General features: G+C 43.0%; 5 protein-coding genes and 3 pseudogenes across 6 annotated transcripts; 5 read left to right on the forward strand and 3 right to left on the reverse strand.

Moving 5' to 3' along the window:
- Positions 1 to 53885: 53885 nt before the first annotated feature.
- LOC147888807 (beta-hexosaminidase 1-like) lies at positions 53886 to 285211 on the reverse strand. 2 transcript variants are annotated; one of them, XM_087392236.1, is made up of 16 exons: positions 284623 to 285211; positions 278051 to 278125; positions 270383 to 270418; positions 265269 to 265380; positions 264816 to 264886; positions 264579 to 264709; positions 207741 to 207757; positions 196551 to 196599; positions 156870 to 156970; positions 132586 to 132645; positions 132314 to 132347; positions 74740 to 74838; positions 74551 to 74610; positions 54652 to 54902; positions 54352 to 54560; positions 53886 to 54164 (listed from the first exon to the last, which is right to left on the reverse strand). In XM_087392236.1, the coding sequence occupies exons 1-15, from the start codon at positions 285070 to 285072 to the stop codon at positions 54391 to 54393; spliced, it is 1716 nt and encodes a 571-aa protein (XP_087248362.1). In that variant the 5' UTR covers positions 285073 to 285211; the 3' UTR covers positions 53886 to 54164; positions 54352 to 54390. The 2 variants fall into 2 exon arrangements, with proteins under 2 accessions (XP_087248362.1, XP_087248361.1); XM_087392235.1 differs by having other exon boundaries at positions 53886 to 54560.
- Positions 220188 to 222183, forward strand: LOC147888808 (uncharacterized). Its single transcript, XM_087392125.1, has 4 exons — positions 220188 to 221133; positions 221295 to 221392; positions 221804 to 222054; positions 222168 to 222183. The coding sequence occupies exons 1-4, from the start codon at positions 220203 to 220205 to the stop codon at positions 222181 to 222183; spliced, it is 1296 nt and encodes a 431-aa protein (XP_087248251.1). The 5' UTR covers positions 220188 to 220202.
- LOC147888809 (uncharacterized) lies at positions 222764 to 223768 on the forward strand (annotated as a pseudogene).
- On the reverse strand, positions 237137 to 242521 carry LOC147888810 (uncharacterized; annotated as a pseudogene).
- LOC147888811 (actin-depolymerizing factor-like) lies at positions 246928 to 369434 on the forward strand. The gene is made up of 4 exons (XM_087392237.1): positions 246928 to 246935; positions 368344 to 368423; positions 368692 to 368957; positions 369058 to 369434. The coding sequence occupies exons 2-4, from the start codon at positions 368421 to 368423 to the stop codon at positions 369206 to 369208; spliced, it is 420 nt and encodes a 139-aa protein (XP_087248363.1). The 5' UTR covers positions 246928 to 246935; positions 368344 to 368420; the 3' UTR covers positions 369209 to 369434.
- LOC147888812 (uncharacterized) lies at positions 325066 to 326674 on the forward strand (annotated as a pseudogene).
- A 62655-nt stretch (positions 369435 to 432089) lies between the features above and the next one.
- On the forward strand, positions 432090 to 434719 carry LOC147888813 (mannan endo-1,4-beta-mannosidase 8-like). The gene is made up of 5 exons (XM_087392554.1): positions 432090 to 432661; positions 432771 to 432965; positions 433145 to 433267; positions 433356 to 433567; positions 433668 to 434719. Exons 1-5 carry the CDS (start codon positions 432386 to 432388, stop codon positions 434047 to 434049), a joined length of 1188 nt encoding a protein of 395 aa, XP_087248680.1. The 5' UTR covers positions 432090 to 432385; the 3' UTR covers positions 434050 to 434719.
- Positions 434720 to 441396: 6677 nt separating this feature from the next.
- On the reverse strand, positions 441397 to 441879 carry LOC147888814 (uncharacterized). Its single transcript, XM_087392370.1, has one exon. The coding sequence runs from the start codon at positions 441877 to 441879 to the stop codon at positions 441397 to 441399; it is 483 nt and encodes a 160-aa protein (XP_087248496.1).
- Between the last annotated feature and the right edge of the window lie 134837 nt (positions 441880 to 576716).

A 576716-nucleotide genomic window follows, 5' to 3' on the forward strand; every position in this document is an offset into this window, starting at 1 on the left:
TGAATGAATTCAATATTATTTTCAGCCAGCTTCAGGCTCAGAAAATGAATTTTGATGCGGAGACTAAGGCAATATTTCTCTTATGTTCATTGCCATCCTCATGGGATACCTTCCGTACAGTTGTCAGTAACTCTGCACCTGGTGGAGTACTGAAATTTAATGATGTTGTGGGTAGCTTGTTGGCCGAGGAGATTAGACGGAAGTCTATGGATTGCAACAAGCAGAATGCAGCCTTAAATGTGCAAAGGGGCAGATCACAGTTCAGGGGGAAGTCCCAAGAAAGAGGGAAGTCTCGTAGCAAATCCAGGGCACGGAACATTGAGTGTTACCATTGTGGCAAGAAGGGCCATATGAAAAAGGATTGCTACAAGCTGAAAAGAGAGCAAAAGTATAAGAAAAAGAATGCAAATTGGGGTGCAAATCAAAAGGAAGAGAGTCCAAGGGAGGACAAAGGAAAAGTGAAGATCGAGGAGATCAATGCAGTCACACATGATAGTGACAATGACGTTCTCTTCATGCCTAGTTTATCTGCAGAGTTGCTTACCACTTCAGATGATGCATATTCCCAGGATTGGATTTTGGATTCTGGTGCTTCATTCCATGTTACTCCCCATAGGGAATGGTTCTCCACTTATGACAGTGGAAAGATAGATTGTGTGCATCTTGGAAATCACTATGCATGTGACATAGTGGGAGCAGGTGACATAAAGTTTTCTTTTGCAAATGGGTTTGCATTTGTTTTAAAACATGTGAGACATGTGCCTAAACTAACCAAGAGTCTTATTTCAGTGGGTCAGCTAGATGATGCTACTTTTCACACCACTTTTGGCTTTCAGAGTTGGAAAATTTAGAAGGGCTCTATGCTTTTGGCCAAGGGTGCCAAGTGTGGGACTTTGTATCCCTTACATGTATCAGGGGTATTTGATCATGTTGTTGCAATAACCGAGTAGCCAAGCACTTCTTTGTGGCATTGCAGGTTGGGGCACATGAGCCAGAATGGAATGAAACTCTTATGCCATTTGGGTTATGTACCGCATTTGAGTTTCTCTGATTTTGAATTTTGTGGGCACTGTCTCTATGGAAAGCAGACTAAATCAGCCCATAAAAGAAGGGGAAAGAAAGAGTTTGAAAAGCTTGATTTGGTGCATTCAGACGTATGTGGTCCCATGCCTACACGGTCATTAGGCGGGGCTAAATACTATGTGACATTCATTGATGATGCAACTAGGAAAGTGTGGGCTTATGCTATAGCTCGAAAGAGTGATGTGTTCTAGGTATTTTAGAAATGGCTGGCCTTGGTTGAGAATCAGTCAGGTAGAATGCTTAAATGCCTACGGACTGACAATAGTGGAGAGTATCTCTCTCATGACTCTCAGCATTTCTGTGATACATGTGGGATTAAGAGGGAGCTCACATCCCCTCGTACTCTAGAGCAAAATCTAGTTGCAAAAAAGATGAACCTTACCATTCAAGAAAGGTTGCAATGCATGCTTTCCAATGCAAGTCTTTCTGGTGGTTTTTGGGCTGAGGCAATGAAGACTGCAGTGCATGTGATCAATAGATCACCTAGTAAGTGTTTGGATGGTGGTATTCCTGAAGAGGCATGGAGTGGCAAGAAGCCCTCTTACTCTCATTTGTGTATATTTTGTGTGAGGCATATGCACATGTGCCAAAAGAGCTTCGAAAGAAGCTAGATCCTAAGTCTAGGAAATGCATCTTTCTGGGTTATGGTGAAAGTGGAGAGATGGGCTATCGTCTCTAGGATCCAGAAGCAAACAAGATCATACGCAGCCATGATGTGGTCTTCAATGAGAAGAAGATGCATAAGGCACCCATGAGGGATGTGGAAATCAGGAGAATCACTTTCCAAGATGTGAATCCACCTGCATATGTTGATAGACAGCAAGCTGTCCATGCACCAAATGTGCAAGAAATGGTACCACCAAGTACTCCCACAGGTATACAATCAAGGGTAGATGATGAATCATCTATTGGTGGAAATAATGAGCCAAATGTGGCTGATATGCAAATGGGATAGCAAGCTGAAATGCCTTTGAGAAGATCATCTAGAGTGTCTAGACCACCTGATAGGTTTGTTCCAGGGGTAGACTATGTGATGCTTACTGATTGCGGGGAGCCTTCTTGCTACAGAGAGGCTATGATGCGTGAGGATCAACGCAAGTGGGAGTATGCTATGCAATCAGAGATGAATTCACTTATGAAGAATAAGACTTGGGACTTGGTTTCTTTGCCACATGGAAAGAAAGCATTGCCATGTAAATGGGTCTACAAAATGAAGGTCACAGGTGATGATGTGCCTAGGTACAAGGCCCGTTTGGTTGCTAAATGGTTCAAGCAAGAGAAGAGTGTGGACTTTGATGAGATATTCTCTCCCGTTGTGAAGATGACCACATTTAGATGCATGCTTGGACTAGTGGCAGTAGAGGATATGGAGCTTATGCAGATGGATGTCAAGACAACTTTCTTGCATGGGGATTTGCATGAGGAAATTTACATGGTGCAGCCGGAAGGCTTTGAAGAAAAGGGCAAAGAGCATTTAGTTTGCAAGCTGAAGAAGAGTCTCTATGGTCTTAAGCAAGCGCCTAGAGAATGGTATCAGAAGTTTGATGCTTTCATTCGGTCCCAGGGTTTTAGAAGGAGTGAAATTGATCACTGCCTCTACACTAAAAGGGCTAAGGATAATAACCTGATAATCTTGGCACTATATGTGGATGATATGCTATTGGCTAGCAAGAATACTTATGAGCTAGATGCATTAAAGGCCAAGTTGCATGAGGCCTTTGATATGAAGGATTTGGGACCTGCAGGTCATATTCTTGGTATGCGCATCACGCGTGATCGGAGTAGGAAACTCCTTTGGCTTTCACAAAAAGAGAATGTTACAAAAGTATTGCAGCGTTTCAATATGGAGGGGGGGAAGGCAGTGAGTACTCCATTGCCTCCATATGTGAAACTGAGTCATACAAATAGTCCCAAATCAGATGAGGAGAGGGCCATGATGGCAAGGTTCCTTATGCATCAGCAGTTGGGAGTCTTATGTATGCTATGATAGCTACTAGACCAGACATTGCATTTGCAGTGGGAGTTGTTAGCCGGTATATGGCTAATCTAGGAAAGAGGCATTGGGAGGCAGTTAAGTGCATCATGAGGTACATGAAGGGTACCAAGGAGATGTGCATCCGCTTTGGTAAAGGAGACATGCATGTACTTGGGTACACAGATTCAGACTATGTAGGGCATGTGGATAGTAGGAGATCTACTTCTGGTTATGTGTTCACCTTTGCAGGTGGTGCAGTGTCGTGGATGTCTCGCGCACAGAAGTGCATTGCTTTGTCTACCACAGAGGCTGAGTATGTTGAAGCCACAGAGGGTTGCAAGGAGGCTATATGGCTTGATCGGCTAGTGGGAGATTAGGGGATTCATACAGGTGTACCGACATTGCATAGTGATTCCATGAGTGCTATTCAGCTAGCACGGAATCCGGTCTTTCATGCAAAGACCAAACACATTGAGGTCACGTACCATTTCATCAGGGAGATACTTGAGAACAAGCGCATAGAGCTTGTCAAGGTTCATACAGATGATAACCCTACAGATATGCTGACAAAGAGTCTACCTAGTCAGCGGTTTGAGTATTGTCATGTATTGATGGGCATTGGATAGTATGCTCACTAGCTGTTCTCCCTTAAAGGCACATTGTCCTTTAAGTGGGAGGTTGTGGGGGTTAAAGGTCACTGTGCCTCTACCTCGGTGATGTACAATACTCAAACACATATATAAATGAATGAAAAAGAAGATTAGGGTGGTTCTGCACCCACCAAAACTTGTGTGACTCTCTGTCTCTCTCTCTCTCCTTCTTCCGTTCTTGCTTCCATTGAGAGCACTCTCAGCATCGACACTAGTGTTTGAGGGGTGCACATTCTCTACTCTACGTGCCTCCCTTTAGTTACTAAACTTACAGACCATCTATGGATGGAGCAATGTAAGTTTGAATGCATTACTCAAGTAAGCTTTAAAGTCTATTTTGCAAACATGGTGAATTATGCTAGTGGATCAATTATGCTAGTCTATTTTGGATCAATTACAGGGAGGATGCATGAAACTTGGCCACGAGAGAGGCCAAATGAGCGATTCTTTTTACCCTATGCACCATGGAAGTTATCAAAGCTAGAGATGGTGGTGGTGAAGCGAGCTATCACTACAATTTGTACTCCCAGTGGATGCATGAGGTGTTTGAAGGGGGCCTTCACAAAGAGCAAGAAAAGAGATGTAGAGCAATTATAATTCTTTGCCTCTTCACACTCACATACTTTCTTTTTGTAAATAGTGTCTTGCGTTTTCCAATTGTAAAACCATCAAACCTCAAATCCATTTCCCTTGAATCTTCATCTCTATAATCAAATGTTGTGTGAGCTTGAGAATTATTTGATGCCTTATAATATCTTAGAAATGGCAATCAAGTAGACATGCTCATTGATGTCAATTTGTTGCCAATGCCTCTTGAATTTTGTGGTTGAACTCTTTCTCCTTCGTAACTCAAGATTCTCCCATCTATATTCTCTGGCATGCTAGCAACAATATTACGAACATGACAAGTCTCAGATTCTCTGCCCCCTTTGTCCTGCATTCGAGTAGTAACATCATGATCATTGTCACTAATATCATCGATTCCTGTTATTGCATCACTTATCCCATCGATCTTTGCGTGTATTTTTCTTTGTGGTCCCATCTTATTATTATCAACACAAGACAAGTCTTCTATATCAGTAAGCATGTTTGAGTCACTTGCAACACAAGACAAGTCTTCTATACCAGTGAGCCTATTCAAGTCACTTGTTGCAACATGAGACAAGTCTTCTATACCAATGAGCCTGTTCGAGTCACATGTAACACAGGACAAGTCTTCTATACCAGTGAGCCTATTCGAGTAACTTGCAACACAAGACAAGTCTTCTATACCAGTGAGTATATTTGAGTCACTTGCAACACAAGAAACCTTTTTTGCATCAACATCTATTACTATGATGTCCTCAATATCTGTGAGCATGCCACTATGATACTCTTGATCACTACTATAGCTTCTTATCAATTTGGGTCCCATTTGTGTTATAGTCCCTTTCTTCTAATAATATTATGTTGTGTCTTCTATGACATTGAAGGAAACTTTCTTGGGCAAACTTGATTTTAAGAAAGCTAACCCCCATTTACAAGTACTATGAACTTGTAGATGAGACATAGTATTATGGATGTCTAGATGTGAAGTACTATCCATTGCATTTTGAATGACACCTGCACTAGTCAACTTAATTATCTCCACTATACAGAGAAAACTTTGAGCATAGCCCTTAAAGTTACCAATTGCTAAAACTTCTCCGGAGCAAGATAACATCTCTACTTTTTCTCCCTCGAAATAAGTTTTCTTGATATCTTGAAAGTATGCCTTTGAAATAATTTCGTGTTGGTCCAAGAGCATTCTATGTGCTTGCATACCAAATATGTCACATTATAAGATATCTCCCAATGTTTCAAAGTCTTCATGTGGATATTTTAAATGTACTTCAGGATTTACAATGTTGGTGATTATCACTACATATCTTCTCTCACCATCACATTGGAAATGACACACATTCATAGGATCAAGACTATGAATTTATCCAAAAGCCACCACTTCATTCTTCTTATATAACACCACATCCATACCCTCTGTTAGGATGAATACATGTTTTATGTACAAAATAGATTAGCAACTCAAAAAAAGACACAATAAATAATCATTGAGCTTATTATTATTTAATAACTTTTATATCAAAACTAGCAGAGAAGGCATTAAACCTAAACCCTACATCCTAAACTTTAAACAATTAACACCAAAACATCTTAACCACCGTAAATCCTAAACTTTAAACATTTAATCCCTAAACCCTAAACCCTAAATCCTAAACTCCTAAACACTAAATCCTAAACCCTAAACCCTAAATCCTAAACTCTAAATCCTAAACCTTAAATCCTAAATTCTAAATCCTTAACCCTAAACCCTAAACCCTAAACCCTAACCTTAAAATACAACCAAAATTTAATGAATTTTTTTAATTTGTGCAACAGGTTGGATATACCCCCCAACCTATTGCACAAGTCAATAATTTTCTTGATTTGTGCAACAGGTTAGATATCTCCCAATTTCTTGACTTGTGGAACAGGTTGGATATACCCCCCAACCTGTTGCTCAACCCCTCAACCTGTTGCTCAAGCAATAGGTTGGGGGTGCATATCCAACCTGTTGCACAAATCAAGCAATAGATTGAGGGGTATATCCAACCTGTTGCATCCCCAACCTATTGCTTGAGCAACAGGTTGGGGGATATATCCAACCTATTCCACAAGTCAAGAAATTTCTTGATTTATGCAACAGGTTAGATATATCCCCCCAACCTGAGGTTGAGGGTAGGTTGGATATATCCCCCCTGTTGCTCAAGCAACAGGTTGGGGTGAGCTCTAAAAGAAATGGTCATAAAGGTGTGTACACACCACTTATACATAAAGGTGTTTATTTACACCACCTTTCTAAGAGAATTGGTCATTTATTGATGTTCTTAGGTGATAGTAGCTCAATTCATAAGAAGTTATAAAGATGTTTATGTAAACCACCTTTGTAAGAGATTTGATTATGCATTGATGTTCTTAATACTTAATCACCAAATCTTTGTTTTGAGTTGTCAAATCTAGTTCAAAAAACAACATTACTAGTATATTCAAAAATTTTGGACTATTTTTTAGTCCATTTCTCAAATTGGACTTTACACAAGTCCAAAAATTTTGAATAGTGTGTTCAAGGTAGTTTTGCTAGCAAAACCCCTTTGAAGTAGCTCTTCCAAGCTAGTTTCGCTAGCAAAACTATCTTGGATAATACTTTTAAAAGTGACATAACTTACACATCCAATGTCCAAGTATAGTCATTCAACCACTCAAATTGATAGGAAAACCCAATTTGAGCACGTGTATGAGGTTATATTTTGGAAAAACTTGCATATATAGTATTAAATATTACATGTATTTAATGAGAGTGATATATAAGCCCAAGTTAATACTTATTTAAATAGTAATTTAAACTTCTTTGAAAACATATCCATAAATATCTTGTTATTTATGCTATAAAAACACTAGAAAGCTCTTGTCATATTGATATAGATGTGTTTAATAAGTAGTTATATATGTATAATATTATTACATTGAGAATGATTATGAGGGAGGTTTATTAAAGGAATTATTTTTCAACACTTTTTTAGGTAATAACACGGTCACAAAGGGATGTCTATGAATAAGAAAAATTATGTTATGTAAAAATGAATGAGTGACTAGTCTGTATATTTTTATAATAAAGGGATCTAGCCCTAGTGAAAATATGTAAAAACTATGTTTCCTAAAGAAATACAATTTTTTAAATCTCATTGATGCATCCCATGCTAGTTACTTTGGGTAGTTCTACTGTAACAGGTAAAGACAAGCTTAAGGAGACATGTGATAGTAAGGGCTCCCTAAACAACACCTAATTAACAAAGCCTAGATCTATACTTTTCCATGCCTAGCAAGACATGTAGCATCTAAACAACATATTAAAATCTTTTATTTTAGAGGGGTAAACTGGCTATGGTACCAAGCTTATTGAATCTCATATTTAAGCCTTTTTCTTAAACTACAAATGCCTAACCCATCAAGAATACTTCCTTAGTATTTGTAAGTAGTCTAGGAAGAGTGAAGAGGTGCATCACTTGTAGCATATTGCTATTGCTCTTCCTCCAAACTTTAATAGGTTTGTAGCAATGAGGGGCAGTGCCAAGCGCTGTCCTATCAAGCCTCAAAAGGTATTTGTGATCTCATTCTTGGACTACTCATGTACTCATGGAAGTAGGCTACAAGAGCTAGTGATACTCTACAAAATGGAATAGATATAGGAAGAGTGACCTCTACTATGGACTTGGATTCACATGTCTATAGCAATAAACCAATTGCAGTTGAGTAGCCCTGTGGCAAGGGATTCAAGGAGATCTATGGGGTAGCCAATAATCTAGAAGTTTCATTCCTGAATTTTGGGAGGGCTCACATTGCTCACCAATATGAAAATCGTACTAAAGGCAGCACCTTCTAAGAGCAACTATTACCATCCATTTATCTAATAAGAGGGCAATATTGCAAACCCCCTCTTTGTAGTTTCTATCCAAACAAAAAACACCCCTCTCTATAACCCCTTACTCCTTGTTTCATCGCATATAGCTATAAGTGTCTCTACACTCTTTTTCTTTTTAATGTCACCACTAAAGTCCAGTCCCACCATGTCACCACTAAAGTCCAACCCCACCATGGGTGTATCGATAGTTTTTTTGGTTACACCCCTTGTGTATGTGGCAATTACAATTTGTAGGTACACCCCTTCATCTTCATCACAACATACTTTGTATCCTTTAACCATAATTGTGCTCAAAGCTTATGTGTGTGTTGCAAGACTTAATTTTGACAAACCTATACATCTTTTGAACAAGACTTTCATACGACGGGGCCATGCAATGATGGAACAAATCATGGCCAGAGAATACATTAATTAGTAACTTTTACCCTACATAAAAAATACCAGAGAAGATTGTATTTCACAATGTTGTTCAAGGAGTTCCACTCACCTACATCCTTCCACAAAAGGGAATTCTAATAACAAAAAGCCTTAAATGTGAGACTACAGGCTTCATTGTTGTACTCCACTTTTTATCCATGTCACAACAACAACAACAACAACAAAATTTACGATTATCTCATATAGCACCTTAGCTGGGGGTGCTTCGTGAGGGAATTTAGTACTAGATTCATATGCTCCATGTCTCGTATTAAATTTTTGTAATCACTCCTCTGGTAACCACAGTACTAGAGATCTCTGAATGAGTAATCGATATTTACATGATGGACATATGTTGTTAAGCCATTTAGTATCCCACACATTTATGCCTACCATTCCATGTACCACTCCCATTTGAGGGACTACTCTAACGTCCAATGAGCAAAGTAGAGAACTTGGCAAATCACAACATGCATTTGGAACCGAGGGAATGAAAGTTTTCCATGTATGTGTGTTTATATGGGCTCTTCCTTCTGACATTTAAAATGTAGTCTTATTTTTACTCAAAGCCATGTATACAATGGATCCCAAATAGCTCGTATTGGCCGTTTTTAGAAGCATCTTTGTAGCATCATTATATATCCATGGCTTTACTAAGTAGAAAGAAGGTAGAGCATTGATGCTATATCATTATATATCCATAGCTTTACTAAGTAGAGAGAAGGTATAGCATTGATGCTTACGTCAATAGCCGATATTGATTCAATTTTTGCCTTTTTCCTCCTCTTTGCTCTCTCTTCTTAAAGCTAGCTCTTTTGTATTCAACCTTGCATATCTTTAACCTACCAACAAAGCAAGGACACATGGCAACTTGGAGGAGAAGAGCCTGCCACATGTCACAATGAAGAGGCTCTTGAATGGAGGCTTGGAGAGGGGAGGAGGAGATGGAAGTTCTGAGAACCATGGGTTAAGACAACCAAAATTTCAAAAGCTAATCTTATGTGGAAATCGACAAAAGTTGAGCCTAGAGGTAAACGGAAGGATAAAATGTCGATGAGCAAGAGAGAGCTTGCTGGAGGGGAGGAGCGGGAATAAGATAGAAGGCGACAGAGTGCAGATGTGTGTTTTGGGGGGGGGGAGCGGTTGTGATTGGCGAGTAGAGCACGGGCAGAGAGATGCATCGGCCAGGCGAAGCGTAGAGAGGCAGAGGTCAGCAAGGTGGAGGGGAGGGAAGGATTAGGGAGGGGGTATTATTAAATTTAATAAATTAGGTTAGGAGGTTAATTAATTAAGTTAGGCTAATGAACTATCACCAATTAATTTTTCCTAGTGAATCTTGTAAATTCATGGAGTTTTGCATATCAAATGCAAATTTTGAATGCAACAGCAATTGAAACACAAAATTACAAACCTAATGGAACAACTCCCATGGAAATCCAATGCTAGAATTTATAGATAATGATTTTTTGAATTTAGTAGACCCATTAGGCACACCATATCCCAAAAAACACCACTATATGTGTGTGTGTATGTGTGTGTGTGTGTGTGTGTGTGCGCACACATACACACACACATGCCGGTCATCCTCCTACACATTCACAAGTCCCACACTATACAAGGGTCACCATAGGGAGGGGTTCATGGTTCCCACAACAAAAAATATCATGGGATAGGTACATAAATAATTTGTATTAAAAGATCAATCTCAAACTTGATCTCGATTAGGGAAACTACCCTTCATTTGTTTAGGATGTACCACACCACAAGGTCAAACCACATGACCTTGTTTGGGCATTGGAGATATGGTCTCGTATAATTCTAGATATTCACAACCAGTTTTGGTGGTAGTAAGGTCTTATGGCTACAGAATATCCCAAATTTTGAATTCTAGAAAGAGTCGTCGAGTTCCCCCAAAGCCAAAAGATTAGGGAGAACAATGTTATCAACATGTGACGATTTTCCTTCTAAAGCCAATATGTTGTATTCAAAGTAGTCACATCATCATTTATACCTCCAAGGACTTCAACATTTCAAAGGTAAAGGGTGCAATAATGCAAAGGTCATTCAACTGCCACAATTTATGGTTGACTGGATAGGAGAGTGTCCCCTTAAGGATTCTTTGAGGAATAAGTAGATTAGAACTTATATCTTTGCTTTCCATGAATGGATTTCCAAGAATGGGAAATTCTTGAGTAAGAACCTCTTCATCCTCTTATGACAACGAGTCAAAAGGCATAAGAGAATGTGCCTTTGTACTGAAAGGGATAACATTCATGTTACATTTTTTGTTATTACTATTCTCAAAAGCATGTTCGGCATTATGAGACCAACAAAATGCTTTAAGAATCCCATCTTTTTTTTTTTGGTAATCCTCGTATTGCGCTCCATCATTACTAATTATATAACATTGAATAGTCTTTGCAATGTAGCAAGAGCTTTGCCTAGATCATGAACAAGTAGTTCCCACACTCTACACCAATCGAATATAATCAGCTGTATTAATAATAAATCTTGACATTCTCAATTAGCTAAGTCCAAGCTTCCATCATAGTGCTGGATGAATCTATGAAACTCTCGAGCGTTGATGAGAATAATAGCATTGGAACAATATGAAAACTTGAAGTAAACTTGCAGCTCACCTTACCTCAGGCATTTTGAGATGTTTCGCTACTCGTGCATTTTTTTTGTGACCTGAGCCACTCGCATCCACTGTCACGGCTTGCAAACTGGTTGGCATACTCCATTGCCTTGCAATTCGTAAGGCAAACACTTGCCTTATATATATATTTTTGGCCACATGGCCGACTATGGTCGGCCTTTTATAAATCAATCAGCTTTGTATATCTTTTAAACCTGACTATGGTCGGCGGTCCGCCCTGGCCCATTTAACTCGTCATAGTCCCATTTTTTGCCTTCTCTTTGCACTATGCCCTTTTTTTCAAAAAAACTTTTCTTTTATAGGTGCCTTACACATGGCCATAACGTTTGGCCTTTTAATGCATTTTTTCCTTCTTTTAAATCACACCATAATGCATGCTTCCACCATATCCCCAAAAACACCACCCTATGTGTGTGTGTGTGTGTGTGCCCTCTAGCTTTCTCATTTAGGTTTTCTTGCCCTACCTCAAGCTACCTCTAGGGTTTTCATGCCTTTCGTGTGCCTTCCTCTTCCCGTTTCCATTCAATACGATCTCTATACAACCTTTTCTAGCTCCCGTACACCCGTTCAGTGTCCACACACGTTCTGTCAAACATGTTTTCGTACATCCTGGTATAGGTGGTGAGTAGGGTTTCCATACGATTGTATAGGTGGCTGTCTTTGTACAAGCTATCATTTTTCGTACAGGCCGTTGTTTACATACAGGCTCTCCATATAGTTTTTTCACAGGCGTGGATCGTACATTTCCGTATAGGCTGTTGTTTTCCATACAGGCCATTGTTTACGTATAGGCTCTCCATGAAATTTTTTTGTAGGCTCTCCATATAGTTTTTGTATAGGGTGATCATACAATTTCCTTACATGCTCTCCATTTTCGTACAGTTTGTTATCAGGTGATTTCATACAATTTGCAAGGTTCTCGTACAGTTCGTTGCTAGAATTTTCTATACAACTTGTTGTTAGGTTTCTACACAAGCTCATGGCTAATATGAAGATCTATTCACATAAAAAGCAAAAGTAGGATTTGGGTCAGGAAGACCTTGTGCATGCCTCTCTTGAGTCCCAATTGGTATATGATGTGATGCATGAAGGATTTGAAGATACTCGTATAATGGTGGAGGTTGATGATATTGTGGATCCGAGGCGGGAATATGGGAATATGCCAAGCACACAGTGATTATTTTCTTTCCAGGCTATCTGCCAATTGCAACTGATGTTTGGTAATTGGTTGACATGCACTTTAGGTGGTTGTTTTGTATGCAAAGTGCATTATGCAGCAAGGGGCTCTTTGAAAATTCTAAGGTGGATGAACTACATCAGATTATCTTGGAACATTCTCCTCTTTTTTATGGACAGCGAAAGGTTCATGTTCTCCCACGGTCGCCTACCAAGGATTATCAAGCTTTGACCAGACATCGTTGTTTGTTGTGGATGGAAGTAGTGGACTTCCCTCAATGCTTGGCTTCTCTCTTACCAAAAATTATAGCTTCTTTGGGCAAGGCCATGTGTCCACCATGGCCAAATATGGTAACTCTAATAGATTATGTATTTTGTGGGATACGGATAATCCCACTCGACAATCTTATGATGTTACTGTCAACAATGCTACCATGGGAAGTGCTTTCTATAAGATTATTTGCAAGAACTTGCTATGAATGTAAGAAGTTTGGGCACATGGCTTTGCAATGCCCTTTGGTTTTACACAAAATGCCTCTAGATGCTATGCCTACTCAAATGTTAACTAAGGATTCTCCTGCCTCTTCTCTGGTTAAAAATAAGCCAAACAAACTTGCTACTACGGCCCAGGTCAAGGGAAAAGCTCCGGTTGTGTCGAATAGAAATGCCTCTTCTTTGATGCCTTCTATTTCTCAATTGAAAGTAAAGGAAATGAGAGTGCTCTCAATGGAAGCAAGAACGGAAGAAGGAGAGAGAGAGACAGAGAGCCACACAACTTTGGTGGGTGCAGAACCAAACCCTAATCTTCTTTTTCATTCATTTATATATGTGTTTGAGTATTGTACATAACCAGGGTTAAGGCACAGTGACCTTTAACCCCCACAACCTCCCACTTAAAGGACAATGTGCCTTTAAGAGAGAACAACTAGTGAGCATACTATCCAATGCCCATCAATACAAGACAATACTCAAATTACTGGCTAGGTAGACTCTTCGTCAACATATCTGCAGGGTTATCATCTGTATGAACCTTGACAAGCTCTATGCGCTTGTCCTCAAGTACCTCCCTGATGAAATGGTACCTGACCTCAATGTGTTTGGTCTTTGCATGAAAGACCAGATTCCGTGCTAGCTGAATAGCACTCATGGAATCACTATGCAATGTCGGTACACCTGTATGAATCCCGAAATCTCCCACTAGTCGATCAAGCCATATAGCCTCCTTGCAACCCTCTGTGGTTGCAACATACTCAACCTCTGTAGTAGACAAAGCAACGCACTTCTGTGCGCGAGACATCCACGACACTGCACCACCTGCAAAGGTAAACACATAACCAGAAGTGGATCTCCTACTATCCACATGCCCTGCATAGTCTGAATCTGTGTACCCAAGCACACGCATGTCTCCTTTACCAAAGTAGATGCACATCTCCTTGGTACCCTTCATGTACCTCATGATGCACTTAACTGCCTCCCAATGCCTCTTTCCTGGATTAGCCATATACCGGCTAACAACTCCCACTACAAATGCAATGTCTAGTCTAGTAGCTATCATAGCATACATAAGACTCCCAACTGCTGATGCATAAGGAACCTTGGCCATCATGGCCCTTTCCTCATCTGATTTGGGACTATCTGTATGACTCAGTTTCACATATGGAGGCAATGGAGTACTCACTGCCTTCCCCCCTCCATATTGAAACGCTGCAATACTTTTGTAACATACTCTTTTTGTGAAAGCCAAAGGAGTTTCCTACTCCGATCACGCGTGATGCGCATACCAAGAATATGACCTGCAAGTCCCAAATCCTTCATATCAAAGGCCTCATGCAACTTGGCCTTTAATGCATTTAGCTCATAAGTATTCTTGCTAGCCAATAGCATATCATCCACATATAGTGCCAGGATTATCAGGCTATTATCCTTAGCCCTTTTAGTGTAGAGGCAATGATCAATTTCACTCCTTCTAAAACCCTGGGACCGAATGAAAGCATCAAAATTCTGATACCATTCTCTAGGTGCTTGCTTAAGACCATAGAGACTCTTCTTCAGCTTGCAAACTAAATGCTCTTTGCCCTTTTCTTCAAAGCCTTCCGGCTGCACCATGTAAATTTCCTCATGCAAATCCCCATGCAAGAAAGCTGTCTTGACATCCATCTGCAGAAGCTCCAAATCCTCTGATGCCACTAGTCCAAGCATGCATCTAAGTGTGGTCATCTTCACAACCGGAGAGAATATCTCATCAAAGTCGACACCCTTCTCTTGCTTGAACCCTTTAGCAACCAATCGGGCCTTGTACCTAGGCATATCATCACCTGTGACCTTCATTTTGTAGACCCATTTACATGGCAATGCTTTCTTTCCATGTGGCAAAGAAACCAAGTCCCAAGTCTTATTCCTCATCTCTGATTGCATAGCATACTCCCACTTGCGTTGATCCTCACGCATCATAGCCTCTTTGTAGCAAGAAGGCTCCCCGCAATCAGTAAGCATCACATAGTCTACCCCTGGAACAAACCTATCAGGCAGTCTAGACACTCTAGATGATCTTCTCAATGGCATTTCAGCTTCCTGTCCCACCTGCATATCAGCCACATTTGGCTCATCAATTCCACCAATAGATGATCCATCATCTACCCTTGATTGTATATTTGTGGGAGTACTTGGTGGTACCATTTCTTGCACATTTGGTGCATGGACAGCTTGCTGTCTATCAACATATGCAGGTGGATTCACATCCTGGAAAGTGATTCTCCTCATTTCCACATCCCTCATGGGTGCCTTATGCATCTTCTTCTCATTGAAGACCACATCATGGCTGCGTATGATCTTCTTTGCTTCTGGATCCCAGAGATGATAGCCCATCTCTCCACTTTCACCATAACCTAGAAAGATGCATTTCCTAGACTTAGGATATAGCTTCTTTCGAAGCTCTTTTGGCACATATGCATATGCCTCACACCCAAATATACGCAAATGAGAGTAAGAGGGCTTCTTTCCACTCCATGCCTCTTCAGGAATACCACCATCCAAACTCTTGCTAGGTGATCTATTGATCACATGCACTACAGTCTTCATTGCCTCAGCCCAAAAACCACCAGAAAGACTTGCATTGGAAAGCATGCATTGCAACCTTTCTTGAATGGTACAGTTCATCTTTTCTACAACTGGATTTTGCTTTGGAGTACGAGGGGATGTGAGCTCCCTCTTAATCCCACGTGTATCACAGAAATGCTGAAAGTCATGAGAGAGATACTCTCCACCATTGTCAGTCCGTAGGCATATAAGCGTTCTACCTGACTGATTCTCAACCAAGGCCAACCATTTTTGAAATACCTGGAATACATCACTCTTCCGAGCTATAGCATAAGCCCACACTTTCCTAGTTGCATCATCAATGAATGTCACATAGTATTTAGCCCCGCCTAATGACCGTGTAGGCATGGGACCACATACGTCTGAATGCACCAAATCAAGCATTTCAAACTCTTTCTTTCCCCTTCTTTTATGGGCTGATTTAGTCTGCTTCCCATAGAGACAATGCTCACAAAATTCAAAATCAGAGAAACTCAAATGCGGTACATAACCCAAACGGCATAAGAGTTTCATTCCATTCTGGCTCATGTGCCCCAACCTGCAATGCCACAAAGAAGTGCTTGGCTGCTCGGTTATTGCAACAACATGATCAAATACCCCTGATACATGTAAGGGATACAAAGTCCCACACTTGGCACCTCTAGCCAAAGGCATAGAGCCCTTTTGAATTTTCCAACTTTGAAAGCCAAAAGTGGTGTGAAAACCAGCATCATCTAGCTGACCCACTGAAATAAGACTCTTGGTCAGCTTAGGCACATGTCTCACATGTTTCAAAACAAATGCAGACCCATTTGCAAAAGAAAACTTTATGTCACCTGCTCCCACTATGTCACATGCATAGTCATTTCCAAGATGCACACAACCTGTCTTTCCACTGTCATAAGTGGAGAACCATTCCCTATGGGGAGTAACATGGAATGAAGCACCAGAATCCAAAATCCAATCCTGGGAATATGCATCATCTGAAGTGGTAAGCAACTCTGTAGATAAGCTAGACATGAAGAGAACGTCATTGTCACTATCATGTGTGACTGCATTGATCTCCTCGATCTTCACTTTTCCTTTGTCCTCCCTTGGACTCTCTTCCTTTTGATTTGCACCCCAATATGCATTCTTTTTCTTATCCTTTTGCTCTCTTTTTAGCTTGTAGCAATCCCTTTTATATGGCCCTTCTTGCCACAGTGGTAACACTCAATGTTTCGTGCCCTAGATTTGCTACGAGACTTCCCTCTTTCTTGGGACTTCCCCCTGAACTGTGATCTGCCCCTTTGCACATTTAAGGCTGCATCCTGCTTGTTGCCATCCATAGACTTCCGTCTAATCTCCTCGGCCAACAAGCTACCTACAACATCATCAAATTTCAGTACTCCACCAGGTGCAGAGTTACTGACAGCTGTACGGAAGGTATCCCATGAGGATGGCAATGAACATAAGAGAAATATTGCCTTATACTCTGCATCAAAATTCATTTTCTGAGCCTGAAGTTGGCTGAAAATAATATTGAATTCATTCAAGTGAGAAGCAATGGAGACCCCTTCCTTCATCTGCAGCTCAAACAACCTCTTCATGAGGTAAACTTTATTAGAGGCAGTTTCCTTCTCATAAGTGGCACACAGTTTCTTCCAAAAATCTTCCGTAGTCTGCTCATTTACTACTGTGAAATAAACTGACTCTGCAAGATGAAGTCTAATAGTAGACTTTGCTAATGCATCCAACTCATTCCAATCATCCTCAGACATATTTGCAGGCTTAGCTTCAATCCCTGCCAAGGGTTTAATCTGCTTCTTTTGAATAAGCACATCCCTTATCTGTTCTTTCCACAAAGAAAAGTTTGTCCCATCAAATTTTTTAATGCTAAAAAACTCCTTTTCAGACATGGAAGAGGATGCCATGATGCAAATGAAACAAAATCCCAAATGCTAGTGCCTGCAAGAGAGAATCACACCAAATACCAAGTGCACCCAAATGTGTATGCCACAATAAAGTGAAATATCACCAAAATTCAAAGCTCAAAGCATCAAAAGATGCATCTGACTCATGTGCATATACTATGCATCCATATGAGCAAATCTGGCCCAAAAGAAAATGCCAATAAGTGCCAAATGACTCAAGCATAAACACCATCCACTGGCATATGCATCAATAATATCTCATCCAAGAGAGCATAGCACTATCAGTGCATCACCTGCAATGTGTCAAAGCTGTCCCTCAGCTTAAAATAGCATCCATGTGCAAAGCATCCATAAAAATAGCATCCCACAAGGCAATTTGGGCCTATCAGCGCATCCAATAAGGACCGCAATGCATCCAAATGGCCTATAAATCATCCACTGCAACCTAATGCACACCACGAATGAGCGCACACTGCTCAAACTGCAACCAGAGTGATCTGCATAAGGTATGCTCAAGAAATCATAGTCCCATGGTAATGATCGCTACTGAAAATAGAACCTGAGATGCCTCAAAACATGGGCGCCATTGCATAATCGGAATCAGCAAAAAAATCTGCAAATATCTCTCTTCTGCCAGAACTCCAAAATCCCAATCGATGAGTGAGAAATGGGAGTCAACACTTATCCACTGCCATGTGGCATAAATCTAAGGTTTCAAAACCTTACGTGATGACCTCAAAGGCAGCATCTAGTTGTAATGGGGATGACCCAAACTGAATGATCTTGTGAAGAATGGAGGGCTTACCACAAATCATCTGTGATAGCATGAGACCTATTTCATTAATTTTGGACTGGTGCACTATCCAAATTCATTTTGTGAGATAATTTTGGATAAAGCATTTAAAAAAAAGAGGCTCTTATAAAACAAAACTTTGAGTCAAAAAGTAAGATTTTAAAAAATCAAATTAGAAAAAATGATGTGACGTGTTATTAAAACTAGAGTACATTAAAAAAAGAGGACACCACATTGTTAAAAGAGACAAAAAGTAAGATTTTAAAAAATCAAATTAGAAAAAATGGCGTGACATGTTATTAAAACTAGAGTACATTAAAAAAAAAGCATGACACATTTGTACAAGAAGTAGATCATATAACTCAAAGCCATATGGTGTTGAAAAACACCTTCCATTAGCTCAGCCTAGAAGATCTCATCTTTGTCTCTCTTGTCTATTACAACTTTACATTAGAGAACTAAAAAGTCTTTGTGGAACTGTAGTTTCATTTCTTGTCTATTACAGTTACTTTAGAAAACACATAAGTCTCTATGGAATTAAATTTCCATCACTTGACTATTAAGTCATTAGAGAGAGCATATGTCCTTGAAAGTGCCTACTATGGCATTGGCTTCATTAAAACAAGCAGACTTTAAACTTGCAGGCCATGCGTAACCAGGGCTGGCATCGTAAATCTTCTCACAAACTCTCCTCACAACTTGTTTCGAATCTTCCGCCGACTTGTAAGCATTCAACAACTCTTCTTTTCTCTCTTGGCTTTCCTCATCTTCACCATTTTTTTCAATACAGCTTCTAGCCACCGCCATATCTTGTACGAAAATTTAACTCATTAGCATAAGAAGTACGTGATTGAAAGAAGCGAAAAAGAAAGCTAGGGATATTCACCTCTTCTGCTGAGTTCAAATCAAGCAGCCATGTGCGTAACATATCCTCCTCGAATGATTTTCCCTTCATTGGTCCATACAAAAAAGAGATCTAAGACAGAATTTGAGTTCAGTAAATGAAGTCGGATAGTAACTAGTCATTGTCTTAGAGGGAAAGTGGGAGAAGGAGAGTGAGGGAGCAATAGTGAGGGATGCACAGTGAGCTGCCCCTCCTTCAAAAGTGATAGAAAGTGAGGGAAGACGTAAAGTGAAAGACGAATACAAGTTAATCAGAAGGACTAGGATGTAAGAAATAAGGGAGTGTTTGTGGAAGGACTACGATGGAAGAATACAAGTGCACTAAGGCACGATGTGTTCACTATGATAAGGATAAGGGTTGGAATAAAGTGAGAGAAGCATTGGAAATGCTCTACTTTAAGTGAGTGGAGACTGTCCAACTGAATAAAATTTTGCAGAGCATTGGGAATGATGTGCTTTAAGTGAGAGGAGCATTGGGAATTGATACTTTGGAGTGAAATATATTACAAATATTACATCATCACATATTCATATCAAAATTCTCATCACACAAGGTTATATTTCCAAATAATCACATCATCACACATCCATATCATAAAATTGTGTGCATGAAATAAATATATAAATATCATGACTAAATGCCACTTAAGTAATAAGTCACAAATTGGTGTATAATCAACAAAAACTACATCATGATTCATACATTGCAACAAATAAATGTCAACCATAATATTCATGGAATAATACAAACACAACATCATACATGCATCATAACTCTTGCACTTCCGAAATAAGAGGATCGAGCATATATGAAACGCTTTGTATATTTTGAGGAAAATTTGCTATAACATTACTATATTTAAAAAAAAAGTATTAGCTTCTTGGGTTTAATCAAAATAAGCAAAGTATAAAGCCAAGGAAAAGGCTGCATCAAACCTGAGGATGGTTGTAATGACTTTGACATTAACCTCTTTCTTAGGATTCAAGAGGATTAAAATCTCTTCTTCACCAAATTCAAAAAAATGAGGTTGTTGTCAAATTAACAACATAGCGGTGAATGAACTTCCAATCTACTGCAATAGAGTCATATTTTCATGACTCATCTTATTGAGAGAGTAGTCTACATCGTATTCTTCTTCACTGCTATGTCTTCTACATCCTCCTTTTGCTATAAAAATATAAAAAAGTTATGAGATGTACACATCCCAAATAAAGGCTTAAACAAGCATAGAAATATAAAGATAAGATTTCATACATGCTGCAATGTAGTCATATTTTTAGGTTGTTCCCCAACATTAATAATGGTTTTTTCATTAAACTGCATAGAAGTATATAGATAAGGTTTCATACATGCTTTCATTAGAGTGAGTCTCTCCTCCTCTTGGACCAAAAATTTAGAAAGTAAGGTTTCATACATGCTTTCATTGGAGTGAGTCTCTCCTCCTCTTGGAGGAAAAATTTAAAAAGTTATGAGATTTACACATCCCAAATAAAAATAAAGGTTTAAATAATCATAGAAGTATAAAGATAGCATGCTTTCATTAGACCCAGTCTCTTCTCCTCTTGGAGGAAAATATAAAAAAGTTATGAGATTTACACATCCCAATTAACGGCTTGAACAAGCATACAAGTATAAAGATAAGGTTTTATACATGCTACAATGTAGTCACATTTTCAGGTTGTTTCCCAATGGTAGCAATTAGACACTGAATACTCTCAGCCCGAAACGCTAGTAGATCGGCTTCTGTATATGATTTTATTTTAACTAGTAACTCCAAATCAAAAATCTCTCTAAGAAACAACATGCAGTTGTAGACAACTCTCCACCCACAGCTGTGCCCATCTTTTTGCTCCACTGGTAGATGCTGTTTGAATTTTACTTGGTCTTGTTGCTCCGTGGTTGTTCTGACAGCAAATACTAGCCGATATGCAACACTGTCCATCATGACATATTAAATATATTAATATGTCATTATCATAAGATACAAAATAAGAAAGTAACAAAAATATTAAGAGAATAATTACCTTGGGGAGTTGGCATGATAGCCTTCCATTGAATTCACAAATCACAAACGGTTGATTTCAAGGTCCCAAGTGATCAGACTCCAATGTCAGCTACATGACCAGAATAAAAATGATTATTGTTTTACACAAACTTGCCAAAGAAATAGTAAAAATAAGGTTGGAGTTGATACTTACTCCTCATGATAAGGCATAAAAATGACTCGCACCCCATCTTCTATAGTCTTTTAAGGAGAGCTAAGAATAGAAGAAAGGAGAGCATCAAGCATGTAGACACGATTCTGCACTGCACTAGGAAGCTGAGAAATAACTACACTGCACCAAGAAATAAACAAACATTAGCTCATAGAATTGATTTGCATTCTGCACTAGGAAACTGAGATACACATTGTAAACAAATAAACAAATGTTAGCTCATTGAAGTAGCAACAAATAAACAAATGTTACCTGAGAATGGCCAAGATAACATTGTCATTAACCTCTTTTAAAGGATTGGAGAGGATTGAAACCTCCTCTTTACCAAAGCTCAAATACTGAGGTTCTCGTTTCAAAACGATCCTAACTTCAAATGAGCTTTCCATTTTATCCAATGTAGCTAAATTTGCAGAATGGGTCTCTATCATAGCTTGTATTCTATGTTTGCGGTCATTTTGCTTTTCCATGGTGTCTTTAAAGCTCTTGTGCTCATGGGATTCTTCAATCAAATTTAGAGGTGGTTGCATTGCTGAAGTAGAAGGAAGTGCCTCCATATTGACTTCATCCATTTCTTCTCCCTCTATTGCCTGTAAACAAATATGAGAGATTAGATTCATTATCTTTAAATTTAAATCTTATTTAAAAAATTGTATTTAGTTGAGAAATAGAGAGTTCATACTGCTAAGTATTGTCATAGTGGCCTTTTTACATAACCCTGCGAGCCATAATTATCAAAGAAGGCATCATCATCTTTCTCTTCATCCACCAACCTCTCTCTAAACGGGTCATGTAAGTCCATCTTTTCATCATCATCAACTGGGACATTGTGATCTTCAAGGTCATCATCCATGTCATTAGTCTCCTTGTGCTCTATCTCTTTTTCATAGCCTGTGGTTAGATCTGCTTAAAGCTGAAAATAAGCCATGAAATGCTTGTTTTTAATAATATTTGTGGAGTTGCCTTTTCTGAGGAGATCCTCAAATAAATATCCCATCCTGCACAAGGTGACCTCCCAACCTGCCGGTAGCAAATTCTCCATCATGGTAAGTAAGAGACTCCCACTTTTTGCAAGACTTCCATAGTTGTTTTTTTGATAATGTATGGACCTAGGAATAACTTGCTCTTCTAGCATCAATCTCAAATTATTTGAATTCCCTCTTATGTTCTTTTGTAAGGAGTGATCAGGGTTGGTACTCTGCATACACAAGAAGAATGATTCAAGAGATTGAATCGCTATGCCACATTCTCTCTTGCCTCTCTTTGCTGCATAAACACCACTATAGATCTTCAAATCTGATGAATATGCTCACTCTAGAGTAACCTGCATGGCTTCTTTGTCTTTTTTATCAACAAAAATGACAATGTTGCAAATTGCCACTTTGCTAATGGTGGTATATACTATTCTATCAATGAAGTTATGGATATCATCGCTAGAAACTTCATTGATAAAGAATAGTTGTGGCTTGTCCCATGCTGACTCATTCTTGATGAAGTCATCTTTTGAAATTCCCCTGAAGTTCACAAGCTTTCCAGACTCTGCCGTAACCTCTACATTGAATTGAAAGCTTTGGTGCATATCTGTCGGCATCTTTATCTCGCTGATTAATCTTTCCACATATGCAACCACCTGTTGTGGGATTTCTTTTCTCATGTAAGATGTTACTATTTCTAACCCATCTTCATCCTTTCTGTTTGCCCATAGCTTTACCCTGGGTGTTGACAAAGAAGCTATACGCTTGACCACATTATAGTCAATGTTATAATGACTAAGTGGAATTTGTTTCTTTGACAGCAAATACGTAATGGCACTATGCACTGCATCACGCCTCACCTGTACATTGATGCATTCTTCCATGCAGTGGTCTTTGTCTTTCTTTCCAAAAAACCATTCTTTCTTTAAAAGTTTTTGTGTTGCCATGGATGCATACTTGTCAGGTAAGTACTTTATAGGCCTCCACATCCTTGCCATCAACTCCTTCTTATCCATTACCTTTGACTTTCTGAAGATAAACAAAGGAGCTTCATAGGTCAACTGTCCACGCTCACAAGCAATGCATGTTTCAAGCATCTCATTGAACAATTCAACAGGACGAAATATGATAGAAGTGTAGTTGGCATATCTGTCCCTTACCACTTGAGGCTTGTTATATTTTCTTCTCGCTCTTGAGTTCCCCTAGGCACAACTGCACTCAAAGAAGTATAGAAGTTTGTGAGTGTGTTGGCATCTGCTTTTGTGACCTTTTGCTTCAAATCTAGATTTGGAGAACCAAATGTTGTCCATATAACCCTTGCCTTCTGTAAGACCTCTGATGTTGAGGATATCTTACGCTTTCCATGGACATAATGATTAAGTCTTTCGAACTCAATCAAATACTTGATCTCATGCTTGAATATACAGATTGTTGCAGAATAATAATGGAATGAACTTATCTTTGCAAATTGTTTTGAAGTGAGTCTTTTGACCTTCTTTGCTTCTTTTGCGATCTGATTACAAGCATAAGCTCAATGTTGACCATCAATGGGCTGGAATCTGCAATGAAGGAGGAATTCCTTCTTTGCTTCCTTTAGCATATTCTCACCTTGTGCCTCTTCGCCTTGTTCATGTGGAATATTCGACTGAAGGTTTCCTCAAAATGTGTAGGCCCTGTAAATGTTATTTGATCCACAAAGCTATTTTTGATTAGACAAAACATTATTGGGTGCAGAGCCACGTTGCTTGCCACAGGTTTCTTTCCATCTCTCAAAGCCTCGTATATTTGCAGTGCATAGGCTATATCAAGGCTTCAGCTATTAGTAAAGACAGCTGTAGCTTCCACATCTTTGGCATTCACAAACCATGTCCTTTGACCCCAGATATATCCCACATCATCATCTGTTACTGCTTTATTAAGATGCAGATTAAGATTTTTGATTGATGTGAGTTCATCCTGATCATCTTCAGCCTCGAGTTCTAAGTCTTCTTCATCTTTCTCTTCTTTTAACCGTTTTTCATCCACATGATCTTTCTCTATAGTGGGACGATGCCTTTTTTTACTACTTGGAACCGTGGCTCTTACAGTACTAGCCTTTTGCATTTCACGTCGTGGTTTGCTAGCAAGAGCTTCTAGCATAGCTGTAGTGGATCGACCTTGATCTTCTTCAATTTCTTTTAATTCCCGTGCACTCAAGGCTTGTGTTTCATCATCCTTAGTTACATCCACTATTTCTTGCTCTAGAAGTTTGCGCTCATGTTCTACACGTTTGTGACAATGTGCATGTTCTTCTTGTCCCTACATTGAAGTCTGAGCTTGATCTCCTTCATGTGAATATCCTTGAATATGAGGAGCATATTGTGCATCCTGAAAGTACTCAAACATTATCTTTGCATGCATCCTTTTTGCTACCACACTAGGAAATTGCTCCCAAGTATATGCAAGAGCCTCCAATGCACTTTGCAGCTCTAGAAACTTTGATGGTTGAGGAGAAGGCATCACAAAGGTCTTTGAGTCTCTCCTTGACACAACAAAATGAAGACCGCCAACTTCAGGATCTGAACTCTTTGTGAAAATATCCATAAAAGTCTCTCTTGGCTCTATCATTATACCTACTACAAGGCTTGAAGTCATATCTTTTTTGAAGAAAGTAGCATCCCATGGATCTTCAACATCATTGAACTCCCTTTTTGACATAAGTAGAAAGAGTCTCTTTTCCTTTTGATGAAGGAACCAAGCTCTTCTGCCCATGTGATATCGAGTCCACCTACCAAAGCCATTGGGGCTATATTCCTTTCCTTTCAAAATCAAAGTGACATCAGAGACCCATTGTCTAATCTCAGAGTCATTTAGGATAGCCCCCACATTAGTTGATTGCTCCATAATCCTACAAGAAAAGATAATGAAGAATTTAGATACATACAAGTACAATATACAACGCTTGATACAATAAATGTGGGAAATAGCCCAAAAGGCTTTACAAGGCTTCATATGGCAATAAATGTGACCAATAGTGGAGAGGGCTTTACAAAGTATTTTATAGCAATAAATGTGGGAAATAGCCTAGAAGGCTTTAGAAGGCTTAAATATTTATACAAATGTAAAAAAATTAGCCAATAAAGCTTTATAATAAAATAAAATGTCCTCTAGTGATAAAGCTTCAATCTTCATGAAGACATGTAATCTATCCATCCATTGATTTGCCTCTAGTGATAAAGCTTCAATCTTTGTGATGACATATAATCTGTCCATCCATTGATATCTGTGCACTGATACCCAACTGATGCAATCTACCCACTAAAAACTGTTCCACTGATATCCACTTATGCAGCCCACTGATACTCGTTAAATAGTGAATGGTTGGGATGGTGGGGTTTATTACAAGGCGCTTCATATGGCAATAAATGTAAAAAACAGCCTAGAAAGCTTTACAAGGTTTTTTATGACACTAAATGAGCTTAAATATTTATACAAATGTAATAAAAATAACCAATAATCATCAAGCTCCAATATGTCCCATGACATGTAATCTGTCCATTGATATATGTAATCTATCCATTGATATCTGCTATCTACTCATGCAATTTGCCCACTGATAAACTTCTTGGTAAATGGTAAAAGGTCTTATTTAATAGCATGTTATGAGTGTTAAACCGCATGTGAGCGAAGGGACTGACAACGATTAGGAACTAGTTAGAAAAATTTGAGCATGGCTTCGATTGGCAACTTGGAGAATTGTCTCTCCTCTAAGGCAATCTAATCTATGCTAAACTATGCTAAACCAACTGGCGAAACGAAGAAAAGCAATAAATAATTTCTTTTTTTGTGTTCATTTTAATGTGCCGAGGTTTAAGAGGCTTAAATATGCAAAAGAAGGGGTTTTGATTAGAGGCTAAACTTGCATGTGAGAGAAATGAAGAACAAGTATCTAAAGAAAAGTTAACATTTTTCAATTTAAAAGATGAATATATATAAAAATATTATCTCATCTTCAAAACAAACCATAAATTCACTCTTTTATAATTTTTTAAAAGTATAATATAAAACATGTAAATATATAAAACTCTCTCTTTCCTCTGAACTTTCTCTCTCTCTCTCTCTCTCTCTCTCTCTCTCTCTCTCCTCCTAATTCTCTCTGTAGCCATAGTTAAGACACCTCATTCTCTCTCTTAATCTCTCTCTCTCTCTCTGACAACTCTTATGTGTTTCCCTCTCTGTCCTCATCCCACTCATTCTCTCTCTTAGTTTATCTCAAGTCTCTCTTTCTCTCCCTCCCATGGCGGCTAGGATTTATCATTCTCTCTCTTCATCTTTCTCTCTCTCCCTAGGACTTGTAATTATTTCTCTCTCTCTCTCCACCTCTCTCCTCTCTCTCTAGAGATTTATTATTCTCTCTCTCTCTCTCTCCTCTTCTCTCTCTCTCTCTCTCTCTCTCTCTCTCTCTCTCTCTCTCTCTCTCTCTCTCTCTCTCTCAGCCTCTCTACCTCCCTACCTCTATCCTCTTGGCCGCTAGGATTTGTCATTCTTTCCCTCTCTATGTCTCTCTCTCTCTCTCTCTTTGAATTCTCTCTCTTAATCTCTCCCAGCGTTCCTCCCTCCCTCCCTTTCTCTCTCTCCTCTGTCCCTCTTCTCACTCTTAATCTCTCTTTCTCTCCCTCCCCTCTTCTCTCTCATTTCTCATTCTCTCTCTCTCTCTCTCTCTCTCTCCCTCCCTTGGCGGCCACAGCCACGAGAAGTCTCTCTCTCTCTCTCTCTCTCTCTCTCTCTCTACCTCCCTCTCTTGGCGGCCACGGCTGCTAGAAGTTTCATTCTCTCTCCCTCTCTCTTTATCTCTCTCTCCCTCTCTCTCTCCCTCAGTCTCCCTCTCTCTCTCTCTCTCTCTCTCTCTCTCTCTCTCTCTCTCTCTCTCCCCCTCCCTCCCTCCCTACTCTCTTTCTCCCTCCCTACTCTCTCCCTCCTCTGGCGGCCACAACTGCCAGAAGTTTCATTCCCTCTCTCTCCCTCTCTCTCTTTCTCTCTCTCTCCCTCTTTCTCCCTCTCTCTCTTTCTCTCTCCCTAAGTCTCCCTCCTCTCTTCTCTCTCTCTCTCTCCCTCTCCCTCCCTAGTCTCTCCCTCCCTCTAGCAGCCACGGCTGCTAGGAGACTCTCTTCTCTCTCTTAATCTCTCTCTCCCTCTCTCAGCTCTCTCTTTCTTTCCCTCCCTACTCTTCTCTCTCATTTAAGGAGCCCCTGTTCTCTCTCTGAATCTCTTGGCTCTCTCCCTCTCTCTCTTTCTCTCCCTCCCTACTCTTCTCTCTCATTTCTCATTCTCTCTCTCCCTTTAGCGGCCACGGCCACGAAGAGCCCCTCTTCTCTCTCTTAATTTCTCTCTTTCCCTCTCTCCTCTCTGCCACGTTTCATTCTCTTAAACTTCTCTCTCTCCCTCTCTCTCCCTCTCTCTCTTTCTCTCTCTCTCCCTCTCTCTCCGTCCTCTCTCCCTCCCTCTAGCAGCCACGGCCGCTAGGAGACCCTCTTTTCTCTCTTAATCTCTCTCTCCCTCTCTCCTCTCTCTCTTTCTTTCCCTCCCTACTCTTCTCTCTCATTTAAGGAGCCCCTCTTCTCTCTCTGAATCTCTCTCTCTCTCTCCCTCTCTCCTCTCTCTCTTTCTCTCCCTCCCTACTCCTCTCTCATTTCTCATTCTCTCTCTTATTTTTGATTCTCTCTCTCCCTTTGGCAGCCACAGCCGCCAAGAGCCCCTCTTCTCTCTCTTAATTTCTCTCTTTCCCTCTCTCCTCTCTCTTTCTCCCCCTCCCTATTCTCTCTCATTTCTCAAATTTACAAACTCAAATTTAAATAAGAAACTAATTAAAATAGAACTTAAAAACTCAAATAAGAAACTAATTTAAAAAGAATTGTAATGCCTTCTAAAAAACCCCCTCCTTTAGCTACCACGGCCGCCAAGAGTTTTCTCTCTCTCCCTCCGCCCCTCTTCTCTCTCTTAATCTCTCTCTCTCTTTCTCTCTTTCTCTCTCTCTCTCTCTCACACACACACACTTTCTCTCTCTCTCTCTCTCTCTCTCTCTCTCTCTCTCTCTCTCTCTCTCTTTCTCTCACTCTCTCTCTCTCTCTCTCTCTCTCTCTCTCTCTCTCTCTCTCTCTCTTTCTCTCACTCTCTCTCTCTCTCTCTCTCTCTCTCTCTCTCTCTTTCTCTCTCTCTCTCCTACTTTCTCTCCCTCCTTTCTTTTCTCTCTTAATCTCCTACTATCTCTCTCACACTCTCTCTCTCTCCTCTCTCTCTAGCTCTCTCTTTCTCTCTATCTCTCTTTTCAAATTTAGAACACAAATTTCAATAAGAAATTAATTGAAATAGAACTCAAAAACTTTAACAAGAAACTAATTGAAAAAGAATTGTAAGTAAAGAATAAGAATTACAAGACGAATTTTAAGAAATGGAACTCAAAAACTTTAACAAGAAACTAATTGAAAAATAATTCTAAGTAAAGAAAAAGAATTACAAGACGAATTTTAGAATTATGAGTAAAGAAAAAGAATCGCAAGTACCTGGAAAAAGTGAAAAAAGTAAGGCTCTGCTTATCCTTTCTCTTCCGCTCTTGGTTGCTTCAATGAAATGAGGAGAGAATGCAAATGAATGAATGGAAAGAAGAGTATATAAAAGAAAAACTAGCCCACTCACGCATAAATTTAAATTTTTAAAAAAGAGAGGGAAATTTGAATTCATTCCTCTAAATAAATTTGAATTCAAATTTGTGTTCAACATTCTTCTTGATACTTTCTTCTCATACATTCCTTTTGAATTCAAATTTGTGTTCAACATTTTTCTTGATACTTTCTTCTCGTAAGTCCCTTTCATTCTTCTCGTAAGTCAAATCTTATTCTCATCTTATTTGTCGCTCTTGCTCGTGATAGTTCTACTCTTCGTTGTAAGAATTCAAATTTGTGTTCAACATTCTTCTTGATACTTTCTTCTCGTAAGTCCCTTTCATTCTTCTTGTAAGTCAAATCTTATTTGTCGCTCTTGCTCGTGATAGTTCTACTCTTAGTTGTAAGAATTCGACCTCTCTCCCTCTACTCCTCTCCTCTTCTCTATGTAATGGGCTCTCTCTCTCTCTAATGGAGTTCCCTCTCTACGCGATGGAGCTCCCTCTCTAGTCACATATCTCTCTCTCTCTCTAGTCCCATACCTTCCCAACCTTCCTCTAGTCGCGTACCATCCTCTCTCCCTCAAGTCTTCTCATCTCTCCTCTCTCTCTAGTCACTTACCTTCCCCTCTCCCTAAAGTCTTCTCATCTCTCTTCTCTCTCTACGAGTGTTTCCCTCTCCATCATGTCTTCTCACCCCTCTCCCTCCATTACTCCTCTAACTCTCCTCTCATCCCTGGGGGCTGCGGCCCCCAAGAGTCCTCTCTCTCTCTTCCTTCTCTCTCTCTCCTCTCCTCCCCTCTCTCTCTCTCTCTCTCTCTCTCTCTCTCTCTCTCCCTCCCCTCCCTCCCCTCACTTCTCTCTCTCTCTCCCCTCCCTTTTCCTCACTCCTCTCACCGTGGGGCCGTGGCCGCCAGGATCCCCCCTCTCTCTCTCTCTCTCCCTCCCCTCCCTCTCCTCGCTCCTCTCACCCCCTCTCTCTCTCTCTCTCTTCCTCCCTCCCTCTCACCCTAGTGGCCGTGGCTGCCAGGACCCCCCCCCCTCTCTCTCTCTCCCTCCCCTCCCTCTCACCTCCCCTCCCTCTCACCCGGGGGCTGTGGACCCCCCCTCTCTCTCTTTCCCTCCCCTCCCTCTCACCTCCCCTCCCTCTCACCCGACGGCCACGGCCGCCAGGAACCCCCCCTCTCTCTCTCTCTCCCTCCCCTCCCTCCTCTCCCCTCTCTCTCCCTCCCCTCCCTCCTCTCCCCTCCATCTCACCTTGGCGGTCGCGGCTGCAGGACCCCCCCTCTCACTCTCTCTCTCTCGCTTTCTCTCTCCCTTTCCTCCCTCCTCTCTCTCTCCCTCCTCTCTCTCTCACCGTGTCGGCCGTGGCTGCCAAGACCCCCCCTCTCCCTCCCTCCCCTCCCTCCTCTCTCTCTCACCCTGGCAGTCATGGTCGCCAGGACCCCCCCTCTCTCTCTCTCTCGCTCTCTCTCTCTCCCTCCCCTCCCTCCTCTCTCTCTCTCTCCTCTCTCTCTCCCTCCTCTCTCTCTCACCCTAGTGGTTGAGGCTCTGGTTCATCTCGTGGTGTGTGTGTTCGATCCCTACGGATCGCTTCGGATAAGCCTGTTAAGGCTTCTTGGCATTGTTTCTACGAAGTAAAAAACCTCTCTCTCTCTCTCTCTCTCTCTCTCTCTCTCTCTCTCTCTCTCTCTCTCTCTCTCACCCTGTGGCCGCCAGGAACCCCCCTCTCCCTCCCTCCCGTCCCTCCCCTCCCTTCTCTCTCTCTCACCCTGGCGGCCTTGGCCGCTAGGAACCCCCTCTCGCCTCACCCTGGCGGCCGCGGCCACCAGGATGCCCCCCCTCCCGCCTCTCGCCTCTGCCTCCCTCTGCTGCTCGCCTCCCCCTGGTGGCCGTGGCCGCTAGGATGCCCCCCCCTCCCGTCCCCCCTCTCTCGCTCCCCTCCCCTTGGCGACCACAACTGCCAGGATGCCCCCCCTCGCCTCCCCCCCTCCCGCCTCTCGCCTCCCCCCTCTCCTGCTGGCCTCCCCCTGGCGGTCGTGGCCGCCAAGATGCCCCCCCTCCCGCTCGTCCCCCCCCTCCCGCTCATCCCCCCTCTCTCGCTCCCCTCCCCCTGGTGGCTGCGGCTGCCAGGATGCCCCACCTCGCCTCCCCCCTCTCGCCTCTCGCCTCCCCCCCTCTCCTACTCACCTCCCTTGGTGGCCGCGGCCGCCAGGATGCCTCCCCCCTCCCACCGCTCACCTCCCCCCCCTCACGCTCGCTTCCCCCTAGCACCCTCTCACCTCTCCCCCCCTCCGGCCTCTCGCCCGCCTCTCGCCTCCCCCTCCCCTCCCGCCTCTCGCCTCCCCCTCCCTCCCGCTCGCCTCCCCCTAGTGGCCGCGGCCGCCGGGACCACCCCCCCTCCTGCCTCTCGCCTCCCCCCCCCCTCCCGCCTCTCGCCTCCCCCTACCCGGCCACCCCCGCTCCCCCCTACCCCGCTGCCCCCCGCTCCCTCCCCTCCCTCCTCTCTCTCTCATGTATAAGCCATCCTTCCCCACCAAGTTTTGTAAAATCTACGTGGGTCTTGGTGGTTGAGGCTCTGGTTCATGTCGTGGTGTGTGTGTGTTCGATCCCTGCGGATCGCTTCGGATAAGCCTATTAAGGCTTCTTGGCATTGTTGCTATGAAGTAAAAAACTCCTCTCTCCCCCCTCTCTCTCTCTCTCTCTCTCTCCCTCCCCTCCCTCCCCTCCCTTTCGCCTCCCCCTGTTGGCCGCCGCGGCCACCAGGATGCCCCCCCTCCCGCCTCTCACCTCCCCTACACCCCCGCTCCTCCCTCCCTCTTCCTCCCTCCTCCTACCTCCCTCCCTCTCTCCCCCTACCTCCGCTCCTCCCTCCCTCTCTCCCTCCCTCCCTCCCCTCTTCCGTCGCTCCTCCCTCCCTCCTTTCCTCCCTCTCATCCCCCTCCACTTCCCTCTTCCTCCTGGAGGCCGTAGCCTCCAAGGCTTCTCTCCTTCTCTCTAAACTTTCTCTCCCTCTAGTTCCTCTCTCTCTTTCTTTCTTTCTCTCTCTTCAAATTAAAAAAAATAATCTAGATAAAGAATTAATCAAAAAAATTTACAATACCTGGAAAAATTTTGTAAGTTTGCTCTTTCTTGCTTTCTTGCTCTTCCTTCCTTGCTTTCTTGCTCGTCCTTGCTTTCTTGCTTTCTTGCTTCAATGAATGAAATGAGGGGAGAATGAGTGAAGAAAGAAGACTATATATAAGAAAAATTAGGTTTTCCTCCTCCTCTCCTATTGTCTTTCCATTCCTCCCCTCTCTCCCATTGGCTTTTCATTTCTCCCCTCTCCCATTGGTTCCCATTACTCCCCCTCTCCCATTGGACCCCCATCCCTCATCCCAATCTTCCATTGGCCCTCCCCCCATCCATTTCTTCTTCCTCCCCCATTGCCACCACTCCCATCCCACATTTCCACCACGTCCCATACTCCTCCCATTTCCCAAAATCCCATATTTCCCCATCTCACCCACCTCTTTTTCATCCCCTATTAACTCCCCTCACTCATTTCACTCCCTTATTATCCTACTCCCCTATTACCTCCCCCTCTCCCATTCCATTCTTCCCTCCCCACTCTCACTTCCACTTCCCATTACTCACTTGCCATTTGAAAACTATTAATATATTATTATACTATTTTTTATACTTATTATCATACACCCCTATTACTTCCCCTCTCCCATTCCACTCCTCCCTCCTCACTCCCACTTCCACTTCCCATTACTCACTTGCTATACACATTTGCAAACTATTAATATATTATTATATGATTTTTTATACTATTTGCAAACTTACATGTGGGCAAAATCATAGGTGTCAAAGCGATCCTATTGTGGTCATACAACAACTGTGCTTTTATTCAAGGGTGTATTTACAAGGGCGTATTTATCCTCATCAACAAGCTTATTTTAGCTTTTATTTTGACACAATACTCAAGGTATGAAGTGCATAATTTGTGCACTAGGTGTTTACTTTGTTATATCAAAATTGTTTGACACATACACACACATATACACATACCGAGAATTTTCTAATATTATCGCATCTACATTCCTCTGATGGGCACAAAACTTTGTACATGCCTCAACCTAGGTCGTATTGACTTGCATACAAAGTGGTGCACCCATCCCATAAGTACTTGTTCGGATAACACACCTGCAAACGTATTTTATGACGATTGTGCATAATACTAGGAACAAAATGGTGTATAATGTGCGATCGACTATGCAAAGCATATCCAATGGACACAAGACTTTGCACGTTCCTGAACCTAGGCAGTATTGACTTGTGTGCAAATTGGCATCCCCATCCGATAAGTACTTGTTTGAAAAATACACCTAGGATCGTGTTTTTTGACGGTTCTACATGACACCAAGGCAAAAACGGTATTTAATACTCAATCTACCATGTAAAGCATATCCGATGGGCACAATACTTTGCACGTGCCTCAAACCCAGTGGTATGGTGTTCCATGCAAAGTGGAACACCCATTCAATAAGTACTTGGTATGATAATACACCTAAGAGCGTGTTCTTTGACGAATGTGCATAACACTAGGGGGAAAACGGTTGTATAATGTGTGATCCCCCATGCAAAGCATAACCGATAGACACAATACTTTGCATGCACATCAATCTAGTTGAAATTAACTTTCTTGCAAAGTGGCTCCCCCATCTGACAAGTACTTTTTAGAATATCACACCTAGGACCATGTTTTTTATTGGTTGTTGTCCATGACACTAAGGCAAAAACACTGTTTTATGCTTAATCGACAATACAACGCATATCCGATCGTCACAATACTTTGCACACATCTCAACCTAGGTATTATTGACTTACATGCAAAGTGGCATACCCATCCCATAAGTACTTAGTCGAATAACACATCTAGGACTGTGTTTTTTGACGGTTGTGCATGACACTAAGGCCAAAACAGTGTTTAATGCTTGTTCGACAATGCAAAGCATATACGATGGGCACAATAATTTGCATGAGTCTCAAAAATTATGGTATTGGATTGCATGCAAATTGATACACCCATCTGATATGCAGTTGGTCGGATAACACACCTAAAGGCGTGTTTTTTTATGGTTGTGCATGACATTGAGGCACAAATGGAGTTTAAGACGTGATATACCATGCAAAGTACATCCGATGGGCACAATACTTTATACCCACCTCAAACGAGGTGTTATTGAGTTGCATGAAAAGTGGCGTGTCGGTTAGATAAGTACTTGATCCGATAACACACCTAGGACCGTGTTTTTTTACAAATGTGCTTGACACTAAGGCAAAAATGGTGTTTTATGCTTGATCGACAATGCAAAGCATATCCGATGGGTACAATACTTTTCACATACCTTTAATTAGGTGGAATTGACTTACATGCAAAGTGGCATACCCATCCCATAAGTGCTTGATCAGATAACATACCTAGCAGCATGTTTTTTTACGGATGTGCATGACACTAGAGCAAAAATAGTATTTAATGCTCGATCGACCATGCAAAGAATATCCGATGGGCACAACACTTTTCCTATGCCTCAACCTAGGTGGTATTGAAATGTTCTCAAAGAGGCACACCCATCCGATAAGTACTTGGTCAGGTAACACACCTAAGGGTGTGTTTTTTTACGAATGTGCATATCACTAGGGGAAAAACGGTGTATAATGCGTGATCGGCCATGCAAAGCATATCCAATGGTGAAAATACTTTAAACGCACCTCAACCTAGTTGAAACGGACTTGCGTGCAAACTAGAGCCCCCATCCGATAAGTACTTGTTTGAATAACATACCTAGGACCGTGTTTTTTTATGGTTGTGCATGACACTAAGGCAAAAACGGTGTTTTATGCTTGATCCACAATGCAAAGCATATCTGATGGGCAAAATAATTTGCACAAACCTTCAACTAGATGGAATTGAATGACATGCAAAGTGGCATTCCCATCGCATAAGTAATTGATCGGATAACACAACTAGCAGTGTGTTTTTTTACGGATGTGCATGACACTAAGGCAAAAATGGTATTTAATGCTCGATCGACCATTGAAAGCATATCCGATGGGCATAATACTTTTCCTACACCTTAGCCTAGGTGGTATTAAAATGTTCTCAAAGAGGCACACCCATCCGATAAGTACTTGGTCAGATAACATACCTAAGGGCGTGTTTTTTTGTGGATGTGCATATCACTACGGGAAAAACGTTGTATAATGTGTAATCGACCATGCAGAACATATCCAATGGTGACAATACTTTGCACGCATCTCAAACTAGTTGAAAAGGACTTGCGTGCAAACTGGAGCCCCCATCCGATAAGTACTTGTTTGATTGACACACCTAGGACCGTGTTTTTTTATGGTTGTGCATGACACTAAGGCAAAAACAGCGTTTTATGCTTGATCGACAATGCAAAGCATATTTGATGGGCACAATACTTTGCACACACCTTCAACTAGGTGGAATTGACTTACATGCAAAGTGGCACACCCATACCATAAGTGCTTGATCGGATAACATACCTAGCAGTGTGTTTTTTTACGGATGTGCATGACACTAAGGCAAAAATGGTATTTAATGCTCGATCGACCATGCAAAGGATATCCGATGGGCACAACACTTTTCCTATGCCTCAACCTAGGTGGTATTGAAATGTTCTCAAAGAGGCACACCCATCTGATAAGTACTTGGTCAAATAACACACCTAAGGGCATGTTTTTTTGCAGATGTGCATATCACTAGGGGAAAAACGGTGTATAATGCGTGATCGGCCATGCAAAGCATATCAGATGGTCACAATACTTTTCACGCACCTCAACCTAGTTGAAAGATACTTGCATACAAAGTGGAGCCCCCATCTGATAAGTATTTGTTTGAATAACACACCTAGGACCGTGTTTTTTTATGGTTGTGCATTACACTAAGGCAAAAACGGTGTTTTATGCTTGATCCACAATGCAAAGCATATCCGATGGGCAAAATACTTTGCACAAACCTTAAACTAGGTGGAATTGAATTACATGCAAAGTGGCATTCCCATCGCATAAGTACTTGATCGGATAACACACCTAGCAGTGTGTTTTTTTACGGATGTGCATGACACCAAGGCAAAAATGGTATTTAATGCTCGATCAACCATTGAAAGCATATCCGATGGGCACAATACTTTTCCTATGCCTTAACCTAGGTGGTATTGAAATTTTCTCAAAGAGGCACACCCATCCAATAAGTACTTGGTCAGATAACATACCTAAGGGCATGTTTTTTTGCGGATGTGCATATCACTATGGGAAAAACGTTGTATAATGCGTGATCGACCATGCAGAGCATATCCGATGGTGACAATACTTTTCATGCATCTCAACCTAGTTGAAAGGGACTTGCGTGTAAATTGGAGCCCCCGTCCGATAAGTACTTGTTTGAATAACATACCTAGCACCGTGTTTTTTTTTTGTTGTGCATGACACTAAGGCAAAAACGGTGTTTTATGCTTGATGGACAATGCAAAGCATATCCAATGGGCACAATACTTTGCACACACCTTCAACTAGGTGGAATTGACTTACATGCGAAGTGGAACGCCCATCCCATAAGTGCTTGATCAAATAACATACCTAGCAGCGTGTTTTTTTACGGATGTGCATGACACTAGAGCAAAAAAAGTATTTAATGCTCGATCGACCATGCAAAGGATATCCGATGGGCACAAAACTTTTCCTATGCCTCAAACTAGGTGGTATTGAAATGTTCTCAAAGAGGCACACCCATCCGATAAGTACTTGGTCAGATAACACACCTAAGGGCGTGTTTTTTTGCAGATGTGCATATTACTAGGGGAAAAACGGTGTATAATGCGTGATCGGCCATGCAAAGCATATCTGATGGTGGCAATACTTTGCACCCACCTCAACCTAGTTGAAAGATACTTGCGTGCAAAGTGGAGCCCCCATCTGATAAGTACTTGTTTGAATAACACACCTAGGACCATGTTTTTTTATGGTTGTGCATTACACTAAGGCAGAAACGGTGTTTAATGCTTGATCGACAATGCAAAGCATATCCGATGGGTACAATACTTTGCACACACCTTCAACTAGGTGGAATTGACTGACATGCAAAGTGGCATTCCCATCGCATAAGTACTTGATCGGATAACACACCTAACAGTGTGTTTTTTTACAGATGTGCATGACACTAGAGCAAAAAAAGTATTTAATGCTCGATCGACCATGCAAAGGATATCCGATGGGAACAAAACTTTTCCTACACCTCAACCTAGGTGGTATTGAAATGTTCTCAAAGAGGCACACCCATCCGATAAGTACTTGGTCAGATAACACACCTAAGGGTGTGTTTTTTTGCAGATGTGCATATCACTAGGGGAAAAACGGTGTATAATGCATGATCAGCCATGAAAAGCATATCTGATGGTGACAATACTTTGCACACACCTCAACCTAGTTGAAACAGGCTTGCGTGCAAAGTGGAGCCCCCATCCGATAAGTACTTGTTTGAATAACACACCTAGGACCATGTTTTTTTATGGTTGTGCATGACACTAAGGCAAAAACGGTGTTTTATGCTTGATCCACAATGCAAAGTATATCCGATGGGCACAATACTTTGCACACACCTTCAACTAGGAGGATTTAAATTACATGCAAGGTGGCATTCCCATCGCATAAGTACTTGATTGGATAACACACCTAGCAGCGTGTTTTTTTACGGATGTGCATGACACTAAGGAAAAAATGGTATTTAATGCTCGATCGACCATGCAAAGCATATCCGATGGGAACAATACTTTTCCTATGCCTTAACCTAGGTGGTATTGAAATGTTCTAAAAGGGGCACACCTATCCGATAAGTACTTGGTCAGATAACATACTAAGGGCGTGTTTTTTTCGGATGTGCATATCACTATCAGAAAAACGTTGTATAATGCGTAATCGACCATGCAAAGCATATTTGATGGTGACAATACTTTGCACGCATCTCAACCTAGTTGAAACAGACTTGCGTACAAAGTGGAGCGCCCATCCGATAAGTACTTGTTTGATTAACACACCTAGGACCGTGTTTTTTTATGGTTGTGCATGATACTAAGGCAAAAACGGTGTTTTATGCTTGATCGACAATGCAAAGCATATCCGATGGGCACAATACTTTGCACACACCTCCAACTAGGTGGAATTGACCTACATGCAAAGTGGCATTCCCATCGCTTAAGTACTTGATCGGATAACACACGTAGCAGTGTGTTTTTTTATAGATGTGCATGACACTAAGGCAAAAATGGTATTTAATGCTCGATCGACCATGCAAAGCATATCCGATGGGCATAATACTTTTCCTACACCTTAACCTAGGTGGTATTGAAATGTTATCAAAGAGGCACACCCATCCGATAAGTACTTAGTCAGATAATATACCTAAGGGGGTGTTTTTTTGCGGATGTGCATATCACTACGGGAAAAACATTGTATAATGTGTGATCGACCATGCAAAGCATATGAAATGGTGACAATACTTTGCATGCACCTCAACCTAGTTGAAACCGACTTGCGTGCAAAGTGGAGCCCCCATCCGATAAGTACTTGTTTGAATAACACACCTAGGACCGTGTTTTTTTATGGTTATGCATGACACTAAGGCAAAAACTGTGTTTTATCCTTGATCGACAATGCAAAGCATATCCAATGGGCACAATACTTTGCACACACCTTCAACTAGGTGGAATTGACTTACATGCAAATTGAAATGCCCATCCCATAAGTGCTTGATCAGATAACATACCTAGCAACGTGTTTTTTTACAGATGTGCATGACACTCGAGCAAAAATAGTATTTAATGCTCGATCGACCATGAAAAGGATATCCGATGGGCATAACACTTTTCCTATGCCTCAACCTAGGTGGTATTGAAATGTTCTCAAAGAGTCACACCCATCCAATAAGTACTTGGTCAGATAACACACCTAAGGGCGTGTTTTTTTGCGGATGTGCATATCACTAGGGGAAAAACGGTGTATAATGCGTGATCGGCCATGCAAAGCATATCTAATGGTCAGAATACTTTGCACGTACCTCAACCTAGTTGAAAGATAATTGCATGCAAAGTGGAACCCCCATCTGATAAGTACTTGTTTGAAGAACACGCCTAGGACCGTGTTTTTTTATGGTTGTGCATTACACTAAGGCAAAAACGATGTTTTATGCTTGATCCACAATGCAAAGAATATCGGATGGGCACAATACTTTGTACACCCCTTCAACTAGGTGGAATTGAATTACATTGAAAGTGGCATTCCCATCGCATAAGTACTTGTTGGGTTAACACACCTAGCAGTGTGTTTTTTTACGGATGTGCATGACACAAGGCAAAAATGGTATTTAATGCTCGATCGACCATGCAAAGCATATCCGATGGGCACAATACTTTTCCTACGCCTTAACCTAGGGTGTACTAAAATGTTCCCAAAGAGGCACACCCATCCGATAAGTACTTGGTCAGATAACATACCTAAAGGCGTGTTTTTTTGCAGATGTGCATATCACTACTGAAAAAACGTTGTATAATGCGTGATCGACCATGCAAAGCATATCCGATGGTGACAATACTTTGAAGCACCTCAACCTAGTTGAAACAAACTTGCGTGCAAAGTGGAGCCCCCATCCGATAAGTACTTGTTTGAATAACACACCTAGGACCGTGTTCTTTTATGGTTGTGCATGACACTAAGGCAAAAACAGTGTTTTATGCTTGATCGACAATGCAAAGCATATCCGATGGGAACAATACTTTGCACACACGTTCAACTAGGTGGAATGGACTTACATGCAAAGTGGCATTCCCATCGCATAAGTACTTGATCGGATAACACACCTAGCAGCGTGTTTTTTCCCGGATGTGCATGACACTAAGGCAAAAATGGTATTTAATGCTCGATCGACCATGCAAAGCATATCCGATGGGCACGATACTTTTCCTACACCTTAACCTAGGTGGTACTGAAATGTTTTCAAAGAGGCACACCCATCCGATAAGTACTTGGTCAGATAACATACCTAAGGGCGTGTTTTTTTGCGGATGTGCATATCACTAGGGGAAAAACGTTGTATAATGCGTAATCGACCATGCAGAGCATATCTGATGGTGACAATACTTTGCACGCATCTCAAACTAGTCAAAACAGACTTGCGTGCAAAGTGGAGCCCCAACCCGATAAGTACTTGTTTGATTAACACACCTAGGACCGTGTTTTTTTATGGTTGTGCATGACACTAAGGCAAAAACGGCGTTTTATGCTTGATCGATAATATAAAGCATATCTGATGGGCACAATACTTCGCACACACCTTCAACTAGGTGGAATTAACTTACATGCAAAGTGGCATTTCCATTACATAAGTACTTGATTGGATAACACACCTAGCAGTGTGTTTTTTTATGGATGTGCATGACACTAAGGCAAAAATGGTATTTAATGCTCGATCGACCATGCAAAGCATATCCGATGGGCACAATACTTTTCCTACGCCTTAACCTAGGTGGTATTGAAATGTTCTCAAAGAGGCACACCCATCCGATAAGTACTTGGTCAGATAACATACCTAAGGGCGTGTTTTTTTACGGATGTGCATATCACTACAGGAAAAACGGTGTACAATGCGTGATCGGCCATGCAAAGCATATCCAATGGTTACAATACTTTGCACGCACTGCAACCTAGTTGAAAGATACTTGTGTGCAAAGTGGAGCCCCCATCCAATAAGTACTTGTTTGAATAACACACCTAGGATCGTGTTTTTTTATGATTGTGCATTACACTAGAGGAAAAATGGTGTTTTATGCTTCATCGACAATGCAAAGCATATCCGATGGGAATAATACTTTGCACACACCTTAAACAAGGTGGAATTGACTTACATGAAAAGTGGCATGCCCATCCCATAAGTACTTAATGGGAGAACATACCTAGTAGTGTGTTTTTTTACGGATGTGCATGACACCAAGGCAAAAATGGTATTTAATGTTCGGTCAACCATGCAAAGCATATCCGATGGGCACAATACTTTTCCTACGCCTCAACCTAGGTGGCATTGACATGTTTTCAAATAGGCACACCCATCTGATAAGTACTTGGTCAGATAACACACCTAAGGGCATGTTTTTTTGCGGATGTGCATATCACTAGGGAAAAAACGGTGTATAATGCATGATCGACCATGCAAAGCATATCCGATAGTCACAATACTTTGAACGAACCTCAACCTAGTTGAAACCAACTTGCATGCAAAGTGGAGCCCCCATCTGAGAAGTACTTATTTGAATAACACACCTAGGACATGTTTTTTTATGGTTGTGCATGACACTAAAGCAAAAACGGTGTTTTATGCTTGATCGATAATGCAAAGCATATCCGATGGGCACAATACTTTGCACAAACCTTCAACTAGGTGGAATTGACTTACATGCAAAGTGGTGCGCCCATCCCATAAGTACTTGATTGGATAACATACCTAGCATCGTGTTTTTTTATGGATGTGCATGACACTAGAGCAAAAATAGTATTTAATGGTCGATCGACCATGCAAAGGATAACTTGGCATGTCCATCTGATGAGTACTTGATCGGATAACTTCTCCCACGAATAAATTAAGTACTAATTAAAAATTATAATAAATGAGTAGATTATTGAAAAGAGACTAATCTTTATGTAATTGTTGCTACTGCAGCTTGCTTGCAAAGGACTCTCACAAAGGAGATGGCTATAGATTTTGTTCCAAGGATGGATGTGAATTTATGTAGTAAAAGAGAAGTAGTTGCATTTGCTACAATCCATGATAGTGATCCCAATTCAGTTTGCCACTTTCAAAGACTTGGCGAAGATAAGGTGGCAGTTACTGTATCAATGATTCTTAGCGCACATGTTGAGCTAAAGTATAAATGTGGAGATATGGAAACACTTGGAGATGTTATGCCCTACAATACATCCAACAAATCATTTATAGCATGGGACAAAGATGAGACTTATGCAACAGACATTATCAAGAATACAAAGTGCACCACCTTGGATTTTACTATAGGGGACATTTTACAAATGAGATCATTTGCAAATAAGACTATAGCAGAAGGTGAAGTATTGGGATTTGAACAAGTGGAGCAATGGTCATTTGCACAGATGAGGATTCTAAAAGTCACTGATAATGGTATGGTTGATAACATAACATCCTTATGTGATCCCTATTGTGAGGTAGGCAAGAATATGAGATGGAGCATGCAATTTTTAAACATGAGAAAGAGGCATGTGGTTTTTAATGATAAAGACAAGGTATACTACAATATCAAAGGACCTAAAAAGCGTGCCCATGTGCTAGGCTCTATCACTTTAAATGTGAATGATTTCAATGTACTCAATTATAGAAGTGACATCTTATCTGGAGTGGATGAGTTCATTGGTTCTGAGAAACAAAATGATTTTAGAAGCGAAGCCTTATCTGGGGTGGATGAATTCTTGCACAGTGAGAAGGGCAAAGGTTTCAATAGCGATGCCTTGTCAAGTGTGGATGAGTTCATGCATATTAACAAACCTAGTGTCAATCAAGCTTGTGGATTTGTGAAAGCCATGCAAGATGTCCCAATGAGCGATGTTCTCTCAGGAGTGGAAGAGTTTCAAGGTTCTCAATACTCTCGTAGAATATTGAATTCATTGAATGGTCCTAAGAGTATGTTAAAAACGAGGATGAGATCAATAGAGGATTATTCAATATTTAACTTTGATTGTGATATGGCCAAGGATGCAATGACCAATCATGGATGCTTGGTTACAAACAAATGTGAGGAGAAGAAGTGCATAAATACAGATAACAACGTGCATGAGAAATGAAAACGGTCATACATATGCATGAAGAGAAAGCAAATCCAAGCAGATCCATAAAAGCAAGCAAAGAGGAAGAGAGTAATGAAGGAGGAGAACATGTTAAATGCATTGGGATATCTATGTTGCAAGCGAAGATGTATGCACTTCATTGATCTTGCAGACATCAGGGAATGTAGAGGACACGTGTGGCAAAGAAGAGGAAGCGAAAGAAATGAATACCTTCTCACAAGTCTCTCTTGCTTTCTTCAGAATCGCAATAAAAGGCTAAGTTCAAGACAAAAGGTAAAACCTCTCGTAAATGGAAAAAAGATTTGCAATAAGGCATTTTGCAATATTACTGGATTATCCCATGGTACATATTGGGATTTCGTCACCAAGGCAAAGGGCGGCAACAAATTTAGCATTCACGGTAATAGAGGAAGGTCCAAATCAAGAATCTCAACTGTCAAGGCAGCAGCAATTTTGCAAGACTTCATACATGAAAATGCTTTACCTCAACCCCATATATCTACCAAACTCCCTAACGGTGATGCGATGACTGAAATGCACCTTCCAATGGGCTTGACAAAGCTCGAAGTATTTGACTCTATTACAGAAAAGCAAAGGCAAAGAGGGGATGCTGTAGCTTCTTCTCATACTTTGTATACTCTTTGGAAGAAGAACTTTAGATATGTTAAAATCCCAAGGAGGCAAAAAATGTCAAAGTGCAATGTCTGTGATGATTTAAAGCGAGCGGTTGAGAGTGCAACATGTCCAAATCAAAGGGAATTATACAAAAAAAACCGAAAATCTCATCGTGACCTTATTCGACATTCCAGACAAAAATATGCATTTTGGAAGGAGCAAGCTATTTCGCATCCCGATGACTTCATGTGCCTTATTGTAGATGGCATGGATCAGAATACAACAACATTGCCTCGTTTTGTTGCCACTCCACCTAAATTACAAGGAAAGCACAATCTAAAGACACATTTATGTGGAGTGTTAGTGCATGGAATTAAGTTCTTTGCAGATATATGGATTGATTCCTTGCATCTACATGATAGCAATCAAGTTGTAGCATCTATTATGAAGGCAATTCGCAATGTACATGCAGAAAAAGGTCGCCTACCACCGACTTTGAGAATACAAGCTGATAATTGCTGGCGAGAAAATAAGAATGTACTCATGTTTGCATTCTGCTCCATGCTAGTTGCTCATTGAATCTTTAATGAGGTCGAATGTGGATTTTTGTATGTTGAGCATACACATGAGAATATCGATCAGGTTTTTAGCACAGTCTCAAGGGAGCTTAAATGCAAGGATGTGGAGACAATAGATGACTTGGTAAGAAGATGTAGCAGGCAAGTTGGTGGTCATAAGGAAAGTACAATTTGTGAGAGGCTCGAAAGAATGTATGATTGGAAGAGCTTCATTCTACCTTTCATACAAACGGGTGGTGATGCATTGATAGGTCATACCAATCCACACTACTTTCATTTTTTTTAAAAAGATAAAAAACCCGTAATGCAATGGCAACAGTATTCTCATGATACAAAATGGGAACCTGAAGAACCTTACAGTCTCTTAACTTCAATTCCCAACAAGGAAAGGTATCCAACATGGGCTCCTATACAAGAATTCAATCAGAGGCCTAACTGTGAAATAGAAGGATTAAAAGCATTTATTACATACAAAGAGAAAATGCTCCGGAGATATTCTGAGAACACACTACCACTGTAATTAATAAGTCACGAAATTTAATAAAGGACCTTGAGAGAATGCAAGGCTCAAAGGATGTCAAGGAAGAATGCAATATGTTTTGGCCAAATGTTCATAACGATTTGCGCCCAGCTCTAGTCTTTGAAAATGAATTTGTATCATTACTCCCACGTCCATATTGTGGACTGAAGAAGAGAGAGTTTATGCCATAAGTAGATATAGAGGTCGATTGTTTTGTTGTGGTTCGGCCCAGATGATGAATATGAGAATGTGAAGTTTTGGGTTGCAAAAGTAGTTGATGTGCAAAGAGATGACCAAGGGAGAGCTACAACATTTATAGCGGTATGGTATGAGCCAAAGGGCAGGAAGGAGAATATGGATAACAACACATTGTATACTAATTGTATAATGAAGGAGTGGGTCCCAAATGATGAAGCGGTCTCTCAAGTTTCGACGGAGACAATCATAGTGTCTTGGCATTCAAGGGCAAAGAAATCAAAGAAGTGCATGGGATATGAGGTAGAAGGAAAAATAAAAATACCATAGCAAAGTATTTTGCATATACACGAATTTTTAAGGATGCTCGCCATGGAGGAAGTAGAAGGAGACAACGCAAATGAAGAATGTCCATGATTAAAGCTTTGTATTGAAGTCCATTGAAGGATTTTATTTGGGTACTAGGCAAGAAGCCAATTCAAGACAATTATAATCAGAGTCATCACCTCCTATGTCAAATGAGAGTCAAAATATGAACTGGATGTCACCCAAGGGTCAAGATACAAAACTTGGGTCTTATGGCATCATATCTTTTTTCTATTTATTAAAAGTTTTAAAAATTTTGTGCATATTGCGAGTGACAATGTTATTTTCATGAAATATTTAAGTCTCCTTTCATGGATTTATAAATTTATCACGTCAAGGAAAAATATTAAAAATAATTAAATTAACAAATAACTTAGGTATAGCTAGAATTTCTAATATAGGATTATTTCAAATTCTTGCATGTTGGTGCAAAAGTATAGATTGAAAAAACAATATTTTTATGTGAATATGATAGTGCCATAAAGTGAACTTTTGATTTGGGAAGAATATTTTCAGAAAGCAAAATTTTGATTTGGGAAGGATATTTTCACAAAGTAAACTTTTCATTTGGGAAGAATTTTTGGGCTTCATCCAAAAACAACAGAAAAAGTCCAAAACTAATGAAATAGGTGTTAATCGATATGTACATGATGGACATATGTTGTTAAGCCATTTAGTATCCCACACATTTATGCCTACCATTCCATGTACCACTCCCATTTGAGGGACTACTCTAACGTCCAATGAGCAAAGTAGAGAACTTGGCAAATCAGAACATGCATTTGGAACCGAGGGAATGAAAGTTTTCCATGTATGTGTGTTTATATGGGCCCTTCCTTATGACATTTAAAATGTAGTCTTATTTTTACTCAAAGCCATGTATACGATGGATCCCAAATAGCTCGTATTGGCCGTTTTTAAAAGCATCTTTGTAGCATCATTATATATCCATGGCTTTACTAAGTAGAAAGAAGGTAGAGCATTGATGCTATATCATTATATATCCATAGCTTTACTAAGTAGAGAGAAGGTATAGCATTGATGCTTACGTCAATAGCCGAGCTATGCCGTAGTATACAAGCCACCAACCAACCCGTTCCTTTATATTGCTATTTGATCGGCCAAGAGGTGATTCATATCTTCATAATGCGTGGCCGGATGGCCCATTGAAAGCATTGGGCTATGCCCTTATACCATTTTCGTACCTCTGCCAGCCGAGCACTCTACAACGATCACGCTACACAGCTACACCGAAACAATGATCGCATAACTTGCAACTGGCCTTACCTCAGGTGTCTCGACATCAGGGATTGTTCCACTGCTCGTGTATATTTTCATTGCGACCTCTTGAATTCTTTGTAGAGCCATTAGCATCCACCGTCGCAGCTTGCAAACTAGTTCGCTTTCAATTCGTAAGGCAATACTTGCCTTATATATATATATATATATAGCCATGTGACCGACTATGGTAGGCCCTTTATAAATCAATCATTTAGGTTTTCTTGCCCTACCTAGAGCTACCTCTAGGGTTTTCATGCCTTTCGTGTCCCTTCCTCTTCCCGTTTCCATTCAATATGATCTCTGTACAACCTTTTCTGGCTCCCATACACACGTTCAGTGTCCACACACGTTCTGTCAAACATGTTTTCGTACGTCCCGGTACAAGTGGTGAGTAGGGTTTCCATACGATTGTATAAATGGCTGTCTTTGTATAGGCTGTCGTTTTTCGTACAGGCTGTTGTTTACATAGAGGCTCTCCATACAGTTTTTGCACAGGCGGATCGTACATTTCCGTATAGGCTGTTGTTTTCCGTATAGGTCATTGTTTACGTATAGGCTCTCCATGAAATTTTTTTTGTAGGCTCTCCATATATTTTTGTACAGGGTGATCATACAATTTCCTTACATGCTCTCCATTTTCGTACAGTTTGTTATCAGGTGATTTCATACAATTTGCAAGGTTCCCGTCGTACAGTTCATTGCCAGAATTTTCTATACAACTTGTTGTTAGGTTTCTACACAAGCTCATGGCTAATATGAAGATCTATTCACATAAAAAGCAAAAGTAGGATTTGGGTCAGGAAGACCTTGTGCATACCTCTCTTGAGTCCCAATTGGTATATGATGTGATGCATGAAGGATTTGAAGATACTCGTATGATGGTGGAGGTTGATGATATTGTGGATCCGAGGTGGGAATATGGGAATATGGCAAGCACGCAGTGATTATTTTCTTTCCAGGCTGTCTCGCAATTGTAGCTGATGTTTGGTAATTGGTTGACACGCACTTTAGGTGGTTGTTTTGTATGCAAAGTGCATTATGTAGCAAGGGGCTTATTTGAAAATTCTAAGGTGGATGAACCACATCAGATTATCTTGGAACATTCTCCTCTTTTTTATGGACAGCGAATGGTTCATGTTCTCCCATGGTCGCCTACCAAGGATTATCAAGCTTTGACCAAACATCGTTGTTTGTTGTGGATGGAAGTAGTGGACTTCCCTCAATGCCTGGCTTCTCTCTTACCAAAAATTATAGCTTCTTTGGGCAAGGTCGTGTGTCCACCATGGCCAAATGGTAACTCTAATAGATTATGTATTTTGTGGGATACGGATAATCCCACTCGACAATCTTATGATGTTATTGTCAACAATGCTACCATGGGAAGTGCTTTCTATAAGATTATTTGCAAGAGCTTGCTATGAATGTAAGAAGTTTGGGCACATGGCTTTGCAATGCCCTTTGGTTTTACACAAAATGCCTCTAGATGCTATGCCTGCTCAAATGTTAACTAAGGATTCTCCTGCCTCAAAGACTTGATACTTTTGGTTTTCAGCTGTACATAATCTGTAAATATATATTCATATATAAAATGTTTGACTCTCAATGTACAGGGGTTATGTGATCCCAGGAAATGGAAACTTGTCTAAGGCTATCTCAATCAATTATAGCCTAGCATAGTGGCATTACAAGAGCAAAACCAGCATACGTATGATGGTCATTATGGGCATTTTGTTGGGTATGACATATTTTATGACGGTAAGCATTCTTTTTCAGATATTGTTTTTCTAGTAAAACATGAGTTTCAGCCAGTTGTTGCCCTCAATGATAGCCAAGGCAGCTGGCTGATCATACAATGTCTCATTCAGGGAGAAAATCTTTAATTTGACTCGGTTTATGCACCTCAATCTTCTTGTAGTAGAGGTTTAACACTTCGATGTTTAGTTCACCAAGGCTGTCCTCTTAGTGTTATTCTATATGCTATATCCACACATCCTATGCTTTAATATATTGATCATTTGGTGGCAGCTAACATGTTACATGGCTTGCATATGCCTGGAAGTCCCCCTTTAGTTGCTCATCAAGTCTATGCAGTTGATTCCTTTTTTGTGCCACATAATACTGAAAGGGACCTTTCTTCGCTTATGCAGGCACTCTCACTGTATGCCCTAGCTGCTAGCCTTCATGTCAATTTTCAGAAATCTCGCTTTTTGCCTTTGCATTCTAAAGATTGGCATAGTCTAGTGTGGCTGGGGGAAATTGTCCCGCCCAATCAGCTAGTACGTCATCTTGGTTATCCTTTGGGTTGGTCAATTACTCATCCTCAACAGATTGATTGGGTTCTTGTCAAATTAAGGAAAAAGTTGGAATATTGGAAGTTAGTGACTTGGCCTTTGCATCTCTGGCTCAAAATTGTTCAATCTGTCATTCAATTTTATATGCCATTAATCTTTTTTACCAAAGGAGATCTTACGTCCTTTATGTCCACCATCATGGAAATTTTTTGGCACTCAAAGCATGGCAAGAAAAGCTTGTGCTTGCTTCCAGTACCCGCGATTATGTTTGCCAAAGTGCATGAGGGGTTCAATATTCTCAACATCCATGTGCACATTCTAGCCAATAAGGGAAAAATGATGCTATAGTTTCTACATGGAGAGCACCCTTGGGCTGTTAGATGCGCTACTTGCTTCTTCAACTTACTACTCCTGCTTTTGGCTATTGGCAACCCACTCAATGGGATTCTCTATTGGGCAGTATCGAAGCCAAGGTCAAAGGTTGCCCTATTGTTACTCAACTGTTTTTGGATTGAAAACATATTCTCTCGCATCTGGATTGGCATGGCCGGTATTCCTTGCAGGGTAACTCTTTGAGAGCTGAGAGCATCCACTCGTCCAAGGATTTTTCTTAGCCATTGGCTTTACACCATTGGCTTTACAGGAGCCCAGATGCTCGTAATTTTTTAATTCAAAAGGAATCTCCTCTGTGGCAGATGTCATTCATGATGATGTCACTCTTTTATCCTTCCCTTTGGCTACTTGAAAATATAATTTAGGAATGCACTATCGTCCTATATGGTAGGTCATTACTCACATTCTTCAGCCATTTCAGCCACTACCGCCTTTAGAATTTAAAGACAAGCTTCAGGATTGTACTCTTCTTCTAGTACACTCGTCCTTTCGTCCTTTAAAGTTGTCTCAAATAACAGTCTCATCTTTATAGGAACTTTTGTTGTCTCCACCCTAGGCATCAAACAGGGCTAATCAGATTTGGTTTTCGCATTGTCCATTCAAATGGTGGATACAAAGATTGAAACAAATTTGGCACTCTAGGGTCCCTCTACGACAACAGATCTTTCTATGGCATGTTCTGTTGGGGTTTATTTCGTCTGGACAGTTTTTATCATGCAGATGTATTGCTCCATCTATTTGTCCTAGGTATTTAAGTCCGAGGGAATCTGTATCTCATATTTTTTGGCACTGTCCCGAGACCTCGAGCTTCTTGGGCATCCTTCGGCAAACATTTCCTCTAGCTTCGTTTGGCAAGCCTTCTTGGCTCTTTGGGATCTATCCTTGATGGCCACATTTTGAGTTGTTCTTTACCTGGTTTCGCTACTATTGGGCACTTTGGACTCTCTGGAAAGATAGAAAACACAAAGTCTTTGGTGATCTAGTTTTTCCTACTTTCGCTTTCTTCTGTCATTCCTTGCAACAATCGCTCTTCGATTGTCTGCAAACTCACTGCATAGATCATGATGTATATTTGTCCGACACAGAGATTTTCTCCTGATGTAATCTTTCAACTTACTAGTTTTTTGGGATAGCTATCTTGTAATATAAAGCATTCAAAGCTTTCACTATAATAAAAAAAGTGTGTGTGTGTGTGTGTGAGAGAGAGAGAGAGAGAGAGAGAGAGAGAGAGAGATTTCACTTCTTAACAAAACTAACATGAAAAGAATCATCCTTTATTTTCATTTCTTTATTAGTGAACTCACAAAACTAACTGAGGTGTAGAAAGAGAGAGAGAGAGAGAGAGAGAGAGAGAGAGAGAGAGAGAGAGAGAGAGAGAGAGAAAGAGGGGGGAGGGCAAAGTCTCAAATGGACCTATAGTAAATTACGAGGCCTTTTTTTAAAAATAAAGCATGTACCTTGCTTGCAATGGAGTCATGGAGAGAAAGAAAGAAAGAAAGAAAGTTTATTAAAGTCTTCGGAAGACCGATGGGTCTATGAGACTGGAAAACCTGGTACAAACAAGTTGTGGGGGTGGATCTACTAAATAAGCATCCACACCAATGTAAAATGCAGAGTGCAAAAATGCAAAATGGTAGTACTAAGTACAACATGGTCATGCCAGTGGTTGACTATAACTCAACACCATCATCATCATCATCATCATCATCAACATCAGCATCATCATCGCCATCAGGACATCAGGGTGGATGAGGCAATGGAGGCATGAAATCGGCGATAGAGTGTTGTCCGCTACTCACGTGTGCGGCTCAGTGACGTCTCCTAGTCATAACTCTACGTCTAACAAGAGCCACAGTAACCCCTGTCGGTCGGGCTCCAACTCTGAACAAAGAGGGGATGTCTCCAACTGCAATCTATGCGTCAACAACCCTGTGTCTGAGCTGTCAGGTCACTGGCTGTCTCAGTGGCTTGGATTGCGATCATGTCGAAGCCTCGTCTCATGAGTGTCCATGCGATCTGGCAGGAAGAACTCTGTGATAGAGCTCTAAGAAGGATCTGCTAAGGAAGAAGTCTTCTCTTGTCTTCGTGATCAAAGTATCCTCTTGCTGTGCCTGACTACCTCATGGATGAAGCCCGCCAAACATCTTTGGTCTCGGTAGGAGAGAAACCGGGACAAAACCCCAAAACTATCTCTGAAAGAGGCAATAGAAACGCCCTCAAATCTCATAGTAAATAGGGCACCTAAAGATGAAGTGCTCCTTTATCTCAACCTCCTACATGTCACATAATGTGCATATGCGCCTCTCCTTGGATATGCCCTCTGCTCTGCCGCTCTCAATACGAAGTCTATGTGAAGAGACCCGAAACTACCTAATAGAGATCCTTAATGAGTGGGGTAGGTGGATCTGCGTATATCCTGGTAGGTCGATGAAACCCTCCTCTATGATCGTAAGCAATGATCTCTGTAGAAGCTGAGCTTCACTGGGAGCTCGCTCAATCTCAACCAAGTCCGAAATGTGTGTAACTTCAAGAGATCCTCACAGATTACCTAGTTGACCTCGTGTGACAGGAGGGGAGAAAACAGAGCATCCATATTGTACTGGAAGGGGGGGAGTCTATCCATGTGGAGCCCTAGTCGCTCAAACCATCTCTTAATGCATGCATACCAACATCTCTAGTTCCCCTGCTGCTGAAGGTGCCATAGAGGAGGACAAAGCTAGCCAAGGTAGTCTGTTGTGCCCAGAAGTGCAATCCCTGTACTCCCTGACTCATTGCAGATATGTGATGACCTCAAAGGCAGCATCTAGTTGTAATGGGGATAACCCAAACTCAGCTTGAATGATCTTGTGAAGGACGGAGGGCTTACCACAAATCATCTGCGATAGCATGAGACCCTGTAGTCGCTCCACACAGGCCCACTTTGCATCCGACAAGTTTGGCCCCCAACAAGGGCTCCCATACATCCCCGCTGGCCGGACCAAGGAGTCAAAAAGCGACCACTTGGTCTGTGGATCCTGAAAGTGCAAGCGGAAGCGAGGGGGGAAAGAGAGAGAGAAAGAGAGGGGGGGGGACGCTTCCCTCTCACTAAAGCAAAAAGGACCACGTATGATGAACATGCAACCTACAAATTAGGACATTGCTATTGGCCCACCTCAAATGAATATACTCGTCTTTTTATTAGGCACTTTCTTGAGTCCGAATCTCCCTAGTATGACGCCAAAACCTATAATAAGCATTGTAGGGCTCAAATAGTTATAAATGAGGTTGGACGTCTAAATCCCATAGGTAGAGCTATATTAAGCTCCTCACAAGTCCTCCATATGGTATTTAATTACCTATGCAAGTTTTTGTGGCCAATCACTCTAGATCCTTGAGTATGGCAACGATGTAAGTAGTAAAAGTGATATATGTCCCTCCCCTCTTGCACCACTCCATCATCTCATCAAACTACTAGTGTCCTCACTCTCTCTCTTCCCCCCCTATACATAGCTTCAATAGAAAGCCATTTGATATTGTCAAATTTTGTACTAATGATTTCTGCTTGTATGGAAACTTGGACATCCTTCAAATATTGAATGGTGGTGCTTCCAAGTTTTGGCGTTATCTAGACATATAGGACTATCTTACGCTTATAAAAACCCTACATATGTTATTCCAAGCAAGTTTTTGGTGATTGATTGCTTCTGGACTCAACCAGAAAGCAACAATGTTAATATCCAAAGTGAATTCATCCCTATTCTGCTACCACATCCATGCATCATCCCATTAAACTACTTGTGTCTTCTCCCTTCATCCACTTCCCACTAGTCTATAGCTCTAAGCGATGCTAATTGATATTGATGTTTTTGGTAATTTGCAACACTGATCAAGTACTCAATGGCGAGACTTGCTAAGGGATGTTAGTTGCTCCTAGAACTTGCAAAGATACTAACGTTGAACATCATCTAAGATGTTATTTGTACCTAGGAACATGCTTGCTTACATTAGAGTACTACCACTAGATCTTCAAAACACGCACATAGCTTCTTAGTCAACATGGAAATTGTAATGTTATTTGCAACACTAGCCATATTCTCAAATACATCCCAAGTAGGTTCTCAAATGTCAGTTGTAAGATTGCACCTATCTTCGATCTCTAGATTGCATTTTTTGAGGCATTTGTACTCACTCATATCTAAATCTAATGTTATAAATCTATTCCTTTTGTCCATTTATGGCTGTGGGGTTGTGCGCCTGCTAATCATGCTTTTTTTAATGTTGTGGTGTTGAGTGGCCTTGTGATGTGGTGTCTTCATGACATAAATGCATGTGGATGTATAGAGTAACTTCATTCTCAATTCTTTACATATGGAAAGAGACCTCTCGTTTGTCCTTGATGACACAAACCTTTGAATAATCCGTCATCTCTGGCCATATAAATCTCTTTGTTTGAACTTCAAGCTTCACTCAACCCTCCCCTTGAAGAGAAATTTTCTCCGATGTCCTTGATGACACAGACCTTTGAATAATCAGTCATCTTTGGTCATACAAGTTTCTATGTATGAACTTCAAAATTCCTTCTACACTCCCTTGACATGATGCTAAGCTGCAATTCCTTTAAGGACGACCAAATTTTCATTCTGTTTCACTATTAATTATAACATTGTTAAGATCATAAACAAAGACAACTCCTATGTTGAAGCGCAGCATACTTTTTATAAATTGCAATGCACGAAAATTCTATCAGAATGCTATCAGAGCTGCTTTTTAATTAATCTTACCCCCTTTGCCGATTGATATGAATCATGAAACTAGAGCAGCTTGTAGTTCAAAATATTTCCACAAAACCATCGTGTAGTAGGAGGGTATCATAGAGGCGGGTGGCATAGACGGGAGCTGTATCCCAATGTTAGCTGGACTACTGATTTGAAAGCTGGTGAAAAGAAGAGACTTAAGAGAAATACAATTATCAACTACAAGTTATGTTTACACAGCAATAGAGTGTTACACCCTCAACCATGGCTATTTGTTTGCTGCCGTGCAATATTACCTGTCATGTGAATTGATGCTAGCAATTATGGCCATTTCATCATCTTTATGTACATAAGAAATCCATGCCATAAGAAACGCTATATTCCCAAAAAATACCAATCAGATCTACCCTGGCAATTGATTTCAAAGTTTCATTGTGTTTCCAAGATAGGATTACAGACCTTCCAGTTCTGCCCATAACTTACCCTTTCTAGAGCACGGCCCCTGACAACAGTTGTTCATAATCACTGCCAATAACAGGAACCAGGGCCTGAGGGTGCCTCCCTCGCAAGCTGATTGGTCACCGGAGCTGCTGCTATATTTCGTTGATTCAGCAAACATCTGAAAGATTCGAGTCTCACTCCTGCTTCATCAAGGCTATTTGCAGTATATGCTACAGGGCTCCACAACCGCTCTGCATCCAATATCATAACCACTTAAGTCCACTACAGATTGGCATTTCATAAAATACTGAGAAAGGCTTGAGGGTCAGCAAATTGAGACACCTGCAGCAGCTGCAGCACGAGGCCATATTGTCTGGAGTAAATCAGATGCATCCACTGTTTCGCCCCACATACAGACTTCACCACCTATTACAAGGTCTTGTTCTGAAGAATTTGTAATTCCAAGCAATGGTTCATTCATGTAGACACTTTCCCATAGGACGTTCAGGTGATCCAAGTACCAGACATCCTGGTTACTTACAATGCACTTGAACCCCTTTGCAACGATCTTAGGTGCCACTCCTGACCCCAACCTATGAGACACCAAAGAAGACAGTTTATTGTCAAAATAGGACACATGAATGTAGATGCTTAAGAGGATTATACGTTTAGGGTAGACTTTCTATTGCTAGAAGAGTTAAGAAAACATATCGAAGATCCATTTTCCCTGCTTTGTTTCTTGCAATGGTTATTTTGTGGTGAACTAATGCAACTGGGGCCCAGTACGGTGGAGTCGACAAATTTCCCCCAAGAGATAGGTAAGATCCTTTGAGTCCACTGGCAAGATAGGTGATGAGATTATGCATGATCTTCTGCATTACAGGCCCACAGTTGATTTCTCTTATGACTTACACTGTATTCATACTCCGATTCTAAAGCAGATCTCATGACTTCGTTATACTCTTCATACTCACTACTTCCGCTGTACTCTGCATATCAGATTCTTAAGCAGATCTCTCTTGCTTCACTTCTCCACAGGATTCCAGACAGGAAATTATACCTGGCATCACACAGTACAGGATTGGGAGTGCCTGTAGTGGTCAGGTCATTGGCAGCAGCAACAGATCCCAAATTACTAAGAAAAGAATGATATGCTAAGAGCCTTCTCTTATATTTTGTCCTGGTACTGCTGCAAGCCAATGTGAAGCCTGCATCTAAAAAGGTTCTATTAGAATTGAGTCCCTGCACCTGAGGAGATCTTATTTCCACGTGAAGTCGTTATCGGTCGTCATTCCTGCCTTCTGAATTTCTGCAAGCTCTCTTGACGCTGCTTCAACTGGGTGGCAATATTCTTCGATAATAGAATTGGAGGCTTCTCTATATGAATCGGCTCCTGATTTTCTTCATGCTGAATCAGTTTTTTGGATTGACGACTTCTGAAAATATGATTCCACTATGCTGATCTAAAAAAGAACTTCTGTAAAAATTTCTCATCTTATGCTGGCTACAACGAGACCATACAGAACGGACGATTCTGTCACTAATAGTTTACCTCTCAAACTCAGTGAGATACTTGAGCCAGTGTGCAGATTTGTTTCCTATCGGTGATGCCATCAGAAGTCTGTGTGCATACAGACTAAAGTGGCTGCTTTCTTACAGCTCAGTAGACTGCAAAAGCATTTAAGAACAATTACTTGGTGGTTTCCTCTACTTCCAACAAGCATTTTCTCTGTGTAAGTCTCAATTTGAAGCTGTTCCTGCACTATTACACTGTTATAGTTGTCAAAACAGTCTCTTTGGAGATTCTTCATATTTTTTGGTGAGCATCGTCAGAATCTTGATGACAAAGAAAGGTTGGATATGCTGATCTGAGTTTCAGATATGAACCTAAACATGGTTGTGAGTTTTTGAGGTACTGATCAGAGTGAGAAAACTAACGTTTTGATCTGTGTAGAAAAACTGACTATGGTCGAGCACGCCATCAAGCTGTTGAGGTGTGAAACCGAAGCCTCGTAATCCTTGAGTTTTAAAGGACAACTCCTCTCCCTTGTGAATGCAAACCTTAGTGAAAGATGACACATTTTCTAGCACTTTTTTAGACAAGAGTGAAATTTTTTATGGTTCCAAGTATCACACATGGTGTACCAAGATGCAATATGGATCGATTGGAAGAGATCTTCGGAGTAGAGTCAGTGAGACTGATACAAAGCCTGCATCTAATCGAGATCTAACCAACCAATGGGTATGCCAACATACTAAAGCATTGTCTTTCATCATTTGTGGACTTGCTGACAATCAAAGACATCAAACCATCTTTGCCAAAAGTTCTAATGAAGCATGGAATAGGCTGAAATCAATTTTTGGTCAACCTAATGCTGTTGCAATATTATTCTTAAGGAAGAAACTATATCTGATGGAAAAGTAGTGTGGCAACTCATGTTAATGACATCCATTGACTTATTGATCAACTCAATGGTGTTGGAGTCACTATCAATGAAGAAGAAGCTGTGTTTGTTTTACTTACAAGTATGCCTTCATCCTATGAGGCATGTGTATCTAGCAAATCAAGCCAATCTCACACTTGCATCTGTTGCATCATCTCCATTCTAGACAAGACAATATTGGAGGTGAACAAGACTACAATGTCTACACCAGTCTCTATATTACTAATTTTTAAAGTTCAAAGCTCACACTCTAATTTAAATTATCTCTAGTCTTATGTAACAATAGCTAGAAACAACTTATAGACTAGAGTACTCCAAAATCAGTGGGCATTATAGGCATTGTATGAAGGCATTTTGTGTTTTTTTAGCTTAGTTTACATAGTTTCAGTATACTATATGTATGCAGGGCTTAAAATTTGCATTTATTAAGACCCAAATATACAAACTCAATTTTTGAAACACCCCCTATTTTTTTGAAACGTTTTAAAACGTTTTGAATCGTTTCACATTTCTAAGTATTGAAACGTCTCTTTGAACTATGGTCCGAGTGAAGAAAAAAAGCTTCCAACTATGTTAAAATATGGAAAAAATAGATCGGAACAAAACATAGTTTCACTTTGAAATATGCAAAGTATTATAGCAATGCCTATTTTATACACAAATCTTTACATGAATCTTTGGGAATGGTGAGTAACATAATGGGATGGCTTTTGAAGAAACCCACATATAGAGTAGACTTCTCTATGAAAATTCCCTTATGATCCTTCTTACAACTTTTACTTAATAGGGGATGACATTGAAAACCCTCTCTCAACCTAGCCTCACATAAGGGTTTACCTAAAGAAACCTCATTGAAGTAAGCCATCAAGGTAGTTTTGCCAACGAAACCCCTTTGAAGTAGGTATTCCATACCATGGACAACACTTTTAAAAGTGGCATAACTTTCACATCCGATGTCCAAATATAGTCATTCAGCCACTCAAATTGATCGAAAAACCCCATTTGAGCACATTTATGAGGTTATATTTTGGAAAATCTTTCATATATAGTATGAAATATTACATGTATTTTATGAGAGTGATATATAAGCCCAAGTTAATAATTATTTATAGTAATTTAGACTTCTTTAAAAACATATCCATAAATATCTTGTTATTTATGCTATTAAAATACTAGAAAGATCTTGTCATATTGATAAAAATGTGTTTAATAAGTAATTATATATGTATAATATTATTATATTGAGAGTGATTATAAGGGATGTTTCTTAAAGGAATTATTTTTCAACACTTTTTTTAGGTAATAATAGGGGTACAAAGGATGTCTATGAAGAAAAAAATTTATGTTATGTAAAATTGAATGAGTAACAATTATGTATATTTTTATGATAAAGCGATCTAGTTCTAGTGAAAATAAAAGTGTAAAAACCATGTTTCCTAAAAGTTATAATTTGTTAAATCTCTTGAAAAACACGCTTGGATAAACCTATTCATAGGTGACGCATCCGGTAGGTGGTTTTCTACAAGAACCTCCTATTGATCGAGGGAAGGATGTGGCTCCTGGCTCTTGTAGGTAGGGATCTTATAGACTGAGATACCATGTTTGGTTCAGAGGAATGGTAGGTGGTTTTCTACAAGAACCTCCTATTAATCGAGGAAAGGATATGGCTCCTGGCTCTTGCAGGTAGGGATCTTATAGACTGAGATACCGTGTTTGGTTCAGAGGAACTCTTTGTCACCTCTAGCCGATGTTGGAGAGGCAGAGCTTATGCCCATCACCTTTGTTGATGCTATTCTTCTAGTTCATACCGATAGCGTGTCCTCCTCCACAAGTGTGGGGATTCTTTTCCCTATGGACTTTCCTCCCCTCCACTACTCTAGGAGATCTCCTTCAAAGGAGCGAGGTGTTTCTGTCACCAGGTAAGGTAAGGTTTTCTAGTCTACTTCATCAAGTTCATAAGGATTGTAACTCGAATATTCAAGGCCATGGTGGTGTTCCATACCACAACCGAGGGTAGCTGATTCATAATTAGCTTCATCTAGGTGTCAGTGGGAGTATTCTTGACATTCTGTTTTCGGAAACACAAGCTGGATCGTAAAGAGTATGCAAAGATAGGCAAACTGCTTTCCGGTCATTTCAGTTTCAGATTCGTATCTCCCCCTTGCGGTTGGATATGGCATCATCACACTCTCTACAACACAATGGACTCTTACTCCTTATTGGTGGATACAAGGTTGGTCTTCTCAAAACCTATATATCCCCAACAATAGAGGAAAACGTGTCCTTTTATGGAAGAAACTTTTTTCTTGGGCCCCATTGCAAATTCATGGATTATTCGACGTGACTTCAACATGGTGGAGTTGCCTTCAGACAAAAAAGAGGGGAAGGGAAGGCGGCATTCACTCTCTTGAGAGAGCATCTTGGGATGCTTTTCTTTACAACAGGTAGCCTAGGGGGAATTTTGGTTTTCTTGAGCCCTCGTTGAGCCACGTGTATAATTTTAGGTCATTGATTTGGAATTATCTTTTTTACATGACCAGCCTGAAGGCAAAAGCCATGCGTGATGATCCTTATGGTGTAAAAGCATATAGAAAGGTAATTAAAGCTAAAAGGACCAAAGCTACTTGAATTAGCTTTCTGCTATCAAGGTCTTCCACGTTCTGCAAATTACACAACAAGCGCTTTGTTATGCATTGATGCAAGCTCTTGACTGCTGCATGACCATTTATCAAGGCAAAAAAGCTAAGCAAGGAGGACTCTTTGCTGAGTATTCCAAGGAGACGCGAGTGTTGCTACAGAGAATGCTAGCATGCTTATCTCAAAACTTACAATTTCGGCCATCGTCTTTGGTAGTACGATGGAGATCACGCAATTTGGAGGAATAAGTAGCCAAAGTTTCCTTGATGCCTTCGAATTGAGGCACCTTAAAAGAGACAAAAACGCATTAATGCTCGAGCTTATTAGACTTGGTAATGGCTACACTAGATGAGACGAAATCAACGGGGCAATGTCTCCAAGCTACTCGAGCATCGGTAACAACAGACGGAGTAGCTATTGAATTGTTCCCTCGACAGAAGGGACGCTAAACTACTCCTAATGCTCTTTCCTGACACTTCCAGAGTCTCAGTTTTGCCACCATGACGATCATAACTTTTTCAAATACAGTCGAGTTCTATAGTTGGCCTTCTTGACAACATAAACACTATTAGGGAATCACAACGCAGCTAGAAAGCTGTTCACTTCAAATTACTTGTATAAGTTTCATGATTGTGTGACGGCGGAATTCAAAGATTGGAAAAGATGGGATGCTTAAAATTTGACTGGAGACATGTCTATAGATTGGAATAGCAATGAAGAGGAAAACCAAGAACCCAACTTCAGGGGAGGTCTGAAAGTGGAATGTGAAGATGGATCAAGGATGATAAAGCAGAAGAAAGGCATGAAGAGGAAAATAAGAACCCAAATTCAAAGGAGGTGTGAAACTGGGATGTGAAGATGGATCAAACTACCACAATGCTACTTTGAAGTTCAACATCACGTTCCATCGGATCAAAGTAGTAGTGTTTGTCTTAACAATTTTCCAATATTTATCATCTTCTTCAGTATCCGTATAGAAGAGATTTATAAAAAATGTTAAATCCACGGCAAAGACATGCGCACAGAGAAAAAACTCCGCTAGTAGTAATAATAAACTCACCTGGAATGGTAGGATAATGATTGCAACTGAAAATCATTGTTCAAGGATAGGCCTCATTGCAAAGTAGAGGGGATAGATTAAAGAAGCAATGCAGACACCCACGCCCCTTATTACATTCTTCGACTGCTAGCTGAATTGTCATCAGTCGAATTGCCAATCTCAACCTTCCAAAGGAGCATGCAAGCTGAACCTGCCTTGATTGCCCGTAATGAAAGATCAACAAGCATCCATAATCCAACAGCACCTTCAATTGAGTACGAGACTATCGATGACGGCGCTGTGATAGAAAATTATGTGTAAGGAATCGAATAGAAGGCAACTGTTCTTGTTAGAATGGGAGGCAGGAGAGAGAAAGAAAGAAATTTTATTAGAGTCTTCGGAACACCGATGGTCTATGAGACTAAAGAAAACCTGATACAAATCCCAGTAAGGGTGGAGCTACTAAAACGAGCATCATCACCCGTGCTGAATCGTAAGTCTGATCATACATAATCAAATACATCTAGGTATGACAGTGAAAAGAAAAACGACTGGAGCGGAACGTAATCCTCCGTATATCCTATCGATGTGAAACCCTAGTCTCACAAACCATCTGTGAGTCCATGCATACCAACATCGCTCGTATCCCTCTGCTGCCAACCTCATGGAGGAATCGAGAGCTAACCATGGCAACCTCTGTCTCCCTGATGTGCAGTCCCCATATGATCTAACCCGGTGTAGATATGTGATGGTCTAAAAGGTTGCATCTAGCTGTGAGTGGAGAAGCACCAAACTCGGCCTGAATGATGTGATGTGGTACAGATGGTTTCCTTCGGATCTTCCGTGAGAGCATGAGGATCTGCAAGCGCTCCACCCATGTCCACTCTATCTCTGACATGTCAGGTCCCCAACAAGGGCTGCCATACACGAGCATGGATTGAAATATAAGGATTTCCACGAACCCAATGCTAGGTTAGTGAAGGGTGAGCAAATCGTAGACATGGAGATGCTTGTGAAAGACACGAAAAGGTAACACTACCAAACGTCCTATCGGATGCAGCGATTAGGAAGCTTTTGAGGTGTGTATACAGTATCAGCAGTTTTGGTTGGTGACGCACATGCATTAGCTCAATAGGTAGCTTTTGCCGTTGTGCAAAAGCAGACACGACACTATCCCAAGTTGTAAGGTGGGTAGCTTTGTTCTTCCTGAATAGCCTCTCAATGAACACCAATGAAACACTACATTTGGCCTTTACAACTCCTACAATAGTCCATGGCCCTTCGGCGTCTAGAACAGTGTGAAATTTGACCAATGGCAGATTCCTAACCATAAGTGTTCCAAGCGAGACCGTTGACTTTATCGTAGTTTGACTACAATTATGATTATTGACATTCAGGTAATATGACAATATCTTATCCGTTCGCGAGACTTATTCTTGGCGCTAATATTTGCGATGCTCTCAATCTCAATGCCCAGAGAAGAGCCCGTCCCCTCGGATTATAACTCTTTGGAAAAGACAGCATGCCGCCTCTCTGTCTACACTATGTGTGCTTATAATAATTATATTATATATTATCACATAAATATTTTCAATTGCTCGTTCATTCAAAATTCTTTGTGTTCAATCTGAATTCTTACAACATTCTTCTCTTTTAATGCATGTTCTTGATGCGAAGGAGCAAAGAAATCCAAGCTGGATACAACATCGAAGGATTATGATATCTTTATGCATATGGTTGTAGTCCATGTAACAATATTGTATAGACTGCAACGAGGATCAATTATGAGCCCTTGTGAGCATCACCTTATCATGTATTTGTTGGGCTTTACCTTCCAAAATGTGGACATCACTAAGTTAGTAATAAATCACCACCCCTAATATTTGCAGGAAGGATCGAGTCCTAACCGACCCTATGTTGTGTCTTATATCCATATTTTTACTCATTTCCTTTTTTTCCTTTAAAATTTGATAAAATGCTAGAATTCAAGTTCAATTTTGGGTTAGTAGTTACGTGTTCAATGACAAAAAGCCTGCCTGTTGCAACTCTAGTTTTCAATTTAGCAGCAAAGATTCTTGGATAAATGATGCTTTCCATACTCTGTCTCCCTTACTCCTATTTTCGTGGTCGAAGAGGAGACGTCATATGCCCATCCATGCGTGGATTAATAGATTTTATATCGATGATTAGGAAGTGGATAGAGGTGGCTCTGCTTGCCTTTCACCAGGGATTTTCATCTTGGATCGTTTTCTAGTGGTTTTGATGACTTTTTAGCCTCGCTATTAAGATTTTAAATGCTTCATATGCAAAGAAGGGCCTTACAAAGGCAATGTTGCAAATTTGGTTCTCTCATTTGTAGGGCAGAGTGCCTTCTCCTTCACTTGTGGTAGAAACCCTCTTTGGTATTAGTGATTTTTATTACTCTATTGCTCGTTACCAGGAGACATAAGAAATTTAGATGGTAGGTTGGCCTCCGCAACAGTAGTTAACACATCTACAAAGGGAAGAGAACAACCAACCTGCAAATGCTTGGATTCAGAAGCGCCTTGCTGCAGGCAAGGGCTCATATGCAAGTTCTTTTAGATCAGAGAGCAGAGTATGCCTTTCATGCACAAGAGTCATTTTGAATTCAAATGGGAGAAAGAGTCAGTAAACACATATTCTCTATATTTAGCCGGAGACATGGTAGAGAAAGTGTTTTTTAGCTTATTGACTCTGATAGGGTTTTACTGTCACATCTGGAAGTCATCTTATGTATTAGCCCGAGACATGGTAGAGAAAGTGTTTCTTAGCTTATTGACTCTAATAGGGTTTTACGATCATATCTTATGTATTACTTCTGATTTTTATACCTGCCTCCTTTCTACAGATCCTAACACGCATGCTAGAGATAATCAGACATGAGAGTCTTACTTGATGCACCTTTTACCGATCTAGAATTCAGAACTACGCTTTTTGCCCTTCACAAGGGCAAGTGTCTCGGCTTAGATGGTGGGTTTGCACCCTCCTTCATTTCTTTTTGGGACAAGATTGGGAAACATGTTACCTCAGCCCAGTAGGGCATTTTGGGACTCTAGTGCTATGGTTGATTTACTTACAAAGGGTCTCATTAATCTTATCCCGAGCGGAGGTGCAAGTATTCGGTTACCAATGGAGGCCAATCACTCTTTTGGGTACTTTCTATGAGATCTTAGCAAAACTTATAGTTTGCAATTGCAACCTTTTCTTGTAGATCTTATGCATGAAACGTAAATGGGCTTTTTGCATGGCCAAAGCAATTTTATAATATTTCTCCCTTTTGGGATGCCTTGGAATGGACGTCGCAGCCAGACACATTCAACTGTTGCTGTGAAAGCTGCCCTGTACTCAGCTTCACATGATGAGGTAGCCACTGTAGATTGTTTCTTGCTCAGCTAGGAAATGCAAGCTTTACCCAAAAAGAAACAATTGCCACTAGTGGACTGCCTAATGTCATAATCACCAGCCCAATCTGAATCACTGTAAGCATGCATCTGCAAGTCACCCCCCCTGGGAAATTGCCTTGTATCTGTCAATGGAGCCATCTGGCTTCCGTTTCACCTTGAAAACCCATCGTGTACCAATGGCATGTTTACCTGGTGGCAAGTCTACGACATCCCAAGTCTGATTTTTCTTAATGGACTGCAACTCATCGTGCATGATGCACATTGTCCTTTGCTTCTTCGAATGTTGCAGGCTCCTCATCATCGAGAAGAGTACCTCCATATGCTGATTCCACTGAATTAGCACCTTCCATGTGCCTTACTACACTGCGAGTCCTGCCAGGTAATGGAGCATCAATCTTACTCTCCCTGAGAGTCTGTAACAGCTAGTTTGGGACTGTTTTTGCTGCATATATGTCTGCAATTTCTTGCTGAACTATCTGTTCCACTGCCTGTGGAGGTGGCAAGACATCCTGTGGCTGAACTGGAGCATGGGGAAGTGGCTGTAAATTCTGATTTGCATCAGAAATATCAGCAGGGGAACCCAAGGCAATGGGTAGCAACCCCTCAAAAACATCCTCTGAAGAAGAAGGCATATGAAATTCAGCCTGAGTGTGAGCTGAATTTTCTGCAAATATCACATCTCTACTGACAATGATCTTGCGTGTAGCAAGATCAGAAATATCAGCAGGGGAACCCAAGGCAATGGGTAGCAACCCCTCAAAAACATCCTCTGAAGAAGAAGGCATATGAAATTCAGCCTGAGTGTGAGCTGAATTTTCTGCAAATATCACATCTCTACTGACAATGATCTTGCGTGTAGCAAGATTGTAGAGACAGTACCCCTTGCTTTCTGCACTCTACCCAATAAATATGCACTTAATTGCCTTATCTGACAACTTATGCCGAAATTCAACTGGCACATGAGCATATGCAAGGCATCCAAAGACACGGAAATGATCCATTGAAGGCTTTCTCCCATTCCAGACTTCATAGGGAGTTTTTGTTTTCAAAGCCTTAGTGGGAGCCTGATTTAAGATATAGTTGGCACACATTAGACCTTCAAGCCAGAATTTGTGAGGCATGTGTTTGCTTTTCAGCATACATCTGTCCATCTCCATAAGAGTTCTATTTTTCCTCTCAGCTTTGCCATTTTGCTGAGGGGTCAGCCTCACTGTGAGCTGATGCACAATACCCTTGCCTTTCAAAAAAGCATCAAAATTTGCAGACAAGTATTCCCCACCTCTATCTGTGTGCAATGTCTGTATCTTGAGTCCAGTTTCATTTTCAACCATGGCTGAAAAGTGTTTAAACACCATGAACACTTCTGATTTGCGCTTCAGCCCAAAGATCCAAGTAAAATTGGAGTAATCATCAATAAAAGTAACAAAGTAGAGATGATTACCCAATGATGGAGTCCTCATGGGACCACAGACATCACTGTGTATAAGCTGTAATTTCCGGACAGCTTTAACTGAACCATCCTTTTTGAAGGGGAATCTGTGCATCTTGCCTAAAATGCACCCTTCACAGGTATGTGGAGGAGGTATTTCAAGAGGTGGCAATGCATCAACCATAGAGTGCTTTTGAAGTGTCATCAAGCTGTTGTAATGCATGTGGCCATATCTGGCATGCCATAACTCTGCATTCTGCATGGCAGCAGTAGGAGTAGAAACTGCAAGAGCATGGGCTGCTCTTTTCTCAAAAAGATCAAGTTGAAAAAGCCCACGCAGCAGAGTACCAAATAATCTCAAGACATAATCATTTTCTCTGTCCCGGACAGCACATTTGTCATCCTCAAAGATGACCTGAAATCCAGCCCTGTTAAGAGTGGACACTGAAAGGAGATTCTTGGTGATACCAGGCACATATAAGACATCTGAAAGTCTGAAAACCAAGCTATCAATGGCGGTAAGCTCAACTTCTCCTGTACCACGTACTAAATATGACGAGTTGTAGGCACAAGTGACTTTCTTACCAACAGGAGGTGGATGCAAGGAAGTAAAAGAGACACTTCCTAGAAGTGACATGTTTGGAGGCACCACTGTCAAAATACCAAGTATTCAGTGTTTCATGGACACTGAAACCTAATGCATCCGTGGAAGGATCATAACGGCAAGTCAAAAAGGCATATGTATCATCATTACAAGTGGCTGTACTATCCCGAGCATTTGGAGCAGCCAGCCTAGAATCAGAAATGCAAGATAAAAAGGCATAATCTTGTCCAACAAAGTTGGCTGCAGCATCCCCACTGTCAGCAGATGCATGAGGAGCTGAATCTGAAACAGCCATACCGGAGCTGTTTTTCTTCTCTTTTGCAAGCCTTTTCCTGCATTCTGCAATGTGATGACCTGGCTTTTTGCAATAATGACAAAAATCCTTCTTCTTGGGCTTACTTGCATCATTTTTAGCCTTTTGTGAAGGCTGTCCTGACCCACTGGAAGGCTGATTTACTGATGTCTTTGCTTGTCCCTTTGTTTTTGACTTGAACTTTGAGAGCATAGCTTGTTCACCTGCACGTGAAGCCAAGTTTTTCCTGGTCTGCTCTTCCTGAAGCAGAAGTCCTATCAACTCATGAAAAGTGAGAGGATTTGTACCCCCCTCAATGATAAGTTCAGCGAGGTATGAAAGCTGAGATAAGACTCAGGAAGAGAATTCAGAGTGGTGGTAATCATCTCTGAATCAGGAATAATCTCATCAATGTTCAATAATTGCTCTCTGAGATCCTGTAGCTTTGTGAGGTGGTTTGACATGGAGTCACCCTCTTCCATATGTGTATTACTTAACTCTCTTTTCAAGAAAGATACCCTTGCATCATTCCGGGCTGCATACATACTTTCTAAGATATCCCACGCTGCCTTCGAGGTCTTACACGACCGGATATGCAGAATGATAAATCTTTTCACTGAAAGAGAGATGCATGACAAAGCTAAGGCATCCCGTGAATCCCATCTCTTCTGCTCTCGAGTAGTGGCTATAGTTGCACCAACTTGTCTTGTAGCTGCACCCTATGCACGACCTCTTCCACCTCCTTGCTGGGGAGGGGTATTAGGTGCTATACCTGCTGGTCGGATCTCACCCCCATTCACATAATCCCATAAATTGCGAGAAATCAAAATATTGCGTACCATAAAACTCAAGAGGGAGTAGTTGGTACCATCCAACTTGTCTTCCTGATAAAGACCACCGAACTGAAAATCATTCTGATTTTGTTGGGCCATATCTGAGAATGAGATTTTAGCAGATACAAAACTGAATTCCCTTACTGGGAATGAAATGCACAACTCCAAAAAAACACAGCCAAGCACTGGCTATAAATGCAACTCAGATTTCTGCACTTGCACTATGAGAAATCTGTCCAAGCATCAAAAACTCTCCAGAATCTGCCAAAAGTGCTACAAAACACTTCAAGAAGAAAGGCAGTATGAATTGAAATCTCCAAAATTGCTCTCCCGACACAAAAGCCCCAAAATAGGCCTGAAATTGCAACCAGAAAGGGGCAAATTGATCAAAAGCCCCAAATGTTGCAAGAATTGCGCTCTGTTTGCAAAAGCCCCAAATTTCACTGCGAAATTGCAGTGTCATCACAAAATCCCCAAATTTCTGCAAGAAATTGTACTGCAAAACTGAAAGCCCCAAATTTCGAGCTTGAAATTGCAACCAGAAAGGGGCACAAGCACAGAAAGCCCCAAATTTTGCAATTTCAGCAGAAAGCCCCAAATTTTTGGGCTAAACCTATGAATCTGCCTGCAATGTCTGCTTCACAAGCAACTACGAACCCGAAAATACCCAAATGACTGCAAAAGACTGCAAATGTCTGCACAAATACCACCAAATGTTGCAGAAGAACTGCAAGAATGCCTACCAAGGATCACTGGTAGATAAAGGAAACCCTGTACGGATCTGCAGGTACAGATGTGCAGGTACGATTTTTGCAACTGGACTGTACGGTCGTGGACTGTACAGTCGTACGAAAACACACGTGCGGTACGGACGAGCAGATCTGCAGTATGGACGTACGGATCTGCGAAACAGTACAGCGAAGTACAAGCATACGGCGACAAGCTGTACGGTAGTACGGAAGGCAACGCTACACGTGCAGTACGGCGGTGATGATCTGTACGATGATAAATGGCGAATGGCAGGGCGTCGCATGTACAGTACGGACGAGATTACAGGTACGACAGGTACGGAAGCAACATGTACGGTACACACAGGTACGACAGGTACGCGCATGTGCGTTTCAAGACTGTACGGAATCAGTCCGTACAGATTGTACGGACGACGAACGATTGGAGCAGGAAGCTGTGGGGCTGGTGATGGAGGCGAATGTGCAGCAGGAGCTGAAGGGAGCAGGGAGCACGGAGCTCTTGAACCCGCTCTAATACCAAATGTAAGATTTGGGGAGAGAGAGAGAGCAAGAGAGTGAACTGAGAGCTGAAAGCTTGAGAGCTTAGTTGCAATGGAAGAGTGTGAGAGTACAACTGAATGAGTGAAAGATAAGGTTTTGTCCTAGTGACAAAACCTTAGTAGTCACTAACCATAGTTAGTGGACTAACTGCAGTTAGGGGGAAAAACCTCTTAGAGAGGGAAAAGTGCCCCTAACTAGCTTATTAAATTACATTGGTCACTGCTGAATTATATCTATAATTCTAACAGGTGAACCTTAAGATCCCTTTCTCCCCTCTTATGGTTTTCATCCTAAAAGCTTGGAGCAGCTTCAGGATTAATCTTTGGAGAATCCTTCCCTCTTCTTTGGAAGAGATTGATAGGCAGCCTATCACAGCATACTTGATGATCATGGCAAACCTCTTGGTACTTTCAGTTACATCCGAGAGGGCCCGCTTTCTCTGTAGATTCTTGTAAGGACTTCAAAAACCTTCTAGATCATCATAAGGACTGCCATGTGGACAGCATGGAGAGGAAAGTATCTGGCAAAGAAAGCATTTCCGGATGGGCAGATCTGAGGCAGAGGCTGACTACGGAAGGAGAGTGCAGGATTGCACGGGGTTTCCAGCAAGCAAGACATTAGCCACGGTACGGAACAGTACGTGTAAGAAATCCTAGATTTACTATATTTAGAAAATATGCTAAGGAACAAAAAAGAGATTGAAAGCAGAGAACAAGGAATATTTGTATTGCTTGAATGTCTGTAGTGTGTTATCCATACAATTGGGCCTCTCTTATATAGAGACTGAAAAGTCACACATGAAAAGGTGTGTACTCCAAAGTGTATGTGCATGAAGGGGTGTGTACCCCTTGTGAAGGGTGTGACCCTTGATGAGAGGGTACATTACAATGGTAGTGTCGATGTGTCTCTTGTTGTGAAGGGTTGTGCCTCATAGGAGGTGTCCCGTTAAAAGGACATACCCTTCAATAAGTGTCCATTCATCAAACCATCCATAAGTCTAAGGTATAGAGAAAGAAATACGTCACAGATAGTGATATCCCGTCCCACTCAAAATAAGACCCTGGAGGAGATAATAGAAACTATCATTGTAAATTCTGAAAATATTGATGTAATATGTCAGGGTGCTACTGTAAGTCTTCATCAGATTGCCAAGTAGCATCAGAGTCATCCAAATCTTGCCAAAGAACAAGGAATTCCATAATGAGTCGATGTCAAGTCTCTCGCTGTCGATGGTCCAGAATACGCTTAAGAATAAGGAGAACATAATCATCTTCGATTTTTGGGACATAGTCACCTGTAGGAGGAACTGCCTCATCACCTAGAATATATGTCCTTAACCAAGAAATATGAAATGTCGGATGGATTTTACTTCATGATGATGGTAATTCCAATTTGTAACTTAAGGTGAATGTTTCTTGATGATCCGGAAAGGTCCATAGTACCTCGGTTGCAACTTAGAAAACATAGACTTGACCGTCTTGTAGCCTTGTGGGGCTACAATAACAGCACCATGTCACCAGTTTCAAATTCAAGGTGACGTCTACGTTTGTTGGTGGACCATTGATATTGCACTTGCGCTTTTCGCATATGATCCCTGACTTGGAGTGGATCCCTAACTTGGAGTGGAATATCGTGCATTTCTTGAACCAGAATGGAGTCATGCTCATGGCACTATGAAAAGAGTTATTTCTAAGAAAACTTGAGGAGTGGCAGATGCTCTTCCCAATCTGCTAAGCGTGACTGAATATAGTGTCAGAGCATTTATTCTAGAACTTGGTTGACTCATTTGGCCATCTAATTCTGGATGGTATGCTGAATTTAACAGTAGAGTTGTACCCAAGGATTCGAAAAGCGAAATCCAAAAGTGACTAGTAAACTTAAGAACTCCTTCGGAGACGATGTTCTTAGGCAACCCATGGTGGTAAAAGATAAGAACTCCTTCGGAGACGAAAATGGAAGCAAGAAGGAGAAAAACGAGATGCTGTAATAGATTGCTACAAAAGCTGAGAGTGGAGGCACATACCAAGGAATAAGTGGCACCTATGGATAGCCCATAGAATGGCCTACAAACCCCCCTCCATGGTATGGGCTGAAGTATCCTGGACATGGCTCAGGATACCTATATATCTAATGTCATGGTTGCACATGTTCATTACGTAGGGATATAGCAACCTATGACTGTACAGAGTACAACATATCAAGTAGATGTAGGAAGACAAGGAGCCCGTTTGCTCCAACTGTCGAAGTTTTGAGCGTGCTCGGAAGTCCGTAGATATGAACTACTTACGGAGCACGTGTTCAAAACGTTCCCAAGTTAGCACACTTTTTCCGTCCTTTAAGCATCGTTGCCACCAAAGAAAAGCTGTATCTTTGAGGACGAAGGCTGCCAAGGCAATCTTCTTGCCTTCAGTGAGGTCAACAGTGTCAAAATACATGCGCATTTTAGCGAGCCACTGGTCAACTATTCAGCTATTCCGCTAACCAGTCTAGGCTTCCGGTAGTTTTATGTCAAGTCTTTTAGTTTTGGAAGCTTGAAGTAAGCGGTAGAGGGCACAAAGTTCAACGTTTTACCTCTGGTGGAATCAGGTCCATATAGTCGTCGGGTGGCATCTTCTCATCCTCTGTGTGTTGTACTGCGAGAATTATGGAGTTGCTGGACTTTCTGGACCAGATTGGAAATGATGTCCTGAAGTTGAGAAATCTGGAGTTGAAGTAATGCTTCACCATGTATATTCGCTTCAGGAGTCTTTTTCGGATTCTCCGGCGAGGTTGGACGCGAGTGGTTCAACATGTCTGAGGTCCCTGTGAGAAGAGCATGAGATTGTGCTCTAGTTTGTACCATTTCTGGAGGAAGATCCGGGCTGCTCCTAAGATAGCTTATGCTGAATGGGGCAGGCGAGGCAAGATGGAGCCACCCGTGGAAATCTCGTAGAGGAATTCCTGAAGGAGGTAACACCAGTCATGCCAAAGTAGGGGTTACCGCTCTTGAGAGGATAGGAGTTGGTCACGGATCCAGAAAAGGGTAAGGAGCTGTTGTCAGAAGAGGAGGATATCTAGGAGAAGTAGTGCCTTCAGAATGTAAATACTATCTTGGGGAAGGTGAAACCTGCTCAGGAGGATATCTGGGAGCTAAAGGAGGTGGAGAATACCCTGCAGATGTTGAAGCTGCGGGGTAAAAGTCTCTCCAAAGATGGACAACGAGCTCGTAGGGAAAATCGGGTTCTAGGTATCTATGTGTCTCATGAAACACAACCTGGATTGTGCTAAGGAAGTAGTGAAGTTGAGGTGTCTCACGCAAAATATAGAGGATGTGATCCAACTTGGTGGAAGGACATGTGACACAAAAGACCCACGATGCAAAGGCTCCAAAGTGGGCTGGTTGTGAAATCTAAACACGATATTGGGTGATGGGTGATGCCCGAGGTAACCTTAAAGGGATATCGGGAGCATTACCAGGGGTTTCCATTTCTAAATGAGGAGATGTTCATTTGCTGTAATTTTGTGAGAGTAAAGACAGCAAATATGTGTTGAGAGAACATTCTCAAAGAAGAAAGGAAAGAAGCCACCTCGCACCAAAGATTGACTATCATACTGGTGCTGAAAATCGTGTACCAGCAGTAGGCTTCGGGATGGAAAGGGTAGGAGGTCCTAATGTCGAGGTGTTGAAGACAAATTGCAGGCTCACAATTTCAAAATCAAGGTTAGCCGTAGCAGGAGTCAGACAGCCACCTTCAGCAGCGTTTTGGCATGAACTCAGCGTTCAATCAGGGCGAAAATTCAGCAGATGGTAAGGTTGAATTTGAGGGCAGCAAAGGCTGCTGATCAGGGCCAGGAAAGCCTGGTTGGAAACGCTGATGGAAGGTAGAATATGCATGGAAAGAAAGGGGAACTGGCGTGGCGAATTGCCATACGGATTGCATCAGGAAGAAATCACGGTTCTTTTCGGCTGCCTAGGTTGGGTGGTTGCCAAAAATTAAAGGCTGGGTTACTTGAACCCAAAGGTACAATAGGGCTGGCCTTGGGTAAAGGGGCTGGTTGTCCCTTTTTGACCCCCCTAGCTGCCCTTTTTATAACGTGGTGCTTGGTGCCAAGGGGTATAACCTTTATAAAGGGGTATGACCCTTGGAATAGGTCTGCCTTTTCATGAAGGGGTAAGTCTTGTTTTAAAAGAGGGGTGTCCCCTCATGAAAGGTGTCTTTTCCCGGAACAGATGTGCCCCCTGGGTGAGAAGTCAAAGGTAGGGTTTGGCCATCCTAGTCTTGTTTTTCGAGAAAGCTTATGACAAGGTAGAATGGGATTTCTTAGAGGATATCTTGCTGCGTTTTGATTTTTCAAATGCTTGGATCAAAAGGGTTTCCTCCTTGTATAGATCAGCCCATAGCCGGGTGCTTATCAATAGGGTTAGAGGCAAGAAGTTTCAGATTTCTAGAGTAGTCCGCCAAGGGTGCCTTCTTGCCCCTTTATTACACTTATTCATGGTTAAGGCATGAGCACCTTTTTGAGATCTCAGGCAAATATTAATGGGTAGAGGTTTCCCCTCTTGGATCAAAAGGGGTGTCTCCGTCAGGTATTTGGGCTGTCAGGTTAGTGTGGGCATCCCTCCCTCGCATAGTTCGCTCATGTGTTAGAAAACTTCAAAAGGAAACTCCTCTTGTGGAGTTCAGCTAGACTTGACCTTGCTTCTTGTGGAGTTCAGCTAGACTTGACCATGCTTTTAGTGGGTAGTTATCAACCACATACTGCTGGCCACAACATGGTTTGTTCTTGTTGGCGCCACTCTAGGGACTGATCACTCAGCTCAAAGGACCGATCCAGATATGGGGGGGTCTTGATCATTCAGCACATGCCAAATCTAGGTGGCTTTGGAGACTTTGATTCTAACAATGCAAGAAGTGGCCTTAATATCATCGATCCAAATCTGCAATGTGGGGCTTTGCTTGGCAAGTTTGTGGTCAACGGACTTATGCCAGGACGGCAGCCTTGGAATATTTCTTTATTCGATACATAGGGTCATGTTCCCCCTCCTCAGGTTGTGATTGGATGGATAGCTCTAGGTGGGATCTTTATGTCAGCACACCTCGAGACATAGGGTCATGTTCCCCCTCCTCATGCGGTGATTGGATGCAGAGCACTAGGTGGATCTTTATGTCTGCACACCTCGAGATGCCTTCTTCTCCCCTATCCTAAAGCTTGGGACAGTGTTAGGATTCTCACACGATCTCCCCGTCCTCACAAGAGGAGATTAATAGGCATGGGATGACTTCATTCTTGGTGAGCCTCTTGATGCTTGTGGTTACATGCATTGGTCCAAATGGGAGAGAGTCCATGCTTCCTCTACGGGTTCTTGGAAGATTTTCAACACCTTTTAGATGAATGTAAAACTCAAATGGTTAGGAATCGGAAGGAGAATTGAGCAAATGCTGCAGCCTTACCCTAGAAATGGGTCTGTACAGATGGATGAGAGACCTCATGATCACATTAGAAGGAGGATGGCTTTTTCAAGGGCACATGTCCCTCTACTTGCCAGCATTGTCTCTGGTGAGGAGTCCATTGTGGGACTTTTGAGTAGATTGCTCCCTCCCCTTTCTTCATCACCTGGGACTCCGTGGTTTGGCTCTCTCATCTAGGCCTCGGATGTTTTATGAGATGCATAGCTCCTCTTGGACTTTTGCAGTACGACATCATTTGGTCGAGCCATGCTCTCTGGATGTTGTTCCGCCCTCTCCCTACAGACTTGCACATGCCTCAGTGGAGACTTCTTGGAAGATCATAGCGAGAGCCTGGCATATATGGAGATCCACATGCACAGAGGAACTTAATAGCTCCCAAGTCCACAAATCTCACACCTTGGCCCATACTTGACAGACATTGTACGCACTTTGATGGTCATTTGGTTGAATATGCATGGGTCTTCTAGGGCTGCATCTGGGAGAGGACTATCTTCCTCAAAGAGTGGAGAGGCTGTCCCTTCTTTTCGTAGTTCACTACAGTCTAAGATGGCACTTTCAGCCTCAGCCTAGATCTTTACCAGGCTTTTTTTATGAGTAGGGCTGGACCCTCTCCACGTTTTTTTCATGCTATTCATGATATACTCTTGCCCTGAGCACTTTTTTCATGAAAAAGATTTTTCATGAAAAAGAAAAAGAAAATGGCATGTGATCCGGGCTGCAACAATCAAATCTGTTTTCTCTAAAATATTTGTTGCAATACTGAATCAGACAGCATATATAATGTACATTTCTGGCATACCAATTATGAACAATAGTTGTGGGATCCAGCTTATCAGCAAAGGAATTGAACGTTTCCTCCCTGTCGAAATCCAACACAAAGCTCAATATTCAAAGAGTAGAATGATTTTGTCAGCACAGAACTTGGAGAAATCATTTTGCGTGCAAGTTGGTAACAGTCATTAAAACCAGCCACAAGGTGCAACCGTACCAGTTGACAGGCTCCCAACCATGGGATATAGCTAGCTTTTGGGCACGTAAAACAAAGTACATATAGGCATCACTCGTTGTCATGCCATTATCATCCATCCTGGCAAGACACAATAGTAAAAATCAGAGTCACATTTGCGAATCGCATCCTTGGAAAACAATGTCAAGGCCAGGCTCCTTCAACGAAATTTTAAGTTCCTGTACCTAGTCACTATGCAAGGAATTCATGTAAAAAAGCACCTTCAGTATCTCCAACTCTCATGTGAAAGATGGGAGGTATTTTACACACTACTCTAGTTAACTTCAATATCTCCCAAATTCAAGCAGGACGGTACATGGCCAGTTGCAGCGATGAAAGTTTATTGACAAAATTTACTTTTACGTTAGTATACGATCAAAACAAGATCAATGTCAAGCATATGACATGCAAAGCTAAAGATAGAGTGGCATATAAATTTTGTTACCCTTGTATCTTCTGAACTACCTTCTTTTGATACCTGCAGAGATTTTGTCACCTTTGTATCTTCTGGACTACCCCTTTTTGTGTGTATGTGTGGGGGTTGAGATAAACTTTTTACAGAATGTAAAAGGTTATAAGATGTGATATGTAAATGGTATACCTCAATATAAATAGTGTGCAGTAGATGCAGATACCATGATCTAAAGGCCATCAATTCAACACTCTTGAGCCACATGATTTGGTAAAATTGCATTGCTAGGGATCCATCCATATTGATATATGCCCCACAATCAGCCTTGCCTAGCTAGTACATGGTCAAGAAAGTGGAATCTAGCAAAAGTAAAACATCAAGCCATTCTGGTTTAAAAACCTTTTGGTGAAGCACGATGAAGACAGATTGAGAAGGAACCTCATTGCAATAGATCTTTATAGAAGAAACGTTCTGTCTCATAGTGGTGGAGGGCCAATCAGTGATAGCTTATAAAAGACCACAACATTGAAAGCATAGACTAGATCGCATAGGCTACCAAGATATGACAACCATAGACTGGATGGTGTGAGCTACGAAAATACAATGAGGCCTCCATTTTAGAGGGGTAAAACTTAGTGGTAGGACCAAAAAAATTACAACCCCATTATCATACTTCGATCCAAAACACGTCGCTTACAGTTAGGAGCATTGAGGCATTAAAGGCATTTGAGGATGCGTCTTACCTAACCATACCTTCTGTCTTCTTATCATTTGCTATAAACACATTTTTATTTTTGAGATTTCCAGTTCCCAGCAAGGGTGAGAGAAGGAAGAGAGGGTCAGAAGTTGTATTCCATTATCCACATAAACGCGTGTTTTAGATGTAGCATCCCCAAGCATGTCCTCGACACTATTAGCAAGGTCTTCATCATCAAAATGTCCACTTCAAGAAACGAGCAGTATCTTGTTGCTCATACTCTTCCCATGCACTCGCTTCATGCTCGTTTAATTTAAACTCTTGACCAAAGCTTTTGCAAGAAGTCTCCAGCTTAATTGAACTTCCAAGGGAAGTGCATCATACCACGTTTGTGTTTTTTTGTCAAATCCTTGACCCTAAAACATCCCCTTGTAGTAATCACCATGAATATGCTGTTTCTTCTATTCCCTTTTCACACAATGAATAAAAACCCCTATGTTCTGATAACCATCACCATAGAAATACCTTTTTCACTGTACCCAACAGAACATGCTTCTCCCACGAAATCCCTATGTGGGAAGTACAACATTTTCCCACCTGTAACTGTATGCCTCTTAAGCTGTCATCTTATGCATCACCATGCTATGGCATAAGAGCTAACATGGCCATTGCCTATCTCACATCCCCTTTGCTCTCATCTACCCACCAAGTATATTCACACTATGATTTTCTCTCAAACGCAAGCCAGCCTTAGTTCACCATCCGTAACTTCTCAAAAACAAAGTCAACAAGCCTCAAGATCTCTGTAAACTGTCAGATACAACAATTTTGTATTGGTCTACTGACCATGCAATTCCCATTTCACATCAAATGCATCCCTGTGACAACACTCCAGTGCACAGTACACCACTTAGGGCACTGGTCTGCGGCAAAACGCCCTTCTAAATCACTTGTCGAACCTGCTCAGGAGCATACCACATGCAGTGAAACAGTCAATTTTGCAATGCTTTTCACACTGCGTACTAGATAGCATCTTCTTCCAGAAGTGCTCCCATCAGTGCATATGAATAAGCATAAAAGTACACTGAAATTTCTGACAATGCCCTTGAAAGCTACTTCAAAAATACATTTAAAAACATCCCAAGAAAAAGAGATCTTCTGCAATTCCTTGTCATTTTATCCAAACTGCAAGTCGTATGTATTGTATTCTCCCATCAAGCAGCTACCAAAAAAAATCAAATTTCAATGAATCTCCCATCCAAAAGCTTATAGGGGATATTTCATCATATCTCCCAGGATTCTCGTGCGTGCACACCAACTTCTACCCCAGAACTATTTCTCACTACAAACCACCCCCATGAGAAACTCCCTCACGAATTCCACACACCTTAGGGCAAAGTCATGCATGGCCCAAAATTCACAAATCTAGCAAATCACTTCATGAAAATGTGAGAACTGCTTGCTTTGACACAGGGACGTATTGCCCCTCCTCAAGAGGAAGGGCTCTCTCTTTGAGAACCAGTTTCTCTATGCCATAAATGCTTGTGCAGACAATAGGATGTCCCTATAGGCTTCAGAGCTCCTTTAATCAAATAAATTATCTGCAACACCATTAACAGAGCAAATCGGAGAAATCTGTTGCCTGCGACCCAAGGTGAAGCAAACATTTTGTTTTTTTTCAAAAAGATCACTTCCTTAAGCATGATTGAAAACCGCAAGAGCAAGCTCTAATGCGGGAGTACAACATGCCATGCATGAGAAGAAAATAAACAACTCAAAAAGGGCTAACAAAAATCGAAGGTGGAGGCTGAAAATGCCACCTTAACCCTAAAGAAGACTCAGAGAAGAAGGGAGATCCTCTCCAAGATAGCCCTCATGGCAGTAGCTGCTCTGGAGGATCCCTGCATGCTCGACCATATGGCCATCAGAGTATGTATAGTATCAGTTCATATACTGGCCATAGACTGGAAGGGATGAACCTGTGAACCCTCAATCGCCTCCGTACAGCTGGCCCTCCATATATGCCATGCTATAATGCTAGCCAGAATTTCCCATGATGTGTCTACCGAGGCATGAACAGCTCTGAAAGGAGTGAAAGGAACATCCTGAAGGGAACAAGAGTCCACAAAGTGTCGTCGTATAATGAAGGCTGAATCTGAGTTATGTCCCTCGAAAAACACCTGAGGGCCAGTGAGAGATAACCATGCCACTAATCCCCAGGTCATGAAGAAGGGTGCTCTATGAAAATTACAAGGAATCCTAGCAACACCCTTCCAAATTTTCCTCGCCTATCTGCACTCCCAAAGGCAATGCTGAACTGACTCAACTACTGTGTGGCATCGAGGACAAGTTTGGTCAGCCCGCAAACCTGGATCTCCACAGGTTCACTACAATCCCTCCATGAATAGAAAGCCAAAAGAAAAGTGTGATCTTTCTATTCCTAAGAGATTTCCAGAGCCTCCTCCAAAAGTTCCTATGCATCTCTATAGGAATCCGAAAAGAATTCCAATGTGGAGCTCTGGAAGGCCGCCAACCTCTACTCTTGAGCTGAAGTCTCCTGGCATTTTTAACTGTGTAACGAAAGAAGGGAATGCTCTTCTCTCGGTGCCCTTCATCAATCAATTCCCATTCCCCAGGGCCTCACTGCAAGAACCTAATGGAGCGAACTTTTTTTTTTTCAAGAAAATTACTTCATTAAGTATAATTGGAAACCGCAAGAGCAAGCTCAAATGCAGGAATACATCATGCTATGCATGAGGAAAAAGAAAACAGCTCAAAAAGAGCTAACAAAAATCCAAGGCTGAAGGAGACTCAGAGAAGAAAGGAGATCCTCTCTAACTCTCCTGGCAGTGGCTGCGCTGGAGGATCCCTGCATGCTCGCCCAGATGGCCATCAGAGTGTGTACTGTGTCAGTCCAAATACTGGCCACAGTCTGAGAGGGGTGAACGTGGTTACCCTCCATCGCCTCTGTACATCTGGCTCTCCAAATATGCCAAGCTGCAATGCTAGCCAGAATCTCCCATGGTGTGTCTACTGAGGCATGAGCATCTCTGAAAGGAGTAAAGGGAACATCCTGGAGGGAACAAGACTCCATTAAGTGTTGCCGTAAATGAAAGCTGGATCTAGATCATATCCCTTGAAGAACACTTGGGGGCCAGTAAGAGAGAACCATGCTACTGAACCCCATGTCATATAGAAAGGTGCTGTATGAAAGATGCTGAAAATCCTAGCAACACCTTTCCATATCGTCCTCACCTGTTTGCACTCCCAAAGGCAATGTTGTACTGACTCAACTGCTATGTGAGCATGGGCTTCAAAATGGCATCCTGGCCAGGGGCTCGTGCAAAATGTGGACCGTGGTGTTTGGCGTCAGTGACAAGCATGACTTCTTTTTTGGATCAAATCTCGATACAGCCCTTCTCTAATGCTTTAAATGAGACTTCGTATCTAAAATGCAGGAACGATCTCACTGGAAAGTCATTAAGAACTCTATCAAGGAACCGGCGCTTGTTTGACATAGGCGGATGGTTGAAGGAGACTTTCCAACAGTTTTCACCCGTTTTTGTGCAAAGGTCATATGCAAGGATATGAAGTTTTGGTTAAATGAAGCAGACTAAGAGCACGATCATGCATGGCCCTGCTTCGCTGAATTGCTTTTGCTTATCACGTTCACACGAAAAGTTCCCCTCTCATGGCTGCTATTCTGAATGCTTGGGGCAGCTTCAAAAACACTATTCGCAGAGTTCCACCCACCTCTTGTGAGGAAATTCACAGGCAGCCAGTCATGTGGAATGACCCGATTTTGGATGACCATTGGAGGCCACTTGAAGTGTCACACTATATGCAGTGGTCTAGATGGGAGAGGAGACCTGCTTCCACAGTAGGCGCCTTGCAGGTCTTCAGGAGACTTCCAAAGGATCAGAGACTCTTAGTAGTTGGCGACCTCAGAGGGAGTGCAATCAGGATATAGCAGATAGAGGCAGCCATTCCGGTAGAGTTGATAGACACAGATGACTTGCCAATCACGGAGTCCACTTGGTGGGGAGCGTTCTCAAGGATAGGCATTCCCTTACAGGTTATTGCCCTGCAGGATGCACTTGCCCTTGTCTTTGATGTTCAGCCAGGAGGAAGGCTTACCGGATCTTTTGATGATATTCTTTTGGAGGTTGCCTTTCAGCCTGATAGAATTGCAGGTTTCATGGAGTGGGGCACGGACTCACTGTGGTATCTTGACCCTGACCTTCTTCTCCTTGCACTTGGGTCTTGGAGACTCTGGTTATACGGTGGCTCCCCTATTAGGTTCTTGGAGTGGGACCCAAGGGAGTGGGAATGGATTGATGAGGGGCACCGAGAGAAGAGCATCCCCGTCTTTCGTTATACAGTCATAAATGCCTCGAGATTTCAGCTCAACATTAGAGGTTGGAGGCCCTCCAAAGTCCCTCATTGGGATAGTTTTCAGAGATCTACAGTTGCATGGAAAAACTTTTGGCATAGGCTCTGAAAATCCCTCAAGAATAGAAAGATCACTAGGCGCTTCAATCCGTAGATCTTCATCTCCACCATCCAAAATGCACCTCATCCTAGCTCTCCAAACAGCACCTCAATCTTGGCCATTGATCTTCGATCTAGATTAAGGGTACACATGAAAAGGCGCCTTTTCTCTCTTAATGAGGCCTCCACAAAGTCAAACCTTGCCCTCCCCTTGTCAGATCTTGCCACTTAGAGCCTACCAAAGCCATCCTAGGCCTTTGATCCATCCACCACCCATCTCCATCCAAAGGCCAAGCTTGATCAATTTCAAACCATGTCAGTTGAGTAAATGCTAAGGGGCCCTTAGCCCATGGGTTACCATAGCCGTTCACTTGTAATTAACTTAATCCATTTCTTAATCAATTCCTTATGAGGCTCTTTTGAGACCCCAATTCTCCCCTAATGGCAATTCCTCCATGAATAGAAAGCCAATGGCCCGGATTGAAGCGCCATTTGCTCTCACCTCCTTCCTTGGATCTAACCTGGATCTATGAACTAGATTGAAGCACCTTTTGCACTCATCTCCTAGATCCACACCTTGATCTATGGCCCAGATTGGAGCACATTTTACTCTCATCTCCTCCCTTGAATCCACCCCTTGATCCATGGACCAGATTGAAGCACACTTTCCCCTCATCCCCCCCCTTGGATCTACCCATTGATCGAATGGCTGGGAGTGCTCTACCATAAATTTGAATGTAACCCTTGGATTGGAGATCAGGTCAATGTCTAGGAGTGAGGACCATAGGTCCAAACCATGGGTGAGAGGTCTCCCCAACCATAAATGCTCAAAATGTCCTTTTATACAACACAACATACCAATGTCCCACACAAAGAAGAACTCTCATTGGTGCACCTCAAATCCCTCTCTAATCCCTTGAAATTAGGAAACACTAATTGGAGGTCCTTTTAAGACCCCATTTCTCCCCTAATGAGTGACCCTGTGGAGATCCAGGTTCGAGGCTGATCCAACTTGTCCTCGTTGCATTTTCGTAAGTTGACCTCATAATTCTCCAAATGAATATTGATATTCAGATGGATGAGCGAATCCTTCTTAGGTGTCATGACTTATAAGATACCTGAACCCACTAACCAGCAAGCTCAGAATTCAACTCATCTTGTTCCACCACCACAAGTAGTACAATTCCATATTTGAAGTCATATTCATCTTTGGCAATTCGAGCCTAATTGTGGATCTGATCACCCGCATAAAGTCTGGCATAAAATTCTCTACCTGTGCCTCTCCTTCTCAATTTATAACTCTGCCCTGCATCTGCCCCTACCTTCAACTCTGTTTGCAAAAGTGCCTTCACCCATATCAGCCTTTTTCTTCCAACATTTTGAAACACAATGGCCTAGCTTCCCACGATAAAAGCATGCTCAATTTCTTTGTTCACCTTCATCCTTCTTTTGGAATGGCATGTGCTTTTTTTCGCTGCATATGCCTCGTACTTAGTGCCCCTTTCCATTTCTAACCAACTAGGTCTTCCAAACGAGAGGAGTTTTTCCCATACAATAAGGTCGTTCTAAGGGTATGGTTCACCCCATTAAGAGGTATTTGTATCAACTTCAATTCTTCAATCTTGGCATCGAATTGTGTAATTCATTCCAAATCTCCTCCTTCCCAAAAAAAAATTTTCCAAAAAAGAGACTTCTATTAAGTAAGAAAGAAACTCACTAGAGCAAGGTCTGAGCAGAAATACAACATCATGAAATCATGAGGATAAATAAAACCCCCTCAAAGTGAGGTGGAAAACAACCAAGGCTGAGGCTGAAAGTGCCACCTCAACCCTGTAGGAGTCTCAGAGAAGAAAGGAGAATCCTTTCATTCCCTGAAAAAAGAAGCCCTCCTAGCTGAGGCTGCACGGGAGTCTCCCTGTATACTCATCCATACGGCCATCAAAGTATGTACGGTGTCTGTCCAGATTGTCTGTCCAGATACTAGCCAAAGTATGCGAGGGATGAACCTAAGTACCCTCCATAGCCTCTGTGCATCTGGCTCTCCAGATATGCCAGGATGCTATGCTCGCTCAGATCTCCCAAGAAGTATCCACAGAGGCATGTCCATCTGTAAAAGGAAGGTGTGGTACCACATCCACCAACGAACAGGATTCAATCTGATGACGTCGAACCAAAATCGCCCGAGTGGAGTCAAGTCTCTCATAGAATACCTGAAGCCCTGTAAGAGAAAGCCAAGCCACAGAGCCCCATGTCGTAAAGAATGGGGAGTGGGCAAAGTGACTGAAAATCCTGGCTACCCCCATCCAAATCATCCTCACCTGTCTGCAATCCCACAAACAATGCTAAATAGTCTCCGAAGCAGAGAGGCAACGAGGGCAAGTAGGGTTGGCTCCGAACCTGGATCTCCAAAGGTTCACTGCAATCCCACCATGGATAGAAAGCCAAAAGACGAGAGTGATCTTTCTATTTATGTGGAATTTCCAGAGTCTCCTCTAGAAGCACCTCTGCAAATCTGCACTGATATCAAATGTCTCCCAATGAGGAACTCTGGAAGGTCTCCAACCTCTACTACTGAGCTGAAATCTCCTGGCATTACTGACCGTGTAACAAAAGAAGGGGATGCTCTTCTCTTGATGCCCTGCGTCAATCCACTCCCACTCTCTAGGGTCCCACTGCAAATACCTAATGGGAACTCCCCCGTAGAGCCAAAGCCTCCAAGACCCGGTGGAGAGTAGCCGGGGGTTTGGGTTGAGGAACCACTCTGAATCTGATCCCTGCACCAAAAGACCTACAACCCTGATAGGCTGAAAAGCAGACTCAAGCAAGATGTCCTCTGTGGATCTGAGCAATCTGCCACCATCCTGCACAGTAAAAGCTAAAGCATCCTCATGTGCATCTTGAAAGGCCAAAACCTGAAGCGAGACACTACCTCTCGTAAAGGTACCTGCCCAAGTGGAGCAAGTGAGTGGCATATCATCTAAGTCTACCCACTCCTCTGGAAGGGCTGCCTCAATCTGCAAGATCCTCCCTGCACTCCCTCTGAGATGTCCTGTCAACCGAGACTTGGATCCTCTGGAAGCCTGCGGAAGGCTTTCCAAGACCCCAAGGATGATGCAAGTCTCCTCTCCCACCTGGACCACTGCATGTAGAGTGAGGCACCAAGTGGTCTGCCATGATCATCTAAAATATTGTCATTCCACATGATGGGTTGCTGTCTGAGGGGGGGGGGGGGTTTCTTAACACTTCCGGAAGTATTACCGGAGGCCTAGGGCCACTGGTGCGAGAAGCGAGTAAGACGTGCCATAAGTGTCACTGTTGGTACGTAGGTGAGTGCTTGTCGATGGTGTCAACTATGTGCAAGCGGTAGATGGTGTCAACTATGTGCAAGCGGTACAAGTGCTGAAGTGATGTGAGCAAGAAGAAGACCAAAGCGGAACAACATCATGAAAGCCATCCCTCGACATGAACAGCAAGGAACTTCAACCACATGACACAAGTGCAAGCGGTAGATGGTGTCAACTATGTGCAAGCGGTACAAGTACTGAAGTGATGTGAGCAAGAAGAAGACCAAAGCGGAACAACATCATGAAAGCCATCCCTCGACATGAACAGCAAGGAACTTCAACCACATGACACAGATCCGTTGTACCAAGTGAAGGGAGAGGAGGGGAGGAGAACACAACGAAAAGAGATTTTAGAGTAGTGAGCAGAGATGGGAAGTAGCATAACTCATTAGAGAGCAAGATGACTGATACACTCCCCGAAGATACACACGAGGCGAGCTCTTGACTCTAGCCTCTCACTCCTTCACTCCCGCCTCTTGTCCTTGCCAGAATGTCCCTCCCCTTTCCCCTTTCCCCCTCTTCACCTTCTCCTCCTCTGCTCCACCCCCCGCTACCAATCTCCACACCTTCTTCCTATTGGTTGCCTTCTTGCACCCTTAGCCATCCTTAGCCATTCCACCGTTTGTGGGCCGCTCTGTCCTTGATGGCTTCCGCAACACTCCAGCCTGTCCTGGGTCAGTGAATCCCGTGCTCCATGTGTTCTCCTGCGCTCCTGACACTAGTTGGTTGAGAGGGTTGGTGCACCACCTATGCCTCTTAACTGATGGAATGCTTTCCATGTGCACCAACAGGTGTATCCCGCGTACCATTGCGCCAATACTTCCCTATGATTGACTTTGACCATGGTGAGTCGAGGTTGAGGTTTGGCACTCTTCAGTCATGTATTGCTTCCGTCATGTCCATGTCAAGTCCATGTCATGTCCAAGTCATGTCCATGTCAAGTCCAAGATGTGAACACATGTGAACACGCTGCGACTAGGTATGACCAAGGTCTAACAACTTGGCATGTTGCTGAGGTGACCATGACGTGACCCAAGTGTGACTCTTGGTGGGTCGCCATAAACTTTGAGTACAACAGATCCCCCGCCACTATCATTCACCGTCCTGGTGAATGACCTAGGATCTTGTGAGAGAAAGTTAAGTGTAAATTACAAATAAGAAAGTGACCTTGGGGTTGACATCCCAAAACTGAAAAGAAAGGGCTCATGGCCTTACAACTGTAAAACTGAAAAAAAGAAACTGGCTCATGGCCATACAACTGTAAAACTGAAAAAAAGAAATTGGCTCATGGCCATACAACTCCAAACTCCTTATTTACATGAGAATCCAAATGTACAGAGTTCGCAAAAAGATATGCCGAACTAAAAGATCCAGGAGCTACTGCTTGCTGGATGAAAGTCAGGGAGGGGGAGGGGGTGGGTGTGGTGGGTGTGCTGAGGTTCCGGGGCTGGTCCTTGCCTCTTCCTCGACTGTGTCCATGAGGTTGCGGATGTCCTCATATTTGGATTTATACCTGTGGTAGCCAGACCTGTAATGTTCACATCGAGATTTGAGAGCAGCATTTTCATCTTGCAGCCCATGGAAGTTGTCCTGCAACTTGGAATGTGAAACTTGGAGATGGTCTTTTGCCTCGCGAATCTGCTTCATTTGACTCCGCACCACGTCCACCTGTTGATCCACAGTATGCTTATCGGCAGCCAGTGAGGTGTATCTGTCCTGTAGGGCGGCAAGCTCCCGCTGAATTTGAGCCTGTTGGGCTGAATGGTGGTCCTCCAAAACTTTCTTGGTGGCTGTCCACTCTGCCTCCTTTGCTACAAGACTTTGCTGAAACTCGTCGTGCTGAGTTTTCCACCCAGCTTCCCTTGCCTGTAGAATTGCTCCCCACTCCGTTTTTTTCATTTGCAATGTTGTATCCCATTCTTTATGCATGCTGGCTACCTGCTTCTCATGTTCCAAGCGGAGGTGTTGCTTCTGTGACAGAAGCTTGCAAACCTGACCCGTAGTATTAAAGAGGGAGGCACCCATCTGAATGAAGCTGTCATCTATAATGCGTTGAGCCATATGAAGGGACCTTTTAACCCATGCATACCTGTCCCGATAGGTCATTCGGTCAGCCATGTCAATAAGTTCGCCATATTCCTCGAAGGCCGCTTTCATCCCCTCTTGCTCTAGGTCCTCGAGAGCTGCCACTGGAGCCAGTGTGTCGATGTCTAGGTAACAGCTTGGAGCTTGGGATACCTTCTTGTTGGAAGCGATTGTCTCTTGCAAGGGAAGTGTGAAAATTTGGTCCAAGTCCTCCTCCATGCAAACAGGAGACCGCTTCCGCTTTAATGCATACAGCAGCCGTTTGTGTTCCTGGCTCTGTTCCTCTATCTGGGCCTCATGGGTGAATAGATCTCCCGAGGAGGTTGCGAAGTAGGTATCCAACATATCATTTTGAGGAAGTGGAGGACAATCCGCTGGAAAAGGTATCTTACCCCCAGCAAAAATAACCTCGTCAGGTTGAGTTTCTAGTAAGTCCTGTCCAGCAGCCTCCATACTTGGTTCAGGGGTCAGTCGTCGAGACACCCGGGGTGGGGTCTTCGCATCACCAGTGGCTCCCAAAGTAAGATTCAAGTTCAATAACCTGTGTCGTTCTGATGCCTCTCCATCAAGAGATTCCAGGGCAGAGGTGCCTGCTGCCGTAACGGTGCCTGCTGCCGTACCTTCTGTCGAGGGATCCCCCTGAGTTGGGGGCTTAATGTGCATATCTTTGCACCCTACTGACCCTGATGAGATGATCGGAGGGGAAATGGTCATGACTGCGGGTGAGGTAAGTGGTAATGTCCTGCCATGGTGGGTGAGACCTGAGGAGGGCAGGGGAGTGACCGGAAGAACATCATCAGGGAAATCACAATCTGCCTCGAAGGGGATGGATGGAGAGGCGACTCCTGCATGAGCAACTGATGGCAAAGCTCCAGAGGCTGGCCCAAGAGGGAATGGCTCAGAAACCTGTGCTACAGATGTGGGTGGAGCAAGAGTGGGAATGGAGACTGGAGATGCAGATGTGGAGGGAGCAAGAGTGGGAATGGGGACTGGAGATGCAGATGTGGGGGGAGCAAGAGTGGGAACGGGGACTGGAGAGGAAGAGAGGACAGAGACTGGTGCAGCAGAGGCCGAGGATGCTGGGGCCGCACGAAGGGCCAGTGGAGATGATCTCAAGTGGGGGATCATAGGAGCGGAGGGTGGGCGGTGAGGAGAGGATGAAGTATGTGAAGGTGGAGGAAAAAGTGCAGGCGTTGCAGCCCGCCACTGGTGCAAGAGGTAGGTGAGGTGAGGTCCACAAGTACATGTGTGTGTGCTTCGGCGTGTGCGATTTCGAACAGTGGCCCGGAATGTTGAATAAAAGAGGGATGCAAAATCATACTGAGTGATGGTGAATAGAGCATTAAGAGCAGGACGGATACCTTTCGTGATGTAGTAATGCCCGGGTGCTGAATAGAAGCGAGTGAAGAAGTAGCGTGTGATCACTGCTTCTCTGCTTCCACCTTCCAAAACCTTTTTGCAATCATATCCCCTCCTGTTGGGTTTGCACTGTGAAAGGAATGACAGGAGATGTGGTGAATCGTCGGAAGGAGGTTGAATAGGGAGAGCAGGGAGCCCCATGTACTGTGAGACCAAATTGGGTGTGAGAAGCTGCCTGGAGCCCATGAACTCAAAAGTGTCTGTGACATAGTCGTAAGATCTGATGAATCCTGTACACAGTTCCACATCCACCGGAGGGAAGATGACCTTGTCGAACTCAGTTAGACTGAGGGTCTGGATCTCGGAAGATGACAATACGGAGGATAGTTTGAGGTTCGGATCCAGAAGAGGTTTAAACATAACCCGAACGTGGGAGAGGGAAGGGGTGGTTACCGAAGGGCTCTGTATCTCCGTTGGCCCACCCGACCCTTCTGAATGTGGTCTCCGTGCAGAGGGGGTGTAATTTGAGCCCCCATGGTCAGAAGAGGAGGCACTGGAGCTCTGGGAGTGGAAAAGAACCCCCCGCTGCTGTCTTGATTGCGGTGGCTCACCATCCGAGATGATAGTGATCTCCGGACCAAGATGGGAATGTATCGCTGATGAAGTCGGTCCTGCTAATGAAGTCGGCCCTACCGATGAAGTTGACCTTGCTGATGGAAGTGGCTCTGCTGATGAAGTCGGCCTAGCTGATGTAGTCAGCCCTGCTGAGGCTGTAGGCAGGGGTGAGGTCATGTGCACTGCAGAGGCTGCCTGAGACGTCATGGCGGTATAGAAAGGAATGAAGAGCTTATCTCTGAGCAACCTTGGCTTATACTTAGACTTCTTCTCGAGCATGAAGAAGAACAAGAGGTAAAGTGTAAGCTAATGACGAAGCAGGAAAGGAAGCTGATGACGAAGCAGGAAGGTGAGTGATGACAAGGCAAGAAAGGAAGCAGGAAGGGAAGGGGAGCTGGTGACGAGGTAGGGGAGCTGCTGTCGAGGGCTTGAAGCAGGAAGGGAAGGGGAGCTGGTGACGAGGTAGGGGGGCTATTGTCAAGGCGTTGGCAAGCCCGCTGAGATAGAACGAGAGAGTGGGGTAGGTGGTGACAAGAGGGGGAGCTGATGGTGATGAGAAGGGAAGCTGATGGAGAAGCACGAAAGCTAGAAAGGAAGTAGGAAAGGAAGGGGCGTGAATGACGAGGCAAGAAGGAAGCTGGCCAGATGATAATCGAGAAGGGGAGTCGATGAGGAGGTCTAGAGAGGAAGCTTGTGAGGTGCTAGTGAGGAGGGGAGCTGGCCAGGTGATAACGGGAAGGGGAGTTGATAACGAGGTCCAGAGAGGAAGCTGGCGAGGTGCTAGTGAGAAGGGGAGCTGGCCAGGTGATAACAAGAAGGGGGAAGGAGAATTGCGATGAAGGTAGGGCTGCAGAGAAGGCATTGGAGGGAAGGCTGCAGGGTTTTGCAAGATGGCGATGGAGGGAGAGCTGTAAGGTGGCGATGGAGGGAGAGTTGTAGGGTGGCGATGGAGGGAGAGCCGTAGGGTGGCGATGGAGGGAGAGCCTGCAGGAGAAGGAGGGATGCAGGAGAAGGTGTTGGAGGGGAGGCTGCAGGCTGCAGCAGGAGGGTTGCGATGATAGTCTGCAGGAAATATGCGAGGGAGGGAGAAGGAGGGAGGCTGCAGGAGACTGCAGGAAATATGCGATGGAGGGAGAAGGAGGGAGGCTGCAGGAGACTGCAGGAAATATGCGATGGAGGGAGAAGGAGGGAGGCTGCAGGAGACTGCGATGGAGGGAGAAGGAGGGAGGCTGCAGGAGAAGGAGGGAGGCGGCAGGAGAAGGAGGGAGGGGAGGCTGTTGCGATGACAGTCTACAGGAGATATGCGATGGAGGGAGAAGGAGGGAGGCTGCAGGAGAAAGCAGGAAATATGCGATGGAGGGAGAAGGAGGGAGGCTGCAGGAGACTGCGCTGGAGGGAGAAGGAGGGAGGCTGCAGGAGAAGGAGGGAGGCGGCAGGAGAAGGAGGGAGGGGAGGCTGTTGCGATGACAGTCTACAGGAGATATGCGATGGAGGGAGAAGGAGGGAGGCTGCAGGAGAAAGCGTTGGAGGGAGGCTGCAGGAGAAGGAGGAGGCTGCAGCAGGAGGGACGATGCTGTAGGAGATATGCGATGGAGGGGGAAGGAGGGAGGCTGCAGGAGACTGCGCTGGAGGGAGAAGGAGGGAGGCTGCAGGAGAAGGAGGGAGGCGGCAGGAGAAGGAGGGAGGGGAGGCTGTTGCGATGACAGTCTACAGGAGATATGCGATGGAGGGAGAAGGAGGGAGGCTGCAGGAGAAAGCGTTGGAGGGAGGCTGCAGGAGAAGGAGGAGGCTGCAGCAGGAGGGACGATGCTGTAGGAGATATGCGATGGAGGGGGAAGGAGGGAGGCTGCAGGAGAAGCGTTGGAGGGAGGCTGCAGGAGAAGGAGGAGGCTGCAGCAGGAGGGACGATGCTGTAGGAGATATGCGATGGAGGGGGAAGGAGGGAGGCTGCAGGAGAAGCGTTGGAGGGAGGCTGCAGGAGAAGGAGGAGGCTGCAGCAGGAGGGACGATGCTGTAGAAGATATGCGATGGAGGGGGAAGGAGGGAGGCTGCAGGAGAAGCGTTGGAGGGAGGCTGCAGGAGAAGGAGGAGGCTGCAGCAGGAGGGACGATGCTGTAGAAGATATGCGATGGAGGGGGAAGGAGGGAGGCTGCAGGAGAAGCGTTGGAGGGAGGCTGCAGGAGAAGGAGGAGGCTGCAGCAGAGGGTCGATGCTGTAGGAGATATGCGATGGAGGGGGAAGGAGGGAGGCTGCAGGAGAAGCGTTGGAGGGAGAAGGAGGGAGGCTGCAGGAGAAGGAGGGAGGCGGCAGGAGAAGGAGGGAGGGGAGGCTGCGTATGATTTCGTAGGCTGCAGGAGGAGGGAGGGGAGGCTGCGTATGATTTCGTTGTCTGGAGGGGGGGGGAAACAGCTATAAATATATAACGAAGAGATCCAACTTTAGAAAAGTAAGCCAAAATTAGCATGAGTGGGCTGCAAGATGCGGTGGAGGAGGTGGATGAGCTGATCCCAAGGATCCACGCTGAGTTTAGCCAAATGCTAAATATAGCAGTGGTTGGAATTAGGAGAGTTTAGCCAGATGCTAAATATAGCACTGGTTGGAATTGGGAGAGCTTAGCCAGATGCTAAATATAGCACTGGTTGGAATTGGGAGAGCTTAGCCAGATGCTAAATATAGCACTGGTTGGAATTGGAAGATAAAGGACAGACGCTGAATTTGGTGGCTAAATATAGCCTTGGCGGGAGGGGGTAGGTGAGAGAAAAAGCGGTGTGGGCAAGAGGAAATATTTGAATGAACACGGTGGGAAAATTGGAGTTTGAATTTTACTCTCTCTCTTGTATAGGATATTGGATCAGGGTGTTATAGAGGTGAATGAGGCTGAATGAGGCTGAAGGAGGGATGAACCAAGGGTGAACCAAGGATGAACAAGGGGTGACCTAGGAGTGAACATGGGTGACAGAGAGGTGAACAGGGGTGACCTAGGAGTGAACATGGGTGACAGAGAGGTGAACATGGGAATTGACATAGGAGTGAACAGGGGTAACCTGGAGGTGAACAGGGGTGACCTAGGAGTGAACATGGGTGACAAAAAGGTGAACATGGGGAGTTGACATAGGAGTGAACAGGGGTGACCTGGGAGTGAACATGGGTGACAGAGAGGTGAACATGGGGAATTGACATAGGAGTGAACATGGGTGACAGAGAGGTGAACATGGGGAGTTGACATAGGAGTGAACAGGGGTGACCTAGAGGTGAACAGGGGTGACCTAGGAGTGAACATGGGTGACAGAGAGGTGAACATGGGGAGTTGACATAGGAGTGAACAGGGGTGACCTAGAGGTGAACAGGGGTGACCTAGGAGTGAACATGGGTGACCTAGGAGTGAACATGGGTGACAGAGAGGTGAACATGGGGAATTGACATAGGAGTGAACACGGGTGACCTAGAGGTGAACAGGGGTGACCTAGGAGTGAACATGGGTGACAGAGAGGTGAACATGGGGAGTTGACATAGGAGTGAACAGGGGTGACCTAGGAGTGAACATGGGTGACAAAAAGGTGAACATGGGGAATTGACATAGGAGTGAACAGGGGTGACCTGGAGGTGAACAGGGGTGACCTAAGAGTGAACATGGGTGACAGAGAGGTGAACATGGGGAGTTGACATAGGAGTGAACAGGGGTGACCTAGAGGTGAACAGGGGTGACCTAGGAGTGAACATGGGTGACCTAGGAGTGAACATGGGTGACAGAGAGGTGAACATGTGGAATTGACATAGGAGTGAGCAGGGGTGACCTGGAGGTGAACAGGGGTGACCTAGGAGTGAACATGGGTGACAGAGAGGTGAACATGGGGTGACCTAGGAGTGAACATGGGTGACAGAGAGGTGAACATGGGGAGTTGACATAGGAGTGAACAGGGGTGACCTAGAGGTGAACAGGGGTGACCTAGGAGTGAACATGGGTGACAGAGAGGTGAACATGGGGAGTTGACATAGGAGTGAACAGGGGTGACCTGGAGGTGAACAGGGGTGACCTAGGAGTGAACATGGGTGACAGAGAGGTGAACATGGGGAGTTGACATAGGAGTGAACAGGGGTGACCTAGAGGTGAACAGGGGTGACCTAGAGGTGAACAGGGGTGACCTGGAGGTGAACAGGGGTGACAGAGAGGTGAACATGGGGTGACCTGGAGGTGAACAGGGGTGACAGAGAGGTGAACATGGGGAGTTGACATAGGAGTGAGCAGGGGTGACCTAGAGGTGAACAGGGGTGACCTAGAGGTGAACAGGGGTGACCTGGAGGTGAACAGGGGTGACCTAGGAGTGAACATGGGTGACAGAGAGGTGAACATGGGGAGTTGACATAGGAGTGAACAGGGGTGACCTAGAGGTGAACAGGGGTGACCTAGGAGTGAACATGGGTGACCTAGGAGTGAACATGGGTGACAGAGAGGTGAACATGGGGAATTGACATAGGAGTGAACAGGGGTGGCCTGGAGGTGAACAGGGGTGACCTAGGAGTGAACATGGGTGACAGAGAGGTGAACATGGGGAGTTGACATAGGAGTGAACAGGGGTGACCTAGAGGTGAACAGGGGTGACCTAGGAGTGAACATGGGTGACAGAGAGGTGAACATGGGGAGTTGACATAGGAGTGAACAGGGGTGACCTAGAGGTGAACAGGGGTGACCTAGGAGTGAACATGGGTGACCTAGGAGTGAACATGGGTGACAGAGAGGTGAACATGGGGAATTGACATAGGAGTGAACAGGGGTGACCTGGAGGTGAACAGGGGTGACCTAGGAGTGAACATGGGTGACAGAGAGGTGAACATGGGGAGTTGACATAGGAGTGAACAGGGGTGAATAAATAGAAATTCAACTAATAGGAATGGAAATCCTTATCCAAAGAGAGAGTCAATGTGGATGATACTTCTTTACCCGTGAGCCATTTACAGGTGCTGGTAACTTCTTGCCCTCCAAGGTGGCCAAATAAACCCCTCCACTGGGAATAATCCTTGTGATAAAGAAGGGCCCTGTCCAACCACTGACAAATTTGGGTTTATGTTTCAGGAACTTACTGGAATATAACAAGACTAAGCTGCCAACTTGGAATTCCCTCTTCCTGAGATTTCTGTCATGCCATGCCTTCTGCCTTCTTTGCCAGACTTCCTGAGCCAGGATCACTTCACGACGATGTTCATCCAAGGCTTCAAGATCCCATAATCTCTCAAGTGTGCATGCCTCCAAGTCATCATCCATCGCCATGACCCTAGTGGTCTTCATGTGGAACTCATAGGGCATAACCGCCTCCAAGCCGTAAACTAGCTGGAAGGGTGAATATCCAGTGCTAGCCTTGTATGCGGTTCTGTAAGCAAAAAGAGCAGCTGGTAGTAGAATATCCCAATCTGCCAAGGAATGAAGGCATAACCGAGCCACAATATGAGACATGGTCCGATTGGAGCTCTCGGCCAAACCATTGGCTCGAGGGTAGTATGAACTAGAGGTCTTGTGAACAATTTGCAGTTGGGTGATGAGGTCAGCGATGACATCATTGAGAAAGTGGGTACCTCTGTCACTCATCAATTCCACAGGACATCCAAACCTAGAAATGATTTGATCATACAAGAATGAGGCCACAACTTGAGCAGTGCAGGTCTTCGCGGCCTTAGCCTCCACCCATTTAGTGCCATAATCAGTAGCAATCAGAGCATACTTGTTCCCTCTTCGAGTTGCAGGAGAGATGGGTCCAACAAAATCCAATCCCCATCTATAGAAGGGGGGTACAGGGCTGGATGGCTGAAGGGGAAGGTACTCCCGTCGGGTAGGCTTCGGCCCCCCTCTTTGACATGAGTCACAGCGGCGCACATAAGCATAGCAGTCTTGGAATAGCTTTGGCCACCACAACCCAGAGCGCATTATCTTTCTAGCAGTGGCCTCTGGTGCCATATGACCTCCCCCCATTCCTGAGTGAGCCTCCTGAAGGATGTCTTGTGTTTCATGAGGGAGCACACACCTCCTCAATATGTGGTCCTTCCCCAACTTGTACAGCTGACCTGCGATCAGTTTGAAAGAAGCAGCCTGAAGAATCTGCCTCCGCTTTTGTGCTGGAGTTAACCCTTTGGAGAACTCCCCTGTAGACAACAATTGTACAATGTTTGCATACCATGGGGGAAAGCTATCCACAGCAAACAGGCAGTCATCTTTTGGTACTGTGGCATCGACACGGAAGAGGCCCGCATCTGGAAGGTCATCATCAACTCCTATGGCTGCTTCACCTGAAGAGATCCTTGACAAGTGGTCTGCTGGTTGATGTAATCGGCCTGCTCTCACTAGGATGTCAAAGTCAAACTCTTGAAATAGAAGAATCCACCTACTCACTCTCCCCCCAAGCGTTGGTTTGTTCAGTAAGTACTTGAGAGCTTGATGATCAGTAATGATGATAAACTTACTGCCCAAGAGATAGTGCCGATACTTTGTCATGGCATAGACCATGCCCAAGCCTTCGCGTTCAGTGGTGCTATAGTTTCTTTCTGCTCCATTGAGTTGTCTGCTTGCAAAGTACACAGGCAGGTCGAGTTTGTGCTCTTCATCTGGTTGGGCCAATATCGCCCCAATGGCCAGCCCACTTGCATCTACATGCACATGAAAAATGATATCCCATTGAGGTTGCCGCAAGATGGGTGCCTTTACTAGACGATCCTTGAGGTTGTCAAACGCCAGTTGTTGAGGTGCCGACCAGTTGAAGGACTGCTCCTGCCGAAGGAGTTCCGTCAACGCCACCGCTATGTCGGCATAGGACCTGATGAATCTTCTATAATAACCCACATGTCCCAAAAAAGACTTGACTTCTCTGGGTGTGCGAGGAATAGGCAAGGTCAATATCACTTCCACCTTTGCTGGGTCCGTGGTCATTCACTTAGCTGAGACGATGTGGCCAAGGAGGACCCCTCGCAAGGCGAGGAAGAAGCATTTGTCCGGATTCAAGCACATCCTAGCTTCTCTGCACTTATCAACTTACCTCAACTTACTCATATGATCAGTCTGAATAGCAGGTTCGAGGTGAGAAGCATTCTTACCATTGAACACAGAGAAGTCATCCAAGAATACCTCAAGGAACTTTCCGATGTTCTCTTGGAAGAGTTTGGTGACAAGACGTTGAAACGTGGCCGGTGCATTGCATAGACCAAAAGGCATCATCCGGTAAGCATAAGTTCCCCATTGGGTGACGAAGGTAGTCTTTAACTGATCTTGCTCTCGCACCCGAACCTGGTTATACCCACTGTATCCATCCATGAAGGAGTAGAGAGCATGACCAGCTACGGTTTCAAGCACCCTGTCAGTGAAGGGGAGAGGAAACCTATCCCGACGTGTGGCGGTATTCAAACTCCTATAGTCGACACAAACTCGCAGTTTTCCAGTCTCTCTTTTGGGTACCACTACGATGCCACTAAGCCATTCGGAGTAGTCAACAGGGTAGATCAACCCTGCTTGCTCCATCTTTTGAATATCAGCATGGACAGCCTTGCCATAGTTAGGATTCATGCGATATGGTCCCCTGATCACCGGCTCTGCTTCCGGATATAGATCGATGCGATGTTCCATGAACTCAGTGGGTACTCCCTTTAAATCCTTATATGACCAGGCAAAGACATCAACATACTCTTGAAAAAAATCAGACAATGCAGCAAGGAGATAGTCATGTTCCCAGACCCAACTGGCTACCTTAAGATGTCGCGGTTGGTCTTCTGTCCCTATGTTCAGATACCTCCAATCCCTGGCATGGTCAACCTGAGGTATGCTTCCTGATGCGGAGTTGTTCGGTTCTTCTACTCCCACTGCTGGGTGCGCAGGAGAATCATCTAGAGAAAAATTCCCCACTACTTCTTCCATCCAAGAGCTCGGATAGGACGGTTGGGTGTGTTCTGGAAATGGTTGAAATGTAGAGGCAACAGTTGGGCCCATTCTCTTCTTTCATTTTTGTGCTTGCTTGAGCATTCCTCTATATGGTAGTCCAACCACCTCGTATGTAGTGTCATGAACCTCCTGTGTCGTTGGGGAGTCAGCTTCTGACATATATAAGTCGAGTAGAACAAGGTCCGCGACATCTTCTTCTCCCTGTATGCTGTGGGCTTGCCTTGAAGGTCTGAAGTTCCAGACTCCAGTGTGAATGTGGACGGCTCCTTCAAATTGTCCGGCCTCTTGACCCCTCCTAGGTTGGTCAGATTGCATAATGGATTCAATAACCCTTCCAAGAGTCATTTCCGGTACCTCCTGCCTTTGAGTGACATCAGTAAGTAGGTGATCATCCTCTTCTTCTGCAGATCCATGAGTGTATTCGCCAATACCATCATTGTGCTCAGCCAGCCTATGATCTATGTGGTCATCGTCTTCTTCCATAGATTCATAAGTGTTCTCTTCAGGTCCATCGTTATGCTCTGCTCGCTCATCATCTTCTTGCATAGGATCCTCTTCCTCCTCTGTTGTGACCCCATGGTCATTTTCTTGGTGTGACGCATCCATGTCGTGTGCATCCATTGCTTCCATTGCTGCTTCATGGTCTTGTCTTTGAGTCACCCTGGTGGCCTCCTTACCACTTGGTCTGGTACTTGCGGACATCATTCGCTGATACATGTGGGGATTATTAAGAAGGCCAAAAGGCATCCGTTCATACATGAGATCAGCCAAACCAGGTGGGGAAGAGGCTTCCTGGCTCACCTCTTGCTCATTCCGTGAAGTACCAAAATGGGCTTCAGGATCCTCTTCTGGACACAACTCCACCATGTTGATGGCTAAGGATCCCAGGGCCCCCATCCAATCCAAGATGACAGCTTCTTCCTCATCTGGTCTAGCATGTTCCAACAAGTACGTCAAGCTCTCACCAACATCTCGTGCCGCTGTTACATCGGTTTCACCTTGGGAGGGTGAGTCCTCCACATAGGCCAACTCTTCTTCCTGTAGGGGCCAATCCCCAAGTGCCCATCGCTCCTCTTCCACCCCTTCTTCTTCTTCAAAATCCTCTTCCCCAAGTTCCACAGGTCGGTGGCGGGCCCTTCCACTAACCATGTCTATTTCTAAGGATGTGGATCCCAAAGGTAGTCGAACTTCATCACTTGACCAATCTTGAATAGCCTTTGCTGAGCGTAACCATGGTCTACTAAGAAGTAGAGGATAAGTCTGCTCACCCTCTGTCATATTAAGTACAACAAAATTGGACAGGAATGTAACTCCCCCAATCTTCATGTGAACACCTTTTACAGCCCCCATAGGCTGCACCTTGCGTTGATCCGCCATGCGTACTTGGAAATGTACGTCAGTTGTCAATTTCAAACCCAGTTGTTGAAGAGTACCTCTCGGCATGATGTTTACTGCTGCCCCACCATCCAAGAAAACATCTTTCAGCTCCACCCCATTGATCTCCACTGCGAGCTTGGGACTTTGTTCACATGTGAGGGCAGCATAGGCTGAGCAATTGTCTAGTGTTACTCCATCTTGAACTGTTACTGTCTCTGGTGTGGGTCCGCCCTGAACAGATCCCCTTTGGCGCCCTCCTGGCATGCGATTCACAAATGCAATAGTCTGATGCTTGATATGTGGAGACAATTGACAGAGTTGTCGTAAGGTGATGTTGGGCCTAAAATCCATCAAGTCATCCATCAAAGAATAGGGCTGGACAGTAGCAGCAATCTTTTGTGCCTTCATCCGCCGAGCTTCTGGCCGAGGGTCGAAGCTTACGCGAGGGAGAGGAGGTGCCTCTGGATTCTCAGTCAATATTTCCTGTGGTGACTCTCCCATCACCCATTTCCCCTTTTCTTTGGCACTACTAGGCTTCACCCCTTTTTCCTTCTCTTGCTTCATTGTGCTTCCTGAGTGGAAGGTGGATGGGCCTGCCTGCGACTCTTCACGTTTTTGCCCTGAAGTTGTCACTTCTGTTGCAAACCTCACTATTTTGGACTTGCGGGAAGGAAACTGAGGTGTGACTCCTTCATCTTCAGTACTAGATTGAAGATCTTTGGTGACACTCCTGATCACCTCCTGATACCTTGAAGGCATAGATTGCTCACTTGGAGCTGAGGTAGTTTTAGAGCTATTGATAGGACTTGATGGCTGTGGGGCCCCTCGGGTCCTTTCTAATCCAATTACAGGAGAGGACAAGGGCGATGTAGTCTTGTGCCCACTGTCCACCTTGGAGGAAGGAGGTGGGGATGCTCTTCTAGTGACTGAGCTAGTGTTAGTTGGTGATGAGGCCTCCGATATTGATGTTGAATCATCCTTACTACTGTCACCCTTCATTTGTGACCTAGTCACAGCTCCCAACACTGCACCAATCAAATGGGGTTTGTCACCCTCCCCCGCCACTACTACATCAACCATGTTGACTTGCGATGTTAATTCCCTTCTGCCATTGGGACAATCTCTGGTGTAGTGGTCATTTGTGTTGCACTGTGTACAAGAGGGTCCCCCAAATGGTTGTGTACAATCATCTTGGTAGTGGTCATACTCGCCACATCTATAGCACATGATGGGCCTGCAAAAGTTGGTACCTCTGCCTCCACGTCCACCTCGGAACCCACCCCGTCGACCGCGAACATAAGGGGGTCCATATCCACCCCCTGACATAGGTGGTTGATACTGTGCATAGTAGGGCGGAGGGTAGAAGTATGGAGCCCCAAATTCACTAGGAGTAGGAGCTTGGAGCAAAGGAGGATTAGGAGGATTAGGAAGTAGTGGAGGTGGAATGATAGGGTGGGTGGGTGGTTCAGGTGCCTTCACAGGGGCTGAAGCTAGGGGTACTGGCCCTGAAGTGGTCGGTGCAGCTTTGTTGATTGTAGCCACCAGTGGCTCCCCAATTGGATACTCCGGCAGAAGCTTCCTCAACCCCTTAAGATACCTGCACTCGGAGGCATCATGTCCGTGAATTTCACAAAATGTGCAAAAGGAGGTTGGGGTGGGTACCTTACGCTTCGATGGACATTCCCAGTAGCCATGGCCAGAACCCTTGCAGTCCGTGCACCAGAGACCACTTCTTATCTGAGCTTCAAAGGGTGACGGTCCATCCACTTTTGTTCTGTCTTTCAGACCTTCTTTGATTTCTTCTAATTCCTTCTTGAGTTGCTGCCATGCCTGTGAGCCCTCTTCTCTCGGAAGTTGGGCGGTCTGAGTGGGTGTTGAGGCGAAACTTACCGTTCCATCTTCACCGCTTCCCTCAGAAATTCTTGTAGTGAGGCATGCTCAGGAAGTTTGTCAACCAGCCTTATAGCAATAGTGGAGGGTAAAGCCTTCAAAAACCACCCCTTCATGACGGCGTCATTGGGTGGCACCGACATCTTTGCCGCCAAGACCCTCATCCTTGTGTACATCTCAGAGATGCTCTCTCCAGGCTTCATGGTGTCAGTGGATAACTCTTGGACAATCATGTGTTCGAATTTTTCCAACTTGAAAGTGCGTAAGAATTCCTCCCTTAGGTCTGTCCACGTCTGGAAGTGGTCCGGAGGAAATTGACTGTACCATACATCCGCAGCATCCTCCAATGACGAGGGAAAGATGTGAAGGAACGCATGCTCATTCTCCACACCTTTAGCTCTACATGCTGTGAGGAACTTCCTCACATGAGCTTCCGCATCTTCATGGAGGTGGCCTTTGAACTTTTGAGTCTTCACGTGGACCTTGTTGAGTAGCTCGAGAAGTCTCGCTCTGTCTGGAGGACTGAGAACGGCCGTCCCCACCCGAGAGGTTGGAGAGGGGGCCATCCCCACCCGAGAGGTTGGAGAGGATGCAAGAGTTGGAGGGAGTCCCGATGGGGCTGTAATGAGTGTTGGTGCTCCCGAGGAGGAGACCACCCCGACAACCCCTCCTGTGGAGGACCACAATGGAGAAGTCACTACTGATGTAGTCATAGAGGAAGTGTACCCAGACGGTAGGGCGTAAGTGGGGGGTCTCGGTGTTGCAGAGGGAAAGGGTGAGAACATGGAAGATGTGGGGGTGAAAGAGGATGGGAGAGCATTTGGGAAAGAGAGGGACGGAGTTGAAGTCATGGATGAGTAAGCAGAAGGGAAGGAAGAAGGTGATGGAAAAGGCAACACCGGTGTGGATGGAAAGGGAGATGAAACCATCATGGCAGGTAAAGGCATGGCCGGAGCAAAAGTACCCCCCAATGGAATAGATATAGAAGAGGGATTAGCTAGGAGCCCAGAGCTATGCGTAACAGATGAGGTAGCAGCTTGTCCACAAGAGGTTGAGGTGGGAGCAGATGGCGTCACCACTCCGGTAGAAGAGGTGGTTGATGAAGACATCGTTGCAGGAGGAGGAGAGGGGCTGCCTTGACCTTGATGAGTCCCTGAGGAGTCCTCGTCCTTAGTACCCTCTTCTTTCACCTGTTCTCCGCTTTGCACTTCTTCTCCGGAGTCCGGATCTGACCACCAGGGTTCTTGTTGGTCCAAGTCAATGAGAGTGTCGATGAAGTTACTTGCTCTGGCTACTGCTACTGCTCCAATGGGCTCACTTTGTGCTCGAGTTGAGGACTTCGCAAACTTTCGTCGCACGTAATGCTTCTTGTACCTAGTTTGGTCTGCTGGAAGTCTTTTCTACACTCTCCTCAAGTACCTCCTAGTTCTCTCACTAGCTCCTTCAAATGTTTCAGAACTACTCGGCATAAGACCTCTCTCTAGGACCCTGGATCACCACTTCACTCGTGCTACTCAACACCAGCAGTGTCCCACCGTGATCGCCATAAACTGTCTGAGGGGGGGGGGGGGTTTCTTAACACTTCCGGAAGTATTACCGGAGGCCTAGGGCCACTGGAGCGAGAAGCGAGTAAGACGTGCCATAAGTGTCACTGTTGGTACGTAGGTGAGTGCTTGTCGATGGTGTCAACTATGTGCAAGCGGTAGATGGTGTCAACTATGTGCAAGCGGTACAAGTGCTGAAGTGATGTGAGCAAGAAGAAGACCAAAGCGGAACAACATCATGAAAGCCATCCCTCGACATGAACAACAAGGAACTTCAACCACATGACACAAGTGCAAGCGGTAGATGGTGTCAACTATGTGCAAGCGGTACAAGTGCTGAAGTGATGTGAGCAAGAAGAAGACCAAAGCGGAACAACATCATGAAAGCCATCCCTCGACATGAACAGCAAGGAACTTCAACCACATGACACAGATCCGTTGTACCAAGTGAAGGGAGAGGAGGGGAGGAGAACACAACGAAAAGAGATTTTAGAGTAGCGAGCAGAGATGGGAAGTAGCATAACTCATTAGAGAGCAAGATGACTGATACACTCCCCGAAGATACCTTCACTCCCGCCTCTTGTCCTTGCCAGAATGTCCCTCCCCTTTCCCCTTTCCCCCTCTTCACCTTCTCCTCCTCTGCTCCACCCCCCGCTACCAATCTCCACACCTTCTTCCTATTGGTTGCCTTCTTGCACCCTTAGCCATCCTTAGCCATTCCACCGTTTGTGGGCCGCTCTGTCCTTGATGGCTTCCACAACACTCTAGCCTGTCCTGGGTCAGTGAATCCCGTGCTCCATGTGTTCTACTGCGCTCCTGACACTAGTTGGTTGAGAGGGTTGGTGCACCACCTATGCCTCTTAACTGATGGACTGCTTCCCATGTGCACCAACAGGTGTATCCCGCGTACCATTGCGCCAATACTTCCCTATGATTGACTTTGACCATGGTGAGTCGAGGTTGAGGTTTGGCACTCTTCAGTCATGTATTGCTTCCGTCATGTCCATGTCAAGTCCATGTCATGTCCAAGTCATGTCCATGTCAAGTCCAAGATGTGAACACATGTGAACACGCTGCGACTAGGTATGACCAAGGTCTAACAACTTGGCATGTTGCTGAGGTGACCATAACGTGACCCAAGTGTGACTCTTGGTGGGTCGCCATAAACTTTGAGTACAACAGTTGCCTATCAATCTCTTCACCAGAGGAAGGAGGAATCCTTCGAAGAGTGCTGCTGAAGCTGGCCCATGCTTTCAGAATGGCAACCATGAGAGGGGACGAAGGTGATCTGAGGTGTGCTGTGGTGAAGATCCACCTAATACTGCTCATCCAATCTCCTCCTGAAGAAGGTGTGCACCTCTATATGTTGCTAATAAGAAAGGCCTTCCACGGTTCCTGCCCTGGCATAAGTCCTCGCACCACCATCTTGCACAGTAAAGCTCTACACTGTAAATCTGGATCAATAATATTGAGACCCCCTTCCTATGTAGGAAGGATGAGGGTCTCCCAAGCCACCCTGGCTAAGATATCTGCTATGCCATCAAGCCCACTCCAAAGAAAATTTCTGATAGGTCTCCTGAGCTGAGTGATGCAGTCCCTAGAATAGCACCAGCAAGAACAAACAAACCAGACCGCGGCCAAGAGGACCTGGTTGACCACCACAACTCTAGAGGCAAGATCCAGCTTGGCTGAGCTCCAAAAAAGGAGCTTCCTCTTTATGCTCTCCAACACGAGAGCAAACTTTTGTGTGGAGGAAATATCCAAGCCGACCTGGCAGCCCAAATACCTGACAGGCACACCCCTCTGAACCCAAGTGAATCCTATGTCAAGCCCCCAAACTGGAGTGTCCTCATCACTGATCCAAAAGCCATTGGATTTATGCCAATTTATCTGCGCCCCCGCCGCCAAGCAAAATAAATCCGATGCTGTAATGAAAGAAGTGAGCGTCTGTGGAGTGGCATCCAAGTAAACTGTTGTGTCATCTGCCAACTCACTGTCAAGTAACTCCTCTTCCCTTCTAATGGGAAGTCTCAGCCCAAAGATGTCAGCTTGAGATCTAACGTAGATACTCATAGCTTCGACCACGAACAGCGGCCGAGCAGAAAACCTCCAGGGCCATCCGCACCCTCTCTAGCATCCTCTCATCGTCCTGGACATAAAGGGCTGTATCATCTGCGTACTCTGAGTCCAGAAGCTCCGTGTCCTCCCGGAGTGGAAGGCGAACACCCCTGAGCCCTGTGGACCTCGCCCGAAGGTAGTAAGTCATGGCCTCGGCGAAGAAGAGAAACAGATAAGGAGCCAGGGGGCAGCCCTGACGTACTGATCTCTCCAAGCTGAAACGCTCACCCATCCTGCCTCCAATGATGACTCTGCTAGACGCTGTCCTGTACAAAGCTGAGATACCCTGAATCCAGCCTGCCGGGAAACCTAGTCGCTCCAGAGTCCCCTCCAAAAAGGACCAATCCACGCGATCGTAGGCCTTCTCGAAGTCGAGAAGTAAAATGGCAAGGTGTGAACCGCTGTACTGAGCCCACTCCGCCGCCTCTGAAAAGGTGAAGACATTATCCAGGATACTGCGATCCTGGACAAAGCCTGTCTGAGTGTCATGGACGAGGTCTGGGAGTAGAGGTCGAACTCTGGCACTGATCATCTTGGCGAGGATTTTGTAGGCAGTGGTAAGGAGAGTGATCGGACGCCACTGGCGGATCTCCTGTCTATCTCCTCCCTTCGGGATGAGGCAAATCAGTCCCGAGGAAAGGCTCTCTGGCATCTGACCGCTGCTGAAAATCCCCTGCAGAGCTGCAAGGAGGGGCTGATGGATCTGGTCCCAGAAGGAGGTGAAGAAAGCTCGGGATAGCCCATCCTCACCTGGGCATTTCTGCCCATCAATAGCCATCAAGGCCTCCAACATCTCGTCCGCGGTGAACGGCGCCAACAACGTCGCCTGCATGCTGGGCTGGACCAGGGATGGAATGTGCCTCCACACCTCCTCACGGTCACGACTAGCACGAGGGGCAAGTGGCTCCTGTTGGAAGAGGGTCCTGTAGAAGTCAGTGGCCAACCCCAGGACCTCCCCCGGGTCCGTAACAATGTGACCATCCGCTGTCCTGAGACTCCGTAGCTGATCACCTGCAGCTCTCTGGCCGTGTGTCCTGAAGAACTCCCTGCACATCCGGTCACCCTTCCGGGCCCAGAAGGAGAGAGAGGCGTGAAAGGAGAACTCGGAGCGACGCTGGAGGGTCTCCTCCAAGAGGGCTCTGGCTCGAAGGGCCTGGATCCGAAGCTCCTCCGAGCCCGGGGAAGACTGCTGAAGTCGCTGAATGGAGGCGAGGTCCCTCCGAAGAGCTCTCTCTCTGCCCCACCAATCCTGTCGAACCTGTAGGGCTGCGAGCTGGCAGATCTGGCTGGACTCCTGCAGAGCCTGCGCGACCGAGTCTACCAGATCCATGCCCTCCCCCCAGTCTCTGTCCCAAAGACTGCAAATGCTGCTACGGACGTCCGCCCTCGAGAAGATGGAATCGGGAATCCTGCATGATCGGGGGGGGAGAGTCTGGACTGCCGAATCTAATGAGAGGAGCACAGGCGCATGGTCGGATAGTGTCGTCCCTGGAACAATGCCCGCCTGGCCACCTCTGCTGATGGCCCAATCGCTGACATAAAACCTATCAAGCCGCTCCAGGAGTCTGCCTCCTTCCCTGCGGAAGCCCCAAGAGAAGTCCAGGCTCCCGTGCCAACGCCGGAAGGACGGGTCTCTCCAACTGTCCCTCCCTCCTGTCGCGAAGATGAAAGAGTCCCAAGCTGACTGCTCTGCCTGAGCCATACCTGTGAACTCCGGATCTCTACCCTGCTGGTCCTCCAAGGTCTCCAGGTTGTTGAAGTCTCCTCCAACAATCCAAGAATCCATGTCTGGAAGAATCCCTGTAAGTGTCCTCCAGAAGGTGGCTCTGCATCTGAGGTCTGTGGGAGCATAAATGTTGAGGATTCCTATCTTGGATCCCTCCAAATTCAGGCCTACCCAAAGGGCTCGGCCTGGGATCAACGTGCCGTGACCGAAAACTGACTGAGCTAACTGCTCGCACACGGAGGTACAGACCCCCCCGCTCCTCCCCTGTGCGCCGATCGAAGGCTCCCAATAAGTGTAGGAGCGTCCAGGGAGAACCTTCCCGCAGCTACGGGCATGAGCCGCAGAAAGCTTGTGCTCCTGGAGCAGCAGTACATCCAATCGACCAATCACTGCAGGCTGAAGTTCCTGACGCAAAATGAGCTTCCTGGGACCACGGGTACTCGAAGAGTGAAACCCGTTCACATTCCAGGATACGAGGTGTAGGCTCATGGAGAGGGATGGGGGGCTGCGAACAGCTGTCTGCTCGCAGAAGAAGTCGAAGAAGAATCAGACAGATCGGAGTGGAGGCGCTGCCGCTTGTGAGAAGGTTTGGAGGGGGAGACGGGGTCGTCCTGCCCGTTCTTCAACACCTTCAGCAAAGGCGAGAGGCCTCTAGTGCCATGAACAAATGCTTTCTCGAGCCAGCTCGAGATCTCTGAAGCAGTCATCCCGTAGAAGGTTCGGAGTTTCTGTTGGGACCAAGCTCTGACATCCTGGGGAAGAGGCCATGCCAGGGGGGGTCTGAGGATCACGATCAATCGGAAACGTTTGGCAGCGCAACGCCACCGCAAGCGCACATCGCCCTCGGACCACTGAGTCTCGAGGAGCTGCCCACCGGACGGGCCTATCCAGGAGCAAATCTGGGCGTGTGTCTGCTCTCTGAGAGCCTCCCACACCGAGTCGTCTGTCCAGGTCTCGGTGCCATCGCTGAGGAACGTGAAGGCGAAGCTAGGGCCATCCCTGGGAGCCAAGGCACCAATCCTCCCATCCGCCCCTTTGCGGAGCATGAAGATACTAATGTCGAGACAAGCCGGGAAGGTCCCAAGGTCGGCCACATCCAGGTAGTCCCAAGGGCCAGATCTGTAAAAGTCTCGAGGGAGCTCTCTCTCCTGGAGCTGAGACCCAGCTGAGTCTGCCACTGAGGGGCTAGCGGGAAGGGAAACCTGCTCCACTGGTGGTACAGACACCGGGTGTCCTGCAAGCGGGGGAGGAGGGGGAGGAGGCTGCGGGATAGGCGACTCGGGCTCCACGGAGGCGACTGGCGGAGAAGGTGGAGGAGGTGGAGCGGAGGCTGCACTCGGCTGGGAAGGCGACGGTGCAGCTAACTCTGTAGGAGGGGCGAGGGGAGCAGGGGGGGGAGGGGGATGGGGATGCATCTGGAACTGGGGCTGAGAGGGAGGGGGAGGGGGAGGGGACTGAGGAAAAGGAGGCGGGGGCTGAAACTGCGGGGCGGGCGAAGGGGGGGGAAACTGGGGAAACCGGGGAGAAGGCGGGGGGGTGGGAGAGAGGAGGATCTGAGGCTGTGGAGGGTGGGCTGCCGTCGAAGAAGAGGCTCTCCCAGGTCCCTGGGGCATCTGCCTGTCAGGCCTGTGGAGTGCTGCTGCAGGAATGGTGACCTCTGCCTCCTTGCCTTTATCCGAAATCTTCTTATTCTTTCCTCTTTTCCTTCGAACCTCGGTCCAACCGCCCACTACCTCTGGCCCAGGCTCCGACTGCCTCGGCTCCTCCTGACGTGGCTGTCCGGGGGGGGGAGGTGGGGGCGGAGGGGGCGGGGGCGGGGAGGGTCGAGACGAGCTGGCAAAGCGTGGACAAGTAGCCGCCAAGTGCCCAAAGCCATGGCACCGCAGGCACTGACCTGGCTGTCCGGTGACTATCATGCTCTGGGTGATACTGCCGGCACCTGTAACGATCTCGATCACTGCAGGGAGAGTCGCAGGATCCGCCACAGCCACACGGACTCGGGGAGCTCCTGCCGTGGTCACCGCGTCGGCAAAGGTGTCGTGCATAACCCAGCCAAAATGGGAGCCCAAGTCCCTGACAATCGGCCGCAGCTCAGTAGCAAGCCCTGGAAAAACGAGTGTCACTGGGTGGCGAGGTATACGGAACCGAGTGTCGAAATCCGCTGCGCTGAAACCACGGTACCACGGGACTATCATGATGATCTTCCCATCCACCGATGTGGGGGAACCGGCAATCAGATTGCTCGCAGCTTTCTCACTGGAGAGTTTGAGCCAGAAGATGCCCCTTCCCATAAGGGCCACCTCCTCGATATGGCCATCCTCTAGCAAGAGAGTGGACTGGAGCCAGTCCCTGATGGTAGACCTGGAGGGGGAGTGTCCAATGACTCTACCGTAAACAGAGGTACGAGCAAAGTCACTGGCTACCTCCTGAACACGAGATGATTGTTGCTCTGTCAGGATAACGCGGTAGGCATCTGGAGAGGGAGGGTCCGACTGGGCCTCCGGATCCGGGCTGGGGGCCGCCATACCGCCAAGACTAACTGCAAGCTTCCGATGAAGAAAAACAGGCTGCCACCCAAGAAGAGATGAAGCGGCGGTGGAGCCTGGGGGTGAGGCGGCGAGGCGGGATGGAGCGGAGGGGGCGGCTGGAGCGGCGGCGAGGCGAGGATGGAGCGGAGGCGGGCGAGGCGAGGCGGGATGGAGCGGAGGCGGGCGAGGCGAGGCGAGGCGAGGCGGGATGGAGCGGAGGGGGCGAGGCGAGGCGAGGCGGGATGGAGCGGAGGCGGGCGAGGATGGAGCGGAGGCGGGCGAGGCGAGGCGGGATGGAGCGGAGGCGGGCGAGGCGAGGCGAGGCGGGTTGGAGCGGAGGCGGGCGAGGCGAGGCGGGATGGAGCGGAGGGGGGGGCTGGAGCGGCGGCGAGGGGGGGGGGTTGGAGCGGGGGCGAGGGGCGGGTTGGAGCGAGGGGGCGGGATGGAGCGGAGGTAAGGGGCGGGGATGGAGCGAGGGGGCGGGATGGAGCGAGGGGCGGCTGGAGCGAGGGGCGGAGGTGAGGCGAGGGGCGGAGGTGAGGCGAGGGGCGGGATGGAGCGAGGGGCGGAGGTGAGGCGAGGGGTAGCGGGGTGCCGGCGGGGGGGGAGGAGAGGGGACGGGGGTCGAGGGCGGACGGGAGGGGTGGAGGTGGACGCGGCGAGGGGGGGGGGGGGAGCGAAGGGGAGGTAGGGGCTAACGGTGAGGGGGGGAGGGGAAGCTCGCAGGAGCTCCTCAACTTACTCATATGATCAGTCTGAATAGCAGGTTCGAGGTGAGAAGCATTCTTACCATTGAACACAGAGAAGTCATCCAAGAATACCTCAAGGAACTTTCCGATGTTCTCTTGGAAGAGTTTGGTGACAAGACGTTGAAACGTGGCCGGTGCATTGCATAGACCAAAAGGCATCATCCGGTAAGCATAAGTTCCCCATTGGGTGACGAAGGTAGTCTTTAACTGATCTTGCTCTCGCACCCGAACCTGGTTATACCCACTGTATCCATCCATGAAGGAGTAGAGAGCATGACCAGCTACGGTTTCAAGCACCCTGTCAGTGAAGGGGAGAGGAAACCTATCCCGACGTGTGGCGGTATTCAAACTCCTATAGTCGACACAAACTCGCAGTTTTCCAGTCTCTCTTTTGGGTACCACTACGATGCCACTAAGCCATTCGGAGTAGTCAACAGGGTAGATCAACCCTGCTTGCTCCATCTTTTGAATATCAGCATGGACAGCCTTGCCATAGTTAGGATTCATGCGATATGGTCCCCTGATCACCGGCTCTGCTTCCGGATATAGATCGATGCGATGTTCCATGAACTCAGTGGGTACTCCCTTTAAATCCTTATATGACCAGGCAAAGACATCAACATACTCTTGAAAAAAATCAGACAATGCAGCAAGGAGATAGTCATGTTCCCAGACCCAACTGGCTACCTTAAGATGTCGCGGTTGGTCTTCTGTCCCTATGTTCAGATACCTCCAATCCCTGGCATGGTCAACCTGAGGTATGCTTCCTGATGCGGAGTTGTTCGGTTCTTCTACTCCCACTGCTGGGTGCGCAGGAGAATCATCTAGAGAAAAATTCCCCACTACTTCTTCCATCCAAGAGCTCGGATAGGACGGTTGGGTGTGTTCTGGAAATGGTTGAAATGTAGAGGCAACAGTTGGGCCCATTCTCTTCTTTCATTTTTGTGCTTGCTTGAGCATTCCTCTATATGGTAGTCCAACCACCTCGTATGTAGTGTCATGAACCTCCTGTGTCGTTGGGGAGTCAGCTTCTGACATATATAAGTCGAGTAGAACAAGGTCCGCGACATCTTCTTCTCCCTGTATGCTGTGGGCTTGCCTTGAAGGTCTGAAGTTCCAGACTCCAGTGTGAATGTGGACGGCTCCTTCAAATTGTCCGGCCTCTTGACCCCTCCTAGGTTGGTCAGATTGCATAATGGATTCAATAACCCTTCCAAGAGTCATTTCCGGTACCTCCTGCCTTTGAGTGACATCAGTAAGTAGGTGATCATCCTCTTCTTCTGCAGATCCATGAGTGTATTCGCCAATACCATCATTGTGCTCAGCCAGCCTATGATCTATGTGGTCATCGTCTTCTTCCATAGATTCATAAGTGTTCTCTTCAGGTCCATCGTTATGCTCCGCTCGCTCATCATCTTCTTGCATAGGATCCTCTTCCTCCTCTGTTGTGACCCCATGGTCATTTTCTTGGTGTGACGCATCCATGTCGTGTGCATCCATTGCTTCCATTGCTGCTTCATGGTCTTGTCTTTGAGTCACCCTGGTGGCCTCCTTACCACTTGGTCTGGTACTTGCGGACATCATTCGCTGATACATGTGGGGATTATTAAGAAGGCCAAAAGGCATCCGTTCATACATGAGATCAGCCAAACCAGGTGGGGAAGAGGCTTCCTGGCTCACCTCTTGCTCATTCCGTGAAGTACCAAAATGGGCTTCAGGATCCTCTTCTGGACACAACTCCACCATGTTGATGGCTAAGGATCCCAGGGCCCCCATCCAATCCAAGATGACAGCTTCTTCCTCATCTGGTCTAGCATGTTCCAACAAGTACGTCAAGCTCTCACCAACATCTCGTGCCGCTGTTACATCGGTTTCACCTTGGGAGGGTGAGTCCTCCACATAGGCCAACTCTTCTTCCTGTAGGGGCCAATCCCCAAGTGCCCATCGCTCCTCTTCCACCCCTTCTTCTTCTTCAAAATCCTCTTCCCCAAGTTCCACAGGTCGGTGGCGGGCCCTTCCACTAACCATGTCTATTTCTAATGATGTGGATCCCAAAGGTAGTCGAACTTCATCACTTGACCAATCTTGAATAGCCTTTGCTGAGCGTAACCATGGTCTACTAAGAAGTAGAGGATAAGTCTGCTCACCCTCTGTCATATTAAGTACAACAAAATTGGACAGGAATGTAACTCCCCCAATCTTCATGTGAACACCTTTTACAGCCCCCATAGGCTGCACCTTGCGTTGATCCGCCATGCGTACTTGGAAATGTACGTCAGTTGTCAATTTCAAACCCAGTTGTTGAAGAGTACCTCTCGGCATGATGTTTACTGCTGCCCCACCATCCAAGAAAACATCTTTCAGCTCCACCCCATTGATCTCCACTGCGAGCTTGGGACTTTGTTCACATGTGAGGGCAGCATAGGCTGAGCAATTGTCTAGTGTTACTCCATCTTGAACTGTTACTGTCTCTGGTGTGGGTCCGCCCTGAACAGATCCCCTTTGGCGCCCTCCTGGCATGCGATTCACAAATGCAATAGTCTGATGCTTGATATGTGGAGACAATTGACAGAGTTGTCGTAAGGTGATGTTGGGCCTAAAATCCATCAAGTCATCCATCAAATAATAGGGCTGGACAGTAGCAGCAATCTTTTGTGCCTTCATCCGCCGAGCTTCTGGCCGAGGGTCGAAGCTTACGCGAGGGAGAGGAGGTGCCTCTGGATTCTCAGTCAATATTTCCTGTGGTGACTCTCCCATCACCCATTTCCCCTTTTCTTTGGCACTACTAGGCTTCACCCCTTTTTCCTTCTCTTGCTTCATTGTGCTTCCTGAGTGGAAGGTGGATGGGCCTGCCTGCGACTCTTCACGTTTTTGCCCTGAAGTTGTCACTTCTGTTGCAAACCTCACTATTTTGGACTTGCGGGAAGGAAACTGAGGTGTGACTCCTTCATCTTCAGTACTAGATTGAAGATCTTTGGTGACACTCCTGATCACCTCCTGATACCTTGAAGGCATAGATTGCTCACTTGGAGCTGAGGTAGTTTTAGAGCTATTGATAGGACTTGATGGCTGTGGGGCCCCTCGGGTCCTTTCTAATCCAATTACAGGAGAGGACAAGGGCGATGTAGTCTTGTGCCCACTGTCCACCTTGGAGGAAGGAGGTGGGGATGCTCTTCTAGTGACTGAGCTAGTGTTAGTTGGTGATGAGGCCTCCGATATTGATGTTGAATCATCCTTACTACTGTCACCCTTCATTTGTGACCTAGTCACAGCTCCCAACACTGCACCAATCAAATGGGGTTTGTCACCCTCCCCCGCCACTACTACATCAACCATGTTGACTTGCGATGTTAATTCCCTTCTGCCATTGGGACAATCTCTGGTGTAGTGGTCATTTGTGTTGCACTGTGTACAAGAGGGTCCCCCAAATGGTTGTGTACAATCATCTTGGTAGTGGTCATACTCGCCACATCTATAGCACATGATGGGCCTGCAAAAGTTGGTACCTCTGCCTCCACGTCCACCTCGGAACCCACCCCGTCGACCGCGAACATAAGGGGGTCCATATCCACCCCCTGACATAGGTGGTTGATACTGTGCATAGTAGGGCGGAGGGTAGAAGTATGGAGCCCCAAATTCACTAGGAGTAGGAGCTTGGAGCAAAGGAGGATTAGGAGGATTAGGAAGTAGTGGAGGTGGAATGATAGGGTGGGTGGGTGGTTCAGGTGCCTTCACAGGGGCTGAAGCTAGGGGTACTGGCCCTGAAGTGGTCGGTGCAGCTTTGTTGATTGTAGCCACCAGTGGCTCCCCAATTGGATACTCCGGCAGAAGCTTCCTCAACCCCTTAAGATACCTGCACTCGGAGGCATCATGTCCGTGAATTTCACAAAATGTGCAAAAGGAGGTTGGGGTGGGTACCTTACGCTTCGATGGACATTCCCAGTAGCCATGGCCAGAACCCTTGCAGTCCGTGCACCAGAGACCACTTCTTATCTGAGCTTCAAAGGGTGACGGTCCATCCACTTTTGTTCTGTCTTTCAGACCTTCTTTGATTTCTTCTAATTCCTTCTTGAGTTGCTGCCATGCCTGTGAGCCCTCTTCTCTCGGAAGTTGGGCGGTCTGAGTGGGTGTTGAGGCGAAACTTACCGTTCCATCTTCACCGCTTCCCTCAGAAATTCTTGTAGTGAGGCATGCTCAGGAAGTTTGTCAACCAGCCTTATAGCAATAGTGGAGGGTAAAGCCTTCAAAAACCACCCCTTCATGACGGCGTCATTGGGTGGCACCGACATCTTTGCCGCCAAGACCCTCATCCTTGTGTACATCTCAGAGATGCTCTCTCCAGGCTTCATGGTGTCAGTGGATAACTCTTGGACAATCATGTGTTCGAATTTTTCCAACTTGAAAGTGCGTAAGAATTCCTCCCTTAGGTCTGTCCACGTCTGGAAGTGGTCCGGAGGAAATTGACTGTACCATACATCCGCAGCATCCTCCAATGACGAGGGAAAGATGTGAAGGAACGCATGCTCATTCTCCACACCTTTAGCTCTACATGCTGTGAGGAACTTCCTCACATGAGCTTCCGCATCTTCATGGAGGTGGCCTTTGAACTTTTGAGTCTTCACGTGGACCTTGTTGAGTAGCTCGAGAAGTCTCGCTCTGTCTGGAGGACTGAGAACGGCCGTCCCCACCCGAGAGGTTGGAGAGGGGGCCATCCCCACCCGAGAGGTTGGAGAGGATGCAAGAGTTGGAGGGAGTCCCGATGGGGCTGTAATGAGTGTTGGTGCTCCCGAGGAGGAGACCACCCCGACAACCCCTCCTGTGGAGGACCACAATGGAGAAGTCACTACTGATGTAGTCATAGAGGAAGTGTACCCAGACGGTAGGGCGTAAGTGGGGGGTCTCGGTGTTGCAGAGGGAAAGGGTGAGAACATGGAAGATGTGGGGGTGAAAGAGGATGGGAGAGCATTTGGGAAAGAGAGGGACGGAGTTGAAGTCATGGATGAGTAAGCAGAAGGGAAGGAAGAAGGTGATGGAAAAGGCAACACCGGTGTGGATGGAAAGGGAGATGAAACCATCATGGCAGGTAAAGGCATGGCCGGAGCAAAAGTACCCCCCAATGGAATAGATATAGAAGAGGGATTAGCTAGGAGCCCAGAGCTATGCGTAACAGATGAGGTAGCAGCTTGTCCACAAGAGGTTGAGGTGGGAGCAGATGGCGTCACCACTCCGGTAGAAGAGGTGGTTGATGAAGACATCGTTGCAGGAGGAGGAGAGGGGCTGCCTTGACCTTGATGAGTCCCTGAGGAGTCCTCGTCCTTAGTACCCTCTTCTTTCACCTGTTCTCCGCTTTGCACTTCTTCTTCTCCGGAGTCCGGATCTGACCACCAGGGTTCTTGTTGGTCCAAGTCAATGAGAGTGTCGATGAAGTTACTTGCTCTGGCTACTGCTACTGCTCCAATGGGCTCACTTTGTGCTCGAGTTGAGGACTTCGCAAACTTTCGTCGCACGTAATGCTTCTTGTACCTAGTTTGGTCTGCTGGAAGTCTTTTCTCCACTCTCCTCAAGTACCTCCTAGTTCTCTCACTAGCTCCTTCAAATGTTTCAGAACTACTCGGCATAAGACCTCTCTCTAGGACCCTGGATCACCACTTCACTCGTGCTACTCAACACCAGCAGTGTCCCACCGTGATCGCCATAAACTGTCTGAGGGGGGGGGGGGGGTTTCTTAACACTTCCGGAAGTATTACCGGAGGCCTAGGGCCACTGGAGCGAGAAGCGAGTAAGACGTGCCATAAGTGTCACTGTTGGTACGTAGGTGAGTGCTTGTCGATGGTGTCAACTATGTGCAAGCGGTAGATGGTGTCAACTATGTGCAAGCGGTACAAGTGCTGAAGTGATGTGAGCAAGAAGAAGACCAAAGCGGAACAACATCATGAAAGCCATCCCTCGACATGAACAACAAGGAACTTCAACCACATGACACAAGTGCAAGCGGTAGATGGTGTCAACTATGTGCAAGCGGTACAAGTGCTGAAGTGATGTGAGCAAGAAGAAGACCAAAGCGGAACAACATCATGAAAGCCATCCCTCGACATGAACAGCAAGGAACTTCAACCACATGACACAGATCCGTTGTACCAAGTGAAGGGAGAGGAGGGGAGGAGAACACAACGAAAAGAGATTTTAGAGTAGCGAGCAGAGATGGGAAGTAGCATAACTCATTAGAGAGCAAGATGACTGATACACTCCCCGAAGATACCTTCACTCCCGCCTCTTGTCCTTGCCAGAATGTCCCTCCCCTTTCCCCTTTCCCCCTCTTCACCTTCTCCTCCTCTGCTCCACCCCCCGCTACCAATCTCCACACCTTCTTCCTATTGGTTGCCTTCTTGCACCCTTAGCCATCCTTAGCCATTCCACCGTTTGTGGGCCGCTCTGTCCTTGATGGCTTCCACAACACTCTAGCCTGTCCTGGGTCAGTGAATCCCGTGCTCCATGTGTTCTACTGCGCTCCTGACACTAGTTGGTTGAGAGGGTTGGTGCACCACCTATGCCTCTTAACTGATGGACTGCTTCCCATGTGCACCAACAGGTGTATCCCGCGTACCATTGCGCCAATACTTCCCTATGATTGACTTTGACCATGGTGAGTCGAGGTTGAGGTTTGGCACTCTTCAGTCATGTATTGCTTCCGTCATGTCCATGTCAAGTCCATGTCATGTCCAAGTCATGTCCATGTCAAGTCCAAGATGTGAACACATGTGAACACGCTGCGACTAGGTATGACCAAGGTCTAACAACTTGGCATGTTGCTGAGGTGACCATAACGTGACCCAAGTGTGACTCTTGGTGGGTCGCCATAAACTTTGAGTACAACAGTTGCCTATCAATCTCTTCACCAGAGGAAGGAGGAATCCTTCGAAGAGTGCTGCTGAAGCTGGCCCATGCTTTCAGAATGGCAACCATGAGAGGGGACGAAGGTGATCTGAGGTGTGCTGTGGTGAAGATCCACCTAATACTGCTCATCCAATCTCCTCCTGAAGAAGGTGTGCACCTCTATATGTTGCTAATAAGAAAGGCCTTCCACGGTTCCTGCCCTGGCATAAGTCCTCGCACCACCATCTTGCACAGTAAAGCTCTACACTGTAAATCTGGATCAATAATATTGAGACCCCCTTCCTATGTAGGAAGGATGAGGGTCTCCCAAGCCACCCTGGCTAAGATATCTGCTATGCCATCAAGCCCACTCCAAAGAAAATTTCTGATAGGTCTCCTGAGCTGAGTGATGCAGTCCCTAGAATAGCACCAGCAAGAACAAACAAACCAGACCGCGGCCAAGAGGACCTGGTTGACCACCACAACTCTAGAGGCAAGATCCAGCTTGGCTGAGCTCCAAAAAAGGAGCTTCCTCTTTATGCTCTCCAACACGAGAGCAAACTTTTGTGTGGAGGAAATATCCAAGCCGACCTGGCAGCCCAAATACCTGACAGGCACACCCCTCTGAACCCAAGTGAATCCTATGTCAAGCCCCCAAACTGGAGTGTCCTCATCACTGATCCAAAAGCCATTGGATTTATGCCAATTTATCTGCGCCCCCGCCGCCAAGCAAAATAAATCCGATGCTGTAATGAAAGAAGTGAGCGTCTGTGGAGTGGCATCCAAGTAAACTGTTGTGTCATCTGCCAACTCACTGTCAAGTAACTCCTCTTCCCTTCTAATGGGAAGTCTCAGCCCAAAGATGTCAGCTTGAGATCTAACGTAGATACTCATAGCTTCGACCACGAACAAAAAAAGAAAAGGAGCAAGGGGGCATCCCTGATCGATTGATCTGAAAATCTGAAATCTCTCACCCCTTATCCCACCAATAAGTACCTGGCTGTGGGCTAATCTGTACAAGGAGGAAACACCTCTGATCCAAGCATTAGTAAAGCCAAAACGTAGAAGGGTCCCCTCCAAAAAACCCCAATCTACTCTGTCATAAGCTTTCTCAAAATTCAAAAGTAGAATGGCTAGATTCTGGCCGCTCTGCATGGCCCACTCTGAGGCTTCCCAGAAAGAGAAAATGTTATAAAAAATGCTTCTGCCATGCACAAATCCCGTCTGAGTGTCATGGATAAGATCTGGGAGAAGGGGCTGCAATCGGAGGCTGATTGCCTTGGCCATAATTTTGTAACAGGTCCCTAGAAGTGTGATAGGCCTCCACTAGGACACTAGATTTCTGCAACCTCCTTTCGGGATAAGGTGGATGAGACCTTCTGTAAGCGACCCAGGCATCTCACCAGAGTCCCAAATACCCTGCAGGGCTGAAGTAATGTAGTCTCCAATCATATCCCAGAATGCAATGAAAAAAGAGGGGGTAAGGCCATCCAAACCTGGGCACTTGCCCTTGTGAAGGGCTGAAAGTGCACTCCGTGTTGGTGAAAGGTGCATCAAGCAAAACATACATATCCGGTTTCACCAACAAAGGGATGCTCTGCCAAATAACCTATCTAGCATGCTCTCTATCCCGTGTCTCAGGACCAGCAATAAGAAGGGCGTCATAAAAATCTGAAGCTATGCGCAAGACATCATCAGGATCTGTCTGTAAAACCCCAAGCGAGTCAATAAGTTGGGATACACTCTCTCTACTATGTCTAGGGCCAAGAGTAGAGAAAAAGTGTTTATTGACTCTACCACCCATCTGAATCCAGAAGGACTCCCGTGCATGAAAGGCATACTCTGCTCTCTAATCAAGTAATACCTGCTGATGAGCCCTTGCTGCAGCAAGGCGCTCCTGAATCCAAGCATCTGAAGGCCATTTCTACTCTTCCCTCTCCAAAGCTGCCAACTGCTGGCGAACACCAATCTCATGTCTAAGAATATCTCGTCTCCTGGTACGAGCAACTGAGAGGTAGAAGTCGCTAATACCAGAAAGGGCAGCAGCTACCTGTGATGGCAATGGTTGCCCACCCTGGACATGAGAAACCCATATCTGCAAGGCTGCCTCTGTAAGGTCCTTCTCTGTGTACAAGGCATCTGAAATCCTGATGCTGGCAGATCAGCCTCTCAAGTGAGGCTCTGAGATAGCCAGCACAACAAGAAAGTGGTCTGAAGTGGAAATCCCAGCAGCAATGCATACCAATCCACCTCTCCTCTATCAAGTGCCCAATCATCTACATAGAATCTGTCAATACGTGCATGAATAGGCATCTGCTGCCTCCGATTCGACCAAGAGAACAGGAGGGATTGTGGCTGAATAAGAAAGGCATCATCCAACCAAGTATCTCTGCCACAATAGTGAAAAAGGAAGGCATCCCAAGCTGCTCTCTCCAAAGAGTGAAGTCCTCCTTCTCTACCCTCTTTTTTGTATGACGGTAACTCAACCATGTTAAAGTCACCTCCAATCACCCATGAATCCGCAATGGGGGCCCAGGAGAGCAAATCCTTCCACATAAAGACACGTTTCCCTCTAATGTTGGAGGCATACAGGTTAAGGAAACCAACCTTACACCTTCCAATCAAGAGAATAATCCACTGAGATCTAGAGGGAATAATGACTCCGTGTCCAACAACCAAGGGGAGAACGGACTGCGAAACTGAAATAGAAGTGCTCCCCCTGGTGCCCAAGGCAGGCGACCAAAAAGTATGACCAGAAAGTAGTTTGCCAGACTTAGAGCAATCATTGGCATCCAACTTGTGTTCCTCAATAAAAAGGATATCAATAGTACCTCCAGTGACACCTGGATGAAGCTGACTCCGGATCAACTGCCTATGACGACGGTGTGGAACTCTGCCTAGGCCCTGTATGTCCCAGCTGACTATCCTCATCGACAGGAGGATGCTGGATGGAAAGGCTTACCCGACCTAGTAGAGGAGACCCTTCAACAATTCTCCCTTCAATTCTCCCTGCCTGAGCAATATAGATTGTTCTCCAAAACAAGAATACCAGGTGTATTGACCTTCCATGCTGCGTCATGAGAGTCAATCTCCTCTCTCTGTGCAATTATATTACAACTGCAGTGCTTGTATTGTCAAGGCTTGTGGACTTGCCGATAGTAGATTGCCTAATACAACTACTAAGCATATTCTTTGTGACAAAAATATGATCAAACTAGTTGTACTTCCTAAAGTTGGTTACTCCTAAAAAGCTTTACATTGCCATGTCTAGGAGAACCTAAGAATTTACAATTCTAGATCCCAATTTTGTAACAAAGACACGAAATTTTTGAAGGTCTTTCCATGGGAACATAAATTTGTATAGGAGTTGGCTTTTACTTAACCAACAAGAAGAAATCTCTATGGAAACTCAAACTCAATCAGCAACAAGAGAGGAAGAAACAGCTATTTCTAGAACAAACCATGGAAAAGAAACTGCACAAGATGAAATATGATCTTAGCAGAGGGAAAATCATCTACAAAAGCAGACATGAAGCACAATTCCACAAGATAGAGACTGAATGAGGGTATAATTCAAGAACAGGAGTAAGTTTGGTAATGTGGGAAAAGAACAAAAGCGCTAGAAAATCGGCATCTAATGCTCTATTTGCCCTAAAAGCTGGATCCTTCCGATTTTGGCACCTTGCGAGTCATGTTTTAGGGGAATAGCTCCTAGAATCTACAGATAGACCCAGCATTTAAAAAACCAATTTCCATGATCCCAAACTTGGTGCAGCTTCTCAAATCGTTTGTGTCTTCCCCAAATGAAATATTGTCCTGCATATGCTGCCCAGTAATTTCCCCTAGCTTGCACTATCACCTACAAGCTTCAAGCCCTCAATGATTATATTCAAGACAAATTTCCTAGAATTGTCAACATTCTAGTGCTCTATATGTACGATTACAAACATCCTAAAGATTCTTTTCATAGTTGTACAACTAGAAGCATGTACATCTGCCATTGCAATCACCCACACAATACATGCCAAATTTGCAATCATGATTTTTACAATTCCTTGCAATTGCAATTGAAGGAAGCACCGCCCCACAAATCCAAATAGGTTGAATCTGTAAGATGTGCACTCAAAAATACACATGCTGCTACATGTTGAAGCTTAAAGTTCCCAAACAGGGACTTACAAACTTTAGTGCACTGGATCAAATCCATGATCTCCCCACAGGAAGTTTGTTACTTTTTCAAAGTGATGCTTACGTACAGATATATATATGTATATAAACCCATAGTTGTTAGATAACCAAAATTGTTATCCAAATGAAAATTTTGAAATCAAGAAGCACTAACTTGAATACGGTCCTTCAAGCTGCCTTCAACATCTTAGCTAAGCTAAGATGTTGTCTCTACCACTCTCCTTTAGCCTCTGCTACTCTTAGCTCTGCTTCTACCACAGAACACTTGGGTTCATCTCGGTGAGCTACTAAGGTGAGGCCATCATTTCCTAATTCAGATGCCATCAACATCCTCTTGGAGAGCCATGATGTAACAAAGACATGGTTCAAACAAAACAATGGCAAGATTTAATTCTTCTCAAAGCATATGTTTACTATTGCATATGCTTACTATTGTATTGAAGTACTTGGGGTGGTGGAAGGCATGCACATAGACAATGTGGCCTAATACTTATGAGGTTCAGATTGATTTTGTAAGGCTTTGGTTATCCCAAACTCAAGGTAAAGAGACTCTAGAGAGGAAATCTATGGGACCCCTCACGTGATTTGGCACAGCTGATAGTTCTTCTCCTAGCATAGCAAGTCATTGCAAGATGCTGGGCACTCGTCATGCAACATAAACAAGCAACACCTCGAGATTGTAGTAGAAGGCCTACTAAAAAAGGGACAGCACCAAAGAATGTTGCTATAACTGGAGCAAAGACCTTAGATTCCTCTCTACACACAACCATGTCATGCAGCATAATCATCTTGATTAAGTGCAGTGGTGGGAACATTTGCACAACAGCGTTGAACAAGTGTCGAGACCTATGACTGAGGCAGCCACAGGCTTGACCTTTTTGTTGTAACAATATGCAGTTCTTACACTCCTTGGTAGGAATTTAGATCATTAAGCATCATCAACAAATACAAAAATCCAAAGAAAAATAGAACAAGAAAACAATAGAACCCCGCAAATCGGACAGAGAAGACTCATATGTAGACCTCATGCAGATTTGCACTCAAGAGGGCAGGTGGAAAGATTGGAAGACATTCAGAGACTCACATTTACTTAACTCTGATTTATCAAAGGTAGATTGGGCTCAGGTAGAGAGGCTCCAAGTTCTCTTGCTGTCACGAATGATCCGTAGCAGCAATCCCTCTGTCCCACATCAGATTGTCCTGGCTGAGTTTGGTGCATCTCCACTATAGCTTGATGCAGCATTTCAGGTCATCCCTTTACCGAGTGAATGAGTATGGCTATAATACCTCAAGGCGGCATTTTCCTCCATGACGTTAGCAGCTGAGAAAGAAAGAAAGAATGTAATTTTATTAGAGTCTTTGGAAGACCGATGGGTCTATGAGACTGAAAGAAAACCTGATACAAATACCAGTAAGGGTGGAGCTACTAAAACGAGCATCATCACCCGTGCTGAATCCTAAGTCTGATCATACACAATCAATTACATCTGGGTATGACAGTGAAAAGAAAAAACACTGGAGCGGAACGTAATCCTCCGTATGTCATGTCGCCCTAGCTGGTGCATAGCCGATGATGGGGCGCTGGCGTCCGTCAAGCGGTCCCGTGCGTCTCGGTCTCCTGGAGGAGGCTTGACGCAAGACCAGATGTCTCGTGTGGCGTTTTATGGTCGTCGGGTCAGGGTCGATTTCTAAGGTCATTGGTTTGGTTCAGTGGGGTCATCCTTTAAAAATTGACCCCTTTTTAAGGTCATTGGTTTGGTTCAGTGGGGTCATCCTTTAAAAATTGACCCCTTAGAGACATTACAAACTAGGGTCATTGGTTCCAAGCATTAGGGACATGGTTTGCCAACTGACCCGCCTAGGGGCATTTAATTCCCACGCCTCATTTGCCATGTGTCTGTGTGTGGAGCTTGTGTGGCCCCTCTGCTTGCCTTGTGGCACCTGGGTGTCACCTCTGGAAGCCCCTGGAGCCCTTCCTTTCCCTTCCTTGCTGTTTTAAGTCTTCATCCCTACCGGAAGTCCCTCATTCTGAAGATGGCAGATTTTTGCAGCTTCTCCCTTGCTGGCTGAAGTGGATTTTGGAGCTTTCTTTGCAACAGTTCTCCTCCCCTCCTCCATTCTGGGTCATTTCTGAAGGTTTTCTTGACTTTCTTCACGAAAAAGTCCTCCTTTCATGTTTCTCAAGCCATATTCTTGGACGCCTCACTTCTAGCTCAGTGGGCTGGAATCTTCATTCTGGTGGATGCAATCATGGCGGATCTGTTTCAGCTTGCTGGACCCTCTCTTTCTTCATCTTTTCTGGTGCTGGAAGTCAGTTGTAGGCAGCTCCCTCCTACCAGAATCTCTTGTTTGCTGCTCAACCAACTTCTGGGGCTGCTTCGGGCTGAAACAGGCTCTTTGTGTTTGCTGGATTATTATCTTCTCCTTCTACTCTATGCTACTGTCATTCTTGCTAAGATTCTGCAAGGTTGGATGCCTTGCCATTGGCCCAAAAGAGGATTGGGGCACTGGTTGTGATACTCTCTTCCTAGGGGTGCAGTGGCAAGCCTTGGGCTCAGTAATGGCTTTGATCTATGTGAATGCATTGCTTGGCATGCTGTCTGGTTGTTGTAATTGTGTTATGCATGGCTATTGAAGGGCACCAAGAGAATAGCACTAGGAGTTGATCACGGACACAGCCACGGGTTGGCATTGTACTGGGTTGCACCTGCGGGTGAGCTCTTGAAAGGAGTCCCTTTGTATTTGAGCTAACCAGTAATTAAATAAATACCGCAAGTGGCGCCAAGTGTTGGGGCCAACAGGTGTCACATTGGTCAAGTTGGCTATATTTCAGATTTGTGATATAATAGCGTCAGTTACACTGCCCTTTGTCAGTCAAAGGCCGGTTACACAGAGTTCGGCATGACACCGCTCAAGGTTGATGCCATCCTCAGAAATACCGCAAGGGGTGCCAAGTGTTGGGGCCAATAGGTGTCACTGTGTATGCTTGCTGAGTAGGGGCATTCTAGCCTCCCTTGTTTCTGTGATTCAAGATGCTATGGTATGGAATTGTATACTTTCAGTATTGAATTTGGTAATGGCAATGGCAATGGAATATGATGGCTGTATTTTGATATTGGGAGAAAGTAAATTAAGATCTACTGCCCTTTGACAATCAAAGGACGGTTGCAGTGGTTCTGTTGCCGGGACGCTCATCAAATCATCCAGAGGAATCCCTAGGCAGCTTGGGCAGAGAAAGTATTTGCTGATTTTTCTTGGGACAGCCATACACTGCCTTTCATATGGAGCATATAAGACAAGGTTATGATGTAGAGTCTGAGTCTGAGTCTGAGCAGCAGTCAAGGGGAGCACACCCTGGAACAAGAGTGCAAGATGCAGCCCATGAAGGGCAGCATACTCAGGCTGATGCATTGGGGCAGCACGCTCCTCACGGAAGCCAAGTACTACCACTTTTGGGGCAGCCAGCTCCACAGGTACACAACCTTGCTAGTACAGTTGCAGTGGGTGCAGACCCAAGCGTACAGCCAGATGCCATGGCTGTGATGCAAACTCAAATGGCTTCTGTGTTACAAGTTTTAACTCAGCTCACTCAAAGCTTGCGCATAACCCAGCTCTATTGCCGAGGGCAGTGGGACAGCCCATACAAGATCCACAAATGCATGGGACAGCCACAGACACCTGTGGTACAGCCACTTGCAGTGCCACAGAGGCAAGGAACAAATGGGAATGAGCATGGCAGAAATGCTCAAAATATGCAACAAGGGCAACAAGCCCAACCACAGCATGTGGTTCAGCCATCCCACTTGGGTGGAGGATCTATATTCCAGGCCATGACCACACAGCCAGCCCCAAATCCTATGTATGCTAATGTGGGGATACAGCCTGGAATGCAAGGAGGCAGCCCCATGGTGTCTCACAATCAAGCAGTACCTGTGCCAGCAATCTTGCTATGGGGAGTGTTATACAAGCTCCAGAAGGACCCCAAGGATAGCAGCCTCCTTATTTGCAGGCCCCTGGTTATGATCATTTGGAACCCAGGCTTAAGATGAAGGATTACAAAGAGGGAAGGGCAGCAGTGAAATTTGAGACCTTCAATGGACATGCAGATAGGATGAAGGCTCTCACCTTTTTGCAGCAGTTTGACTTGGCATATGCTGGAGGCTATTTCACAGAGTCCTCAAAAATCAGAAAGGCAGCCACATTCCTCAAAGGTAATGCCATGCAATGGTGGTCTAACCTTCTTCTTCAGAGGCAGACACCTACTAAATGGGTTGACTTCAAGCAGGTATTCTCAGCCACATGGCTTACCACTACATTTGAAGTGGATGTCATGACCCAGTGGCATAATTTGAATGCCAGGAAATGTAAGAACTTGGAAGACTGCAATAAGAAGTTTTGGGATGCACTTCTGCATGTTAGCTCCTACAGGACAGTCTCCTTTTCAGAGCAGGCAGAGAAGTATTGTTGTGGACTTCCTAAAGAGTTGAGGGACTATTGCACAAAGACACACATTTCCAGCATGTCACAGTTGATAGAGAATGCAAACACAATTTACTCACTCGTGCAGGGCAGAGTCTCGGGCTTTAAAATAGGAGTACAAGAAACCACGGCAGGCTGGAAAAGTACCTTTTAAATCAAAGTTTGTGGCAGGCCAGAGAAGAAAACAGCAGCCCTCTTCCCTCACCACTGAAGAGAGAAGTAAATTTTTTGTTGAAAGAAAGTGTTTCATATGCAAAGAGAGTGGTCACAGGGCAGTAGACTGTCCCCAGAAGAAGAGAAAAGAAGCTGCAGCACCACGGGTTGAACCTAATCAGGACAGAAGAGAGGACCCTAGGGGCAAGAGACCCAAGCCAAGCGCTGGCCACATCCCTGATATCATTGGGGGTGACCATGATGAGAAGAAGACAGAGATGTGCAGAGCATGGGGCAAGATACGGGATCAGCATTGCTTGTACTTCTTTGACTCATGAGCCAAAGCAAATTTCAGAACTACTGAACTTGCAGCTCAGTTGGGTCTTCAAACCAGAGATTGGCCATCTTTGTGAGGCCAATATGGCTAATCCGGAGCTCAATACCCCTGTCACCCCTATCATAGGGAAGCTGCGGATTCACATTCAGGGCTATGTGGATTATGAGGATTTGTGATGCCTTTACTTGAGTGTGATGTTTTGATGGGGATGCCTTGGATGTATCATGTTCATGCTATCATTGATACGCATGATAAGAAGCTTACTTTGACTTATAGGGGTAAAACCAAACTTCGAAGTCATAAAATTTAAAAATGAAAGGGGAATCAGTCCCACTTGTATACGCTTCGGCGATTTTCTCCATAATGAAAAAGCATCTTTCAACGTACTTGATATTTGTAAAAGAAAAGGAACCAGTAGAGGATGAATCTAATCTCTCCAAGCTGGAAAAACAGCACACTGAGTTTTTATTTCAGTTTCAAGATTGCTTCTCAGGTGATCTTCCAAAGGAGTTACCTCCTAAAAGGCCAGAATATCATACCATTGACATTATTCCTGGTAGCTCTCCACCGAATCGAGCACCATACACAGTTAGTGCGGCACAACAGGAGGAAATCATGAGCCAGGTGAATGCACTGCTATAGAAGGGGCTGATTCAGCCAAGTTCTTCTCCATATTGTTCTCCCGTCCTACCGGTGCAGAAGAAGGATGGATCTTGCAGAATGTGTATTGACTACAGGGCTCTGAATAAGATCACTATCAAGAATCGATTCCCCATCCCATGCATTGATGATATTTTGGATCGATTGGAGGGATCAGCCATCTTCAGTCGCATCGACTTGAAGAGTGGTTACCATCACATATGTATCAAGCCCGAAGATGTACACAAGACTACTTTCAGGACTACTTTTGGGCTTTATGAGTTTCTCGTCATGCCATTTGGTCTGACTAATGTTCCTGCTACCTTCAACCGCATAATGGACGGGATTTTCAAAGAGCACAGAAAGTTTGTGGGTACATTCTTTGATGATATTATTGTGCACTCGAAGAATGAAGAGGAGTATAAGCAGCATCTAGCAGTTGTATTTGTAGAGCTTAGGAGACACAAGCTGCTGGTCAACACTAAAAAGAGTGAGTTGTTCATGCCAGAGATCCATTTCCTGGGACACATCATCTCAAAGGTGTAGGAATATAAAAGAAAGAGCTAGAAACTAGAAAACTAGAAGTAAAATAAGAACAAGATTGAAAGACAAAGAAGTACCTTGAGATGAGTGTAGACAAGATACAAGCTTGATAGATTGCAATGAGGTGACCCATGAATATATGGGCCAAAGTACAAGACATAGAGCAAGAGTGCTTATGGGATAATTGTAGAGGTGCCACATGGCACACACTCAAGACACAAAGACTAAACTGAGACTAGACAAATGTAGACTAGGGAAATAGTACACCTAGTGTGCCTTATCTCCAACACCCTCCTTAAGTGGACACTAGGAGGAAGACAGAAAGACAAGACTAGAAGACAGACATAAAGACCGATAGACTGAGAGACAAGACAGAAGACATGACAGACAAAGATCCTGAGACACCCCTCCTCAAGTGATATCCTCATATGGGTCCACAAGGGTAGGGACAAGATGGATCTAAAACAAAATACAGTCAGATTGATAGACAAATAGACAGACAGACAAGACTAGAAAGACAGAAGACTGACTGTAGTCAAACAGATGGACCTTGGAGACATTCCCTCCTCAGGTCCAAAAGTAGAATGAGTAAGACACTAGAACCCCTTGACCTACATCATCGGTGGTCAAAGTGGTAGACAAGAAATATGAAGTAATCAGAAAGCCCACTTCTCATCATATGAGGAAGGAACAGCAAGATCTGTTGATGGAGATGTTGCAGCAACATGGGCTGAGGTAGATGCAGGGGCTGATGTAGAGGGTTTGGAGTAGCAGTCCTTCTCCCGGTGATTATCACGGCCATAAATGGTGCATGGATGAGCCTTGAAACATTCCTTCTCCATATGATTAGTTTTGCCACAATGGGTGCAAGGCTTTCTTACCTTAGAACTTCCTTTCTTTGCTAAAAATGCAGTGTCAGTTACCTTTCGTTGTTGAGTTCTTTCTTCTTCTTGGAGAGCATTGATGATACCTTCAAGAGAAGGATTATTGTGATACATGAAGGTAGTGACAAGAGTAGCATAGGTGTCAGGTAAGCTTTTGAGAAGCACAGCAATAGCAATATCTTTGGAGATGGGGGACTTCACTGATGCAAGCTGAACCATAAGACTGCAAAGATAATTGACATGAGAGGCTATAGTAGCTCCCTCCTGCATATGTAGATCAAAGAATGAGATCATAAGTGCAATCTTAGAGTTTTTAGATCGGGGTCCAAAAAGGGTATCCAAAGTGATCCATGCTTGAGAAGCAGACTGTATGTCAGAGATGTGATGAATGTAATCATCTCCAAGACCGAGCAATATGATAGCATAGGCTTTGTCGTTCTTGGCAGTGGGAACATAAGTGACAACTTGCTCAATGTCGGAATCTTCGGGAGCAGCATGGTGAACAACGTCCCAAAGACCTTCTTTCATAAGATGGCACTTGATTTTGATTTGCCAAGTATGAAAGTTGGACCCATTGAATTTGTCGATAGACATGAGAGAATGAGTAGAAGAGGCCATGTGGGAAGGTCTTGCCTCTTGCTAAGATGCAAGGGCAATGTCTATTCCCTTACAAGATTGCAGAAATGAATGAAAGAAGAGATCCAAGAAGCCGGCTCTCTCACCACTTGTCAAGGCCATAGCATATGACAGCCCATCGAAGCATGAGGAACCAGCAGTTTGCGGATATGAGGATAACAAAAAGACTGCTCAGCAAACTGAAAGAGACAATGCACAGTACCTTGTAGACTCTTCAAGAGGAAGTGAGAGCAGAACTGAATGCAGCAAATAGCTCGTTAACAGGAGGAAAGTCGATCTGCAGCTGCCTCTAGATGATGCGCAATAAATCTCAGGCAGAGGCAGAGGCGCAGAAAGGGGCGCGGTCCAGGAGGTGCAGGCAGCGCGAGCTCCAAAGCAATGCCGTAGGGAAGACGTGGGCAGCTCTTCAGCATGAACAGGGGCTGGAGAGGTGCGGCCTGTTGAAAGAGGTGAGCGCAGCAATGGCGGGCAGAACTGAGCAAGAACAGCAGCGGCTGGCAGAAATGGCGCGCAGATCTAGCAGAGAGATGGTGGGGCAGAAAGAGGCGGCCTGATGTGGTGGCGCAGAGAATGGCAGGGCAGACAGGAGCAGCCCGTTTCGGAGATGATGGCGACCAGCTGAGTGGGGCAGAAATCTGAGAAGAGGCGGCTCCTTCAGCTCACGAGATCGGGGTAGAAGCAGAGGATAGCTGGGAGAGGTGCGGCTATGGCTACAGCAGACTGAGGGGAGAGAAGAGGGATCTACATGGCTCTGATACCATGTAGGAATATAAAAGAAAGAGCTAGAAACTAGAAAACTAGAAGTAAAATAAGAACAAGATTGAAAGACAAAGAAGTACCTTGAGATGAGTGTAGACAAGACACAAGCTTGATAGATTGCAATGATGTGACCCATGAATATATGGGCCAAAGTACAAGACATAGAGCAAGAGTGCTTATGGGATAATTGTAGAGGTGCCACATGGCACACACTCAAGACACAAAGACTAAACTAAGACTAGACAAATGTAGACTAGGGAAATAGTACACCTAGTGTGCCTTATCTCCAACAAAAGGATAGAGTAAGAATGGACCCTTCCAAGATAGAGGCAATCAAGAATTGGCCTCCATTGAAGAACCTACATGAAGTCGTAGCTTTCTTGGCTTGTGTTCATATTACAGGCGGTTCATACGCCATTTTGCTAAGATAGCTTCACCTTTACATGCTTTACAAAAGAAGGCGGTACTTTTCCATTGGGGGAAGAAAGAAATTGCAACATTCAATGAACTGAAGGAGTCTGATCCTGTTATCATTTTGCCAGACTTGCGAAAGCCTTTTGTTCTTCAATGTGATGAAAGCGGCAACAGTGTTGGTGGAGTTCTTATGCAGGAAGGCAGAGTGGTTGCATATGAGAGCACGTTGCTCCGAGATGCTGAATACAACATGAATGTGTATGAGCAAGAATTGGTAGCTGTAGTACATGCTCTTAGTGTGTAGAAGCACTATTTACTAGGTGCTGATTTTTATGTGCAAACTGATCACCAATCGCTGCGGTACTTTCTCACTCACAGAAAGTTGTCAGAGAAGCACATGAGATGGGCAAACTTCCTTTCCATTTTTCATTCAGATTGTTCATGTGGCTGGAAAGAAGAATGTAGTGGCTGATGCACTTTCCAGAAGGCCACGTACGGAAGCTATGTCCAAGAAACCATAGCTATCTGTAGTTACTATTGCTTATCACAGTGAGCTAGATGCCATGAAGAAGCAATATGCTACATATGATGCTTTTGCACGTATTTATGATCAGCTTATGCAGGGCAATCAGCATGATCATTATACTCTCAAGGAGGGATTCATGATGATGCATGGTAAGCTATGTGTGACGCAACCATTGAGGCATAAGGTGACCACTGAAAGTCATACCCCACCGTATGCAGGACATAGGGGTATTGAGGCTACAACCAAAGCAATGGAGCACTATTTCTATTGGCCTTCTCTATGGAAGGATGTTGAGGCTTATGTCAAGACATGTATCATTTGTCTGAAGGTGAAGTATTTCAGGCAGAAGCAGCCCGGTTTACTTCAACCTTTACCCATACCAGATAGACCATGGCAGAGCATCGCTATGGATTTTGTTTTTGATCTCCCTCGTACACCTACTGGTCATGATGGCATATGGACTATAATTTGCAGATTTAGCAAACAGGCTCACTTCATTCCATTGAGAAAGAAGATTACAGCTGAGCAGATGGCAAAAGAATTCTTGAAGTTTATTTTCAAGTACCATGGGATGCCTAAGTCTATCGTGAGCGATAGAGATTCATGAATGCCCAATATGTTTTGGAGAGCCTTAACATGGGTACCTCACTGCTGTTTTCATCTTCATATCATCGACAGACTGATGGCCAGTCAGAAGAGGCAAATTCTACGGCGTTAGATTTGCTGCGTCATTATGTGTCTGAGCACAAAACAAAATGGGAGCAGTATTTGCCCCCACTGATTGAGTATGCATACAACAACACAGTGCAGTCTTCCACTGGTAAGACACCGTTTGAAATAGTGGAAGGTGGGAAAAAGGTTCCTCCTATTTTGCATACAAAAGAGAAGATATTTGTGGCTAATCAGTATGTGAAAGACTTGCGGACAGCGTATGAAAAGGTTAAGTATGCCCTTCAATGCAGCCAGGACAAGCAGAAAAGAGCCACAGATAAGCATCATAGGAACCTGGTCTTCAAGAAAGATGACTGGGTATTACTGCCTTTTCTTAAGGCATGTCTCAAGAGCAGGAGAGGGAAGGTAAAGTTGTACACCAAGCTGAATATGAGGTACTACGGGACCTTTCAAGTTCTTGAGAAGATCTCTGAGGTAGCTTACAGGCTGAAGTTACCTAAGAAGTGGACCATCCTCAATGCTTTCCATGTTAGCATGTTGAAGCCTTTTCATTGAGAAGTGCCACAGGATATGCCAATTGAAGAGGAACTTGAAGTTGATAAGCAAGATGAAGTCTTGATCCCTGAGCAGATTGTGGCACATTAGGATCGGAAGATCAATGGTAGAGTTTCCAGACGCTATCAAGTGAAGTGCAAGAATTATCCTGCAAACGATGTGATCTGATTAGAGGAGAAGGAATTGGCAAATTCACCATAGGTTTTGTAGCTCTACCTTGAGGCATTTGGTCTCGAGCCTACTGCAGTAGTGGCTCATCCCGGTTCAGCAGAGCACAGGTCTAGGAGCATTACCGGATGCTCAAGGAGGGGTAGCACCTCTGCTCCCACAGTGCAAATAGGCTCACAAGATATCTAGAGGTCGCTTGGTGACACTGCGGTTCCACCCGAGGCACTAATGCTGACAATGTTTCTGCCATGAGACTTCTATGATGAGTGGTCATGACACTCCAAACAGTTGATACACTACCATATGGATGGATCTGCAGTCACTACCGTATGTACATTGTATATTGTACTTCATGTGATGTTGTATTATGGATTATGGGCTGTTTGTGCCTATTGTGATACCCTTCTATATTTCCTGTAATTTTGGTAAAGCAAACATGAGAGTGTGTTGTTTCAAGGGGGGGGTATGTCACGAGGACGTGATGGCGACGTGATTAAACTAACCCCCCTTGGATTTTGGCCTAGGGGTGCCGGGCTAGGGGCATTAATTAATGTCCGAAGGGTACCTATGATTAAATGTGCACAAGTGGTGCTATTCCTAGTGCTATTAGCTTGGTTCCATTCACTACGGTCATGTTTTAAAAAGTGAACCCCTAGAGGTTCCATTCACTAGGGTCATGTTTTAAAAAGTGACCCCCATAGCCATTAAATTCCCACGTCCACTTTGCCATGTGTTGTGTGTGTGTGCGCGCTTGGGCTGTATGCCTGACTTGTGGCGCTTGTGTGTCTCATCTGGAAGCACCTGAAAAGTCATGGAACTCTATCCTACCCTACCCTGTTGTTCTAGTTCTTCATCCCTACCAGAGAGTCTTTTTGAGAGGGCCTGCGGATTTGTGGAGCTCTCCCCTTGCTGGCTGAAGGCGTTTTTGCTGAGTTCTCCACGACAGATCTTCTCCTGCTAGTGTTTCTTGTTGCTGGCATGCTCCCTGGGCCTGGGCGGCTCCATTTTGGGCCTTTTTTATGCTTTTCTCGACATTCTTCGTGACAACTTGCTTCGTTTTCACTATTCGAGGCCATAATCCAGGTCGCCTATCTCCTGACTCCTGTTTGGTGCTCTGCACACTGAAATTGGAGATTGCTATTGGCTGAAATCCTCAGTTTGGTGGGCGACTTCATGGCTGGTTGGTTGCTGATTGCTGGTCGACTCTTCTTGTGATGCTGGAAGGCAGTCAGGGACGGCCTCCTCTTGCCAGAACTTGTTAACTGCTGTTCGACCATCTTCTAGGGCTGTTTCGAGCTGGAAATAGGCTCCATTTGCTGGCCGTACTCTTATCTTCTTCTCCTGGTGTGTGCATCTACTGTTTTGGGCTGAGCTTTGGAAGGTTGGTTGCCCCGTCATTAGCCCGGGAGAGGATTGGGACACTGGTTGTGTTACTCTCTTCCTGGGGGAACAGTGGCAAGCCTTGGACTCAGTGATGGCCTTGATTTGTGAGGATACATTGCTTGGTATGATGTTGGATCATTACATTTGTGATATGCTTTGCTACTGAAGGGAACCAAGTGGATAGCACTGGGTATCCGTCACTTGCACAGCCACTAGTTGACATTGTAATGGGTTGCACCTGCAGGTGAGTTTAGGAAGGGAGTCCCTTGTAATTGAACTAACCATTAAATAAAGAAATACCGCAAGGCGCGCCAAGTATGCTTGCTGAGTAGGGCATTCTAGCCTCCCTTGTTTCTGTGATTCAGGATGCTATGGTATGGAATTGTATACTTTCAGTATTGAATTTGGCAATGGCAATGGAATATGATGGCTGTATTTTGATGTTGTGAGAAAGTAAAGTAAGATCTATTGCCCTTTGACAGTCAAAGGCCGGTTACATCCCCAAGGGCTGCAAACAGAATAGACAAGTCCCCCTTTGGTTTAATACCAAATACGCCTTGTAATCGTTCAAGAAAGCATTCATGCAGCTCCTTTGCTGCACATACACTCACGCTTCCATTTGTTCACTCTGATTTGTGAAGCATGCTATTTGCACAATAAAATAAATACGCATAGCAGGAGCTATTCCCCACTAGAGAGCCAATCCAACAACAATTTGTGTAATGTGTACAATCTTTGGATTTTCTGCAAGAATTAATTTCAGAAAGATTCTTTAATATTAGATTTCTGTAACATTATCCCTAGTAGCAGATGACTCTTGATCTATTCGAGTCTCAGTATTCGGTTTGAGAACATTATTAATCCTATACAAGAAGCCGTTACTGCTATTTATCCATTATTCTCCATAAAAAAGATGACTAAGGCTGTTGCATCAAATACACAAACTATAAATGTAATTTTAGTGGGACACGTGCCTTATGCTGTTGGTTCAGGTCGTAATGCACCTTTAAAAGAACTAAATAGATAGACTAATACAATGTGATGAGTGTACCAGTGCTCAGATTGTGTAGGATGATGTAATCATTGTGAGATAGATAAGCTTTGTATGATCCTTTCTAGGATCCAATTTGAGTACCTTGGCACCTGAAAAGTGTGTCAGTGTTTTGCCATTTGGACATCGTGATGCTGCAAGGTCAGTTACACGTGTAGGAAAAAACTTAAATCTCATGTGCCTAAGAGTCTACTAGCTTGCTAAACCTAAGTGTATGGATCTGTATAACAGTTACTGTGGTATCCTACCTCCATCTTCCTAGAAGAAGCCATTGATCTTCATATCTAGTTGCCTGTGTTGTAACCTTGTCCCTATATAGGCCCACCTCATGGAGAGAGAGAGAGAGAGAGGGGCCCAGGAAGGAAGGGGGGGGGCCGCTGCAAGCAGTATGCAAACCATCACTTACGATCTGTTAAGTGCATCATAAGAGTTCTTAGAAAGCGTACCATTGCTTAATGTGAGCAGTATTATTCCAGCAATCTGTATTGAGCCAAAGTCTATTCGTCAAGCCACCATTTTGAAACTATCCCAAAAAAACTTCTATATAATATGGAAAAGGATTGCACACGTATCTATATACAACACATATGCAGCAAATGTTGCATGCTAAGATTTCAAGAAGGCACTTCATTTCCAAGTAAAAGAGAAATGGTTCAAAGCATAGATTGACCTCCTCTCTCACATATTGGAGTCTGGAAAAAGCTGACAAAACACTTACCAGTATCAACTTCATCTCCACCAAGATGAAAGAACCCAAAAGGAAATACCTTCTTCAGATCTAGACAACAATACACTTTTCACTCTCTCTCTGTCTCTGTCTCTCTCTCTCTCTCTCTCTCTCTCTCTCTCTCTCTCTCTCTCGAAAATGGGCTGTTTATAGAGACGGAAAAGCACTTATCAAGACCTTAAATCCAAACTCAAACACTCTCAGTCTCAAACTAATGTAATGCAGGCTGATTATCTTTTGAAGTAGACCATAGTTAACCTATAATAACTCTGTGAGTGGTATACACTCTCTCAAGTGACTCTCATTCCATAACTGATGTTTGGTGTTTATCCTTTTGGTGTGTATTTTGTCCCATAGGCCCATGAGGCCTCCAGAGGACGTTAATATATCTTTCTTTTCTCTCTCTCTCTCTCTCTCTCTCTCTCTCTCTCTCTCTCTCTCTCTCTCTGTGCTCCAGCTCCACACCTGGCGGACATGGTTTCTTCACTCCGAGCTTCCTGTGGCCGCTTTCTTACATGAGATGACTCGCCACCGAGATACCTCTCTCCGAGCACGACGACACGAGCAGCACACACAGCGTGAGGACACCCAGCGGCCTATCACTGACTTCTTTCAGTCACAGGATACCTCTTCTCAGTCTAGCCGACGACGCGGACGTGAGCGAGAGCCAGAGCCACGACAGCTGCGTCAGCAGACAAACTCACACATCCAGGTCCATGACATCTCGTCTCTGCTCTCTGCCCGCCCCACCGGGGTTACCGTTGCCCTCATCCACAGGGCCACCCGCCGCCCCCGACGATCGAGCTCGACTAGGCCGCGTGACGTCAAAGGCCAATCATCTATCGCAGGGTTTTTTCCGACCTCCCATTTGACGGCCCCTCTATGATTGGTCTCTGACGATCACCACCTGCACTATCTCCCCCCTCTGCCCCATTTTTGGTGCCCCCCCCTTCTTCTTTGTATCATCTGGAGGTAGACACATATTTTTTGTATCAGGACTAGACACACAGTCCTTCATAACCTCTTTTTTGTAGAAACGATTGGTTGGCCCGTTTTGAGACCACCACCGTTATGCTCATTGTATCAGTTCTCTTTAGTCTCATAGACCTTCACGGTCTCCCGAAGACTTTAATAAACTTTCTTTCTTTCTTTCTCTCTCTCTCTCTCTCTCTCTCACACACACACACACACACACACACACATTTCAGCTACTAACTGGAAGGGGTTTGAGAGGCTACATGTGATCATGGGGTCTAGGATGATTTGGAGTAAGCCTTCAGTCCCCCATCAGATCATGCAGGTAGAGTTCACCATGACACCTCTCTAGGTGGACGGCTCTTCCAGACCGTGACGTTTCTTCACAGAGTTTCTACCTCGGTGGAGATTATGGAGACTGGCACTAGAGTTATCCCGACGCCTGGCAAAGAGAGGCTTTGATACAGCATGGTATGCGCGGGTGTCCACATGGTTTGATAGCCACGGTATCCGGGTGGATAGGCTCCCCCCCTTGCAGTGCAGCATGGATGCACCGGGGGGATCAGGAGTTCCCCACCAAGACCCAGTTCTATCATGACCACTTTATGAGGATATCGAAGCATGGTCTCATCATCAGGCCCCAGTACCTCAAGCATTGGAGAGTCTCACACGCCTTGCGGATTGCTATCGGCAGACAAATACGAGTCTCATCCCACCAGCTATGGATTGAGGCTGGGGAGAGCGGTCGGCATACCTAGAGAGCAACGGGTCTACAGACTATGCACGATGGGGGAGGTCGAGACAGAGGAGCATTGATGGGGGAGGTCGAGACAGAGGAGCATTTTCTGTGTGTTTGTACAGCCTACTATGGGATCCGAGGGCGATACCACTGTCTCTTTCAAAAGGGGCTCGGCTTTGGACCACTCACTTGACTGATACATTTCCCCGACCAAGTTTGCATTGGGCTCTACCTAATTGAGATGCAGAGACACAAAGATTCCCTTGTGCGGCAAGCCAGAGATCAGCTACAGTCGATGCCTCATGACACCGAGCGAGACCGAGCACAGACACGCATCACTGATTTTTACACATCTGAGCCAACACCAGATGAGATCGAGGGGGAGGAGCTCGAGAAGATGAGAGCACTATGGATCAGCAGTGAGGTCCATCACCACGATGTGGCTAGACGAGAGACACTGAAACCACACGACACGTGAGACGACCAAAGCACACACGACTGAGGTTCCACCTATCTCAACCCTCTTGAGAGGAGACAATCGGAGACAAGGCATTACTCTCGATGTAGCCCATCGGATACAGAGATCTAGGAGAGTGTGTCCCCTGCAACCACAGGAGACTGCCCGATAGACATAGATACGTGAGCTCTTTGCATCACATCAGAGGACCATCAGGGAGCCAGGTTATATAGAGCCTTCACATGTACTTGGAGCTCTGATTCTTAGTAGTTGATTGCTCCTTTTTCTCCTACTATATTTGGTACTAGCTTTTTGCACATTTGCATTTTAGCACTTAACACTCAGCAAGGGCCTTAGTGAGCCCTTTGCTTCAGCCCACAGTGGCTTGTATGGGTTACATATATCTTGTATCTTGTCTCATAGACCCGCGAGGTCTCCTGAAGATGTTAATACATCTCTCTCTCTCTCTCTCTCTCTCTCTCTCCATATATATATATATCCAACATTGCTTCCCCCATCTCCAAAGCTCCGCCTCTTGCCCTGCTTTCGGCACCTCCCCTTCTAGTTGGACACAAGACATCTGAAAATGGTCTAAGAGATGAAACGTGGAGAAACTACTAGATTTTCCATCAATGAGTCATATCTTCCTCTCCAGCCTCCTACGTCCTGCTTCTCCAAGCAGAGAGAAGGCAACGGGAAGGAGGCAGATGAATTTTTGTATGCCCCTCTCCCCGAGCTAGAGTTGTCTCAGAATTGGATACCTATTCTAGCAAGCATTGAAGTCCCAGAACGAGTAGGATTCCAAATAACAACCCGTGACCGGGAAGAGTTGAGTACAATGGTGCCCCTCAAGTTTAACATGCTCAAACCCCACGAGGTGAGTAGAGGGGCATTAAGGGTCACTACTACTCACTATTTGCTAACATATGTGGGTGCCACTACTACTCACCATGAGTTCTCCTCCAATCGGGGATCTCGGTTGAGTAAAGTTACTCCCCAGTCGGCTCCATGAGTGCCATGCAGGAACCTCAGCCCTGCAGGGCGTTCGGGACTCGGGTGAGATGCTAGACTCACTTACATAGGGCCTCATTCATCTTATCCCAAAAGAAGGTTGCAGGAATTTAGTGTCTCAGTGGAGACCGATCACTCTGCTGAGCTTTGTATAAAATTTTAGCAAAAGCAATCAGCCTACGTTTGCAGCCCTTTCTTCCAGATCTTATCCATGATATGCAGACGGGCTTTGTGCATGGCAGGAGCATCTTTGATAACATCTTCTCATTTTGGGAGGCTTCTGACTGGGCCATACATAATGGCCATAGGCTTGCCATTCTACTCCTGAACTTTGAGAAAGTTATGCCAGAGTAGACTGGGGATTTCTAGAGAGTACCCTCGTTCACTTTGGATTCACAGATGCATGGATCAGAGGGGTGTCAACTCTCTACAGATCAGCCCATAGCCAGGTTCTTATTGGTGGAGTCAGGGGAGACAGTTTCAGATAACCAAATCGGTCTGTCAGGGATGCCTTTTAGCCCTCTTTCTCTTTTTATTTGTGGCCGAAGCTATGAGCAAACCTTAGAGCTCAAGTTGATATTATAGGGCTAAGGCTTCCATTGAGGCAGGAGGATGAGCTCTTGGATAGTGAGTTGGCAGATGACACAGCTATTTTTTTGGATGCCACACCACAAACACTCACCTCGTTTAGGAACAGCCTTGGATTTGCTTTGCACTGCAGCAAGGGCTCATATTAATTGGAACAACTCCAATGGCTTTTGGATTAGTAGTGATGCCACGTGGGGGTAGGCATCTCTCCAGCATAGCAATTTGCTCCCGTGTTGAAAAGCATCAGGAGAAAACTCAATTTTTTGAGTTTTGCCAGACTAAACCTTGCATCCAGAGTAGTGGTTGTGAACCAAGTAATATTGGCTACTGCCTGGTTTGTTTGCTCATGTTGGTGCAGCTCATGAGACCTATCATGAACTTCCTATGGAGCGGGTTAGATGGCACCTTAGATGTTGTAGCAAAGGTGGCTTGGGAGACACTCATTCTCCCCACAGGGGCAGGAGGTCTCAATATTATTGATCCGCACTTGCAGTGTATGGCCTTGCTCTGCAAGTCTGTAGAGGAGGATTGATGCCTGGACAGGAGCCTTGGAAAGATTTTTTCTTACACAGCATTCAGTCTTGTACACCATCTCACGGGGGAGATTGGATGGACAGCTCGAGACGGATCTTTGCTTCAGCCCATCTTAGATCTCCCTCTTTCCCTCTCATGGCTGCCATTCTGAAAGCTTGCAGCAGCTTCGGAGGCACTCTTTGGAGAGTTCCACCCTCCTCTCGTGAAGAAATAGGTAGGATGCCAGTCATGTGGAATGACTCTATATTGGATAAGCATGGCAGATCACTAGGAGTGTCACATTATATGTAGTGGTCTAGATGGGAGAGGGGACCACAGTAGGTGCCTCAAAGGCTTTTAGGAATCTTCCAGAGGATCTGAGTCTTATCAATTGGCCACCTCAGAGGGAGTACAGTCAGGATGCAGCAGATAGATGCAGCCATATCAACAAAGTGGATCGATACAAATGACATGCCTTCACAGAGTCCAATTGGTTGGGAGCTTTTACGAGGGATGGGTATTCCTTTACAGGTTATTGCCTTGTGAGATGCACTTGAGGAGACCCTTGTCTTTAATGTTCAGTCGGAAAGTAGACTTAGATCTTTAGATGATATTCTTATGGAGGTTGCCTTCCAGCCTGTTAGGATTGCAGGTTACGTGGAGTGGGTCAAGCACTCACAGCAGTATCTTGATCTTGACCCTGTTCCCCTGCCACTTGGGTGGAGAATCTGGTTATATGGTGGTTCCCCCATTAGGTTCTTGCAGTGGGACCCAAGGGAGTGAGAATGGATTGATGAAGGGCACCGAGAGAAGAGCATCCCCTTCTTTCGTTACACGGTCAAAATGCCGGGAGATTTCAGCTTAGCAATAGAGGTTGGAGGCCCTCCAGAGCTCCTCATTGGGATAGTTTTCAAATTTCTGAAGAGGAGGCTCTGGAAATCCCTCAGGAATAGAAAGATCACTCTTCATTTGGCTTTCTATGCATGGAGGGATTGCATTGAACTTGTGGAGATCCAGGTTCAGGGTTGGCCCTACTTGTCCTCGATGCCACGGAGTAGTTGAGTCAGTCCAACATTGCCTCTGGGAGTGTAGACAAGCGAGGACAATCTGGAAGGGTGTTAATAGGATTCTTAGCATATTTCATAGAGCACCCTTTTTCATGACTTGGGGATCAGTGGCATGGTTATCCTCAGGTGTTTTTCAAGGGACATGACTTAGACTCAGCCTTCATTATACGACGACACTCTGTGGAGTCTTGTTCTCTCCAGGATGTTCCCTTCACTTCTTTCACAGCTGCTCATGCCTCGATGGACACATCATGGGAGATTCTGGCTGGCATTGCAGCTTGGCATATTTGGAGGGCCAGAGGAATGGAGGCGCTGGAGGGTTCCCATGTCCACCCTTCCCAGTCTATGGCCAATATATGGACGGATACTTTACACACATTGGCGGCCATCTGGGTGAGCATGCAAGGATCTTCAAGAGCAGCTACAGCCAAGAGAGGTACTTTTTTCAGAGTTTGGAGAGGATTTCATTTCTTCTCTGAGTCTCCTTCAAGGTGGAGGTGGCACTTTCAGCCTCCACCTTGGATCTTTGTTAGCTCTTTTTGAGCTGGTTTTTTCTCATGCATGGCATGATGTACTCCCACATTAGAGCTTGCTCTTGCGGTTTTCATTCATAATTAATGAAATCATTATTTTGCACGTTTAAAAAAAAAAAAAAACCCTCTTTGACGATAGTTAAGACCTTTGACAAACAGCCAAGGCTCCTTAGTTATAATTAAATCTCTCCGACAGAGGTAAGAATATCTTGGTTGACTAGAGTCAACCCTCCTTGTCCGCCAAATCCATGCCTCCTTGACCGAAGCCAAGCCTCATGACCGTAGTCAATGCATATTTGGAAGGCCAAATGTATGAAGCCAAGCTTAGCATATTTGGAGGGCCAGATGTATGGGGGCACTGGAGGGTTCCCATGTCCACCCTTCCCAATCTATGGCCAATATATGGACGGATACTTTGCACACATTGGCGGCCATCTAGGCGAGCATGCAAGGATCTTCCAGAGCAAGTACAGCCAAGAGAGGTACTTTTTTCAGAGTTTGGAGAGGATCTCATTTCTTCTCCGAGTCTCCTTTAGGGTTGAGGTGGCACTTTCAGCTTCCACCTTGGATCTTTGTTAACTCTTTTTGAGCTGGTTTTTTCTCATGCATGGCATGATGTACTCCCACATTAGAGCTTGCTCTTGTGGTTTTCATTCATACTTAATGAAATCATTTTTTTTGCACATCAAAAAAAAAAAAAAAAAAAAAACCTCTTTGACCATAGTTAAGGCCTTTGACAAACAGCCAAGGCTCCTTAATTATAATCAAATCTCTCCAACAGGGGTCAGAATATCTTGGTTGACTAGAGTCAACCCTCCTTGTCCGCCGAATCCATGCCTCCTTGACTGAAGCCAAGCCTCATGACCGTAGTCAATGCTTTGACCAAATAGAGAAACTCTTTGACCACAGCAAAATAAAGGAAGAACTCTTTGACTATGGTCAAATAAAGGGTCAACTTTGTATTTACTCGGACTATTTACAACTTCGTGACACTTTGTAATTTACTCTTCAAAAAAGTTTCATCCGAATTGATCTACCTTGCCACAATAATTTCCTTCTGAATTGGAGTTGTTAAACTGTCCTCCAGCCATTGCTCTTTAGCACAGGCTCTGATCCTATTGTGTAGCTGTCTGGCGATACAAGCTCTGTCAAAACACAACTACTACTGTGATATCATGTTCAGCTAATGTTGAAGCTTTGAGCTTAGCCTTTGTCATGAGTAGATTCAAAATCACCTATAAAAGTGTCACAAGGCAAACCAGTTGTAGTACTCTCATAATATTGAAGACGTTTTCCAGAAAGTGAAAGATCCTACCAAGCCTGTTCAGGTATTGATTTGACTGCAGAGGAGAGAACTCTCAACCAAATTAAGTCTGTGAAGTTGCAGGACAAGAGGAGAAGCTACATTCAACTAAAACTTGCATCAGTTCATGTATTTATCAACGAAATAGCTGGAGGTGGGTAAACAGTTTCGATTGCTGCCTAAGTTCTCTCACCTTCAGTCACCTTCATGATTAGTGCCTGAGTTCTTCCCACCTTCGATGCATGATTGGACCCTCTTGGCCTCACCTGAAATTAGTACTAGATAACTTGATTTTACATTTCTTCTCTAAATCCTTTCCAATCTTTCTTTCTGAGCACATATTTGCAAAAAACACAATCGATTTGAAAAAAGGCCTCGAACTCCCCTCTCTATTTTGTTTCTATGCTAATAAGGAGCTCTAGACTGCATGAAGTGGACTTATGTTCCATAGTGCATTCATGGTCAACACCTTCTTTTGTCCTTTTAGAGCAAGTTTTAACACCATTCACTTCAGCTTTCACTTCTCTTACTGGTGAGAGTTTCTTGGGATGAAGAGGAGTGCCGTCTCAGACAAATACTTAACAGAATTCTCTTGAATTCCCCTTCCTTTTCCTCTCTTTATTACCTCCCTCCCTTTCTCTCTTTCCCCCTCCCTCCCCTCCATCAATAGTCATCGCAGCGTGAATCCCACACCGACACGGATCAACTAAAAGCCCTACGGACATGCCCATGCCACGTGGACAAGTGCAGTGCACTGGTCCCACCATATGTATCAATGGCCTTTCATCGATGAACCAAGGACATGTACGTTCCATGCATGCATGTGTAGCATCGTGTGTGACTCCATATCTACCAAATTTTAGAGTTTTTAAACTCTCAAAAGGTATTTGTTAATATCGTTATGATATCTTGAAGATTTTAGAGGACTCTTATGGTAAAATAATGTCATGCATGGGCCATACATACATACATACATGCATGCATGCATGCATACATATAATTATTTCATACATTTAAATTACTTTTATTAATTTAAATTTAATCAAACCATTATTTTTAATTAAATTATTAAACTAAATTGTTATTAAGTGCAACATTATAGAGAGAGATTCTGAAATTGATTTTGTGGTTCGTATCCGGCTCAGCCCAATCAAAATAAGTCGGACTCGTTTGCACACCCTTATCAACCAGCTCGAACCCAAAAAAATCAGCCCGGGACACTTGAATACCCAAAATGCAAAATATGGTCTCAAGGTCCAATTCTTCATCATGGTGTGTCTCGACCTATACCTGTCCTAGGGTTTGCGCCATATCCTCTGCTTTGGTTCCCCCGCCACCATAGTGGTCTTGTGTGGGAATTGTGTGATCAAGGGCTTGTCCTATGATCGTGTGTGTGTGTGTGTGTGTGTGTGTGTGTGTGTGTGTGTGTGGATGAAAAAGTGTGTGTGTGTGTGTGTGTGTGGTGGGGTGTGTGTACGTGAGGAGCAAGAGCACGATCGTGCCATCTCCGTGAGCCCGTCAGCGTCTGGTGTTCTTCAGTCACCGTCGTGACTTTTGTACGGTTACCCGTACAGGTCGTACGGTGTTTTTTCCGTACAAATCCTAGCCCGCCTCAGCTGTTCCGTCCAGGCCTGCATCTGCTGCTGCTTTACCGTACCCTTTGTACATCTCCTAGGTGTTGTCTACGTTGCTTGCGGTGTGTAAATGCGATCTCGGTGAGGTGTCCGTCGCTCTCTGTTTTGTCCTCGCCAGGAAACCTACGCGGCCTCGTCCGTACTTTTGTACGGTCACTGTACGGCGTCCGTACGCCCGTACCTTTCTGTACCTTGTCCATCATCCGTACAGGCCAGTCTTCACGTTTCTCAGTCGTACCATCGTACTGTCAAGTTCTCTCTGTGTAGCCCGTATACACCCCCGTACAACTCAGCATCGTCCGTATAATCTTGTACTTTCTGCCGTACAGGTTTGGGGCTTTTTGCTCTGGTGTCTTCCCTAACAGTCTTGTGTCAAAATCTTACCTTTCCCTCTGCTATCTCCTCACCAGCTATACTCTTCCTCTCTTCTCTTGTGAGCTCCCTGTGGATATTTCTTTGGGACTGGTTTTTTTGGCATCCACTACCCTCTTACAGGTACTTTATTTCTGAGCTCCCTTTCTTACAAAGTCATGGCAGAATATTCATATGAAAAAACGTTTCAAAAGGAGCGCTCGGTTCCCTGCAAGAAACAAAAGCAAGTTGAGGGTCAGCATGACCCGATGCATGATACTCTTGAGGCTCAGCTGGTATATGATGTAATGCATGAAGGATTTGCAGATACAAGGAAAGAGTGGAAAGACTCGGTTCCTTCAGTTGGCCTCATGGTTGAGGTTGATGAAATTGTGGATCCAATCAGGGAATATGCTAAGAATGTAGTCATATTTTTTTTTCCAGGCCGGATGCCACCTACTGCAGAGATAGGCAACTGGCTGACACGCACATTGGCTGGCTCTTTTGTTCGTAAAGTACACTATGCAGCCAGGGGCTTTTTTTAAGTTATCATGGTGGATGAGATCCACAGACAAATGCTTTTGGAACATTCACCTCTCTTTTTGGGGCAGCAAATGGTGCATGTTTTGCCATGGTCTCCCACAAGGGACTTTCAGGCTTTCATCCGACACAGATGCCCGGTTTGGGTTGAAGTTGTTGATTTCCCACAATGTATGGCCTCACTTTTGCCTAAAATTGCAGCATCTTTAGGTAAAGTGGTCTGCCCACCACGGCCAAGTGGCAACTCAAACAGATTTTGCATTCTCTGGGATACTAATAATCCCACACCGGACTCTTATTCAGTCACGGTGAACAATGTGAACATGGGAAGTGCTTTTTATAAACTCAAATGGGGTTTATCTGCAGGGGCCTGTTTTGAGTGCAAAAAGTTTGGACACATGGCTTCACAATGTCCAATGAATCAACATAAAATGCCTCATGCTACTTTGCCAGTTTACCTGCCTACCAAAGATGCTCCTACTCCAGTTGCCAATAAAAATAAAAGCTGTAGACAGCCTTCTTGGAGTCAGGATAAAGGCAAAGCTCCAGTGGCTCCCAATGGGAATCTCACTTCACATTCACCTCCTGCTATTCAATCCTCGACCAAAGGCCAGCAACCTTCAACCGATGGTTGGCAAAGTCCAAGAAAAGTTATCTCTGCTCGAAGAATTCCACCCCCCCGCACTTGGAATGGTGCATCCTCTAGCGGAAATACCCCAGAGATAAATATAGGAATTGGGATTACATGGGCTGCAGTAACAGCCAGCAGAACACTCTTCCCTGAAGAAGAGGTTGCTGCTTTGCTGTCTACTTCTCAGGCGGCTACTTCTTCTCAGGGGCGAGGCCTCGACCCTGAGATAGAAATGCAAGGCTGACCTCATAAATTTTGCTGCTGTACATAGTTGTTACATTACTATAAATACCTGTATATATGACTGCTCGCATTAAATGTTTTACACTCAATGTCCAGGGCATGTGTGACAGTAGGAAATGGAAATCTGTGTGGCTGTACATCAACAGATTTCAGCCTGACATAGTGGCAATACAAGAACACAACCAACATATTTATGCAGGCAAGACAGGACACTACTGTGGATATGATATTTTCTATGCTGGGGAGCACTCTTTCTCAGGGGTTGTCCTTCTGATCAAACATGAGCTTCAACCAGTCATTGCTTTAAATGACAACAAAGGCAGATGGCTTGTTCTCCAATGCATTATTAGAGGAGAGGTGTTTGAATTTGCTCCAATGCATTATTAGAGGAGAGGTGTTTGAATTTGCTTCAGTTTATGCACCTCAGTCCTCTAGAAAGAGAACTGCAATTTGGGATGCCATGCAACAATATCCATGGAGATATCATGCCTACATATGTGGGGATTTCAATAATGCTCCACAACAAGGAGACAACACCTCCAGGCATGACCATATGTTATCTCCTGAAAGGCATGCATGGTCTCAACTACTTTTGCATCTGGATCTGGTTGACCTTTGGAAGGAATTGCAGCCTTTGTCACCAGGCTAGACTTTTCAACATAATGCTCTTTCCGCTTATCAGGCACGTCTGGATCGATGGTATAGTGTCGCTCCCCAACAAAATCCCCAACAAAATGGGGATTTTACATGCAAAATGTGAATTGACTATGCCTTTGTGCATTCAGACCATGCCCCACTATGGTTGTAGTTATCTTTTCATAATATGCCAGATGATAGATTGCCACAAAGGAGACATCTAATCATCAACAATAGTTATTTGCAACATGCTGATTTCAAGGCGATGGTTATTGAAGCAGCTCATTGTCTTTCTTCTAGCAGCCATATTCATGTTGATGGTGCCTGGGATTCTTTTATTTCTAAAATGCAAGTTGTGATTGGAGCATATGGCAAGTCTTACATGAAGACTCTGAGGGAAACCATTGCTCAGGCCAAATCCACTTGCCAAGACCTCACTAAACTCAGCCATCATCGTTCGTTGTCCATGCATGAGCAAACAACACTATGCCACGCCAGACATTGTCTTAAACTAAATGATCACAGGAAACTGGAAAAATGGGAGACTAGAGCAAGACAAAGAGCCTTTACATATAAAGGCTGCTCTTCCAAAGAATTTTTCAAAAGTTTACATCAGAAGAGAATCAAAACAGAAATTTGCAGAGTACTTATGCCTGATGGATCATGGACTACTTCACGGTCACAGCTTGCTTCTGTTTGTGTGCATCATTTCTCTCAGCAATTTGGCTCTGCAGCTCCTCCCTCGCAATAGATTTTGCTTGCACGAAATTTACTGTTGCAACATGTTTCTCCTATCATTTCCCCTACTCAAGCTTTGGAATTGGAGGAACCCTTTACCGAGAGGGAACTGTCAGATGCGATCAAATCCTGTGGCAGATAAAAATCCCCAGGATGGGATGGTTTAACAGTCGAGTTTTTTCTAGAATATTGGCCCATTTTGAAGCACTCATTGCTATATATGGTGAATGTGGCGTGGCAAAATCAAAAAATGCCGGACACATGGAAGAGAGGTCTTGTTAAACTCCTTCCCAAAAAACAAATTTGTGAGTCTTTGGCAGACTGGAGACCTATCACTCTTATGCCCGTCATTTACAAAGTCACTACCAAAATGATTGTTGATCGGCTAAAGGGGTTTCTACATGATGGGTTGCACGGTTTGGAGATTCTTGGCAGTCATAGCATGATTGCTCAGGCCTATGCTGATGACTCATTCTTTACTCCAAAAAATACTCGGACTGATCTGTCCATGATTATGCATGCTCTTTCCACATATGGATTGGCTGCTGGCCTTCGGGTAAATTTTCAGAAATCAAAATTGCTGCCGTTACATGCACAGGAATGGCACAACCTTCTGTGGCCTGGGGAAATTGTCCCCGCTTCTCAATTCATTCGACATCTTGGTTATCCTCTAGGCTGGGGACTCACCCGTTCACAACAAACTGATTGGGTGCTAGTAAAGTTAAGGGCAAAACTTGAATATTGGAAGCTTGCAACTTGCCCATTACATGTTCGTTTGCGAATTACACAATCCATTTTGATAGCATACATACAATTTTATCTGCCTCTCACTATGTTCACTAAGGCAGATCTGGTCTCATTTATGTCAGCTATCATGGAAATTTTTTGGCGTTCAAAACATGGCAAGAAAAGTCTCAGATTACTCTCTATGCATCGTCTCTGTTCTCCAAAGATGCACAGGGGTCTGAACATTCTCAATATTCAAATGCATTTACTTGCTCACAGAGGGAAAATGATGATACAGTTTATGCAAGGAGATCAGCCTTGGGCTTTCATGATCCGCTCTCTCTTATTACATCTTCATACATCTGCCTTTGGGAATTGGCAGCCTACTCAGTGGGATTTTTTATTTGGCTCTATCCAAGGCAAGATCAGAGGATGCCCTTTTGTCTCTCGTCTGCTTCTTGATTGGAAACACATTCTCTCCCACTTGGAATGGCATGGCAGGGACTCTCTCTCGGGCAACTCTTTGAGGGCAGAGAATATCTTTTGGTCTAAAGTATTCCACTCTCCTTTGGCCATACAAGAACCCCGACGTTCTTATTTTCTCTCCTTCAAAGGCATTTCATCTGTGGCGGATGTACTTCAGGAGGATGGCACAATGTTATCTTTTTCTATGACTGCTCGCAAATATGGCTTGGGAGCTCACTATCGTCCTTTATGGCATAAAATTTCAGCAATGCTCCAACCGTACTTGCCGATACCTCATTTGGAACTTCAAAATCGGCTTGAGGATTGGATTTTACGCTCTCCTTCCTTATACGCCCGTCCTTTGAAGCTCACATATCACAGTGTCATCACTGTATAAAGTCTCATTACCTCCACCTGGGATTTCCCATAGAGCAAATACTGTTTGGCATATGGATCGTCCAATGAAGTGGTGGAGAAAACGGCTTCGTCTCCTTTGGCATTACAAAGTCCCTCTTCGACAACAGCTTTTCCTATGGCGAGTTCTCCTTGGTATTTTTCCATCCGGACAGTTACTCGCACACAGGCATATTGCTTCAGCTGTTTGTCACAGATGCCAGCACTCTACTGAATCAGTGCTTCACATTTTTTGGTCCTGTCCAAATACTTCTGATCTCATTGCTCTCATCAGACAGAGGCTTCGACAGTGATTTCCTACTGTTACTTTTGGCAGATTTTTCTGGTTGTTTGGTTTTCATCCACAGCGACAGGGTTTTGATTTCTTTTTTGTATGGGTGCGCTATTGGACCCTATGGACTTTATGGATGGACAGAAATCATAGAGTCTTTGGTGATCCAACTTTTTCTTCCTTCCTTTTTTTCAAACGCTCTCTGCAACAATCATTCTACAATTGTCTTCAGACTCGTTTGATTGATCAGGATGTGTATATAGCTTATACTGAGATCTTTAGTTGAGTGGTAGCTACTTCGTTCTTGAAGTAACTATGAATGTAATTATTTTACAGCAATAAAAGATTTCTTCCCACAAAAAAAAGTGTGTGTGGATGAAAATAGTGGATCACCAAAGTGGTGCAATGTCGTGGATGTCTCGTGCACAGAAGTGCATTGCTTTGTCTACCACAGGCTGAGTATGATTTTTTTTTTTCAAACGATCTCTGCAACAATCATTCTACGATTGCTTTCAGACTCGTTTGATTCATCAGGGTGTGTATACAGCTTATACTGAGATCTTTAGTTGAGTAGTAGCTACTTCGTTTTTGAAGTAACTATGAATGTAATTATTCTACAGAAATAAAAGATTTCTTCCCACAAAAAAAAAAAAAAGGGTGTGTGGTGTGTGTGAGAGAGTCGAGGGTTGCTGCTCAGCCTCCCCAAGCCTCCGTACAGGCCCGCGTCAAGCTTCCGTTCAGCCCCGCGCTTTGCCCGTACAACTGTACGGACGCCGTACATCTGTACGGATGCTGTACAGACAGGCCACTTCTTCCTTGCGCAGCCCCGCCACATCTGCTCATCCTTCGACCTTCATCCCCGCTGTATAGCCATACCCTCCGTCCTTTTCCGTACAGACAGCCTCGCCTTTTGCGTCAGCCGCCCCTTCCATCTCTGCATTCCGTACAGCCTCTGCGCTCCCTGTCTCCTTCCGTACGACTCAACCTTCTCAGACTCTCTCCTGTACATCCGTACGATTTGTACATTCCGAACAATTCGTACTTTCAGCCTGTTCCTTGTCCGTACAGTTCTGCTCCGTTTCTGCCATTTCATCAATCCCGCCCTGTTTCTCTTCATGGAGGATCAATTCAAAAGCTACTCTCGCAAGGAGTCAATCCGGGACTCCAAAAGACAACAAGTTGATTTCTCTACTGCAGATTCTGTAGACGCTCACTATGTTTTTGACATGCTTAAAGATGAATTTCATCACAGCCGGAAGGAGTGGGCCAAACCTCCCCGGCCATCAAATACAAGTTGAAGCTGCCATCATTGGTTGCTCCTCTTCGAAAGTTCTCTCAGCAAGCAGTTATCATTTTTTTCCCAGGAAAGTTACCTTCAGCAAATGATGTGGCCCAGTGGGTTCAGGCATTGTTGGGAGGCTGCTTTGTTGAAGGAGTTTACTTTGCTTCTAAGGGTTTTTATGAAGTGCACTTTTTGGATGCCTCATAGCGTCAGCAGATTTTGGAGATGTCGCCCTTATTCTATGGCAGACAAATGGTGCATGTCATGCCATGGTCGCCAAACAAGGATTACCACAGCCTCATTCGACATCACTGCCCCGTATGGGTTGAGGTAGTGGATTTTCCCGACTATATGAGGGCTGAGTTACCAAGTTTGGCAGCCACTTTGGGGCAAGTTGTATGCCCACCCCGTCCTTCGGGTAATCGCAATCGCTTTTGTATTCTTTGGGATACAGATCACCCAACCCCTCCTTCCATTGCGGTAGAAGTGGAGGATGTTCCCCTTGGTGAAAAATATTTTGATTTGAAATGGGGAGTTTTTGCAGGTGCTTGTTTCACATGCCATAAGTTTGGTCACTTAGCCTCACAGTGTCCTGCAGTCCTGCATCAGCTCCCACCCACAGCTATTGCTCCAAAAAATACTCCCCCTCCAACTTATGCCCCGGGGTCTAAGGCAATGCCTACTAAACTGGGTGATGTGGCTCCCAAATCTGTCCCTTCCAAAGAAAATGTGGTTCAGGTTTCAGCTAAGCAAAAGGATAAGGGGAAGGGCAAAATTTCATAATCTCATGCCTCTCCCCAAGGTGCCTGGCAGCAACCCAAAAAGGCATTCGCTCTCAAACCACGTCCATTACAATCTCGCCATTGGGATGCTTCAACTTCTACCCCTGGTCAGACCTCTACCCCCGCTGACAGCCTTGCTTCTCAACTGTGGGTTGATGTGTTAAAAAGAGGCATCCCTGTATGTGACAATGATGAGGATCATAGAGCTAATGATCCAGGAGCCCAGGTGGATGTTGATGTCATGGCTGAGGCCTGACAGCTTATACTTTACTCTGCTTTTTGGTTTGACTGTACATATCTTCTATGTCTACTTCAATTACTTGCATCACATACAATGTTCAGGGTCTTTGCAATGTCAATAAGTGGAGACTTTTCTGGCATTATGTACATAGAATGCATCCCGATGTGATCTCTTTACAGGAACACAACCAACACTTCTTGGCTGGCCAGCAAGGCCACTATGCTGGTTATGATATCTTTTATGCTGGTACAATGCACTTTTCGGGGGTTTGCATGCTGGTAAAACATGATATACAGCCCACGGTTGCTTACAATGACCCTCAGGGTCGATGGATGGTGATCAGGTGCATCTGGCAGGCTGATCTCTATGAAATAGCATCTGTTTATGCCTCACAAACCTCTGCGACTAGAGCTCAAATGTGGGCCTCCCTCAAACAATATCCATGGCTGTCCAATGCTTTTTTGTGTGGAGACTTTAACAACTCGCCCGCCACTCAAGACGGATGCGTCAATTTTATGAGCAAAAACCTATGAGCAGGTTTATCCGAGCGTGTTTTTCAAGAGATTTTTAAAAATGTTTTTCTTTAGGAAACGTGGTTTTTACACTTTTATTTTCACTAGAACTAGATCCCTTTATCAAAAAAATATACAGACTAGTCACTCATTCATTTTTACACAACATAATTTTCTTATTTAGAGACATCCCTTTGTACCCCTGTTATTACCTTTAAAAAGTGTTGATTCCTTTAAGAAACATTCCTCATAATCACTCTCAATGTAATAATACTATGCATATATAATTACTTATTAACACATTTATATCATATGGCAATATCTTTTTAGTGTTTTTATAGCATATTTATGGACATGTTTCTAAAGAAGTTTAAATTACTATAAATAAGTATTAACTTGGGCTTATATATCACTCTCATAAAATACATGTAATATTTAATACTATATATGAAAGATTTTCCAAAATATAACTCCATAGATGTGCTCAAATGGGGTGTTCCAATCAATTTGAGTGGTTGAATGACTATATTTGGACATTGGATATGAAAGTTATGTCACTTTTAAAAGTGCTGTCCAAGGTAGTTTCGCCAGCGAAACTACCTTGGGAGACTTGCTTCAAAGGGGTTTCGCTGGCGAAACTACCTGGATGGCTTGCTTCAATGAGTTTTCTTTGAAGAAACTCTTTCATGAAGATAGGTTGAGAGAGGGTTTTCAATGTCACCCCCTATTAAGTAAAAGTTGTAAGAAGGATCATAAGGGAATTTTCATAGAGAAGTCTACTCTACATGTGGGTTTCTTCAAAAGCCATCCCATTATGCTCTCACCATTCCTACAGATTCACCTAAAGATTTTTGTATAAAATAGGCATTGCTATAATACTTTGCATATTTCTAAGTGAAACTATGTTTTCTTCTGATCGATTTTTGCCATATTTATGCATAGTTGGAAGCTTTTTTTTTCCTTCGCTCGGACGCTCGGAAGATTTCGCTCAGAAAATGCTCGTCCCCACTCAAGACAATACCACTCATCGTTCTCACATGATCCCCACTGAGCTTCGACATTGGGAAGATATGCTCTCATCTCTGCATGCAGAAGATCTATGGCTCTCAACAAGGGACACAGATATGGGTTATACATATCATCACAATGCCTTTACTCATTACTGGGCTCGACTTGACAGATGGTATTTGCTGCATGCTCAGCAGTATGCTGATTTTACATGTACATTATGGGTTGATCACTCCCTCTTGCTATCTGATCATTTTCCAGTATGCTTGACATTATCAATAGCACGTCTGACAGATGATATGCCTTTTTTTGGTCGTCGCCTGCTCCATGTTAATAGTGCTTATTTGCTTCATCAACAATTTCAGAACATGGTGAGAATGGCTGTCCGTCCCCTCCTCTTACATGCTCAGGAGGATATGGATTTTGCTTGGATTAGTCTTGCTCATCGCTTACAGGCTGTTATTCAAGACTATGGACGGAGTTACATGGGAAACCTCAGGCTCAAGCTGAAATGGGCTCAATCTCACAAGCAGCAAATGGATGCAATCAGTTCTCATAGGCAGCTTACCTCTTCTGAACAGGATTCTTGTGCTTATGCGGTTCATATCATCCACCAAAATGATCTTCGCAAATTAAAGAAGTGGCAAATCCGAGCTCGCATGAAACCCCTTTTGGATAAGGGCTGCTCCTCCAAAGCCTTTTTTAAAAGTCTCCATGCGGATAGGCGAAAGGAGGATATTTGCAGGATCAAGAAAGATGATGGCACCTGGACTACTTCCAAATCAGAATTGGAATTGCAATGTTCTAGTCATTTCCAGCATCTCCTTTCTCTTCAGCCTGATCATTTGACGCAAGTAAATGCAGCTAGGTCTCAATTTCTTATGCATGTCCAGCCCATATTGTCTCGGGAACAGGCCCATGCATTGGAGCAGCCTTTTATGCTTAGTGAACTGGATGATGCCTTGAGTCATCTACGCAAAAGCAGCTCTCCTGGTTGGGATGGATTGACAGTTGAATTTTTGCGTGCATTTTGGGGTGATCTCAAGAACACTCTCCTTCTAATGATCAATCATGCTTGGGCAGAACAATCTCTTCCTCCATCCTGGAAACATGGCCTAGTAAAATTGATTCCCAAAAAAAGGTTGTGTGAGACGATGGCTGATTGGCGGCCTATATCTCTCATGCCTGTCATTTACAAACTCATTGCTAAAATGATTGTCCTCAGGGTTCGCTTCTTTTTGCAAGCAGGACTTCATCCCAGGCAGTATGGGTTTGTCCCCAGAAGGCAGATCACTGACAATATCTCCAATGCCTTGCTTGCGATTGAGTATGCCAAACAAGATGTTCTCATTCTGCAAGTAGACATTGCGAAAGCATTTGATACTGTCCATCGGGATTTTATCTCTCAGACTATGCATAAATTGGGATTTGGACCTTGGCTCATCCATATCATCTACTGGCTTTATTCTCAGGCCACGGCGCAGTGCTTGCTTGGTGGTGGGTTGTCAAGAACCTGGACTATGACCCGCTCAGTGAGACAGGGTTGCCCTCTTAGTTCCTTACTGTATGCCATTGCTACCCATCCGTTACTGTTGCATATGGACTATCTTGCAGATACAGGACAGCTTCATGGCTTGCAAATTCCAGGGGCACAGTCATTTCTTGCACAGGCATATGCTGATGATTCATACTTTATGCCCAGGAATTCTCAAAGTGACCTTTGTCACTTGATGCATACACTGAATGACTTTGGCATAGCTGCTGGACTGCATATCAATTTTCAGAAATCAAAACTTCTAGCTTTGAAAGAAGCTGATTGGCATGCACTTCTCTGGCCAGGCCACATTATCTCTTCCCATACTATTGTCAGGCATCTAGGCTACCCCATTGGCTGGAATATTACCCCGCAACAACAGCTCAAATGGGTGCTTCAAAAGATCAACAAGAAGCTGGAATACTAGCATTTGTCCACTTGGCCTCTACATGTTCGACTTCGGATAGTACAGTCCATCATTATGGCATATGTGCAATTTTATTTGCCTCTTCTTCCTTGGTCTTTCAAGCATTTGGCTTCCTATATGTCCCAGGCTATGGAGATATTTTGGAAAAGCAAATCTCATAAAAAGGCTTTGCGACTACTACCTATGCAGTCTATTTGTTCACCCAAGACTCATGGGGGGCTGAATATTCTCACTCTCCAGGTTCATATGTTGGCAAGAAAGAGCACTATGATTGCTGATTTTTTTCAGCAAAAACAACCATGGGCTATTATGTTAGAAGCTATGTGTGGAAACATGGCGTCCCATGCATATGGGCATTGGATTACAGATCACTGGGAAGCAGTCATGACTACATTTCAAGGGAAAATTCCTGGTTGCCTTGTTTCTACTGCATTTATTCATGATTGGAAGAGAATTCTCTCATATGCAAAATGGACAGGTGCTTCCTCTCATCATGGTAATTCTTTTCGCTTGGAAAGCATCCATTGGAGCAAGGTGTTTGAATTGCCTCTCGCTTTACAGGCACCTATTAAAGCATACAATCTCATGAAATTGGGCATAATATTTGTTGGTGATGTTGTGGATCAACAAGGTTGTATGCTTTCATTTCCACAAGCTTGCAGGACATTCTCCTTGGGTCTGCATCATAGGTCCATTTGGAGAATACTTTCAACTATGTTGCAGCCATTTGTTCCGGTTCCTCCACTGTTTGCACAGGACAGATTAATGGACTGGAATTTGACTTCCTTACCTCCTGTAATCATACGCTCTCAATGCACAATCCGACCTCCTCGAAGGTCTACAGATTTCTTCTTCCACCGCCATGGATTGACAAGCATGCCAACACTCTTTGGAATTTGGATAGGCCTTTATCTTGGTGGCAATCACGACTCATGAAAATCTGGAAAGCCAAATTGCCATTGAAACAGAGGCTTTTCTTTCGGAGATGTATAGTGGGAGCCTTTTCCATTGGGGTGAAATTGGCAGCACGCCGCATTGCTTCCCCTTCTTGCCCCCGTTGCTCTCATCACTGCGAGACAGTTCCTCACCTATTATGGTCTTGCCCACACTCTCCATATTGATCACTCGTGTTTCTCATTTGCTGCGGCTTCGGTTTCCCTCTATCAGATTTGGGAAACTCTTCTGGATGTTTGGATGCCTCTCATCTCAGATGTCTCCATTCCTCCTCTTCTTTCACTGGACTCACTTTTGGGTACTATGGACCATTTGGACACAAAGACTGCATTCTAGGATGGGTCAACAGTTTCCTCAGGCATATATTTTCTTCAAAATGTCCCTCAAGCAATCCTTACATGACAGTTTTGCTGCAAGGGACTTGGATGCTACTAGCCTTGAAGTGTTCTCTACCTGTTTTTGAGTTCTTCCATTGGGCTCTCTTTTGAAGTCTAATGTCAGTGTGTGGGAGACTTCCCATCTTGTAAATTTATGAGAATATAAATACACTGGATTTTACTAAAAAAGAGTGTGTGTGTGTGTGTGTGTAGTATTCATTGGAGTGCCATCTTTGACATTCCACTTGCCTTACAGAAACCTGTTCGGCATACAATCTCATGAAATTGGGAATTAGATACATAAATGATGTGGTAGATGATCAGGGCTCTGTCTTATCTTTTCCTCAGGCCACTGCTTCCTATGCATTGGTAATGCATCATAGGTTGATATGGAAGAAAATTGCTGATTTGTTACATCCTTTTCTACCTGTTCCTCCTGTGGCTGACACAGACAGCGGCAATTGCAACCCTCTGCTACATGCTCTCATCCTGTTCCTCTGCCTGCTTTGACCTCCATCAAAGCCTACAGGCTTCTTCAGCCTGCTCCATGGATTCAGCAATATGCTAATACTCTGTGGCATATCCGGAAGCCCCTCTCATGGTGGCGGAAGAATCTCCGGATATTATGGAAGTGTAAAATGCCTTTGAAGCAAAGACTTTTTCTTTGGAGATGCATGACAGGCACATTGTTAGTGGGAATAACACTTGCCAAACGTCACATTGCACCATCCACATGTTTACGATGTTAGGCTCCTTCAGAGACTGTCCCTCATTTGTTTTGGCACTGCTCGTGTTCTAGGAACCTCCTCAGGAGAATTTCAGATCATCTTCGGCTCCATTTCCCGAGTCACAGATTTGGGAAACATTTTTGGTTATTTGGCAGATTTATGAGGTCTCTGTCTCTATACTCACTATTTTTCTCATGGGTGAGATATTGGGCTCTTTGGACAATCTGGAGTGAACATAATTTGGCATACTTGGGTCAGCAGATTCACAAGTCATATGAATCTTTCCAAGCCTCATTGCGGCAATCCTTATATGATGCCTTCCATGAGGGGGATATACATGCTTCTTGCATAGAGCTTTTCTTTTTATGTTTCTGATCTTTGGGAAACTCTCCATTTTGGAGACTTCCCATCTTGTAAATTTATGAGAATATAAATATACTGCACTGGATTTTACTAAAAAAAAGTGTGTGTGTGTGTGTGTAGCACACTAAATGCTATGATGTGTCTAGACTATGACATAAGTGATGATGTAATGCAAAGGCCCCCACATGGGGAGGTGCCTTAAATTTAGGAGTCCCTGTGATATAGGGATGATTGCCTATGTAGGAGAGGTGCCTATGATCTAGGCCACCCTCTCTCCCATTCTATAAATGAGGGGACTTTCTCTCAAATCAATGGAACAATTTTGCACTTGGTTCCTACACTCTCTTCCATTCATGGATGTTTTTATCGAAGCTATACTTATATATTTAATACAAAATCCTGACGAAAGTTTATGGAGCTAGGTTTTCAAGTTTTACAATATATTGAGAACATAGTAGACTTTTATATTTTTTCTTTTGAATTTTGAAGTAAAAGATGTAAATCCTGGCAAAACATTCTATTAGTAGGCCATGAAGGAATCCTCTTGGATGTATGTTATACCGAGCTTCACATAAGGCAAAGAGAAAAAAATTTTGAATGAGCTAGATGCTATCTTTCAGACCAGGGTCCTATAGATGTGAACCTCACTGAGGATAGCCCACCATATGTGCTGTTGCCTTTTACTGGCTATGCATTAACACACTACTCATCCATGACAAGCACAAAATCCTGACAATTCTAAGTAGTAGCAAGAGCTATAGCAAGACGCATGGATATCTAAGTCTGAGAAAGGAATTGTATTTGAACCACTCTCTGACCACCTCACATGAGGCACGTGAAAGCAGATCTAAGTGATAAAGTGCAGGAGAGGTGAAGTGAGGGTTGAGGTTGAAGAAGCCTCCACCACTAACTGCAGTACTGCCCCTGGACATGCTCATTGGACCAGGATGAGTTGAAATGTCTAAAGAAATGAGGAGGGCAAGAGCCTTTCCAGACCTGGTCTCATGATCATCATCTTCTCTTGTTGGGAGGCAGTTTTTGTCTCAAAGAAGAAGAAAAACTGCTGACTCATCTGCTTATGTTGATGCTGGTGCCCTATGCCTGGGATGTGCTCCTGGTCAAGGACCTAGAGAAATACTGGCCTAATTCCTTGTTGAGAAGGGGCATGAAAAGAAGCAACCAAGCTGCGTGAGGAATTGAAGACAGCTAATGATATTCTCCTGCACTAATTTCGTTTTTCACAGATGTTGTCCTTATCATTGTAGTCCTATCTAAAACAAGCACATATAAGAACATGAGGATTACTTTGTGTATTAATTCTCTACCAACCTGAGCAACTTCTGTTGGGATGATGTAAATGCTCACTCACTTGTCATCCCTTTTATTCCTATTCTTAAAGCGTTCATCCCAGGAGACAAATATTTATCTTTCAGCTTCACCCTTATCCTCTAAGAAATATGAAAATAAGAGTGTCTCCCTGCTGGATGGGTGTACTACAGTATACCTATGATGAACCTATGAATCTCCCACAACTATCTGCAGATATCATCAGAATCAAATATGTTCTAGGCAGATGCTCAATGCATACACAGGCTGATGCCTCTTCCTTTCAAGCTGCTAAACACAATCATTATGTGACTGCCTTATCTCTTTTTTAGTAAAATTAAGCCCATTGTATGCAGAGATGAGTTGCCTGTAATCAATGAAAAAGTTCTATTATTCTTATTAGAATTAAACAGTCCTATCATAATCACAAGGGAATGGAAAGTATACCAGGCCAGCTGCTGGATTCTACAAGTGTGGAATTCAAGAGATGATCATGTTGGAAGTTTCATCTCACTAATCCAAGAGTGACTTACAAAGCTAGAGGTAGTGTTGTCTCATATTCAGCTGGCCATGGCAGAAGCTCATTGTGAAGGAGGACAAACTAAGTATGCTGACCATTCATGTGACTGGTGCTAATGTTGATCCCGGATGAAACAAATCTCGTTATTTCACTAGAAGGTGAACTCTTCCCATGTCCATTCCCTTTTGTCCCTATATCCATTTTTGAAAATAAAATGCACATGTACAAGTAACACAGCATGGTAACATATTTTCTGTAAGGTATGAAGTGATCAAATCATCCACAGTCTAGGGAGCTGCTTAAAAGCAACCCTTTCAATTTGACTACTTGAAGATGAAATCAGCATGCCAGGTTATGGGGTTGAACATTGAATATAAACACCTTACCAGAAATGATGCTATCAAGAACAGTGAATGTGAAGTTTTGGCTCACATCAAGAGGCTCCCGACACTCAGCTGAGGGCCACAACTCTGGATATCCATAACCCCTGCAACAGAGTTGGAGCTTAATAAAATGGTGTGTTAAAATGTCAATTGCTTCACAAGTGTCACAACAAGGAACAGTACATAGTGAAAATCAAGCTTGTTTTGATAGTTTTACAAGTTAAAAATACCATATACTATTCATGGATATGTGGTGTACTAGGCTTTTGGATCAATTACTGCCAATAGATTCTGTATACGTGCGTTCCTTCTATTTATACATCACACATATGCGACCATACACAAACTTTGTAAGATGTTACATTGATAATACAAACTTCCAACAAAAGCACAATCCAAGATCATATCCAGGTCTCAACCAACTATAGTGACAGCATGCAAAGCAAATAGAATTGAAGAAATTAATAAGCCCATTTGCAGTGTTAGGTGAAAATTAGTTAATGGCCATATGGGGTGTTTAGTTAATGGCACTGGTGCGGGAGGACGTACCAGGTTTCTTTGTAAACCCACTTCCACTATGGAGTCCAAAGGGAAATATGGGGTCATGGGGGCTTCTGGCTGTGACTCATTCCATGCCAATCAGGTCACCAGAGCCCAGGCTATGTAAGGGGACGTGTTCCTATGAGAAGACAGGGAGGGGGCGGGAGGGGGGGGGGGGCAAGGGGGGGGGATTGTGTAGGTAGAGTGGTTGAAACTTGATTTTAGGACAAGGGACGTGTAAATGGTAGGGAGAGAGAAGGGTTGAGAGGTTTGGAGAGAGGATTTTTGGGAAAGGACACCATGGAGCAGGGGGAGGACCACATTGGGGAATTGGGGAGAGGCGTTGTACAATTTTTTATTTTATTTTATTATAATTACTTCTTCTTCTTCTTCTTCTTCTTTTGGGGGGGAAAGGGGGGGGGGGATTATGGCTATGAAAAATACAGTTTGTGTTTAGATGGCACTCTCCCTTGCTGGCATCCTGGGCACGAAGCATAGCACAGACAGCGATGGTCATAAGGAGAGAGAGAAATTCATGGTGCAAGGTATGGCTTCAAAGGTTTGCAAGCAAACACAGGATTGATGTGCTGATGGGGAGAAGAATTGCTAGCCTAATGAAGCATTTGCAGAAGTGATGGTTGACCGGCTGGAAACATATGGCGACAAACACCACTGCGAGGATATCGTTAATAATAAAATCATAGCTTGGTTGATGCCAACAATCTCATGAGCAAATTCTCGTGACAAGATAATGAACGTCAATGAATCATGCAATCGTGGTAGGTTTGTGTGAAGGAAGTATGAGGTAGAGCAGCACTCGTTCTGGAAGTGGTAGCTGATGTGAAGCAACGTTAGGAGTTGGGAAAATGTCTCATGGAAATCTTGTTTAAGTATTTGACGGGTGACCAAAGGGGAGATTTAAGGTGTTTCGCAGACGATGCAGTGGCCAAGAAGGAAGGTGATGGATGCTATGGTAGGTGACGTCTGCAATTGAGTATTGAAGGGAGGCACGTAGTGGGAGTACGTGATGAGTGGCAAGGCGGAACGACTAAAACCAGTGACTAGGGAAATTTGTACTTCTAGAGTAGGGTGCAAATTTGATGCTATGGTAAAGCATAAGGTAGTCGGCTGTTTGATAGGTTGACATAATGACAGACTGAGTGGTAAAAAGCCCACGTGAAAGTTCTCAAGGGGAGGAAAGCTCAAGTAGGAGGTTGATTGGAGAAATACAAAATATGTTTTTTGAGGGTTTTGTGGATGAATTGTAGCAGGGTTCTAGAATCGTGGAGTTTTCTAGGTAGGAGCTTGATGGAAGAATTGGAAAAATGGTTTTTTTTTTCAAAGAAAAGAACTTTCTATTAATGCTTGAAAAACTTCATACAAAACAGCAGCCCCGAAGGTGCTGAGTATGGAAAAAACTGGTAAAGGCTGAAAGAAGAAAACCAGCCTGTTCCATAGAAACCCGGCTCACTACCTAGGGAATCTCTGGTATAGGGGCTAACAGCCAGGTGGGGGGACTATACAACCAGCGAATCCCTCACCGAGTGAATATGTAGAAAACTCCTGCAGGCCAACCCTTGCAGAAACATGTGCGCCTCGCAATAGTCGCCCTAGAGCCCGAGGTCCAATGCTCCCAGGTGGAGTGCAGGGTGTAGATGATATCCTGCCAAATGGCGACCAAGGTAGCCAAGGGTGGAGCCGGATGCTCACCCATCACCAGACTACAGTGAGCAACCCAAATAATCCACGCCGTGATACTGACCAGCTCTATCCTCTGAATGCTCTGACCCTATATCTGGTAAGCTGGAGAAACCTCATCAATCTAAAACGCGTGACCTCCCTCAGTCAATCAGGCCGCCATCCCCCACGTGTAGTTCCTCTGAAGGCTTTGCATGAGAGTCATAATCCTGAGGGCTCCCATCCAGATCCTCACTGTGCTACGACAGCTCTAGAGGCAGTAAGGGATCTCGTCTCCAGAACTCCTGCAAAGCAACAATGAAACTGCCCCTCCACCCGCATCTGCTCCAACCACGAGCCTATGGGCAAGCCTCCGTGGACGGCCAACCAGAAGAAGTAGATCTTCCTCGGCCGCAAAATGAACCATAGACACGTCCAAAACCTAGAACGGACCTCCTGCGGCACCCTCTGGAGCACCCAACACCTCTCCCTCTAAGGGGTCCAAATCGAAGAGTCCATCTGAAGCCTCTTGCCAATCCGAGTGGTATAGGAAAAGAAGGGCACCTCGTCCACCTGCTCGGTGAGACCAATCCTGGAAGGCCAAAACCACTCTCCGTGGTCCCACTAGACCTCCCTTAGGGGCTTACCTTCCCAAAGCCAGAAGCACCATCAGGGGGCATCCTCCTCTGGGACGCCGGGAGGATCAATGTGCCACTCCTTCCCCAAACGACCCACCACTTTGATCCTCTGCCAATGAATCCCATCTAGACTCCCATCCATCTCTGGGTCTCTCTCAGTGAGTGCCTGGAGTAGGCCTCGAGGCCCTACATGGAAGAAACCAGGCTACATGCTGCCTTGCTGAATCTTCATCCTCAAGGGGACCCCAGTCCGAGAAAACTTTCCTAACCATTTGCTGTCCATCCACATGTGTAGTCCCTCCCACCAAGACTCAGGGATGGCTAGGTCAATCTCCCTCATCCACTGACCTGCCCCTCACATATGCGCTATGGCTTCAAGCCTCGCCTCTACCTCCATGGGTAATCTGCTCCATCTTCCAAAGAGGAAGGCCAGGCCACTGCCCCACTGTGCCCATTCAATGTGAGTCCGTTGTCCAAGCATATGTCCATCCTGATCCCTGATCTCCGCGTGCCAAATGAGGGGCTAACACTCAAACTCCTCTCTGCAACAGGGCTGAGCACGAATGAGGCCCCGTGCTAATCTCTACTAGACTCTATGGAGGCTCCTCATCATGGGGGAACCCTTCCCGGTAAGGGGGGGGCCTCTGAGAAGATCCATCTGTGTGAGTGTTGCCACTACCCCCAGTGCGTGGGGTGTTCTTGAGAAGCCCTCACTGTAAGAGGTGCTTCCAGGGGTCTGCACCATGGGTGAGGCCGCGCACAACCAACTTACCCTAGAGGGCTCTGCTCTGCATCTTCGGATCAATGATACCCAAGCCTCAGAATGCCTACTGCATGATCACCATGTGCCAAGCAACCCCGGCCCTGGTGTTCCTTGTGCCGTCCGATCCTGCCCAAAGGAAATTATGAACCAAACTTCAGAGCTGTCCAATGCACCCTCTGTGAAGCACCAGTAGGAGGCAATGTACCAGGCCGTGGCAAGAAGGATCTGGTTTGCTGCTGCTAAGGCACGGCCTGCTAGGGAGAGTCTGGCCGAGCTCCAATAGAGAAGCTTGTGCCGAACACTCTCAAGAACTGGGATGATCTGCTGCCAAACACTCTCAAGAACTGAGATGATCTGCTGCTCTACTGTAATATCAATACCCACCTAGCACCCGAGGTATCTCGCTGTCTGGCCCGCGATATCTAGCGGAAGCCAAAGGCACTCCCCCACTCTCGAATCTCCTGTGTCTTCTCATAGCCTGTGAAGAAACTGATGGATTTTGTCCAATTGATCTGTGCACCCGAGGCCTCACAACAAATAGACATCCCTGGACTCTCTCCAAGCTCACTGTGGTGCCCTCTACATACAAGGCTGTGTCATCTGCAAACTCAGAAACCAACAGCTCCTCCTATCTGATTGGAAGCCTCAGCCCTATGAGGCCCGCCACCTACGATCTTAAGTAGTAGCCCGGTGCCTAGGCCACAAAAAGGAAAACAAAGGGAGCTAGGAGATAGCCTTGGCGGACCGAGAGAGAGAGAGAGAGAGAGAGGACCTCACCCGTGTGTCCACCTATGAGCATCTGACTAGAGCTCCCCACATAGAGCACAGAGACTCCTCTAATCCATCGGTTTGAGAAACCCAACCTCTGCATAGTGCCCTCTAGGAAAGACCACTCCACCCTGTCGTAAGCCTTCTCAAAATCCAAGAGGAGGATGGCCAAAGGCTGTAACTCCTCCATCGCCCAATCCACTGCCTCCGAGAACATGAAAATGTTGTCCAGGATGCTGCGCTCTTGTACAAAGCCAGTCTGTGTATCATGGATGATGTCAGTGACATGAGGCCACAACCGCAAACTCAAGATCTTAGCAAGGATCTTCTATGCGGTGTCCAGCAGGGTGATCAGTCTCTACGGCTTGGATGTCTGACCTACCTCCCTCTTTTGGGATCAAACAAATCCACCCCCCGCTCAAGGGCTGAGGAAGGGAACCCATGTCTAAGATCTCCTAGTAGGCTGAGCGGAAAGGGCTAGCAATGATCTCCCAGAAGTTACGAAAGAAGGCCGGCGGGGTGAAGCCATCTTCGCCAGGACACTAAGGGCCTTGAGGGCTTCCCAAAGCTCCTCATCCATGAAAGGCTCCTCGAGTCTCCTGCACAACTTTCTCGAGACTACTATCGGAACATGATCCCAAACTAACTCACGCGCCACAAGGCAAGCTGGAGTCACCCTCTCTACCTGAAAGAGCTGGCTATAGAAACCCTGGTCACCTCTACAATCTCCTGTGGATCAGTGTGCCAGATGTCCTGCGCATCCCGTAATCGATATAGCTGCGTGCCTGCTGATCAGGGTCTAGTGGTCTGAAAAAACTACTTTGTCATCCTAGCGCCCTGCTGAACCTAGCGGGTCTGGGTGGAGTGGTAGGAAAACTCAGTCCGCCTGCTGCTCCTATCTAGAGGGGTGCCGACGGGCTCTAGCCTGTTGACTCTGCCTATCCTATGGGGGTGGGGGGGGGAGGAGTCCGTCCTTGCGCTCTTGATCGGGAGGAGGAGCCCCTTCCCTCTAATCCCACCCGGAATGGGAGGGCTACGAAGGGAGGAGTACAAGACGCTGAGACGAGGAAGCGGAGAGGGACGCGGTCGTGTCCTTGCCCTTGCCTTCTGGCAGGGAAGCCGAGGCAGGTCCGATAGGGGGATGGGAGGGGGGGAAGGCTAAAGAAGCTGCTACGGAGGGGGAGGGCAGGGTGGAGGGGGGGGCGAGGGGAGGGGGACGGGTGGTGAGCATGACCATAGCAGGAGTGGCGAGGGGGGGATTTGGGGAGGGGGGGGGCGTGGAGAGCGAGAGGGATCAGGAGGGGGAGTGGGCCCGGAGGGAATAGGGGCAATCACATGCCCGCCTTGCTGATCAAGCACACTGGGGCTCTGGATCCCCTTCTCCTCAACCATTGTCGGGCTACCCTCCGTAGCTTCCGTCATCGTAACATCGAGAGCTCCTGAGGCGCATTGTTGACGCAAGGGTAATGGTGGTCGTTGGACCTTCACTAATGGAGGATCCCCTGGCCGATTGGGCTGTGAATATATTTGCTCACCTGAGATACTACATACTGAATATCAGGCCGTGTATTGCACAAGTAGATGAGGCATCCAACAACTAGGCTGTAGAGTGTCACATCCACTAATTCACCTGCATCATACATAGTAAGCTTCCCGGCTCCATGGGAGTGGCTATAGGCTTACAAACATGCATGTTGAACCCATCCAAGAGCTTCTACACATACTTGGATTAAGACATAACAATGCCACGCTTGTCTTGTATAAACTGGATGCCCAAATAAAAATTTAACATGCCCAAATCTATCATGTCAAATTCAGCTTTCAACTCAGCTTTAAAATCTGCAATTATTTCCTCATTTGACCCTGTGAGCAGCATGTCATCTACATAAAGAATGATGACCAAAATATCCCCCCCATCCTTCTTGATGTAAAGTGCTTTCCATGGGAAAAGAAAAGAAAAGAGATTCAGGTATGGCCGTGTCAGATGCATCAGCTCCTCATGCATATGATGGGGGAGATGTTACAGCCAACTTTGTGCAAGAGCACTGTGCCTTTGTGTCTTGCATTTCAGATTTTTCAGTGGGTAGTTCAGATGCTACAGCCACTATTGAGGATGACCCTTATGCTTTCTTGACTTGTAGTTATGATCCTCCAAAGGATGCATGCTCTCTCAGTGTTAATGAGACACTGAATACTCGGTATTTTGATAGTGGTGCTTCAAAGCACATCACTTATAAAAAGAGCCTTTCTGCATCTCTGCATCCTCCACCTACTAAAAAGAAGGTGACTTGTGCAAATAATTCTTCTTATTCAGTCCTCACATCCACTGATGGCACAGATTTCAGAATTTCAGATGTTCTCTATGTGCCAAGTATAAAGATGAATTTGCGTTCAGTGTCCTCTCTCAATAGAGGAGGATTTCAGGTTGTATTCGATGATGCTAAGTGTGCAGTCAGAGACAAAGAGAATGACTATGCTTTGATGTTGTCTGGAACTTTGTATTGGGGTCTTTTTCAGCTTGATATATATGAGAGAAGATCCGATCTAGCACTTTCAGTGAGCACTCCCACTGCTGCGATGCAGAATGCGGAGTTATGGCATGCCAGGTATAGGCACATGAGCTATGGCAGCTTAATGACACTTCAGAAGCATGATATGGTTGATGCATTGTGTCCTTTAGAGTCACCTCCTCCTCATGCATGTGACGGCTGCATCCTTGGCAAGATGCATAGATTTCCCTTCAAGAAAGATGGTGCAGTGAGAGCTACACGCAAGTTACAGCTCATTCAAAGTGATGTCTGCGGTCCCATGAGGACACTTGCTTTTGGGGGCTATCTTTATTATGTTACATTCATAGATGACTTCGCCAACTACACTTGGGTCTATGGTCTTAAGGCAAAATCAGAAGTGTTTATGCATTTCAAACACTTTGTGGCTATTGCTGAGAATGAGACAAGACTCAAGGTGCAGACACTTCACATAGATAGAGGGGGGGAGTATATGTCTCATGAGTTTGAATGTGCCTGTGGAGTTTAGACACAAGTTGTCAGATAAGGCACTTAAATGCATTTTTGTTGGGTAGATGGCACAAAGCAAAGGCTATCGTCTCTACAATCGTGCTTCTCGCAAGATTTTTGTTAGTAGCGATGTTATAGTTACAGAGAATTCAGCACATACACATGCTGAATTTAATATTCCAGCTTCTTCAGATGATGTTTTTGAGGGGATGCTTCTTATAGCATTTGGTTCCCCAGATGAGGTTCATGCTGTAAATCAGAATTTACAGCAACCTCCTCCTAATCCACATGCCCTGATTCAGCCACAGGTTGATTTTGTACCTCCACAGGGTGTGGATGAAGTTGCCAGGCACGAGATTCAATAGATACACGCAGCCAAAACAGTCCCGAATTGGTTGCTTCAAACTCTCAAGGAGAGTAGGCTTGACGCCCCATTGTTTGGTACGACTCGTAGTGCAGTAAGGCATGCAGGGGGGTGCTCTTTCAGTTGAGACAGCTTATGCAGGTACTCTTCTTGATGAAAAAGAACCTAACTCTTTTGAAGAAGCAAAAGATAATGTGCATTGGATACATGCCATGCACAATGAATTGCAGTCCATTAATAAAAATCAGACTTGGGATGTGGATTTGCCACCAGGTAAGCATGCCATTGGTACCAAGTGGGTTTTCCAGGTGAAAAGGAAGCCTGATGGGTCCATTGACAGGTACAAGGCAAGGCTGGATGCCAAAGGCTATGCACAGAAGAAGGGCATAGATTATGAGGAGACTTTTGCTCCTACATCCCCGATGACCACCATACGGTCAGTTATTGCCATAGCTGTAAATTTTGTTTGGAATGTCCATCAGTTGGACATAAAAACAGCTTTCCTTAATGGGGCTTGCAGGAAGAGGTTTATGTCGAACAAGCTCTTGGATTTGCACTTTCTAGCAATGCACTTCAGGTTTGCAAGCTCAACAATGCTTTATATGGGCTGAAACAAGCCCCACGTGCATGGTATGCCAAAATTGATGCATTCCTGGAAAGTAAGGGGTTACATAATAGGGCTATGCGCTTCTTGCATTCACCAATATAATGACCTCGCTTCTTGCAATAGTGACAAATGCCCTTCTTTCTAGGCTTATTGCATCACCCTTAGCCTTATAAGAGGGCTGTCCTGAATCAGCTTTATGCTGATGTGCGGGCTGATTGGCATGTTGCTTTTGCTGCCCTTTTCCCTTGGGCTTAAACTTAGAAAGCATGGCATGCTCGCCAGCCCATGTTGCTATATTTCTTTGTGTCAGCTTTTCCTGCAACAGAAGTCCTACCAACTCGTGAAAAGAGAGAGGATTGCTGCCCCCCCTCAATGACAAATTCAGCGAGGTGTGGAAACCTAGATAGAACTCAGGAAGAGAATTCAGAGTGGTGGTAATCATCTCTGAATACGGAATAACTTCATCAATATTCAGCTATTGCTCCCTCCAATCCTGAAGCTTTGTGAGGTGAGTATTCATGGAATCTCCCTCATCCACTCCAATATCTCCCAAGCTGCCTTTGAGGTCTTGCATGACCGAATGTGATGAATAATGAACCTCTTGACAGAGAGAGAAATCACTAATAGAGCTTGTGCATCCCTAGAATCCCATCTTTTCTGCTCTGCCGTGGGAGCCCCTGGAGCAGCAGCTCCAATTACTTGTGCTGCATTTTGACCTCTGCCCCTGCCTCCAATTGTAGGAGTGACAGGTGTAGCCACAGAATCTGGCCTTGCTTCATCTCCATTGACATAATCCCAAATATATCTACCAACCAAGATGTTGTGAACCATAAAACTCCAGAAGGAGTAGTTGGTGCCATCCAACTTATCCTCCTGTGTGAGGACTCCAAACACCTCATTGGGGTTGTTCTGAGCCATTTTTGCCAGATAAACTAAAAAATACAGCAAACTGAACAAGTAAAATCCCTTCCTCGGATGCAAAATGCACAAAGTAAAAGCTGCCAAAGAAAATCTGCCCACAGTGACAAATACTATTATAGCCTATCAAAGGCTCAAATTGCACCACAATGCTCTGCTAATTGCCCAAAAAATTGCAAATAAATCTGCAGAAAGTGACATAAGTCAGCAAATTGACTCACTCTGAGTCCGAAATTGCTTGCAAATAACCAAAATGCTCTTTCAACTGCAAAATTGCAACCCCAATGCAAAAGCCCCAATTTCTTGTGGGAAATACAAAAGAGGGCAAATAGACTGAAAGCCCCAAAAGCCCCAATTTCTCTACAAAAATTGCAAGCAAAACCACAAAGCCCCAAATTTTGGAGTGGATCTTGCAAACTGATTGCAATGTCTGCCAAATCTCCAAATGTGCTCCCAAAACTAAGCCAAACAATGGCTATATGCACAAAAGCCTGACAAAAAACTCCTTGCAATGTCCACCTGCAAAGAAAACCCTGCAACAAGCACCCTGCTGAAGTATCCTCTGGAAATACCCTACTCTGAAGACCTGCAACAGTCCGTACAATACGGACTGTACGGCTGTATGGATACTGACTGCATGCAGCTACCTTGGAGTACATACGACCTGTACGGAAGTTGTGGCATGGACTGCATGACCTGTACGGACGGTACAGCGTTGATGCGGCTGTACAGTACGCAGTACGACAACGTGTACGATTGGCACGTGCAGTACGGAATGCAGGTACGGGATCTGTACTTTGTACGGGTGCCAGTGCAGATGTATGGCAGGTTACAATTGTACTGACAGATAGTCCATACGTTGTACGGACGGGAGCAGGAGACTGCTGTGCAGATTTCGGAATGCTCACGAGAGCAGTGTGCGACACTGCTTCAGATCCATGTACGTGTACGACAAATGGAGCTGTACGGTCGCAAGCTGTATGGACGGGAGCTGCACGCGTGGGAGCTGGGAGCTGGGAGCAGGTCCAAGTGCTTGAACTGCTCTGATACCAAATGTGAGAATAAAGAGAGCAAGAGTGAGCAAGTGTGAGAGCTGCACATAGTCTATTGAATAGTGGACTGAAATGAAGTAAGTACAAAAGAGAGATGAGGGGTTTTGTCTAAGTGACAAAACCCTATCTTATCCACTAACCGTAGTTAGGGATTAGACTGTGGTTAGGGGGGAAACCTCTAAAAGGGAAAAGTGACCCTAACCCACTTATTACATTACATTGGCCACTACCTAGAATATAATAATAATTCCAACACTGCCACCCTTCCAGTATAGCATTGACGCTCCGTTTGTCCCATTTCGGGGCAACGAGTTCAGCCCAATCATCCGAGATGATCTTCTACAGTTACACACATTCAGGACCTGTTTGGCAAATACAGAGATTCCTATGAAGCTCAGCTTCTATAAGGAAGACTGCTTACGCATCTCCGAGGAGAGTTTCATTATCCCGCCAAGGTACACTCATATCCACCTCTTACACAGTGCTTCACCGACATAGCTTTACATACCTGAGTCACAGCCAGTGGAGATTGTGCAATCCTACACATACTTGGGTGTAGTTTTCATAGGGACAGTGCCTTGGCCCGACTAGAGCGACAGTGCTTCTAGGCGCACTTCCAAGATCCACTGACGAAGTGTTGGCTTTTCGACACTCTAAGGGGAGACCGACAGCCATGTATGCGGCACCTTTTTGGGGGGGTGATATTTCAACAGTAGAATGGAAGAGATTCGAGCGGCTACGGGTGATTATGGGCTCCAGGATGATTCGGAGTAAGTCCTCAGTCCCCCATCAGATAGTACAAGCAGAGTTTGCCATGACCCCTCTCCAGGTTGATGCCATTTTTCAGACAGTGACTTTCCTCCACAGAGTTTGGGACCTACCCTGCAAGAGACTTCCAAGGCTGGCACTAGAGTCCTCCATACGACTATCTGAGAGTGCGGCAAGTACAGCATGGTTTGCCAGTCACGGCATTCAAATGGACCGGCTTCCCCCGTTTCAGTATAGCATGGATGCACCACTCGAGTCGATCCCACGAGATGAGATTAACCACATCAAACGGTTAGATCTCCTCCAGCTCCACATATCTCGCACTTGGGGGGGGGACCAGGAGTTCCCCACCAAGACCTAGCTCTACTATGACCACTTTTTGAGAGTATCGGAAGATGGGCTCATCATCAGACCTCAGTATCTCGAGGCAGAGCAGTCTCACACGCATTGAGGATTGCCATCGAACAGATGCGGGTCTCGTCCCATCAGCTGAGGATCGAGACAGGGAGAGCTGCACGCATACCCAAAGAGCAGCGGACTTGCAGGTTGTGCACGATGGGGGCAGTCGAGATAGAGAAACACTTTCTATGTGTCTGCCCAGCCTACTATGAGATCCCAGGGCGCTACCACTGCCTTTTTCAGGAGGGGTACGGCTTTGGCCCTCTCTCAGGACTAATCCACTTCCAGGACCAAGTCTGTATTGGGCTCTACTTGATGGAGATCCCCGACGACACAGGGAGATACTACTACGACATATCACAGAGCAGGAGGATGGGACCACTGCACCACAGGGTACCGAGGTAGGCCAAGCGCAGAGACAAGTCACGGATTTCGATGCATTTGACTCAACCTAAGGGCACTCTGGGATAGAGGAGGAGGAGCTAGCCGATATGAGAGACATCTGGATCAGTGGAGGGAGCCGACACAGCACTACCAAACATGGGGCACAGAGACCGTATACGGTGCAACAAGCGACCATAGCACACACGATTGAGGTTCGAACTATTTCATCTCTCCTTAGGGGAGATGACCGAGGCGAGGCATCACCCTTGAATAGCCCATTGGATCTAGAGATCGAGGAGACCACGCCCTCCACCACCACGAGAGACATCCTGATAGATGCAGATACGTGAGCTCTTTGCATCTCATCAAAGAGCCATCACGGAGCTTGGATATGTGGAGCCAGTTCATGCACTTGGGACTCTAGCTCTGAGTAAATAATACCTTCATGCCACTCTCATGCTATTTTGCTATTTTGTACTAGTATAGCATTTTAGTACTCAGCAAGGGCCTTAGTGATTCCTTTGCCCCGACCCACAGTGGTTTGTATGAGTTACTTGATTCCGTACTTTGTCCCATAGGCCCGCGAGGCCTCCTGCAGACGTTAATCTCTCTCTCTCTCTCTCTCTCTCTCTCTCAGACACTGGGAGTACAGGATCATGGCATAGTAGGATCATATAGAGTCGGGAGGGATCGTACTAGAGAGCAGCCCCTCATTATCAGATTCAGAGATGCTCAGGCACGCCTAGCTGCCCTCAGGAGGAGAGGGACACTCAGAGACCACCCACAGATTTCCATGGACGAAAATCTGACTCAGATACAGGTTGAGGAGCGCAAGGCGCTCATGCCTCAGAGAGATGCAGCCCGAGCTCAGGGCAAGTGGGCAGTGATCAGGGATGGCAGACTCATCACAGGCACCTTGAGGCGTGCTCCCACAGTGCTTAGAGATGACAGACCAGCAGATATAGCCCCACCTCCACCTCCTGCTACGACCGCTTGACGGGACAGGGCCCATGGGACACACCACCCGTCAGATAGTCTACGCATCGCTGTATGGAACTGCAATGGTTCTTTTACAGCACAGCCAGGCAATCTACGGGGGGCATTCTTTGGGAGAGAGATCATCTTTTTCACGGAGACACACGAGAGTCCAGAGAGACCTTTGCCACGAGTGACAGGGTATACATGGAGATCTGCCTTCAGGCAGCACGCTCGAACATTTGGAGTGAGAGGATCTGGAGGAGTGGCCATTTTGTACAGAGAGCATCTCGATCAGATCATCACAGTGGAGAGAGCAGATTCACATGCCCGATTCTTGTGGGTACGCATCCGCCGCAGAGCCCCTCAGCGAGATCTTTTTATTGCAGTTTGCTACTTCCCCCTGGCGCAGTCGATCTATTCTTCCACTGGACCAAGCCAGTCCATATTTGAGGATCTCTCAGCGGACATTGCAGATTTTTCACATCGCGGAGAAGTCATCCTTTTAGGAGACTTCAACGCGAGGACCTCAGACAGACAGGCCCTCACTTATGACTTCATGGAGGATCCGGTCATACTCCCAGCATTTCACGATGATAGCCTCTGTCGGACTTCATCAGACTGCACAGTACAGCCCACAGATCAGGGACGTCAGTTACTGGAGCTCCTCACCTCGCACAGTATGGTCATTTATAACGGCTTGTCCAGGTGGCCACAGTCTTCCATGCCTACATTCTCTTCTGCTTTTGGGCGTGGTACTAGCGTGATCGACTACATCATAGGTCCCCCGACTCTAGTCCCTTCCATCCATAGCCTTACTGTTAGCCCCTTCATGCCCTCTGCCGACCATGCACTCATCCACTTTACTTTGACTAATGTCTCCCATGACCCACCCACCCCTCGTTATCATGACCGCCAACCCTATTACGAGGTTCATTTCGACCACCAGTTCGATGATGTATATAGCCAGAACCTCAGCCGCCTACTCCATCCTCATCTATTAGATGCTCTACCATCCACGCAGGACCGGTGGGAACTTGTACATACTTCACTCGTTTCTGCCGCTCACATGTCGTTCCCTGCCACATGTCATTCGTCTAGTCCCCCACCGGTTGGTCTTGTTCCTTGCAACGGTTGGTATGACGAGGAGTGTAAGGAACTCCGCAGGAAACTTCACCTTGAGACCAAGGAGAAGTCTCCCCTCCTTGCCGAAACCAAGAGAGACTACAAGTGGTTGGTTAGGCGCAAGAAACGCCAATTTCTAGCCCGGAATGAGGAGCTGAGAAGCTTGCTTTTCAGCTGTGACTCCAAGGAATTCTGGAGAAAATTCCTCCGCTCGAAGTCTCAGAGCCCCCTCACAGATCCACGTGTCTGGTCTGCATACTCTTCAGCTCTATACGATGTTCCAGATCAGCCAGCCATCGATTTATCCCATTCCCCTAGGCCAGCTTCATCTAGTCTCTTCACACCAGAGAGTGTCCGTGCAGCAGTCCATCGATTGAAGAACGGGAGAGCTAAGGATCATGATGGATTGCAAGCGGAGTATGTAATCCATGGGATTGATGCCTTAGATTTTGTTCTTTCTCGTCTCTTCAATGAGTCTGTTTGTACAGGCCTACCACAGTCCTGGTTAGGCAATACCATAGTACCTATCCACAAGTCGGGGGACCCTATGGAGCCGTCGAATCACAGGACCATCATGATTGGCCACGTTATGGCCAAGATCTATGCATCAGTTTTGGAAAGCTGTATAAATGACCATGCCGAGATGACAGGACTCAGAGCCAGAGGGCAGGCTGGATTTCGCAGGGATCATTCGACACTTGACCACATCCTCACACTCAGGGCACTGGTAGAGGAGGCGAAGTCACGAAGGCAACGGCTTTATTGTTGCTTCGTGGACTTCAGGAAGGCATTTGACACAGTTCCGCGATTCAGATTGTTTCAGAGGATTTGCCAGATGGGCTTTAGTGGAGAGATACAGTGGGCTATCATGGCTTTGTATGAGAGGGTCACTGGTCGGGTTCGGACACGTGAGGGGCTCTCAGAGGAGGTATGCAGCACGATTGGGGTGAAGCAGGGTTGCCCGCTCTCTCCTACTCTCTTTGGATTATATATATTGATGAGCTAGAGATGTTTATACAGATGACAGGCGGTGTGGGCTCTACTCTCTCAGGATCCTCCATTCCTATCCTCCTGTATGCGGACGATGTGGTTCTCATTTCCTCTACTGCTCAGGGCCTCCAGGCACATATTGAGGCACTCCACAGGTTTTGCCAGGACAGGGGGTTGACCGTAAACCTTGGCAAGACCAAGGTTATGGTTTTCAACACCTCTGATCGTATTTACAGCACGGATGAGTTTTGCTTCACTTATGACGGACAGCCCATTGAGCTTGTTAGAGAGTACACTTATTTGGGGGCAGTTTTCAAGGGACCGGTTTTCACCATGACATATGCAGCACGAGATAGGATTAGTAAAGGGTATGCTTCGTTGGCTCATCTTGAGCGTCAGTGTTTTCAGTCCCACTTTCAGCATCCCGATACGAAATCCTTGCTTTTTGATACATTGGTGAGACCAGCTGCGATGTATGCAGCTCCTTTCTGGGCACGAGATCTCGGCGCTGCAGATTGGAGACGAGTAGAGAGGTTACAGATCATCATGTTCTCTTGGCTCATTAGGGCCAAGGCTACAGTTCCGCACGAGATCATGCTAGCAGAGTTTGGAGCTACTCCCCTTGCATTGGATGCAACGTTTCAGTCGGTCATGTATTTGCATAGGGTTAGGGAGTTTGGAGACTCAGGAGCAGGCAGAGCTCGGTTGCCATGGTTAGCACTTGCATCTTCTATGGAGTTGGCACGATCTGGGGCCCGATACTGCTGGTACTTCAGACTCACTAGGTGGCTCACATCTCTTGGACTAGACATGGATAGACTGCCTCCCTTCCGATACAGCATAGATGCCCCTCATCTCGAGTTGACTCGCCACGAGCTTAGCCAGGTCACGAGAGCAGACTTGCTGCAGCTTCATACGTATCGCACTTGGATTTATCCCACGCAGCTTCCGACGAAGATGGCCACATATCGTGACCACTTCCTTCGGATCTCAGAGGATGGATTTGTCATTCCACCAGGCTATACAGGTATCCACATGTCCCACTCACTGAGGATCAGCTTAGAGTCTCTTCGCATCAGCTCGAGATAGAGGCTGGTAGGATGCGACGCATGGAGGATGGACGGCGACTAGGCCGAGAGACCAGGATCTGCCCTTGTTGCACCATGGGAGAGGTGGAGTCAGAGGAGCACTTCATTTGCAGATGCCCGCTATATTATGAGCTCAGAGGTAGATTCCACTGTCTCTTCACGGATGGCTTTGGACCTCTCTCACGAGTGATGGACTACGAGGATCAGCATTGCCTAGCTCTTTATGTCAGGGAGGCCACTATGCTTCGACGAGACTACCTCAGAGACCATCAGCACAGACCGAAGCGTGATAGAGCCCAGCCTGATAGAGCTCAGGCACACGCTATACCAGAGGACAGAGACCAGGAGGAGCACGAGGAGGTCAGAGCTCACACAGGACACATGCCTCCACCCTGTGGATGTACATATGAGATGGTTTGTAGACGCCACAGGATCTTGTTACATAGGGGACGTACTCGTCGCTTCATCTCCAGACGATCCAGGATGATGGCAGCTTTTCAGAGGAGACTTACTCATGGAGATCTCGCCCCACCAGCCGCTCACCTCACCTTTGCTCAGATTTGTACTCTCATAGCAGGGTGCAGAGTCGATGGACAGGATTTCCAGTATTATTTTGGTTCTCAGACTCCGTGACACCTGGACTTGTATCTTTGCATTGGCATATTGTACTCATCCCCCCATTTTGCACCCAGGGGCGGTTTCCTTGCATCTAGTTTACTTTGTATTTAGGCTCAGATTTGACATTATGTACTTTCACTTGCATTGTATTGCGTAGCACTTAGATGATATTCGACGATGCCTCTTCTTTGTGGCACGTTGATTTTGTGCTATCTTGTATGCAGAGTTCTTGATGTCCCATGGGCCCATTTTGGCCTTTAGTGGACAATAATACACTTTCTCTCTCTCTCTCTCTCTCTCTCTCTCTCTCTCTCTCTCTCTGTGTGCTAGCTCTCCGCTGCCGCCTGCTAGCCTCTCTCTCTCCAACTGTTAGCCTCTCCATCCGCTAGCCCCTCTGCCTACTAGCCCCTCCACTGTCGCCTACTAGCCGTACCTCCCGCTGTATAGCTCGCCGTACAGGGGGGTTTTGTCAGCTAACCCAGCCTCAAGCTGAGCTGAGCCCCTAGCTCAGTCTAAGGTGTTAGCTCCAATAAAGAGGTCGCTGATTGCGCAGGTTGTTTTCAATATGGAGTTCCCGAAAACGAAGCTTTTCCCATCGACTCCAACCACCAAGAAGCCATCCTACGCCGCTATGGCATCGACGCCTTCCCCCTATGCTCTAACTTAACACAGATTTCAAAGTAGTCTTTATCCACACGAATGGATTTACTTCCTACAGCAATAACTCAGAGATGGAGGATTGCAATACAACTGCCTTAGCTGTTTTGGAATGGAAGAGGAAGAGGAACACATTGATGAGAGCAAGATCATTAACCTCAAGAAGGAAGTACCACAAGTCGATAGGGATGAGAATGACATAAGCTTCATCACTCGTAACGGTAACCAGGCACAGATTTACTTCAAAGAAAAAAGCTCAAGGGTCAAGATCCTTAGACAAACCAACAAGCTGAAAGGTACTAGGATTTGGATATCTGAAGAGCTCACTATGAGCCAACTCAAACAATGGGCAAATGAACTCATTAAAGTGAAAGAAGCAAGGAAGGAAGGTAAATGGTCGGTCTACCGAGATGGGCAAGCACTGATAAGAGATTTCAAACCTAAACCCAAAGACTCTAAGTCTTAAACTGGGGCCCGAATCCATCTCTGAAGAGGCAATTGTATTGTCTGTGGATCTTGTAGTAGATTGGGCAACGGAAGGCGAAGTGCTTCTCTGACTCAATCTCATGTCGGTCACAGTGTACAAATGCGAATCTCTTTGGGGATCCCCTCCGCTTGTCCACTGTCGATACGGAGTCGGTGTGATGAAACACGGAACTGCCCAATGGCAATCCTAAGCGAGTGTGGTAGGTGGATCTGAGTGTACCCTGGTAGGTCAATGAAACCCTCCTTGGAGATGCGTAAGCAGTGATCCCTATAGAAGCTGAGCTTCACAGGGTGCTCTATCGGCGCCAACTAGCACCTGAATGTGTGTAGCTATAAAAGATTCTCTCGAATGATCGGGTTGAACTCGTTGCCCCAAAAATGGGACAAATGGGATGTCAATGCCATACTCGATGAGAGAGAGAGAGAGAGAGAGAGAGAGAGAGAGAGAGAGAAAGAAAGAAAGAAATATATATATATATATTAACGTCCTCGGAAGACCTCACGGGTCTATGGGACAAAATACACAACCAAAAAACTACAGCATCAGTTAGAGACTGAGAGTCTGTGGGGGAGTACAACAACTGAGCCCTAGATTACTATAATAGCATAACATAACTACATTCAGGTATTATGTAAGAGTGATCTAAATAACATCCAAAATTCTCTCATACCAAGACTAGAGGTGCCTTGCCGCTTTCATTCATGAGGCGCTCTGACATAGAGTGTCTCATCAGATCACAGAGACAAGGGCGGGAGGCCTTATCGGACTCATCTCAGAGTGTGATCACAGCGTTCTTCCAGCCAGAGCATATTGCCCCGCTGATCATGAACAACAGGCGAGGCAGAGACCCCGAGACCAAGACGCGGCACACTCAACAGAAGATAGACACACAGATCACACTAGCTGACATCTCATCTATGTTCACGCCTGGGATACGGCCGACAGCGGTTACTGTGGCGCTTGTCAAGCGTAGAGCCGTTGCCAAGAGGGAATGACAAACTAAACTTCCAGACAATAGACAACAATCTATCATAGGCTTTTTGCCTACACAGCCTAGCTCGTCACTGGGCATACTTTGATATTCATGCCATGTGTGTGTTGTATTGTATTGTATTGGGTTAGGATGTGCCTGCTATGATGATGATCATATAAGTGCGGACTATGGCTATGCTGATATTGATGATGATGACATTCACTATGTTCTACACAGTTTTCTAGCACGGGTTAGGATGCTTGTTTAGTAGCTCAACCCGTTTTTCTCATGGTATCAGATTTTCTATTAGTCTCATAGACCCATCGATCTTTAGTAGACTTTAATATAACTTTCTTTCTTTCTTTCTTTCACTCACACACACTTTTTTTTTATTTGGTGAAATTTTTTATGCTTTATATTACAGAGTAGCTATCCCAAAATGGGATGTGGCAAAATACATCAAGAGAAGATCTCAGTATATGACAAGTATACATCATAATCTATATAATGAATTTGCAGAAAATCGTAGAGAGATTGCTGCAAAGAGTGCCTGGAAAAAGAGAAATTTGAGAAAGTAGGATCACCAAAGACTATGATTTCCGTCTTTCCATAAGAGTCCAAAATGCCCAGTAACAAACCCACTTTCACACACACACACAGGGCGATGAGCAGTAAGAGAGAAAGGCCGTGTGTAAGGGAGAGAAGAAGGTGCACTAGGAAAAGCTGTGTGTAAGGTCATCACACAGGTCACCAAGCAAGTCATCGAGCAGCTCAGCAAGTCATCGAGCAATTCAGCACCTGGCAATTCGTTAAGCAGGTCGCCTAGCAGCTCCTCTCCTACCCAGACCAGCAATGTTTGGCTGGTTTCATTCATGAGGTGCTCAGACACCGCGATAGAATACTCCAAGCATGGAGACAGGAGCAGACTTCTCCCTCGACTGATACCTTTCAGAGCTCTATCACGGAGTTCTTTCAGCCACATCACATAGACACCCACAAGGCAAGACCTTGACGTCACTGTGACCTGGAGCCTGTGACCCGACATCTCAAACAGAGGGTTGACTCACAGATCATACTTGGGGACATCCCCTCTTTGTTTAGGGTCGGAGCCCGACTGACTAGGGTCACAGTGGCCCTGGTTAGACGCAGAGCTACGACCTGGAGAAGTACCAGGACTTCACCCTTGGGGGGGCGACAGCACTCTATTGCTGACCTCATGCCTCCACTTCCACGGCCTCATCCATCTTGATGAACTATTGATGATGATGGTTATGATGATGTCGACGATGACGCTGAGATTGATTGATATATACAGTCAAGATATGACTATGTTGTACTTAGGATTTAGTACTGCCATTTTGCATTTTTTGCATTATGCATTGGTGTGGTTGCTCGTTTAGTAGCTCCACTACCACGGCTCATTGTATCAGGTTTTTCACAGTCTCATAGACCCATCGATCTTCTGAAGACTTTAATAAACTTTCTTTCTCTCTCTACCACATGCACACTTTTCTTTTTGTGAAGTCTATTTGTATTTATATTACAAAGAGAAGTCCCCAGCTAGGGAGCATGCAACAACAACATCAGAAGATAGCTCCTTCTTCTTCTTCTTTTGCAAAAAGATTACTTTATTAAGTATGAATGAAAACCGCAAGAGCAAGCTCAAATGCGGGAGTACATCATGTCAAGCATGAGGGAAAAAAAACAGCATGAGTACATCAAAAGATAGCATTTTATGACAAGTATGCAGGTTAATCCACATGACGAGCATGCAAACAATCAAGAACGATTGCCGCAAAGACGTCAAGAAGAAATGATTCTTGGCTAGAGACGGATCGCCAAATACTTTGTGGTTTCTATCTTCCCATACAGTCCAAAGTGCCCAATAGACAACCTAGGTGAACAAAAGGTCATACCCCTACCTAAGCAGGGTAGATTCCAAATAGCTAGAAATGCTTGCCAATGAGAGCATTAGGAAACCATGCTCATAGAAGTAGCTGTAGAAAATGTTAAAAGTCACGAGTCTCAAGGCAATGCCAAAAGAGATGAGCCATGGACTCCCTCGAAGCCAAACATCTGTGAGAAGTAGTAGGAGCAATGTGTCGGCGTGCCAAGATTTGTCCCAGTGAAGTAACTCCAAGCTAACCCACCATAAGAAAACTTGATGGTGAAGAGAGAGTTTGCAATTCCAAAGTTTCTGCAATCTTTTACGCCACCACTTTACATTACGAGTCATAGACCAAATATGATTCACATGATTTGAAAACCCAAGGGGTAGGCAGCAAGACCTTATACAACAAAACAGCCCTACAATCAAAATATTCTGGCGATGGAGGAGCTAAGCTCCCCCCCTCTACCCACGGCGGCCTATAGGCTGCCTGTGGCTCCTGTTTGCTCCGCCCGCTTCCCCGTCCTCCTCGCCGCCATTCCTCCTCCTCTTCTTTTCCCAACTAACAAGCAGCAGGTACAACAGGTAGTACAGTCCCTCCAAGACAAGGCGCTTGTGCGCAGAATTGTGGGGCTCACGCCTACACGGAGACAGGTGCGAAAGTGGATCCAAGCGAGCTTGACATTAGAGGGCGACCACATCCAGGAGGTCACCATCTATGGACGAGGCGTTTTCCTCATCCAACTGAGCTCCCCTGACACCGCCTCGACACTTGTGGAGCAGAGCCCCATACTCCTTGGCCCGCACCACGTCTACCTCTTTCCTTGGTATCATGGGTTCACAGTGGAGGACATGGATACGACACACCATGTTCCACGGTTTCCAGTTACACTCTGTTTCCCAGGGCTCCCCAAGGAGTATCGAGCCATCCTCCCTTTCATTGGCCGGGCATTAGCACAGTGCTTGAGTCCCCGCCTGAGACCACCGCCTCCGTTCTAGCAGATGATGGAGTCCCCAGGATCAGACAAGTGGTAGAGAGCCCGGAGTCCCTCCCAGAGTTGATCCTTCTCGAGACCCTGGAAGGGGGCACACTTTGCCAGAGGGTGGAGATCTCTGGGTTACCAGGCCAATGTCTTCGATGCACATAGATGAGTCACCTCGCCAAAGATTGCCCCCATGGCCTCCCTCGTGCGACTTCCCCCCCTCCCCCACAGAGTAGGCAGAGTCAGCAAACCCAAGTTCAACGCCCTCTCAGGTAGGAGCAGTAGGAGTCTCAGACTCCATGGGTTACCTCCTCGGAAGGAAACTGGACACAGGTTAAAAAGAAAAAGAAAAAGAAAAAGAAACCAAGCAAGCATGCCCGCAAACAGAGGACCAACCGCAGGGAGAGGGACAAGGTTGACCGAGAGGCCTCGAAAGAGGAACAGCAGGAGCCACCTCCCCTAGCAGCAAGGGCCACTGCCCATCAAGCCGATCCTCCAGCTTCGGAAGTTCAGCCTTCGCACCCACCCTTGCAGCAGCAGAGAGCCCCACGAGCTCTAGATGTGACGATGGCGGAAGCTGCAGACGCTAGCCCGACGACAGCTGTGGAGGAGCCGATTCAGAGCCCCGGCAAGCCTGATCAACAAGGGGGCGCCCTTTCCCTCCTCCTCCCCCTCCCCCTCCCCCCCCAGACCCCTCCCCCTCCTCCTCCTCACTTCTCCCTCCCCCTCCAGGGTTCTCCCCGCCCCATCCCCCCCCCCCCTCAACCCCCACTTCTATGGTCACTCTCAACACCCGCCCACCGCCCTCTGTCCTCCGCGTCCCTACCTCTCCCTCTCCTTCCGCCCCCCTCTCCGCTTAAGTAGCAGCTTCTGCTGCTTCGACACCCCTGCCATCAGGCAAGGGAACGACGACGCCCCCTTTTGCTTCCTCATCGCAGTAGTAGGTCCGCTCAGAGAGGGATCCTGAGGGACGAAGCTCGTCCTCCCGGCCAGCAACTCCCAACCTCCAACTTGGGCATCCCTTACCACGGGACTTTTGAAGGTTAGGACCGTGGAACTACCTGGAGATTCCAGATTCATACCCTCTACCACTAGAGGTCACACTCATGGTCCTTCAGCCCCGAAAGGGGGGGGAGGGGGTTTGATCAGTGCAGTGGGATCTCAGACACACCCCATTTGGAGATTTCCATTTGCCTTCACAGGGTTGGAGAAGTGGTCCCCGAAGGTCTTTGATGCTATTTTGGATAATCAGATTATGCTCATGATGGACGAGTGGATGGGACCGCAGGGACTAGATCTTTGGTACGCCCATGTTGCGGTGGTAAACTTTTAGCTAAGCTTCACGCGCGAGGAGCCAGTGTGTGGTTTGCTCGGGGTGGAAGCCTCCTTCATGATGAAGTGGGCACGGAAGATCGGTATTGAGCTGATATCCACCCTAGTACGACACCGCACAGAGACTGACTACTCGCCCTCCAAACCCCCGGCAAAATCACACAAGACAGTCTTTCTAGGACAGGCACTCACTCACAAGAGAGCCTTGTTCCCAACTCCCCCGTCCTCATGAGCTGGACCATAGTAAGTTGGAACGTACACGGGCTCCACAACTATGTTCGTAGCCAGCCGCAGTGCCTAATGCTCTGGCAGGAGTTGCAGAGGGCAGTGGTAGGGCGGTCAGTGAACATCCTTATGATTCAGGAGCACATGTTTTCCGCAGCAGACATCAGACGACAACATCACCTTCTCCCAAGGAGTGGTCTCCCGCAATAGGACGGAGCAGAGCGGTCTACATCTCAATCTCATAGGCTTTGGCTTCAGAGGTCTACGATCAGGGCGAGCTCATTCCAGGACGGGCAGTTTGGATGGGAGTTTGGACGGGAGAGTCCAGGATGGGAGTTTGGACGGGAGCGTCCAGGATTGAAATCTTAAACGTGTATGTCCTAGCGTGCAGATAGCACCACCCGGCCTTTTGGAGGAAGCTGTCAGAGTGTCTTTCGGATGTTGACTCCTGGATTGTTGGAGGGGACTTCAACAACCTGGAGTTTGGGGAAGACAAGCAGAGCGGTGCCTCCTTCTCTGAGATGCCAGCAGCAGAGCACAATACCTGGGAGCAGTTCATTTTCATGATCAGTGGCAGAGACCCGTGGAGAGAGCCGGAGTTCAACAGACTCCTGGCAGCCTTCTCTTCTCCTTTGGACAGAGGACACATGATGGATTGCTCGAGAGATTAGACCGCTTCTATGTTGGGGATTGGGCATTACACAGAGGCGGATCTACCGGGATTCTGGCAGGTACCACGATGTTTGACCACTCTCCAGTGGCACTTCACTTGGATCAGCTCCGCCGAGGTCTCCCCCAGAAGGGGGTTCGCATTCCAGAGAACCGCTTGCAGGACGAGGAGATTCAGCAGGTTATGGTAGAGATCTGGAAAGAGATGCACCGGGTGAGGGCTGGGCTGCGTGGGTAGCCGATGCGATTCAGACGAGCAATGTAGAGCTGAAGGCTCATGCCCTTACGCGGAGGAGGATCCTTTGGGAGCGTGAGCGAGCTTTGAGGAGAGACCTCACCGCCATCGAGAGGCTCAGGGAGCAAGACCCAGTTTCTCAGTGGCTTAGTGATAGATTGGAGAGCACTCGTCTCGAGCTTCAGGAAACGGAGCTGCGGCGGGCTGAGTTCTCCTACCATTCCTCCCGGGCCTGATGGGTACAGCAAGGGGACAGGATGACTAAGCAGTTATTTCAGACCACTGGGCCCCGATCGACCGGCACACAGCTACATCGTCTCCGGGACTCGCAGGGCATCATGCACACTAATCCGCAGGAGATCCTTGACATGACCACCGGATTTTATAGCCAGCTCTTTCAGACAGAGAGGATGACCCCAGCTGGTCTTGTGGCACGAGAGCTAGTTTGGGATCACGTTCCGACAATAGTCTCACGGGACTTATGCAGCACACTTGAGGAGCCTTTCACAGATGACGAGCTTTGGGAAGCCGTCTGTTAAACACTACAATCTATTCCTACTACTGCAGATCACGGGAGCAGCACCAATACTTTCCTCCCAGCCAACCTTGCTGAAGCACACGAGCTAACAGAGAATTACGAATCAGAAAACATACGTGAATCACACATTCTCTTCTCTCTCTAGCTTCAACAAGCCCCATCTCCCTAGATGGATCTAGATGCCACATGTCATCATCACAGGGCCTTCCTAATGCAACATTTCACCCCTCTCTTGGGATGCATTAATATCCTTTGCCCCTAGGCACATTCCTTGCATTAGGCCCTTAGCCTTAGATCCACCTAGTCTGGTACTATCAACCCTCACCTAGGACCTTGACATTAATTCCCTCCCGATCATTTACCTGAAGCGCAAACAAATATATATTACAAATATAGATCCTTTAAGGGAAATGTCGACTGATTCTTCTGAGGTCATGCTACCTCGGCTAGAGCGTAACATTCCTTCCCTCTTTAGACATCAGCGTCCTCGATGATAAAGTCTGGCAACACTCTCCGCAACTAGTATATGGATTCCCAGGTAGCTTCGGATAGAGGCTGACCATGCCATGCAACCAACACCGTGGGTATCTTCCGATTTCGTATTTGCATTGTTCCTCGGTCGAGGATTCTTGTTGGTTTGCGCCTCGCATTATCCTCTATCTCCTGAAACAAAACTACACCTTCGATTAGTGAGTCACCTGTATGTAAAAATTTCTTTAAGCACGAAACATGAAAAACCGGGTGCACCTTACACCCCTGTGGCAATTCTAATTTATAGGCTACCTTGCCTATTCTTTTTAGAATTAACCACGGCCCACAGTATCGAGGTGATAACTTAGCACACTCTCCTGAAGTCAACGACTTTGAGTGCAAAGGAACTCTGAGAAAAAACTTTTCTCCTTCCTTAAATACTCTTATAGACCGGTTTTCATCCGCATACACCTTGGCTCTATCCATAGCCTGACGGATATTAGCTCTCGCAAGTGCTAGCATCTCCCGCATCTGAACCACAAAGTTCGCGGCACTAGGCACTCTCTAAGGTACTCCAACTATAGTTACATTTGCTGGTCTATAACCATAGTTCAGCTCAAACGGACTGAACCCGGTAGAGGAATGTTTTCTATCATTGTAGGCAAACTCTAACAATGGCAACCACTTGTCCCATGTATGTTGCCTCAATGACACATATGCCCTCAGCATATCCTCTAAAGTCTGGTTGACTCTCTCCGTCTGACCATCCGTCTCAGGATGATCCCCACTACTCATTCCCAACTCAGTCCTTAGTGTCTCAAATACCGCTGTCCAAAATTGACCGGTAAATCTGACATCTCTGTCTGACACTATGGATCTAGGCAATCCATGCAGACGAAATAGATGTCTAGTGAACAAATCTACCACTTGCGGGGCACTAACAGACTCTCTAGTCAGAATGAAGTGAGCCATCTTGGTTAGACAATCAACCACCACAAGGATAGAATCATACCCTCCTTGTGTTGTAGGCAGCCCTACAATAAAGTCCATGGCAATACTCTCCCACTTAGTGGTATTTCCAAGGGCTGTAAAAGTCCGGGTGGCTTCACCCGCTCGGCCTTACTTACCTGACACGAGAAACACCGTGTCACATATTCATGAATATGCTTTTTCATCTTTGGCCAAAAGAAATCTCGCTTCACGAGATCATATGTCTTCTTGACTCCTGGATGTCCCGCACATGGGCTATCATGGCACTGTCGAATGACTCTCTGCCTAAAACATTCTGACTAGGTACTACAACCTTGCCATTTCTTTTCAGCATGCCATCCCTTATGGTATATCTTGCATAAGTTTGGCCTTTTCTGGATGCCAGGTCATCCTTTTCATTTTCCCCGGGTTTTAACACATGAGCCTTAGGCCATAAGCTCTGGACAAACTCGTCCACCTTTTGAGTTTCTCTGATCTCGGTCATTAGAGCACTCTCTAATACCGTGAAACTCAGGTTGTGTATAATGCGAGACAACGCATCAGCAACCTTGTTATCTTTTTCTCTTCGATACCGAATCGTTAAATTAAACTCCTGCATGAGCTCTGCCCACCTCGCTTGGCGGCCCCTAAAGTTAGGCTGTTTACAAAAATGTTTCAGAGTATCATGATCCACATCCACATAAAACTCTGAACCATACAAATAATGCCTCCATGTTTTCAAAGCATGGATAACAGCATACAACTCCAATTCATGAGTTGGCCAATTCCTTTGAGAGGGAGAAAGCTTCTTGCTTTCAAAGGCTATTGGCCTTCCCTCTTGAAGGAGGACTGCTCCTACCGCAATGCCGCTTGCATCGGTTTCCAGGAACAACGGTTTCTGGTGATCAACTATTTTTAACACCGGTCCTGTGACCACAGCTTGTTTTATGGTGTTAAAGCTTTCTTGTTGATTCTGTCCCCACATAAAAGGTACTTTATCTGAGGTCAGATCAGTCAATGGCGATACTATTTCGGAATATCCTTTGATGTGCCTTCTATAAAATTGGACAAATCCCAAGAATGATCGCAACGCGGTCAGACTCTGAGGGATTCGCCAAGTTAGTATCGCAGCCACTTTCTTCGGATCCATTTCTACCCCCTCTGGAGTAATTTGGAATCCTAAATATTCAAGGCTAACCATACACAGTATAGTTTTCTTTTTATTTACATAAAGACTGGCTTTCCTCAAAGTATTGAACACTATTTTCAAGTGTTCACGATGCTCAATAATACTTTTACTGAACACTAGAATATCGTCAATAAAATGTACTACAAACTTTCCGATATACGGATGTAGTAAATCGTTCATAAGCATGACAAATGTCGCTGGAGCATTGGTAAGTCCAAAGGGCATTACCAAAAACTCATAATGACCAAACCTGCTTCTGAAAGCGGTTTTATGCACATCCTCGGCTCTAATCCGGATCTGATGGTAGCCACACTTAAGATCTATCTTACTGAAAATCACGGCTCTATGTAATGCATCTAGCAAATCATCAATCCAAGCCATAGGATACCTGTGCTTAACAGTGATATTATTCAATGCTCTGTAATCTATACAGAGGCGAAACGTATCATCCTTTTTTTTCTTTAATATCACTGGCGAAGCAAAAGGTGAGAAACTTGGTTGAATCTGTCTCAACTTGAGGTATTCTTTTAGTTGTCTACGCACCTCCGCCTCTTCAGTAAAAGTCATTCTATAGGGAGGTCTATTTGCAGGTTCTGCCCTCGGAATCAGTTCAATTTTATGTTGAACATTCCGCTCTGGAGGTAACCCATAAGGTAGTTCATCCCTAAAACATTCAGAGAACTCCTCTGTTATAAGATTAGCCAGCTTGGCCATCTCACCACTTTGCGTAACATCAGTGCTAGCCGAAGAATCATCAACCGGCGCTACTGATGCTGTGCAAAGGAATAAAAACTCTTCTTGAGCTTTTCGGATTTCCATCACGAAAACCAACGGTCCCCGAGGTATATCTTTCTCACCTCGCAAGACGTAAAGCACATCATTCATCTTGAATTGATATACGTGCTTTTTCCAATCAATGGCTGGATTCTTCCTAGAATGCCACGCCATACCCAGGGCTATATCCGCATGAGCAAGCTTGGTCATTTCAAAATCAAGCTTCTCAGCATAGTCCTGGATACGAAGCTCCAACTGGGTAACCCTTTGGTCCCATACTTCAGTTGAACTTCCATCTGCCATCCTGACTGTATACGCATAGTCAGATGGACTTGTCTTTAATTTCAGCCTCTTCACGAGCTTGGAGTTAATCACATTGTGAGTTGACGCTGAGTCAAACAACACAATGACATCATGATTGGCCACTTGCCCTTTCATTTTAATTAACTCTGTATCATTAAAGGCTGTATACCCCGTTGCTGCGGGCTTAGATAGGATGTTATCAGGTGCACTCGTTACTAGCTTAGCAACAGACACACATAACAAACAAGGTACTAACCTCTGAGAAGATCCCGCTAGCTGAATCTGCATCTCTTCCGCTCTGGGACTTCCTTCCATCTCCACGTCGCATTCTGAGATCACCATCTCAACCATCCGACGATCTTTGTTACGTGGACCATCCTTTCACTGATGAGGTTTAAGGCAACCAAAACATAAGCCTTCTCTCCTTGCTTTTTCCCTTTGTTCTGGGTTTAAGGGAGACTTAGACCAAGCCCGGGCTGCCATTGGGGTTACTTTCCTCTTCACTCCAATGGTGGTACTTCGTTTAGGAGTTTCAGCCGGTTTCGCCTGCTTGGCTTGACCACTCGGCTGAGAACCACTCCCTCTACTAATCCATTTCTTCTTAAACCCAGATTTCTTTGGATACCCATACTGGGTTCCGACTTGTGCAAACCCACTTGGCCTGCTGCCCTTGGCATCTTCATAGTTCAGGGCTATGGCTATTGCATCATCTAACGTGTTCGCGTACTTAGCCCGAACTTCCATTTTTAACCGATCATTCAATCCAAATATGAAATCTTTCACTTGGATTGATTGAGGCAGGGGTTCATCAACCTTCATTACACTCTCTCGAAACTTATCAGTGTATTCTGCCACCGATAAATTTCTCTGACGAAGATTCCTATATTGATCCCAAGCTCAGGATGCTTTGTCAGGAGGTAAGAAGTGTTTCTTGAATTCACTTTTAAACCCCTCCCAGGTAGTGGATGCTATACCATCTTTTTGTTGCTTAATCCACCACCGATCCGTTGCCTCACTAAACATATGGGTGGCCTCACAGATCTTCTTGATGTCATTTCTGATTTTACAAATGGCGAATGCCTCGTCCCATTTGTGTAACCAGGTCTCAATGACATCGGAACTACGGTCGTTCATCCGACCAGAATACTTTTCTGGCCTGTAATTGGCAATATTTGGCACTTTAGCCTTCCTAGGCTCGACCGTATGGACACTAGACTCCGGTTCCATCGAAGCCTTTCCCTTCTCCTCTCGAGAAGATCTGGCAGACATATTGTGTATCGCTCTCCTAAGTTCAGACTGCCCTGCATTGGCATGTAACTGCTGTGCTAATAACTGCTGCAAGGCATCCTCAAGCAATGCAATCCTGCCAGATAAGGTATGAGCTACTGGGCGCGACACCTACTGGGTCGGCCGGACTCCTGACTCACCAGGGTCCCTCCTGGAAGCCCCTTCTTCTGCTTCCATTCAGTTCAATGGGTGTTTTGTTTTGTTTTTTTGTTTTTTTTAAAACACCGCTAGAGAACTGTATTTACAACTGACACAATTCAGGGTACTGGCACTCTGACACAATTCCCTATACTAGGGAATTCCTGCAATCCCAAATTCACACTAATTGAACATTTGAGACAGGCATATATCTCAGATAGCGCTTTTCCCTATCCTAGGGAAGCTCCTGCAAACCAACTCTGACTGAAGCACATAGGCATAATCTCAAGCATAATCTGCCCCTACTACAGCATCAAAGCTTCATGCAGACTAATAACTTACGAGATCCCGTTTATGAAAGCAGAGCATCAACCGACTAAATCAAGAAGAAAAAAAAAACACGGAATTGATGGAGGTCAAAGAAAGCTCCCTGGTCTAATTCTGTCTGAGGGAATCTGTCTCAGCTCCACTTTGTTCAAGCCCCTACGCTCCTGCAACAAGTCTGCAACCAAGAGCTTTGCTTGAGCGTCGATCCAGTCTCAGCTTACGAGCTGGCTGCGTGACGTTGGAGGGCTTTGAGCGTATGTGCGCAAGGGAAGCAGGTCAAAGATTATTACGGGCTAGCCAGACCCGTAGCCAGATATCGGGAGATACGACGAAGAGACAAAGCGTATTTTTACAGGCTCCCCATAACCTCCGTAATCCTGCGTCGCTCATCCCCGAATCATCAAAGGCCTCCCGTCATACAATCACTAGTTCCGTCGTAGACCACGGGCAGCGCCAACCAAATCTGCCCGTCGTGTGGAGGTCACGTACGCCTTTACTGTTCCTCCGTTGGGCGTCACGCGTGGCAAGTCTGGAGCGAACAAGACCCGTCGTATCGATCTAGTCTCAGCTTTTGTCCTCACACCTGCACTCCAAGCTTCGTCGTTGCATATGACGTTAGCAGCTTCTCTGCATAATCCACGTCCAGACCTCCGCTCACGCCTACAAGGTACACCCCTTGCTGTCCAAGGCAAAGGCAGAAATAGCGCACCAAAAGGCCACGCCCCGCATGGACTCTCCGTAGACCACCACACCTGCTGTCTGCTATCACCGATCAAGTGATAGCACTAACAATACACCATTCGTAGCTTTCGTCACAGCTCACGAACCCCTTCCCTTGGTCTCTTCCCTTGGGCTCTTCCCTTGGGCTCTGATACCAAATGTTAAACACTACAATCTATTCCTACTGCAGATCACGGGAGCAGCACCAATACTTTCCTCCCAGCCAACCTTGCTGAAGCACACGAGCTAACAGAGAATTACGAATCAGAAAACATACGTGAATCACACATTCTCTTCTCTCTCTAGCTTCAACAAGCCCCATCTCCCTAGATGGATCTAGATGCCACATGTCATCATCACAGGGCCTTCCTAATGCAACATTTCATCCCTCTCTTGGGATGCATTAATATCCTTTGCCCCTAGGCACATTCCTTGCATTAGGCCCTTAGCCTTAGATCCACCTAGTCTGGTGCTATCAACCCTCACCTAGGACCTTGACATTAATTCCCTCCCAATCATTTACATGAAGCGCAAACAAATATATATTACAAATATAGATCCTTTAAGGGAAATGTCGACTGATTCTTCCAAGGTCATGCTACCTTGGCTAGAGCGTAACACCGTCAAGGCTCTCCCGACCCAAAAATGCCCGAGGGAGGATGGCTTGACTCCGGCCTTCTTCCGGAACTTCTGGGAGATTATCTCCACCCCTTTCCGTTTAGCCTGCCAGGAGATTTTCAAGACAGGCCTTCTCTCTCAGTCCTTGCGCACGGGGTGGATTTGTTTGATCCCAAAAGGGGGAGATAGGTCAGATATCTGACAGTGGAGGCCGATCACTCTGCTTGATACTACATACAAGATCCTCAGCAAGGTCTTGAGTTTGCGCTTAAGGCCTCATCTTACCAACATCATCCATGACACACAGCCTGGGTTTGTCCAGGAGCGCAGCATCCTGGACAACATCTTCACGTTCTAGGAGGCAATGGATTGCTCCAGGGAGGAGTCACACCCACTGGCCATCCTTCTCCTGGACTTTGAGAAGGCCTATGACAGGGTGGAGTGGTCTTTCCTCGAGGGCACTACAAGGAGATTAGGTTTCTCAGACCGATGGGTCAGAGGACTTTCAGCCCTATACGCAGGGAGCTGTAGTCAGATGGAGGACACACAGGTGAGGCCTTTCCTCTCTCTCGCTCGATCCACCAGGGCTGCCCACTAGCTCCCTTCCTCTTCTTGTTTGTAGCGGAGGCTCTGGGCTACTATTTGAGATCATAGCTGGTGGGTCTCACAAGGTTGAGGCTCCCAATCAGGAGATTTTCGACACAAGCCTTCTCCCGCAGTCCTTGCGCAAGAGGTGGGTTTGTTTGATCCCGAAAGGGGGAGATAGGTCAGATATCCGACAGCGGAGGCCGATCACTCTGCTTGATACTGCATACAAGATCCTCGCCAAGGTCTTGAGTTTGCGGTTACGACCTCATCTTTTACCGACATCATCCATGACACACGGACTGGGTTTGTCCAGGAGCGCAGCATCCTAGACAACATCTTCACGTTCTGGAGGGCAGTGGATTGGTTAAGGGAGGAGTCACAGCCACTGGCCATCCTTCTCTTGGGACTTTGAGAAGGCCTATGACAAGGTGGAGTGGCCTTTCCTGGAGGGCACTATGAGGAGATTGGGTTTCTCATACAGATGGGTCAGAGGAGTTTCAGCGCTATATGCAGGGAGCTCTAGTCAAATGATCATCGGAGGACACACAGGCGAGGCCTTTCCTCTCTCTCGCTCGGTCCACCAGGGCTGCCCACTAGCTCCCTTCCTCTTCTTGTTTGTAGCAGAGGCTCTGGGCTACTATTTGAGATCACAGTTGGCGGGTTTCACAAGGTTGAGGCTCCCAATCAGGCAGAAGAAGGAGCTCCTTGACTCGGAGTTTGCATATGACATGTCCTTATATGTTGAGGGCAAGGGCACCACAGCGAGTCTAGAAAGAGTCAGAGGCGCCTTGGCTATATATTGTGAGGCCTCGGGGGCACAGATCAACTTGATGAAATCCATAGGCTTCTTCACGGGCTTTGAGGAGACACAGGAGATCCGTGAGTGGGGGAGTGACTTTGGTTTCAGATGGATACCGCAAGGCCAGACAGCGAGATACCTCGGATGCCAGGTGGGTATTGACATCACAACAGAGCAGTAGATTGCCCCGGTCCTTGAGAGTGTTCGGCGCAAGCTTCTCTATTGGAGCTCAGCCAAACTCTCACTCGCAGGTCATGCCTTAGTGGCAAACCAAGTCCTTCTTGCCACTGCCTGGTATATTACCTCCTGTTGGTGCTTTCACAGAGGATACATTGGGAAGCTCTGACGGTTGGTACAGAACTTCCTCTGGGCAAGTTCAGATGGCATGAGGAACACTAGGGCCCAAGTAGCATGGCAGACGGTGGCGCAGGCACTGGGAGGCTAGGGTATCATTGATCTGGAGATGCAGAGCAGGGCCCTTCTAGGCACGTTGATGGTTTGTGGCCTCGCCCCAAGTGCCGAGCCTTGGAAGTTCCTCTTACAGATAGGGATTCTAAGGAACACCCCACGCACTAGGGGACAGGGGCAGCCTTCACATAGATGGATCTTCTCAGAGGCCCCCCTTACGAGGAAGGGCTCCCCCCTAATGAGGAGTCTTCACAAGGTTTGGCAGAGACTAGCAGGGGGTCTCATCCGTCGCCCAGATGCAGAGAGGAGTTTGAGCGCCAACCCCTTATGTGGCACCCAGAGGTCAAAGATCAGGAGGGACGTATACTTGGGCAGCGGACTCACATTAGCTGGGCATAGTGGGACAGTGGTCCAGTAGGGTCTTTTGGTCGCTGGAGCAGACTACCTATGGAGGCAGAGGCAAGGCTTGACGCCCTTGTGGATCTGAGAGGAACAAGGTAGCGGATGGGCGAGATCGACTTAGCCATTCCTGAGTCCTGGTGGGAAGGACTTCACATTTGGAGAGAGAGCAGATGGTTGGGGCAGTTTTCTTGTACCAGTGTTCCCTCAAGCATTTTGATGCAGCACGGCAACACGCACCCCAGCTTCTTCCGTGTAAGACCTAGAGGTCTACTTCAGCCCCTCACTGGGAGTGACCCTGAGATGCATGGGAGTCTTGATGGGATACACTAGCAGATGATCAGAGTGGTAGGACGCTTGGGCAAGGAGTGGCACATTGATCCTCCCAGTATCTCAGAGCAGGACGCCTCTAGATGGCACCTCTGGCTGTGGAGGGTAGACCCCTGAGGGAGGTCCAGTGGGACCCGGAGGAGTGGTTCTGGCCCTCCACGGGTGGCCTAGCTGAGACAATGGATGAGGTGACTTTCTTTTCCTACACCACACGGATTGGCAGGAGACTTCAGATGGACTCGTCGAGGTGGACTCCCTCAAGGGAGAGACACTGGGTGACCCAGAGAGCGCCCCGGGATGTTCGCTCCAGGTTTTGGACGCGGTTGTGGTCCAGCTTGCGGCCAAGGAAGATTTCATACTTCTTCTAGCTGGCAGCCCACGGAGGCTTGCCCATTGCCCCGTGGTTGGAGCAGATGCGAGTGGAGGGGCAATGCCATTGCTGCTCAGATGGTGTCCTGGAGACTATCCCGCACTGCCTATGGAGCTGTCATAGTGCAGCAAGGATTTGGATGAGAGCCCTCAGAATCATGACACGTATGCGGAGTCTTCACAGAGACTACACCTGGGGGATGGTGGCTTGGTTGATAGAGGGAGGACACGCATTTCAAATTGATGAGATCTCCCCAGCCTACCGGATACAGGGTCAGAGCATTCAAAGGATTGCACTCCACGAGGCAGTCCCCCCTGACACCCTAGCTACTCCTCCTAGGGAGGACAATGTTTGGGAGGTGGTAGCCAGCATCACGGCTTGGAACATTTGGGTGGCTCGCTGCAATCTTGCGATGGGAGAGCACCCGGTTCCACCCTCGGCTACCTTGGTTGCCATCTGGCAGGATATCATTTACACTCTACGGTCCACCTAGGAGCGTGGGACTCCAGGCTCCAGGGCGACTATTGAGAGGCGTGCTCGTTTCTACAAGGCTTGGCCTGCATGTGTTTTCTACATCTTCTCTCCGCGAGGAATTCGCTGGCTGTATAGTCCCCCCACTTGGCTGTTAGCCCCAGTTCCAGAGATCCCCTAGGCAGTGAGCTTGGTTTCTCTGGAACAGGCCGGTTTTCTTTCTTTCAGTCTTTTCTGGTTTTTCGTACTCAGCACCTTCGGGGCTGTTGTCTTGTATGAAATCTTTCAAGCATTAATAGAAGGTTCCTTTCTTTTGGGGGGGGGGGGAAGACCTTATACAACTTGGCAATTGTAATATCAGCCAACAGTAATGGACAAACAGCCCAAGACTTGTGAGTGAAGGGCCCAATGTTTAAGGCATACATGAGCTCAAGATTGGACACTGTCAAAAAGCCTTGGAGCATCTGAGAAAGTGTATGCCAAAGAGATTGATAGTGAAGTCCCAATCCAAACTGTCTAACTGCTGTAGAAAAAGATAGCATAGTCCCTACCATGCCATTTGAGATGAGAGAGTATTTATTTCCAGTTCAAAAACATTCAGATCAAAAAAGGGCATCCCTTAACTCTGCCGTCAATATGTCCAAGAAAAAAATCTCATTGAGTAGCTACTAGTGGCCAAAGGCATCAGTGGTCAAGTGTGAAAGCAAGTAGCGTGTCATGAACGCCCAGGGCTGATTACCTTGCATAAACTCAAGCATCATTTTCCCTTAATGAGCCAAAATGTGTATGTGAACATGAAGGATATTTAGTCCCCCATACAACTTCGGTGAAGAAAGGTAGACCCAAGGCCCTTACGTCCATGCTTCAACCGCCAGAAGTCTTCATAATATTAGACACGCAGATGTAATATACTGCTTGCCAAACATCATCAAAGGCAAAACGAATTGTATATATGCAACCCAAATCGAGTGTAGTGTGCAGAATCGAACATGCAGTGGCCAAGTGGCTAAACCCATATTGGATAGGATGTAGACCATCAATGCCGATAGTACCTCGTGTAAGTGGAAATCAAGATGCCCAACTATTTAGCATAGTGATTCACACAAGCCTTGGCCAACTGGCCCGTGAGGAGGTTCAACAACCATCAGCTGCTTTAACTCTGCACATGTTTTCAGATTGTCTCTTCTAGTGCAAACATTTGAAAAAGTCCTTAGACAAACAGCCCTTATGAAGCCCAAACTATTTAGCATAGTGATTCACACACAAACCTGCGCCAACTGCGCCCATGAGGAGGTCCAGCAACCATTAGTTGCTTTAATCCTGCAAATGTTTTCAAATTGTCTCTTATAGTGCAAGCTTTTGAAAAAGTCTTTAGACGAACACACTGAAGCAGCCATCCTAGAGGCATGAAGAGAGGGCCAGAGGTAGGTAGATCAGGACTCCCTAGCACTTGCCCAACCTCCCCAAACTCTAATTCTATGCCATTGTATCATCGTATACTGTGGAAAACTACTTGGGCTCGTACAGCACTAGCCCATCCTCTACTTATCAATATTGATGAGCAAGATAGCAAAATTGAAGGGGGCTCAATCCCTAGAGAAACGTGTTGTCTAGAGTCCATTGACCCTTAGCTAGCCCGAGATACAACCCGTGAAGGCTTTGGCTATGGGAGGGCGACATGTCGCCCTTGCAAAGAGGTGTGGTAGGACCCAAGAGAGTGGTTTTGTACTGCTCAAACCAAGGTAGTCTGCAAGGATTGTACAAATGTCCTCTTCCCACACACCAATCACATTGGCAACACCTATGGCTAACTGCCACCCCCTAAAGCCCTTCATTTGGGAGACATTGGCTCGAGCAGCACAACCACGTGAGGGTCCTGCCAGATCTCGACCACGATGCTAAGCCATCCACCAGACATGGAGATCTCCTACTTTTGATTGGTAGTACATGGTGGTCTTCCCATAGGCACACTTGGATGGAGCAGGGATGGTACTCATCACTATTACATGAAAAGACTTTGAGAAATGAGCTCTCATTGCCTGTTGCATTGCCCTTGGGACACATGGGATTCGGTAGTGGCCATAGTTACCAGGGAACGCCATTCACCCTTCCGGAACGGCATTTGAGTCAGCCCCAGTATATTGTCAAGTGGAGGAAGAGGATCTAGATGACATGAGGGAAGAGTGGATCAGTGGGAAGAGACGACGTGGAGCTATGGAGCCAGAGACACATAGACCAGGCATGATGCAAAGGTTGACCAGAGCACGCAGGATGGAGGTCCATCCCTACTTAGAGCGGACCGCCAGAACCGAGATGTCACTCTTGATATGGCTCACCAGATACACCCATGGCAACAGGATTATAGATGACACCTGAACCCAACTCTTCTTATCTCAGGATTTCTGAGTTTTTTCAAACTTTTGAGTACTTGCTTTAAGTATCTTAGTTTAGCGCTCAGCAAGGGCCTTAGCGAGCCCTTTGCCTCAACCCATAGCAGCTTGTATGAGTTGAATTTCTTGGTTGTACATTATCTCATAGGCCCACGAGGCCTCCCAAAGATATTAATACATCTTTCTTTCGTTCCTTTCTCTCCTTGTTTGGGAATAAAGCTTCATCTGCACATACATGTCGGGATCCCATTTTGGCAGCCCCGAGAGGCATGCACGCTAGCCTTGTAGCTTCATGGAATCCTCGGAGGAGGGCACAGGTGGATGCAGCAGTGGGCCATTTCTTTTATGGAGCAGATGTACCAAACGATAAAAGGCTGGAATCCTTATTCATTGATGTGGTGAAGGAGATTGCATCCTTTCGACCATCTAACACTCCTCCCTCATATGAGGCGTTGTGCACCAGTTTTGGCAACAAAGAAGTCTGCCATAGAGCAGGCTTTGACTCCCATCAGAGACATATGATTGAGATGTGGTGTCACAGTGATGGGAGATGGATGGATTGACAATAGGAGCTGCTTTATTCAAGGTGAGATCTTGTACCCAGTATTGAGGAGAGTGATAGGCATCCATTGGATGATAAAATTTTTGCACACCTGTTTCGGGGCATAGCACCAGAGTCCCATATGCCCTACAGAGATGAGGTGATATGGTCACCAATCGTATCCCAAAAATGATAAAGAAAGAGGGAGACCGTCTATATGAATCAGCACATTTTTCCCTTGTGACAGGGAAAAAGAGAACTCATCAATCCCAGATTGGTGAAAGGTGCATCCTGTAAAGCCCTCATATTTTGTATCACCAACTCTTCGCAGCTTGGCATCATCTCTAGTGGGAGTGTCCGAGTCTGCGGTAAGTAGAAACACATAAAAATATGAAGTAATATGCATGATGATTCGAGGATTCGACTGTAGAACCCCATCAGAGAATCAATTGAGAAACACTTTTGCTACCCTATCCAAAACTGCCTACTAATGAGCCCTGCTGCAGCTCCTGAACCCAAGCATCTGCAGCCCACTTCTGCTCTTCCCTCTGTAGGGCTGCTAGCTTCTAACGTATACCAATCTCTCATCTCAAAATCTCACGTCTCTAGTGCTAGAAGTGCAAGTAATACTTCACTAATACCAAAAAAAATTGCTACCACATCTATAGGTGAAGGCACACCACCCCACATATATGAGGCACTCAAATTTGTAAAACTGACTCTGAGAGACCCTCCTCTGCATCGGCATCTGCAATCCTGCTACTAGCAGATCGAGCATGTGCACATGGCTGAAAATTATCAAGACCATCGGAAAGTGATCCGGTGTGGAGACCCTTGGAGCTATACAAAAGGCGCCACCTCTATCCAGTGGTCAATCATCAACATAAAGTCTTTCAATCCATGCATCGATGCCTAGACTTTTGAAATCTCCATTCAACCAAGAAAATAGGAGCGAGAAGGCATAACGTGAAAGGCATCGTCCATCCAAGAGTGTTTTGCAACTGAACTAAGAAAGGAAAACATCCCAGGAGGCCCTCCCAAGAGAGTGAAGGCCTCCTCTTTCCCCTTTTTCATCTAAGGGTAACTCTACCATGTTTAAGTCATCCCAAATCCAAGAGTCTACAATGGGGGACCAAAATAGCAGTTCCTTCAAAAACAAGACATGTTTCCATGTTTCCCTCTATTATCAGGGGTGTAGAGGTTGAGAAGACCAACCTTACATCCAGAAATGAAAAGAAAATTCCACTCTGCTCTACAAGGAGTGATGATGCCATGTCCAACCATGAGGGGAAGAATATCTGAAATTGAAATACAAGTCCCTACCCTAGTGCCAAAAGAAAGAGACGAGAAAGTGTGGCCTGAAACCAATTTACATGATTTTCAAAAGTCTGCCACCCAACTTTTGATGTGCTTTGAACCCAATCAACATGGATCTCCAAGCATGACGACTTGAGGCAATGTTGACTGTAAAAGAACATCCCATAATGATGAATAAAGAAATGGATGACTTTAGGCAATGATGTAAGCAGTTGAAACCTCCGTAAATCTCTGGATTACTGGGAGTACCAGTAGTTCAAAAGTGGCCATCTTTTATATCTAATGCCAGCAATAGATGGTCGTATGAAACTCTGGGAGATCCATACTCGAAAAGTTGGTTCTCTTTCTATTGTAAAACCCAGTTTCACTAAAGACTTGGCAAACTGCAAAGGTGCAATGTGCAATATGACAAGTGTCATGCAGACCCATACATCCCTTCAACTAATAGAGCTTTTATGGAAAAATATGCTACTGATGCTTTGTATAAAGTAGGCAACCACAAAAAGTAACGGCCACAAACCAAGACATATCATGGAAAGTAAAGAGGCCCTTAGCAGCAAGGACCACGTGGTAAAATTCAACAAATCCAGTCCTTACCATGATTCTGCATGACCTGGAACATCTATCTCTGCCATAACATTGATACCTGTCAATTAGCATGAACATGTCGTCAAATTATAAAACCTGGAGTGCAATCCACAGATTGTCACTTTCAAGAAAAATGAGCTGCACAGAAGACAAATATTGTCATGTAAAAGTATCATGCTATTGCTGTGGTATGCTATATGGAAATGCATCATTGTCTAGTCACTCTTCAAGCCCAACATGGATTGGTACAGAGAAAAGGGAAGACAGGTGCTCCTCAATCCCCCCCCTTGCAATGTCTTCACTTTTCAAGCCCCACCCCCTTGACCATGTGATCTTTTTTCCTTTTGTTTATGGGAAAATTCTTGCTGCTAGGTGAGAAAATATAACAAAAACATTCCTGCCTTGGTTGCACATTTTCCACTGTGGTTGAAAAATCTTGACAAAAAAAGTGAAACCTATTGTTCCTGCTACATCGATTGCAATTAAGTCTGGCGAAGCAATATAACAAAAAATAAATAAAGACCTCGTTAGAAAACACTCAAGCGAAAGAGCTTAGTGCCACCCGTGCCATGGAAAATAGTCAATTGTGTCTCCAAGTCTTTGCAAATTCCTCATTGCAACCTGACCTACCCTGAAATCATTTTGGCAGCGCTCCCGAAACCCTATGTCACCTCCCATCAGAGGCAGAGTCATACATAGACCCATTGGCAAGCCAGCTTACCGTCTGCATCCACACTTCGTTAACTTAAGATTGGAATCATCCAATCTCCCCATCTTGGGTTGGGTGGACATTTCGAGGTGTGTCCACAGGAATGGCCAGGGGGGAATCAAAAATCATGATCTATTTGCATAGACAAGTGATACATGGCCGCTAGGGTATTACCTTGAGTTTTCAAGCCCTTAGATTTTATTTTGATCTAGCTTGATGATAAAAGATTGAATCAAAGTAGACCATATCGCCTTTCCCTTGAAATGTTTCCTCATGAGTAAAGGGATAATAATCTCAACCCACCGAAAAAATGTGGCATGTAATCACTACTTCACTACTTCGGATCCCAACACTTGCCATGATAGAAGACATGTTAGAAGGCATTCATCATTCCTTTTTAGAAACAACACCATGCACAAAGTATATAGATCAAGCACCAAAGACAAAGAAAAACCCTCAAACGAAAATACAACCTATAACTCAGAACCATATAGATCAAGCACAATGATGAAAAATCCTCAAACGAAATACAACCTATAACTCTGAACCATAATCCCAGGAGGTCTCATCATAAGGTTATCTGAGTATCTTCTTCCATTGATTTGATCGACATACCACATGGAGATATTTTGAGGATTTTCATGAGACTCGTGATCATATTGTAGAGATTCATCTAATGCCACATCATGATGCAGACATGCCATGGAGCAAATTGCATTTTCTTCAAAGAGTTCTACACCGACACTTTCATTATCTTGGCAAACACTCTTCAGTCCAAATAGTTTCACCTTGACATTATGGCCACTTTCATTGTCTGAGCAGTATTATCCATGTTTTTATGATCTTCATCAAGACCCATTCCATGCTCAGTGTTCAGTATTTGATCCAAGCATATCCAGCTAAAGATTTCTTATGCCACGATGGTTCTATCATGTGATCTTGTATGAGCTTCAATGGTATTGTCTAATTACATGGGTTCTCAGCCTGGGATTCTTCTAAATTGATGTACAAGACGGCATACAATGGTTTTTGTTTGAGATAAATGTTGGGCCTCTAATGGGAATAACGGAAATAATGCATTGGGCCTTGGTATAGGATAGAAGGGTGTAGGACCATAGGGGTATGGGGACACAAGGATATCGGCAGATAGGGTAGGTGGGGAATATATGAGGGTATGAGGGAGTCAGACATCCACAAGGCTTGGGGAGGGCATCATAGGAGAAGCTAGAAGGCCTTCTTGGGAAAAATGGAAGAGAGAGGATACAAGTAACAGAGAACCATATTGAAGAGGGTCATTTTATAGCTTTCCTTCGCCTTGCCATAGCAATGCCTACCATGAACCGACCTTTCTACCGCTTTCAACTAAACGAAGTGGGGGGGTGGTGTCATATCGTGCTCATACCATTTCATTGTATGAGCACTCTGTAGTGGATGTCTTAGCCCCCCCCCCACCAGATGCTTGGGACTCCCTATTGGCTAAGATACACAGCACCCGGGCCCGTCAGGCAGATCCGACACATTACACCCAGGAGCAGGCCTGATACACCCAGGAGCAGGCCCGCATTATACACGAGCAGGGCACCCTTATCCAGGGGCTCAGACACAACATCACGCGGCTCCGAGAGGAGCTTGGGACCCTGAGACGGCGCCTGGAGGGACCCCAATCACAGAGATGGAGGCACAAATAGCCACGATACAGTCGGCTACAGTAGAGACGACTAGATGGGTGGACGTGGTGAAACGGGAGCCCGCAAAGGCAATCGTTTCAGCCGCCATACAGGAGCAGCAGCAGAGGGCTCCGAAGGCCCTCAACATCCGGATACGAGGGATCACGCGAGACAACACCAGCACCACGACGACGCCCATGGAGGAGGCGATCACCTTTGTGACCACCACCATGGGGGTCCCCGACCATAGCATAGAGGGAGCCTGGCGTGTTGGGAGAGACCCCAACCGAGAGCAGCCCCTAGTCATTCGCTTCAGAGATTCACATGCTCGACTAGCGACACTCCGACGTCAAGCCGCTCTACGAGAGCATCCCACCCTGTCCATGGATGAGGATTTGACACCACTACCCGCGTCGGGCTCCCACCCGTATCCCCTAGGGGGACGGGGCCTATGAGACTCAGGTTTCCGAGACCCTAGCCTGCACCATTTGGAACTGTAATGGTACCTTATGGTCAGACCCAGGGAACTTCTCGAAATCTTACATAGGACGAGACATAATCTTTTACACGGAGACACACCAGAGCCCAGAGCGTCCACTACCGATAGTCAGTGGCTACACATGGGAGTCAGCCTTCAGGGATGAGACGAGGGATATAGGAGGATTTCGAGGATCATCAGGCGGGGTCGCAGTATTGTACAGGTCTTCCCTCGCTGGAGCCATCTCCGTTGAGAGGAAGGACGCACACTCCCAATTCATGTGGATCCGAATCCGACGCATAGCCACTCGTGACCTTTTCATAGCAATATGCTACTTCCCACCAAACACATCCCACTTCGCCAGAGTGGCACGAGAGGAGGGTGAGACATCGCCATATGCACCCTTACATCAGGATATCCCAGACCTTTCAGCTCGTGGTGAAGTTCTCCTTATTGGGGACTTCAACGCCAGGACAAGCATGCGCCAAGCACCACTCTTGGACTTCCGAGACGACTCTATCATGCTACTAGACATGGACCTAGAGAGAGCAAGTATGATCAAGATCTCATCGTACCGGCACGGGCCTGTTACACCATATGGACATGCACTCCTTGATCTGGGCAGGATGCATGATCTCATCATCTACAACGGGCTTGACCTATGGCCCTCCTCAGGTGGTTTTACTTGCTTCCCACATGGGAGGGGCACTAGTGTAGTAGATTACATCATGGGATCCCCAACCTTCACCTCATGTATCACCGACTTCACCGTAGCACCACTCCCTCCAAGAGCTGACCACACATACCTATTCTTCACTATCACCACCTCACGCTTAGCCACACCACACACACCACATATGAAGCACGACACCTACCACGACCTACACTTTGATCATAGCCTCTCCGCTACCTACTCTGGATGCCTAAATAGACTCCTAACCTACATCGATCACATACCACTCATAGAGGACCGTCCTGCCCTGATATATCGCACACTCCACGAGGCTGCCCTCCAAATCTTTCCCCACACCACACAGTCCACTAGACCACCACCTCTTGGTTCTGTACCCTACAACAACTAGTACGATGCGGAGTGCAAGGCTTATCGCTGACAACTCCGACTTGAAACCAGGTGTCACCTCCCGAACACACCAGACACGGTACGCAAGTACTGATGTCTCGTACGTCGGAAGAAGCAGGCATTTTATCGTCGAAATGATGAGGAGCTGCTGAACATTTTGTATAGCAACAAATCTAAGGAATTTTAGCGGAGATTCCTTGAGCGTAGGTCTCCATCACCCCTCACCGACACAAGAATTTGGCACACGTATGCATGCCACCTTTATGATGTCCCACACCAGCCTACTCTAGATCTTACACACACCTCGCCCCACCATTTACACGTTGTTCACCAGAGGGGGAGTCAAGGACGCGACATTGAAACTGCACAATGGCCAAGCTAAGGACCACGAGGAGCTATGCACTGAGTTTACCGCATATGCGATCGACATGTTAGCCCCGATCCTAGCGAAGCTATTCAATGACGCTGTTTGCCTTGGCTTCCCCCACACTTGGACACTCAACACCATCACCCCCATCCACAAGGCAAGGGATCCCATGGACCCGAGTAACTACACGACTATCATGATTGGACATGTGATGTCCAAGATCTATGCAGCAGTATTGGATGCGTCGGTCAGCCTGTCCGCATAGATGAGAGGGCTCATACCAGAGGGTCAGGCCGGTTTCAAGCAAGACCATGGGACTATGGATCACATCCTTATACTCAGGAGTGTCATAGAGGAGGCCAGATCACGAAAGGAGAGGGTATATTGCTGCTTTGTGGATTTCCGCAAAGCCTTTGACACAGTACCTCGAGCTCGACTCATCACACGCCTACAGGCACTAGGATTTGATCAGGAGATCATCTCGGCAGTCATGGCACTTTATCAGAGAATTTCAGGCCGAGTTCGGACAGGCATAGGTTGGACAGATGAGATCTTGAGTACCATAGGGGTCAAACAGGGTTGTCCCTTATCACCAACCCTGTTTGGCCTCTACATCAATGAGCTTGAGACTTTCATGGGGGCTTCCGAAGGGACCAGCTGCTCACTTGCCGGGATCATCATCAGGATTCTTCTTTATGCAGATGACGTGGCACTCTTGTCGTCCACACCCGAGGGGCTCTAGCGACACCTGGATGCATTGCAGGCTTTTGTTTATCCCATGATTTGGAGGTCAACCTTGGCAAGACTAAGGTCATGATCTTTAACACCTCTCAAGCAAACATGCAACGGAAGCAGTTCACTTTCGATGGGTCACCAGTTGAGATCGTATCCTCATACACTTACTAAGGGGTCATCTTCTCCGGCCCCATCTTCACGATGAGACCAGCGATGCATGCCAGACTGCGTAGGGGATACGCCTCACTGGCTCGACTAGAGAGACAATGCTTCCACTCCCACTTCCAGGACCCTCGGACCAAGGCTCTTCTCTTCGACTCCTTGGTCCGACCAGCCGGTATGTATGGTAGCCCTAGTTGGGAACCTGACATGTCAGAGATAGAGTGGACACGGGTGGAGCCCCTACAAATCCTCATGTTCTCACGGATGATCCGGGGAAAACCATCTTTATCACATCATATCATTCAAGCCGAGTTTGGTGCTTCTCCACTCCAGCTAGATGCAGCCTTTCAGACCATCACATATCTACACCGGGTTAGATCATATGGAGACTATACATCAAGGAGATAGAGGTTGCCATGGTTGGCTCTCGATTCCTCCATGAGGTTGGCAGCAGAGGGAGGCGAGCGATGCTGGTATGCACGGACTCACAGATGGTTTGTGAGACTAGGGTTTCATATCGATAGGATACCTCCTTTTCAATACAGTTTAGATGCCCCTCCGGTACTCCCACCCCACCATCCCGATCGGGCCACACACCAACCAGGTCATTCGAGAGGATCTCCTGCAGCTACACACCTTTCGGACCTGGTTGGAGCCGAGGGAGCTTCCAGCGAAGTTGAGTTTCTACAGAGATTACTATCTTCGTATTTCGGAGAAGGGATTCATCACACCATCAGGGTACACTGAGCTTCATATGCCTCACTCACTACGGATCTCCATCGGACAGTTTCGGGTATCATCACACTGCCTTCGCATAGAGAGCGGCAGAGCAGAGGGGATCCCTAGGGAGCATCGCATATGCACACTGTGCAACTGTCAGGAGGTTGAGTTGGAGGAGCATTTTATTTTCAGGTGCCCAGTGTACTACGAGATCCGAGGTCGCTACCATTGTCTCTTCAGAGACGGCTCCGGGCTCCTTTCCAGATTCCTCGCCTACCCTAATCAGAGATGCCTCGCGGCCTTCATTCATGAGGGGGTCCGACACAGAGAGTGCTTACTCAGGCGACGGGCTTGGCCACACCATCAGACACCTCTCAGAGCAGGATCACAGAGTTCTTCCCATCGAGTGACATTGTGATCGTCCAGTCTCTAGCCGCAGACGTGACAGAGACCCCGACCCAACGATTGCAGCACGCACACGAGACATCGAGGGGACACACAGATCACTACGGGGGACCTCTCATCATTGTTTAGACCCGAGACACGTCCCACGAGAGTCACGGTGGCTCTGGTCTTGCGTCGAGCCTCCTCCAAGAGACCGAGACGCACGGCACCCCTTGACGGACGCCAACGTCCCATCACCGGCTATGCACCAGCCAGGGCGACATGACATACGGAGAATTCCGCTCCGCTCCAATCTCTTTTTTTTCTTTTCATTGTCACACCTAGATGTATTTGATTATGTATGATCAGACTTAGGACTCAGCACAGGTGATGATGCTCGTTTAGTAGCTCCACCCTTACTGTGATTTGTATCAGGTTTTCTTTCAGTCTCATAGACCCATCGGTCTTCTGAAGACTCTTATAAATTTTCTTTGTTTCTTTCTTTCTCCTTTGTATCGGTCTCTTCAGGATGCTCATTCCCATGGTGACCTTCCTCTGGCTCAATTAAATGTCTCTTATTACCGCTTCTAGTTCTACGTAGTAGCTTATCTACTTTGGTCAGCTACAAAAGTACACTTTTCTGAATGAAATATCTCTTCTACAAAACAATGTGTCTGTGTCTGTATGTGTGTGTGTGTGTGTCTGTATGCTGGTCATTATGGGCATTTTGCTGGATATGACATATTTTATGCTAGGGAGCATTATTTTTCAAGAGTAGTTTTTCTAGTGAAACATGAGTTTCAGCCAATTGTTGCCCTAAATGATAGCCAAGGGAGATGGCTGATCATACAGTGTCTCATTCAGGGAGAAATTTTTGAATTTGCCTCGGTTTATGCACCTCAATCCTCTCGCAGTAGAGGTTAATTTGGGCTGATATGCAAAGCTACCCCTAGAGACAGCATGCCTTTATTTGTGGGATTTTAGAAATGCTCCTCAGCAGGGTGACAATACTTCTGTTCATACTCATATGTTGGCTTCTAAATGCTATCATTGGTCAAATCTATTAATTCAGCTCAGTCTTGTTGACCTTTAATCCGTTTTTCTCCTGCTCTAAGCTTGGCTGCGTTTTTTGTGCATATCTTTCCCCCCCTTATACTTTCTCGCCTGCTCAATCCTTTCTTTACTTCCACCTATATTTGGGTCTCTACTATCTTTTCAGCTTCCACAAGAGCTAATGGCTAATGTCAAGACTTATTCACATAAGAAGTAGAAGCAGAAGCAGGATTCAGGTCAGGCTCTGACCCGGTGCATGCCTCTCTTGAGGCCCAATTGGTATATGATGTGATGCATGAGGGATTCGAAGATACTCCAAAGGAATGGAAAGACTCTGCTCCCACCATTGGGATAATGGTGGAGTTGATGATATTGTAGATCTGATGCGTGAATATGCCAAGCATGCAGTGATTATTTTCTCTCCAGGCTGTATGCCAGTTGCAACTGACGTGGGTAACTAGTTGACACGCACTTTAGGTGGTTGTTCTGTACGCAAAGTGCATTATGAGCCTAGGGGCCTCTTTGAAGTTATTATGGTGGATGAACAGCATAAGCAGATGCTCTTGGAACATTCTCCTCTTTTTTATGGACAGCAAATGGATCATGTTCTCCCATGGTCGCCCACCAGAGATTATCAAGCTTTGATCAGACATCGCTATCCTGTATGGGTGGAAGTAGTGGATTTCCCTCAATGCCTTTCATCTCTGTTGCCAAAAATTGCAGCTTCTTTGGGCAAGGTGATGTGTCCACCATGGCCCAATGGCAGCTCTAACAAATTTTGTATTTTATGGGACACTGATAACCTCACTCCAGAATCTTATGCTTTTACTGTCAATAACGTTGCCATGGGAAGTGCTTTCTATAAGCTTAAATGGGGTTTATTTGCAGGAGCTTGCTTTAAATGCAAGAAGTTTGGGCACATGTCACAAAATGCCTCCAAAAGCTATGCATCTGCTCAAATGCATCCTAAGGAAGGATAGCTACCTTGGAATATAAAGCATTCAAAGTTTTCACCCCAAAAAAAAAGTGAAAAACAACTCTATTATTTACAGTACCTACATAATAGTCCAAAAAACATAATCAGCCATACATCAGTTTAATAATGAGAGTATTTTGGTTTAGATTTAAACTCTTTGTGATTGCTATACCTTCACAATATACTACCCATTTTCCATCTTTCCTAGCAGCCTTGACCTTGGCTAATTCCGTTGCCTAATCCTTCAATTGAGCTTGTGTGAGTTCCTCAGCTATCCATACCTTTGTCCCTTTCAACTTGTAAGATTGTCAGAGAAGCTTGATCCGTAAAGCTCATGAGTTAAGCGTGATGATAGCATGTCCTTTAGAATGCCGGATATTAGTTTTCTCCATCGTCATCCTCATTGTCAAACATCCATTCAATGTCAGGCATGGCGGCTTTGATGTGTACTAAAGTCTCATTGAAAGAGTCCTCTTTGTACCAGCTTTCAGGGAGCCCCCCTATTCTCATCTATAGTGCATTTTCATGTCTAGCTTCATGTTCCTTGATCTCTTCTTGAACATCAGCTTTACTAGCATTTGTATCTACCTCCATAGTCGCTTCCTTCTTAAGTGTTTGTACTTTGGTGTGAACTAAGTCTTTAACTGTAGAGATTAGTTGAGGGGTAGGGGGAGAAACCTTACACGTAACTCTCTAACTTGTTGCTGTAAATACAAAATATGTTCATGGTGCCCAATGATGGGTCGGTTCAAGCCTCCTTGGAGGTAAAAATGCGCATAGGGGAAGGGTATTTTGGCTCAACTGTTAACATCTCGGATCCTGCTGGTTGAGGTTGTTGGGGTCGAAGGGGATTTCAAAGAGAGGCTTGGCTTCGAGGAAAGGTTTGGCCATTCCATGCTGGCCATCTCTATAGCTACCCCCTGACTTGAACTAGCACCCTACTTGGGCTGGGGGTTCAGCCCAACTAGGGGTTAGAAAAGGAAAGAAACTACCCTGAGCCTTGGAGCTAATGTGCCCTTCAAGAAAACTGAAAACTGAAAAAAAAGCTTGAATATTGGAAGTTGGCAACATGTACGTATTGTTCAATCGATTCGGGTGGCTTATATTCAGTTTGACTTGCCTCTAATAATGTTCAGCAAAGAAAAACTTTCCTCTATTATGTCCACCGTTCTGGAAACTTTTTGGTGTTCAGAACATGACAAGAAGAGTTTGAGATTACTCTCGCTACAGCATCTCTGTTCGCCAAAAATGCACGGGGGGCTGAATATCCTTAACATTCAAGTGCATATTCTTGCCCACAAGGGAAAAATGATGCTGCAGTTCTTGCAGGGGTCTCAGCCTTGGGTTGCTATGACACACCATTTGCTTTTACAGCTCACCACTCCTATTTTTGGATATTGGCAGCCTACACAATGGGATTTCATTTTTGGGTTGTGTTGATGGCAAGATCAAAGGTTGTCCTTTGGTCTCTCATATGTTACTGGATTGGAAGCATGTCCTCTCTCATTTGAATGGCATGGTCGGCCTTTGCAAGGAAACTCTCTCAGATCATAGAGCATACATTGGTCAAAGGCTTTTGCCCCTCCATTGGGAGTACAGGAGCCTAGACGCTCATACTTCCTTAGCTTGAAGGGGATCCACTCAGCTGTAGATGTCATTCGTGATTATGGGATTCCCCTTTCTTTTCCTTTGGCTGCTGCAAAATTTGGTCTTGGTATGCATTACAGATTCATGTGGCAAACTATTACTGGAATGCTTCAGCCTTTTCAGCCCATTCCACCTTTAGAGCTTGAGGACTGTCTTCAGGACTGGTCACTTTCTTCTCCACCGTCATCTTGTCGCCTTTTGAGGCTGTCACGTATTACTGTCTCTTCTTTATATAAAGTGCTTTTGCCTCTACCATGGGTTTCTCACAAGGCGAATCAACTTTGGCGAATAATTGCACTGCCAAGTGGTGGCGGAAGATTGAGACAGATTTGGAATTCAAAAATAACAGGTCTTCTTGTGGCGACTTTGTTGGAAGTTCTTCCATCTGAGCAACTTTTGGCACACAGGAATATTGATCCGGCTGTTTGTTGCAGATCTTTGGCTCCATGGGAGTCTGTGCCTCATCTCCTTTGGCATTGCTATGAGCTTGCTCTCACACACAATGCACTCCAATACCACCACAGGGATAGCAACGCCTCTCTCTAATGATATGCTGCATTAAAAGTCTAGGTAGATTAGAACGATGTAGAATAATTGAAAATTTTAGTTGCATCAACAGCTACACAGAGATAAACGAGAGAGCAGCATAAGAAAACAAAAAGGAAATGAATGCATGAAGAACAATATAGCTCAAACATCACAGTGCTAAGACTATCCTAAAACTTTGCATTCTACAACCTATTAGTTACCTTAATCAACACTATCACTAATTATGCAGCATGATTTTGATTCCTTGATATCCCTACTTCTGGTCCAACTCTTCATTTGTGCAACTGCCCTGACAGTTTTGATTGTGGACGAATATCTTACTCACATCAACTATCAAAAGTTATTTTGGTTCTACACTATTCCATTCTTATGAGTTTCAAAATCATAGTATCTGAAATTAGCGCTTCTATTATTTAGTATATTCAGACCCTCAAGGAGATTTCTGTTTACTTAATTTTCATAGTCATCAAGATTCTCCAATGAGGAAATTGATTTCCTAGTCCCATTGATTGAAGAATTAGTGCACAATGATAGTGAGGGACAGCAAAAGGAGTAAAAGTTTCATGCGTACAGTTAGCATATGTTTCTACATCAATTACTTGATCGTATTAACAATTTTCACACAGCACTGATCCACCTCAAACATAAACTCGGAGTGTTCATGTGCGCACCTCTTGCCTTGGCATACCTGCATAGTGCATCAACAAAGATTGAAAATTCTGAGAGTGCCATGCATGAGCAATATTTATCAGTAGAAAAACTACAACAAGATGGCATAGAGATTAAAAAGAAAGAGGTTAGAAGGAGACAGCATAGCATAGGGTTCAGCATAAGCATAAGTTTTGTGGAAACACTCACAATGTGTAACTTTGTTAATGTAATCAATAAAGTACAAAAGAAGAAAGATGTAAAGTAACTTATTTAAACTTGGATATTGATTCAGATTTTGGACATCCAATGAATAAATAAAGTCCCAAAGACTCTGGAAACCTTCAACATATCCTCTTTATGTTGCAGCACTTTAACTAAAGCAGCTCAATGGAAATATGCTAATGAGGAGACCTCCTTCCTTACTCTCCACATGATGCAATATAGTATTCCTTAAGGATCAAAATATAGGTTGTGGGAGTAAAATACTTGTATTTGAAACAAAAATTACTAATGTAGGAAAACCATTTCCAAAAGTCAAGGCATCATTGTTGCATCACTTCATTCTTCAAGATTCATTAGCAATGACATTTGAGGTTATCATAAATGTTGCAAAATGGTGAGTTTTTCCTATGAAGATCTCGATATCTCTGCTAAATAGAAGATTTTGGCAAGAAATGACCAGTTCCACCTAGACTAACCTTGACTACATGTTCCTTGTCCAGCTTAAACTAAATACCGAGCGGCTGAAGCCAAACTGTAGACCATTCTACAAACAGCCATAGGGTCGTATTCAAGAGCCATGATTTTTGTATCAATGATGAAATTAACTATTGGAACAGCCTACCTTCCTATAATAGAAAATCCTTTTGGAGAGCTCTTCATGAAGTCCAAGAGAATTTTTTCTAGGAAAAAGTCTTCTATTGAGTATGAAAAAGCCCGAAGAGCAGTGTGCTCAAGGCAAGAATACACCATGCATAGCATGCAAAAAAATTGGGTAGATTCAAGACCTGCTCAGCAAACAAGTCTGAAAAAGATCCAGCATTGAGGATGAAAGTGCCACCTCAAACCTGTAGTAAAATCAGAGAAGAAAGGATAGCCTCTCCACTCAGAATTATTAATATATTCTAGGCAGTGGCCAATGTAATGTAATAAGCGAGTTAGGGGCACTTTTCCCTTTTAGAGGTTTTTCCCCCTACTAACCACAGTCTAATCTCTAACTACGGTTAGTGATTAGATAGGGTTTTGTCACTTAGACAAAACCCTTATCTCTTTCCTTGTAATTACACTTCATTCACTTCAGTTCAGTTGACATTTGGGAGTGAACTACGTTCAGCTCACTCTCCATCTTGCTCACTCTTGTTCTCTCACATTTTCTCACATTTGGTATCAGAGCACTTCCTTCCTAGACCTGCTCACTGCTCCCAGCCTCTTGCTTCCAGCTCCCGCATTTTTGCTCCATCGCCAAGCTTCAGCTCCCGGACGTCCGTACAGCTCCATCTTGTCTATACAGTCCATACAGTCCGTACAATTCTACTGATTCCATACCGTGCCTATCTCCGTCTATACACCTGCGCATTTTGTCCGTACGACTGTACAGATTTCCGTATTGCGCATCAATTTCGTCCTTACAGTTCCGTACGGCCGTCCGTACATTTTTGTACTGCGCGTCAATTTCATCCGTACAATTACGTACAGCCGTCCGTACTTTTGCATCAGTTTCGTTCGTACAATTTTGTACTTGCAGACTTTTACATGCTGAAGGTATTCGGTGTCTGTCATTTGCAGGCAGAGTTCATTTGCAGGCTCAGTTGTGCATCAGCCATTGTTTGGCTTTGCTTTTGGGAGAGCATTTGAAGCTGCATCAGACATTGCAGTAGATCTCCAAGTTTTGGAAAACTTTTGGGGCTTTTGCAATTGCACTGCAATCTAGCAATGAAATTTGGGGCTTTTGAAGGCAGAGTACAATTTGTGCAACATTTGGGGCTTTCAGATCATTTGCCCTCTTCTGTATGCAATTTCCCGCAAGAAATTAGGGCTTTTGCATTTGGGTTACAATTTTGCAGGTAAAAGAGCATTTTGGAAGTTTTCAAGCAGTTCTGGACTCAGTACAAGTCAATTTGCATACTTTTGCCACTTTTTGCAGATTCTATTTGCAGATTTCTCGGTATTCAACAAAGCATTGAAGTGCATTTTGAGCTTTTGATAGGCTGTGACAGTATTTGTCACTGTGGGCAGATTTTCTTTGCAGATTTTACTTGTGCATTTTACATCCCAGGAAGGGATTTTACTTGGTCAGTTTGCTGTGTTTTTTGAGATTATCTGGTGAAAATGGCTCAAAACAACCCCAATGAGGTGTTTGGAGTTCTCACACAGGAGGATAAGTTGCATGGCACCAACTAGTCCTTGTGGAGTTTCATGGTTTGCAATATCTTCGTTGGCAAACATCTTTGGGATTATGTCAATGGAGATGAAGCAAGACCAAATACACGGCTACACCTGTCACTCCTACAGCTAGAGGCAGGGGTAGAGGTGCCAATGCAGCACAAGTAGTTGGAACAGCCGCTCCAAGAGCTCCCACGGACTCTAGAGATGCACAAGCTCTTTCAGTTATTTCTCTCTCTGTCAAGAGGTTCATTATACCTCACATTCGGTCATGCAAGACATCTATGGCAGCTTGGGAGATACTAGAGAGTATGTTTGCAGCAAGAAATGATGCCAAAGTTTCCTTTCTTAAGCGAGAGCTTTACCATACGCATATGAATGAAGGAGATTCCATGAATTCTCACCTCACAAAGCTTCAGGATTTGAGGGAGCAATAGCTGAATATTGATGAAGTTATTCCGTATTCAAAGATGATTACCACCACTTTGAATTCTCTTCCTGAGTTCTATCTTGGTTTCCACACCTCGCTGAATTTGTCATTGAGGGGGGGCAGCAATCCTCTCTCTTTTCACGAGTTGGTAGGAATTCTGTTGCAGGAAGAGCAGACACGAAGAAATATAGCAACATGGGCTGGCGAGCATGCCATGCTTTCTAAGTTTAAACCCAAGGGAAAAGGGCAGCAAAAGCAACATGCCAATCAGCCCGCACACCAGCATAAAGCTGATTCAGGACAGCCCTCTTATAAGGCTAAGGGTGATGCGATAAGCCTAGAAAGAAGGGCATTTGTCACTACTGCAAGAAGCCAGGTCATTATATTGGTGAATGCAAGAAGCGCATAGCCAAAGAGAAGAAAAGGGACTCAGGTATGGCTGTGTCAGATGCATCAGCTCCACATTCTCATGATGGGGAAGATGTTGCAGCCAATTTTGTGGAAGAGCACTATGCCTTTTTGTCTTGCACTTCAGATTTTTCAGTGGGTAGTTCAGATGCTACAAGCACTAATGATGATGACCCATATGCTTTTTTGACTTGCAGCTATGATCCTTCAAAGGATGCATGCTCTCTCAGTGTCAATGAGACACTGAATACTTGGTATTTTGATAGCGATGCTTCAAAGCACATCAATTCCAAGAAGAGTCTGTTTGTATCTCTGCATCCTCCACCCACCAAAAAGAAGCTAACTTGTGCAAATAATTCTTCTTATTCAATGTGTGGAGTGGGAGACATTATTCTAACATCCACTAATGGCACAGATTTCAGAATTTCAGATGTTCTCTATGTGCCAGGCATAAAGAAGAATTTGCTTTCAGTGTCCTCACTCAATAGAGGAGGATTTCAGGTTGTTTTTTATGATGACAAGTGCGCAGTCAGAGACAAAGAGAATGACTATGCTTTGATGTTGTCTGGCACTTTATATCACGGTCTTTTTCAGCTTGATCTATATGAAAAAGGACCGATCTTGCATTATCAGTGAGCACTCCCATTCCTACGATGCAGAATGCGGAGTTATGGCATGCCAGGTATGGGCACATGAGCTATGGCAGCTTAATGACACTTCAGAGGCATGATATGGTTGATGCATTGCCTCCTTTAGAGTCGCCTCCTCCTCATGCATGTGAAGGTTGCATCCTTCAAGATGCATAGACTTCCCTTCAAGAAGGATGGTGCAGTGAAAGCTACACGGAAATTACAGCTTATTCACAGTGATGTCTGCTGTCCCATGAGGACACCTACTTTTGGGGGTTATCTCTATTTTATTACATTCATAGATGACTTCACCAACTACACTTGGGTCTATGGTCTCAAGGCAAAATCAAAAGTGTTTATGCATGTCAAACACTTTGTGGCTATGGTTGAGAATGAGACAAGACTCAAGGTGCAGACACTTCGCACAGATCGAGGGGGACAGTATATGTCTCATGAATTTGAGGCATTTTTGAAGGAGAAAGGCATCACGCATCAGCTTACAGTGAGGCTTACACCTCAACAGAATGGCAAAGCTGAGCGGAAGAATCGCACTGCCATGGAGATGGATAGATGCATGCTTACAAGTAAGAAGTTGCCTCACAGGTTTTGGCTTGAGGACCTCATGTGTGCCAACTATATTTTGAATCACGCTCCTACAAAGGCTTTGAAGACAATCACTCCCTATGAGCCATGGCATGGGATAAAGCCTTCAATGGACCATTTCAGAGTTTTGGTTGTGTTGCATATGCCCACGTGCCTATGGAGTTTAGACACAAGTTGTCAGATAAGGCACCTAAATGCATTTTTGTGGGATATAGTTCACAAATCAAAGGCTATCGTCTCTACAATCGTGTTACACACAAGATTTTTGTTAGTAGAGATGTTATATTCTCTGAAAATTGAGCACATACACATGCTGAATTTCAGATTCCAGCTTCTTCAGATGATGTGTTTGAGGGAATGCTTCCTATAGCATTTGGTTCCCCTCTTGAAACTCACAATTTACAGCAACCTCCTCGAGATCCACATGCCCCGATTCAGCCACCAGCTGATTTTGTACCACCTCAGGGCGAGTCCCAAACATTTTTTTCGACGGATTGCAAATGGAGGAGCTACTCGGTGAGCTCCCCCCTGCTGCCCGCGGCGGCCTATAGGCTGCCCGTGGCTCCTGTTTGCTCCGCCCGCTGCCCCCTCCTCCTCGTCGCCCCTCCTCCCTGCCTCGCCCTCGCTCCGCCTCACCCCTCCTCCCTCTCCGCTCTGCCCTGCCCTCCCCGCTCCACCTCCGCCCCTTGCCCTCCCTTCTCCCGCCACGCGCTGCCTCCCGCCCTGCCTTCTCCCCCGCTCCACCCCTCCTTCCGTCTCCTTGCCTCCCACTCCCCTTCCTTGCCGCCCCGCACATCCTCCCACCCTTCTACCCTCCCGCCAGTGCACCCCCTCGCCACTCCGCCTCCCCCCTCCTTCTTCTCCTCTTCTCCTGCCTCTCCCGCCCTCCTTCCTCCTTCCCCTCTCCCTCCTTCCTCTCCTCCCCTCTACTTTCTCTGCCACCCTCTCCTTCTCTCTCCTCCGCCTTTCCGCCTCACCTGATCTCGTCGTTCTTTCTTTGCCTTTTCCATTTGCCTCCCTGCAGCGGGAGCATTCGTGTTTGTTACGGAGAAAGAAAATCTTGGTGGTGACCTTTGGTCTAGCCAGAGGGGCTCTATGGCAGCACCCTCGACTCCCACAGCCGTCAAGGTTCTTCTTCCCCCATCTGACAAGCAACAGGTACAGCAGGCAGTTCAATCCCTCCAGGACAAGGCGCTTGTGGGCAGAACTGTGGGCCTCACGCCTACATGAAGACAAGTGCGAGAGTGGATCCAGGCGAGCTTGACATTAGAGGGCGACCACATCCAGGAGGTCACCATCTATGGACGAGGCGTTTTCCTCATTTAGCTGAGCTCCCCTGACACCGCCTCGACACTTGTGGAGCAAAGCCCCATACTCCTTGGCCCGCACCTTGTCTACCTCTTTCCTTGGTATCATGGGTTCACAGTGGAGGACATGGATACGACACACCATGTTCCACGATTTTCGGTTACACTCCATTTCCCAAGGCTCCCCAAGGAGTATCAAGCAATCCTCCCTTCCATTGGCTGGGCATTTGGCACAGTGCTTGAGTCCCCGCTAGAGACGACTGCCTCCGTTCTAGCAAATGATGGAATCCCCAGAATCAGACTGGTGGTGGAGAGGCCGGAGTCCCTCCCAGAGTTAATCCTTCTCGAGACCCTGGAAGGGGGCACACTTCGCCAGAGGGTAGAGCTCCGGGTTACCACGCTAGTGTCTTCCAACAAAAGGATAACCTCGCCAGAGATTGCCCCCGTGGCCTCCCTCGTGCACCTCCTTCCCCTCCTCCACAGAGTAGGTAGAGTCAGTAGTCAGCGCCCTCTCATGCGTAAGCAGTAGGAGTCTCAGACCCCATGGGTTACCCCCTCGGAAGGGAACTGGACACAAGTTAAAAAGAAAAAGAAAACAAGCAAGCAAGCCCGCAAACGCCGCAAGACAAAGGGCCAACCGCAGGGAGACGGACAGGGTTGACCGAAAGGCCTCGAAAGAGGAACAGCAGGAGCCTCCCCAAATAGCGGGGGCCTCTGACCATCCAGCCGATCCTCCAGCTTCGAAAGTCTAGCCTCCGCACTCATCCTTGCAGCAGCAGCAGAGAGCCCCAGCAGCTCTAGATGCGGCGATGGCGGAAGCCGCAGTCGCTAGCCCGACGAGGGCCGTGGAGGAGCCGATCCAGAGCCCCAGCAAGCCTGATCGGCAGGGGGGGCCTGAGGTCACCCTTTTCCCTCCTCCTCCCCCTCCCCCCTCCCCCCCCTGACCCCTCCCCCTCCACGGTTCCCTCCGCCCCCTCCCCCTCCCCCTCCCTCAGTCCCCCCTCCGATGGTCACTCTCACCAACCGCCCCCCGCATCTCGACCTCTCCCTCTCCCGCCGCTCCCCTCTTCACTTCAGTAGCAGCTTCTTTCGCTTCGACACTCCTACCATCAAGCAAGGGAACGATGACGCCTCCTTCTACTTCCTCATCGCAGCAGCAAGTCCGCTCAGAGAGGGATCCTGAGGGACCAGGCTCGTCCTCTCGGCCAGTAGCTCCCAACCTCCAACCTAGGCGTCCCTTACCGCGGGACTTCTGGAGGTTAGGACCCTGGAACTATCTAGAGATTCCGGACTCATACCCTCTACCATTGGAGATCGCGCTCATGGTCCTTCAGTCCCGAAAGAAGGGTTTGATCAGTGCAGTGGGATCTCAGACACACCCCGTTTCGAGATTTCCGGTTGCCTCCACAAGGTTGGAGAAGTGGTCCCCGGAGGTGTTTGATGCTATTTTGGGTAATCAACTTATGCTCATGATGGACGAGTGGATGCGACCATAGAGACTAGATCTTTGGTACGCCCATGACGCGGAGGTGAACTTTCAATTAAGCTTCACGCGCAAGAAGGAGCCGGTGTGTGGTTTAGCGACGAGAGTTATCAAATTGCCAATGGAGGCAAAGGTGGAGCAGGCACACTTCTGGCCCCTCTAGACGTGTGCGGAGTTATTTGGGATGGAAGCCTCCTTCTTGATGAAGTGGGCACGGAAGATCGGTATTGAGCCGACATCCACCCTAGTACGGCGCCGCACAGACGCTTACTACTCGCCCTCCAAACCCCCGGCAAAATCACACAAGTCAGTCTTTCTAGGACAGGCACCCACCCACAGGGGAGCCTTATTCTCGACTCCCCCGTCCTCATGAGCTGGACCATAATGAGTTGGAACGTACACGGGCTCCACCACCGTGTTCGTAGCCAGCCGCAGTACCTATTGCTCCGGCAAGAGTTCCAGAGGGCAGTGGTAGGGCGTGCAGTGGACATCCTTATGATTCAAGAGCACATGTTTTCAGTAGCAAACATCAGACGACGGCATCACCTTCTTCCAGGGAGAGGTCCACAGGAGTGGTCTCCCGCACTAGGATGGAGCGGAGGGGTCTGCATCTAAATCTCACAGACCTTGGCTCCAAAGGTCTACAATCAGGGCGAGCTCATTCTATGGGCAATTTGGATGGGAGTTAGGATGGAAGAGTCCAGGATTGGAATCCTCAACCTGTATCCCCCAGCGTGTAGACAGCATCACCCAACCTTTTGGAGGAGGCTGTCAGAGTGTCTTCCGGATGTTGACTCCTGGATTGTTGGAGGGGACTTCAACAACCTAGAGTTTGGGGAAGACAAGCAAGGCGGCGCCTCGTCCTCTGAGATGCCAGCAGAGCGTAGTACCTGGGAGCAGTTCATTTTCATGATCAGTGGCAGAGACCCATGGAGAGAGCCAGAGTTCAGCAGGACTCCTAGCAGCCTTCTCTTCTCCTTTGGTCAGAGGAGACACGATGGATTGCTCATGTTGGGGACCGGGCATCACACAGAGGTGGCGGTATCTAGTTTCTGGTAGGTACCACGATGTCCGACCACTCTCCAGTGGTACTTCACTTGGATCAGCCCCGCCGAGATCTCTCCCAAAAGGGGGTCCGCATTCTAGAAGACCTTTTGCAGGACGAGGAGATTCAGCAGGTTATGGCAGAGATCTAGGAGCACTCAGAGATGGCACCGACGAGTGAGGGCTGGGATGCGTGGGTTGCCGATGCGATTTAGAGGAGCAATGTCGAGCTGCAGGCTCACGCCCTCATGCAGAGGACCCTTCAGGAGCGCGAGCGGGCTTTGAGGAGAGACCTTGCCTCCATCGAGAGGCTCAGGGAGCAGGACCCAGAGTCTCAGTGGCTTAGTGATAGACTGGAGAGCACTCGTCTCGAGCTTCAGGACACGGAGCTGCGGTGGGCTGAGTTCTCCTACCATTCCTCCCAGGTCTAATGGGTACAGCAGGGGGACAGGATGACGAAGTAGTTCTTTCAGACCACTAGGCCCTGATCATCGACCAGCACACAGCTACAGCGTCTCCGGGACTCGCAGGGCATCATACACACTGACCCGCAGGAGATTCTTGACATGACCACTGGTTTTTATAGCCAGCTCTTTCAGACAGAGAGGATGACCCTAGCCGGTCTTGTGGCCCGAGAGCTAGTTTGGAATCACGTTCTGACAGTAGTCTCGCGTTACTTTATGATGGCTTGACTCCGGCCTTCTTCCGGAACTTCTGGGAGATTATCTCCACCCCTTTCCATTTAGCTTGCTAGGAGATTTTCGAGACAGGCCTTCTCCCTCATTCCTTGCGCAGGGGGTGGATTTGTTTGATCCCAAAAGGGGGAGATAGGTCAGATATATGACAGTGGAGGCCGATCACTCTGCTTGATACTGCATACAAGATCCTCACCAAGGTCTTGAGTTTGCGCTTAAGGCCTCATCTTACCGACATCATCCATGACACACAGACTAGGTTTGTCCAAGAGCGCAGCATCCTGAACAACATCTTCACGTTCTAGGAGGCAGTGGATTGCTCTAGGGAGGAGTCACACCCATTGGCCATCCTTCTCTTGGACTTTGAGAAGGCCTATGACAAGGTGGAGTGGTCTTTCCTCGAGGGCACTACAAGGAGATTAGGTTTCTCAAACCGATGGGTTAGAGGAGTTTCAGCACTATACGCAAGGAGCAATAGTCAGATGATTATCAGAGGACACACTAGCGAGGCCTTTCCTCTCTCTCGCTCAGTCCGCCAGGGCTGCCCACTAGCTCCTTTCTCTTCTTGTTTGTAGCGGAGGCTCTGGGCTACTATTTGAGATCACAGGTGGCGGGTCTCACAGGGTTGAGGCTCCCAATCAGGCAAGAGGAGGAGCTCCTTGACTCGAAGTTTGCAGATGACACGGACTTGTATGTTGAGGGCACCACAGCAAGTCTAGAGAGAGTCAGAGGCGCCTTGGCTATCTATTGTGAGGCCTCGGGGGCATGGATAAACTAGACGAAATCCATAGGCTTCTTCACGGGCTTTCAGGAGACACAGGAGATCCGTGAGTGGGGGAGTGACTTTGGTTTCAAATGGATACCGCGAGGCCAGACAGCGAGATACCTCGGATGCCAGGTGGGTAACCATGGTTAAGTGTTGTAATGGTTTGGCCATGAGGGACTGGCTAGAGGAAGTGCACACTTCCTAGAAGTTCCTAAGGGCAAAGTCTAGGTGCACCACTAGGTCCTAGGGGCAAGGCAAAGGCTTTAAAAGAGGGGTGTAAAAGTTGGGCCCAAGGACAACCAACGTTGTCCTTGGTATGGGGGTTAGGACTTTAATTAAGGGGCAAATGGCAAGGAGGAGGTGCCATTTGTCAAGCATGTGTAGGCATGCCCTTCCCCCACCTTCCATCTCTCTCCCCTCACTGTCCCAGAGGTGTAGGACGTTTTTCAGTTGTTCTTGTGCAGTTTTTGAGCTGTTTAAGCTGTTTCAAGCCTGTTTTCAGCCGTTTTAACACTATTTTGACTGTTCCAAGGCTAGTACGCACTTCTAGGAGGTGCCAGGACTCATTTTTGAACTTTCAAAAAATTTTCGTACGGACGTGTTCAGCTGCCTCTAGCAGGTGCCCGGAGTTGTCTTTTGCTGTGCTGGACCTTTGTGCACATGTTTTTGGCTACGTGGTGGCTTCTGGAGCTGTTTTGGACTAGTGCAAGCTGCAGGAGGAACTTTCCCTGTTGGGCCCCGTTTCAGTGGTTCCATTGCCAAGATCGTCACCATCTTCCTACAGAGGTGGGCCCTAGTAGTGTTGGGTGAAGGACACCTTCAGTGCAATTGTTACTATAGCCATTAATCTTAACAAGCATGTCACACCGTGAGAGGTCATTGACCATTTCAGAGCAGGAGGGGCAGGACGAAGACAAAGCATCAGAGAGCTTTGAAGAGGAGCACAGTACCAGCGGGGGTGATGACCAGCAGGACAGTGGGACTCGTCCAGTCTCTCCTGAGCATGCCACGGAGGATTCACAGGATGAGATAGATGAGGTAGAGGAGCTTGATCCCAATGCACTTTTTCAGCTACGAATGCAAAGTGTAGCGGGAGCCCTGTTGCACTTGCAACATGCTGTCACGGAGATTATGCAAGCTCCTCCCTCTATGGTTGCTTCCCCTGGAAGCAAAAAGTCATCTCAAAAGAAACATAAGAAGCATAAGAAGACCCCTAGGCATGTTTCTTTCAGTGGACGGCCATCAGAGATGCCCTCGATCACCCCTGTAGCGGGTAATGCCAATAACTTCCATTCAGTCAATCAGGGACAGCAAGCCCTTCCTCAGCCCACGATGCATCCAGGATATTTCGGAGGGGGATCAGTTTTTCAGGCAATGGTGGCACCATCCACAGAGGCACCCGGAATGCTAGGTAGCTTTATGGGCAGCACGCAGCCGGGAATGCAGAATTTCCAGCAACCTATGATGGGTGGAATGCCCCTTGCAAATGCCAATATGATGTACTCAAACATTGGGATGCAGCCTGGAATGCAGACAGGAATGCCTGGGACAATGGGCAATACTTGAAATATGCCACAGATGCAGGGAGTGGGACCTAGAATGCCAAACCCCACCATGGGTACGGTTGGAATGGCTCAGAATGCGGGAGTAGTGATGTGATGCCCCCACCGTTTTTACAGGCCCCCGTTTATGACAATCTCACCCCTAAAGGCAAATTGAAAGATTACAAGGAGGGAGGGGCAACTGTCAAGTTTGAGACTTTCCATGGGATGCAGGACAGATTGAAGGCTTTGACATTCGTGCAACAGTTTGATGCTGCCTACTCAGGTGGACACTTCACAGAATCCTCCAAAGTCCAAAAGGCAGCCACCTTTTTGAAGGGCAATGCGCTCGAATGGTGGACCCCAACCTACTCTTGCAAGGCAGAGCACCTACCACTTGGGTCGAATTCAAGCAGGTCTTCTCAGCAACATCGCTCACTACCACTTTTGAGGTGGATATCATGACCGCCTGGTACAGGTTCGATGCTGCAAATTGCAGAAATTTGGAGGACTACAATAAGAAGTTTTGGGAAGCCCTACTGCCAGTGAATTCTTACACACATGTGCCGCTGGTCCGAGCAAATTGAAAGATATTGCTGCGGGTTGCCAGAGGAGATTCGGGACTATTGCACGAAGACAAGGGTTTCCAATATGTCTTAGTTGGTTGAGAATGCTACTACAGCTTATGCACTAATGCAAGGGAAAGTTTCTGGGTTCAAAGGAAGCTCACAGGAGACATCAAGGCCAAAGGGCAGCAAGACGGAATCCCCTAAGAAGTTCAAAAAGTTTTTGCAGCCCATGAAGGCAAAGTTTGTTGGAGGACAGAGGCGAGTACCGACCCCCATGTCTGATGAGGAAAAGCAAATTCTCTATGATGCCAACAAGTGTTATATTTGCAAGGAGGAAGGCCACAGGGCTGTTGAATGCCCACATAAGAAGCGGAAGTTCCCTCCTTTTGAGCAGAGTGAGCACAAGGAGGAAAAGAGGACTGATCAGAAGAATAAAAAGCCCAAGCCCACTGCTGGTCTTTTGCCAGACTTGATTGGGGCTGTTCAGAATACAGATGCTACAGAGTTATGCCGGGCATGGGGCAAGATAAGAGACCAGACAGCTCTGATGTTTTTTGATCCGGGAGCCAAGGCCAATTTCATCTCTCAAGAGCTGGCTGGAAAGTTAGGAATAAGGGCAGAAGAGATGGGTCCTTTGTGTGATGCAGATATGGCGTGTCCGGGACTCATCCAGTCAGTTACTCCGGTGATAGGCAAGCTGCGGATGCATATTCAGAGCTACGTGGACACAGAAGAGTTCTATATTATGCCGTTGAATGGTTGTGATGTGTTACCGGGGATACCTTGGCACTTTCGTGTTGGGGCTGTTTTGGATACAAAGAATAAAACAATCACAATCACTCACCGTGGCAAGACCCACGTTCTGGATGCTAAATTGAAGGGAGAATCCATCCCTGTTGTATCTACTTCTGCCATTGGCAATGTAATGAAAAAGCATCTTTCAGCGTACTTAGTGTTTGCATCTGAAAAGAAGTCAGTAGAAGAAGAGTCTCATTTTTCTAAGCTGGAAAAACAGCAGACAGATTTTCTTTTTCAGTTTAGGGACTGTTTTTCTGACTCGCTTCCACCGGAGTTGCCCCCTGAAAGGCCAGAAGACCACAGGATAGATATAATCCCTGGTAGCAGTCCTCCTAACCGACCTCCTTACAGGGTCAGTGCAGCCCAGCAAGAGGAAATTATGAACCAGGTCAAGGACCTGCTGGAGAAGGGGCTGATTCAGCCCAGCTCTTCACCTTACTGCTCACCCGTGCTCTTGGTCCAGAAGAAGGATGGATCCTGGCGGATGTGCATTGACTATAGAGCCCTCAATAAGATTACCATTAAGAATAGATTCCCTATACCTCGGATAGATGATATTTTGGATAGGTTACAGGGGTCTAGAATGTTCAGCCGCATTGATTTGAAGAGTGGTTATCACCAGATCAGAATTCAGCCAGAGGATGTTCACAAAACAGCATTTCGTACCACATTTGGTCTGTACGAGTTTCTTGTCATGCCATTTGGGTTAACTAATGCACCTGCCACCTTCAACAGAATGATGGACAGGATTTTTAGAGAGCACCGAACCTTTGTTGTGGCACTTTTTTCGATGATATCATCGTGTTCTCTCGGGATGAGGCTGAACATAGGAAGCACCTGGCAATTGTTCTCGAGAAGCTACGGAAGCATAAGCTACTTGTCAATGCCAAGAAAAGTGAATTCTTCATGCATGAGATCCATTTTCTCGGGCACATTGTTTCCAAGGATGGAGTTAGGATGGACCTTGCCAAGGTAGAGGCCATCAGGAATTGGCCATACTTGAAGAACATCCATGAAGTACGTAGCTTTCTGGGCTTGTGCTCGTACTACAGGAGGTTCATTCGGTATTTTTTACAGAAGAAAGGGGTCACTTTCAGATGGGGTCCCAAAGAAATTGCAGCTTTTGACCTACTAAAGGAGCGACTCTGCTCAGATCCTGTGATTATTTTGCCAGATCTTCGCAAACCATTCGCTGTCCAAGCAGATGCATGTGGGAACAGCGTAGGAGGGGTACTTATGCAGGATGGAAGAGTCGTGGCATACGAGAGTAGAGTGCTCCACGATGCTGAAATGAATTTTGGCATCTATGAGAAAGAGATGTTGGCTGTCATACATGCTCTTTCGACCTGGAAGCATTATCTTTTGGGTGCTGATTTTCATGTTCAGACCGATCATCAATCATTGCGGTACTTTCTCACTCAGAGAAAGTTGTCTGAGAAGCATATGAGGTGGGCAAATTTTCTTTCTATGTTTCATTTTCAGATTGTGCATGTGCATGGGAAGAAGAATGTTGTTGCAGATGCACTCTCACGCAAGCCCACTCCAGATGCAGTGTCTGTTAAGCCACAAGTTTCAGCAGTGACCATTGCATATCATGATGAGCTTGATGCCATGAAGGATCAATATGCCAATGATGCTGATTTTTCACGGATTTATGATCAGTTGGTTGATGGACAGAGGCATGAGCACTATACTCTCAAAGACGGATTTCTGATGATGCATGGCAGATTGTGTGTCACGGAACAATTGAGGCCCAAAGTGTTGACAAAGAGTCATGCTCCACCCTATGCAGGACACAGAGGCATTGATGCCACCATCAAAGCTGTGGAGCACTATTTTTTTTGGCCATCATTGAGGAAAGATGTCGAGGCATATGTCAGGACATGCATCACCTGCCAAAAGGTGAAATATGACACGCAAAAGCCGGCTGGACTGCTGCAGCCTCTACCTATTCCCGATCGACCTTGGCAGAGCATTGCCATGGATTTTATCTTTGATCTTCCTCGTACACCATCTAGACATGATGGGATATGGACCATTATTTGCAGATTCAGCAAGCAGGGCCCACTTCATTGCCGTCAAAAAGAAAATTACAGCAGACCAGATGGCGAGACTCTTTATGTCTCATGTGTTTAAACATCACGGGATGCCTCAATCAATTGTCAGTGATAGAGACCTGCGGATGACAAGTCTTTTCTGGAGAGGTATCTTTGAGAATATGGGTACCACGCTGAATTTCTCATCCTCTTTCCATCCTGAATCTGATGGGCAGTCCGAAGAAGCCAATTCCACTGCCCTTGATCTTCTCAAATGCTAGTTTCAGATCAGCAATCGAAATGGGAGCAATTTCTGCCACTTGTTGAGTTCGCGTACAACAACACTGTACACTCATCCATGGGGAAAGCCCCCTTTGAAATTGTGGCAGGAGAACGGAAGGTACCTCCCATTCTGCATACGAAAGAGAAGATTTTTGAAGCGGACAGATTTGTGGAAAGTTTGGATGTTGCTTACCAGAAGGTCAAAACAGCCCTCCAAAAAAGCCAAGAGAAGCACAAACGAGCAACCGATAAGCATCGCCGCGAGTTGCTCTTGAAAGAGGGCGATTGGGTGCTGCTGCGTTTTCAAAAAGCACGACTCAGGAATATGAAAGGCAAGACAAAAGTGTACACAAAGCTGAAGATGCGGTATTATGGTCCTTTTTAGATTTTTGAATGCATTAATGACGTAGCTTACAGGCTGAAGCTACCTGCCACTTGGACCATACACAATGCCTTTCATGTGAGTTTATTGAAGCCTTTCCAGGGTGATGTGCCTGTTGACCTACTGCATGAGGATCAGCCGGAGGTGGAAGAGTTGGATGAAATCTTGGTTCCGGAACAGATTTTGGCACATATGGAAAGAAAAGTAAAAGGTAGAGTTTCCCGTCGCTATCTGGTGAAGTTCAGGAATTATCCTGCACTAGATGCGAGGTGGATGGAGGAGGGTGACATGGCAAACTCACCTCAGATTTTGCAGCTCTACCTCGACGCGTTTCAGCTTGCGCCAACTACGGTACAAGCTCCTACAGGTTCAGCAGAGCAGAGATCTCGAGCATTGCCTGGTGCTCAAGAGGAGGGTAGCACCTCCCCTTCCTTGATTCAGACTGCTCATATATATGAAGATCGCTTGGTGGCACCGATTGTCTCACCCGAGATGCTGCTTGCTGACAGTATTTCTGCCGGGAGGTCTCCATGATGGGTGTTCGCGACACTCGACATAGAGGATGCATTGATGTATGGATGGACTCTCGAGCTCTCCTAGCCCATATTATCATTGCAGGTTGTATCTTACAGATAATATATATTCTGGTATCGGCTAATTCTTCCTATTTGTACTTTTTCAACAGCAACCTAGGTAGTTTGTTGTTTTAAGAGGAGGGTATGTCACGAGGACGTGAAAAGTGATGTAAAGTATCTTCGTAACTCAACCTACGCTTAACCCGAGGTTAACCATGGTTGAGTGTTGTAATGGTTTGGCCGTGAGGGACTGGCTAGAGGAAGTGCACACTTCCTAGAAGTTCCTAAGGGCAAAGACTAGGTGCACCACTAGGTCCTAGGGGCAAGGCAAAGGCTTTAAAAGAGGGATCTAAAAGTTGGGCCCAAGGACAACCAACATTGTCCTTGGTATGGGGGTTAGGACTTTAATGAAGGGGCAAATGGCAAGGAGGAGGTGCCATTTGTCAAGCATGTGTATGCGTGCCCTTCCCCCACCTTCCATCTCTCTCCCCTCACTCTCCCAGAGGTGTAGGACGTTTTTCAATCGTTCTTGTGCAGTTTTTGAGCTGTTTGAGCTATTTCAAGCCTGTTTTCAGCCGTTTTAACACTGTTTTGACTGTTTCAAGGCTAGCACGCACGTCTAGGAAGTGCCAGGATTCATTTTTGAACTTTCGGAAAATTTTCGTACGGACTGTACGGAATCCATACAGACGTGTTCAGCTGCCTCCAGCAGGTGCCCGGAGTTGTATTTTGTTGTGCTGGACCTTTGTGCACATGTTTTTGGCTGCGTGGTGGCTTCTGGAACTGTTTTGGACCAGTGCAGGCTGCAGGAGGAACTTTCCCTGTTGCTTTTGGCACCTTCTCTTAGGAGGACTCAGGCACAGATCCCAAGGCAATCATTTCAGGGTAGATCTGTGAACCATCTTTCCTCTACAGCTCTTTCTTGTTCACCCTCCGCTCTCTACCTTCATTTCTCTCTTCTCCTGATTGCTGGAAGACACTTGCACCCTGCGGGGATCTTAGACAGAGGATAGGTGCGAGGAAGGAGCTCGCCCCTCTGCCACAGACAGCGGGAGTTGGTTCCAGGTTCAGTTTTTCCTTGTTCTTTCTTGCTTTGCAGCTTTTTGCAGTGCATGCTTGTTGTGTGCAGTCCTTTCAAGACTCCAACAAGTTCTAGTAAGCACCCAAAGGCCAGGGTGATCCTGTGGAAGGCCTAAGGACAGTGTGGATGCATGTGACAGCCTTGACGCTGCCATGAGCTCAGTTTGCCAGTGGTTTGGATGCCTAAATGCCTCTAAGTTGTGTCAGATCAGAAGTGAATGCCTGAGTATGCCTTGCCAATGGGAATTCTAGTGGTGCACTGGGATTAGATGCCTTGAAGACAAGTAGAGGATTCGCAGAGAGGAACAGTGCAAGGTTGAACCCTTGTTGTAAAGCATTTCCATTCAGAAGCATTAAATAAATACCGTAAGGGGCGCCAAGGCATTTGGGGCCAGTGGGTGCACTGTGTACTATATTCATTGAGCAGGGGCATTCTAGCCTCACCTTTGTTGTTATTGAAGCTTGTTCCTAAGTTGTGCTAAGTGATTTAAGTGACTGAAGCTTGCATTGTGGCTATTTACGAAGTTTATGACTGAGTAGAAGAAGATCACTGCCCTTTTGTTTATCGAAGGCCGGTTTCACATTGGGCAGCTCTGACGGTTGGTACGGATCTTCCTTTGGGCAGCTTTAGACGGCACGAGGAATACAAGGGCCCGAGTAGCTTGGCAGACGGTGGTCATGCCGCAGGCACTGGGAGACTTGGGTATCATTGATCCGGAGATGCAGAGCAAGGCCCTTTTGGGCAAGTTGGTGGTTCGTAGCGTCACCCCAGGTGCCGAGCCTTGGAAGCTCCTCTTACAGAGAGGGCTTCTGAGGAACACCCCACGCACTGGGGGACAGTGGCAGCCTTCACATAGATGGATCTTCTCACAGGCCCCCCTTACGAGGAAGGGCTCCCCCCTGATGAGGAGTCTTCACAAAGTTTGGAAGAGACTAGCAGGGGGTCTCATCCGTGCACCGCCCAGATGCAGAGAGGAGTTTGAGCACCAGTCCCTTATGTGGCACCCCGAGGTCAGAGATCAAGAGGGACGTATGCTTGGGCAGCGGACTCACATTGGCTGGGCACAGTGGGACAGTGAGAGAGTGGTCCAACAGGGTCTTTTGGTCGCTGGAGTAGACTACCTATGGAGGCAGAGGCGAGGCTTGACGCCCTAGCGCATCTGAGAGGGGCAGGGCAGTGGATGGGCGAGATCGACTTATCCATTCCTGAGTCCTGGTGGGAAGGGCTTCACATTTGGAGAGACAGCAGATGGTTGGGAGAGTTTTCCCGTACTGATGTTCCCTTGAGGATTTTGATGCAGCGTGGCAACATGCACCCCGGCTTCTTCCGTGTAGGACCTAGAGGCCTACTCCATCCCCTCACTGGGAGTAACCCTGAGATGGATGGGAGTCTTGATGGGATACACTGGCAGATGATCAGACGGACGCTTGGGGAAGGAGTGGCACATTGATCCTCCCAGTATCTCAGAGCAAGATGCCTCTCGATGGCACTGCTGGCTTTGGGAGGGTAGACCCCTGGGAGGTCCAGTGGGATCTGGGGGAGTGGTTCTGGCCTTTAGGGGCGGCCTAGCTGAGACGATAGATGAGGTGCCTTTCTTTTCCTACACCACACGGATTGGCAGGAGACTTTAGATGGACTCGTCGAGGTGGACTCCCTCAAGGGAGAGACACTGGGTGACCCAAAGAATGCCCTGAGATGTTCGCTCCAGGTTTTGGACGCGGTTGTGGTCCAGCTTGCGGCCGAGGAAGATTTCATACTTCTTCTGGCTGGCAGCCCACGGAGGCTTGCCCATCGGCCCGTGGTTGGAGCAGATGCGAGTGGAGGGGCAGTGCCACTACTGCTTAGATGGTGTCCTGGAGACTATCCCGCACTGCCTATGGAGCTGTAGTAGTGCAGCGAGGATCTGGATGAGATCCCTCAGGATCATGACACGCATGCAGAGTCTACACAGAGACTACACCTGGGGGATGGTGGCTTGGTTGACAAAGGGAGGACACGCGTTTCAGATTGATGAGATCACCCCAACCTACTGGATACAGGGTCAGAGCATTCAGAGGATTGCACTCCACGAGGCAGTCCCCCCTGACACCCTAGCTCCTCCTCCTCCTAGGGAGGACAGTGTTTGGGAGATGGTAGCCAGCATCACGGCTTGGAACATTTGGGTGGCTCGGTGTAGTCTTGTGATGGGAGAGCACCCGGTTCCACCCTCGGCTACCTTGGTTGCCATCTGGCAGGATATCATTTACACTCTATGGTCCACCTGGGAGCATGGGACTCCAAGGCGACTATTGAGAGGCGTGCTCCTTTCTGCAAGGCTTTGCCTACATGTGTTTTCTACATCTTCACTCTGCGAGAGATTCGCTGGCTGTATAGTCCCCCCACTTCGTTGTTAGCCCCACTTCCAGAGATCCCCTAGGCAGTGAGCTGGGCTTCTTTGGAACAGGCCGGTTTTTCGTTCAGCCTTTTCCGGTTTTTTTCATACTGAGCACCTTCGGGGCTGTTGTCTTGTATGTACCACCTCAGGGTGTGGATGAAGTTGTCAAGCAAGAGATTCAAGAGATACACGCAGCCAAAACAGTCCCGAATTGGTTGCTCCAGACTCTTAGGGAGAGTAAGCTTGCGGCCCCATTGCCTAGCAAGACTCATAGTGCAGTAAGGCACGCAGGGGGGGTACTTTCACTTGAGACAACTTATGCAGGGAGTCTTCTTGATGAAGAGGATACAACCAGCAATACAACCCGTATTCGACGAAGGGTGATACAACAGCTATGGCTTATACAATCCAAACTGACGAAACAGCTTTGACTTTATTTCCACGACGGAAATTAACTCTCCAAAAGCTCTCCCTCTCTCTCTCTCTCTGAACATACACTAGGGCCCAGGACAAATTGTCGGGCTGGACCCCCCCGAAGGTATTTATTCATTTCAGAAAATCTGTTACAAAAGTTCAGCATGAAGCTGTCTCGTAAGTCTCTCCCCCTCTTTCTACGTGAAAAGAAATCCTTCTTTACAAGGGCTTCAAACCCCATTCAAATTGGCAACATGCCACTTGTCTACAATCTAGACTTAACTCTTATTACAAGCCACTTAGGGCCATTCTGGAGTCTTCAAAGCTCTCGGTCACACGAACCGCTTCCTAGGTGCTTGTCAGGCTCCCATTTCGCTTAGGAAAAATAATCCTTGCCAGTACCTGCAACAATTAATTAAAGCGCACCACCATGGTACCCATTAATTGTTAGCGCTTTGCATGCAAATAACACACTGTGGACTAATCCTAGTCATGGTGGGCGTCCCCACTGAACACATGTGCACATCTAAACAAATATATATATATATATATAAATATATATATATATATTTTTTCTCTGGTTGACCGGAGTCAACACTCTTGATTATAATTAAAGAGCTTCGACCTAAGGTCAAGGCGCCTTAATTATAGCCAAGTCTCTCCAACCGAGGTTGGCACATCTTGGTTAACCGGGGTTAACCCCTCTTGGCGCATGCCAAGTCTTGTTGACCGAAGTCAACACTCTCTGACCGTAGTCAGGTTTACTTGACTAGAGTCAAGTATCTTTGACCGTAGTCAATCCTTTGACCATTAAAATAACTCTTTGACCGTAATTAACACATATAAAACTCTTTAATTATGATCAAATAAATGGTCAACTGTACTTTGACTTAGGATATTTACATTGTGGTGACATCCCCTCGGCTTCTATTCAGTTGACCTCAACTGAAAAGCTTCCTTGTAAACATCCAAAAGCTGTGGATGATCGGATAACATGTCTTCGTCCATCCACTTGGCATCTAATGCCGTATAATTCTTGAATTTTACAAGATACCTGTAAAATTCTTTACCCTGAGGGCCTTTACGTACAGTATGGTACACAATTTGCTCTGGCTGAAGGACTTCCTCCAGCTCATCCACTTCTGGTGGATCTTCTGATATTGGTTCTGTAGGCTCTGGTCCCTGAAATTTCTTTAGAAGACTCACATGGAATGCATTGTGAATCCTCCAATGCTCTGGCAATGCTAATCTGTATGCAACCTCATTTATTCTCTCTGTAACCCTGAAAGGGCCATAATATCTGGGAGATAACTTTGCATACACTTTCTGTTTGCCTTTAAACTTGCGGAGCCTAGCTTTTTCAAACCTTAAAAGTATCCAGTCCCCTTCCTTGAGATCTAGTTGTCTCCTATGTTTATCTGCAGCCCTTTTATGTTTCTCTTGAGACCTTTCAATTGCTGTCCGGAATTGGCTGTAAGCTGTCTGGAGGTCTCTTACAAACTGATCAGCTGCAAATATTTCATCTTTAGTCCTCAATATAGGTGGCAAAATCACCTTCCCATATATGACTTCAAAAGGGGCTTTCCCTGTAGAGCTATGTACTGTATTATTGTAAGCAAACTCTACTAAGGGTAGGTACTTTTCCCAGTCTGAACTCTGGTCACCCACGTAGCATTTCAGCATATCCAAAATGGTAGAATTTGCTACTTCACTTTGACCATCTGTCTGGGGATGGAAAGAAGAAGAAAAATTCAGATTCGTCCCCATGTTATCAAATAAAGCTCTCCAGAATAGACTGGTCATTCTGGGATCTCGATCACTAACAATGGACTTAGGCATACCATGATGTTTAAAGATCTGTGCCATGAACAGCTTAGCCATATGATCTGCCTTTATGGTTTTGCGAACCGGAATGAAATGAGCTTGCTTGCTGAATCTATCAATGATAGTCCAAATCCCATCATTCCCTGACTTTGATCTCGGCAAATCAAAAATAAAGTCCATTGTAATATTTTCCCATGGTGCCTGAGGCACGGGAAGAGGCATAAGTAGGCCAGGTGCCTTCTGTCTATCATACTTCATTTTCTGACACGTAAGGCATTCAGTAACAAACTGATGTATATCTTTCCGCATTCCTGGCCAAAAGAAATACCTCTCTAGTGCTAGAGTTGTTGCTGTAATTCCTCTATGTCCAGCATAGGGAGGTGCATGGCATTCCCCTAAAATCTTTTTCCTCATCTCCTGGGTGATGCATAGGCAATCATCTTTCATTAAATACCCATCTTTCAGGGAATAGTGACTGGTGGATTGCCCTTCTTGCATCTGCTGTAAAATTTCACCAAAATCAGAATCATGAGCATATTGCTCCCTCATGCCTTCCAGGTCCTGATGATATGCAATAGTTACATTATTGACCTGGGGTCTTCGGGACAAGGCATCTGCCACTCTGTTCCGAATTCCTGGAGTATGGACAATCTGAAAATGATACATTGACAGCATGTTTGCCCATTTCATATGCTTCTCTGAAAGCTTGGTCTGAGTCAAAAAGTATTTCAGACTTTGGTGATCTGTTTTGACAGTAAAATCTGCACCCAAAAGATAATGTTTCCAGGTATGGATAGCATGAATTACAACCAATAACTCTTTCTCATAGATTCCTAAATATCTTTCCGCATCCCGAAGTCGCCTGCTTTCATAGGCTACTACATGACCATTCTGATGCAACGCAGCCCCAACACATTCTCCACAAGCATCGCAATCCACATCAAAAGACTGATACAGATCCGGAACTACCAGAATAGGCTCTGTAGTCAACTTTTCCTTGAGTGTATTGAATGCTTTCTTCTGTGATAATCCCCATGTGAAAGCTGCATTTTTCTTAGTGAGGTCATGTAATGGAGCTGCGATATCAGCAAAGTGTCTGATAAATCTTCTGTAGTAAGAACACAAGCCTAAAAAGCTTCGAACTTCATGCACAGTTTTCAGCTCTGGCCATTCCTGAATGGCACGGATCTTCGCTGGATCCATTTGTATCCCATTCTTGGATATTATATGCCCCAGATAGTGGATTTCTTCCAGGAAGAATTCACTTTTCTTGTTGTTAGCATAGAGCTGATGATTTCTCAGCTCTTGAAACACTATAGCAAGATGTTCTCTGTGGTCTTCCTCTGTCTTAGAAAAAACTAAGATATCATCAAAGAAAGTACCCGTAAAATGCCTGTACTTCCGGAAGATACGATCCATCATTCTATTGAATGTGGCTAGAGCATTTGTCAACCCAAAAGGCATCACTAAGTATTCATACAACCCGAATGTAGTGCGGAATGCTGTCTTGTGCACATCCTGAGGCTGTATCCTCACTTGGTGGTAGCCACTCTTCAAGTCTATCCTGCTGAAAACTGAAGCTCCATTTAGCTGATCCAAGACATCATCAATACGCGGAATAGGAAATCTATTCTTGATGGTCATTTTGTTCAGTGCGCGATAATCGACGCACATACGGAATGAACCATCTTTCTTCTGTACTAACAGTACAGGGGAACAAAAAGGAGACGAGCTGGGCTGAATCAACCCTTTGGACAACAAGTCCTGTACCTGAGCCATAATCTCCTCTCTCTGAGTCGCACTGACTCTATAAGGGGGTCTGTTTGGTGGCTCACTACCAGGCATTAACTCTATCTGATGATCTTCTGGTCTCTCTGGGGGTAACTCCCCTGGTAAAACATCAGAAAAGCAATCTTTAAAGTTTACCAAAAACTGAAACCTATCTTTGTCTGCATCATTCATTTCAGCATGCATATCATTCGCTTTTTCTTTTACGAAAACCATGTACGCAGAAATTGCAGACTTTATTGCTTTACCGCATGAAACATCAGATACAATGGGGATAGTGTCCCCTTTATTCCTGGCAATTACACGCTGATTTTTCCCCCTATGTACAAATTCCAGCACTCTTTCAGGAAGAGTCAACTTCACTGCCTTGCGGTGAAACCAAGGCATCCCCAAAACTACATCATAATGTTTCAGTGGAGAAATGAAGAAGTCTTCCTGATCCACATAACTCTGAATATGAAGACGGAGCTTCCCTATCAAGGGAGTAACTGGCACAGGATTCCCACAAAACATTTGATCGGCATCCAAAGCCCTACCTAGCTCTTCCGTCTTTATTCCCAGCCTCAGGGCTAGATCCTCTGATATGAAATTATCAGTAGCCCCTGGATCAAATAAAATCAGCGCTTGCTGGTCTCTAACTTTGCCCCATGATAGCAGCAATTCTCGTTCTTCTGGGTTCAAAGCATGACCCAGTATATCAGGAATACCCCCCGCCATTGGCTTTTGCGGTCCTCGTGGCTTCTCTGCCTCTTTTCCCTTCGATGATGAAGGCTTTTCTGGGCACTGGGCAGCCACATGCCCCTCTTTACCGCACCTGAAGCATTTTCCATCTCTACGGAATTCCGCTATCTGTTCAGGGGTAAATAGAGATTTGCCCTTATAGGTCTTCGAGAACTGAGTACCCCTCGGCTTCTGAGGCTGAAACCCTTTCTTTTCAGCCTTAGGGGACTCTTTCTTTTCTGATTTTTGAAAATCAGTTTTCTTTTTATCAGCACGTCCTGCATGCAAGGATGGCACTGTAGATGGATCTTGTAGCGGCACAAGACTCGCTACTGAGGCTGAATGCATAAGATCTTGAATATTCTTTGCCCCCAAAGCGTTCACTACTGCCTGAATTCTTGGAGTGAGACCTGCTCTGTACTTCCTCATCTGGGTACCTTTGGAGATCTTTTTGAACGGTGCAACCTGCAAATAAGCATCCCAAAACTTTTGGTTGTACCCATCCACTGTATCTCCTGCATCCATGTGCAAGCTGTCCCAGTCTTGAAGAACATGGTCTCTAAACTGTTTAGGCATGAACTGCTGGTAGAAGGCTTTCTTGAAGCCCTTCCACTTTCTTGGGGCTGACCCATCTGTGGTCAGTGCACTCCACCATGCACTAGCCGTTGCTGTTAAGTGTAGGCTGACCATTCTTAACTTGGAGGATTCTGAAAATTTCTCAGTACCGAATGCAGCATCAAACTGTCTAATAAACTGCAATGCTTTGTCTGTATGACCATACTGTCCATTGTAGGTCATAAACTTAACAGATTTTCCTCCCTCTTTAAATTCCCTGGTCGCTTTGGAAGATTTTCTCTTCCCAGACTTCTCGTGTTTCCTTCTTTTCCTGGATGGTTTATCTGATAAGGAAGAAGAAGACATAGAAGTCGAACTCGAGGTAGACGGTGATGGACTAGGAGATCGGTGATGACGCCTCGATCTCTTTTTACTATGGGACCGTCTCCTATGAGATCTATGAGATCTCTCTCTCTCAGACTGTACACGAGAGTGTGCCTCTGGCATTGGCACGTCATATACTGGATTAGGCATAGCCTCTGCTGGAAACAAATGCTGAGCCCTGGGATCCCTTTTAAGATTTTCCAGTTCTTGTATACGAGTGCGTACCATTTGTTCAAATTCTTGTTGAGATTGTGGCACATTCCTCTGTCTTGGATGCACATCCCTATCTTGAGAATCCCACTGGATAGGTGATTGATCCATATTCTGAGATCTGCAGATTTTTCTCACACTATGCAAGTAACTAATGCACACTACCTTTGCTTTTCCAACAGAAAAGGTACCTCAACAAGAGGTGTTTTGCATTCACAATCTAGGCCAGTACGGGCTGTCAGTTCAAGGCATGTACCCACACAACTGCCAAAGCATCATCAACTATGTTGCCCTTTTCTGGCTGCTGCAGATGGCTTCAAAAGGCATCTGTTTTTCCCTCTTTTTACTGCTCAAAGGCATGCATACTCCTTTTTCTGCAAATCTCTGTTTTCTCTGCTTTTCTCTGGTTTTCTGCTACTTTTCTGACAGTAAAAGTCTGACAGGCAGGAGAAAATTGATAGCCAAAACTGTCTCTGCAACTGTCTTTTTTTTTTTTTTTTTTTTTTTGAAAGAACAGTAACCAGATGGGTAACTACTGGTTACATTAACCAGATCAGTCCTGTTCTGGTCTGGTTAGATGATTGTAACTTGGCCCCTAACTGAAGCAAACTGGTTAACTACACCAGTCCAGTCTGGTTAGGCTGTCTTCTGACCAAATCCCTAACCAGGGTCAGCTAACTGCAGTTAGTTTGAATAAGGTCACACTAACCACAGGTCTGCCAGCCTGGCTGCCACGTGTCAGAGTGCCACGTCAGTTCTGAGCTGGATGCCACGTCATCAGCCTGCACATGCTGCCACGTCAGCACCCACGCGTGCCTGCCACGTCAGCTCTGTGTATGCCACGTGTCTGCCTAGGTGGCACCCTGGCCACGTCAGCTCAGCCAAAGGTTTCAAACCTTGGCTATGCAGGAATCATCGCGCGTCGCGCCTGTGCCTTGTTGACCATCGATCTAAGCCTTCACGAATATTCGCTGAAAGTCTTCGTCAGCATCTCTGTTAGACAGCGGAATAACTCACCGCGCATTGCCTTCCCAATTTCCATAGTTTGTCCGTCCGTCTGATATTCACGGGACCCCAAATATTGGCGCAACAGAGGCGTACACATTCATCACAAACTCGGAATCCTCCATCGCGAAGGCGTGTCCACACCTTCGTGCTTTGCTTGAAATTCGATGTACAGAGGTCATTCCCTGTAGTACGTTCATCGATTTATCACCTAGGCTTCAAAGTTAATGTTCTTGCCCCGTCCAATTTGAAGCCCCAAGCCTTCCAACTGCCACCTCTCTGGGCAACGCCATCCTTTCTTCGGGGTCAACGTTGGATCTTCTCTCTCTTGCTGAATCGTCACAACCTGAGAAGGTTATGAACCTTCGCTCTGATACCAATACAACCAGCAATACAACCCGTATTCGACGAAGGGTGATACAACAGCTATGGCTTATACAATCCAAACTGACGAAACAGCTTTGACTTTATTTCCACGACGGAAATTAACTCTCCAAAAGCTCTCCCTCTCTCTCTCTCTCTGAACATACACTAGGGCCCAGGACAAATTGTCGGGCTGGACCCCCCCGAAGGTATTTATTCATTTCAGAAAATCTGTTACAAAAGTTTAGCATGAAGCTGTCTCGTAAGTCTCTCCCCCTCTTTCTACGTGAAAAGAAATCCTTCTTTACAAGGGCTTCAAACCCCATTCAAATTGGCAACATGCCACTTGTCTACAATCTAGACTAACTCTTATTACAAGCCACTTAGGGCCATTCTGGAGTCTTCAAAGCTCTCGGTCACACGAACCGCTTCCTAGGTGCTTGTCAGGCTCCCATTTCGCTTAGGAAAAATAATCCTTGCCAGTACCTGCAACAATTAATTAAAGCGCACCACCATGGTACCCATTAATTGTTAGCGCTTTGCATGCAAATAACACACTGTGGACTAATCCTAGTCACGGTGGGCGTCCCCACTGAACACATGTGCACATCTAAACAAATATATATATATATATATAAATAAATATATATATATATTTTCTCTGGTTGACCGGAGTCAACACTCTTGATTATAATTAAAGAGCTTCGACCTAAGGTCAAGGCGCCTTAATTATAGCCAAGTCTCTCCAACCGAGGTTGGCACATCTTGGTTAACCGGGGTTAACCCCTCTTGGCGCATGCCAAGTCTTGTTGACCGAAGTCAACACTCTCTGACCGTAGTCAGGTTTACTTGACTAGAGTCAAGTATCTTTGACCGTAGTCAATCCTTTGACCATTAAAATAACTCTTTGACCGTAATTAACACATATAAAACTCTTTAATTATGATCAAATAAATGGTCAACTGTACTTTGACTTAGGATATTTACATTGTGGTGACAGAGGAACCTGACTCTTTTGAAGAAGGAAAGGATAATGTGCATTAGATGCATGCCATGCACAATGAGTTGCAGTCCATAGAGAAAAATCAGACTTGGGATGTTGTGGATTTGCCACTAGGTAAGCATGCCATTGGTACCAAGTGGGTTTTCAAGGTAAAAAGAAAGCCAGATGGGTCTATTGATAGGTACAAGGCAAGGCTGGTTGCTAAAGGCTATGCACAGAAGAAGGGCATAGATTATGAGGAGACTTTTGCTCCTACATCCCGGATGACCACCATACGATCAGTTATTGCAATGGCTGCAAATTTTGTGTGGAATGTCCATCAGTTGGACATAAAAACAGCTTTCCTTAATGGGGACTTGCAGGAAGAGGTTTATGTCAAGCAACCTCCTGGATTTGAACTTTCTGGCAATGCACTTCAGGTATGCAAGCTTAACAAAGCTTTATATGGGCTGAAACAAGCCCCACATGCATGGTATGCCAAGTTAGATGCATTCCTAGAAAGTAAGGGATTACCCAATAGTCCTACGGAAAGCACCCTCTACATCAAGAAGGATGGGGGGGATATTTTGGTCATCATTCTTTATGTAAATGACATGCTGCTCACGGGGTCAAATGAGGATATAATTGCAGATTTCAAAGCTGAGTTGAAAGCTGAATTTGACATGACAGATTTGGGCATGTTAAATTTTTATTTAGGGATCCACTTTATACAAGACAGGCATGGCATCGTTATGTCTCAATCCAAGTATGTGCAAAAACTCTTGGATAGGTTCAACATGCATGATTGTAAGCCTATTGCCACTCCCATGGAGCCGGGGCTGAAGCTTACTATGTATGATGCTGGTGAATCAGTGGATGTCACACTTTACAGCCAGGCTGTTGGATGTCTCATATACTTGTTCAATACCAGGCCCAATATTTAGTATGCAGTATCTCAGGTGAGCAGATATATGCACAGCCCAAAGACAACACATTGGCAGGCTGTAAAATGCATCTTCAGATATTTGCAAGGAACCAAGTCTCTTGGCTTGATGTTTCCCAAGGGGGGTGACTCGCAAATGCATGTTTACAGTGACTCAGATTGGGCTGGAGACTATGATACCAGGCAGTCCACTAGAGGTAATTGTTTCTTTTTTGGCAACGCTTGCATTTCTTGGCTAAGCAAGAAGCAATCTACAGTGGCTACTTCCTCATGTGAAGCTGAGTACAGGGCAGCTTTCATAGCGATAGTTGAGTGTGTTTGGCTGCGACATTTGTTCGCTGATCTTCGTCTCATATTGGAGAGTCATTCTCCTATTCTCACTGATAGTCACAGTGCTATTGCAGTGGCAAAGAATCCTGTGTTTCATGCTCGCACGAAGCACATTGAGGTTCATTATCATTATGTCAAAGAGAAGTTGCATGCAAGGGAGATCAGTATGATCGATGTGTCAACACATGACAATGTTGTAGACATCTTAACCAAAGCACTTCCACGTTGATGAGGAAAAAAAAGGAAAGACAGCCAGGAATTATGTACTTCACCACGTCAGATAGCTGAGACTTCATAGGGATCAGGTACAATGTGGGCTCGTAGATGATGAGCTTATGAACCAGGTTCCAGAGCATGTGTCTTTGTATTAGGCACCGAGACAAACCCCCACAAAAACTGACTGAACATGGATCACACAGACTCAAAGAGAGCCAAAAGACTACACAGCCCGAAACAGATAAGCTTAGAACTGAACTTCCCCCCAAAACTCAGAGAACAGCCAGCCTCAGAATTCTATGCACCCACAGCCAAAACTCCTAAGCTTCCATCAAGGACAACAGCACGCAACTCTCCCCAAAGCTGCAGTCAACGACCAAAGAGTGAAAGGGACTGGCATAACAGATCGCATCAACCATCTCTGCATTACAAATCCTCTTCCAGCGTAAGTATTCTTCTCCTGCCCACAGAGTACTCCACGCTCATACTTCACGTCGCCAACAGTCCTTCAGATGATTTGAACCAGCCCATACATTCTTCGTATCAGCTCACATGCAAACAACGACCGTCCTGCCTGCGAGGTAACCTTGCTCAGCCAACTACAAACAGATCGCCATCTCTGGGAACCTCCAGCACCAAGGTCTTCTCAGCATCACCGGGCATCTGCTTGGCCAAAGCCTTTCTACGGTCAGCCTTGAAACAAGCGTGTACCCCAAATTACAGTCAGCCCATGCCTTCAGATTTCGTGGAGCTCACCGACATCCGTCGCCCAACCTCTCCTTCAACCACACTATCAACACACAGCCAAAACTCAGAAAACAGGACCTCGGTAAGCGCCACCTGCACCACCAAGCTCATCATCACCGAGCACCTAGAGTCCATTTGTGCCAAGCATGCAGTCGGAGTTCCATCCCCCCGTCACGTACGTATCCTTCACTCAAAGGGTGCTCCATCTTCTACTTACGCACAACCTCTCTTCCTCTCCCTCCTTTCATCTGGTCGTCCAGCCTTTTTTCAAGGAGCCCCCCTTGCATCGTAGATCCTTCCAGCATAAAACAGAATCAGCTCCCAGCCGCCATCTTCACGTAGCTCCAGCTCACAGTCTAGAAGCTCCTCTTCATCCTTTCACGTAGCCACCTTGCATGTGCAGGATGCCTTCCCAATCAGTCCAGCCACCTCAGCCTAATTTGCCACCTCATCAGTGACATTTTACCACTCTCCCATTTAAAAAATGCAAATATCCCCCCAAGGCACATTAAATGCACATTTTGGACCTTTAGTCACACAATTCCCACACACATTAGCATGCACATTAAAGCTTGCATGCACCCCCGTACACACACATGAAAAGCCCCTTGACATGGGCACCAAAACATATCAAATTCCCGTAACATGCAAGTGCACATTGACTCAGGAAAATATTAAAAAACCCTTCATGACTTGACTTTACATGACCCCAAAAACATTTCACTTGACCACACACTGGACACCCTTGCTCTGGAAGTCTGGTACAACCACATTGCATTTCATCATTTCCCATGAAGTCCCTGCAAAACATACTTTATTGTCTCAAAAAACTATACATTAGTCCATCATGCTTGTGAAAGAAAAACCCACAAATGCCAAAAGCCCACACCTACCCTAGATGTGTACAACTATGTGCCTACCCATAGCTATATACAGTGCTCAAAAACTTGATACAGATTTTGTCCTATCAACTGAGAAGTTTGAGGCATTTCGCAGTGCCCTAAACTTATCTCCTTTTGGTGATTGATCACTACCTTGTACACCACATTGGCGCTGCAAGGGGGTGTTAGAATTATTAATATATGCTAGGCAGTGGCCAATGTAATGTAATAAGTGTGTTAGGGGCACTTTTTCCTCTTAGAGGTTTTTCCCCCTAACCATGGTCTAATCTGTAACTACGGTTAGTGATTAGATAGGGTTTTGTCGCTTAGACAAAACCCTTCTCTCTTTCCTTGTACTTACACTTCATTCACTTCAGTTCAGTTGACATTTGGGAGTGAACTACGTTCAGCTCACTCTCCATCTTGCTCTCTCGCATTTTCTCACAACAGGTCCTCCTAGGAGAAGCAACCCTACAAGAGCCCTATATGCTCGATCAGATGACTATCAAAGTGTGTACAGTGTCTATCCAAATACTGGCCATGGTGTGAGAAGGCTAGACCTCGTAACCATCAAGTGCCTGTGTACATCTAGATCTCTAGATATGCCGGCTATGCTTGCTATGATCTCCCAGCAACAGTCCACTGAGGCATGTGCAGGCTTGTAAGGAGAGGAAGGAATGATATCCAGAGAGTATAAGCAACCAAATGACGTAGAACCAAAAAATCCAAGGAGGAAAGAAAGAAAGAAAGAAAGTTTATTAAAGTCTTCAGAAGACTGATGGGTCTATGAGACTGTGGAAAACCTGATACAAGGAGCTATGCATCTCATAGGACACTTGAGTCCCTCAAAGAAAGAACCAAGCCACTGAGCCCCAGGTGATAAAGAAAGGGGAGGTAGTAAATGCACTCAAAAGTCTCGTAATCCCCTTCCAAATCAGTGTGGCTTGTCTGCAATCCCAAAGGCAATGTTGAATACACTCCTAAGCAGATAGGCAGCACGGGCAAGAAGAGGGAGCCCCAAAACTGGAGCTCCACGGAATCCCTCCATGAATAGAAAGCCAAAGAAAAGAGTGATTTTAGATTTCTGCCAATGTGCAAAAATATGAAACTCCTCCATGTGATAGCCCTTAAGAGAACTCCTACAGCTGCCCCAAGCTTTTAGGATGGAAGCCATAGGAGGGGAGGAAGGCATCCTAAGGTGTGAGGACGTAAAGATCCACCTAGTGCTGTCTATCCAATCACCACTTGAGGAGGGGGTATACAATCTAATGCATTGAATAAAGAAATGTTTCCAAGGCTCTTCTCTTGGCAAAAGTCCCATAATCACAAATTTGTAAAGCAAAGCCCTACACCATAGATCTTGATCAATGATATTAAGGCCAACTTCCTGCGTTGGGAAAATGAGGAACTCTCCAACCACCCTAGCTCTGGCATCTATAGAACCATCGAGCCCACTTTATTAAAAAAATTCTACTTGGCTGAGTGATCTCAAGGGACATTAATGAAGGGGCATTCCCCTTCATTGTGATCATATGTATCATTCTCTCTACCACCTTGCATACATTTTCCACCTCTCTCCCACCTTGCTTATAGGTCGAACACAAAAACAAGTACTCTCACAAGGGCACTCTTCCCCCCTTGGAGGGCCCAATCAACATCAAAATTCTACATGCATTGCAGCCATTTGCATTCACACAAGTCTGATTCTTCACACACAATATCTCTCCGTTGGACAAGTGCCACTGTCACCCCCGCCAGTTGTCTAGCAAAATTGAGGGGAGATCCCCAAGCCTCAACTGTGTGTGGTGAGTTTGCCGTGACTTTGGCTCCAAGTCTCGGCTGCGTCATCTCCTTGGGGACTGCTGGTCTATGCTATGTTACCAAAAATAATCAGTAATCACCTCTGAGTGGACTGTGGTTGGGTCTCACGATCTCATCTTTGTAACCTGAGTAGCTGGTCTCTACGTCATACAGCCTCATGAAGAAAAATTGATATGCATCTCCGATCTAGAAGAACCAAGAGAATGGAGAAGGGTCCCAATCCATCTCCAAAAAGACAATGGTGGTGGTCTCAGATCTCATAACTCTAACACACCCCCCTCAGTTACTTTATATCAAATAAACCAAGGGACTGGTGTACCGCCAGAATATCTACAGGAACATCAGAAGCAGCTCCCTATCGGTTTGAAATCGTCTCAAAAAGACTGCCTTAGATATTGGACCATATGCTCCCAAGCTTCGGGTACAATTGGCTGGTCGCTATCTCCTCGTGTCTGCAACTCTATACTCTAATCCTCCTTCATTGTCATCAATCAGACTAATGCTACTGCTGCCACAAGATCCGTACAAAATCTTTATGGCCAAAGCCTCTGCATCACTAAGCTCATCGGTCCCCTCGGGGAACCTTCGGTCTAACCCAATATGCCGCAACCAGATCAATGAACCTCCACGGTCACATGAGGCATGTAATTTCTCACGAGTACCAACTAATGTACCTGTGATGGTCTCCTAGCAACTCATAAACCAAGCGTTGCTATGACATGGAAAGCCCCCTCTAGGTCTGCCAATCCGCAGCATCTAAACAAAAAATGATCTGCAAAGGTCAACCCAAGTCAAAGGGGAACCAAGTCTTGTTGTCTCGAGAGCCTGTCTTGAAGAAAAAACTCCATATGCTACTACCCCCAATTATAGGTACAACAATCTTTACATAGTACCATCAATTGGCAAGTTGTCCACCATTTGGTACTGCATAGCACGCCATGGCAATTTGTAGCCAACTGCCACTCATCACGTCATATCCCTTGGTGAGGGAAGATGGAACTGAGAGTTTCTATACACATGTTGCAATCTCCTGCCCCAAACCACTTGTCTTGTGACACTGTCCTGGGTGGTCACGGAATGTTCATCGAATTGTACTCATTTGCCAGTCTTGCACAACTCATGCATTGACAACTATTTGGAAGCCCAGTGATGGTATAAACAATACCTTGGAGGAATGTTTGCCCCCTCTGCCATCCGGAATGATCTCAAGCTTTCCCTCTCCATGAACTGGATTTGTGGAACTGTCGCTAAGGCCCACGTCACCTGAATTCAACAGAAAGCCTTGGAACTCTGTAGAGGATGGATCCCTAGAATCACCAACCTTCAAGGCAACACCCACTCTCCTAAAGAAGATTAAGAATCTATGACTTGCAAATGAACAAAAGTGGGGTGATAGCTGCAGTTGAGGACCCGATACCATGCCTCGATTTCTCTCGGGGCACAATGGATGCATATATGTTCTGCCTTCGGGACCTCTCTCTCTGCATCAGTCTTGTGTGAGGATGAGGAAGAAGAATTCCATTTCCCTGAACCTTTTCTCTGTCCGTGATTCTGCGGGGCAGCCAAAGCCTCCGCATCTCCTCCCTCTGAAGGACTCTGTAAACGTTCCTCCCGATCAAGCACCATAGGCATGAGCTTTTGCCACATGAGTGTTCAACCTCCCAACAGTGATTAGAGAAGAGTAGAAAGATGACTGCTAGGATGAAAGATGGGACAATAGCTTGATGGCCGTGTCCTTGAATGAGATCTCTTTCCGTGCCTAAGAACCTCCTGTTGAAGTTCCTGGAGCCTGTTTATGTGCTCCTACATTGTGGCTGACTTGGCGGGATTCAACACTCTCATTTGTACTTCGAGGGAGACTCTCTTGATCAGGGAGACGTGGTTGTAGAGGGACGCTAGGTGCTCCTATATTCCCTTCACCAGTGTCATATGCTTGACATGATTAATAACCTGAGTAGTACAATTCAAGAAAATAAAGGAACGGACACATGCATTTATCCAATCCCAGAGCTGGTCTCGGCCTCCTGCTCAAGGATTCCAAGTTCTCTACAAACGGATCTCTCTTGGTAACTCCCACAAAGATAAAGTCGGCCAAGTCATAAGACTAAAGTATGGACTTCATCATCGTGCTCCAAACCCCATAGTTGTTGCCATCCAACTGACGGTCAATAAGAAAGGTGGGTAGAACTGGGATCTTGACAGCTTTCTCAACCATATCGAACAAAGTCGTCATGTCAGATGGGTGCAGAACTAGCTCTGGTAAAAGGGAGGTGGGAAGATAGGAGGCTGTGGGGAAAGAAGAGAGGAGGAGGCTGGAAGAGAATGTGGGAAGGGAGAAGTGGGTGCTCTGATGCTTCCTGCTTGCAACACCTTCTCAATAGTTTCTTGATCTCCATGCCTTGCAACACCTTCTCCAAGGAATCACCTTCTACCCGAACCGGCCTCTCCTTCTTCAAGCACTCCTCTGCACCCAAACTGTCCAAGCCTTCCAACAGCAGACTCCGTCAGTCCCAAAAGCTTAGTGTTCTGATGTCACATGCACAATCATCATATGACCGAGACGCGGGCAATGGTTTCATCCATGTGTGATGCAAGGGTGGGTGTGAGATGGGCCAACACAATAGACCGGGACTGTCCATGCCTCAGCCCAAATCGCCTGCAAACAGTGATCAGCAACCTCCGAGCTGTTCACTCTTAAACACACTCTCAATCAGCTACGAACAGCAGCAATGAAATCCAAACTGTTGCTTGCTCGAAATGCCCTCCAGGTCCCAGCTTCTAGTTGGCTCGCTGCTCTGACATCATGTGAATGTGCAGCGGAATTGGAACTATGGACTGAAAGCACACTAAGCAAACTCGAACAGTCAAAAAAATGTGATGGAGAAACAGACAATCGACACCAAGAGGTCAGGGAAAACTTGCAATAAACTGCTGAGAAAACCTCAAATACAAGATGTGAAAAGAGGGGCAAGGGGGCCCTTTATATAGGTGTGACCCCTTGCAGCCATCCTGCTTATGCAGGCTGACTTCGCCAACCAGCGTTGGCCTAATCCAACCTAGCCTAACCCAGGTGGGTAGGACCTGGGCAGGTTTACCCGACCTGTCTGGTCGGTGTAACCCGACTAGGTTGCGTGGGCAACCTCGCCTCCAACCCTATCCCCTGACATTGGCTGTTGGGGTGGCCTGATGTGGCACTCCAGCCCCTGACCCGCTTTTATCCTAGCAAGATGGCAATGACATGCCCTGCCCTGGCACTAGTCCGACTAGGTTGTGTGGGCAACCTTGCCCCCAACCCTACCCCCTGACCTTGGCTGTTGGGGTGGCCTGATGTGGCACTCCAGCCCCTGACCCGCTTTTATCCTAGCAAGATGGCGATGACATGCCCTGCCCTGGCACTAGTCCAGCACCTTCCTAACCTGATGATCAGTCTCGCACTGGCCAGGCACACCCACAAAGCAGCCCTCACTTCCTATTGTACGTACAGGAGATGTCAAACTCTCACAGGCTTGAGGTCGTGGAACCGAAATCCCTGGAGGTATGTGATCACTTGAAACGCTGGATCAAGCTTCAGTGGCTAGACCCCGACCTCAGCCAAGATGATCTGGTGTGGGACTGACTTATTGCACATCATCCATGCCAGTACTAGAACCTGGAGCCTCTCTTCCGAGCCCAATCCACCTCTCACAGATTAGGGCCCCAACATGGGCTGCCATACATAGACAGACCAAAGAATCAAAGAGAATAGACTTGGTCCAGGGATCTTGGAAATGAGAGTGAAAGCATTGGCGCACAAGCCTGAGAGGACAATATCCTTGAAAATGGTCCCATTGCTCAGTACTCCCTGGGCTGGCTCCTCCATGAACAAGTACAAGAAGGCAATATCAAAGGAATTTAGCTTTCCTCTAGGAAATAGCTTGTCTGATGATACAAACTTAACTCCCAGAAACACTGCTCGAGATGTCAATGGAGTAATAGAATGTCATAATATTTTTTACAAGGCATCTGGGTAACGAAAATCACTCAAAAACAGGGTATTGCACTCTCATTGCTGAGGACCAAGAGGTTTTGAATGGCTTCTTTGCCACAAGATTTCTAAGGGCACTGTGTTCAGACTTCTAGGTATGCCTTTGGGCTTTGGGAGGTTTCCATCAGGAGATAGGTGGGAATGGTTTCTATATAAATTCATAGGGGAGAGGTTTCCAAGCAAACCATGATGGTAGGAGGATGGTTTTAAATAATTGTATATATCCTGCTGTTGTCTTCTACCTTTCTAGGGGTGCCCCCCAAAAGCTGGGCTTGAGAAATTCACTAGAATGTGTAGGTCCTTTCTTTTGGGAGGGATAGTAACAGAAAGAGGATCTCAATGGTCAAGCAGTCCTTCTGCACAAAGCCCAAAGAGGAAAGAAGCTGGGGGTAGTGGATATGCAACATGCTGCTTACAAACTATGCAACATGCTGCTTACAAACTATTAGCAACTTGGATAGTAAAGGCAGTTCTCAGTCCTGACATGGATGGGCTCAATTGTTATTTAAAAAAAATTCTCAGGTACAACCATTAAGAGCCCCTAAATGGAAGGAATACCTATGCTCTCAGCTCTCTGCCAAAGCCATTCCTCTTTGGAGATCCTTGTAGCTGTCCTTTGAAGCTTTAAATACTCAGGTCATTGTTTCAAGGAAGGGGGCATTCATGAGTCTGCATTCGATAGGGATCTCTTATGTTTTCAAGGACACTCTCTTTTTCTAAAGAACTAGACGAAAGCCTCTACCTGCGTACTGCATGCCCCCCCCCCCCGCCCCCCCCAATCTCTCCTTCTCCGCCTACCCTGCTGGTGTGCATGCCGCGCGCTGCCAGGTCGCCTTGAAGGGCCCCCCTTGTACTTTGTTTGCCACAGTCCACAGTACAGGCTGTGGCCACCGCTCAGACCTTGGTTCTTGCGAGCAGCTGATTGCTGTTGCTCTCTCCCTTGATTTCCAGCTCCAGCCTCAGCCCTCAGTTCATGGCTCCAGCCGTTCCAATCGTGACTCCTTGCTCGCAGCTAGGTATGGTTCCCGAATAGCAAGACATCACCAGCCCATCGTGGGTCAACCAGGGCCTTCGTGGGACTCTAGCTGGTTCCAACCAGGGAGCTTCATCGATCAAGAGGAGCTCACATGCACTCCCCGGCTGCCAGCAGCTCTCATTCCAGGGGTTGTCATTGTGTGACCTTTCTGTCGAAGGTCTGGCCAGCCCCTCAAGATCACAATTCGGTGAAGGCACCCCGGAGTTCATAGAGAGCTTCAAAGTTTATTGGTGGCTCGTGCCATCTCTTGGTAGCTTTCATTTGTGCATCCCTCTGTCTATCCCAAGAGCAAGGGCTTGCTTGTGGAAGAACTCAATGGCTTCTTGGTGGACTTTCCCCCGTGGGTGCTCTCTTCTCCTAGTTTCTTCTTCTCCTAGTTTCTTTTCCTGCATTTCTAGCGGAAGGTGCAGTTATTGCTCACTGTTGGTGATTTCTTCTTCTTCTCCTAGTTTCTTTTCCTGCATTTCTAGCGGAAGGTCCAGTTATTGTTCACTGTTGGTGATTAGGACTTTTGCTGGCAACCTTCGGTCTGGCCAAAGGGGCTCTACCGTCAACTCCCCCGGCCGTCAAAGTTCTTTCACCAGTGGACAAGCAACATTGGAGCTTCTTGAGGGAGGTACTCTTCGCCAGAGATAGGAGGTCTCCAAACTACCACGCCAGTGTTGGAGGTGTAGACAGAAGGGGCACCTTGCCAGGGATTGTACGAGCAGTTTGAGCAGGGCCCATCCCCCCTCTCAGGAGACACAGAGACAGCATAGTGACACTCGAGAGGATGAGACCCAAAGACCACCCAGGCAGACACAACAGCAGGCTCAGCGACAGCAGCAATCAGAGTCATAGACCCCCTAGGTTGAGCTTTCAGAGGCAAGATGGACCAGAGTAGGGAAGAAGAAGCGGAGTAAGTGGGCCAGTGTATCATGGGAGCCGACGAGAGGGCCTTTGACTTTAGGCCCCCACTAGAGGCGAGACTTCTTGCCCATAGGATCTTTCACAGCAACAAGAGCAGGCACCAGAGGCTTCCCGAGCATCAGTGCCTATGGCCCCTTTGACCACCATCCGCAGCATTCAAAGGAGCCTCGGAGGCCGCAGATGCCATCGCCGCAGACACCTTCCACTTCAGCAATGGCAGATCCTGTACAGCGCCCTCCCCAGACCCGCCAGCCCTCACTCAGTAGTCCCCCTCTGTGCCATCCCCTTCTCCAACTCTCCCACCTGCTTCTCCTACGGTGATTACCTTCACCACTTGCCCCCCCCTCCTCCCCCCCCCCCCCGCTCCTCAGGCAGCAGCAGCCTTGCCGGGGGCCTCTTCCTCGCGCACCCCTCCCCCCCAGATTATGCAGTGGACCCATCAATTGTACATAAGGAAAAGGCTGTTGCGCCGACCTGTAGGTCGGATCTTCGCGCATGCAGGATTCAGCTACTTCTTCTCATACCACGGGGGAGAGGGGTCCCAAGATCCAGTCCTTAGGCCTCCACATGCATGCTGGAAGGCCTCTGTCGAGAGAGTTCTAGCGGTTGGGACCTTGGAACTATTTGGAGATCCTGGATTCGTACCCAATGCCCTTGGAATTGACCATCCTCATCCTACAACCCCGATAAGGGGGCATCAGTGCGGTAGGATCCCGCACCCACCCTGTTCGCATCCTCCAGTTGCCTCAGCTGGGAAGTAGTTTTGGGATCGCAAGATTGACGCACTTTCTATCCAGATTCAAGACTACACAGTTGCTCTTACGTGCTATGTCATGCACTTGGAACACGTGGACTTGTTAATCGGAATAGAGTGGTTTAAAACCCACAATATTCAGATTGAATGGAAAGAGCATACACTCTCTTTTTTGGATAAGGACACCCAGTTTTGTATTCAGTGTGATAATATCCCCTCTTCTCAGGGACCTATTGTATCTGTGATGCAGCCTCGGAATATAATAAACACTTCTCATTATGATGTGTATCCATGTGTTTTGATTCCACTTTCTTCAATTTTTGTTAATAAAAAAAATGATTTAAGCGTGTTTGAACACCGTGAATTGAGAACGTTGTTGGATGATTTCATGGATGTATTCCCTGCTCAACTGCCGGAAGGGTTACCTCCAGAAGGGGCAGTAGACCATAGCATAGATTTAGTACCTAGGGGCTCAACCTATTTGTATTCCATCTTATAAGATGAGCCAGCTTGAGGAGGATGAGTTAGCTTCACAGCTGCAAGAGTATCTGAATATGGGCTATATTCGCCCAAGTAAATCACCTTGGGGAGCACCTGTCCTCTTAAGAAAGAAGAAAGATGGTTCGTGGAGAATGTGTATAGATTATAAACGATTGAATAAAGTGACAATTAAGAATCCATACCCTCTTCCTCGTTCCGATGATTTCATAGAGCGTTTGGCCGGAGCGAAGTATTACACTAAGATTGATTTGCATACGGGTTATCACCAAATCCGTATCTATGCTAAACACATAGGTAGAACCGCATTCCGAACTAGGTATGGCCACTACGAGTTTCTCGTATTACCTTTTGGTTTGACCAATGCTCCTACTACGTTCTAGCAAATGATGATCGATTATTTTCAAGATTTTCTAGGCAAATTCGTTGTCGTGTTCTTAGATGACATCTTGGTATATAGCCGACGAACGCTAGAGGATCACATTGGACACCTCCGGATTGTCTTAGTTATACTAAGACAGCATAAGCTCTATGCCAAGATGTATAAATTATGAAGGAGATCATTTACTTAGGACACAAGATTTCTTTTGAAGGTATTAGCATTGATCTAGACTGTATCCAGAAGGTTTTGGAATGGCCCATCCCTCAAACAATGAAAAAATTTCATTCTTTGCATAATCTGTAGTTTAACAATGTCCATAATTGCCTTAACAGGAACAACAAAGACCTGATGAAGAAGACCTAAACTTTAATAAGGCACACACTCAATTGCTCAAAGAAATAGAGAAGCACGAGGAAGACCATCTGAAGAATGGTGCTGCTAATAGGGCTGGATATGAGCTGTCCTCAGGAGGAGGAAGAATGAACCAGATGTACAAAATCTTCAAAGCTCTCTTTTTGTAAAGGCTTGAGCTTTATAGCTATCTTAAAGATGTTTTTCATTTTCCCCCATGAGAGGTGGATTCTATTAAGAACTCCATTGTAAAATCATGTTTATTCATATATTCAATACCTCTTCTGCCCAAAGAATAAAAGATCGGGAAGGAGAAAAGCACTCCTAGGTATGTGTACAATGCAATGATCTTTACTGACAACCCAACTCCTCTCTATGCGTAACTGCCCTAGATGTGTTGAAGATCACAACCTTGGTTTTACCAAGATTTACCTTCAGATTATGTGTCTCACAGAAGGTGTGAATTGCAACTCTGTCACTGGAGAACCCTCAGCTAAACACGAGAGTAAGACCACATTGTTTGCATAGAGGAGAATCTGAACAAGGAGCTAGTGAGAGATTAACATGTCCCTCCTAATGTCTCAATGAAAGTCTCAAGCTCATTAATGTAGAGGCCAAACAACGTTGTGATAATGGACAACCCTGTTTGGATCTAGATCGCAATCCTGATCTCCTCTGTTCATACCCTCTCATAGTGCCATGACTGCTTAAATAATCTCTTGACCGTATCCCAAATCCTGCAAGCATGTGATGAGACGGTCCCTCGACATTGTGTCAAAAACCTTAAAGAAATCCACAAAGCAATAATAAACCCTCTTATCTATGTGCTCTAGCCTCCTCAATCACACCTCGGAGTGTGAGGTGTGATTTAGAGTCACATGATCAATGTGCCAGTTCTGTTGCTATGAGTCCCTAGCGCTTTGCAAAGTAGCTAGAGCAACTGGGCATAATCTTGGACATGGCATGTCAAATCATGATGTTCTTGTAGTTTTGCAGGCTTATGAGATCCCCTGTCTTGTAAATAGGGACGATGGTGTTAAGTGTCTAAGTGTGGGGAAAACCAATACAGACCGCTTCGTTAAAAAAGCTTTGCCAAGATTGGGGCTAGGGAACTTAGACCATATGCAATGTGTTCAGTACATAGCCCCTCATAATCTTTGGCTTGGCAATTATGTAGCTTTAGAGCTGCATGTCCGATGTCACTGGTGATGAATAGTGCATTTGGAATCGTTGCTAAACAGGATGTTAGTAACTCCTCCTTGTTCTGGTAAAGGAACGCCTGCTCGTTTCGACAGATCAGATAGTGATACTCACATATAGTCTCCATCTCGCTTAAAAGATGATGCTTAGGTTTGAATCTGAGTTAGCCGTGCAATGCCTTATGCTCATCATCGTACCAGCTATTACATGGACTGAGCCAATAGGTGGTGAGCGAGTGGAACGTGTGGTGTGTGGAAAAGTATGGAGGGCGGCCTCATGGCGGCTTAACTTCCAAGCGAAAGATGTCCTCAAGATCTGAGTAGGGTTGGAAGATGGGCAGCGTACTTGGGGGATAAACTATAGACCTTTGTAAGACTAGAATATATCCAATCATACAAATTTAGATTTTTTGTTGTTCTAAAGTCCAAAAAATTACACAAAAAATAAAAGAGAAAACGATACTTAGCAAGCAACGCAACAAGTGCCCAAGCATAAGCAGCTATACTGGGTTTCTAAAGACCCGTGGAGTCTCTTGGGCAAACACAGTGCTTACTAAAATACGTCAAATAAACAAAAGAGAAGAAAACAAGAAATAAAGAAGAAAGGAAGAAGGTAACTAAGCAAAATTAACAAGCAAATCAAGAAACAAAATCTTCCAAAAAACAGAAATAAAAATTCTCTCTCTCTCTCTCTCTCTCTCTCTCTCTCTCTCGGGATCAGGCCCGGAAGGAGGGGAAGTGGACAATGGTATGAGAGGGACAACTTCTTACAGGCCCCCGTAGGGCACCAGCCCCCTTCCCTACATAGGGAAGCAGGGTCTATGAGACTCAGATATGCAAGACCCTATCCTGCACCATTTGGAACTGTAATGGTACCTTATGGTCAGAACTAGGAAACTTCTCGGAATCCTATACAAGGTCACGACATAGTCTTTTACACAGAGACACATCAGAGTCCAGAGCGCCTACTACCAGTAGTCAACAGCGGGTACACATGGGGGTCTGCCTACAAAGATGAGACAAGAGATACAAGGGGAGTTCAAGGGTCAAGTGGAGTAGCAGTCCTTTACAAATCCAAACTTTCGGGAACCATTTCAGTAGAGCAGAGAGATGCACATTTCAAGTTGCTTTCGATCCGGATCCGACACCTAGACAGTCGAGATCTGTTTGTTGCAGTTTGCTACTTCCCCCCTGAGACCTCCCACTTTGCTAGAGATACTCGAGGTGAGGATGAGACATCTCCATTTGCTGCTCTTTATCAGTCCGTTGTTGACTTTTCTAGCCGCGGTGAAGTCCTCCTAGGTAGGGGCTTCAATGCGAGGACAGGCGCCCGTCAGGTACCACTCCTCGACTTCAGGGATGATTCCACTCTACTGCCAAACATTGACCTTGAGGATGCAAGTATGCTACGGGTTTCGGCTAACAGACGAGGTCTGATCACATCTTATGGACAGACCCTATTAGACCTCGGCAGGATGCAAGATCTCATTATTTATAATGATCTTGACAGATGGCCCACCTCAGGTGGTTTCACGTGCTTTCCACATGGGGGAGGCTCCAACGTTGTTGATTACATCATGGGATCCCCTGCCTTCACATCTCGCATCACTGATTTTACCGTAGCACCTCTCCCTCCAGGGGCTGATCATACCTATCTTTTCTTTAGCATTTCCACTCCCCGTCACACAGCACCCTCCACCCCAATGAGTTCTTACTCCACCTATCATGATATACACTTTGACCCCAATCACTCACCTACTTACTCTGGCCGTCTGTACATACTTCTCACCTATATTGACTTCATACCTCTATTAGAGGATTGTGCTGCCCTGATCAACCGCTCACTACACGAGGCTGTCCTTCACGCTTTCCCTCACACCACCCGCTCCACCCGCCCAGCACCCCTTGGGGCCGTACCCTATAATAGCTGATATGATAATGAGTGTAAGGCTCTACACCGTCAGCTCAGATTCGAAACCAAAAATAGTCTTTCGAGCGAACCAGAGACACTACATGAGTATCGTCGACTGGTACGTAGAAAGACACTAGACTTCATTCGCCGGAACGAGGAGGAGCTACTGAACATTTTGTTTAGTAACAACTCTAAGGACTTTTGGCGGAGATTTCTAAAGGGATGGTCCCCCTCACCACTAGATGTCATAATGAAACTTCATAATGGCCGAGCGAAGGATCATGAGGGACTATGCACTGAGTTCATTGCATATGGGATTAACCTCCTAGCCCCCGTCTTAGCAAAGCTCTTTAATGAAGCTGTTTGTTTGGGGTTTTCACGCATCTCACCAATCCACAAGGCACGGGGTCCCATGAGCCCGGAGAACTACAGGACCATTATGATTGGACATGTCATGTCCAAGATTTATGCATCAGTACTTGATTCTGAGGTCAGCAAATTTGCGGAGTATCGAGAACTTAGAGCAGCAGGGTCGGTCGGATTCCGACGTGATCATGGAACCATGGACCACATTCTCACGCTCAGATGTATCATCGAGGACGCGAGGGCACGGAAGCCGAGGGTTTATTGTTGCTTTGTGGATTTTCAAAAGGCATTTGACATGGTTCCGAGAGCCTGCCTCATACGGTGCCTACATGATTTGGGTCATGACCAGGAGATCATTTGGGTTGTCAAGGCACTTTATGAGAGAGTGTCAAGCAAAGTCTGGGCAGGATCAGGGTGGACAAACAAGATCATGAGCACTATAAGGGTCAAACAAGGGTGTCATGGGGGTGTGAAATTCTAAGTACTTTAATGTACTACAAGACCATGACAACTTTGGTTTTAAAAGTCCAAGCATGGGCTTAATAATGTGTAATTAAACGCGGCATGGTGCCTAGCACATAAGCGTAATTAATCCCTAGGCCCAAAGGCATTCCAAGGAATTAAAAGAGTGGTTGTTGGGAAATGATGATGTGGCATTTTTAATGGGACCCCCTAGAGGGCCATGTACCTTCAGTGGCCCCCCTAGAGTTCCAGGTGGCTCTAGTGCCTTCTACATGCTCCTTTGCCATTCCTGGACCTTCCTGGGCCTTCTAAACTTCACATGTGTGGTTTTCTCTCTCATCTTCTCCCTTTGTTGAGATTTTGGACTGGTTTTTCAGCCTCCTTCAGCTGAATTCCGTTTTTCTTCATAACTCCTCACCTGTTTGGATTCCTCGACTTCCATTTGGCCCGATGGCTTCCCCTCTGCCTACCCTTCGTAGTGATATGCTTTTCCCTCCGTGTGTTTGGCAGAACGGGCAGAGATGAGCACTTCTTTTGCTGGTCCAATTTACAAAAGTGGCTTTTTCTGGACCTTTTTGCTTCTACCGCCTCCTGGGCCTCTCCTCTTGCAAAGCTACAGCTTTCTGTTGAATTTCGAGTGGTCCCACGCGCTGGTTGACTGGTTTTTCTCAGTTTTGGAGGACTTTTCGGCGATGAAACTTCTCCAAAACCTTCTCAATGCATTCCTCTTTGAAGCACGCTTCTTTTGAGCCCAAGAACTCCCGTTTCTTCGCGACAAAAGTGCTTCTTTTCGCATTTTTCAGTGGAATTCTTGCTGGTTGGCTCTTGTAAATGCTCTTTCTTCATGCCTTTGCACTCCTCTTTGGCTGAGAATGCAATTGGGCATTGGCTACTATGTCCTCTTGGCGACTGAGGACTTGGTTCAAGTTTTCAGGGCTTGGTGAGTTGTGATTTTGCTGCTGCAATTTCTTTTTGCCATAAGCTATTGGTTGGCCTCGTGTGCCGCCTCTTTCTTGGCTCACGGGTGCCCAGGCAGTGCTACATGAGTCATTCTTTGGTTGGGTACTTTGCTGATTTTATTTTGGAGCTTTGAAAAGCTTTGTAAATGCCGTCTGGAAACCACTCAAAGAGAGTGCAGCTGGGGTGCAGTGTGATTGCATCTGGACAGCCAATGGAATTGCACTCGGAAAAGAGAATGCCTTTGGATTGAGCCTATGGGTTAAGTGCACTTATGTGATGGTGTTCTATGCTTGAAAGCCTTGCGAAGGCTTAGTGAATTGGGGCTGCGTGCTCACTTGCAGGGAAGGTCTCCCAGATGCAATTTGTAATCATTTCACCGTGAAATATAAAGTAATACCGAAAGGGGCGCCACGGTGTTTGGGGCCAATCGGGTGCACTTGTCTATGTTTGTTGAGCAGGGGCATTCTAGCCTCCATCCCTTTTTCAGCGGTTTTGTTTGTGAACAAATGGGTAAATGCCAAATAGTGATCATGCAATGGTTAATGGTTATGATATATGCTTTGTGAGCTGTAAATAAGTGCTGAAGTGATTAAAGGTTTAGTTCCACTGCCCTCTGAGTGATTAGAGGCTGGTTTCAAAGGGTGTCCATTATCACCTACCTCGTTTAGCCTCTACATTGACAAGCTCGAGACAGTGATGCAGACACAGGAGGGGTTAGGTTGCTCTCTCGCAGGCACGCTGATCCGGATATTGCTTTACGCAGATGACGTGGCTCTTTTATCTTCCTCAGCAGAGGGGCTCCAAAGACACCTTGACGTACTACGGTCCTTTTGTGAGTCTCATGATTTGAAGGTCAACCTGGGTAAAACCAAGGTTATGATCTTCAATACATCTCGAGCTGTCATGCGCCAGGAGCAGTTCACATTTGATGGGTCACCTGTTGAGATAGTTTCATCATACACTTATCTTGGGGTTGTCTTTTCCAGACCCATCTTCACTATGAGACCCGCGATGCAGGCATGCTTGGGCAAAGGATATGCTTCATTGGCCGGACTAGAGAGGCAGTAATTCCGCTCGCACTTTCAAGATCCATGGACCAAGGGGCTGCTTTTTGACTCCTTGGTCTGTCTAGCGGGAATGTATGGCAGCCCATGCTGGGGGCCAGACTTGTCAGATACAGTGTGGGCCCATGTGGAGCGGCTACGGGTTCTCATGTTATCATGGATGATTCGTGGTAAGCCATCCGTTCCTCACCAGATCGTTCAGACTGAGTTTGGGTCATCCCCATTACAGCTAGATGCTGCATTTCAGGTCATCACGTATCTGTACCGAGTCAGGGAGTATGGGGATTACACCTCTGAGCGTAGCAGGCTACCATGGCTAGCACTGTCCTCTTCTATGGCACTTGCTACAGGAGGGGACCAGAGGTGCTGGTATGCACGCACAAAGAGATGGTTTGAGCGATTGGGGCTCCACATGGATAGACTACCTCCCTTCCAGTACAGCATGGATGCTCCGTTTTCTCCCCTCCTATCACACGAGGTCAACCAAGTTATCCGTGAGGATCTCTTACAACTACACACATTTTGGACCTAGTTGGGACCAAGTGAACTCCCAGTGAAGCTTAGCTTCTACAGAGATCATTGTTTACATATCACAGAGGAATTGTTCCATTGACCTCCCAAGATACACACAGATCTACTTACCCACTCACTGAGGATCTCTATTAGTGGGCAGTTCCAGGTCTCTTCACATAGACTTCGTATCGAGAGCGGTAGAGCAGAGCGAGTACCCAGGAAGAGGCGCATTTGCACATTATGTGACATGCAAGAGGTTGAGACAGAGGAGCACTTCATCTTCAGGTTTCCTCTTTACTATGAGATCCAAGGGCGTTTCTACTGCCTCTTCAGAGATAACTGTGGGATTTTGGCCCAATTCCTCTCCTACCCAGACCAGCAATGTTTGGCAGGTTTCATTCATGAGTACTCAGACTGAGTACTCAGACACCGCGAGAGGATACTTCGAGCACGGACACAGGAGCAGACTTCTTCCTTGGCTGATCCCTCTCAAAGATCTAGCACGGAGTTTTTTCAGCCAGATCACATGGACCCCCACGAGACAAGGCCTCGACATGACCGTGACCCGATAGCTCAGACAGAGGGTTGACACACAGATCACACTTGGGGATATCCCCTCCCTATTTAGAGTCGGAGCCCGGCCGACAAGAGTCACAGTAGCCCTGGTTAGACGCCCAAGAGACGTGCTAGGGCTGCATCTGTGAGTGGCCGACGGCACTCTATTGCCGATTTCATGCCCCCATTGCCTCATCCACCTTGATGTCATGAATCATCATCATCATCATCATCATCATGAGATTAATATATAGTCGACCACCGACATGACTATTTTGTACTTAGGACTTAGTACTACCATTCTGCATTATTTGCATTTTGCATTGGTGTGGATGCTCGTTTAGTAGCTCCACCACCACGGCTCGTTTGTACCAGGTTTTTCACAGTCTCATAGACCCATCGGTCTTCCAAAGACTTTAATAAACTTTCTTTCTTTCTTTCTTTCTCTCTCTCTCTCTCTCTCTCTTATTTAAAACATAAAAAACTAAATGGACCCCTTACACTTATGTATCGCTTCCTACAAAGATGCTGTAGGATGCAAAACTACATTCCTAACTTAGAAAGCACATGCATACTCAATCAAACTCTCTTTTGAAACTAAAAGAAAAAAGGGCTATTCAGCTCCCCGCTTTTTGTTTTCAGCTTATATTCAATCATTCTAAACATGCCTAAGGCCGATACACCATAGATAAAAGACTACATATCTAAGATTGTGCATACTTTTTTCATTATTTTTCTTGGATTATACTTGTGTATTCCTCTTGTGTATTAGTAAAGTGATCAAATTACTACATTGAGCAATGAAAGACTCAGTTGTTGTACAAAGGCGGGAAAATCTATGCAATTGGGAAGAAATGACTCCATATTTTACCAAATCAAAAATTTTTGAGTCAATGTGAGGCATTTTTATAATGTGTAAATCACTATAATGGATCCCATGAGATAGTCAACTACACAGAAACCTCCTGACGATGGGAAATAGTGGAATCCACCCAAGGATTGCCCTCAGTCCAGACCATTGTAAATGATAACATCATGCATGTATCATGCCCATGTCTAAGAAAGAGTGCCCATATGAGGTGATCGGAGCTCAAATAGTAGAACAGAATCATCTCAAAAATCAAAAAGTGGTACTTGTTGTGTAGCCGTCCTCATGTTGAAGTCCCCAACAAGGACTTCCCGTGGCTCGAGAAATCCATAATGTGTGGATGTAGGGCTGTGTATGGTGAGATCTCAACCTACTCATGGAGATCTCTATCAAAATATGAGGTCTCGAGGGGCCTATCAAGATACGCGCACTTGAACCACTGCCCACTTTCAACTTCTTGCGGGCAATATCCTACTGCTGAAGGATGGTACGCCTCTCCTCTAGCTATAGGGATGTGAGGTCCTCATCCATATGAACCTAAGGGTGGTCACGTAGCACTGTTCGCTTGCATAATGCTGTAGTATCTTCGAAGCAAATGAAAAAAGGCTCATGGTGTGTGGGATCACGACCTATGCGCCAGGTGCTCTCAATGCCATGCTCCTGGACCCCCAAGTGAAGGTCACAAAACCAGTAGCATCATTGAGAGGAAGCATCAAGCACAAGACGAAATTTTCCTCTTAAAGAAAGTGAAATTGAAAAAACAATTAACATAATTCTTTACACATTTTGAATGAAGCATGTACTTAGATAAGTGAATCATGTCGTGTTAAAGGATTGATACATGCCATCTTAGAAGTTAGAACATATATGCATGCACATAAATGAGCATGATTTGAAGACCAAGTGGAGAGAGAGATGAGGGCATAAGGGAAGGGGCAGGAGGATAGAAAGGTGGATCGCAACAACAGGCATAGCATTTGGAAAGGCGACAATTGGAAGAGATAAAATGGGAACAGATTAAACTAAAGAACATGTCAACAAGCACTGTGAATGTTGAAAGAAGAAGGCAATTAATAGCAACAATATAGAAGACTGCACAAGTAGGAGGTCAAAATTCACATAGAAAGGAAGACAAGCATAGTCGTAAGGACTGTTCGTGAGTAAGCCAGAATTGCAATGAAGGCCTTGTGGCATTGTAAGTGAATAATAAACCATGGTTCCACTCTCTCATAATGGCCACCCTCCTAGCTCAGCTGCACGTGATGAGGCCTAAACTCTACTTCAAGTGGTCGTGAGGGTGTGTATAATATCCTGTCAGATCACTGAGAGTGATTGAGAAGTGAAGGTCTAGGTCCCATCAAGGGCCTCTACGGATCTAGATCTCCAATATTGCCAAGCGGTAATACTGGTGATGATCTCCTAAGCCAAGTCTATGGAGGGGGTCTGGCATTTGTGTAAGTAAAGCAGCACTGCAATCTTTGTGATAAGCTGAGGGGCTCCATGAGAATAAGAATGGCCCTGTCCTAATTGGCTCCCACATAGAGGAGTTTTGGCCCTGTCAGTTCCCACATAGAGGATCTGTGAGCTTGACTAAGTACGCCAGGCTACTAATCCCAAAGTGATGTAACAAGGCCCAGTGCCTTGTCAGATCATTTGGGCCTCTTTGCATCCCCAAATGCAATGCTAAAAGAACTCCAAGTCGATGAGGCATCATGGACATGGAAAGTCTATTCCAAAGGTGTATCTCTAGGAGTTATTGGGAATACCGTGCTGAAAGAGCCTCCACCTTAGGGATCCCGGTCATTGGGATTCCTTTTGACAGGGCCTCCCCCTCAACAGGTGTAGGGATCCTTTCACCTGTTGAGTATCCTGCCCTCAGCAGGAGTGTTTCGACCCAGGGGAAGCTGGTCTCCTCTACTAGGTCGGGTAAGCCCTTCCATCCAGCATCCTCCTGTCCATGAGGATAGTCAGCTGGAACATACAGGGCCTAGGCAGAGTTCCACACCGTCGCCGTAGGCAGCTGATCCAGAATCAGCTTCATCCAGGTGTCACTAGAGGTGCTATTGATATCCTTTTTATCCACGAACACAAGTTGGATGCTAGTGATTGCTCTAAGTCTGGCAAACTGCTTTCTAGTCATACTTTTTGGTCGCCTGCCTTCGGCACCAGGGGGGGCACTTCTATTTCAGTTTCGCAGTCGGTTCTCCCCTTGGTTGTTGGACACGGAGTCATTATTCCCTCTAGAGCTCATTGGATTATTCTCTTGATTGGAGAGTGTAAGGTTGGTTTCCTTAGCCTGTATGCCTCCAACATTAGAGGGGAACGTGTCGTTATGTAGAAGGATCTGCTCTCCTGGGCCCCCATTGTGGATTCATGGGTGATTGGAGGTGACTTTAACATGGTAGAGTTACCATCAGACAAAAAAGGGGGTAGAGAAGAAGGACTTCACTCTTTGGAGAGAGCAGCTTGGGATGCCTTCCTTTTTCACTACTGTGGCAGAGATACTTGGTTTGACGATGCCTTTCTTATTCAACCACAATCCCTCCTGTTCTCTTGGTCGAACAGGAGGCAGCAGATGCCTATTCATGCACGCATTGACAGCTTCTATGTAGATGATTGGGCACTTGATAGAGGTGGATCGGTATGCATTGCTGCTAAGATTTCCACTTCATACCACTTTCCTGTTGTGCTGGCTATCTCAGAGCCTCACTTGAGAGGCCGATCCGCCAGCATTAGGATTCCAGATGCCTTGTACACAGAGGAGGACCTTACAAAGGCAGCCCTGCAGATATGGGTTTCTCATGTCCAGGGTGGGCAGCCATTGCCATCACAGGTAGCTGCTGCCCTTTCTGGTATTAGCGACTTTTACCTCTCAGTTGATTGTACCAAGAGACGAGATATTATCAGACGTGAGAGGTATTCGCCAGCAGTTGGCAGCTTTGCAGAGGGAAGAGCAGAAACGGCCTTCAGATGCTTGGATTCACGAGCACCTTGCTATAGCAAGGGCTCATCAGCAGGTATTACTTGATCAAAAAGCAGAGTATGCCTTTCATGCACGGGAGTCCTTCTGGATTCAGATGGGTGGCAGAGTTAATAAACACTTTTTCTCTACTCTTGGCCCTAGACATAGTAGAGAGAGTGTATACCAACTTATTGACTCACACGGGGTTTTAGAGACAGATCCTGATGATGTCTTGCGCATAGCTTCAGATTTTTATGCCGCCCTTCTTACTGCTGATCCTGAGACACGCGATAGAGGGGATGCTAGAAAGGTTATTTGGCAGAGCATCCCTTTGTTGGTGAAACCGGATATGCATGTTCTGCTTGATGCACCTTTCACCAACACAGAGTTCAAGACTGCACTTTCAGCCCTTCACAAGGGCAAGTTCCCAGGTTCGGATGGCCTTACCCCCTCTTTTTTCATTGCATTCTGGGATATGATTGGAGACTACATTACTTCAGCCCTGCAGGGTATTTGGGACTCTGGTGATATGCCCGGATCGCTTACAGAAGGTCTCATCCACCTCATCCCGAAAGGAGGTTGCAGAAATCTAGTGTCCCAGTGGAGGCCTATCAGACTTCTAGGGACTTGTTACAAAATTTTGGCCAAGGCAATCAGCCTCCGATTGCAGCCCCTTCTCCCAGATCTTATTCATGACACTCAGACGGGATTTGTGCATGGCAGAAGCATTTTTTATAACATTTTCTCTTTCTGGGAAGCCTCAGAGTGGGCCATGCAGAGCGGCCGGAATCTAGCCATTCTACTTTTGGATTTTGAGAAAGCTTATGACAGAGTAGATTGGGGTTTTTTGGAGGGCACCCTTCTACGATTTGGCTTCACTGATGCTTGGATCAGAGGTGTTTCCTCCTTGTACAGATCAGCCCACAGCCAAGTACTTATTGGTGGGGTAAGAGGTGAGAGATTTCAGATTTCCAGATCAGTCCGTCAGGGATGCCCCCTTGCTCCTTTCCTTTTTTTGTTCGTGGCCGAAGCTATGAGTATCTATGTTAGATCTCAAGCTGACATCTTTGGGCTGAGACTTCCCATTAGAAGGGAAGAGGAGTTACTTGACAATGAGTTGGCAGATGACATAGCAGTTTACTTGGATGCCACTCCACAGACACTCACTTCTTTCAAGACAGCATTGGATCTATTTTGCTTGGCAGCGGAGCCGCAGATAAATTGGCATAAATCCAATGGTTTTTGGATTAGTGATGAGGACACTCCAGTTTGGGGGCTTGACATAGGATTCACTTGGGTTCAGAAGGGTGTGCCTGTCAGGTATTTGGGCTGCCAGGTCGGCTTGGATATTTCTTCCACATAGCAGTTTGCTCCCGTGTTGGAGAGCATCAGGAGGAAGCTCCTTTTTTGGAGCTCAGCCAAGCTAGATCTTGCCTCTAGAGTTGTGGTGGTCAACCAGGTTCTCTTGGCCACGGCATGGTTTGTTTGTTCTTGCTGGTGCTATTCTAGGGACTGCATCACTCAGCTCAGGAGACCAATCAGAAATTTTCTTTGGAGTGGGCTTGATGGCACAACAGATACCTTACCCAGGGTGGCTTGGGAGACCCTCATCCTCCCTAAACAGAAAGGGGGTCTCAATATTATTGATCCAGATTTACAGTGCAGAGCTCTACTATGCAAGATGGTGGTGCGGGGACTTATGCCAGGGCAGGAACCGTGGAAGGCCTTTCTTATTAGCAACATACATCAGTGCACACCTTCTTCAGAAGGAGACTGGATGAGCAGTATTAGGTGGATCTTCACCACAGCACACCTCAGATCACCTTCGTCCCCTCTCATGGTTGCCATTCTGAAAGCATGGGCCAGTTTCAGGAGCACTCTTCGGAGGATTCCTCCTTCCTCTCGTGAAGAGATTGATAGGCAACCCATCATGTGGAATGACAGTATTTTAGATGATCAAGGCAAACCACTTGGTGCCTCACTCTACATGCAGTGGTCCAGGTGGGAGACGGGACTTGCATCATCTTTGGGGTCTTGGAAAGCTTTCCGTAGGCTTCCAGAGGAGACAAAGTCTCAGTTGACAGGACATCTCAGAGGGAGTGCAGGGAGGATCTTGCAAATTGAGGCAACCCTTCCAGAGGAGCGGGTAGACACATATGATATGCCACTCACTTGCTCCACTTGGGCAGGTACTTTTACGAGAGGCGGTGTTCCGCTTCAGGTTTTGGCCTTTCGAGATGCACAGGAGGATGCTTTAGTTTTTACTGTGCAGGATGGTGGCAGATTGCTCAGATCCACCGAGGACATCTTGCTTGAGTTTGCTTTTCAGCCTATCAGGGTTGTAGGTCTTTTGGTGCACGGATCAGATTCAGAGTGGTTCCTCGACCCAGACCCTCAGCTACTCTCCACCTACGGGGGAGTTCCCATTAGGTATTTGTAGTGGGACCCTGGAGACTGGGAGTGGATTGACGCAGGGCATCGAGAGAAGAGCATCCCTTCTTTCGTTACACGGTCAGTAATGCTAGGAGATTTCAGCTCAATAGTAGAGGTTGGAGACCTTCCAGAGTTCCTCATTGGGAGACATTTGATATCACTGCGGATCTACAAAGGTGCTTCTAGAGGAGACTCTGGAAATCCCACAGGAATAGAAAGATCACTCTATTCTTTTGGCTTTCTATCCATGGTGGGATTGCAGTGAACCTTTGGAGATCAAGGTTCGGAGCCGACCCTACTTACCCTTGTTGCCTCTCTGCTTTGGAGACTACTCAGCATTGTTTATGGGATTGCAGACAGGTGAGGATGATTTGGATGGGGGTAGCTAGGATTTTCAGTCACTTTGCCCACTCCCCATTCTTAATGACATAGGGCTCTATGGCTTGGCTTTCTCTTACAGGGCCTCAGGTATTTTATGAGAGACTTGACTGCTCTCGGGCCATTTTGGTTCGACGTCATCAGATTGAGTCCTGTTCGTTGGATGTGGTACCACACCTTCCTTTTACAGATGTACATGCCTCTGTGGATACTTCTTGGGAGATTTTAGCGAGCATAGCATCCTAGCATATCTGGAGAGCCAGATGCACAGAGGCTATAGAGGGTACTCAGGTTCATCCCTCGCACACTTTGGCTAGTATCTGGACAGACACCGTACATACTTTGATGGCCGTTTGGATGAGTATGTAGGGAGACTCCCGTGCAGCCTCAGCTAGGAGGGCTTCTTTCTTCAGGGAATGGAAGGATTCTCCTTTCTTCTCTGAGACTCCTACAAGGTTGAGGTGGCACTTTCAGCCTCAACCTTGGTTGTTTTCCACCTCACTTTGAGGGGGTTTTATTTTTCCTCATGATTTCATGATGTTGTATTTCCGCTCAGAGCTTTGCTCTAGCGAGTTTCTTTCTTACTTGATAGAAGTCTCCTTTTTGCAAAAAAAAAAAAGAAAGAGCCATCTTCTAGTAGGATTTCCAAAGTCAACTCCAAAAGAAGGTTTGCATGGGCAAAGTGATGCCAAAGAAATCACAATATCCCCTCCAGAGGGGAATCCCAGGTAAGGTTTGGAGTGGGCCATGCCTGGCTTTCCTAACTGTGTAGTCAAAGAATGGGATTGTCTTGTAAGGGGTTTTTGCATCGGTCCACTCACACTCTCCAGGGTCGCAAGGAAGGTGCCAAGGATGACCCATGACAATCTGCAGGTTCATGTCTACTAACCATCATCCATCGCTGAACCGGCCACTCTTATTGTATGAAGATCAACATCCTCAAACAGTTCTTGCTCCGGTAGTCTAACTAGTCTCCAACCTTCTACTACCTCATAAAGAAATGTCTCTGCTCCTTGGTTCCAAAGAATGTAGATGAGCTATAGAGGAACACCCGTGCCTACAAACACCTAGCCAGTAAACTTGTGAGCCCTCCATCTGATCTACTCCCTCAACCAGTCAAGGGGTATGGTAGAGTCAATCTACAGGGTCCGTCTATGAGTGCCTCATAATCCTTGAGTGAGTGTGTGATGCTTTGGCAAGGGCATTCTAGTTTTAATACATTTAATTCTTTATGCAATTGAGATAGGAATGTTCTTTATTTATTTCCCTATGTGGGAGAAGAGAAGAAAAACTGGCCTGATATCAATCATTTAGTGCCTATGCTCTTGTTTTGTGGCAATAGTCGTCTTCTTAATAATAAAAATTATGTGAACGTGCAAAGAAGAAAACCTCTCCTCTTGTGGTAGTACAACTCTAAATTTCCTTAGTTCAGGTCAGCTGCCTATAAAGAAGAGAGCTCTTTTAAAATGACTGTGATTACTTAATGTCCAAAATGTACAAAATTCAATACTAATGAAAGCTTGGAGAGTCAAGACTAAGTTATTTGTGATTGCTATGAAGAAGGATGCGAACACAAGCCAGTAAAAAGAATAGCCACTTTCACCTTTGGTCACCACAGTCAACTCAATGTATTAAACTGTTGGAAGTATTTCATACGCTTAAAATTTCCATCGATGGTAAATTAGGCTAAACCTTTCACCCTAGGTTACAGGCTAGATTTGCTTATATACTGCACTTGTACGTGATCTAACAAACCTAAGCTTTTATGTATCCTTATATGAGATGGATTAAGGCCTGCCTCCACTAAACTGTTGGAAGCATTGCATATGATTAAAATTTCCAACGATGGTTAATAAAGGCTACACCTTCCACCCCACGTTGCTTATATACTGACTTCTAAGTGGTCTAACAAATCTAAGCACATATGCATTTTCATATGAGATGATCCTGCAGAATCTAGGTCCAATAAAATGATGCCCCGAGAATAAGGCATCAACAGAGCTGGCCCAATTGCCAAATAATACTATTGGATAGTCAAGAACCACATCTGGATGTTGTAACCCATGTAGATGTTGTGCATCAGAGTGAAAAGTGGGCCTTGGTATCAAATTGGCCGCTTTACACTGTAGTTTTAAGAATGGTAGCAAGGTATTAAATGACAGTCACAAAAATCTAGGGTTTCAACCTTGGCCCTAGACCAGCTCATTATTATAAAAGAGGGCACAAAGGCCCTAGGCATGCATAGAAAGACCATGAACTGCCTCAACACACCCACCATAGCTCATAAACTATACCAATCTCTATCGTATTCTGCAAGTTCTGCTTACAGTCCAGCTAGTTCTGATTACAGCCCTCCAAACTAGAAGTGTTCCTAATGCGTGCTGCAAGCCATTCACCAGGTGTTCCTGTTCTTTCCATTAGGCCCTCTTAGCTTATTTTGCATTTTAAAGCTTAGCTATGTATGTTACGTTCTTGCATTAAGTGCAGGTATATGGATAAGTAAAAAGGTTCCATTTATTCTTCTTCCAAAGTCACTCTCACACGTGGTATCATAGTCAGTTAAGCATTGAATTACCACAGGATATTTGGCATTCATGTCATTTCTGAATGAAGCTTTTCTTGTAAGGGACTAGAAGATACAATTAAAGAGCACTTGAAACATACTCAACAATCTCACGAGCATCATCCATTGTATATCGCTCAGAAGGTGTATAGGCACCTCTCCATAGTCTTGGAAATGAAGGAATTTCCAACGGAAATGATTCCTCATCCACGATGTGCCAATGCAAAACATTCTACAAAACAACCAGACCCAAAGGTTAGCTGCATGACGACAGCTGTTACATCAACCTTCTGATTTCATTGGTGCACAATGTATATACTAACAAAAACTTCACTCACAAATTTGGCATACGCCATTGAGTCGATAACTTGCTTGATGGCCTCAACAGGTTGATAATGTCGGGATGTATCTGCCAGAGTAGTTAGCATTGCATATATTTACTTGGATACTGATATTGACCTCATCAGAGGTACAGATATAACAAGAATATCTCTTCTTTTCGGAATTAAGTGAAATGACTTTCAGAACACACGCAAAGGAATCAGAGACCATCCATAGCTTGTCTCACACCCAGTGTATAAGTCAGTAAGGGAGGTAAAAATCAATCCCCAGATGACAATTTCGCCCCCAAAAAAAAAACCATTTAAAAAGGAAAACATTTATGTCTCATTAACCTAAGAATAATTATGGAAGAGCATAAATAGCAACAGAAGACCTACAAAAAATGCATTGCTTCAAGCATTCCAATAGACATTGGGTTTTTAATTGGGTAGATCTGCAAGCTAACATACCGATAAGAAGACCACGAAACTTGAACCTTGGTGCATCTTTTATGTCCCAGGGTGCATTTGCTATTTCGACCATCTTTTTAGTGAAGTTGAAAGCACAAAGTTGACTGAAGGTCTGGCAGAAGAAAAAAGTCAAAGTCAAGCTTCTGTTCAGATGTGATCCTAGTTGTGTTTCATATAGTGATTCAAGGAACGTAAACAGCTCTGCAAGATAAGAAATAAGAACTGCTGATCCTCACTAAAATAAAGTGCTCTAGCATCACAACATAGGCACGTTAAACACCCACTGCCACATGTATCGACTGCCATCAGATCATATGTTAATTGCCCCTTCAGCCCCATAAGCTCCATCAAGAAACCTTCATTGACAGTCTTCTAACATAAAGATATGATTCATTACTCTTCATCTTTACTTTTAAAATAGCTACTATGTCAGACTTCAAACATCTGAAAAGCTGGTGATGCTTTGAATATCTTACAGATGAATCAACTTAGCCTTGAACCAATTTAGCCTCCACTTTTTATGCTGGGAAAGTGTGATATCGAATATTGAAACTTCACAAAGGGAGGGCCAACCCTAGGCTTCCCCCTTCTTTACACCCCCTACAGCCTGCCCTTGACAGCAAAGGAGGCTTCTTTTGGGGTGTTCTAAGACCCCCCCATTTCCTCATTCCATCCCTTCCTTTGCCCTCCTCTTCTCTTCCATCTAGCAGGTGATCTTTGTTTGACATAGGGTCTTGGATACAAGAAGCAACCACTTGGTCTAGATAAAGGGGCTCACATGGCAGCACCCTCAGCCATCTCGATTTCCCTTTTCCCAAAGGACAAAACAACAAGTGCAAAAGGCTATACTATTTCTTCAAGATTGAGCAATGGTGGGAAGCATGGTTGGCCTTACCCCCATGCAATGACAGATTTGAGATTGGGTCCAGGTGAGCTTAGACCTAGAAGTTGACCACATCTAGGACATCACCATGAAGGGGGGGGTCTTTCTATGTTATGTGAGCTATAATACTGAGACCACGGTAGTTCTTGTTATTGCTGTAAATTGATATCAAAGTATGGTGACGAGCAATTGAAGTTGGTTCTTGCCATCGCAGCGTGAACAATGAAGCTGCAAAGAATTAAGCGAGAATTCATCTTATACAGTTGGCTTTTCTTTCCATCCAACTATATGTTTTATATGTATCTCGTCTTGTCATTGTAGGAACCTTCTAGGGATGGCGGTTGCCCAATGTGTGGCGTTACAAAAGGTAGTTGGCAATTATGGAATTCCGTACCCGTTGAATATCTAATCCTTGTGGAATACCGAATGAATGGAATAGGTGAATCTGGAGTAGTGGAGGTTGGCCAAGACCACTCCCTTGGATCCTAGTTAGAGGTCTCCCGTGAAAAATCCAAGGTCTCCACCTGGGCTCAGCTGCAACTATAGCATGGTATGGATCTAACGACCAAACATTCCCCAGTTATCCTATAACTCTGATCCTCTACCATTGTAAAGCCTCCTCATCCAATGACTAGGTAATTGTGAAGCCTCCTCATCCAACAACTAGGTAATTGTGAGTCTGTGAGAGGTACTTGAGGTATAAAATATGAGGAAGGTGTTGGTCCTCCTCTCAATCCTAAACACATGCCTTGTTGGTCCTTCTCTCACTCCTAAACATATGCCTTGCTTGTTGGAAGACCCAGACCAAAAACTCCCCAGGCATCCTATAACTCTAATCTTTGCCAATGTAAAACCTCCTCATCCAACGACTGGGCAAGTGTGAGTCTGCAAGAGATGTGTAAGGCAAAGTACGAGAAAGGTGTTGGTCCTCCTCTCAAGACTAAACATGTGCCATGCTCGCTGAAACACCCAGATCATTTGAACTCAGTCTGAGGGTAGTGAGGATCAATAAGAGTCTCTCTCCAAGCCTGCGGAATGGGTCTCATGATTTGGATTCTATTATCAGCAACCTAGGGAAGCAGTCTACCTCTGTAAATGATGATCTCCTAAGTTTTGAAAAGTTAAAAGTAGCCATAGCATCAGCTCCAGTCTTAAAGGTATTGGATCCCAATGAAGCATTCGTGGTTGAAATAGATGCTAGTGATTTTGCTGTTTGGGGTACTTTTACATCAATAGTGGCTTTTGAAAGGGAAACGTTAGAATGTGGTCATGCCTCAGTGGTCTTCTAGTCATGCAAATGCGACCCAATGGCCATGATACTTTGAAAAGGTCTTAAAATCACCAGAATTATGACTATATTAAATATCGTGACCATCGGATTCCATTTGCATGGTCAAGAATGATCCTTTCCATGTTTTTGCCCATAATACTTTGCAAGGCCCTTAAAATGACTTAGGCTGAGGTTGGTCCAAAATATCATGGCCATCGGGTGCCATTTGCATGGTCAAGAATGAACACTTCCATTTTTACTCAGCATATGAGAACGACTTATAGCTATCATTTATTCTTTAAAGAAATGAAGACACTATTTATATGGTGCCAAGTTTGAGATCATTTTGACTTGCAATCAGCCAGAGCTTAAAGAAAGAAAGCTAGGTGGGCTGAAATAATGCAAAAGTTTGATATCCAATTCATATATTAGAAAGGAAAATTTAATGTGGTAGCATATTTCCTAATCTGAATTGAGTTTTACTTAATTCAAAATGATTCCTAGAGTCCTTAAAAGGAAAATGTGAGTTTGATCTTGACTTTTTTAAAATACGAAAAGCAATTATGAGGAGGGATCCAATAAGTCAAATTGCTTTCATTGAGGAGTCACCGTGGAAATGGTGACCACCACAAGTTGGTGATAAAGGACTCGAGTGGAAAAAATATAGTATTGAAGATGGCTACCTGCTCTACAAAGGTAGACTCTAGAGAGAGAGAGAGATCCATTTGAGAGAAAGAGAAAGGAAGGAACTCAAGATGGGTTCAAGTGTGTGGCAGTGGAGAGCTCTTGGTAGAGTCTTATGGCTGGGAGGATTCTTGAGATTCAGCCCTCTTATGTAGCAAGTTTAACATGCATTTAGTAGGAAATGTTTACAAGGCTGCAGGCACTAGGCATATTATATAGAAGCATCTTAAAAATGGTATGTTTGATCTCTTGTATAATGCCAAGCTTGGTCTCCTTAATCCCAATCTTAAGTTGGGATGCAATGGACTCTTCTGGTTAACGGAGATTTTCACCACATGATTCCCAAGCTATTCAATGGAAATCGAGTCAAGCCTTACCATGTAGCTTCCCTTCATGTCTCTCCATTATGTCACGCTCGTGATCGGATTCTCTCACATGAGCCGCGCACGCTAAATAAGGGACCATTTGGCACAATCATGCACATGACAAGTAGTTATTCAAAATTGAGACCTCCCATGCAACGTATAAAATGACGGTGCTCTAGTCCACAAAAGCAATTTTTCATGTAGACTCCCTACTCTTCTTCAATAGCCATTGCCATCCAGCACTTCCTCATAAAATAGACTTGTTTGTATAACTTTTTGCTCTATCTTGAGCCTTTCTAGCGCTATCTTTACCTAATTTAAGCATTTGATTCATATCTTCAAGAAAGTCTTTGGCTGCTTGAATCTTCTCTTTTTCAAGTCCCACCAAAATTGGGGCTCTAGGTTGAAATCCATACATCATCATAAATGGACTAAAACCTGTAGCTGAATGCGTAGCACTGCTATATGAGAATTATAATATGGGCGAATATTGCTCCCAATTAGTATGCCTTTTCCTTACATATGCTCGAAGCATATCCTCAATGTCCTGATCGATCCTTTCAACTTGACCATCACTTTGTGAAAAATCCGCAATGCTCATATTCAAAGTAGTTTCCAACCTCATAAATATAGCCCTCTAAAAATGGATGTTAAATTTGCTATCCTGGTCACTAACAATATGGGCCGGTAGCCATAAAATCTATAGATATGCCCCATAAAGAGCTTTGCTTATTCGAGATTTTTAACCTTTTTGGCTGGAATAAACTGAGTGATCTCGGTCAACCGATTCACAATTATCCACACAAAGTTGTGCCGCTTGTGTGCCCAGGTAATTCAATAATAAAATCCATGGAGATACTTTCCCATTTGCTAGATGGGATCTCTAAGGGATATAGAGACCACCCAACCTAAGACGTTCAACTTTATTGACCTAGCATTTTTGCAATTCAATACATAATCTTGGATCTTCTTATCTATTCTAGGCCAAATGCATTGTCCTTTCAGAAACACATATGTCTTTTGAATTCCTAGGTGTCCAATACTCGGACTGTGTCACAACACTCAAAGGGAATTTGGTGCCTAATGTCATTATTATCCTCTCATGGGCTAATTTGTAAGCAAGTTCTCCAATTCTCATAAGTATTAGGAATAGTCCACAATACTTAGGAGACAACTTTGGACATTTACCTCTCTTTAGGGATTCTAAGATTCGAGCACCTATACCAATTTTTCCAGAGAAGTGAAGCTCTTCAACCTAATGGCATAGAGCTTCTAGTAAGGCCATTTCAGCATCAGAATCCATGTTCCCACCATGGTCTAGCCAATCGAGGAGACCCCCATGTGACATGTACCTGATTTTTCCTTAACACTAGTGCACAAATTTTAGAATTAGGGCCCATGTGCTCCAATGGATTTGGATTCTCCGTCAATACATGGCCGGAATAAAGTAGCTAAAGGTTCTTGAATCCAAAGCGGAATCTACTTCATTGAGCACTAAAAAGTTAGACATACATACATAGTTACACATGGGCACACACAAAAACACACAATTTGGATCAAGTATTTCTCCAATTCATATATTGTATTGCTAATTATGATAAAGGATCTTCTTAAAGGGGAAATGATTTCTATAATCCTATCTTTATGAAAATGTCCCCAAATCTCCAAAAGCCCAACTTACAATCGTCGACAAAAGGGAAAAAAATTCCTCAAATACATATAGCTCAAATGATTCAACAGCTTTGATGGTAGAAATATTGAGAACCAATTGTGTGACAAATATACTTGGTAACAAAATCAATTCAAAACCAACCAGAGATAAATCATTGCAACCAAACTGTCAAGCTATTCTTGACTCTATTTCAGATTGCGTGCTTAAAAAATAAGACGAGACCAGGATAAAGGGTCATACCTCAAGACCACGCACAACTCCATACACAGTATTTGCCTGTAAATTCAACCATGTCCAAGATCGAGCAAACAAGTTACTTTTCATCCAAGAACTTGTTCATTTTGCTAAATTATTAACAGGCAAAAAATAACTTTTAACATGTCCTTTCACTTAGATTAACTGGTGAACAGGAAAACAAGAAAGCCATTCTTTACATCTAGTAAAGCTGAAAAGTATTAATGAAGCCATAAAATCATCCAACACCTCTTCTGAAATGCTAATCATGAAATAAGGTGTGTGGACAATGGTTCTGCACAAGACAGAAACACAATACTCTACATACAACCATATTCACTTCTTGCATTGCTACACAAACCATGTGTTCAACACTAGTTTTGAAGCAAAATAGGACATAAAAGTGTCCCTTTGATGTTTTGGCAGAAAATTCACAACTTGATCTAGATAGATTTTTTTAGGATTCCCTCTCTTGAGCTTAAGGTAGACTCATAACACTATTTTTTTAAAACATAAGTAGCATAAAAAAACATCACACATGATCACAAAGTACCCACAAAAGTATAGTAACATAGTTTTTCACCTAGGCAGGATTCAAAACAGGTTTCAGAGCAAATCTTGCTTTTATAATTTTGAAGTATTCATAACAGTTCTAGATATAACAACTTTTTGTCCGTATCATTCATTCATGACTGGAGCCACTCCATAATTATAATTTAGACCTTTGAAGGTTCCTATGATATCACTTAATCCTTGTATATTGAAATTGGTATAAATTGCAGCGTAACCAACAATCAAAATAATGCTTGAGTTTGATCCTCTAAAAGCAATATTGTTACCCACTTTCTCTAATTCCTACGGAAAATCACAGGAGAAGCACCGAGTTATTCCACCCAGCCAAATCCTGCTGAAGCGTGAGAACACATCAGAGAATTCCAAAAAAAACATACATGAATACCATCTCCTTCTCTCACTAACTTCAGCAAGCCCCATCTCCCTAGATGGATCTAGATGCCACATGTCATCCATATAGGGCCTTCCTAATGCAACATTTCACCCCTCTCCTGGGATGCGTTAATTCCTTTGCCCCTAGGCACATTTCTTGCATTAGGCCCTTAGCCTTAGATCCACCTAGTCTGGTGCTATCAACCCTCACCTAGGACCTTGACATTAAATCCCTCCCGATCATTTACATGAAGTGCAAACACATAAATTACAGAGATAGATCCTTTAAGGGAAATGTCGACTGATTCTTCCGAGGTCATGCTACCTCGGCTAGAGCGTAACATTCCTTCCCTCTTCAGACATCAGCGTCCTCGATGATGAAATCTGGGAATGCTCTCCGTAACTGGTATACGGATTCCCAGGTAGCTTCCGATAGAGGCTGACCATGCCATGCAACCAACACCGTGGGTATCTTCCGATTTCGTATCTGCATTGTTCCTCGGTCCAGGATCTTTGTTGGTTTGCGCCTTGCAATATCCTCTATCTCCTGAAACAAAACCACACCTTCGATTAGTGAGTCACCTGTATGCAAAAATTTCTTTAAGCGCGAAACATGAAAAACCGGGCGCACCTTACACCCCTGTGGTAATTCTAATTTATAGGCTACACTACCTATTCTCTTTAGAATTAACCACGGCCCACAGTATCGAGGTGATAACTTAGCACACTCTCCTGAAGTCAACAACTTCGAGTGCGAAGGAATTCTGAGAAAAACTTTTTCTCCTTCTTCAAATACTCTTATAGACCGATTTTCATCCGCATACACCTTGGCTCTGTCCATAGCTTGGCGGATATTAGCTCTCGCAAGTGCTAGCATCTCCCGCATCTGAACTACAAAGTTCGCGGCACTAGGCACTTTCTGAGGTACTCCAACTATAGTTGGATTGGCTGGCCTATAACCATAGTTCAGCTCAAACGGACTGAACCCAGTAGATGAATGTTTCCTATCATTGTAGGCAAACTCCAACAATGGCAACCACTTGTCCCATGTATGTTGCCTCAATGACACATATGCCCTCAGCATATCCTCTAAAGTCTGGTTGACTCTCTCCGTCTGACCATCCGTCTCAGGATGATCCCCACTGCTCATTCCCAACTCAGTCCTTAGTGTCTCAAATACCGCTGTCCAAAAGTGATCGGTAAACCTGACATCTCTGTCTGACACTATGGATCTAGGCAATCCATGCAGACGAAATATATGTCTAATAAACAAATCCGCTACTTGCGGGGCACTAATAGACTCTCTAGTCGGAATGAAGTGAGCCATCTTGGTTAGACGATCAACCACCACAAGGATAGAATTATACCCTCCTTGTGTTGCAGGTAACCCTACAATAAAGTCCATGGAAATGCTCTCCCACTTACTTAGTGGCATTTCCAAGGGCTGTAAAAGTCCGGGTGGCTTCACCCGCTCGGCCTTACTTACCTGACACGAGAAACACCGTGTCACATATTCATGAATATGCTTTTTCATCTTTGGCCAAAAGAAATCTCGCTTCACGAGATCATATGTCTTCTCGACACCTGGATGTCCCGCACACGGGCTATCATGGCATTGTCGAATGACTCTCTGCCTGAGATCATTCTGACCAGGTACTACAACCTTGCCATTTCTAACTAGCATACCATCCCTTATGGTATATCTTGCATAAGTTTGGCCTTTTCTGGATGCCAGGTCATCCTTTTTATTTTCCCCGGGTTTTAACACATGAGCCTTAGGCCATAAGCTCTGGACAAACTCGTCCACCTTCTGAGTTTCTCTGATCTCGGTCATTAGAGCACTCTCTAATACCGTGAAACTCAGGTTGTGCATAATGCGAGACAACGCATCAGCTACCTTATTGTCTTTTCCTCTTCGGTACCGAATCGTTAGATTAAATTCCTGCATGAGCTCTGCCCACCTAGCTTGGCGGCCCCTCAAGTCAGGCTGTTTACAGAAATGTTTCAAAGTATCATGATCCACATCCACATAAAACTCTGAACCATACAGATAATGCCTCCATGTTTTCAAAGCATGGATAACAGCATACAACTCCAATTCATGAGTTGGCCAATTCCTTTGAGAGGGAGAAAGCTTCTTGCTTTCAAAGGCTACTGGCCTTCCCTCTTGAAGGAGGACTGCTCCTACCGCAATGCCACTTGCATCGGTTTCTAGGAACAACGGTTTCTGGGGATCAACTATTTTTAACACCGGTCCTGTGATCACAGCTTGTTTTATGGTGTTAAAACTTTCCTGTTGATTCTGTCCCCAAATAAAAGGTACTTTATCTGAGGTCAGATCAGTCAATGGCGATACTATTTCGGAATATCCTTTGATATGCCTTCTATAAAACTGGACAAATCCCAAGAATGATCGCAACGCGGTCAGACTCTGAGGGATTGGCCAAGTCAGTATCGCGGCCACTTTCTTCGGATCCATTTCTACCCCCTGTGGAGTAATTATGAACCCTAAGTACTCAAGCCTAACCATACACAGTATAGTTTTCTTTTTATTCACATAAAGACTGGCTTTCCTCAAAGTACTGAACACTATCCTTAAGTGTTCACGATGCTCAGTAACACTTTTACTGAATATCAAGATATCGTCAATAAAATGTACTACGAACTTTCCGATATACGGACGTAGTAAATCGTTCATAAGCATGACAAAGGTCGCTGGAGCATTGGTAAGTCCGAAGGGCATTACCAAAAACTCATAATGACCAAACCTGCTCCTGAAAGCGGTTTTATGCACATCCTCGGCTCTAATCCGGATCTGATGATAGCCGCACTTAAGATCTATCTTGCTGAAAATCACGGCTCCATATAATGCATCTAGCAAATCATCAATCCGAGCCATCGGATACCTGTGCTTAACAGTGATATTATTCAATGCTCTGTAATCTATACAGAGACGAAACGTATCATCCTTTTTCCTCTTTAATATCACTGGTGAAGCAAAAGGTGAGCGCACCTCCGCTTCTTCAGCAAAACTCATCCTATAGGGAGGTCTATTTACAGGTTCTGCCCCCGGGATCAGTTCAATCTTATGCTGAACTTTCCGCTCTGGAGGTAACCCATAAGGTAGTTCATCCCTAAAACATTCAGAGAACTCCTCTGTTATAAGATTAGCCAGCTTGGCCATCTCACCACTTTGCGTAACATCAGTGCTAGTCGAAGAATCATCCACCGACTCTACCGATGCTGTGCAAAGGTATAAAAACTCTACTTGAGCCTTTCTGATTTCCATCACGGAAACCAATGGTCCCTGAGGTATATCTTTTTCACCTCGCAAAACATAAAGCACATCATTCATCTTGAATTGATATACGTGCTTTTTCCAATCAATGGCTGGATTCTTCCTAGAATGCCACGCCATTCCCAGGGCTATATCTGCATGAGCAAGCTTGGTCATTTCAAAATCAAGCTTCTCAGCATAGTCCTGGATCCGAAGCTCCAACTGGGTAACCCTTTGGTCCAATACTTCAGTTGAACTTCCATCTGCCATCCTGACTGTATACGCATAGTCAGATGGACTTGTCTTTAATTTCAGCCTCTTCACGAGCTTGGAGTTAATCACATTGTGAGTTGACGCTGAGTCAAACAACACAATGACATCATGACTGGCCACTTGCCCTTTCATTTTAATTAACTCCGTATCATTAAAGGCCGTATACCCCGTTGCTGCGGGCTTAGATAGGATGTTATCAGGTGCACTCGTCACTAACTTAGCAACAGATACACATAACAAACAAGGTACTAACCTCTGAGAAGGTCCCGCCAGTTGCATCTGCATATGTTCCGCACTGGGACTCTCCTGCATTTCTACGTTGCATTCAGATATTATCATATTAGCCGTGCGACGATCTTTATTCAGTGGACAATCCTTCCACTGATGTCGCTGAAGGCAGCCGAAGCACAATCCTTCTTTTCTAGCTTTCTCTTTTTGTTCAGGGGTCAACGAGGACTTTGACCAAGCCCGGGCTGCCATTGGAGTTATTTTCCTTTTCACCCCAACGGTGGTACTTGTTTTTACTGGTCCCTCAACCGGCTTCACCTGCTTGGGTTGGCCACTTGGCTGCGAGACACTTGTCTTTGAAACCCATTTCCTCTGAAATCCCCCTTTCCTCGGGTGCTCATACTGAGTCCCTGCCTGCACAAATCCACCAGATCTGCCTCTGGCATCCTCATAGTTCAGGGCTACTGCTATAGATTCATCTAGTGTAGTCACATATTTAGCCCGAACTTCCATTTTGATCTTGTCGTTCAGTCCATAGATATAGTCTTTTAACTGAACCGACATAGGGAGAGGGTCTGTTATTTTCATAACACATTCCCTGAATTTGTCAGTGTACTCCGCCACTGACAGACTCCTCTGACGAAGATTTCTATAAGCATCCCAAGCTTGGGATTCTTCAGGTGGAAGAAAGTGTTTCTTGAATTCAGTTTTGAACCCTTCCCAGGTGGTTGGAGCAACTTGATCCTCTCTGTTGCTTTATCCACCATCTATCCGCTGCCTCAATAAACAAGTGTGTGGCCTCGCGGATTCTCTTTAGATCGGATCTAATCTCACAAATGGCGAAGGCTTCTTCCCACTTGTGCAACCAAACCTCGATCACATCAGAGCTGCGCTCGATCATCCGACCAGCGTACTTCTCCGGTCTATAATTAGCGATATTAGGCACTTTGACCCTTGCGCGCTCTAAGGAATGTACACTAGGCTCTGGCTCTGCTAGAGCTTTGCCCTTATCAATCCTAGACGGTCTAGCCGACAAAGCTTGCACCATCTCCCTAATCTCATTTTGACCAGCATTTACTTGAAGTTGCTGGTTCATAATCTGCTGTAAAGCATCCTCTAATATTGAAATCCTACCAATCAATGTAGGTGCTGCCTGATGTGACATTTGTTGGGTAGATTGTACTCTAGACTCACTAGGATTCATCCTTGAATTCTGTCATCCTTGAATTCTGTCCTTCTGCTTCCATTTGTTGGAAAGGGAAATAAAAAAAAGGTTTTTTTTTTTTTTTCCAATAAATTTCTTTCTTCTCCTCTTATGCGAAACTCCAAAAGTACAGCACTTCAAAATCCCTTCCTGTACAGGAACAAACTACTGCAAATTGAAAACTTGAAATATATATATCCTAAAGGGAAAAAGATGCCCCCTGGATATCCTTGAAGCTCGCAAAAAAAAGACTCTGCCCTGTTGTATATTCGGTCTGTCAATCTACTGCAAACTGTAAAGCTTAGCTGGAACGTGTGCCGGCGAAGCTCATTTAATTAAAGTTTCCCATCTCAGCTGATTGCTGCCATGTATCCTTCTACAGCACATTTCGTAGCGGAATTTTCAACGCTCTTCCTCAAGCTCCTCTCTTTGATTTAACCATCGCATCCTTTACCATGGCGATGGGTGTAAGTGTTCCTGATTTCTGGTACGCCTGGAAGCCTCGCTTTGTGACTTTGCTAATTTACTGCGACGATAGGCTCCTTCAACGTTATAATCTCTGCGTCGAACTCTACGCCTCACCTACACCGATCGTCCATTGTCCGTCGAACAAGACTTTATCATCGCTTCCTACTCCGCTATCCCGCTCTCTTGCCAGGATCGCCCGAGACTCGCTCTCTGCAACTCAATGTTACGTTACGTTCCTCACCCGTGGCCCCTTTTCTGCTAAGGTTTTCGTTAATCGATCTTCGAAACCAAAGATTCGACGGGTGGCTGTGACAATCCTTCGCCTTCCGTTCATTTCTTTTGGGAATCGCGTCGCGTCCAAACGCTCATTTCAACAATTATTTTGCTCTCTGGCACCACGTCGCGGCTCCATCCAAGGGAAATTGTGTGTGGAAGCTTGATCATAGTGAAGAATAGTCGCAAAACCTCACGTTAATCAGCGCCTCACGTAAATGATAAATACCAAAGTGCGCTACTTCCCTTCTCGTCGATCTCTAGGCTCTGATACCAAATGTTACCCACTTTCTCTAATTCCTACAGAAAATCACGGGAGAAGCACCGAGTTATTCCACCCAGCCAAATCTTGCTGAAGCGTGAGAACACATCAGAGAATTCCAAAAAAAACATACATGAATACCATCTCCTTCTCTCACTAACTTCAGCAAGCCCCATCTCCCTAGATGGATCTAGATGCCACATGTCATCCATATAGGGCCTTCCTAATGCAACATTTCACCCCTCTCCTGGGATGCGTTAATTCCTTTGCCCCTAGGCACATTTCTTGCATTAGGCCCTTAGCCTTAGATCCACCTAGTCTGGTGCTATCAACCCTCACCTAGGACCTTGACATTAAATCCCTCCCGATCATTTACATGAAGCGCAAACACATAAATTACAGAGATAGATCCTTTAAGGGAAATGTCGACTGATTCTTCCGAGGTCATGCTACCTTGGCTAGAGCGTAAAGCTCAACTCAAAAAATGTTGAGAGGAACATCACTGTGTTCAATTTGGAGCTCCACATGAGTGTTGATTGAGAGTAGTCATCATGTTGGAGCACCAGTAAAGGCACCAGCCCATCCATCTAAACCTTCCATGATTGAGATCATATAATATTTTCCCAAGTGTTGGAGGTTAATACATTACACTAACAAAAGAATACAATGAATTACATCCAGCTTTTTCAAACATCAAGAGATCATTTTTATCTTAAGCATAGAGTACAGAAATTTTATAATCACCTCAAGATATGCATCTTCAACACTTGTATCAGCAGGTACATAAAGATGATAGCTCTCGTCTGTTTCAAAATGTAACTGCAATCGCATGCATAACAAAAAGTAAGGGAAAGTATGAAGACACTATATACCAAAGCTCTCAACATAAGCACGGTAGAGAATAATGTTTATTACTTTGCAAAACAAAACAAAACCGGTTTAATTCTACATGTAAAAGGTCATGTTTTAGTGGGGAAACACAAAAAATTTTAAATAAACATAGAATGCCAAAATGTAAAGCATCCCTTCCAACTTTCTAGATGAACCAGTGCTATCTAGTCTTGTGCGAATAGATATTATTGGAAAGCAAGTACTGATAAAAGATATATACCTTTGTAAGACTAGAATAAGTCCAATCATACAAATTTAGAATTTTTTGTTGTTCTAAAGATAAAAAATCTACACAGAAAATAAAAGAGAGAATGAAAGAGAAGAAAAAAAGAGGAAAACAAAAACTATTATGAAAAACAAAAGGAAGGCATACTTAGCAAGCAAGGCAACACTTATGTCATCATCAGTGCCCAAGCATAAGCAGCTATACTGGGTTTCTAAAGACCCGCGGAGTCTCTATTGTTTATTCTTTTATCATCCCACTGAAGCCAAACACTACTTGAGCCACCACAATTCTGCAACAAAGACCCTATCCTCAACCAGATTAAAAGGGGCAACAACCATATTGATGAGTGAATATGTACGGGAGAGCATAGCTAAATGCAATCAACAAACCTAGCCTTATAAGGTCACACAACGTGGTGAACTTAACTAAAAGTGTGAGTATGTAGAAGACACTCAAATTGCTGAAAAGAAGTTTAGAGCTAAGGCTACAAATGCAGTACTTTTAGGCAACTGATGCCCCTCTCATCTACACCTTCTTTTTCTATCTTCTAAACCTGTCCCTGCAATTAATGACTTTTGAACAGTATGCGCCAATTGTTTTAGAAAGTATCTTTTACAGCAATTAAACGTTAGCACCTCATCATTCATGTGCTCTCGTGGTGGTGACGTTATTTGTTTCATCATGAATGTGGGTGTTTTCTGTTTTGGTACACACAAGATAAGGTTAGGAGGGATGAGATTAAAGTGTTCGTCTATTGTAGTTGGCAAGTTCTTCCCAGTTTGAATAATTTTTCCCATATTTTGTAGTCCGGCTCTCTGTAGCATGACTTTTTGGACTTGGCCCTATGTGGTAGTCCATTTTTCTGTGGTGTCTGTGACATGGCCTTTTGCCAATTGTGTTTGTACCCCTTCTCATTTCAGGGGCGATAGTTGGGGATTTGTGAACCTCAAAGGGTCGTGTTAATAATCTTGGGTAAGGTCATCATTGGCCATGCACCTATATCAACATGTTGCAGATCTCCATGCATCAAATCAGGATGGTTGTTCATGTGATTGGCTTTACGGTACGTCGATGCTTCTTTACAGGCACTCTTGGCCTTCTGGAGTGATCAGGAGTTGAAACGATTCGTGGTGGTCTAACGTGGCTTCTCCCACTTGCTGCTTTTGAAGACTGTGGAGTTCACGAGTTGTTTGGCTCCTCCTTCATTTAAGGTCTCTTGATTGGACTGTGTAGCTGCTCCAACATCGATTGAGCATTGGTTGTCTCGTGAAGATGATTAAGGGGTCCTACAACTTATCTCAATCTTCTGCATAGGTGTTTGTGTGAGCTACTCTCTACTCTCATTTTGTTTGTTATGATGCTTTGGGTCATTGCTTTCTATCTTACAATTCCGATGTGTTTACTTCATAAATTGTCGGGTCCACTATTGGCAATAATTTGCTATCTTTATCAGATGTGTATTGTTGGCCAATGGTTTTTCACAACCACAGAGGATACTCTTTCATGGGGGAGACCCGTGGACTTCGTTGGATACCTGGACAAACTGCGAGATATCTTGGGTGCCATGATGGGATTGCTGTCTCCGCAAAGTAGAGGATTGCCCCCATCCTCAAGTGTGTGCACAGTAAGCTCCTATAATGGAGCTCTATGAAGCTCCCTAACAAGGATTCTTTGGTGGTCAACCAGGTCCTTCCAGAAATGGCCTGATATATTGCCTTTCATAAAAGATGCATGGGATAGCTCGGTGCATAATTTTTTATGGGCAGGCTCATGACACTAGGGCCAAAGTTGCTGAGAAGAGAGTGATCTTACTTCACACGGAGGGAGATGTAGGATCAATGACCCAAAGATGCAAATTCAAGCCCTCTTGGGCAAGCTTATCATATGCAGTCTTACTAAAAACTAAAAGCCCTGGAAGCTCCTACTCTAGCAGGAGCTACTTAGCATGGGAGGGAAAGCTCAGGTAGCTTGCCCAAGAGAGCTTGAATTTGCATCTTTTTGATCCTACATCTCCCTCTACGTGAGGCAAGATCACTATCTTCTCAACAACTCTGGCCCTAGTGTCATGAACCTGCCCATAAAAAACTATGCACTGCATTATCCCATGCATCCTTGTGAAAGGCAATATACATATCGTATGTAGTCTTACTAAAAACTAAAAGCCCTGGAAGCTTCTGCTCTAGCAGAGACTACTCAGAGGCTTTTGCTCAGGGGCTACTCAGGACAGGCGGGCACTGGCAGCCTTCACAGTGGCTTCTCACACAGATGCACCTGACACGAATGGCTCCGCCCTCATGCAATGGAGGGAGGAGATACAGCACCCCTTATCTAGCACGCAGAGGTCCATGACAGGAGAGTTTCACGCTTGAGAGGAAGCATATCAGCTGGGCACAGTGGGATATACCCACTTTATTCTGTCTTCTGCATTATCAAGAGAAGCATTTACATGTACTGGCGCATATGAGAGGAGTACAGTGTAGGATTGAGAAGATCGATGCAGACCTGGCAGGAGGGGCTTAGATGGGGGGTTGCAGATGCCACAGAGGCCGCTTGCACAAACCAGATTTCTGCAAGGGTTTCCCTCAGGGCCTACGCCATGGTCTGTCACTCTAGGTGGTGCCAGTCAGGTCCTTCGAGATATGTTCTCTCGTCTTCTTCAGAATAGGCTTGGGAGGGGTCCTGCACTTCAAGTCATCAGCTGTCACCAACAATCCCATGTACCTCTCATGGAGGCAGCTAGATGTAGGCTGAAAGAATGGGTATCTCTAATCTGTTTTGGGAGGGAGCAGTGTCCTGCCTACTGTTGGAGAAGTTAGTGCTTCAAGCAAGCCTGCATATGGACACACTGCTTGCCAACAACGGGAGAAAGAGTGGTGATTGATGGTTAAATGCTGCGGTACCATTAGTACCATGTTACAAGTCATCTGTTATGCCAAGCAAAGATGCTAGTTCTTGTGTGTCAAACACAAATCAAACAAACACAAGGTTGGCTTATCCCTTATTTCAAAAGCACGTGAGCTGTATTCTCTTCCTTGCCCTCATCTGCAATGGCTTCAACCTCTGGTGCCCTTGTTTTAGTCACTTGCTTGGCTAGTCTTACCCCTTACTTGGCTGGTGTTATTCCTTGCTTTTCGGAAAGGGCACTTCAGCTACTTGGTGCACAAGCCCTCTTACCTAGCTGTTTGCACCATTTCAAGATCTCCATTTCTTGGTGGTCCGGAAGTGTTAAGTTTGTTTGATAATAGTCATGGATTTGGTTATCCATCTGAACCAATCCCTCTTCTTTCTAAAAGCAAGCATGTCTCTAACAACCACCATCCTTTCTTTGGTTTAATCTTTAATGCAAGTGGAATCAAATTCTCTACATGGTTATTTTCTCCCATTGTTCTTGGCAACTCTTCTGCTCGAAGGCATGTAGGCAAACGTTGCAGCCAGAAAAGGCTCTACACAGCTCGAGTTGAAACCACAGATCAGATGAAAGTAAATAGTTGGCTGTAGAAGTCAGAACCAGCATGTCACTTCAAGGTTCAAGTGCAAGAAGTGCCCTTGGAGGCTTAAAATGAAATCACACACCAGCAAGAAAAGGTCGAGTCTGCGAGAGGAAACTCGTGGGTTAATTGAAACTGCTCCAGAAGTGCTCCAAGGGGTTCTAGGAGAAGTCACAATTAAGAAAAAGGATGGTGTAGAACTAGATTTAGCTGAATTGAATGGTACTTTTCAAAACTTGTTGCATGTCATCTATCCATGCATACAATTATTTGAAAGATGGTTCCTAAACAATTAACCACCCAAGCTTCCTAGGCTGATAACTTAGTCTAGAAAACTCAGTTTAATCCCGAATTTTCACTAACAGGTGGATCTCTAAGTGAACTATCCAATGTTCATGCGTGTGTTTTGGGTACAATTCCTGATAACTACGAAAATTCTCCGTACACCAACAGGTAAACTCTAGGTTATCTATCCAATACTCATATTTATATCTAGGGTACAATTCCAGTTAGCTACAGAAACTCTCAAGAATAAGTGGTTTTTGAGATCACTCCAGTCTTGTTGGATAGCTTATGTGATCTCACTCTACTTCGTTAATCAATTTCTTACTGCCCAACACACCAAGACTCACCCCCAAGGCTTCCTGAAGGTGCTAGGAGCTAACTGATGGATATGTGAACCCTACAGATGTACAAAGCATCTCAGACTCATACAAAACAATGATGAAGATGAAAGGCTAATAAGGCCAATGCGTGGAATCCACCACAAGCACTCTAGCTTCCAACCATCCCATCCCCTACAACTATTTGAACACTATAAAAAAGAGTTAGATCACTCTTGAGAAAGATGCCACCACCATAGCAAAGATGCCATAAAGTGACATGGTGAAAGCCACGTCAAGAGATACCTCTAAAGTAGCTCATGCCTAGCATTGAGACGACTACCAGGTAAGTGAAGTCCTGTAAAAAGAACTTACAACAGTAGTCAGTAAAAAATGTCATTGAAATTAGTAAAGGGCCGAGTCTGCCCATGGATTTCTGCGACAAGGACTACCTTCCCAAGTTGTCACTGGATGCTCTGCTTGAGAGGACTTGATATGAGAACTTGGGATGACTTGAGATGACAATTGAGTTAGTTCCAACTCAAGTGACACTGGATGCTGAGCTTTGATGGCATGTCAGATGGCCAAATCCCAAGGGGAATTGTGTAATCTAGATACATCGTAAAGGATTCCTACAGCAAGGACTGCCTTTCCAGGTTCACACATGCAAAAGTGATACAATATCCCATCGCTTGTTTTCCATGCTTCTGTGCTTGAGGCATCACCCTTGAGCTATGTAGGAGAAAAGGCCAGAGGACAAACAATAGTTTGTAGGACAAGTGACACGCTATTGTAGGACAAACGAAGCAACTGTATTTGGAATGCAGCTGCAGCCTATGTTAAGCCTTGGTCATTTCCCTTGATTTATACAGAAAAATAAAGTAATTCATTGAGGATTATGAGGCATACCAATGTAGGAATAGCATCCAATCACAAGAATGCCAATGTGAGAACTACAATTCATGACAAAAACTACTGCCTGCGTTGCTAAAATATATCAATGCAACTAGGCTGAGAACCGTACCATCTGCATTAAGACTAGGTTGGGAACTGACCATAACATTAAGCTTGACAGGAGGAATCATAAACTATTATAAATTTCAGATAAAGTAAATGACGTGATGTGACATTTCATTCAACGATGTGACATTTCGTCATTGGTGAATCCATAATTTCCATGTTCGTTTATTAAAGCATTATATGGGTTATCCTACAAAAATCTTAGTTTCTAATTAAAAACCCGAAGTTGAAGCTGGTGAGATCATTACCCTGAAGATGTTGACGTAAGACTCCCTAACTCTCGTTCTTTGCTCCTATGTTTGAGTGGATCAACTCTAATGTTCATGAACACACGGAGGTACTCGTTGAGAAAAGACTTGTCTACATAATATCCGATTGTATTGGGATAATGTCTACAATTAAGGAAGTTCTTGCAGTGAGTGTGTCCCTACCTGCCTCAAATATTTTAATGGCATAAGGTTTGCTCAGGGTAAGGATCTCGAAACCTCCAACTTCTTGTTGTAGAGAGAGAAGAAGAAGCAGCTTAGAGAGAGAGAAGAAGAAGAAGAAGAGAGAGAGAGAGAAAGGGGGAGAAAATGATGGCCAAATTTTTTAAATTACTAAAATTGGATTTTAGCTTCTTAGAGAAATGACCATCGCTTAAGGGCTAGCCCAGGTGCAGGCCAATAAGTATTTCCTCAATGAGTATTTTCGTGGCTTCACAAACATTAGAGTTGATCACTCAAGCATAGATGAGAGTCGAGATCTTGTGGGAATTTTAAAAAATGGGCCATGATCACTTTCTACCTTGCAGTATGCATAAGGAACTATATAGATACCACCTCGAAGTGTAATTCCCCTGTCCTTAATGCTGACTTGTTTCTTTAAGGCGGCTGAGTTTACATAAGCATTATGAGTTCCCTTAACGCAACAACCATACTTTCATTCCGTGACCTCGTCCATAGGTGATAGTCTGAATTTAAAAGAGGAAGCTATTCCTACTTCAATGAGCGGTAAGGGATAAAAAATTGCTTCATCCTCAACGATCGGATAAAACTTAAGTCCGCAACGTTTGAAAGACTTGTTTATGAAAAGGTTTATCATACGTACAGTATCGTCATCTGAGGATACACTGATCAGGAGACGTTCCAAATAATATCCTCCGGTAAGACCAAGTTCCTTTCGGTCGATGCTGCCAACTTCATGATGATGCTGATGAGAAAATATCAATCGCTTATACCGATCAAATGCGTCGGACAGGAGTAATGAATTCCGTCCCAGGCCATGAGCTACAAGCTCGAAATTCGGGTCGACGACGACAGTTGAATTGGCGCGGCTCACATCCGTTGGCATTGGCCAAAGAAAAATGGGTTCCACATCGGAAACAGAGGGCTGAAATTCTGCGACATCCAGTACTGACGAGAGACCGTGGCTGGATCTGCCATCAATTCTGACTAGAAGCAAACAAAAAGCTAGAAAGAGGGACAACAAAGACGGTGGAGGTGCCATGGGAAGCTTGCAAGAGAACAACTTGGGACATATGATCATGTGCCCAAGCATAGGATGAAAAGCTAAGATGGATCAGCTTGTCCAGAGGATTTTGATCTGAGCAAGTAATGAACCAAATTTGGTGCTTTCCCTTCGCTCCAGGCATGCTTCTCGTTCGTCCTTGCGAATGTCATAATCATCTTTGGAATCTCTCTGCCCCTGCTCAGAATCTCTCTTGGTTATGGAATCTACTCGGAATCTTTTTCCCTCAAATTGTTAAATCTTTTTTTTATGCAATTTACTTCTCTCTCTCTCTCTTACACACACATGCCCAGTGGCACATCCGCCTGTGGCCTTCCCAGAGGAATCGAACATCGGCACCTAGCTCGGGTGGGCGAACAACAAAGCTTCTGCTCATCACAATCTTACCTCTACTAATAGAAAGATATAAATCTACTAATCATTGGCTGTGTGTATCCATCTAATGATGATTGGGCCCCAAGATTTCCCTTGTTGGCACTCGTAGGGATCATGTGTGCCAAAGCCTAATTATGTTAAGATGGGCTTAGGGTGGGCCCTAAGTTGAATAGGTATGATTGTATTGACCTTTTTTAGCATTCGTATGTATGCATTGTAGCCTCTAACTCATGGTAATACTTTTTGTCTTCCACATAATAAGTGTTTGCATGGTGAAGTCTCTATGTGAGACTAGCGATCTATGCTCGTGCCTTTGCCAATGATTTCTCACTTTGAAATCTCATGTATAAGTGAGTCTATTAGGCATTGGAGGGTGGATGGAAGGGTTGGCAATGGAGAGGACAAAGGTCATAGAGTGGAGAAGGAAGGAAATAATGGAGGAGAGAAAAGTTGTGGTGGAATTGGAGGGGATGTTTCTAATGAGGATAGAGGGTGTGTCAATGACAAGGGTGGGAGGGGTGTTGATGCCAAGGTTGGGGATGATATTGCCTTAGCATGGTGGTGCACCTCATATATAATTGCTCATACAGTGACTTGAAGGCCACTGCCTCCACAACCTACTCTCCTGTCAGAGTGTTTTCTTTTTATTGGGAATATCATAGTTACATAAAGAGCCATTCTAAAGAGGGACAAAGTGGCATTAAACATGGCAAAAACATGTCATATCACTTTGGCTTCCTCTTTAGTCAAAAAGCACACTATTGAAGATCCTATTGCAAGATAACACTTGTTACAAGATTTTTGCTAAGGCTCTGGCACTTAGGCTAAAATTTAAGATGTAGGATTGGATTAGGGAGGAGCAAAAAGGGTTTATTAGAGGTAGACACATTTTAGAGGCAATCGTCACTCTTTCGAAAGGTCTGGAATACGCTGAAGAGCTAAGACTGGACACATGTTTCCTGAAGGTGGATTTCCATATGGTAAGGCCTTCAATTGACACTGGCTAGGAGGAAATTTTCCATGAATCATTTTCTATACTCATCTGGAATTTATTTCATTTCTTGCTGGTAGCCCTCCAACAAAGTCTTTGATCAGATTGATGCATTGTTTCAATCTTTTTTATGGGGGGGTGAGTTGGGGCAAAGAAATATCGCTAAGGTTAAGTGAAAATTTTGCACTATGACCAAAAAATGTGGGTGTGGACTAGGGATAGTAAACATGGAGCGTTTCTTGATTAGATTTATGGGGGGTCAGTGGATTCTTAAGGCTCTCCAATACCCAGATACATTATGGGGTACATTAGTGCAAATTAATATAGCCAAGGTCATACCTATTAGGTGCAAGCACCAGAGATCCCTACCGTATCTTTTTGCAAAGAGACCTATGTTGCTAAAGGTTCGGAACTTTGGAAGGGTATATGGAAAGGTTGGAAGACACTCAAACCTTTCATGCTATGGAAAGGATAGACATGTACTTTCTCTAGTAAAGGCTCTATCTGTCTCTCTATCGTTCATAGTAACCAACTACTAGAAGATAGAGTGATTAAAGATGGAGTGAGGTCAAACAAAAAAGGATTGAGAATCTGGGTGTACCTTTGGGACAGGGCAAGGGGTCAGTGGAAAGCTAATGATTTGCTTAAGAGAAAGTATAGGCTAAAGAAGTTTGACCTCTCCTTATTACAAGAGAGGAGGGACATGTGAGACAATGAATCTCTTTCTTGGATGGGTGGTAGGTTACAGACCTCCCTCAAAGAATTTAGATGGATAGGGCAAAAATCTCCGCTCCCAATTATAGTTATAGTGGATCTCAGGAGGAACTAGTTGAAGAGGTCAACAGAAGAGAATTGTGCCACCATCACCTCCAAAGACAAAATCTCATTGGCTCACTATGCCTTGAGGAAAGAACGAATGGAGCAGGCGAATTAGTATTTGGATCCCTTGCTTGTCAGTGTTGTTTACTACCCTTGGCTATGCATCAAAGAGGAATGGGATTGATAAAATTCTTGTCTTTGAGAGCCCCTCTTTTGCTTTTGCAACTTTGGTGTTAGGCAGGGTTGTTTTTGTGGTCAAGGCCTAATGTATCTCCCCTATATTGCTATATGGTGGGGTAGAGAAAGTTTTTGTAAATATCTTATGATCTAATATAATACACCCTCTTTTCTTGAAAATATCTTCCTAGCACTTGGGCATGCAACAAAAAGGTGTAGTGGATCCTCAACTAACCCAAGTCACCTTTTACATCACACATGTAGTCTACTAGTTCTATGGCCTCTAGCATTAGTCCAACTTATGCGAAATAAGCCCCATATGTCCAATTCTCAGGTATATAGTTTTACCGCACATTTTCAAATCTCTTTTTCAAATGATTGTGTTGTCAACCCTCTTCCATGTGGTTGAGAATGCACATGAGCTTCACAAATGAGTTGGGGATAGAAAGACCTTTTCATTAAAAAATTAGTTATCCTCCTTCCATCGAACTAAACCTTGCCATAGTGAAAGCCTTCTCAAAATCAAATCCCTCTCTTGATTATCAGCCAACACTTCTATCTTTATTCTCTATGTTCCCTGGTTGGCAAGCTTGGAGCCCTTTTTTGAACAACTTCTAGGCCTTCACAAAATCATAATTTGATAAATTGGATAAAATGGATGAGACATAAACTACATCCAAGTTAATAAATGAGCCCTTGCTTGAAACACCTGAGATTTGATAGCTTCATAGGGAGACTGTAATGCTCTCAAAAGAAAGCTACCCTCAGTGCTAAAAGGCTCAAGATGATAGAGGGTAGCAAGCATAGGGTATAACTTCCATTGAAGTGCTCTAATCGGCCCAACAAAATCCAAATTACATAGTAAGCGTTGATCCCAAGATACTTTAGGGAAAAGAATTGCCTCGAAGATTTATGAGGCTGATAGCTTAAAGTCATTGACAGACCTACTGATGGTCCTTTTGAAAGGAAGGGGGTTTGGGAGTAGTGAATCCTTAGTCAATATTCTACTGGCTGCTTACAAACTTGCTGCCACTTGGATTATAAAAGCTATCACCTCTCTAGATAGCTTTTTCTTAGAAATTTTAAATTCGTTAGACCTTATAGGGCCCCCAGGTGGAAGAATTTCCCTCTTCTCTCTGCCATTGGCAATCCTGAGCTTGTATGACTAAGGGAAGTCAACTTTGGAAAACTTTGTGGGGTGCTTTTGAACAAATCAAGAGCCACATAGTCTTTCTAGAAAAGGGAGCTTCATGGCTTTGGACTCAATCTGGGTGTCTATTTTTTTAGTTATGTGATGAGGATTTTCTAAGAGCCTGGCAATTATCAAAGAAATGATTAAACAATTGGGGGGATCTATGGGACAAGACCAACTTTAAATGGAAGTCATGGTTGGATATCAGAAGGGAATTCAGGCTAAATAATGCTAATCAAGAGTTGGTTATCAATAGAATTGAACTGTGGGAGGGTGACACTACTTGGAAAGGGGGCAGTGTTTTAATCTACACCAGAGAAATTAGTTAGTTGGTAGCTCTTCCTTCTTACCCATACCCACTCCATCTAATGGCATAGAAGAGGTGGTATCCATTCTCAACTCCAAATGGAAACTCTCTGATAATGAGAGGAAATGGGATGTAAGTTCTCTTTGATTTGGGAAAGAAAGATTCTAGAAAAATGTCCACTCTCTTATGGTTTATCCTCCATAAGGATGTCTGAACTGGCTGCAGGAGCTTGAGAATTGGTAAGGGAGATGGAACTTGCAAAGCTTGTTTTGGGATAAAGGAAGACATTTTTCATTTATTTATTTCCTGCCCAGAGCTAGGAAGGTTTGGAAGGTGATCCAGTTAGTACTAGGGGAACCAATCAATTGGAAATCACTTTTACTGGGAGATGCACTCAAGTTACCTTATGCCACATGGGTCGGCATTAGAGCACATGCACTTTGGCTCATTTGGATTGCCAGAAATGCCTTTCAATTTGATGATGAGTACATATGTGTTGAATAGTTATTCATTAATTGGTATGGAAAGAATGAAATTGTGCTTGCTAATTGATTCTCATCTTCTGTGGACTAGGCCAAATACTTGTTGGATCAAGACATCCATAACTTTAATGACTAGATTTCTCAGTTACAGGTTGAAGTGGAAGAGCACATCATAATTGTTGGGAGCTGTACCAACTCTAGCCAGAACCTACAAACTTAGATCATACCTTCTCTCTTTCCAGTTAAGGATGAACCAAAAAATTGATTGCTATACATTGTGACTTTCTCTATCTATCCAGGGGATGCAAGAAACCTTTTCTATCAATAAATGGAGTAAAGGTTATCAAAGCACTACTGATCAGATCAGTGAATCTGATTTTTTATTTCTCTCCTCTGAGCAGTGGATTTTTTGTCAACATACTAGATATTCCTCTTTAGAGGATAACATTTTGTTCAGTTGGGACTTCATTGTACAAATCATATGATTATAATATAATCAAATATTTCTTTGCCCAAAAAGAAAAAAAGTCCTTGATGACAACTATGGACAAGGATGTCGGTTCTTCAAAGAAACATCAAGCTACCACAAAAATTTGAGCAAAATTCTTTCAAGAGGAAGAAGTATGTTTGACCTCCTATGGCAAAGCAAACTCAAGCAACAAGTCCTTCAAAAACTCTAAGGTAGTTGCAAAGTGAATGAAAAAGGATGAGAAAATCACATATTTTACACAATAGTGTAGTAAAAAATGAGAAAATAGAATATGACCACAAAATACAAGAGTACCATTAGCCACAACAATGGAAAAACTTGATGTTGCCACCATTATCATCCATGGAATCATCATTATCCTCATTGACTATGGGTACTTGTGCAAGCAACAAAGCATGTGTGTGAGACAAAAGGTGGAAGTGTTTCCATCAAACCATTTTTTATCGGATTCCAAGTTTTATTTGACTTTTATATATATGTAAATATATAAATATATAAATACATAAATATAAATATTTATACTTATATTTTATATTCATATAAATGACGCACTTTTTGTGGGGATTATTTCTTGCATGTTGCTTTACTATCACATTTGCATCAAAACAACGATGCCTCAAAATTCACCTCTCTCACCTACTTCAATGTGTGATTTTTGGACATGCATAATACATCTAAGATGCATCCTATTGCTCAAAATCAATTTAAATAGTAGACTACCATCCCTTCACATGATTTGTCTTTTAAGTATATAGAATCCTAATAAAATATGCACCTAAGATACTAACCAACAACAATGTATTTGTATGTTTTCTTTGCACATTAAGCTTCTTAGAAACTTTTATCCACCACAAAGTCAATGGTCTAGAACATGAAGGGGTAAATTAATATGAACATGAGATGGAGGCAAGAACATTTTATTGATTTCCAAATATCATGGAAAACTCTAGAGATGCACTCAAATGTACGGTTTTCATAGAGAATATACTTGTGTGAGTTGACATTATGCTGAATTCATATGCCTCTTTCATGGCCAAGTTCTTATGGAAACATACAACCTCTCATAGCTTTCAAATATATATATATATATATAAGTTATAGTTTTTTGAAGAAGTTCCTTCAATAGACCAACACATGGACTTATCTTGTAAATCATAAATTTGTAAAACATAACTTTCCTCATCCTAGCCACATTACACTAAGAACCACCTATTTACATGAGTGTAGTGGAACTTAATTGATTTGGATTTAAAGTTTGTGTAGTCTTGAGGATGACTCACATGTCATGGGGATCTTGAAGGAATGCTGATGGAGCCTCCACTCCAAGCTACTCCCCTTGAGAGCAATGCAAAGCAAAAGCCATCTGCAAGTGTCACTCAAGCGGCTCCCTGATTGTTGCAATGTGTTTCCATGAGAGAAAGAGGGAAAGGGGAGAGGGGAGAAGAGAGGGAAAAGGGGAGGAGAAGAGGAGAATGAAGGGGGATGGAGTGGCAAACACAAAGGCACTACGAAGGAAACAAGAGAACACCCAAAAACACTCTTGGAATAGAAGAGGGAGCTTGTATTCCAAACTTGTGCATCCAGCAATGAAGACGAAAGTCAACAACTTGGCATTTTATACATGTCACCTTTTAAATGGAGGGCCAACCCTATTCCCTTTATACCACTCTCTTTCCTCATTCTTTTACAACCATCTTGGGTATCCTAGCTCTGTGGACTTGCGACGATCCATCAAATGACATCACTAACCAGTGGTGGCATATTGTTAACCAATCGGTTAACACGCCCCCTTCCTGATCTCGATCTAGTCCTCTGGATCATGCAAAGTTCATGGTTGTTGGAATGTCAATCAAGATCATGCAAAGTAGTCTTTCTTGTGCACTGGGCTGAATCTTCTTTTGCTACATTGCAGCAGAGGGATGTAGTGAATCCTTGTTATGGAATTGTTGCTGGAAGTATGGATGAGTGATTCTTCTGGAATTGGCACCTCAGGGATTGAGTGAGCCGAGTTGAGTACTTGTGACCATTCAAAGAAGGAAGAAGAAAAAGAAAAAGAAAACTTTTATTGGATTCTCATCAGACTTTGTCTTTGACCTGCCATGCTTGTAAGTCCAAAGTTTTGCATGACATTTTTCCTTGATTCTTTGCTTTGAAGCTCTTTCAAAATCCATTTTATGGATTATATTTCATTGAGGGCTTTGTTTGAGTCATCAAATGGAGAGGATTATGATAATACACCATATAAACCCCTAAAATGAGGACTATGGCTGAAGATGTTTATTGCATTTTGGGTTCTAGGAAAGGCTTCTAAGCTCGAAGTAATAAGAAAAAGAGAAAGACAAAATAAAGAGAAGAGGATGATTTGGAGTTAGATAGTTAATGGTGGTGTTAGTAAGGGATTGTGGAGAAAAGCTTGGAGGGTCACAAGAAACTCACCTGAACCCATATTGGTGTCATCATTGAATGTTGGGCAGGTTGGTAGTAATCAACACATTTTGATGGGGGTAAATTCATCACCAAACAACCCTTTGTAACTGTCTTGCATTCAGCTTTTACCAAGAATTGCGACTTTTGTTAAATTGAGGTACCTCCTATGGATTGAATTTCAAAATCACAAACTTGAAGGAGTACGTGGCCAAGATGTTTTAATGTTTCCTAGGAGATGAGGTTGTGGCTTGCTTGCAAATCTACCATGGCATGTATTCGGCATGTTGCCCTGCTGATGTCAGCTCTACCCAAAGTTGAGATGGAGTCATATCTATCTTGTTAGAGAATCAATGTCACCTTGATTAGGTAGTATTGCTCTTATGGTGTAAAATTTGTAATGGTAGTAGGTTTATCATTGTCAAGGTGCATAAATTGAGTTCCCTTCGTACTCGGCAAATCTATTGTGGCCAGTGTATGCATCCGATTTAGTGAGTCTATAGTGCACATATTTTCAACTAGGTATGCAAAGTTTTATGTTGTCATGTCAACGGGGTGTCAATGCATCTTCACTCCATTAATTTTTTGATACTCTGAACTTCCATGTATATTTGAAAATAAATTTAACTGGCACCCTTTAAAGGTCTTGAGCTTGATTGGGAAATTCAACATTCTCAAGATTAGTGGACTAGCATGTCACTATTTTCCCATTCATCCAATCTGAGAGGTCTCTCCATAGAGTAGGATTACCTCGTAATAGTGTCACAATGGGCATCTTGATCTTAGTGGACAGGAAATGAGGCTAATCTTGCGATCTATCGAGAACCAGTGATAGGTTCTCTGCTTGTTGATTCTGACTCTTCTAAGTCATATAAGGACATGTTGTCATCCTCCTTTAGTTGTTGCAAGGGAGGGTCTTCTTTAAACATCTGTTGCATTAGAGTGGATCCCTCTGTTGACGGGCATGAAGAACCTTCCTCATTTACCCTTTCAGGTATTTGCAAGGCTTTTGAGGCTTGATTGGTTATCTCATGTCTTGGATGAATTGTTTCAGCACTCTTGGTTGCCTTGAGCCTCTGCTCACATTCCTCTTGGCACTTACATACCAATTTATGTGCCTTGACGAGATATTGTTTCCCCACCCATGGGTTGGGATATTCACCATGACCCTTAGGTATTGTGGATTGGCCATGGGCTGGGGCCCCTAGTGTTACCCCATTTGCCTCATGTAGGTGTTTGTTGCTGCTACCGTTTGAGAAAGTACCACTAGAGGAAGATGATGTTACTAGGGAGGCCGTGCCTTCATCCAACCCATCTTGGATGATTCCCTTATTGTGTCCCTTCCCAATCTTCATTACACCCTTGGTGCTTACTTGTGCGGATTTAGCTAGCTCCTTAGGCTATGATGTGCTACCTTTAATCCTTTTGGTTGTTTGCAAAGCTCTTTATTAAAGGATTTAGCTTGCAACCTTGTGATTACATTCAAGGATACTGATGACATTTGGACTCTCTCAATTCTTAACAAGTTAAGGCTTGTGCACTTAGATGGCCTTCTCATCAAGCAATCCTTAAAAAGATGGTCCACACCACACCCAGTGGTGGACAATGGCGATGGTGTATTAGACGCTGGTGTACATGTGATCGATTGATTCATTGCTCCCTTGAGGGGACACTCATTTGATTGGTGGGGGACTTAACATGTATGACATTGAATGGGTGTTGTCTTCTCTAGGTTGTTCATATATCCCATTTTTTGAGGAATCAATGCCATTTGGTAGACCGCCGGTATAAACCGGTTGTCTTACCTAGTTAACATAGTGACTTATAATAACAGACCAGTTTGCATTGTCACCATTTTGGGGTACTCATTTCCAATAAAGGCAAGTTTAGGGTCGTCCCAATCACTAGGTAGCTCTTCCACCAATACTTGATTCAGGGGAGCAATTCATGGTGGTGGTGGTGGTTGAGGTCCCAGGACTGGTGGAGGTAATGGAATTGGATGATGTGGCTCCTTGTATTGCCAAGTGTGCCTGATTGTATAAATTGGGCAGTGCAAGCAATGTTAGATGCGGCCTTTGTTGATATCAACATGGCTTGTAGAATCACCTAGGATAATGACATTGGGATGTGTCATGATTTTCACAATGAACACAATGGACACAGTAGAGTGCCTGCCTTGCTCCAAGACGAGGACACTCATTAGTGGGATGGTTTCCATTGCATATACCACAGCATACGGTATCTCTTTGTGGAAATAGATGGGGGTTGCTAGGAGCCTCTTTCAATGTTTTTGCCTTCCATTGCTGGCCCAACTCGTTTAATAGACTGGTGGCCAACTTTTCCATGGTTAGCACCTCAGGCATCATGCTTGCATCTCAAGTTGCTTTTGAGGTTGAATTCTTTGTCGTTTGGGACATATTAGAGGAACCTAAGAATTTATCCTTTTGGGGCTTCTCCCTCAGGTTATCCCGTAGGCATATTGCCATCTTATTGCATAGCTCAAAAGATGTGGGATTCATAGCAAACAGATGATCATGTAGCTTAGCATCCTCTTGCCCTATGAGGAAGCATGGTAAGAGCTGAGCATCACTCATCCTCTCATGGGGTTCACATCATGAGTTCAGATGTTTAATCCTAGCAGTACAATCTCTTAAGGACTCAATCTCCTTTTGCCTCACCTCATAAACCTGGTTAATTGGGCTCCACTTGGGACCATTGGGGGTAAACCCCACAATGAAAGATTTATGCAATGTGTCCCAATTTATTTTCTCCTCAGGGTTTAAGCTCTGAACCATTGTCCAGCCTTGTCACCATCAAGACTCAAGCCAAAAGCATTGTCTAGATCCCCGATATCACTGAAGGTCTCACACATTTGTTCAAATCTCTCAACATGGGAGACTGTGTCTCCCTCTCCTACAAACTTGGTGATTAGCTTGGAGATTGTGATAGGCTTGCTCCTTGAGAGGTTGGTGTCCCTTCCTAGAAAAGATGGAGGTGGCATTGCGGCCCCCTTCCTAGAGCTCGCACTAGGATTCTCATAGCTTCATCTGTAAGGACCGTTTGTGATACAAAAGGAGGTTGTGGAATGGCGGGTGTTGTCCCGTACATTGGTGGTCCTGATGAAGGGTTCCATGGATTTGATGGCACAAGGTTGGGATGGGAGGATCCAAGCCCACTATTGCTAATTTAAATTGATGTTGCTAGCTTTTTTTTATTGTTTGAAGTTGGCTATAGGATTCCTTTTCTTTGGCCTTATGTGTTGTAAAATTTGTTTGTGTAGAAAGTGCCTACTTCTACATGCGTTGAAGTTGTTAATGGAGCCATTCGGAGTGTGTGCATTGAGGTTGTGTTGCCTATGATTATTACTACGTGCTTTGCTTGTTTTGTTGGCTAAGTTTATGTCATGTCTATTTCACGCCATGCCTGTGCCTTGTCTCTTTTGGCATTGAAGTCATGCCTAGATGTTGTTGTTGCTTGTAGATCACAATAGTGCTTGGTTGGTAGCTATGTTATAAGAGCCGTGCTAGCTGCCTTTACTATGTTTGAGTTGACTGCTACTTGATGGCTATTGGTCGAGTTTGTGTCTTGCTATGCCTATTATTTTTGCCTTGCTTCTTGCATTTTGCTAGTTTTCTTACCATTGAATTATTAAGATCTTGGCTCTGATGACCAAGAAATTCTCCCATGGCAACCATCTAATCACACATAATGGGATTTGGAATTTGAGAAATATGATGATGTATATGATCACCTATGCTAGGCTAGGCTACCAGCAAGGTGGGTGCTAATTGAGACTTTGCATGTACCACTACTCCTCCCCCCTCATCCCAAAAAGATGTCATTTAAGGGGGTTCCAGTATCATGATTGTCTAGTCATAGTAGAACCCAGCGGTGGATTGTGTGGTCATAGTAGCAATAGGCACCCAAGTCACACGAACTCTCATAAAAAATGAACGAAAAAAGAGTGGGAGGGTGGCAAGTCCTCCAACCTAGCTATATAAATGCCTTAGGGGGAGAAAAGAATTTTGCCGCACCCAGGAAAAGCCCTCTCCTACCCCCTTCCACACTCTCAAAGAACCCTTCCACCCCTATGATGAATCTTCTACTGAAACCCCGATTCCCCTTCTGAATAATGCTTCCCAAGACATGGGATCCATTGTTTACCTTGACTCTCCATCTTGTAACACTTCACCATCCCTAGCTAGGGAAGTTGTAGCATCGGGAGCCAAGGAAAATGGTTTTAATGAGGGATATCTAGAAAAGGCTAGACAAAATTGGTGTTGTGTTCGGAGACCGCCATGTAGAGGCAAAGAACCAGCTTCTAGCAGAGCACACAAGGCTCCAAGCACCCTTCTTTTGGTTCTCCTACAGATCTATCACCTAACCATTCCAAAAGGGAATCGTTGAGCCAAGGCAGCAGGCAGCTTTTCCATTTTTATCTTCACCTAGAAGGTGAGGGAAATGTGAGCAAATGTTGGGTGTCTCTCATACCATCATGGTTCCACTTTTGAGATGATTAATCAAGGTTTTTCCACTTTTGGGTAGATTTCAAGGAGATGTTGGAATGCTCGAGCCAAGGCTTTTCCATTGCCATCGCCTTCTTAGATGCATTGGCTGAATACCTTCGAACAAAGTGTCCTAGATGGTAAGGGAACTGGGACACTTACATTCCATTGTCAGTTGAGAAAGCACTGAGAAAGTGTAACAAAGTGCTACCAAGGGCAAAAAGTGACACTAGGTCCTGCCACCAGGCATTTGCATTGTGACTTGGCCTGCGGATGCCAAGCTAGGTATGGAGGTCGATAGATGGTATTTGAGGCACTGTCTTTAGGCTCAAGGTGAGCTTGTAGGACTCTTCTTGATCTCAAGATCATGTGTTCATTGGTGCAGTTGAGGCCCCAATTCTAGGTTGAGTCTGCCTCAATGTGGGGTCAAGGGATGATAGCCAATTGTGGCTTTCCTATGCCAGAATAGTAGGCCAAGGTTCAGGGATAGCATCCCGACGTGGTGCATGGGCAAGCCCCAATGCTTTTTTGGCAAAATGGGGTCTATTTCAATGCAATTTGCAAGAAAATTTCATCATTTCCTGATGCTCGAGGTCCCAATTTTTAGGTGCTAGGTTACACTTATATCTCTAATTTTCCCTAATTTTTGTGTTTCCAGAGCTATCCCTCTAGGCAATGGGATAGAGCTAAAGCAATGACCGGCGGGATAGAGCTAAAGCACTGACCCATGGGATAGAGCTAAGGCACCCACACTGCATGATAGGGCTAAAGCACCAGCCCAATAGGATAGAGCTAAAGCAACGACCGGCTAGATAGAGTTAAAGCACCAACCCAGTGGGATAGAGTTAAAGCAATGACTCGACGGGATAGCAGGTTGGCAGGATAGTGTTATGGCATCAGGTCAATGCCTGTTTGATCAGAGAGATAGTTGATTGATAGTAATTAATTAGGACAGCGGGTTAGGTACTGGTATGTGTCAATCTGTGGGATAGAGTTATGGCACCAGGCCAATGCCTATTTGACCAACGAGATAGAGGCCTAAGGCGACGGGTTGATGGGATACCAAGCTATGGCAATGGGTTGGCGGGATAGGAACTCACAGTTTTGGCAACTAATTTTTGATAATTTTTGATGATTTTGAAGTTTTCGTTTAGGGTTTTTGTGATAGGGGGATGCTAAACTACCTAGTCTACCTAGTCAATGCAAAAAACAACAAAGAAGAACAACATTTGAATGCAAAAGGAGAGATTTTTGGAAGAGGTGACTCTCAACACTCAAAACCACTTTAATTTTCAGCACGATACCTCATTCTTAGTTGTTTTTTGTTGTTTAGATACCATATACTCCTTTGAAATCTTCCAAACTATCTTTATAAAAACTCAAAACACTAAAAAACATAAAAAGCAAGCTTCAAATGATCCAAAATGCTTTTCAAAAAGAAAATGATAGCTTCTTCTTTTCTCTTCCTAAACTCACACTTCTCCACTCATTCCTCTCCTATAACTCCACGATAAAGCTCCTAGTTAAGCTTGAAGCAATGAGCAATGGGTAGATGACAAGAGGAAGCAAGTGCAATGCAAAAGCATACCTTGAACTCCTTGACAACGGCACCATAGATGTGTAGTCTCGATGGTGATTCATGTGTCATGGATGGGGATCTTAACGGAATGCCGATGGAGCCTCTACTCCAAGCTACTCCTTGTGAGAGCAATGCAAAGCACAAGCCATATGCAAGTGTTACTCGAGCGGCTCTTGGATTGTTGCAATGTGTTTCCACAAGAGAAAGAGGGGGGAGAGAGGAGAAGAGAGGGAGAAGGGGAGGAGAAGAGGAGAATGAAGGGGGATGGAGTGGCAAACACAAAGGCACTACAAAGGAAACAAGAGAACACCCAAAAACACTGTATTCCAAACTTGTGCATCCAACAATGAAGACGAAAGTCAATAACTTGGCATTTTATACATGTCACCTTTTGAAGGGACCAACCATATTCCCTTTATACCACTCTCTTTCCTCATTCTTTTACAACCATCTTGGGCCTATTTGGATCCAAGGCACAATCCTAGCTCTATGGACTTGCCATGATCCATCAAAGGACATCACTAACAATCAGTGGCATATTATTAACCAATCGGTTAACAAAGTTTTTCTTTGACTTTTAGTATATGCTCTAGAAGACATAGAGAGAGATACTTCTAAACATAATGGTGGGCACCTTTTGGGAGATCATGTCTAAAAGTCACATCCTTTGACCTAGCTTAGTGTGTGGATTTTGTACATTTTTCATTCAAATTCCCATGGTTGAATGTGTCTTAAATCAATGCAAATTCAAGATGTCCCAAGTTTACAGCTTGAAAAATTAACCACAAATTAGCCACCACGAGATGAGAAAGAGAAAAGATCCAAGGCACCAAGGATAATCACAACCCAATATATATGCAAATAGTTTATAGATGCAAATGAAATACCATGCATTAATGTAGATCATTAATGAAATATAGATGCATTAATGAAATACCATGCTCTATTGAAGTCACACATATAGATCAAACTAGCAATGACAAAGGAAAGAAAGCATAGCTCCACATGGTCCCCTTGATGTTGCAAAAGAGAGAAATCAAAGGGCCAATAGGGAATATATTGCATATGGGTGACTTGCCTAACCTAGAGCTTATGCATTGCACAATCAAATTTGACAAACTTGGTCTGCAAGCAATAGTACATATTCCAAACTTGAATACGAGACCAAATTAGAATTTTGAATGAGATTGTTAAATCATTTCATATGTAATCATTCAAAAATGCACTACTGAAGATTCCCCTCAACCAAAGGATAGACCTAATTGAGAACATTTGGTATGGTTTAAGGGGCCTCTCATGTTGTGCCCAAATTATGCACACCTATTTGAGGGCATGCTCCATGAATTTTTATTGATTGGTTGAAAACTAAAAGGTATTGAAGAAATGGATCCACACTTATGAGACTAGTCTATGGTGGTATTAAAACATTCAACTCTACCCATATTGGTATCTTTATTCACCGAAAGAGAATGGATGGATTATAAAATACTCAATTTGTGCATGTGTGAGATCTTTGAATAAATCCAACACTATTTATTGTTTTACATTTCTTCTTTTTCCATGAACTTCCTTGCTATAACCCCCATTAACATGTCAAAGGTCATTGCATTTCATAATTCAACCATCAAACACACTAGCGTACCCTTTGGCCTAGTTGTTTTTTTAAACATTTTAGGGCACATTGCACATGCTTTGGGGGAAACTGGTATATCAATTCGTTGAATGTATCACCGAACGGAGGAAACATGCAGCCAAAATTTGACATCTCTCGCATGCACTTTCAAACTTGCATGCCTCTCACTCTTTGGCAAATCTTGAGTACAATACATGAAAAATCATGTCTCCCTGCATCATGCTATATTGTAGTGTATCTTCTTCCCAACACATATTGTTCTTTTGTATTATCTTCCCTTTGTTATTGGGTAAGTTGGATTCATCATCTTCCTTTTTTTTCTTGCTTCACAAGCTACTTGACATTTATTCTATTGGTTCACTGATTGTTGTGGCAATATGTAGCTTGTCATGGCTTGTATGAGAACTAGATAGAGGCTACAAGATTTGAGGAAGCAAAGTCAAGCCATTTCGATTACTACCAATCTCAATACCTTAAAAGCTTTAGCGTGCACTCAAAATTCATAGACTGATAACTCTACCAACACCTCGGGAGATGCACACCCAGGTAACACTACCAATACCTTGAGAAATGTACACCTAGGTAAGTGTGCTCTCTAACTTGAGAGATGGCTTGTGCAAAGTGAAAGGGGTGCATAGCTTATATCAACTAACTACAAAGAGAGTGACATTAGCTATGTTGTTGTCCTCTAAAACAAACGAGAAATGGCTTGGGTGCACAGATGGATGATGGCAAGTCCGTAGAGCTAGGATTGTGCATTAGAGCCAAATGGGCCCAAGATGATTGTAAAGAAGGAGGAAAGAGAGTGGTATAAAGAGATTAAGGTTGGACCTCCCTTCAAAATGTGGCATGTATAAAAGGCCAAATGGTTGACTTTGGTCTTCAGTGTTACTTGCAAGTTTGAGGAATAGAAGCTCTCTCTTCTTCCAAGATTATTGTTTATATTCTTCTTTCTCTTGCCTTTGTGAATGCCTCTCATCCCCCTCCCCCTCTCTTGCTTCTTACTCTCCATTACCTCTTCCTCTTCTTATCCCTCTTCCCCTTCCCATCTCCCCCTTCCATCTCTATCTCCCTCCCCCTTCTTCTCATGAGGATGCACATTGTAACAACTCTAGGAGTCATTTGAGTGACACTTTTGGCCCATACATGCTTGCATAGCTCCTACAAGAAGTAGATTGGAGTATGAGGCTCGATCGGCACACCTCTAAGATCCCCACAACACGTGATTCACTCTAGAGACCACACAAATATAAATTTTTGGAGGAGTAACATGAGTTTTAGTCTTACTATGGTTTTTAGGACTACATCATGATCTTGTAATGGTAAGATTAAAAGCAATGAAGGAAAAGGAACATTGGGCCACCAGACCACCTTGTTGGCCTTACTTTGAATCAGTAAACCCCAATTAACTATTTTGGCCACCTATAAAAACTAGGGGTCTAATGATGGGAGCATCAAGAGGCATGTTGAAGATTCTAGCCATTGTATTTTGCCCAGAGGTGAGAAAAGGTATGGAAGGGAGTTCCAAGTTGTTAAAAGGTGGGTAGTTTCTATACTTTACTCTTTCTATGTATCCTTTCATGAAGAGAAGCTATAATGTGCTTGAGATACATTAGTGTAATTGCGAGACACTAACTAGAGCTCATTCCTAGAGCAATACAGCCAACACTTAGCTTGGAAGGACTTCACACGTGGTTTGAGAGCTTGTAGGGAGCTTCACTCTACAAGAGATTTTAGGTTGCATTGGATAAGTTTGAACTTCGCTCCATGATTTTCTTGAGCATGCCTTATTACACGATGGACTTGGTGATCTTTCTTGCACAATATGTTTTCTTCCCTTGTAAGCCAATAAGAGAGTTCTTTATTACATAGGGACCTCCCTGCTATGTTGGATAGAGGTAGTTAGTGGCTAGTGCAATAGCTTCATAAGTAAGTTATGGATTATTCTTGTCTAACTCATATTATGTTAGGATTTTTGACTCAAAATAGGAGACCCTTAGTTGTAATGGCATTGCGGTTTTTGTGCCTTACGTCCTCATGGTAGAAGGGTTACTAGTTATGGAGACTAGCCAAGTAGGTGCCAGATTCATAGGTATGGGACAACTCCTTTTCTTTACTCACCTAAGAAAAAAAAGATACTCCCTTATTTAGACCGACGGTGACTCATGTGTCTTGGAAGAATGCCGTCAAAGCCTCTACTCCCAAGCAACTCCTTGTGGGAGGTTCATATATGTGGGATCAATATGCCATTCCAAACCTGCATAGCAATACGTCCTCCAAAATGTTATATGCTTCAAAAAGGGGATCCTCCACTTTTGTGGGAGGCCTGCATTTGTATCTGTGAGAGGGACTTGAATATAATCAGTCCTGGTGTAGCTGCCCCTTATTTATCACTTATTCTCTTGCGACCAATTTTGGAAGCTACGTTGGATCAACTCCGTGAGTGCTCATACTTCCATGATGTCCTTGCGAGCGACTAAGTTGGAAGCTCTAAAACTTGCCCTTTCTTTTATTAAAATCAGCAATGTCCTCAACCGTGCAGAGGGAAGTGACTGCATCATACCACATGTCATGGTCGAGAGTTGTCTCTTGCAGCTACCACTAGTACTCTTCTTCATGATGGTGCTTATCCACCTCTTCTTTTATTTCTTCTTCGTATGGCCCCTCTATATCAGAGAAGAGAATGGGACTTAGTATGTTGTACCATTGATTGGTGCCCATGTCTTTTGTTCCCTCTTGCTCGATTGGCTCTATTGCTGCATATTTGTTGTGTCGTGTTGTGAAGTGGATGACTATGATGTGGGGACTTGAGCCTATGTTTGTGCCTATGATTGTGGAGTTGGGGTCTATGCCAAGTACAATGTAAGGCTGTGATGGCAGAGGTGGTTGTGGGGTGGAGCTAAAGATATTCCATGTTGCATCCATATCCTCTAGCTATACATTGGTGGGGTATGCCATGTGAGAATCATCAAACTGGCTTATGCTATTTTGAATCATATTCTTGAGGGTTTCAAGGATATAATTATACAAAATGATGATGCCCATAGGAGGATACCATTTGCTACCAACCCAAAAGAGGCAGGTAAAAATGAATTTGGCATCACTCTGACCAAATCCTTACTTCCACTCTAAGCTTCAACGAAGGATATTAGGATTGCAAGGGTGGTTTTCTAAGCCAGTTGGCTTGATTAGTTCAAGTAGAGTAGTATCATTTGTGAAGATTAAGGAATCCTACAAGACTCTTGTCCACACCATAAAATTATATACAATGGAGTGGTAGAAGAGTGTTAGGATATCCATATCACCATCTAAGATGATATCTTCATGGAAATAAGCCATCTTGATTAGAGGATGTGTTTATGTGGTGGTGCAGTGGGGAAGCCATCGTGCAAGGTGAGTGCATTATAAAAAGGATGTTGTGTGGGAGGATGCTAATGGAGAAGGTGTGCAAAAAGTAGTTCAAGGTTTCTTCAACTGTGCGTGAAGTGAAGCAGAGTGTGGAGGTACGGGATGATGCTTGAAGAAGCCATTCACGAAGGTTACCTAGTTTTGATTGCGATGGAGTTGATGCTCTTGCTATACGTAGGCTCATATGTAAAGTGACAAATCTACTGCTACCATTGCTAGATCGTTGCATGTAGCCATTCGATAAGTTGGGCCTGTTGCTGCACCTTGACTTCAAATTCTTGCTTCTCCACCTAGACACAAGCATGTTATTCTTGATCCATGGTGGCTTGCCACTATAATGCCTCATAATTCATTTGGAGGGTATCAAATTGTGGGAACATTTCATGGCCAAGGCCTCTAGAGTCTATTGTATCTCCTGCTTCAAAATTTGCCAATTTTGATGGCTTATAGTCCATTGGCCTCCACTACTAGATGGTCTTCCTTCTCTTTTTGTAATGTTGGCTCTGTGTTCTGGAGCTGAGTGTTGGCTTTTGACAACTGCAAGATTTTGGCAAATTGAAAATTCATGTCTTCTTGCTAAGATGTTCGGTGCAGCTACTATCAATGCCGTCATTGAATCCATGAATGCCAACTCCTTTTTCCTGGCTTGATTGTCCTGAAACAATAATTTGTTGTACCCCATTGTTGTAGAAGTGTAGGCAATGGAGGTGCAAAAATCCATGGCTTCTGATATACACTGAATGGGGGATGTAGCGGTGGCTACTATCTTGGGCGTTGTACTAGCTGTCACGGTTCTGGTGGGGGATTGGGCTCCTATGGCTACTATGTCATATCGATAATCTCCTCGCCCACACCAATGGGCCTTTTCAGTGTGTGCTCTTTGTAGATCCTTTCTACACTATATACTGCCTTCTAGTGAGATTCTTCTACTCAGATTCATGTGAATTCCTTTTGCTACTGAAGGAGATCATCGTGTTGCTTCTTGGCTACTTCTTCCTCTCTAAGCCATTGGCCTTCTACCTTGTCTTGTAGTCTTTTAGCTGCCTCTTCATCTTGCTACCTCTTAGCAGTTGCTTATTCTTACTGTCATGCCTCCTCCCTCCTTCGTTTGGGTAATAGCTTTGTTGGCATAGACCCAATAGAGAGGGCTAACAGTAGATTAACTTCCTTTTCTTCACCACCATACCTTTTTGGAATGGGTTCATTGGATATGTGATATGGGCATGAGGAACATTGGGCTCCCAATCTTCTCCCCATGCGTGCAAATGCCAACCAACTCTTTATAGAAGAAATTGGCCCAATTCATTTCTTTTGGTTTGTTGAGGTGGGCCAAGAAGTTGGGTAGTACCATGTTGTGATGCTCCATTAGCTGGATCTATGCCAGAAGAGTAACTTCCCAAGCCACATTAGCAATTGCTGCATTTTGAATCAAATTGATAGGGATACCACCCCCTATGCACCTTTGTGTTGTAATTCACCATTGCCACCAACTTTTTCTCCATTGTGCATAACTTTGCAAATGGTTGGGAAACAATGGGTAGGCCTAAGGCTCATTGAACTGTCTCTACCATAAATTGGTAGTGGTGGTATTCTCCATCTGCATGCAGCTGACTTGTAGTGCTGGTGGCCTGATTATACCTGTCCACAAATTCCATTGCTTGTCGTAGATTCACATGGCAGGGGAACATGCTTTCCATTGTGTGAAGCCCAATTACCTAGAGGAGTGGTATAACCTTGGGGTCCTATAGAGCCTTATAGGAGGTAGCATTATGGTAGTACAACCTATAATACTTGGCGTTACACTTGTATCGCGAATGGATTACTACTCCCTGAAGCTATTCCAGCCAATCCTGTCTGAGTGGGGAGAATTGGGTAACCTATACTGCATGTTTGGAAATTTTTTGTATGCCTACTATATCCTGTATGCATCTTTTGTGAAGAGTGTGTTGTCGATTTTGATGAGTCAATGGCTCTAGCTCTTGGGTAAACTATTGTGCAGAGGGATCTTGCTCCATCTAATTGGGAAGTAGAATGGAGATGGGAGAAGAAGGAGTAGCAATGTGGGGAAAGGTTGAAGATACTTCCTTTATTAGTGCTTCAATTAAGAAGGGGTTGTGGGTGCTGATAGAGTGTGAGGAGGTGGTGGACATGAAGAGCAAATGGAATTTGGAAGTGTGTGGAGGTTGTGAAAATTTGTTAAAATTTTGGTAGAGTTATGGTACAATGCCAAGTGATATCCTGCAAATGAGGTTGGGTGTTTTATATAGGGAACCTAGAAATGCAACAGGCTAGCTTTCGCATTAGTGTAGCAATTCGCGTTATTAAAACAATGATTGGCATTAGTAGTGAATTAGTGCAGTCACTCATCATTAATAAAGTAGCGGATCAATGTTATTATAGCCGCGATTGGCATTAGCATGATAGCATATTGCTGTATTAGGAGTCAGGCATTAGTAGCATCAGCAAAGCAATAGGTGGCATTAATGTAGAATCGATTTGTGTTCATTTTAGCATAGTGGTTTATGAGTCATGCATTAGGGGTATAACAGCTGATTGAGTCAATCATCACCTTATCAATCACACTACATTATCCTTTAAAGTGGTGACTTGATTTTGTGGGCCCTGTTCTTGGAGTGGTTCTTCCATTGCCCTTTTCTCGGCTTGCATCTTCAAAAATTGGCTTTTTGCAGTTGCACAGCTTGAACATTCGTATATGTAGGACAGAGGTGGGGAGGCAAAGCTGCAAATGTACTCTAGCCTTGCATAGTATTAGAGGCTGAAGTTGGGATTGTACCCTTTTGAAGCTAGTAGGAGTTCTTGCCCTTGAGTGTACGAGGTGTTGGAGGGGTCGATGCAATTGCATTAGATCTATTGCCCTTCATAGCTATAGTTGCAGTTACTTTTGGGCTGGTGATTGTAGTGGATGAGGAAGCTTCTGTTGGGGCCATTGCACTCATAGGCTTTTTGTTTGACTTCTATACTACAAGGAATATTGTACTAGAGGTCCTATTGTTGATTGTGATGACCGAGGTATGACCGTCATTAGTTAGAGTGAATGTGCATTCTTGCTAATCAATTTGGTAGTTAAGTTCCCAACATCATGTCCTTCCAAGGATAACCTATTCACCCATAGCACCTACTGGCATAACATGAAATCTACTAGCCACGAGATGGTTATTAGATGATAAAGGAATTTTGATACAATATATAGCAGCATGTACCATGATAGGTGTAGGTTCAAGAGCTAGTTGAATGTTAGGAGTCAGGTGCACATCTCATATTAAATCAAGTGATGGATGGCACCAGGGTCGAAGAAGGCTTTGGCTGAGCAAATGGTTTCGCTACACAGTTCAAAATCCACTTACACCCTTGCTAAGGAAATGGTAAGGTCTTCCACGAGGTTTAACACTTCCGCGGATGCTTTGCAAATTGTTATGAGCCCTAAATTTTTTGCTTTGACTTGATGAATCCTAGCTTCTATATCACTTGCCACTTCATTCGAGTGACTTATTTTCTGGGTTCTTTTTTTGAGTGGATGGCTTGTAATGTTTGAAGCATTAATGAGCTATAGTAGTGCTTAAGCTTGCTACCATTAATGTGACCATCCATTTTGATACCGTCAAGGGTCACAATTTTGCATGACCTGTGTGGTGTGATTTCTGTAACTTGATACGGCCATTCCTCAATATTTTAGCTTACGCTTGGTGTTTCCTATGCTATATAGTAGCACGAGATCACCTTCCTTTAGGTCCTTGTTTTGAGGGTTGTTGTCAAATCATTTCTTATGGCATAAATTCTTAGATTTATGCTATAGGCCACCCTCAATCTTGTTTCATCAAGCTTTTCAAGCTTGATTAAGCTTTGAGAGATTGCCTCATCTGATATCTGATCCCTAACTATGACTTTGAGGCTTGGAACAATAAACTCCATCAGCATAATTGCCTCTACCCCAAATGCTAGGCTAAAGGGTGTGTAGTTTGTAGTGACCTTGTATGCCGTTTGATATGCCCATACTGTTGTGGTGAGTTTGTGCTCCTAGTCATTATGACTGGACTAAACCATGCACATCATTGTGTAGCAAAAGATATTGTTTGAGCTTTCAGCTTGACCATTTGCTTGGGGATAATAGGGTGTGGAATTTTTATGCATAATGAGGAACTCACTCATCAATATACAAATGGTGTCATTTACGAAGTGTAATCCTTTGTCACTCATGATTTCGAGTGGCAGGCCGAATCTAGATATCACATTCTCATATAGGAACTTAGCGGTTTTTCTCGCATCCACTTTTCATGTGGCCCGAGCCTCTGCCCACTTGGTGAAATAATTTGTGGCCACTATAATGTAGCAGGTCTGGGTCCCTTAGGGGTCCCTTTTATGTGGATGGACTAATTGTTGGACTTACAAAGTCTATTCCCCAATTCTTGAAGTGGTTGTCTGTAAGAACTTCAATTGAAGGCATATGATTTGATTGTAAGATTTGGAGACTTGTTGGTAGGGGTTCCAATGCTCACTGAATCATTTGCAAAGACCATAGGCCACCATAATTTGACATGCAATACCTTACAAATAGTAATTTCTCCCACGAAGTTTCCACTTACAATGCCCAAATGAACTTCATCTAGGATTTCCACAAATTCATCTTCTTGAACACAATGGCACCACATAATGCCATCCTTCCCCATCCAGTAAAGTTATTTGGATATTAATTGATATGGGGTTGCATCCTTAATTAGTTTCCTCGCTCTATCTTTGTTGAGTGCCTTGTCTTGAGGGAATTCATTAGATAAGAAGTGTCCAATCTCCTAAGTTGATTTTGGAACTAGATCCACAAAAAATAATGGGGCATCTGGACGATAATCTTCCACTCCTATCATTGGTTCTCCATTGGGAATTTGGGACATATTATTGACCATGAAATGTGTACATCCCTTCCTTACAGTAAGGGTGACCTCAGCTTGCTCTTGTGCCTCCTCTACCTTGGCTTTTGCACCTTCCCTGAGACCGCATCCAAACTTTGTACACCTATCCACCTACTGCCGACCCATTGGCATACCCAAATAACTTTGGAATGCTTTTTTTCTATCTAAAAGTGATGTTGGATGGCATCCTCGCAGAAAGACCTGGAGAAGGAGGAAAATAACTGCAAGGAGGACATGCTTCGGTGGTGTACTTGGAGTCGACAGAGATGGTGAATATTAATTTCCCTCGCTATTGTTTTTCCTACTCATTTAAGGTTCTTGTCAAGCTCAATGCACTACACAAACAATAAAGTTTTCTTGTTTTAATCAGATGGTTGTTTGAAAGCCCCATATGCTGTGCAGACCACGAACTCCTTTAATTTTCTCGCAATCGTGCCGACTTCTCCTTTGCACTTCATCCACTTTCACTTCATGAAACACTCTGTGTACTAGAGTATTCTTAAGGCTTTGTTTACTGTATGTTGAATGTGGGCTTGTGGAGAGGTTGGCCCTAAGCCATGTTACATCATCATGGGCATCATTGAGTTTTTCTTGAGGGCATGCTAATTGGTGTTTAAACAAAGCTTTCTTAATAACAGCACCACATCCATCATGTTCACCCTTGCCATGGCTAGACCTAAAGAAATTCCACATCATTTCTAGACCGGTCGGGGATTTGAACCTTGAGACAATGTAGAATCCATGGGCTGATTTAAATTGAGAGGTAGCACCATCTGACCACACCCAATGTTGTTTTATATTTTTTGCATGGGGATTTTCCTTTTTTAGCCATTCCTGATGCAGTAGAAAAGCATGCTGCACAAATAGGGTGTCATGTTTCCTATCATTTGAAATGTAGAAATGGGGGATGGGCAAGAAGTGAGTTTTTCGAGTGAGTTTTGAAGCGAGTTTTTTTTGGCAACCACCACATTTTGTTCCACCTATTCCACTTGTGACAATTGTGTGTGTGTGTGTGCATAACCTCCGTGTGTGTGTGTGTGTATGTGTGTGTGTGCATAACCCCTCTCTCTATGACCTCTATGACCTCTATGACCTCTCTCTCTCTCTCTCTCTCTCTCTCTCTATTTCACAAATTCAGACGAAGAAATCACATGCAAGCACTGGACATTAGTCCATGCTACTTGCTTTTAAACCAAAAATTTAGTACTTTGAGTCTCAAACAATAATAATTTTACCGATGTTTCAAACCAGCATTACAATTCTATTTATTCTTCCATGGGCGGCACATGGAAGGGGTTTTTGGATACAGAATCCTCAATTATCCTGGCATGGTTTGCCAATCGGTGTAGATAGGGCAAGAGACTTGAGTGGAGAACTATATCCATGCAATCCCCCAAAAATAAATAAATAAATAAAATGGTCAGCCCCAAAAAAAATACCAATTACAAAATATGGCTAATAGCATGGGCAAACTTTAGTAGCCTCCATAAAAGTGGGTGGGACAATGTGTGTTTGTGGGATTTTGATCCATCTTCTCTGCATTGTCATCCACAAACAATGTTTCCAAAGGGTCAAATTGTTGCCAATCGATGTTGGCCAAGTGCTTCCCAAACTTGGGCTTCGCACACCCCTGTCCTCTTCCTACGTCTGTGGCCTGTGTGGTATATTTATCCAGGCTATACTCAAACACAAAGAAGGGTGTGTAGCTAGTGGCTTGGTGACAATTCTCCCTTTAGCAGGCCCAACAATCTCTGCAGATTGTCCTATTGTACCAAGCTCCAAATAGCCACATCAAACAACTTCCCCACCTCTCGTAGGAACTCGGCCACACCAAGTCTTAACAGGACCCAATGGCTCCACAGATCTAACGCCTTGGTCGGCAAGGCACCCTGAGTCTTTAGCCTCCTATGCAGCAACACCCTGTTCAAATAAAAAATCACCAGCTTCCTTGAAGCTAGGGGCAACTATTCATAGCCACAAGCTTGATGAGATTACAAAAGTGCAATATTGCATAAAGGAAAATCCAAATTGTACGTAGTTGAATTTCAACAAACATTTATGTAGATGTCAAACTCGAATCCATACTATGCCTCTTAGAAATCGTGCTTCCCTTCCCTTTGTGGTGAGGCACAAGACTGTGCCCCTCTTACACTGTGGGTTCTGTCAAATCTCCACACCCTGCATTGCAATCGAGGAGCGTGCCTCCATGTTCAGAGAAGGCCAGCAACAACCTCATCCAAAACAATCGTTTGCATTGCATGCCACCTACCATAACACTAAAAGTCAATGCAAGCTCAGCTTGTGTTTCGAACTTTGCCAAAGCTATTACACAATTACTAAGTAGTACCTCATATAGGGACATCATTTGCATTGTGCACCCCATTCCACGGTGCTGATATCATCCTCCATGAAGTCATCCAATGGGGTGGCCCTGTGCTCCTTCCTTGGCACACATACACCATTACATGCATCATGTGGATCTACATATAAACATACATGAATAAATCAGAATATGTGTAACATATGCATCATGTGATCATTGAAAAAACCTTTCCTGATTACATCATGTACCCCTCTCTTTCCTTGCACACATATTATGGTTTCTGAGTGCACCACCTGTGAGCAAAAAACAATCCACTTCTGGCATCCTGTTTCTTCACACCGACACCTATCCTCCCCGATCTTTATGAGAAGGACCTCCAATCCTTTCATTGTCCCTATGAATATAAGGACATCATTTTCTACAAGCACTCGATCTACAAGATCGAATGCGTTGCAAGCATTCTATCCAAAACCGTTCCACCACTGAACGACATCCCCTAGTCCAAATATTGGCGATGCACCAGAGAGGCGAACCACCATGATTTTGCATGAGCTATCTATGCTATGACCATCTACCTCTAAACACTTCCCGTGGTTTAGCTCCTCTAGAAACTCCAATAACCAGTTGAAGTTCTCGTAATTCAACTTGTTTCATAGCGAACTTCCTGCCTGGAATGGATTGCATATAATAACCTGCCATTTTGGTGGAATGTGCTCGGTGGATGTCTCCATGCATGTAGACATCTCACATGCAACATCAAGATGCCTCTCTCAGACCTCCTCGCCCCTAGCTATGTTCAAGAAACTCACAGTTACAAGTGCCTCAATAATGGATTATTGATTTGCATGGATCATGTTGCTTCTAGACCCTACTTACAAGTGGATTGTTCGTGCTCTCTTGGAAGGTCCTCCTCGTTCTCTTTGCGTCAACCTGATGCTTGTATGTTTGTAGTTGTGGCCACATCAACTAATGAAAATTATGTTTTAGAATGCTATTTAGGGCAATAATTAAAAAACAAAGGAGTATCCTACTTGTGTGTTTGGGTTGAATGTCTAGACGTAGTTGTACCCCCACCTACATTGGTGGATTGAGGGCCAACTGGCAATGGTCCCACTTGACTACTTTGAGTCGGTAATTCATCAAGTGCCTGCCTTGTTGCATTTAGGAATTCTACCACACAAAGCTCCTCCTCACCTTGATCTCCACATTGAGCTTTTCCCCTTGCAGCTCCTGTTCGGGTGCTTCCAACTTGTGTAGCCAATGGCTCCATTTCTACAGAAGCTAATACATTGCCAATTATTTGAGACACTAAAAAAATAAAAAACAACGTCCATGTGAATCTTAATCCAACTCAATTTTGGTCACAATCTTGTCTCATACCTTTAGGTGTGGGACTGCTGTCCAAGTCTATCAGGTTTATCTAGCCTCTCGATGAGAGAGAGAGAGAGAGAGAGAGAGAGAGAGAGAGAGAGAGAGAGAGAGAGAGAGATGGGAGTGTGTGTATGTGTGTGTGTGTGTGTGTGTGAGAGAGAGAGAGAGAGAGAGAGAGAGAGAGAGAGAGAGAGAGAGAGAGAGAGAGAGAGAGAGAGAAAAGAAAAAGAAAGAAAGTTTATTAAAGTCTTCGAAAGACTGATGGGTCTATGAGACTGTGAAAATCCTTATACAAGAAGCTGTGGTAGTGGAGCTACTAAACGAGCATCCATACCAATGCAAAATGCAAAAGTGCAGAATGGCAGTACTAAGTCCTAAGTACAACATAGTCAGGTCGATGGTCGACTATATATCAATCTCAGCATCGTCATCAATATCATCATCATCATTGACAACAGCAAGATATTAGGATGGATGAGGTAGTGGAGGCATGAAGTTGGAAATAGAGTACTGTCGGCCACTCAGAGGTGCGGTCATGGCACGTCTCTTGGTCATAGCTCTGTGTCTGACTAGGGCTACTGTGACCCTCGTCAATCACACTCCGCTGACTCTAAACAAGGAGGAGATGTCCCCAAGTGTGATTTGTGTGTCGACCCTCTGTTTGAGCTATCGGGTCATAGGCTCTGGGTCACAGTCATGTTGAGGGATGTGAGCTCCCTCTTAATCCCACGTGTATCACAGAAATGCTGAAAGTCATGAGAGAGATACTCTCCACATCTTGTGGGGGTCCATGTGATCGAGCTGAAAGAACTCCATGATAGAACTCTGAGAGGGATCAGCCAAGGAAGAAGTTTGCTCCTACCTCCATGCTCAGAGTATCCTCTCGTGGTGTCTAAGTGCCTTATGAATGAAACTTGCCAAACACCGCTAGTATGGGTAGGAGAGGAAACGAGCCAAAATCCCATAACTATCCCTGAAGAGGCAGTGGAAATACCCTCGGATCGCATTGTACATAGGACACTTGAAGATGAAATGCTCCTCTATCTCAACCTCCTGCATGTCACACAGTGTGCATATGTGCCTCTCCCTAGGTAGTCGCTCTGCTCTGAAGCTCTCAATGCAAAGTCTATGTGAAGAGACTTCGAACTGCCCAAGAGAGATCCTCTGTGAGTGGGGTAGGTGAATTTGCATGTATCTTGGTGGGTCAATGAAACCCTCTGCTATGATATATAAGAAGTGATCTTTGTAGAAGTTAAGCTTCAGTGGGAGTTCACTCGGTGTCAACCAGGTTCGAAATGTGTGTAGCTGTAGTAGATCCTCACAGATAACCTGGTTGACCTCATGTGATAGGAGGGGAGAAAACAAAGCATCCATGCTGTACTGGAAGGGAGGTAGTCTATCCATGTGGAGCCCCAGTCACTCAAACCATCTCTCTGTACGTGCGTACCAGCACCTCTGGCCTTCTCTTGCTGCAAGTGCCATAGAAGAGGAAAATCCTAGAAAATCCCTCAAGTATTCTTTGAAGGCCATGGTCATTAACTTTTGAATGTCATGAGAGCATTAGTAAGTCAAAAGACCATTACCTTTGATGCATAGACTCCCTATTCTTATGTGCTATAAATACCTGGTTCTAGCGTGAGAACCCATCTAAGAAGCTATAAGCCTCAAGTTGCGCTGCCTTTGCTACATTGGTGGCTTTCTCTTGTAGAAAAGTCAATCGTATTGCTCAAAAATCCCTTTGAGGGTAGATGCTGTCAGGTAAATTACAACTCCAGTAGTGGATTGAGATGACAATTGGGATTTGCCATCAATGCAATTCTTCAGGTTGGTTAACATGCTCTTGGAGATCGCCCTTGAGAAAGATACATCATGCCCTTTTAGTTGCTCTACTGCTTCTTGAACCTGCCAGAACTTGTAGGTTCCTCTCGTATCACGAAAGAAGTGAAGGGTCTTCTTTAGCACATCTTAGAGGTTTGTTGGCAAGCTCGAAATCTTGAGTCCACCATCTTTACTAATCTGAGCATTGGGGTATACATCTAGAATATCCTATCTCTTCCACTACTGCTTCTCAAAAAAGTGTGCTTGTAATCTGCCTCCAGAAATTCCTAGAGCATTTTCAATCATGCTTTCATTGATGGTAACCTTCTGACCTTGATAGACTAGTTGCCCCTCCTTCATATTCACCTTTTATACCAACGTAGTGAAGTTTTGGAGAGCATCCAAATTGGGCTTTTGAAGAGCGAGAGAGGAGCTCCCATATGTCATGATTTCAAGATTAGGGGAAGAGGGGCTCTTGCACTGTGGTGCAGAGGGGGAAGAAAGATTGTGTAAAGAGCTCTTGGACTGTGCAGGGTCCATTATGAAAGGGGATAGAAGTTGCAAGAAGAGTGCAAGGGAGATAGAAATTGTCAAGAGGGATAGAAGATGAAACAGTGAAGGAAATGGAATAGTGGAGGCTTGAGTTTGCAGTCCGATTGCAAGGGAGAAAGAAATGGTCGAGAGGGGTAGAAGATGAAGCAATGAAGGAAATGGAATAGTGGAGGCTTGAGATTGCAAGGGAGAATGAAATGGTTGAAAGGGATAGAAGACAAAATGGTTAAGGGAATGGAATAGTGGTTTGTAGCCTGACTACACTATTAAGGTGAGAGCCACCACGGTGGTTGTAGCCCGACTATGTCAAGGTGAGAGCCACTATGGTGGTTGGCATAAATTTTGATTAATTCAAGGTGACAGTATTGACTTGCATGGTAATGAATGATTAGAGGTGGTGGCATCTAAGATTCCTAGCCATGTTTGTGGTGGCGACTAAGACGCACCGGGATGGCAGTTAATTACCAGCCACTGTAGTGACCTGTAATTACTCAACTTCGAGCTACCACCACTTGGCTTGCATGCATGACTACTACGAGTGCAGTAAATTACCAGTCACACCGGGCTTGCATGCTTTGGAGAGTACTAGAGTGCATGGTAATGAGGGATTAGAGGTGATTAGGCTTCATGATTTACTTTTATGGGAATTACTGCCTGATAGTGATGGATGTCATCAGCCATGTTTGTCGTGGCTATGATTCCACCATGCTGGCAGTTAAAATTACCAGCCACTGCTCACCCACCACTGGTCTTAAGCATGCATGATCTCTATGAGTGCAGTAAATATTACTAGTCACCGGGCTTGCATGCTCAGTAGAGTACTAGAGTGCATGGTAACGAGTGATTACAGCCACATCTATCGTGGCTACGATTCCATCGGGTTGGCAGTTAAAATTACCAGCCACCGCTCACCCACCACTGGGCTGAAGCATGCATGACCACTATGAGTGCAATAAAAATTACCAGTCACCGGGTTTGCATGCTCAGTAGAGAACTAGAGTGCATGGTAATGAGTGATTAGAGCTTCATGATTTACCTTTGTGGGAATTATTGCCCGATGGTGGTGGCTCTCATCAGCCATGTCTGTCGTGGCTAAGAGGCTGGCAGTTATTTACCAACCACCAGAGTGGCACCACATGGCATCTTCTTCATGATTACCAGTCCACCGTTTGGGGTGGCACCTAAGATTCCACCGTGGTGGCCTGTAATTATATGGATGGAATCTTGGGCTCCAGCCACAACGGTGGCTCTAACTTTATAATATATATATAAGATCCGTGGCATTTGGCATTTTACTACATTGCTATGATCCTCCTATGCTCTGCTACTTTGCTCCACACGCTCTGCTACTTTGCTCCACACCCCTCCACTAGCTCTTTTCTGCCCCTGCTCTACTTTGCTCCATGCTCCCTCCTCCAACTCTCATCACTCATCTGCTCCCTTGCTCATATGCTACTCACCCACTCATCTTCAGCATGCCTACTACCACCCCCCCTCGATGCTTTGTGATCCCAATGTTATCTACCTTCTCATATAAGGTGATTGCATTGCACTTATCTCGAGTAGAAATGATAGCACTAGTGTAGACCCTTCAATCCCACAGTCCATTCCCCACACATTTGCATGTCACCACCTTCAATGACATGCTCACAGAGGGCCTCTTTATGGGGCTGTGCTATATGGGTTCCCCCTAGATGTGATGAAGGCCTGAGTATTTTCAGAGTAGAGTACTCTTAACTTGTTAGGGGGGGCGTAATCTGAGTCCTGGCAATGTGCATGGTCTTCGGCCTCTCCATCGTATCCTCCTTTGGCTCCTTAAAATTTTTTAATGCAACAAGCTAGACTGGTGGAAAAATGAGTTGTACAAATTCCCTCTTGCTTAGACGAGGCTCTTAGCAATGCCTGGATGTAATCTTTTGGCCTCTAAGGCTCACTGGATGTAATGTTTTGGTCTCTAAGGCATTTATGTAATCTCTTTTTGCTCAATTTGAGACTCTCAGTATGCACTATTGTTAACTTTTATATTTGAATGGTTATGGCCACTAGCTGTAATCTTTTGGCCTTTAAGGCTCTCAGAAATTGCCGAGTTTTTATAAATGTAAGATCCTTTGTTCAATTTTTGCTCGATATAAGTTGATAATTTTTATATAACCTGTTATCAGATGTAGATGTACATTGTAATCTCTTTTGCTCAAGTTTCACTCAATAAATTGTACTTTTGCCCTCATTTATATTTATTGCAACAAGGACTAAAATACCAGGAAAGAGGGACTACAATTTCCTTGGTTTATGACCAAAACCTTGTGAAACAATCCTGGGAAATGGAGACTGTGTTGCAATCTAGGAAAAAGCGTGAAAACCAAATGGAAAATTGGATGGCAGTGGTCATGGAGTGACATTGATTGCTCTGCTTACAGATTCATTCTTCTGCCTTAAACACCCTTTTAGAGGCACATGGGATTGGTTAAATCCCAGAAAAGGACTTATGTGTATGAAAGAGCATTAGCATATGCATACCCAAGGATTCTGCATTGGCATGTATTTGATTTCTCATGTAAGTCTAAGGGGGGGGAGGGAAATTTAAAATTTTTAAAATTTAGTGCAAAAGAGAGGGAAAGACGTGGCGGGAAGAGTTTTTTTGAAAGGATTAGGAATATATAAAGAGAGAGTGTCAGTCATTTCACAAGTCATTTCATAAGTACGAGCTTGTGAGAGGGCTTCAAACTTCTAGCGATATTCTCGAAAAAGGTCCAAAATTAAAATGAAGGTAATGTGAAACATATGGCGTACATCACATCTCCTCTTTTTTTAAAACATGTAGCTCATTTAGAGAAAGAATACAAAATTAAGCCAAATGATTAATTCACATATGGTGTACGCCACATCTCCTCTTTTTTTTGAAGATCTAGTTCATTTAGAGAAAGAACAAAATCAAGCAAAATAATTAATTAAATCCAATAAATTTAAATTAATTAGAGTAATCTAATGAATCTATTTAGATTAATTATATCAATTTGCGTAATTGGTTAAAATTATTAAATTAATTAAAATATACTTTATTTATTTATTTATTTTAAATATAATTAAACTATGCTTATGTTAATTAATTGATTTTTTTTAAAATGCGGGTTTATATTAATATGGTGTCAAATATATACAATCATAAAAAATGACCAATAGACTTCCAAAAGAAGTTTTGATCAGTAATAGTGCAATCTCTAGATATGTCAGTAGCCGTCTGTTCAGCTGAAAAACCAATAGCAATAATAGAAAAGAACAACGATCTAGGCCATCTCTTGCGGCTCTTCTTTGGGCGCCAAGTGAGCAACCACTCAATATACAATCATGCCTAGGATGCGTGGATGGGGGCATGGCTTTCAGACTCTGGTTCGCAGTCTGGGCTCCGGAGGCTTGAAGTCAGGAGGAGTGACTTCATTATGGACTTTGAGAGTAAATCTAGCGGGGTCATTCCTTGTTGACACCGATCTCTTGTAGACAACCAAGGGAGGGGGGCTGATGGCTCTCACATAGTGTTCTCATGGGTAGACACTCTCGTCGGTACACAGGTAAGCCTCATGCATAGAGCACCAAACCATCTCCATCATGGATTTATCCACATCACGCAGTTGATGATACACTAGTCATGACTCCGGACGAGATCTGTGAGTGGAAAGGGAACCTTCTTCGACCATTCATTGCCACAAGGTATGTACCAGTGTATGATGCTGACTCGAGCCTCATTGGCCTTGATAGATCAAATGCAAATTCTCCACATGTTAGCATGGATCACCCCGCAGTTTCAGATCATTCACACTTGTCGGAAAGCCCTCAGCATGAGGCACATTCAGCAACAAGCCCTCAGCACGAGGTATATTTGACGGTAAGTCCTTAGTACGAGGCAGTCTCATCTACATTAGCATAGTCTGATTCTAGTGATATGCGAGGAAAGATTCATACTTGCAGCTATGTGGAGAACAAGCTCAACGATGGAGAATTCCTTAGATAAGTAAGGAGGGGATCCATGGTTGGTGCACAAAGCATGGCACTTGTCAAATGGAGTGCATAGCCATCACATTCATGCATGGATCCGACTCCATTGACTATCACATTAGATGCAGATACTCAGCAGGAGTTCACCACTAATCATGTAGTTATTCAGCAGGTAAGTCCTCAGTACAAGGCACTCACATCTTCTGTTGCATGTGGAGATACATGCCACAGTGCATCCAGCTCTTTAGATGATTCCATTCTAGCATCCATCACTGATTCTTTTAGCTCTGACACAAATCATACCTTGGGCTCAGTTCACTTCAGCATTACAGATCAGTAGATCAGTCTACAGGACATTCTAGCAATAGCTCAGTTATGCCGCATTGCACCCTAGGATCTAGTTATCACCATTGCCTCTTTCGATTAGCAGATCATTCCTCAGCACGAGGATACCTATGCATCAGTGCGATCCTGCCCCAGTGCAGTGGACATCATGAAGCTTAGCCATAGCGCAACTTGGGGAGACTCAGTGTTTCATCATGCACTTATGGCTGTTGTTGGAGTAGCAAGAAAAATTCAGCTAGTGAAGCAAAAGAGAGAGAGTTTATTCAAGAGAGACAGGCCCAATATATAGGCTCCAGTTACATCCAATAGTGGCATCACATGTGAGCTCAGTAGAGCATCTAGATCAACAAATCTCTCAATCAGTTCCATGATTCTCTCAATCACACATCACACACCTAGATTCACTCAATCACACCTACTAACACCTATCCAGGCACACCATGTGTTCACACACTCATAACCTTAGACCTTAGGACTCTAGATACGATCCCATTACATCAATTTGTCCTTCATTCCCCCCCACAAATTGATGACCTCAACCCCAGCAGTAGTCCATGGGAACTTCATGGCTTGCCCACCTCTAGTGGCAACACACATGATCCACAACCTGGTACTCACTCTAGTTGCATCAGTAGTAGGCTCATTTGGGCATCCTCATCCCAACATGATCTCACTCTGACTTTGGTTTATTGGTTTACAATTGGAAGATAGACAATGACTATGCATGGGAATACCCTTAGATCCAACAAGGTAACACATAAGACTAATAATCATTTGAGGGGGACATCCCAAGGTAGAGAACCCTTATTGACCACACACACAAAAACATTCTAAGTGGAAGATGTGGGAAAATACCCCCCTTTGATGGCATATCTTGTCCTTTTCCTTCTTCTCTTCCAAGCTACCATAGTGTGAGGTTCATTGTCATTGGAGAGGTTCTTGGTGTAGCCAATCTTGTAACTCCTTTGTCCTTCTCCACACTCTTTAATGTATATTGTCCATATTCTGCAATACAAGATCCTTGTAGTCCTTCACCTTGTTTGAGTGTCCAAACCTTAAAAACATTTTGTGAATCATATGGACTGAAGAGGGTCTTACCACTTGTCATGCAAGGGCAAGAAATTAAAATTTTTATATTATTTTCATTACTAAATTAAATTATCTTTGTTTCCAATACAGGATTTCACTCTTGAAGAGGGTTTAGATGTGGTATTGTATATAAAAAATGAAGTGGCTGCCTTTGGGCAAATACAGAGTCTTGATCCCATGAGCTTGTGTCACTTTCAATATTGTGGTGAGAAAAGGTGTGTTATTTGAAGTATCCTCAAGGAGATTTTGAAACACTCGGTGATTTACTAGGTATACAAGCACAACGAATGCTTTGGGTCAAATTATTATCGGAGGCTCTTGAAAGGAAGAGTCTGAAGTGGCTATCCAGAGAGTATTCATAGAGCCACATTTGAAACGAGGAGATGATGCACTATGTGGACACATAAATCCACACTACTTTCAGTTTAGCATGCATGACAACACTAGTGATGCAATGGAAGTACTACTGAGTGGACACAGATCATTTATGGAGTGCACCACATGCTTTACTAGAACGAATAATCCCCTTGGAGGAGACTACATTAGTTCTCACAAAAAGCAAAGCACTTGACATGGATGAAATGAAAGGCTTGCAAGCATTCATTTCTCACGTTAGGAGTATGATGCAAAAATACCTAGAGCAATCTGAGAAAAATATGGAGATAATCACCAAAAATGACTCTCTTTTCAAATATATAAAAGAGCAAGAAAATTTACCAAGCATAGAATACATAGATCCATTTTGGCTGCAACAAATTGAGTTAAGAGAAGATTCGGCATGTGCTAGAGAGTCCACTATAGCTAAAGATATGGAAGAAGCTGAGCAATGCCTTTTGCCTCATAAATTTTGTGATAGGAAGGGTGATAAGCCGTTGCTAGACTTTGTACCATTCGATGAAATCTAAGAGGGACTTTTTGTTGCCGTTTGTGTAGTAGATCCAAAATCAGAGTTGGATGACCAAGGGGGGCTAGTTTGGGTCGCAAAGGTTGCTCGGATAGCAAGGGATGAAATGGGAATCCCTAGCACATTCATAACATTATGGTATGAACCAAAACCATTAAAAAATCTCCCAAAGAGGTATACAATAAAAAAACTTTATGAGGGTTGTTTGGAAAAGAAACGGGAATGGGTTCCAAATAAAGAGGGCTTGGCTAAAGTGGAGGTGAGTAGCATCATCCATTGTTGGAAATCAAGGACTCAAAATCTTAAAAAGAAGCATGGGTATGATGTGGAAAAAAGTATCACGATCCTTGAAAGCAGCTTCGCACATATCAAACATTGTTTGGGTAGACTTGATCTAACTAAAGATGCAATAACAGAGTCTGATGACTCAAAAAGAGATTCCAAAGCATAAGAGCAGATATGTCCCTATGTGGCAGTCTCCTCTCGTGGATCTTATACATTATTGTCCAAAATGGTGTATCTTTACACCACCTCTATGTTGATATGAACAACTCTTGAGTTCTATCTATTAATAATTAAGTTTAAATTAAGAAATTAATTAATTTTTATTACTAATCCTTTTCTATTACTAAATAATTTTTTGATGAATTATTAACTTATTGATTAAATAACAAAAATGAATTAATTAAAATTAAAAAAAAATAAAAAATTAGATAGTAATAGAAGGCTCAAGCATTAGGTGGGAATGTAAGGATCAAGCCCTATGTGGCCACATATTAAGGGGTGTGTCACAATTCTCCCCTCACATTCTCTTTGCCACTCACTATATCTACACCTTTGCTTCTAATTTGCAAAGATAGATAGATATATAGTGTTGCAAAACCACTATTTTTTGAGTCTACCAGGTCAATATCAAGTGGAGGTGATTGGTTTTGGTAAAAAGTCCAAAACAAGAGAAAAAGTCTAAATTTTTTGAATACAATGTTTTCTTTAATATTGCAAAGTTTGAGTAATATATTTTGGAGAGGACATAAATCAATTTTGGGCCCAAAGAGGCTATGTAAAGCAAATCCCTTACTTTGAAAGAGAGGGACAATTCTAGCTCCTTGTGCTTTAATGAATATTATAAATACTGTAGATGAGGAAGCATGAGCCACTCATCTAAGGGGGGGAGATTTTACCCAGACTGCTTGTCCCTATCATTGTGTGATTGTCTTCTTCATCTTTGATTGAATTAAGTGGTGAATTTGTGTGGAAGAGTCCCCCTTTTCAGAATGGCTATCTAGTATTCTTCACTCATAATTATTCCAATGGGTCCATGATGGCTGACATGTTCTAGATTACAAGGAAAGTAATGAAGTTTTGTTGTTTACCATGAGTCGAGAAAGAGGGTTCAAGCTTGACTATTTATTGATGCTGACCTTCAAACAACTTTGTCCATTGCTCACATTACAAGCGTACATATTCTCATATCCATATTGATAGAGAGAGAGAGAGAGAGAGAGAGAGAGAGAGAGAGAGAGAGAAAGAGAGAGAGAGAGAGAGATGTGTCATCCCACAAAAAGCATGACCATAGGTATACCAACACGGAAAGGTACACACAGTGACTTGTTAGGGACATGAGGGATAGGAAAGATGAAGGACCCATCATCCTCGTCACACATCGGGGCTAGTTGGGGAAGATGAGGAGGACATGTGAGGGAGTGTGTAGATAAGGGATGATGTGGTCAAGGACCAGCAGATGTGCTTGGAGCCTTAAGATGGTGTTGTGAGGAAGTTGGGGAACATGGAGGAGGTAGGTAGAGGGAATGAGGAGAAGCGACAAAGCCAATTCCACTTGAGGAAAAGGCCGACTAATGGCATGACCTCCTATTAGAGTCGCAAGGGTGAGGAGGAATCAAAATGCAGTTTTTTAACATAGTAGCCCAATTAGATTGTGGTTGGGGTGTTAGTGGCAATGTGGTAGAGGTATGGACGCATGGATGAAGGTGGAGAAGAGTAATTAAAGTACCAAGGGCTTTCTCAACAATGCTCTCTTTATTGGTATCACATTCTCATACCGAAGGGGATTCATGAGGAATCTTCCTAGATTTCGGTATCAACCAATAGGTGGGAATCAAAATTTGGGAGGACTCAAGCAAGATCTCTAAACTATTGTGAGGTTTTTGATTATGCAGGATTGTGAGGAGCAACCACATCAGCAAATGCAAACCTTCGGAGGGTTCTAGCATAGCCACATTGCCATTTTCAAAACTTCAACTTGCTATGTCAATAAAATTAGAACTTGAAACTGGCACAAGATTGATGGTGGTGATGTTAGCTATGCCAACTAGCATTGTTGACGACACAGGTGAATGGATTGGGAAGAGGTTGTATTCATTGATAAACAGATCGAAGGTTGGGGTGAAATGTAGAAGTGGAGGGTGAGTGTGTGAAGGTGTGTTGTAGGGAGATGTGTGTGTGTGTGTGTGTGTGTGTGTGAGAGAGAGAGAGAGAGAGAGAGAGAGAGAGAGAGAGAGAGAGAGAGAGAGAGAGAGGTTTAACCTCGTAGGAACATTTGACATTCCCATCATGCTTGAGAGACATACTCGAGGGATTGACCTAAACGAGAGCCTCAACCACCAAGACCCATGTGAGTTTTACAAAACCTGGTGGGGTTAGAGTACAATTCCCATGTAAGGCAAATGCTCTACCATGAACACTACTTTAGCTTCAGGAGGTGAAATGGCCTCTGTTAACATTGTTTAAAAAAATAAATAAATTACATTGAGAAATGGTATGATATTAGCCATGCTTACAAGATAAGGAAGTGTACAAAGATCTTCGTGTGATGAAACCCCAAAACCTTTGCGGCACGTCTTTAGGATTGCTTATTCTCCCTTTACTCCTCAGCCTTGATTTTCTCCAGACTAATGCACTCTTAGAGGATGTTCCCAGGAGCCCATTAGTGTGTGGTTGGATTGCGCACTTGGCTGCACACTAGGGGAGTCCCAAAATGCTTCGATGCATACCCATTATTACCCCTCAGTCTAGGACGATGAGGTTTACAGGTGGCTATTGGGTTGTGCATGTCTTGCTCCCCCTCTGCCTCCCCTCCATAATGTCTACACTGGTGACCTACGAAGGCTGTTGTCAGAATAACGGTGCCTGAATTGGCACCCTTGGAATGGAAGGTGCGAAATGGAGCGCTTGAGGGTGCATAAATGTGCCCTCTTAGGGGCTTTGCACATGCGACCATTTGTGCGGCAAGGGATGTTGCTATTTGTTCAACACGGTCAATTGATAGGGTAAATGCATCCTCATGTGCTCAATTTCGCACCTCCATTTCCTGGGGTGCCTATTTGGGACCTTTGCACCACCTAGCTTTCACTAGCAATAGTGAGTCAAGCATTTGTAGGCGTAGACATTGCAGAGTGGAGGCAGAGGATGAACTAGACATGTACAACCAATCAACCACTGGTGAACCTCATCATCATGGACTGAGGGGCAATCATGGACATGCAGCTAGCTAGCCATGCACTAATGGGCTTCTCTTGATCAATTGTGTGGCCCAATTTGTACCGCCCCCCCGTAGTGAGCAAATCACTCTCTGACATGGTGATAGTGAACCTCAATATGCTTTGTGCGAGCATGGAAAACATGATTTCGTGCAACACCCAAAGCACTCTGACTATCAGTGAAGATGACAGTAGGAGCAGTTTGACATGCACAAAGATCGAGGGCCTGTGCACACGGAGCCCATGGAGTGGTACTTGCGGCACTCTAGACATTAGAGCGCCTTCAAGTGCCCATTCTTGTAGATGTGATTGCCAGCAACTTGTCGTTGATGAAGTAGAGCGGTCTCATGGGGCCAAAAGGGAGGCAGAGTGGGGGGCACACACGTTGACGGTGGCTCGAATTCTAGCACACGAATAAGGAAAAGGCGCTCTGGTCCTCTCCCAAGCTGCAAACCAGTGTGCAATGTAATAGGATGCGCACCAACTGGTTCGTGGGCACAGACTCTCTAGATTGCACACTGACAGTTTCATGTGCTCAAGCTCTCACCCTGGGCACATGGAGGCCTTTTGGCAAGGATGAGGCAGGGTAAAGGCAAAAAAGGCAATCGGATGTCTACGAGATGCCTGACCGATGCAAACGGGCGGCACAGTCAAGCAAGGTCCGGCAGGAGGCAACGGGATGATATGTGCCCCCAACTCCGGGAGGGTCGAGCAAGCTTCTGGCAGACGTTAGCTTGGTCGTCGATGTATCTGAGGCAAACTGAGAGGCAACTGGGAGCGCAATGGTGGGGGTTCCAAGGGGGCGGGGGGGGGGGACGTTGAGTCACGCGAAGAGGTGTGAATGCTCGCTTGTAGTGAGGCAACATCGGCGAAGTTGCCTCCGCGCTCGATTTCTTCGCCACCGTCTTCTGGTGTGTTGCCGCGTTTTGCTCGCTTTCTTTTATCTTCTTCTGCCTTCATCTTTGTATTACACGCCTCCGGATCCCATCCTTTGCAACAAGAACCTTTGCCCAAATTTCACCGTTCAATATACACCTTTCCGCCAGCGACTTCCTCTCTGCTCCGAAACGCGCACCCGAAAAATCTTCTTCGAGACGCCCTCTCCCACTTCCTCCTTGCGTAGAAACGCGAAAAGATTTCGTCAGAAATCATCGTTTCCGGAAGAGATTTTTATCTTGTAGTGTCCAAATCATCGTTTCTGGAAGAGATTTCCATCTGTTACCGTGAACAGAAGCCGTTTTCGTCCGAAATCAGAGGAGATTTGACGCCATGAAGATTTCTCTGCCTCCCTTCCTCCGCAAGAAGTCCAGATCTGTACAAGGACGCCCCGCTGCTTCCTCCAGCCTCACCTCTTCTGGTTTGTCCCGCAGCAGCCTCTCCCATGGCAGCGGTTCCACCTCGGAAGACTTTTCGAACTGGAGCAGCTCCCTGCATGCGCACAAGGCCTCCGACAGCGACAAAGTCGTGTCTGATGTTGTTTCTCCTGAGGCCACTGGGAAGCTCGAGGAAGGCTTCGTGTTTCCTTCTCTCAAGTCTCCTTTTCGGGATCAAAACCATGAGTTAGAGGAAGCGTTTATCCGGTTTGATGCCAACGGAGATGGGAAAATATCGACGGCTGAACTTGGTGCTGTGCTGAGGTCGTTAGGGGACAACCCTACGGAGGAAGAGCTGATTCTTATGGTCAAGGACGTGGATAAGGACGGTGATGGATTCATCGATCTACAGGAGTTCATCCTGCTCAACTCTGCTGGGGGCGGGGATGAATTGAGAGATGCATTTCAGGTTTTCGATGCTGACGATGATGGTAAGATATCTGCACAGGAGCTCCATCGCGTTTTGACAGGCCTTGGCGAGTCATGCACAATAGAAGAGTGTTGCCGTATGATAAGAGGGGTGGATACAGACGGAGATGGCTTTGTGAACTTTGAGGAGTTCTGCAGAATGATGAGCCTGCACTAACTAAGCTCCGATTTGTGCAGTAGACACAGGGATATGCAAGGCAAAAGAATGGAAACCAAATGCCGGTCTAAACCTTACTTGTTTTTCTGCAACTAACAGGAGATGCATGGCTTGTAGAAGATGACAAAGGCTATCTGCCGGATTTTCATCGTGCAAGCCTTCCATCGTAAACTTGTTTTGTTGCCTGGTACAAGAATTTCATGTTAGCCATATGTTCTGTACGCCTAGTTTTGTATCCAACTTTTGATTTCTCCAAGCATGAAGGAGCGGCCCTTGTATTTGTAAGCACCGAGTGTGCTGCTGCTTCTCTTTTTGGGAGCCTAAAATTTCATCAAGTTCTCTGTTTCTTCCTCATAATCTGTTGCCGGCTCTGCGGATTATGCTAATGGTGCCTCTAGATTTTACTGCATGTAGTCTGACCTTGCAGGATTCAGGTGCAAATAGGAAGTTGTCTTTTAGCTGCAAGGGTGAACTTGTATTTCAGGGCGTATTACATAATTGTATTTAAACAGAGTGGACTTTGTCTTTTCGTTTAGATCTCTAATCTATCTTTGTTAGAGAGACAGTTCAATTTCATCTAACCCAGTGTTCTTTGCAAGTTTTCTTGACTTTTGAAAGATGCAGGTCTGGTATATGTGGTGCATTAAAAAAAGTTTTTGTCAAAGCTAAGAAGAGTAAATACTATCTTATTTTTAAGTTTTGCCATAGTTTTGGTTCGAGAGGTGCCTTTGCTTAAGATACTTTGGTTCTCATTTCTCTCTCTTTCCGATCTTCGATCTTTTTGTGTAGTGTTAGATTCCCATAGCAATGGCCCTTTTGTTGTGCGGTGCTAGATTTTTGTGCAGTGTTAGATATATGTAGCAATGGTCCTTTGTTGTGTAGTGGCAAATTTTTTGTGCATTGCTCAATTTCACTACTTGAACTTGGGCTCTCTCTTTTACCATTCTACTTTCTTCATGTAGCCTTTACGTTTGTTTCTTCTTGTTGTGAGTCTTGTTTTTGTATTTTGGAGCTAGAGTATTTCTTATTGAAATTTTCATGTAAATTGCTTTTAGCTTTGAAGAAATTTCTTCCTTTAAGGAGTTTAGAATAGCTTTTTGAAGTTGAAGCATGACCGATTCTTGTGCATCATTTCTCTCAAGATTGAGGGAGTTCCAAATTTCTCTATAACTTTTAGTTGCATTGAAGGTGATACTCTAATTGAACCATGATTGAGAATATACATCATTCTCGGATATTACTTTCAAGATCAAATAATGTCTAGTTTCCCAATTGACCACCTTTGTGAGATGTAAGGAGCGATCGTATCTATTTGCATTGCCTCTTGTTTTTCTCTTCTTCTTGAGGTTTCAAGAACCTTCATCTTCATTAGTCAAATGAGCTACTCTATTTTTTCTAATGGTATGGGAATTTGTCATAATTCAAGGTGTTCTAATAAGTAGCAAAGGGAGGAGAGGGAGGGATAGAAAAGGGAGAGTGCTAGTGAGTAATGCGGAGAGAATAATGAGGACTACCTCTATTTATTAGGGAATCTCTTATTTATGAGGGTAATCTCTTGAGGCCTTCCTTTTGCCCCCCTTCATTTCATGCTCCTCTTCCTTGGCGCTTTTCTCTCTCTCCCTCCTTCCTCCTTTCTTTTACCTCCTCCATTCATGCTCCTTTGCGCCCGCTAGGCTCTCTTTGAAATTAACATCTCTAGCTTCCTCCTTTTATATTGAAGTGAGTTCTTTGCGTTCATTTGCTCATAAGTTCCTTCTGGCCTTTCTTTCCACTTGCCTATATAGCCCTTCACCTCTTTCCCCTTTAAAAAATGTTCTCAATCTTTCAAGCCTTTGCATACTTTCAGTCTAAATGACATTGTGTCCACAAGTTAATGGTTTAATTATTTTGTTCTATTAATGCATTCTTGTGGGAAAGTTGGGTGATTCTCTCCATTTTGGTACATGGAAACTTTGGTTATAGTCTATTATTTCTCGTGCGGTCATTGATAATCATTTCTTGCCACAATCCCCTTTCTTAAACATCTCAAGGAAGGCTTAGTGTTTGTGTATCATAGTTGATAAAAGGAGCTCAAAAGGTAAGAGATTTATTTGCAACAGGTAATTAAAGAAAGACTGCATCACATTCATTGTAAATAGGTAGTGCTAATTTTGAGAAGGACTATTGGATTGATGCAATTTGAAATTTAATCTAATTCAACCATTTTTTCATTGCTTGCCAACTAATAGTAGAAATTTCAAAACTAGAGCGATTATTTTTCAACTTTTGTTTCACACAAATCTTCTATCTTTCAATCATCACCAATTGCATTCGATCTTGAAATCTAAGTGTTGAGTAATGGTTTTTGTAAGTTTTAAGACCCAAATAGGTTTCTTATGTGTTTAAACTAGGTTGACGTTTGTAAGTTTTAGGACCATTAGCTTTCTTAAGCATTTGGAATAGATGATTTTTAAAGTTTTAGGACCCATGAGATTTCTTAAGCATTTGCTAGAGATTGAATTTTGTAAGTTTTGAGGTCTCTTAAGCATTTGGTTATGAAAATTTATGAAAGTTTAAGACCGATGTCGACCCATCAGGTTTTTGAATCTCTTGGTATAGGTTGAAGTTTGGGTTTTTGAATCTCTTGGTATAGGTTGAAGTTTGGGATCCATTTAATTAGGTTTATGAAGCTTTTGGTATAGGTTGAATTTTGGAATTCTAGTCTTTTTAAGCAATCAGTATAGTTTGAAAAAATAATAGCAAATGAAGAGGGTACTACCTCAATTTTTATATCCTCCCTTTAAAATGGTGGCGTATTCTTTGAGTGGTTAACATCCAATTTAAATGATTGGGTGTAGCCAATTGAGAAACTAAATAAGAAAAAAAGCATGCTCTATAATGCAATGTACAAAAAACAACTTCCTTAAGTTATGGGTTCCATGCACTAGCTTAAAGCTTAAGCTAGTGCATGGATCATGTAGTTTGACGAAATTGTGTTTTATTCCCCTAGTTTTAGAGCATGCCCTTGGAAATGGCTAACGCCCAAAATGGCCACATCATGCTTTAGCCCTCTTGCTATATAGTAAAAGAGCTTCAAATAGTTATGGGTTAAGAACACATAACGCATGGAAAGTCACATATATAACCAGGACTTTGCCGTATACTACATGCATGAAAAATGTAAATTTAGTTGAAGAAGAGGAATAAAAAATCATAACGCAATTCAAGACCAATTTGATCACACGTGAAGCATTTAAAAACCATGGTGCAATAGATAGTTTGTCATCCCATACAAGGTTGTAAAAGAAAAACACAATCAGGGTAAAGGGAAAAATAGTTATAGAAGTGTAGGCCATTGGGAAAATCTTTCAGAAACACGGCTATGGGAGTGTATGTCATTTGGCGAACTTTCCCCAATATACAGTTAGAAATATTTTAAAAGGTTCAAAGGTTTAAGTATGCTTAAAGTTCATATATATATGGTTTTCATTATCTAGAATTTGAAAATATCTAATCTCAAATAGATGGGTCTCAAACTTTAGCCGATTGATTTCAGTACTTGGAGGGCTGAAATCGGAGCTTATATGAGAAATTTATGTTAATTCTATCAAATTTAAACGTGTCTAGGCAACTTAGAGAAGGTTCTAGATTTGACATTGGGCTAATGTTTGCCCCTATTTTTTTCCTTGAACACAATCCAAGAGTTCAAAAAAGTACAATGTGCAATCGTTAAACTAATTTAACAACATTAAAAAAAGTTAAGATAAAAAATTACATTAAAAGTGCACGTACACAATACACAAAATATTCAAATTTAAAATAGTTAATTAAATAACAAGAACATTCCTTGTGCGGCACTTATATTGGGGACATTATGCATCTGAAAAAACCCTTCATCTATTTGGGTTATTCATGTTGATCCGCATATTGCGCTAGGTCACAAAAGTTGAAAAAGAACTCCCAAGAAACACTTATGAGTTATCATGAGTACGTAATATAGCATGCAAGTTTATGAAACTTGAATTGGGAGTGTTCTCACTAGTTTGAGGAAAGTGGGGATCCATTCTATCCCTATTTGAGAACAAAATCACTACAATTTCCAACTCCACATAAAGGGTAAACAATGACAATTGTGTTGTAGTCATTATTCATCATATAAAAGCCATGTGACACCACCTTGAACATTATCCATTTATAATGCTTAAATCTTACATTGATCCAGAGGTCTAAAAAGAAAAAATGTTGGTGGGAAGCACTGATGCTCCCTAGTCCATGCGATACTCCTTGCTAGTGGAAAATCATAACTACTATACATCAGATGGGAAATCCATATATGGTTAGAAAATTTGGGCTCTTGGATAAAGAATAAGTGTCAAATGGCTAGAATGGATGCTAATCAAATCTCTTAGATGAAGGCAAGGTCCAATAGTGATGAGAAAATACATCTAAAAGGGGCCAAATAAATAAACAAAAGACTTAAAATTAGGGGCATTCGCTAAAATATTGTGACATGTGAAACTATATATCTCACCACTTGACTTTCATTCTACACTTGATATGATTGCATAGTCCTTAATCAAAATCTTATGACTCATGAGGCCTTTTTTGAGTCCAAGTCTCCTCTAATGCTTATAGAGAGACTCCTGTGATGCCAAGTTAAAAGCCTGAAGTGATCTGACTTTTACACTATTGTGATTGTGGTCATGGCCACATATTACTCTTTAATTATGGGCCAATAGTGTTGAACAAACTTGAATATTTACTCATTAAGGTAGGAAATCAAAACGTAGAATCCTACTTTCACAACAGCTTTATGTAGCTTAGTGTTAAGATCTCGTGAATGTGTAATGGATGCCATGAGTTCAAGTCCTTCGTTTCAATGAAGTTTTGAAGCTATCCCTTTTAATTGGCTACTCCACATTTTCACCTAAGAAATCAAATTAATTTTAGTGATTTTCTCAATTGAAATTAGCAGCCTTCTTGATTACCGTCCTCCATAGGTTAAGTTATATATGTGGAATACTTTGTTGAGAAAAAGGGCATTTAGAATAGGTAGATGGGAAGTATAGAAGAACACACTAATGGATGAATCGCGTGAGAGCCACTAGGGGGATATGCACAAAAACGCTTACAAAGTAAAAACATGTTTGCAGTTGAGGAGAAGAGCAGATGGGATTGTAAGAGAGAAAAGGGTAAATAAGAGGTATTGAAAGAGATGGAGGGGGATTTGCAACAAGGTTCGATTTCAAGAGTTATAGGGTTAGAGCATGCTATCACACCTTGATAGGGTTGAGGGAGCATGGAGACTAACTACACAATGACATTCCATACCTAGGCATGCTCAAAATACTTAGATCAAGGTATTTAGGCCGCACCTTGTGCTAGCTAGGCATGCTCCATATTTATACCTACATCAAGATAATAGATATCTCACACCTTGTGCCAAAGCATGATCCACATACCTAGGTCAAGATCATGTGCCACCAGGCATGCTACACAGACCTAGTTTTGGGGTACTTATACCACATCCACACACATACATCAAGGTATTCATCCCATATCATGGGCCTCTTGTTCATGCTCCAAAAACCTACATTGAGGTATTTATGCCATAAAATGTCCACCCAAGCATCCACATACCTATATTAAACAAAAGTTACTTCCAAAGTCATGAAATATTCACAATATGGTTGTCATTGTAAATCAAATTTATAAGTACTTACCCCATATCTCCCCCATATATTCACTTCATTTCAACACATAACATGGGTGCCTTCCTTTGTCTTGCCTAGGCTATGAAAGTTGAGTTGTAAATGGTCGTAGGTGTTTATGGGGAACATCCATTAGTTACCTAAAGTCAAGTTCCTACACCTTCACCTCTAAGAGGTCTCTACTAGTGCCTATTCCCTTATCAACCTCATCATGCCATCTAGTGAGTCTTGAAGCACCCTATGTAGTAACATAATAGATTTCACTTTTCCCTAATCCTCTAAAAGTGTGTGGTTTTGGGGTTGATGATGCACCAGCAGCAAACTTTCATTGTTGGAGGGAGTCGAATGGCTTTAGAGAGTTGACATGGGAAGAGCCTTTAGGCTAAGCGATACTATTCAGATTGGTCTCCCAAGCCAACATTATGAGGGCTTATGTAGAGAGGTACTCTTTAGAAAACTATTATACCCCACTAGCAGTAAACCAATTAAGGTTTTAATAAACAATTTGTAACCCAATTGGAATTGAAGGGCGACTGTAAGCATGATTGACGGGGTCTAGCCTTTGTGTTGCCTCTACCATTTTTCACATATTGTGATAAATAGTTAGGATGCTTCCAAAGATAAAGGGTACTTGAAGTGTGAAGGCAAAATGAAGCCTACATTGAAACATGATCATAGAAGAGAAGGATCTTGTAAATATAATTGAAATTTGATAATGTAAGTGTTATTATGTACAAATCATCATTTGTACTCTTTTATGTACATTAAATATTAACTTTTCTTCATTCAAATATTTCATAAAGATAACTTAACAAATAAGTACCATCCTACTTGGCAGCTAATTGGCCATTGATCATAATTGGCCATTGATGATCAATGGCCAACTAGTTGCCATTGATGATCAACTTATTGGCCATTGATAATCAATTTGTCATCTTTCATCTTTACATGACTTAAAAGCTAGGGGTTTAGATAGAAAATAGATCTCTAGATTGTAAAAATTGCCCAATAAATGGGCAATAAGACTTTTCATATGTTTAATCAAGATTTCAACATTATATTTAAAATTATATTGTCCTTACTTCTTCTACGAGAGTATGTCCCCCTTTTAGTGAAAATTTAAAAATTAGGATCAATGATAGTTCAACATGCCCCCTCTTGAAAAATTAAGCTAACTTTGGGATGGTTAATGTGATGATTAATGTCGATATGATAAGATGATTAATATAGCCCTGCCACCCTTCAATTGATCTGGTTTGAATCTCTCAACTCTTCTATTTTCTCCTCCCAGGCTTTGTCACATTTTTCCCCTTCTTCATCTCCACTAGCCCTTCTTTATCCTCTCATAGTCTACCATCTCTCTCTTTAATGGATCTTTGAAGCCAGCATTTCAGCAAGTCGAACCAATGGGTTTAGAAAGCACACAAAATGCTCACACCCTCACATTCATTTGTATGTGTTGTGATCGATCGCTCTTGTCTATCTATCTTTCTCTCTTGCTTCTACAAAGATGTTGCTCCATGGCGTTCATGGGTGTGCCAGCGAGGTGCCAACTAATGCGGCTGATGTCGGATAGGAGATGGGATCGAGCTGCTAGACATCGTTGGAGCCATAGACACATCAACTTGCCCTCACCTCCCTTTACTTTAACCCACCCCTCATCCTCCCCCCAACTCGCCCTTCTAGCTACACTAGACTGTGGATTCTACTGTTCAATTTAAAATGCTCCTCTAGATGTGTAAGCAAATCTTTTCTCGGGGCTAAAACATTAAAAGTTAAGGTGCAAGTCCCGCAATGGAGATGGTAGGTCCATGAACAACTCTTGCTTCCCTTCCACCTTATCTCAGTTGTGCCCTCTCCCACTCTTCCTGCCCTTCCCACTCTTCGTGCCCTTGCTCTTCTTGCCCTTTCCCTTCTCTCATTATCATGCTTACAAATTTCTTTCTGCAAATAGATTCTTTATACTTTCTGCTCTTCGTTCTCTTGCCCTCTCCCTTCCTCATTGTCATGCTCTTAGATTACTTTCTGCAAACTGATTCTTTATACTTTAACAGATTATCAATGACTGTGAAACCCATAGATCTTGTGGATTTGGTTTCATGAAGTTTGTCAATGGCCCAAACACGTTTCACATTTCGTGGCATTTGTAAACCAGTAGATCTTATAGATTTGGTTTTGTGGCATAGGTTCTTGGATACAATGTGGTAGGAAAACGTAGGAATCCATGGAAGCTCTACACTGTGACAAAGGTGGAAGAGGCTGGTTGGGTGTAGCAAACCGTTGAGTAGTGAGCAAGTCGCAAAGTAGAGGGAGGGAAGGAGAGATGGGAGGTAGGGAGGGAGATGGGACCCGAGATGGGAGAGATGAGAGGGGAGGGATGACTTGAGCTAGGATGAGGGTGAGGCAAGGGGGGTAGCGAGCAAGGCAAAAAGGGATGTGAGGAGGAGGTAGGGTGATGTTGGGTTAGTAAGGTTGGGGTAAGTTGGATTGTGTGAGGTTAGGTTAGTAAGGTTGGGGTTAGGGCAGGTTAATAAAGTATGCTTGCCTTAAGCAATGTGTTCTCAATTAATGTGTAATTTTGGAAGTTCTAGATTGGATTGATTTTGACTTTTATATGCACAAAACAAACAAAAAAATAGTCGCTTTGGTAATAAGTTGATTTGAGTTAGAGTATCAATTATGAATTTTAGAAGTTAGTAGAGCTAGAATGAATTTAATTTGAACAAAACATTATATTATTTTTAAACTATCTTGTCCCTATTTCTCTTGAGATTGTTGTTGTATAAGACATGACTAGTTTTGGTTCTTTTTTGTGATAAAACACTAAAATATTAATTCTTAGATCTTTAGCGAATTTCGACAATTCTTTCCATCCTTGATATATATTTTTTCAAATTATAATGCATGTATGAGAAGGTTTAGTGAATTTTTGGACATGGATATGCTATCTTCTAGAAACCTACTACATAAAAAAGATTGAGTATGACTTAATATTAAGTTTCCAAGGCTCACTTTTAGTTTGCAAGCAAAATGTTAATTTTTTGAAAATTTACGGTTTCGGGACGAAATGGACCCCCAAAACCCATAATGTCTGGGTTGTAGTTATATTAAACCTATTAATGACATATATTATCTAGATGAATCCACAGAACATGCCCAAACTCATCCTTGCAAAAAACAGCACATAGTGTAGATGTTAAAAATGCTTGAAATTTAGAGAACTATCTTAAAGCACATCTTGTGGAGAGTAGCAAATGAATGTTTTAACTTAAAGGACTTTCTTGTTAAGAACTTTTGAGGGTTTGCATCATGCCAAAACTTTATCCAAGAAGAAGCCTTTGTCATGTTAAAGCTCATATGGTGTGGAAAAGATCATATTAATAAGACAATGAAATTGTGTTGTTTAAATGTACGTAAAACTAATTATGTCAAGGGTTTTGACATGACATAAGAATAGGGTATTATTTGGGCAACAATCCAGGTGGTGGCCAACTCCAGAGATGCTGAGAGCCATTCGAATTTGTGGCAATGGCTGTGACAGCAGCACGAGAAGCTTTTGCAGGGGAGGAAGTGTGCAAACCCACAATCTTTTCGCGACAAAGAGGGCAGACCGCCCTCCCCTGGATGCATGAAACGCAACAGACAGCATGCCCGCACTTCTGTCACATACACATGCAAACATTTCTTGTAAAAACTGTCTGAAGTTTGAATGCGCTTTTTTTAGCAAATGTAGGCGAACTGAACTCCAAAACCATGCAAACATGTCTTGTAAGGAACTCAAAAACTGAGCGCGCCGATTTTTAGCAAAAGTAGGCGAACTGAACTCAAAAACCAGGAGAAGTTTGAACGCATGAGGAATCGAATAACACACGCGGATTTTTAGCCAAAGTAGTAGTATAATGCCCGACGTGCATGCGAACACTTACCATCAAGCGAACTCCTGCAGGCTGCTCTAAGCAAACAACACACATCCCTTCTTCCTCCATCTTCTGCTGCTGCCTTCCAAACAAGCAATACTCGGGCGTAGCCGCTGACGAGGCGCGGTGAGCCATCGAGAACGCCGAGAGCGACTCCCTGAGAAAATCGTAAGCCGGGAAGTCAAAGGCTGTGGTGGGCTGAATGGGGGAGGAGGAGCTGCTGATATTGAGGGCGGTAGGAAGAGTGAAGTCGGAGGCGGAGGCGTGGGCAATGGGCAGAGGGAGGCCACCGTTGCCGAAAACGCTGAACAAGCTACAACCGATGTCGGAGCGGGGGATGGGAGGAGGGGGAGGGGGGGAGGAGGAGGGGAGGCGAGGGGGGGAGGGGGAGGAGAGGTGGAGGAGGTGGAGGGAGTGGTCCAGGGAGGGGGGGGAGGCGGAGGGAGGGGGGAAGAGGGAGGGGGGAGGAGGAGGAGGAGGAGGAGAATGGAAGGGGAGGAGGAGGGCGTTGGGAGGCGGCGGGGGAGGGCAAAAGGGGAGGAGGAAGGGCGGCGGAGGAGGCAGGGAGGCGGCGGCGGAGGGGAGGTTCAGCCAAGCGTGGGGTGCCAAAGAACCGGCGGAGGGAGGCGTCGACGCCGTTTGCGCCGGCTTCTGAAAGGCCTTCCGCGGCGGCGGCTGGTAGTAGAACTCTACCCCGCCTATCAAATGCTCCCTTTGGACGAACTCGCCTCGCCGTTTACACTCGCACAGGTCTTTGTATTTGGCCACCGCCTCCTGAATCAGCGCCACCGCCGCCTGCACCACCGCCTTTTTGCCTTGAATCCTGAAGAGCCGCACTGGAGGCGCCGCCCGCGTCTCCGTCGCCTCCGCCCTACATTCCGTCCATGAATGCACGATCGCGCCCGTCACCTGCCCTATCAGCCTCGCCGAAACGCCCCTCGCTCCGATCACGAAACCAGCTGCTAGTATTGTTACCTTCATCACCGCCTGCGTCCCCGCCGCTTGATACTCTACGCTCACCACCCTGTGATCTTCCGTCGCTTGTTGTTGTTGTTGCATCCCTCCTCCGCCTTGTACCACCACCACCATTTTTCCTCCTCCTCCGCTTCTTGGTCCCCGCGCTAACCTCCTCCTGCTGTCCGCCACCGCCCTCATGCTCTGCTGCGGCTGTAGTTGTCGCGCCGCCGGCCGCGTCATCCCCTTCGACTGCTGCTGCTCCGCCTCTGACCCGCCCTTCACCTTCCCCCCCGCCCACCTTTCCGTCACCTTCTGCTGCTTCGACTTCTTCGACCCCCCCCCGGCTTCATTCGAGCAGCCGTTGCTGTTGTTGCTGTTGGTGCCGTTGTTGTTGTTGTTGCTGCTGCTGCTGTTACTGTTGTTACTAGTGGTGCAGGTGCTAGTGCTGGTGGAGTTGCGATCGTTGTGCAATTGCTTCCCCCCCTTCGTTTTCCCGTTGGCGTGTAGTGTGGCGCCCCGGGACTCCTGCGCCAGCTTGGCCGACGCCTCCTCCCGGCGCTGGCGCTCCAGCCGTTGCGAGCGCTGCTGCTCCACCAATGCATCGATTTCCTGATCCAAAAGCTTAGGGGTAAGCGCATTGCTCAGGTGCCGAATTGTATCAGATTCCTGTCGTCCAAGAACTACACAAAACAGAACTGAGAGAAGCATACGCAAACTCGATGTAGCAGTGCAATTCCGTTCGGGAGAACATGGCAACCCATGGAACAAGAAAGACAAAATTGAGTTACGTGAAGCTAACGCAAATGCGATTAGATGCAAAGCATCAAACTTCATTGCCCGGGCAGCGTAGGCATTCAGAATTGCTGTATTGAACTCAAAAAGCTGAATAAAAACAATATATGGATTGAAGATTTAACTAGTGATGAAGAACTTCCAACCAGACGTTGCAGTCGCTCTTGCTCCTCAGACCGCAATCTGAGCGACCGCGCATGAAGCTTCCGACGCTGAGCCGCTTCTCTCTTCAGCTTCTTGAGAGATGGTCCCGGAGGTGGTCCTATCTGTGCTGCCCTCTCCATTGTAGCGACCACATCCTCCTCAACATTCTCCGGGCTCTATCCCCACTCTACCATTGCCAATTGTCTATAATAGTTGTGTTGCTCCGAGACTCTGTTCTATTTATATTAATGTCGGGAATTGCGACCGCAGATCTATTCCAGGTCTCTCAACCGCGCAATTCTTTTGTTCTTCCCACTTCCGACATTCCTAGGCGTCTTCATCGACAATCTGGATAGCGATTGGAGACTGCCCAGTCGCTGCCTGCAATTGTGTGTGGCCTCAGCTTTTGCAGGGACCAAGCACTGATCATAGCAAAGAAAATCTCGCTCTTAACACCGCCGAACTACTCAGGAAATTGTAAATTCCCGCAGACGAGCAATGACGCGAGATGATCGATCGTGCAGGGGTAACAGAGGGGCAACACATCCTTACGAGTTTGTGGGAGACCAACCCCGAAGCGTAGACTGTGGATGAACAGAGTTGGGTTGTTCGTTCTGTGAGACAAGAGTCGGTTATAAGCCAAGAGTCGGTTATGTGAGAAAAAGATATCACAATTTTCCAAGGATCATGTCCGGGAAAAATCAAAATTCTCATTCAAAGGGAGGGTGTACAGCGCACAAAGGTTACTCAATTGTTTTGTTTTTGGTTTTTTGTTTTCTTTTTGCATTTATTGCTTTCAAGTTCATTCCCTTGCATCCTTCTAGAGAGAATTCCTTAACGGATAATTTCTTGCCAGCGGGACTCGAGAGGTATGCAATGAAAAGCACTCCTCCAACAAGTGTTCGCACCTAAGGATAGTCACTCTATTGTGCTCATTGTGCTAGATGGGGTATCTGTTGAGCCCATCCAAGACCTGCGATAGCATCCAACATGGAATTCATGAACAATAACAAAAACTAGATTTGCGACAGGCAGTCTTTCCATCGTGGAGCAAGTAACTACTAACTCAAAATTAAAGCTGAATCCTACTATTTTATCAATTGTTTAAGGAAAAAAGAGAATGAGTAAAATAGTGGACATGAGATGTGACACAGAGTCCGTTAGGAGCCATTCCTCCCTATGAATGTCAGGGGTGATGATTTATTATTGATTTTGTGACGTCTATATTTTGGAAGCTAAAGTCCAACAAATACATGAATAAGGCGATACAATAACTGATCCTCATTGCGATACACATGGACTACAACCATATGAATAAAGTTGTAGTCATCCTTCAATGTTGCATCCATCTTAGATTTCCTTGCTCCCTCGTATCGATAACATGCATTAAATGAGAGGAATGTTGTAAGAATTCAAATTGAAAACAAGAAATTTTGAATGGACCAGTAATTAAAAATATCTATATTATAATATAAAATATATAATTATTATAACCACACATCAGTGTGGGCGGGGAAGCGGCACGCTTCCTTCCCCAAAAAGTTATAATTCGAGGGAACGGGCCCTTCCCTAGGTGTCGAGATAACACCAAGAATATAAATGTCGAGAATTTAGCATTGAGGATAAGTCTCGCAAATGGATAAGACTGGCGATTGATGATGGCACCTCTGTGGATGACTTTGTTTTGGGAATTCCTTCGGCATCCTAGATGGTGTGGCCTCCATGTCCAAGGTGGATAGAGTAGCAAAATGATGTCAAAAGCATTGTGCTTTATATTGAGAATTGCTGAAGTACCGCTCTATATCACATATGGATCTTTTTCCACATAGCATGTTGGCAGCTCATATCTACTTGATTGATGAAGCCCAAAGTCCAATGCCCGTTGTTGCATTCTTATTGCCACCAGCATGGCCATTAAGACTTGGGATGAATGAAAAGTCTAGTCTCCTTGAGCATTGAAATAGATGAATGCAAGGGTGTCGCTTTTCAACTGGTGTAGCTTTTCAACCATTAATCTGTGTCTTCTGCCATCCCAATTTCTATGTGCTCTAGAGCCTTGACAAGTATCAACACCCTCCTACATATCCTTCTTCTAGAGGCCATTCTCTTAATTTAAAAATGAGGAGGCTTTTAAAAAAGAATCCTCTAAACTAAGCATAGGATTCACACCATTCTCTAACGTAAGCATAGGATTCGAAAAGCAATCCTCTAAAGTAAGCATAGGATTCAAACCATTCTCTTAATTTAAAAATGAGGAGGCTTTTAAAAAAGCAATCCTCTAAAGTAAGCATAGGATTCAAACCATTAGATCTTGTAAAGATCAATGTTTTAGACTCTGCCACAAGGCTTAATAAGAGCTCACAAAGAGAAAACTTGCCTCTAGGCTACCTACCGTAAAGACAATACTTTGGTGAAAGTGCGGCAGGTCTCTTTGATGTCATAGGATTGGAATATCATGGGCCAAAACACACCTAAGATGCTTTGATCCATGGTCTATATAGATTTTATTGCATTTTATAAATACTTACACAATCAGATTGCATGTAATCATAACGTGTTGTGCTAATGGTATTATCACTTACATTAAAGAGTATAGCCCATCTTAGGATTTTTCTCTCCTTACATGGGCATTTTGTAAGTATTAATGAGAGAATATAAATGATGCTCTACAACTATGCTTTTCATTATATATGCCTGCATAATTTGAATGTACAAGGACAATATGTGACCCCAATGAAGAAAAAAGGGAATTTGATTAGTATTAGCTTACCCCATCCCATATGAAAAATTAAGGTAAGTAGTTAGTATGGTTAATGTCTAGCTCTTCCTCTATTCTCTCCCCTCCCCTCTCCTCCTCCCTTCTCCGCCCTCCTCTTTCTCTCTCTCTCTCTCTCTCTCTCTCCAGTGCACCCCCTTGGATAAATACAAAGGCTACACTATTGCTTATTCCAAAGGGGACACCAAGAAGCACATTTGTTTGTAGTTATGAAGTCAAAAGCATTTCTTTTTAGAGCTCTTTCTAATGTACTTTTTATTTTGTCAATAAGTATTTTTATATTATCCAAATACTTAGTTTTAATCATAGTAAGTTAGGCATAGCCAAGTCTTACTATTAAGAAATGTATCTCTTACTGCATTAATAAGTAGCCACAAGAAGAACGAAAATATTTTGTCAGCTTAGTGTTACACAAGCAAGTGTCATTTTCAAATTTTGAATGAATGGTAGCATTCGATGATCTCAAACAAGGTGCTCTCTACAAAAAATCATTATTATCCTTGGTCTTTGTTTTTCACATGGCAATTTCACATGAATGATTTTGTAGCCATCTCAATCAGATAAAAAATTTATGTCTCTCTCATCTCAAGAACTACCATGTACATCATGATCCAAGACAACGTTATCCTTTGTTTTAGATCTCTAGCTTTCCTCTTTTGCATGAATCATCAAAATTGGACATGCATATATGCACCATAATAGGATCTATGCTAATGGAAATTTTTTCGATGTGTGTAGTAAACCCAAAAAATTCATGTGAGTGTCTCCAATGTATTGTTGCAGATGTCCACCCTCACTCTAGGCCATTAATATACATCTGCTATTTTTTTGAAACAAATAAAACTCTCTTTAGTGCACCATCTTCATGCAATATGATTACAATGATGTCACAATAATGAGTCCACCTGAACTCCGAGCGAGATTTTTCGAGCGAAGAAGAAACTGAGCAAAATCCACCAAAATGACATTACTACATAGAGGACAACTAACATTTGTGTATAGAGAGCGTAGAGTTTAGGCAAAAAAAATTATCATGCTCATCATCCTCATTATCATAAAAGATTTTCCATTTCCTCAAGTGAAAATCAAGTTTAGTGATAGTAGTGGTATTTGTGTAGTCTTAGTGCATAAGTACACCTCTTTTGAATAAGGAGGTTTAAGTAGTAAAGTATTGATTGTGGTATGAATAGCTCCCTTTGAACCATTTTCACAACTTCTCATTAAAAGGGTGATGTTAATGATGATGCAATTTTGGGCAAATGTTTTTCCATAAATAAGTTTCTTCGTTTATGTGATGGAACAAGGCTTAAACTTTAATTTCAATTTGCTACAATTCTCTACAAGAGAAGCTAAGTGACACAAATTTTGTGGATGCATGTAGCAAACACGAATAGATCAGGTGAAGAATGTCTACATTGTACTGTTGTGGATGTTCACCCTCACTATAGTTCATGGACATATATCAACTCTGAGAGAGAGAGAGAGAGAGAGAGAGAGAGAGAGAGAGAGAGAAATGGTAGAGAGAGAAAGGAAGACGGGAGAGAGAGAGAGAGAGAGAGAGAGAGAGAGAGAGAGAGAGGGAACATTTAGTGGAAAGCAAAGGGAAAAATGAGAAAAAATTAGGTGTAGTAGCGATAAATTAGGAAAATAAGAAAGAAAAATGGAACACTTTGGCAAATAAAGAAAAAATAAGAGAATATAATAAACAAATTTTTAGGAAATTTGAGAAAAATAAGGAAAACTAAGCTACAAGAAGGGGGGGTAAATAATTAAAATTTCATTTGAAGAATTTAGAAAAGTAGAGAGAGAGAGAGAGAGAGAGAGAGAGAGAGAGAGAGAGAGAGAGAGAGAGAGAGAGAGAGAGAGAGAGAGAATGTAGGGAAAAAATAGGCAAAAATTAAGAAAATTTTAGAAAACTATTTAGGAAAACTTTAAAAAGTAAAGAAATTTAAAAATAATGGAAATAATAGGGAGAATTAGGAAAAAATTAGAAATGACTTTGTGGAAAGTATATAGAAGTTGAGCTTGGATAAGTCCTGGAAAGCATCACTTTTATTGAAGAGGGGAGTTTGCCTCCCACCATCCAACAAGCAAAATAGTGAGAACCAGTTTTAACTTTAGTTGGGAAGACGTGTCATAAACATCCCTCCCTTCTTATCGGAGTCACAATAAAAATCAACACTTGGCCATATACTTATCAAGCTTAATGTAAATACAAGATTGTTTGGGTAGCACGATCAGTCTAGAGGTTAAAGAGAGAAATAATGAACCTTTGTAGAAGAGGGGGGCGAAAGGGCGGGAGGGGGGGATTTTAATGCAACTTAATTTAAGTAGGAAAGGAGGGCTAGTCGGAGAGTCAGGGAGGTTAGAAAATAAGGAGAGAGGAGTCCTAAGGGATGAGGAAGCATGTAGGTAGTCAAGGGTCAATAATGTAGAACGACGGAAAGACATTAGGAAAAGAATAATTAATAAAGGAAGAGATAGAGAGAGAGAGAGAGAGAGAGAGAGAGAGAGAGAGAGAGAGAGAGAGAGAGAGAGAAATGGTAGAGAGAGAAAGGAAGAGGGTAGAGAGAGAGAGAGAGAGAGAGAGAGAGAAGGGAACATTTAGTCGAAAGCAAAGGGGGAAATGAGGAAAAATTAGGTGTAGTAGGGATAAATTAGGAAAATAAGAAATAAAAATGAAACATTTTGGCAAATAAAGAAAAAATAAGAGAAAATATAATAAATAATTTTTTAGGAAATTTGAGAAAAATAAGAAAAGCTAAGGTACAAGAAGGGGGGGTAAATAATTAAAATTTTATTTAAAGAATTTAAAAAAGTAGAGAGAGAGAGAGAGAGAGAGAGAGAGAGAGAGAGAGAGAATGTAGGGAAAAAATAGGCAAAATTTAAGAAAACTATTTAGAAAAAAATTAACAAGTAAATAAATTTAGAAATAATAGAAATAATAGGGAGAATTAGGAAATTATTAGTGGAATTAGAAAAAAATATAGGAAGAACTAGGGAAAAACAGGGAGAATAGAAAAAAGTAAGAGAAAACTATGAAAATTAAAAAAGGTGCTAGAGTGGGGTAAACTAAGAGGTTTTAGGGGAGTTTAGGAGAAAGAGAGGGGAGAAAAGAGTAGCGATGGGAAACGCTCACGGAACCTGCAAATCATTGAAGAACACAACAACACTCTTCGAAAATAGGCACAAACTCTCAAAACTCACAAACGGAAGAGATAGAACAAGCGTGCTAGGTACAATCTCCCCCCATAGGTGTGGTGCTCTCCTTCCACCTCCTATATATTTATGTATATTTCCCAAAAGGCTTCCGAGCAAAAATCATACAAAAGCCTCTGTGCTTTCCTCCATGCACCCTTTACAAAAAGCCCATCCACCTTCTAGAATAGTTGGCTTTTTCTAAAAATAAAGCTTTTTCTAACTTTAGTTTATACACTTAGGCAAGCCACTGATATTCCAAAATTCAAATATGTACATAAGCTTTTGTAATATAAAAAATAAGGCATAAGTCTTATTCATCCCCACATCACTGGAGTTGCGCCTACGCGTCCAAAATATGGTGGATCATGCTTTCCAAATGCCATCACCCGATCAATTACTCTTCCCTTGGATTCACACGATCAATAGTAATGAAATATTTTAAGCATAAGATAACCTTGGAATTAATCACCACAATCAATCAACCTTTCAATATTATAGCAACACTGAACTAATAAATCACAGATGAATGGTGCACACATGTGACACATACCATCTCATGGTGCACCTAATGCTACACATGAATAAAATCATACGGATGGTGCACACATGCTACACATACCGTCATCGCATAAGTGGTGCACACAATGCTACACACTCATATAGCCGCAGCCGTATATCCAGCCATGTAGGAGCACACATGCATCACTAGGAAATAGCAAGCACACATGCATCAGTTGCACGACAAAAATGCTGGATCTCACTAAACTAAATACTAAAGGATTAAATTAATGAGATAATTCAAATTCTCGTAACATCCCTCTTGCTTGAAATCGCAATTGCCCTCAATTGCGTGACAAAAAAGTAGTCAATAAATTAGGGTACTGGCAAAAATATCACTCGGGCATCCATTAGCATCCTCAACGGGGTGGTTCTTAAATGTAAGAAGATAAATAGGATTTGAGTTTCCACGTCTCATTTGAGTGATTTGTTGATCAATGATCTGGTCTGGCTCTAAGAGCTGGGTCTCTCCTTGAAGCAACAGTGCATCGTCTAAAATAGGTTGAACTGGTGGGTCTCCATGGAAAGGTTTCAGGAGGTGCACATGAAAAGAATTATGAATTTTCCAATCGGGTGGTAATTCGAGCCAATAGGCATTGTCATTAAGGTGTGTCTCAATACTCTTAAGTCTACGCTTCTCAATACGTAACATGACTAGGTCACCTTCAGCAAATACAACTTTCTTTCTACCCTTGTTTGCATGTGCAGTATACACAGCTTGAGCATGCTCGATATTCTTTTTGACAATAGTCAAAATGCTAGAGAAATCTTCAGTAAATCGATCAGTAGCCTCTACTTGGTGCTTAAGGTGGGTCAATGGAGTCTTGAGAATGCTTTCAGATTGGTTTTTTATTGTTTGGAACCATGATGGACTACTTTGAGAATTCTTTGAGATGCTTCGAGGTATAATAAATGGCTTTGACAATTGTTTGACTGCTTCCCGATTGGTTGGAGCCATCTTGAACTACTTTGAGACTGCACTAGTTGGAGCAATGTGTAACTACTTTAGGACTCCTTTTTTAGTGCTTCTTGAGTGGTTGAATCCATAATGAACTGCTTTGAGACTGATTTCTAATTGGTTGGGGCAATGAATAACTACTTTGAGATTGTTTTTTGACTAGTTGGAGCATTAACTACTTTCAAACTGGTTGGAGCAATGAGTAACTGCTTTGCAACTACTTTGAGACTCTTTTCGAACTGTTAGAGCCATTACTAATTGTGTTTTCTCCTCATTCATGTTCAATGGAATATCCATGAGAATGCTTTGTGGCTGGTTGGAGCCATGATGACCTGCTTTAAGAGTGTTTTCAGACTGCTTTCTGATTGTTTGGAGCCATGATGAACTACTTTGAGCATGCTTTCACATTGCTTTGTGACTGGTTAATAATGAGCTGCTTCTAGTTGTTTTAGACTACTTACTGAGTAGTTGGGGCCAAGGTTACAAGAACAAAGGAACCATGATGAATTGCTTTGAGAGTTGCCAAGGTTACAAGAGCCAAGGTTGCCTCTATGCCCACAATTCATTGCCACTATGTCCTTTCTTGCCAGCCAATAGGTACTGGATTGACGACTTGCAATGCAGGAAGTGATATTACAATTTTGGCCATAAAGAAACCTATGGTATGGTATGAATGTTGAACTTGGCAGCAATGAATCGTGGCTAGATGCAACCTTAGTTCTTGTAAAGCGGGTCACTATTCCTCCATGCTTAAGGCATTGCATGCTCCCTTTTCTTCAATCTCCCCTCTCGTCCTTAGGATTGTTAGCTTCTTCAGAACCCCTACTTTGAAAGAAATTGCAACTTTCTTGTACTTCCAAGGCTTGTGATTTTTCCAGAAATCTTATAACAATTCCTCTTTGTCTTTTTTTTTTTCATTTCCAAAATTCCTCTTTGATGTTTTGATATGTTACCACCTGTTCTTCCCCACACACACTCATTCTTCCCCAAATCATGAACTTTTCTCTTATCTAGACCTCACTTGGTGAAAATAATTAACATGGAGTATTTTTGCAAGGCTAAGCGTGCATGTATTTTTTATATTTTCATGGATCAAGGAATCTATTAATTGTATAGCTCATTGCATGTACTATTATGCAATGAGTTGGGACCTTGTGAAGTAGAAGTAGGCTTCATCTTTTGTTCCTAGTGCCTTACAAATAGCTAATTCTTAGTATTATTTTCAAATTTTAATAGAAAGTATCATCCTCTTTTTCAAAAAAGGAGATGCAAATTGGAAATTCACACTCTTTAACCATACTACCCTACATACTCCCTTGAATAGGAACCAATATGCTATGTGTAGAATTTCCAAAGATGAAACTACATATAAAAAACTTAGTCCCAATCTATAGAAAATAAAGGCAAACTTGATCACTTTCTACCTCATCCTCTCGTAGTATCATGAAGTCATTCCTTGTGTGCAATTCATGGGTAGATGTCCCATAATTGCAAGGAGAGTCCAACAATGGTCTTTTTTGGAACCCTTTATGTGCCTTGCTCCTATCTCCCAAACACTTTGCCCTTCAGTGAGAACATGAGGGACTAATAGTAGGGAGGCATCAATTCCTAGATCTCTTGGCTTGAGATGTGCCCCCATCCATTAATTAAGCAAGGAAGATCATCTCTATAGAGGTAGGTTCCCATAACCCATGTCAATACTCAACAAATTCGTTGCATCATTGTGACAATGTGAGCGGAGCATTACCAAATTTTGTGGCCATGGCACAACTCCATGGTAGTCCACAATCACCTCTAGGTAGGTCTGCTATTCTAAAATAGTGACATGTCTCATATTTCTACATTGTCTCCAACCATGGACCCATGCAAAGGGACTTGTTTGTGAGCCACAAGCCAAAAGCAGGAGACCTTCAATCAGAGACTAGTCTACAAATGCGACTAGAAGTTGGCAAGGATCTTACGAACCACAATTATTGCTCCAACCAATGTCACTCTTACAAAAACCTAAGGGGAGACAACTAGCTATAAGCCTCTACCATTGTAGATGGTGTAGTAGGTGCTAATTAAGGGGCTAGTGCTCTCTCTCCACCCTAAATTGAGGCTAGCTTGAATGATGCTACCCATCTCCTCATCAAAGATAACCCCTCCTAGTTAATGGGCCATCCATGAAAATCCACATGTGCAACATCACCCATTGTCCACCCATCCATGGGGTACTTCTAAAAATACCTTGCTAAAGAGAGGGTCTCCATGGCATTCATCCTTGTCTAATACCTCAAACAATTAGCTCTTCCAAGAGGGCTTTGTTACACTATGTGTGCAAATCATTATCTACTCGCCAACTTTGGCATTGGTGCCCCATTTACCATTGAATCCTATCCATAAGAAGTTTTAGACCAGACACCTAAGTTTTCCAATTGCAATCTCGATGAAAACAATAAGAGGCAATGAGTTAACAACCAAAATTTGAGTTCAAGAATGTCTAGTCTACCCTGTCATAACCCTTCTTGAGATCTAAAAATAGGATCATGAGAAATTTGAGACTCATCGGCCTAATCTATGACCACCCAAAAAGTGAAGATGATGTCTAAGATGTTCCGCTCCAATACAAACCAACTTATCTACATATGTTGAATAATGTCGATGATGAAGGGTCTTAGACGTAGAATCAAGACCTTGGCTAAGATCTTGTAGGTGGTTTCTAGAGGGATACCTAAATGCCACTACTGGATGTAAGTTATGTTGCCTCTCCTTGGGGACAAGGCATATCCAAAAAGGAAGGGCGAAAGATCTCATAATCCAAATGAAGCCGAGTTGCTACTAAATCCCAAAATTATTAGGAGAAAATAGGGAAAAGTCCATCCTCTCTTAGGACTTTGTGCACTTGAAGAGTGTTGAGGGTCTCAGACAATTCACATTTAGAAATGGGAGTCAAAACCTCTCATCATGGTATTTGAAACCACCCTAAGGATTTGGGTCCAAATCTCCCCTCCTACACTCTCCATCTCCACCTCAAGATTAATGCCTCTACCCCAAACAATTGATTTGATCACCTCCCTCACCTCCTCCTGCTAAAGGAAGCCTAGGATTCGTGCTCCCTATTATGAGAAGCTCTCTTGTGGCTACGAGGTACTAGTTTGACATACATCCATGTCACAATTTTATGAGTGCATTTATAAGCAAGCTATGATTCAACAACCAAGCTATGTGACCTTCAGTTGCACGACTAGGTTATGTATATCCTTCATCTTTGACTAGAGGCTACAAGATGCTCTCTATGGATTCTATGTGGAGAGAGGCCAAGCATGAGCTTTGCTTTCCTCTTGATATGAGTCAAATAGGTAGGGCCTTGATCAAAGTCGTAGTTAAAGGGTGTTAATTTTAAGGCACTGCCTAGCAGATGAGGGTAGCTTGTTGATTCAAATGAGTTGGGGCTACAGGCTAAGAGCACAACCAATGATAACTTTTGCATATAGGTACACATACATTGATTCTTCTCCTTCAAAACCTTTTTCAAAGACTATTGAAACAAGGAGATTGGGACATGCCACAACCTCCAAAAGGCCGTGTCCCCCACTCCATCCTTCTCCCCATGCGACGAATAGTAGTGAGCTAGCATGTGCACTGGCTAAAGATTGTGCTTAGCCACTATAGCCCCTACTGCAAACATTGGTTTATGTTTCAACATCAAAGGTTCGAAATTTACATGTGTGAAGCCACAAGAGGCCATGGTAGATGTGGTGCCCGCATTTGTACTCTATTCAAGTGCCAAACTATCACCATCATCATGTTCATGCTTGCAGCCTACACCTCTACTTCTCTTGGATAAACCACCACCACAATCATAACTTCTAATTTGTATTGGTTTGTAGGAATAATGTCAAAGAATGACCCCAAGAATCACATTCTTTTGTTAACCATCACCATTGTTATAATGGTGATAGCCTACATCATCATCATCATCATCATCAACACCATATTCCAAAATATATCTTCTGTTATGTCCCCTTTCTTGAAGGAGGCAAGGCAAACTAGACAAGAACCCTAGTGAGGCTATAAATTACCTGTGAAGACATGTAATGCCAGAGAAGCCAACTTGAATGTTGGTGTGAAGGTATCTCTATTGCAATAAGATCTTCAGTTCTGCAAAGATGCTCATTAACAAAAGCTAGGTTTCCAACTGAGCGAGAGAGAGAGAGAGAGAGAGAGAGAGAGAGAGAGAGAGAGAGAGAGAGATCTTTTAAGTCATAGGAGAAATCCCAAGAGACCACATTGATCTAACCAATGAGAGTGGGATTCAAACACATGACATGATGACTGCCAAAACCAAATCCATGAGTTGACCAATCCACCACACTTAATAGGTTAGCCTGCCTTTGTATATTTAGACACATACACATCCTTTTTTAGACAGGGAGAGAGAGAGGTTTTTTATTGCAAGAATAGGGCACCAATTACAAAAAGTATTAGATTAGAATAAAGCATTAAATTTTGCTCCTTTCACGTTTGGCATCTACCTCATGCAACACTATTAAATTGCTAGTTTTCAGACTCATGAGAGTACAACCAAGTATCCCTTTTATTTACCTTATACCCATGGGAACCCTTGCTAGCTTGAGATCCTAGCCATTGATAGATCCATGACCACCATGAGATGGCATGAGACACCTTGTGCTAGCTGTATCCTTGACATAGCTTGAGGCATTCCCTTGAGGGGGGGTTTGTTGGGATATATCAAGGTGTATGCCTCAGGCACACCTTGGTTTCTATGTGTGAGTACTAGAGGCACCCATAAGCACAGTTAGGTGGTGGTAAGCCACATAGGATGCTTGAGATAATCTAGGAGTAGATTGAGGAGATGATTGTGGAGCTCTGAAGTCATCAATGATGTCAGTGAGCATGTAAGAGGTGCCTACATAAGGACCTCACTCTTCTTCATTCTTTAAGCAAGTATTCTGAATTTGTGTTCACTCTACTTTGCTTTCAGTTTACCAACATCTCTTTCATTTTCAAATCATAAAACTTGATCTTCAAAACTACTTTGGAGTTGGTGATTTTATTACCAAACATTTGAATGTTCTCAATCATCCTATCCATCCCTTCATACACCTTCCTAATACAAGGAGCATCCCCATCAACAAGCCTCAACATTAAAAGAATGGGCTTAGTAACCTGACGCAAGAGGCAAACATCATCCCAAAAGATGTCATCCAAGACAATGGACTTAACTCTTTGAGCCCCTGCAGAGTTTTGTTCACACCATGCATCCCACTCAATAGAAACAACAAGTTGCCTCAATTGAGATTTCAGCTTATAAAGGCACTTCAACATGATGAAATTATAGGCAAAGCGCATGTCAAGATACTTCAAGAGATTCTTTTTGGGGGATATCTTGCGAAAAATAGCCAAAATGTAGTGGTGGCAAGTGATGAAAGAAACAATATGATTCCCCATATGAATGGTGGGATCCACCCAATCCAACTTACCAATATCCTTCAAGAGAATATTCAGCCCATGTGCCATGCAAGGAGTGAAGGTAAGGTGAGGGTACTTCTCTTCAAGAATCCTCCATGTTGCCTTGTTGGAGTTCTCGCCATCAGAAACAAAATGAATAACCTTATCTACCCCCACATACTCAATGGAATCCATCCAAATGCTAGCCAACCTCTCGGCTGACTTTCCCTCCTCTGAATTATCAATAGCTTGGCTGACTTTCCCTCCTCTGAATTATCAATAGCTTTAATGAAAAAGCTTGCCCCCCTAGAGTACGCAATGATACCCTCAATAGAGCAGCTCCTAGTATCACTCCATCCATCTCCCAATAATGTGACACCACATCTCACCCATATGTCTTTGATGGGAGTCAAAGCCTACTCTATGGCGGTCTTCTCTATTGCCAAAATTGTGGTGCGTAGGGCCTCACATGAAGGAGTGTAAGATGGTCCAAAGGCTGTAATCTCCTTTACCATATCAATGAAGTAAGGATTGCGGGCCTTTGTTGTGGGTACATCTGGTCCATAAAAGAATCAGCCCACTGTAGCACCTATGCCCTCCTCTCAGGATGCCATGATGCCACAAGGCTAGCTTGCACGACTCTCGCAGTAGGGGCTGATGAAGTGGAGGCATGTGCATGTGAACCTATACCCCCGAAAAAGGAGCTAGAAAGGGAAGCAGTAGGAGAAAGTGCTGCATGTGAGGACGCCCTTGCTTGACCTCGAGGATCAAGAACCTTCTACTGTGCTTCCCCAGAATCCAATCTATCTACAAGTGCCTGAAAACGTGCCATCTCTAAATATAGTCCCAGGACAGCAGTTAATGTTTCTTTACTTGCAATAAGTGAGCTCGAACTCGGTGAGCCTCCAGATTTTTCTATGCCACAAAATTTGCATGTCCACTTGTGTGCGCCTCCTTTTGACTTGTTGTAGAAGCTTCCAAGCACCACTTCCTTCCACCATGGAGATTTGTGGTCTTGGTTGATGCCTTGGGGAGGAGCCATTGAGAGAAGGGGGCTGAGAGAGTAGGTTGAAGGGGAGAGAAGGGGGCTTAGCCTTGAGGTCTGAGGGATGGGACTCGGGAAAGGACTTGAGCCTTGAGGCTTGAGGGAAGGGAGGGGGCTGAAGCAAGAGTAGATGGAGGGAGTAGATGAATGGAGGGAGGGAGTAGTTGGATGGAGGGAGGGAGTAGATGGAAGGATAGAGTAGGAGGGAGTAGAAGGATGGAGGGAGGGAGGAGTTGGATGGAAGGAGGGAGGGAGGGAGTAGTAGGAGAGCTGCTGGTTGGAGGAGTAGGTAGGAGGGAGCAGATGGAGGTCGAAATGGTGCAGAAATGGTGCGAAAAATAGGGCTTCCAGTCGCAAAATGGCTATAGACAAAAACCCTAAATCTGAAACACCGGGTTTAGGTCTAGAACGGGTTCTGAGTACCCCAAAATGGAGTTCCTTGTTGACACCCAGTCTGGAACATTCCAGACTGGTTTCGAGGGGTTCTAGGGTTCCCACTTCTTTGGAAGGGCATTCCATTCAAAGGATCAATCATCCTGAAACTCGGATTCAGCTCTCTCTTTGGACAGTCCTCTGTAGCTTCAACCAAGATATTCCCAACTGTGGTCGAAGAGTTTTAGCTTTAATTAAGGCGCCTTGGTCCTCGGTCAAATCCCCTTAATTTCAGTCAAGAGGATTGACCTCAGTCGACCAGAGTATTTCTATGTTATGTGCACATGTTTGCTTGGTGGGTGCACCCAAAGAGTCTAGGATTAGTCTAGAGTTTATTTTTGCTTGCAAAGTGCTAATGATTAATGGATGCCATCTACATTTGATTAGGTACAAGAGAGTAGTTTAATATCCACTAATTAAGGAGCCTGGCAAGAAACTAGGAGGTGTCCATGTGACCAAGTGTAACGAAGACTCCAGAATTGCCCTTTGAGACATATAACTAGGAATTAGTCTAGGATTATGATAGTCGGCATGTTGCCAAGAATGTGAGCTGAGAGCTCTTTGTAAAAAGTTTCTCACATTTTGTAACACCCAGCCATCTACAACTCTGTACTCAAATTTTCTAAAGAAATAAATACCTTCGAGGGGTTCCAGCTCGATGATTGTCCTCGGTCCTAGTGCTATGCGAAGACAAAAGAGAGAGAGAGAGAGAAGAGAGAGAGAGAGAGAGAGAGAGAGAGAGAGAGAGAGAGAGAGAGAGAGAGAGAGAGAGAGAGAGAGAGAGGGAGGGAGAGAGAAAGAGAGAGATTGAGACAAATAGAAAAAGAGAGAGCGCTCAAGTATTGCGAGTACTACCCATAGTCAAAAACTATTGCTATAAAAAGACTTTAAATTGACACAATGTAAAGATATCTCAATCTACATTTCATTGGTATCAGAGCACAATTTCAACACACTTCTTAGAAGCGTGACCATCCTAGCACAAGAGGCTTCTACATTATTCAACAACCGTTAGCTATTTTGGCCAAAATTATGCTTTCCTAAAAGCCCAGCAGCCAAGGGACTAAAATCGAGCGATGACACATCGCTCGAGAAGTAAGGAGTTCTTCATGGCTTCAGTACATAAGCCTAGCTATTCCATCCTCGCTAGACAACGTATTCAGGAATTGACGAAATCCCTTGATCTTGAGGTGAAAATTGTGTACGGTAAGATCTGTTTCTGTGTAATATCTTTAGAACCAACCGTCTAATTTGGCCTTTAGCAGCTCAACCAATTTTCCTAACTAGACCTCAGACAACTAGCCGTATCATTTGACCAGACTCTGGTTAGTTAGCCAAGTAGACACATGGCAACATTCTCGTGGTAGTCATCCGATGTGGCAAATCTACAGGAAGCAGGTGTGACAGTCTAAGGAATGATACTAATGTGGTGATGTGACAGTTTCACACGTGGTAGTGCATGCAGGTAGTTGATGAGGCAATATGTGCAAATACTGACATGGCAACCAACACAAATGCTCATGTGGTAGACTAGCCAATTCATCTAACTAGATCATTGTCAGATAACCAATTTAGCCAACCAAACTCTAGTCAGGTTAACCAGGTGGCCAGCTAGTCCCCAAAAGAAAGAAAAAAAAGGGAGTCTTTACCTGTTAGCTCAGAAAGTAGTTTGTAGTTCTTACATGTCAAAAAACAACAAGAATATTATAGATTGCAGAGGGATAAAGAATTATGCATGGATAACTTTAAAATGAAAAAGAGGAGTTAAATGCATTCCTTAGGTTGGTTGCAGTAACCAGAAAGAGGCAACACAGCAATTAAGACTTAGGACACATGCTTTGAGTTGAGAGGCAGTTTTGATGCAAGTCTGGATTAAGTTCTAGATGCAATACACCTCTTAATGAGTGGATTTCCAGCTTAGACAGAAAAGATTGTGTGTATTATATCACATTTCTTGTGTGAGGGTTGATGAGTACCAAGCTGAAATTTTCGTGATGGCTTCTTTAGAACATGATATATCATCCTGTGGGGACACTATATCTAACACTTCTGCTGGAAAAGGAATGAAATTTGCAATTTCTACGTATATTGTTTTTGTTAAAGCACTGGATCCAAATGTACATGCATAGTTAAATGCATCTGAAAAGAAAAGATTTTAGTTTCTTGAAACTTTTAAAAATTGTTTTCGGATGCTCTACTAGGGGAGTAACCTCCTAAGAGACCTAAGGATCATCAAATAGAGCTCATGTCTGGTAGTAAGCCACCAAATAGGCCACCCTACAAGTTAGTGCCACACAGAGAGACCCAAGTGCAGGACTTGCTATCCAAAGGGCTAATCCAGCCTAGTTCATCTCCTTTCTGCTCACCTGTACTCCTAGTACATAAGAAAGACGATTCATTTGTAGGCTAGGCCAAGCAATGGAAGCTCAAGCAATAAGGGAGAGAAGACAAAAACGAGTTGCTATAATGAATTACTGCAAAACTGAGAGGAAGTTCAAGAGAGAGCCAACATAACAAAACCCTAGGACTAAGTGCCCTAACTGGACAAAGTGTCCCAATAGTCCTAAGTGGTCCATGTACTAACTATACCAACTAACCCTCACTGGCTATAACTAGGCCTATAATGCACATGAGAGAGAGAGAGAGAGAGAGCAAGAGCTGTTGACTTTTAGAATGGCCTACAAACCCCCTCCATGATATGGGCTAAAGTATCCTAGACGTGGCTCAGGATACTTGAATATCTAATGTCATGGTTGCACATGTTCATCCTGCAGGGATATAGCAACCTATGACTATACCGAGTACGATCAAGTCACAAAGAGTAGTAAGTTTAAAGCTTGCCGAAAAGCTTCAAAATTAGGTCGAGGTAGAGCCTTCGTAAAAAGATCTGCCAAGTTGTCTTCAGTGGGAACATAAGACAACTGAATATCACCTGTTGATAATCTCTCTCTGACATAGTGATAATGAGCCTCAATATGCTTTGTGTGAACATGAAAAATTGGAGTCCATGTAATAGCCAAAGCACTCTGACTATCTTTGAAGCTGACATTGAAGCTGACAGTAGGAGTTGTCTAGAGCTAAACACACTCCACATTAGCTGTAAAAACTATTTTGTACTCACCTTCACAACTAGAAGTAGTAATTATAGTCTACTGCTTACTGAACCAAGAAATGCATGAAATACCAAGCATGAAACAATTTCCACTATATGACACACAGGTGTTCGAACAGCCATCCCAATCGCTATTAGTGAATCCATTCATAACAAGGGAAGAATAAGCCTCATAAAGGAGGCCCAAATGTTGAGTGCCTTTGAGATACCTGAATACATGCTTCATGGCCTACTAATGGTGCATAGAGGGCTGTGCATATATGTGCTCAACTTTGAGACAATATATTGAAGATCGGGTCTCTCATTGCATAAGTAAATCAAACACCCATTGCCTGCTAATAGAGAGTGATATCACATGCACCGCTTCCATCCTCAGAAGAGAAGTGAAAACCGAGCTATAATGGTGTGGATACTGGCTTGCAATCCTCAAACTGAAGACGCTACCAAAGCTGTCCAATATACTTGGATTGTGACATAAAAATGCCCCCTCACTACTAGCAAATTGAATGCCCATATAGTAATGCAAAAGACCAAGATCAAACATAACAAAGATCATCTGCAAGTCAAGCTTAAAATCGGCAATTTGCTCAACTGGTGTCCTAGTTACAAGCGTGGCATCCACATGGAGCACTAAAATCATCAAATCTATCCCCCTCTTGTGGATGTAAAGGGTAGCCTCTGTAGGGCTATTCTAAAAGCCAAGTGTGAGCAAATGAGCATGTGTCCTGGAATACCAAGCCCAAGGTGCCTGCTTCAATCGAACCCTCCATAGCCTCAGTGCATCTCGCTCTCCAAATCTGCCATCCTGCAATGCTATCTAAGACCTCCCATGGAGAGTCAACCGAGGAGAGCTTTCTTTAAGCAACCTACCTTGCTTTCAGAACCTTCAACCTCAAAGCCTCAAAGCCAAGAGGTTGGGAAACATAGACCTCTTCCTGCAAATGCCCATGAAGGAAAGTTGTCTTGATATCAACTTGATGTTCCTACTGTTCAGAGTGTCTTCAAATATGTGAAAAACACAAATACATCTCCACTCCTAACAACAAGGTGCCAGCAGTCGGAGTATAGTCGAAAAGTAAGTGGACTATAAAAGACTATCACGAGATGTAAAGAGGATAGAGAGGAAATCTTGCAAAAGGTAGTATGCTGCTTGTATATTATGTTTTGACAGAGAATACATCAACTCAACAACTCAAACTCTCAACAGGAGCTGATACAAGATTTTATAGCCATCTGAGATCAGTCCAAGAGAGGAAACATCACCTCGCCATATTGGTATAGCATATTTTACATGAAATAGAGCTCGGGTAGAGGTTGCTTCCCAAATAGATAATCTAGAGGATATCTTTCATGACCCTGATTATATTCCTAGTGGGACAAGTTTCTCTGATAATTTCCTACATAGCCAGGACATGCACGAAGCAAAAAATGATCTAGAAAGATTAATGCTATCCACTCCAACACAAAAATTACTCCAAAGAATACTTGCCACTAATATTGCAGCTAGTGTCTTTCTGATTGCAAGGAAGAAATTGATTTTCAACCCTCTCCCACCACCTCCAAAGAAGAAGAAAAAAAATCAAAGTTTAATTTTAAGTTCATGCTTAGCACAAAATGCATAACCCATTGGTCAAAGCTGCAAAGTTAACTGGCAAGAAAGGTCAAGACCCTGACAGCCATGTTGGACAATTTGAGACAAGGTGGACAGCTATTGGATTTGGACAACTGCCAGATGAGACCAAGAAGGAGCAATTTGCTGTGACATTCAATGGTAAAGCAATGAATTGGTTTATGCAGTATGGTATTGCGCATTTTCACACTTATGATGAATTGAAGATTGCTTTCTTAAGTTGTTTTAGAAAAGAGAAAACAACAGGACATTTATGAAAAAGCTGAGAACAATGAAACAAAAAGATCTCATGGTTGAGGACTATTCACAGATGTTTAGAAACCTCAAGAGAAGGCTAACAACAAATCAAAGACCTACTCAAGAGCAACTGGGAGACTGTTTCTACAAGGGATTAAACAAGGAGCTACGAAACTGCAATAGCTGGCAGGGACCAGCTTGGAGGAGCAAATGATTTTAACAATATGATGGAAGCTGTTCAGAGAGTAGAGAGAAGACTTGGTACAACATCAAAGTCCAAGAAGACAAAAAAGAAACATCATTCAGATTCAGAGATAGACTCAGAGACAGACACAGATAGTGAAGTAGAGGAAGATACTGAAGATGAGGAAGACGACTCAACAGAATATGATGAGGATGATGAGAAACACTCAAAGAAAAAGAAGAAAGACAAAAAGCAAAAGCTGAAAGAAAAGCCCACAACAAAAAAGACAGCTGAAAAAATCTCCAAGTTGGAGAAGATGATTAAAGACCAGCTACAAAGCTTAAAGCCACCCCCACAACAGCAAAAAGTTCCATGTGAATTCTACAAAAAGGATAATCATGACAAAGAAAGATGCTGGTACACTCCCAATTACAGACGTAGGGTACCACCTTACATTCAGTAACAATAGAATCAAGTACCAGCAATACCTGCTAATCAAATAGTAGTGGCAAGACCATCACAACAAAGATATCAAAATGCAGCTCTAAGAAGGCCGAATCAACAACCATGGGGGAACCAACAGCAGCAAAGGCAAATGTAAGACCAAGAGGCACCTACAGTAGTATGGATGGCCATAGGCAAGGTTCACAATGTGAGCTTTGGTACAAGCACAAGGAAGAGAGAGGTATACCCATTATTCAATACGACAGAAGGAACAATCAAAACCATCAACAATAGTCTCCTCCAAGAGTACATATGGCCTGTCTAGAGCCCTGTCTAGAGCCCATCCATCAGGAGCACAACTACAACAATCGACGCAATCAAAGAAATGTTTAGGCTTTGGCAGTTACAAGATCAAAGAATACAAAGCCACTACCAGGGCTAGGAGATGTCCCAAGGGAAACAACCAGGCCAATGAACTGGTCAAATCAAACTGAGACAAGAAACAAAGCATTGCAACAAGTACTACAGAACAATGCCTCATTGGATATCAAAAAAGAACAATGGAATAACAAAGACAAAGGGATAATGCAGTACCAACAGATTGACGATAGCCCACCTACACAACAACACAACAATCATGCTATAAATTTACAATGCAGTAGCCGCCCATGAGGATAGTTTCCCAAGAAGAGCCAACATCCAAAAAATACTTAAGTCAAAATGCCACTCCAAAATAGAAAAAAAATTTTCCGGTTGGAATGACGCCGGAGTTCCACTTGATTTAAAGAATACAACTAAACAGATAGAACCACGGACCATGATCCACCAGGCCAAAACAACTCAAGGAAGTAAGGCGTGTATGCGACATGGGTGGGTAGACGAGGTGACTAGAGGAGTTTATTCCATGTCGCACAGTAGATTAAGGTCCACGCAGGTAAGAAAAAGCAGAAGAGAGGGTGTAGATGGGTTGGAGATATTGGGATCAAGCATGTGGTGTGGCGGTAGTAGAGATCATGGGAGAGAGCACGAATAGCCAACATTCCATGCAATTTACGTAACAAGCAGGTAAGTAGCCGCCTAAGTTGAAAGGAAAAAGCATGAGGCCGATCAAATGCACCTGAGATGAAGCCATGAGTGATGGGGAAAGAGTAGGAGGTGGAGGAGTGGCTGTGAGGATTGAGTCAAAGAGTAGGGAGGACAGCGACAACTTGAAGGTAGAGGAAGCTCTTTAGAAATAGGTAGCACCACCCTACCATAAATGTCCTCCATATGCACCTCATAGTAGGCCCAGGATGACATCCTCTCCCACCTTTTGATGTATCTATAAAATTCTTAAGTAAAATACAAATCTATTAGTTGTTAGATACCATCAAAACCCATAGGTTATTTCATAAGCTCATAGGGTGGCATATAATATTATAAAATCGTAACCAAGGGGGAAGGAGTAGTAATAGGGGAAGAAAAGAAATCATGAGTTTAACTCCCAATTATAAAGACATTAGAAGAAATTTTAGCTCATTAAATCCATATAAGGAATAGATTAGGACTTATCAAAGATGTCATAAAAAATGTGATTGGCTAGTGTGTGTAAACTCATGTGTGTGTGAGAGGGTATGGGTGGGATAAAACGTGAGTGTGTGTGTGTAGGAATATTGTAGGGCTAGGGAAAGATTTAATATGCGTTTTGGATTTTAATTACGAAAAGATATTTAGAAGCACTATCTACTATTTAAATTTTCATGAGGAAAAGATTGTCAAAAAGATGTCATAACCAGTATGGACTAGCACATGTATGTACTTCCAAAAATAATTATTAGAAATGGACCATCAGAGTATTAAAAGGTACATTATGAGTTAGCAAAGATTTCCCAAGTCTCACCAATAAAGATTTCCAAGGTAAAAGAACTATGTGTGTGCATATGCATGTGTGTGTGTGTGTGTGTGCGTGCATGAGTGTGTGTGCGTGTGTGTGTGCATGTGCATGTGCGTGCATGTGTGTGCATGTGCGTTTTCATGTGTGTGTGTGTGCATGTGCATGTGCATGTGTGTGTGTGCATGTGAGTATGCATGTGCATGTGTGTGTGCATGTGTGTGCATGTGCGTGTGCATGTGCATGTGCATCTACGTGCACATGAATGTGTATAAGTGTGTTTGTGTGTGTGTTTGAGAGAGAGAGAGAGAGAGAGAGAGAGAGAGAGAGAGAGAGAGAGAGAGAGAGAGAGAGAGAGAGAGAGAGAGAATTTGAACCTCACATGATTATAAAGGCAAGTTGTGCCATCTCCAAAATGCAAAACATTGGGCAAAGATAACCTCTTGGAAATATTATTACCTCACATAATCTCATTTGCATTCATTTGGCTTGCAGGTGTGATTGAAACTTACCTGATATGCTAGATATTGAAGTGTTAACCACTTCCACAACCAAGATGAACATTGTCTCCCTCACCCTCTCTTTTTCATGACTCAATTGTGGTGCACCTTACCCCACCACTCTAGGTACAAGAGCCATGGATTAGAATCTTGATGAATGAAGAGCATTTGGGCTCTTGCAAGCTTTTCATAAGAAAAAAATAGGTAGGAAAGCCAACCAAAAGTATCGCTTTAGTAAATTCCTTGATGTCATAGATATATAGTATACTAAAAATGCTATAAAAGCTAATTCCGGTGTGGCAATGTTAAAAATACCATTGATATTGTGGCTTGTACCACCAATATAAAAGGTAATATTGTTGATATGAAGGATATTGTTGCCATTGTATTTATCATAGGGGTGATTTTTCTAGGTTACCAATATGATAACATTATTTTCATGCAATTTCGGACCAAAAATGACAATCGTGAATGACATGTTAACACAAACATGAAAATGTGAAAAAAATACTTGATTAGATATGGGATATATTACTATATTGTTTGCATAGGTTTCCACTACATTAAGGTAGGGACCTTTTCTCCCTTGCCTAGTCCATTTCTACATGTGAGGTCATGCGTTGGCAGCCATGCACACCTTTCTCTCTCTCCTTTTCTTAAAAGGGCTCTAAGCTATTGAGCAAAAAAACTATTAACCCCTTGTATAATATGTTTGATATTATCCTGAATTACATATGGGATATATTAATCTATTGTTTGTATCTCCAATACATTAGGATAGAGGCCTTTGACCCCTTGTCTAGTACATTCAATTATCAATATTTTCAGGGGTAAAGACAACCTCCAACATTTGGTGGTATGGGAAAACAAAATGCATGGTATAAGAAGGATGTATCCAGGGATGTTTTTATCGAAGCCATGCCTATATATTAATATAAAATCTTGGTGAAAGTTTTTCAACTCATTTTTTTAGTTTCACAATATTGATAGAATGTAATACTTTTATATATTTTTTGTTTTAAATTTTGAAGGAATAAGTGTAAATCTTGGCGAAACTTCAAAATTTTTGCATAAAAGTTTCAATCCTGGCGAATGTTTCAAACATTTATTTTTATTAAAGCATACAAACTTTCAACGCCAATATAAAAGTTTAGCTTCTTAACGAAACTAACTTTAAAAAATCATCCATGGATGTATCCAATTGCTATATACTTTTTAATGAGGACACTAATATTGGAAGTTGGCTACTTGGCTATTGCATGTCTATCTTCGCATTGTTCAGTCTATCTTGCTACATTATATTGACTTTTATCTGCCATTGATTTTTTCACTAAAGGGTGTCTCTCTTCATGTCCACCTTATGGACATTTTCTGGTAGTCAATGCATGGCAAGAAAAGCTTGCAGATACTTCCGGTACAAATATTATGCTCACCCAAATTGCATGGAGGGCTGAATATTCTTAATATTCATGTGCACATTTTAGCTCACAAAGGCAAAATGATGCTGCGGTTTCTTCAAGATATCATCCTTGGAATGTGTGTACATAGAATATGTATAAAGTTGGTGAAAAGTGTCGAATCCATCAGGTAGTCCAAGCTCTGAGGTCAGGGTCCGCTTACTTGCTACCATCTGAATAAACCATATGTTAGAATAATATAGCTTGATTTGGGTAGACAGGTAATGCCTGTGCTACTTGGCTTGTTATTGCTTTACGTAGGAACAAGCACAACCTTCCAAGTTCTAGAGTATTAAATAAAGGTGACTGTATATTAGATATAAGATATATGGGGGCTACTCCACACCCATAAGGGAAAACTAATAAATCATACCAAGGGATGATCCACCCCCCTTTTTTGTGGAAAAAATTAAACGTTACAAAAGTAAAATTTTTAAAAAAGAGGGTTACAGCCACACCCTTAGTGACAAAGAAAATTATCTCACTATTTTTATAAACACCTTTAAAAAAGAAGATGATGGGGGTACACCACTCCCATGATTAAGGAAAAATGGTGAAAAGCTTTACAATTTTGCTAAAAACTGAAGCTAATAAAAACTTGCCTAAGCTTATGAATAAAAGGAAAATTGTGAAATCCTTTTATATCAATAATTTGAAGAAATTTGAGAAATTTAAGAACAAATAAAGGAGAAACATAAAAGTTAGTCAAAAAATAATTAAAACATTTTAGAAGATTAATTGAATAGTTCTTTTTTTTAAAAAGAGGACTCAAGAAATTAAAGCATTCTTTAACATGGAGTAAAGGAGAAATAAACAAAAAAAGGGGGAAACATTAAGAAAGAGTTATCTAAGTGTTATATAGCTTATATATATATATATATAATATATATATAGATATAGATATAGATATAGATATAGATATATATAAATGTATGTATATATGGAAATATGGAAATATAAGAATATATAATATATTAAGCACACTAAACGGTTATGACCATGGAACAAATATTGACTGTGAGATTAGATTTTGGTACTACATACGGTTGGATGCATTTGTTGTTGGCACGGAAGTTCCATTTTGTTTCTCCTAATATTTTCATCTTCTAATGTCCCTCTCTCGATCCTCCTCTTCTAACAAACGTGTGCATGATGATCATGGCAGTTGTGCACGAGGCAACTCAGTGTGGAGCAAGGATTGTAACGATGGTAATACGTCTACCAAGTCTCCCAAGTAGAGGATCAATCTGAGCAGCAAGAAATTATTGTCCTTGAGAAGAAGAAGAAGAGATCAAATTCCATAAAAACATATGATGAGGGGATTATGGCACATGATGATGTGACAAAAAATATATATATGAGCTGCAAAGGTGTAAGGAGACTAAAATGTAGTGCAAGCTCTCTCTCTCTCTCTCTCTCTCTCTCTCTCTCTCTCTCTCTCTCTCCCATTTCTCACACTTTCATTATGGTTATACCCACAACCCCCCCTTCCCCTGAAACACATTTAAATCAATTTTATAGATGATAGGGCACCTTGATATTTTTATTGGTATTGTGTCCCCCCCTTTTTTTCTACTCATTATTATATATCTTCCCCTTCCTTGTGCATCTTCTTAACCTAGCATGTAATTCCCCATTATGTAAATCCCCATGATGAAGTTAGTAATGCTCTCTTTATATTCTATAGTAAGATTAAAAAATACAGTAATTTCCTTTTTGCCGACCCATGAGATTGTAAGTATTTACGTTTTTCCCCCTACACTCTTGTTTCTTCTTTTAAAACAATGTGGGGACTAAGGCCCTGCATCTTGGAGTGTCATTACAAGTGTAAGTGTAAATTTGCTCGATAAATATTTCCAATAACTTGTAAAAGGAAAACGATAGGTGTAAATTGGAAGGAAAGGAAAAGAGAAAAAGAAAGTGAAGGTGAAGCAATATGGGCAAAGATGGTGGGTGAAAGAAAGGAGAGAAAAGAGATGTTAGAAGCCCTTAACTACTACTAACCCACACTTAAACCATGTTGACCAAATACATGCAAAACAAAACTTAACTATTAGTGGGTAGTTTGGGAGCCCTTATGATGCATTCAAGTAAAAATGTTGAGAGCATAGTTGAGGTTCACCAATGACTGTCTGGTGGGGATGAGTGTTGCACTCCAACAGCCACAACAACACTCTTGTGAGCACAAATGATTTGATCACGGTGCACCACATCTGTGCTGTGAAAGGTATGAAAAAGAACATATGCAGGTTCTTGCCTAGCCTTTACCACCGTTACAATTCTAGTATGAAGTTATAATTGGTTGACGTTCACCATTGATACCCGCTGTGCTCCAATTGTGATGTCTCAAACAATTGCATGGTATTCGCTCTCTGCAGCAAACATCAATAAGTCCATAATCTTTTCCTATAGCAGGGGAAGAAACAGGGCCGTGATTTTGCCTGAGAGTTAGTCTATTGTGTGCTTTGAAGATTTTGAAATGTCTAGGTCACGTACCTTTTGCCATTTCAATGATCATAACTAGTGTCGTATTCAGGGCCGGAATTGTTCTCATTGAAGTTGAATTTTGAGAAGGAGAAATTCTAAATAGCCTCTGTGAAGACATCGATGCGAGTATCCTGTGACTTTAGAGGGGTCAGAACAATTTACAAACTGCCAAAAACTAGTGATGTTAGGAACAAGGACACGAAGATAACCACACTCTACACAGATATTAGAAGAGTTTGCATCTACGGGAGTTGTGGAAAGCAGAAGGGGAGAAGAGAAAATAAGGTAGAAAGAAAAACAAGTAGAGGATGAAGATGTTCCCATGAAGCAAAGAGAAGGATGCATAGTATGATCTTTGGAGTCCCATAGAGTAGATAATAGATGGTTAGACAAGTTTTACAGGGCTCGCAGATCTGTTTGCCAGACCATTTGAGCCTATGATCAGATGCTTGTGGTTTTTTTTCTTTTTCACTCTGCATTGGTGGATACAATTTTTTGTGCAAAGGGGTTGCGAGCATTATCATATTAGTAATTTATACAGTGAGGGAAACGAGCTTGACTTCCTTTGTTGGAGGGCCTATTGCCACACAAAAAACCACACTTGGCTAGAAATTGATTTGGTAAACAAGGAAAAACAATTGCGATGAATCACTCAAAATAAATGTTGACAAAACTGCACAACGACTGCGATGGATTGCAAAAAGTTGCGATGGTGAATGTGATTAAGCTTGGAAAGAGAGAAAGCAAAGCATTGAGGCGAATCAGCGCAAGAGAACTTACAATTACGTGGAGGGTTGGGTTTTGCACTAGAGGTGGAGTCAAAGAAGAGGGGAGCAGGAGCAAGAGGAAAGGCAAGAGAGGGATGTGTTAGGATGGACGCCATAGCCAGTATGCCTACTAACTAGAGTGATTATCATTCCTTTAACAACACAGAGTGAACAAGATGAATTTTGTTCATGTGGCCTACCCAGAGAGAGAGAGAGAGAGAGAGAGAGAGAGAGGGGGGGGGGGAGGGGGGAAGAAAAAGATGGGAAGATAAAGAGAAAGAAGAAGAAAGAGAGAGAGAGAGAGAGAGAGAGAGAGAGAGAGAGAGAGAGGGGGGGGGGGGGGGAGAAAAAGATGGGAAGAGAAAGAGAGAGAAGAAGGAAGAGAGAGAGAAAGGGGGAGAAAAAAATGGGATGGAAATAGCAATAATCAATAACCAATCCAATAGTTCCACGTAGCCAACCCCAAAACCAATCGAATATTGCCACCTTGGTTAGAAATTTATCATCTCCACCAAAACCAAGTCTTCACTAAAGCCTTTCCCCCGAGTAGGCAAAAAAAGGGCAAGAAACTTGCTAAATTTGGGCATGAAACTTGCTATACAAGAAAGTTCCTATATAGGAAAGTTACTAACTAGGTCAAACATTCCTAACTATACCATTAACTTAAGACTGGACCCTAGTCCCCCACTAACTCGCTAACTTGACCGGCTACTCACAAACCCCCACTTTCCCAACCCACCTCCCAAAAATCCACTCGATCCCTAAGACTCTTTGCAGGGCTAAAAATATTTACTTCCACATCCCCTCCCCCCAAATCCGCCTCTTTAAAATTCATATATTTTTGTTGTGCTTCCCCATTTTTTGCCACTAAGACTAGTTAAAATTATTAGTCTAGGTAAGGGTAGATTCCTTTTTAGTCCTTCTATGAACTTGTATCTTTTCCTCCCCATATACATGTGTGTGTGTGTGTGTGTGTGTTTGTGCGTGCATGCATGCATGTGTGCGTGTGCGTGCGTGCGTGCACGTGTGTTTGTGCATGCATGCGTGCATGTGTGCGCGCATGTGTGTGTGTGCATGTGCATGTGCATGTGCGTGTGTGTGTGCGTGTGCGTGTGTCCATGTGTGTGTGTGTGTGTGTGTGTGTGTGGAGAGGGGGCACAACTAAAGAGCACAACCAGAGATGAGGAGAGAGGGCACAACTAGAGAGCACTCCACAAAATGATTAATTGTACATTAGTTTTAGTTGAGAAAAAAGAATATATACAAATCTCTTTAGGGTTAGGGTTATCGAAGAGCTTGCTCGAAGTTGAACACACAGTTAAAATCATCATCTTTTGCAAATCAAACAATCACTCAGTGAGAAATAGACATCCACACATACACATGCATGGGGGGGGGGGGGGAGAGAGAGAGAGAGAGAGAGAGAGAGAGAGAGAGAGAGGGATTAAAATTGTTTACATTTGTAAATATAGCATATGCAATTAGATTACTTTAGATAAGCGTATGCAATGAAATTACTTCTACCTTAACCACATGTTATGTAAATAATATGTAAAAAGGTTGAGCATGCACACTTTGAAGTGAGAATGACATATGCGAGAATGATTATGATGGTCATACGAGACCAACTTAAAGTTTTTTGGAATAAAGCTTGGCAAACAGTGCCCCATTGATGCAATAAAGTCACCAACCTTTCTCTAGATCCTATGAAACTAGACCATATGTCGAGGATGAGTGCTCACTTTAATGTACTTTGAACTTTGTGGGATTATTATAGATTTTACCTCTTTTTTGAATCTAGAGAAGAAGAAAAGTTGAGGATGGGGGGTTGCCTAGAGAGGAAATATATTATGCTTCTCCACATATGATTGGTGTTAGAGAAAGTGTGGCATAACTTCAACTACAAGTGTGTGGCTATGCTTGGGAAAGCACACAAGGAATGGTTACGTTGACACGATTGAAGAATAAGTTTGGATTCAGTGGAGGAGACGTGGGGCACTACTAGCTAGTTTACACTAAGAGAGTCTAGGGCACCATATGGTTGTTGGCAAAGTGGTGGATTTATGATGCAAGAGCTAATGGAGAGCTTGATGGAGGGGTGGAAGGTGGAGGAGTGCTTTTTAAATGAAGGGATTTTTTTTTTCTTTAATGAAGTGAAAACTTGTGGGCTTGGTAGGCATGCATTTTCGATTAGTTGGCTTTTGGTTGGGAGATTGATGGTCAAGGTGTTAAAGTGGGAGTGGATATTAAGTTCATCAAATCTCAAATTATTGGTTGTTTGTAGCTTGCATTTTATTATGTGTGCATGTTTCAACAATGTGTATCTCATATTCTTGCATTTATAGTTTTGTCATGATAGACCATTTGTGCCTTACTAAACATATGGGGCCCTCATACATGTTGTAAGAACTTAGGCACATATTGAGAATCTTGTAAATACTAATAATGCTAGCTTATTAATGCCAATAATTGACACATTTAAACCACAACATAAGAAGTGCGTAATAATTAATTTCACATCAATAGACACCAACAAAACGTAAGGACATCTCTGTAAGCATCGCACAGAGATAGCATAAATGTGTGTACGTGTGGCCACAAACAAAAAACAATGACATCAATTTAAAGAAGCATCAATATCTTGTACCTTAGTCCCTCAGAATTTGCACCTTGTAAGTTCCTTAAATAATCATTCAATGGCTTATTACCATAAGGTGTTGACCTTACATCTAGTATATTGTACAATTTTATTTTTGGGAGTGTGTAGAGTCCCTAAATAGGCTTTATGTGTGAAGGCCCTTTCACCTTATTTTTCACCTCATTGTACAACCTCACACAATCTATCCTTTAAGAATAGTTGTTCACAAGAAGTTATAGGGTTTTTAAAGAGGTATGGATTTCATGAGATTAGAGTATATTAATTGAAACTAGGTATGAAGGAAAGAAGAAAATGCAAACCACTCTCTGCCCCACTCATCCCCCTTTGAGTGAGCACATTAGAAGAAGAAATGTAAAAGAAAAGTAGGACGATCATTTGACCAGGTGCAAGTCAAAAGGTTTGCTACTGCAAGTGCTTGTGATGAAGGCTATGACCTAGCATGAGGTTTTCCCTTGATCAGCATGTGACCATTGCTTGTCAAGACATAGCACCTCTTGTTGAAGGATGTCTTATCAAGAGAGGCTCTAATCTAATGTCTCGAATTCAGCATAAGGTTTTGCATGGAGCATGTCTATAATTGACATAAGCCTTTGCCTCTAATTTGGCATAGCATGTCTCTACCGAGCAATTTCTTGAGGGAGGTTTTGCCTTTACCTGAGTCAGTGGGCAACAACATAGGTAGTAAAGGAAAGGTAGAACACGGTATTGGGATGGAAGGTGGGTGTCACTTTTCATAAAAGGAACGCCACCTTCTTCAAGCTTATCATTTTTGAGTGTTTCTTCTTCATTCTTCTTTTTCTTCTTCTTCATCTTCATCTTCATCTTCATCTTCATCTTCTTCTTCTTCTTCTTCTTCATCTTTGTCTTAGATCCATCCTCCATCTCCTTTCCCATCTCTTTCTTCGATTTCGTACTGCTGATCGCTCCTCCTTTTGGACCTCCTTCCGCCTTCCTCATGGTAAGCCATCTTCCATCGTTTGCACCTCCTTCCCGTCGATCGTTTCTGCACTCGATCCCATCGTCTGTTCCAATAATTAGATCGGCCAACTCTACTCTCTGATCGCGCCAGATTATACCCAGACATGGCCAGTCTTCGACTTAAGAATTGCACTTGATTCATTGATCGCGCCAGATTATACCCAGGAATCGGAAGTCTTCCATGGAGACTTGCACTTGATTCAAGTTGCTTGCCATATGCTGATCTCGCTCGCTTTTTCTTTGCCCAGGCCAACGCGCGGTCGGGAATGGGCGTCGATGACAGCTGTAAGCTTACTTTTATGGAGCTTCAAAGGAAGAAGGCCCATCGTTACATCGTGTTCAAGATTGACGAGAAAAAGAAAGAGATAATTGTGGAGAAGATCGGACAGGCCGCTGAGAGCTATGACGATTTCGCTGCTTCGCTTCCTGAGAAAGAGTGCAGATATGCGGTATATGATTTTGATTTTGTCACCGAGGACAACTGCCAGAAAAGCAAGATTTTCTTCATCGCTTGGTACGCCAACGAACGTGTATCTTTACCCCATCCAACTCTCAAAATTTCGTTCGACCGTATGATGGGTCGATCTTAATGCATTCAAGCGCTGTTTTTCCAGGTCTCCTGATACTTCTGGAATCCGCACAAAGTTTCTTTACGCGACCTCTAAAGACAAGTTCCGCAGGGAGCTGGATGGGGTTCATTACGAGGTGCAAGCCACCGATCCCACCGAAATTGGCATCGACGTCCTGAGAGAACGTGCCAACTAGCAAGCTTGAAAGGGCTGGAAGCAACTCCACTAACAATATACTCTTGCTCGTACGTTTGAGAGAGTAAGGGGTCTTTGTAATTCCTGCACAGAGGCCAACACCACAGGTGGCCACTAAGATCTAACTCATATATGACTGGAGTCAGCATAAAGATGGAAACTGTAAGATGATTGTGTCGGTTTCTTGGATGATTTTGCTTGTCTAAATTCTCGTTTGAAGACTACAACTTGGGGTTTCAAAAATGGTGGAAGATCTTGTTGTTTGCATAACAGTGAGCATGAGATCCCCATCCTTGAGATATATGGAAACAGATTTCATAGTTGTGTGGATGAATTTGATTGTTTAATTACTTGCAATTAACATTCAGATGCAGCCAATATATGTACAGGAGATTGGTCTGAGCAATAGGAGATTGGTCTAAATTGCTTAGAGGGATGGTTGGTTTGTTTTGATGGCTAAATCTCTCCGTTAATATAGATGTCACCTGTAGGATGCATTTCAGGGCTCCTTTGTCTTTAACTTACAGTTTAAGGATTTCTATTGGCCACATTGTTCATTGCAGCCTTTACCCAGCCTTTTTCCTTATCCTTATTATGGGGTACTCAAAACGATCCCATCCTCAATAATGTAAGTCTTCTCTCTTCTTCCCCAACGTTCAAGGTTATGGATATCTACTACGAATGTGAGGAAAGAAAACTAAGTTTATTATTCAACATCAATTCCCCATGCACAAACCAGCCAAACTTATTTGAACCCAACAAGGCGTATTCTTTGCTTAGTTCGATGAAAATGTCTTTGGCTTTAAGTTGATGCTTAAGATTATACGGGCTGTGAGGATATGGTACAAAGAGGTGCTAGGGTAGTGGGTTTGGTTGGGAGGATGGGGAAAGTTCTCGAGATCATGTAGTGACAACCACGTCGAAATTATAGGACTTTATCATTGTGGCATGTATTGTGACCATGAGCATACTCTGGTCCATTGAATAAATGCCAAAGCTTGAACATACATTCATGTATGATGATTGGAAGGCACTAACTATTTCTCAAGAAAACCAATTCTACATCCCTCTTGGTTTATTATCTATTATAGATTGGCTTAGTCCTATTCGACATTGTAGTATTTGCCTTCATATTTACACACAACCTAGGGAGCTTCAAATAACACTAACCTACATAAGATAAACTAGGCATCATGTTATACTGGGTGGGCAATGGTGTTCACTCTTTCCTCATTGTTTAACTTGTTTATTGTAGTGCATAATATTTTATTTCAATCATCTTGTTGGTCCCTTTGTAGATGGAAAATCAAATTTTGTGAGCATTACCTTGTACTAGAAAGTGGGGTAATAGTATGCTTGAATGAGGCCTTGGATCTTAGCTATTGTCATATTTTTCCACATGCATTATCAAATATAGATTGGATTTCATGCATTTATTGTTCATGATTGCATAAGAGAGAGCTTACATTTGTGTGGATAATTAAAAGTTATAAGTTGTGCACGGAGAATGCCATTAATCCCAAGTTTTGTGCGCTTATCAATTAGATGATGCCATAGATATAATCCAATCTTGTTTAGTAGTGGCATCCTTAAATTAAAATTATGTTTCTCAATGTCCTTAAGGTAGCATTTGTATGAAATGCAAACTATGTTGAATCCATTAAAGATTTAAGTCATACTTTTTGGAGATGGGAAGTTGGAGCATTTCAATGGGCATCAAGTCGTTTAAAGAATACATTTCATTTTTTGAATTGCATTGTGTTGCATTTGCACATTTTGCATCTCTCTCTCTCTCTCTCTCTCTCTCTCTCTCTCTCTCTCTCTCACATGCTCATGCTCATGCACGCACATGTCCATGTGAAAATTGTGTGAGCATTCAATTTGAATAATTGTGTGGGATTTGTTAATATTGTTATGTGGGTAACTTGTACAAGATGGCTAGTTATATGATCAAACAAAAGGCTTAGGTTCCCAAGTTTTGTTAACTCTCCTTCTTTTTCGAAAAGCTCACTGATATTAAGGAAAATTAAAAAAGGGCATACAAACGGAACAAGCCCCAAGCCAGTGCTACAATAGCAAAATAGAAGCTCACAAAACTTTAGCTAACTCTTCCAAATAGCCAGCTACTAGGGAATCAACTGGACTCTAAACCTTAGCCATATCTAATAAGGTAGCCCTGCAACAACATGAAACCAACCCTGAGTCAGAGAAACTCCATGGTTTGAGTTGGCCCAAAAAAATCTACTTTCGTATTGACCAAATCGCCTTAACCACAACACCACGAACTTGAGGATAACGAGAGACCGCCAACGTCGAAGGGAGGCCACGAACATCACCAAGCAACAGAAACCTCTAGTTGGAAGCCAAGCAAAAGCTTGAGATCAATCCCACCTTTCTTATCGCCCTTTCCATCTTACTCCAAAGAGCCTTTGACACTGGACACAAACGAAACAGATGCCAAAGAGACTCAACCACATGACCACAAAAGGGGAACAATGGATCAATCAACACTATCTTCATCAGCTTAGCATGCACAGGTAGCCAGTTTAGCGCTAATTTTTGTAGAGAAGGAAGCAGCATGCTCCCACCTTCCACCCTTTCAAAATCTGTATAAGCATATTTTTCCACCATCCCGTCGAACGCCTCAAGCCCCAATACTTATTGAGGTCTAGAGCAAACCTCGCCTTATTTAATAGGCACCGGTAGATCAACTTGACATAAATTTTCCTAAGGCCTGTATTAGCCAAAACCCACTGGCTATGTCTCCAACTGATAAGCTAATGAGCATCCCACAGCTCCTGCAAGGAGAAATGTTTATTTAGAATCAGCCTCTGAGCGTCAGAAACTCGGGCATCAATCCTAGCCAAGACAAGCTCCATAGCATCAGTCCATGCCTAATCTTGCATAGGCTGATGCTCTACCAGAGTACAAAAATGATTTCTAAAAATATCAGCTATATGCCAAAACTGTGTTATTACAGTGCCATGCTGATCCAGTACCCTATCAATCAATTCCCTCTCATGATTATGTTTAACTACTTAGAAAAAAAATGTAGTGGGAGAATCCCCTAACGAAAGTCATGTTAGACTACTCCTAACCCTGGCTCGTTCTACCGCCTTAGATTCCCTGGCATGAATGATAGCTCTCACTTCTGAGAAAAGAGTAGTCAAAACATGATCATGGGGGCAAGCTTCAATGCCTCCCTCAAAGATGACATGGTAGAACTCAACTCACCCAATTTCCCTTACTTCTTTCTCGTCATCTTGTCCCAATCTCCGTCCACCTTCTAATATAGGCATCATATCTAGCACAGGGCTCCTCAAATCTCATCCTCTCATTTGCCCATGCATTCAGAATTAACCTTTTCAACTCAGTAGACTCTAACAACTTAATATTTAGCTTAAAGGGAATATCATTTGATCTACCCACTATCGAGGGGTTGCAAATTTCCAAACAACAATCCAATGGACTGACACAACAATATTGAGACGATATTTGCCCTTCACAGGGTCTCTCAACCACCAACCCTCTCCACTCACATAAAAGCGATCCATTCTAGCCAATCTAAAATCATCCCCTTTCTTGCAATTAGTCCAAGAGAACCCTTGCAACCTTGTCGGATCTAGCTCAATATAGTTGATTAAACTATGATTCACACACAACTCCTCCCACTCATCATAGCTTAACATAGAAGCACTATTATACAAGTGCAATCTATCCCTTACTACTTTAGTAAAGTTCCAATCACCTGCAACAAGCCATTTGTCCCCCACCAAACATGAACTAAGTATGTTCCAACACGAACTCCTCTCATCACAAGTGCTCGGGGCATATAAACTCACTATGCCAAAGGCGAAGCCATCCACCATGAACTAGGTTATAATGGCATTTCGCAATGATGTCAACCCCTTCTCTTCCTCTACAACAAGGAGCATTGACGAACACAAAAAATCCCAATTTTTTCAAGGCTAACCAAAAGGCATCTGATTCCCCACACTTTACTTCCTAGAGTATGAACACATATGCCTTAGGTTTCCTAAAAAATGCCAAACAATCCCGTTGTTTCCTCGAGCCACAACCACCTCTGATATTCCACGTTAGCACAGAGACCAATCTTACCTTGGCATCCTTCTAAACCACCATGAAATAAAGAGTTGGAAAGATCCTTATAAGTCTCCTAAAAGAAGTTGAACTGGTTTTTCTTTGCCACGAGCATATCCTTTCGCAACATCCTTAACCTTTTTAGCCATTGATATATTGCCACGCTACTGCCCATTCTGATCCTGTGACACCCATAACTGCCTTCCCATGAGTTTTCTCATCAAGAACTCTTTTTCTACCACTTGCATCAGGCATTTCTTCATCCTTGACTTCTTCCAAGACTTTCGACACTAACACGAGATCTAACTGATAGCATGGCCTCCTTCTGAGGGGAGTCACTCACAAACTAAATAGCAATCATGCCCCTCGATGCCCTCGCTCCGAGGAACTCAAATGCAACTCTGATGAGCATGAGCATCCATTATGCGCCAAATTTCTCTTCGACATAATCCCCTTAACTTTGCCCTTTTCCCAACCACCTTCCATGCATCACCCTCTTCATCTTTGCCACAAACCGGCCATCAAGTACCGCTTCAGTAGATTGATCTTCACTTTCATGAACCCCCTTTTCTTTTGACGCCATCAGCTCCTTTGTATCATAATCTCTTTGAGCCACATGAGCATTTTCCATCCATCTCAAACAATTCCCGGCATAATGTGAGGTATTTTTACAAATGAAACATGCATTACCAAAGGGACCAAAGCGGACCTAAAGTGAGAACATCATTCCATCACCCTTCCACATCCACAAAATCATGGCTTCAACACTATGATCCCAAAGGATCCAACCATGTCTAAGACTAAATTTCAAAGAAGGGGTAACTAAAAGAAATCAACCCAAGGAAGCCGCAATCTACTCACCTAACTTTGAAATAAACCCCACCTTTTGCTAGACAAACCAGCTCATGCTTGACCACATCCAAGCCAAGCTTACAAACAACTCCATGTCATTTACCATTTTTGAACCAAGGCTTATGAGCCACTTCATGAGGCCTTCTACCAGACTCAGTGAGCACCCATTTCTTTGCTTCATTAGCAATAGAGAAGAAAACCCACCACCCAACTTCTTGGATAGAACCTTAGCAAACAAATGCTGCTCATCCCCTCCCTCACCAAAACCAACATTCTCCTACACTGCCCACAACCCACCACTCTTCTAACCCAAGTACTCACCCTTCCCTTCACTCATCAGCAACTGTAGCTCAACCAGTTCCATGTCAACAACAATCACCCACGAGCACTTCACCCGCTTCCCAAGATGTAGAGAAGGCTGTTTCCAACCTTCAACCATGCACCAGCCTAACACCGTCGGGCACAAGCTCCCAGTCTCACCGTCAATCCTAAATTCGATGAACTCTTCACCCTATCTCAGCGCTTCTCACCTTGTTTTGTCGATTGGGTGCAATTGAGTAAAGTTCTTGTTAATTCTCCCTTGAAGAAATATGGAGAGAGGAGCGGAGATGAGGAGAGAGGGCACAACTAGAGAGAACAACTAGAGATGAGGAAGGGGAAAACTAGAGAGCACACCATAAAATGATTAACTGTACACTAGATTTAGTTGAGAAAAAAGAATATATACAGACCTCTTTAAGGTTAGGGCTGGGGTTAGGGTTTCCAACCCTTGTGCCTTTTAGCCTTCTATTGTGTTAGTGCTATGAACATATGATCACATGATGTTGAGATGAATCCTCAACACCTTCCCTCAAGATCAAAATCATGAAGTAGGCCTTCCCTCAAGATTATGATTATTGGAATTGCAGAAGGATTGAACATTACATTCCATCACACCTCTTTAATGGGAATGTCCTTCCCTTATGTCAAACCAAGAGTGCTTCTCACAAAGTGCTGTCCCAAATGGTTTGATAAAGATATATGTAACATTCTCTTTGATGTTACAATGTTGCAATGTGATGTCACCAAATGACACTCTTTCTCTGATGAAGTGCTCTCTGACCTCTATGTGCTTTGTCTTAGATTGATATACTAGTTTCTTGGCTAATGCTGGAGCCAATTGATTATCACAATATACTGTTGTTGGCATTGTCTCGTCAAAGTAATATGTTTCTGACAATAGTCTTCTCAGCCATATAGCCTCACATGCACTTGTGAGTGCCCTATATTCTACTTCTGTTGAAGACAAAGAAATAGTTGTTGACAACCATGATATAGCACCTTGACCAAGGAAAATTGCATATCCTTTTGTGGATCTCCTGGTCTCATGATCTCTTACATAGTCACTGTCAAAGTATCCATGCAACCTTGGATGACTTCCTCTATATTTTATTGCAAACTGTCTTGTACCTTAATATATCTCAAGACTCTTTTGGTTGCATTCTAGTGAGATTGTTTTGGATTTTCAATAAGCTGTGCAAGTGAACTTATTGCACAACAAATATCCGCCTTGTGGTAGTTAGATATATAAGAGATCCAATGAGCTACAGATAGTACTTGTCATTGATTGTAGGCTTTTATGGATGCTTAGTAAGTTTCAAACTTGGCTTCCTGGGAGTGGCTGCAATCTTTTGATCTACCATATGAAAGCTCTTCAGGATACTATCTGCATATTTTTGTTGGCTCATGAAGGTGTTGTCTTAGTCTCTCCACAACTCAATATAAGACAATAGTGCATAAGTCCAAGATCTTTCATGTGAACTCTCCAAATAAGTCCTGTTTCAACTTCTTGATGAAGCTTTTATTGTTTCCTGTCACAATCAGATCATCTACATACAAAGGTGCTATAGTTACATGTATTCCCCTTGAACTTTGTAATAGAGCATATGATCTGCATTAGACTTTATGTATCCCATATTAAAAAAATACTTACCGATTCTTCTATACCAACTTTGATGTGCTTACTTTGAGCCGTATATGATTTTCTTGAGATGGCAAATAGCTTGATGCTCTTTCCCTGGTTCAACATACCCTATTGGCTGCTACATGTAGACTTCCTTGTTTAGGTAACCATTTAGAAAAACATTCTTCACACCTAGCTGGTACACATTCTATCTTCTGCTGAGTGTGGCTCATGATATCAAAAATCTTATGAAGTCCATCTTTGCTACTGGAGCATAGGTCTCATCATAGTTTTGACCATATTACTGAGGAAAATCTTTTGCAACTGGTCTAGCTTTATATCTTTACTTCACTTTGTAAACCCACCATTTGTTTGGAATGGCCTTATTTCCTAGTGAAAGGTCACACAGTTCCCAAGTGTTGTTTTTGTACAAAGCTTACATTTATTCATTCATAGCAAATTGCCATTCTAGCTTATCAATTACATCTTCAAAGTACACTGGCTCTTCTGTAACCATGACGGCAGTCATAAGAGCACGATCGATAGTTTCAATCTAAATTGCTTTCCCTTTTTGAGCGAGTTCTGAGCATATGTCCATGGATGACTTTTTCAAGTTAGTTTCGTTAGAAAGATAAACTTTTATATTAGTGTAAAAATTTTTTAGGCCCTAATAAAAATAAATGTTTGAAACATTCGCTAGTATTTGAAACTATTATGCAAAAAAATTTAAAGTTTTGCCAGGATTTACATTTTTTCCTTTAGAATTCAAAAGAAAAAAAATGAAAAAGTACTACATTCTACTAATATTATGAAACTAAAAGAATTAGCTTGAAATATTTTGCCAATATTTTATATTAATATATAAGCATGGCTTTGATAAAAACATCCCTGCATATGTCAATGTGGTTGGTGATCTACTTTTCCAGCTAGTAGACCGTCTTAGTTTGTTGCTCTTCTGGAGGGGTTTTGTGGCAATTCTTGCTCTTCTCCATCAACCTTTTTTGTACGTGAGTGGGTAATCAGTGTGTCTATATTCTATCTATTTGATGTCTTCCATTCTGATTCCTCATAAAAAATTACATCTCTGGAGATAATGACCTTTTGATTAATGGGATCATGCAACTTGTATGCTTTTCTTTCTTCACTATAGTCACCCATGATGCACTTACGTGACTTAACATCCAATTTTTTGTGTGATGATCATCATGTATGTGGGCATATGCTATGCAATTAAATATTTAGAGATGCCCAATGTGTGGCTTGTATCCATTGAATGCCCCATAAGTTGTCATACCTTGAATCAGTTTGGCCAGAAGTCCATTAAGCCAGTAGTTTGTATTGGAAATTGCTTCTATCCAATACTGATTTGAAAGATGCTTCCCACTAAGCATTGTTCTAGCATTGTCTACTAAAGTCCCATTCTTCCTTTCCACTATTGCATTGTGTTGCACATGTGAATTGCCTTCAAATGCCATTACCTCTGCAAAAGTTCATGAATGCTAAAGACATGTATTCACCTCCTTTGTCTGATCTTAATTTTGGGTATCCAAGGACCACAATAGAGCATTTTTCATAGGATTTTCTTTGTTTGGATTATACCTCAAGGTGAAGGTCTTTATGCAAGTCTGGTTCTCTACCATGTCTTTGAATTCTTGAAATCTGGGAAAGACTTCAAATTTCTCCTTCAAAAAATAGACCGAACAATATCTTATGTAGTCGTCAATGAAAGTTAAGTAGTAAAGTAAACCATTGATGCTATTAGACTCTGTATAACCCCATATACCTCTATGTATCAAATCAAGAATGCCTCTTCCTAGAGAGGTGCCTCTACCAAATTTGTTCTTTCTTTTTTACCAAAGCAACATGCTTCACAAACTTTTCTAAGAAACTATAGTTTCAGAATTCCAATTGCTAGATTTTGATTTCTTAGTTGCATTAAGCTTTTGAAATTTGCATTTGAAATTTACATGTCCATGTCTCTTTTTCCATACTAAAAAAAGTAGCATCGATTGCTATTGAGTTGACATGGCATGCAAGTCTGGTACTAAAGCTAGCATTCTAAACAAGCATCCTTCCTTGACAGCTTTTCCCACTAACTGATATCCTCTAAATTTTTTTTTGATAGTGCATTCATCTCCATCAAAGATGACTTGATAGTTGTGTTTTGTTATTTGCTCAACTGCTAAGAGGTTCCAAGCTTTGGAACATAGAGTACATCTTTCACCAATCCTTTCATCTAAAGAAATTGTCCATAGGGACAATGCCTTTTCCTTGAACTAGATTTGGTATGTTATATGTCATGTACATAACATTCTTGGATGCTTCTAATGGTTTCATCTATGTGAACCATTCCTAATGCTTTGTCATGTGTGAGTTGATTGTTGTAATCCTTAATCCCGAGTACATAAGCATGACCAATTTCACCAATGTTGCAAATGCTCTCATTGATCTAGTTTCTCACTGTGAGAATCCTGGATGAATTCTTAGACTCACAAAGAGTTGCTTACATATCCCATGCTTCTTTGTATGTCTTCACTGTGTTGAGATGTCCAAGCATGACATATTGCACATTTTGTTTGAACAAATGATATGTGTATAACACACTATTCAAAATTTTTGGACTTTCTCTCCTGGTTTGGACTTTTTTTTGGAGCATATCTTCTCCACTCAACTTCACTTAGTGAGCTTAAAAATTGGGTTTTTTAGAGCACTAAATGTGTCACTTATATACAAATATGGCCTTACTAAGCTAAAAAGTCAAGTGGTGACCTCTAATTTTAAAAAAAATGGCTCAGTGAAGCTATAATTCCCAAACTCGTGCATGGTGTCCCCATCCAATAACTATAATAATAATAATAGTAGTCTCCTAATCTAGTTCAATTTTAACACTATGAAGTGAAAATATGACACCATATGAAAAGAGTTTGTTGAATTCAACATATAAGTGGTGTATAGATACACCATTTTTTTGAAAAAAAAGAGTTTGTTGAATTCAATATATAAGTGGTGTATAGATATACCCTTTTTTTGAAAAACAAACCATACACTAAATTATCTTATTGGTGGTGTATAGATACACCATTTGTATGGAAAAAAGCATACAAAACATTATCTTATGCATCTGAATCTCGTTCAGAGTCATCAGATTCATGTAATGTATTTGTGTTTGATGGGTCAAGTCTTGCCAAATGATGTTTAATATGGACATGACTTGGATCAGGGATTGTGATAAATTTTTCAACATTGTATCCATGCTTCTTTTTAAAACTTCGTGTCCTCGATTTCCAGCAATGAATAATGCTACTGACTTCCACCTTTGTTAATCCCTCATTATTTGGAACCCATTCACGCTTCTTTTGCAAGCATCCCTCATAGAGTTGTTTTATTGTATATCTTCTCGGGAGATTTTTCAATGGCTTTGGTTCATACCATAAAGCTGTAAATGTTATAGGAGTTCCCTTGTCATCCCTTTCTATCTTAGCAACCTGTGTACCCCAAATTGGGCCACCTTGGTCATCCAACGCTGAACCTGGATCAGATGCCCAAACTGCAACAAATAGACCCTCTTCAATCTCATTAGATGGTATAAACTCTGGTAAGGGTTTGTCTCCCTTCCTGCCACAATATTTTTGAGGTAAAAGGCATTCCTCTGCTTCCTCCATATCTACTAACATATTTATATCCAAAGGAAAACTTGGTGACCTAGCTTGTTCCAGCCAAAAGGATTCACAGTATTCAATGCTCATTAAGTTTTCTTGTCTTTCTAAAGATTGGATAAGTGCTTCAGTTGATTTAATTGTCTCCAAATTCTTAGTTGATTGCTCAGGATATTGCTGCATCATACTTTGAAGATGTTTAATGAAGGCTTTCAAGCCTTTCATTTCATCTATGTTAAGTGATTTGTTTTTTGCAAGAACAAATCTAGTTTCCTCCAATGGAATTATTCATTGTAATAAAGCATATGACTCACTCCATAAATGATCTCCATCTACTGAGTAGTGCTTCCATTGCATCACTAGAATATTGTTATGCATGTGAAACCGAAAGTAGTGTGGATTTATGTGTCCTATTAGGGCATCATCTCCTATTTATAAATGTGGCTCTATGAATGCTCTCCAATCTACCATCCTCTCTAAGATAGCCACTTCTGATTCTTCCTTGCGAGAACCTCCAATTTTTTTCCCAATTCGAAATAGCATATCCTCCATTGTCAAAACATCATTGCCTTTAACTCACCAGAGATAACACTGAAGATTTGATCTATGTCTTCATGTGTATGGCCGACAAGAAGAAAGCCAACTTCCACTTCTTCAAATATTTTCAAACCAACCAGCATAGAGCATAAAGCAAATATTTATTTATTCTTGTTCTTTTTCCAACAATTATCAGCTTGTATTTGCAATGTGTTAGGTAAACATCCGTGAGCATCTCTGACCTTTCTTATTACTTTCATGATTGATGTAACAACCTGGTTACTATCATGGTCATGCAAACTATCAATCCATACATCATAAAAATTTCGGTATCCATGTACTAATACTCCATACAAGTGTGTTTTTAGTCCATGTTTGCCCTCCAATGCTGGTGGGATACATCTATATGATACATCTATATCGTGGCAAAGTGGTTGTATTCTGGTCCATGCCATCAATGATGATGCACATGGACTTATCGACATGTGAAATAGCTTCCTCTCTCCAAGAAGCATACAACTTTCGAGCATCCTGCACATGATGTAAATGGATTGATCGCCATTTAATATATCTTCCTCACTGCTGCTCACATTTACTATGTTCAATGGCATTTTTTAATTCATCACATGTCTTACATTTTGACATCCTTTGCTTTGATGGTGTCTTGACATGGCAAAAATCTCTACGCCAAATTTTGTACAAGGTGGATCGTGAAATCATGCTCTCGTCTCTGTCTTGTAAAGTTCTATTCACAGTTTCTAGGATGACCTTCTTTGTCATTCCCAAAGGAAGATGTTGTTGGCATTTGACACATCCATCTAGCATTGTTTGTTGAAGATGAGGCTATGGTAATGCATGGTCTTCGAGAACTTGCTTTAATGTTGTGGTTGCATTTATAGTGCTTCCATGGCATTTAAGCTTGTAGGTATTTCCATGAATTGTATGAACCACTTTTTCTTTCACCTCTTCCCAGATGGTCCAGTATGTGCCATGTGATAGTCTAGTTAACCATTGATATCCTCGATTGCAAATGGGTCTCCCATTAACCATGGGTTTCAATCTAGGTTTACAATGTCTTGTGCTCAAATCTTGATTAGTGCCTTGATGAAGAATGTATAAAAACTCTTGAAGAAGATAGTTATGTCTATTAAGCGTTGTCTTACTCCAAATACCAAGGTGTATGGCTAAGTGATCATCTTTCCCAACTTTTCTAATGCAAAGTCTCCTGCAACAAACTTGCATAAGCATCCTTTCCATATTCTCCTCAGATAGCATTACATGTCTCTTTGGTTCTGGAATTAATGCCATGATTCTTCACCTCTTCACAATCACATACTTTCTTTTTGTAAATAGTGTCTTGCGTTTTCTAGTTGTAAGACCATCAAACCTCGAATCCATTTCCCTTGAATCTTCATCTTTATAATCAAATGCTGTGTGGGCTTGAGAACTATTTGATACCTTATAATATCTTGGAAATGGCAATCTGGTAGACATGTTCATTGATGTCAATTTGTTGCCAATGCCTCTTGAATTTTGTGGTTGAATCGTTTCTCCTTCGTAACTCAAGGTTCTCCCATCTATATTCTCTGGCATGCTAGCAACAATATTACGAACAACATGACAAGTCTCAGATTCTCTGCCCCTTTTGCCTTGTGTTCGAGTGGTAACATCATGATCATTGTCACTAATATCATCAATTCCTATTATTGCATCACTTATCCCATCGATCTTTGCGTGTATTTTTCTTTGTGGTCCCATCTTATTATTGTCAACACAAAGACAAGTCTTCTATATCAGTAAGCATGTTTGAGTCACTTGCAACACAAGAAAAGTCTTCTATACTAGTGAGCCTGTTCGAGTCACTTGCAACACAGGACAAGTCTTTTATACCAGTGAGCCTGTTCGAGTCACTTGCAACACATGACAAGTCTTCTATACCAGTGAGCCTGTTCGAGTCACTTGCAACACAAGACAAGTCTTCTATACCAGTGAGTATATTTGAGTCACTTGCAACACAAGAAACCTTTTCTACATCAACATCTGTTACTATAATGTCCTCAATACCTGTGAGCATGCCACTATGATACTCTTGATTACTACTATAGCTTCTTATCAATTTGGATCCCATTTGTGTTATAGTCTTTTTCTTCTGATAATATTCTGTTGTGTCTTCCATGACATTGAAGGAAACTGTCTTGGGCAAACTTGATTTCAAGAAAGCTAACCCCCATTTACAAGTACTATGAACTTGTAGTTGAGACGTAGTATTATGGACATCTAAATGTGAAGTACTATCCATTGCATTTTGAATGACACCTGCACTAGTCAACTTAATTATCTCCACTATACAGAGAAAACTCTGAGCATAGTCCTTAAAGTTGCCAATTGCTAAAAATTCTCCGGAGCAAGATAACATCTCTACTTTTTCCCCCTCAAAATAAGTTTTCTTGATATCTTGTAAGTATGTCTTTGGAACAATTTTGTCTTGGTCCCAGAGTGTTCTGTGTGCTTGCATATCAAATATGTCACATTGTAAGATATCTCCCAATGTTTCAAAGTCTCCATGTGGATATTTCAAATGTACTTCAGGGTTTACAACGTTGGTAATTATCACTACACATCTTCTCTCACCACAGCGTTGGAAATGACACACATTCATAGGATTAAGACTACGAATTCGTCCAAAAGCCACCACTTCATTCTTCTTATATAACACCACATCCATACCCTCTGTTAGGGTGAATACCTGTTTTATGTACAAAAATAGATTAGCAACTCAAAATCAATATAATAAATAATCATTGAGCTTATTATTACTTAATAACTTATATACTAAAACTAGCAGAGAAAGCATTAAACCTAAACCCTACATCCTAAACTTTAAATAATTGATACCAAAACATCTTAACCATCGTAAATCCTAAACTTTAACCATTTAATTCCTAAACCCTAAACCCTAAATCCTAAACTCCTAAATAATAAATCCTAAACCTTAAACCCTAAATTCTTAATTTTAAACCCTAAATCTTAAATCCTAAACCCTAAACCCTAAATCCTAACCCTAAAATACAACCAAAATTTAATGAATTTTTTAAATTTGTGCAACAGGTTGGATATATCCCCCAACCTGTTGCTTGAGCAACAGGTTGGGGGATATATCCAACCTGTTGCACAAATCAAGAATTTCTCTTATTTGTGCAATAATTTGATATACAGTTGGGGAATATATCCAACCTATTGCACAACTCAAGAATTTTCTTGATTTGTGCAAGGTTGGATATACCCCCAACCTGTTGCTCAAGCAATAGGTTGGGGGGTATATCCAACCTGTTGCACAAATCAAGAATTTTCTTAACTTGTGCAATAGGTTGGATATACCCCCAACCTGTTGTTCGAGCAATAGGTTGGGGGGTATATCCAACCTATTGCACAAATCAAGAATTTTCTTGACTTGTGCAACAAGTTGGATATACCCCCTAACCTGTTGCTTGAGCAACAGGTTGGGGGGTATATGCAACAGGTTGGATATACCCCCCAACCTATTGCTTGAGCAACAGGTTGGGGGGTATATCCACAAGTCAAGAAAATTCTTGACTTGTGCAATAGGTTGGATATACCCCCCAATTTGTTGCTTGAGCAACAGGTTGGGGTCACCCCAACTATTGTTGGATATATCCCCCAACCTGTTGCTTGAGCAACAGGTTGGGGGGTATATCCAATCTGTTGCACAAATCAAGAAAATTCTCGATTTGTGCAATAGGTTGGATATACCCCCCAACCTGTTGCTTGAGCAACATGTTGGGGGGGTATATCCAACCTATTGCACAAATCAAGGAAATTCCTTGATTTTTGCAATAGGTTGAGTGCACCATTAACCTATTCCACTTGCAACAGTTTGGGGGATATATCAAACCTATTGCACAAATTGAAAAAAATCATTAAATTTTGATTGTATTTTAGGGTTAGGGTTTAGGGTTAAGGATTTAGGGCTTAGGATTTAAGATTGTGTTTAGGGTTTCAGGTTTATGATTATGTTTTTAGGGTTTAGGATTTAGGATTTAGGGTTTAGAATCTAGGGTTTGGGGTTTAGGATTTAGCATTTAGGGTTTATGATTATTATTTTAGGGTTTAGGATTTAGGATTTAGGTTTTTGGTTTTAGGGTTTAGGGTTTAGTGTATAAGATCATGAGCTTAGAGTCGAGAATCTAGGGTTTAGAATTGAAAATTAGGTTTTAGAATTTAAGTTATAGGGGTTAGGGTTTAAGGTTTAGGGTTTAGAGATTATAATAATTATATAAGTTTAAGAGCTTAGATTGTATAACCTAAGATTTAGGAAACTTTAGGATTTAAGATTTAGGGTGTAAGATTTAAGGTATATAGACTATATAAAATATGCATTCCAAAGTATTTAGTTTAGATATATATAGACTATATGTTATATGCTTTCCAAAGTGTTTTGTTTGTAGGTATGATCCTTTGCAAAGGCTTTACTTTAAGTAAGTAAAAGTCTACCTAGTCAAAGTATCCTACTGATTAGGGACAAGCACATAGGCTAAAAGCACACCGCTTCATATTTTCTTACATTCATGCTGCATGGTGTATCAGAAGAGATGATCCTTTGCAAAGGCTTTACTTTAAGTAATTATAAGTCTACCTAGTCAAAGTATCATATTGATTAGAGACAAGTACATAGGCTAAAAGCACACTGATTCATATTTTCTTACATTCATGCTGCATGGTGTATCAGAAGAAATGAAAAAGTATGTGATAAGAAATATTCAAAAGAAATATGTATTCCATATCATGGATACCATGGATATCTGGTGGTTGCTAAAGTAAAAAAATGATATGGATGCAACAATACTGTAATTTTGTGCAAAGCCTTAAACAAAGTTTAACGCTTTTGCAAAGTATTACACATAGTAATAAAGATAAGTAAGTATGCTAAACATCTTCTAGATTTTATGGTTTTTAATACCTACCTTATAAATACATTATCTAATTTTTCATTCTTCGACTATCTAACAAGTATTATACACATGGAAGAAAAGCATACATGCTAAAAGTAAGAGGTTTGAGTGGTTTTGAGGTTGAGACAGAAATTTGTCATAAAGTGTCGTGAGAAGAGTTTTTTGGAGAGATTTATGATTAAATTTTGTTTTAAAGTTGTTGCGTACGCAATAGGTAGGAAGGTTTAAGTGGTTTTGAGGTTGAGAGAGAAATTTGTAATAGATTGTTTTCTTTTTTTGAGGAGTTTTTTGGAGAGATTTATGATTAAATTTTGTTTTGAAGTTGTTGCGTGCGCAATAGGTAGGGAGGTTTGAGTGGTTTTGAGGTTGAGAGAGAAATTTATAATAGATTGTTTTTTTTTTAATGAGGAGTTTTTTGGAGACATTTATGATTAAATTTTGTTTTGAAGTTTTTGCGTACGCAAGAGGTAGGGTTTGAGTGGTTTTGAGGTTGAGAGAGAAATTTGTAATAGATTGCTTTTTTTTTGTTGAGGAGTTTTTTGGAGAGATTTATGATTAAATTTTGTTTTGAAGTTGTTGCGTACGCAATAGGTAGGGAGGTTTGAGTGGTTTTAAGGTTGAGAGAGAAATTTGTAATATAGATATATTTTTTGAAAAATTGTTCTGTGCCCAATAGGCTAGGAGAGAAATTTCTGAAAATAGGTTGTGAGAGATTGAGGTAAAGAGGAAAATTTGTGGGAAAAAATATTTAATGCAAAAGTGGTTTTTTGAAGTTGTTGCGTAACACAAGTTTTTGAGAAAAGAATCGGATTTGAAAAAAAATTCAAATTTACAAAAACTTGATTCTTAGAAGTTCTTGCATACGCAATAGGTTAGAAATGAACTCACCTCTTGCAACATTTTGAAAATTCTTTAGAATCCTGCAACAGGTTGATGAGAGGAAAGAAGCGTGGAGTGTAAAAGAATGATCTTTGAATGAAAGAGAGAATGAAGAATGTTCTACTTATAGTGAACCTAAAAAAACTAAACAAACCTTAAAAACTAAAAAAAGCTGACAACCTAAAAGCTACCCATTTCCTATAAAACTCTACTTCTCCTCATTCTCTCTCACAACTTTCCTAGAGCTTCACCACCTCTCCACCCAGGTACTCCCTCCCTCCCTCTCGTCCCTCCCCTCCTGCTTCCCATCCCCTCTCCTCTCGTCGCTTCCTCTCTCCCCTCCCTTCCCCTCTCCTCCCTCCTGTCCCTTGCCCTCCCCTCCCCCTCCCTTCCCCTCTCCTCCCCCTTCTTCTCTCGCTTCCTCTCTCCCCCTCCCTTCCCCTCTCCTCTCGCTTCTCCCCTCCCTCCTCCCGCTTCCTCTCCTCCCCTCCCCCTCCCCTCCCTTCCCCTCTCCTCCCCCTTCCCTTCTCCTCCCTGCCCTCCCTTCCCCTCCCCTTCCCCGCCTCCCCCTCCCCCTCCCTGCTGGCCCCTCCCTTCCCCTCCTCTCCCTCCCTATCCCCCTCCTCGCCGGCCCCTACCCCTCCCTTCCCCTCCTCTCCCTCCCCCTCCCCCTCCCCATCGGCCCCTCCCTTCCTTGCCTCCCCCTCCTCGCCAGCCCCTCCCTCCCTGCCGTCCCTCCCTTCCCTTCCCCCTCGTCCAGCCCTTCCCCTCCCCCTCTCGGCCGACCCCTCCCTTCCCCACCTCCCCCTCTGCCTCCCCTCCCCATCACAGGCGGGAGGGAGGGAGGGAGGGGAGGGGGCTGACGGGAGGGGGAGGCGGGGAAGGGGGAGGGGAGGGGGCCGACAGGAGGGTGGGGAAGGGGGAGGGGAGGCGGGGAGGGCACGGGGAAGGAGGAGGGGGAGGGGAGGCAGGGAAGGGGGAGAGGGCCGACAGGAGGGGGAGGCAGGGAAGGGGGAGGGGAGGCGGGAGGGCACAGGGAGGGGGCCGACGGAGGAGAGGAGGGAGGGGGGGTTAACCCCCCCTACCCCACCTATTGTGTGCGCAATAGGTGGGGTGGGGGGGTGAGGCAGGGAAGGGGGAGGGGAGGTGGGAGGGCAGGGGGAGGGGGGATGAGAGGAGGGAGGGGGAGGGTTAACCCCCCTATTGCGCATGCAACAGGTGGAGTGGGGGTAATAATACCCCTTACCCCACCTGTTGCATGTGCAACAGGTGGGGGTAAACCCCCCTCCCTCCTCTCCTCCCGCCCTCCCGTCGCCCCCTCCCCCTTCCCTGCCTCCCCTCATGTCGGTCCCCTCCCTTCCTCCCTCCGCTCCCTTCCCCTCTCCTCCCGCTTCCCCCCCTCTTCTCCCTCTTTTTTAAGGCGGGGAGCGATGAGGAGGACGGGAGGGGAGGGAGGAGGGAGAGGAGAGGGCAGTTGGGAGGGAGGAGGTAGGTGGGGAGGCGGGAGGGAGGAGGAGAGGAGGTAGGTGGGGAGGCGGGAGGGAGGAGGGAGAGGAGGCAGACAAGGAGGCGAGAGGGCGGGGAGGGCACAGACGGGAGGGGGAGGCAGGAGGGAGGGGAGACAAGAGGGGGAGGCAGGAGGGAGGGGGAGGGGATCGACAAGAGGGCGCAGACGGGAGGAGGAGGCAAAGAAAGAGGAAGGGAGAGGTGGGATGGGGGGAGACGGGAGGAGAGGAGGGGGTTAACCTCCAACCTATTGCGCACGCAACAGGTTGGGGGTTAATCACTCCCCTACCCTAAGCCCCCAAAGGGCTTTAAATTTTTATTGCTAGAGACTGCGCTAAGGCGATGCTCAGAATGATAGATTGCATCTCGTTTCTACACCAAAAATTAGTGTGGTGGTATCTCCAAGCCAACCTATGATTAAAATGGGCTACGGGCAAAGATGCGGCAAAAGGCTACATGATGACAGGTGGTTAGGCCAGAGATTGTGCTACGACAGTGTTCATTATTATGCCAGTGTGCCTTCATGACGTTGGGAAAATTTTCAGCGAGAGCGCGGGTCCATGCAAAATTCAAATATTCCCCCAGGAGCGCATTGCGTCACGGCCCCAAAATAGCCCCAAAAATAGTTTCGTGATTGGGTACATCCAAGCAAACATTGACCCACATGCTGCAAAGCAGGCTTACTAGTCTTTTAAATCCAAATCTGCCTCCCCTTCTAAAATTGACTTCATACAGAATGGAAAAATGCACTGGGCATGCTCAATAAAATGAACTGCTACACATATCATGTTATATGTGTGCAAGCAAGGTGCAAAAACCCACATTGAGAGAGTTTGTACAACATCAAAGGTGGCACAAAACATGCCTACATATGTTTGAAAAGGGTTATTACATACAGCCTATAAGGACCTAAGACTAACACAAAACACAAGTTACATTAGTAGAATGTTCAAATTACTATTCAATCTGCATTGGCATGTTTAATAGAGTCAACCTATTTAAAGAATTTTGTCTCACTTGCAATAGCCAATGTCTCCTCTGCACCTTTCTCTTTTAATCATATAACATAGTTTACTACCCCACCATCAAGGTCTCACATAATATACTATTTAGGTCTGTCTACATAAGGTGTTCCTTTTTAGCAGTTCCCAACGGGGTTCCAAGCAGCATGTTTCTCTTGGAATGGGTGCAATCCTAACTACCACTCCTTAGATTGGAAATTGTCCCAATACACCTCAGTGTTGTGAGTGACTGCAATATATACTCGGGCTAATATAGTGCCCACCTCATCGTTGATGATTGTTTTGGATTGGTATATCCTACTATATATGGAAATAAAGTCGGCATGTAATAAGACCGTATTAGATAATTCGGGAAAAACACAATTCCTAGAATGGTAGTTTTGGAAGAAATTGTAGCTCCTTTCAATGAAAAAACAGGAGAAATATGTGAAAATAGACTAGATAGCCATTCATGAAGTGTGAAATATCAACTACATTCTCGAATAATAAATAGAATATCAGTGTCTAAACTACGTTATCATCAACAAAATAATAAACTTTGAAACCCATTTGAGTTAGATTCATCTCGTGAGCCATAGTGATGTTCAAAAACACCTTCATAATAGCGAGTCTCTAGAATTTCCATTGATATTGAGACTCACTTTTGGTGTGAGCATTCTCATTTGAAAATCTCCAAAACACCATTTAAAAAATGTAGAGTGTAATTAATAACCATGATGAGTATTGCAATGAAAACGCATAGGCTCTTTAACTTAGTAAGATATGTAGTTGATGGAAAATCAAGATATGTAGTTGAGGAGAATGAATGCAAGATATGTAGTTGATGGAAAATCAATGGGCAATGACAAGCATTTGATGTAATTTAGGTGGCAACGACAATCATTTATTGTGCACTTTCAATGTTTAGACTGACTAGCATTATTGTAAAAGGATAAATTTACATGTCATGTTGATTACTCATTGCAAAGTAAAAAAGTACACTTTAGGATGAAAACATAACAACTTGTTGATGCACCATTGAAATCCCTAAAATAAATCATGATTCCAAAGAAACTCGCACCCAAAAGAATGGCACGAGAGACACTCCTTCAAAATACATTATGAATGTAGTTATGAACATGTTTGCCATAATTTTGTAGCTTTCCTACCATATCAAGTACGTTATACTCCATCGCAGTTGACCAGATACCTACATTACATATTTGTAGCAAGATTTTAAGAAATTCTAAATAACTATTTTTGCCATGCATAATAGACGGATGTATTGGAGACTTGAATAGGCAGTGACTTAATAACATGCCATTCAAGTCTAATATAATTGTTAATCGTGGCATATCCAAAGAAATTGTATGTGGATATAGATCCCAATTCTCCTTGAAGTTGCTGGCTTCTGACTCATCCAAATTGTCAGGTGCTATGATTTCATACATGTTTGCAACAACAATAAGATTATCTAGCCTTGTCCCCAATGTTGAGATAGTACGTTCATCCACATTCTCTTCTAAAAGTATAGGATTCGTGATATTCCTTGCAATTTTCTCCATTTTTGGGGTTATGTTTTCTTCTATACCTCCTGTATCCATCGCGTAACTGATAGTCCCCATTTTGGGTGGTATGTTGTCCTCTACATTTGATGTCTCCATATCCTTCCATGCATCATTGGTCCCTGTGGAAGTTGAGGAATATAGAAATATTTTGATTCTTTAGAGTGTATTCAACAATGTCGAAGCACAAAAGCATATGAAACTAATAAATAAAAATAAAGTACGAACATTATCCATCGCCGTTCACTGATTCCATTGTCTTTTTGGGGAATGGCACTGGTGCCAATCTCTCTAAAGGTCAATTGAGAATGCAAATAGTGCAACCTTTCTCTCTGAACTCAGAGAGAGAATGGCAATAGTGCCATTCTTCTCTTGGGGTGGTGCTAGTGCCATTTTACATATAAGGTTATGGAGAATGCCACTAGTGCCTTTCTCTATATCCTCATTGGGAGGAGAGAATACTACTAGTGCCTCCCCCCATGTCCCAAAAGAAATGTACAATGCATGATCTGAAAGCATAGATACTGTATTACTTTGGTCCAACAGATTTGTAGAAAGCACCCAAATCCAAACTTTGGTAGCATAGTTAATAGAGAGTTAAAACCATACAATTTTTAATCTCTGTAATGCTTTCAACTAACATAGATTCAAGAAAGGAACATAACAATATTACCATTTCTACATAACCACAAAGAGAGAATGGCACTAGTGCCATTCTCCATATGAGGTCACATAAAATGTTAATAGTACCTCTTAAGTATAACCCGACATAGGGAGAATGACACTAGTACCATTCCCCATGTCATTATGTCACACAATTTTATCATACCTAATGATTAATCTCTTTAATATAATGAGAGTATGTGCAATCGAGAAAATCCATAAAAGTCATATTATTTTGAAACTGAATACACAAGGCATAAATGAGTAGCTAAAGACCTTGCTCCAAATCTTCCAATATAATCTTTGGGATAGCTTCAAGATCTGCTTCAGTTACAGGTTGCAAGTCTTCAATGTGATGCTCACCCTCTTTAACTCCTTCATCGATAGGTGAATCAGCTCTATGCATCTCAAGAGGCCTCTCAATGCTAGACCAAATCTTAATATGGGGATGATTTGATGCATGTGCCACACACATAGCCTCAACCTCTGTCTCCTATTGGGATGTCTTCACCAGTGAGATCACTTTTCTTTTGCTTGACAATGCTTGTAATGCCACACATCCATTAGTAAAGATGTCAACAACAACTTCATGTTCCCTACTACAATAGCACCTGATGCACTCCTTGATGATGCCATGCTTCACAACCGCCTCTTTTTCATACTCATCTTCCTCATTAGAATAAAGAATATTGTCCTTAATTATTGTGTATGGCCTTGTGTTTTCTAACATGTGCTCAAATCCATCAAACCCATCATGTGAGCTGACAAATGACAAAAAATAGAAGGTCTCAGACAAACCCTTTTGTGCACTATCCAATTCATGGATAACACCCACAAACCTTCTATGCCAAAATCAAGCCTCTATCATTGCTTCCTTGAGATTTACCATCTCTATCATTGTCATAAATGATAGCAATACATACTGTGATGGAGTGGCAACGGTCTCCATCAAGCCACAGAGCAACTTCTTGAAGGCATCCTTATCCCAACACATGCCTTTGGTAGATCCCTCTGAGGTGTCAAGCACACACAAGCTGATTGGAAGTTGTCCCTTGGAGTGATGTGTTAGAAAGCTCTCCCCCTTCATCTCCATGTTCACTTTAATAATTGTCCAAGGAAAACAAGACTGCGATGTAGACTTGTTACCCTCTATTGAACTAATCACCCAATCAACATAGATTGACGTGGCTTTTGGGAAATCAGGTGTGGACTTGCCAACTTGCAGCTTCTCTTTGACCCATGACTCACATGAACCCTTGAAGCTCTGATAAACAATTGAATCAATTTTGAAGTAAGTTGCAAGGGCATCCCATGTTTGATGTTGGGGCGAAGGGTGACGTGAGTTGAACTCCTTGATGAGTGCTTCTTTCAGGGCTCTATCATGCTTAATCTCCATTGCCCGTTGAGACATTTCAATGGAGTCCTTGTCTTTGCTTGACTTGACCAAGACTATTTCTTTAGACTCAATCTCTGCTTGAAGTGCACGTACATCTTCGTCTTCCAATCCTAGCAGACACCTCATATATGTTATTGTGGGATTTTGACCCTCAAGATCACCCTGCTTCACCAATGTCAAAATCCTAATCCATTGTTCATAGATATCATTGTATGTGACCATGTGTGTGTCCTTGGTAGCAAAGTTTGCACCCATCGATATGCTTGCAACTCCTACAAAATTCTATATAAAAAAATCAAAATCATCTTAGACATTCTTCTAATCCAAATCATGTAATAGAGATAATAATGACACTAGTACGATTCTCCCATTACCATGTCAAAAGCATGACTTGGTAACTAGAAGAATGGCACTAGTGCCATTCTCACATCAGGGAATTGACACTACTATCATTTCTTTTACAAAGCCATAAACATTCTTGAAAAAAAAAATGCATACAAAACAAAGTTTATTACTCACATCCCAACTTTGTCGATCTTTATGCCCTTTGACAAGGCCTTGGGCTGGTTTCTTTGGTCATTCGAATGCAATCCACTGTGCCCTTAGGTGTTGTAAGATATCGATATATGGTTGATTTTTCAAAACGGTTTGTGCCTCCATGTTGGCCATTGATGATATCTTACAACTTGCTTCAACTGGTGCATTGACAACAATTCTCGCCTTCCTCCGTGTATAGAAACATTTTCGTTGATTGAAGGCTTCTCCATGTGATTTAGTTATAAACATCCTTGCAGCATAAATCGAATGCTGCCCTGTGAGAATCCAATAATTATACTCCTTTAACTTTTCCACCTTTATCTCTTCCTTGCACATCGGAGTATTTGTGCCTATGTGGTAAGGCATAAGATATGCACATGTTGCAAGAGGTCATGCATTCATTGCAAAACTCTTGACCAAGTCACTGACATAGCTGAGGGTCAATGTCTTGTACACATATTGGCTTGGTGCTCTAAAGCAATTCATCACTAGGATCAACACCTCAAACTCCAAACCAAATGGGAAGTACTCTACGTACTCCATCAAGCCTATCATACTTGTGTCCTTCCTTTCCAATTTCTTTTGTAGTGCCTTAAAGTCAACATCTGGCTGGATTTTCTTATATAGGATGATAGTTGCTTCAGATGATTTCTCACCATGTCCTGTTATATGTGTCTCACCACTCCCCGTTGCATCACTTCCACTTCCAGTTCCATCAGTGACTATTCCCGTACATCCCTGTTTTCCTCCTAAAGTTGTCTCTTTGTCTTTAGCCTCCAGTTTATCCCCACCAATGCTTGTTTTTCCATCTGACCTTATTTCCTTCTCACCTGTTGTTTCCTCCTCACCAGTCTCTCTAGCCTTCTCTTTCAATGTGTTTAGAGACACTTGAGAGCTTGATCCCTCAACATCACTTTTCTTGGTTCTTTTCGAAACTTTTCTACTCTTTTTTATATCTTGCTTTATCCCTTTTATTACCAAATCAAAGCTTTCTAATATCTGTTGGTTGGTATAATTTTCTGGCTCATTAATCCAACCCCTAGATATCATCGTGTCCTCCCTAGTAGCATTCATCCTCGCATGATCAAAACAAGTAGGATCCAATTGATATACATTGCCTCCCAATGTATGAATTTTGAGACAAGGAACGTTGTCTTTATCGGTATCCTCCATCTCTTTAACTTGTCCAACATCTTCAAAAGTTTTTCCTTGGATGTTCACAAAACAATGCACTTTATGGAGTTTTTTGAGTTCCTTATTGTATATATCCAAAAACCATCCTCTTCCAGAACTAACTCCATCATAAACTGACACCTCTCGAACCTTTCTCTTTCCCTTGCTAGCCATTCTTGCAATGTTCTGTTAACAAAAGAACCAAGGACACAATGAAATGTATAATAGAAAATCATAACAGTAGTAGGAAATATTACAACCATAATGCAACTTCTATTAACAAAATAACCAAGGCGAAGCAACTTATATATGCATTATGAAAAACTACACCAACACAGTAAGCAAATATACACAATATCAAAGTTAATATGGTTATAATAAAGAATGGTATTCGTGCCATTCTCCAACATAATATGATGTTAGAAGAGTGTCACAAATGCCATTGAACACATGGATTGTGAGTTTGTTCAAAATGGCACAAGTGCCATCCTCTATGAGAGATTGAGGATAAGGCCACTGGTGCCATCCTCCATGATGTTAAGGAGAATGGCAGAAGTTCGATTCATCACATGGATTCCAGAGAATCAGAGAATGGCACCAATGCCATTCTCCTTATGTGAAGATTATCACATGAGAGTTTTCTCACCTGACCTTCTAGAGAAGGGCACTGATGCTAATAAGAATGCACATGTGAGTTTAGGCTTCTCAATGCCATTTTCTAGGGCCTAATAAGAGACTAGCACCATTGCCATTCTCCACTTGTACAAATGTATACCCTACTATTCTAGGAGGGGTATTCTAGGAGAGTGGTGTCCACTTCCAATCCACATGTGAGTTTGATGATCTCAGTGTGATTATGTAGGTTCTAGCATGAGATTGGCATCCCTGCCATTCTCCACTAGTGGTAGTCTAGACATTCCACTAATTTTATTGGCTGCAGTAGGATAATGGCAAAAGTGGCAATGTACATGTGAGTTTAGAATTCCTTGCGCATGTTTTCAGGTCATGGTATGAGATTGGCACCACTGCCATTCTCCACAGAGATTGACACAATTCCATATGATATCTACATAGTGGAGACAGTGATCACTACATAGAAGAATGCACTTGTGAGTTTAGGCTTCTCAATGCCATTTATTAGGGCCTAATAAGAGATTGGCACCACTGCCATTCTCCACTTATACAAATGTTTACCCTACTATTCTAGGAGGGATATTCCAGTGATCATAGGAGAGTGGTGTCCGATTCCAATCCAAATGTGAGTTTGATGATCTCAATGTCATTATATAGTTGCCAGCATGAGCTTGGCATCACTGCCATTCCCCACTAGTGGTAGTCTAGAAGAATGCACACATGAGTTTAGGATTATCAATGCCATTTCTTAGGGCCAACATGAGTTTGGCATCACTGCCATTCTCCACTAGTGGTAATCTAGACAAACTAAACCTATAGATTGACATTCCACTGATTTTATTGGCTGCAGTAGGATAATGGCAAAAGTGCCAATGCACATGTGGGTTTAGGATTCCTTGTGCATGTTTTCAGGTCATGGTATGAGAATGGCACTACTGCCATTCTCCACTAGTGGCATTCTCCACAGAGATTGACACAAATCCATATGATCTCTACACAGCGGAGATAGTGATCACTACATAGAAGAATGCACACGTGAGTTGAGGCTTCTCAATGCCATTTCTTAGGCCTAACAAGAGATTGGCACCACTGCCATTCTCCACTTGTACAAATGTTTACCGTACTATTCTAGGAGGGGTATTCTAGTGATCATAGGAGAGTGGTGTCCGATTCCATTCCACATTTGAGTTTGATGATCTCAGTGACATATTGTAGTTGCCAGCATGAGATTGGCATCATTACCATTCTCTGCTAGTGGTAATCTAGGCAAACTAAACCTATAGATTGACATTCCACTAATCTTATTGGCTGCAGTAGGATAATGGAAAAAGTGCAAATGCACATGTGAGTTTAGGATTCCTTGTACATGTTTTGAGGTCATGGTATGAGATTTGCACCACTGCCATTCTCCATTGGTGGCATTCTCCACAGAGATTGACACAATTCCATATGATCTCTACACAGCGGAGACAGTGATCACTACATAGAAGAATGCATATTTGAGTTTAGGATTCCTTGTGGATGTTTTCAGGTCATGGTATGAGATTGGCACCACTGCCATTCTCCTCCACAAAGATTGACACAAATCCATATGATCTCTACACATGTGAGTTTAGGCTTCTCAATACCATTTCTTAGGGCCTCATAAGAGATTGGCACCACTGCCATTCTCCACTTGTACAAATGTTTACCCTACTATTCTAGGAGGGGTTCCAGTGATCATAGGAGAGTGACGTCCTATTCCATTCCACATGTGAGTTTGATGATCTCAAAGCTTGACACAATTCCATATGATCTCTACATAGTGGAGACATTGATCACTACATAGAAGAATGCACATGTGAGTTTAGGATTCCTTGTGCATGTTCTCAGGTCATGGTATGAGAATTGCACCACTGCCATTCTCCACTAGAGGCATTCTCCACAAAGATTGACACAATTCCATATGATCTCTACACATGTGAGTTTAGGCTTCTCAATGCCATTTCTTAGGGCCTTGGCACCACTGGCATTGTCCACTTGTACAAATGTTTACCCTACTATTCTAGGAGGGGTATTCTAGTGATCATAGGAGAGTGGTGTCCTATTCCATTCCACATGTGAGTTTGATGATCTCAGTGTCATTATGTAGTTGCCAGCATGAGATTGGCATCACTGCCATTCTCCGCTAGTGGTAATCTAGACAAACTGAACCTATAGATTTACATTCCACTAATTTTATTGGCTGCAATAGGATAATGGCAAAAGTGCCAATGCACATGTGAGTTTAGGATTCCTTGTGCATGTTTTGAGGTCATGGTATGAGATTGGCACCACTGCCATTCTCCATTGGTGGCATTGTCCAAAGAGATTGACACAATCCCATATGATCTCTACATAGCGGAGACAGTGATCACTACATAGAAGAATGCACATGTGAGTTTAGGCTTCTCGATGCCATTTTTTAGGGCCTAATAAGAGATTGGCACCACTACCATTCTCCACTTATACAAATGTTTACCCTACTATTCTAGGAGGGGTCTTCGAGTGATCATAGGAGAGTGGTGTCTGATTCCATTCCACACTAGTGGTAGTCTAGACAGCATGAGATTGGCATCACTGCCATTCTCTGATAGTGGTAATCTAGACAAACAGAACCTATAGATTGAGATTCCATTACTTTTATTGGTTGCAGTAGGATAATGGCAAAAGTGCCAATGCACATGTGAGTTTAGGATTCCTTGTGCATGTTTTCAGGTCATGGTATGAGATTGGCACCACTTCCATTATCCACTAGTGGCATTCTCCACAGAGATTGACACAATTCCATATGATCTCTACACATCAAAGACTGTGATCACTACATAGAACAATGCACATTACCACTAGTGGAGAATGGCAGTAGGATAATGGCAAAAGTGCCAATGTTTAGGATTCCTTGTGCATGTTTTCAGGTGATGGTATGAGATTGGCACCACTACTATTCTCCACAGAGATTGACACAATTCCATATGATATCTACACATCGGAGACTGTGATCACTACATAGAAGAATGCACATTACCACTAGCAGAGAATGGCAGTAGGATAATGGCAAAAGTTCCAATGCACATGTGAGTTTAGGATTCCTTGTGCATAATTTTAGGTCATGGTATGAGATTGGCACCACTGCCATTCTCCACTGGTGGCATTCTCCACAGAGATTGACACAAATCCATATGATCTCTACATAGCGGAGACAGTGATCACTACATAGAAGAATGCACATTACCACTAGCGGAGAATGGTAGTAGGATAATGGCAAAAGTGCCAATGCACATGTGAGTTTAGGATTCCTTGTGCATGTTTTCAAGTCATGGTATTAGATTGGAACCACTGCCATTCTCTTAATAAGAGATTGGCCTAATAAGAGATTGACACAAGTCCATATGATCTCTACATAGCGGAGACAGTTATCACTCCATAGAAGAATGCACATGTGAGTTTAGGATTTCTTGTGCATGTTTTTAGGTCATGGTATGAGATTGGCACCACTACCATTCTCCACTAGTGGCATTCTCCACAAAGATTGACACAATTCCATATGATCTCTACATAGTGGAGACAGTGATCACTACATAGAAGAATGCACATGTGAGTTTAGGCTTCTCAATGACATTTCTTAGGGCCTAATAAGATATTGGCACCACTGCCATTCTCCACTTGTACAAATGTTTACCCTACTATTCTAGGAGGGGTATTCCAGTGATCATAGGAGAGTGGTGTCCGATTCCAATCCACATGTGAGTTTGATGATCTTAGAGATTGACACAATTCCATATGATCTCTACACAGCGGAGATAGTGAGTTTAGGATTCCTTGTGCACCACTGCCATTCTCCACTGGTGGCATTCTATAATGGCAAAAGTGCCAATCCACATGTGAGTTTAGGATTCCTTGTGCATGTTTTCAGGTCATGGTATGAGATTGGCACCGCTGCCATTCTCCACTAGTGGCATTCTCCACAGAGATTGACACAATTCCATATGATCTCTACACAGCGGAGACAATGATCACTACATAGAAGAATGCACATGTGAGTCTAGGCTTCTCAATGCCATTTATTAGGGCCTAATAATAGATTCGCACCACTGCCCTTCTCCACTTGTACAAATGTTTACCCTACTATTCTAGGAGGGGTATTCCAGGGATCATAGGAGAGTGGTGTCCGATTCCAATCCAAATGCCAGTTTAGGATTCCATATGATCTCTACACAGCGGAGATAGTGATCACTACATAGAGGAATGCCTATGTGAGTTTAGGATTCCTTGTGCACCACTGCCATTCTCCACTGGTGGCATTCTATAATGGCAAAAAGTGCCAATGCACACGTGAGTTTAGGATTCCTCGTGCATGTTATCAGGTCATGGTATGAGATTGGCACCACTGCCATTCTCCATTGGTGGCATTATCCACAGAGATTGACACAATTCCATATGATCTCTACATAACAGAGACAGTGATCACTACAGAGAAGAATGCACATGTGAGTTTAGGCTTCTCAATGACATTTCTTAGGGCCTAATAAGAGATTGGCACCACTGCCATCCTCCACTTGTACAAATGTTTACCCTACTATTCTAGGAGGGGTATTCCACTGATCATACGAGAGTGGTGTCTGATTCCAATCCACATGTGAGTTTCATGATCTCAGAGATTGACACAATTCCATATGATCTCTACACAGCAGAGACAGTGATCACTACATAGAAGAATGCACATGTGAGTTTAGGATTCCTTGTGCATGTTTTTAGGTCATGGTATGAGATTGGCACCACTACCATTCTCCTTTGGTGGCATTCTCCACAGAGATTGACACAATTCCATATGCTCTCTACACAGCGGAGGCAGTGATCACTACGTAGAAGAATGCACATGTGAGTTTAGGCTTCTCAATCACATTTCTTAGGGCCTAATAAGAGATTGGCACCACTGCCATTCTCCACTTGTACAAATGTTTACCCTACTATTCTAGGAGGGGTATTCCAGTGATCATAGGAGAGTGGTGTCCGATTCCAATCCACATGTGAGTTTGATGATCTCAGAGATTGACACAATTTCATATGATCTCTTCACAGCGGAGACAGTGCTCACTACATAGAAGAATGCACATGTGAGTTTAGGATTCCTTGTGCACCACTGCCATTCTCCACTGGTGGCATTCTATAATGGCAAAAGTGCCAATCCACATGTGAGTTTAGGATTCCTTGAGCATGTTTGCAGGTCATGGTATGAGATTGGCACCACTGCCATTCTCCACTGGTGGCATTCTTCACAGAGATTGACACAATTCCATATGATCTCTACATAGCCGAGACAGTGATCACTACATCGAAGAATGCACATGTGAGTTTAGGCTTCTCAATGCCATTTCCTAGGGCCTAATAAGAGATTGGCACCACTGCCATCCTCAACTTGTACAAATGTTTACCCTACTATTCTAGGAGGGGTATTCCAGTGATCATAGGAGAGTGGTGTTCGATTCCAGTCCGCATGTGAGTTTGATGATCTCAGTGTCATTATGTAGGTGCTAGCATGAGTTTGGCATCACTGCCATTCTCGACTAGTGGTAATCTAGACAAACTAAACCTATAGATTAACATTCCAGGGCCTAATAAGAGATTGACACAATTCCATATGATCTCTACATAGCGGAGATAGTGATCACTACATAGAAGAATGCACATGTGAGTTTAGGCTTCTCAATGCCATTTCTTAGGGCCAGCATGAGTTTGGCACCACTGCCATTCTCAACTTGTACAAATGTTTACTCTACTATTCTAGGAGGGGTATTCCAGTGATCATAGGAGAGTGGTGTCCGATTCCAATCCACATGTGAGTTTGATGATCTCAGTGTCATTATGTAGGTGCGAGCATGAGTTTGGCATCACTGCCATTCTCCACTAGTGGTAGTCTAGACAAACTAAATCTATAGATTGACATTCCAGGGCCTAATAAGAGATTGACACAATTCCATATGATCTTTACACAGCGGAGACAGTGATCACTACATAGAAGAATGCACATGTGAGTTTAGGCTTCTCAATGCCATTTCTTAGGGCCAGCATGGGTTTGGCACCACTGCCATTCTCCACTTGTACAAATGTTTACTCTACTTTTCTAGGAGGGGTATTCCAGTGATCATAGGAGAGTGGTGTCTGATTGCAATCCACATGTGACTTTGATGAACTGAGAGATTGACACAATTCCATATGATCCCTACACAGCGGAGACAGTGATCTCTACATAGAAGAATGCACATGTGAGTTTAGGATTCCTTGTGCATGTTTTTAGGTCAAGGTATGAGATTGGCACCACTACCATTCTCCACTGGTGGCATTCTCCACAGAGATTGACAAAATTCCATATGATCTCTACACAGCGGAGACAGTGATCACTACATAGAAGACTGCACATGTGAGTTTAGGCTTCTCAATGACATTTCTTAGGGCCTAATAAGAGATTGGCACCACTGCCATTCTCCACTTATACAAATGTTTACCGTACTATTCTAGGATAGGTATTCCAGTGATCATAGGAGAGTGGTGTCCAATTCCAATCCACATGTGAGTTTGATGATCTCAAAGATTGACACAATTCGATATGATCTCTACACAGCGGAGGCAGTGATCACTACATAGAAGAATGCACATCTGAGTTCAGGATTCCTTGTGCACCACTGCCATTCTCCATTGGTTGCATTCTATAATGGCAAAAGTGCCAATGCACATGTGAGTTTAGGATTCCTTGTGCATGTTTTCAGGTCATGGTATGAGATTGGCACCACTGCCATTCTACACTGGTGGCATTCTCCACAGAGATTGACACAATTCCATATGATCTCTACATAACAGAGACAGTGATCACTACATAGAAGAATGCACATGTGAGTTTAGGCTCCTCGATGCCATTTCTTAGGGCCTAATAAGAGATTGGCACCACTGCCATTCTCCATTTGTACAAATGTTTACCCTACTATTCTAGGAGGGGTCTTCCAGTGATCATAGGAGAGTGGTGTCCGATTCCATTCCACATGTGAGTTTGATGATCTCAGAGATTGACACAATTCCCCTTCTTCTACATGTGAGTTTAGGATTCCATATGATCTCTACATAGCGGAGACAGTGATCACTACATAGAAGAATGCACATGTGAGTTTAGCATTCCTTGTGCATGTTTTCAGGTCATGGTATGAGATTGGCACCACTGCCATTCTCCACTGGTGGCATTCTCCATAGAGACTGACACAATTCCATATGATCTCCGCACATGTGAGTTTAGGCTTCTCAATGCCATCTCTTAGGGCCTAATAAGAGATTGACACCACTACCATTCTCCACTTGTACAAATGTTTATCCTACTATTCTAGGAGGGGTATTCTAGTGATCATAGGAGAGTGATGTCCTATTTCATTCCACATGTGAGTTTGATGATCTCAGTGTCATTATGTAGTTGCCATCATGAGATTGGCATCACTGCCATTCTCCGCTAGTGGTAATCTAGACAAACTGAACCTATAGATTGACATTCCACTAATTTTATTGGCTGCAGTAGGATAATGGCAAAAGTGCCAATGCACATGTGAGTTTAGGATTCCTTGTGCATGTTTTAGAGAATGGCACCACTGCCATTCTCCACCGGTGGAACATAGAAGAATGGCATGTGAGTTTAGGCTTCTCAGTGCCATTTTCTAGGGCCCAATAAGAGATTGGCACCACTACCATTCTCCCTTGGTACAGTTGTTTACCCTAATATTATAGGAGGGGTATTCCATGTGATCATAGGAGAATGGTCCCAGGTTCCAATACACATCTGAGTTTGGGGATCTAAGTTTCATTATGTAGATCCCAGTGGAACATAGAAGTGCAGTAGGATAATGGCATGACTGCCATTCTCCACTGGTGGCATTCTCCATAGAGATTGAGACAATTCCATATGATCTTTGCACATGTGAGTTTTGACTTTTCAATGCCATTTCTTAGGGCCTAATAAGAGATTGGCACCACTACCATTCTCCACTTGTACAAATGTTTACCCTACTATTCTAGGAGGGGTATTCGAGTGATCATAGGAGAGTGGTGTCCGATTCCAATCCACATGTGAGTTTGATGATCTCAGAGATTCACACAATTTTCCTTCTTCTACATGTGAGTTTAGGATTCCATATGATCTCTACACAGTGGAGACAGTGATCAATACATAGAAGAATGCACATGTGAGTATAGGATTCCTTGTGCATGTTTTCAGATCATGGTATGAGATTGGCACCACTGCCATTCTCCACTGGTGGCATTCTCTACAGAGATTGATACAATTGCATATGATCTCTACACATGTAAGTTTAGGCTTCTCAATGCCATCTCTTAGGGCCTAATAAGAGATTGGCACCACTGCCATTCTCCACTTGTACAAATGTTTACCCTACTATTCTAGGAGGGGTATTCCAGTGATCATAAGAGGGTGGTGTCCTATTCCATTCCACATGTGAGTTTGATTATCTCAGTTTCATTATGTAGGTTCCATCATGAGATTGGCATCACTGCCATTCTTCGCTAGTGGTAATCTAGACAAACTGAACCTATAGATTGACATTCCACTAATTTTATTGGCTACAGTAGGATAATGGCTAAATTGCCAATGCACATGTGAGTTTAGGATTCCTTGTGCATGTTATCAGGTCATGGTATGAGATTGGCACCACTGCCATTCTACACTGGTGGCATTCGCCACAGAGATTGACACAATTCCATGTGATCTCTACACAGCAGAGACAGTGATCACTACATAGAAGAATGCACATGTGAGTTTAGGCTTCTCAATGCCATTTCTTAGGGCTTAATAAGAGATTGGCACCATTGCCATTCTCCACTTGTACAAATCTTTACCCTAATATTCTTGGAGGGGTATTCCAGTGATCATAGGAGAGTGGTGTCCGATTCCAATCCACATGTGAGTCTGATGATCTTAGTGTCATTATGTAGGTGCCAGCATGAGTTTGGCATCACTGCCATTCTCCACTAGTGGTAGTCTAGACAAACTAAACCTATAGATTGACATTCCAGGGCCTAATAAGAGATTGACACAATTCCATATGATATCTACACAGCAGAGATAGTGATCACTACATAGAAGAATGCACATGTGAGTTTAGGCTTCTCAATGCCATTTCTTAGAGCCTAATAAGAGATTGGCACCACTGCCATTCTCCACTTGTACAAATGTTTACCCTACTATTGTAGGAGGGGTATTCTAGTGATCATAGGAGAGTGGTGTCCGATTCATATCCACATGTGAGTTTGATGAACTCAGAGATTGACACAATTCCATATGATCTCTACATAGTGGAGACAGTGATCTCTACATAGAAGAATGCACATGTGAGTTTAGGATTCCTTGTGCATGTTTTCAGGTCATGGTATGAGATTGGCACCACTACCATTCTCCACTGGTGGCATTCTCCACAGAGATTGACACAATTCCATATGATCTCTACACAGCGGAGACAATGATCACTACATAGAAGAATGCACATGTGAGTTTAGGCTTTTGAATGATACTTCTTAGGGCCTAATAAGAGATTGGCACCACTACCATTCTCCACTTGTACAAATGTTTACCCTACTATTCTAGGAGGGGTATTCCAGTGATCATAGGAGAGTGGTGTCCGATTCCAATCCACATGTGAGTTTGATGATCTCAGAGATTGACACAATTCCATATGATCTCTACAGAGTAGAGACAATGATCACTACATAGAAGAATGCACATGTGAGTTTAGGATTCCTTGTGCACCACTGCCATTCTCCACTGGTGGCATTCTATAATGGCAAAAGTGCCAATCCACATGTGAGTTTAGGATTCCTTGTGCATGTTTTAAGGTCGTGGTATGAGATTGGCACCACTGCCATTCTCCACTGGTGGCATTCTCCACAGAGATTGACACAATTCCATATGATCTCTACATAGCGGAGACAGTGATCACTACATAGAAGAATGCACATGTGAGTTTAGGCTTCTCAATGCCATTTCTTAGGGCCTAATAAGAGATTGGCACCACTGCCATTCTCCACTTGTACAAATGTTTACCCTACTATTCTAGGAGGGGTATTCCAGTGATCATAGAAGAGTGGTGTCCCATTCCAATCCACATGTGAGTTTGATGATCTCAGAGATTAACACAATTCCCTTTCTTCTACATGTGAGTTTAGGATTCCATATGATCTCTACATAGCAGAGACAGCGATCACTACATAGAAGAATGCACATGTGAGTTTAGGATTCCTTGTGCATGTTTTCAGGTCATGGTATGAGATTGGCACCACTGCCATTCTCCACTGGTGGCATTCTCCATAGAGATTGACACAATTCCATATGATCTCTGCACATGTGAGTTTAGTCTTCTCAATGCCATCTCTTAGGGCCTAATAAGAGATTGGCACCACTATCATTCTCCACTTATACAAATGTTTACCCTACTATTCTAGGAGGGGTATTCTAGTGATCATAGGAGAGTGGTGTCCTATTCCATTCCACATGTGAGTTTGATGATCTCAGTGTCATTATGTAGTTGCCATCATGAGATTGGCATCGCTACCATTCTCTGCTAGTGGTAATCTAGACAAACTGAACCTATATATTGACATTCCACTAATTTTATTGGCTTTAGTATGATAATGGCAAAAGTGCCAATGAACATGTGAGTTTAGGATTCCTTGTGCATGTTATCAGGTCATGGTATGAGATTGGCACCACTACCATTCTCCACTGGTGGCATTCTCCATAGAGATTGACACAATTCCAGAAGATCTCTTCACATGTGAGTTTAGGCTTCTCAATGCCATTTCTTAGGGCCTAATAAGAGATTGGCACCACTGCCATTCTCCACTTGTACAAATGTTTACCCTACTATTCTAGGAGGGGTATTCTAGTGATCATAGGAGAGTGGTGTCCTTTTCCATTCCACATGTGAGTTTGATGATCTCAGTGTCATTATGTAGTTGCCATCATGAGATTGGCATCATTGCCATTCTCCGCTAGTGGTAATCTAGACAAACTAAACCTATAGATTGACATTCCACTAATTTTATTGGCTGCAGTAGGATAATGGCAAAAGTGCCAATGCACATGTGAGTTTAGGATTCCTTGTGCCTATTATCAGGTCATGGTATGAGATTGGCACCACTGCCATTCTCCACTGGTGGCATTCTCCATAGAGATTGACACCATTCCATATGATCTCTACACAGCGGAGAAAGTGATCACTACATAGAAGAATGCACATGTGAGTTTAGGCTTCTCAATGCCATTTCTTAGGGCCTATTAAGAGATTGGCACCACTGCCATTATCCACTTGTACAAATGTTTACCCTACTATTCTAGGAGGGGTATTCCAATGATCATAGGAGAGTGGTGTCCGATTCCAATCCACATGTGAGTTTGATGATCTCAGTGTCATTATCTAGGTGCCAGCAAGAGTTTGGCATCACTGCCATTCTCTGCTAGTGGTAGTCTAGACAAACTAAAACTATAGATTGACATTCCAGGGCCTAATAAGAGATTGACACAATTCCATATGATCTCTACACAGCAGAGATAGTGATCACTACATAAAAGAATGCACATGTGAGTTTAGGCTTCTCAATGCCATTTCTTAGGGCCAGCATGAGTTTGGCATCACTGCCATTCTCTGCTAGTGGTAATCTAGACAAACTAAACCTATAGATTGACATTCCACTAAATTTATTGGCTATAGTAGGATAATGGCAAAAGTGCCAATGCACATGTGAGTTTAGGATTCCTTGTGCATGTTTTCAAGTCATGGTATGAATTTGGCACCACTGCCATTCTCCACTAGTGGCATTCTCCACAGAGATTGACACAATTCCATATGATCTCTACACATGTGAGTTTAGGCTTCTCAATGCCATTTCTTAGGGCCTAATAAGAGATTGGCACCACTGCCATTCTCCACTTGTACAAATGTTTACCCTACTATTTTAGGAGGGTATTCCTGTGATCATAGGAGAGTGGTGTCCTATTCCATTCCACATGTGAGTTTGATGATTTCAGAGATTGACAAAATTCGATATGATCTCTACACAGCGGAGATAGTGATCACTACATAGAAGAATGCACATGTGAGTTTAGGATTCCTTGTGCACCACTGCCATTCTCCACTGGTGGCATTCTATAATGGCAAAAGTGCCAATCCACATGTGAGTTTAGGATTCCTTGTGCATGTTTTCAGGTCATGGTATGAGATTGCCATCACTACCATTCTCCACTGGTGGCATTCTCCACAGAGATTTACACAAATCCATATGATCTCTACACAGCGAAGACAGTGATCACTACTTAGAAGAATGCACATGTGAGTTTAGGCTTCTCAATGCCATTTATTAGGCCTAATAAGAGATTGGCACCACTGCCATTCTCCACTTGTACAAATGTTTATCCTACTATTCTAGGAGGGGTATTCTAGTGATCATAGGAGAGTGGTGTTCGATTCCAATCCAAATGTGAGTTTAGGAATCCATATGATCTCTACACAGGGGAGACAGTGATCACTACATAGAAGAATGCACATGTGAGTTTAGGATTCGTTGTGCATGTTTTCAGGTCATGGTATGAGATTGGCACCACTGCCATTCTCCACTAGTGGCATTCTCCACAGAGATTGACACAATTACATATGATCTCTGCACATGTGAATTTAGGTTTCTCAATGCCATTTCTTAGGGCCTAATAAGAGATTGGCACCACTGCTATTCTCCACTTGTACAAATGTTTACCCTACTATTCTAGGAGGGTATTCGAGTGATCATAGGAGAGTGGTGTCCTATTCCATTCCACATGTGAGTTTGATGATCTCAGTGTCATTATGTAGTTGCCATCATGAGATTGGCATCACTGCCATTCTCTACTAGTGGTAATCTAGACAAACTGAACCTATAGATTGACATTCCACTAATTTTATTGGCTGCAGTAGGATAATGGCAAAAGTGCCAATGCACATGTGAGTTTAGGATTCCTTGTGCATGTTTTCAGGCCATGGTATGAGATTGGCACCACTTCCATTCTCCACTTGTACAAATGTTTACCCTACTATTCTAGGAGGGATATTCCAGTGATCATACGAGAGTGGTGAACATTTGTACATAGCGGAGATAGTGATCACTACATAGAAGAATGGACATGTGAGTTTAGGCTTCTCCACTAGTGGTAATCTAGACAAACTAAACCTATATATTGACATTCCACTAATTTTATTGGTTGCACAGTGCCATTTTCTAGGGCCTAATAAGAGATTGGCACCACTGCAATTCTGTGCTTGTACAAATGTTTACCCTACTATTCTAGGTGGGGTATTCCAGTGATCATAGGAGAATGGTGTCCGATTCCAATCCACATGTGAGTTTGTTGATCTTAGTGTCATTATGTAGATACCTGCATGAGATTGGCATCACTGCCATTCTCCACTAGTGGTAATCTAGACAAACTAAACCTGTGGATTGACATTCCACTAATTTTATTGGCTACAGTAGGATAATGGCAAAATTGTTAATGCACATGTGAGTTTAGGATTCCTTGTGCATGTTTTAGAGAAAGGCACCACTGCCATTCTCTACCGATGGAACATAGAAGAATGGCATGTGAGTTTAGGCTTCTCATTGCCATTTTCTAGGGCCCAATAAGAGATTGGCACCACTACCATTCTCCCTTGGTATAGTTGTTTACCCTAATATTATAGAGGGGTATTCCAGAGATCATAGGATAATTGGTGCCAGGTTCTAATACACATGTGAGTTTGGGGATCTAAGTTCCATTATGTAGATCCCAGTGGAAATCTATTGACGCACAAACTCAACATGTAGATTGGCATTCCATTGATTTTATTGGTAGTGTATCATTGATATTTTTATTTTGGTACCAAATCTTACACATAAATCTTGACTAGTGTTGCAAGTCTTTCAATTTATCTCAAGGGATATTGGCACTAGTGCCACTCTCAAGGACTTCTTATGAGGTCTTGGAGAATGGCACTGGTGCCATTCTCCATTTAAAATTAGAATTTCAATCTCTAAATTTGCCATTCAATCATGAAAATCAAAATTGAGATTGAAGTTTAACTTAAAATCAAAATTTGAAAACTAGAATTTCGGTTTTGAAATACAATTTCAAACAGAGTAATTTCAATTTGAAATACAAATTGAAATTAAAAATATCAATATGAATTTGAATTTAAATTTAATATTGGAGAGAATGGCATAAGTGCCACTCTATATATCCAAAATTCAAAAGGGAACAATGGTGGGAAGAGCTATATTTCAAAATTTTATTTATCTCAAGGGATATTGGCACTAGTGCCACTCTCAAGGACTTCTTATGAGGTCTTGGAGAATGGCACTGGTGCCATTCTCCATTTAAAATTAGAATTTCAATCTCTAAATTTGCCATTCAATCATGAAAATCAAAATTGAGATTGAAGTTTAACTTGAAATCAAAATTTGAAAAATAGAATTTAGGTTTTGAAATACAATTTCAAAAGAATAATTTCAATTTGAAATACAAATTGAAATTAAAAATATCAATATGAATTTGAATTTAAATTTAATATTAGAGAGAATGGCATAAGTGCCACTCTATATATCCAAAATTCAAAAGGGAACAATGGCGGGAAGAGCTATATTTCAAAATTTGAATTATTTAGTAGTTTCAAACTATCACTTTTAACTTTCAAATCTACATTTCAAACAAATCAATACCTTTTCTCTCATTTCAATTGATGCCTTTCCCTCATTCACTTTCTATTCATTCCAAACAAATCATTGGAATTTAGTAGAATTGGAGAGGAGTCTCAGAGTCTCAGAGTTTTACTCACCACAGCTCGCACGGAGAGTCTTGAGGCAGGGGAAGAGTCGAGGAGGTCGCCCAGAGCTTGATGGTCGTTTGAGCGTAGGAAAGGCTTACATTTGAGCATCCAAGAAGGCAACCAATGGCTCGACAGCCTGAACTCCATTGGAGCTGTGAAGTTGATGGAGCTGGAAGGAAACAACACAATTGACGCTCAATCAGTTCGATAGCTTCCTCTTTAATTTTTGGATTTTTTGCTTTCTTTCTTGCAATTTGGCTTCCTCCTCCACCATCGACGCAACAAGATAACAGGAGGGTTGAAAGAAAGAGAGGAGAGATATACTCGTGACAGACTGAGACTGCTCGATGTACTTGATTTAAGACTCGCTACTATGAATGAAGCGCCGATTACTTGTAGTAGCGATTGGAATGGAAGGCAACCAGATTATCCAATCTTGCAAGAACGAGGTGGGCTGATTTTCTATTCTTTAAGGAGGCGTCCACGAATGAAGTGCCAACCACTCCTTGAGTCTCTGCTCAGACTCTGTGAGAGCCTTGAGGAAAAGTTACGCTTAAGGAAAAGCTATGCGCACGAGGAAAAGCTACGCTTGAGGAAAAGATACGCGCACGAGGAATCTATGATTGAGGAAAAGCTACGCTTGAGGAGATTGTGAGGAAAAGCTATGCTTGAGGAATCTACATGCATGAGGAGATCCACAGCACAGCATGTGAGGCGATCAACATAGGGCAATGAGCGAAATGAAAGAGAAGGTACTAGGGTTTTTCAAATTTTTACCTTCATTAGTTTAACCTTTTGCATTTCGTTAAAAAACAAATTTAACAAGTTTAATATATTTAACCTATCCTACCTATGCACTTTTTTTTAATGTAACCTATTAAAATCACTGTCATTAAACTAGGATCTAAGAATCCTCCCTACACCCTTCTCAAGGGATATTAAAATTGGCTTATGATCAAAGAACAAGAGGGACGTTAAAGTAGTGGTGTCAGCCAAAATCCTTCTAGAGAAATAAGCAAGGATGGCAGGATATACGAAGCCAGAGATGTGTCATTGAGCTTCAAGTATACACTTCAAGTATACACTTGGGCTCCATAAACCATGCAAGGCTCTAGAAGCCTCTTGTAATAGGCCTTGACAAGAACTACAGTCTTTTCAAGAGCATAAGAATGTACTTCAATAACTACCTAGCTTGAAATAAGTTCTCATTGGAGTTTAGAATGCAAGCTTCAAGAGCAACACATAAAAATATAGTCAATGTTGTCTAGACATACTCATAGTGATGTAGAAGTCATCTTTGTGCAAATTCACAAACCTCTGCCTCTCTCTCTCTCATAGAAGGGAATTCCACACACAAATCCTATCAAACATAAATTTCAAACAACAAGAAAATGAGTTCCTAGGGATAACAGAAGAAGTATGCAAGAAGATCCTAAGTGGTGACTGCTTCTTTGGAAAGAAAAGCAAGCATAGCAACTTGGATAAAGTGGTCACCCGAATGATTCAAAGTGAGGCTACTCTCTTGGCACTATTATTTTTATTGAAATCTGATGATGAGTTAGCTAGCAAGTTAATTGATGTGGATAAGAAGAAAGCACTTAGCCTAGGTCAACTCCTTGATAAGACATGGGCTAGAAAGTGGTTGGCTTCAATGGATGTAGATGCCACACCAACAAAGGATCTAAGAGCTAAAATGCCAAAGGTTGTTGAGACAGAATATATGGACATCAAGAAAAAGGCCTTGCAGTCCACTGCCCAAGGTAGAGCAATTGGCGGTTTAGATGATGGTTCTCCATTCAGCTTCTCCTATGATATCTTGCTATCAGAGAATGATATAAAATTTGCACACATCAATGGCATTGATACAGAGCATTTCATAACAATGAGCGGTCATGCTTAAGAGAAGCCATGCATATTTTTCATAGATGAATTGCAAGACCTTGCAGTGTCACAGATAGTTGAACTTGTGCGGTTTATCATAGAAGGTCCTATGGTAGATAAGAAAAGATCAACGTTGCTCCTGTTCGTGATAGAATCAGAAAGGGATGCCTTGTATGCAAGTTTGACATCTGCATTTGGGTATTTACTTTGAAAAGTATACCATGGTATAGTCCTACGCAATCATATGACTGTCTTGGAAGGCAGTGCCATTCAAGTCTTGCAGCCTTTCTTGATGTGCTTCTTATCCAGGGGTGGTGGGAATCTAATCAAAATTCCTTTAAGGCCTCTTGAGCTTCATTAATATGAGGACAATAAGGTTAAGCTTGATGCAGCAATGGTGGATTATAGAAAGCCGATGGATCCTAATGTGATACTAGAGATGACAAAGAATTTACTGAACAATGGGTGGGAAGTTGCATTGTATCGAATGGGTTTTGCTACTGAGAAATTGCTATGCCAAGGTAGAAATGTAAATGTCATTGATACCCCCCATCAAATTGAGTTCTTTGACACATATTACAATTGCACTACATTCTTTAAAGAGAAAAATGTCAAAGAAGAGGGTAGTGAGAAAAATGTCGAAGATGAGGGTAGTGAGTCTGAGGTGATGATTCTAGCTCAGGTGATGATGAGGATGAAAGCTCTACATCCGATGACTTATGCCAAGAAGAAATCTACACAAAGAATAAGGGTGATCAATTGTCAACTAGAGTCAAGGAGGTTCCACTCATCATACGGGAAGGCTCGTGACAGCAAGAAGTAGTAGTATAGCACGTCACAGGTAAAGGTAAGGCTAAAGAGGTGGAAGCACTTCCCTTGAAATTAAAAGTGAGGAAGGCAGCCTTGATCTTGGGTGAAGGACATGCAAGTGGATCAAGCAAGGAAGCCTTACTCAAAGAAGGTATGGACGAGGCAAAGCATGACCAGGAGGAGTTACTAGGAGGCATAGATGGTTCTTCAACCACGACCTTATAGACTCCAGAGTAGCCTACTAGTTAGGAACCTAGTAGCCAGGTCCCTACTCACCAAGAACTTAGTCATGAGACTCTAGAGCAGCCTACTAGTCAGGTGCTTGGAACTGAAGAGCAAACTACTGAGGACCTTGCTATTGAGACTCTAGTCTTAGAGCAGCCTATTAGTCAAGACCCTGGTAGTCAAGGGCCTGGCATTGAGGACATTGGTACTGAGTAACATGATGGCTGATGGCTTTGTAATCACAAGTTCTGAACTTCTATGTAAAGCAAATATCTAATAAAAAGTTTACTACTTTTTTGATTTCTTTACTCTCATTATTGTGTATAAAGATTGTTTATGAGGTCCATTTTATACTTAATGGTGTATTTTAAACTTTATGTCAAATGTACTTTTATAGTTAAGGGTGTTTTTTAATACCAAGTGAGGTGCATATGTACACCACTTACACATAAAAGGATTTATCTACACTACCTTTCTAAGGGGTTTATGTACACCACCTTTCTAAAAGAAATGGTCATAAAGGTGTGTGCACACCACTTATACATAAATGTGTTTATTTACACCACCTTTCTAACAGAATTGGTCATCTATTATTGGTCATCTATTGATGTTCTTAGGTGATAGTAGCTCAATTCACAAGAAGTTATGAAGATGTTTATGTAGACCACCTTTGTAAGAGATTTTTGTGAAGTTATGAAGATGTTTATGTAGACCACCTTTGTAAGAGATTTGGTTATGCATTGATGTTCTTAGTACTTAATCATCAAATCTTTTGTTTGCTGTCAAATCTAGTTCAAAAAACAACATTACTAGTATATTCAAAAATTTTGGACTATTTTTTAGTCCATTTCTCAAATTGGACTTTACACAAGTCCAAAAATTTTGAATAGTGTGTTGTATTTGTATTTCTTGTCCTAATCTTCTTTTCCTTAGGCAATGGCAGGATCTACTATAGGTGTGGACACTGTTGGTTTAGGTTTTTAAAACCCTTTGGCTTGCATCATGGCAATGGTGGGAGTTGCTACTGGTGCACTCGATGGGTGAGGTGTAGACCCATCGACATATTGCCATTTGTGTTGAAGTACAAGAATGGTGTCCATCTAGTATTTACATGTGCCATAGCATATGCCTTTAAATTGAGGTTGCTAGTAGTAGTATACATGATGCAAGAAAGCACTCAATGCACCTGTGAAAGAAACTATCTAAATCAACTGCAAATTGAACTACTAATGAAGAAGAACTGCAATATATCATCCAATCTATTAAAAGGATTATGTAGAAAATGATTCTAGGAAGAGCTGAGAGGTCGCTTTACACTAGTTTGGTAGAAGGACATAAAAATGTCCTAGGACACTTTTATGTCCTGTTAACTTAGCATCTTCCTAGAATTATTAAGAAGCATCGACAAGGTATTTTGGGGTTTTAATTATTTTCCATAATAGCTTATATGTTGAAAAAAATTGGAGTTATTATGGATTGGAACTTGCACCTATTACTTTGAGTTTTACCTAAAGTTCTAAGGTCAACCTAACACCGATATTTCAAGCTGTTTTCTCACGTTTTAGATAAAATGGCCATATTTCTTACTTAGAATAAGTTTTCTTAGAGTTTTTTAGTCCTAGAGTCTAAGGATAACTATAACACATATGTTTACGTTTCCTTGGAGCCATATAATCATATTCATTATGATTTATGGACTTAAATGTAATTTTGGTGGATGCTTATGGCGAGCCAAAAATTGATCTTTTACAAATTCTTTGACATGTCTAACACGTTCCAAAATAAACCATACTTAGTATATGTCTTCAATAGGAAATTATAGAGTAGTGTGAGTTTTTAGGGGACCTAAAGTCATGTAGAACACCAAAGTCAAATCGTATATTGATTGTTCTTTATGCTGTAATTCCTGCTAAATTCAAGATACAAGGGGTAAAGTATATCATAAGAACCTTAATACATTTAAATTATACTTATAGAGTGCCTTTAATTATGAATGAGTGGTACCAATTGAAAAGGGTTATATGCAAAACACTTATATACGTGATAATTCAAAACTATAAAAGCGAGATTTAATGTGAAACCTGTTTTGGTAGTTGATATTAGGAGCACTTATATCTCTTTTAATTTTAGCCTTTATTGTGATGTGGTGACTTTACCTTACTATGTAATATTGTTATAGTTAATATATGATGCTTTGTGGCTATTATGTATAGTCTCGGGGGATTCACTCTTCATTAAAGGGGGACGTCACCTGCGTGCATGAACTTCGAGAAAACCCCCTATTTAAGATGCACGTAGGATGATAAAACACCCCTATTTAAGCTCATAAGATACCACCGAAATTCCATTATGTCCCCCCCTTTCCTTAAATCTACATTCTTCCTCAAGCATTTAGATTACACAATAAGCAAATTTAGGTTACTTTCCCTATCACTATTTAAAACCATACACAAAATCAAACTTGTTTGGACTAGTTACCCAAGGTAACCTATATTATGTCCCCCCTTCTTAAATATGACATGGTCCCCCTAGCTTAAATTCAATCTTGGGGAAAAAAAAAGGGCCCCCACCCCTAATGTATAAGCTTATGCCTCATTTCAAAAAAACCCCCTATTGTACACTCACGTGATATCATAAGTTTCCCCCTATGAATCCCCCGGGTGTATAGTATATAAAGATGTTTATTTATGAAATGTGACTTATAATGTAGACTCCTAGGCTAACCACTCTTGTTATTTGATAAATTAATCTTGCCAAAATGATTTTTTAACAAAATTTTATTACTCTTAGGTGTTTGATATACTTATAAAGACTTTGTAAGAAATGCTAGCTCCTTGAAATCAATTTTATTTTCAAGCATGATAGATAAAGTTTCAAATCCTAAGTACTGTCTGGGTGAAAGACTGTGTTACCATACATTTGTGAGCATTTTGTAATCACATGCAATAGTTTTTTGTGCTCCTTATACTCTCCTTATATTTTTAGATAATAGTCCTATGAGTCTATCTTAAGATCAAGAGAGGAAATCACCAAAAAAAAAATCTACAATAAGTTGTGATTTTTTTGCGAAAACCTCAAAAGGACACTTTTATATCTTGTTATGCTACCAAAATATTGTCAAAATAATGTGCACGAATGCCATAAGATAGCCAATAAGTCCTTACAATGAGGGCAAAGACAAATGATGTGCAATCTACCCACTGAAAATTCTTCCAATATCTCTAATAACTCTAAAATCTAGTCACTGATGTCTAAAAGGTCGGGTTTCAAGATGTGATGATGTGAAACTGCATGTGAGCATAGGGACTGATGCCAAGTATAAACTAGTCGAGAATCTTTTGGCATGGGTTTGATTGGTTGATTTGGAGTTATCTCGTCTATGGATAATCATCGAGTGATGAAAAATAAAAAATAATTTCTTTTCCTTTTGTTCCTTTTCGGTACACGGTCAGATGCGTTGATGTAGAGGCTTGAATGTGCACAAGAAGTGGATTTGATCATGATGAGGCTAAAAAGTGTATGATACATGCACCAAAATTTCTATCTAATGCAACAAGCGCATAGAGTACAAAAAAGTGAGCATTTTTCCTTGTACCCTCAAATTCTTCCTGGATCAAGAGATACAGCTTAACCTAGGTGGAGGAGCGAAAAAGGGCAAAAATGATGATGTGGCTTTGTGATGTGGTAGTTGTGTTCACACATGGAAACTATGCCTAGAAAGGGGTGTGCCTATGAAGCACTATGTGTGAGGTGGCATAGATTTAGTGCATATGTAGCATGAACAGTGTGCTTGGCAAGGGAAATGATGATGTGGTAGCCGTGTTCACACACGAAAACTATGCTAAGAAAGGGGTGTGCTTCTGAAGCATTGTGTGTGAGGTGGCGTAGTTGAGTGCATATGTAGCATGCACAGTGTGCTTGGAAAGAGTAACCATGCCTGACAAGGAGCGATGCCATGTGGCAAAGCTGAGGTGGCAAGATGATGTGGTAGTGTTGATGTGCCACTAGTGACATGGCAATACTGATGTGGTTGTGCTGACATAAGTGATGATGTGGTAGCTTAGTTGGCCTACTGACATGTCATTTATTACTTGGTAGATGATGTGGCACTATTGGTGGACTGTTGATGTGGCAGATAGCGTGCCACTTGGTAGTAGCTGGGTGACATGGTAGTTTGACCAGTTAGCTGGTGATGTATTATTGAGCTAGTGATGATGGGGTGAATCAAGGGTGACATGGCAGTTAATGGATTTGTTGATGTGGCAAATAAGATAGCCTTGTTGATGTGGTTAGTAAAGTGCTACATGGCAAAATTTTAAGGTAGCCCCTTCTAGGTAAGGTTAGTAATGTGGCAGAGCTATCTACCACGTGGCTCAAGGAATATCAGAGATCCCCGATGGAATCTTATGAGATTCTATCAATGGATGGATGGTGCTTTCATTAATGGTGTTGCATGGTGTGTTCACCTTTGCTTATGTTGCTCTGCCCGTGTGCCAAAGAGCTTGTTGTGGTCGCTTGTTCTATTGTGGCATAGATGCTAATGTGTAAGTCATTGATGCATAATTTCGAGCTACTAATGAATTTGGTCATCTCCTCTATCGACTGGAGGAGTGCTTTCACGTTGCAGGCTTGGTGCTAGAGTTATTGTTGTGAAGTGTGCTGTGAATGAGTTAGCCTTATTTTAGATGGGACTCATTGAAGGGTGCATAAGTGGGTTAGTTCATGTATCTGTGGAGTCTCTCATCGTTGGAGCTCGCCGTTGCTATAGCATGGTGCTTGTAGATTTTCTTGTTGATCGACGCATAGAGCTAGAGTCAAGCATTGGAGTCACAGTTTACTACATAGAGCCTTTGATAGCATGCTGTGAAGTTGGTTGATAGGATGTCATCATTGTTGTTGCCTTAGGAGCTATAATGGATGCAAGCCTTGGTGCAACGTTGGATTGGCTAGTAGTCAGCCAAGCCATTGGTGCTGAGAGCTACCTCTTTGTTGCTAGAGCTGAGCATAGGAGCTTGAGCTTGATCATGTTGCTTTGTGATTGTAGATTCCTCGTAGCCACTCTATTCGCCTGGAATTTGCTATAGAATGCCTAGGTCACAGTCGTTGATTCGCATAGGCTGTTGAGTGCATGTATCTTTTTGTGTGTTGTTGGAGAGGTTGCAATAGTTGTTGCCTTTGTGACTTTGCAGAGTTCGTTGTACTTGGCTGAGTAGATAGTTCCCTTGCTACTAGTTTGGTCGACTGCTTGTCTGGAATGTCTACTGATGTAGATCTAGAAGTAGATGGAGATCTTTGAAGAGACACTAGGCCTCTCAAAAAAAAGCTTTTGTAGAGAATAGGTCATTCTCTCTAAAAAAGGGACTCTCTCTCTCTCTCTCTCTCTCTCTCTCTCTCTCTCTCTCTCTCTGGCATAGAAGAAATGACAGATTCAAAACGTCTTCCTCACGCTTTCTTTCTCAATGAAAATTCTCTCACTCTTGACAAACTCTCATGAAGACTTGAAAAAATCTTTCAAATGGAAGTGAACATTCTCACACTCTCTTTCTCACAAAGAATTTCTCTCACAAACACTCAAGAACAATGGATGGAATGTCTAATGGCTGAAATTATCTCAAATAGAAGAGAAGTATAGAATGAACAACACTCAATCTTGATCTCTCTCACACTAGGATCACAATGCCTTAGTAGAAGGCAAGGAACTCTAATAGCATGAACAAATATGGCGATAGGAGAGGAGAAGAGTGGAGATGAGGAAAGAGGGCACAACTATAGATCACACCACAAAATGACTCACTGTACACTTAATTTAGTTGATAATAAAGAATATATAAAAACCTCTTTAGGGTTAGGGTTAGGGTTAGGGTTTCCAACCCTTGTGCCTTTTAGCACTTTATTGTGCTAGTGCTCTACACATATGATTAAATGATGTTGGGATGAATCCTCAACATCCCTATATAGCAGGACATTCACCATGAATTTAACAAAAAATGAAGCTCCATTGTATCGGTTAAGTTATTCTTTTTTCTAGCAAGGGACATGACATAATTGATATGATGATGATTGTAGGAGGGGTATGGGATATAGTGGTGGTATCACTAAAGGACATGTGAAGTGGTGGTTTCACTAAAGGATATGTGAAGTGATTCGATCAAACCCTAGCCATAGCTTCATGAATTTTTTGTGAGGTTGGCTTAATCTCATATCTTAAGCCAATTTTGATGGAGTCAAAATCCCTTATTGTGTAAATTATTTAGTTACACCACAAGGTAACATCTCATTGACTTGAATGCATACAGCTTCTTGAGAAACCTCTTAACGTCACACTAAGGAATAATAGTTTCTTGTCTTTCATCGAGGATGTATATCCTTCCATGAAGAAAAGCCTATTATTCCAATATGGGTTATTCTCCATGTAGAATTATCCTCTATCCTCAAATTGGTAGAAAGGTATGAAAGCTTTGATATCATTGATGTGAAAGCATTGAGCATCCACCATAAGATAAATTACAAATCCATGTCATTTCCTTGGATTTACAAAAGAGTCACATCTCTATATCTTGATCATGTTGAGCTTACCGACTTCATTATTTAATAGCCTAATGTTGAACTAAAAGTGTGAATGATTCATTTTTCCTCATTTCTTGAGATGCTATTTCACCTTGTGACGGCTAGTGATGTTGGCATAAGATGAAATAATTGGGACAATTTTTTACTTATTTTCATAACTAATGTAGGCAAAGCATGCATTTTCACTACTCTCAGAAGCGCTTTTAAAATGGAATAGTGATATTCTAGTTTGCTATTGACAAACTTAAAGCTATCAATTATTTAACTGACTCTCTTTTCTCATAATAAACATAAGAAAAAGTTAGAATAGTACCCACACTACTCCAATAGTAAGTGGAAATGGTAGAGGTCAAGAGCCAACAAGGATTTTAATCCCTTTGATTAGCTAGGGTGGATTGGAATCCCACTTGAACCATATAGTTACAAAAGGGATCAAGACCTAGGATCTTCTTAAAGGAAAAGACTTCTCTAGAGGCATGGACAATTTTTTGGGCTGCTTAAAACAGTTCCAAAGTTGTGGAAACATTCAATATATTCCTATGCAAGAATGATGGGTGGAATGATCTTATCTTTACTAGATCCATGGCATAACTAATATTATCTACTACCCCTTGTTTTTGACATGGTTAGAGGGTGTTCATAAATCATATCTTGTACACAAATTCATCATTGGATTCATCTATATAGCATGGACAGCATGTAAACGAAGAGAGACATAGGTGTTGGTGCACATACTACAAAGATATACTAACGTGTTTTCAATATATGCAAGTGTCCCTCCTCTCTAAAGTTTTTTCAAAACCTACATGTATATGAGTGGCCTTGTCATGTATTGTCCAAGAAAATGTTCTAAGGACACAATTGGTGTACCTTTAGGAGTCTTGGTGTCTCTAAACATGTGTGAAGTATACTACTCCTAACACATGTCAAACTCGAGAATGAGAGAGAGGAGTGCACAACCACAAAACTTTAGATGGGGTAGTGAGTATTCCATTCTCAAATCTTTACCTTCCAAGAGAGAATTATGTGAGATCCCTTCATATCCATCTCTCATGAGCTGTATCACCTCCTTTTTAATGTACATCATGAGATTCAAGGATCCAAGCTTTCAAATCTCACTCCTATGTTGTATAGTATGATGAGATGGCACAGCTATAGTTTTCAAGCTCCTCATTCAAGGATATGGAGAAAAAGTTATGTACACTTAGTGTTTCAATATCTTATGTACATTTTCAAAGATTGGAGAAGAAAGAGTCTTTAATACTCTTAGATAATAGAGTGGGATGATTTCCTCTCACAAGTAAATAGTCATTGAGAGACCATAGAGATGTTTTAAGAAACATGCTTTTTTTATAAGGCCCTTAGAGATTTGAGTGGAGAGAAAGATATATTGGTCTCCATCTTTGTATTTTTGACACCCTTCTACGTAGTAGGTCATCCTTCCACATCATCACAATTGAACCTTTGATACATGACATATAGGGTAATCTACCACAAATTGACATGTTCCATTTACCATATCATTATGGTTGCATTAACCCTAGTTTAGTGAAACTAGCTACCTTGGGTTAATTTGTGGAGCTAAACTAAGGAAATGAATTCTATAAACACCAAACAATGTCTTTAGGTCTCATTAAGCCCTATAAGACCATAACTCATTTTCACCATTGAACTATTCACCATTTCCACCAATGAACTACAAGACCATAACTCAATCAGTTTGAACCCACGTTAGACCAAATTTTAAACCACACTTCAAGGTCAATATTTTGGAGCCTTTTACAAGGAAATATAATCATTTTTGGAAAGATTTACAAAGTGAAATCATTTTCTCTATTCCATATCTATTCTTTGAGAAAAAATATCATAACTTGCTAGTTTAGATTGCCTCAAATGGTATTGTCTAGGATTATGAAGGGATTATGATCACTTTGTGATAGACATGGTCACTAGAGATGATCTACCAACCTTTGAACTAATCTCCAACATTCTTATGCAAGATATTATTTTACTACATGAACTTCAAAGAATCATACCAAGCATTCTCTACTAAGAGGAATAAACTTACGATGGGTAAGAGACAGTAAGTCAAAACAATTCTAAAAGAGATAATGCTAGAGGGTGTATCATGGATGTTTTTGTAGAAGATATACTTATAATTGATATAGAAAATGGGCAAAAGTCTGTAAATCTAGTGTTTTAGTTTCACAATATGGACAAAAACATAGTATGATTTTTTATATTTTCTTTCAAAGTTTGAAAGAAAGGATGTAAATCTTGGAGGAGCTTTAACGATTTTAGCATAAAAGTTTCAAATCCTAGTGAATGTTTCAAATATTTGTTTTCATTGGTGCATACAAATTTTTGACACCAATATGAAAGTTTCACCTCTTAATGAAACTAATTCATGGCCACTATTTAGATAGCCCTAGCAAAGAGTCCGAAAATTACTAGGTTTCATCATCTTCATCACATTAGCATCATGCTCCTTACATAAGAGGTGGAATAAGATGATGTCATGGTAAAGGACATAAGTACTAATACAAACATCCGAGAGGAAATATAGGTAGCTGTAATTATTGCAACATTTCAGGCCGTTGCCGACCTAAATGCATGAATAAGCAAACTAATGGGCAATAAAATTCAAATAAAAAACAACACTTTATTAAAATAAAAATAAAAATCAAAACAACCTCCAAACATTTCCAATGATCAAAATTAAATGTTGACCCTAGGATAACAAGGTTCAACATTAGGCCCGTACTTCTCAATATCCTAATGCAAATGTCTTAGAGGACAATGAAAAATATTTTTTGTTGTATGGCTCAAGTGCAAGCGATCATATACTAAGATGAATTGATTAGATTGATTTAAAAAAATAAAAAATATTGTCTTTAATAATTTAAAAGGAATCAAACAATTCTTCCATGTTATTTGTATGAATAAGCTTTATTCCTACAAAAGAAGTAGCTTTGTTCATACATAGCTTTATTTGTATGAACAAAGTAGATTTATCCATATGAATAAAGTGTAGCATATATAACAAGCACGGCCATGTGTTTTCCTTGTTTGCATGAATACACCCTCCTCTCCTGTAGCTTGGCTAGCTCTCCTACCAACATGCACACCATCCCTCATAGAGCCTACTACTTATTTCTTAGGCAAGTTTCTAAAATAGCCTTTTTGCCTTTTCTTAGGAGAGTTTCTATAGATTTTTTTAAAATCTCATACTTGCACTCATCTCTCTTAAGAGTTATGTGTTGCAATCTGATTTAAATTTTATATGTGCTTGCATAATTCTTTATTGTTAAAATTTATTGGTATTTTAAGTTTTTAAAGACCTAGTCTAGCCCTCAACTCTCTCAAGAGTTGTGTGTTACATTTTTAGTTAAATTATGCATGTGTTTCCATAGTTCTTCAATGTTAAATAACATTTGAGGTTTAAGTTTTTTAAAACCCAAGCTACCACTCAACTCTCTTGTGTATTATAGTCTGAGAGAAATTTTAGATGTGCTTAGAATTTTTCTTTTAAGCTCTATACAAATCTAGCTATCACTCAACTCTTTCAATAGGAGTGTGTTGCAATTTGATTTTGTGAAATTATGAAATTTATTGCATGTTTATATGTCCTATCTAGCACTAAATCCAATTCATATTATGTGTTCTTTGTCATGGTCATACTTGACACTCTACACCATTTTGGGTAGAGTGTTGCAACTGTGACACATTATGTGTTACAAATGCTTTATGTATTTAAGATTTTTTAATGTTAGTTGACACTCTAGCCTATTTTGGATTGTGTGTTGCACTTCTGAAAATGTAGGAGCATGCATATTTACATATTTTCAACTTGGAACTTAGTCTTATATTGAGACAATGTGTCACAACTTAGAGACATTGTAGCATTGTGATCCTAAGTTGACATGTTACCTTGGTTTTGGTAATGTGTTACAACTATGATACATAGATTAGAGTATCTACAATTGTGCCCATTGGTTGACACTCAATCTTAAGGAAAGATTGTGTGTTGCAACCAATTTATAGACATGAGCCCTAGTACAACCGTATATAATATATTGTTTATCCTTTTTGAAAAATAGCACTATCACTTTTCAATGCAAGTAAGGTAGGGTAAGATGGACAATAAATCACCAATCAATTTGCTAGGACATATCTTGCATACCATTGGTCACTGTAAAACTTTTTGATCATGGATGGTCCATGTTGGCATGGAATGCCAAGTGTTTTTTGTTGATCACCATAGAGACCATCTCAGGGTCAACTTTTAATGCCAATATTGACAAATGATGGCCCAACCATGGAGATAGACTAAAAATAAAATGGCTTCTTGAAAGCATTGTGTAAAAACATTCATGATCTTCAAGGTCTTTAACAACTAGTCATGGTCTTTGTTGAAAATCCTCATAGCCTAGGCCAACCTATGCTATTTTGATTAAAACCATCCAAGAAAATAGCTTCAGCATTAGTATTGAGTTAATTTAATTGTAAAGCATTCCTAGACACCCAAATGGACCATAGGGCATGCGCTTGCAGACAACTGACCATAAAGCCTGTTTCCCTTTAGTAAGTTCCCCCAAAGCGGATAGAATTTTAGCTTATAGTTGGGTCTAAGCATGCTATGGTGTAGGTACTATTGGCAACAATGCAGTACTTTGCTATTAATATGCTTTAGTTAGATGTCGAGTCAAAGCATACACAAAATTCTATGCACACGCATGAGACACCATCATTAATTACTTTCAAATCCAAATCTTTTCATTACAAGTTTTGCACTTTGAAAAAATAATCCAAAGTTTTCATTATGGATTTCAATCTCTCACTCAAGTTCTAAAATTTTGATGGCAGCTTTCCTTTCTGGTAGAGAGGGCACATCCATTCAAGCCTTTTCTTTTGCTTTTGTTCAAGCTTTCCTTCCAGGTTTCCAAACTTCTGAAGGCAATTCAAGATTTCCTTTCTAGTAGAGAACATACTTCCATTCAAGCTTTCATTTGAGCTTTTGTTCAAGCTTTTATTCAAGATTTCTAGTAGGGATGGTTATGGTAGACAATGAAGAAGCATCCATTGGCTAGAGAGTGCACATCAGCCAGAGGGATTTAAAACAAAGGAGGTAAGTGTGTGACTCTCTCTCTCTCTCTCTCTCTCTCTCTCTCTCTCTCTCATGATTATGGGCCTTTTTTTGGGTATTCATCATGGGTGTTAATGTCCACTTAGTTGCTCCACCCCTCATCTCATTGTATCAGGTTTCTTTTAGTCTCATAGACCATTTGGTCGTCCAAATATTAAAAAAAACCTCTCTCTCTCTCTCTCTCTCTCTCTCTCTCCTTCTCCCCTTCCACCCTTAAGAAAAACCATCATGGCTACCACATCGGTGGCCTCAAGGAAGAATTTAACACAGTATTAGATAAAGTGCATTGATTGTGGGAATTTTACCAATATTGAATAAGCTAATATTTGGAATTCCAATGATTATGAAAACCTTCATTGGTTGTGAAACAGTTCATTGCGTATAAAAACCGGAACAAAGCATTTGTGGCAGAGTTTGAAAATCATGTATTTGGTGGTGTTAATAAACACCGTCTAGGGACAACATGTATATTTTACTTGAGGTGTTAATAAACACCAGTTGGTGGTGTTAACAAACACCATGCATAGTGAGTTCCACTAGAAACAAAGCAGTTGTTGGTGAAGGTCAGCTTCTAAAAATTGTCATATTAATAATATGCAAATACCCATTGACAAGATAACAACAATTGAGAAACATCACATGAGAACACACCTTACAATGGAAGTTTGGGAGATTAAGAGGGAGAAAATCGACACCATTTTCTATGCTCTGATACCAAGCAAGCTCTCCTGTGCTTTGATACATACGCTCTGTGGAATCTTGAATCTTGATCTTCTTGGGTCTATTTATGGATTTTGATGTCCATGACCAGACAATTGCATCAATACACTCCCATACCTGTGGATCCAAGCTATTCTCTGCCCAATACTTGTTCCAGCAATCAACATAGGCATCTGCATCACTGAGCCCCTTTCTCTTAACTAATGGTGCCCAATACTGAATTAATAATCTCTTGAAATTAGGAGAAGCAGCATCCATCTCGGCACTTGATATGGCAACCCCAAGCCATATGGGGTATATAGGATCTGATGGCCTCACCAAGACGAAGTCACCTTGCTTAACATCCACCATTGGTCTAAACTCTTCCCTCAGCTTACCTTTTAGAGGCCCACAATAGTGATCATTCCATTCCTCATAGCCTTGGAAATCATTAATGCAAGCATCTATATCATCCTCCTCATCAAGAGATTGTGTTCTTGGCCAAAACTCTCTGTACACTCCTATCTCTGAGATGTTTTCCTGTTCGAGCTCACCGATCATGGTTTTCCAATAGTCTATCATTGGCCTAACGTAGGACTCATAGGATGCGTTCTTTCCACTTGCACATCTCTCCCAAAACTTAATGTAATCCTTTATCCCTGATATTACTTGCAAGTGATCTCTCACAAATGCAACCATTGGTAGTATATCCAGACAACCTGTTGGCAACAATGATCGACCCTCACTATCTTTCTTCCATAGCTCAATTCCCCCTTCAATGGGCATCCAATTCGGTGATTTTGGATGCACCTTGTACTGCATCATTGGTATGTCACCTTGCATGTAAAATCGAAATTGTAATGGCTTTGCATGTCCAACTAGCATTTCTTGCCCATCACATAGGTAGCTATCCACATAATCCTTGAAGTTAGGAACCCGTGTAAGAACAAATGGTGCCGGTGAAGATGATGTGCATTTTTTTAATGTATCCATTAGATGCGAGAAAGTGAATGTTTGTCCCACCCGCAAGCTCTCAGAAAACCTGCTGAACATTGCATCAATGTCCTCATGTGTGTGCCCTACCATCAAGAAGCCCAATTGAACTGTCTTGAAAATGCCCCTTGCTACAAGAAGAGAAAGGTATGCAAACAAGTATCTATTTTTGTTCTCAGATCCACAATTATCTAGTTGGAGTAGCAAGTTCTCTGGCAACTTTTGGAATGGTGGCTCAATAGCAACACTCCCCTCTAAAGAAGGTGGGTCTTCTCTTATATTTGACGGAAAAAAATTCATACATGTGTCTGTAGCCCTTGCAATGGAAGTTGTCATGGCCTCCGTGATAGACTTCGGGTTACTTTCCGATACAGTTTCTAGATTTGCATTTGTGATCGTGACATCTACATTTTCAGACAAGCTAGCTCCACTTGTGGAAACATGTGCACCTTTAGAATTGTAATGGGAGTCCAAAGCATTTCTTGAAGATAGAGCATTCAAAAGGTGAGCATTGCTTCTAGGAATCCCATTGGTAGCAAGGTCTCCAAGGTCATGCATATCCATCCTCTCGAGGTTGCGCAAACAAATTGAGAGCAATCCAATCGTCAGGTTGGGATCAGATGGCCACAAACCATTGAGGGTGAAGTGTCCATAATGACCGTTTCCATGCCCATGGGTAATCATTCCAATGAGTGAAACCTATAATTGCCATACAGAATCGATATCCTTGGACCTCACCCGAAGTCTTGGAATTGCCGTCTTTTTTTGGTCCATCTTATCATGGATTATGCATACATACTTTTTATAAAGTTTGTACGAGACTCCAAGGAGCTGCCCCAAAAGTTCTTCCTTAGATTCATTAAGAGATCTCGCTCTGCATGTTGGCGACACCTACTCCCACAACAATCGATGGAAGAAAACTGCTGCACCGAATCTAGTGACATTTTGTACATCGTGTTGGAGGCTCTCTTTGATTAGGCACCCTGTTAATGAAAGTGTACCTTCTTTTCTTTGATGTTGGATCATCCCTTTTCAACATTTGATCATTGACCAACTCATCTATACCAGCAACGTGGTCCATGGGCACATATTGTTGCAATGGGCTTCCTTCAAGTAAGGTAATCTGCTTGATGCACCACTTTACTAGGCTGAGAGAGCCGACATCTTGCATAGAAGACCCTAAGTCACTTCCTCAGAATTTCATAAGACCAACAAAGTTGTCCTTGTAGCGGGGGGAGAATGGCACCAGTGCCATTCTCCATGTGGGATTATGGAGAATGGCATTGGTGCCATTCTCCATGTGAATTCGGCTTTCCTATGGAGAATTGCATATCCCATCTTTCAAAAGGGGAATGGCACTAGTGCCATTCTCCCCATGCATTGACTTGAGAAAAACATTTGTCTTTGTAAGAGGAGAAAAGACTAGTGCCATTCTTCCTTTGGAAGACAAAATTTTGACTTAGGACTTTGCCCTGGAGAGTTTTCTACCAATCTAGCTTGTTGTATTAAAAATTTTTAGGGAGCCAAAGGAGGATACGATGGAGAGGCCGAAGACCATGCACATTGCCAAGACTCAAATTACGGACCCCCAAGCAAGTTGAGAGTACTTTGCTCTGAAAATATCGAGGCCTTCGTCGACATCTAGGGGGAACCCATACAGCATAGCCATAAAGAGGTCCTCTGTGAGCATGTCATTTAAGGTGATGACATTCAGATGTGTGGGGAATCGCCTGTGGGAATGAAGGGTCTCCACTAGTGCTAGCATTTCTACTCCAGGTGAGTGCAACGCAATCACCTAATATGAGAAGGCAGATATTATTGAGATTACAGAGCATTGAGGGGGGGTGGTAGTAGGCATGCTGAAGATGAGTGGGTGAGTAGCAGATGAATAGGGGAGTAGATGCAGTGACGAGAGTTAGAGAAGGGAGTGTGGAACAAAGTAGAGCAGGGGCAGAAAAGAGCTAGAGGAGGGGTGTGGAGCAAAGTAGAAGAGTGTGTGGAGAAAAGTAGTAGAGCATGGGCGGATCAGAGCAATGTAGTAAAATGCCAAATAAAGTTTGAGCCACCACAATGGCTGGAGCCCGGGGCTCCATCCATATTAATTGCAGGCCACCATGGTGGAATCCCCTAGACGGGTTGGTAATCATGATGAAGACGCCATGTGGTGCCACTTCACTGGCAGGTACTTAACTGCTAGCCAGGTGGAGTCTTAGCCAATGACAGACATGGCTGATGAAGAGCCACCACCACTGGGTAGTAATTTCCACAAAGGTAAATCATGAAGCTCTAATCACTCATTACCATGCACTATAGTTGTCTACTGAGCATGCGAGCCCGGTGATTGGTAATTTTAATTGCACTCATAGTGATCATGCATGCTAATGCATGGTGGTGGGTGAGCGGTGGCATGGTGGAATCGTAGCACATTAGACATGGTTGATGACAGCCACCACCATCAGGTAGTAATTCCCACATAAGTAAATCATGAAGCCTAATCACCTCTAATTCCTCCTGTGGAATCCCCCAGATGGGTTGGTAATCATGAAGAAGACACCATGTAGTGCCACTCCGATGGCTGGTAATTAACTGTCAGCCTAATGGAATCTTAGCCACGATAGATGTGGCTGATGAGATCCACCACCATCGAGCAGTAACTCACACAAAGGTAAATCATGAAGCTATAATCGCTCATTACCATGTCTAATCATTCATTACCATGCACTCTAGTTCTCTACTAAGCATGCGAGCTTGGTGACTGGTAATTTTTACTGCACTCATAGTGATCATGCATGCTAAAGTACTGTGGTAGGTGAGCGGTGGCACGATGGAATCGTAGCCACGTTAGACATGGTTGATGACAATCACCACCATCAAGCAATAATTCCCACAAAAGTAAATTATGAAGCCTAATCACCTCTAATCCCTCATTACCATGCACTCTAGTACTCTCCTGAGCATGCAAGCCCTGTGACTGGCAATTTACTACACTTGTAGTAATCTTGCATGCAAGCCCGGTGGTGGTAATTGGAAGTTAAATAATTGCAGGCCACTACGATGGCTGGTAATTAACTGCCAATTTGGTGGGATCTTAGCCACCACCACAGACGTGGTTGGGAATCTTAGATGCCATCACCTCTAATCATTCATTACCATGCAAGTCAGTACTGCTGCCTGGAATTATTCAAAATTTGGGTCACCGTGGTGTCTCTCACCTTGATAGTAGTCAGGCTACAACCACCGTGGTGGCTCTCACCTTAACATTGTAGTTGGGATACAAACTACTATTCCATTTCCTTCATTGCTTCATCTTCTATCATTCTCGACCATTTGTTTCTCCCTTGCAATTGGACTGCAAACTCAAGCCTCCACTATTCCATTTCCTTCACTATTTCATCTTCTATCCCGCTTGACCATTTCTATCTCCCTTGTACTCTTCCTGCAACTTTTATCCCCTCTTGTAATGGACCCTGCATAGTCCGGAAGCTCCTCACACAATCTTACCAATTTGGATGCTCTCCAAAACTGCACCAGGTTGGTACAGGAGGTGAACGTAGTCTGTCAAGCTCAAAAAATTACCATCAATGAAAGCGTTATTGAAAATGCTCTAGGAATTTTTGGAGGCAATTTGCAAGCATACTTTTTTGAGAAGCAGCAAAGAGACATGATATTCTAGACTTATACCCCAACACTTAGATTTATAAAGATGGTGGAGTCAAGATTTTGAGCTTGCCAACAGAACTCCAAGATGTGCTGAAGAAGACCATTCACTTCTTTCCTGATACGAGAGGAACTTGCAAGTTTTGGCAAGTTCAAGCAGTAGTAGAGCAACTGAAAGGATGTGATGTATCTTTCTCAAGGGCGATCTCCAAGAGCGTGTTAACCAACCTAAAGAATTACATGGATGACAAATCCCAATTATCATCTCAATCCACTAGAATTGTAATGCACCTGATGGCATCTACCCTCAAAGGGATGTTTGAGCAATACGATAAGTAGATGACTCATAATATGGATTTTTCACACTGTTATTCTATGCCTTCAAAGATAATTGCATGCACCTAGGGCTTGCAACTGTGGTATTGATGGCTGCAATAGTTAAATTGAATGCCTATCCTACTATCAGCATGGTACGAAATGCATGGTCTGCCATACCCCCATCATAGATGACTGTTGTATTTGATGGCCTACGTGCTACCACCCTATACGTGTTTTTTGCTTTGGAGTGTTTGTGCATACAAAATCTCTATGTAGAGGATGCCATTTGCCATTGCCTACCTGCTATAGCTATCTACAATGAGAAAGTAGATGCTACAGCTCAATTTGCCATTTGGGAAAAAGATCTAAAAGACAAGGAGCTCAAATTGAAGAAGGCCAAGATCAAGCCTAATTGCGAGGAAGAGGAGCCTAAAGGGAAGAAGCAAGAAGGGCTGAGCCTACAACCACGAAGCCCAAATCAAGAAAAGAGGAAGCGGCATGAAGGGAAGGGTTGGGCCCCTGCAGGAAGGAACTAGCCCCATTCTGGAAAGGAGCAAGGAGGGCCAAGCCTGCAATCAGGGAGCTCAACAAGGAGTCCTTGAGTTGTAATATAAAGTAAAGGAGTCTTTGAGATTGTAATCTATGCAATTTGTGTGTAATTTATTGAATTGTTAATCTTCTCCAGAGTTTACTTGTGCAATGTTTTCTCAGCTATGTGACTAGATAGTGTCCTTTGATCCACGCTAGTGCGTTGATAATAATGAGACAATAGATTTTGATCTAACAAGTAATGTGAGACGAAAGATTTCGATTAGATCACTAATGTGAGACTGAAATATTTTCATTAGTGAATTAATATGAGATGAAAGAGTTCGATTAGACAACCAATGTGAGACAAAAAAAATCAATTAGATACCTAACATGAGACTGAAGAATGAGAAGGTCGGGCTCAATGAACTCTCTCCCTATTTAAGTATAGTGCAGACATAACTAAGAGCCCAATATGAAATCTAGACCCAAAACTCTGTACACCGATCCACCTACTGCGAATCTATGGCATACACAAAAGACTTTGGAATTCTTTTGTTCTATCTAAAAATGATGTTAGATGGCATCCTCATGGAAACAGACCCGGAGAAGAAGGAGGAAAATAGTTGCAAGGAGGATATGCTTCGCTGGTAGGTGTATTACTTGGAGTCGGCACAGACGATTAATATTAATTTCCCTAGCTATTGTTTTTCCTGCTCCTTTGAGGTACTTGTTAAGCTCATGATGTATGTTTCTTTTGACAGGATGACATGATAGAGGCATGAAGATGTATAGACCGTAAAGACCACGATGAAGAGGACCCCCAGTGAAAGGAGGAGTTACTATGGGCATATAAGTAGGCATAGTCAAGCAAGCAGTGTGTGTAATCCGAGTGTGTGAAAAGGTCTGCCATTGTGTAGTAGACTGGCCTCAAGAGATGGGAGATGCTTGTTGTAGAGAGGTTGATAAGATAGTTGGGAGTCTGGAATAACTATCAATGTTTTAAGACCACCATGCAGTAGTCCCACTAGTTTGGATTCCAAAATTTCAATCCATTTTGGTTTTCAACAAATCCAAAAAAAGTTATAGAGTGTGCCATCAAATGGGTGTGCATCACTTTAGCACAACATTGGAGGCTCGTTAACCTATACCTAATGTTCTAATTTAGGTATGTCCTTGGGTTGAGGAGAAGCTCAGGGAGTGTTCTTTTGAATGATTACTTGGTGGCATGTATATATGAAATAAAATTATGATCTTATTGAATAAATTGCTATATCCTATAGTCTTCAAGATGCATGCTTCACATGCAACATAGCACTTGTAATGCTTTTACGATCTCGTTGCAAATCATTATTCCATAATTTTTTGGTCTCATATTCAAGTTTGGAATGTGTACTATAGAAGATAAAGTTTGCCGAATTCCATTGAGTAATGCATAAGTTATGGGTCATGCAAGATACCTATATACAGAAAATTCCCTGAACCTCACCAAAAATTGCTACACCCAAGCAAACAATGACCCTTTTCAATTGGAGGACCTACTCACGGTGGTAAGTCCTTCGACTTTATGTAATTGAGAATGGGTCACCTTTCCTTTCCACCCCTCCCCTTTGAATCTTCCACTAATTAATACATTTTTGAGTTCAAGGTGAGGACATATTGAATTGTTTGGAAGTGTGGGTAGGGAGTGCCCATCTAAGGAGGTTGAGGAGAGAGGGTCATAAGACATCACGGGTGTTGGGAAGCATGAGGGGAGCCGTGTTGTAAGAGAACTTCCCCATGTAAGCTAGTAGCATTGGATGAGCATTGGATAACGATGTAGCACATCCCCGTGCTTTACAATCACTATGGAGGTGCAGTAACTCAAGCATTGCAAGGCTAGTTCAGAGATGGCGGGAGATCCGGTGCAACCTCGTGGCTTCGGCTCGAGGTGACACGGGAGGATGTGCGTGTGGGGTGATCCCCAAGGAGCTCAACCAAAGCCAGAAGCACCACACGACCTTTAAAAAGCAGGAAGAAACACTATGAGGTAGGAGGGAAGGAGCACAGGCAATGATGATGGCAAAGACAATTAATGGTGCTTCGTTTGTCAGCACGAGGGGCACGCAGTTTGTGTTGGATGAGCACCCTTTCTACGTTCATGGCTTCAACGCCTACTTCCTCATGGCTATCAGCGTCGATCTCCCTTCGAGATCCAAAGCCTCTACCCTCCTTCGCGACGCTGCCTCCTCTGGCCTCACTGTCTGCCGCACTTGGGCCTTCAACGACGGCCCTGGCTACCACTCCCTCCAACCTTCTCCCGGTTCTTACGATCACCATGTTTTCCAGGTCGGTTCTACACTCTACATCTTGCTTACTTTGCCTACTATAATCCCCTTCTGCTTATCTCGTCTTACCAATCATGGCTTAAGAGTGATCACATATAGATCTGTTCCAGGCACTCGATTGTGTGCTCTCCGAAGCTCAACGAACAGGCATTCGATTGATCCTTAGCTTTTGCAACAATTGGCATGACTACGGTGGTAAAGCTCAGTATGTCCAATGGGGTCGCGACGCTGGCCTCTCTCTGGTGTCTGAGGATTCGTTCTTCACGGACCCTACTGTCAAACAACTCTACAAGAACCACGTTAAGGTAACACAATTAGTTGGGTAGTTCAGATCTCGTTTGCACTGCTCACAATCCTTGTTTGCAGTGTTACCCCCTTAGTTTTCCTGCATTTGGAGCATTAGCAGAAGAGCAAATACAACTACGAGCTCTGTTTCTGCGGCAATGTCGGGCAGAATGATCTAACGTGTCCCATTTTTTTACAGACGATACTTACAAGAGTTAACACCAGAACTGGGGTAGCCTACAAGGACGATCCAACAATATTTTCCTGGGAGCTCATGAACGAACCTCAATGTGACAGCGATCCAAGTGGGACTGCACTCCAGGTGACCGAATCCGGAAGACGATTTCAATAAATTCTCATACAAAGGCTATATGGCGTAAAACTGAGTGCATCTATCGGACATTGGACAGGCGTGGATTGAGGAGATGGCAGCCTATGTGAAGTCCATAGATCCCAAGCACCTTCTGGAGGTCGGTGTAGAAGGATTTTACGGTCCCTCAAGCCCCAACAGGCTATCTGCTAATCCCAACTCTTACTGTGAGCGATTGGGCACTGACTTCTTGAGAAATCATCGAGTTGCTGGGATTGACTATGCCTCGGTGCACGCCTATCCGGATGTTTGGTAAGTTCACCAAGTTCACGCACACTAAATTTGTCAGTAGGGCATCACTAATCGGCATCGGAGACTTAAATTGCTAACCAAATTTCTTGTAATCACGAAGGCTGGGCAACGACGCGAGCATAGAGCAACAAATTAATTTCATGAAGAAGTGGATACAAGCACATTTGGAGGACTGCTGCAGCCGGAAGCTCAACATGCCGGTGCTGTTAGCAGAGTTCGGGATCTCAGACAAGAAGGCTGGGTACACAGAAAGCAAAAGGCAAAGTCTGATGGCGGCAACGTACGAAAGCCTGTATGAGTCGGCGTGCAGGGGAGGAGCAGCAGGAGGAGCTCTGATATGGCAGCTGTTTCCTGAAGGGATGGAGGAATGGAGCGACGGATACCAGATTGTGGTGTCCAGGCAAGATATTGAGGCAGCTAAGCTCATCAAACATCACTCCTGCAAAGTGGCAGAGCTTAACGCAGCTGCCAGAAGTTCCTAACTTTGTCATGGGCAGCTCAGGAGATTTCGGAGTTCTCCATGCTCGCCCATGGTGTATCAAATTCATCTAGGCCGTATGGTGTATTGAATGCATCTAAGGCGTGGACTCCAATGCACATGTTCAGGTGGCACAGGTTGCCTATGATTGTTTTCCCTTGTTGCATGGGAAAAAGAACTTGTTGCGTGTCAAAGTAGGCCACATGCAACGTGCCCCTCGTAGTGGGTAGTGTGTCCCTCGTAGTTGTGGTGGTGTGTGTGAGAGACATAAAAAAGCACTATAGCAAAGTCCTTTCCTCCTAAGATTATCGGGTTAGCCTTCGTCATGGTTGAGTGTGCCCTTTTCCTCCGGAGTGTCGAGAGAAACTCAGTATGAAGACTTTGTATAAATGGATGCTCAAACTATGTGTGGGTGTGTGGATTTGTATGTGTGAGAGCATGTTTTTATACTATGGTCTACACCCGCTGTTGGGCGCTCATGACGTCCGTGGGGATGTCATAGTAGCTAGTCCCTACTATACGTGATGGAGTTTATGGTTTTCAATCTTATGAATTACTATCATGAGATTGAAAATGCACTATGTTGTGTTTTTAGAGGATGAGTTTGGGAATATTCCGGGATTCATCTAGGTATGTAAGATTATCGTGTTCACAAGAAACCAAGTTGAATGTAATGTGAGTTAGAACCTTCTAATTCATGCAAAACAGCTTCCAACTATATGAAAATTTGATTTTTTCACATAAGAGTTTTTGTGAACACTTGCTAGTTTCTTAGAAGTTTGTTAAGGTACTCAAGATCATGATAGAGCTCAGAAATCAGAATATGGCAATTGGAATTCCTAAACTTCAGTTTCTTGGAAAAGTTGGCAAAGCATGTTGTTTTGGTAAACAAAAGTGAACTAATTTTGGTAGAAGCACCTCTCGAGCTAGAGCTATTCTTGATTTGATACAGACAAATGTATGGGGTTATGCCTAGATCCGCAGCATTGATGGTTCATTTTACTACTTGGCTTTCATCGACAATTACAGTAGATATTGTTGGGTCTACTTTCTGAAAGAGAAATCTAAAGTCTTTTCCAGATTTCAAGAATTCAAAGCCATGGTAGAAATCCACATAGGAAGAAAGATCAAAGTCATAACATCAAATAGAGGAGGTGAGTACATGTCTTTTGCATTAATAAACTTTTGCAAAAGTAATGGCATTTGAAGACAATTCACATGTGCAGATACTCCTCATCAGAATGCAAGACTTGAAAGGAAGAACGGTACTTTAGTAGACAATGTCTAGAGCAATGCTCAGTGAGAAGCATGTTCTAAATCAGTATTGGGCAGAAGCAATTGCCATAGCAAACTACTTACTAAATCGTTTCGACCAAACTGATTCAGGGTATGACAACTTATTAAGCATTCACTAGACACAAGCCATGCATTGGGCATCTCTGCATATTTGGTTGCATAGCATATACCCACATACATGGCGATTATTGCAAAAAATTGGATTCAAAGTCAATGCATCATGGTTGTCTAGTATAAAGAAAGCAAATCATACAAGTTGTATGATCCCATCAATCGAAAGGTCATCATCTACAAGTATGTAATCTTTGATATGGAATCGGAATGGAAAACATCAAATACACAGGAGATGGACACACCGATTACACAGTCATCTATAGAAAAAGGTTGATGAAGAAAAGTAAGAATTGCCAGAGACACCTCGAGAAGAGCAACATCAACTCAGACGATTTACTAGGGAGATCAGACGACCTACCAGATTGACATATGCTCAGAAAGGCAAAGCAATTTAGGTTGAAACCACCAACTATGCTCTTATGACTACCATCATGGCTATAGAAGAGCCAGTGTACTTCAAAGACGCAGTTGACAAGCCAGAATGGCAAACTCCTATGAATGAAGAAATGGAAGCTTTGTACAAGAACAATACTTGGGAATTATGCGACCTTCCACCAGGAAAGAAGGCCATAGCAAACAAATGGATTTACAAAGTGAAGTATAATCTAGATGGAAGCATCAAAAGATACAAAGCTAGACTAGTTGCAAAAGGATTTGCATAGCAGTACAGTCAAGACTATGATCATTGATGAGAATTATGCTCCAGTAACAAAGATGGATTCCATGTAGTTCTTGATACCACTAGCAACACTCAATAGATGGAATGTGTACTAGCTAGATGTCAAGAATGCTTTTCTCAATGGTTACATAGACGAGGAATTCTACATGCAACAACAACCAGCAGGTTATGATGAACCAAGAAAAGAGAATCAGGTTTGCCATCTCAAGAAGAAAATCCTCTATGTCTTAAAGCAAACATCTAGAAGTTGGTACAACTAAATCAACAAGTATTTTTCTAATCTGGGATACATGAAATCCAATGCAGATCATACTCTCTACTACAAAGTTCAAGGGAAAGACATTACTATTGCATTTTTATACATAGATGATCTGATTGTGACCAGAAGCAATGATAGCTTTATCAAAAAGTTGAAACAAGACTTATCTATAGAGTTTGACATGAAAGTCTTGGAATTATGCACTATTGTCTTGGAATTGAGTTATGGAGAGATTCAGACATCACCTTCATGAGTCAGCTAAAATATGTTGACAACCGAAGAAGTTTCATATGGCAGATTGCAAGATTGCAACCACTCCCATGGAACACATTTTGAAACTAACAGGTACTACCAGTAGCTCATCGGATCTTGTATATATCTGACTATCACACAGCATATATCTGTAATGCAGTAAGCTCACTTGCACAGTTTACGAAAAATCCAAAACAGCCTCACTGGAATGCAGACAAAAGAGTATTGAGATATATTAAGGTACAAGACAGTTTGCAATAGAATACAGAGGAAGTCATCCAAGGTTGCATGGATACTATGACAGTGACTATGTAGGAGATCATGAGACCAGGAGATCCACACAAGGATATGCATTTTTCCTTGGTCAAGGTGCTATATCATGGTTGTCAAACAAATAGCCGACTGTTTCTTTGTCTTCAACTAAAGCATAATATAGGGCACTCACTACAAGTGCATGTGAGGCTATATGGCTCAGAAGACTATCATAAAAAACACATTACTTTGATGAATCAAAGCCAACAACAATATATTGTGATAATCAATCGACTCAAGCATTGGTCAAGAATCTAGTATATCACTCCAAGACCAAGCACATTGATGTCAGAGAGAACTTCATCAGAGAAAGAGTGTTACTTTGGTTAAGAATCTAGTATATCACTCCAAAATCAAGCACATTGATGTCAAAGAGAACTTCATCAGAGAAAGAGTGTTACTTTGGTCAAGAATCTAGCATATCACTCCAAGACCAAGCACAATGATGTTAGAGAGAAGTACATTAGAGAAAGAGTGTTACTTGGTGACATCACACTACATCATTGTGATAGCAAAGAGAATGTTGCAGACATCTTTACCAAACCACTTGGCAAATATCTTTTCGAGAAGCACCAACAAGCTCTTGGTTTGATGCAAAGGAAGGACATTCCCATTAAATGAGTGTCATGGAATGTAATGCTCAGTCCTTCTTTGATTCCCCAGAATCATCATCTTGAGGGAAGGCCTACTTCATGTTGTTGATCTTGAGGGAAGGTGTTGAGAAACCATGTCAACATCATGCGTTCAATATTGTGCATAGCACTAACCCAATAGAGTGCTATAAAGGAAAGGGTTAGATGCCCTTACCCTAACCCTAAAAGGGTTTGTATATATTCTACATTTTTAACTAAATCTACTTTATAGTTAGTCATTTGTGGTGTGTGCTCTAGCTCTCCTCTAGCTGTGCCCTCTCTCCTCATGTCCACTCTTCTCCTCTCCTCTCTTCATATTTTGTCATTGGAGACCCCTCATTATGCTTAACTGTAGCTATGAAATCTTTGCCAAATCTTTGGTTTTTAAAGTACAAAAGAAGATGAATGCTTGGACCCTACAGGAACAAAAAGGATTCATTAAGGGAAGACAGCTCCTTGAGGATATTATCAATATATGAAAGGGATGTGAATATGCCAAAGAGACTACAGAGGACATATGTTTCCTCCAGGTAGATTTTGATAGGGAAAATGACAGACTTGAATGGGACTTGATTATTTAGTCCTTGGAGGATATGGGGTTGGGGCCTCGTTTTCTTTCTTATGTGAAGCTCCTACTAACCAATGCATAAACCAAAATTTGCATCAATGGTGGTGAAATGAGCTAGCCTTTCCCTTTAAAGAGGTCAATCCGATAAGGATTTCCTCTAGCCCCCTTGCTTTTTGCAATTGTATCCTTTCCATTTAAAGAGGTCAATACGATAAGAATTTCCTCTAACCTCCTTGATTTTGGCAATTGTAGTAGATGCTCTAGGGTGGCTGCCTAAACACCAGGTCAAGGAAGGGGGACTTAGAGGCATAGAACCGGCCTCTGACAAGCAACTAGTAAGCCAACAATTTGTAGATGACACCACCCTCACACCTAGAAAGACAACACAAGATGTGGAATGCATCAGGAAATGTCTGGACATGTTTTGCAAGGCTTCTAGATCCAAGATCAATCACACAAATAATGGGTATGCTACTCTCAAGGGGACGAGCATTTTCTGAGCGAAATCTTCCGAGCGTCCGAGCGAAGGAAAAAAAAAGCTTCCAACTATGCATAAATATGGCAAAAATCGATCAGAAGAAAACATAGTTTCACTTAGAAATATGCAAAGTATTATAGCAATGCCTATTTTATACAAAAATCTTTAGGTGAATCTGTAGGAATGGTGAGAGCATAATGGGATGGCTTTTGAAGAAACCCACATGTAGAGTAGACTTCTCTATGAAAATTCCCTTATGATCCTTCTTACAACTTTTACTTAATAGGAGGTGACATTGAAAACCCTCTCTCAACCTATCTTCATGAAAGAGTTTCTTCAAAGAAAACTCATTGAAGCAAGCCATCGAGGTAGTTTCGCCAGCGAAACCCCTTTGAAGCAAGTCTCCCAAGGTAGTTTCGCTGGCGAAACTACCTTGGACAACACTTTTAAAAGTGACATAACTTTCATATCCAATGTCCAAATATAGTCATTCAACCACTCAAATTGATCGGAACACCCCATTTGAGCACATCTATGGAGTTATATTTTGGAAAATCTTTCATATATAGTATTAAATATTACATGTATTTTATGAGAGTGATATATAAGCCTAAGTTAATACTTATTTATAGTAATTTAAACTTCTTTAGAAACATGTCCATAAATATGCTATAAAAACACTAAAAAGATATTGCCATATGATATAAATGTGTTAATAAGTAATTATATATGCATAGTATTATTACATTGAGAGTGATTATGAGGAATGTTTCTTAAAGGAATCAACACTTTTTTGAGGTAATAACAGGGGTACAAAGGGATGTCTCTAAATAAGAAAATTATGTTGTGTAAAAATGAATGAGTGACTAGTCTGTATATTTTTATGATAAAGGGATCTAGTTCTAGTGAAAATAAAAGTGTAAAAACCATGTTTCCTAAAGAAAAACATTTTTAAAAATCTCTTGAAAAACACGCTTGGATAAACGTGCTCATAGGTTTTTGCTCGTAAAATTGACGCATCCCTACTCTCAATGGGGATGAACAAGAAATCCTTAAGGGGCTCTGATGCCATAGTGTCAGTATGGGAACTGTCTTCAAGTTTCTTGGAATCCCTATGGGATTGATATTGCTATGAAAGAAATTGGCATATTTCAGAAGAAGTTAGATAAATGGAGGGGCCTTCAAGCCAATCTTGCAGGAAGATGGTTGGTGCTCAACTGTTGCATTTATCATATTTCAATTTTCTACCTATCCTATTGGGTCCCCTCTGAAATTTTCCTTAAGGGATTCATCAAGACCTTCAGGTCCTTCCTCTGGGGGGGAGACACGAGAATCTCCAAGGTGAGATGGTCCTATTGTACCAAAGATAAGGAAGAGGAGGACTAAGAGTGATTCATATAGCCCTAGCTACTAAAAATTTATCTGCAACTTGGGTAATTAAGGCCATAATGAACCCAAAATGTGATTGTCACCTTAGAAATATGAAGCTAGTTAGACCTATCAGGGCACCCAAGTGGAAGAATTATTCCACTCTCTCTATCCTATGCATTCGTGAACTTTTCTTACCTCTCAATCTGTATTAGCATATCTAGTTCACAAGCCTAATCCTGGGGGGAGATTTGCAAAATGGTTGTTAGAGCTTCAAGAGTTCTCTTTCTCTTTTGTCACTAAAAATACCACTAGGTCCACTATGGCAGATTTACTCATAGGACGGGAGGATCTAGGAGAAGAAAAGAAATGTAAGGAGAACATTAAAGATGAAAGGGATACACCACCAACAGCTCTTGTTTTGTATTTTGATGGGGCTTTTAGTCCTTCATGCAACAAGGAGCCAGGGGGATAGTCTTGATGAATTCTGAAGGACAAGAGGTGTGGGCAAGAGGACAAGAGCTTCAAGGTATCACAAGTAATAATGCAGCTGAGTATAATGCTTTGATTCTTGGTTTGGAGGGTTGTCATTAAAGTCATAGCATGTCCACGCCATACTATCCCCAATGTAATGGCTTGGCTAAGAAAAAAAATGGATTGTTGTGCAATTCAATGGGAAAGCATGTAGACACCAAGAAAAGGCATTGGGATAGGCACTTGGCAGAAGTTTATGGGCTTATAGAATAGTAGTACCTGCTACCAGTTGCTCACAAAGTGCCAACGCTACTGGATGAATATTTACCCTTCTTCTTTGTGATAAAAAGAGAAAGAAGAAGATCAAGTGCTTCTAGTGCTGAAGCTCCGAAGGTGTAGTATTTGAAGACGAGCATCAATAGACTGAGAATCAATGTAGACCAGTGGAAGTAAAGAAAGAAACCATCCCTGTAGCGATGCGAAGTAGAAGGAAGGAAAGCGTGTTGAATGCAGATGAAAGTTGAAAGGCGAAGGAGCTCAAGAGGACTGTAAGTGCAATGAGGAAGAACAAGCAAGAAAATGTTACATGCAAACAAATGCTTAAGAATTGCAATCTAGATTGCCAATACCCCACCTTGACGATAGGTATTGGATGGTGGCTGAGATAGGACCTCGTAGAAGACTGCTATCATTATGCCTCAAACCCTTTTGCCACATGTCCTCATGCGATTGATCTACCACCTCCACCTCAACCCAAGAAATCTACGCCTCATTAGATATCGAAAATGGGCACTAAAGACTGTTGTCATGATGGTATGGACAAAGCCGAAAACCATTAACTAGATGTGGAAGTACGTGCCCTTGCAAATCTGCAAGATAGAACGATGTTGATATGCAATCATGAAAAATCCAGAATGGACTAGACCAGTGCAATTTCAACTTCCCTGGCATCCGCCCAAGTGAACAGAAGAACCAATTGCCCACGCTCAAAATATTTTTGCTTCAAGGCCAAATCCACCATGCGCTTTTGCCTTGCTTGAACCTCCAAAGTCAAATAGTATCTCTCCAATCGCATATCATCCACCTGATCTAGAACATCCAATTGGAACACCATAGACTCTTGTAGAAGGAGCTTGCCCTCCATTGTAATCCATAGACTCAGAAGAATATGCTTGATTGGCGTAATTGCTTCTAGCCCAAATGCCAATTTGAAAGGAGTCAAACCAGTGGCTACCTTGAATGCTGTGAGGTAAGCCCATAGTGCCACCAACAACTTCTCATCCCAATCCATGTGGTGCTCATTGATCAACAGCAAAATAATCCACTTGAAAGTATGATTTGTAGACTCAGCCAATCCATTAGCCTGTGGATAGTAGGGGGAAGACTTCTTGTGAATCACCATATAGAAAGAATTCATCTATTTGATGACCTTATTGACAAAGTGAGTCCCCCTATCGTGGTGGCTGATGATTTCAATTGGGCAACCAAACTGAGTGAACACATTGCGGTATAGGCATTTTGCAACTGAATTTGCGATATTATCCTGCAAAGCCCAAGCTTCCACCCACTTGGTACTATAGTCAGTGATGGTGACCACATTGTAACAGTTCCTTGTGTGGCGGGTACCTGCGGGCTTGAATGGACCCATGAAATCCAGACCCCACTTCTAAAATGGCTCTAAAGGCAATATGGGGTTAGGTAGCATACGATCACGATCTGTGGGTTGGCCCAACCACTGGCAGAGATCGCAACTCTTTGCAAACCATCTGGCATCCTTTTGCATGGTTGGCCACCATAAAATTGCTTGCAAAATTTTCTTTGCAGTTATTTCTCCCACAAAATGACCACCCAAAACCTCGCAATGGGCTTCCATCAGCACCACCTCCTACTCATGGGGCTGAACACACCCCAACAGGGCTTTTGTCAGATGTCACTGGTACAATTGACCCAAGAATACTTAAAAGGATCGGCTTCGCAATGCCAATTTTTTCCTTTGGTCTCTATTCATGTACTTGGGCATGATGCTAGTAGACAGGAATGAGAGCATCTAATCATACCATGACCATGGGCCTTTTGGAATGACTTTGACCTCCACCTTGATTGGATCCGCCCAAAAAATAGCCTCTAGCTCCACATCAAGAAACGCATCCTCCACTCCCGTTGGTAGTTCTCCAGACTCCAGTCGAGATAAGTAATCTGCTACCGCATGCTGCGAGCCCGGCCGATGAATCACATCAAAATCATATTCTTGCAGTAGCAACACCCATCGTGCCAATCAACCTATAAGACTTTGCTGTTTTACCAAATATAACAATGCAGAATGATCAACATGGAATACAAAAGGTCGGCACAACAAATAATGCTAGAATTTTTTGACGAAATAGAACATGCCCAGTCCTTCTCTCTCCATGACAGAGTAATTCTTCTCGGTTGTTGAGAACCATCGGCTTGCATAGTAGACTAGGCGATACCATTTATCCGCACACTCCTGCATCTGGACACTCCCAATAGCTCTATCCGAGGCATCCACAAATACATGAAAGTTCTTCTCCCAATCTGAAGACATCAACACTGGTGCTTTGGAAAGCTGGATCTTGAGTTGCCGGTATGCTTGGTCACACTTTGCGGTCCACACAAATGCCTTTGGTTCCACATGAGCTAGTGCATTCAAGGGAATTGCCATGTGAGCCAGGAACAGCAGATGTCTGCCATGCCATCAAATTCAACCCAAAAAGCGCAAGCACTCCTTAGGTGTCATTGGGGAGCTGGTGCTTACAGGATTATTGCCACTTTTTCCGGATCCACCGCAATGCCTTCTGCCAAAATCACTTGCCCTAGGAGTCGGCCGCTTTAGACGACGAATCCACATTTCATAAAATTTAGGCTGAAGGAGACCTCCCTGCATTGTAAGAAGCACTTCCGCAAATGCTCAAGGTGCTCAGTGAATGCTTCGAACACACTGAGATCATCTAGGAAAATCTGCATGAAATCTGTCAAGTAAGAGCTAAAAATATCCTACATTGCTCGCTAAAAAGTTGAGGGAGCATCCCGCAATCCAAACCACATGACTGTGCAAACATAGACCCCCCATGATGTGATGACCATTGTTTTGGGCTGGTCTTCTGGAGCCATCCTGATTTGATTGTACCTACTATACCCATCTAGGAAGAAGTACACGTGTTGCCCCTGCCACTTCGTCCAGCATAGAATCCATATACGACAAAGGAAAGGGATCAGGTACAGTGGTCACATTTAGCTTGTGGTAATCGACACAAATCCTGAATTTCTTATTCTTCTTCGACACACTGACAATCGAGAAAATCCACTCCGGGTTCTCGATCGGTGCGATGAATCCCACATGCAGCAAGCGTTCCAACTCTTCTCGCACTTGCTTGGCCACATGTAGATTCATATGATAATGATGTATCTTTATCGGAGTCGCATCTGGTTTGAGGTTCACCCGATGCTGGTAAAATTTTAGATCTATACCTTTCATATTTGCATAATTCCATGTGAACACATCGAAAAAATCCCTCAAGAGGGCTATCAGTTCACTGCGGAATTCAGCCGTCAACAATGTGCTAATTTTGACTAGTTTAGATGCCCCATCCTCCCCTAGATATACCGTATCTAGAGCATCTTCTTGCACTCCCGTGACTTGGCTCATGCGTTCCTCAAACTCTCTCTCCTGCTGTAGCAGATCCCGCAGATCCATATCCTCTACTGCTTGCTGGGGCTCAGTCATCTCCTCTAGAACTGTGCTGTGGCTGAACCTGCCAGAAGATTCTGATGCATATATCTTTTCGTAATGCCCTCCACATAGATGGTGAATATTGGAACTAACTCGATATTTTCTTTAAGAAAGGCTTCCTCTCATCATCCTCCAATCTGTCTCCCATGTTCATCGTCTCGGCCAACAAGGGTCATACTACATCCGCCAAAGGTGTCGCCACTCCCATTGTGACCCACACTTTCTTCTTTCCTCTTTGCACTAAAATGATGTTCTGCTTCCAATTTTGCTTGACCTTTTCTTGCCGCAACCAAGGCCTACCCAAGACGATGCTATACTTTGGTGTTGCGGCTTCCATATTGAGCACCACGAATGAAATCATGAACGCGATACCTGCCACCTCCAAAACAATGGCCCTTAAGATTCCAAGTGGTTGGCATTGATCAGCCATTAAGAATGGCACCAGCTCCCAGGACATCCATCCCATTTCTTGGTAGGTCTTTAATGTGATGATGTTGACCCTCGAACCTTCATCTACTAGCACTTGAGCAAAAGTCCACCCTTGTGCTTTTGCAGATATCATCTTCTCATGTCTGTTAGAGGGACTGTCGGTATTGGGGACGAATAAGCTTGGCATAGATCCTCTTCTTTTGTTTTGGACTTCGTCTGAAGGGAATGAAACAATTGCTGGTGGAATCCATGAACCAGGTTGAGTAATCTTCCCAATGAGATTTGGATCAGTGCCTCCCTAGCTTCCTTTGCGGAGAATTCGCCCGCTTCTTGGCTTGGTTTGCTACCAACAACAATGGAGTCGCTTCGACCACCTTTGAGCCATTCCCTGGTATATGATGTTTGAACTTGGCTTGTGATCTGAATTTGGTTGGACAACCAGTTTCACAAATTGCACCTTAGGTGCTCCAATGGGCATCTTTGCGGACTCTGCCAGCTGCATCAATGGTGGCTCCTCCATCACCAACTTGCAGAGTTGGCATCGTACATGCTCCTGGGCTAGCCAATCCAACAGCTTGTCACCTTTCTTGGGAGTCGACCCTCGTAGCTTGGTACCAACACGGGTGATTATGCTAATCTCCAGGCACACCAGTGCATCATCATCAACAATGTGTACCATCGAAGTGATGGGCATTTTGCTTGTCATCTTTTGCCGCTTTGCTTGTTGCCGATCCCATTCGTGAGCATCCAAGCATTCAATCCACCAATGGCCTTCGCCCAAGCAAAACAGGCAGATTTTTGGTCGATTTTGCCCATGACCTCCGTCTCCGCATCCACGTCTGCAGCCACCGCCACCCCTGCCTCATTGGAATGACTGTTGTGGTTGGAACAATTGTTGTAGTTGAAACGATTGTTGTGGTTGCTCTTCTTGTACAAAAAACGCACCCGCATCTTGCTACTATGCTGACCAATCGCTCTCTTGCCATGCCCATCATAGTGGCATCCCACTGTGTTGTGTGCATTAGTCAAGCAAATCGCGCACCAATTCACATTAAGGGCACGCTCGACTGCGGAGTGACTAGGATCGCGATAGTGAGTGCACCAGATACCCTTCACACCTTTAGATATTGGTCCTTCTCTATAAGCCACCGGAGTGCCCTTGCCCCCTTTCGAGGCTTGTCGGGTCTTTGTCTTCGCTTTTGAATCACAATCCTCCATACTGGTATCTTTAGAGCTTTTGTTAGAGCTACCCATGTCCGAATCTTCATTGCTGTCATCTGACGACTTAGATTTTGGTAGTTTCTTCTTGGTTTTACTTTTGAAGGATTTGCCGTTCTTAGCTATCCTCCCATGCAGAGACTCCCCTGGTCATACTGCTTGTGCCGCAGCCATCGTGAGTGTTGTTTGTGTCAAATCCATTGTGGCCAATGCCATCTGTAGATTCGGGACATCCCCAAAATGAAGTAGTCATTGAGTACCTCCTGAGTAGGCCAATTCGCTTGCAACACATGTTGCAAGAGTAAGTTGTATTTGGACGCATAATCCTCCACCCCCTGATCTCCCTGATCCAAGCATCGCAATCTATCCAGAGTTTGTGAAATCATTTTTTCCTGATGAAACCATCTCAAGAATGCAGACGAGATCATATGAGGCGAAGTGATCCACCGCATACTCTGCCAGCCATTGTGTGGCCTTGCCTACTAGATTTGGCTCAAAAGTTGCCTCCTGTTGGAGTGGTACCACGGGCGGAGGATCGTTGAGCTCATACACCTTCTCAAACTATCGGACATGAGCATCCGAGTCATCTGACTTTTCCCTTGCAAACTTGGCATACTTGACTTGGCCCACCATCACAGTGCCTCCAACATTAGGTGCTCCTCCTCCTCTAGATGGCCCACCTTGACCGAAGAGATTATGAGAAGCAACCGAAACTGCTGTTGGAGACGAAGATGCACTCCATACCCGACGTCCATCAAGCGAGACCCACACCTATGCGGCCGTGGTGGTGAAACTGAATGAGAAGGCATACTTTGATGTCGGTCCACTCCTCTCGGAGAGGCTTGCAAAATGACATCTCCATGCTCGAGATCACTGTTCCTGTCGCTACAACCGCATCGTTGGTGTCAAGGAATCAAGAGGTCCTTGTGAGCGTGTGCACATGCATGGCTACTAGGAAGATAGCAACAACAGAATTCGCTGCCACAACCACTAGATGCGGTTCTTCACTAGGATTTTCGCACTCACTCGACTGTAAGAAGTGTGCTAGGGATCAAATCGCATACGTTGGAGTTCGTCTTGAAATCCACGGATGTGCCTCCTTACCGCAAGAATCTCCTCCCGAGTCTCCACCGGGGTGAGTGCAACTATGTACAAACCTCCATGTGAAGTGCCTCCACAATGATGGCAAGGAACAGATCATATGAGCATGCCCAAACCCTTGTCAGAAGACAATCAATTGCCAAATCGTGAATCCCTTCCATGATGGTAAGAATGTGCATCGTGATTGCCAATGTGGAGCGTCATAACTACGTGTAGATGCTATGGGAAACAGAGATAAAACAATGCATGCAACATCTACGAAAAAGGAATACAGGGAATGCAAATAGAGACATAACACTGATGATCTCTTTATTCCAGAGCAAGAGCTTGCACAATAGTTGTATAACACTTATTTCATTAATTTTGGACTCATATGTCTACTTTTGGACTATTCCTTAAAATCCTTCCCAACTGAAAAGTTTACTTTATGAAACTGTCATTCGAGAATCAAAAGTTTACTTTCTGGCACTATCATTTTCACATAAGATATTTCAAAATATCTCTCTACAATGTTGTACAAATAATGCAAAAACTACTATTAAATCCTAAATTTGTATTTCTTGTTTATAAGAATCATATTCTTAAAATAAAAAATCTGAGTTATTAGTTTAAATCCATGAAAAACCATGCTATTGAGGATTCACTACATTTTAAAAATGTATACATAAGAGACCTGTAAGACTCTTTTTACTTTCAATGCAGAAAACTATAACACTCTTGAATATTCAAGAAATTAAAAGGTTCATATACACATGAGACATGATGGAAGCCTCTTTTGTACTCCAAAAAATAGCAATAGCTATGCTTGCAATTTTACATTATCATGTCATAAGTTTTACAACAAATATTGCTTTGGATGAGTCTTTGTACAAAGGATCTCCTGTGGCCTTTTCAATAATTTAATTTTTCCTTTACAATGAGTTTAGTACAAATGGGCGATCCAAACATTTGCTTGTTTGAATGTCCTTTTCTATCATGATCACAGAAATGAGCGATCCAAACATTTGCTTGTTCAGAATGTCCTTTCTGTCGTCACTTGTCGCTTGGGTGCCATCTTCATTCACTCTCATCTGACACCACCACCACCTTCACTCTTTCTTGATATTTGAATGGTGTTATCATGGGCATTCTTCATTTGCGCTATCTCCTTCTACTTCCTCCCGGGCCAGCATCTTTGTGAACTCTGTAATGTGCGTAATAATTGGTTGCGGTAATTTTATTTTGTCTTCTACATCATACCCCATGTGCTTCTTTGTTTTCTTTGACCTTGATTTCCAGGATACTATGACTGTCTCTGTGGAAAGTCTTGAAATTGCTTCATGGTTTGGGACCCATTCCTTTTTCAAACAACTACTATACAATGTACTGTTATCTTGGTTCTCCTTCCTGCCCCTTGGCTCATACCATACCGCTGTAAATGTTGTAGCTCTCCCCCGGTCATCCATGCTCACGTCAACTACTTTTGCAACCCAAAACTTCACGTTCTCATGTTCATCATCCGATGGTCGAACTGCAACAAAACAATGGACATCTATGTCTATTTGTGGCATAAACTCTCTTCTTGGGTCCACAATATGGACGTGGGAGCAACGATTCAAACTCATTTTCAAAGAGACCACATGCTGGACGCAAGTCATTACCAACATTTGGCCAAAATAAAGGCCGTTCTGCCTTAATATCATCTTCTCGCATTTTTGCAAGGTCCTTTATCAATTGGTAGGTCTTGCTAATCACAACAGTAGTGTGTTCCTTCCAAGAGGGCTTCCAATCAGGAAATCTCCGGAGCATTTCCTCTTTGTATGCAATAAAAGCTTTTAAGCCTTCTATTTCACCTTTGGATTTCTCGCTGAATTCTTTTATAGGAGCCCATGTTGGATGCATTTCTTTGCTCGGGATTGAAGTTAAGAGAGAGTAAGGTTCTTCAGGTTCCCATTTTGTATCAAGAGAATAGTGTTGCCATTGCATCACTGGTTTTTCATCCTTTAAGAAAAATCGAAAATAGTGTGGAGCACTATGACCAATCAGGGCATCACCACCTTTTTGTATGAAAGGTAGAATAAAGCTCTTCCAATCATACATCCTCTCAACCATTGAGCATATTGTTCCTTCCTTATGGCCACCAACTTGCCTCCCGCATTTTCTTATCAAGTCATCCATTGTCTCCATGTCCTTGTGTTTTAGTTCTCTTGAAACTGTGCTAAATACCTGATCGATATCCTCGTGTGTGCCCAACCAACAAAAACCCAACTTCAATATCATTGAAGATTCTATGAGCGATTAGCATTGAGCAAAATGCAAAGAAGAGTACATTCTTATTCTCTCATCCGCAATTGTTTGCTTGTATTCTCAAAGTTGCTGGTAGGCGACCTTTTTCTGCATGTACATTGTGAATTGCCTTCATAACGGATGTTACAACTTGATTGCTATCGTGTAGATGCAAGGAATCAATCCATATGTCTGCAAAAAACTTAAATCCGTGCACTAACACTCCACATAGATGTGTCTTTAAAAAGTATTTGCCTTGTAGCCTAGGTGGAGTGTTAACGAATCGAGGTAATGTTGTTGTATTTTGATCCATACCATCTACAATAATGCACATGTACTCATTTGGGTGAGAAATAGCTTGCTCCTTCCAAAATGCATATTTTATTCTAGAATGTCGAACAAGTCCATGATGAAATTCTCTCTTTCTTTTGTAAGCTTCTTTTTGTTCTGGAGATGTTGCACTCTCAAGTGCTCGCTTTAGATCATCACAGTCGTTGCACTTTGACATTTTTTGCCTCTTTGGGATTTTAACATGTCCAAAGCTTTTTTTCCAAAGAGTATACAAAGTATGAAAAGATGCTGGTGCATGCCCTCTTTGCCTCTGTGTTTCTCCAATAGAGTTAAATACTTCTTTTTTGGTCAAACCTATCGGAAGATGCATTTCTGATAGGTGGGGTTGTGGTAAAGCATTTTCATAAATGTAATCTTTCAAAATTGTTGTTGCCGCAACTGTTGAGGCTCTTGTTTTGGGCCTTCCTATGTTTCCATGAATGTTAAATTTAACTCCATACTTTGCTTTATTAGCCAAATTCCAATATGTGCCATGTGATAATCTTGTAATAATGCGATATGCATTATTGCATATACTTTTTCCATTTATAAGAGGCCTTATTTGATGTCTTGAACTTCGCCTTCTCTTATCATTTACAAGAAAGCAAGACAATCTCGTGAGTAGGTATTCATTTCTTCTGCTTCCTTTCCTTTGCCAGACATGTTCTCTACAACCCTTGATGTCATGTAAGTTAATGGATCGCATACATGTATGCTTACAGCATGTAGATCGCATTGCTTTTAGCATAACATCTTCATTCATTACTCTTATTCTCTTTGGTTGCTTTTCTGGATCTGCCTGCACTCGTTGTCTTTTCATGCATCTGTATGTCCGTTTTGGGACCTTCTGTTCATTCTTATTTGGACTTGTGTAGCTCTCCTTGTAAGATTTATTTGTCACGTTGTTTTCATGAGATGTTGCATCCTTGATCTTATCACTCTGATAGTCAAATACTGAATATTCCTTTGTTGATGTCATCCTTGCTTTTGATACATTCGTCAAACCATTTGTAACATTTACAAGTTCACAATCAAAGTCAAACACCGAATAGTCCTTTGTTGATCTCATCCCTACTTTTGATACAATCATAGAACCACTTGTCACAATGGCATTAGAGTGTCCCGAATGATCTTCAAACTCATCTATTCCTGAGAGAACATCACTCATTGATGCACTTTCTATGGATTTCATAACTCCATAGTCAGTGGTGATAGAGTGTCCAGAATGATCTTCAAACTCATCTATTCCTGAGAGAACATCGCTCATTGATGCACTTTCTATGGATTTCATAACTCCATAGTCTTGAAACTCCTCTACTCCAGAGAGAACATCACTCATTATCTCCTCATTATACTATCGTGCATGATTTCCATAATTCCATAGTTACCTGCTTTGACTCCAAGAACTTTATCAGTATCCATGAAGCCATCCATGCTTGAAGATATAACACTTTTCACATCTTTGCTCAAGTTCTCAATGTGCATGAACTCATCCACCCCGGATAAGGCATCACTTGTGAAATATTTTTCTTTCTCGGTACCAATGAACTCATCGACTTCTGATAAGACGTCAGTGCTATAGTTGAGTGCATTGGAATCATCCATCTCTGAAGGAATAGAGCTTGGTACATTGGCATATTCTCTCAATTCTTTGATGTTGTAGTATACATTATGTTTATCATTAAAAACCACATGCCGAGTCTTTCCAATCTTTAAAAATTGCATGCTCCATCTCAAATCCTTACCTACCTCATAGTAGGGACCATCCAATGACATTGAGTTATCATCCATACCATCATCAATAACTTTTTGAATTCTCATCTGCGCAAATGTCTAGTGTTCAACTTGTTCAAATCCCAAGACTTGACCTTCTGCTACATACTTATTTGATAACATTTGTAAAATATCTCCCACTCTAAAATCCAAAGATATGCACTTTGTATTCCTGATGACATGTGTTGGATAAGTCTCATCTTTGTCCCATACAATAAATGCTTTGTTGGAAGTATTATAGGGCATAACATCTCCAAGGATTTCCATATCCCTACACTTATGGTTTAGCTCAACATGTGCACTAAGAATCGTTGATACGATAACCGCTACCTTATCTTCGCCAAGTCTTCTAAAGTGACAAATAGAATTTGGATCACTTTTATGGATTGTAGCAAATGCAACTACTTCTCTTTTGCAACATAAAATCACCTCCATCCCCGGAATAAATTTTATAGCCATCTCTTTTGTGAGTTTCCTTTGCAAACAAGCTGTAACAACCATTATAAAGAACATTAGTCTCTTCTCAATAATCTACTTTATTAATGATTTAAAAATCCAGAACGTGTTTGAAAATTTCATTAGACACTAACCAATAACAACCGTAAACCAATAACAACCCTAAACCCTAAACCCTAAATCGTAAACCAAAACAACCCTAAACCCTAAACAATAACAACCCTATACCCTAAACCCTAAACCCTAACCCCCAAACCCTAAACCCTAACCCCCAAACCCCAAACCCTAACTCCCAAACCCTAAACCCTAAACCCTAACTCCTAAACCCTAAACCCTAACTCCCAACCCTAAACCCTAAACCCTAAACCCTAAACCCTTAACCCTAACCCCCAAACCCTAAACCCTAAACCCTAACTCCCAAACCCCAAACCCTAAACCCTAACTCCCAAACCCTAAACCCTAAACCCTAAACCCTAACTCCTACACGCTAAACCCTAAACCCTTAACCCTAACCCCCAAACCCTAAACTCTAAACCCTAACTCCTAAACCCTAACCCCCAAATCCTAAACTCTAAACCCTAACCCCCAAACCCTAAACCCGAACTCCTAAACCCTAAATCCTAAACCCTAAACCCTAACTCCCAAACCCTAAACCCTAAACCCTAAATCCCAAACCCTAATCCCTAAAGCTTAAACTCTAACTCCCAAACCCTAAACCCTAACCCCTAAACCCTAAACCCTAAACCCTAAACCCTAAACCCTAACTCCTAAACCCTAAACCCTAAACCCTATCTCCCAAACCCTAAACCCTAAACCCTAACTCCCAAACCCTAAACCCTAAACCCCAAACCCTAAACCCTAAACCCTAAACCCTAAACCTTAAACTCTAACTCCCAAACCCTAAACCCTACCCCCAAACCCTAAACCCTAAACCCTAACCCCCAAACCCTAAACCCTAAACCCTAAATCCTAAACCCTAACCCCCAAACCCTAAACCCTAAACCACCAAACTCTAAACCCTAACCCCCAAACCCTAACCCTCAAACCTTGAACCCTAAACCCTAAACCCTAAACCCTAACTCACCAAACCCCAAATCCTAAACCCAAACCACGAAATCCTAAACATAAAATCCTATGAGTGTTTTCAAGTAATATCATTTATTTAAGTAATAGTTTTAATTAGAATTCCTAAGTAATAGTGGAATTGATAGTTGGGAGGGTGGTAGTGGGAGAAAGGGAGAGTGGGAAAGTGGAGAAAGGGAGTGTGGGAACCCGGGTGGTAGTGGGAGAAAGGGAGAGTGGGAGAGGGAGTGGGAATGGGGGCGGTGGGGGTGGGGGTGGGAGGATGGGAGTGGGAGTGGGAGAGGGAGTGGGAATGGGGGAGGTGGGGGTGGGAGTGGGAGAATGGGAGTGGGAGTGGGAGAGGGAGTGGGAATGGGGGAGGTGGGGGTGGGGGTGGGAGAATGGGAGTGGGAGTGGGAGAGGGAGTGGGAATGGGGGAGGTGGGGAGTGGGAGTGGGAGGATGGGAGTGGGAGAGGGAGTGGGAATGGGGGAGGTGGGGGTGGAAGTGGGAGGGGTGAGGTGGGAGGATGGGAGTGGGAATGGGGGAGGTGGGGGTGGAAGTGGGAGGGGTGGGGTGGGAGGATGGGGGAGTGGGAGTGGGGGAGGTGGGGGGGGTGGGAAAATGGGAGTGGGAGTGGGAATGGGGGAGGTGGGGGGGTGGGAAAATGGGACTGGGAGTGGGAGTGGGAGAGGGAGTGGGAGGATGGGAGTGGGAGGGGTGAGGTGGGAGGATAAGGGTGGGAGAATGGGAGTGGGAGTGGGAATGGGGGGGGAGGGGTGGGGGTGGGAGGATGGGAGTGGGAGTGAGAGGTGTAGGTGGGAGGATGGGAGTGGGTGGGAGAATGGGAGTGGGAGTGGGAGTGGGAATGGGGGAGGTGGGGGTGGGGTGAGGGTGGGAGTGGGAGGGGTGGGGTGGGAGGATGGGAGTGGGAGAGGGAGTGGAAATGGGGAAGGTGAAAGAATGGGAGTGGGCGTGGGAGTGAGAATGGGGGAGGTGGGGTGGGAGGATGGGGGTGGGAGTGGGAGTGGGAATGGGGTGGGAGGATGGGAGTGGGTGGGAGAGAGAGAGAAGATAATCTAATAGAGAGGCCAATGGGAGAGGAGATAATGTTATAGAAGGACCAATGAGAGAGAAGCACTTAAAACCCTAGTTTTTCTTAGATATACTCTCCTTCTCTCATTGTTTCTCTCATTTCAACAAGGAAGAGCAAGAGGAGAAGCAAAAAGAGGAGGAAGAGCAAAAGCAAGCACAAGCATCGATTTCAACTTTTTTCCAGGTACTTTTTTTAAAATTTGTATTCTTTGAAATCTTATTATAGAGAGAGAAAAGTGAAGGAAAGATTTTTAGAGAGAGAAAAGAAGAGAGAGAGTCTTGCTGCCTCGGTAGCAAAAGAGAGAGAGAAAGAGAGAGAGAGAGAGAGAGAGGAGAGAAGGGGGGGAAAGAGAGGGGAGAGAAAGGGAGGGGGCAGAGAAGGGGGAGGGGGGGAAGAGAGGGGAGAGAGGGGGGAAGCCGCGAGGGGGGGGAGAGAGAGAGGGGAGGGGGAGGCCGCTGCCGCGGCAGCGCAGAGGGGGGGAGGGAGGGGAGGGAGAGGGGAGGGGAGAGGGAGGGGGGGCGGCGAGAGAGGGAGGGGGGCGGGGAGAGAGAGGGGGGAGAGGGAGGGGAGGGGAGGGGGGAGAGGGAGGGGAGGGGGCCGCTACCGCTGCCGCGGCAGCGAGAGAGGGCGAGGGGGGGGAGAGGGAAGGGGGGGGCGGGGGCAAGGGGGGGGGAGAGAGAAGGGGGGGTGGTGAGAGGGAGAGGGGAGAGGGAGGGGAGGGGGCCGCAGCGAGAGAGGGAGGGGGGGCGGTGAGAGGGAGGGGGGAGAGGGAGGGGAGGGGGCCGCTACCACGGCAGCGGCAACGAGAGAGGGGGAGGGGGGGAGAGGGGGGGAGAGGGAGGGGAGGGGGCCGCTGTCACTGCCGCGGCAGCGAGAGAGGGGGAGGGGGGGGAGAGGGAAGGGGGGTGGGGCAGGGGCAAGGGGGGGGGAGAGAGAAGGGGGGAGAGGGAGGGGAGGGGGCCGCGGCGAGAGAGGGAGGGGGGGCGGTGAGAGGGAGGGGGGAGAGGGAGGGGAGGGGGCCGCTGCCGCGACAGCGGCAGCGAGAGAGGGGGAGGGGGGGGAGAGGGAGGGGGGGCGGGGGCAGCGAGAGGGAAGGGGGGGAGAGAGAGAGAGGGGGGGGCCGCTGCCGTGGCAGCGGCAGCGAGAGAGGGAGGGGAGGGGAGAGAGAAGGGGCGGCGGCGAGAGAGAGGGGGGAAAGGGAGGGGAGGGGAGGGGGAGAGAGAGAAGGGGGGGGACCGCGGCCACTGCCGCGGTAGCGAGAGAGGGGGAGGGGGGGGAGAGGGAAGGGGGAGAGAGAGAGGGAGAGGGAAGGGGGGAGAGAGAGGGAGGGGGGAGCGAGAGAGGGGGAGGGGGGGAGAGGGAAAGGGGGGGGCGGGGGCAGCGAGAGAGAGGGGAGGGGGAGAGAGAGAAGGGGGGGCTGCTGCTGCTGCCGCGGTAGCGAGAGAGGGGGAGGGGGGGGAGGGAAGAGGGGGCAGGGGCAGCGAGAGAGAGGGGAGGGAGAGAGAGAGAGGGGGGGGCCGCTGCCGCTGCCACGACAACGAGAGAGGGAGGGGGGGAGAGAGAGAAGGGGGGGCAGCGAGAGAGAGGGGGGAGAGGGAGGGGAGGGGAGGGGGAGAGAGAGAAGGGGGGGCCGCGGCCGCTGCCGCGGCAGCGAGAGAGGGGGAGGGGGGGAGAGGGAAGGGGGGGCGGGGGCAACGAGAGAGAGGGGAGGGGGAGAGAGAGAAGGGGGGGGCCGCGGCCGCTGCCGCGGCAGCGAGAGAGGGGGAGGGGGGGAGAGGGAAGGGGGGAGGGGGAGAGAGAGAGAAGGGGGGGGGCTGCGGCCGCTACTGCGGCAGCGAGAGAGGGAGGGGGGGGAGAGAGAGAAGGGGGGGCAGCAAGAGAGAGGGGAGGGAGAGAGAGAGGGGGAGGGGGGGGGAGAGGGAAGGGGTGGGGAGAGGGAAGAGAGAGGGGGGGCTGCTACTGCGGCAGCGAGAGAGGAGGGGGGGGAGAGAGAGAAGGGGGGAGATGCGAGAGCGAGAGAGAGGGGGAGGGAGAGAGAGAGAGGAGGGGGGGCTGCTGCCGCGGTAGCGAAAGAGAGGGAGGGGTGGAGAGAGAGAGAGAGAGAGGGGGGGGAGAGAGAGAGAGGGGGAGGCCGCTGCCGCAGCAGCGAGAGGGAGAGAGGGGGGAGAGAGAGAGAGAGAGAGGGGAGGGGGGGGGAGGTCGCGGCAAGTGAGAGAGAGAGTGGGGAGGAGAGTGGGGAGCGCAAGTGAGAGAGAGGGAAAAGGTGAGGAGAAAGGGAGAGAGAGAGAGAGAGAGAGGGGAAATGAAGAGGAGGGGAGAGAGTAGACTAAGATGAGAGGAAACGTAGACTAGAGCGGAGAGGAAAGAGAGAGAGAGAAGAGTGAGAGAGATGAAAATTTAGAGAGGGAGGACACGAGAAAGTACGATGGAGATAGAAAATCTTACCAATGAAGAGGAGAAATGAGTGGGCGACGATCGAGACAAGATGAAGGAGCTACGATCAATGAGGCATATGAGAGGAGATTGGTATGTGATTTAGTCGAAACTTAAACAAACAAAACTATAAACCTTGGTGTTTGATGAAAATTTAGAGAGGAAGGGCACAAGAGAAAGTACGATTGAGATAAAAAATCTTACCAATGAGGAGAAAAAATGAGTGGGCGACGATCAAGAAGAGATAAAGGAGAGATGTTTTGATGGAAGAATTTGGGAGCTACGATCAATGAGGCATATTAGAGGAGATTGGTGTGTGATTTAGTCAAAACTTAAACAAACAAAACTATAAACCTTGGTGTTTGAAAAGAGAAACGTGTGGAAACTAGAATTTCAAATTTCCCGCCTTTTTTTAAACTATGAATCCTTGTGTTTGAAAAGATAAACGTGTGAAAACTTGAAAATTGTGATAAAAGACAACCTTGTGTTTCAAAAGACAAACGCGTGGATGTGAAAATTGTGATAAAAGACAACCTTGTGTTTCAAAAGACAAACGCGTGGATGTGAAAAGACAAATGTATGCTAAAAGCAAAACTTGTAGAAACTTGAATTTTAAATTTTTCTTTGTTTTTGAATTTAGAATGAGTTTCACTTTCATTTTTAATTTACTAGTTTAATTTAGACTATAATGCATTTTGTTTTAGAATATAAAAAGTATAATTTTAATTTTATTACATTTTAAATTAAAATTTTAAAAGTAGTTTAACTTACATTCGTTATTATTACTTTAATTTATTTCTTTTTAGGGAGAATTAATATATTCTTCTAGGTAAATATTAAATTTTTAATTTTAAGTCTTGTTTTCTTTATTTTACGTTATTTTTTCATAAACTTTAAGTTAAACTACTTTATAGTTTTTATTATTTAAATTCAAATTTATTAAGATTTTAACTTCTTATTAATGTGAATGTAGGTAAATATTAAATTTTTAATTTTAAGTCTTGTTTTCTTTATTTTACGTTATTTTTTCATAAACTTTAAGTTAAACTACTTTATAGTTTTTATTATTTAAATTCAAATTTATTAAGATTTTAACTTCTTATTAATGTGAATGTTCAATTCTTATGAGTTGTAAGTAAATTAGTTTTTGAAAATATAAATTTTATCTTTTTTAAAATGAGAAGGGGAAGGGAGAGAGAGAGAAGGGAGGGGGCCGCTGCCGCGGTAGCGAGAGAGAATGGGGGGGGAGAGAGAGAGAAAGGGGTGGGAGGATGGGAGTGGGAGAGGGAGTGGGAATGGGGAAGGTGAAAGAATGGACGTGGGCGTGGGAGTGAGAATGGGGAAGGTGGGGTGGGAGGATGGGGGCGGCAGCGAGAGAGAAGGGGGGGGAGAGAAGGGGGGGAGAGAGAGAGAGAAAGGGGTGTGAGTTTAAAAAAGATAAAATATAAATTTTATCTTTTTTAAACTCACAACCTTAGTATATTAAAAAGAATAATGGAAAATAGATTATTTTTTGCTTTTAATTCGCAACCTAAGGATATTAAAAAGAACAATGGAAAAGAAATTATTTCTTGCTTTTCTTCGCTTCGACGGTTGGTGTAGTCTAGATTAGCATAGATTAGTTTGTCCTTAGAGGAGAGAACTCCAAAAAAACCAATCAAAGCCATGCTCAAAATTTCCCGACTAGTTCCTAATCGGAGTCAGTCCATTCGTTCACATTCGGTTTCACAGTCACAACAACCCTACCATTTAAGCAACGATTAAGGTTTTTAAACTTTCAAGATGATTGAAAGTTGTATGAGTGGACATGACAGATTACAGTTGTGGAAGATCCACTTCTGGTTATGTGTTTACCTTTGCAGGTGGTGCAGTGTCGTGGATGTCTCGCGCATAGAAGTGCGTTGCTTTGTCTACTACAGAGGTTGAGTATGTTGCAACCACAGAGGGTTGCAAGGAGGCTATATGGCTTGATCGACTAGTGGGAGATTTCGAGATTCATACAGGTGTACCGACATTGCATAGTGATTCCAGGAGGAGGATGAGGAGGACATAGTTGGAGCAGAGAATATAGAAAGCTCATCTCAAGAAAGCAAAGCTGCTCTAGCTATCCATCGGATGACTCTAGAAAATAATCATACATTGCAGCAAATGGAGAAGTCATTTCAAGTTAGGTTTCAAGTTCGAGAACAACCTCTTACTTTTATATTCGATGAAGAGGACATTTCAATCCTCATAAACTTCAAGAAAGAGGTCAATGACAAGGTTGTAATAGCCATCCTCAGGTTTGACACAAACTTTTTACTAACTTTATGCTTTTGTATTTCCATTGGATCAAATGAACTAATATTCTTTTCTTTTTATTGCAGTATGGTTTTACAACAGCTTCCGCTATATATACAAAGATGTGCATATATGGTCGATCCTCTTGTTTCTAGTGTACTTAGCAATAAGCAGAAGACCATAGATGACGTTTTTAAGTGGTTGCAACCCATTGATTTGACTGCGGCGCGAGTTATCTTTACCGCATATCACGAGGAGTGAGTATCAATCCCTACCTAGCTTATCTCTTACATTGTGGAGGATTATATCAAATAATAATTATTCTTAATTGATAATGCAGCTTGCATTGGAGCTTGGTAATTGTGGACATCTTAGCCAAGCAATGCTTCTTTGTCAATTCAATAGCATCTATCCATGGCAGTGTGTCAGAGTAAGTATAACCTACTTGCGTCATAATTATGTCAATGAGATGCATCCTATGCAATGCGCACATTCATTTATGTTTTCTATTTTGATGTGTAGATCTGCTCGAAAGTTGGTAAGTGCTATAGATGCACTTATGCAAATGGAGGGTGACTTGGAAGATCAAATAGAGTATGTAACATGCCCTGCAGCAAAGCAGAATGATGACCACAGTTGCGGGTGGAGAGTTGGATATAACTGCTTCTTGCTCCTTGCTCAAATTTTTAATTTGAGAGGCGGTGAAACCTCATTGTCCACATATACAGACTTGCATCTATATGCATTTATGTCATCTATCATTAAGGCATTTATTGATAACGTGGTGGAGCATCCAGAGGAAACATTGGTTGCTACGCCCATAAGTTGTCCTGATGTAACCGCTGTATTGGACGAAATGGGGAGCTCTTTTGAGGTTAAGGTCATCATAAGCAAGCAACCTCGTGTTTTGACTTTTGGTAGCGAGGAAGTTACAATCCTCTCCGACCCTTTGAAAGAGGCTAATGACAAAGTCATGATGGCCATCCTCAGGTTTGATATGAACATCTCTTGACTTGATACTTCAATCATTTGATTCAATCTGCTTCTAACATTTGTTTATTTATTGCTGCAGTATCTCATTTTCCTAGATCAGTACAGAATCGCGTCTGTATGCTCGATTCTCTTCTTTTAGCTATACTTAGTGATACCAAGAAGACAGTAGATGATGTTTGTTCAATTCTACAACCTTTAGACTTGGATGGCATACGACTTGTCTTTATGCCATACTATGAGAAGTAAGTATGGTCTCAATCTTTCTTTTACTCTCTTTTTTATAATATTGTGTCAATTAATACTTAATATTGTGATAAATCTTATCGCTCTTTATTGCTGATGTAGTTCACATTGGAGCCTGATAGTATGGGACCTTGATGACAACCATTGTTGGTTTGTCAACTCAATTACAGGCTTTCATGGGGTGTTCAAGTAAGTGTTCTTTTATCATATCATTATGAACATGCATCTTACTATTTACTACACAAATTCACTTTGTCATATGTCATGATGGACAGGTCTGCAAACAAGTTAGTTTTTGCGATTATGAAAATCAGGGAGCATCAAGACCAACCAAATTTCCAGACACGCCTCGCAGTGGAGCAAAAAGGCATGTTTAGTAGTGGGTGGAGAATTGCCTACAACTTCATGTTGTATCTCAATGAAATTTTTGAACATGTCTCCATAGAAGCATATACCAAGCTTGAGCTACAAGATTTTGTGGCTAAGACTGTTCACTATCTAACTGCTATCATTGGGAAACAACATGATGGACTCAATGAAGAACCTCAGGGAGCCAAAGAAAAAGAAGAGACAATTCAGTCTCCTTCTGTATCACAGCCTCAAGTAGAAGCATTACAGTCTACACTTGAATTAGAGACTCAATGCATTCTTCCTACACAAGAAGTGGAGACTCAATGTGCATCTACAACATCACATCTTGTAAAGGAGGAAGAGATTAAGTCTATCCCGATTGCACCAGAAGTAGAATCTCAATGTACACCATCCACACAAGTAGAGACTCAATGTACTCTTAGAGAATCACAGCCTCAAGAGGACTCATCAGACTCTATTCAGTTGTAAAACATGTAGAAAGAAACATGAGTCCTTGAAGATTTTTATCTTGTTTGTATTGATTAATGATAGTGTTTTTAAAACTTATGTTAAATGTTGCAATACATTAGGATATTTTATGATATTTATTCATTACAATACATTAGGTTTTACTTTTTTAAAAGTCTAATTTATTATGTACAATAAATATCTTATGATGAGAATCTAATAATTATATCATTCTTATGTTCCATCACTTTATTTTATAGATTTCAATGTACTCAAAATCTATCATTTATTATGTACAGCAAGTCTAACTTATATTATATTAAAAGAATATCTCATGATGAGATTCTAATAATTACTAACTTATATTATATTAAAAGAATATCTCATGATGAGATTCTATTAATTATATCATTCTTGTGTTCCATCATTTTACTTTATAGATTTCAATGTACTATCACTATCTTATATGTCTCAAATGTCTCCCATTACGGTCTTGCATCCCATCATTTTATTTTATAATGTCTCGCATTACGATCTTGCATCTAGTCATCTCGCATTACGGTCTTGCATATGTAGTTCTATAAATTCCCTAGTAGTCGTTCATCTTCTATATCTCACCCGCAGCAGACACTTCTTCCACTTTGCTCTTCTTACCTTACTCCTCTCCTCAAGCTTGCTCCTTCCTCTCCTCAAGCTTGCTCCTTCCATCTTGCCCGCAGCCTTGCCTCCTCTTCTCAAGCATACTCCTTTCATCTTGCCTTATCTCCTCTAGTTACCTTCCTCACTCTCGTTACCTTCCTCACCTCGTTCGTCTTCTATATCTTTCCTCACTCTCGTTACCTTCCTCACCTCGTTCGTCTTCTATATCTCACCCGCAGCAAAAACTTCTTCCACTTTACTCTTCTTACCTTACTCCTCTCCACACTTCTTCCACTTTACTCTTCTTACCTTACTCCTCTCCTCAAGCTTGCTCCTTCCATCTTGCCCGCAACCTTACCTCCTCTTCTCAAGCATACTCCTTTCATCTTGCAGCCATTATGGATCTTTTTAAGGTAATCGATTTTGTCGAGCAAGCCATTAGCAGCCTCAAAGAATGGATTGCCGAGAACCAAGGAAAGAGAGAGGAGAGAAAGCAAAATCCAGCTCCATTAACCCAGTACAAGAAGGATGACTTTGCTTGTCAGAAGGGCTTAGAGAAGGAAGAGGAAAGAAAAATAAGTATGGTTACTACTAAAATAGATAAATTGCAGTCATATAGGAGAGAGTTGATAGACTTTCAAAGTGAGATATCTTCGCGTGTGGCTCGTTATGGAAGATTTTCCCCCGAGGAAGCGCAAGCCATTCGGAACAAACAAAGTGTTATGCAGGAGAAAATTCATCAATCCTTACTTCTCTTCTATAATTTTAACTACATCGATGAGGAAGAGATGAGCTCAGCTCTTGAATGGGTTGAATTTAGGCTAAGGACTTGAAAATAGAAAATTCATCAAATTGAATGGCTGTAGTCTTGAAAATCTCAGGCTTAACTTTTGAAGGTGTTTATTAACACCATTAAATATTAAGAGAGTTTACAACAACCGAATCTTATTTTTTCATGTAACTTATGTAGTCTTGAAAATCTCAGGCTTAACTTTTGAAGGTGTTTATTAACACCATTAAATATTAAGAGAGTTTACAACAACCGAATCTTATTTTTTCATGTAACTTATGTAGGCTGCGTTAAATTTTATAATTTTAGTTTCATGTCCATAAAAAAAATATATAAAAATGCTTGTTTTTATGTTTTTATATGTGCTTTGAAGATTGGGTTTTTCTTAAATTTTATCTGAAAACTAGTCCAAAAGTATATGTAAAAATGAATTTGTACATTGACAAGTCCAAAATTAATGAAATAAGTGTTGTATAAAGAACAACATCGAACTGCTAGTAATAACATGCGTACAAGAACCATTTGACAATTAGAGAAGTGACTGTTGAAGACTCAACCTCTTGGAGAATTGAACTGCCAATCCTTGTGGCTAACCTACCCTTGCACACCCCTCAGAGTCACTACTGCTAACCCATGTAGTTATGCAATAATAAGGATATTCAGTGCGATAATGTCTCTTTTGGTGGTGCTCGTAGCCTCACAACATTGGCGCGTTCTCTAGGAGGGTGATTGGCTTGATTTTTGATGCCCACCATCTCAAGCCGAAGATCATTCAGGGCCTTGGCAAGGTCATTGACACCGGGTTCTTTAGCAAGAGAGGTCGGGGGAGTAGGAAGGAGGGGAGCTCGTGGGCGAGGTTGGGGAAATCTTCCAGGCGGAGGGTGAGGATATACACCTTGTTGAGGGTAAGCATCTAAGGGAGGACCATACATTTCAGGTGGAGGTGGTGGATACATCCCTGGTGTGTGGGGGTACGTCCATGAGCATTAAGCATATTAAATTATGGTCTTCATGTAAATGACTACTTATTTTACAGGGATTCGTTGGGAATTTACTTCTCTTGGAAAACTTTGCTCGGAGTCTAAGAATCCTTTAGGTAGCCTAACACATGCTGAGTCATTCCAGCTCGGAATCTGGAAATCTCCTCTTATGTGGCAATCAAACGGGGTCCAAGAGCATGGCCTCTCGATCCACTTATCGATGTGCCATGTCACCTTCTGACTGCTTCAGGTTTGCCACCTATAGGTACATATTATCTAGCTCCTCTTCTTTGCCAAAATACTTGATCCTAGCCGCTGTCAACCTTGACCTGTTGAGATATCGCGCTCCACTCACGATATGCAAGGGTGACCGTTGTGCATTTATGTCACTGACTTGTTAGCTACAGATGCGATTGGTACACCGCCCACGAATAATAGCTGGATGACAGCTATCCTTATCTACACTAGTTCGTGGCTCAGTTAGTATGCCACCTTAGTTAGTTGAGTTTGGTTTGAGACCCACATATAGGGTTCTTCTATTTCTTTGTACTAGAGTTCTTTTGGCTTTCACAACTAAGAAAAGGAAAACTGTTTTCAGCCTCCACCTTTGTGTGTATTCCCCCATTGTGCATGTGAGAAAGCCGCAAGTGAGACTCCTTCCCTCTCTCCCACTATCTTCACATGGTATCAGAGCCTTGTTTGTGGTAAGGAGCTCAAGAAAGCAAACAAGTTCGCAGTGTCCTGGTAAGAGGACAAGTGTTGCTTTCCTTTTTCGAGTTTGGGAGCAAATCTCTGTAGGTAGCACAGCCGGAAGTGCAAGAGTGCATTGTCTCAGATTGAGACGCCCTTCGCGGTGTGGCAAGAGGGCATTATATGCTGCGAGACTTTATTTTTCTGATTCGAGGTCATTTCGGGTCCCGTTTTGGAGGTGGAACTTCTCCGCAAGCACTCAAAAAAAGGCCCTATTTTCGCTGTGCGACCACTGCTTGGCTAGGCGGTGAAAAGTTGCCGCAGAAATTGCATCGTATGCCTGTGTGCAGAGATATTGGGAGTTGCAGATTCATGCTTGTTGCCTGTTGATGCAAAATCGTCACTAGGAAGTGACTGTGTGGTGAAATACCACTTTCGTCAGTTTTGCAGATCTACCCGTGTGAGGCAAAAGCTGTGTTTTTGCAGTGACAGAATATTTTGTAGTGTTCTATAATGGCATCTGATTCTCTTTCATAGATTGTCACTGAAAAGCTTGACAAGAACAACTTCCAGGCATGGAAGTTTAGAATGATGAATTTCTTGATGGGAAAAGGCTACTGGGAGTTCATTTACAGAAAATGAAGAAGAACCAGTTCTTCCTAATGTTCCCAATCTACAGGAAATGCAGGCATTTAAAGGATGGCATGAGAGAGCCAGAAAAGTTATGTACTGGCTGTCTATCAGTATTTCAGATTCAATGATTGTGCATATTCAGGATGCAAGTACGCCAAAGGTGGCATGGGATACTTTGGCTAAAATGTACAGCATAAATATGCAGGCCAGGAAAATGCAGCTCAAGCAGGAGCTGCACAATGTGCAGAGAGAAAATATGAGCATCAATGAATACCACATGAAGGTGAAGAAAATTGCGGATGCACTTGCTTCCATTGGGTCACCAGTGGATGATGACGATTTAGTTTCTGTGACCTTGAATGGTCTAGGAAAGGATTATGCACAGTTCCGAACATCCATTGCCATCCGTGAAAAATTTCCTGATTTTGAGGAGTTGATTGCTCTTCTAATCTCTGAAGAGCAGAGAAATGGTGGTGCATCTTCTTCAGGAGGAACTTCAAAAGAAACTGTCTTCTACTCAAATGCTGGAAGGGGTAGAGGCAGAGGTAGAGGAGGCCGATCTGGAGGCCATGGTAGAAATCAGAATATGCAGCAAACTCAAGAAAACCAGTCCTATGCAGAAGGACGTGGTAAGTCTAGAGGCAGGGGGAGCCAAAGAGGTCGTGGTGGATGGCAGAGAGGCCAAAATGCAAACAGCAATGTTGAATGCTTCTACTGTGGTAAAATGGGGCATATGGCTAAAGACTGCTACAAAAAGCAAAATGACATTATGAATGGAAAATTGCAGCTAGGTAATTATGCATCCTCTAGTAGACAGGGTGATGACAGAAATGAGCATTTGTTTATGGTACAGCATATGACAAATTCTGTGACAAGTGCAGAAGAAAGCAATGATGTGTGGTATGTTGACTCAGGTGCATCAAACCACATGACAAGTCATGCTGAATGGACGCAGGATGCAAGGAAAATGGAAAAACCAGGATTTGTGGAGACTGGTGATGATACTGCACATCCTATTGTGCAGATTGGCAAAATTCCTTTGTCTATGCAGGATGGGAAAAAGAAATACTTGTCTGATGTATTTCATGTCCCGAACATCACCAAGAACCTGGTTTCTGTTGGTCAAATGGTTGAGCAGGGCTTGCAGGTCAGATTCAATCCTCATGGATGCTTTGTTGAGGATATGAAAAATAATGGTCGCTTGATAGCAAAAGGAAAGAAGAAGGGCACGATGTTTACGCTGGATGTGGACATGCCTGAATTGAGTGCAGCAATGTTTGCACATGGGACCGGTGTAGTTGCAGATATTGATATCTGGCATAAACGCATTGGTCATGTTAATGTGCAGCGACTTAAATCAATGTAGGCCCAAAATATTGTTGCAGGATTGCCTAAATTCAAGGTTGCAGAAATGCATAAGGTGTGTGAAGCCTATCAATTTAGAAAACAGGCAAGGAAACCATTTCCTAAGCATGTTCAAGAGAGTAAAAAGCCATTGGAATTAATCCACTCTAATGTGTGGACTACTAAAGCTGCATCTATTGGAGGTTGTCACTATTTTGTCACATTTATTGATGACTTCAGCAGAAAACTTTGAGTGTATTTTATGAAAAAGAACAGTGAAGTGTTTGGGCACTTCAAAGCTTTTAAAGCCATGGTTGAAAAAGAAACAGGCCTGCAAATAAAATGCCTAAGGTCAGATGGAGGGGGAGACCTCTCAAATGAGTTTGCAAGGTTCCTGTAGGAGCATGGCATAAAGCAGCAATATTCATGCAGTCATACCCCACAGCAAAATGGAATTGCAGAAAGGAAAAACAGGCATATTGGAGAGGTATCTCGAGCCATGCTAAATGAAAAAGATCTACCAGATTATTATTGGGCTGAAGCAGTTGCTACAATAGTTTATATAATGAACAGGACTCCCACTGCAGCAATACATGGCATGACGCCAGAGGAGATGTATACTGGTAGGAAACCAGACATTTCTCATTTGAAAATTTTTGGTTGCATTGCCTATGTTCATGTGCCAGATGAGTTGAGGTCCAAGTTGGATCCAAAGGCTGAGAAGTGCGTCTTTATTGGTTATTCTCTACAGCAGAAAGGGTATAGATGCTATAACCCTTCTACACGTAAGTTCACAGTGAGCAGAGATGTTGTTTTTGATGAGATGAGCAGCTGGTATAAACCAGTTAATGTGATGATTGATGTAGATGCACAAAATGGTAATGCTGCACAAAATTCACAGCAGCAATCACAAAATATCAGTGGACCTGCAGTGTCCTCTAGCAGTGGTTCACATACTTCGCCATGGACAGGTAGATTGAGATCAGGAGAATCTCCTCAAAGCAATGCAAATAGTGGTACGCAGGTATCACAAAAAGGAAAAGAGAAGGTAGATCAGCCCATGTTTGATGTGAATGTAGGTCACTTTTATGTGGATGGTGAATCCAGTGGCTCAGCAGAGCAGAGCATTGATGATGAGTTGGGTATTCCTTCTGTTGTTACACCTGGAGTAAGGAAGAGCAGGGATGTTTTGAGAGCACCTGCAAGTGAGCCTATTTTGCATAGGTCTACCAGGGTTAGGTATCCTGTGGATAGGCTGAAATATGATGGATTTACAGCCATTCACTATGCCTATATGGTCAAAGTGATACAGGAACCAGAACCCACTTCTTTTGAGCAAGCCATGGGAAATGAAAAATGGGAGAAAGGCATGGATGAAGAAATGGATGCCTTGGATGCAAATGCTACATGGGAATTGGTGCCTTTGCCTAAAGACAAGAATGCAATTGGTTGTAAATGGGTTTATAAGGTGAAGCACAATGCAGATGATTCTGTGAACAGATACAAGGCAAGATTAGTTGTCAAGGGGTATGCACAGATATATGGCATTGATTATGAAGAAACATTCAATCCAGTTGCAAGGATGGCGACTGTAAGAGTAGTCATTGCTATGGCTGCATCAAAGGGATGGTCTTTACATCAGATGGATGTAAAGAATGCCTTCTTGCATGGTGATTTGCAAGAAGAGGTCTATATGGAGCAGCCACTAGGTTATGTGCATGCTGTTCATCCTGAGTTTGTTTGCAGAATGAAGAAAGCCTGGTATGGCTTGAAGCAAGCACCTAGAGCATGGTCTCATAAGATAGGACAGTATCTTGTTACTATTGGCTTTCAGATTTCCAAGGCACTCTATGTGAGAAAAACAGAGAAAGGTATTATGCTGCTTGTCATTTATGTTGATGATTTGATCATCACAGGTGATAGTGATGAAGACATCCTTCATGTGAAAATGCTATTGAAGCAGAAGTTTGAGATGAAGGATTTGGGAGAGCTGCATTATTTCTTGGGCATTGAGGTGATTACATCACCAAGTGGGATACAGCTCTTGCAAAGGCAGTATGGACTGGACATGCTGTCCAAATATGGGATGATAGGCTATAAGCCTATTTCAGTTCCTTTGGAGCAGAATGTGAAGCTGAGCGCAGATGCAGGTGAGCTTCTGGAAGGCCCTACTATGTACATACGCATAGTAGGAAGTTTGATTTACATGACTATTATCAGGCCAGATTTGAGCTATGTTGTTGGGTTGGTAAGTCAGTTTATGCAGGCTCCAAGGAAACCGCATTTGGATGCGGCTAGATGCATACTCAAGTATGTGAAGTCCACATTGCAGTATGGACTATTTTATGAGGCTGGGGTTCAGATACAGTTGCATGGATACACTGATGCTGATTGGGCTAGTAGTATTTCTGATAGACGATCTACCAGTGGATATGTGTTCTCTTTTGGGAGTGCTGCAGTCACTTGGAGCAGCAAGAAACAGCCTACAGTTGCCTTGTCGAGCATAGAGGCTGAGTACAGGGGTGCAGCAATGGCTACATGTGAGGTAGCTTGGTTGCATAAGCTACTCTATGATATGCATCAGTCTACAGATGGGCCAGTTGTCATTTATTGTGACAACATGAGCAGTATACACTTGGCAAATAACCCAATCTATCATGCTAGAACAAAGCACATTGAGGTGCATTATCACTATGTGTGGGAGAAAGTTTTACTAGGTCTTATTGATCTAGTTTATGTCAGCACAAAGGATCAGGTAGCTGACATATTCACGAAGGCATTGGGCACAGAGAAGCTGTGCAAGTTCAGAGACCTACTTGGTGTGCAGGAATTGGGATTGAGCTCGAGGGGGAGTGTTGAGATATCGAGCTCCACTCGCGATATGCCAGGGTGACCGTTGTGCATTTATGTCACCGACTTGTTAGCTACAGATGCGGTTGGTACACCGCCCACGAATAATAGCTGAATGACAGCTATCCTTATCTACACTAGTTCGTGGCTTAGTTAATATGCCACCTTAGTTAGTTGAGTTTGGTTTGAGACCCACATATAGGGTTCTTCTATTTCTTTGTACTAGAGTTCTTTTGGCTTTCACAACTAAGAAGAGGAAAACTGTTTTCAGCCTCCACCTTTGTGTGTATTCCCCCATTGTGCATGTGAGAAAGCCGCAAGTGAGACTCCTTCCCTCTCTCCCACTATCTTCACATGACCAACATTGGTGAACGTCCTCGGGTTGCTTCTCATACCACACTTGAGCCAAACCCTCTAGAAATGTGGGAAGAACCAACAACCATCTATCTTCGGTAAGAAAATTGAGAAAAACACAACGGCGCTTGAAGGCCACAAGATACTCATTTGGATTTTCTTCAATCTGACCACAGAACACAAGAATGTCAGCCATGCTTTGAAGACTATGGTGGAGGAGGTAAGAAAATACAAGATTATCTATTGACAATAGAGAGTGGAATTTTGAAATGGAAGGGTGGGGATCAGACTTTTAGAAAGCAAATGTAAGCCGAAGATTGAGTATCAGGAGTAGTGCGATATTCCGTACGAGAAGAGGTGATGGTGAAGAAGAGTTCATAAATAACTTTTACTACTGACATCATTGTGGAAGATTGGGGGTATGGTGTTTCATTAAGTTGTTTACCAAGGCAAAGAGGAAAGCCATTACCATGGTAAGAAGATTCAGGGCTTGCACATCACCTTCTACATCCTCAAGCTCTTGTAGTCTCCATGAGATTTATTCTAGTAGAGTGAGGTTCAGCATTTCCACTCCTTTGAAGAGGTGTATCCTTTTGATTCACAAGACACTCATGCTAGTGAGTCGGTGATGCTTCTCAATTCTTTGAATATACTTCACTTGATCTCTTCAAAGTCTTGGCAAAGTTGGGTGGCCTATTGATGGTGGCCTCTCAAGGCTTCACTTCTCACTTTCCTATCACCGGTCACTTGTCAACATACCAGTTGTGACTTGCCTTGTACCTCAAGCTAAGTGATTTGATGTTCTTTGGGTTTTTGTAAGCCAAAAATGAGTATGGAGTGCTCAGCCTGATTGGAAGTGTTTGCTACTATGGGGCTGCCGTACAAAAACTTTTCTCCGTCGTGTGAAGTCAAGGTCACTCCTACCCTTGCTGCTTTTGTCAAAGGTCGATAAGCACCATCAAAATGTAAGACCCAAGATGATGTCATATGAGCACCAAGACACGTACGTTCCAAGTATCCTGGTAAAGCTTCAACAAGGCGTTCTGGGCCAAATAACCTCACAATTTTTTGCTGAAAATTCACTTTGTGTCCAAACATGATTACCACATGAAGTTCATGGTGAGGAACAAAAGGTTGGTTAGGAACAAATGGGTTCCAAGGAAGGAACATCTTAACCATATAAATGCATGTTATTACATAAGAATTCTAAGAACCCTAGCTCCTTGGTGTAATCATAATAATAGCTCCTTGGCATTTTTTGCACCTTGACCTTTTTCTTGAACACCCTCTTCTTCTTGTCCTTCAAACGGATAGTGTTAGATGAAAAACTAGATTATGGCATTTTTTTAGCTGCTTGGGAGAATTTGCTAGAAGAGACTCACTTTTTACACGTCTTCTTCTCCTAGGAGAAACCGACCCAATTGTATGGGAAGCGACAAAAGCTGAAGCATGTTATGGATCTTCTTACTTTTTGATTTTGACCAGCTAACCATGAAGAGCTCAGAGAAACAATCATTTTTCCTTTTTACTGTGTGAATAAATTCCATGGCCCTCAGAAGCTTTGTTGGGATAGAGGATGAAGGATTGCAAAGCAGGGAGGAGGTGATGAGGTCATGGCAGCTCGAGGTGGGCGATGGAATGCGAGCTGTGCGAAGGGCAAGGTGCCTGAGGTAGGGAGGGGAATTGAGGGGGCACTATAGGGCTACAGTGACCAATCGCAATTGGACAGAGGTGGACGGCATGGCATGCGAGGCACAGGCACAAAGCGCGAGGGAGGCACGGAGTACGAGGCGGGCATGATGCACAAGGGAGGCACGGGTAGTGAGGCAGGGTGGGCATGGCTCCAGGAGAAGGCGGATGCAAGCACAGTGCCTGAATAAGGCACGAGGTGCGAGGGGGAGGTGGTGGCAGTGATAGAGGTGGTAGCACAGCAAGGTGGTGGTGGGTAGCAGTGGCGTTAGCACATAGGCAACAAGGGAGGTGGTAGCATGACACATGAGTGGAGGCACGCATCTGTTAGCAAGTGGCAGGTGGCCCGGCATGATGCACGGGGCTAACGAGCACGATGCGGGATTGGTAGCCATGACGCGAGATGCGAGGTGGGCGGTGGGCATGCAAAGGGCTAGTGTCACAGTCGAAGGGCAGCCGGCATGGGGAGGGAGGCATGGTGTGTGGTGCGAGGTAGGAAGTGGGAGGTAGGAGGTGAGGGAGAGAGTGGGAAAATGAGAGAAAGAGGTGGAGGGGGACGAGAGATAATTACAAAGGGAGAGGAAGTGGAGAAGGGGGGAAGAGAGAGAAAGAGGGAGAGAGTGAGGCGAGGAGAGAGAAGAGAGGGGTTAGAGAGAGATCCTTAAAGGTGAGTAGAGATATGGGAGAAAAGAGAGACTAGAGAGAGATGAGGGAAAAGAGGCACTAGAGAGGAGAAAGAGAGAGAAAATGAGAGGGAGAGGGGGTGGGAAGAGAGGATTTTTTTTTTTCAAAGGAAGTTAAAGAAAAAGAAAGGAGATGGGAAGGGTCTTTACACAAGAGCAACTACGGAGTTGTCAAAGGTGATAGAATCTTCATAAGTGGAGATTCGTATCCCAGCAGCCACACCATTTCTATTAACAAGAAAAGAAATCAAGGCATGGGGCTAGATGCTAGACATGGTGATGCTCGAGAGACATGGGGGAAAGGGAATGTGAGGGGCAAAGTGTTAATGTGGGAGGAGAAAAGGAATTAAGAGGGTGGGAATGAAGAAGGAGACTATGAACACTTATTTAATTAATTTTGGACTCATGTGTCTACTCTTGGACTAATCCCAAAAATCCTTCCCAATAGAAAAGTTTACTTAATGAAAATATCATTCGAGAATCAAAAGTTTACTTTTTGGCACTATCATTTCCACATGATAAATTTCTCAATCTATCTCTATAATGGTGCACAACTAGTGCAAAAACTTCAATTAAATCCTACTTTTGTACTTCTTGCGTTTAACAATCCTTTTCACGTTTAAAAAGAATCATGAGTTATGTTATTGCATAACCATGTGGGTTAGCAGTAGTAGTGACCTAGAGGGGTGTGCGAGGGTAGGTTAGCCATGCAAGGGTTGACAGTTCGGATCTCCAAGCGGTTGTAGTCTTCAATGACTGCTTCTCTAACCATCAGACGGTTTTGTATGCATGTTATTACTAGCATTCTGAGGTCATTGTGTACATAGATGTTGTGTGAGCTATTGTTCTGGAATACTATGTTCTTCAACATTCTATCATGCTCTTGCATATCTGTATTCGGTTCTTGTGGATGTTATGTGTATCATTTGTCTATTGTTCCCCATAGCATCTGCACATATTTATGACACTACACATTGTTGATCACGATCTCGGGGGGGTCACTCATCATATGTAACCCTATCACGTGAGTTCAACAGAAGGATTTTTTTTATTTCTAAAATTTATAGAAATAAATATACATAAGGGACTATTTAAAATAGTTTTGGAAAAAATTTACAGATTTGTATAGAAAAGGGGTACATTTTATTAATGAAAGTTTTTACAGATAAGGGACTTTAAATATAGCCCTTGAACGCACGTGATATAGAGGGTTTATACATAGTGACCCCCCTGAGATCACGATGCACATTCTTACCATCACGCAAGGAATTCGTGATCGGGCGATTGAGTGCTCATGTCATCCGTTCCTTGCCGTCTTTGAGGAGGCACTTCACATGGAGGTTTGCATGTAGTTGCACTCACTCTGGAGGAGATTCGGGAGGAGATAAGGAGGCACATTCATGGATTTCAAGATGAACTCCATTGGATGCGATCTGACCCCCAACATCCTGCTTACGGTCGAGCGAGTGTGGAAATTCCAATGAAGAACCTCATTCGGTGGCTATGGTAGTGCATTTTGCGGTTGCTAGCTTCCCAATAGGCATGCATGTGCACACACTCGAAAGGACCTCCTAATCCCTTAACACCGACAACGTGGCTGTGGTGACACAATAGTGATCCTGAGCATGGAGACGACAGTCCGCAAGAAGCTCCGGGAGGGGTCAATCGGCATTAGAGTCCACCTGTGCAATTAGTTTCACCGCCAAAGTTGTGGGTACTAGTCTCGATTGATGCACGCCAGGTGCTGAGTGCATTTTTGTCTCCAACTACGGTTTCAGCGACTTTTCGCAATCTCTTCGGTCAAGGAAGGCCGTTTGGAGGCACTGTGATGGATGCAGCAGCTCCTGCAGTTGCGGTGGGTATGTTTTTGGGAAAAAAGTTAGACGACCTTGATGCGCATGTTTGAATGTTCAAAAAGGTGTATGGGATCAACAATCCGGGAGTTGTGGTACCGCTCCAACAAGAGGCGGTTTTTGATTCAACCTTATCGGTGGGTAAGGTAGCACGTTGGTTGGAAGAGTATGCAATGAACCATTTTGTTACATATGATGTGGCTTGTGATGCATTCTTGAGGTGGTTTCGTCAAGAAAAAATGATTCCGCAAACTCTGGAGAGATTGTGTAGCTTGGAGCAAGGATATTAAAATGAGGAAGGTTATGCATCCAAATTCAATTTACTCTTGCAATGTGTGCCTGTGGCTCAAAGCCTTGCTCAGGAGGTACTCAATGGCTACTTCATTTTGGGGCTGTCACGGGATCTATGGACGGCATTCATCATAATGGATCACAGACATAGACAGTGCTTGTTGGTGGTCATGGCGCAAGCAGTGCGAGCAGGGGAATCGCTGCACGAGAGGACATCCAGAAACCGCAAATCTAGGAAGAGCAAATCCAAGATGAAAACATCCAAATCCAATAAGTCGGATGACAGTGAGAAAGATTTGGATGCATATTAGTTTGGACGGAAGGAGTGAGAAAGATTTGGATGCATATTAGTTTGGACGGAAGGTTTGAAGGTATGAGTAGGGAGGATTCTGACTTGGAAGTAGAGACGAAGTCCCGAAGAGCCTCTAAAGGAGGTAAGGGTGTGCTAGTGGCTTTTGGAGAAACATTCAATATATGCCCGGAGAGTCACAACCTCCACTAGATTCTACACCTAAACCATCACCACCGAGTTCACACTTGGAAGTAGAAATTCTATGCCTGAAGGAAGAGTCCATGTACGCCTAAAGCATCAAAGCCTCGAGAGATAGAGTCTACTTCCAATGCATCACAATGGAGCTCGGGGGGGTCACTATGTATAAACCCTCTATATCACGTGCGTTCAAGGCCTATATTTAAAATCCCTTATCTGTAAAAAAATTCATTAATAAAATGTACCCCTTTTCTATACAAATCTATAAATTTTTTCCAAAACTATTTTAAATAGTCCCTTATGTATATTTATTTCTGTAAATTTTAGAAATAAAAAAAATCCTTCTGTTGTTGAACTCACGTGATAGGGTTACATATGATGAGTGACCCCCCCGAGCAATGGAGTCCATAGTAAGCATCAAAATCCACTTCATTGTGAAGCTTTATGATGGGGTTTAGCATGTATATGAGTTATTTTTTGAAGTAGAAAAATCTTTATTGGCAAGTGATGCATGTAAAAGTGCAAAGTCTCAAAACTTTGTATTTGTGATTTTGTTGCTCATAATGTTATTTTGGTTGATTTTATTAAATGTGAATACATAATGGGCATTCATCACGGATACGTATTAAATGTGTGACTTGTTTTCCTTCTCTCGTAATGTTATTTTGGTTGATTTTATTAAATATGTGAATACTGCTGCGATAATGCAAGTTGCTTAAGAAGTCCAAGAGATCTTGTCGTGCGTGCTTTTATAATACATTGTAAAAGTCTTTCGCTCTCTTCTATCTTTTGAGTCTCCTCCCCCTATGTCTACCTCTGTGCATTGAATTCCTCTCTCTCCATCCGTGTCAATGGAGACCCTTGTTAAATTCTTGCGTCTCTCCTTGCTCTATCCATTGCATGTGTTACAAATTCCTTCTCCATGTCTGATGCAGTCTGTGCATTGATGGGCTCTAGCCTATTCAAGCTCCATGGACTTGCATGAGATAAATTGGTGTACTTATCCCATGTTTCATCCATGCAGAATGAACAAAAGCATGACAAATGTCTAAACAAGGCTTGTGTGGGATCTTTGTTACTAAAACCTAATATGCAGTGTGTTGAATGACTTTCTTTGATGGTCTGGCAGTTCCATGCTTTAGACCTGTCAACATCACCAACCTTTACTTCTATGAAGAACCTTTGTTTAGAATCAACATCATGTGCATTTTGTAGCTTTGCATCCAAAAAAGTTCCACATCATCCGAATGCCAATCAAAGAGCAATACCTAGCATAACAAACAACGGATATATTGCATTTTAAAATATGCAATGTAAAAAATAAGGGGGAAGAGTCCAATGTCTTACCTTCCAATAAAGTAAAATGGGCAAGCGGCCTTGAACTGAGATGCTGCCCTATTTGACCAAACCCAGTGTCTTTTAAACTTCAAGCCTTTAGACACCAACCATTGATGGTGGAGCATAAAGCAATGCTGCACAAATAGTGTGCCATGTTCTTTGTCATTTGAAATGTAAAAGATGGATTGCTTTTTTATCTCGCTTGTCTCCTTCCAATAGTAAATATGAACCAAGATGGTCACTTGGTCATTATGCCAATGCATTGGTTGAACCTCATTCTACACTTTGAATATATAGTTCTCTGCAAAGTCAACAACTGAAAGCACCACATCATCAAGAGTGGTGCACTCTTTGAATTGAGAGTGTTGCCAATAACTATAGTACTTGTGAGTGATAAACACATTTAAGTGTTGTAAGTATTGAGGGATGATGATGGATGGAGGAGTTTCCTTGTATAAGAATTTTATTCTTTTCTTTGCATCACCTTTTCCCATATCCTCGGTGACATATTCATACGTATTCCATCTTATCAATGCACCATTTGCATCATCCAACTCACATGGGCAAAACAATGGTTGTGGACACTTGTCACATTTGTGCAATAAGCATTCAAGCTTGTGCCATTCAGCATCCTCTTCCTTTGGACATATGGCCGAATGCCACATTTTAGACACAAAAGAACAACTGCTGGTGTGGGCAACACACGTGTCCTCCCCTTGGGGCCTACAAACCTTGCATAAGCAATCACACATATCTCCATGCAACAATGTGCTATTCTGCCTCATGGAATTCAGTGCTAGTCGGAACAAGTCTATTCTTGTATGGTAAATACAACAGCAAGTATTTTTCTTTCCTTTAGTTTTTTAATGAAATAGGGCTTCAAATTCTAAAAAGAATGGAAAGCAATATCTATGGAAGGATGCTCCTCCTTGAAATTAAGAAAGAATTCTGCTTGCAAAATCAATCATTAACAATGAGTATTATTTAAACCTAGACAACAAACAAAAAAACTATAAGTTATTTAAAGCTTAGAGTGTCATCATTGTTTTTCTAAGTTCTATCACTCAATTACTTAGTCTTAACTGCTACTAGTAGTGCCAAATATCAGTAAGTGCTAGAAAGTACTAAATGCTAAATAGTACTAGATGCTAAGTATTGTTGTAAATTCTAGATAGTACTAAGTGTGAATATTACTAAATGCTAGTTTAGTACTATTTGTAAGTGCTAATATTACTAAGTGCTAGATAGTACTATTAGCAAGTGCTAATATTACTAAGTACTATATAGTGTTAAGTGCTAATATTACTAGGTGCTAGATAGTAATACTAGTACTAAATATTAAGTGGTAATATTAGTAAGTGCTAATATTACTAGTGCTGGATAGTACTAAATAGTAAGTGCTAGACAGTACTAAATAGGAAGTGTTAATATTAGTGCTAGATGGTAAGTGTGCTATTACTAGGTGCTATATAGTACTATTAGTATTGAATAGTAAGTGCTAATATTACTAAGTGCTAGATAGTATTGAAGAGTACTTACTAAGTGCTAATATTACTAAGCACTAAGAATTATTGAGTCCTAAATAGTACTCAGTTAAATAGTACTTACTCAGTGCTAAATGTTACTAAGTGCTACATAGTACTAAATACTACAAAATAAGACTAAATAGAACTTATAGTAGTAATAGCAAAGTTAAGGCAAGGAAGAGAACAATATCTAAAGAGTACTATATAGTACTAGTATTAGGGTTAGTGCAAGGGATAGTACTAGATAGTACTAAATAGAACTAGTAGTAGGGTTAGTGCAAGGAGAGAATGATTACACTCTAAGTCCTTCTCTAATACAAACAATTTCAAACATCACACACTACTAATCAACACTAAATAGTACTATTTATTCATAACCAGTATTCTCTTTAGTCACAATAACTGACTTGAAAGAGCAAATAATACTATTTTGTCCTACCTTTATTCCTAGGACTAATTTCTAAAATATGGTCTATACTATAAACATATTAAGTCCCTGGTGTAGTATTTAATACTGTGATTCTATGATTTAGTGCTAAATTTGCTTGATATAGAGTTTGTTATAGTGTGAAATGTTAGCTTTAACATCTGAACAATACTAATATTATCCTTGATAGTACTAAATAGTTGTAAAGAGTACCAAATAATAGTGTGTAACTTGGGCTTCGTTAAAAGAAGGAAGATGTACCTCTATGAGTTCCAAGAAATGGGTGGGATGTACTGCATACTTTTTTGGGCCAAGCCTATGCCTACAAATGTCCTTCTTGTTTAGGAAAACCCTGGTGTTGTCTTTCTAGATCTGGACAACACATTGAACAACCTCACAACTTAAGGAATCCTGTCTACGCTTTCGACCTCCATTTGCCCATTTGAAGGAATCTTGTTTTATGTCCACGCGATGTTTCTTTAGATTTCGTGCTTGAATTCCAAGTGCTTTAGCTACTTTGCTATCACGAGGCTATCACTATATTTTTTAAATGTTGAAGTGTTAGCAATCATGTGGAGAGCTGCTCTCTTTGTAGCTAACTTATCAGCACTTTCTACTCTTTTCACAAGACTCAATGATGTCTTTAGATTATCCACTATTGCCATTGATATGGATTGGCTTTGAAAATTTGTCTTATCAACAACCTCTTGCATATCTAGATGCCTTATAACCTTAGACAAAATGTTAGCCTTTGTTCTCAAGTCCAAGTTCTTTGTGGTATGCTTGAAATGTCACACAACTATTAATGTCAAGTGTCTCATGTTCCTTTTGAAGCAATGCTGTGGTAGTGCATTGAGCGATTTCCCTTCATGGTGTGGCACTTCTAGTGTAGTGTTCTCCATCCTGCAGACAACCATATTTCAATGGTAAATCATAAATTAATGAATGACACAAGAAGAAAATATGCCAAAACATGCATGCTCAATCTTACTATACGAGAAAGTCATCCAGAGAGAGAGAGAAAGAGAAAGAGCTCTAAGAGAGAGACAGAGAGAGAGAGATGTAGAATCACTCAAACATAACTAATTTTTGCGCCAGAGAGAACATACGGTCCAAAGTGCGAGGGCTTCAATGAGAGAGAAGGCGAGAGCCAGTTTGCATAGAGAATGGAGAGAGCCGGGGAAAGAGAGAGCAATGGACCTCTAGAAGAGAGAGAGCAATGGACCTCTAGTGAAGATGAGTAGAGATAATTACAGGGACAGAGACAGGACTCCACGAGAGAGGAGAGAGTCGACTGTCAATGGTTTCAAACATGTGTGAGTGATTCCACGAGAGAGAAGAGAGTCAATTGAGAGTAGATTGGAGATCGTAGATTCCTTGACGTGCAGGGAAATCATCCTCGATTGAGAGTGGATTGCAGATTGCAGATCGTGGACTCCTCTATATGTGGAAATCTAATCCAACTGTCAGCACCTTTTAGTACACAATTTAGTACTATATCTATGCTAGAACCTTTGCCAAAAAGAGTAATTTTTAAGACATCATGGCATGCTTTCACCCATGTTGAGAAGCTTGTGAATGGACATAAACTGAGAATAAGAAGTGCAGTCAACCACGGCTTTCAATTCAATGTGAACATCACTTAAGAATCTAGAAAGCTTGTAGCGTACAGGGGCATTTCAGATGAGGACTTTTTAATTGATGAAACAAGCTAGGATAAGTCTAAGTATTCTTTATTGATCAGGTTTCTTCCAATGATATTCACCAATTCATCGATAGAATACTATATACGACCATTAGTAGAGCTGGAATTTGCAATATTGTGATTTTTGTCAATAAAGAAAACAAGGAAGAGATACATAACACTTTGGAGAAAGTTTATGTCTCTTATTTCAAGATCTACAATGGTGTGTATGCATCCAAGACAAGCAAAAGATAATGCGGATCAAAGATCCAATGCCTCGAATCATTCCTGTTATTGATGCAGAGTCCATATCCTGACCAGTCTCTACAACATAACATAAGGGGTACTTCCAAGAGTTTGTGTCTCATGCTAGAGGAGAAAAAAATCCATAGGTCCTCTCATCATCAAATGCACTCTAAAATCTACGAATGTCCTCCAAAAAGTGGAAGTCTTTTGATTACTATGTTGGAATACTTGCAACCACCTAATTGGGAGGTCACCCTATTGTGGATGGGATATCTTTTCGAAGATATTCTCAGAAAAGGATATTCCACTAATATTATTGAAAGAAAGGCTTGCATGGAACACTTCCACTTGCAAGCTCATCTAACTATCGGCTACAAGAAAGAGGTGGAATATAAGAGGATTGGAGATGATGACATGGAAGATCTTGATGGCTCCCATGGTAAAGATGAAGGTGATGCAGACGATGACATGGATAATCTTCCTGGTTCACAAGATTACACAAAGAAATCATGGACACATATCTTTTTATGACCCTTTACTTCTCTTTTACAAGCATTACATTTAACTATAACCTATCAATCTCACAAGCTTTTGTATTTTTTACAGACAGTAGAGGGGAAGAAAGAAGAAATGAGTTCACGTGAATTTGAAGTCAGGAAGGCCACAATATTTCCTTCAAGTTTAATTGATATGGTGATTTCTGGAAAAATTGAAAGTGAAATATTTATGTCAATAAAAGGATCACCGAAAGAATTTCCTAATATAGAGAGTCAACTACTTTGCTTATATGGGAACTCAGAGGATATGATGATGGCACAGCTCATGCTTAAGAATTCTAAAGATTTGTCCAAGCTACAAGAAATAGGAAGAAACTTTGATATTTCAGGTTGTGATTGGGCAACAACCTCAATATCTATCATTTGGTGCATAAGAGTTTCAAATCCTTAGATATCGAGGAAAAGAGGTTAATGATAAAGTTATAATGGTTGCCCTCAGGTTTAATACAAACTTTATCTTGGCTTAGTATTTATATATTGATTAAATCTAATGAACTAATGTTTGGTTATTTTCTTTATCTTGGCTTAGTATTTATATATTGATTAAAATCTAATGAGCGAATGTTTGGTTATTTTTTGATGCAGTATAATGATATCTTGGTTTCCTGTAAATTTTGCAAAGTGTGTATATATAGTAGATTTCCCTCTTTCTACATGGCTCAATAATAATAAAAATTCAATAGAAGATATCTGCACCTGGCTGAAACTCTCAATATGGACAATGTATGGGTTATCATTTTTCCATATAATGAGACATACACTACTATGCATGGGCCCTATTCCGATGCTTAAGCACCAATGTTTGGCACATGCGGGGTGTTAATCAATGGTAAGCAAAGCAGGTTTAGTCAAGTGTCACTATATAGCAACATTTATTTAGAGTCTCTATATAGTGACACTTACCAGACTTGTAGAAGGTCGTTATATAGGCAACAGTGAGACAGTTTCCTATATCGATGTTTTATAGAGAGTTTTTTCCCTCATACTGACCTTTAAACATAGTTTTTCCCAATGATAATTTTTTTTCCCTTTCATACATGTTTGATCCTTTGAAGGAATAAAAGTACAAGAGCATGTACATCAAGTTTGAATCTCATATATTCATGTCCAAGTTTGAGATGAAAAAAATCAATGAAGAGCATGTACATCAATGGCTTCATCTTGAGCCAAGTCTAGCATGCCAAACAAGTCTATCTCCAACTCTATACCGAGTTAATCTCCTATATCATCATCGTACTCTAGCATCGTATGTTCACCTAAGACTTGATCATCTTCTTCAATAAAGTGTGCTGATTCTTGATGATTGTCATCTTCTTCCTCAATATCGTGATCTCCATCTTTCTCCCATACGATGTCATTATGCGCATTTTCCTCTTGGCTCATATTGTGATCTTCATCTTCTTCACTAGATCCATGTGGATCAATTGGATCCAGCATTGGTAGTGGCATCTCCATATCCACATCTCTATCTTAAAAAATTTGCTTACTTTGTGGTGCAACTGGGATCACGTACCACCATCTTGGATTAGAACGATCTGGATGAAAAACCACCTATATTGAAGATGGGTGCCAAATTCCATCAATTATATATATGAAATTATGATTAAGAACATGTACCAATGGATCTTTAAAAATGAAAGCTTCGATTAAGTAAATCATTAGTATGCACTTGCTCACAATGCTCGAGAAGAAAAAAAGTATCACTTTCATCGGTCCAAAGTTTGGTGGAGTCTATTGCAAAGAAACTGCTGCTATCTTTCCTCAACGTTGCATGGGGACCATTGTAAATAGTTCTAAACCATTTTACATCAAGAATGAAAATACTAAATCGTCTATTTCGCGTATGGTCCCACAATAACCCAACTGCAAGGAGAGAAGATTGGTATCCGAAGCACTTGCTTGGATATCTTGTATGAAGTTAGCCATGACTCCACAAACATACGTGACTCTCTTTGCATCGATGCATTCCACGCAAAATAATCATCCATATGACCATAATGCACTGTACTTTTTGTACTACAAAAGAGCATAATTAAAACAATGAGGATGCATCTATTTTATAGCGTATAATGCAACAAATAATTACTTAATTACGTTAAGAGGTAAGAAACTTACATGCATCATACATCCAAATGATAACTCTCCATCACGTTCGGCTTTATGTAGAGCCAGTTGTAGCCAATCAAGTGGCATGTGAGTGGGGAGAAGGGCAAGATCCCGTGGATATGGTTGCGATCGCCTGTACATTACTTTAAATCTCAAAGACCCGCACTCCTCTCCATAAGATATGTAACTCCTCTATCAAAGGTGCCATGTACACATCCATATTTCTGGCCTTGTACTTTCCTGGCACAAGCAATGCAAGCATGAGGTGTCCCTTCTTTATTGTTAGCCACGGTGGGATATTGTAATTTACCAAGACTATGGGCCATGTCGAGTGTAACCCGAAAGGGTTCACACCGTCCATGGCGAGCTCAAGATGTAAGTTGTGTGGCTCCCTCACAAAGTCTGACCATTGATTGTCTATGTGCTTCCAAGCTGCACAATCTGTGGGAATCCTCAATGTGTCATCAGTGGACCGATGAGATGCATGCCAAGTCATCAACTCTGCTATGGATTTACATCGGAACATGTGATGTATTCTTGCAATGATGGGAAAGTGTCTCAAGACCTTTACCAGTATTTGCTCACTCTACAAGTCATCTCTCTATTATTGTTTCCCACACTACGGACAACTACCCAAATCTCCATGCTCATGGCGAAAGAGAATACAATCATTATGGCAAGCATGGATGGTATCATAATACATACCCACCATTGTTAGCATCTTCTTCGCTTCATCTCTTGATGCGGGCATGGTATTTGTTGCAGGAAACATCTTTTAGAGCAACCTATCGCAATTCAAACATACATAGGCTTTGAATAATGATGATTCTCAAACATACATGATGATTCTCATATCGAAATAATGAGACAAATTAATGCAGGAGCTAACCTCATTAAGGCCGAGACACTTGTATCCAACCACCCATACTTTGCTTGTAGATTCAAGATTGAGAGACAAGCCCATAATTTACACATCCTAGCACCCTCGTACAACTGTGTTGATTGCAACTCTTTCATATTGACCTTAGACTCAAATATCACGTGTACGTGTGATGTAGTGCCCCTAAAAATAGAATCCATCATGTTCACCATACCCTGGTCTCACTATAGTCCTGCTCAAAGTGTGAAGTTGTATGTGCACCCTCGCCACCCTCCTCATCCTATCTCAAGGTTTTGTATAAAATTTATAAGATCTTGTCTCAAGGTTTCGTGTCATGTACGCATCTAATATTAATCACAAATCCAAATAGCATTGACTTATCGATGATCTATTACCACGTGCACCACCACGGTGGGTACTGGTTTGGGCTCCTCCCCATACATTCGCAAGTGGCACATGACAGTACAGTGTTGATGTCGTACTTCTCACTTGCAATGGGTGCAATGACAATACAACCTCTCCGTAAGCCACTCTGTGCTCCGAGGCATTGGCGCATCATCTCACGATCGTCCCTTCCATCTGCACACCTCCAAAATCAGAACATGAGCAATAAGGAAATCCATTAAGATCCGAAAAATACCCACCCATGAGCACCTTTCCTCTCTCCTTAGAATAAGTGCCCTATTCCATCGCTACATAGCAATGCTTTGCCCTATTCTGTCGCTATATAGCAATGATTTTTCCTATTCTGTCACTATATAGTGACGCTTTGACCAGTATCGCTATATAGTGACACCTGGGGCTAAAACCCGAAACCCCACATGATGCCATCTTTCACAACTCTATTGCAAGAAAAGCAAACATCTCTCCTCCCACCTTATATTCGATGACCTCGCTTTCCTCCTCTCTATTCCCCACACTCCTCACCCCTATCTAGTACCTCTCCCAATACTTGTGCTCCCTCTCCACCCTTCTCCCTCTCTGCTTGTGTGAAAGGAAGTTTTTCAAGAAGGTGTGTCTCTTTAAGCAATGTAGGTTCGTTTTTTGTGAGATTTCATTTTGTGAGTGTTGAAGCATGTTTCTCCTTGCATTGCTAAGCCTATGTGCTAATTTTCATGCTTGATTTTCAGAGGTTGACAGAAAACGAGATTTGGTGAAAGAAAAAAGACTCACCTCTTCTCTTTTTGGTATTTCTCTTCCTCCTCTTTCTCCTTGTTTGTAGGCTTATGCTTGTCTCCTCAATCCAATTCCTTTGAAAAGTTGCTTTTCCAAACTCCTCCTTCCTTTAACTAGTTATTCGAAAAATGGTATGTTTCCTCTCTTTTGTAGGGCCAGTCCATGAAACACTTTTTCAGATAAGAAAGTGTTTCCTCTTTTTTTCTTTTTTTTTTCTATTATTTGCATTGGCCTGCAACTAGCACCATAAGCGCTAGCTGCAGTGATGGGTGTAGGAACCCTCTCTTCCCCTCTCTTCTCTTATTCCCTTTTCTTCCCCTCTTTTCCTCTTTTCCTCCCTCTTTCCCCCCTCTTTCCCTCATATGCGCATGCATAAGCATAATCATATGCTTTCTCTCTTTTTCTCTTATGCATATGCTTTTCCTTCTCTTATGCTTATGCTCTTTTTCCCCCTTTCAATCTCTTTTCCCCTCTTCCATCTCTTCTTTTCTCCTCTTTTTTTCTCTCTTTTTCTCTTCTTTTCATAAGTGTATGCATTTGCCTATGCTTGTGCTTATGCATGAGCATATGCTCATATGCTCATGCATAAGTATAAGCATATGCTTTCTCTCTTTTTCTCTTATGCTTATGCGATTTTCCCCTCTTCTTCTTTCCCTCTTTCAATCTCTTCTCCCCTCTTGCTTGTCTTCTTTTCCCCTCACTTTTTTCCTCTCTTTTTCTCTTCTTTTCATAAGCGTATACATTTGCCTATGCTTATGCTTATGCATGAGCATATGCTCATATGCTCATGCATAAGCATAAGCATATGCTTTCTCTCTTTTTCTCTTGTGCATATGCTTTTCATTCTCTTATTCTTATGCTCTTTTCTCCTCATCTTTTTCCCCTGTTTCAATCTCTTCTTTTCCCCTCTCTTTTTTCCTCTCTTTTTCTCTTCTTTTCATAAGCATATGCATTTGCCTATGCTTATGCTCATATGCTTTCTCTTCTCTTCCCCTCTCTTTTTCTCTTCTCTTTTCCCCTCTTTCTTTCTCTTCTTTTGCTTCTTTTCCCTCTTATTTCCTCTCTTTCATCCTCTTTTCTCTTCTTTTCATAAGCATATGCATTTGCCTATGCTTATGCTTATTTCCTTCTCCTTAGCCATATTCGGTTCTTTTTTCACATGCTCCTTAGCCATATTTGGTTCTTTTTTTTTCCAAACAGATTCTAGATGGAACAACCATGCCCTCACCCATGGGTGTCCTCCCTAAACCCCAACACGGTTCCCCACGTTGCATGAATTATAGACATAGCTTCTCAGCTAGCTCATGAAAAAGAGAAGATTGCACAAGAGAGTGATTGGATGAAGTACAATGTGGGGGTGCATGTGTGGTTTAATCCGAAGGGTAGTGGAGCAGGGGTGACTACAAAATGCATGACACAACCTACGAGATCTCCATAGGTTTTGGAGAGACTGCCACAATCGATGGAGTACCAAATATGATTGTGTAACGGATGTAATGGATTGTGTGGAGGCCTTCGTGGATTGTGAGTACATAATTGCTGAAGAGCATGACCACATATTAGAAGAAGTGGAGGATGAGGTCCCCAGCGACCCACCTAGCAGCTTGGAGGAGGAAAGTACCTCGAATAGTAACATAGAGCACTAGACGTTCTCCACCATTTTGTCATTTTTCAAGAATGTCTCTTTTGTAGACAAATTTTGCTTAAGCATACTTTTGGAGACATATTATTTTTATATACCTACTTTTGGAGACATAATTTTGGCGATATGTTTTATATATGAAAATCTTCTTGGATTCCACTTGTCTTTCATAATTATTTGTCATTTTAAAACTGGCTTTTCATAATCGTCTTAAGTAAATAATTATCCTTTATGCGTTGATGTCATTACATAATTTTCACAAGTGATTAATTGCCTTTTCATAATTTCTTGAGTTTGAATTTCATAATTGTCTTAAGTAATTAATTGTCTTTTTGCTTCTTACCTGCTCTTGTTTTTTGTCTTTTGTCTTCGTGTTTGTGTCTACATTTGTCTAATCCCCCCAAATTAGAGATGGGATCACGTCGCACATCTGACGAGTACGAAAATCCTTGTAGGAGGAGACATCATGATCTCTACTCTCCAGATGACTTTGATTCCACTCAGGCAACACATCAGGGGCCTACCCCTATGACTACCCCTCGACTCCTCTCGGACCTAGCACTATGACTACAACTCGGGGAACTCCTTTGCTAGTAGACCATGGCTTTGTCGGGAGTCCCGATGACTTTGTTGCACAGATGACTGATGTGGAGGGAGTGAGATTCGTCTCTCTACTATCCCAGAGGTCCTCAGCTCTTCCCTCTCCTACACCGATAGCTGGACCTACTTGATAGCCATACCCCCTAGCCCCTTCAACTGAGGGGTCATCACTTGGGTGTACCCATCGTAAGGGAAGGAAGAGTAGGAAGGGTCGCTTATGCTGTGCTAACTCGAGAGATGTAGACAAGTTAGCACACTCACATCCCTATAGGTCTCCACTTGGTCATGAGACCCATTACGAGTTAGGTCCCTTGCCCTCTCCCACTCCCTCTGCTACTCCTTGCTTCATAAGCGCTCGCAGTGACACCCGTTGCTCTAGCTCTACCACTCCCATGACTCCTCCTTACCTGCCCGAGGACCTGTCCTATGAAATCACGGTGGCTAGATAGATAATAGAAAATCAAAAGGGCTCAATAGTAGTGATGGCCACTATGAGGCGGTTGATGAGCCACCACTTCAGGAGCAGCATAGCTACTGACTGGCAGTACCAAGATTACCAAAAGAAGCAGGCAGTCATTGATGAATTGAAAAGACAATACCCTAACCCCCCAAATTGTGAGTTCAATTAGAATTACATGCGAGAGTGCATGGGTTTGGTCTTGAAGCATCGTGGGTCAACCTTGTGTACTTCCATCGCAAAGGGGAAGGCTAAACCTAGCTAGGCAGACAAAGCAGATTGGAAGTTTTTTAAGAAGGAGTACAGGGACCATCCTAAAAAGTTTGAGGGTCAAAGGACGGCTACGAGGAGATGGCTAGACTCCATAGGTACTTTGCACTTTGGTGCAGGCAAATGGTTGGGCAACCATGGTAAGTTTACTTCTTCTCATTTAATTTATTGTTCTATTTGTTTTATTACATATTGCATGCACTTTATATAACTCTCGTAAATTGGGCCCATAGCAAGCTGTGATGGGTTACCTTCCCACAGACACAGAGGTGAGACATGTGTTCTACATAGGAACAAAGCCATGACTAGTTTATTGAGATGGAGGTTATGGGAGCGACGGTCGATTGGGCTGAGGTGGCTGCTTGCATGAGACAAGTCTACTCCTACTTGTAATCTCACTTTTTAAATTGTTTTATTCTTTAAGTTCCAATCTAATCTCCAATTAATATGGTTTCGCTCTAAGAGTGCAAGCTCGAACATCCCATCAATGGAGGTGAGTGGTGATGATGAGGGATTAGGCTTACACAGCTTCGACGAGGGCTAGGGATTAGGCATAACTCATGTGGGCTAGGGATCTGGCTAGGCATAGCTCATGAGGGCTAGGAATCCAGCCAGTGCAACCACTACGAGGATGAGGACGAGGATGACAATTTGGATGAGTAGCAGTAGTAGTAGTTTGTATATACTTTGGCATGTATATGCTTCTATATGTCAGCTCATTTGAGCAATTTTGTATCACCCTTTTTGAAAGGGTAATTTTGTAACAAACAATGTAGTATATCTTCAGCATGTATGTGTTTTTGTCACTCAGCTTGTTTGAGTGATTTTGTATCACCCCTTTCATAAGGGAACTTTTGTAACAAACAACATTCTTTTGTAATTACTAAAAAAAAACATTACTAGGGAAAATAGGGCTTGTTGTGGCCCTATTTAGCTCCACTAATGTTTTTTTTAGCTTTTGTTAATCATCACTATATAGCGACGTTTACCAGTGTCACTATATAGCGACACTTATATAGCGACCATTCTCTTCCAATGCTAATAGCAACATAAATACCAACCTTTGCGTCCATTAAAAAAACCTTTTAGTGTAAAAAAGGGTGGTATTTTAGTTGGAAAATGGCATATGCCTTATAGTGGTAAGTGACACCGCAACCTCATATTTACTTTTGCGAGATGTAAGATGAAGTCAAATAATAAATATTCTTAATTGGCCATGCTGGAAACATTGGAGTTCGGTAGCTTTGGACCTCTAAGCCAATAACTTCTATTTTGCCAATTCAATGCCAAGATATCATGGCAATGTGTTAGCATAAGTATACTCCTAATGTGTTGTAACTTTTGTGGTAGACTTACTCTTAATGCATTGTAACTTTCATCGTATGTATCTTTTGTGATGCACTTATTCATTCCCTTGTATGTTATGATGGATAGGTCCACATCAAGGTTAATAAGTGCAATTGAACAAGTTACAAACTATGATGGTGACTTGCAAGAAGCAATGGACTTACAATGATGTGAGGTTGTAGAGAAAAATGATCCATACAGCTGTGGGTGGAGAGTGTGCTACAACTGCAAGTTGCTCCTCGATGAAATATTTGATGTGAAGGGCTTACAATCCTCAATGTCTACATATTCCGATGTAGAACTATATACATTTGTGGCTCATAACATTCAATTAAACATTTCTCAATCTGCAATTAAAGTAATTGAAACACCCAAGTTTGCATCAAAGACTCTCGAGGAAGTAGAGATTAAATATACTCCCAATCCATCACAGCCTTTAAAGGAGTCTACTCCCAAAGCATCACAATCGAGTCCAACCATCGCAAAAGTAGAGATTCAACATACCCCTGAGGAGTATAAACCCAAAGCATCAGAAGGGAGTCCACTTGTGAAAGTAGAGACTCAATCTATGACCAAAGAATCATACCATTTTGGGGAGTCTACACCTAAAGCATCCTAGCAACATCCACGAGTGGAAGTAGAGACTCATTCTACACTGTGGGCATCACACTCTCCTGATACTCAAAAGCAGAGATTCAATATATGCTTGGCGAATCACAACATCCACTGGATTCCACACCTAAACCATCACAATTGAGTCCACACTTGGAAGTAGACAAATTCTATGCCCGAAGGAAGAGTCCATGTACACCTAAAGCATCAATACCTCGAGAGATAGATTCTACTAGCATCACAATAGAGTCCATAGCAAACATCAAAATGCACTTCATTGTGAAGCTTTATGATGGGGTTTAGCATGTACATGAGTTATTTTTTGAAGTAGAAAAAACTTTATTGGCAAGTGATGCATGTAAAAGTGCAATGTCGCAAAACTTTGTATTTGTGATTTTGTTGCTCATAATGTTATTTTGGTTGATTTTATTAAATGTGAATACATAATGGGCATTCATCATGGATACATATTAAATGTGTGACTTGTTTTCCTTCTCTCGCAATGTTATTTTGGTTGATTTTATTAAATATGTGAATAGTATTGCTGCGATAACGCAGGTTCCTTAAGAAGTCCAAGAGATCTTGTCGTGCTTTTATAATACATTGTAAAAATCTTTCGCTCTCTTCTATCTTCTAAGTCTCCTCCCTCTATGTCCGTTCATTCTTTGAGACTGTCGATTCTAAACTCCACATCTACATTGATGCCAAGGACATCCATGGTGGGTGGGGAGATGATAAATTAAGAGTGATGAAAGAAGAATGTGCTTGTAGAAGGACTAGGATGGACAAAAGAAGGGAGTCTGATAATTATATTGTTCTTGCCTTCAATCACTTTATTTCATAGGTTTAAACTGATTCAAAATCTATCATCTCATGTGTCTCTCACATTTACGGTCTTGCATCTTTTACTTCACTCAATGGACAACTCACCTCTCTAAATTTATTTAATCGGTTTCACTTTATTCAAAGTCTAACTTATTATATACAATAAATATCTCATGATGAGAATCTAATAATTATATCATTCTTGTGTTCCATCACTTTATTTTATAGATTTCAATGTACACAAAGTCTTCCATCTCACATGTCTCGCATTATGGTCTTGCATCTGTTACTTCACACAATCTAGTCATCTCACCATCTCCCAATTCTTTATTCTAAATCTTTCATCTCACATTATGAGTCTACAGTTCTATAAATCCCTCTCTAGTTGTTCGTCTTCTACATCTCACTTGCAGCTTTATAGCCAAACACTTCTTCCATTTTGCTCTTATTACCTTCCACCTCTCCTCAAGCTTACTCCTTCCATCTTGCCCGCAACCTTATAGCCAAACACTTCTTTCACTTCGCTCTCATTACCTTCCTCCTCTCCTCAAGCTTACTCCTTCTGTCTTGCCTGTAGCCTTACAGTCAAAAACTTCTTCCACTTTGCTCTCATTACCTTCCTCCTCTTCTCAAGCTTACTCCTGCCATCTTGCTCGAAGCCTTACAGCCAAACACTTCTTTCACTTCGCTCTCATTACCTTCCTACTCTCCTCAATCTTACTCCTTCAACCTTGCCCATAGCCTTACTTGAGTCTACTCCCATTATCACTCTTGCACTCATCTCATAGCCTTACTCTCAAACTCTTCTTCCATCTCGCCTTACTCCCTCACTCTCTCTTGTTTCTCTGGTCCATATTCCTGTAGCTTAAAGCTCCATGGATCTTTTTGATGTCATCGATTCCATCGAGGATCGTTGAGAACGAGGTGAAGAGGGAGCAGAGAAAGAGCCATCGAGCTCCATTAACCCAATTTAAGAAGGACGAGTTTGCTTGTCAAAAGAGCTTAGAGAAGGAGGAGAGAGGAAAAATAAGTAGGTCTACTAGAGAAATAGATAGATTACATTCATATAGGTTACTTCATGTGTGGCTCATTATGGAAGATTTCCACCCCAAGAAGCGCAAGCCATTTGGAATCAACAAAGTGCTATACAAGAGAAAATTTATAATTCCTTATTTCTCTTTTGTAGTTTTAACTACATCGATGATGATGAGATGAACTCAGCCCTTGAATGGGTTGAATCTAGGATTTCAAGAGCAAATATTAATGAATTCTAGTGAGAGGATTATTGTAACATTTGGTGTTTGTCAACACCTTTATATATATTGTGAAAGTTGGCTTAATACAGTTGTAACTTTTGAAGGTGTTTGCTAACACCATTATAAATATTAAGAGAGTTTGCAACTGTTGAATCTTATTTTTTGGCGTAACTTATCCGAGACTGCATTAAATTTTATAATTTTAGTTTCAAATCCTTTAAAAATATCAAAAAATTTGCTTGTTTTTATGTTTTCATCTGTGCTTTGAAGATTGGGTTTTTCTTAAATTTCATTCGAAAACTAGTCCAAAAGTATATGTAAAAATGAATTTGTACATTGACAAGTCCAAAATTAATGAAATAAGTGTTTATGGCACAAGGGGGAAGCGAGAGGGGGAAGAGGAGCATGTACATTATGGGAGATGGAATGTAGAGATGGAGACATCAAGGGAAGAGAGTCATGCTTTATTTGAAAGGATGGATGGGGAAGTCAAAATACTAGCATGGTGTCTATACAAGGATGAGCATGTCACATCAAGCAATAGCCCCCTTCTTTTATAGCCAAAAGAGGGGTCTCTCCTAATAAATGCCACCCCCCCACATGCATGGTGTGAGAGGAGGTTTCTTCCATGTGAGCTTGGTGGGTACACACTCTCAATTGTGTGCAACAAGCCTTTTCCTCTCAATTCAACCCCCATATCCTTTAGTGTATCAAACTCCCATGGCTTCTTCCTATATTATAATATACACAAACATCTAGGAGGACAAGTGGAGGGTTAGCACAAGGAATCTTGCCACCTCATCCTACTTTCCCCATTATTTAACTTGCATTCTTGGACTATCTACAATCCCCCCACATGGCTCTATCCTACATGGAGGGAATAATCCAAGATAATATCCATATCCACCTATTTTATATTACTTTTCCCATGGTTCTTGGGCCATGTCTCACTAAATGTAGGCAGGTGGAGGGGTGGCACATGGAGGAACCATGCCACCTCAAAATTTTATAATATAACTACCATGGATTATGTACAACACACGTATGGATCCTCTTACATGGAAGGGTGGCACATGGTCATGCCCTGCCACCTCAACCCTAGGCCCTGTGCACACCATATTTTATTATACTATTGCCACACATACAAGAACACACACATATTTATGCCTTTTACCTTGGTTATTTTTATCTATAATTGTGTGTGTGTGTGTGTGTGTGTGAGAGACAGAGAGAGAGAGAGAGAGAGAGAGAGAAGAGAGAGAGAGAGAGAGAGAGAGAGAGAGAGAGAGAGAGAGAGAGAGAGAGAGAGAGAGAGAGAGGTGAGGCCCTCTAGAGTTCTATAAGCATGTTGTGCTACCCTTGTGAGATATCTCAAGCTGATTAACTATCTCTACTAGGGCCTGTTCTCCCATCGCGACCGTTCTCTAGGCCTCCTATAATTCATGGAAACTTTGCTAGATCCCACTTAACTATCGCAACCTCTCCGTGTTTCTTCTCCAAAACCTGTGTCATAAGTTGTCTCCCCCTCTATGGTTTGTTTCGTTTTCAAACAGCTCTTCTATGGATCTTTACTTCTCATGTGTAATTTCTACAACAAGGTCGCCTGCACTCACATTCCATTCTCTGTTTGTTGTCACCATATCATCTTCCTAGCTAATGCCCTCTGCATGTGTGAGTGGGGGTATGCTTTGAAAACTTTTGAATTGTGTCTGTGTAATCAACAGTTTTCCTTGCTTTTTCATCTACTATTCATATGCCCTTTTTCATCCTATTGTAAGGTTGCAATTCTTTGTTATATATAACCCCCTTGTTTTAGTTTTTTAGCTTCTTACCTTTCTGTCATTGCATAAAGAATCTAGACAATTCCAATTCATTAACACAAATGAAACCCATAATCAAGCGTTGATATTGAAGAGAAAACATCATCTCCAAATGTTAGAAGATGATTCAACTGATATATCTTATCAAACCATAATTGATAAGTACATGAGAAGGAATGGATTGTAGAATGTTTGGCTTGCTTCATTTGCTTCAGAGTACAATTTTTGAAATGAGTATTGCAAAAGAAGATAGTATCCCAAAAGTATCTGATTTGTCAAATTAAACATTGTGAAAGATCGCATCAATTACTACAACGAATAATTGCTTGTCTATTGTCCATTCAAGAATGATGAGTTCACACATCTTACTCACTTTGATACATGGAAAAATGCTTATCTTTCTTGAGAGGAAGCTATATTGTGCAACAATCAACTTCAACTATGACAACTTCATGGCAAATGATGAAACCTTAGATGTAATGAATGTACAAGAAGACCTAGAGACAGATGAACACACAAGAAGGTTCCAACAACTTGACATTGTGTACAACATTGGCCTTGACATGCCCAACTACTTAGTCCCAACCAAGAAAGTAATGTTATTGTCCAATAAGCAGTACTTCAAACAAATTAGAAGGCTGAATTATGAGGAGATTATGAGCAAAGAAACATATTTGATGGCCTTCTTTTATGAAAAATAATTCATCCAAACAAAAAGTCAATCTCTTCTTTCTTATGGAGCTAGAACAAACAAGGAAGACATATCTCCTGTTGCTTATTGTTCAAGGACTAATTAGATATTACAACCAAATCATACAAGACCTTGAAACAACCTTGCCAATAGTCCTAATGCTTGCCTACACTAGCAAGGCTACATACAACATAAATGGAACTACCATGGTCCATTCATTCCACAATGTACTTAAGTACCCATTCATAGAAAAAACATTACATCCCTCACATAAGAAAAATTAAATACATTGATGACATAGATAGGCACGTCAATTACTTGTGTTTGATGAAATATCCCTTGTTGCTGTGGCAAAAGAAGTCTAAATTTTCCGACCTCTGCATGTGCTCACTCAAAAGGAGATTCACCAACAAACACTTTAGTGACCTTGATGCCATTTATTGTGGGAATTTCTATCAAGCAAGACCACTAAAAGATTATTGGGTCTTTAAACTAAATGAGGATACATTAGACTCTATAGCAAGCACATATTGGAGGAATAAAATAGAGTGCTATCAACTCCATGAAACAACTTGTCAACATGATAATATGTTTGTGACCATGTTAAAATTATTTGGAACTTGCACTCACACAGAAGAGCAAATTGATTACATAAACACTAAATGCTTTTGTGATCGTCCTAAATACCACACCTCTTCTACACAACCTTGCAAATGAAGAAACACAATGAATCTTTACTGCAACTAGTGCAAGGCAATACATATACAATCAAGTCGATTGATGAGGTAGTCGATAGAGTGAGCCGAAAAAAGCGAGCAAGCCCAAAAAAGCAAGCGAGAATTTGTTGAAGCGCTAGGAAAATTAAGCAAGAAAAGAAAAGAAAAGAAAGAAACTTGCACTCACACAGAAGAGCAAATTGATTACATAAACACTAAATGCTTTTGTGATCGTCCTAAATACCACACCTCTTCTACACAACCTTGCAAATGAAGAAACACAATGAATCTTTACTGCAACTAGTGCAAGGCAATACATATACAATCAAGTCGATTGATGAGGTAGTCGATAGAGTGAGCCGAAAAAAGCGAGCAAGCCCAAAAAAGCAAGCGAGAATTTGTTGAAGCGCTAGGAAAATTAAGCAAGAAAAGAAAGAATCTAAGTGTTCCATAAAATAATTACTTGAAGTAGAAGTATTCAAAAGGGAGGTCATGTTTCACATTTCTAAAGGTAAGGACTATTTTGACATCACCCATTTGGGTTTGGCAATTACCGTGGAGGGGGGGGGTTCAAGCATGTAACATAGCACTTCAGTGCACTGAGGTGTATTTTTTAATTAGGGGGACTTACATGCCATTTATGTGCATGAGGGGGTTTATAAAATAGCAACTTAACATAATTTGTAATTTATGAAGGGGTTTCACAATTTTAAGATTGAAAATGCAAACATGAGTAGGGTCTAACCAAGTACATGAAAAAATGAAAAAATGAAAGAATAGGGGTAATTTTAAGAACATGCTTATGGGTTTATGAAGAGTAACCCCTCGAGCATAATTAAAAGGCAGTTGGATGTTAAAATTTGGCTTTTTTTTTTTGCCAAAATAGATGGCGTCTCTCACTCCCTATTATGGGAAGCATTGATTTAAATTTGGCGCAACAAATTGAATAAATTTTCATAAATTTCATATTTTGATGCATGCAATTTTTTTAGATGATGTAAAAAGGCATGACATTCATCTAAATCAAGCCTTGCCATTTGTATTTAACAATCAAAAGATGCAGGGATGTCAAAAACTTTTTTTTTGAGCCAAACAACCATATTTGGACAACTTGCAAAGATACAGGGATGTGAAAATGTCATCTTTTGGGCCAAAAATAGGGAGTGCGTGTTACATTAACACGCTTAAAAGATGACATTTTCACAACCCTATAACTTTTTATTTACAAGTCCGAATGGGGTATTGTTACATATCAAATCAAATGCAAGCATGATTTAGATGATTATCATGCCTTTTTGCACCATCCAATAAACTTTCATGCACCAAAATATGAATTTGTGGTGGTCAATTATTGCACTAGTTGAAATAGTGGGATGTAAGAGTGAATCATTGGGGAGGGATGTTTTGCAATAACAAAGAGACATGGGGTTTTGTTCCAAGAGTGAATAGAGTAAAAAATCTAAGCATTTACATATGCATTAAATGTAGACAAATCCATTCAAGGAGTCCTTGTTGGAAATGCCCCACTTGTGTGGAAAGTTGCATTGATGATCTCAATTATTATGGTGGAAGGAGAGAACTTAATTGCACTAAGGTTTGCCTTTGGTACTTATGATGAATTGGCAATGAAAGATACCAACTCTCTTATGGGTGATGTGAAATTAATATTAGTGGCTTTAAAGTTATATGCATATTTACCTTCTAGCATTGAGGAAACATATGGACAGTTGAATAGATTATATTTTATTGCTACTAAAATAGGGGATCTATAAATATTTTATTGTTTTATATCACTGGCTATTTGTCTCTCACTTTTTGGTAATCCTTGCAATTGACCACTTTAATGAAAAGCCAATAGCTAAAAGATATTATCTAATCCCAAAACAACAGATGAGATTAAGACAACAATAGAGATCAAAGAGGGTATGCTTCTTATAGAGCTCTCCTCAAGGAACATTGACCAACAAGATAGCCTTGTGAATGGCTACAATCGGGTCTTCAAAGGAATGTCTGGATATGATGGGTCAATAATCAAGAGCAAGGATATTGTCTAGATACACTTTTCACAAGGAGGAGCACCAAGAAAGATAACAAGGACTTGTACATAGCCAAATAAACCAAGATTGGGGATGCCAATTTTGCAAATTGCAAAGGAAGTTCAAATAGGACCATCTAAAACTAACATCCTCACAAGACAACAATTTCCTGTCAAACCAGTAACCACAAGGAAAATTCATTGATCCCAAGGCCTCGCAATGGAGAGAGTAGCCTCCTCTCCCAAGAAGGTACGTGGTCATAGCTTAGCATACGCAACCTTATCTCACATGAAAAAAAATCAAAGTATTTACTTGTTGGACTCTATAGAATAACTTGCATGTTGACAAAGATGTCCAAGAAGAAATGGAGAGGCTTAGCAATTCAAAATGATGGGAAACAATTAGAGAACAAACATTCAAAAAGAAAAAATTAATCAACATGAACATTCAATCTTTGGAGACAAGGTCATTAGAAAAATACAACATTGACAGACAACAAATACTTCACTTGATAGATTCATCTGCCTACAAGAAACAAGAACAAAAAAAAAGAAACATTTATACCTAATACTTTCCATGCAATACAAAGCTACTCCTCAAACAGTTCATGTGTTCTCCTACTTAAGAATGTCATTCTCCAAGAAGTGAAAAAAAGAAACACTCATACGTAATACTTTCCATGCAATACAAAGCTACTCCTCAAATAGTTCATGTGTTCTCCTACCTGAGAATGTCATTCTCCAACGCCATGCTATATATGAATTAAATGGAATAGAAATCATAGAAGCTCACATATCAAAATATGAGATTAATTACATGATTATGGCAAGATTATGGCCATCTACAAGCCCCCCAATATCAATAGACAATCTCTTCTCACTCTCCTAGATAGAGTGCTTGCAACAAATAATCATGAAAGAAAGAAAAAAATTCCTCATTGGTGATTTCAACATTGACACGCACAAACAAAATTTCACTGCAACAAAACTCCTAAATCTCTATAGGTAGCACAGCCAGAAAGTGCAAGAGTGCACTGTCTCAGATTGGGACGCCCTTCGTAGTGTGGTAAGAGGGAAATATATGATGTAGGGATAGGCAAAGCCCTTGGTGACATTATTTTTTTGATTCGAGGCCATTTCAGGGCCCGTTTTGGTGGCGAAAGTTTTCCACATGCACTCAAAAAAGTGCCCTGTTTTTTGTTGTGCGACCACTGTTCCACAGGTCAGTGAAAATTTACTGTAGAAATTGCATCGTATGCCTGTGCGCGAAGATATTGGAAGGGACAGAATCATTTTTACTACCTATTGATGCAAAATCGTCACTAGGAAGTGACTGTGTGGTCAAATACCACTTTTTGAGTTTTGCAGATTTGCCCTTGTGAGGTAGAAGTTGTGTTTTTGCTGTGACAGAATATTTTTGTAGTGTTCTATAATGGCGTCTGATGCTCTTTCACAGATAGTCACTATAAAGCTTGAAAAGAACAACTTCCAAGCATGGAAGTTTAGAATGACGAATTTCCTTAAGGGAAAAGGCTATTGGGAGTTCATTACTGGAGCTAAACAAGAACCAGTTATTCCCAATGTTCCCAATCAACAGGAGTTGTAGGAATTTAAAGGATGGCATGAGAGAGCCAGAAAAGTTATGTACTGGCTGTCTATCAATATTTCAGATTCTATGATTGTGCATATTCAGGATGCAAGCATGCCGAAGGAGGCATGGAAGATGATGATTTAGTTTATGTGCCCTTGAATGATCTAGGAAAGGATTATGCACAGTTCTGAACATCCATTGCTGTCCGTGAGAATTTTCCTGATTTTGGGGAGTTGATTGCTCTTCTAATTTTTGAAGAGCAGAGAAATGGTGGTGCATCTTCTTCAGGAGGAACTTCAAAAGAAGCTATCTTCTACTCAAATGCTGGAAGAGGTAGAGGTAGAGGTAGAGCAGGCCGATCTAGAGGCCGTGGCAGAAATCAAAAAATGTAGAGGTAGAGCAAGCCGATCTAGAGGCCGTGGTAGAAATTAAAATATGTAGCAAATTCAAGAAAACTAGTCCTATAGAGGAGGACATGGTAACTTTAGAGGCAGGGGGAGCTAAAGAGGTCGTGGTGGATGGCAGAGAGGCCAAAATGCAAACACCAATGTTGAATGCTATTACTGTGGTAAAATGGGTCATATGGCTAAAGACTGCTACAAAAAGCAGAATGACATCATGAATGGAAAATTGCAGTAAGGCAATCATGCATCCTCTAGTAGACAGGGTGATCATGATAGAAATGAGCATTTGTTTATGGTGCAGCACATGACCAATTCTGTGACAAGCACAAAAGAGAGCAATGATGTGTGGTATGTTGACTCAGGTGCATCAAACCACATGACAGGTCATGCAGAGTGGATGCAAGATGCAAGGAAAATGGAAAGACTAGGATTTATGGAGACTGGTGATGATACTGCACATCCTATTGTGCAAATTGATAAAATTCCTTTGTCTATGCAGGATGGGAAAAAGAAATATCTGTTTGATGTATTTCATGTCCCGAATATCACCAAGAACCTGGTTTCTATTGATAAAATGGTTGAGTAGGGCTTGCAGGTCAGATTTAATCCTCATGGATGCTTTGTTGAGGATATGAAAAATAAAGGTCGCTTGATAGCAAAAGGGAAGAAGAAGGGCAGGATGTTTACGTTGGATGCGGACATGCCTGAATTGAGTGCAACAATGTTTGTTCATGGGACTGGTGTAGTTGCAAATATTGATATCTGGCATAAATGCATTGGTCATGTTAATGTACAGTGACCTAAATTAATGTAGGCCCAAAATATTATTGCAAGATTGCCTAAGTTCAAGGTTGCAAAAATTCATAAGGTATGTGAAGCCTGTCAATTTGGAAAACACACAAGGAAACCATTTCCTAGACATGTTCAAGAGAGTAAGAGGCCATTGGAATTAATCCACTCTGATGTGTGGACTACTAAAGCTACATCTATTGGAGGTTGTCATTATTTTGTCACTTTTATTGATGATTACAATAGAAAAGTTTGGGTGTATTTTATGAAAAAGAAAAGTGGTGTTTGGACATTTCAAAGCTTTTAAAGCTATGGTTGAGAAAGAAATAGGCCTGCAAATAAAAGGCCTAAGGTCAGATGGAGGGGGAGAGTACCTCTCAAATGAGTTTGCAAGGTTTCTACAGGAGCATGGCATAAAGCAGCAATATTCATGCAGTCATACCCCACAGCAAAATGGACTTGCATAAAGAAAAAACAGGCATATTGGAGAGGTATCTCATGCCATGCTCAATGAAAAAGATCTACCAGATTATTATTAGGCTGAAGCAGTTGCTACAATAGTCTACATAATGAAGAGGACTCTTACTATAGCAATACATGGCATGACACCAGAGGAGAGGTATATTGGTAGGAAACCAGATATTTCTTATTTGAAAGTTTTTGGTTGCATTGCCTATGTTCATTTACCAGATGAGTTGAGATCCAAGTTGGATCCAAAAGCTTAGAAGTGCATCTTTATTGGTTATTCTCTGCAGTAGAAAGGGTATAGATGCTATAACCCTTCTACTCGTAAGTTTACAGTGAGCAGAGATGTTATTTTTTATGAGATGAGCAGCTGGTATAAACTAGTAAATGTGATTGATGATGTAGATGCACAAAATGGTAATGCTGCATAAAATTCACAGTAGCAATCACAAAATATTAGTGGACCTATAGTGTCCTCTAGCAGTGGTTCACATACTTCGCCATGGATAGGCAGATTGTGATCAAGAGAATCTCCTCAAGGCAATGCAGATAGTGGTATACAAGTATCACGAAAGGGAAAAGAGAAAGTAGATCAGCCCATGGTTGATGTGAATGCAGGTCACTCTTATGTGGATGGTGAATCCAGTGGCTCAGAACAGAGCCTTGATGATGAGTTGGGTATTCCTTCTGTTGTTACACTTGGAGTAAGGAAGACAAGGGTTGTTTTGAGAGCACCTGGTAATGAGCCTATTTTGCTTAGGTCTACCAGATTTATCCTGTGGATAGGTTGAAATATGATGGATTTATAGCCATTCACTATGCCTATATGGTCAAAGTGATACATGAATCAGAACCACTTCTTTTGAGCAAGCCATGGAAAAATAAAAATGCGAGAAAGCCATGGATGAAGAAATGGATGCCTTGGAAGCAAATGCTACATGGGAATTGGTGCCTTTGCCTAAAGACAAAAATGCAATTGGCTGCAAGTGGGTTTATAAGGTGATGCACAATGCAAATGGTTCTGTGAGCAAATGTAAGGCAAGATTAGTTGTCAAGGGGTATGCATAGTTATATGGCATTGACTATGAAGAAACATTTAGTCCGGTTGCAAGGATGGCAACTGTAAGAGCAGTCATTGCTATGGCTGCATCAAAGGGATGGTCTTTACATCAGATGGATGTAAAGAATGCCTTCTTGCATGGTGATTTATAAGAAGACGTCTATATGGAGTAGCCACTAGGTTATGTGCATGCTGCTCATCTTGAGTTTGTTTGCAGGGGTTGAAGAAAGCCTTCTTCTATGGCTTGAAGTAAGCACCCAGAGCATGGTCTGACAAGATAGGACAGTATCTTGTCACTATTGGCTTTCAGATTTCCAAGGCAGATTTCTCACTTTATGTGATAAAAACAGAGAAAGGCATTATGCTGCTTGTCATTTATGTTGATGATTTGATCATCACAAGTGATAGTGATGAAGATATCCTTCATGTGAAAATGCTATTGAAGCAAAAGTTTGAGATGAAGGATTTAGGAGAGTTGCGTTACTTCTTGGGCATTGAGGTGATTAGATCCACAAGTGGGATATGGATCTTGCAGGGGCAGTATGGATTGGACATGCTGTCCAAATATGGCATGGCAGGCTGTAAGCCTATTTCAGTTCCTTTGGAGTAGAATGTGAAGTTGAGTGCAGATGTAGGTGCACTTTTGGAAGACCCTACTATGTACAGATGCATAGTAGAAAGTCTGATTTATATGACTATTACCAGGCTAGATTTGAGCTATGATGTTGGGTTGGTAAGTCACTTTATGCAGGCTCCAAGGAAACCACATTTGGATGCAGCTAGACACATACTGAGGTATGTGAAGTCCACATTGTAGTATGGACTATTTTATGAGACTGGGGTTCAGATATAGTTGCAAAGAGAGAGTTTTTTTGGCTTTCACAACTAAGAAGAGGAAAACCGTTTTCAGCCTCCATCTTTGTGTGTATTCCCCCATTGTGTATGTGAGAAAGCTGCAAGTGAGACTCCTTACTTCTCTCCCACTCTCTTCACAATGAAAGCATCCTAGATCACATTTGGACAAACATTTCCAAAAGCAAAGCCATTACAGGAACCTCTTATTCCTATTGGACAGACCATTCTATTACTTTTATATGCACATAAAATAAAAAAACAAGAACTTGGACCTAACATATCTATCTCTTCAAGGATGGCCTATGTGGCTTTGCCACTTTGTCTGTGTAGATCGTGATGGGGTGAATGGATCCTCGAAAACACCCTCACCCACAATGCCCAAAACACACTCACCCACATTGCCCAACTTTTAGGGGGCACATCGGCAAGTGGCCTACATTGCAAGGTAGTAGGGCGGCATTCAAATTACTAGGGTGGTATTTGAATGCTTGCATTTAGCTTAGATGGGTGAATTCCCAACTGCCTAAGCTTTCATCGCTCCATGTAACTTATAGTTGAGAACTTGCTCTTGAAAAGTCAACAATTCACTTAGGAAGCATTGCCATATCTACTCTTTTTCTTAAGGAGAGGTTTCAACATGGAGCCATTTTGGAGGTTCGGAAAGAGCAAGAAAGAGTTGCGCAAGAGGTTCGGGGGGTAGGTGGAGGCTCAAAGGAGCACGCGTGATGATGACACGTGGCAAGAGTAGACTGATGAGTGTTGGCTCTATGACTGTAGATTACACTGCATGCAAATGTTGACATGGTGCGTCGTTCATCATGGATGCAAATGATGTAGGATGTGGTGCATCAAGATGGATTTCACATCACTCGCCTACCATGTGTCGTGTGAAATGCACTTGGGGGGGTCACTCATCATATGTAACCCTATCACGTGAGTTCAACAAAGGATATTTTTTATTCCTAAAATTTTCAGAAATAAATATACATAAGGGACTATTTAAAATAGCTTTGGAAAAAATTTACAGATTTGTATAGAAAAGGGGTACATTTTATTAATGAAAAAATTTATAGATAAGGGATTTTAAATATAGGCCTTGAACACACGTGATATAGAGGGTTTATACATAGTGACCCCCCCGAGGAAATGCAAGACTGTGCAATCTTTACATTGACTGCACGCTGACCCGAGGTCTACTGAGATGCAAAGTAGATGAGAGAAAGTGACATAACAAAGAGAGGGGAAGGAGAGATAGTAGACAGAGAGAGAGAGAGAGAGAGAGAGAGATACATACACATATATATATATATATACATATACATACATACATATATATATATATATATATATATATATATGCATATACATATACATATATATATATATATATATATATATACATAGATATATATAGGAAGACAGAGAGAGAGGCATAAGAGATAGAGAGAGATAGGAGAGGGGAGAGAGAGAGAGAGAGAGAGAGACACACACACACACATATTCTGTGCTCTTTGCCACTGCAAAACGAACACCCCTCATGTCATAGGTAGTAGTAAATTCAAATATGAGGATCGAATAGGCTAAGAATGCAGTATGTGAAAGCTTGGGGAATAGAAGTAAAACCGTTTTAAGAATGCGAATATGTGAAAGCTAATCAATTGGGCCTTTCTCTCTACTCTTTGAATTCTAGAAATGGCCTAAGAGAGAGAGAGAGAGAGAGAGAGAGAGAGAGAGAGAGAGAGAGAGAGAGAGAGAGAGAGAGAGAGAGATGTTCTGTGCTCTGTGCCACCACAGAACGAACACCCCTCATGGCATAGGTAGTGGTAAATTCAAATATGAGGATCAAAATATAGGCTAAGAATGCAATAAGTGAAAACTTAGGGAATAGAAGTAAAACCGTTTAAAGAATGCAAATATGTAAAAGCTAATTAACTAGGCCCTTCTCTCTTCTCTTTGAATTCTAGAAATGGCCTTGGTAGTGCAAATTATCTAAGGATGAAGCCTAGGTTGTCAATCATTGGGCACTTGGTATATGGACATCTTTTAATCACTTTTTGAATCATGTGGAACAATTTATAAAAGTTGTTAGGTAAGGCTTGAGGTTTTGATTATGGATCGAAGAAATCTCACTCGCATCTTATATTACTTATTCGCTTTGAGCCACCACTGGTTGACTATGGTCACAATGGGATTGGACATTGCAATAGTAATCAACATGATAGAAATAAAAATCAACCATGCATGTAAACACATGCAAACACACATATGCAAACACATAAACATAGACACATGCACATGCATAGAGATGCATGTATAACAGCGAGATAACAACACCAGATGCTCACATACATAAAGATATACTCAATCACATATGTTTAAATAAACAACACATACATACACATGACGTTAAATACATTTTCCATTTTTGAGCACTTATTCCCCTTCCCTATCGATTTTCTAAAGCAAGTACGAAGGCAGACATTACTGCATGTTAGTCACGCAGCACAGCTGCTGGATCATCAACAAAGAAGCCAGCTGCTGCTATGTCTCTACACCATGGGAGCGATCTTCTTCCTTATAGCCTAGCACATTGAATTGTGATGGGACATCGAATTGTGATGGCAATTTTACACAAGAGCATGGGACTACCTCCATTACTATTTTTGGCGTGCCGTCTGGGTAGCCTTAGCAATGCTTCAATTTTGGCAAAGCTAAAAATCCTCATTATTTCTATTTATTGGGGTGAGAATTTCCTATTGGTTGCTAGCAACTTTGGCACGTGGGTATTTATGGGTACAAAAGTCGTCGTTCATGGATGGGCATCTTCCATTTGCAATCAATGCATGGACAATCGAATGCAAATTTATCTTGGCATTTTTTTTTGTCAATGAAGATTTTATGATTGTTTCTTTTTTTTTCATCTTGAAAGCCTCAATGCTTGTTCTGCACAAGCTCTGGCTATGGCAATTCTGTCATGCAGCCCCTGCTCCTGCACAGCTCCCATGCCTTTAGCTATCCCCATCTCTTCCATATCCACATCCTTCACCTTCCCCTCAAGCTCCACCTCTATGACTTTGCAATTAATCCCCCTTCCTATACCGCCATTCTGATTCAGCTTTGCAAAATGTAACGATGCTAGCAAACTTGGCCATCACCTTTGCACCTTTTGATCCTTTGCCTGCTCGCTTTTTTCACACTTTCTCAGTTTGGATTCTTCCAGTCCTACCCCCTTCGCATTCTGGTGCTGAAAGGGAGCTTAAACCTTCAGGCGTGAGTGCCTTTGAATGCCGAACTTGCCAGTAGCCATTCCATGTCCAACAAGGTAACGGTTGAGCGGCGCCCAGGGTCGTCCCCCAACTGTATCGAGATCCCTGCAAGGTTCACAGATGTCGATGTTCGAAAAAAGCTTCTGGGGACCTCAGTTGATGGAGCTATGCCTGAAGCAAGACAAAGAGATCAAGACCTTCCAAGTTGCGTTCCCGGTGACATTGAAAGAAAACACGAGCTTTTTGAAAGGCAAGAGAAAGAGCTAACACAAGCACAAGTCACAATGCCCATCCTTCAAGAGCAAGTCTATGCCTTGGTGCAGCAACTGAAAAGTTTAGCTGAGGATGTCGCTCAGGTAACAGACCCTCGTTCTTTCAGCTGTTATGGGTTGTGCTCCCTGTAGCAAGATTTAATTTGATGCTTGCATTATTCTCCCTCAATCCGATGGAGGAGAATTTGATTAGCACAAACAGATCAGAGACACTCTTGGGGATGCTTCAGAAACCTCGAAGAATTGTTCTGGAAAATGAAGCAGCACTTCTTGGATGCAGGTGAAAGGTTGTAGGCTAGTCAGGCAAGAGGAAAAGGTCTCACAGATTATCTCTTACCCTCACAAAATGTTATCTAAATGTAGAATTTCAATCTAGCATACCAGAGGTGATTGCCATTAAAGATGCAATACAAGGTGTTTTGAAGGTTTTGAATGAATTCACAATTTCACGGAGCTGAAGCCACAGGGAGCAATTGCTCTGGCGGCACCTTAACCACGAAACCGTCTCCTATCTCCATTGAACAAGACAATCGCTTCAAAAGGAGTAGCAAGAGGGGACTCAACTACTATGTGCCCCTCTTGCCGAAGAGAAGCTCCTAGCAAGCGTTCCTACTCCTTTGGTAAACTAACGAATTATTTTAGACTAGTGTACCTTGCATTCGCTAATTAGTTTATAGATGTAGAGCAGAAGCATATCGTCCCTTACTCTTCCTTTCTTAACGCTCTTCTTGTCCCTAACAGGCTATGAAATTTGAGGCCGCAAGTAGCAATAGCTGCTCCGTCATTAGTGCTGTGACTCCTTCAGATAATAGGCCTACTCTTGGAAGACATCGAAGAGGGCTCAGTGCAATGCTCTTTGAAGAACACATGCTTGGAGGGGTAATCACCTAATCCTTGATAGCATTTTTGCCAAACTTCGTCTCTCCATGCTTGGGAAGAGATTGGGCTTGTTTCAGAGGCTTTGACAGAAGGTCTCTAAGTCTCCACCCGATTTCAGGTCGATCTCGCCTGCTCTGCAAAGGAACAACAGAGATTAGCTATCTTGAATGTACATAAATAATGCTATTGGCATGCCTTTGAATTGTTTTGGGGTCCCCCGTCTGCAGTCACCAGGCTCTTGGTGCTAGCCATCTATAATGAATCATCAAGATGAAGTCATCGAAATAGGATGATTCATGATGGCACCTATATGTTCCGAGACAATGCATGAGTTGTTGGCTGCCTACCTCGCTTCCTTCCATCAGCACCAACAACAACAGTAGTAGCCCTAGCAGCATAATCATCAACCATAGCAGTAGCATCACTGTGGCCCCCCTCTCTTGTAGCAATAACACTAGCTCCAGCAGCCCCCCATACCTTCGCTTTGAAAAAGCTACCCTCCCTCTTCTCTTCTCTTCTCTCCAACCCATGGGCAGGCCACTTGAATTAAATTCAATATGGCCTTGGCTCGATGGCATACATCCCAGTCATTTCTGGACATGTAACAGCTGGTTAGCTTAGCCGTTCACCACCATCAATGCCTATCAGACACCCCATATTGATGTGCTCATGAGTTTCTACATCTATTTTGAAGAGCCTTTTACCCTTCTTCCCTCGAGTATAACTTGCATTTGAGACTTAATAGCTTTGATTGGATGAGAGTAGACAAACACCTATGGATTAGATTATTAATGAGTCTATATCTACTATATCCTTTCTTGGATGTCTTCTTGTACCAAATACCTTCAAACACTACTTTCTACTTCTCATAGTTCAGTCCTCAATTATCATTAAATGCTTTCTTCACCTTGTGTTTGGGTTTTTGTATAGTGCAACACAAAGTATGGGTGATGATCTTCCTCCTTGTCCTTAGAGTGAGTGACAAATGCAAAGTTATTGCCATCTTTCAACGCATCCGTGTGAGATGTTCCTCCCCATATAGTGGTCTACTATTTTTCTCACTGACACAGTCATCATGTAGAGGGCAAATATGGTGTATTTTTCATTACTTCATAGCTACAATGTCCTCACAATTCTAAAATCTCCCATAATGAATAGATTTCAAAATCAACAATCATCATGCTTTGGAGAAAAAGTGGTTAGCTGGAAAACTCCATATACTATGAAAAGTTTGTGTCCCATTGATGGTGTCATAATTAGTCATATCTTTTTCTCCTTTCTACTTCTTCGAGCTTCAACTGCTAAAAAACTTTGTGCACTAAGCTTTGTTAAGGCTCTATTCATTGTATGTCAACTATGAAGAGGCTAAATGCAAGCCATGTTACTAAATCATGAGCATTCTACAACTTAGAGTCAACTTATCTTGAGAAAATGCTAATTGATGTAGATGAAGATATTGCTTAATAACGTCACCACATCGCTCATGTTCCCCCACAACATGTTTAATACCATGAGGAATTTAAAATTTGCTAAAAAGTAGAATCCATAGGCTGATTTAAACTAAGAGGAAGCACCATCTAACCACAACCAATGTTGTTTTATCATTTCCTTTACCTAGGGATTGTCTTTGGTTAACCAATTCCAGTGCAAAAAAAAAGCATGCTAGAAAAACAAGGTGTCATGTTTTCTCTATCATCCAAAATGTATAAATGGTATGTGTGCTACACTTTCCTAAGTCCTTCAGATCTTGTTATGAGAATAGTAATTATCCCATTAATTTAATCCTTCATTCAGAGAGATCCAACATTTTGGTCACACAATTGATGCAACTTTGCTCACTATTCATAGAGATGCATGTGTGCTCCTTCATGGCTAGATATACGAGTATGGTTGTTTGAGTGTATGGCACTGTGTGCACCACTTACGCAATGACAATATGTGTAGCATGTGTGCCTGGCATTTCATCCTGGCTACCTGGCCTTGAGTTCTTTTTCTCCATGGATGTCTTGAAGGGTAGATAGTGTTAGTGGTCCATAGTATCTTTTCAATTTGCTCCCGTCAAGGTAGTTGTCCATTTCTATTTCATCAACTGTGGCTATTTGGCATGCCCCTTGTGAAGTGATCTCAACCATGCAGTAGGGATCCATACCTCGGTACTTGAGCTTGCACTTGGTATTGCGGACGCTGAAGAGGAGTCCTAAATCCCCTTCTGCCATGTCTTTGTTCTTGAGGTTGCAAGCAAACCACTTTTTGCATTGGGCCTTTTCTACCCAAAGAGAGTAGGCTACACGCAACCTTGTCTCTTCTAACCTTTCGAGGTCACCAGCTATTCTGCTAACTCATTCTCTGTAAGTCTTTCCTTAATGGTAAGGCAGAGGCTAGGCACTGGCGCATACTCCATTGGCATCACCTCCTCCACCTTGAAGGCTAGGCTAAAGGGGGTACAGTGCATGGCCACTTTGTAGGATGTTCTGTAGGCACATAATGCTGCTATGAGCTTATGCTCCTAGTCGGTATGATTGGCATCTACTGTACAAGTTATGATCTTATAACAAGTTTTATTAGAGCTCTTAGCTATTCCATTTTTCCTAGGCTAGTATGGCGCTGACTTCCTATGTATGATCATAAACTCACTAGTCAGGATTGCTATCATTTCGCTGAGGAAATGAGTTCCTCGGTCACTGAGTAACTCCAAGGAGCATCCAAACCATGTGATGACTTGTTCTGCTAGTTGGGCTAACACACACCTGATGGCAAAGTTGGAGGCATCAATATGGATGTGGAATATTAGATTCCAATCAGATGATCTCAACACTCATGTAGTGGCTAGAGCTAGTTTGAAGGTTTTTAAGGACTTCTGGCACCATGTTTGACCCAGAATTGGCACTTAAGAGGGTTCAGGGATATGTGGTATAAGTAGTATTTTACAAGGACGAGCCTGACGTATTTTAGGTGGTCACCCCATGTCGAGTTCATGTAGATGTCATCCAAGAAGACTGACAAAACATATGTGCCTCAAGATCTATGGAGCACTCTAAGGTGGATGGAACCTGTGTGGAAACATGATGAAGAGAGTGCTCATGACATGTATCTCAAGTCAATTAGGTTCCAAGATAGATTAGCTTGGACTCATAAAGAGAATCTTGAGATAGTGCAAAGTGCTTGATTGATATTACTTCAAATGAACCTCCCTTTTATAGGTGAGGGTACTTACATCCATATGCTCAAGCTCACATGTGGGATATCTCCTCCATGCCATGTGGCAGCTTTCCCTTTGCTCATACCTTTGCTCTATATGTGCTCATGGCACCATATCTCTCAACACCTCCCCTTGGTGCCATAATCCTTTGGCTACTGCAAGGTGGTCAGATGTGAGTTACATTCCATCACCTCACCTTAGTGCATGCATTGCTACTTAAGGTGGTCAAGTGTGGATTTTACATGTCAATACCTCCCCTGGGTGCTTTCATAGCTACTCTCACGTGGTTAGGTTTGATTTACAAAATATAGGCAAGGTTGGCAAGGGTTTTTCGTTTCTCAATACATTTTATTCCTATCATTCTGCTCATGGCTTGATGATGACCTTGTTGTCTTCTTTGCTTGATGCATGATGCTTTGTTCTTCCATGTGCCTTAATGCTTTATGTGTGGATGCCATGTTTCGGGCTATGGTCATCTCATACACTTGTGCTTTTGGCTTGCTTTTTACATCGATGTTTGCATTCATGCTTTGCTTTTCCAATGGTTGCAAAGGTCTTACCAATTGAATTATTTCAATATTGGCAGTGTCTAATTGCATACAATGATTCTGACTTAACAGGCACATAGAGCTAAAAAAGACGATCACTTTTCCTTTTTGGAGCGTGTGCAAATTCTTCCTGGATTGCAAGTTACGCCTTGTTGAAGGTTTTATGAAGAAGAGGGCCTTTGATGATGTGGCACAGGGATTGACATGCTGAATTCCATACTGTGCTTAGTAGGGGCTATGTGCTTAGGTGGGACTATGCTTGGGTGGCACTATGCCATGTGGCAGTCTTCTAACCAGACTGAGTTAACCCAAGTTAAAGAAAACTTAACCATGGTCCAAGTAATTGAACCTAACCATAAACCTAACCAAGGTTAACTTAACTTCAAACTCAACTAAGGGTGCTTCTAACTAGCCCTGGTTAGTATTTATCTGCCACATGTCTTTTTGTGGGGAGACCTTGGAGAAGAAAGAAGGAGAGGTTGCAGAGGCGCGACGACGACGACGACTTCGACGGAGAGAGCTGGAGGATGACAGGTGGAGGAGTCGCATCTCGTTGTCACGTAGTGGGGAGCTTCGGCTGCTAGAGAGATACAGCAGGATAAGAGTCGGCCATCTCTGGCTATGCACCGTTCCTTTAGTTGCTCATCGTTGTAGATAGGAAGCTTGCTTGTCTCTTTGTCGGGGTAGTCGGCTGTTGCTTTGAAGCGGTGTTGTTGGACACTGTGAGCTTTGGAGCTATTGTCTACAAAGATTGTGTCGCAGGAGATGGTTGAGTCGAGCTTTGTAGCTATGGCTCTGCAGTGCGTTAGATTGTTGGAGTTCTGCTGGATTTTACCGTGAGCCGCCGGTGATGGAAATGGCCTTGTTTGTTGCCGGAGATGTAGAGGCCAATTTGGTTGTCCGCTGGCTGCGGGGGGGTTGCCTCGCTGCATGGGTGCCGTTTCACTCGAGTGCTATAGAGAGCTCTTGAGTCATGGCGCTGGAGCAGAGTTATGTTGAGTCGTTGAAGGCAAGGTGGGCTGTTTCATTGTGACTCTGCGAAGGAGAAGACAGGGGCCGAGGTGTCGATGGACTTAGTGGCTGATAGCAAGGATGAAATCCCCTCCCAGTGTGTGTGGAGCCTGTGGGAGTTCCATCATTGTGTGCTGACCATTGGCGTGGAGCTTGGCATAGGAGCATAGGCCAGAGCCGGTCGTAGAAGCTTTGGCCGCCCACCTACGGATCGCTAATCAACTCTCTATGGCTTTCATTCAAGAAGTTATCTGTCTCTCTCTCTCATTACAAAGAGTGGACTCTCACAAAACAATTGAACAGAAATCTTCAACTCTCATGGACGGGATTTTTTTTTTTTCAATCTAAAAACTAAAACTAACCTAGGAGAAAACATGTGCTCCTAAGACATGCCTACAACTAATCTAAAAATGGAAGCAATCCTAGTGAACTACTAATGAGCTAAACTAGGAGAGCTAAACCTATGCTCTGATACCATGACAAAACATATGTGCCTCAGGATCTATGGAGCACTCTAAGGTGGATGGAACCTGTGTGGAAACATGATGAAGAGAGTGCTCATGACATGTATCTCAAGTCAATTAGGCTCCAAGATAGATTAGCTTGGACTCATAAAGAGAATCTTGAGATAGTGCAAAGTGCTTGATTGATATTACTTCAAATGAACCTCCCTTTTATAGGTGAGGGTACTTACATCCATATACTTGCTCACATGTGGGATATCTCCTCCATGCCATGTGGCAGCTTTCCCTTTGCTCATACCTTTGCTCTATATGTGCTCATGGCACCATATCTCTCAACACCTCCCCTTGGTGCCATAATCCTTTGGCTACTGCAAGGTGGTCAGATGTGAGTTACATTCCATCAAAGACTTCCACAAAGTCTCTCAGATATTCTTTGAATACCATGATCATCATCCCATTGGAAGGTGGCAGGGGCATTGGCTAATCCAAATATCATCACCTTAGCTGCATACACACTGCACTCAGTTGTTGCAAAGGCCATTTTATGTTGGTCTTGCGAGGTGATAAACACTTGGTTGTAACCCAAAAATCCATCTAGGAAGCTATAGGCTTCCTTTTTGGATACCCTTTCTAGAACATGTTCCGTGAATGGCAAGGGGTAGTGGTCACATCTAGTGGCAGCATTAACCTTTTTCAAATCCATGCATACTCTATTTTTTCCATTTTTCTTTAGGACTATCACTATGGGTGATACCCAATTCGTATGCTCAATCTCATAAATTAATCCCGCATCTATGAGTTTTTGGATTTCCTCCCTCACTATGAGTGCATATTTGGGATTCATAGGGTAGGGGTGTTGACTTACCAGCATGGCATCGTCTAGCATGGGGATCACGTGCTGCACTACTTCGGCAAGCACCCCTTTCATGTCAGTGTACTTATAGGCCATGCAATCTTTGTACTCTTGTAGGAGAGCTATTAAAGTTGTTCTCCTCATTGGGGGTGAGATCCTTAGTGAGACGAATACGAATTGGGGGTCCTCCCCTTCCAAGGCTAGGTTTACCTCTTTGACTGGGGCTGCCCCATCATACCCTTGGGAGCACTCGTCTTCCTAAGATCTTTTGGCCTATTGGTATAAGATCTTGCGATCCTCCATTGTATAGGCCTTGTAATGGGTTGGTACTTGTTGTAGGTCCTTCTTTTCTTCAGCCTCCTCCTTTATTTCAGCAGAAGGAGTGGTCCTTTTGGCCTTAGTCAAGATTTTGGATACAGGGAGTTTCGGACCTGAAGGGGGCTCTTCCATTGCGCTTATAGAGTAGATGGGGAAGGTTATCTGACTCACCCTGGCTCCCCAATTGGATGAGAACTCATGGTGAGTAGTCATGGCACCTATGTATGATAGCCAGTGGAGATCTAATTTTACCCTTACGGTTCCCTTGCTTACCTCTTGGGGTTTGATCATGTTAAACATTCTTAGGGGGACCACCGAGGTCATACCCTCGAGCTCTGGGGTGGTGATCTAGAACCCTATTCTCTCTGGGACATCTATGCTAGCTAAGATGTGCATCCAGTTCTAAGAGAATTTTAGCTTGGGAAGAGGTGCATACTAGAATTCATCGGACTCCCTTTCATCCTCTTCCCTGTCACAAGGTTGGAATAGCTTCACGAATGTGGTTCGAGCAGTGGTGTCAGATTCTGAGGCTAAAAGGTGTCATGACAATGGGTGGTCCTTGTAGGTATGCAAGTCCACTCAGTATGCTAGTCATGTATGAGCCAGAATATTCTTAGGAAGGGCCTGCCTAGGATAGCTTCATATCCCAACTACCGAGTGAAGTCCATGACTACGAACCTAATGGGGTACATAAATCCGAATACCTTAATGTTTAAGCCAGTAAGCACTCCCAAGGGTTGTACCATTCCGCCATCCAGCTAACTTTACTACCAAATGGGTTTGCTTGAGTGCAAGCTTTCCCCACTTTACCTAGCATTCCTTGGTATGGACACTCACTCATGCTTCTCCATCCAAGATGGCATCAACCTTTTGGTGTTGATAGATTATGGGGATATTGGCGTTCTTGTCATCACCCACGAAGTACTGGCCTAACTTGTTGATGGGAATCCTGCATAGGTTCTACCCCTTTTCTGGCAACAATGGGTTGGGCTTAGGGATGGTAAGGCCTGGGGGCAAGAGCACTCTATTCATCCAATTGAATAAATCATGCCACAGGATGGGATTTCCTCTTAGCATGGAGGTGATTGGCATTTTTACCTTTGTCGATAGGAAGGTAGCCAACCCAGCACTATCGCAGGGTTTTTGTGAAGACTCTCCTTCCATGGATAATAGGTCCTTGAAACCGTAGAGGCCTCCTTCCTCCTGAAGGTTTTATAGCACTAGGTCTTCCTGGAAAATTTTCTACATCAGATCCGGAGCTTCTAACAGATCGAAGCTGAAATGTTTCTCTTCCTCCACCCTTTCTGGCACCTTGAGCGATTTTGCTCCTCGGTGGCCCATTAGGTGAGTTGGATGGATAGTATCCCGACCCTCTGCTTGCTTTGATTCGATGCTTGAACTTCTCTTGGCAGTCCCATACCAAGTTTTGAGCATCTATTATGTATTGCTTATCTAGGACTAGGTCTCTTGTTATAGGAGGGCGAGGGTGCTAGTAGGCCTTAGTCCTGCACTGGCTTGTTTACCTATGGATTCGGAGGTACATCAAGGTCAACTTGGGTGGAAACACATTTGGAAGTAGAGGAGGTGGCGAGAGTGGTTTCCTCCTCATCGGAACCGTCTTGGATAAGCACTTGGTCATCCCCATCACTTACCCTTATGGCCTTCTTGGACTGAGTCAAGGGATGTTAAGGGATCTCAAGGCCTAGCAGTAGGGACCCTTTGTCCTTCCTTGCCGATTTCCTCATTACCTTGCCTAATGCCTTGTCTTGCATCCTTGTGATGGACTTTTAGGGGCACTATGGCCACCTGGCCTTGTTCGATGCTAAGTAGGTTAAGGCTGGTGCTCTTTTGTGGGATGATCGGGGTTGTTGGTCTTCTCACGAGATAGTCTTGGAATAGATGCTCGATCCCACACGCTGCACACAAGGGTGTGGGGTTGGTCGTGGGTGGAGCGGTGGGGGTACGATCCCTATAGGGACAGTCCTTCAAGACATATCACCCCTGGCACTAGAAGTAGCACACCAGAGGGTTCTAAGTACCTCGGTAGGGGCATTCACTTGCTCTGTGGGGGTCTTGGAAGGTCTAGAGGAGTGTGGGGTAGAAGAGATGCATCATGGCACAAAGAGTGAGAGCACAAGTGAGGCAAATTCCATATATTAGAATGAAGGAATGTCCTCCATTTTATAGAAAGAGAGGATGGTGTAGGCACCTCTCCTAAATCACTGGCAATCAGCCCCTACATCAGTGGGATTGGCCTAAATCAAAGGAACCTCCCATGTGGGGGCCTTTGGCTTACATCATCACCTAGGTCACACATGACACATCATAGCACTAGATGTGCCTCTACAACATATACACACACACATGTGACTCCCCTAGATGCACACATGCACATAGAGCAAGCCCTTGACCATGGTTATCCCAACATACCCCCCCTCAAGGGTTTGCCTCTTGCAATGTCAAGGATAAATCTAGATTCAGGTTTCTCATGCCATCTCATGGTGGTCACACATGGCCATCTCATGGTGATCAAGGATAAATCTATGTCTAAGATCTCATGCTTGCAAAGGTGCCCAAGGGACAAGGTTTACAAAAATGGGATAGACCAAACACATATCTCATGGCCTACATCATATGGTGACCAGAGGTGATTTACAAAAGACATGACAATATTTTTGGAGTACTACTCCACAAGCTGGGAACCTCAAAATTTGACCAAGAGATGATAAACAAAAATTCAAAGGCAAGTTGCTCAAAAGGCAAAGTCCTTGTCTTCTACCACAAAGTTGGATGCTTCTTTTGCTGATGGAGTTCTCTCTTCAACTAGATTTGTCATAGTCCTCTTTTTCTCATTGCAAACCTTTTCAGAGTGATTATTCTTTCCACAATATGAGCAATGGTTGATTCTATAACAATCCTTCTCAAGGTGATTGTTCTTCCCATAGTGTTTACAAGCCTTATACTTGCTCTTTGAAAACCTCACTGCATGTGCCTCTATATGCATTTTTCCCATTCTTGAAGTGTTCTTTCTTTCCTCTTCTTGTAATGAGGGTTGAGGAAGATTCTTCAAAGTAGTAACCACATAGTCAAAATCGTGAGGCATTCTCTTTAAAAGCACTACCATAGCATCATCCTTAGTGACAGGGGAATTAATTGAAGCTAGTTGTGTCATAATGCTTCTCCATTTTAATTTTAAAGAACTTAATTTACATATTTAATTTGGAAGTATGAGAACTAGCACCAAACAATATGTCTAACTTGTAACATGCTTCAAAAGGGGATTCCAAATCTGAAATGTGGTGTACATAGTCATCACCCAAACCTAATGCAATGATGGCATAGGCTTTCTCAATTCTCTTTGCATCTGCAGGTGTAGAAGTAGAGACAGTGGCTTTTCCTTACCTTTTGTTGTAGTTGATTCACCTTCCCGAGAGGTTTGAGTTCCTTCCTTGACTAAGTCCCATAGATTTTCCTTCATAAGCATAAACTTTATCTTCATCTAACAAGTATGGAATCCTTGGCCATTAAACTTGTCAATTTTATAAGTAGCCATGAGAGGGTCTTACCTTTGTCAGACTGTCTACTCTCTTACAAAATGACTAATCTTGTGGAACAAAGAAATCTCCCTCACCATACAAATATAGATTGCTAGAGATAAATTCAGAGAATCCTAATTGTTTAGCATATTCATACCCTGTTGGCTTCTCCCAAAGTTTCTTGGCTAGGGTCTTCTTCACTTTGAATTTTGTCCTTCTTGTAGTTTTCTTCAAGTGATTAGCATTAGAAGAACCTTCAAAGCTTGGCATTTTAACAAGAGATCAGTCCCAACGGAATTTCAAACTGAAAAAGCATTCTCTGATCTGTACTTTGGCATTACTCCAATTCTCAAGCATCACTCTAGCATTTACTTTAGCATCAAATGTCCAAAACTGTCAAAAATGCATTGCAGTAGACTAGCTCAAATTGGAGGGCACAATTCACACAACTGAAGAAGAGTTTGAGAGAGCTTTCTATGGAAAAATAAAGCTTGAATATCAAAGTAAGTTCACCATGAAGCATTGCTAAAATAGTGCGCCTTTTTATGTAGGAGAGTTGTGCCTACTTTGACTATCTTTTCTCTAATTTCTCCTTGCTCCAACAAGCATTAATGCCTTTAAAACTCATCAGCAGCAGGCTCTAGGCATGGACCAACTTGTGCTAGGAGGGCTCAAGCAATGGTTGAGTAGATGAGCAGAATTGCACATTTTTTCATCAGAGTTTGCTTGAATCAGTGCGCCGGGTGGAATACTCCAAATCTAGGGAAATGCTCTGGGCCAAAGGAGTACCCGATAGTGTAGAAACTCCAGCTAGAAGGGCTTGGCAAAAGTCGCAAGTAATAGGGAGAACAGAGCTAAGCCATTTTTGAGAAGGAAGTAGGAAGAAAGCTCAAAAAGAGGTGTTGGAGAAGATGATGAGGTGGCACTACCAAAATGAGTTCTACAAAGCCTACCAGCTCTGATACCAAATGTCACAGGAGTGTGCGGTAGAAGAGATGCATCATGGAACAAAGAGTGAGAGCACAAGTGAGGCAAATTCCATATATTAGAATGAAGGAATGTCCGCCATTTTATTAAAAGAGAGAATGGTGTAGGCACCTCCCCTAAATCAGTGACAATCAGCCCCTACATAAGTGGGACTGGCATAAATCAAGGGAACCTCCCATGTGGGGGCCTTTGGCTTACTCATCACCTAGGTCACACACTAGACACATCATAGCACTAGATGTGCCTCTACAACACACACACACACACACACATGTGACTCCCCTAGATGCACACATGCACCATAGAGCAAGCCCTTGACCATAGTTATCCCAACAGAAGGTGTAACATTGGAGCGAGGGCCTTCGACTGATTGAGTTTATGTCTCTCACCCTTGAGCTCATAGGAGCAGTCTAGAACGTGGGGACCTACTGATCCTCTAGTAAGAGGTGGTGCCACTTCCTTCCTTGTAGGGGTAGTAGTCATGAGGTTCATAATCTGGATCCGCCATCTCCTCCCAATCATTGGGCACTTCCTCTACCAATACTTGATTGAGAGCTATACGAGGTAGTGGAGGTTGGGGGCCCAATATGGCTAGCAGTAATGGAGCTAGCTAAGCTCTGTACTAGCTTGAACTAGCCAAAGGACCACCTTGTGTGCTCAAAGTGTTAGGAAGAGCCATTAGGGATAATGTCGGTCCCATTTCATACATGAGTTGGGGAAGGGACATCAGAAATTAACATTGGGAGGTATCATGGTTTCCCCACCTATGACAATGTGCACAGTAGAGTGCTAGCCTTGCCCTCAGGCATGGACACTCATTCCATGGATCTTCATCATCCATGTGTTCCCATTGGGGAGGTCTTGCATAGGACGAGGCATAAGACGAGGGTCTTGGGTCTGCGAAGGTGGTTTCTGTCCCCGTTTGTGGTTCAAGAGGTGGATGTTGCTGACCTTCCCTTCCTACAAATATGCCGACAAGGGGTTCTCCATGTTTGCTAAATCTATTTGGCCTAAACATTTGAACATGTTGGAGAGCGTACCTCTTACCTAGATGCAACTGAAGGTGCAGGAGAGTTGGGAGAGGCCACACTAGTGAATGGGGCTTCGGAAGTCCTTGGACCCAAGGGGTCTTGCATTACCTCATCCAAGCTCTCTGTCTCACCAGAGCTAGATAGATCTTCGTATCAGGGGCCTATTACCAAGTTGGGGCTAGGGAATCGAGCTTCTGGATCCCCAGCTAGGGAGAAAGGTGGTCTGAGCATAGCTCGAGGCACTGTCTTTTGGCATGGTATTTTTGGACAAAGTTCTCTCGAACCTCAAGTGCATGTAGGAGACCTCTAACTAGGCACACTCAGGCTGAACTATAGTTCTAGAATTTTTATATTTTGGACTACCCCAGAGGTATCCCAATGGTCGTAGGGATTGCTCTACGATGATGGACATAGGGATAGGTTATTACACTAAGTGGCAAGATAGCAGTAGCATTACTACACACGGAACCTATTGCGATGCTTAAGTACCAATGCTTAGCATGCATGGGGCACTAATCATTGGTATTGGAAGCGCAATTCGTTAAGGGTTGCTATATAGAGACTTTAGGCAAGCGTCACTATATAGCGATGCTTGCCTAAAGTCACTATATAGTGACCCTTATCAGATTGTGAATGGTCGTTATATAGTGACACTGAGACAATTTCCTAAAGCGACGTTTTACAAAGAGTGTGTTTTCCCATGCCCACTTTAAAAGATAGTTTTTCCCAATGACATTTTTTTTTTCATTTTCATACATGTTTGATGCTTTGAGATCACAATAAAAGTACAAGAGCATGTACATTAAGACTTTGAAGCTCATATATTCATGTCTAAGTTTGAGATGAAAAAAATCAATGGAGAGCATTTACATCAATGGCTTCATCCAAGTTTAACGTGCCAAACAAGTCTATCTATAACTCTATACCGAGTTGATCTCCTATATCATCATCGTACTCTCGCATCGTACGTTCACCTAAGAGTACTTGATCATCTTCTTAAGATCATCATCTTCTTCCTCAATATCATGATCTCCATCTTCCTCCCATATGATGTCATTATGTGCATCTTCCTCTTAGCTCATATTGTGATCTTCATCTTCTTCTCTATATTCATCTGGATCAATCTCCATATCCACATCTCTATCTCCAAAAATTTGCTTACTTCATGGTGCAACTTGGATCACATACCACCATCTTGGATCAGAATGATCCGGATGAAAAACCACCTATATTGAAGATGGGTGCCAAATGCCATCAATTATATATATGAAATTATGCTCAAGTACATGTATCAATGGATCTTTGAAAATGAAAGCTTTGATTAATTAAATCATTAGTATGCACATGTTCACAGTGCTCAGGAAGAACAAAAGTATCACTTTCATCGGTCCAAAGTTTGGTGGAGTCTGTTGCAAAGAAACCACTATTGTCTTCTCTCACTATCACATGGAGACCATTGTAAATAGTTCTAAACCATTTTACATCAAGAATGAAAATACTAAATCGTTTGAAATCAATTTCATAAATTTCGTGTATGGTTCCATAATAATCCCACTGTGACGAGAGAAGATTGGTATCCAAAGCACTTGCTCAGCTATCTTGTGTGAAGGTAGCTATGACTCCACAATCATACATGACTCTCTTTGAATCGGGGTCAAGCATTTTCTAAGCGAAATCTTCCGAGCGTCCGAGCGAAGGAAAAAAAAAGCTTCCAACTATGCATAAATATGACAAAAATTGATCAGAAGAAAACATAGTTTCACTTAGAAATATGCAAAGTATTATAGCAATGCCATTTTATACAAAAAACTTTAGGTGAATCTTTAGGAATGGTGAGAGCATAATGGGATGTCTTTTGAAGAAACCCACATGTAGAGTAGACTTCTCTATGATACTTCCCTTATGATCCTTCTTATAACTTTTACTTGATAGGGGGTGACATTGAAAACCCTCTCTAAATCTATCTTCATGAAAGGGTTTCTTCAAAGAAAACTCATTAAAGCAAGCCATCCAGGTAGTTTCGCCAGCGAAACCCCTTTGAAGCAGGTCTCCCAACCACCTTGGACAACACTTTTAAAAGTGACATAACTTTCATATCTAATGTCCAAATATAGTCATTAAGCCACTCAAATTGATTGGAACACCCCATTTGAGTACATCTGTGGAGTTATATTTTGGAAAATCTTGCATATATAGTATTAAATATAGCATGTATTTTATGAGAGTGATATATAAGCCCAAGTTAATACTTATTTATAGTAATTTAAACTTCTTTAGAAACATCTCCATAAATATCTTGTTATTTATGCTATAAAAACACTAAAAAGATATTGCCATATGATATAAATGTGTTAATAAGTAATTATATATGCATAGTATTATTACATTGAGAGTGATTATAAGGGATGTTTCTTAAAAGAATGAACACTTTTTTAAGGTAATAACAGGGGTACAAAGGGATGTCTCTAAATAAGAAAATTATGTTGTGTAAAAATGAATGAGTGACTAGTATGTATATTTTTATGATAAAGGGATCTAGTTCTAGTGAAAATAAAAGTGTAAAAACCATGTTTCCTAAAGAAATACATTTTTTTAAATCTCTTGAAAACATGCTCGAATAAACCTACTCATAGGTTTTTGCTCGTAAAATTGACGCATCCTCTTTGAATTGATGCATTCCATGCAAAAATGTCGTCCATATGAACATAATGCACTGTACTTTTTGTATTGTAAAAGAGCATCATTAAAACAATGAAGATGCATCTATTTTATAGCGTATATTGCCACAAATAATTACTTAATTACGTCAAGAGGTAAGAAACTTACATGCATCATACATCCATATGATAACTCTCGCTCGTGCTCGTTTATTGTCTCTCCATCATGTTCGGCTTCACGTAGATCTAGTTGTATCCAATCAAGTGACATGTGAGTGGGGAGAAGGGCGAGATCTCGTGGATATGGTTGCGATCTCTTGTACACTACTCTAAATCTCATCCTTGCATTTATTCTTTCTGCTTTGGCCGCTTCATATCTCTCAATCCACTTCTAGATCTCCTTGCTATTGAGGATACAAAACTAATTGAATTTCTCCATTTGCTCTTCTCTCATCTTTCTTTTAATCCCTTTTCCTTGGGGAACCTCACCAATGATATGATCATCATCCTTGTTATGCCAGGCTTGTGGCATATCGGGATCCATGGATGCAAGAAAATTCGTGATATATACTAATGACTCTTGCACAAGCCATCCCTCTGCCATGCTTGCTTCTGGTCTTGCTCTTTGTCTTACAAATTCCTTCAAAGTTTTCATAAACCGCTCAAGAAAAAACATCCACCGACTATGAACAGTACCTGCAATGGCCACCTCATCAACCATGTGCATAAGCAAGTGTACTTGAATTGTCATAATGCTCGAGGGAAAGTGCTCTTCAAGCAAGCATACGGCTTTGATGGATTCCAACCTAGCCTTCTTGATGCTCGATATGAAGATCTCTTTTTGAGATATCCACCTATTTCACATGCCCACATAAGATATATTCATAATTAGTCTACAAATTATTCAGCTTAAATTGAAGAAAATGCAATCAATGCGATTTGATAGTAAGCATATGTCACAATACTACTGATCTTGAATATAGCATTTCTAACCTCTTCTTGTAAGCACCCTTTTATTGTAATTCGGAGGATGAACTATCAAAGCAACAAAGAAGTCGTGTCAACAATATAACATAATCATAATTACACTAATGCATCACGATTATCGGTACACTAATCCTATAGCTTAGAACACCTGTAAGACCTTGTGCCAATCATGGGACTTGAGCCTACTAAGCTTATTGTCCTTTGAAAATGCTCCTTTCAAGCAACGCATGTACCCTGTGGGTGTTGGAAAAGAGGCAATGTCCGCCTTATTGACCGCTGCCTCCTCTCTCGTAGAGAGGATCCATGTTGCTTTTGAGAGGATAACTTTTCCTAAAGCACGCACTTGGGGCCACAAATGAGACATCCTATTCATAGCACGCAAGTCTTCTCGCACTCCCCTCGAGTCTTTGGAAGATATGCATGGGATCCAAGAGATGATTGATTTGAAGTATGCCCAAATAGTAGCCCCCACATTCTTGAAGATATGCATGGGATCCAAGAGATGATTGATTTGTAATTGACCCCAATAAGGAAGCTCATGAAAGATCGATAGCCTCTTCATACCACGAGGAGGTTCCTCTCCATTCACCCTCCAAGCTTGAATCCAGTCACTTGCCTTCAAATATGGTGGTGATGGATCAAGCTGACGCGAGATGGTCTAGCAAAAGGTATCGAGCATGACCTTCATAAACATTTTTTCTCATATGTTTGGAGTATCGTGCAATTTAAACTCGGTCCAAAAACAGGACAAGCATGGTACCCACTTGTAACAAGTCCTGCACGCGTGCATGAATGTGTTAGTATAAGACATGTGTGCCAAAGGGATTCATAAAAGCATAATCCTATATTATACATGTAAAGACACAATCACGTACCTACACACTCTCCATATCCTAGGTAGTCATGCATGGTCCACATCAAGATATCCTTGACCAAAATATCATTGGTATGTCTAGGAGCTCTGGAAATATCAAAGACCCGCACTCCTCTCCATAAGATCTATAACTCCTCTATTAAATGTGCCATGTACACATCCATATTTTTGGCCTTGTACTTCCCTGGCACAAGTAGTGCAAGCATGAGGTGTCCCTTCTTTATTGTTAGCCATTGTGGGATATTGTAATTCACCAAGACTATGGGCCATGTCGACCAAGATGTTGAGCGTAACCCAAAAGGATTCATGCCATCCATGGCGAGCCCAAGATGTAAGTTGTGTGGCTCCCTCGCAAAGTCTGACCACTGATTGTCTATGTGCTTCCAAGCTGCACAATCTATGGGAATCCTCAATGTGTCATTAGTGGACCGATGAGATACATGCCATGTCATCAACTCCGCTATGGATTTGCATTGGAACATGTGCTGTATTCTTGTAATGATGGGAAAGTGTCTCAAGACCTTTACCAATATTTGCTCACCCTACAAGTCATCTCTATATCGTTGTTCCCCACACTTCAGACAACTAGCCAAATCTCCATGCTCAAGATGAAAGAGAATACAGTCATTATGGCAAGCATGGATGGTATCATAATCCATACCCACTGTTGTTAGCATCTTCTTCGCTTCATCTCTCGATGCGAGCATGGTATTTGGTGTAGGCAACATCTTTTAGAGCAACCTATCACAATTCAAGCATACATAGGCTTCGAATAATGATGATCCTTGTGGGGGTTAAAGGTCACTGTGCCTTAACCCCGGTTATGTACAATACTCAAACACATATATAAATGAATGAAAAAGAAGATTAGGGTGGTTCTGCACCCACCAAACTTGTGTGGCTCTCTGTCTCTCTCTCTCCTTCCGTTGAGAGCACTCTCAACTGGTATCAGAGCTCGGGTGATCTAGCTGAGCGTGCGTGAATGCTTGGAAGCTCAGCAGCTCTGTGGGAGGAAGGAGAAGCTTTGTGGGCGACTTTACTTGCATCCAAGTGTGCAGAGACCTTGGAGGAACCTTTGGAAAAGTCACTTTGGCTTTACGAAGTGGTTTTGAGAGTCTGTTAAGAGCTTTCAAAGAAAAAGTCGTTTTTTGAGCTTTTCCCTGTTCCGTTCGATGACAGAGACTCCGTATTGACTTGTGGAGGCAACTATTGCTTGCTTTTGGTGTCCACATTACTTCAGGAGCTTGGAAACACCTTCATTCTTGAATCTGAGATCATTTCAGTGGATTTCTGACTCACTGTGTCAATTCCTGCGTTTTTTGCCCGGGTGTTGGAACTCAAGTTTGGAGCAACCATTTGCAGATCTGTCAGTTCCGGTGGACTCAGGAGGTCCTAAAACTTCTATGTTGCTCATCATTCGCACTCCGGTGGAGTTTACAGATAGCTCTGTTTCCAAAAACGTTTTTCAGTCCGTGTGTTGGACCCAGTGATTGAGGCCACGGTTTCCAAAACCGTCTGTCCCATTGCGTTCCGGACGCCCAAAGACCCCTACCTATCAGTTCTTGCGTGATTCGGTGGAGGATTTTCAGAGTTATAAATCTCTGTGTATTCGATTTCGTCTCTCTGTTATGCATTTTTCATACTAAGGTTTTGAAACCTTAGATTTATGCCACATGGCAGTGGATAAGTATTGACTCCCATTTCTCACTCATCGGTTGGGATTTTGGAGTTCTGGCAGAAGAGAGATATTTGCAGATTTTCTTGCTGAGTCCAATTATGCGATGGCGCCCATGTTTTGAAGCATCTCAGGTTCTATTTTCAGTAGCGCTCATTACCGTGGGACTATGATTTCTTGAGCATACCTTATGCAGATCACTCTGGTTGCAGTTTGAGCAGTGTACGCTCATTCGTGGTGTGCATTGGGTTGCAGTGGATGATTTATAGGCCATTTGGATGCATTGCGGTCCTTGTTGGATGCGCTGATAGGCCCAAATTGCCTTGTGGGATGCTATTTTTATGGACGCTTTGCACATGGATGCTATTTTAAGCTGAGGGACAGCTTTGACACATTGCAGGTGATGCACTGATAGTGCTATGCTCTCTTGGATGAGATATTATTGATGCATATGCCAGTGGACAGTGTTTATGCTTGAGTCATTTGGCACTTATTGGCATTTTCTTTTGGGCCAGATTTGCTCATATGGATGCATAGTATATGCAGATGAGTCAGATGCATCTTTAGATGCTTTGAGCTTTGAGCTTTTGGTAATATTTCACTCTATTGTGGCATACACATTTGGGTGCACTTGGTATTTGGTGTGATTCTCTCTTGCAGGCACTAGCATTTGGGATTTTGCTTTATTTGCATCATGGCATCCTCTTCCATGCCTGAAAAGGAGTTTTTCAGCATTAAAAAGTTTGATGGGACAAACTTTTCTTTGTGGAAAGAACAAATAAGGGATGTGCTTATTCAAAAGAAGCAGATTAAACCCTTGGCAGGGATTGAAGCTAAGCCTGCAAATATGTCTGAGGATGATTGGAATGAGTTGGATGCATTAGCAAAGTCTACTATTAGACTTCATCTTGCAGAGTCAGTTTATTTCACAGTAGTAAATGAGCAGACTACGGAAGATTTGTGGAAGAAACTGTGTGCCACTTATGAGAAGGAAACTGCCTCTAATAAAGTTTACCTCATGAAGAGGTTGTTTGAGCTGCAAATGAAGGAAGGGGTCTCCATTGCTTCTCACTTGAATGAATTCAATATTATTTTCAGCCAGCTTCAGGCTCAGAAAATGAATTTTGATGCGGAGACTAAGGCAATATTTCTCTTATGTTCATTGCCATCCTCATGGGATACCTTCCATACAGCTGTCAGTAACTCTGCACCTGGTGGAGTACTGAAATTTGATGATGTTGTGGGTAGCTTGTTGGCCGAGGAGATTAGACGGAAGTCTATGGATGGCAACAAGCAGGATGCAGCCTTAAATGTGCAAAGGGGCAGATCACAGTTCAGGGGGAAGTCCCAAGAAAGAGGGAAGTCTCGTAGCAAATCCAGGGCACGAAACATTGAGTGTTACCATTGTGGCAAGAAGGGCCATATGAAAAAGGATTGCTACAAGCTGAAAAGAGAGCAAAAGTATAAGAAAAAGAATGCAAATTGGGGTTCAAATCAAAAGGAAGAGAGTCCAAGGGAGGACGAAGGAAAAGTGAAGATCGAGGAGATCAATGCAGTCACACGTGATAGTGACAATGATGTTCTCTTCATGTCTACTTTATCTGCAGAGTTGCTTACCACTTCAGATGATGCATATTCCCAGGATTGGATTTTGGATTCTGGTGCTTCATTCCATGTTACTCCCCATAGGGAATGGTTCTCCACTTATGATAGTGGAAAGACAGGTTGTGTGCATCTTGGAAATGACTATGCATGTGACATAGTGGGAGCAGGTGACATAAAGTTTTCTTTTGCAAATGGGTCTGCATTTGTTTTGAAACATGTGAGACATGTGCCTAAGCTGACCAAGAGTCTTATTTTAGTGGGTCAGCTAGATGATGCTGGTTTTCACACCACTTTTGGCTTTCAGAGTTGGAAAATTCAGAAGGGCTCTATGCTTTTGGCCAGGGGTGCCAAGTGTGGGACTTTGTATCCCTTACATGTATCAGGGGTATTTGATCATGTTGTTGCAATAACCGAGCAGCCAAGCACTTCTTTGTGGCATTGCAGGTTGGGGCACATGAGCCAGAATGGAATGAAACTCTTATGCCGTTTGGGTTATGTACCGCATTTGAGTTTCTCTGATTTTGAATTTTGTGAGCATTGTCTCTATGGGAAGCAGACTAAATCAGCCCATAAAAGAAGGGGAAAGAAAGAGTTTGAAATGCTTGATTTGGTGCATTCAGACGTATGTGGTCCCATGCCTACACGGTCATTAGGCGGGGCTGAATACTATGTGACATTCATTGATGATGCAACTAGGAAAGTGTGGGCTTATGCTATAGCTCGGAAGAGTGATGTGTTCCAGGTATTTCAGAAATGGCTGGCCTTGGTTGAGAATCAGTCAGGTAGAACGCTTAAATGCCTACGGACTGACAATGGTGGAGAGTATCTCTCTCATGACTTTCAGCATTTCTGTGATACACGTGGGATTAAGAGGGAGCTCACATCCCCTCGTACTCCAGAGCAAAATCCAGTTGCAGAAAAGATGAATCGTACCATTCAAGAAAGGTTGCAATGCATGCTTTCCAATGCAAGTCTTTCTGGTGGTTTTTGGGCTGAGGCAATGAAGACTGCAGTGCATGTGATCAATAGATCACCTAGTAAGAGTTTGGATGGTGGTATTCCTGAAGAGGCATGGAGTGGCAAGAAGCCCTCTTACTCTCATTTGCGTATATTTGGGTGTGAGGCATATGCACATGTGCCAAAAGAGCTTCGAAAGAAGCTAGATCCTAAGTCTAGGAAATGCATCTTTCTAGGTTATGGTGAAAGTGGAGAGATGGGCTATCGTCTCTGGGATCCAGAAGCAAAGAAGATCATACGCAGCCATGATGTGGTCTTCAATGAGAAGAAGATGCATAAGGCACCCATGAGGGATGTGGAAATGAGGAGAATCACTTTCCAGGATGTGAATCCACCTGCATATGTTGATAGGCAGCAAGCTGTCCATGCACCAAATGTGCAAGAAATGGTACAACCAAGTACTCCCACAGGTATACAATCAAGGGTAGATGATGGATCATCTATTGGTGGAAATGATGAGCCAAATGTGGCTGATATGCAGGTGGGACAGCAAGCTGAAATGCCATTGAGAAGATCATCTAGAGTGTCTAGACCGCCTGATAGGTTTGTTCCAGGGGTAGACTATGTGATGCTTACTGATTGCGGGGAGCCTTCTTGCTACAGAGAGGCTATGATGCGTGAGGATCAATGCAAGTGGGAGTATGCTATGCAATCAGAGATGAGTTCACTTATGAAGAATAAGACTTGGGACTTGGTTTCTTTGCCACATGGAAAGAAAGCATTGCCATGTAAATGGGTCTACAAAATGAAGGTACAAGGCCCGTTTGGTTGCTAAAGGGTTCAAGCAAGAGAAGGGTGTGGACTTTGATGAGATATTCTCTCCGGTTGTGAAGATGACCACACTTAGATGCATGCTTGGACTAGTGGCATTAGAGGATATGGAGCTTATGCAGATGGATGTCAAGACAGCTTTCTTGCATGGGGATTTGCATGAGGAAATTTACATGGTGCAGCCGGAAGGCTTTGAAGAAAAGGGCAAAGAGCATTTAGTTTGCAAGCTGAAGAAGAGTCTCTATGGTCTTAAGCAAGCACCTAGAGAATGGTATCAGAAGTTTGATGCTTTCATTCGGTCCCAGGGTTTTAGAAGGAGTGAAATTGATCACTGCCTCTACACTAAAAGGGCTAAGGATAGTAGCCTAATAATCCTGGCACTATATGTGGATGATATGCTATTGGCTAGCAAGAATACTTATGAGCTAGATGCATTAAAGGCCAAGTTGCATGAGGCCTTTGATATGAAGGACTTGGGACTTGCAGGTCATATTCTTGGTATGCGCATCACGCGTGATCGGAGTAGGAAACTCCTTTGGCTTTCACAAAAAGAGTATGTTACAAAAGTATTGCAACGTTTCAATATGGAGGGGGGGAAGGCAGTGAGTACTCCATTGCCTCCATATGTGAAACTGAGTCATACAGATAGTCCCAAATCAGATGAGGAAAGGGCCATGATGGCCAAGGTTCCTTATGCATCAGCAGTTGGGAGTCTTATGTATGCTATGATAGCTACTAGACCAGACATTGCATTTGCAGTGGGAGTTGTTAGCCGATATATGGCTAATCCAGGAAAGAGGCATTGGGAGGCAGTTAAGTGCATCATGAGGTACATGAAGGGTACCAAGGAGATGTGTATTTGCTTTGGTAAAGGAGACATGCGTGTACTTGGGTACACAGATTCAGACTATGCAGGGCATGTGGATAGTAGGAGATCCACTTCTGGTTATGTGTTCACCTTTGCAGGTGGTGCAGTGTCGTGGATGTCTCGTGCACAGAAGTGCGTGGCTTTGTCTACCACAGAGGCTGAGTATGTTGCAGCCACAGAGAGTTGCAAGGAGGCTATACGGCTTGATCGGCTAGTGGGAGATTTGGGGATTCATACAGGTGTACCGACATTGCATAGTGATTCCATGAGTGCTATTCAGCTAGCACGGAATCCGGTCTTTCATGCAAAGACCAAACACATTGAGGTCAGGTACCATTTCATCAGGGAGGTACTTGAGGACAAGCGCATAGAGCTTGTCAAGGTTCATACAGATGATAACCCTGCAGATATGCTGACGAAGAGTCTACCTAGTCAGCGGTTTGAGTATTGTCGTATATTGATGGGCATTGGATAGTATGCTCACTAGTTATTCTCCCTTAAAGGCACATTGTCCTTTAAGTGGGAGGTTGTGGGGGTTAAAGGTCACTGTGCCTTAACCCCGGTTATGTACAATACTCAAACACATATATAAATGAATGAAAAAGAAGATTAGGGTGGTTCTGCACCCACCAAACTTGTGTGGCTCTCTGTCTCTCTCTCTCCTTCCGTTCTTGCTTCCGTTGAGAGCACTCTCAATCCTCAAAGCAACAAAGAAATCATGTCACTAATCCTATAGCTTAGAATACGTGTAAGACATTGAGCAAGCTTAGAATCCTACAACTTGACATTGAGAAAACATTTACAAACTCTTGCATTCTTTGAATTAGAGTGACAGAAGTCTGTATTTGTTTGCTCAATGGTAGGCTATTGAAGCTTCACATGGGAAAAAGGAGAAGGAAAGAGATAGGAAAAGAGAGGAAAAGAGAGGAGAAAAAAGAGAGAAAAAAAGAGGAGAAAAAGGAGAAAAGAGAGGAGAAAAAAGACAAAAAAAGAGAGGAGATAAGAGAGAAAAAGTGGGGATAAAAGAGAAAAAAAGAGAGAAGCAACCCAAACTTTCAACCCACCCCACTCCATGACCCCCCCCCCCTCTCTCTCTCTCTCAGGTGAATGAAAAGCTTGCAATATTCATAAAAATTAAAAAAAAGCTCATGACAAAAAGCTCACCAAAAAATCACACCCGAAGGAAAGAGAGGAGAAAAGAGGGGAAAAGAGACAAAAAGAGGAGACAAGAGAGAAAAAGAGAGGAGAAAAGAGACAAAAAGAGAGGATAAAAGAGAGAATAATAAAAGAGAGTCACAATTCAAACATACATAGGCTTCAAATAATGATGATTCTCAAACATACATGATGATTCTCAAAACAAACAATATCCAAATAATGAGTCAAATTAATGTGGGAACCATACCTCATTAAGGTCGAGACACTTGTATCCGACCACCCATAGTTTGCTTGTAGATTCAAGATTGAGAGACAAGCCCGTAGTTAGACATCCTAGCACCCTCGTATAACTGTGTTGATTGCAACTCTTGCATTTTGACCTTAGACTTTGACATCACGTGTACATGTGATGTAGTGCCCCTAAAAATAGAATCCATCATGTCCACCATACCCTTGTCATCATCCGGGAGACTATAGTCTTGCTCAAAGTGTGAAGGTATAGGCGCACCCTCTCCACCCTCCTCATCCTGTTTCAAGATTTCGTGTAAATATAAGATCTTATCTCAAGGTTTCGTGTCATAATGGTATCCAATATTAACCGTGAATCCAAATAGCATTAACTTACCGATTATCCATCACCACATGCAACACCAATGGTGGATACTGGTTCAGGCTCCTCCCCATACATCTGCAATAGAATTTGAGTTCAGTAAATGAAGTCGTGTAGTAACTAGTCATTGTCTTAGAGGGAAAGTGGGAGAAGGAGAGTGAGGGAGTGATAGCGAGGGATGCACAGTGAGCCGCCCCTCCTTCAAGAGTGATAGAAAGTGAGGGAAGATGTAAAGTGAAAGATGAATACAAGTTAATGAGAAGGACTAGGATGTAAGAAATAAGAGAGTGTTTGTGGAAGTACTAGGATGGAAGAATACAAGTGCACTAAGGCATGATGTGTTCGCTATGATAAGGATAAGGGTTGGAATAAAGTGAGTGAAGCATTGGGAATGCTCTACTTTAAGTGAGTGGAGACTATCCAACTGAATAAAATTTTGCAGAGCATTGGGAATGCTGTACTTTAAGTAAGTGGAGCATTGGGAATTAATACTTTAGAGTGAAATATATTACAAATATTACATCATCACATATTCATATCAAAATTCTCATCACACAAGGTTATATTTCCAAATAATCACATCATCACACATTCATATCATAAAATTGTGTGCATGAAATAAATATCTAAATATCATGACTTAATGCCACTTAAGTAATAAGTCACAAATTGGTGTATAATTAACAAAAACTACATCATGATTCATACATTGCAACAAATAAATGTCAACCATAATATTCATGGAATAAACAACATCATGAGAATATGCTCCTCATGCATGGGGACGAGCATTTTCTGAGCGAAATCTTCCGAGCGTCCGAGCGAAGGAAAAAAAAAGCTTCCAACTATGCATAAATATGGCAAAAATCGATCAGAAGAAAACATAGTTTCACTTAGAAATATGCAAAGTATTATAGCAATGCCTATTTTATACAAAAATCTTTAGGTGAATCTGTAGGAATGGTGAGAGCATAATGGGATGGCTTTTGAAGAAACCCACATGTAGAGTAGACTTCTCTATGAAAATTCCCTTATGATCCTTCTTACAACTTTTACTTAATAGGAGGTGACATTGAAAACCCTCTCTCAACCTATCTTCATGAAAGAGTTTCTTCAAAGAAAACTCATTGAAGCAAGCCATCCAGGTAGTTTCGCCAGCGAAACCCCTTTGAAGCAAGTCTCCCAAGGTAGTTTCGCTGGCGAAACTACCTTGGACAGCACTTTTAAAAGTGACATAACTTTCATATCCAATGTCCAAATATAGTCATTCAACCACTCAAATTGATCGGAACACCCCATTTGAGCACATCTGTGGAGTTATATTTTGGAAAATCTTTCATATATAGTATTAAATATTATATTTATTTTATGAGAGTGATATATAAGCCTAAGTTAATACTTATTTATAGTAATTTAAACTTCTTTAGAAAAATGTCCATAAATATGCTATAAAAACACTAAAAAGATATTGCCATATGATATAAATGTGTTAATAAGTAATTATATATGCATAGTATTATTACATTGAGAGTGATTATGAGGAATGTTTCTTAAAGGAATCAACACTTTTTTAAGGTAATAACAGGGGTACAAAGGGATGTCTCTAAATAAGAAAATTATGTTGTGTAAAAATGAATGAGTGACTAGTCTGTATATTTTTATGATAAAGGGATCTAGTTCTAGTGAAAATAAAAGTGTAAAAACCATGTTTCCTAAAGAAAAACATTTTAAAAAATCTCTTGAAAAACACGCTCGGATAAACCTGCTCATAGGTTTTTGCTCGTAAAATTGACGCATCCCTCATGCATATATACAAACACAACATCATACATGCATCACAACTCTTCTAGTGCTTCTAGTGGAGACTGTGGCAACTTTTTTGATTCCTTAAATGTAAGTGGAGGCTGTGGCAACTCTTCTGATGCTTCCAGTGGAGGCTATGGTGCTGTAGGTGTACACTGAGTCTCTACTTCTTCTATAGTGTGTAGTGCTTTCATAGTAGACTCAGTCTCCTCTTCCTTAAATGCAAGCTCTGATATTGCTTCACTTGCACATTGTATTCTAATGGCAGCAATTAGGTCTCGAATGATTTCAACCCTAAATAATTGTATATCCTCCTTTGAATATTTGAGCTCCAAAGAGTCTTCCGATGAGACCTGTGGCTTAAGTGAAAATTTATTTGAAAATCAACATGCAATTATAGGCAACTCTCCACCCACAACTATGCCCATCTTCCTGCTCTACTACTAAATGCTTTTGGAAGTCTAGCGAGTCTTTGTACTGTCCTATTTCTCTGATAGCAGATACCAACTTCTCAACCGACCTACTCATCATGACATATTAAAAAAAACTTAGTATGTCTATTACATAAGGTACATAATATAGAAGTAACAATAGATTAATAGAATACTTACATTTGCACTGAGCCATGAAAGCCTGCAATTGAGTTGACAAACCAACAATAGTTGTCTTCAATGTCCCAAACCACCAGACTCCAATGTTCCCTACACGAATAATTAAGAACCATTATTATTTAACACAATGTTGCTAGTATAAGATGAAAATAAAGGTTGCCATGATACTTACATCTCGTGATATGCCATAAATAGGACTCGCATGCCATGTAAATGTAAAGGCTGTAACCATTTACAAACATCGGCTATCGTCTTTCTACTATCGCCAAGTATAGGAGAAAGGAGGGAATCCAACATATACACACAGTTTTGTACGAATCTACAAAATCGTGAGATAACTATACTGCACCAACAAATAAATGTAGCTTATTAGATTTAATCAAAATATTAAATTATCAAGTAGAGAAAAAGTTTGTATCAAACCTGAGAATGGCCATCATAACATTGTTATTGACCTCATTTGAAGCTCTAGAGAGGATTTAAATCTCCTCTCCACCAAATTCAAGATACTGAGGTCTATGTTGAATCATAACCCTAACATTAAAAGAGCTTCCCAATTCTTCCAATGAAGCCATATTTGTAGAGTTGAGGTCTTCTATCCCCTTTGACCCTTTGACGGCATTCATTTCGCACTCCTCTGAGCCATTATCTATTTGACTTGTGGGAGGGTCTATAATGTTGCCCTTAATGATTGCTCGAATGGTACATGTTATAAATGCATAGAGATGCAAGTCCATATATGTTGATAGTGTGGTGTCATTTTGTATCTCAAAAATTTGACCAAGTACCAAAAAGCAATTGTAGCCCACCCTCCATCCACAATTGTAGATGTGGCTATCCTCTTGATGTGATACCTGACATATTATATACTCTATTTCTTGTGCCAAGTCACGTTGCCCATTACTATGTTGATAGCACCTACCAACTTTCGAGCCAATTTGCACATCAAAACAAATAACAACAGTAAATATGTGCATTGCATATCAATCTACATGTCAAGAAGTGACAACAAGTGTAGTCTATACTTACTCTAACACAGTGCCATGGATGGATGTCATTGAGTTGGCAAAGAAGCACTTCTTAGCAAAGATGTCCACGACCACCAAACTCCAATGTGAGCTGCATTATCAATAAAGAATAATTACTGTGTTTGAGACAATTATAGCAACGCAATAGAAAAAACAAGTAAGGTTTGTTGCTTACTTCATAATATGTTGTAAAGATAACTCGTGCCTCATTCATAGGAACATGCTTCAACCACTTGCAAACATCCTCTATGGTTTCTTTTTTGTTGCTATAAGAGGATCGAGCATATATGAAACTCTTTGTATATTTCACTACTACACACGCATCCTATTGCGACGTTTACGTACCGACGATTAGCGCCCGCTTAGCGTTAATCGTCGGTATAAAAATCGGGTGTCGTAAATCGTCGCTATATAGCGACTTTTAAGAATCGTCGCTATATAGCGACGTTAGTAATAGTCGCTATATAGCGACTATGAAAGGTCGCTATATAGCGACTTCTATTAAAGTCGCTATATAGCGACTTTTAAAGGTCGCTATATAGCGACACTGAGACTATATTATAGCGACGTTTTACAGAGAGGTTTTTTTTTTTTTTTAAGTCTTAAAATTTATTTTCTTCCAATGACAAAATTTTTTAAATTTTCATACATGTTTGAGCTCATAGAGAAATAAAAAATGAGAGCATGTACATCAAGCCTTTGAAGCTCATATATTCATGTCCAAGTTGGAGATGAGAAAAATCAAATTAAATAAGAGCATTTACATCAACTGTTTCATCTTGAGCCAAGTCTAAGGCGCCAAGTAAGTCTATCTCCAACTCTATACCGAGTTGATCTCCTATATCATCATCGTACTCTAGCATCGTACGTTCACCTAAAAGTATTTGATCATCTTCTTCAATTAAGCTTAAGTGTGGTGATCGATCTTGACGATTGTTGTCTTCCTCGTCAATATCGTGATCTCCATCCTCCTCCCGTGCGATGTCATTATGCGCATCTTCCTCTTGCCTCATATGGTGATCTACATCTTCTTCGCTAGATTCATCAATTGGATCCGGATTTGGTAGTGGCATCTCCATATCCACATCTCGATCTTCAAAAATCTGCTTACTTCGTGGCGCAACTTGGATCACGTACCACCATCTTGGATCAGAACGATCCGGATGAAAAACCACCTATATTGAAGATGAAAAATCACGTGCCAAATGTCGTCAATTATATATATATCAATGGACTTAAAAAACGAAAGCTTCGACTAATTAAATCATTAGTATGCACCTGCTCACAGTGCTCGGGAAGAACAAAAGTATCACTTTCATCGGTCCAATGTTTGGTGGAGTCTATTGCAAAGAGACCGCTACCATCTTTTCTCACAGTTGCATGGGGACCGTTGTAAGTAGTTCTAAACCATTTTACATCAAGAATGAAAATAGTAAATCGTCTGAAATCAATTTCATAGATGTCGCGTATGGTTCCACAATAATCCAACTGTGAGGAGAGAAGATTGGTATCCGAAGCACTTGCTCGGCTATCTTGTGTGAAGTTAGCCATGACTCCACAATCATACGTGACTCTCTTTGAATCGATGCGTTCTATGCGAAAATGTCGTCCATATGACCATAATGCACTGTACTTTTTGTACTGTAAAAGAGCATCATTAAAACAATGAAGATGCACCTATTTTATAGCATATATTGCCACAAATAATTACTTAATTACATCAAGAGATAAGAAACTTACATGCACCATACATCCAGATGATAACTCCCGCTCGCGCTCGTTTATTGTCTCTCCATCACGTTCGGCTTTACGTATAGCTAGTTGTAGCCAATCAAGTGACATGTGAGTAGGGAGAAGAGCCAGATCTCGTGGATATGGTTGTGATCGCCTGTACATTACTCTGAATCTCGTCCTTGCATTTATTCTTTCTGCTTTGGCCACTTCATATCTCTCAATCCACTTCTGCATCTCAGGGCTATTGAGGATACAAAACTTATTGAATTTCTCCATTTGCTCTTCGCTCATCTTTCTTTCAATCCCTTTTCCTTGGGGGACCTCGCCAATGATGCGATCATCATCCTTGTTGTGCCAAGCTTGCGGCATATCAGGATCCGTGGATGCAAGAAACTCTGTGATATATACTAATGACTCTTGCACAAGCCATCCCTCTGCCATGCTTGCTTCTAGTCTTGCTCTTTGTCTTACAAACCCCTTTAAAGTTTTCATAAACCGCTCGAGAAAAAACATCCATCGATTATGAACGGTACCTGCTATAGCCACCTCATCAACTATGTGCACAAGCAAGTGGACTTGAGTTGTCATAATGCTTGAGGGAAAGTGCTTCTCAAGCAAGCATACGGCTTCGATGGATTCCACCCTAGCCTTCTCGATGCTCGATATAGAGATCTCTTTTTGAGATATCCACCTATTTCACATGTCCATGCATATGTAAGATATTTGAGATATCCACCTATTTCACATGTCCATGAAGAAAATAGATAATGCGAATTGATAGTAAGCATACCTCACAATACCACAGATCTTGAATATAGCATTTCTAACATCTTCTTGTAAGCACCCTTTTATTGTAATTGGAAGGATGAACTATCAAAGCAACAATGAAATCATGTCAACAATATAACATAATAATAATTACGCTAATGCATCACTATTATCGGTACACTAATTCTACTTAGAATACCTGTAAGACCTTGTGCCAATCATGGGACTTGAGGCCACTAAGCTTATTGTCCTTTGAAAATGCTCCTTTCAAGCAACGCATGTACCCTGTCGGTGTTTGAAAAGAGGCAATGTCTGCCTTGATCGCTGCCTCCTCCCTCGTAGAGAGGATCCACGTTGCTTTCGGGAGGACAACTTTTCCTGAAGCATGCACTTGGGGCCACAAACGAGACATCCTATTCATAGCACGCAAGTCTTCTCGCACTCCTCTCGAGTCCTTGGAACCAACCAAGTGTGCCCAAATGGTAGCCCCCACATTCTTAAAGATATGCATGGGATCCAAGAGATGATTGATTTGTAACTGACCCCAATAAGGAAGCTCGTGAAAGATCGATAGCCTCTTCATACCAGGAGGAGGTTCCTCTCCATTCTCCCTCCAAGCTTGAATCCAATCACTTGCTTTTAAATATGATGGTGGTGGATCAAGCTGACCTCCACGTGCGAGATGGTCGAGCGGAAGGTATCGAGCATGACCTTCATAAACATTTTTCCTCATGTGTTTGGAGTAGCGTGCAAGCGATTTCAGAGCGGGTCCACAAACAGGACAAGCATGGTACCCACTTGTAGCAAGCCCTGCACGCGTGCATGAATATGTTAGTACAAGACATGCGTGCAAAAGAGAGTAAAAAAAGCATAATCCCTCATTGTACATGTAAAGACATAACCACGTACCTGCGCACTCTCCATATCCTGGGTAGTCATGCATGGTCCACATCAAGATACCCCTGACGGAAATATCATTGGTATGCCTAGGAGCTCTGGAAATATCAAAGACCTGCACTCCTCTCCATAATATCTGTAACTCCTCTATCAAAGGTGCCATGTACACGTCCATGTTTCTTGCCTTGTACTTTCCTGGCACAAGTAGTGCAAGCATGAGGTGTCCCTTTTTTATTGTTAGCCATGGTGGGATATTGTAATTCACCACGACTATGGGCCATGTCGACCAAGATGTCGAGCGTAACCCGAAAGGATTCACGCCGTCCATGGCTAGCCCAAGATGTAAGTTGCATGGCTCTCTCGCAAAGTCCGGCCACTGATTATCTATGTGCTTCCAAGCCGCACAATCTGCGGGAATCCTCAATGTGTGATCAGTGGACCGATGAGATGCATGCCATGTCATCAACTCCGCTATGGATTTGCATCGAAACATGTGTTGTATTCTTGCAATGATGGGAAAGTGTCTTAAGACCTTTACCGGTATCCTCTCACCCTGCAAGTCATCTCTATATCGTTGTTCCCCACACTTTGGACAACTAGCCAAATCTCCATGCTCACGACGAAAGAGAATACAATCATTACGGCAAGCATGGATGGTATCATAATCCATACCCACCATTGTTAGCATCTTTTTCGCTTCATCTCTTGATGCGGGCATGGTATTTGGTGCAGGCAACATCTTTTGGAGCAACCTATGACAAAGACACTATCCAAATGATGATTCTCAAAACAAACAATATCCAAATAATGAGTCAATCAAATTAATGCAAGGGCTAACCTCATTAAGGTCGAGACACTTGTATCCGACCACCCATACTGTACTTGTAGATTCAAGATTGAGAGACAAGCACGTAGTTTAGACATCCTGGCACCCTCGTACAATTGTGTTGATTGCAACTCTCGCATTTTCACCTCAGACTCTGACATCACGTGTACGTGGGATGTAGTGCCCCTAAAAATGGAATCCATCATGTCGACCATACCCTCGTCGTCATCTGGGAGACTATAGTCTTGTTGAAAGTGAGAAGGTATATGTGTACCCTCGTCACCCTCGTCATCCTGTCATAAGCTCATTCATGTAAATAGAAGATCTTCTAATTCCGGGTATACAATAAGATTGCGAACTTAAATAGCTTTGACTTACCGATGATCCATCAACATGTGCAACACCAACGGGGGGTACTGGTTCCGGCTCCTCCCCATACATCCGCAAGTGGCGCATGATAATACGACGTTGATGTCGTACTTCTCGCTTGCAATGAGTGCAATGACAATATAACCTCTCCGTAAGCCACTTCGTGCTCCCGGGCGTTGGCGCATCATCGGATGAGCTTCCACTCGTCCCTTCCATCTACACTTATAAAACCAAAACATAAGCATGAAGAGGAGATGTACACAATTATGAGCATAGCATGTTTAATTTGAGCTTCTCTTGAGGCTATATAAAAAGAATGACATCGCTATATAGTAAGGATTGAAACAAAAAATCCTATATAGTAAGGCTGTGTAGTAAGAGGAGATATTGACAATTATAGGCATAGCATGTTTGAGTCACAAGAGGCCTCATTAAAAAACAAACAGTAAGCGTCGCTATATAGCGACGCTCTGTTCCGTCGCTATATAGCGACGATTTTAATTGAAAGCGTCGCTATATAGCGACGTTTTCAATTAAAAACGTCGCTATATAGCGACGAATAAGCGTCGCTATATAGCGACGCTGTGGGTTAAAACCCGAAACGCCGAAACCCGCGGCGTTTTGCTCAAAGCTTTCCTAATCTCTAAACTAAGCTCTCCAAAATCTCCTCCCACCTATTTTCACTGACCTCCCATCTATTCCAAGCAACCTCCTACCCTATTTCCCACTCCTCACCCTCCTCCTACCTCTTGTGCACCCTCTCTCTCCTCTTTCCCTCTTTGGTTTCCAGAAAGAAAGTTCTTCAAAAGGTGAGTTTTTTTCAACAATGTAGGTTGTTTGTTTGTTAGCTTTGGTTTTCTGAGTGTTTCTACTTGTATTGCTAAAGTTTTAAACTAGTTTTCATGCTTGATTAGAAAGGATTCAAACAAAAAACGAAATTTCAAGAAAGAAAGAAAGAAACTCACCTCTTCTTTCTGTATTTCTCTTCCTTCTCTTCCTTCTCTTCTCCTCAATCTCCTCCTTTCCTTGTCTCCTCAATCTTCTCTTTCCTTGTCTCCTTTCAAGAAGTTGCTTTTGTGATCTCCTCTTTCCACTAACATCTTATTTGAAAAAATGGGTTGTTTTCTCTCTTTTGTAGGGCCAGTCCACTACACCGAGCGGGACATAGTCTCTCTTTTGTGGGCCCAGTCCACTACACCGAGCGGGACATACTTTTACAGGTAAGTGCTTCCTCTTCTTTCCATTTAAGCTTTTTGTTATTTGCATTTGCCTGCAGCTAGCGCCTTAAGCGCTAGCTGCAGTGATGGGCGTAGGAACCCTCTCTTCCCCCTTCTCTTTTTCTCATTTTCCCCCTTCTCTTTTTTCCCTCTTCTCTTATTCTCTCTTTCCCCCTCTCTCTTTTCCCTTCTCTCTTTCCTTTCCCCCTTATTCTCTATTTTCGCATCCCTCTTATTCTCTTATGCTTATGCTTCTCTCATTCCGCATAAGCTCCTCCTCTATTTCCGCATGAGCATAAGCATGAGCTTATGCTTATGCTTATGCATAAGCATAAGCATAAGCATAAGCTCATGCTTATGCTCATTCATGAGCATGAGCTTATGCGTAAGTTTCCGCAAGAGCTTATGCGGAAATAGAGAATGAGAGAAGCATATGCTTCTCTCATTCTCTTTTTCCGCATAAGCTCCTTCTCTCATTCCGCATAAGCTCCTTCTCTATTTCTGCATGAGCATAAGCATGAGCTTATGCTTATATGCATAAGCATAAGCTCATGCTTATGCTCATGCGGAAATAGAGAAGGAGCTTATGCGGAATGAGAGAAGGAGCTTGTCATGAGCTTATGCGCAAGTTTCCGCATGAGCTTATGCGCAAGTTTCCGCAAGTGCTCCTTCTCTTTTTCCGCATAAGCTCTTTCTCTCATTCCGCATAAGCTCCTTCTCTATTTCCGCATGAGCATAAGCATGAGCTTATGCTTATGCTTATGCATAAGCATAAGCATAAGCATAAGCTCATGCTTATGCTCATTCATGAGCATGAGCTTATGCGTAAGTTTCCGCAAGAGCTTATCCGCAAGTTTCCGCAAGTGCTCCTTCTCTTTTTCCGCATAAGCTCCCTCTCTTTTTCCGCATGAGCATAAGCATGAGCTTATGCTTATGCTTATGCATAAGCTCTTGCGGAAACTTACGCATAAGCTCATGCGGAAGAATGAGCATAAGCATGAGCTTATGCTTATGCTTATGCATAAGCATAAGCATAAGCTCATGCTTATGCTCATTCTTCCGCATGAGCTTATGCGTAAGTTTCCGCAAGAGCTTATGCGGAAATAGAGAATGAGAGAAGCATATGCTTCTCTCATTCTCTTTTTCCGCATAAGCTCCTTCTCTCATTCCGCATAAGCTCCTTCTCTATTTCTGCATGAGCATAAGCATGAGCTTATGCTTATGCTTATGCTTATGCATAAGCATAAGCATAAGCATAAGCTCATGCTTATGCTCATGCGGAAATAGAGAAGGAGCTCATGCTTATGCTCATGCGGAAATAGAGAAGGAGCTTATGCGGAATGAGAGAAGGAGCTTGTCATGAGCTTATGCGCAAGTTTCCGCAAGAGCTTATGCGCAAGTTTCCGCAAGTGCTCCTTCTCTTTTTCCGCATAAGCTCTTTCTCTCATTCCGCATAAGCTCCTTCTCTATTTCTGCATGAGCATAAGCATGAGCTTATGCTTATGCTTATGCTTATGCTTATGCATAAGCATAAGCATAAGCTCATGCTTATGCTCATTCATGAGCATGAGCTTATGCGTAAGTTTCCGCAAGAGCTTATCCGCAAGTTTCCGCAAGTGCTCCTTCTCTTTTTCCGCATAAGCTCCCTCTCTTTTTCCGCATGAGCATAAGCATGAGCTTATGCTTATGCTTATGCATAAGCATAAGCATAAGCTCATGCTTATGCTCATTCTTCCGCATGAGCTTATGCGTAAGTTTCCGCAAGAGCTTATGCGGAAATAGAGAATGAGAGAAGCATATGCTTCTCTCATTCTCTTTTTCCGCATAAGCTCCTTCTCTCATTCCGCATAAGCTCCTTCTCTATTTCCGCATGAGCATAAGCATGAGCTTATGCTTATGCTTATGCATAAGCATAAGCATAAGCTCATGCTTATGCTCATTCATGAGCATGAGCTTATGCGTAAGTTTCCGCAAGAGCTTATCCGCAAGTTTCCGCAAGTGCTCCTTCTCTTTTTCCGCATAAGCTCCCTCTCTTTTTCCGCATGAGCATAAGCATGAGCTTATGCTTATGCTTATGCATAAGCATAAGCATAAGCCCATGCTTATGCTCATTCTTCCGCATGAGCTTATGCGTAAGTTTCCGCAAGAGCTTATGCGGAAATAGAGAATGAGAGAAGCATATGCTTCTCTCATTCTCTTTTTCCGCATAAGCTCCTTCTCTCATTCCGCATAAGCTCCTTCTCTATTTCCGCATGAGCATAAGCATGAGCTTATGCTTATGCTTATGCTTATGCATAAGCATAAGCATAAGCTCATGCTTATGCTTATGCATAAGCATAAGCATAAGCTCATGCTTATGCTCATGCGGAAATAGAGAAGGAGCTTATGCAGAATGAGAGAAGGAGCTTGTCATGAGCTTATGCGCAAGTTTCCGCAAGAGCTTATGCGCATGAGCTTATGCATGAGCATGAGCTTATGCATGAGCTTATGCTTATGCTTATGCATAAGCATAAGCATAAGCTGATGCTTATGCTCATTCATGCTTATGCTTATGCTTATGCTTATGCTCATGCTTATGCTCCTTCTCTATTTCCGCATGAGCATAAGCATGAGTTTCCGCAAGTTTCCGCATGAGCTTATGCGTAAGTATCCGCAAGAGCTTATGCGGAAATAGAGAATGAGAGAAGCATATGCTTCTCTCATTCTCTTTTTCCGCATAAGCTCCTTCTCTCATTCCGCATAAGCTCCTTCTCTCATTCCGCATGAGCATAAGCATGAGCTTATGCTTATGCTTATGCATAAGCATAAGCATAAGCTCATGCTTATGCTCATTTCCGCATGAGCATAAGCATGAGCTTATGCTTATGCTTATGCATAAGCATAAGCATAAGCTCATGCTTATGCTCATTCTTCCGCATGAGCTTATGCGTAAGTTTCCGCAAGAGCTTATGCGGAAATAGAGAATGAGAGAAGCATATGCTTCTCTCATTCTCTTTTTCCGCATAAGCTCCTTCTCTCATTCCGCATAAGCTCCTTCTCTCATTCGCATAAGCTCCTTCTCTCATTCCGCATAAGCTCCTTCTCTATTTCCGCATGAGCATAAGCATGAGCTTATGCTTATGCTTATGCATAAGCATAAGCATGAGCTTAAGCATAAGCTCATGCTTATGCTTATGCATAAGCATAAGCATAAGCTCATGCTTATGCTCATGCGGAAATAGAGAAGGAGCTTATGCGGAATGAGAGAAGGAGCTTGTCATGAGCTTATGCGCAAGTTTCCGCAAGAGCTTATGCGCAAGTTTCCGCAAGTGCTCCTTCTCTTTTTCCGCATAAGCTCCTTCTCTTTTTGCGCATAAGCTCCTTCTCTCATTCCGCATAAGCTCCTTTGCAAGTTTCCGCATGAGCATAAGCATGAGCTTATGCATGAGCTTATGCTTATGCTTATGCATGAGCTTATGCTTATGCTTATGCATAAGCATAAGCATAAGCTCATGCTTATGCTCATTCATGCTTATGCTTATGCTTCTCTCATTCTCTTTTTTCGCATAAGCTCCTTCTCTTATTCCGCATGCAATTTTCCGCAAGTTTCCGCATGAGCTCCTTCTCTTATTCCGCATAAGCTCATGACAAGCTCCTTCTCTCATTCCGCATAAGCTCCTTCTCTATTTCCGCATGAGCATAAGCATGAGCTTATGCTTATTCATGAGCATGAGCTTATGCGGAAGTTTCCGCAGGAGCTTATGCGGAAATAGAGAATGAGAGAAGCATATGCGGATCTCATTCTCTTTTTCCGCATAAGCTCTTTCTCTCTTTCCGCATAAGCTCTTTCTCTTTCTCTTTTGCGTGAGCATATGCGGAAATAGAGAATGAGAGAAGCTTATGCTTCTCTCCTCCTCTATTTTCGCATATGCGGAAACATGAGCATAAGCTCATGCTCACCCATGAGCATAAGCATAAGCTCATGCGGAAAAAGAGAAGGAGCTTATGCGGAAATAGAGAATGAGAGATGCTTCTCTCCTTCTCTTTTTCTGCATAAGCTCCTTCTCTTTTTCCGCATGAGCATAAGCATGCGGAAACTCATCCTTCTCATGCTTATGCTCATGCATGTGCATGAGCTTATGCTTAAGTTTCCGCATAAGCTCATGCACATGCGTGAGCTTATGCGGAAATAGAGAATGAGAGAAGCATAAGCTCATTCTCTATTTTTGCATAAGCTCATTCTCTATTTCCCACTCTATTTCCCCCTTCTCTCATTTCCCCCTTCTCTCATTCTCTATTTTCCCTCATCTCTTTCCCTTTCTCTCATTCTCTATTTCCTCGTTCTCATTCTTTTCTTTCCTTTACATCTTCTTTCCCTCTTATCTTTCCCTCTTCTTTCCCTCTTTCCTTTCCCTCTTCTTTCCTTTCCCTCTTCTTTCTTCTTGCCTATGCCTATGCCTATGAGAATGCTCATGTTTGTTTATTTGTTTTCTATTTTCGTGTTTGTGTCTATGTTAGACATGGGATCACGTCGCTCATCCGACGAGTACGGACAGCCTCGCAGGAGGAGAGCTCACGATCTATATGCTCCAGAGGACTTTGATTCCTCTCAGGCGACTACCCCGAGGACTACCCCTGGTCCGACTCCTCTCGGTCCTAGCACTGTGACTACCCCTGGTCCGACCCCTCTTCCACGTAGCACTGCCACTACCCCTCAGGGGACTCCTTTGCTAGCCGCGCATGGATTTGTTGGGACTCCCGACGAGTTTGTAGCGCAGATGAGCGATGAGGAGGCAGCGAGATTCTTCTCTCTGCTCTCTCAGAGGACCTCCGCAATTCCTTCCCCTACACCGACCGGGTGGACGTACAGCCCAGCCATCCCCTCGCGCCCCTTCGACCGCGGGATCATCACCTGCGCATGCCTCCCGCAAGGGAAGGAAGAGTAGGATGGGCGGCTCATGTTGTGCTGACTCAGGAGATGTAGACGAGTCAGCACACTCACGCTCCTTTAGGTCTCCACTTGGTCCGGAGACACAGTATCAGTCGGGTCCCTTTCCCTCTCCTACTCCCACAGCTACTCCTCGATCCGGAAGCGGTCGCGCAGCTTCCACTCCTTCAGACTCTGCTACCGTCAGTCCCCCTTACTCATCAGGGGATCTCTCCTATCAAATCACATCTGCCGGAGAGATAATAGAAGACAAAAAGGGCAAAGCAGTGATGGCCGCCATGAGGCGGTTGATGAGTCATCACTTCAAGAGCGGCATAAATATCGATTGGCGGTATCAAGATGGCCAAAAGAAGCAGGCGGTGATCGATGAGTTAAAACTCAGATTTCCTAATCCGCCAAATGTGGAGTTTAATAACAGTTATATGCTCGAGCGCATGGGTTTGGTCCTAAAGCATCGCAGATCAACCATGCGTACTTCCATTACAAAGGGGTTGTCTAAACCCAGCTGGGCAGACAAAGCTGATTGGAAGTTCTTGAAGAAGCAGAATAGGGACCATCCTGAAATGTTCGAGGGTCAGAGGAGGGCTGCGAAGAGACGGCTGGATGTCGTAGGTACTTCGCACTTTGGTGCAGGTGGACGGTATGCGTTCGAGGCAACCGTGGTAAGTTTACTTCTTTCCATTTAATGTATTGTTCTATTTGTTTTACTTACATATTACATGCACTTTAGCTAACTCTAACTCTCGTAAATTGGATCCACAGCAAGCTGCGATGGGTCGTCTTCCTACGGATGCAGAGACGCGGCGCGCATTTCGGATAGGAACCAAGCCGTGGTTCATTGAGCAAGAGGCAATGGGAGCGACAGTCGATTGGGCTGAGGTGGCTGCTCGCACGGTATAAGTTTACTCCTGCTTGTAATCTCACTTTTTAATTTAAGTTCCAATCTAATTTTCGATTTATTTGGTTCAGTCTCAGGGTCAAAGCTCAAGCGTCCCATCATCAGAGACGAGCGATCAACAGGGGCAAGGATCGGACGCAGGTGCCGATGACGAAGGAGAAGACGCAGGTGTCGGGGACGAGGGAGAAGATGCAGGTGCCGAGGACCAGGGAACAGCCCAACAAGACGATTCGGATTCGGATTCGGATTAGTAGTGGTAGTAGCATTTTTCATATCCGCTCGTTAGAGCCATTTTGTATCGCCCTTTCACAGGGTAATTTTGTTTCAAACACAGTTGTATATGTATATGCATTTCTTCCTCATCGTTCACAAGAACAATTTTGTATCACCCTGCAAGCAAGGGAAATTTTGTTATAAAAAACTTTCTTTTGTAATTACAAAAAAAAAAAAATGGTTAGTGGGGCTAAACAGGGCTTCCTTTTGGCCCTGTTTAGCCCCACTAACCATTTTTTTTACCTTCTGTTAATCGTCGCTATATAGCGACGTTTACCAGTGTCGCTATATAGCGACGATTAACAGAGTCGCTATATAGCGACGTTTATATCGTCGCTATATAGCGACGTTTACATCGTCGCTATATAGCGACGATTAACAGCGTCGCTATATAGCGACGGTTTATAGCGACGCTCCTTTTTCGACGATTATAACGACTTTTATAGCGACCTTTGCGCCCGTGAAAAAAAAAATTTTTAATGTAAAAAGCGTCGGTATTTCCGTCGGAAAATGGCCTATGCCTTGTAGTGTTTTAAGGAAAATCTACTATAACATTACTATATTTTTAAAAAAAAGTATTAGCTTCTTGGGTTTAATCAAAATACGCAAGTATAAAGCCAAGGAAAAGGCTGCATCAAACCTGAGGATGGTTGTAATGACTTTGACATTAATCTCTTTCTTAGGATTCAAGAGGATTAAAATCTCTTCTTCACCAAATTCAAAAATATGAGGTTATTGTCGAATTAACAACATAGCAGTGAATGAACTTCCAATCTATCGGAATAGAGTCATATTTTCATGACTCATCTTATTGAGAAAGTAGTCTACATTGTATTCTTCTTCACTTGCTATGTCTTCTACATCCTCCTTCTAGTATAAAAATATAAAAAAGTTATGAGATGTACACATCCCAAATAAAGGCTTAAACAAGCATAGAAATATAAAGATAATATTTCATACATGCTGCAATGTAGTCATATTTTTAGGTTGTTCCCCAACATTAATAATGGTTTTTTCATTAGACTGCATAGAAGTATGCAGATAAGGTTTCATACATGCTTTCATTAGAGTGAGTCTCTCCTCCTCTTCGAGGAAAATTTTAAAAAGTAAGGTTTCATACATGCTTTCATTAGAGTGAGTCTCTCCTCCTCTTGGAGGAAAAATTTTAAAAGTTATGAGATTTACACATCCCAAATAAAAATAAAGGTTTAAATAATCATAGAAGTACAAAGATAGCATGCTTTCATTAGACTCGGTCTCCTGATCTTGGAGGAAAATATAAAAAAGTTATGAGATTTACACATCCCAATTAAAGGCTTGAACAAGCATACAAGTATAAAGATAAGGTTTTATACATGCTGCAATGTAGTCATATTTTCAGGTTGTTTCCCAATGGTAGCAATTAGATGCTGAATACTCTTAGCCCGAAACACTAGTAGATCGGCTTTTGTATATGATTCCATTTTGACTGGTAACTCCAAATCAAAAATCTCTCTAAGAAACAACATGCAGTTGTAGGCAACTCTCCACCCACAGCTGTGCCCATCTTTTTGCTCCATTGGTAGACGCCGTTTGAATTCTACTTAGTCTTGTTGCTCCCTGGTTGTTCTGACAGCAGATACTAGCTGATATGTAGCACTGTCCATCATGACATATGAAATATATTAATATGTCATGATCATAAGATACAAAATAAGAAAGTAACAAAAATATTAAGAGAATAATTACCTTGGGGAGTTGGCATGATAGCCTTCCATTGAATTCATAAACCATAAATGGTTGACTTCAAGGTCCCAAGCGATCAGACTCCAATGTGAGCTACATGAACAGATCAAAAATGATTATTGTTTAACATAAACTTGTCAAAGAAATAGTAAAAATAAGGTTGGAGTTGATACTTACTCCTCATGATAAGGCATAAAGATGACTCGCACCCCATCTAAATTCAAAGGGCTTAACCATGTACAAACATCATCTATAGTCTTTTGAGGAGAGCTAAGAATAGAAGAAAGGAGAGCATCGAGCATGTAGACATGATTCTGCACTGCACTAGGAAGCTGAGAAATAACTACACTACAAGAAATAAACAAATGTTAGCTCATAGAATTGATTCTGCATTCTGCATTAGGAAACTGAGATATAACTACACCGTAAACAAATAAACAAAGTTAGCTCATTGAAGTAGCAACAAATAAACAAATGTTACCTGAGAATGGCCAGGATAAGATTGTCATTAACCTCTTTTAAAGGATTGGAGAGGATTGAAACCTCCTCTCTACCAAAGCTCAAATACTGAGGTTCTCATTTCAAAATGACCCTAACTTCAAATGAGCTTTCCATTTTATCCAATGCAGCTAAATTTGCAGAATGGGTCTTTGTCATAGCTTGTATTCTATGTTTGCAGTCATTTTTCTTTTCCATGGTGTCTTTAAAGCTCTTGTGCTCATGGGATTCTTCAACCAAATTTAGAGGTGGTTGCACTGCTGAAGTAGAAGGGAGTGCCTCCATATTGACTTCATCCATTTCTTCTCCCTCTATTGCCTGTAAACAAATATGAGAGATTAGATTAATTATCTTTAAATTTAAATCTTATTTAAAAAATGGTATTTAGTTGAGAAATAGAGAGTTCATACCACTAAGTATTATCGTAGTGGCCTTTTTACATAACCCTGCGAGCCATAATTATCAAAGAAGGCATCATCATCTTTCTCTTCATCCACCAACCTCTCTCTGAATGGGTGATGTAAGTCCATCTTTTCATCATCATCAACTGGGACATTATGATATTCAAGGTCATCATCCATGTCATCAGCCTCCTTGTGCTCTACCTCTTTTTCATAGCCTATGGTTAGATCTGCTTGAAGCTGAAAATAGGCCATGAAATGCTTGTTTTCAATAATATTTGTGGCGTTCCCTTTTCTGAGGAGATCCTCAAATAAATATCCCATCCTGCACAAGGTGACCTCCCAACCTACCGGTAGCAAATTCTCCACCATGGTAAGCAAGAGACTCCCACTTTTTGCCGAACTTCCATAGTTGTTTTTTTGATAATGTATGGACTTGGGAATATCTTGCTCTTCTAGCATCAATCTCAAATTATTTGAATTCCCTCTTATGTTCTTTTGTAAGGAGTGATCAGGGTTGGGACTTTGCATACACAAGAAGAATGATTCAAGAGATTGAATCGCTATGCCACATTCTCTCTTGCCTCTCTTTGCTACATAAACACCACTATAGATCTTCAAATCTGATGAATATGCTCGCTCTAGAGTAACCTGCATGGCTTCTTTGTCTTGTTTATCAACAAAAATGACAATGTTGCAAATTGCCACTTTGCTAATGGTGGTATATACTATTCTATCAATGAAGTTATGGATATCATCACTAGATACTTCATTGATGAAGAATAGTTGTGGCTTGCCCCATGCTGACTCATTCTTGATGAAGTAATCTTTTGAAACTCCCCTGAAGTTTACAAGCTTTCCAGACTCTGACGTAGCCTCTACATTGAATTGAAAGCTTTGGTGCATATCTGTCGGTATCCTTATTTTATTGATTAATCTTTCCAGATATGCAACCACCTATTGTGGGATTTCTTTTCTCATGTAAGAGGTTACTATTTCTGACCCATCTTCATCCTTTTTAATCCACCTATTTGCCCATAGCTTCACCTTGGGTGTTGACAAAGAAGCTATATGCTTGACCACATTATAGTCAATATTACAATGACTAAGTGGGATTTTTTTCTCTGATAGCAAATACTTAATGGCACTATGCACTGCATCATGCCTCACCTGTACATTGATGCATTCTTCCAAGCAGTGGTCTTTGTCTTTCTTTCCAAAAACCCATTCTTTCTTTAAAAGTTTTTGTGTTGCCATGGATGCATACTTGTCAAGTAAGTACTTTATAGGCCTCCACATCCTTGCCATCAACTCCTTCTTATCCATTACCTTTGACTTTCTGGAGACAAACAAAGGAGCTTCATAAGTCAACTCTCCATGCTCACATGCAATGCACGCTTCAAGCATCTCATTGAACACTTCAATAGGACAAAAAATGATGGAAGTGTAGTCGGCATATCTGTCTGTCACCACCTTGAGGCTTGTCATATTTTCTTCTCACTCTTGAGTTCCCCTAGGCACAACTACACTCAAAGAAGTATAGAAGTTTGTGAGTGTGTCGGCATCTGCTTTTGTGACCTTTCTCTTCAAATCAGGATTTGGAGAACCAAATGTTGTCCATACAACCCTTGCCTTTTGTAAGACCTCTGATGTTGAGGATATCTTACGCTTTCCATGGACATAATGATTAAGTCTTTTGGACTCAATCAAATACTTGATCTCATGCTTGAATATACAGATGGTTACAGGATGACAATGGAATGAAGATATCTTTGCAAATTGTTTTGATGTGAGTCTTTTGACCTTCTTTGCTTCTTTGGCGCTTTGATGAAAAGCATAAGCCCAATGTTGACCATCAATGGGCTGGAATGTGCAATTAAGGAGGAATTCCTTCTTTGCTTCCTTCAACATATTCTCACCTTGTGTCTCTTGGCCTTGTTCATGTGGAATATTTTTAAGAGTGTCTTTAAAGAATTGAGTGAAGGTTTCCTCGAAATGTGTAGTCCCTGTAAATGTAATTTGATCCAAAAAGCTATTTTTGATTAGACAAAACATTATTGGATGTAGGACCACGTTGCTTGCCACAAGTTTCTTTCCATGTCTCAAAGCCTCGTATATTTGTAGTGCATAGGATATATCAAGGTTTCGGCTATTAGTAAAGATAGCTGCAGCTTCCACATCTCTAGCATTCACAAACCACGTCCTTTGACCCTAGATATATCCCACATCATCATCTGTCAAGACACAGATTGAGATTTTTGATTGATGTGAGTTCATCCTGATCATCTTTTTTGAGTCTTCTTCATCTTTCTCTTCTTTTAACTGTTTTCCATCCACAGATCTTTCTTTATAGTGGGACGATGCCTTTTTCTAATGCTTGGAACCATGGCTCTTGCAGTACTAGCCTTTTGCATTTCACGTCGTGGTTTGCTAGCAAGAGCTTCTAGCATAACTACAGTGGATCGATCTTCATCTTCTTCAATTTTTTTTAATTCCCATGCACTCAAGGCTTGTGTTTCATCATCCTTAGTGACATCCACCATTTCTTGCTCTAGAAGTTTGCGCTCATGTTCTACACGTTTGTGACAGTGTGCATGTTCTTCTTGCCCCTGCATCGAAGTCTGTGCTTGATCTCCTTCATGTGAAGATCCTTGAATCTAAGGTGCATATTGTGCATCCTGAAAGTACTCAAACATAATCTTTTCATGCATCCTTTTTGCCACCACACTAGGAAATTGCTCCCATGTATATGCAAGAGCCTCCAATGCACTTTGCAGCTCTGGAAACTTTGATGGTTGAGGAGGCATCACAAAGGTCTTTGAGTCTCTCCTTTGAGAGTGCTCTCAACGGAAGCAAGAACGGAAGAAGGAGAGAGAGAGAGCAGAGAGCCACACAAGTTTGGTGGGTGCAGAACCACCCTAATCTTCTTTTTCATTCATTTATATATGTGTTTGAGTATTGTACATAACTGAGGTTAAGGCACAGTGACCTTTAACCCCCGCAACCTCCCACTTAAAGGACAATGTGCCTTTAAGGGAGAACAACCAGTGAGCATACTATCCAATGCCCATCAATACACGACAATACTCAAACCGCTGACTAGGTAGACTCTTCGTCAGCATATCTGCAGGGTTATCATCTGTATGAACCTTGACAAGCTCTATGCGCTTGTCCTCAAGTACCTCCCTGATGAAATGATACCTGACCTCAATGTGTTTGGTCTTTGCATGAAAGACCGGATTCCGTGCTAGCTGAATAGCACTCATGGAATCACTATGCAATGTCGGTACACCTGTATGAATCCCCAAATCTCCCACTAGCCGATCAAGCCATATAGCCTCCTTGCAACCCTCTGTGGCTGCAACATACTCAGCCTCTGTGGTAGACAAAGCAATGCACTTCTGTGCACGAGACATCCACGACACTGCACCACCTGCAAAGGTGAACACATAACCGGAAGTGGATCTCCTACTATCCACATGCCCTGCATAGTCTGAATCTGTGTACCCAAGTACACGCATGTCTCCTTTACCAAAGCAAATGCACATCTCCTTGGTACCCTTCATGTACCTCATGATGCACTTAACTGCCTCCCAATGCCTCTTTCCTGGATTAGCCATATACCGGCTAACAACTCCCACTGCAAATGCAATGTCTGGTCTAGTAGCTATCATAGCGTACATAAGACTCCCAACTGCTGATGCATAAGGAACCTTGGCCATCATGGCCCTCTCCTCATCTGATTTGGGACTATCTGTATGACTCAGTTTCACATATGGAGGCAATGGAGTACTCACTGCCTTCCCCCCCTCCATATTGAAACGCTGTAATACTTTTGTAACATACTCTTTTTGTGAAAGCCAAAGGAGTTTCCTACTCCGATCACGCATGATGCGCATACCAAGAATATGACCTGCAAGTCCCAAATCCTTCATATCAAAGGCCTCATGTAACTTGGCCTTTAATGCATCTAGCTCATAAGTGTTCTTGCTAGCCAATAGCATATCATCCACATATAGTGCCAGGATTATCAGGCTACTATCCTTAGCTCTTTTGGTGTAGAGGCAGTGATCAATTTCACTCCTTCTAAAACCTTGGGACCGAATGAAAGCATCAAACTTCCATCAGGTAGGTCGGAGAAGATTAATGTCTCTGCATCTTTGATTTGGACCAGTGTTAAAGCAAGAACCTCTCTATTGAATCATCTGCTCCTAAAAACCTAGGTTCTTGCATAGTCGTGTCCACCTCGTATCCACACAGGACACCAAGAGCTTCATCCTCCCGGAGACCAAACATAACCTCTATGTCATGGAGAAAGAGGTATCGTTCTCCATCAACAAGAAGGGGAGTAAGAAACCATATCACTGTTGCGGGGTCAACAGAGGTGGTGCCCTTTCCTAGACTTAGGATCTAGCTTCTTTCGAAGCTCTTTTGGCACATGTGCATATGCATCACACCCAAATATACGCAAATGAGAGTAAGAGGGCTTCTTGCCACTCCATGCCTCTTCAGGAATACCACCATCCAAACTCTTACTAGGTGATCTATTGATCACATGCACTGCAGTCTTCATTGCCTCAACCCAAAAACCACCAGAAAGACTTGCATTGGAAAGCATGCATTGCAACCTTTCTTGAATGGTACGGTTCATCTTTTCTGCAATTGGATTTTGCTCTGGAGTACGAGGGGATGTAAGCTCCCTCTTAATCCCACGAGTATCACAGAAATGCTGAAAGTCATGAGAGAGATATTCTCCACCATTGTCAGTCCGTAGGCATTTAAGCGTTCTACCTGACTGATTCTCAACCAAGGCCAGCCATTTCTGAAATACCTGGAACACATCACTCTTCCGAGCTATAGCATAAGCCCACACTTTCCTAGTTGCATCATCAATGAATGTCACATAGTATTCAGCCCCGCCTAATGACCGTGTAGGCATGGGACCACATACGTCTGAATGCACCAAATCAAGCATTTCAAACTCTTTCTTTCCCCTTCTTTTATGGGCTAATTTAGTTTGCTTCCCATAGAGACAATGCTCACAAAATTCAAAATCAGAGAAACTCAAATGCGGTACATAACCCAAACGGCATAAGAGTTTCATTCCATTCTGGCTCATGTGCCCCAACCTGCAATGCCACAAATTGACAGGCTTCACAAACCTTGTGCATTTCTGCAACCTTGAATTTAGGCAATCCTGCAACAATATTTTGGGCTTGCATTGATTTAAGTCGCTGTATATTAACATGACCAATGCGTTTGTGCCAGATATCAATATCTGCAACTACACTGGTCCCATGTGCAAACATTGCTACACTCAATTCAGGCATGTCCGCATCCAACGTAAACATCCTGCCCTTCTTCTTTCCTTTTGCTATCAAGTGACCATTATTTTTCATATCCTCAACAAAGCATCCATGAGGATTAAATCTGACCTGCAAGCCCTGCTCAACCATCTGACCAATAGAAACCAAGTTCTTGGTGATGTTCGGGACATGAAATACATCAGACAAGTATTTCTTTTTCCCATCCTGCTTAGACAAAGGAATTTTGCCAATTTGCACAATAGGATGTGTAGTATCATCACCAGTCTCCACAAATCCTGGTTTTTCCATTTTCCTTGCATCCTGCATCCATTCAGCATGACCTGTCATGTGGTTTGATGCACCTGAGTCAACATACCACACATCATTGCTTTCTTCTGCACTTGTCACACAATTTGTCATATGCTGCACCATAGACAAATGCTCATTTCTGTCATCACCCTATCTACTAGAGGATGCATAATTGCCTTGCTGCAATTTTCCATTCATAATGTCATTCTGCTTTTTGTAGCAGTCTTTAGCCATAGTCCCATTTTTCCACAGTAGTAGCATTCAACATTGCTGTTTGCATTTTGGCCTCTCTGCCATCCACCATGACCTCTTTGGCTCCCCCTGCCTCTAGAGTTACCACGTCCTCCTACATAGGACTGGTTTTCTTGCATTTGTTGCATATTCTGATTTCTACCATGGCCTGCAGATCGGCCTCCTCCACCTTTGCCTCTACCTCTGCCAGCATTTGAGTAGAAGACAGTTTCTTTTGAAGTTCCTGCTGAAGAAGATGCACCACCATTTCTCTGCTCTTCAGAAATTAGAAGAGCAATCAACTCCTCAAAATCAGGAAATTTTTCACGGACGGCAATGGATGTCCGGAACTATGCATAATCCTTTCCTAGACCATTCAAGGTCACAGAAACTAAATCGTCATCATCCACTGGCGACCCAATGGAAGCAAGTGCATCCGCAATTTTCTTCACCTTCATGCGGTAGTCATTGATGCTCATATTTTCTCTCTGCACATTGTGTAGCTCCTGCTTGAGCTGCATTTTCCTGGCTTGGGTATTTGTGCTGTACATTTTTGCCAAAGTATCCCATGCCTCCTTTGGCGTACTTGCATCCTGAATATGCACAATCATGGAGTCCAAAATATTGATAGAGAGCTAGTACATAACTTTCCTGGCTCTCTCATGCCATCCTTTGAATGCCTGCATTTCCTGTTGATTAGGAACATTAGGAAGAACAGGTTCTTCTTCATTTCCTGTAATGAACTCCCAATAGCCTTTTCCCATCAAGAAATTCGTCATTCTAAACTTCCATGTCTGGAAGTTGTTCTTGTCAAGCTTTTCAGTGACAATCTATGAAAGAGAATCAGAAGCCATTACAAAACACTGCAAAATATTCTGTCACTGCAAAAAACACACCTTTTGCCTCACACGGGCAGATCTGCAAAACTGACGAAAGTGGTATTTCACCACACAGTCACTTCCTAGTGACGATTTTGCATCAACAGGCAACAAGCATGAATCTTCAACTCCCAATGTCTCTATGCACAGGCATACGATGCAATTTCTGCGGCAACTTTTCACTGACCTGCAGAACAGTGGTCGCACAGCAAAAATAGGGCCTTTTTCTGAGTGCCTGCGGAGAACTTCTGCCTCCAAAATGACCCCGAAATGACCCCCAAAAGGGGCCCCGAAATGACCCCGTAGCATATAATGCCCTCTCGCCACACCGCGAAGGGTGTCTCAATCCGAGACAGTGCACTCTTGCACTTCCGGCTGTGCTACCTGCAGAGATTTGCTCCCAAACTCGAAAAAGGAAAGCAACACTGGTCCTCTTACCAGGACACTGCGAACTTGGCTTGCTTTCTTGAGCTCCTTACCACGAAGGGCTCTGATGCCATGTTAAGATAGTGGGAGAGAGGGAAGGAGTCTCACTTGAGCCTTTCTCACAATCACAATGGGGGAATACACACAAAGGTGGAGGCTGAAAATAGTTTTCCTCTTCTTAGTTGTGTAAGCCAAAAGAACTCAAGTACAAAGACATAGAAGAACCCTATATGTGGGTCTCAAACCAAACTCAACTAACTAAGGTGGCATACTAACTGAGCCATGAACTAGTGTAGATAAGGATAGCTGTCATCAGCTATTATTCGTGGGCGGTGTACCAACCGCATCTGTAGCTAATAAGTCGGTGACATAAATGCACAACGGTCACCCTGGCATATCACGAGTGGAGCTCGATATCTCAACATTCATGAGCCTCAAAATCAGTGGTATTGAGTTACATGCAAAGTTTTACACCATTCGATAAGCACTTCGTTGGATAACACACCTAAAAGCATATTTTTTTATGGTTGTGCATGACATTGAGGCACAAACAGTGTTTAATGCATGATATACCATGCAAAGCATATCCAATGGGCACAATAGTTTGCACACATCGACCTAGGTGTTATTGAGTTCTATAGATTTTGTTCCAGGGATAGGTGTGATTTTATGTAGCAAAAGAGAAGTAGTTGCATTTGCTACAATCCATGATAGTGATCCCAATTCAGTTTTCCACTTTCAAAGACTTGGCAAAGATAAAGTGGCAGTTACTGTATCAAAGATTCTTAGCACACATGTTGAGCTAAAGTATAAATGTGGAGATATGGAAACACTTGGAGATGTTATGCCCTACTATACATCCAACAAATCATTTATAGCATGGGACAAAGACGAGACTTATGCAACAAACATTATCAAGAATACAGTGCACCACCTTGGATTTTACTATAGGGGACATTTGACAAATAAGATCATTTGCAAATAAGACTATAGCACAAGGTGAAGTATTGGGATTCAAGTGGAGCAATGATCATTTGCATAGATGAGGATTTTAAAAGTCCCTGATGATGGTATGGTTGATAACATAACATCCTTATGTGATCCCTACTATGAGGTAGGCAAGAATATGAGAGCATACAATTTTTAAACATGAGAAAGAGGCACGTGGTTTTCAATGATAAAGACAAGGTATACTACAATATCAAAGGACCTAAAAAGTGTGCCCATGTGCCAGGCTCTATCACTTCAAACATGGATGATTTCAATGTATTCAATTATAGAAGTGACATCTTATCTGGAGTGGATGAGTTCATTGGTTTCGAGAAACAAAATGATTTTAGAAGCGAAGCCTTATCTAGGGTGGATGAATTCTTGCACAATGAGAAGGGAAAAGGTTTCAATAGCGATTTCTTGTCAAGTGTGGATGAGTTCATGCATATTAACAAACCTAGTGTCAATCAAGCTTGTGGATTTGTGAAAGCCATGCAAGATGTCCCAATGAGCGATGTTCTCTCAAGAGTGGAAGAGTTTCAAGGTTCTCAATACTCTCGTAGAATATTGAATTCATTGAATGGTCCTAACAGTATGTTAAAAACGAGGATGAGATCAACAGAGGATTATTCAGTATTTAACTTTGATTGTGATATGGCCAAGGATGCAACGACCAATCATGGATGCTTGGTTACAAACAAATGTGAGGAGAAGAAGTACATAAATACAGATAACAATGTGCACAAGGAACGAAAACGGTCATACATATGCATGAAGAAAAAGAGAATCTAGGCAGATCCACAAAAGCAACCAAAGAGGAAGAGAGTAATGAAGGAGGAGAACAGAGGACAGGTGTGGCAAAGAAGAGGAAGCGAAAGAAATGAATACCTTCTCACAAGTCTCTCTTGCTTTCTTCAGAATGGCAATAAAAGGCTAAGTTCAAGACAAAAGGTAAAACCTCTCGTAAATGGAAAAAAGATTTGCAATAAGGGGCGGCAACAAATTTAGCATTCACGGTAATAGAGGAAGGTCCAAATCAAGTATCTCAACTGTCAGGGTAGCAGCAATTTTGCAAGACTTCACACATGAAAATGCTTTACCTCAACCCCATATATCTACCAAACTCCCTAACGGTGACACGATCACTGAAATGCTCCTTCCAATGGGTTTGACAAAGCTCGAAGTATTTGACTCTATTGCAGAAAAGCAAAGGCAAGAAGGGGATGCCGTAGCTTCTTCTCATACTTTGTATACTCTTTGGAAGAAGAACTTTGGATATGTTAAAATCCCAAGGAGGCAAAAAATGTCAAAGTGCAATGTCTGTGATGATTTAAAGCGAGCGATTGAGAGTGCAACATGTCCAAATTAAAGGGAATTATACAAAAAAAACCAAAAATCTCATCATGACCTTATTCGACATTCCAGATAAAAATATGCATTTTGGAAGGAGCAAGCTATTTTGCATCCCGATGACTACATGTGCCTTATTGTAGATGGCATGGATCAGAATACAACAACATTGCCTCCTTTTGTTGCCACTCCATCTAAATTACAAGGAAAGCACTTTCTAAAGACACATCTATGTGGAGTGTTAGTGCATGGAATTAAGTTCTTTGCAGATATATGGATTGATTCCTTGCATCTACATGATAGCAATCAAGTTGTAACATTTATTATGAAGGCAATTTGCAATGTACATGTAGAAAAAGGTCACAAGCTGATAATAGATGTCACAATTAGAAAAAGGCAATTTGACTTTGAGAATACAAGCTGATAATTGCTGGCGAGAAAATAAGAATGTACTCATGTTTGCATTCTGCTCCATGCTAGTTGCTTATCGAATCTTCAATGAGGTCGAATGTGGATTTTTGTATGTTGGGTATACACAAGGATATCGATCAGGTTTTTAGCACAGTCTCAAGAGAGCTTAAATGCAAGGATGTGGAGACAATAGATGACTTGGTAAGAAGATGTGGCAGGAAAGTTGGTGGTCATAAGGAAAGTATAGTATGTGAGAGGCTCGAAAGAATGTATGATTGGAAGAGCTTCATTCTACCTTTCATATAAATGGGTGGTGATGCATTGGCAAGTCATACCAATCCACACTACTTTCGTTTTTTTTTAAAAGATGAAAAACCCGTAATGCAATGGCAACAGTATTCTCATGATACAAAATGGGAACCTAAAGAACCTTACAGTCTCTTAACTTCAATTCCCAGCAAGGAAAGGTATCCAACATGGGCCCCTATACAAGAATTCAATGAGAGGTCTAACTGTGATATAGAAGGATTAAAAGCATTTATTACATATAAAGAGGAAATGCTCGGAGATATCCTGATTCAAAGCCTACTTGAAGAGAACACACTACCACTATAATTAACAAGACACGAAAATTAATAAAGGACCTTGAGAGAATGCGAGGCTCAAAGGATGTCAAGGAAGAATGCAATATATTTTGGCCAAATGTTCATAACGATTTGCACCCAGCTCCAGTCTTTGAAAATGAATTTGTATCATTACTCCCACATCCATATTGTGGACCGAAGAAGAGAGAGCTTATGCCACAAGTAGATATAGAGCTTGATTGTTTTGTTGTGGTTCGGCCATCGAATGATGAATATGAGAATGTGAAGTTTTGGGTTGCAAAAGTAGTTGATGTGCAAAAACATGATCAAGGGAGAGCTACAACATTTACAGCGGTATGGTATGATGTGGACATGTGGAAAAGAGAGGGTCCCTATGGGCTCCATGTGGGGAGACTCTTGACTTTGTCAATATTTTAAGAGTCTTGAGCATCTTGTGATGGGACACATGGTAAGAGTAGCCAAAAAGGACATGGATGGTGACATACGTGCTTATGTGATTGATGGGGAAAAGAATCTATAGGCAGCAATTGTAAATGGGTGAAGGAGGGTGACAAAATCTCTATAAAAGGAGCCCTCCTCTCCCTTGTTCATCAATCTCTTCCACCATTAGGCCTCATGTTGCTGTAGCTCTAGTCTCCCCAAGCCTCTTCCATGAGCCTTCTTTCCCTCTTGTAGATAGTCTTTTATGTAGACTCTTGAGTCCATCTCTCTCTAGTTTATTCTCTCTCTATGAGTAGACTTGGAGCTTTCGCTCCCTCTTGTATGTATGAAACCTCTTCTTCTCCCTTATGTTTGTAGTGTTTGAGTGGATTCTCACTCTATTGGTAATGAAGGTCACTTTAGGTTCTCTCTCTCTTGAGTGTCTCTTCCCTTTTCTTTCTTTCAAAGCCTTAAAAGTTCTTTCTATTCGGCTGCTCACTGTGCACACATGGTCCATCTATTTCCTGAGCCACCATGCAAACTTCTTTCCCTCTTCTAGGCAAAATCTATGAAGGTGGATCTTGAGGGAGCATCCTGCTCAGGCGAAATTAGTATGGGTGGAGGGTAGTTTTCATGACAGTTTGACCCCCTGTTAGTATTTTGCTCATAACTTTCTGCTCGGATAATCCGATTTTAATGAAATTTATATCAATGCAAAGCTCTCTTTAAAACGCATGTTTGTATATGATCAGATCTTGAATCAAATACTGCTGCAAAAAGTTATGAGCCTCTGTGTTTGATAGTTTGTTTTCATGATAGTTTTTACCCCTGTCTAGTAAACTGTCCATAACTTTTTGGCCGCTTCTCTGTTTCTTATGAAACATATATCAGCGCAAAGCTCTCTTTAAGGCGCATGTCTCTAGTGCTTAGACCTTTAATTAGATACTGCTATAAAATGTTATGAGTCTCTATGTCTGACAGTCTATTTTCATGATAATTTTTATCCCCTTCCAGTAAACTGTCCATATCTCTTCAACCGTCTGTCTCTTTTCAATGAAACTTATATCAGCACAAAGCCCATATTAAGGCGCATCTCTTTGTGTGCTTGAATCTATGATATCATGTCTCTACTGAAAGTTATAGGCCTCTATGTCTAATGATAGTTTGTAGAGTGTTTTGAGCTGTGTAAAGGTGTCTATGAAGGAGGTGCAATGTTTCCTCGGAATCTACCCATCCGACCTAATCAGCCCCTTCAAACTCCTCGATATATATCAGTTCATATCATGATGAGCTGTAAGATCTTCTTTCAACAATGTATCGCTCTTCTCTTTGGTGCAGACCGGCGGCTCACTGAGATTATGGCTTTTGCTGATCCTTTCCTTCTCCCTATGCTTGATTACAACATCACTTGGGATGTTACCATCTTCATTCTCATCTGAGGGAGGAAAGTATGGTGTGGTATCTTGGCATACAAGCTTCTTTCTAACGTCCCATTCTCAATGATAAATATCTTTGTCAGTCAGTTCGAAAGCAGTAGGAAGTGAAGAGGTGCATGAAGTTTATTACCCCCAACTTCGTGTCACAAGTGGGTCCCAAATGATGAAGCGGTCTCACAAGTTTCGACGGAGACAATCATAGTGTCTTGGCATTCAAGGGCAAAGAAATCAAAGAAGCACATGGGATATGAGGTAGAAGGAAAAATAAAAATACCACAACAAAGTATTTTGCATATACACGAATTTTTAAGGATGCTTGCCATGGAGGAAGTAGAAGGAGATAGCGAAAATGAAGAATGTCTATGATTAAAGCTTTGTATTGAAGTCCATTGAAGGATTTTATTTGGGTACTAGGCAAGAAGCCAATTGACAATTATAATCGTATATTATTAGACTAGTAGGTACAACTTTACTGAGTCATCACCTCCTATGTCAAATGAGAGTCAAAATATGCATTGGATGTCACCCAAGGGTCAAGGCTTGGCAAGACAATAGGGAGTTAATGCAGATGGCACCTGGCAAGGGACTGTCACATTGAGAAATAAGACAATGGGGAGTCAATGCACCCAAGGGGCAAGGCTTGGCAAGACAATAGGAAGTTAATGTAGATGGCACCTGGCAAGGGACTGTCACATTGAGCAATAAGACAATGAAGAGTCAAATTATGCAGATGGCACGAATTGAGGCTCTTTAAGAGCAACAATTTAAATTGTAAACATATGTTCAATCTATATCATTTTATACAAAGACTCTAGCTGAGAGCAACATCTCTTAATGTAAACATATAATGATAGCTATAATTGCTATTATAATTCTTTGGTTCAATACAAAACTTGGGTCTTATGGCATCATGTCTTTTTTCTATTTATTAAAAGTTTTAAAATTTTTTTGCATATTGCGAGTGACAATGTTATTTACATGAAATATTTAAGTCTCCTTTCATAGATTTATAAATTTATCACGTCAAGGAAAAATATTAAAAATAGTTAAAATAACAAATAACTTAGGTATAGCTAGAATTTCTAAGATAGGATTATTTCAAATTCTTGCATGTTAGTGCAAAAATATAGATTGAAAAAACAAGATTTTTATGTGAATATGATAGTGCCACAAAGTGAACTTTTGATTTGGGAAGAATATTTTCAGAAAGTAAAATTTTGATTCGGGAAGGATATTTTCACAAAGTAAACTTTTCATTTGGAAAGGATTTTTGGGCTTCAAAAACAACAGAAAAAGTCCAAAATTAATGAAATAGGTGTTGAACCACTTTTTCTTTTACCTTTGCCCAGATATGTGCCATGTGATATTCCAGTTAACCATTGATATCCTCGATTAAAAATGGGTCTCCCATTAACCATGGGTTTCAATCTAGGTTTATAGTGTCTTGTGCTCAAATCTTGATCAGTCCCTTGATGAAGAAAGCATGAAAACTCTTGAAGAAGATAGTTATGTCTATTAGGTGCTGTCTTACTCCAAATACCAAGGCATATGGCTGCATAATCATCTTTCCCAACTATTCTAATGCAAAGTCTCTTGCAACAACAAACTTCCATAAGCATCCTTTCCATATTCTCCTCGGATAACATTACATGTCTCTTTGGTTCTGGAATTGATGCCATGATTCTTTGCCTCTTCACACTCACATACTTTCTTTTTGTAAATAGTGTCTTGCGTTTTCCACTTGTAAGACCATCAAATCTCAAATCCATTTCCCTTGAATCTTTATCTTTATAATCAAATGCTTTGTGGGCTTGAGAATTATTTGATGCCTTATAATATCTTGGAAATGGCAATTTGGTAGACATGTTCATTGATGTTGTTGCCAATGCCTCTTGAATTTTGTGGTTCAACTCTTTCTCCTTCGTAACTCAAGATTCTCCCATCTATATTCTCTAGCATGCTAGCAATAATATTATGAACAACATGACAAGTCTCAGATTCTCTGCCCCCTTTGCCTTGCATTCGAGTGGTAACATCATGATCATTGTCACTAATATCATCAATTCTTGTTATTGCATCACTTATCCCATCAATCTTTGTGTGTATTTTTCTTTGTGGTCCCATCTTATTATTCTCAACACAAGACAGGTCTTCTATATCAATAAGCATGATTAAGTCACTTGCAACACAGGACAAGTCTTCTATATTAGTGAGCTTGTTCGAGTCACTTGCAACACAGGACAAGTCTTCTATACCAGTGAGCCTATTCGAGTCACTTGCAACACAAGACAAGTCTTCTATACCAGTGAGCCTATTCGAGTCACTTGTAACACAAGACAAGTCTTCTATACCAGTGAGTATACTTTGAGTCACTTGCAATACAAGAAACCTTTTTTGCATCAACATCTATTACTATAATGTCCTCAATACCTGTGAGCATGCCACTATGATACTCTTGATCACTACTATAGCTTCTTATCAATTTGGATCCCATTTTTGTTATAATCCTTTCCTTCTTATAATATTTTATTGTGTCTTTATTTCAAGAAAGCTAACCCCCATTTACAAGTACTATGAGCTTGTAGATGAGACGTAGTATTATGGATGTCTAGATGTGAAGTACTATCCATTGCATTTTGAATGACACCTGCACTAGTCAACTTAATTATCTCCACTATATAGAGAAAACTCTAAGCAGAGCCCTTAAAGTTAAAACTTCTCTAGAGCAAGATAACATCTCTACTTTTTCCCCCTCAAAATAAGTTTTCTTGATATCTTGAAAGTATGTCTTTAGAATAATTTCGTCTTGGTCCGAGAGCATTTTGTGTGCTTGCATATCAAATATGTCACATTGTAAGATATCTTCCAATGTTTCAAAGTCTCCATGTGGATATTTTAAATGTACTTCAAGATTTACAACATTGGTGATTATCACTATACATCTTCTCTCACCACAACGTTGGAAATGACACACATTCATAGGATCAAGACTATGAATTCATCCAAAAGCCACCACTTCATTCTTCTTATATAACACCACATCCATACCCTCTGTTAGGGTGAATACCTGCTTTATGTATAAAAATAGATTAGCAACTCAAAAAAAGACCCAATAAATAATCATTGAGCTTATTATTACTTTAAACTTTAAACAATTAATACCAAAACATCTTAACCACCGTAAATCCTAAACTTTAAACATTTAATCCCTAAACCCTAAACCCTAAATCCTAAACTCCTAAATACTAAATCGTAAACCCTAAACCCAAAACTCTAAATCCTAAACCCTAAATCCTTAATCCTTAACCCTAAACCCTAACCCTAAAAGACAACCAAAATTTAATGAATTTTTTTGATTTGTGCAACACATTGGATATATTCCCCAACCTGTCGCTTAAGCAACAAGTTGGGGGTATATCCAACCTATTGCACAAATCAAGAATTTTCTTGACTTGTGGAATAGGTTGGATATATCTGTTGGAGGTGCAAATCTCTCATGGACAAAGGGGATAAGAAGAAGGAGAAAGGGTTGAATTATCCCACATACAAAGGTGTGTGGAAGATGAAGGGACATAAATAGTCCAAGTTGCCCCTCCTATCTTCAATTCCCCCAAGCTTGCCTTTTGTGGAGGTTGGAGGGCTGGCTAGGCAAGGGTGCCTTATGGCAGGGGTGGGGACCTGCCATACACACATGCCAGAGCCTCCGTAGTGGCCATGAAGGTTGTGCACTTCCGTGAGGTGCTAGCGGTCTTGGCGAGGGGCACGCTAGGCACATGCTCTTGGATTCTAACATGGTATCAGAGCCCGGGTCTGATCCCCGGCCACCTCTCTCCATGATCGATTGGAGGGGGGTGTTGGAGGTGCAAATCTCTCATGGACAAAGGGGATAAGAAGAAGGAGAAAGGGTTGAATTATCCCACATACAAAGGTGTGTGGAAGATGAAGGGACATAAATAGTCCAAGTTGCCCCTCCTATCTTCAATTCCCCCAAGCTTGCCTTTTGTGGAGGTTGGAGGGCTGGCTAGGCAAGGGTGCCTTATGGCAGGGGTGGGGACCTGCCATACACACATGCCAGAGCCTCCGTAGTGGCCATGAAGGTTGTGCACTTCCGTGAGGTGCTAGCGGTCTTGGCGGGGGGCACGCTAGGCACATGCTCTTGGATTCTAACAATATCCCCCAACCTGTTGCTTGAACTTGTTGCTCAAGCAATAGGTTGGGGTCCCTAGGTTGGATATATCCCCCAAGCTATTGCTTGAGCAATAGGTTGGGGGATATATCCAACCTGAATGATTTGTATAATAGGTTGGGTATATCCCCCAACATGTTGCTCAAGCAACAGCTTGGGGGAGATATCCAACCTGTTGCACAAATCAAGAAAATTCCTTGATTTTTGCAATAGGTTGGGTGCACCATTAACCTGTTCCACTTGGAATAGGTTGGGGGATATATCAAACCTATTGCACAAATTGAAAAAAATCATTAAAATTTGGTTGTATTTTAGGGCTAGGGTTTAGGGTTTAGAATCTAGGGTTAAGGATTAAGGGCTTAGGATTTAAGATTTGGTGTTTAGGGTTTTGGGTTTATGATTATGGTTTTAGGGTTTAGGGTTTAGGCTAAGGGTTTAGGATTTAGGATTTAGGGTTTAAGATCTAGGGTTTAGGGTTTAGGGTTAAGGATTTAAGATTTAGCATTTAGGATTTAGGGTTTATGATTATTGTTTTAAGGTTTAGGATTTAGGGTTTAGGTTTTAGGGTTTAGGGTTTAGTATATAAGGTCATGAGCTTAGAGTATAGAATCTAGGGTTTAGGATCTAAAAATTAGGTTTTAGACTTTAAGCTATAGGGGATAGGGTTTAAGGTTTAGGGTTTAGGGTTTAGGGATTAGAAGTGTTATATAAGTTTAAGAGCTTAGATTGTATAACCTAAGGTTTAGGGAACTTTAGGATTTAAGATTTAGGGTGTAAGATTTAAGGTATATAGACTATATAAAATATGCATTCCAAAGTATTTAGTTTAGATATATATAGACTATATATTATATGCTTCCCAAAGTGTTTTGTTTATATCCAATACTAGGTACGATCCTTTGCAAAGGCTTTACTTTAAGTAATTATAAGTCTACCTTCAAAGTATCCTACTGATTAGGGACAAGCACATAGACTAAAAGCACATCGACTCATATTTTCTTACATTCATGCTGCATAGTGTATCAGAAGTATGTGATAAGAAATATTCAGAAGAAATATGTATTCCATATCATGGATTCATACCATGGATATCTGCTGGTTGCTAAAGTAGAAAAATGATATGGATTCAACGATACTGTAGTTTTGTGCAAAGCCTTAAACTTTTGTTTAAGGCTTTTGCAAAGTATTACATACTGTAACAAAGATAAGCAAGTATGCTAAACCTCTTCCAGATTCTATGGTTTTAAATACCTACCTTACAAATGCATTATCTAATTCTTCATTCTTCGACTAACAAGTATTATACACATGAAAGAAAAGCATACATGCAAAAAGCACGTGTGTAAAATTTAATATTTTCTTATTTTTTAAATTAATTCAATTCTTTGATTGACTACTTTTTAAAATTTAAAGGTTATTACTATATAATATACATAATTTTAAATGTTATTAATGTATAATATTAATAATTTATATATTTTTATTTAAATTTATACAATAATTACATTATATTTATATTAGTTCTTAAGTTAATAATGTATATTTTTATTAAAACTAAAATTTAATATCTAGTTAATAGTAGGAAGAATATTATAGAGATTTTTCATATTAAGAACTACCTTACAAATACATTCACTATTGAAGATTATATAAAGCACATATTTTCATTGTTATATTTTTTTAATTAATATATTTATATAATAATTATATAATATTTATATTAATTTATAGATTAACTATATATATTTTTAGCAAAATTATATTTTAATATTAGTTAATAAAAATTTATTATATTATGGAGTAAAAATATTATAAATGGATTTCTCATATTAATAAAGTGTCATGAAAAGAGTTTTTGGAGAGATTTATGGTTAAATTTTATTTTGAAGTTGTTGCATACACAATAGGTTGGGAGGTTTGAGTGGTTTTGAGGTTGAGAGAGAAATTTCTAATAGATTGTTTTGTAAATTATTTTAAAAACAAAATTGTTGTGTGCCCAATAGGCTAGGAGAGTTTGAGTTTGAGAAGTTGTGTGAGTTTGAGGTAAAGAGGTAAATTTGTGGGAAAAAAGATTTAATGCAAAAAATGGTTTTTTGAAGTTGTCGTGTATGCAACAGGTTTTTGAGAAAAGAATCAGATTTAAAAAAAAATTTAAATTTACAAAAACTTGATTATTAGAAGTTCTTGCGTATGCAATACGTTGGAAATGAACTCACTTCTTGCAACATTTTGAAAATTTTGAGAATCCTGCAACAGGTTGATGAGAGGAGAGAAGCATGGAGTGTGAAAGAATGAACTTTGAATGAAAGAGAAAATGAAGAATGCTCGAAGAATGTTCTACTTATAGTGAACCTAAAAGAACTAAAAAAGCTAACTTGACCTAAAAGCTATCCATTTCCTATAAAACTCGACTTCTTCTCATTTTCTCTCTTACAACTTTCCTCAAGCTCCTCCACCACCTCCCCACCTAGGTACTCCCTCTCTCTCTCTCCCTTCCCCTCTCCTCCCGCTCCCCATCCCCTCTTCTCCTGCTCCCCTCCCTTCCCCTCTCCTCCCGCTTCCCATCCCCTCTCCTCCTGCTCCCCTCCCTTCCCCTCTCCTCCCACCTCCCCCTCCCCTCTCCTCCCTTCCCCTCCCCTCCCTTCCCTCTCCTCCTGCTTCCCCCTCTCCTCTCCTCCCGCTTCCCTCTCCCCTCTTCTCCTACATCCTCTCCCTCCCTCCCCTTCCCCTTCAGTCCTTTTTTTTGGGAGTGAGGAGGCTGGGAGCGGAGAGGTGGAAGAGCTTTTTTTTTTAAGGAGCGGGGAGGCAGGGACCAGTTTTGGGGAGGAGAGGTAGAGGCAAGGAGGTGGAGGAGATGACGGAGGTGGGAGATGGGAGGCGGGGAGGTGAGAGGGGGAAGGCGAAGGCACAAGGGGGGAGGTGAAGACGGGAAGGGGAAGGGGAAGGTGGGAAGGCAGGAGGGGGGAGGCGGGAGGCAAAGGTGGGGAGGTGGGAGGGGGGAGGGGAGAGACAGGGAAGCGGGAGGGGGGAGGAGGGGGGATTAACCCCCCCTAACCTGTTGTGCACGCAACAGGCGACCCTCGTGGGCCAACCTATTGCACGCACAATAGGTTAGGGGGGAGGGTTAATCCGCTCCCCTAAGGCCCTCTTAGGGCTCCTATTGCATGTGCAATAGGAGGCCCACAAGGGCCTTAGGGGAGGGGATTAACCCCTCCCATAAGTGGGGGCCCTTTGGGCTTCAAAAAACAAAAAACAACAATTTTTTTTTAAATTTTAAATAAATAAATAAATTTATATAAATAAAATAAAATAGAATAAATTTTTAAAAAATAAAATAAATTATATTAAATTTAAATAAAATTTAAAAATTAAAATTAAATAAATAAATAAAATTTAAAAAAATTAAAAATGCATACAAAGGGCTATGCCCATCGGATGTGTGCAAGTTCGAATAACACACTTGGAAGCATGTTTTTTGATGATTATGCCTGACAATAGGTGAAATAACATTGTTTAATGCGTAACCACATCCTATGGGCATGATACTTTGCATGTGCCTCAACATAGGTGTAATTTCTGTGGGTACAAAGTGGGATTCCCATCAAATACGTGCACCTTTGAATAACACACCTTGGAGAGTGTTTTTTGATGATTGTACCTAACACCCTAAGGTGAAAAACATGGTTTGATGGGTGATCGACCATGCGAATCATATCTAATGGGCACGATACTTTTCACATTCCTTAACATAGGTGGAATTGATGCATGTGAAAATCCGGGTGCTAATCGGATATGTGCAAAGCAAGATGCCCATCAGATATGTTCGCCTTCGAATAACACACATCGGAGAGTGTTTTTTGATGATTGCGCTTGACACCCTAAGGTTAAAAACATGGTTTAATGCGTGATCAAGCATACAAACCATAGCCGATGGGCATGAATTTTTGCACCTGCCTCAACATAGGTGGTATTGACATGTGTGCAAAAGAGGATTCCCATCAGATATGTGTGCCTTAGGTTAACACCTCGGAGTGTATTTTTTGATGATTGTGCATGACACCCCAAGGTGAAAAACATGGTTTGATGGGTTATCAAATATGTGAACCATATCCAATGGGCACCGCACTTAGCACATACCTTAAGATAGGTGATATTGATGCACATGCAAAGTGGTGTGCTCATCATGTACATGCATGTGTGAATAACTCACCTAGAAGCAGATTTTTTGATGATTGTGTAAGAATATAGGTGAAAAATAGGGTTTCACACATGATCGTACATGCGAACCACATACAATGGGCACGATACTTTACACTTGCCTTGACATAGGTGGGATTGATGTGCACGCAAAGGAGTATTCCCATCGGATATGTGTGCCTTTAAATAACAAACCTCGGAGTGTGTTTTTTGACGATTGTGCATGACACTTTAAGGTGAAAAACATGGTTTGATGGATGATAAACAATGCGAACCATATCTGATTGGCATGATACTTTGCATGTGCCTTGACATAGGTGGCATTGATTCACATGCAAAGCAAGGTGCTCATAGAATAAGTGCAATTGTGAATAACGCAATTGGAAATGGGTTTTTTGATGATTGTGTAGGACACTAGTGAAAAACATGGTTTCATGCATGATTGATCATACAAACCCCATCTGATTGGCATGATAATTTGCACACTCCTTGACATAGGTGGGATTGATGAACGTGCATGTTTTCATAACACACCTTGAGGCATGTTTTTTAATGATTATGCATGACACTAGGTGAAAAACATGGTTTAATCCATAATCAACCATTCAAACCACATCCGATGGGCATGATACTTTGCACCTCCCTTCACATAGGTGGTATTGACACACATGCAAATGGGAACTCCCATTGGATAGGAGGCATACTTTTTGATGATTGTGCATGATAGTACGTGAAAAATAGTTTAATGTGTGATAGACCATGCAAACCAAATCCACTGGGCATGACGCTTTGCATGTGCATCAAAATAGGTGTGAAAAGCATGCATGAAAATGGTTATGTCCACCCGATATGTGCAAGTTTTAATAACACTCCTGCAAGCGTGTTTTTGATGATTATGCATGACACTAGGTGAAAAACTTGGTTTAATGCGTGATCGACCATACAAATCACATCTGGTAGGCATGATACTTTGCCCCTACATCAAAATAGGTGATATTGATGTGAATGATAATCGGGATGCACATTTGATACTTGCACCTTCGAGTAACACACCTCAGAGCATGTTTTTTGATGATCATGCATTAAACTATGGTTTTCTCCTAGTGTCATTCACAATCCTAAAAAACTCTGCCTCGAGGTTGTTATTCAAACCTGCATGTATTTGATGGAAATGCTACTTTGCACGGTTTTCAATCCTACCTATGTGAAGGCACGTGCAAATTATGGTGCCCATCGGATATAGTTCACATGGTTGATCACCCATCAAACCATATTTTTCACCTAGTGTCATAAACGATCGTTAAAAAACATGCTCCAAGGTGTGTTATTGAAGGTGCACATATTTGATGGGCATCTTGATTTGTACACACATCAATCCCACCTATGCTAAGGCACATGAAAAGTATCATGCCCATCGGATGTGGTTTGCATGGTCGATCACAAGTAAAGCCATGCCTTTCACCTAGTGTTGGGCACAATCGACAAAAAACACGCCTCAAGGTATGTTATTCGAATATGCATGTATTTGATGGGCATACTCCTTTGCACATGCATCAATACCCTCTATGTTGAGTCATGTGCAATGTATCATGCCCATAAAGTGTGATTTGTATGGTCAATCACACATTAAACCATGTTTTTCACCTAGTGTCATGCAATCATAAAAAAACATGCTTCTAGTTATCTTATTCAAGCCTGCACGTATCTGATGGGCATCCCACTTTACACATGCATCAATACAATCTATGTTGAGGTGCATGAAAAGTATCGTGCCCATCGGATATGGTCTACATGGTCGTTCACGCACATGTACCACGTTTTCCACCTAGAGTCAGGCACAATAAAAAGAAACACACATCTAGATGTGCTATCCGAAGGTGCATGTATCGAATGGGAACCTTGATTTTTACACACATAAATCCCACCCATGTTGAGGCATGTGCAAAGTATCGTGCCCATTGGATATGTTTCACATGGTCGATCACACATTAAACCATGTTTTCCACCTAGTGTCATGCTTTTCACTGAGTATTTTATCCATGGTACAAAGACCATTTAACGGGAGCACGTCGATGGAAATATGCATGCCCAACTAGGAAAAATTAAATCTCCTCCTTCCATGAATCCTAAAAATGCCTTGGAATCTAAAAATATTGATTTAGCGAGGAAAATAACTGCTCTTGATAGACCCTTGACCTATACAAAAAGGCCTAAGGTTGACTTTTCCTCAAAATAAAATCTCCTGCCACCATCAAACCTCAAATATGGATGGGAATCCCAAAAAACTTTCCTTTAGAAAAAAATCTTTTTTGTCCAAAGTTTACGTTTTCTCAAGACCTAATCTCCTGTTAGCATCAAACCTAAAAGATGGATGGGACTCCCAAAAAACTTTCCTCGGAATAAAATTTGCTGGCACCATCAAACCTAAAAGATGGATGGGAATCCAAATAACAACATACGCACAAATTTTCCTCATAGAAAATGCAACTTTTTTGGTTTGATTCTCAAAAAATGCAACTTTTTTTATTTTACCACATTTTGCAGCTAAAGGAAATTCCAAACTCCCAACTATCTTATCAACATCTCTATAGCAAGCATCTCCCAGCAATTTTGGCCAGGTTGATGAGCTATTGTAGACCTCATTACACAACTCCCAACTATCTTATCAACGTCTCTATAGCAAGCATCTCCCAGCTCTTTAGGCTAGTTTGATGAGCTATTGTAGACCTCATTACACACTTCGACCACCAACTTCTTGCTTTCCTCTGCCAACTTGTACACCCATAGTAACTCCTCCTTTTGCTTGGGGTCCTCTTCATCCTTGTATTGGTGCTCTATACAACTTCGTGCCGCCATCATGTCCTGCCAAAAGAAACCTACATCATGAGCTTGACAAGTACCTTAAAGGAGCAGGAAAAATGATAGCCACGGAGATTAATAGACACCCAATTGCTAAGCATGTCCTCCTTGTAGCTATTTTACTCCCTCTTCTTTGGGTCTATTTCTACGAGGAGGTCATCCAACATTATTCTCCAATAGAACATGAGCATTCCAAAGTCTTTTGGGTATGCAATAGATTTGCAATAGGTGGATCAATGTATAGAGTTTTGGGGCTAGACTTCATAATGGGCTCTTAGTTGTGTCTGCACTCCACTTAAATAGGGAGAAAGTTAATTGAGCCCAACCTTCTCATTCTTCTTTAATACAACCAACATGTCCACCTCCTCATTTGACTATTTAATCAAAATCTTTCATCTCACATTAGTTGTCTAATCGAAATCTTTTGTCTCACATTAGTTGTTTAATTGAAATCTTGAATTTGAATAGCTTTTACATTGTATATAGTAATGGAGAATGGTGAATTTTAATAACCTTGAAATTAAAAATGTGCTAAAAATTTCTTTAAGATGGAAACATAAGCTTTGAAAATTCAAATTTTGTATGAAACATAAAATTTAAAAAGTGTGGGGAAAAGTGTCATTGTGAATCTCGGGGGGGTCACTCATCATATGTAACCCTATCACGTGAGTTCAACAGAAGGATATTTTTAATTCCTAAATTTCTCAAAAATTAATATACATAAGGGAGCATTTAAAATGAAATGTAAAAAAATTTACAGATTTGTATAGAAAAAGGGTACGTTTTATTAAGGAAAATTTTACAGATAAGGGATTTTACAAATAGGCCTCGAACGCACGTGATATAGAGGGTTCATACATAGTGACCCCCCCGAGTTGTGAATGGTGAATTGGAAGGACCTTAAATTTGAAGACTGCTAAAATTTTTCTTTATGATAACTTTGAAAATTACAATTTTGTGTGAAATTGAAATTTAAAAAGTGTGGGAAATTTAGAAGGTGTTGGAATTTTAAAATTTTATTCTCCCTCTTATTCAAAAGACATTCAAAATTTAGAAGGCGTTGAAAATTTTAAATTTTCATTCTCCTTCACATTACAAAGACATTAGAAATTATCTTCTTGTCATATCAAGGACGTTCTCCAACACATTCTCTACATTCGTGAGACTTTTCATGCTTATCAAGTACGGCATGTTCTGAACATTCTCGTGTTGAGTCCCTTCCTACCTCTCTTCTCTATGCTTCCATTTTTAAACTTAGTGCGCCGCTTTCCTTCCCCCTCTTCTCTTTTCTCTCTTCTTTCATTTATTATTTTCTATCTTATCCCTTCACTTCCCTTCACTTTTTTTGTGTTATCTTAGCTACTATGTTGCTTCACTTCCTACCTTCCCTTCTTCTCTCTCGGGGGGTCCACCTAGGAAATGTAAGTATACTATGAGAGTTCAACATGAAGGGTATTTTTATTCTTAAAACATACAAAAATATATTTATAGTAGGGGTGATTTTATACACTATTTTAAAATTAATAGGTAGGGTGTGTTTATTATCAAGTCTGAATTTAAAGTTATTTTTAAAATACTGTCTCATCTATGAAGAGGTGTAATAGCACTCATAATTTGGTTATGGGTAGCTCAAAGTTTTAATGTGCTAAATAGCCCTCAGTCACTTCATTGCACACCCTCTACTAGTCTCTACTTAACTATATAATATAACATGGAATAGGGAGAAATAAGAGTTGTGTGTGTGTACGTGCACGCGCGTGCATGAGAGAGAGAGAGAGAGAGAGAGAGAGAGAGAGAGAGAGAGAGAGAGAGAGAGAGAGAGAGAGAGAGAGAGATTACAATATTCTTTGTGCAATATTCGTCCAGGACATGTTCAAGCAAAAGACAAGGGGTAATACATTGTTTTCATTGTCACTTATTCCTCTAATTTTATTGAATCCATCCTCTTACATGTTCATTGTGTTTGATGAGATACTTCTTTGCATGATGTAGAGCATTCACATGCTTTTTTTCTCTCTCTTTTGGATGCATGTGACAATATCATGTAGTGGGAGTAGTGTGTGTGTATAGGTGTTACATTTGTTTTTTTGTTTTTGTCATAGGTCTTGAAGGCCCTAGCTTTATGGATTAGTATACAATTGCGCTTGTGGTGGCTTCATTAGTTGTTTAAACCTTGGAGTAGTCACATGATTAGGATCTTATTCTTTATAGTGCTTTCACAACTTGTTGGTAGCCTAGCCTAGCTTAGGCAGTCATTTATATCATCGTCTAGCCATGACGAGCAATTAGATGGTTGCCATGGGAGAATTTCTCGGTCATGGGAGCCAAGATCATAATAATTCAATTGGATGAGGTGGGAGGAGTGGTGGCACATACACCCAACTTTGTTGGTAGCCTAGCCTAGCATAGGCGATCATATACATCATCCTCAACCCATGAGGTGCGATTAGATAGTTACTCATAATGTGCGATTAGATGGTTTCTTGGTCATCAAACACAATAAGACAAAGCACCCACAGATGCGCACAGAGATGCATTTCCTTAACTAAAAAAAAAGCTTACGACTGCATCTATTTGCGCATCTATTGGCATGTCTACATACCCAAGTCTATAGGCATATTTATATAACAGACAGACGTTCCTATAGACGTGCTTTTAGATGCCCTATAGAAACTTAAAAAAAACAAAAAGACGCGTACATAGACATGTTTATAGACACTCTATAGAATCTTTTTTAAAAATAAAAGTAGAATTTTGTGTGGCTGAATAGAATGCGGTGTATGTTGTGTATGCTTTGTAGTTACAAGAATCCCATTTCCACATTGTGCAATTCAATTCTTCCATCCAACCACATTTTAATTAGCATGATTGCAAGCACATCTATAGCCAACTATTACAGTTTTGAATAAAACATTACAACTCCAAAATGTTTACTTAACAAGGCATTCATTGATAGAACGTTGCATAAGGAAATTGAAAGCCAAAAAAATAAAAGGACTATATATTAATTCATAGCTCAAAAAGTGCTTGTATGTACATGTAGCACGAAGGCAAGCCATGTCCTGTAGCTTCAAGTACAAAAAATAAGAGGAGTCTATATACAAGAGAGGCATGAAGCCAAGCCAATGGCTTCAAGTACAAAAAAGAGGAGCTAGCACTACTTCTATGACTAATCTAAGTTCTCCGCATCCTCGCTCCCTTCTTTGCTCCCTTCTTCGCTCCATTCTTCCTCATCTTCTTCCTCTTGATCAACCATAGGGCCCTGTAAACAAGGGACAACATGTATCAATGTATGAAAAATCAAATCTATATTTACAATATTGACATTATTTAATTACTTTTAAATACCTGGGGGGGCGCTCCAGTAGCCCAGATATACTTCTCCTCAGTAATCAACACATCATCATAGAAGTGCCTTTATGTATCTCCTTTGTGATGGTGGCAGTGGTAGGCTATCTCGACAGGAGTAGGTTACCTACCCACGATATCAAGCTGCAAGATGACACAATTTGTGGAGGGGTTAGTACAAAGAAACAATCTCCTAATAAACCACATAAAAAATATAATTTGAGATCGATACTAAGAGCACACAATCCACCCACTCGATTTTGCTCGTAGCCCAACCTAGCATAGGCAATCATCTACATCATTGTCTAGCCATGACGTGCAATTAGATGGTTTCCATGCTAGACTTTCTTGGTCATCAAAGTCAAGATCATGATAATTCAATGGGATGAGGGGGGAGGAGTGGTGGCAAATGCACCCAGCTTGTTGGTAGCCTAGCCTAGCTTAGGTGGTCATTTATATCATCGTCTAGCCATGATGAGCGATTAGATGGTTGCCATGGGAGAATTTCTTGATTATGGGAGCCAAGATCATAATAATTCAATTGGATGAGGTGGGAGGAGTGGTGGCACATACACCCAGCTTTGTTGGTAGCCCAGCCTAGCATAGGCGATCATATACATCATCGTCTACCCATGACGTGTGATTAGATGGTTGCTCATGACGTGCAATTAGATGGTTTCTTGGTCATCAAACACAAGACAAAGAACCCATAGATGCACACACAGACACATTTCCTTAACTAAAAGAAAAACTTATAGGTGCATCTATTTGCACGTCTATTGGCATGTCTATAGACCCGAGTCTATAGAAATTTAAAAAAAACAAAAAGACACATACATAGACGTGCTTATAGATGCTCTACAGAATCTTTTTTTTAAATAAAAGCAAAATTTTGTGTGGCTAAACAGAATACTGTGCATGTTGTGTATCTTTGTAGTTACAAGAATCCCATTTCCAGATTGTGCAATTCAATTCTTACAGCCAATCGCATTTTAATTAGCATAATTGCAAGCACGTCTATAGCCGATGATTACAATTCCGAATAAAACATTAGAACTCCAAAACGTTTAGTTCACAAGGCATTCATTGATAGAATGTTGCACAAGGAATTGAAAGCCAAAACAAAAAAAGGACTGTATATTAATTCACAACTCAAAAAGTGCTTGTATGTACATATAGCATGAAGCCAAGCCACGTCCTGTGGCTTCAAGTACAAAAAATAAGAGGAGTGTATATACAAGAGAGGTTTGAAGCCAAGCCAATGGCTTCAAGTACAAAAAAGAGAGTACCTAGCACTACTTCTATGACTAATCTAAGTTCTCTGCGTCCTCGCTCCCTTCTTTGCTCCCTTCTTCGCTCCCTTCTTTGCTCCCTTCTTCCTCATCTTCTTCCTCCTGAGGTCAGCCATAAGGCCCTGTAAACGAGGGACATGTATCAATGTATGAAAAATCAAAATTTTAATTATAATATTGACATTATTTAACTACTTCTAAATACCTGAGGGGGCGCTCCAGTAGCCCGGATATACTGCTCCTCAATAATCAACCCATCATCATAGAAGTGGCTCCATGTATCTCCTGTATGATAGTGGTGGTGGTAGACTGTCTCAACAGGAGTAGGGTACCTGCCCAGGATATCAAGCTGCAAGATGACACAATTTGTGGAGGGGTTAGTACAAAGAAACAACCTCCTAATAAACCACATAAACAATATAATTTGAGATAGATACTTACAAATTAGGCTCCCATGATTGTTGCAACACCCCCTGCTCCAAAATGCACGTTTCCATATTGCTCCATTTGGATCCTTCGTGCCTC

This window comes from Dipteris shenzhenensis, chromosome 21 (assembly GCF_047967505.1).
Source record: "Dipteris shenzhenensis isolate YYH24624 ecotype China chromosome 21, Dip_SZ_1.0, whole genome shotgun sequence".
Classification (NCBI taxonomy): domain Eukaryota; kingdom Viridiplantae; phylum Streptophyta; class Polypodiopsida; order Gleicheniales; family Dipteridaceae; genus Dipteris; species Dipteris shenzhenensis.

Coding starts and splice junctions, on each gene's coding strand:
- LOC147888814 (XM_087392370.1), bottom strand. CDS start 441,879: ATGGTGATTCACAAGAAGTCTTCCCCCTACTATCCACAGGCTAATGGA.
- LOC147888808 (XM_087392125.1), top strand. CDS start 220,203: ATGGGTCCTTTGTGTGATGCAGATATGGCGTGTCCGGGACTCATCCAG. Junction 221,134..221,294: donor GATGGACAGGATTTTTAGAG/AGCACCGAACCT, acceptor TGCATGAGATCC/ATTTTCTCGGGCACATTGTT. Junction 221,393..221,803: donor ACTTGAAGAACATCCATGAA/GTACGTAGCTTT, acceptor ACTCAGAGAAAG/TTGTCTGAGAAGCATATGAG.
- LOC147888811 (XM_087392237.1), top strand. Junction 368,958..369,057: donor AAGATTTTCTTCATCGCTTG/GTACGCCAACGA, acceptor CTGTTTTTCCAG/GTCTCCTGATACTTCTGGAA.
- LOC147888813 (XM_087392554.1), top strand. CDS start 432,386: ATGATGATGGCAAAGACAATTAATGGTGCTTCGTTTGTCAGCACGAGG. Junction 432,966..433,144: donor TCTACAAGAACCACGTTAAG/GTAACACAATTA, acceptor ATTTTTTTACAG/ACGATACTTACAAGAGTTAA. Junction 433,268..433,355: donor CAAGTGGGACTGCACTCCAG/GTGACCGAATCC, acceptor GACATTGGACAG/GCGTGGATTGAGGAGATGGC.
- LOC147888807 (XM_087392236.1), bottom strand. CDS start 285,072: ATGCTTGGGCACATGATCATATGTCCCAAGTTGTTCTCTTGCAAGCTT. Junction 264,710..264,815: donor CAATGGCGTATGCCAAATTT/GTGAGTGAAGTT, acceptor GTTGTTTTGTAG/AATGTTTTGCATTGGCACAT. Junction 132,348..132,585: donor TGGAGATGAAGTTGATACTG/GTAAGTGTTTTG, acceptor GGCTCAATACAG/ATTGCTGGAATAATACTGCT.